We start from the raw sequence: 576,716 nt of genomic DNA, 5'->3' as shown, positions 1-576,716 counted from the left end.
GCCTCACTGGCCGGGTCGGGGCCGTTTGGCTCGTTTTCCTGGGCCAGAACCTCCACCCCTGTTGCTGTTAGGGTTGGGAGCTTTGCTTCCCCCACCTGGACCCGGGCCACTAGCGTGTGGGTCGGGTTTGGGTTCCCTGGTCCGGCCACCGGGCCCAGGGCCTCCACAGGGTCCTAGAGGCCACTGCTGCTGCTGCTGCTCTTTCTGAAACGTTGGGGAAAAAATTAAAAAAAAAAAAACAAAAAAAAAAAAAAAAAGTGGTTCAATTAAGGGCTGTGGCAAGGGCATTTCAGAATTTTTTTTAAAATGTCAATGGATTTTTGATAATTATTGATTTTTTTTTTTCTTTAGCAGTTCTTTTTTTCAACTTTCTGCGAGCTTCTTTCAGGACCAAAAGGACTTTCAGAGATGTCAAAGAGGAACATCTTCAGTCCATGGACACTTTCTCCTGAATCTCAGCTGTTTGGACTTGAAACAATGGACATTCTTTGCATGGATTTTTGCATTTTCTTATATTGTAAGATTGTTTTAGTGATATAATAGAATTTGATATTCTACAGGTGAAGGATTTCTTTGATCATTCCACATCAGCAGTGATTGAGGTTTCAATTGGTAACAGATAAACCTCATGATGAGTGTTTGTTCTCTCTTCTGCAAGAGCATAGCAGAGGAATTTACAAACACCATTTTTCTTTTTAATTAATTATATAAAGAAGGGTGAAATGTAGTTATGATATTTTATGAAAATCCCTTTGCTAGGATTTTCTTCTCCTGAGAAGCTGAGAGGGCCTCAGCTTCAAATGTAAACAATTTGTTATCTGCTACTGTGGAATGCAGCAGGTGCCTTCTTGATTAGTCGATGTGGGATGCTTCTACTTGGCAACCAATCCAGGAGGCAGCAACTCTCGGACTCTCTGGGAGTCACAGAACTTTATTATTCATTCCTTTCTATTCCTGTCTCACCTTCTGATGAATCTTTCTCTCTGTTCTTTGTAGTATAGTTATAGTGTGGTCTTTTTTTAATGTAATATATATCATAATATAATAAACCAGCCTTCTGAAATGGAGTCAAGATCTCTCCTTCCCTTCACCAAGTCCTAACTGCCCTGAAGACCACTGCATCAAACTGCCCAAATTTTAAGAGAGTTATAAGCAAGCATGCTTAACTCTGTATTTAAACAAAGAAGAGAGTATCTGATCAGCAGGAATGATAAATATTGATTGAACATTCATGCCATTTATTTTGTACTGCAGCTAATCTTTATCCGAATATTTAAATTCAGACAGTGATATTTAAAGCACCTCTACTAAATTTATCACTTGTGCTTACCACAGATATGAGGATCACTCTTTTTTATTTGGCAAGCTAGAAGAGATCTACTCATCCTCACCAACAAAACAGTAGCCTGAATTTGGTTTAAAAGTCATACAAAGAAAAAGGAAAATCATGTCCAAAGTTTCATCAGCTAAGAGTGGAGATGAGATGAACATAGAAGAGACTGAAACCTTGAAGCTTCACAAAAGGACTTACATTCTGGATTGTTCTCAGCTTATCCCACAAGCAATAATACACTTTACACAGATAATAATCCTCTAGGTATTTTACAGAAAAGAGGAAAAGACAATGTGATTTAAAATCTACAGAAATGGATAAAGTTTGTAAGTAGGACTAATGCCTGGGGCTAGAAGTCAGGTCTGTGAGGATTCTTGCATTATTCTTACGTAATTTCAAAAAAGTGTCATACTAGTATTTTATTTGGCCTGAAATATTTTTAGTTTTTAATACCAATAAAAAGCATAATATGACTGCAAAAGGTAGAGGAGAAAAGCCCTTAAAATTTTCGTTAAAACTCACTGTGTCCCTACTCTGGTTTCAAGTTTTGTTTTTCCTTCTTGGTCTGCTGCAGTTCAGCTTCTTAGCTCTACTTTGGTCCTGTTACAAAGTAATATCTAAACTTAAGTAAATGATCCTCATCTCAGGATGTTTGTAGCTTCCTTTATCATAGAACTTTAGAATATGCTGAGTTGGAAGGGACCCATCAGGTCATCCAGTCTGCCTCTTGGCTGTAGTGTAAATATGTGTAGATGTTTGGGGGTTTTAGCTCTGAAGGAAACATTTTTTTAATAATATTTCCCTTTCAGTCATCTACATTCGCTGATTTAATTTTGCAGCTCCAAGTCACTGGCTAGAGCAGTAGTATGTCCATACTAGAAAAAAAACAGGGAAGGATAAAGAAATACCACCTGTTTATAAACTATGCAAATAATACGGCCAATCAACCCTGCTGCCAAAATCCAGCAAGTGTTGCGGTGCTCCGTCAGTAAAGTACGCCCCAGCTCTGCCTGTTACTCTTCTTCTGCCTGCCCATAGGTGGCACCAGTCGTGTTCGTAACACCTCAGTCTGTGTCTGCCAATATCCCCGCAGACCTAGACTGTAGCTTCCACCCTGGTTTCTTCCTTGCTGTCGGTGGATGTGTTAATCACCAATGTAAAATACATGCAGAAGCAACTTCAGACAAGCTAAGCATGAAACACTCTTCTATCTGCCACGTCACAAATGATAAGACCAAAATAGTAGCAAATAACAGTCTGAAGCATACTTCTCAGGAAACATGGCTTTAAAAATGTTAAGGTGTACTTAACATTGTTCTTCTGGCCCTGCCAGTACCAAAGAGAAGCAGCAGACTCAGGGTCCCGAGGAAACCCATTTCAACAAAGTAAACCCAAAATCTGACAAAGTGCATCATTGACTATAATTTGTGCCAAAGACCTTTGTAGATGTTAAGCACTATGCCAAGTCACAGATGTTTATTTCCCATCCCACAAGTTTCAGAATTTTGGTAAAAAGCCAAAAAAATGGAAAATCATGCTGTTTGAGAAGAAAAATTAGTAGAAATCCCTAAGATTAAATTGTTCCAATACTTCATGTAAATAATAATATCTTTTTTTTTGCTGTTGTTGTTAAATGTTCACACTTTAAACTATAAATTAACTAAATAATGTGATAAAATATTTGTCTTGAATTATAAAATAGTAAAATATTTGTCTCAAAACTATCAAAAGGGAACATTTCAAGAAGACATTTCTTCCCCTAGAATTAGAGGGAGTTAGATCAGAATAATAAGAACTGATCTTTCTTACAAACAGGTTCTATTGTTTTTTTCAATGTTCCTACATTTTCCAGAAGAGAAAGCAAATAATTAAAATTATAGTATAGCACTTATTTTATGTCCAACTACAATTTCTCATGATCTGCCTATTTTTGTCATCTTTTTCTATTTATTTCTTTAAAATTTAATTTTAATTCTGAGAGCCAAAATGTTGGAGAACAGATGTATAATTAGATACCTCCTTCCATCCCTCTCTCCTGTCCAAACACTGGTGTTTGCCTAGGCCTTACTACATCCAGAGAGAATTACAAAGAAGACTTTTAATTCAGTCACATGCAAAACTGCTCCAAACAGCCCAGGAACTACCTCAACTTGCTCTGTCCACCTCTAAGGCCAGCACCTGAGAAAAAGCAGAGAAGAGCTGGATCAGCTTTATTACATCTATCAAGAGAAGGACTCATTTACCTAACTTTAGACATCTAAAATGAAGATGTGCGGTTGAAAGCACCCATATAGCGGGCTCAATGCTCATTGGAGAGTGATGATCCATCTCAGTCTGAAGTAGTTTCTGTGGGCTAAACTGTCCTCCAGAAATGTGAGTACCTACTGAGGCAGCCCACAGAACTAGCTTATACTCAGCATGTCACATTTATCTGAGTGTAAAGACTCTGCACATGTACCCTGAATGAAGAAGCTGCTTTTGGGATACAGTGCACACAAAGGTAGCTGTGTTTCTCCTTCACCTCTATCCTCACTAGCCAGTTGCAATCTGCATGGCTAGGGTTTTAAACCTTGGTCCATCTTCATGTCATTGTTTGGGTGGTTTGTTGCATCCTGTGATGCCCTGCCCTTTACCCTTCTCCTCAGCCACCAAAGCAAAGATAAATATGTACTGCAATTGCCAGGCTTTTCTTTATAGGCCAAGAAATATTCTAAATATATAACATTGTATATACTATACCCTAACACATTACATTCACAAATTATAAAGAATTTTCATTCACAAACAATTATAAATTATTCCTTTTGCAACATTACTGTATTTCACTTTTCAGTTAGTTTATTTAAGTTACTAGCTATTGCTCAACTTATAAAAAAAGATATTTTAACACATTTCAGCTCTGTTAAACTACCTTTTACACATGAATTAGTGTGAATTTTATTGCTGTATTTTCCCACTTATTAAAAGAGTGGTACTTCACAAATTAAACTGTGGGACGGATTTATTATTTACAGTCCTTGTCCAAGCCTTCACATCTACTTAATATGGGTAAAGTGTTTAGGTTTCCAATGTAGTCCAGCACATGACTTAAATCAAACTTGTAATTGCCTCTTTGGGATTTTAAACTATTAGAGTTGTGCTTTTGTACTCTCTTTTGTTTTGCTTGAATCACTTTCTCAGGTCTATGAAGTACAGCTGGCACAATAAAAGTTTGATCAATGCTTAACCAGTGGAATGTATATTTCTTCCAGATATGTAATACCAAGGTGAAAATTATTAATCTTTGAAAATGGTATTTTTCAGCTACCTATTCTTGGAATTAAAATCAGTTTCAGTCTTGAGGTATATGGTTTGGCCTGGGACTTTCCAGTCTGAGTTTTTCAACAGTTTCTTGTAATTTGATGTATTAAAATGAATGCTATCTTGATGTAAAGTTTCAATTGCCAGGGCAGAGTTTCTTTTTCATACTGTGATACTTGAATAAAATTACCCTGGTAATACAGGAATTAGCATTAGAAAAAGCCTATACAAGCAGTCTTTATTTCCTTACCAATTTAGTCTCCTTTCATGTATCATTGACATTGATGCTATTGGATCATATGCTCAAATAGTTTAGGCCTCAGTCATGCTTTGGGCATACATGAAATCATCAAATGCCTGCAAAGAAATTGAAAAATTAAACATTCAATAAAAAAAATTAAATTAATTCAATTTATTGAATTCAATTAATAAAAATTAAACATGTGGCAACATGAACTGGTCTTCAAGTTTTGGAGTACATTAAACTCATAGATAATTAATTTTTGTTCCCTCAGATTGATTTAGTATTCTTCTCCAGCTAAAGCCTGACCCTTCTGGAATTGGTGGTGGTTCTGATGGTGTTCTTCAATACAAACCAAAAATTCAGACGCTAGCCTTCAGATAACATTTATGACACATTACCTTTTAAAATGAAAAGTAAAAGAAAGTAAAAAACAGGGAACATGTCAGTATATGCTTTTGGTGCAAGATTTTCTAAATAATGATGTATAAAAATATTGTAAGTGTACCAATATAAAACTATGGAGCCAGCTTAAACATGGTGATGCCAGATGTAATGTTTTTCAGGAATTTTCACAATATTTCACGTTTGTCTCTGGAAGTTACATTTCAGGGTTTAAATTATTACATTAGCCTCAGAAACAAGACCCCAGATAAAATGGGTAATAGTTGTGAATATATTTTGAAGCCAACATTAGCAATTCAGATCCTGGATTTCTACATTCTGTTCTGTTCATGTTATATGTAGTACATCAGATAGCCCTGTGTTTTTCCAGAACATCATTGGCTTTGTCAGGCATGTAAGCTGTCCATACACCATAGCAGAAAATCTCTCACAGCCACACTAATACATTAAGGACTGAGCCCACCTTCATAGGAGTGAGTGGACTTCTTACACTGCCTACGCAGTAGGTTTGCTCCAACTTCATGTACAAGACAAAGTTTGTTTGTGGAAGTATGCCTAAAGATGGAATCTCTAGTAGCTATAAGATGTCTCTCCTACACACTCTTTATATATGTATTACAAATAGGTTTATTGGAACAGAACATCAAAACAAATGTGGTTTGACTGAAAGCTACTGCTATAGTAGATTTGCCTTGTCTCAGTAGAGTGGAGGCTGTCACACTATCCAGAACCAGACAATACTCAAATTTCTTCTTTCTGTCTTTATTAACTTAATTACGACATTCTGAATTCTGGAGCTTATTATGCACATTTATAAATCCAAGACTCACATCCTGTTAATGCCTTTCAATTAATAGTTAATATCCACAGAAATGTCAAGCCTTACTCACTGTATCTTTAGCAACATGTCTTAGTTTGAAAGACAAGTGTCTTCTAGGGAAGACAGGAGCCTCCCTTGGAATGGAAAATGTAAACTCCCTCCCTCCCTCCAAATCTTTAGGATTTTGAAATTAAGGGACTCTCAGCAAAGATACGAGAATAGGAATGACAGTTCTTTACTAGTATGTATAACAAAACAAATAACCAATAACAATTGCAGCATTAACAACAAACAGAACCACAAACCCAGCCTTCTTGGCTGCAGCACTTTCCCCTTTGGTGCATGTTATGAGTGCGATTGCCAATTGAATTTTATCAATAATTTGCCAGAGCCAAATTGTGATATAAAAACAAAGTACAAAATTTATTTCGCGCAAATTGACAAAATTTCGGCAAGCCACGGATCGGACAGAGTCTAGCCCGGGAGTAGACCCTGGGTGACGCCCTGAGCAACTCTAAGCACTGGCAGCTCCAGAGTGCGGCGAGCACACCAGCTTTCTCCATGTAGGTCTTTTTATCCCATTTTTTTTGCCGCGGGCTAGGAAGTCCATTGTCCTTTTCATAACCAAACAAGTTCCCAAGGTTTCTCCGGTCCAGTAGAATGGTATCTGATGGAAGGTGGTCCTGTCCTCGATGTCTTCGGGAATAATTCATCGACTTTTGGTCTTGTGCTAGACAGGATTAATCTTAACAGTACACAATCACATCCCGAGAGAGATATCCTTATCATCCGATACTCAGTTCTTACTGGAAATCTCTTTTGCAAACCGAAGTTTCCCAGAACTGTTTTAAAATTCTAAGTAGTGAGTTTCCCCCTTCAGTCAGGGGATTCAGGTGTGCTGCTGATGACATCATTCCCTGTGGGGCTGCAATTGTGAAACTGACTGTCTCTGTTGGGTTTTTACATGTAAATAGAGTCTATTGGTGTGGTAGGCGTTGGTGCTTTGCTGCACTGACTTTTCTAGTGTATTTCCCTGAGAACATGTCTAAACGTAACTCTCCTTCTACCTTACTCTATACTATTCTGAATCTATTCTTCTACCCTAATAAATATGAATTTTGACACTCATTCATAACATACCCCCACCTCTCAAGTTGCTATTCAAAATTCATATCTTAAATTTTATTTCCTACTCAATCTATATTGGTTAAAAAAATAAAAAATAAAAATAAACAAAAAAGTCTGTTAAATCCTGTAATAGATCAATTAATTTCCTAATCTTCAAAGGGTACCCCTTTGTAAATCTGAAGGGTACCTCTAATATTCTTTGTCTGTTCCTCAAACCTTGTGAGAGCTTCGGTAGCAAAATCGTCTACCTCTGCTTCCTCTAATCTCATAATTTTGGATATTTGTCCGGGTTTTCCTGTTGCAGCCTCTGGATCTATGGGCATAGTGCTGAGTTGCATACCTTGTACGACTGAATGGATTAGCCTGATAAAACAGGGAATTAAACAGGGTAGAAACAGGATTCCTGTGATGGAACATAAGATGAAAAAAATCAGTTTTTTCCACCAAGCACCATTGAAGAGGTTGTCCCACCATCCCGATTGCAGAATTGAATTCCAAGTTTGTACAGGTACATGTGCTACCCGTTTAATTTCTGCGGCTAATCCTTGGATAGTTTCCCCATAATCGTCAATCTCAATGCAACACTCAGATTCATTAAATTTTCCACAAACCCCTCCTTCTTCTGCGAGCAGATAATCCAGTGCAATCCTGTTTTGATAAACAAAAGCCCTCATCTGAGTATGTTGTTTGGAAAGCAGTGCTAATGCGTCAGCCGTGTGATTGGATACAATTTCTACTATGGCCTGGAGACGTATCAGTCTGTTTAGTAAATATATGGGAGTTCGGTATCCCCAACTGCCATCCTGTGCCCAGGTGGCTGGACCGTAGTATTCAATTATTCTTTCGGCTGGCCAGTCATCTCCACCCCAAGTTTGTTTCCCCCCAATCTCAGGGAATTTGTTTCTAAGGTCCCGCTTGTTTCTGTTTAGGGTTTCAAACAGTGGGACTCCTAAAGAACCGCTTTCCGTGCGTGGTATGGTAAAGAAAACAGGCCTTATGATCCCCAGAGTGCATGACCCCTTCCATCGAGGATGTAATTCACTATATGCCTTCCTTCCACATATCCAATAGAGCCCATCGGGGGCTTTCCACCTCATTTTGGCATTCCCTGGGTCCTCCCAATACACTTTTAGATCAGGTACCGCTTGGTAAGGGTTAATCCCAGAACCTTTGTTCCAACATAGTTCAAGCTGTTCGTTCCAATCATAATTGTTCTCCCTTATCTGACTCCAATACCCTGCTGGTGGCTCTGGCTGCCACATTGTAACTTTGTCCTTTGAATTTGTTGCCAGGGTGGAGACGCATGGGGTGTACCCCACAACCTCGGTGTATTCCGGGCCGTCTCGGCTAATACAATGAGTTCCAATGACTCTTTGTTCTAGCACCCACCCTTCGGGTCTTTGGATTGTTTTTGAGACTCTGGCAATTTTCCATTTTAGTATTTGTTCTGGGATTAAACTTTCCCCTTTCCAAGGCCAGGTTTCAGCTGATTTCAGTCTCCCGCAAATCCAGCAATTAGTCAATCCCAGTTCTGTGGCGATTTCTTGCATGAGATCTATAAATAAGTTTTTATTAGAAGCCGGTAGTCCCATGTTATTATATTGCTTTTCCAGCTGATCGTATTGCTCACTCAAAGTTTTTAACCTTTCTTGTTCGATTCTTTTTCTCCTGAATTCAGCCTCCTGCTTCTTTCGTTCTAAGGTGATTTGTTTCAGTTTGCTCTCTGGATCTAACCCCTCTCTATTTCTTGAAAAACAAAACATTTTGTCATATTGAAAACACCGTCTGTTATCGGTTTCGCTTAAAAGGTCTAAAATGACTGGCTCATTATGTGAAATTGTACTCTCATCCTTTAGGTTTTGTCCCACTCAGTAAGTTTTGTCTCCCATTATACACATTTTGAGTCTCTCATTATCATAGCATAAGCGATTGACTTGTAGGTAAGCCACAAAAACGGATTCCTTTTTATCTCCAACCCAAACTGTTCGATTGCACATTGTGCAGACAGGCAAAGAAAGTATTTCTGTTTCTCTCTTATTTCTGTGATGGCTAAGATCCTCTGGTTGCCTTGCTGGATTAGTCACCTGGTCTGTTTTACTTTCTGATTGTTTTTCATACAGCCCCTCATGAGTGCTGCTTTTAGGGTAAAGTTGGTCTGGTTTTATTTGACCATTCCGTAGACCGGTCTGGCCTTTAGGATCTTCCGTTAGGGAACTGGGGAGGCCTGTTGCGATTCCTCCTGCCGCTTCGGTGATTATGATTAGGCTGAGGAGGACCACCCGGATTCGTATTCCTCTGCCTTGACCATCGCCCGTTGGGTTGCCACCAAACCATCTTCTCGGCAGCAGGTATATTCTCCCGGGTCCTCTCGCCGATATCTAGCTTCAAATCTCCGTTTGCAGGCCTCCCAATCTCTTTCCCTAATCGTTACGGACCAACAAGGTACTTTAATTCCTTGGTGACACTCTGTGGCAGTTATTTGAGCAGGCGAATTCAGTTTTCCCCTTATCCCGTTAATGTACCAATCATACCACTCTCGCGAATCCAATTCAATCGCCCCCGCCCACGTGGCGACTACCAGGAGGCAACCAGTTAATCTTTGCTCTGTTCTAAGACACCTCTTACACAATCCCTTCGGTCTGTCCCCGTTTAGGCAGTGAGTAATCCAAATTTCATTACAATATTCACACTTAAAATGTATAAAAGGATAACAAGAACATCCCGCGATCCCGCATCGGATTCTGTCCCCGTCGGTCATTTACTTGCTCGGTGTAGCTTAAGCTTGAGGTCCCCAGGGGAGGAGGTGATTCTCCACTCGGGGTTTTGTTCTCCCGCTTCGTCTTTCTTTATTCGCGAAGCGTGTGTCCACCCCTTTTCCGCCGTCCGCACTGCAGTATCTGTTGTTAGGAGGACAAGAAATGGACCTTCCCAGTGAGGGGAGAGGGTGGCCTCTCTCCAAGATTTCACGAAGACCTTATCTCCCGGTTGTATTTTATGAATTGCAAATCCTAAAGGAGCACTCTGTGTTATAATCCCTTGTTTCCTTAAATCCAGCAAGTTTTTACTTATGGCTATAAGGTATGGCTGAACTTGCCTATCCTCAACTAGCGGATGCCCTACCGGTATCCCACACTCATAAGGCATTCCATACATTAGCTCGAAGGGAGACAGCCCAGTTTCAGAATGTGGTTTCGTTCAAATATTTAATAGAGCTATCGGGAGGCATCTTAACCATGACATTTTTGTTTCTAACATTAATTTGGCCAATTGGGTTTTTAGAGTCTGGTTCATTCTCTCTACTTGCCCAGAGCTTTGGGGATGCCACGGTGTATGGTATTCCCATCTTATTCCTAGAGCCTCCGCAAGCTGTTTTATAATTTTGGAAGTAAAGTGTGTTCCTTGATCCGAATCAATGTAATTTACAATCCCAAATCGAGGTATTATTTCTTCTAATAGGTTTTTAGAAACCACTTGGGCTGTCGCCCGTGAACTGGGAAATGCCTCTACCCAACGAGTTAGTTTATCGACTACTACCAATAAATATTTGTATCTTCCTACCTTTGGAAGCTCGGTGAAGTCCACTTGGATCCTTTCGAAAGGCCAGTATGCAATCGGTCGACTTCCCCGCGCTAGTCGACGTCCCCCCGCTCTATTAAATTTCTGGCATGTAACGCAGCCCTGAGTCTCCTGCTTTGCCAACTCGTATATCCTTTTGCAGCCGTAAAATTTTAGGAAGTGTTCCGCGAGAGCCCAAGACCCCCAATGCGTTTGTTGGTGTAACCTCCTCAGGATCTGCCTTGTATATTCTCTAGGGAGGAGTTCCCTCCCATCGGGCAATTTCCATTTGCCATTGTCTAATCGCCCCCCCATTTTCACATATTCTTCAGTTTCTTCAGGAGTAGGGTGGGGGACAGGGTCAGGTACCCCCTCCCCCTCTGTTGCAGGTACTTGTATTCTTAGTAGTGCGGCCCTTTTTGCTTCTTGGTCAGCTAGATTGTTTCCCTTACTGTGAAAATGTTCCCCCTTTTGATGTCCCTTAACGTGGACAATAGCTATTTCTGTGGGACCTCTTACTGCCTCCAAGATTTCTCTGATAATCTCGCCATGTACCAGTTCCCGTCCTCGGGTGCTAATAAGTCCCCGTTCCTCCCAAATTCTTCCAAATGTATGTACTACTCCAAATGCATACTTGGAGTCTGTGTATATGGTGCCTGCTTTTCCCTTTAATCTTTTCAGAGCCTGTAAAACCGCATACAATTCACAGGCCTGGGCAGACCAGCTTCCATTCAGAGGTCCTGACTCAATTACATCTCCATTCTTACCGTTCACTATGGCATAACCTGATTTCTTCTTTCCCTCAATCACCCTAGCTGACCCATCAACAAACCACTTCTCACTTTCTTCTAGTTCTTCTTGTTCTAAGTCAGGCCAAATTTTTGTTTGTACTTCAACTACTTCTATACAGTCGTGAGTGAGAATCCCGGGTGACTCCCCAAATAAGAATTGAGCAGGATTAACCGCTGTGGTGATTCTTAACTCTAAGTCTGGTGAATGTATTAAAATGGCTTCATATTTGAGAAGTCTCGCGTCAGTCAACCATTTGTCTGCTGTCTGCTGCAAAATGCTACGGACGTTATGAGGTGTGAATACTGTCAGTGGAGCTCTAAAGGTTACTTTTTTCGCCTCCTCTACTAACAAAGCTGCTGCCACAATCGCTTGTAAGCAAGTAGGCCAGCCTCTGCTCACAGGGTCCAATAGCTTGGATAAGTACCCAACTGGTTTTCTGTCTCCTGCCCATTCTTGTGTCAATACTCCATGAGCAGTGTGTTCATTAACATTTACAAATAGATGGAAAGGTCTTTTTACATCAGGCAGACTTAACACAGGGGCTGAAATTAAGGTGTCTTTAATTACCGTGAATTTTCTCTCATCCTCTAAAGTCCATGTAATCCTGTCCTCCGTAAGTTTTTCGTATAAAAATTTTACTTTCTCACTGTACCCCTCAATCCATTGCCTGCAATATCCCAAAAGCCCCAGAATCTGCCTTACCTCCTTTTTGGTGACTGGAGGAGGTAAAGCAATTATTCCAGCAACCCGATTTGCATCTAGCTTCTTTTTCTCTTCCGTTAGCCAGTGCCCCAGATATTTCACTTCGGGTTCTGTGAACTGTAGTTTAGATTTGGAAACCTTTAATCTCTTTTCCCCAAGGAAATTTAGGAGGGATATAGTGCATTCTCTTACTGTTTCTTCCTTTTCCCCCGCTATTAGTAGATCATCCACATATTGGAGCAATTTAGTCCCTTCGGCAGGAGAAAATTCTGTTAATAGCTGCTCCAGAGCCTGACCAAACAAGTTTGGCGAGTCAACAAACCCCTGAGGCAATCGAGTCCACCTAAGTTGCTGCCTCCTATTTGTTACAGGGTCTTCCCATTGAAACGCAAAGTAATCTCGGCTTTCTTCAGCTAATGGACAAGACCAGAAAGCATCCTTTAAATCTATGACACTATACCAGATATCTTTGGGGGAAATATTATTAAGTAAAGTATATGGATTAGGTACTGTGGGAAACAGGCTTTTAGTTCGGCTGTTCACGGCTCGTAAGTCCTGAACCAGTCGGTAACTCCCATCTGCTTTTCGGATTGCTAATATAGGGGTGTTGTGTCGGGACATACACGGTTCTAATGTTCCTTTCTCTATTAAATCATCTATGACTGGCTTTAGTCCTTGTTTCCCTTCAAGGGGAATAGGGTATTGTTTGACCCTTATGGGGTCTTCAGGTCGTTCTATTGCAATGTTAATGGGCTTCATATCTAGTTTCCCTGCTTCCCCTTTGTCGTACCAAACCTTTGGGTTTATAGCTTCTTCATCACGGGCTGTCAATTTATATATACTAGCTACTATTTGAGAATCCTGTACTACTAAATTAATTCCTAATTTTACCATAAAATCCCTCTTCAGCAAATTTTGTTCCGCTTCTTTTACTAACAGTATGTCCCCTACACCGAATTTTGTGTCCGATTCCACCTCTACATTTTTAATTATAGATACACTGAAAGGCTCCCCTTTCGCCCCGATGACAGTCATAGAGTCCCTACTAGGAATGCACCCCGGTGGGAGCTGCCGTACTGTTGTCCGGTCTGCTCCCGTATCAATTAAAAAGGTTAATTCTTGCCTTTGGGGCCCCACTCTAAGTTTTATCAAGGGCTCTTTAGGTGTTACTGACCCCAAACTGAAAAGCCCCTGACATCCCTAATCCTCCTGAAACATTTTCTTATCTCTTATCCTTTTTCTGCAATCCCGTCGAATGTGTCCCTTCAGATGACAGTAAAAACACTCAGGAGGTTCTCTCGGGCTGGCGGATTTTTCTCTAGGGGTAGGATTTGGCTTCTTTGTATCTCCAGAAGCCGGGTTACTCTCCTTGTTCCCCTTAGAGGGTTTTTGAGCCTCCCGAATAGCAGCTACTAGAATTTGGGCTTGTGCTTTTTGCTGTTCGTTCTCCCTTCTCATATATACTTTCTGTGCCTCTCGGAGTAAGTCCTGCAGAGGCTTTTCTTGCCAATTGTCTATTTTTTCCAATTTCTTTCGTATATCTTCCTAAGATTTTGCTACAAATTGTGTTTTTAATAAAACCATCCCAACTGGGGTATCCGGATCCGTACCCGAATACATTTGTAGACCTTTTCTTAGTCGGTCTAACCAATCGGAGGGAGTTTCATCCTTCCTTTGGCATTCTGCCAAAACTTTACTAATATTCTGCCCTTTGGGGACCGCCTCCCTTACCCCTTGAATTACAAGGTTTCTTAGATCGATCATTCGGCCCCTCCCTTCCTCTGTCTGGGCGCTCCAGGAAGGTCGCTGGTCCGGCCACTTCTCCTCCCCCCTCCCCCCTTGTGGGTTTCTCTTTTCCCAGTCTTTAATTGCTGCCTGCCTGATTAGATCTCGTTCCTCCGCATTAAACAAAGTTCTTAGAATTGCCTGTATATCATCATATGTGTATATGCTATTTCCCAGGAATTCGTCCAATCTCTCAGCTACTCCCAAAGGATCATTCATGAGTTTACCCATTTCCTTTTTAAATGCTCTCACATCCCCCGTGTTGATAGGAACATTTACGTATCCCAGAACACCCGGGGCCGTTGGAACTTCTCATAGTGGAAGTAGTTTAGGCAATTCCTTTTCCTCCCCCTCCTCCTCAGGTTTTGATTTCTTTATTTTTCCTCTTGTTCGGCTAGCTGGTGGTGAATCTGCTTCCCCAGTAGGGGCCACCTGTGCTTCTTCCAAACTACTTTGTGCCGAACCGTCTGAGGGGAGGTTTGTTACCTCTCTTTTGGCTGCTGGTAAATTGCCAGCAGAGACGGCCCCCTGCTGTGGTGGCTCCTCTGGCGGCGCTGATGCCTGAGCCGGAGGATACGGAGGCGGGAGATTTTCAAGTGGTTCCCAATCCTCCTCTTTCTTTTTGCATATTTTGATAGGATATAATCCTACCGTAGCATTTACTCAGAGTCTAGCATATTCCTCTTCCTCATAGTTTGGGGCCCCTATATCACGCACATACTCACACAGAGCCCGACACACCCTTTTTTCAAAGGTCCCAAATACCGGCCAGATGACATTTCTCTTTATTTCTTTCCCTCCCCACACCTTAATGCAATAGTGTATAATTTTCCTCTTAGATTTCCACTTTCTGTCATAGTTTTCGTCCCACTTCTCCAGCATCCACCCCAAAGGGCTGTTAATGGGGATATTTAATTCTGGTTGAGTTTTCTCCCCTTCCCCCAGGGTCTTCTTAGCCCCTTTGCTTTTCTTTTGTCCCATACTTACGCTATTTGTTAGGTCGTTCCGCCTGTGCCTTTGGAAATGGTAATTTCCCTATTTCACCAGTGTTACTAGTCTTACAGTGAATCGTTCCGCAAGATTTTCCTCACCAGTGCTAATGCTCTCAGGTTTTTTCTGGGGGGGTCTTACCGTGAAGTACCCCCCTCCCGAGGTCTGGGTCCGCCCCTGATACCCCCTTCTTGGGCTAGCTTTCCCAAAACCTCCCGTGATCGACGTCTGAAACCGCCCGTGTGTCCAAGATTTTGACGTGTGTGTTTATCACTCACTTCCCCGTCGCCTGACCCCTTCCCTCGCGGGAGAGGGGAAATGCAAGCTAAGGGTCCGCTCTCGCTTCGTGATTAGATCACGTCTCACTCACACACACGCTCGACCACCCCACTCAACCATGCGATACTTACGATTCCTTTTCTCGCGTGGATTTCTTCGTGCACGTAGAATTTTTATGAGTGAAAAAAATTATCCGCGGTTCCTTTGGAGATCCTCTTCTCCAAAAGTACTGAGAGCTCTTGGTGACGGGCCCGTCCTATCCCTGAATCGTGGCTTAAATTTTTGCAGTGTTCTTTTTGATCTAATTGGTCTTTTGGATTTACCTCGAGCCGGCAGGACCGCCAAGCGCTCAGGCTTGGCGGGGCGCCCCCCGCTAGGACAAGGTGTCTCCAAAGATCCGTATTAGATCACGGCGGCGGTCAACATTTTGTTATGAGTGCGATTGCCAATTGAATTTTATCAATAATTTGCCAGAGCCAAATTGTGATATAAAAACAAAGTACAAAATTTATTTCGCGCAAATTGACAAAATTTCGGCAAGCCACGGATCGGACAGAGTCTAGCCCGGGAGTAGACCCTGGGTGACGCCCTGAGCAACTCTAAGCACTGGCAGCTCCAGAGTGCGGCGAGCACACCAGCTTTCTCCATGTAGGTCTTTTTATCCCATTTCTTTTGCCGCGGGCTAGGAAGTCCATTGTCCTTTTCATAACCAAACAAGTTCCCAAGGTTTCTCCGGTCCAGTAGAATGGTATCTGATGGAAGGTGGTCCTGTCCTCGATGTCTTCGGGAATAATTCATTGACTTTTGGTCTTGTGCTAGACAGGATTAATCTTAACAGTACACAATCACATCCCGAGAGAGATATCCTTATCATCCGATACTCAGTTCTTACTGGAAATCTCTTTTGCAAACCGAAGTTTCCCAGAACTGTTTTAAAATTCTAAGTAGTGAGTTTCCCCCTTCAGTCAGGGGATTCAGGTGTGCTGCTGATGACATCATTCCCTGTGGGGCTGCAATTGTGAAACTGACTGTCTCTGTTGGGTTTTTACATGTAAATAGAGTCTATTGGTGTGGTAGGCGTTGGTGCTTTGCTGCACTGACTTTTCTAGTGTATTTCCCTGAGAACATGTCTAAACGTAACTCTCCTTCTACCTTACTCTATACTATTCTGAATCTATTCTTCTACCCTAATAAATATGAATTTTGACACTCATTCATAACAGTGCAGTTACAGTCACAGCTGGCAGGAGCACTGGCGACTCCCAGTGGGCAGGGCAGGTGCGATGATTCCCCTGCGGCTACAGAGGGCGCTGTGGCGTGAGCATGAGGAGCACAGGGTAATGGCGGCTTGCGCTGGACAGGAAGGGATGGAAGAGAGGCTTTGTTTTGCAAACCCCTGGGGCAGCCCATCTCGGTGCCGCAGCAGGACTCATAGGAGCACCAAGCTGGAGCAGCAGGAATGAGCAAAAATCCCGGAGTGGTGGACGACATGTATCAGAAGCTCTGTGGTGGGAGCTGGAACTGCAGGATGTCCCAGCTGGGCAGGAGGTGCAGGGCTACAGAGTAGAGAAACCCAGAGCAGTGCCGAAGAAGAGGTGGGGGGCAGGGCGGGGAGAGGTGAGCTCAGGATACTGGGCATCTGAGCAGATGGTGATAGGTCCCCTCTTTTAGTGAGGTAGGTGTTAATAGGGTCCCAATTCAGTGGCTGCTCTAGCAAGCAGAGTCATACCCCACAGCAGAACGAGCAGCTTCAGGCTCGGTTATGGCAGTGGAAGTGAATTCCTTTCCCCAAGCAGCAGCTCTGACGTCCTCGTCCTCCGAAGCCCAGAGGGAGACGGGTAGCAGCAGCCCCAGTTCTGTCCTTTACCTGCCCAATTCTCCCTTGGAGAGAAACTCCCAGAGAAGAGCAGTGCGACCAGATACTCTCTTCTTCTGAGCTTAATCACTTCTTTTGCTTCTTAAATGCGCAGTCATTAGTGCTTCTTAGCAACTTCTGGGAAGAAATTCTGTGAGTAAAAAGGAACAAAAGGAAAGAAACCTAAACCCCGCCCTTCCCACAACATAACACAATGAAGATATTTTGCATATTCAAACATAGTCATATAGCTGGTTAATACTCACTAGAATGATTTTCCATCTATCTTGTACGTTGTCATCAAAAATAGGTGTAGCAATCTTATAGGTAATAAATTATAAAGCCAAATTAATAATAAAAAAATAGATTTTATTTTGTGACCGAGATACAGTCTCTGACAGTCACAATCAAAGGGACAGCATCAAGCCCGGGATTGACGCTGGGTGAACACTGATCCAAACTCTATTGCTCCAGATCACCCCCTGTTCACGAATGCTGTCTGGTCAGGTTAGTTTTTATATAGTTTTTCTTGTCCGGGGCAGAGTTTCTCCTATTCTTTTCTTTGCTTCGCATATTCATGTGGTCTCCTTTGTTCTGTACTGGGCTGGACAAAGCTGTTTCTGGGAAGCGATGAATGCTGATGTGGAGTTACGGGAACCTGGTATTGGGATGCACATTCCTGACGCTGGATTGTAGATACTTATCGAGTATTCATCGCTTGGGTGTTTCTTGGACTGTTCTCAGGGATAAAGCCCATCGCTTGGGTGTTTCTTGGACTGTTCTCAGGGATAAAGCCCATCTCCGTAGGAGCCACATCTTTTAGTGTGTTAATTAGGTCTTTCTCTCCGCTGCCATGTGTGGTTTCACAATTTTGTGAGGCAATCTCCCTGGCTCCAGCTTGTGGGTTTAAAACTTTTAAGGATATTTCTTACAAACATCTTACAAGCATAACTTATTCCATGTACATTTTGCATATATTTCACATAAGCACAAATTACTCCAAATCATATATTACAGCAAGAAGGTATTCCCAAGTGCAATGTGTCCCATCTTTTTTCTAGAATAAAGAATATACACAAGGTAAGAACAATGATCATTCAAGGGAAGATGCCATTAACCAAAGCCACTAAACTAGGATAAAGTCCCTGAATGTTCTGTGATATTCACTTTCAACGTATATTTGACAGACAACTGCTCATTTTGAAAATTTCAAAAGGTTTATTAAACCTTAACAAAAATACAACAAAGGACTACATAAGGAAAAAGCTGCGGTGCTGGGAACTGCCCCTCGTGCATACCACGTGGCCAGTTCCTCTTCAAGATGGATGCTCAGTCTTTTATACCCCAGGGGGTTGCATCAGCCAGCTCTGGTCCCTCCCAAACTCTGTCAGTCAGCTCTTCTTTGCCATTTATCAGTGGAAACTGTTTTCTTGGAACTTGATTGGAGGTCAAGTGTTGCCATGCCTCACCCCCTAAGCAACCAGCTTTTCCATTTCCAACTGCCCCATGCAAGGGGCACATGTGCATGCCTTCTTTTTTCCTGTCTTAGACCACCCCGGCTGTCTGATGGTCACAATACAGGGGGGGAAAGGGAACCATGGGGAGAACAGAGGACATCTAAACTACAATAACATAACTATACATCACTAAAGCTTTTCTTAATATGGACACAATCGTTATCTTTTAATTGCGAGAGCCAATCATCACATTATCCATCTGTAACAGTATATATTAAACAGACAACTCTATATTTGCTAGTCAGATATGTCTAACAATTCTTCTACAGTATGGAACTCTCTTCTTGATTGTTACTTTAATTAAGTTTATCAGTGTGTTCATATAACTCTGGAAGACCTGACTCTTCTGTACTGGTAGTAATCTTTCTGAAATACCTCAGTGATTGAAAAAAATGGCATTATTTGGCAGATCTCAAGGAGTTTTTCAAAAACACTTATTTTTTAAACTTTTACTGCTAATTGTAAGACATCATGCTCAGATGGCTTTAGGTATAGTTTCTTCTGTCCTCAACTGATTGCTCAGATCTGGCAACTTCAAGCAGTAAATACCCTGGATTGCTTATCCCTTTCTAGTACTTAGACCATAACAGTCCTCAGCTATTTTTGAAAATATATGAAGGGTCTTCTTGCAACATTTACTATTTAGAGAGGAAAAAAAACCCGTGGTGACTTATTAGTAAAGCCTCAGCATTCTTGAAAATCAATGGACATTCGGCTCCTATATTCCTGCTGGTGTAACACTCTCCTCCTGAGAGTGTTAAGAAAACATCCAGGTCTGACAATTGGCAGACACTGCAGCAGTCACCCAATGCCAGACACTTTCGCTGCTGGGACAGAAACATCTTCACAGTAGGTGGCTGCAGTGAGCCAATGGGTGGCTCACTTTACACATCCCAATCATGCAGTCAGACCAGGTTTTCTTGCCGGCTGGACCACAGGTTTCCCAGGTGTCCATAAAGCAATTTATTCCTAGCACAGTAACAGAAGAAACAGGTTGAGCTGATGCCTCTGAGGAGAACCTCCAACAAAGGAACCCCCTCACAATCTACATATGGGAAAGTCTAGCTCTTCTTGAGTCTTTGGCTCCTGCTGTGTCTCTCAGTGTCCATTCACCTACCTGGCCAGTAGTCTTTGCACCCTTTGTTATGCAAAGGACTGGCAGTTCATGGCCTCTTGTCTCTCTGGGCTCTCACCCAGTGCTCAATATGCATCTTGAACTGTAGTATACAAACTGAGCTACTTGCACCAGGTATATTGCTCAACAGAAAGTTGGACTTGGGATGTTAAAAGTGCAGATCCATGCCATGAATTCTTCTCTATCAGATCTGCCTCAAGAAAAAATTTTTTTGCACCCTCCCAATATCTTCCCATTCCCACTGCTTCCCTGTCAAAGGCTCCATTGTGACAATACTTGTGTGTTTATATTCAAGACTACTTTTTAAAATTTCCTTTTAAGAAATTATTTCACATAAATTAAAGGATAGTTCTACTACAGCAAAGAGCTGGAGCCAGGATAGAAAGGAAATTTCCTAAAATGATTTTTCCATCAAATGCTTTATAAACCCTTGTAGTGTTCAATAACCAGAAATGTGGGGTTCTGTCACCCTCAGCCCTCTCTTACCACCATCACTTGGGAGGTTGAGAGCTATAGAATGAAATGCTTTTGTCACTTTGACATATCTCATCCTCTCTATGAAAATATGTTTATCCCATCTTGCTAGCTGATAGCTCTTGCTATCAGTCTGAGACTTGGTTTGTCAAAGTTTAGGTCAGTTAAAACATTTGCAAAATAGTTCCCTAATTTTGACTATGAAAAACTTCAGCAACAGAACTTCAAGCACAGCTGCAAGTCGGACGATGTGTCTGTGAAGCTTCTAACACAACATTCATGTAGGATAGCTGCACTACATTTCAAATTGTGCTGTTTCAAAGTAAATTACTTTCCTTTCACAGCACAATAATTAGGGTTATTATATATACAACACTGTCAATATTTGCAGGTACTACAAGGGTACACACAGAAGACAGACTTATGGAAGGATTGTTAGTTTATTTTACCAGTGGCCTATAACAGTTGTTTAGCTCGTCTCTCTTTGAAGAAAGAGGCATGAGGGAAAGATGTACTATATGTCTTTCTATCATCATTGAAATTAGATACTTGTATAAAGACCTACAGCATCATTTGTAATGCTCCACTCTCTGAAACTGCTGCTTTAATCAAGTGTAATACAGGAAACAAGACGTACAAAGCTGGAAGGAAGATAACACATTCAACCATGCTTGGCCTAGTATGTCTTGACTCTCACAAGAAGGCCAGAGTGGCAGGTTGTGGAGGCTGAAAGTCAAATACTTAGCCATCATAAATGCTGTATGGTGGTTCATGCTCAAAATACCTTCCCACCTAAACCACTGCAAAGCTTTCCTCATTCACAGCCATCATCAAAATAGTAGAGGACAGTTGAGCCTCCATTCTAGTACTTATCTAAACAGCTGTACTGAAGCAACCACCGGAGAAGACTTTAAAGTCCATGGTATGAGAAATAGCTACTCACTTTTCATAGTTTAGGAAGGTTTATTAAACCTTATCAAAAACACAACAGAAAACTGAATAGAGGAAAAATATTACGGCACCAGAAGCAAAAGATTTTTTCCGCAATGTGCTCTGTCCCCCCATACAATGGAGGGGTTTTTTTCCCTTTTAACCCTTTAACCCCTCCAAAAGTTCTGTCCATCAACCCCTTCTTCGCTGTCCAGTGGTGCAGATTTCTTCCTCAAATCCTGATTGGAGGTCAGATGTTGCCACAGTGACAAGCCAACCCTCCCAGATGTCCCTTGATAACCATGCAACGGGGGTAAACATAACTATAAATCTTTAAAACTTTTCTTAACCTATATATATGATATTTGTCTGTTAATTGTGAGAGTCAATCATCACATTACTCATCTATCACTATGGTAAATATGATCATCTTGTTTTTTGGCCAGATCTTCCACTAACTAGAAACTCAGCTCTCACAGGATGACAAAAGACCACCAGAAAACCTCTTGTCAGCTCAAATGGTTGTATGATTTGGATGAAGTTGAACAAACTTGTGTTAGTGAGCTTTCTTCTGCCACTAGCAGTATTTCTGGATCCCTCAAGGTTTTTTTCCCCTGCACATGGTACACATAGATAAGAGATGTGACTCTGGCATGCTCAGCCATGGCAGGCGTGTTCATGACTCAGAGGGAAAGCATACTTCAGCCTCAACTCCTTGAAATGACAACTCCTTCCCTCCATTTTGTCATGATCTTTCCTTCCTTCAGAGACTCTGTATACCATGTCTCATCAGTAGATGATGGATGAGAAGGGAAACCAAAATGTTCTACTGCATATGCATGAGAACAAGCCTAATTAACCAAGAATGAGAGGTGAAAATTGATTGTGCAAGACCTGCATGAAACACTAGAGCCTTGATTTCTCTGCTCTTCTCTGTAAGCTGTCTTCACATTCAAATACCTTCTGGTGCTGTGATTAAAAGAAAATTTCTTGAGGTTGAAAGAAAATTTTACCTTTGCTGGAAGTCTCCTGTTGAGTCTGCTGTTGCTGGGAACTCTGCAGCCTTTCCTCGGGGCTGAACTCTGCAGTCTTCATCTTTAATTAGCTTTCCCTTGACTCCTCCTATATACGGCTTGACGCTGGAAGTCTTCACAGGTTGAGGAAGACATTTGCTTGTGTAAGACCTTTCAATAACTCTCTTTAGAAATGCTAAGGCTAAGAAAGCTGCCACGACCTACAGAGCACTCTGTCTTGGCTTCACAATAACAGGGTTTTCTGCAGAATATCCAGAGTTGCTTCCAATTTATGTAATTTCAATTTTGCCTCTTTTATCTCTCTGACATTGCCTAGGTTCAGGCCATTCACAGTCATGAAAATTTTACACACAACAGAAGAAAAATAAGTCTTTTCACAAAGAGACCTCTTGCTCTCTGCCACTCAGCTAGGCACCCACATGCAAACAGCCTGTCCCTGAACTAAACGGGCATCATGTATTGGGCACAGACACATGATGTATTTCCTGTCAAAAAGTCAAGGAAATTTTGTGGCACTGTTACTTCAAATCAGTTTCAGCTGGAAACAGTTGTTTTTTTGCAAAAACTTATCATAATACCTGCCTCAAGGCATCGTCCTACAGAGCATCCACCACAAAGCTGAACTCCCAGATCTCTCCATGGCCAGCAGTGAGAAATATGTCCTGTCAGACAAAGGCATAGTCCAGGACTCTGCTGCTAGTGCCCAGAACAGCCCGCTAAAAAAGTTTTCCTCTCTCTGCGTTGATGATAGGTGGTACCTTGGAAGGTGAAATTGTATTTTGGCAGTTGTAGAAAGCCGAGTGGAAGCTTCACTGCAGCTTCACATTGATAACTGCTTTTCCTAAGAATGTTTTGCATTTCTCCTAACTGACTACAATATTAGCCAAACATTGTGCAGTAGGGTTTTCATCTATTAGAAAGGAGGCTTTCTTCTACCTTCCTGCTTTTAGTCATAGGAGGATTTTCTCCTGCTTCCTTCAGCCCGGAAGTCACATTATTTCCTGAGCTTTCCAGCATTGGGCTACAAAATGGGCAACACCTTCGTTGCTGGAGTCAAAGGGAAAGCCTCATCAAGCATGTAGAAGTCACTCAACTGTATGAGGAAACGATGTGTCTCATCTTCAGTCACTTGGGGTTAACTGCCCCCAAGACGCCATGGCCTGCAAACCATTAGTTGATGGTTCATCAGACGCCCATTCCCTGAAGGGTCTTCAGGCAAAATTTCTCTGTTTCCTGGGATTGTTTTGGTCGTAAATGTTTGGTTGATTGTTTTGGTATCTAACAGCCTTCCTTTTTTTTTTTTGAAGTGGCCAAAAAAAATTTCTGTTGTCATCACTCAACATCAGAGAGTTTTTCTTCCGTGTCAGAAAAGACAAGCTGCTGCCTTACTTTTCTGTGTCCAACTCACATGCTCAAAGGTTTCCCAGAACAGCAGCCCTGCCATGTGGAGCAAATCTAGGAATTTGTGTATTATGATGTGTCTCTCAGTGGAGAAATATTTAATTGGGAGGATATGCCTCCAAATCATATAGTACAATATGAAAGTGTTTGCTGGGAGTACTTTTTCAGGCTCTGGCCACAGATTCTTTTGACTTAACCTGCTACACTTTGCACAATTCACTTCATTTTCTCTCCAAAGTAAAAGAAACTCACTCTTGTAGAGACTTTCTTGACATTATTCCATCTTTCTTGACTGATTACATCATCACTTTCTGTTTATTTCCTGGTAAGCTCTGCTACAATACTTTTTTAATTCTTCCTTCCCCTTTGGAACATGCTGCCCAATATAAATGCAGTCAAGAAAAATCTCCTAAAGAAATTGTTCTTCCAGGCTTGTATTGTGCTTTTCAAGAAACACGCTCACAGTTTAAAAGTGAAGTAAAGAAGTCTGGGTCACGTGGATACTACGGGTTTGTCATGAATGTACGCTAGGGGGCTGTGATCTGCTTCAGTGGTAATAGCACAGCTACATGTGGTGACTAAGCTCCTGACACTCAGGGAAAACAAGAATAATAATTTTTTTCCATCTGAATATAATTTTGCTGTGTTGATATATATACTTTGAATCCTTTCAGTGTGTGCTTCTTCTTGCACAAGAGCTCCTTTCAAGTAGAATTAACTGTTCCTTGTGGTGGGACCTCCCTTGTTTTCATGAAGTATTTTGTTTCTTTCCCAACAGCATCCTTCATGTTTCAGATTTCTGCCTCATCCCAGCTGTTTATGGACACCCTGTGACTTCTGCTCTTCTTGGTACCCATTACTAATTGGCAGGTAGTCACCCAGCCCATGGTTTTCCATTTCTTAGGGGAAATTGTTTTACAGCATTCACTTCATCTGTGGTTCATCTGTGGTTCACTTCATCTGAAATTCTCAATTTGCTATGCAGTGATTTACATTCTGCTGTAATCCACTTTTAGTTTATTCTTCCTGAATTTTGACTGAGCAGTGGTATTCCCTCTTGTCTCAGTCACATACATCTACACTATCATGTATGTTTTCACCTCCTTTCAACAGTCTTGCATCATGCACCTTTTTCCCAGGAAATCTTGTGCACTGATAACAGGTCAGCAGGTGTTTCCTACCAAATGTTGTGGCTGCTCATCTCTTCTTCAAATACCACCTACCTTGCCCAGGATGGGCAGTTTATATTCAGAATATGCTGCAGGGTCCTGATAAATTATAGCCTGTTGCAAAGGGAGCCTATTTTTTTGCAGTGATCAGTAAGCGTCCAGACTGTCTTTTTTTCCTTTTTGTACCCACCCTAGAGGTTTGACTACTTTAAGTCACACCCTTTTCTTAGACACTGAGATTCCTTTGCCTCTCACTCATGGATGTAGCTGCTGAAATATCTAGTTGTCAGTACCAGAAACTTGGGAGGTGACTTATTTTTGCAGTTTCCAGTTTTGCCCATGTTTCTGGACACAAAAATTCCTAGCTGTTAGAAAAATATCATTTTACTTGCCTCTGATATGGAATGGATTCCACATGTATAAAGATTTCTATGAAGTGACACCATTTTTCTGTGTTAGGACTTATTTGACAGACACATGGATTCTGACCTTTCTCTTTGCATCTATAGTCAATCTGTAGTTCTCCAACTACTGGGATTGAAGAATTCCATATTTCATTAGTGGAATCCAAATGGAAGCTGTCTTTTGCCCTTCTTGTGTCTCATGAATAAAAAATACATTTTCCCCAGCTGTTTATTCAAAACTGAATGTTACAGGCTCTCCTTTGGCCCTCTGCAGCTAATTAGACCTAGGAAGCTAGCTACATTGTTACCCTTCTCTTTGCAATGTACTTTAGCCAAGAAGAATGCTGTGTCACTGCTGCTGCTAGAGTCTCTTTGGGGGTACTCTCCAACTGCAGGCACCAACTGTACTGTACACCCTGTGCTTTTCTGTTTGCTTATGCGTCATGCTTCTGCAAAATGATTTACTTTGTGTTTGGACTCAAACAGCCTGCCAAAATGCAACTCTTTTGGTAAAGAGTTGCTTTTTGCTTTACTCTTTTAGTAAAGGTGTAATGAAACATTTGGACCTCATGAAAGCAGAATGTTTTGCTGTTTTACAGGGAAGTTTAGGAAGCAGATGAACAATTTCTCAGCTGTTGAGTCAGCATTTGGACGGTGAGGGAAGTAAGGGTGAAAAGGATCTCCCTAAATGGCCAGAGCATTATTTTCTTTTATCACAGTTTTGACAGTCAGAATGGGAAATAGTGTCAGAATGCAAAGCTGCAAATAAAGGCAAATGATGCTTCAATCTAGATTCAAAAGCAAATTCACAGCTGCCTGTGAATTAAAACTAAGACCAGCTCAGTAGAGCCCACATCTGCCTGCCCTTCTGGCTGATGGGGTACCAAGCAATTCTTACCTGCCCGGAGGATAGCTGTGTGCACATGGTGCTGAGTCCCTGTAATATGACATCCCAACAGGCATGTCCTTCATGATGGTGAGCACCTACGTAACACAGTGCTATAGTCCCAGACCAGGGCTGTCTCATATGCATCCATGTCCAAAATGACACTCACCTGGGCTAGATTTTTTAAGACTGCCAAAGGGTGCAGATAGAGAACTCTGTGGGAATGGAGCATGAAAAATTATTTGCCTCTATTGGTCCTGAATGTGTTTGAAAATCTGGTTATGTTTCAAATATAACAAAGAATTTGCTGGAAGTAAGTTTGATTATTTGATCATACAAATGGTTTGATTTTTGCTGAGATGACATTCCTATGGAACAAATTTTATTTATGCTTATATTTTCTGCTGATTGTTTATGATGCAATTGACTATGATAGAATTTTTTAAATTAATTCTTATTAAAGAATGACTGTAAAACTTATATCTTCATCTGTAGTGGTAAGAAGATTCTTTTAAGTAGCATTCTTTACCCATATTAGCTCTTCCTTCATCAAATATTTCTTCACAAATTCCTTCTTACTAGTATTGGATTTCATAATTGAAAATAATATATTTTAGAAATAGTATTTTAGAAAATAGTATTTTCTCACTTTGTAATTGTTTTCAAATACTGTTGGTATATATTGAAATTTTTGTAATAAACAGAGAATTAAAATTTACTGATTGGTAGGGGGAAAAGAATAATTGCAATCCCACACAGACATCATAATAACAAATTATCATACATTGGTGTAGGTATACAAAGGAAAAACAGAGGTTTCCTCATTTCATAGAGCTGATTACATTTTGAATTATGTTATACACATCTAATAGGACAGGGGCATCTTGAGAGGTAATGAACATCTGCAAATCTCAAAAAAATATTGGATTCAAGTTTATAATATATTCATGTAGACTTGAGTCCAGTTTGCACTCAGATTTTGCAAACTAATGGTAGTATACCAGAGGGTACAGAATTTGTATTTGTAAAGTGTACATTAGCTTAAGCTTGTTCTTGGAACAATATACAATTATACTTTATTGAAAGTATAATTGCAGTTGTACCATAGTTCTAATAGTTGTAGTTAAAATTTTAAGCTTAGTCTAAAATGAACAAAAAAAAATCAAAACTAAGAAGGAAAGTGACTTGTTACAGTACTGCAGAGGAGCTAGAGAGAAATTGGACTTCATTGTGCTGTAAGTGCATGCTGATGGCAAGTGATCAACGACAGTATGCATTTCAATCTTCGCAACACTTGCACAAGTGTCAAAGTAACACCAAATGGCTGAAATCTGATCAAAGCTTTTGAACGAGGACCCAGTGAACTTTTAGAGGACTGTTTTAAGGCCAGCCAATTCCCTCTCAGTAATTTGAAGGGGAGACAATCAGTCTCAGTAGGGGAGGACTGAAGATTTCCTCCAGATGTAGTGGAGAGCAAAGTGAAGTGCCCCAAAGAGGTACTAGGACTCCTCCACTGAACCCCGTGAAAACTAGCTCTGCTCTGACACCCTGAGAAGAGCATTGGTATACAGATATTTTGGCATCTGGGTATCTTACCTGGGAGACATAGACATCATCTTCAATGTCCTCTCAAATGTCACTAAAACCTGGGACAGTAGCTGTCCAGTCATACCAAGTTCAGGTATGCAGAGTGGAAGGACTGTTTAGATGTATACAAAGAGGTTTATCTACAAGTGTGTCCAAGGAGGAAAAGACAACAGCACAACAACCTAGAAAGCTAATCACTTGTCCTGGGCTTTTCTGGGCACCCCTGAGTTTGGCTTTTCAGTTAGGAATTGATTATACAATGTAACTAGTAGGATGGGAAATAGCCCTGTCCCATCAATCGCACAGAAAGAAGGCTTCTTAAGGCTCCCCTCAACACCAAAATCAGGTGATCTGCAGCAGCTGCCCTGCCTTAAGATCTGACTGTACAGAACCATCAATGAGTTTCATGGTTGCAGTGACTCACTGCAGGAAGTAGATGAATGGGAAAACCAGGCAAAAAAAGAGATTAAGAATGAAAATCAAGAAAAGAGTATTAAAAACTCCCAGCAGTCTTAGTATCTTAGACCACATATTTGCACTCCGTTCTTCTAACAAAAGACAATTATGAGCTTGCGCGTGTGCACACACACACTCTTGCTTATTCTATGCTTTCTTGCCTCATCTGGCAGCCGCTTTCCGGTCCAGCAGACACTAACATCTAATGAGACAAACTTCCCATTTTCAGACTAATCAGTCGGCTGCACTAATTGCAAATGCAAATATGCAAATTTATATTAATTAATTACTCTGCTAATTAGTTCTGCGGTCTTTTTCGGGTAATAAATCATTGTGCAGTGGAAGGCAAACACGTCCTGTCCCATTTCACTCCACATAAAAATTTAATGTACTAATTGAAGAAAATATATTAAAAAAACCCGAATTCTGACTCTACTGATAGGTTCCCTTCAAAAGGTATGATTGAAAGAAGTCTCACATATCCCCAGCAAATGCCGTCACTAAGGTGCCTGTTAGCAATTTAATTATCATATTATGAGCTCCAGGAAAAGCCAGTTTGCTGTGCTGCAGGCTGTGACTCTGAGCTCCATAATTGACACATTTTGAAGCAAATGCTGTTTATACATCCATGAAAGATAATGTGGAGGAAAACACTCACTTTGCTCTACCTGAATATTCTGTTAAGGCTTGTGCTTAAATCTCAGGAATCTGGGTCTGCTAGATATACTCTTTAATTCTGTAGATTCATCAGATCACATTTGAATGGGTTGTTCAAGGAAAATGAAGAGTAGCTGAAGAAGAAACTGCTTGCAGAGCCCTTTCCTGGTCTTGAATTTTGCTCTGTCTCTACTCCATTTCAACAGGGAACTTTCAATTCCCCATCTGACACCACCTCTCCCTTGCAATCCTTATGTTGCCATGACACCCTGGGAATAGGGAGGGTCATTCCACTGCCCCTCCACAGATGTTTTTGCCCAGCCTCAGGAGATCTGTAGTCTTCCTTCCCCACACCAATATCTGCAAGGTGCAGCGAGTTCCCTACAATGATTTAATGCTCCAGCAATGGCACACAGGACATCATGCTCATAGAACCTTAGGTACCAAAGCCTGCCAAGGTGTGAAGGTCAGTGTGCAAGGTGGGGCTTATTGTATGTTTTACTTTTTTTAGGACAGGGGAAAAAATCCAACCTCATAGCATAACAAGCCCAACAACAGCTGGCTGCAAAAAAAAGAATTCCCTCATCAAATGAAGCTACGCCATCTACCAGCAATGCTGTAGATGCAGTTCATTACAGGCATTCTTGGAGCCAAAGACTCTCCTAAGAGATTTAGAAAGGCATTAAGCAGAGTGAACCCTCTTCTGTCACACAAGATCAGGTTAACTGGAAATCTTCCACAGCTCCCAGGTTTTTTCATCTTCCACTTGCTTACTTTTTTGCCCCACAGTCGTGTACCATTGTTTCCATTAATGTGAAACATCTACAGAGAATTTTCTTGAGAATTTGAGTGTATCTTAAGCTAACCTGCCTTATCGATGTAGGTTGGAAACCAGTCAAAGATGTTGTAAAAGTCAACAGAGGACTTCTATAACCAGAAATTCAGACAACTCACATATCATAGTCTTCCATTATTAAAAAAAAAAATCTAAAACATTAACAAATGTTTCGCTTTATGTTTTAAATTGAAACAATAAATAAGATTTATAGGTAATTAAATTCCAAGGGCCTGTATCATTCTAGATTCAATCAGAAGTTGAGCTGTATACTTTTCTCATAGTTTGAAGCCCTAGGATAGCTTCTTTTTTATTTATTTTAGTTTCCTATCCAAACACTGGAATAAGATACTGTTAAATTGATAACCTGAAGTCTTATGATTTAGGCTCTAGGAAACATTAAAAGGAAAATTAAAACGAAAATTAAAAACACCTTAAAATAGCTCAGATTGAAAGAGAAGTTTATGGAACAGTCAAAGACAGAATTTACTTTTCAAACACTTGTTATTTTTGTTTGAAATACTAATATACACTAACGGCTATGCCATTCAACATCCTGCAAATTAAAACATTTAAAATCAAACTTCCTTTGCTCTTTGTAGATTTGTGGGATCCTGGAGCCACATGGCATCCAAATTATTTGTTATAGAGTGTAGGCCTCTCCACCTGCTAGGAGTTTTGTAGCTGCTTTTTTTTAAGGTCTACAAAGTTTCAGAGATTAATATGAAAAAAATTAACAGAACTCAAAAGGTGCCACTTAAATAATGAATAGATACCAGATGATGATGTTCTGATTGTCTATAATGTGCTTTAAAGATTTACATTTAAATTTTAATTGTACTAGGACATGAGTTGTAGCTTAAGACATTTGATAAAACCCATCCTTTGATGGGTTTGCTTTTATTAGAAAGCTTCAACAGGACATGCATATATTGCAAATTGCAGTAGATATTTTCTTTTTCTTTTTCTTTTTCTTTTTCTTTTTCTTTTTCGAATATTTATATATAGTAAAAAAAAAGTGATGCTAGTAAAGTTCCATCATAATATGTTTATGCCCTTTCACTTACTTCTGGCTGATATTCATTCTCTTGTCAGGACTGTGAAATCAAGACTTTTCTTAACATATAGAACAGCAAGACCCATTTGGTATCCAAGATGAAACCCAGATGAACATTAAGATTGACAGTGTTTTCACCCTTGTAATTAGCGATTCACACAAATGTGGGTTTAGTTTGCACTTATGCTTGGAACATGTCACCTCTTCATACAGAGAGCATCATTCACATGTTACCATTTTCACTTTTGCTTTTTGTTGGCAAGTAAAGCAGCATACTTGCTACTGAGCTCTGTTAGCTGTATATTTGCTAAATACTTTTCACTTTTTGTTAGTATTTTATTAAAAAATAATTTAATGTGAGCAAAGCATGAACAAGAATGATGTGATGCTCCTCTCCTTTGCCCTGCTCTGAAGGAGGACCTTACCTGCCTAAAGTCACTCTGCTGCTTCTAAGTGAATGATTTCCATGAGGACAGTGTTGGGGCACTGTTTTCAAATATATTTTTCTTTAAGAGTAAAGATCCCCCTCCCTCCCTTGCTGAGGGAAGGATGGGTGGCCTCAGTACAACAGAATATGTACCACGCCACTGAGTTTATTTGCAGTCTTTTTCTTGGTTGCGTACTGACTCAGTAATGTCTGGAGGAAGGGCACAGGACTAGGAAGCCTTATGGCAATACAGCAACAGTTGCCAGCAATTCATCAAGGATTTTGATGGGTTTTGAACAAGTCTGTTCATTCTAAATTGAGGATTAAAAGACTCAGTGATAGAAGAGAAGGCAAAAGGACGGCTAAAACATCTCTGTTTTGCTAAAGCTGAGATATGACTGATTTGCTCATACATACTAGGGGTTTTAACAGAAAAAAATCCCCAAAACTAAACATCCTAAATGGACTGTGCTCAATAGTCTACTTTGGCTAGACAATACACTTCCACAAGAAGTGGATTTCCAGAATGTATGTTTGGAAAAAGGAATTGATATGCATATCAGAGTACCACTATCAGTTACCATAATTAATTATAGTAATGCTTTTTGGGTCATGCTTCAGGGCTCTCAGAATTCAGCAACTGTTAGAGAACAGGTTGAGATTTAATAAGAGTAATCTCTTTTTAACCTTCGTGTACAGACTTTAAGGGTCTCTCTTCATCAAAGGCTAATGCTAGAAAATATGTATGAGATCAGAATGATCATAGATCTAAATAAACACTAAAAATTGCTATGTTCTGAGTTGTGGACTATATGTCTTTGTGGACTTTTGTCTTATGGGAGTGAACGGCTCTTGGGAGTTCATTTAGTCTCTTTTCTAATTCCTTTTAAGGCTAGAATGCAAAAGGAATGAAAAAACGTTCAAGGAAAACTTGATCACTCCAGTGATCAAGCAATAGAGGTAGCATAATACATATATAGTCTTTTGTAACCAACAAATTAATTAATATTGTTCATCTCTTTAGAAACAATTGCATCCACAATGGACAAGAGGACAACTATCAGGCTAATTAACATAAAGCTCACATAAAAAATCATTGGGGGGGAAAAAAGAAGAACAAACTAATGATGGAGAAAAAGCACAGAGAAGCCCTAAAGGCAAACAATAGAATTAATAAGTATGGTAAATGCAAACCACCTAAGCAAAAAATAAAAATAATTATTGGGGAAATAACAGTAAAATAGGAAAATAATCTTTCTATACTGAAGTTCCATGTCCTCAGCTTTTGCCTCCAGGACTCCAAACACAAGGATGCCTTTTCACCCAAGTGGTAAGATATCCAGAGAAGCAAATTGAGACTGCTGTTCATCTTTTGTACAGGACTAGAGTGCTGCTTTCCTCTCTGCTCCCACACTGATGCAATACCATCACCACAGCTCAGAGAGGGCATCTGTATGAGGAGCCACACTTGGGCCATATTGAGATACATAGCAATGGGGTAGCCCAGAGCTGGGACACTGGTTTACAGCTGCCCAAGGCAGCAACAAAAAGCATCTCTAATACAAATCAAAGTGTGAAGCAATTCAGACTGCAGGTCACTAGTGCAGGTCAGAAAAGTGAAACTAAACCACTACATCCCTACTGGAGAGAAAAAGGCCTGGCTTCCTCTTTTTTATTGTATTGCAGTGATCTTTGCTCAACTTGTTGGAGGATACCTCACTGTAACAAATTGAGGCAGAAACAATAAACCTGTGATGTAGCATGTTAAAATGAAGTTGTGGCTGCAAAGTACCTTGAAATATTTAGGGGAAATGAAATTAGAGAATTCTTCCAGTGAGTTATGACAAAAATTCCATGTTTGTTTTCAATCCCAGTCATGATGAAATGTTGGTATACTCCCTCACAGTATTTTCATCAGAAAAACTGCACTTAAATTTCAGAAGCTGATATTTCCTGCTTTGATGTACAAAGTAGAGAGGAACAGATCATTGCCAGACACTTATAAGAGAGAAATATCTATTTAGTGAAAAGCTGAAAGAAAACACTGTCTTTCTTTCAGTTAAAGATTTTTTTCATCAGTTAATTTCTCCTAAAGTATCTTAATTATTTCTCTTTTTCAGCATTTTACTTATCCAGAATTGAATTTATCTTTGTGCAATAACACAATAGGAACTATGAATAATAAGTTTGTAGCTGATTCTTAAATAACTTTTCCTATATAAACCATGTAAATTCACACCTTTTCTTCTGTAAGAGCAAAGACACATTTGTTATATTTGACTGTAGCTTTACATAAACAAAGGTTAAATAAAGTGTTAGCACAAAAGATTTGATCAAGGCACAGGTTTTTTGGCCACACACCTACAATTTAAACATCTGACTTACATTAAAATGAATTATTTGGTTTCTCTGGAATAGAAGAGGAAGTGCAGTTAGGTCCAGATTGATTTTATCAGACTGTCAACAGGCTGTGACATAAATTGAGAAATACTTGAACTACATTGGGCTGGAGAGGAACAGAAAAATGCAGTGCTGCATTACCTCCACATGCTCCATAGGCGTCAGTGTTACTGACCTTTTATTTTTCTGCCCTGCCCTCTGTCTATCCTCTTCTAGCTTACACCACCATTGCCCCAGATGAATAATCACCAATACCATCACTCTTGCCTCAATCTATCACTGGTAAGATATTTGAGAAGGCAATCAGCCCAGCTACAGAAAACATAAAAGTGGAAAATATATTTGTACTTAGAAAATGGAACTTGGACACACCAGGCTCTCAAGTGGTTCTCTAGCTGCCTGAGCATCTTTTTTCCTAATTATTTGTAGATATAATATTTTGCAGATATAAATTGTATTTATTATGTGCATGTGGTAGCAGTGTGCATGGAATTTGCAGCAATATTCACAGCATTCACCTCTGAGAGGTGGTCCCTTATGGTTTCAGTCAGGAACATAAGTTTTAAGTACATAGTCTGAATAGAGATATTTTTATTTTCCTTTGAGGCTGAAAAAGAAAATTGTTTCCTTCCATGATCATCTCAGAATTTAGAATTAGGTCAATGGGAAGGGCACATGTGCAGAGAGTGAAAGTTGCTGAACTCTCAGTGTACATCTAACTCACCATGGGAACCTGAGTGATAGCACCTCTGTCTGTGAAACGCTCCTTGAACAAGCAGGCACTGAAGCTAAATTTCAGTTCATACAATGCTGTAAGATCTCCATTTGCCATGTGCTGTAAGAAGTAACTTTCACAAGTACAGAAAGTAAAATAAAGTAGATTTCTCTTGCACAACTCAAATGAAAATCCATGGTGCTGTGAGTACTTTTTTCAGCCACAGATGAAATGTAGACATTTAAATAGTTTTTATTCCATAATGTTACTTTTGTGCATAATCAGTCATTAACTTTTCATCAGTGTCTTCACGGGTTAAACAGTCCCTAAGTACATTTTGACAGCACGGATTATTATGGACTCTTGACATTTAAAATGGAGGAGAATGGAGGATTTGTGTGTGTGTGTGTGTGTGTATACATCTCCTTATTCTCTCTCTTTCACAAGCTATAAGGTTTAATAGCAGTTAACATTAGACCACAGCACTTCTAAATAACGATAGCCCTGCCAATTCTAACTGGCATTCCAATTAGTCTGACAATTCTACTAATTAAGAACATTAAACTTTTAAACAAAGGCTATCTTTTTTGTGTTGGGATTGGCAAAATGGAATTGGCAAAATGGAATTGAGGGTATAAGGAAGCCTGAACCTCTGCTTCCAAGAATTGCTGATGATTAAAGGAAATAAAAATATTTGGGGAGCATGTAGAAACATTTAGATATGGTAGATAAATAAGAAACATAGGCTATCTAATAGCCTCTAATATTCTGTTGTAGAATATTGTAAATGATAGAGAAATTGATTAATTTCTCTTCATTTTTCATGGCTGAAAGAGGTTTGCTTTTTGGAAATTATTATTTAAGCCAGGTGCTATAGGGATTTCAGTGCATAAGGCAGACTGAGACATTCCTTTCTTTGAAGAAAGATCCCTTTTTAAAATTTTCTTTCCTTCAGATATGATATGAAACAAAAGCAAAGAAAAAAAGTACGTTTTGCAATGAAAAATTTCCAGTGAATATTTGTTTCAAATCAATCATTTTTAAAATAATTGCCCTGGTTTTGATTTTATGTATTATATGCAATTTTTTAAAAGAAGTATCCTTTCAAATCCCTTTAAGTGATTTAAAGATCTTACCTCATTCTCAGAACTAAATTTCATTACAGTGCACTTAAAACACAAAGTTTTTCGCCAAAATATAAGCACATTCTTCTGAAAGCATTTTTTTGTTGCCACCTTATGTAACCAGGTCAAACTGCAAATATCTTCTTCATAATCAGGATTTCTCTTTCTGTGGGAGTAAGAGCATTTTCACAGAGTCTCTGCAAAAAAATCTTACTGTTAATTTGTGCCACAAGAAGCAAATGAATAACAGGTTGAATGGAAAGCAATATTTACTCCAAACCCCACCAACCTGAGCATCATCGGTTTCATTCTTCCAGCACCCAGCCTTCAAGATATAGTTCAGGAACTATGAATCTCTCAGGATTTGGCCTCATGCCATAATGCCAAGTATATTTCCTATGTTGCCTCACCAAATCATTACTGCACTGCCTGTATTCACACTGTTTAAGGATTTAGAGATACTGGGAGGGATGGCTATTCTAGTCACCATCTGCTAACATCAGCTGTCTTCAAAATTCATAGCAAAGTACCCTTTTGAGAGAAATCTTATCTATATGGCTTTACATAGCAAGATGTCTTACAAGTCCAAATGCAGAATGCAGACTCCAGCATGCCTCTCTAGGCAGAAAGCACACTTCAACCCAAGTCACACATAAAATTCCTGAACACATGAATGAAAGCCTGAACATACCATAGCACACTCTTCAGAATGTATGTCTTCGAACAATTTGTTAAGTGCAAATTTTTTTTCTCTCCTGGACACAATGCAGTAAAAAGACTTGAACTGCTATACGTATTTCTCAAAAATAGCAACTGAATTAAACATGATCAAAAAGAAACCAAAATAAAGCTAGATACATCAGATACATATTGTCTAACACTGGGAACAGTGCCATGGGAAGAAAAAAAGGATTTCTAACTTGCAAAAATATGTGCATCTTCAGTACTGTTTCTTCTGACCACTGACTGTTTCAGCATTTTGCAAACTATGCCCTGTATGAACTTTTCCCAGCACTTCAAGAGCTTAAAAGAGGCAGGCTCACAGTAAGGCTGCACAAGCTAGATAGAAAGCTAATATGGCAACCAGCACAATAGAGGGGAAACAAAAGCAGGAATCAGGATCAGCAAGCCACGCTCCCTTCTTAGGAAAGGGATTTTTGCCAAACTTCTAGGTGCCTTCTGGCCGTGGCTATTTAAACTATTTGGAGATTCAAACTAGTCCTCAGCCAGCCAAAGGACTGAAATGAAAACTTCAGGCTGCCAAAAGATATGCAATTTCCTTTGCACATCCTGTTAGGTGAGATCACTTGACAGAGTGGTTACCTTCAAAATCAACGCTGTGTACTCAAACTGTGGCATGGAGCACTGATTTTCATGATGACTGGTGGACAAGGAAGCTGGCAATCTGTAGTATTTACACAACTCCTTCGAGATTGCTCAGACATAAGGGATGTTAATTACAGAAAGTACTGTTTACTTCATCTTACACTTAATGGCATGGTAACCTCACTTCTATTAATAGCAGATCACAATCTCATGTTGATTTTGGAAAACTTGATTGATTGTTTAGACAATGCTGTTTCTGAGAGGGTCCATGTATTTTATAAAAACCTCTATGCAGCTGTAAGTAAAATCCCATCTTGATTCTACTTCTTTAATTGTATACTTCTATGTATGGGAATTGAATTTGTTGGGCTAAGAATCTAAGAAATTTACATCTCACAACACCATCGTGCCTGCTTGATCAGTATAATTGGTGAAAAACACAATTACAATGGATTTTTATAGATGAGAAACATCAGTTACTCTGAAAGTAGTTCTGCAGCTAGAAGTAATGGAATTGTTCATTCATCACTGAAAAAAATGTTCTTTAAATGTCAGGTTTTCCAAAACAATTTTGGGAAAATATCATTACAGCCCTATCTGAATTCAGCACCATTTTACAGCTAAGATGAAATTAGCTGTGCCTTTTTCTTTTACAGAAGCTTGAGGATAGAATTCAGAAATCAATTTTATAAATTCCTATTCTATTTGCAGGGGAATTCCACCATTGAATCTCCAGGACTCTGAGGGAAAAATTGATCCTGTGGGTATAAGACCTCAAATGTTCCACCTTGTCTCGAGGTAAAATGAGATGGTCAAGATCCTTCAAAATATACAGCTATCCACCTTCCACTGTTTTCAAATCAGTGAAAGATGCATACAGTTTTGTGTAACAAGAAAAAGCAGGAAGGCTAGATGGTTCAATAACTGCACACACCACCTAATCTCTCTGAAAAATAATTTCTGGCATGTCTATCAAATAGACATTGGACTCTTCATGACTCCTAACACTTGCATCAAACATTTTAAATCAGTGGGAAAAGTTCAGGATCAATACTGTAAGATCCTTATGCCTCCCTTATCTCAGGAAAAGTCCTGTCCTAAAAGGGTTATAAATTCAAATAATAAAAGGCAAACCAAAAGGAGCATATGTTTCCATTACAGTAAGCCTGTGTCATCCTGCTAATACTTAATATTATTTCATATAAACAAGCACTTCTGCTGAGCTGTTAAAACTACCTGCCTACTTGTGTGTGTTAAGAGAATGGAGGTTTCATAGGCAATTGTAGCTCTGGCATTTACTTCTGTCAGCTACTTTCCCTCTCACCTTTAATAGTGTACATTCAAAATAGGCCTAAAGTTTTTATCTTTATTTATTTATTTTCTCAAGGTGTTCATGCTTATAAAAAGTGGGAAATTATGATTCCTACATATGAGCTTACAGCCCACCTGGACTGAGTGAAGTTTCAGGGGGCTAAAGAAGTCAGTTCTCTAGTCTGAGGACTTTCTCCCTGCTGAGTTTCAAAGGTCTGCTGCAAATAATAAAAGTGTCAGACTTCCTTATAAAGTTTGCAAGGAGCATTGACAAAATAGCCCTTACAAAGCATGCTATAATTTCCTGGGAGGGAACTGTCCAACAGAAGCTAATGTTACATTAAAGTTTTATTTTGCACTTCTGTCAAATCATCATTAATTCAGCTTCTTGGTTTCCTTGCATTTTTGGATCCAATCACTAGAGAGATGCCTCTGCCTGAATTAAGGTACAAATGAGACCATATATCAATGTCAATAGTATGGATTTTATTTAACAGTGAATGTGTGAGAGAGAGAGAGAAAGAAATAGGAAAGGGGGAGAGGGGTTGAGGGGAGAAAGAGAGTGAGAAAGATAGTCACCATCTTGTGGACCCAGACCACGTCCCATTGCCCTTCTTCTGGTCTTCTCGGTGAAGGGTCTCTCACGAAACGAAGTTCAATGGGTTAATATACGTTCAGGTACACGTGGGAACGGCCAAGTACCTCCCCTGTTGTGAAGGGGAGAGTTTTACACTGTCTTTTGCAGCACTGAGGATCTGTTGCAACACTGTGTATCACGTGCAGTCAGTCCCCTGGTGGAAGGCTTCAGAAATGTGTCTGCGGGCAGTGGCCTCCCCTTGCGGGACCCAGGTAGAGCTGATTTTCAGGACAGCTGCTGGGTTTGGCTTTCCTTGTGGATACTTTCTTCTCCGGAAGCCTTGCTTACTTCTCTTGCTTACTTCTCTTACTTACTCCCTAGACCTGAGGTAAATGGACAATAGTAACACCTTTAACTTATCAGAAATTCCCATTAGGTGACTTAACTCACAGTCCAAATTCCAGGAATCCAGGAGGCATACTGGGGAGAGGTGGGAAAGGTAGAGGGGACCGGTAAGGGGGATGGGTTGGGAGGACAGGTGGGGGGGTGGGCTTGAGTGGTTGCACGTGAGTAGTTGCTTCTTTATACTATTTGCTATAGTGGGCAAAGTCCTTCAGTGATCTTAACAGTGTTTAAGGCAATTGTAATCTTTAAGTCTCTTACATTGCATACAGAATTTAATTTATAGAATCCATATATATATATATATATATATATATACATATATATATATATATACACATATATATATATATATATATATACACACACACATATATAGGTCCTAATCAAACTGCTCATCTTGTGGCATGTTTCTGTTAGGCCATTCTGCTCTTCTGTGTCAGTGCTGTAGCCATGTGCTTGGAGCTCCTATCACTTCCTGGACAGTCTTTGCCCCAGCATGACTACACCATGTAAAGTGGAGCATGTCATCACCCCATGTGGAATGAATAACCCTGTCACAGGGAGAAGGCTGCAGAAAGGGAGAAAAAAGTTTTGGGAACATCTGCACAGGTGATCTAGGGAGACTATCTCATCAGGCACCTCTTGCTGAAGGAGATTTGCAGTAGGGAGAAGAAAGCAGTCCATTAGCTTTAGAGAGATTGCAAGCAAATCTATGGCAGAAAAAGCATACATGATAGTTCTGAGGTCTCATTGGGGAAGGGGAACCAGTGGAGGTCTCTCCTGGGGTCACACACACCCACACTATTGATTCCTACAAATTTTAGCTTTTTATACATTTTTCATATCTTTGCAACTTTGCAGACTCTTAATACACAGTTAATGACACAGCTCCTGGTATTTTATGTACACTGTCTCTTAGATATTAGAACAATAAGCTACCCCTCCTAATCCACAGTTGGAATTCTGCTTAGTCTTATTCTTAAGAAGAAGCCTGACAAGGACATGTTGTTTTCCACTAGAACTTTAAAGACATAACAAGAAATGGGGCAAAGAAGCCCCTGGAACAACTCTAATGAGGCAGAACCCAGAGGCAATTACCTAACCAACTGCTCTTCTAATTGAATAATATTTTTTAAATATGCTAATTTGTTAAACTTACAAAATTTGCAGAAATCTCATGCTGGTAGTGCTCATGACAATGGGGAAGCTTTCAATTAAGACCTGCTTTTTAGCACACTATTTTAACACTGTTTCAAGTTTTGTTTTATTTGCTTTTAGGCAACACTATGTCTACTGAAAGGGACTAGCTGTAAGGCCCTTGAAAATACATGCATTGATGGGAGCAGAGAGTCTCAAAATGGAAACACAGAGGAAGCACAACTGTGAATCGCTGTAGGCATCACCATCACCTCAAAAGGAGGAAAGTCATCATCAATGATTAGCTGTTCAACACAGATTGCCATTAAAGAATGAATGGTGATGAGCAGTGACAGGGTGTGTACTTCAGCCAAATGTCCCCGCAGCAGCTTCTAAATATTTACAAATTTACTGATCTCAGACCATCCTCAAGGTAGGGTAACAGAGAGTGTGACAACTTCAGTCACCAAGTATGAATGAAAAAAAAATTTTTCAGATGTACCATAGGGCTGCTTCAACCACAAAGCAATAGCAATCATCTTAACACCCTTCAGTTTTAGGAAGCAACACAGCTACATGACTGGTCTGACTTTACCCCAGGGAGAGAAGTACCTTAAATCTTATATTCCTGAAAAGTACACAATCACCTCTTATTCTGGTACTAAAACTTTCAGGCCACATTGTACCTCTACTTTTCTAGGTAATTAAAAAAAACAAAGGTATTTTCCATTTTAAAATTCTTTGGTTCCACCATCTTTCAACTCCTTTATATTTGTGTGAACCAGGAGTAACTCAAAATTAATAACTTTATCCCAAATGTATTTTGTATCTACATAAGACCTATTCTAGTCATGTGTTTCAGAAATCTTAGAGTAATTTCTGGTCACAAACTTATTTTTGGTTAACCATAAGCAATTACAGTTAGCAGCCATTTTCAGATTCTACATTTGTGTTTTACTCAAATAACTCCCATTAAAATAGAGTAACTAACCCCTTTACAGCTCTTTCCTATTTGTGTCTAACAGCCTATTCAAAACATGAAACTAAGGTTGTCTGATTAGAGCAAGAAGTACATCCTTAATAAAGGGGGCTTAGTGCAAAACATACTTATATTTTGCCACATTGGCAGATAGGTTTAAAATTGTATTTTCAGACTGAACCAAATCCTCTTGAGGTAATGTAGTTTATTTCTCTGAAGCCAGGGGTCCTTATTGGTGTTTTCTACTCTGTCCTGGGAGAAGGACATATATTGTCTTAGAATTGGCAGAGGAATGCTTAGTCAACTTGATGGGAACGGCAAGTTCCCCTCATAAAAAAGTCCACAGTCTACAGCAGTATACTGGGCACATGGAGAGGCAGAAGAGGGGCAGTTCTTCACAGACAGAGAGACGCATCACTTTGGTCCCATGGTGTGCTAGTTGTACACAGGATAGGCAGCTGGCATGCAACATGCATGTGGCACATGGTTCTGGTTCTTTACCCAGCAGCTCATTTTGTAGAGACACAGTCCAGGCTTCACCAAGAAAGCCCCAAATCTAACCAGTCTGAAACACACTTTCTGACCAATCTGAAACTCACCAAGGCTAGCAGACCAAGGTCCCTGCCCAAGATACTATCCTCTTTTGAATATTTTTGTAAAACAATATAATTTAAATTTAAAAAAAATAAGTAAATAAACCACAAACTCCAAACCAAACAAACCCCAAACCAACCAACCAGCCCACCAAAACCTGAAAAGCACACACAAAACTCCTGCCAAACAGGTGTTCCCACCTCCTCCTTAGCATTAAACCCAGCAGGAGACCAGAGCCACTGTTTTCTACACTCTAACCCATGTATTTGTCCCTTATGGTCTGACTTTGCAATTTAGGATGCACTAGACATACATTTTCCCCCAGTCTCACTCCCAAGGCAGCAGTTGCTCTGGTTTGGGCTGTGCGTGTGGGCGCTATGGCAGGAAGGCAATCTCACATCAGGTGATGAGTGTGGAAGACGGAGTGTGGCACCACATAATTGTCACTGTGTCTGTGTTGCAGTGATGTCTAGTGTGTACATTAGAAAGAAGAGGAAACAAATAAAAGAAAAATATTTAGCTATCTTTCCCTTCTGAACAGTTTCCTGCTGTCCACAAGGTCCCATTGCTCCCAGTGAATGACCAAGGCTACCACACTTCAAAATGTTCTTGAGTTCCTTAATTTGATGTGGTTTTCCTGTTCCAGCAAAATGGGGAGGTATGGGCCAGTTAGGAGAGGGTTTGAGAGGATGATTAAAAAATTAAAAAAAAAAAAAAGGAGAGAGAGAAAAAATAAAAAGAGATATTCCCAATGATAACATATTGAACTTACTTGAAGGACTCACATTGAATGCAGTGCAGTTTGGGTCAGTCCCCCTCATGCACCATGGAAGTTCTGGAGACCTTGGAATTCAGTATTATTTCAGTAAATTTATTAATGACTCAGTATTATTTAAATGAATCTATATTTGGTTGTGTTATTATTTATACATATTAATAATAATGTATTATTATAATATTGCATTTGAAATAATCTCACTTTTAATTCAAGTCTAGACAGTCCAGGTACAGGAAAAAAATTGTAATATGTGTTCTGTAGCATATTTGGTGCTGTGCAACCATTCTATAGAGTGCATTTAACTGTATTTTGTGTACTATTCTTAACATGCATTCACAGTAGACAGCAAAGCAGCAGTTATTGGGTATGTTGTGAATGCCTATTAACAGCAGTTTCTATTTGCATGTCATGGATCCATAATACAAAATAGGTGTAGTAAAAGCCTTATGAAAACTTATTATGCATGCACAGTAGAGGCTTTTAAACCTTGTATCTCAGTTATTTTGTTTCTCCACAATTTATTTGAAAATATTAAAAAGGTCAAATGATGGATTAGGAATGTGTGAAACTGTAGTATTACTCCTGTGGAGGTAATCATTCAACACAAACTAACTCATTTTTTGTTTTATTAGCACTATAAAAGATGTTCAAAAATGCATTTGAGTTGTTAAAAAAAATAACCACCTACTTCAATAATAAAAAAGGATGGAGAAAATAGTTTCATGTATTTTGAGCACTGTGTGATATAACTGAGAATTTTATCGGTCCTTCCCTAAACACAGAACTACTGCAACATCAACCTTTCTTTCAGTATCTCATGGTATTTTTAGTATGTATTGAAACAGCATTGGTTACTCTAGGACTTTTCATTTTTAGATTATCTTGCATTTTTTTAATACTTTGAAAATGCAAAATCCCTAGAACCTTTAACAATATAAATCTTAATACATAAATTCTTATTGAGTATAATGGGATTCTGCCTTCTCCTTTGTTACAGATTGTAATATTTGTGGTAAAAATGAAGCGAATGCTATGAATAGTACAGCATTTGCTCTTTTTTGAACAGTTACCCCTTAAGTTTTAACATCTTTGTCACTTCAGATAAATTTTCCTTAATAAACAAAAACTTTAAAAAGCCTGTGTTTTGTAAAGAATGAGTGAAGCCTGAATGTCTTACTTCTTTAAAATAAAACAAAAACAAAAAAACCCTCAATGTTTGGGGTGAGGTTTTTTTAATGAAAGGCTGTAAAATTGTTTAGCGCATCCATATAGATGTATAAAACATGATCTTCCCACACACATGTTGTCCTGTACTGCAGTCTTTTTTTTTTTTGTTCCTGTCTCTAATAAAAAAAAAAATGCCCCAACATAATTAAACGAAACTTTGTGAAAGAAAAAATAATTGGGTGAGGGCTTGAGGGCTGAGAATAGTAATGCCAAGGTTTGGACAAATGTGAATCAAAACAGATGAATTATAAACCCTCCAAAACTAGAATTTATAATGGAAATGCTGACATGGACCCAGAACACTAGCAGCTCTGCCAGGTATTATTTTAATACTAAAAGCATACTCAATCACTCATTATTTTATTATAGATATTATTTAGTTACAAAAAAAGCAGTGATACACAATAATAATGAAACCAAATTTTAAAAAAGAATGTTTCTAAGGTGACTCCTGTAACTCCCTTGATATCGCTTATATGTGACATGCCACTCCTGAAATTAAAAAAGAAAAAAATCACAAACCCCTAACACATGAAGGTGGAGTTTGTAATAAGCTCCATGGCAAGGCTGAGCTAAGACTCTTTGTCAGCTTCCTTTAACAGTGTTTTGCCAGCAGAAGGAGACAAAAGGGTTAAAAAGGAAGAGCAGGGAGCACAGGAGAGGCAGATGACAGGAGAAACAGGGGCATGAAGAAAGGAGAAGCTAGGTATCAAAACAGAAGAGCAGGGGGAGATTTTTAGGAGGTTTTCAAAGGGAACTCAGTTTTTAAAGAGATATTGGGGAAACATTCACAAAAAGTCCAGGCAGACTGAGAAAATGTGGCAGGGGCCAAACCCTTTGAGAATCCTAAGCTACACTTTTGAGCAGGTGCATCCCAGTCACATTACAACATGCCAGAGAAGGTCAGCGAGCCTTGCCACATGCTTCAGAAAAAAGGCATGATTTGTTAAACCTTCATGCTGTATGTCCAGTTTTCTATAAATGCCTTTTTTATTTTGCCAAGTCAAAAACCACCAAGACATGTGAAGGAAGGATTTCTTACAGATGGCATGAGGTTTGCTCCTATTATTCTGTGCTCTGGGGCAACAAGCTGCACTCCAAAAAACCCCACACCCCAAAAATCTCACCCAGCAGCATCACACAAAAACTACTTTTTGTGACTGTGCTATGCATTACAGCACCAGCATTACTTCCCTATTACTGCCTTCCTTTCCTTGCCTTTTCTTTCTTATCCCTGGGTACCAGGTGCACTGGAGGGACTCAGATCAATACAAGACAGCGTTTCTTGTATAAACAATGCCATATTAACAACCAGAGGGCAGCTGTACCTGTAGGCAGGGATAGCACCAAATGCTGGCATGTCTATCCATGCAGCTAGACTGCTAAAAAGAAGCAACCAGAGTGGAAATGCACCTACTGTATGTGAAATACTGGTGCAGAATTTTTTTCTTTTCTTTTTTTTTCTATCAGTCTAACCTTCTGTGTTGATACATGAATGCTGGTACCCACTTAGAGGGATGCCAGATGATCAGTGCAGAATGAAGGTCCCAGGAGAAAGACTCACGTGGTTTTCTCTGCCCCGTGACGTCACTAGCAGATGGCATGGGTACCAGCTCTGGCACTTGGCATCAATGTCACTTTTTAGAGATCAATGAGATAGTGCAGATATACACAGATCTAGACTCCAGCAGACGATGCGACATTCAGACTGAAAAGATTTGGAAGGCAAAAAATGAAAACTGATTGTTGAATGAAATAAAAAGATAAGGTAATACAAATAAAGATATATTTCAATTGGTGTTGGGTGTGCATGCAAGTGTTTAAAGATACAGTATCATTGTCTTGTATTTTGTGTATGCTATTTGCTGTCTAATAACTCCTACCATTTTATTCTTCTGATGCAATTACAAACTTTCATTGCTTTTATGTAATACTGCAAATGTTTAGACAATACTGATATAGTTAGTCTTTGACTGGGGTTTTTGTTTAATTTTGTTCTAAGTCCCTGCATTTACTTTGCTTGTCTCTTTGAAGTCCATGGGATACAAGCTTTTGCTGTTCCCAAACTGCAAATGAAAGCAAAGTAATTGGGAAAAGGAAATTATTTTTCCTTTCCAGGCTGGATTCTGAGCACACGTGCAGGATTACAGTCAGAATCTACAGACCGCTCCTGTCAGCTAAGAGCTGGAGGAAGACATCTGAGCCTCGCAGAACATAAACACTGCTATAGCGTGCAGGGAATTTTTCACCTCCCCCCCCCCACTCCCAGTTGATGGGAAAGAAAAGAAAAAGGAGAAAAGAACAAGAAAAAAAGCTAATAAGTTGATTCTAACAAAACAAATAATATCAAATAGAATTTTTGCTTGAAAAAGGGGGGGAAAAAGAGGTAGGGGGATTTTATTTCCTAATTCTAATCGGAATACATTTAGGGTTAAATAATTCTGATTTTTGCCTTAATATGAAATAAGTATTATGTGATTTTAATACAAATAATTAAGAAAAATGCTTTGTTTTGAATTATATTACTAGCTGAGTGATTTGGGGGGTATATTCCATTTTTTTTCCTTCTCAACCACTGTAACTTACTAAAGTTTAATATCTTGATACATAAAGGAAGAAATGTGGAGAGCAAAAACCCACAATTTTGAAGTATAAGTCAAAAAGTGATTTTAAAATATTTACCATCAGGTAATAGAGATATGGCACTTTTTCAATTTTAAAACTGCACTAGCTCTCTTAATTTTTCCACCCAGGAGAATTTGGATTAAGGAAATTTCTGTAGTGCTTTGTCACATTTTGCATTTCTTTGAATTCCATGATGGTGAGAGTTTGAAGGATTTTTTTTTTTTTTTAAAGTGAGCAGGAAGCTAACTGTACATTTAAAACATGAATTTACTCCATATTTATCTGTGAGAAATGTGGCTTTTTAGTTGCAGGGTCAAATGTTTAAAGTGATTTTAGCATTATCAACAGCTATTATTTTTTAAACGTAGGCATTTGCAACTGCCATTTTATTAAAAAATATAGATTGAGCATTTATACACACACACACACACATACACTCATACACACTCTCTTTTTAGGAGAGCTTACACACAGACACAAATAAGGTGCATGAGGCTGTGTGAGTCGGAAAACTTTAAAAATGGAAATATTTAAACATTGTGCTGGCATTCTTTCAGGTAACTTAAGATTGTAGAACCATGTTAACACTACCATTTGATGAGTCTGTTGTAATGCCAGAATCCCAGATGTGTAGAAAGTTTCCCAGAGAAAGTGATGACCAAAAGCAAATGAAGAACACAGAAACCCTTTCAAAGCAGATCATCCTCCGAGGAAAGAATATTAAAAGATCTCCTGGAGAAGAAACAGAAAAAGAAGAGGAGGAGGAAGAGAGAGAAGAGGAGGATGAGAATGGCTTGCCAAGGCGAAGGGGCCTTAGGAAAAAAAAGACAAGCAAGATAAGGATGGAAAGAATTAAATTCAGGCGTCAAGAAGCCAATGCTAGAGAGAGGAACCGTATGCATGGCCTTAATGATGCTCTGGACAATTTAAGGAAAGTTGTCCCTTGTTATTCTAAAACACAAAAACTGTCAAAAATAGAAACTCTAAGACTAGCCAAGAACTATATTTGGGCTCTTTCTGAAATACTGCGAATTGGGAAGAGACCTGACCTGCTCACCTTTGTCCAAAACTTGTGCAAGGGTCTGTCCCAACCAACTACAAACTTGGTGGCAGGATGCCTGCAGCTGAATGCCAGAAGTTTCCTAATGGGCCAGGCAGGTGAAGGTGCCCATCATACCCGCACACCCTACTCCAACTTTTATCCTCCCTACCACAGCCCGGAGCTTGGCACCCCCCCAGGCCATGGGACTCTTGACAACTCTAAGTCCATGAAACCATACAATTACTGCAGTGCTTATGAGTCCTTCTATGAAAGCACTTCCCCTGAGTGTGCAAGCCCACAGTTTGAAGGTCCCTTAAGTCCTCCCCCAATTAACTATAATGGGATATTTTCCCTGAAGCAAGAGGAAAGCTTGGACTATGGCAAAAATTACAATTATGGCATGCATTACTGTGCAGTGCCACCCAGGGGTCCCCTTGGGCAGAGCTCGATGTTTAGGTTGCCTTCAGAGAGTCACTTCCCTTATGACTTACATCTGCGCAGCCAGTCTCTCACCATGCAAGATGAATTGAATGCAGTTTTTCATAATTAATGAGGAAAATGAAAATAAACAGTGGTCATTCACCTCCCCATCTAATTAAGAGCAAGCAGATGCTTGGGCACTGCATAATTGGCACAATTCTATTTAAAATGTTTACTAGCTCCTAATGTGTGTTTCTACTATTGTGAGGATTTTCTATGTAATAATAAACCCTTTTTATTGCAAGTATTTTTTTCTGTAATCACTGTGAGAATATGGTTCCTCCCAGAGGTTTTCTCCCTTTTTTAACTTTTTGTTTCCCTGTTTGCTTGATTTGTTGAACAGTGTGTCTGAACAATATTACTGAAATAAAAGTGTACACACTGTGTGAAGTCAATGTCTATTTTGATTGTATAGTAATTATACAAATGCATGTTATTGAAATCAGATTAATAAAAATAATGTATTTATAATTGGTAAAAATATATATTATGTGTTCAAGGAGAGCTGGATTAAAAATTTTAAGAATGTTAAAGTAATTATCCAGAACTAAGATGGGCTTGCAATGTGCAGAGGTGAGGGGGCAGCAATATTGAAAGCTATGCAAAAAAAAAAAAAAAAAAAAAAAAAAAAAGGCAAACAAGAAAGTGAAATAGTTTTTGTTTGGGTTGTTGGTTTTCAGTAAACTAAGGAAAAAAGTGATTGTCGTTGACATTAGTCAGCCTGACTTTAGAGTGCTGCTGACAGAGGCCACATGATTATATTTAGAAGATGTTGTTAACAATTTGCCTCAGTTATTTTGACCATATATAATAAGCACTTTTTTTTTGTGTTATTATGACTTCAGATGTAAAGGTTTGTTATAAAAATGTATAACTGTGGTTTCTCACTACATACTTAACATGCAATTAAAGATAGATGTTTCCACTTTTAAAATACATCTATTAGCTGTGATACTATAGCTGCGTCTATTTTGTCTGAGACTTATTATTTCACAGTATACAGTTGCCTTTGGTCTTGCCTACACACCTTTTTTACCAGGACACTCATAATGCTTAAGTCTGGGGTAGGAAGTCAAGAATTATCAGTGTGAACCTCATGCTATTTTCAGAAGGATGTATTAGTGATGCAGTAGATTCAAAATACCACATAAATAGCTGTGTGTTAAATGAAATAATAGGTTATGGGAAGAAAGCAACTTTATATCGCAATGAAATGCCAAATTTCATATGGGGAAGAGCCCTGAGCTAACACACAGGACACTAACTGCTCCAGCTCTAGCTCACTGGGGGAATGACAGGAGCATGAGAATTATAAGAACTTCAGAGAAAAAGAATTCCTGGACATTGCTAAACTTAGTGTTGACTAAAAACAGCACCAGTAAACTACAGATGTGTGTGCAACCCACACTAGTTCAGCAGCTGCAGAGGTCTGCACAGTCCCACACACCTTAAAAAAGTTTAGCTTAGCTGAGCCTCAGTTGTTTTCTAACCAGCTAGAGCTATTTATCTATAAACTCATGATGAATGAACCGTTGATCTAAAAGCCAACAGTCTTTAAACATCTGAATGAGCAAGACCTCTTTATTATGATGGATAAACATCAGCTGTCTGACAAGCAAAAATACTCTGCTCTAAATGAGGAGGGAATACTTTTTTAAAAGCTGTATATAAAGTGCAAATTTTACATGCAAGTTGGAAGCTCCCGGCTGAATCACAGTCTGATTCACAGTTTGTTAATGATACATCAATCTCAGAGCCTCACTTGAGTACACAGCTGGACAAAGAGGGGATGGGCCCATTTCTCCTGATTATTTGCCTAATGTCACAAGCAATACTTGTTGTAAACAGTCTGCCCTGCCAAGCATTGCGCTCCCTCTGGACAACCACAACCTGATGTTCATCTCTTCTAAGTAAGACCAGGCTGCCCTCAAAGAAAAGTGATAACATATCCCAAAGTTTGTATCAGGGTCTAAATGCTTCCACATTTGCAGAGGCAGAGGGACAAGCATGGGATTTTGTTCAACCAATATCCTCTCTAGGCACAAATATGGCACCAAAATGGAGTTTTTTTGAGTAGTCTTGGGCAAAATTTCAGGGGTTTGGCTCAGGATCATCCCCTGTTTCCTCAGGGTCAGGCATGGACAGTACAGGCAGCCCTTTTCCACCTTGGATGAAAGGTGATGGTGATGACTGTCAACTCAAAAGCATCCCCAGGTGTTCTGCACTGAATATAGGAGGGATTTTGGAGAAAAGAAGACCCTAAAGTAGATTGCATTTGCTATGACTCATAATTATCTGATATTTGGCAGGCCATGGAGAGGTAAAGGGACAGAGAAGGGGGAAGAAGCCATTCAATGAAGTGAAAGCATGCAAGCTTGGGCACAGATTCATTCACACTGAGAAACAACAATATATAACGAGGTGCTGTAGGCAAGAGGGCCCAGAAACAGGGGATCATTTGTGGGGGATCAAATACTCCCCATTTAGCATTGGCAACAAACTTATCTAACCAATTTTACTAAGAGAAGCCTCTTCTAGGAGGCTGAAAGTTCACCAAGTACTTCAGGGCTGTCTTGCTGCATGGGGGGAGGGTCTTTGCATAAGTTGAGAGTGGTGTGAGGAGGCAGCTGTAAAGTCCTGCACCAAGGGAAAGAAATGTCTACCACGATATATCCAGCAGGAACCCAAGGGGTGTTCAGTCTTCAGGCTCTGCAATCTGGGCATCTCCAACTCTGTGGCCCTATATTAACTCAATAACTCATGGGCCAGTTCCTATTTCCCCTTCTGGCAGCAGAGACAAAGGGAATGGGGAAAAAAATTTCCCTGCCTGTTTGGATCTTTCTCCCTTACTCCATGACAGATGGGGAGGCAGTTTGCAGCCAGATTCCCCCTCTGGTAGCTCAAGGCAAGAACCACACTTGCTCAGGGCATTGCAAGTTGGAAAGTCACTCCACAATAAATAATGGAACAAATAATAGGAAAATAATGAGATGGCATAAAACCCCTCCAATGTTCTCTTTCTAGGAGGGTATGGATTATTTAGAGATACGGAGGTAGGAAACTCTCTTGACAGCAGGCTCTCTTGCATACCTTCTTTTATGCACACAACAAACATTTCTGTGATTCTTCACTGGCCAGTCACAGAATAAAAAGGTGCTCCCATCTCTGACATGATTTTTAAAGGCCTTTGAAGATGCCCTATTTTAGGGGAAAAAATCTGAGCTCTAATAAAGGTCTGGTCCTTTAAAATCACAGGAATGAAAGCCAGTGGGTTTCTTACTCATTATCTCCACTTTTTGTCTCTTTTCAATCCCTTTCATACAGCAAAACAAAACTGGTCAGATCTGTGTGTCTTGTTCTCCTCTTCACTGCCTTCAATTTTTCGAGGATAGAATTATGTAAAAGAACAACTGCTTCAGAAAAATTAGGTGAGAAATTTCTATTGTTCCGTGTCCTTTAGCACAAAAATATTGAAACCTTCTATCAGTTTGAGAGATGGGAACCCCAAAGTTATTTCATATGTGGCTTTTTTACACAGTGGAACTCTTTGCCATTTATTCTTTCCCAGAGTAACATTTTAGTGTGAATTTCAAAAAAGCAATTTGGGTTTTTTATGATACTGGAAACACACTAATTATTTAAGAATGGCTGTACTGGTTCAGATTAATCACCCATCTGACCTAATATCTATTTTTATTATGAGAATATGAAAAAGTTGTCCAAATGTGTCAGAAGAGGGCAAGGAAAATAATTTTTTTAAACTAATAGAAGTATTGGAAAATAAACTAAACATAATGTTCCAGTCTTGTTGAAGACAGAGATGCATCTGACTTGCAAAAAGGGCCATGAGGCATAACAGTGTACCGTAATGTTAGCACTCTTTCCTCTGCAACACTGGACTCATCAGTAATCACTGAGTAGGATACACTTGGTAGTACTAGTTGGGACCTCTGAACCCCATGCCAAGAAAAACCTCATCCAGACTACAATTTAAAATGAGTGGCCCAAGCCCCAGTCCTACAAATCCCAATGAGACCACAAAAAGAAAGGGAGGGGCAGCCACTGCTTTGCCAGACCTTAGTGGAGATCTCAAGCCTTTTCTGAACTACAGTAGGGATACCCATGTTTTAGAACACATCCTGACTATGGTCCCTTTGGGACTGTATTCATTTTTTCATTTCATAGCTATTTCTACAAAGATTTTTAAAATGTATTGAGATTGCACAAGCACAAACATGATGGAATTTTTTTTTCAATACCAGCATTTCTTTCTCCCATTTTTATCCCTTCTTTATTCTTCTTTCTCTGCCTTGCCTATAGGGCTCTCAAATGGCAGCAATTAAGTGAAATGAATGAAATCCCAATGCAATACATTACAGAATCTTGCCTTGCAAAAAAAAAAAAAAAAAAAAAAAAAGTCTTTGCATGGTTTCGCTTAGCAGATGTGAATCTAGCTTAACAGTGGTTTTATCTTATGGTCACAAGGTCAAAGCAGGTTTAATACTAGTACCAAAATCCTTCAGCCTTTGATGTATGAGTAGCAGATACAGTGCTGCTTTAGGCTGAATTATCAGGAAAGCAGCTTCCCTTACAAAATTTCAGCAATTTTTGAATTAAGAAGAAACAAACAAAAAAACAACCCTCAGTAATCTGGCTGTGGGTCTGACCCAGAGCTGAACCATGGCAGCAGGTTTTGATTTTGCTCTGGAGAGACACAGATCAGCGTGGTGAACAGCTGGCACTGTGCCACTGCAGGATCTCAAGGGCAGACCTGTCGTATCACACTGATACAAATCTAACTACAGTACACAGGGCTACCATGCAGAATCACACTCCCAAGCCTTTTCCACTACACAATTAGACCAGAGCAAATCATCTCACAAAAATCTATGCTATGCCAAAAGGATGGCATCTTTTCCTGCAGAACTTTTTCCCTCATCTCAGAGGACGTGCAAGAATGAGCTAGGAAAAGGGAAAGGCAAATTTGCAAGCAAAAGAGCTCTGGGGGAAAATTTTTTTTTTTCTTTTTTTTTTCTGCCTACAGTGTGGAGTCCCTATGACTCACAACTGGCTTTAAATTGGCAACAGCAGCAAAGGTTGTTACAGAATGGTAAAAATTTCCTCCCCCTGCTTCCCCAAAACACCGTTTTCTTTTGACTGTTTCCTTGTCACTTGCTCCTTACACTTACACATTTATCCCTGTAACTGCATTAATTGCATTATTTAATTCTATTCTTGTATGATTTAATTCTACACCATGTATGTAGAACATATGTGGTTGTAGCTGAAAATCTGCACTACTTCAGGAGGTTAAAAAAATATTTGCGGGAAAAAAGTGATGCTTACGATTGTTCGTTTTTATAGGATATTCAGTATATTCTCATCCTCACCCCATTCTTGTGAACATTCTACTTTCTGATACTCTGACGGGTTTTTGCATTTCTGTAGAACATTGCTAAGGTGGTCGGAAGGTTTTCCCTCCTCTTAGTATTTTTATTTTAAATTGTAACTGATTAGTATGTGAAATAGTATTTTTGAAATTGATGACATTTCCTGATCTATAAGTATGACCACATGATAAATATCATTAATTCTGAAGTGCTTGGACATTCTCTGCAAAATCTAATAATCAGCTGAATTGAAGGTCCTTGTACAGATAGAGAATAAAGGCAAAACCACAGATTATATAATAAATTTTGTACTCTTGAAAGAAGGAATGGGAGGACCTGGGTCTACTCTTGTTCTGTTGGAATTCAGCAGATACCAGATTGGAGTCTAAATCACATGCGAAGATAAGCATAGCCTTATCCACGGTGTTATTTATTTACACATGAGCAAATGCATACTGCTTAGATGCAACCGAAATGACATTTTTGTTGGGCAGATAGCTTGCAAACAAAGAGACTGTGACAGGACCCTCCTCAGAACCCAGGGAGAGGCTCACATGGATGTTAGTCCATATTTGCCCCACATGGAGAGAAGTGCCTGTAGGAAGAAAAGCATTGTCTAGATATGGAGAACACCAGAAACAGGACTCCTGCTAATTTCAATATTTAAGCAACTGAGACTGCATTCCCAAATTCTGAAGGAGAGTTCATGTCAGCCATGATGAAAAGCCTTCTCCATCTGGATTTACAAGGAGAGCTGTTCTTGGGCTTAGCATCTTTGTCTTGGTAACAGGCATTACTTTAGAAAAGTACATATTTTCCCCACAATAGATATAATAACCGTTTTAGTTCACACCCATCAGCTTACATACAAAGGCACACCTACACCCATTGGGACAGATTTTGCGGGTTTCCACCAGAAAGTGGGTAAAATCACTTGAATGCATGTAGTTATAATTATTTTGATGCCAAAATGCCAGAAAAATTATTAATGTGGTGAGACAGTGAGTGAATAGCCATTCAATATGTACAACCACAAGTTGTCAGGTGTTGGGATTCACAAATTTCCTTCTCATGGGTTCAAATTAACCATAGCCATCATGTTCCCATTACCCCTAAATTTCATATATTCTTATTCTTACTATACTCTGGTTTTCCCTTATCCAATTAAATAATAGAAACTTAGCTAAAAGGATAAACCTGTCCTTGTGCCTTATCTCACACTCTCACTATAGGAGAATCCTAACAATAACTAAGCCCAGAAATCAGAATGACAAATATTGCAGCAACAGAAACACAGCCCTAGCATAACGAGTGTTGCAGGATGTGAATAGACACCACCAGAACTATGGCAACATCTTTCCTAGTGAATAGAGCAATAATTCAATGCAAGATGCACTGCAGCACCCAGCAGAAACACAGATGAGGAAACCTCTGTGAGGAAAAAGCAACTTTGTGGTCACAACAAATTCAGCCAATTACCTCCTCAGAGACAGGCACATTATATGTGAGCTGGGGTGCCAGTCTGCTTTGCCTGGACAATATGTCCCAAATACAACTTTGCCAATCCCCATTTTGAATGAGCTGGTTGCTTCACACAGCAGGTCATCTACCCCATAACATTTACTTCAGCCTTCATGCTGGATTCAGAGCCACTTCAAACAGCTGAACCTGCAAAAGATGCCCTAGAGGAGATTATGCCGCTGCGCTGTACCATACACCACATCTTACTCAGTCATGGGTTCCCTGTACCCTCAGGTACTCACACAGATGTCAGGACGTTCTGTAAAATGGTGAATGCCATGAGTACTGGTCTCTACCACAGGCACAGCCTTATGGAAAAGCTCTTCATTTAAGATATGCCTAGTGACCTCCGTGAGTGATTAACAGTGAGTAATACTGCTTGAGTACAGTATCTCACTGATACTGTGGTCATATTACCTTAACTCTTTTTGCTATCCATGTGTTAGGACATGTCCTCCCTTTAAATTTAGCATTCTTCTGGGCAAAAATAACACTTCAGAATTAGTTTCAATATATGAATTATCTTATTAATGAACCAAGGTATAAGAGAAGATATTTTATAAGGGGCCACACATGTTTCTGGGAGTCCCAGACTACAAGCATACACACACTAACATTCTCTGCCTCCTTAAAGTTGCCAACAAGTTGTCTGGGAAGAAACTCCTTCCCCAAAAAGGGATAAGTTATTGGCATGGAAGGACTGCACACAAGGAGAGATATCTCTGCTCAGATATCCTAGATCAGTGTTATACCTGCCCCTTCTCTTCTGCTGGCCAGTATGTGTGAAGGTAGTAGTAGACAAAACAGAGTCTTTGCTTGATTTGTCCATTTCATCTGATTTACTCCAGTTCCTGCATTATGTAGGGGTAATCTGGTCTCCAGTTCACTCCATTGCTCTGTGACAATTTACTTTTAAATACCTAGAGAATTACAAAATAAACCCAGTCTCAGATTAGAATCTAGCTTTTTTTTTTTTTTAAGAAAACATTTTCAGACTTTTTCCTAAGTATATTTAAATCTTACCAGTGAACATGGTGATGGTTATTAAAAAGTAATTCTGGACAAATTAGCTTGCAGCTACAAAATTAATGTAATTCATTTATTACTTGCAGCCACAAATCAAAACGTTGTTAACACTGCTGCATGCAATTTAATATGCACAGTAAGTTTCCATATGGCTTCAATTTTAGGTTCCCTGGTCACCACAGAGGCTCATTTGCAGAATGGTCTGTAGGCACATGAAATCAGCTTGTGCTTACTGGGAAAAAAACTGTTCAAGGTGGATCCTACACAGGCACAACAGTCCAAAAAGTCCCAAACCACTAACACCTCTTGGAATTATCATATCCTACCTAAGACTGAGGAATATCTACCTACACTCATTCACAGAACTACAGATATAACCAGTGCTTATTAAAAAAAGCATCCATAGTCAGAACTGCTATTTACCCATTCATCCTCCTAACCATGAAGGCACATTTTAAAAAGCACTAAGCATCTGGCATCTCCTTGAGAGACAATAGGACCAAAATATAATGTTACAACACCAGCTTTACAAAGCTTCCAAAAAAGTCTACAAAACTTAAAAACAACAGAAAAGCCTAAATTTTGACAAGGATATATAGCTCACCAGTAAGTGAGGTACAGCTACATTTTTGCATAATGTACCCAGAGTTGTGGATGAACTGTGATTAGCTTGAACACATCAGCTAGATAAAGGCAATATGTTGCACATGCATTTCATTATCAGTAATCTTGTTGCAGAACATTGAAAGATTGATTGAGAAACAGTGCCTGTTTTCAAAGTCATGTCTCTTACCTTCTTCAACCACACCAAATTCCAGCAACCTACCTCATTTTTACTCACAAAAGCCTGCTGGAAAGTGATTACAGTGGATTTTTACCCCTGGATTCAAGCATGCTTGATGGATTACCTGACTAAGAGCAAGAGCAATAAACCAAATTCTTTCCAAATAAGAGCAGGCCATGAACACCAGCATCCCATGCCACAGCTCTATTTACTAGATTGCAAGCTTGCACAGGTCACAATATTGCTTATTCCTTCCCTCTTTGTCCTTCTTGAAAAAACCCATTCAATGAAGTACGTCTTATAACCAAAGCAAGATATTTCAAAGCATTTTTGCTTTGTTGGAAGTTTTCTGATCAGCTTTCTGATCTCTGTGGTTCATAAAGTTGCCAGAGATCCCCAGCTTTCTCTTTTTCTTCCAACTGGCACGAGCTGCGGCATGGTAATCAACATCAACAGTAAATAAGGTCAAAATCATAGTTACAGAATTATTTTTTTCAAGTGCAACTGACACTTGTTTGATAAGTCAGCATCAGTTTTGGTTTGGCATTGTTCATCTATGCCTGGATTTCACTTATACTTGGGAAACCAGATCCAGCACAATGCCAGTTATATCAAAACTCAGAATGAAAAGGCATGGGACCAGGGCAGAAAAAGAGGCTTTCACATTGTGAGACTATAGTCCATCAAGTAACAGCCTGGAAGGCTGTTATCAAAGGCATGAGCACAATCAGAACAAGGAAGTCAGGTTTATCAAATGTCCATGGAGCTATTCAAGAAGAATGAGAAAGAGGTTCTTGGTGACTATTTTTCAGAGACACACCTGAGGCATCATTAGCTGTTGGTGTTTCAGAGTGGTGGTTCTGTTAAACACAGCATACATAGATATAGATTTCCTCTCCTGGAAAATATCTTTGCCAGACCTCTCCTGGGCAGCAAAGGCATACCATTGCAGCCAGGCTAGACACAGACGAGGAAAAAGCATTGGAAATCAAAGCAATAACAATGCTTTTTCTGATTGTGAAGGTATTCAATGAAACAAGTGTCTGATCTAGGCTATTCTAGGATTTCAAGCTATTTTGACTAATTTCTAACCTACACTTTTGGGACAATCCCGGACTGAATTACTGTGAAAGAAGTGAGACAGATGGAGGGAAGAAAATAGAAGCAGTCAGCCCATTATAGCTTAATTCTTACTCTTTGCAGCACTCCTGACATCAATAAGCCCTGTCCACCAGAAGGGCATCACAGTGAAGAGAGGACTCACGGATATATTTCACTGCATTTACACAATGATTTCCTGAAATGTGAAGGAGTGGGGGAGCTGCCTTCTTTATTTTAGTACTGTCAACTGTTAGTACAGAGAGTCTCTCTCTGGTGTTATGTTCTCGTGAGCTGGCAGATCTGTTGGGAATATAATGAGGTCTGTTCATGCACCTCCATTTCTAACAACTTACTCCTCACATGCTCTCCTGATTTTCTTGAGGCGTAAGGACCAGTTGACTATGCAAATGAAATAAGAGAATGTAGAAAATTAGTTTGACACAAAGGGAGTTGCTGGCAAATGCCACTGCTTCCTCCAGGCATAATGGTAAGAGACAGCTGCTTCTGCCAGCACAGAAGCAGTAGCTGAGGGGGCTAGCACAGCTCTTTTGAAAATCTTTAGTCTGATGAATAACTAGGCAAAGGCTGCATATATTTCCAAGGGAGGACCCCCAAATCCAGGGCTTCAAATCTTGCTCTGCTGTTCCAGATTATCATCCACTATAAATGCACACAGGAGTGATGTCAGATGTCTTTTGTTGAAATTTGTGAGTTTATTGTCTTCAAGTCCTTTGTAACAGGAGGAGCAAGAAAAGAAATGGACTGTGAGAATGTGAAAAGCACTGTCCTTTGCAATTCCCAAAAGTGCTATTGTAAGAATACAGTTATCATTTTTGCAGCAAGATGTTAATTTTTGGATCAAACATTTTGATATATGAGCAACCCCAATAGCTTTAGAATAAGTAACCACAAAAATATTTAATCACTGTACACAATACTATGGTCACATTTTCTTTACAGAGTTATTCCCTCAAGTAATTATCATGGCAATTGTAATTCTGATGATAGATTGACAAAACACGTGTATCTAATAAATAGTATCAGAGTACTGTAACTGACATGCATTCATAAATATTTTAGGATTTAGTGATTCTTAAATTGTTTTGAAATAGTTCTAGTAAGCAGGAAATACTGACACTTTTACCTCTAAGAGCATCTGTCACTTGGAGAACTGACACAATGCTTAGAGTACCACTTTGTGGAAAAAAATAACAAAAATATTTATTGGTAGTATTAAAGGAGCAGCTTGATGTTGTTCAGCTCTGAGCAGAATAGCTGTCTGGAGTGCCACATGTTATGATCAGCACACAAATACAAAATAAAATCCTTCCACAGGAGAGACCTTAATTTCAAACAAGGGAGAAAACAAAATTCACAATATTAAATTATTAAAAGCATACCATATTGGAAAAAATAAAAATGGACATTTATGCTCTCACCTCTCCTGAGAGGATAGGGACACATGATAGTTTTCAAAGTTCCAAAGTTAGCAAGTGTGAATAAAATTCACATTTCCTGGTTTTCCATCCTTTCCTCAGCACTTCCCAGGAAACATGAAAAATCTCAACTGAAGTTATGTGTGCTCGCCAACAGAGGGATGGTTCACTTTGGCAATGTTTTGCCCTCATTCCTACCAGCAAAGCTCCTTTAAACACATTGGATTTACTCAAATATTAATGGGGATAAGAATAAAAATTTGCATTTAGTTCTGCCAAAGTTCAACATCCTCCACACTTCTTCCCAATAACAAATCCAAACATCTTATTCATATAACATTCCCTTCTTTTTTATTTCCCTCAGAACACTTAATATTTGTGAGCTGGCACTATTACTACAGTTTAAATACATGAGAAAACCTAAGATGAACTGGCTGTCCCAAGAAGTTACAAACTGAGCAGAAACCTAGTAATCCACTTCCTGAGCCAAGCTGAACCCAGATTCCTTAAATCAGATTTCAGACATGTGACTTGGCTTAATGGCTGCCATGCATCAGCTGAGCCCCAGTGAAAATTGTTTAAATTACCATGTGCTACCCTACATTTGCAACAGCTCAGCTGCTACATAGGACCTCATTAAGCTATGGTAACATGCTCAAGAGTCTGAAACCTCAATCTGATGCTCTACCCACTGGCCCACATAACTGCCCAAATCATGCCCTCTGCCTCCATGCCAATAAACCTCCTGAGCCCATCTTTCACAAAGTAAGGATGTGCCCAAGAAAATAAGCTCAGTACACTTTTCCAGGGAAATGCTTCAGAAGAAGATTTATTTAGATAAGAAGCTAGATCTGGATCTCTCTGCAATTCAAAAAAATTTCATGGATATGGTTCTAGGATTTCTTTGTGTCCTGTCTTTTTCTTCTGTTTTATTTACCAGGTTTTCTTCTTCAGCTCACCAACAAATATTACACTATAGATTACTCATTCCTTAACTATTATGATTTCTCCTTGTGATCACCTCAAGATGTACTTCTCCAGAACAATTCAAGCAACTGTTTTTTCCTAGGGAAGAAAAGAAAAATTTAAATATATATATACTGACTCTTCCTTAATTTAGAAACCCAGTTTCAAGCTGTCTTTATCATTCTCTCTCCCTCTCTAAACCATGTATTCGTAAAGTGCCTATTAGAAATGTAGTGCAGCAAACTTTACTTCAGCTGGCGCCATGTGAAATGCACATCCTGATCCTTGAGTCCTCTTATAGGAAAGAGGACCCATATTCATTCTTGTTTTATCCCTTAATCTCTCTTTTGGAGTATTCTAAGTGTATAATTTATTAAATATAGGATACAGATCACATTAAAGTGTTATGCAAAATTAATTTGTATTTTATTTCTTGTTATTTTGCAACTTGTAATATCTACCAAGAGTAATATCTGTGAAGATAATTGAATTATATTAAATGCAGAGCAAAAGTGAATATCCCAACATACCTGACCCAGTATAGCTCGGCATGTCACCTCTTGTAAGGCACTAGTTTAAACCTTCGGGGAAGTGTTAGTTCAACAATTGTGTCTACAGGTAAAAAAAAAAAAAATGAATTGAGCTGAGAAATTTTGTACATATATAAAATTACCAGGATAAGATTTGAAATTTTGCAAGTTAACTAATACAACAACAAAATAGTATTTTGGAGTGGGTAAATGCAGGAAGACCACAGCCACTGTCTGATGCCTCAAATTTATGCAGCTCAAGAAAAAGCAGGCTGCTCTTGTTCCATCTGGCAGTATTATCATAGCAATTTCAACAGGTAAATATAATTTCAGCTTTGTGCTATAGCACAAAAGCATTGATTATCTGTGAATTATCCCTTAACATACTATGATAATTTTCCTAGACTTGTGCCTCATGAGCTCACAAGAAACTAAAGACCCACTTAGCTTTTTGGAGTACCCCCCAGGGCTGATGGATGGGCTGTGCTAGCACAAGTTCTGCTAAGAATTGCAATTTCCTGACAGAGGGAAAAAATAGGAAAGCGAGGATTGCTGTAGTTTTTTCCACTGATTGAACAGAGGCCTTGCTTCTTCCTTAGCCCAGTCCCACCAGCTGTGAAATAATATGACTCTAAAGGAGCCGTGGCCATTACCATTTATCATTTGTTCTCTCAGCTCTCTGAGGGAAATGCCTCTTACTGCTTCTATCTATGAAGCAATGTCATGGATTTAGGGGTCAGCCTGTCTGTCAGGGCATCCTGCAATCTCTCCACTGTCCTACAGAGGAGCCAGGAGGCAGCTGTCAAAAATCTCTTACCAGGCAACAATGGCCAAGGAAGGGGCTGGCCCCAGGTTTCCTTGAGATAGGCACCGAATAGTCTTCTCTGGTGGCATTTTGTTCACATCACTGGCAAGTTTTGAAACTGTATTCATAGCAAAACGTCTGGGAAAAGACAATAAGCATTTTGTCCTTTGGCATCTCCATGAGGGAAACTGTACTTTAGTTCAATCAGTAGCTATTAGAATGATGGAGAAAATGACATGTGAATCCTTTTCAACAAAGGGGAAAGGGTATCTGTCCCTGAGTGCTTATGTCTAGATTCTATGCCAGGAGCGGAAAAGTGTACAAATGAAAATGTTTTATACTAAAAAAGGCAAATAGGGAATATTCTCCCAACAAAAAGGAATAGAATAGAATAGAATAGAATAGAATAGAATAGAATAGAATAGAATAGAATAGAATAGAATAGCTCCCCCCACTAAAAATATTGCTGGAGACAAAATCAAATGCATCTTACTGCATTTTGCCGGAGCTAGGAAGAGAGTACCTAGCTCATAAATTCCATCAGGAGCTTGGGGATTTTTGATATAATGAGTTCTACAGTTTCAGAGGAGACTGCTTTGCTAATAATTATGTAACAGTAATTAAATCTGAAAAAGGTTGTACTCTAACTATGTTGATTTATTGCAGCTCCAACAAAATACTTCTAGAGTGTGCTTTGGAGCGTGCACCTCCTCCCTCCAGTTTTCTTAAAATTCTCACAGAGCACTGGGTCACAGATGGTCTGAGATGCGATATTTTCCCTATTAAATTCCTAATAATCTTTTTCTGAGGCTGAGTCATGGAAGCCTGGGGATTTCTCATTTTAATTAGAAGGTTTAAGGAGCTAACTCTGTTTGAAATTTCCTCTTAGGAGATATGGGTGCAGGTGATCCCATTCAGAAGAATGACACAATATCAAGGCCAACATCTCATTTCCATATTAGATTGCATCTAGTTTGGCATAATTCCTGATCTGGGTGCTGATGATGTGCAGCCTGAGTTGAAAGCATAACATTTCACCATTTGAAAACAGAATTATTTTAGGATTATGTCTGAAGACATTTTAGGCTCTAGGTGGATGTTGCCTACTCTACTATCATGCTCCATCACCCTGTGTAGAAACTATTTATAAATATGAATTATTTATTAGTCTGATTGAAACAATTAGTCTATATCATTTGGAAACAGCATTGTTAAGGATGCTCATACAAAGAAACACACTATATTGTCCAAAGGGTTGATCCTCTCAGTATTTAAGATATTAATATTTCAGATTAATTTTATCTGCAAATATTATAAGCTATAAAAATAGAACACACCTAGCATTATGTACAACTTTAGCATTCACAGTATGTGAAGAACAATGTCCCACCTTTTCCACCCAAAGGAAGTTATTCTTAGGCCCTCATAGCTGAGTTCGATCATTTCATAGAATGCTTGTTGTTTAAGAGTTAGTCTAGTGTACTATTCACATGTACCTTGATAATCTACTGTGAAAAAAATTCCTACCTCTTATTAGGCAGCTGTTGAAGTTTCATCAGCTTACACTCTACAGCCAATTCCTGTGCTTTAGGAAAACGAAGAGCATCTCTTATTCTTCCAGCATGGTATGCAGTTGTCAAGAAGTCAAATGAGACATTATTTGCCTTTTATAGCACTACATATCTTTTCAGTTTTCAACAGACAGAAGTGACTGTCATTTGGGAAAGTAAAAAATTTCACCCACTCTCAACTGCACCACTTAGACATACTAAAAATAAAATTTTATTGGAAGTAGTACTGCAGCGTATAGTCTTGGCTGTGAATAAAAGAAATAACCTTTTCTATGTTAAATCCTTCCAGTCGTGCCATCTTCATAAATGAGTTTTTATAAGCCTGAAGTTTTAATTTTGTTATGCATTTTAAAAATACTCTGCTGGAAAAAAGCGGAAGTTGACATGAATTGTTTAAAGGTTTAATTTCTATGTCTAATTCGTTCATTAGTATATGCAATTTTTATGCCCTAGTTGCTGAAATGTTCTAAATATTTGGGATTTAATATAATGGCAAGTATTTCTGTTATGTGTCACAGAATCTATAAACAAAGACACAGAACAGTGCTTTATACTGTTTTTCAAAGACCAAATCCATCCTTACCTTCTGCAAATCACAGCCTGAAAATGCCTCACAAATAAGGTTACCCTCAGTAAAGTGCTACACCCCTTGTGAAGGAGGAAGAAGCCATACTAGTTTATGAGCAAGAAAAGCCAACCCTTGCCTGAAATATGGAGATAATGTAGAATTTGGCCCTACCCTAGATTGCACATAATATTTTGTGTATGAAAAATCAATGTGCAAACTGTAAAAACAGCCATTCTTCTGAATGCTCACAAACCCAGCTGATGCTGTAAGAATTGCTTCATAATGCCTTTTGTTAAGCCCAGGAAGGAGGTGGCTGGTGGTAGCTGCCTTCCCAAGGAAATCCCATGGAAGCAGCTTGGCCTCTGTGGTCTATTGTTATAATACCATCTCTTGTCACTGGAAGGAATGTACATCCCATGCTGTAATTGTGTGGAGAATCCAATTGTATTAATTTCTCCCAAAACCAATGTAGAGAACAAGAAGTCCTGTTTTTTAGGCCCCATTCACATAGCATTTGAGACACAAAATTAATTTCTCAGCAGAGGACCAGCAGAAAACACAAGCAACCACAGTTTTTTTCCAAAGCAATTAGACTTCCAATAATTTTCTCCCCCTTGAAGGTCCCAACTGTGAAAACAACAAAGAAGAGTGGATTTAAAATACTCAGTAAAGCAAAGAGTTAAAGTGGCAGATGAAATCACATTCTGTAATGAGTTATAGGGAAACTGTCTCTGAGTTCTGATTAATGACTGGGGACATCTAGAGCTGCTTTGCCTGTCTCAGCAGTACATGACTGGTGCATCAGGGTAATGTCTAATAACTAATCTTTGACACCAGAATTAAGTCATTTTGCAAGAAAGCAGGTCATTAGAAGCTAAATTGAAATATAAGTAATACGATCTCTGTGGAGGATTGTAAATTAATTGTTTTTTAACAATAACACTTCTGTATTTTATTAAAGCAGTGTAAGAATTCAGAGAAGAAAAGAATGTAGCAGATAAACAGGGCAGGTGTTGATGATGCAAATGAAATAGATGACAGATGGTTAGTAGCATGATCACTCACTCTGTGTGTATAATGGATAGATGTAATCAAATTCCTTTGTGAATTGGTGACTTTCTTTACATCAAGAACCATAACTGTTCCATGCTTATACAGCTTCTCCTTAAAAATTACCTCCTTCCTTATCATTTTCCTGGTATGCAGGACACTCGTATTTGCATACTGTCGTAGTCATACACACACACCCCCACATGCACACCTACCCCCACCAAAAAAAAAAAACCAAACCAAACCAAAAAACCCTAACTAAAAAACCAAACTAAACCAAACAAAAGCCAGACATGCAAATAAAACCCCACCTGGGCAATCAGCTACCTTTATAAATTGGTAATAGGATACTAAAGAAGTGTCTGCCATCAAAGAGCAGCTCACCCCCCAGAACAGCCCCGATGACCAGTGGTGAAAGGTTTTTCTCCAGCCCTGTGGATGAACTGCTGGGCTGAAAATGACCCCATGATATGTTTGCAGCCCCTCAAATGCCAGGTCTTGGTACTGTCTTGGAGGGAAGGGAAAAGTTACTGCTTGAAAAGAATGACACCACTTCTTGCTTGCTACTGGGTGCTACACTCAGCTTATCACACAAGAGATATACTGATTTTTGAGGGAGATTTACTTCATGGCGCCCAAGAGCTATGCTTGGTGATTTGACATAGACTATAAGAGAAAACCACTAGGCTCTAGACGCAGAGATAGCACATCATTATATATCTATCACACACATATATATGTACAAACACACCCAGAGAAAAAGCAGAGAATGTTTGAGCCAGCACTTATTTTACAGAAAGCTCCGTCTGTTCTGAGCCAAGCAAATTAGCAAAAATAATTGATCAAGGGCTTCAGACGTCATATCAGGAGCCAATCTATTAGCAGAGCAGCTTCCAGGATGTGTACAGAACGGACTGCTGATGCAGTAGATGGGAAATGGTATCTAAACACATCACTTTCTTAGCACTCTGCATTTCATCAAAACAAAGACATGCCTTTTCCATGGAAGTACTCTGCTGACACCACTGTTGGAAGAATGCCTGCAGATATTTCTAGGATTGCTGATGAAGCCAGGTTGACATTACTTCCGTCCTTGCTCTTTACAATTACAAGCATAACCTCACTGCAGCACAGGAGTGGTTTTGCAAAGGTGTCTTTAGGGCAGCATAAAAGGGTGATGGCTTTCATGGTCCAGCACAGTATTTCTGTAAGAATATGTTCTACTGAAGCACCTGCTTTGCACACCCCTTCCTCACCCTCAAGAAACAGAAGTCATGCCTGCAGGGGTAAGAAGAGTGGCAGTATCCTCTGCAGCATCCCTCTGTTATAGCTAATTCTACTAAAAAAACTAAAATCCTGAAAAACTGCCAAAACCTCTCCTTAACTCTGTAACTCTTCAGCAGAAGGCTTTGTTTGCTCTAAGGCTAGAGCTATTTCAGGGTCACAGTGTCAGCTGCTGGTACCCTTCTCTATCACCAGAAGCTGGAGCCTGGATAAATGCAGATCGTTCACCATGCTCATGGAGATAAGCATGGTGCAGAGTAAATATTGTCCTTGAAGCTAAATGTCAAGAATTCTAGCAAGCTTCTGTGGGGAGACAACAGATATACACAGATACTAAAGAAAGATTACTACTTTTTATATTATAGAATCAAAAACTTCTCTCTATTAAATGACAGAGCATGTTATTTAATACTTTTTGTAATATATCAAGAACAGAGTTCTTGACACTGTTTTGGAGCAGAATGCTTTTTCTCCAAAAAGTTACAGCTACTCCCTATTGAAAAGAAATTATAGCAGGTTGCTGCATCATTAGAACAGGGGAGATAATGCATAACCCAGAGATTACCATATAAAATAAAAGACTGGAACTATATTCAAGACCCTTTGATGTTTCAGTTTATTCATGCTGTTTTTCTGTGTTATGGCTCTTTATTATTGAACAATTTTTATTTTGGCTTATTCATGTCTGTAGTTGTGTCTGACATGTCCAAACAGTTTATTGTTTATTATTATTCCAAAAGGTTTTATGGAATTTTATTATTTTTCCCATGGCAAAACTGCATATTATTTATTTTGGGGACAAAAATAGACAAAACACAGAATCTGGACTTTGTTACAGAAACAACGCATAAATGCTAAAATATTGTAAGTATTTGGAACAAAGAGAATGAATCTCACTGAGTAATAATAAAAAAAAAATATTTTGTCACTGCCTTTAAATAATATCTGCTTAGGCATCAAATCTTTGTTGTTGCTAGTGTTGCTTCTGTTCTTTGTCTGCCCTGCAGAGACAGACAGCAAAGAATGAGCTTGGTTATTTCCTTTTAGAAGCAGTGTTGACAATGAACTGCAAAATACATGGGCCAGTGTGTTAACCCGAACTATGTGTTACATCTAACCTTGAATGAAAAGTTGTGGCAGAGGAAAATACAGACTGTTGCATTTTCACCACTAGTGTTGATTAACAACTATAAAGGAAGGTATTTGGATTCCTGAATGGTAGGCTGACTTTGTAAGTGAATTTCTTATAAGGAAGATTTTTACCATAATGTAGAAACTAATAAGGAACAAAACTGAATGTGGGAAACATGCACACAAGTATTTTTACGATCACGTTTCTGAGCCAAAAGATATTTTCAAATGAATGAGACCCCATATAGAGGTATTTAACTGAAAATTGTTCACAGGCAAATATGAAGAAAGGTACCAGAACAGATAGAAACTGTGTGTGACCATGGCTTTCTAAATGGCTGTTAAAAAACAGTTTTAAAATCAGAGCCCTATGACAAGACTGGGTCCTGTGTACACTCCAAGTTAGGACCCCAGCTCAAGCCTACCAAGGATTTGACTACTGCCTATGTTAAAACTGCATTTTGTCAACACTGTTTTGACAAACTGCTGTGTGGTCATTTTATACAAATAAGAGATCTTAGAATGAGTTCCCACTAGGGTAAGAGTCCTCTCCTATGGGGACTGGAACTATTATATCTCAATATGATCAGAAGCTTCTTTAGGAGGTCACAGAGTTAGCTCTGTGACATCTGGGGTTCACTTTTCTGCCCTGGTACCTAAACTCACTGAAATTTGTGAATGATTACCCACTTAAAATGAATGAGCATTTGAATATTCATCAATTTTAGCTGTTCCCTGCCACCTTGGGTCATTTTGACAAAGAGTTACAAATTTCCCAAAACTGGCAACATACTGCTGGAGACCTCAATCCTGCATTCCATATGTATACTAGCAATTATACTAAAACATCTCAACTATATTCCCATACTTCTTTCAGATCATTGCATTGCATTGCATTGACTAATATGATACATCTCACTCACCACAAGGCCAGTGTGTTACAGAAGGGAGGAACCAAATTAAATTAAGATAGAATTCAGGTGAGTAACTGCTTTCTAGCCCTGCATGTGTTGTGATAAGCGGGTCTTTGGAAAAGTACCAGAAATGCCAGATTAAATTTTGCTTTTTGGAATGCAAGGTTCTTCTTGACTTACTGGTGTTGGAAAGCTGAAATAGAGAAGAAGGTTGCAAGGAAAAGGTGCACTCTTGCAAAAATTTTTTTCTTACCTTTTCAAAATTCCTGCTGCCAAAGAGGATCTAGAGTAATAGTCTGATTATCACTTCTTTGTTCATCAAAAACCTTATTGTGTGCAGAGCTTGGAAAAGGAGCAAACTCAGAAGATACAATAAGAAAGATAACTTAATTTTGCTGATTTGGAGAATCCACATATTAAAAGACTCCCCATAAATTACATGGGTCTTTTTGAAGGCAAAGGAGTTCACTGAGGTAAAAATAACGGTCTGCATTCAAAGACTTGAATGTGTCCCTATTCCAGTAAAAAAAAAACAACTTCTATGTACACTATGCAGCAGTTGCAAGGATGAGTAGCTTTGCATCACTCCTCTGGTCTGTGCTCTTTTAAATGACAAGTAAGCATCGATTTTTCACCTTGACTTCTGCCACATCTGCATGACTGGTTCTTGCACTGAAGTGTTACCATCAAGTTGGTCTCACAGGTAGTAGGCAGAAACTAGGTTTTGGTGAGGTTTCTTGTGGGGTTTTTTGTGGTTTGGTGTGGGTTTTTGTGGGGTTTTTTGGTTTTTTTTTGCTTTTCTTGGTTTTGTTTGTTTGGGTTTTTGGTTTTTTGGGTTGTTTTTTTTTTTTTTGTTTTGTTTTTTTTTTTTTTTTGTGTGATGGAACAGCAAAGAAACCACATTTGCCTCTAAGGCTTCACAGGATTTTTGGCTGCTGTGGGCTAGGAGAGTTATGGAGCAAGGGCTGAACATCAGGAGACAACATCAGACATGACTCTGTAACCTGATACAGGCCAATAGAGGAAACTGGACAGAAAGAGCCTTTAAAGCAGGCACTTGGGATCTCCTGAAACTGCTCCATCATACTTTTAGAAAGAATTTTCAAGTTTCTAAGTAGGATTTACTTTTAAGCTGTTAATGAGAAGTAAATGGCTTTTCTTTTTAGATGTCCTTTTAACTCAGAAAGCATATAATTTCTGCTACGTTAACCTAATTTTGTGGCTGATATATTACATACGTTTGACAATGAACTTTCCAGATTTGTCTTGAAGTGGACTTTTGGAATAGGCATCTAATATTGAAAAGCTATTTGGTAAGTTCTGAGCATTGCCCTCTTCTGCTAGAGTCTAAAGACTCAACAGGCCCTTAAAATTGCCAAGGGACTTCAGATAGAAAGTGGCATTTTCTTCAGGTGCAATTTGTGCAAATTTGTGCGGGATTTCACTGCATGAGGACAGAAAGGAATGGCTTCCACAGCTTTAGGGGAAAGCAAATAACCAAGACAGGGAAGTGTTACAGTAAAGACTCTTTCCTTCCTGTGGAAAGGCAAAAAGGGTCCCCATCCTTGGACATATAAGAGGCATTAATGATAAAAGTTAAAGATATGGAAAAACAGACAGAAAATATTTGTCATGAGCTGGATGTAGACCCTTGCCAGAAAAAAAAACTCTGCCAAAGTAGTCATCTGAAAGACTGTATCTGCTTCCCAACAACCATGTCACACCAAAGGCCAAGTTAGAGCTACACAATCCATAGAAGTTAATTTGTTTCTGAGAAAATCTATAACCTAAAAGTAGCAGCAGACTACACAGCGATATGACATGCATATGTGATCCATGATATCCATAATGCAGTCACTCAAATATGTCTGAGTCGCTTTCACAAGAGCTTGACTGCTGCAGAGAGGGCAGCTGAAATGTGTTTTCGGCATAGGTATAGCAATAGGGAGCTGCACAGGAGAGGAGATGGAGAAGAGGCTGTGGGAAACACCCAGACAGCAGCTGGACAAGAGACATATGAAAAGCCCAAGCAGAAAAGAAAACATCTGCACTGAAGCACAGTGATAAGCATTTCAGCCTCTGTGCTAATTGATAATGAATGGGGGGAAGTTGCATTACACTTGCATTGTTCAGAAATTTCTTAAAGCTAAGAAGCTCCTTACAGGCTGTATCAGAATGGCAGCCAGCCAGCACAAGGAAATGTGAGCCTCTGTGTTGATGCCAAGATGATTTTTTGCCTTTTCTTTCACATACATTTTATATAACTTTCATGTATCTTCAGTATTCTTAACATGCATACTTGTAATTCTTTAAGTCTGATAGCTTAGCATAGTCCTAGTATTTTGTTAGACCAGGAGACCAAACATCCTAAAGGATTCATAGTAGGGGGCCAGAGAACCCTACACTATCTTGAGAAACCAAGGCCCCCTCTAGAACATGTCCTGTAAACTAAAGATTTTGCCCATCCAGGGGGGAATTCCTCAGATGGGGAAATATCTGCCATTCATCCAGGCCTCCCATTGGGGCATCTTCTTTAGATATGCTAATTTGTATGGACATGATAATTGTATACGCAATGATACATGATAATTGTATACGCACATGATAATTGTATACGCAATTTATCATGTGTGTGCATTGCAACACATCCTTGGCGAAACAGTGCACCACAAGGATCCTTACTAAAAGAGGCAAAACCCCCTTATCCCTGAACTGCATCAGGCTCCCAATTTTTTTAAGACCAGGAAAAGGCAACATAGGCACCACGCCCAACACTGTTGTGGCTGAGACTCACAAGTCACAGCTCCCCCCAAACACCTTCTTGTCAAAAATAACCCTCACTTAACAATATGAACACAATGCACATCAGCAATTGCTTATAAACAACCTGTTGACTCAAACAGAAACAATCAGTTGCAGTGGCACTGGTTCTGCACATCCACACGTGACTTTCAGGTGGCAGCAACAAGAGGTTCTTAATCTACCTCCCTGCCCAGATCAGCTCTCACAGGCATCTCTGCGTAAGTTTAGTTTCAGGGCCTCATTATAAACAACTGGTATAGTGCCCTCATTGCTCTGGTATTTTGATGAACTTCAATGTCTTTCCACAGGGGACGCACAGTTGCTGAGCTTGGAAGCTTCACGCAACTGAAGCTGCCTCATGTTATGTCTGCAATATGCAGCTACAGCCTCCTGGTGTAGACACACACAATATCACTCACTGCAGAACTGACAATACCTAAGTGGTCAAATGATACCAAGGAACCTGTTTTCTGATCTTTATCCTTTCTGACACCAACACCAATGCCTAACTGTGCAGACACTGTGCTGTGCAGCCATCAGTTGCATAAATGTCAGCAGGTGATGATTCACACCTCATTGGTGCTGCTTTATAATTTAACAGTAGTATCTACAAATTATATCTGCCTCCACTGTCTCTTTCTTGAGAGGGCTGATGTTATTTTAATGCTGTTTTCCAGCAACCTCCTTACTCATGATTAAGGAAGAGTAGAAGTTACTAGCAAAAATCTACTCTGGAAATGAAAAGATAGGTCACACTTGTGATAGTTCATTTGTGGAAGCTACCACACCAGCTATAAAATGTATAAAGAATAGATCCAATAGGAACCAATATATAACTGTGAAATCTATTAAAAAGAAAAGCAAGAGAAGAACATCAGATTAGGAGTAACACACTGTTTTTCCCTTCTAATTTAGAGAAATGTGTGACTCTTTTGTTCCATGCAGAGGTACACCTACTTTGCTTTTTTTTTCAGCACTAGGTTCAGTAAATTTTCTTGAAAGAAACTCTTTTTATCGCCTCATCAACAACTTCTAAATTTGTTTTTTGTCAGGTCAGTACAAAAGAATTCTGTCATATCATTTACATTTTTCAATTTTTAAGTGACCTTCATTATATCATTTCAAAAAGGCAAGAGTCCCCTTCAATGTTGCAGCCTGAATTGCTGCTAGTAAAGTCCAGGACAAAGAAGCAAAAAGGGCCTTTGCATAATATCCACAGATGTTTAATTCAGCTGCCCAGTGAGACGTTCAGGTCCAAGGCACACACACATGGAGGGTCCAGCTTTCTCTCCCCCCAGGGGAACTCGGGGTCCACCTGGTCTTGGGGCAGTACCACGATGTGGGCCAATCAGGGAATAGGGAGGGAGTGACTCAGTGGCATAGGAGCAAGAGAAGGAGCCAATAGGGTCAAATAGCTTTGAGGGAAGCTTCTTGAGTCTCCCTAACTTAGGGGATGCCCCCCAGTGTCTCCACACTTCACAATACCTTTAAAGCTCCTTTTTTTCCTAGAAAATTTTTGAAAATAGTAATAGGAACAGGGAACATGCTATTATACCCTTATGCTATTATAACACTATTATTATGCTGTAATAGTGTTATTCAGGTTTGCTTGGTCTCCTCCCAATGCTGGTCAACTGTAACCCATGTGGCAAACAGGACCAGAATTTTACAGAAAACTTCTTAAATAGTTTCTCTTGGGACTTTGCATCATCACATTTTTTTCAGCTGCTGAATATGGTAGATCCACAACCACTATATATCTCCCAGATTTGAATCTTATTCACAGTTATAGCTGAGGGGGGAAAAAAGTCTTGTATCATTACAGGAAGATAGGGAGAAAAGAGGAAGAAGACAAAATGCCAAGCCAGGAATGTGAGATTTTTTTTTAGTCAGTTTCAGTAAAAGCTGATCCGTCATAAATAAGATGAAAATTTTTTGCACCTTGTTACCTCTTGGAAATCAACATTTATTGACACTAACTCCAGTTTTCACATTCACCTAGCAAGACCTAAACCTCTTCTGCTTCAGCAGTCTGGTTAGCCCATTTTCCAGCTCTGACAACAAGCTAAAAATCTCCCATTCATTGTTGTAGGGCAACAGTAACTATAGCCTGAGAAGTGACAGAGAGCAATCCAGCCTCTGGAAATACTTTATTAATAAGCAAAAACTTCTTTTGTTAACTGCTTCAGCAACTGATGCCCTTGACTTACATTTACTCACCATACCTGATTTAAATACCTTATTCAAGGTTGTTGGATCAGGTGACTAAGGAAGACTCTTAATTTCTCTGTCAGATGTCATTATTTACATAACAGTTCATGTAAATCTAGAAAAAATTAAATGAATCTAGCCTTTTTGAACTACTCTCCAGACAGAAGACAGGAGTAAGAAAACCAATGTCTTTGGAAATGCCACTCTGTCTCTCTTTCAGCTTATTACCAAAGCAGAGCAGATTTTGAATGATTACCCCAATGACTGAATTGCCTGCTGGGGCATATAACACTAAAACATATTTCATTTATAAATGAAATGGGTTTTTTTCAGCTTGTTGTCTTAAAGCAATCCCCATGGTGTGCTGTCTTATGAAATACCAAGTTTTAACATGTTGGTGATGCTTTATACATACTGTATACTGATAGTCCTGTTTTTTTAAATACAGGTGTTGTCAATTGTGTTATCCCTGATCACATTTTACACCAATTTAATTGGTACTGCTGCTCAGCAATATCAGTACTAATAAAAACAACTAAAGCACTGAGAATACAGCAAATGTTCTCTCAGGTGAAGATCACAATCTCCACTGACCTGCTTCTCCCCTTTCTGAAAATAGGGCAGCATGAATGGAAAAGTACAAGACAAGACTCAATTTACAGCTAATTTGCTACTAGGCCACTTCTCAAAGTCCTGCCCTATTTTAATCACAGGAAGCATCATGCACAAAGGATTTATGTGTAACTCTGTTGTAAGCAAGGGTCTATTCTAGTTTAACACAAATCCCCTTGCAGTCAGACCAGGTCCACCCTGAAAATATGTACCAAGCCCTACCTCTCAATAGCACATGCATAATTGTTAACCAACAACAGTATCAGCTAAAGCTGTTTGAATTAAAGACCTCTAGGATTTCACAGGTAATAAAACTCATTTTTAATAAAACTTAAATCAGAGAAATAAGTTTCCTCACTATACTTTGTGCAATATTTAAAGGAAACTACAGAAATGTTACAATTCCTTATTTAATATTAAGAGGTTCTGAAAGAACAGTTTCTAGGGGGCCCATTTAATTTCTAAACAGTCTCACTGGGTTTCATGTCTTCTGAATTCCATGGGGAAAAAGAGATGAATTTGCATTTAACATTAATAAAAATCTGAGAACGGGAGGGGAAAACATCTTGCAAGCACTGCAATCATCCCAGGGAAAAAAAAAAGTAAAAAGGATTATTTAAACAAAAATTAAGGACAACTCATATTTGAATATTATATCTTAAGGCACAGAGCCAAATGCAGATGAATCTAGCCATGTTTTGGACGAAAGCCAAATTTTCTCCATCCCAGTTGTTCAATTTTATAGTGAGAGAACAAAAGGGGGGGTTGATATAATATCATTTGGTAACCAATGCTTGGGGGCTTGTTAAGGTGCAAGTGAGGGCATTTATGTGAAAGTAGAGCATAAAATTAAAAGCGTTCTTCAAACTAAAGGATGACGTGTGCCATGTAGCATTGTATTTTGTCATTATTTCCGATAGCAGCAGGGCAACTCAGCGTAACCATTTATAATCACAGACATTGTGTCAATCCTCTGGGTTTCATTTCACAGCCATCTTGAGAAAAATCAAATCGAGAAGTGATATGCAGTGACAATCCCAAATTTACTATGGCAATTGTGTTTCTATCTGCAGGCAAACAAACAAATCTACAACAAGGTTTGTTTTTTTTTTCTCTCACAGCATTGATCAAATAAATTTAGCAAATCCCAGTGTATGGGAATACTGACATGTTAATGTTAGGATTTTGCTCCTAATTGCAATGCATTCACTGGGTCCTTCATACCATACACAGGGGAAGGGTAGCTGACAGCACTGGATTGGAACAAAGCAGAACAGGTGATTATCAGCAATGCCAGAGACCCATGCCCTCCCTCTCCCCTCCAGTGACGCTAAACATATTTCATGGTGTGGAGGATCACTGAGCGGGGAACTAACAGCTGCAGAGGCAGTAACAGCCTCCACAGACCTATGGAATATTAGCAGGTACATTGAGGCTGGTCCTCTTGTTATTAATTTCCTTGCTGTCCTCTTAACAATGTTAAACTCTCCCTGGAAGAATTTTTGGGCAACATAGTAGAAGCTCTAATGGCCCCCAAAGTGACTGGGGCCAACTGAGGTAACAAAGATTCTCTGCGCCCCCAGCCTAGATGTCCATCACAGTGACAGCTAGGGGTGGCTGCTCTTCCAAGGGTGGAAAAGACACCTTTCTTCTCAATGTCTACTGTAAAACTAGCAAAAAACTCAGTTAAGTAGGTAATGATAATCCTAGAGATTTGTAGCTGCAAGAAATTAGACTGGATGGTTGGAGGGAGAATAAAGAGCCTTTTCCATATATGGGATATTTACAGTGGCCAAAGAAACCAAGTGGAAGGGGAAATACAGAATCCCAACTTCCAAGCTCCAAACAGGGAGGAAACGTGATAGCTAGAGGTTAAGGATGGGCACTGGAGTGTGTGTGGAGCCACTACCCAGGGCTGGCTCTGACTGCAAATTTACACTCCTAAAGAGAAAAGGAAGGGTGAGGCCAAACCATCCATCACTGCCATGGCTGTCCATGAAGGCCCAGGAACATCTGTGACACATCCTCCCACACAGGCAGAGACAGCAATAGGTCTTAGAGGACCATTTTGAGTACTCTCTGGTACACCTCTCTAAGCCTAAATTCAGCTTGAGTACAGGCGTCTGCCTCACAGTTGAAGTCAATGAAGTTGCACCCACCTACACCAGATCTGAATTGACTCTATGAATAGCTATGTACAGGGTAGGATATTCAAATTCTGTAGTTGCCAAAACCAGACATCTGTGTCAAAGCATTTGACAAGAGCACTGATATATGTCAGCAAATTGCCTGAGGTACTTGCTAAAAAATCACAGTAACTTTTTCCTTCCTGAAATACTTAATCTGCACAATGATTAGAGAATGGCTACAAAGGCAAAATGCTAATAAATGTCTGCCTGAGAATTTAACTGTATGCTTGTATTCAAGAAGTGAGACTGAAATTTAAATTTTGTTATATTCAAAAGAAAAAAGCCAAACAAACTCCACAACATTTAAATACTGTACCTCCAAAAGCATTGCTACCTGACAAGGTGCTAACAGGATGGGACAAAATACTTCTGCAATTACCAACTCAGCCTGTAACCATGGCAGGAAATTCAAGATGATCATGATCATAAGTTCCAGAGAGCAATCTCTGTGCGATGTAGCATTGATGGGTCAAGTGCCCTGTACTGTTTCTTAGCTTAATAATAGAGTTGCACACCAGATTGCTTGAGGAATCCATATGCCGAGATTCTGACTCGGTTGCTTCAGCCTGGTCTTCACTGCTCATTATTGGTGGATCTGGATACTACATTCAATAGAGAAAAAAAGCCAGATTGAAAAATAAAAAAAGTTCTGTTCTGTCTCCTTTTATTGTCAAAGAAACTCAGAGCTTCTAGGGTGTGAAAAGAACCATGAGAAAATTCTGTGGAAAGAAATACCCAAGATTGAAAGATATCACCTCTGTTTTTCAGGGAAGAAGGAATAGTTTGGATTCCCAAGAGACACAATATATATGTTCTGTTTTGAAATGAAGGTGGCCTCACAAGTAACATCAACAAAGAATACCAAAGCAGCCTATCCAGGTCTTTGATCATTAGGATTTGTTAAAAATCCTAATGGATTTGTTTTGATATTATAAAGATATATATTTGTTTTTCTTTTGCATAGAAAAACCCCAAACTCAAATTGCTGCAAAAGTTCTGGGCTTTTTTGAATTCACTGATTCAAGCAACAGTCAGGAAAAAAAACCAAACAAACAAACCCACAAACCAAAGCAATGACAACAATATAAAAAAAGGAAATAATTTACTTTTAAAAATCAGATATTTTGAACCCAGCCTGAATAATTAAAGAAATTATGTGAAAATAAAAACATAGTCACAGGGAATAAATAAGTACAGGAACATATTTTATAAAACAACTGAGATAAGCTAGTTGGCCAAAACCAAGCACAAAAGGCCGTTTTCCTAAGAATATGAACCCATCTGAAAACAATAAATTAGTAAATCTTTAACAATGTTTAGAAGCAGAGCAAATTACTCCGGTGCACTGCAATTGTGACATGGCTGTATTTATTCTACATAATAGGTAACAGTATCTCTGCTAGCACAACAGTATTTGATATAAACTTATGTGAAGCTGCATTGCACAGATTAGCTGTATTTTAGAATTTACTGTAGCTTAAGCTATGTTACTCTGATGACTGCAAGATTTAGTTCAGTAATTTTATGCAATTGGCAAACAGGCAGAAACAGTATAATTTAACATTTATGAATTGCCAATTTCCTCATATAAATACTGTAAAGAATTCTGCAATTATGCAATTATCTAAAGATAGTAAATTGCAGTTTGGAATGCTGCTTATTTATTAAAGTGATTTATAAATGAACACAAGCACATTGACGTCAAGAGTCTAATCCAGTGACTCAACAAAATGTTACTCTGCCTAGCCCAGGTGATTTTGTAATTGTGATACATTATGGAATATCACTGTGTTTAATGGATCTATAACTCACCTTTCCTCTTGAAAATGAACTATTGAGTTCTTTTACTGAGAAGTGCTCAGGAGACCTTTCTGGAGTCAGAGGTAAAATGTAAAAAAGTTTACTACAACTGAATTCAGAAGCCTACAATTCAAAAGTATTCTTATCAAATATGTTATGGTCACTAAAAGGTATTTAATTACTTTCCTTTCTCTTGCTTACAGGCAAGAGCAACTCCTGTTTCCCATCCCATTGCCAGGGCTGCTCAGAAAGCCCTTGCTCAAGCAGCAAATCTAGAACACAAGAGCAGAGGAACAGGCAAAGTTATCCTTAATGCATTTGCAGAAAGCAAAGTTTCCATGTATGAAAGTAATTGTGCAAAGAGAAACCACTTGTTCTATGAAATTTGACATTCATTTCTCAAGTATGAGATCAAGCCCACAACTTGGAATCAATCAACAAGCAGAAAAGTTACAAAATTCTTTGAACCCCAGACACACAGAAACATATGTACTAAAGAAACGTGTAAAGAATGCACACAATAAGGTGCAATGGATTTACCATAAAACAGAATATATATAAAAATACATAAATAATTGCTTTTCACAAATTAGAAGTAATACTTTATCTACAAGGACAAGCTAAGAATTTCAGTGATATGCATTTGCACTTTGTAGAATATTGCTTATTTACATATAGGCTTTTCTTGGAGAATGATATTCAGTGGTCCAAATATCTCTTTTTGACATGATTCCAGAAAAGGACCAGTGAAAACGTGACAATTAAGCAAAAGTACTTCTGTTCAATCTTTCATATTGTGTTTATCATTACAGCATCAGAGGACCTTCCATTAGAGCAGGAATTGATGTGAGTCACATGTTTGTTCTTTCTTCTTCTCCTCAAGAGGACAATTGTGTGTGGTGTTTTGCTTCATTTCTTGCACACATAGACTGCTGGAGAAAATTTGTGCTGGGGAAGTTAGGGTGAAAGACTTGTGTTAGTATCAAACATGTTAAATTCTATGGTGCTACTTCATCTTTGTGCAAAGCATTACAAGGCCATACAGAGAAAAATGTCCTTTGAGTAAAACCATCTTTTAGCCTTATATATACAAAGTCATTCTCTCATTGACCTAAATATTTACTGCACAGAGCATGTGCAGAGAGCTGAGTCATCAGTACTGTAAAAAATTCAGAGGATTGGTGAAAACTTGGTCACAACCATCTGCTAGAAGTCTTAAAGGTTTAAGCTGAACTGTCTTCCATTAGCAGACATGCAAAGTTATGTATTGAAATGTTCAAACCACTAAATCACCAAGAAGAGCCTGTTAACATTTTCTCAACAAAACTCTTCCAACAGAAAACTGGTGTCCTGACTAAAAAAAATTTTACAAAAAGTATCTGCTTTCAATGGAAATTTTTCCTGCTTGTTGAAAAAATAAAAACATGAAAAGTTTTTGAAACCCATTCTCTGAAAAGTTCTAGTCACAGACATAAACTTAGCTTCTTTCACACATCTTGACAATGTTTAGATCTGTTGACAGTGTTGTTATCAAGAAATGCTGAGGGGACACGGACAGAAATCTGTTTCATGTAGCTCATTTAAGATAATACCTTCTCCTACTGTTTGCTATCCCAGCACCTACAGTCAGTAGGTCCAGAAATAGATGGAAACAACTGTGTGCAAAAGGTGGTTGGTGATAAATCCATCAAAATTAAAATTCAAGGTTTGAAAACCTTGACAACAGAAGGGATCCAGATTTGAATTTGACAGCAAAATGAAAAGAGCAACATTCTCATTATATACTCTTCCATGGTGTTCTGGGGGATTTAATCCTAGAAAGTTGCATCGCAGCTAGGTGCAGGTTCCCATTGCTCTCCTAGAGGACTGGCAGGCTCACTGTCACTTTTAGGGAACCATTTTAGTTAGGCTTATGACACAGCTATTGCTGTTTGAGGCCGAGACTATTAGGATAATGTCTGAAGGAAGAGAGAGAGAATAGAATAGAGAGTAGAACACTGGACATAGCACCAGCACTGAAGACTGAAAATTGTTTTAGCCTTATGTGTTCAGGGTCAAAACAATCTTTAAATTTCTTGGTTAAGTTCTCAAATTCAGATAAGTCCACCTTGAATTTAATCAGCAACGGCCTGCCAAATTTATTCTAATATAATAGTGCCCCAAAATAGCTAATTTGTTTTTAAATTTCCCTATTAACTAGTATCGTAATAGTCAATTTTCAATTAAGGAGAGGGCGGAGGAGGGGAGGCGAGGGCAGGCGAGGCAAGCTCCCATTAGAAAACTAATCATTGAAAAAAACCCTTTCCTTCTTTCTATGTCTTCTATGCTAGATGACTTTTCTGAAACTCACTCTCCCTGAAATTTTAGGCAAATGCACTCTAAAATACATCCAAAGCCCAGGTGCCTGGAGTGGAAGCTGAACTTCTTATACCAAGGAGATGAGCACAATGCAGGATTGAGTGTACTCAACACAAAACAAAAAAAGGTAAGGTGAGGCCCTGGAGTCTCAGCCTCTTCTTTTCAGCCTCTTATCAGCTCTCGTCCCAGCCCTTGTTCTATCAAGTGTGTTAATAATTGTGTCCAGTTGCATAGCTTTGGGGTTTATAGAGCTCTCAGGCTCTCAAAGATTTTCACCACCACCACCATGTTGCTGGCTCTGCACAGAAGAGGTTTGTACTTAAGTGAGCTCCAAAAGGGTCCAAACACAATGCTGTTACTACAATCTCCCTTCTGGAGTGAATGGTTTCATTAGAAATTAAAGGACAACAACTGAGCACCTTCAATAGAAGGGGTAAAGAACTAAGAATAGATTTGCTCCTCACCAAGTCACCTGGTGTGGAGAATGTCTAGAAACCAACGCAATGTGTCTGTTGTCCATGTATGTTCCAATGTTGTGCCTTGCTGGCGGTTTCCTGTATACAGGACCAGGTTGTATATTTACCCTGTGTCCAGTCAAAAAGGGAAGAAGAAAGGTTAAGGACAAGCCAACACATACAGATGTCAAGCAGAAATATTAAAAGTCAATACTGAAAAATGAAGTAATGTAAAACTGTAAAAAAAAAATAATCCTGCAAACATTGATTGTGGTGGGAATAGAGTATAAGATATGTGTAAAAAGCAGCTTTACTCCCAAAGAGTTGCAGCCAGGCCAATTATCCAAGATCAGAAACAGGCTTGACTCACAGCTGTAATCAATAAGGAAGACCAGTCCTATAAGACAGGGAGAATTGGGACCTAGAGTCAGTTGTTGTCTGGACTTTGAAGAAGAAGCAGTGTTGAGAAGAACTACCTGTGAGAAATCACTGAGAAGGTATGGGACTCTTGCAATAAGATAGCAACACTTTTGCATTGAGAGCACAACAATTGATAAAACGTGCAGCTTCTCTAATGTGCCTTCAATCAACACTGTCCTAAGGCAGTGGGTACCACAGGAGAAAATGCAAGGCTTTGTGTAGTGAGGGTTTTAGCTATTACTTGTATATGTCTGTTGGTGGAGGATTTTTGCCTTACATTTCGTTAATATGTACATATGGAGATTCTGCAGGGAGAAAAATAATGTTCTTGTGGGACAAAGGTACACTGTCCACTGTTTTTGTAAGGTGCCTTGTGGGGAAAACCTGGACCGGGGGTTGCTGAAAATGAGTTTCTTCAATGTGGATAGCATTATCCCAAACTTCAAAGGAGGACGGGACACACGATTTCCTGATAAAGACATTGTGTGTTTTGGCTGTAGGCAGCACCCATTCTTTAAAATCTTCTTTCCCATCAGCTGATGTTTCACTACAATCTCTTTAAGCAATCCCTGAAACTTCATGTACTAATGTCTTAAGTGCCAGGAATGCAAATAGTAAAGAGACAGTTCTGTGATTTTTTTTTTTTTTTTTTTTTTTAAATCCATACTCCTGTCACCATCTGAAATCTCTGGAGGTAAAAGTCTGGAGTATTTCACTATCGTTGCTAATGAGGTATTAATAAATGCCCTCAGAGGGCATGGTAAATGAACAAAATTCTATGTTGGACTTGGCTTTGCTTTCTGTTGTTAGATGAATGAATTAAATCTGTCTGAACTGGTTGACATCACTTGGGCTATAAGTTTGAAGTGAGCATGAATGAAGGATAGCCTTTCCTTCTCTCTTCTCATAGTTTGTGATTAGCCCAATGGCCTGCTGAGAGATAGGAGGCAGAGAAAAAGACAAGGAACAGACTAACTCTGGGTTTACAGTGTCTTGTGCTTGGGTGCACTGATAAAACTGTATCATACACATAATCTCTGAGAAGTCTGAATATTGTTTGCTGGCAGGTAGTCTTGCAATTATAATAGTGGCTTTTTGTGGGAACAAGTAATAAAATATTCTTCAATCAACTATTGAAATAATTTCCAAGCCTTAATGTCCATTTATAAACATATATACCAGTAAGACTGGCCTGACTAAGACATCACAGCTATGTTCTGAATATTTCCATGAAAGAGCCCCTCTCTATGCTCAGTCACAGATGGAGTCTATGTTCCTACATGACTCAGTAGGTTAAGGTCCCTAACTGCAATTTCTCATGCATTTTCTTCTATTGTCTACTTTTCTCAAATGCAGTTGGTTTTATCAGTGGTATGATTGGAAAGACAAGCTCCTACAGCAACTTCTGAAGAGGAGTCTGCCCCATATGCCAGTATGTGAGGACAGCTGCTAGTCTCCTCATCTCTCCAGGGAGATGAGTAGCAGTGGTAGCTGAAGACAGCAAGATCTAGTACGTCTGAAACTGATCTGGAATGCAGGAAGCCTGGACTTTATTCCAAATCTGTGACTCTGTGTTGTTGACTCACCTCAGGTAAATCTTCTTTATCACTCATTAGCTTTTTTCTCCACCAATAATACTCTTCATTATCTCTTCACAGTATAAACTCTTTGAGATAAGAGCTGCTATCTTTACATATAGAAAAACTGAAGACCTTAGCAGGCCATTATGCAATTAAATTATAAGTTCAGCACTTCAGTTTTTTTGTACCTGCATGTAATTTTTAAACACTTTAGAAACAATCAGTTAAATCTGTTTTTTCAGTGTAGTAAATTGACAACAGGATACTCAAGGGAAAAGCTTTTAGCTTCTGAAAATCAGTAGCAAACTACGGACTGCTGACTTGAAACCCTGGCTAACACCAGCTTCTCCAGTCCTTGTTCTCTTTCTATGGAATCTGTAAAGTTTGAGGTACGTTATCCCTTTTAGTGATACTCGTACAAAGAGCTTAATAAAAAAAGGCCTCTAAACCTACATAACAAATGCACAAGTGTATTTCAGCTCAGAAGTATTATGGATCCAGAGCTGGCTTTACATGTCACAATTACATTTTCTTACCCATGCTTTTACCATGTGCTATAAGCATATGGCATGTTGGCAGTGCATGACAAAAATGCACAAAGTATGGTGTTAAAAAATATCCTACCAAGAAGTTTGAGAATCTGCCTGTTGCTCTGTTCTGTTAAGTAACTCGGGCATCTTCTAAAGTACTGATTTTCTTGTAAGCTGAAGATTCCCTCTACACTCGCCAGAGGCTTTTCCTTTCATGCTAAATACAAGCATGCAGCTCTGGAAGGGACTTGAAATTCTGGTCTCTTGCTGACGATGTATACAGGTTAAATTGCCAGCTGGTTTATCCCAATAGAGAGTATAGACCATCTGGGTTGTCAAGGAGAAAGCAGTGGATCTTGTCTACCTTGATTTCTACAAGGGTTTTATCTCTGTCTCCCATCCTTATAGGTAAGCTTGCAAAATGCAGGTCAAAGGAATGGACCATGAGGATCAAGAACTGGATGAACGGCACAAATCAGAGTGTCACAATCAGTGGAGTAGATTCCAGTTGGAGGCTTGTAGTCAGTGGCATTCCCCAAGGACAAATACTGGGTTTAGTCTTATTCAACTTGTTTATCAATGACCTGGATGAAGTGATAGAATGCATCCATAACAAGTTTGTCAATCATATGAAACTAAGAGGAGTGGCTGACACACCTGAGGGCTATGCTGCCCCATTCAGTGGGGCCTTGATAAGACTGGGTGAGGAGAAGCCTAATGAACTTCAACGAAGGCAAGTGTAGGGTCGTGCACCTAGGGAGGAATAACCCCAAGTACCAGCACAGGTTGGAAGCTGACCTGCTTCAGAGCAGCTCTGTGAAGAAGGACTTGGGGTAGTGGTGAATGACAAGCTGACCATAAGCCAGCAGTGCCCTTGCAGCCAGGAGTGCCAATGGTATCCTGGCATGCATCAGGAAGAGTGTGGTCAAAGGAGTGATCCTGCCCCTCTACTGGACTCTAGTGAGGAGTATTGTGTTTGATTCAGGTCTCCACAATTCAAGACAGACACCCATAATCTGTGCCTTTTCTCTCTCTCTCTCTCTCACTGGAGCGGGTGAAATAGGGGAGGAGCTGTGGGGAGTTTAAATTTGGTATTCGCTTAAATGATGACAGTCTTTAATTGGCACTCAATGTGGGGTATGAAGTGTTAAGGTAACAACAGATCTGATCAGAATGGGTTGGAAACAATTTTGATCTAAGTATTTGTACATTAGCTGTGGAGCCCTCTGGTTACAATGTTGCTCAGTCTTTTAATGTGGTTGGGGTATCTAACCCTGTGTATGTTCCACTATATGTATTATGTCCCCACCATGGTGCTCTTTTTCAGAGTGGAGAGAGGGATCAGGATTACTTTCTAGATATGCTTTATGATATCAATTAATGGCATGAAAACATCAGGGGCAAAAAGGGTCATTTGGGGTTTGTATTCAGAGTCACTCTCCTGCGCTGACCTTGGCTTCTATCACTGTGAATTCATTAACTACCATAACCAGCCTGTGAGGGGAACATAATTTTCCTCAGCTTTTTACTCCCTTTTCCTTCTTCAGGCCTGTTACAACAGCTTTGGACAATTTTAAATTCCGTTTGGATGTTAAGGAAAGCATATTGTTGTTGCTAAGTCTGCTCGGTATCCTCAGTGCAGTCCACACCATGGTTAGAATTAAATAACAGACTTTTAACATGATCTTTCAGAGATCTGCCCTGATGGTGGATAGTCATGAGTGGCATGGAATGTGAGAGAAAAAGGCTGAGTTGCTGGAGAAATTATCTGCTCCAATTACTTGGGAGTTCATCCCTGAACAACTACAGGACACTGATAAAGTGACAAAATATTTGCAAGGAGAATGCTGTGGCAATTCCAGACAGGAGCAATTTATTGCAATATGCTGGGCCCAGACTATGATTTACTGGACACTGCATTGTACTAGGTAACACCCTCGGGTGGAGGGGAATGAAAACACACCAGCAGGCACTGTGGCCACTCAAACTGCAACTGAACCAGATGAACAACTTGTGCCTGTAGCAGGTGCCCCTATAAAGAAATTCAAGACAAATTTAGTTTATTTAGTGAAGGATGAAGAGGAATAGGGCACTCACAACAGGAGGAAGAAGCAGGGCCAGAGAGAATCACTTGATCCCTACCTTCAGGAGGGCTGCAAGATAGGCAAAAACATTTCAGCCACCAGTCAGGAGAGCCCCTTGTGACCTGCCTGTTCTGTTGCTGGGATATCACAACATGCAATATGAAACTAGATGGTAGTGAAGCCAGGCAATTGGGATCCCTGTTCCAGCATGTAGGCATTGGCAAGGGGATTGGAAAGAGGACAGAAACTCTCAGCCTCTGGAGGCAACATCTGTCAAGCATGAGGGAACAGTATTCTCTCATGGATGACCTAATAGTGCACCGAGACAAGTGGAATGCCATGGAGAAAGGTATTCAGGACCTGAAAGAATTAGCTGTGCTGGAGGTAATCTATAAGAGATTCAAATAACAAATAGTCCCCTGTAGATCCAGATCAGATCCAGTGTACACAATCCATGTGGCAGAAGTTTCTATGGAGTGTGCCATCATTGTACACCAACCCTTTGGCACTGATGTCAATGAAAGAAGAAACACTGCTTCAGGTGATCACCCGACTTCAACACTATGAAGTTCTTTTTTCCTTCCTAGCAACCTGTGCCTTGGCTGTGAAAAGACTGAACAAGACTGCAGACAGGCTTGAAAGACTCAAGCAACCTAGAGAGAAAATGTCCCATGCCCCTGCCAATATGGAGCAGAATCTCTGCTATTGGGAATATGTACCCCTCTGCTGGAGAGAGGGGTACACTCCACGAGGTAACCTGCAGTTTTACCTGCACGACCACAGAGAGGACGCGAGAAAGTGGGATGGAAAACCCACCTCTGCCCTGACAGCAGGGGTACATGAATTGAGAGGAAGAACAACCCCCAATGGAAATTCTTCAAGGATATTCCAGTTTCCAGAGGGCAAGTCTTCAGACAGAATGGAAGGGCTGAATGTTATTTCTGATCCTCTTGAAGAGATCTCTAGTTCATGTTTACAAGAACTGAGCAATGACTGCCATGACTAGAACTACAGGGGCCCTGCCTCCAGCCATGTGGAAGAAAGGGAGAATCAGATCTACCGGACTGTGTGGATCCCATGGCCTGGCACATCAGACCCACAAGAATAATAAGGCTTCCGTTGACACTGGCACACAGTGTACCCTGATACCATCAAGATCTGTAGGGGCATGATCTGTCTCTATTTCTGGGGTGACAGAGGGGTCCCAACAGCTCTGGAACCTGAGGTGAGCCTGATTGGGAATGAATGGCAAAATCACTCCATTTGGATTCACCCAGAGACCCCATGCACCCTTGGTATAGATTAACTCAGGAGAGGCTATTTCAAGGACTCAAAAGGGCATTGTTGGGCCTTTGGGATAGGTGCTGTGGAGACAGAGGAAATTAGACAACTGAATACCTTGCCTGGTCTCTCAGAGGAGCCCTTCTGCTGTGGGACTGCTGAGGGTGGAAGAACAACAGGTACCGATCACTGCCACAACAGTGCATCATCAACAACACCGCAACAACCTGACTCTGTGACCCTCATCCATGAGATGATTCATGAACTGGAGAGCTGACGAGTGGTCAGTAAGACTTGCTTACCCTTCAGTAGCCCCATATGGCCAGTGTGTAAGTCCAGTGGAGAGTGGAGACTGACAGTGGGCTATTGTGGCCTGGTCAAAGTCACACCACCACTGAGTGCTGCTGTGAAGGCCATGCTGGGCGTTCAGCATGAACTGAAGTCCAGATTCCCACAATTTGCCATGCACTCATTCAACCTGAATTGGAAAAGGGTGCAGCTCCAGAATAGTTGCCATACTTTGATGACATAATTTTTGTGGCAACACAGCAGAGGAAGTTTTCAAGAAGGGGGAGAATCCTACTTTTGGCAATTTCTGTCATAAAGCAAAACAAGGTCAAGGAACTTGCCCAGGAAATTCCGTTTTTAGGAGTAAAATGGCAAGATGGATGTCATCAAGATTCCCATGGATGTGGCCAATAAAAGAGAAGCTATGTCCCCACCAACCAACAAGAAGGAAACATATGCTTTTCTTGGCACTGTGGATTTTTGAAGTATGCATATTCTAAATTATAGTCAAACTGTAAAACCTTTCCATCAAGTGACCCAGTAGAAGACTCATTTCAAGTGGGGTCCTTAACAACAAGAAGCTTTTGAGCAAATGAAACAGGAGATTGTTCATGCAGCAGCCCTTGTGCCAGTCAGGACAGGACAAAATGTGAAAAACGTCCTCTACATTGCAGATGGGGAGAATGGTCCTTCCGGCAGTCTCTGGCAAAAAGGTATCCTGGGAGAATTGAGGATGAACCTTGGGGTTCTAGAGTCAGAAACACAAAGTATCTGAGGCCTGAAAAAGAGAGAGTGCCAGTTTACAAAAGGGTTCAAGCTGCTTCAGAAGTGATTGTCACTGTAGCACAGCTCCTCCTGGCACCCTGACAGCCACTGCTGTGCTGTGTGTTCAAAGGGAAAGTCCCTTCCACACATCATGCCACTGATGCTATATAGACTAACTGGATCATGCTGATCACACAGCAAGCTTGAATAGGTAATCCCAATTGCCCAGGGATCTTGGAAGTCATCATAAACTGGACTAAAGATAAAAGTGTCAGACTATCATCAGAGGAGGAGAAGAATGTGTCATGTGCTGAGGAGGCCCTACCACATAACCAACTACCAGAAAATGAAAAGCAGTACCTTCTCTTTAATGATGGTTCCTGCTGTATTGTAGGGATACACTGAAAATGGAGAGCTGCTGTATGTAGTCCTATGAGGTGAGCTGCAGAAGCTATTGAGGGATAACATAGATCAAGTAAGGTTGCAGGGCTGGAAACTATACAGCTGGCTTAAGATATCACTGAATGAGAGAAATGGCCAACATTCTACACTGACTCATGGATTGTAGGGGTGGAAGAGTCTTGGGTTTGTAGCAAGATGGATGGAATAAGAAGTGGAAAAATCCTGAGCTCCAACCCAGTCCCTAGGGTTCCTCCCTCTCTCATGTTGTACAGGTCTATCAGCCTCAGTTTCATCCTCCCTCTCTCATGTTGTACAGGTCTATCAGCTTCAGTTTCAAAGGCAATTAGGAAATTTTATTTCTCTGAATAGAAAATGCAGCTACATCAAAAATGCAGTTTGGGAACCAACATAAAACCCCAGAGAATCTATCCACAGTCACATTGATTCCTGTCAACAATCTCAGCTGACAAAGGTTGGGACATTTTTCTGAGAAGTTAAATGCCTGCTTTAAAACTTCAGTGTAAAATGTTTTCATTGCTCTTTTCATTGGGATTTCAATTTTAAAGTAACAAAACTTAAATACATATGCACATTTTGAGCAGCATTACAGACTCACAAAACCAATATGGTAAATTTTGTACAAAAATAAACATTTGGCCACTGTTTTTATTTTTCTTCAGTCATTGAAACTTCAAATTAATATAAGCATGTAAAATTGCTAAGAAATAAAATATTTTAATGGGTTTTAATTATCTTAAACGATGCAGTGTCTCAAGTACAAATGATTAATTTAGCAAAATAAGAATTCAAGCTAGAGCAATAACCAAGAAAAACCAAGAAAATCTCCACCATGCCCCAATATGATGCTCTCAGAATAGTCTTGCTATAATTCAGATGAGGTTATTCCTTCAATTAAAAAAAATCATTTTTCTGTTTGTGACCACAGGACTGAGTCCTTTCTCAGCTCTCGTTGGTGCTACTGACTCAGTCTGCAGGAATGTGAAAGCAGACATGTTGTGAGAGCCTTTAAACTGCCCATCTCCATGTAGCAGTGTAATTGTTAAATGCAGTGAAAAATGGAACAAGCAACTCTCTTGACATGTGCAATTTCCTCAGAGCCACTGAAATCAGTGGATCTGTTGCAAATGTATTAACATTGGGTGGAAATATGATTCTTGCCAGAATTACTTGTATTATATAGGCTCTATTTAAGAGTTATAAAATCTGTTGATCATGGCACATCTATTCTAGCCTGTAATAATAACTGCTTAATTATGGCCTATGTTCTTCAAACATGGCCTCAACCTGAGGTCTGAATTAGCTTTATATGAAAGGTCTTAAATGACAGTTATTCTGCTAGGACCATTTGGTACTTTCGAACTGACACAGGTGCTAAAGTCTGTAAATTACCCAGTTTTAAACTACTTCAACTGGCAAACTAATTAGTGTCTGTTGTGATTTAGGAATGGTGTTCTCTGGTTTATTACCCAAAAAGGACTCCTTCTCCCTGAAAGAGACTGCCTTCCCACCTGCCTCCTGCTTCTACCCCCCTTCCACCCCTCACCCCCACCCCCCTCAGCTCCCACCCCAGCAGATATAGAATAACCTCCAAGTCCCATCCGTGCTCCCTGCTGGCCACTGCAAAAATTAACTCTATTGTGGCTGAAACTTGGAAAATCATATTATGTGAAAGTCTTTGAAATTCATCCAATACTTGTAAAGGAAGAATTCACCATTTAGTGAAGACATGCTGCACTGTTCAAAGGTTTTATATATATATATATAAAATTTCTATAAGCTGAAGAGTACCAAGTTGTAACTTTTGGATAGTGTCTCTGTGGTGTGAAGCATTATCTGTTTTACAGATTTGAATGGGCCATAACTATCCTAGCAAATTAAGAAATTTTAATTTTAAATATTTTCTAACATTTTCTTGTTATACTTTGATGAAAAAATTCACCTACATCAAGCAAGTCAGTGCAGCTTACACTCTTGAAAGAGATCTTATCATAACAACTTCATTGCTTTTACATAGATATACTTTTGGTATTTAAGTATAACTACAGACCCACTCCAATGAAGAGGTGAAGAAATGCTCTTCTCTCCTGCCAAAGCAAACTACAACTAGTTGATTAGAGTACCTGCTTGGTGATAGATTTGAATTCCATCAGACTGAGAATTATATTTGGTTTTTTCAGGTTGGGGTGCGGTTTGCTGTATAAATCCCAGCAGCAGCAATATTTCAGAAGGAAATGAGCATAACATCTCCTGAAAGGTCCAATTCTGTTGATATTCATGGGGAACATACTTTCTGGCTGAACTACTGAAGGGACAGAAATAATGGTATATGGAGGTTTCTGGATCCTCATTTTATTTAAACAAGCTGGAAATCAGTATTGCCTTGCTCAATGTGGTGCAGGGTGTGAGCATAGTTCTAGACACATGGGCATCTTAGGAGTGATGGAGATGGAAATAGAAGTTAATAGGCTTACGAATTCTGTATCACAACCCTGATTGCTGTTTTTACCATCCATATCCTTCCTGACTTAGGTCCTGCATTTCTTTTACCAGTGAACCTTTTAACCAGAAATCAGGGAACATAATTTTACTATGATTTTATGTTCTGAGGAAAACAGCTTGTACAGTGTTGTTACGCACCCTGAAAAGTAACACAGTGAGTTACATTTGGTACAAATGTACATTTGGTACAAAACATTCAGGCTGGTATCTTACAAGTCAATTCACTTACAGCACAGTTTGTATACTTATATTATTTGTAAACACTGTTGGGACTCAATCCTGCATGGTTGAAGAGTATAATTTAAAAGAAGGTAACAAAAATGCTGGCAAATGGCCTATTTGCATTTAAACATATTTATTCCCATTTAAAAAGAAAATCATGCTAAAATCAAATGATTGGATTCTATCTGCAAATTATTGGGTTAAAAATGTAAATGGATCTGAAATGCAACACTATGAACCAACTATGTTCTAGATACCTCTTTTAATTCACTTTATTATAATCTAAGGAGAAAAAAAAAAAGGTACTGCTGTTGGTACATTATTTCTGCTTAACAGACAATATCATTAATTAAATATACTTCTGCTGGTTTTGTGACCATATGCCTGCAAAATGTAAAATAAAATTTTTCTTTTAAATTTCTTTTGTTCCCAGCACTGACTGCCTGTCAGAGTGAACCCTCCAGATTCCTGTGTGTTGGTATCCATGGGCTCTTTCTTGCCAAGCTGCCAGTCTGGAGCGTCACACCTTACTGCCTTTAAAGATTGCCCTGCAGAGATAGAGGAAAATGGCAATTTTTACATGATGCAGTCTGGCAGCCCAGGAGATTTGAAGTCAAAACTGGTGCCAAGATTTACCCAGGAGAGCAAGCAGAGGCGAAAAAGAGAATGTGGGCCAAAGGGAAAATAATAAAGCAAAGGAAGAGGGAAGAAAAAGGCAGGAAAGCATGGTAGAGTGGGAGCAGGTTTTTTTATCAAGCATGGAACACAAGGCTAAGTATTGGACATTACATGTTGCTTGCATGCGTTTATTGAGAGGGTCAGGCTCCTAAAGAAAGTCAAAAGGAAGAGGTGGGGATTTTTTGCATGGCCCAAATTGTAGTAGATTGCAGAATGCAAATGAGACAATTATTACACCAATGCTCATCAAGCTGTGCTGGAAAGACTTCAATAGCCTGATGAATATGCATGCAAATTTGTTAATTAAGTTAATTATTCTGCTGAAAATTCATTTGTCTTCCAAGGACATTTTCCCAATGATTTTAACACGCTTGTGCCATTAGTCATGCTCCATGCTATTTAACATTACTTTTTGTCCACTTTTTCTTTCCGTCTCTTTCTTGCTTTTCTCTTCAGTTTCTGTTGATGCTTTTTCTGTTTTGATTTGTTTTTCGTATTAAAGCTTTAAAACCAGATAATTGTTCCTCTTAATTGACCCCTGCAATGCTGCAAGATGCTAGCAGCCAGCTCCATAGGAATCCCCTAAAACTAGATTTCATTCAAATACTTGCTTCATATATAAAAAATCCATAAAATGTCACCTAGGAAAGGGGGGGTGCCAGGGGGATGGGAACAGTGGGACCAAACCTATCTGGCATCATTAAAGCTGGAGTCTGAATGAGTCCACACAAGAATCAGGAGGGATAAATCTGTCCTTGCTTCAGGCTATTTCCTCAGCACAGCCTTGGTGTGGCACAAGGTGTTACCTTGCTCCAAAAGGTGTGATCTTTTCACACCTCCCTTCCCTCTGCCTGTTCAGCTATACATAGAAACATATGTGTTCAAAGAGGAACAAGAAATGAGATACTTTTCTGTCACCATGAGGGCCAAAAACTGTTACCATGGCAACAATAGGAATCGTGAGTTTAAAAATCATGTCTAAATGGCAAAATGAGATAATTTAAAGAAACAGAAGGAATTTTTTTTTCCTCCTGTGCAAGGGAATTACAGCATTATTACAACTTTGAGTGATTACATTCTCAAAAAATGGGATCTTTTTCAATCCATTCTCAAATCCCCATAATTTAAAAATGTATCAGAGTACACAATGACTAATTTACATTTCTAATAAGGGCTATTTCTCTTAAGTTCACTCATTTTTATTCTATTATTCTCTTGTTTTATTCCATTGCAGATGAAAAAAAAAAAAAGTTTGAGTTTTTTTAGCAGATGCAAAAAGGCGCAGTATGGGACTGGCAATGGTATGCTTTCTCTCTTCCCACAGTAACAAGGATACCAGGAAAAAATGTAACAGAAAGGAATTAAAAGGAAGAAAAAATTGCAGATAATGAAGTTTAAGAAAATTAATTGGTGAAGATTCTTTTTTGCACAGTCCTTATACATTACACAGTCTGAATGGCACTGTAGTGTCACATAGATCGTAAACCAATTAGGACTGTATTCTAAACCCTGTCATTTCTGTAATTCCATCTGCTTTAGATGGTTTAATTAGTGAAAGTCACAAAAGCCAAATATATTACAATATTTTGAAATCAAGCCCAAAGGCAAGAAATAAAAGTTACAAAAGCCACTTTATGTGCAAGTGGGCATATTGCATGAGTATATAAAAAGAGGAAAGTAATGCTTTTTCTTTTAATTTTTTTTTTTAATGGAAGCTGGGTCAAAACATGTTAGTAATGTAATCCTGATCATAAAAAAAGACAGTGACAAAATTGCCATGGACTCTAAAAGGACAAGAATTCAACCCAAAAGATGACAACCTTTAGTCCTGAGCTATTTTTCTAGCAGGGATATAACTGCTTTCCTTATTACTTAGACCTCCATTCCACTCCTTCTGACATCAAATACAAATTCCTCACCAGGGACTCTGACCATGGTTTTCATTTGCAGAGTGTGGTTGATGAACTCTATAATTTTTCTGACTTTAAGGTGGCAAAAGAAAAGACTGGTCAATGGATATAGCTCTTTTATTCCAGGTACTCTGTCCTGAAGCAGTTGCCCTAACTGTTTTATAATCCTAAACTTTACCTAATAAACTGATTAGTACTTTAATGAAAAACTATGTCTCAACTGGGTGATTGTATACAACATATGCCTGTTCTTATCCTTCTAAAATTTACCATGCCCAATATGTTTCCAAACACTAACAGTAAATAGCATAACATGGAAAGTCACTGTGCTGGTATCTTCTCTCCTGCCAACAGTCCCAGAAAAGTTCTTAAGAAGGATGATTTGCAGGAAAGAGAGTTATACAAACAACCCATAAAATCACTTCAACAAACCGGAAAGAATAATGTCTTACTTTTAAAAAATTAGGTTTTCAGAACTTTAAAAACATCTACAACCAATTAAATAGCTCACAATGCATTGTATTTGTCTAGTGATGGTATTTCTCCTGCAATGCAACTGTGCATTATTATGGACCACAAATAGTTTCAGTCACTGTTGACTGACAGCAGCATACTGAAGACAGGGTGTATGCTGTGGCACTGTCTGTCACCCTCTGATTGAGACACCGTAGGTGTCCAGGACTGTCTTTGCTTGCTGTGAAAAATTGCAAGGTAAAACTGTTGCTCATAAAAAAGATGACTTGTCTTCCCCCTTAATGAGAACACAATATAGAATTCAGCTATTAATTCATGGTACCTCCTACAGTTCAAATCACTTTTGTTCTAGCTGTTGTGAGAAATATCAAGTCAATGAAGATATTTACATAAAAACAATTTTCAAACAGTGATGATGGCAAGGAAAAATTAAGGGGAGACAACATTATATAGCACGGTTGAAAAGGAAGGGGGGGGGGGGCTAATAAAATGCCTGTATCTTTATAGGGCAACAGCTGTCCTCTGTTAGGAAAGGTTTTACTTATCAAATCAGTCACATACTCTCATATATTTGATTCTATAGCCCTTTGCAATTTGGTAGTTCTAGTTAAGAGGAGAAATTAAAAAACTTTTCCCTAGCCAAAATCTACACTGTTGACTTCAAATGGAATCATATCAGAAGCAGCTGCACAGATGAAGGACACCTCCTGCTCCTGAGATTACCTAGATGTTTGACTCTTTCTCTGTATAATGCAGGCAGCCAGCTTGCTTTCTTTTTCATAGCCGAAAGGTTACATCCAAATGTTTAACGACTGAGACACAGACCCAGACCGGCAGGGAATCTGAGTCGTTTATTCAAAGAAATGAGCTGGGTTTATACACTTTTTCAAGGCACAGTATTTCCTTGCATGGTAATTCTCACTACATGACCCATCCCATGCTGCTACGTCAGCAACGCGTTTTCTAAATGTCCTTTGGGGAGATCACGCGCTGTTCACCCGTCTGTCAGCTTCCAGCAGGCTCCTTTCCCACAGGGCTCTCTCACATGGCACCTTCTCCCCCAAGGTCAGGTGGAGACAAGCCTCTCTGTGCTGCCATGTGCTTTTTTGTACTGTGCACTTCTGCAGGTGCTTCCCACAGCCCGCAGCTCAACTCCATCCGATCTCTTCCCACACAAATATCCTTGTGGCAGCCAGTAATCGTCATTGTAGATGTGAATGTACACCTTTCCTCCCAGTTCACTACCCACTGGTAAAGAGTGGTCTGAACTTGTGCTCAAAGTTGCTGAGAACAGCAGAGTGTCTGGCTAGTGACTCCATTATGGATTAAGTTTAAAGTTTTCAGACCATGGACTACAATTTTGGCAAACAACACTGAAGTCCAGAAGTACCAGTTTTTCAGGTAATCTCTTTGGGGCAAAATATTTGTGGTTATATGTTGTATTAAATGAGAAAATTTGGGTGAACCATACATCTTTGCTAGTAAATTTTTAAAAAGAAAGCACTTCTGCTTAGCATCCAAGAGCCTTCTTCCTTTATACAGCTCTGGTTTCTGTGCCCATGCTTTGTATTTGTTTCTTCTCTGGACTTAATCAGTACATTTTGGGATTATTTTCCATTCTTTGCCACTCTATGATTCCAGTGTAAGAACACCAAAGATTTAGCCATATGGACAATGACAAGTGATTGGTGAATAACAGAAAATCAAGATAAACGTTTATGCTGCAACAAAGCAGAAGTAAATTAAAGAAGATTAAAAAGTCCAGAGGCGGGGAAAAAAGGAAAGAAATAAAGGTAGCTATTTACTCTGAGAGTTTACAGCAGAAGACCAATGTTCCATAATGGTTAAAATTCCCTCCACAACTATAGAAGTTCCACAAGTATGTGGAAAATCCATCCCATATTTCCCCATAGGCATAGTCAGTGGAATTAGAGGTCAATGAGATGCCTGTTGTTCAGTGCTAGGAAGCCACACTGTCATCTTCTGTGGAGAAATCGGGATACTTTGTACCTCTCTGCTATCTGGGGTCCTCAAGACTCAGCTGCCCATCAGCTCCCACTGGCAAAGGGGAAGAGCATAGCTCACTTTTCCCAATGTGAAGAGAGGCAAAAAAGCATCTTGCTACCCACTGCAAGGAGCAGCTCCTATGCTGCTGCCCTTTGTGTTGCTGTAAATCAAATAACATTGACCAAAACCTCTTGTTTCCTTTTCTGGCAGCAGCAGCAGCAGCCCCTGAGTCATGTTAGGGCCCACAGACTCATCATGGGGAGACAATCAGAAACTCCTCTCTCCCCTGCAAGTTATAGCCACGCTCTTGCCAGATCTGAGAGGTCTAGCCCACCTCACAGGACACATCCATTTCACAGAGCTACAATAGCTCTTTGGGCTCTCTACCAGCTCCTGAAGGAGGTCTGTGTCTCCTGGGCATGGGCCATAGAAGTAGCTTCACCATGAGATAGAGCTGACATTGAGTCCTGGTGCTTTTAACAAGACACCAGGGCAGCAAGAATGCTTCTATCTGTTTCTTACAGGATCTAAAATCTTGAATGGAGAATGGTTTACTGCCCTGACTGAATGTCAATGACCATTGACAACAATACTATTAGAATGTGCTTTTATTCCAAAGGCAATTTTACACAGAAGTTAGGCCAGTGCATCTCATAACTTCCTTGTCCTGCTGCTTTCCAAAAAGCACCAAGCTGCAGAAAACTTTTACAAATTTTGAGCTACACTGCAATGTTCCTCCTTCCACTGATCCTCAGAGAAGTACTTAATGTGTCCTGAAGGACTATTTTCTTCAGGATATTTCCCCTCAAGGACTGAGACAACCCTTGTGCTCCTGCCTCCTCTGCTGCACTTTCTGTTGATATCTCCACTGTTAATTGTGGCTGTGAGATGGAGGCAGCAACAGTGGTTATAAAACCATAAAAACACTGATACATTGAGTCTTCAATTGCAAAATAAACTTAAAAGGGAAGTTGACTCAGCACATGGTTGCACCAATTCACTTTCTTCATGTAAAAATCCAACTCAACCTATTTTAAAACAAAAAAGGCGTGGGAAAAGAAAAGTCAATAATCTTACCAGTGAATTAGTCAAAGCAGATTTGGGGTCTTCTGAGATGGGGGGAGCTACAGAACTATATCTAATCCTGTCACCATTTAAATTTAATATCATAGCTCACTCTCCTTGTGTTCACTAGAGCATTCATTGTGATTTTCCCTCTTCAGGAAAGACAGTATGAAATTCACAAACTGCTGAAGCACTCATTGGGATCATGGTTGGAAATGCCCAAGCAGTCCATAGGATAGGTTGTTGTGACAGACCTTCCAAAAGAGGGGAAGAACTTGGGTAGGGAGACATGGGTTGTCAACACTGGAGCCACAATTGGGCAGGAGCTTTCATCATGTCCAATAGTTGCTTCCTTCTATTTTCATCTGCTTCCCTATAAAGGCCAACTCTATCCTGTTCTGACAGCACAGCTCTGTTGGTCAGAGGTGTGATGACATATGTACTCTGACAGCCAAAGCTGCCACCACATTCTGGCATGCTATTTTTCTCCAGTTATCATTAACACTCACAGTGAATAAACCTCTTAATACAGATTGTCGCAAATCCTCATTTGTCTTCTGGTCTTTTAGGCAAAGAAACACAATATGTGTCTGACTTGCAGTCACAACAAAGTCGGTGAGTTCTGCCCACCATCCAATCTAGTTTTAAACCAGCAGATGTGTGAATGCAGAGCCACACTACAGATGACAAGAGACAGATCAGCTCCTGCTGAGCATCACCAGTTAGCATGAATAAGGCCAGCCCAGGTATACCATACACATTCAAATGTGTCAAAGGCTCACCATAAAAATCCATGAAGTCTTCAGCTGAAGATGCTATTGTGAATGACTTGTCAATGAAGAGGTATTTGTGATTTCTCTCAAATCCAAGTACTTTGAATCATGAAATCGTGTTATCAATTTCAGCCTCTGGCTTATAAAAAAAAAATTTAAAAGTAAATGTTTATTCAGGAAAAAAGTCAGCAAGAGACCTCCCTTCTCAAAAAAATCATGCAACAACAAATGTCTTGAGATTTTTTTGAGGGCTGGACACATGAGCTGTTACTTAGCATGTTTTCATTTATTCTTCACTTCTTAAAACATTTCATCTGCTCATCTCTGCAGCAAATGCTAGTGAAAGTTTTGGCATGATTTGTGCTTGCAATAAACTAATGTATGCTGATCCATAGACTCAAAATTCTAGGAAAGACATGCTTCTGAGAGTCCAAAACCCAGCTACATCAACAATTTACACAACAGGGTTTTTCAGCAACAAGAGGATTTTAAGCTCTGTTGAGCAAACATCAGGTTCTTATCCCACAACTTCTCGTGATATTATTCTATTAGCTAGTCCAAAGGAATAGACACACAGTATATTTAATTTATGTGATAAAGAAATAAGACACATACTTGGATGGAAGGCATCCTGCTCTGCTCACAAAGAGCTGTGTGTACACCTGAAGTGCTGGCAGGAGACAACTTGTGAAGGCAGAGAAAGAAAAAAAACAGGAAAAAAAGAGAAAAAATTTAAAAAGAGAAAATCAGCAAACCAATTCATACTTGCACGACATTGGTTGCTAAAAATTATAATGGGAAGGATTGTTATAACATTTGCAAATTAGGACATTTCTAGAATTACTTGGAGTTTATAATAAACCACATGGGGATTGCTGTAAACTGAATTTAAACATTCCTGTACACATGTTTATCTAAATCTTCTTGCCCAGAATAGACTAGGGTTAACTTTCAGAGGACTTTATGACTTTGCTTTTAATGGGAAAAAATTAAAAAGACAGATACTGAAGATATATACAGTTAATATGAACATATAGTGTAATGCCAGTTAGAAATCAATTCAATGGCAGGGATTTTTTTCTCTCTGTATTTTTGTTGTGTCATGTGAATTATCCCTTCTGAACTTTTTTGAAATGACTCAAGGACTTCCTTGCAGAAGTAAATAGGGAACCTTTTTCAGTTTTTCCTTTCCCACTTCCTCTCTTCTTTCCCTCCTGCTCTCTCCTGCCACCCCCCATCCCCTCTGTACAATCTCAACTATATGTACTGATAATGATCAAAAGTTTAAACGATGTAGTGAGGGTGGTTAACACCCTATTAAACCAAGATCTTCAACCTCAAACTTGCCAATGTTGCAGGGAGCACTGGTGGCTAAAGAGAGAGGTTTTCAACTAAAGCTGAGCAAGCACCTAATGTCTCCATCTGTTCTGCAGAAAGGCTAAATATCTTTAAAATTGTAACACAAGTACACTGACATTGCAAAAGGAAAATAAAATGTCATTGAGAAGTGAGTAGTTAAAAAGGTTGCTCAGGATCCTATTGCATTTTTCTGATGGCGAGTTAGGTCACAAGGGTTAATATGTTAAAGAATGGTCTGTCTATTATTATGTTGGCTGTCAGAGCCAATCTCAATCAAGCATAACTACAGACTAACTGGCTGTCTTTGATCAAAATCTGAGTCCTTGTTTAGTCTTATTCAAAATGAAAGGCCTAATAGTTTATATTTTAAAATATTTTGCAGCCTATGTGCCATTTTAGTAGAAGTCATGCTGTGGAAAAAAAAAGTGAAGCCAGCACTACCATACCTTATTGTGGTAGAAAGCATCAAACTGATAGTTTAAATTTGTGAGAATGTCCCTGTTTCTTTCATAAGAAAGGCTTTGTTTTCCTCAGCACCAGTCCAGTACCATCTTGTTTCAAGAACTTTCTCAATCTGAGCAACATTGGCTGAAGACTTGTGTCCCTGCAACACTGAATTGGAACAAAACCACTATTCCTATGGGCACATTCCTCCATTATAATGAATAATTTCTCAGCAGTCCAGGTTACTTTAATGGATATATGACTTTACACTAAATTTCTGCATTAGGTCTGCCCTCTAACTATGAATGCAAAAAGATAATTTACAATTGCATCATAAGAAAGGAAACTGTAATTTAAACACATGTGTATGTTCTTCAATAAATGCAGCGTGCAATCTGCTATGTTTTTCCCATGTGTTGGAAACAAATCAGATGGAAAACATGATGTACTGACCAGAGGTCTCACTTCATCTCTCCCAGTATTCCCCTAGTGGAAGAAAGATTTTACTCTCTGAATGACTGTCAAAGAAGTTAACTGATAGAAGAACTAAGTGTTCTCCTGATTCTTACCCAGTACAAGATTGAATAATGCTCAGCAAGTACTTCACAGGTCTTAATTTATTTAGAAAGTTTAGATGTCTTCTGACTTCTGAGAGACTTCTTTATTTCTGCAGTTCTTTGTAACGTATTAGGAAGAAATGACACACAGGGGGTTACCCTCACCCTTTTTGTTTTCATTAATGTTATATTTTTTAAAAAAACATTTTATACCTGTTTTTGTTATTTTTTCTGTTGTCAGAAACTGCAAAACCAGAGGAATTTTGCTACCATTTTTATTCCCAACCCAACATGGGGATTATTGGGCAACATGGGCAATTTTTAACTGCTATCAGATATATTAGTTTGGGCAGATTCAACTAGAACACAAGTTACTTGCTTCATGTCACCTGAGCACAGTGGTTCTCAGTAGTATGACAGTAAATTATTGCATTTAAAGGTTTTATTTTTCCTCTTAATATTCACTTCAAGTTCACAGTTTCAATAAATATGCCTATTAATAAACTCTTGTATGAAATCCAAGTATGAGTATGTAAATACTCAGTAAAATCATTTTGATGTCTACTCATTTCTCCCTATAATACTATATATGGACCAACAAAGGTACAGTTGAGTGGTCATCTTCTCTGGCCTATCAGTCTTACTGCTTGTTTTTCTAGGTACTATCTCCAGGCTAGGAGGATGATTCCGCTTGCTGCAATTTCTTCACACACTACTGCAGACCTTCACGTCCTTCACACATTTCTAGGTATGCTTCTGAAGAGTAGACTGTAGGACTCCCATCCACAAACTCAATGCTCTTACATACCAATATGTTTTACAGAACAGCTACAGTATTGTAGTTTTGTAGTTTCGCCCCCAACTATATAGACTGTCAATCACAGCACAGGAGAAGACATTAGGAGAAATGCTAATGTGCCTGAAATTTTTAACCATATTTACTCCAGCTATGCCTGACATAAGCCATATTCTCACCTAAAAAATTCCTTTCCTCTTATTTAGTTTGCCTGTAATTTTATGGAAGGGATGGTATTACTGAAAGTTGAGCTTTTAGCTGAATCCTTAGATCTCTGATGTGATGAGATCTCCAAAGGCATTTGAGAGAAAACCATCACCTACTAGTGAGCTTCCATGATGATAGGGTATTATCTGCATACTTAAGAGCTTCAGCTGGTAACCTAACAGACTGGACTAAACTCCATTCTCATAATTATATCCCCATCTTTGGATATGTACTATGACATGTGTGACTTTTGTTTCACCTTCCTCCATTGAAACAACAGGAACTGTTCTTAGGCCTTTGAGAATCCTACACAGTAATACCTGTTAAAAGGACCAAACACCCAAATCTTAATTTTTCCCCTGTTTTCATGGTTGTTAGTGTTCTACAACTCATTTTAAGTTTGTAACAGTATCTCAGGAGTGTTTGGTGGTATGGGTAATGCATAAAGCTGTCTATTGAGACTTCACCCTTTAAATACCTAACTATTGTGGCTAAACAGCCAAAGAACAGCAATGCCCAAGCACTTCGGTCACTGCTCTGCATTAGAAACAGATCTAATTAGCAAATGCTGAGCAAGACTTGAAGTCTAATAATTTAAATGTTTGTGGAAAAGCCTAGATCTGCAGATTTCACTGAGGTCTGTTTAAAGTTGCATGGCAGCTTGGCAAGCCCTTGCTGAAAAATGTGTTCTGCCATACACTCTCCTCTGGACTTGCCATCATTCTCCAGAAGAGATGTATTCTGTACCATACAATCTGTGGCACTAACATACCAAAATGAAATGTATGGAATTGCTTTGATAGATCTGAGGGCTCCACTTAGAGAGACAGAAACTGAGTATTGATCCAGCATCATACCCAAAGCCCATTGTGGAGGCAAGGGCAGGCAGCCCACAACCCTACCAGCCACTCGCACAGGCCCTCTCAGAGTGTCACTGAGCTGTGATCCAGCCAGAGTTACGGGCTAGAAGATTTCTGACAAGCCCATATCAACTCACTCAAAGCACCAAAAATCCATAGCAGTGTGAAATTTGAACAGAAAATCGTATTTCATGCAATATCATTCATTGTTTTCCTTTCCTTATTTCTCTCCCCAACTCCTAACTGCAAAAAGGCAGCAGGGGCAGCACAGCAAGACACACTGGGGCTGGAGTCTGGGCAGTATTGATTCAGCAGCCCAGCCCAAGTGTACCCTCGTGCCCCTTTCCTCCACCATCCATGGCTGCAGCAGGCACAGCAAATGGGCTCTTTCTCACTGCAGCAGTTGGCCTCAATTGTTTCTCTTGGGCATCAATAGGCCTCCACCATTCTGTTTTATCCCTGAAACAGCAAGTACCCCCCCAAGCTGCTGCACTGTTTGTCTCTGTGGTCTCCAGAGACAACAGAGACCAATTTTTTTTCTCAAGAAATGACAGGTGTCTGCTCTTTGGCAAGGAAAGTTTGTGTAGCGCAGCAGACATACTGAGAAGAAAACAATCCTCACCTGGATTGTCCCTCCAGCATAAAAGGTAGTTTTACTTGGTAGGTTCTGTCTGTTCTGGCAGTTTGGTGTCCTCATATTGGATGGGGAGGGGAGTACAATATTAGAGGGAAGCAATGCCAAGCCTGTAAGCACTATGGGCAGGACCAGTCCCTCCAGCTGCTCCTTCCCCTCATCTTTGGGCTCTTCACTGCTGTTTGCCCTCTGCAAGAAGTCAAGCCAGGCCAGACAGCATGCCTCTCTTTGCCTGTTTTTTTTTTTGTCTATATGCTTTCTACCCTTCCTGATGATTTCTTCTCCTCCTCCCTGCCCCCCAACAGTAATATGCCTGTTTAAAACAGATCCACCTCTTTCCTCTCTGCTACTCACTGCACTAGCTGCCAAAAACACTGATATTCTCAGTCTCTAAGATTATTCCTTGCTCCTGGCTCTTGCAGATCACAACTTATGGAACGGATTCCCATCTTCCCCTACAGCTCCTGAGGACTGCCCTAGTTCTCTCATCAGGAGCACCTTTCTTGCATCCATAATTGCAGCAGAAACCCATAAGGACTCAAATAAGACAAAAGGAAACACAGTTTAGGGCACAGGAGTCAATGCTGCTGGTCTTTCTGATGGGTGTTGAGGACTGATGAAACCATCCTCTTTCATGGGTTTTTGTCCCTTTCATCATCCTACTTCTTCTGGAGTGCTGCAAGCCCACCAGGAAGTAGGCTGACCTAGAGAGAGAAACAGATACATTTTTGGTGATGAGAAGTGAGCAAGAAATGGGAGGGTTTCTCACTGGTAAGAAATATCCTTTGCAGAACAGCATCAAATTTGGCAGCTCTGAGAAATCTCTCTGGATCTCCTAACCCCATCATATGTCACAGCTAAATGATAAAGCATGTTGTTATCTCATTAAACAACAGTGACAAAATCCAGAAAGTAGGACATTGCTTTCTCCTGAATGGTGCCACCTCTCAGCTGAAGGCCAGGTGGGCTGCAGGAGGACTTTTGCCACTGATATTAAAAAATTATCTCACCCTCAGTCTTAACTGTTATGAATAAAAGCCATTGCAAAGTAAAGCAGGTGATCAATCAACACTACAGGAAAGAGCAGGGGTCTGTCATGTGGGTGAAACCCATCTCACAAACAGCAAAATTTTCCACATGGAAGGAAAAACTGAATGGTTGAGGCTGAGTACATTTTCAGATAATTTCCAGAAATTTTGTATTTCAATAGGATTGTGATGGTCTTCTATAGGGCCACAACTGCCAAGCATTTAAGCAGTCTCCACTAAAGATATTTTTAAACTGAAATAAAAAAAAGAAAATGCGAAAAAAAGAGATTAAATTAACGTTCTGCTTAGAACTTTGATTCTTTGTTATTTCACGTTAGCAAATAACATGTGCACATACTTTGAATTAATTGACACATTTTGAGCTTTTCCAGTTGCTCTTCTGCTGTGGCCTCATGTAACAGAAGGGTCTCATGGCTCTGCTTTGGATGGACACTGGAGTGCTTTCAGATCACAAGTACTTCCATGGCAGCCAACTGAGACCAATAAATTCCCTGTGGTAGAGTTGCCTGTAAAGCCTTTACCAGAGGAGGCCTTATTCTATTTGTCTCAACTAACCTCTAAAATTCAACTTTTCCCCCATAGTTCCCCATCTTGCAAGAAATAGAATGTAATCAGAACCAACATTACCACTCTTCCCCACTTCAGTCCAACTAACTTCTTCCACCCCATTAATGTTATGCATATATCCTCCCCAGCCCAATATATGCAGTTCATTTTAGGAACCTACATAAGGTCAATTTCTGTATTTATTTTTTTATTTATTGAGTTATGACAGAGGCATTTCTTCAATTTTTCCATATAAGTATGTAATATTTCACAATATGTCTTCCTTACACCACTGTGGTATTTTATCCTAACTATTTGGTCAGATAGCAGTTATTTCAGTAACAGAAAGCCTGCAATTTTCTATAATGTCTGTACTATCCAAATAGGATTATACAACCTGTGTTAATAATTGACCATTATTACGCAATGCTTAGTAATGTAGCTATGTTGAACCTAGTGTAAATGAGGAAAACAAAAGGTAGAGAGTTTAGATGGCTTGCCACAGGGCTTACCAAGAGTCAGTAGCAAAGCTATTTTTCAGGCTTAACTTTTCAATGTAGAAAGTTTTGGCCAATAATTCTTTCAAATCTTTTGGCTACATGTACTTGATTTACTGCAGAACTTACTCTGGCAAATTTCTGTAGGCAAAATATGGTAACAATATTGCAAAGAATCAGAAATAAAATTCTTAGACTTTTTTCACACATTTTAGTATGTATCTGTTTTTCTAGATTTGAGACGAAGAAGCTTATGTTTCAAAGCTGTTTCAAATCTTTGGCAGACCCCAAAAAAACACTGAATAGACATATATAAAGTGAGACTCTTTGGTATCTCTCCCCATACCCAACTAAAACTCTGGCTACCAATAGCATAGCTCCAACTAATCTTTGGTTGTTCTAAAAGGCAAAGTAAATGTGAAAGTAAAGTGTGAAGAAGTAATTTTACAATTCTTGCAAATGTAGCATGATGCTTTTGAACCAATCTGCATAACACTGGGCCTCAGAGCTACTGACAATCTACACTGAAACCAGGGTCAATTTAGAAATATTTCAAGTCATATGCCAAAAAAAATAGGAGGTACCGGTAAATTATGCCAGAAAGCAAAATCAGATGCAGCCTAAATTACGCAGCACAGTAAAATCCACTTCTATAAAGAATTAACACCAAAGAATCCAGAAGTCAAGTTCTTCACCTGTGGAAAGGGAATTTTCTCCTGAATCTAAAATAATTACCATAATTTGCCATAGTTGTCCTTTTATTCTTTTCTGAGTGCAAAGGAAGATGCAAAAAAACCCCAAACCCAAAAAACCCCAAAAGAAAACGAAACAAAACAAAACAAAATGAAGAAAAAAATCTCCACCGAAGACAGTGTGCTCTGAAAAAAAAAAAAAAAAAAGCTGACTACTGGCTGGTTTCTCGTGGTAAGCCTTAAATGTCATAAAGACAAAAGGAATGGGAGATAGGCTAAAGGAAAGGAAGGTGGGAACAGCCCTCATGAGCATTCTGCTCCCGGGGGTGGTCGCCCACTAGCCCTGCCTACAGGACTCCACCACTTCAGCTTCTGGGCACCCGCCACGCAGGGTGCTCGCTGGAGCTTGCTGAAATCCCTGGTTCGCAGTGACCTCTAGGGGTGAGTCGTACGTCTGCAGCATTCCCCCGGTTCTGAAGGAAATGTGCTTTTTCTTCTACACAAAAAGAGCCGTAAGAGGATTTATATTGAGGATTATCCAAATATTCCTCCATGAGTACCTCGGCAGTGTATCTAGATATTTGAAACTATGATAAGTATTTCCAAATATGAACATGACACAAAAAGGTTACTTTACAGATAACAGGTTAATGTAATGATGTGAGAACATGATCTCAGAGTGGAAGAAAATAAAAAGTAAAGTCAGTACCTCTGTCTGTGGAATACAGTGGCAAAATTCACAGCTACCTTAGTAAATGAAGGATGCAACAAATTTTCATTCATTTTTTACTACCCAAACAGAATGCAGACATAGTCCTGCAAAAAGAATAAGGCTCTAAAAAGATCTCAGCAATCCTTCACACCTAAAAGCAGGTAATTTATGAGTGTCATTCTGTGATAACCCACTCCCAACTAAAAACATTGAGAATCCAATTACCATTTATTCAGGGATTCCTTTTTCTTGCCAGATCAGCTTAACAAGTCTGTAAGCAGAGAAATGTATACTGCCAGGTTATGTTTAAGTACCTTGTATGAGGAATTAAAAGCTCAGTTTCTGTTATTAGTGAAAGTTTTGTAATCAATTTGTAGCATGGATTAAAAACTCCAGGGAACTGGAATAGGTTAAATTAGTAGTTTTACTACTGTTCAATTAGGCTATACTTGAATTCTAAGGGAAAAGACATGGCTATAACCTGGAGGTTGTAATTTACAAATCCCACTTCCAGTCCTAGGACATTAAGGAAACCTTCCTGTCTGACCATCCAGGACCCACTCTGGCAGTCACACTTCTACCATCCCAGAATTTCACCCCAGCTAGTGGTAAACACCCTTTGCAGTGAATGGCTCCAGTAAGTCAATGGGTGCCTTGCTAGACTCCCTAACACAGCACTCTCACAAAGTCAGACAAGTTTTCCTTACAGGTTCAGCCACAGCTTTCCAATAACAGAGTCTCAGATATCTGATTTTTCTAAGTACTTTACTTTAATCACAGTAGTGTCACACAAAACTAGTTTGAGATCAAGCTGGGTGCTGGCAACGAGGGACCCTGAGCCAAAAAATCCGTGGGTTTTTATATCCACAGTTCATGCACGTTGGGGTGCGGGGTCTTCCTGCTGAGCCATTGGCTCCCGTTGTATCTCTGAGTGGCTGGTTCCCTGGCTGGTGCCACAGGTTCCCATGCACCTTGTTGTGCAAATGGTCAGTGCCCGATCACTGCTCTTGCTGGAAGCTCCAGTCATTTCCCCACACTCAAAGCACAACCTGCAACTTGCACTGCACTGCAGCAGCACACCGAGCTACCTGCACTAGGTATATTTCTCAACACCAACAGCCTCTGATGTCCAAGCTTGGACTTTCTGGCTATTCACAGGCTTTTTCCCAGAGATGGCCTTGCCTTTACTGGTATTTCAGAGGTAAACATTCATATGAAAAGGAGTTACACAGAGAAACAGTTTTATGGTCATTTTACTGAACATGGAGGATTTCCTCATGTGTGCAGATGGGGAACATGGCTACATGTCTGCACACCCTGGCCAAACGTGAGGAGTCTCACCACAGGGTTGCCCATGGTGTTTGAAGACACAGCTTACAAAGATTTATGAAGTGTGGATGTTAGATATTTGGACCTAATGTTTGAGATGAGAGGAGGGGGTGACACACAGCCATCCTAAGGAGAAGACAAAAAGTGTGATGATCTGTCTACATGGCTGCTGAGGAATGGTCTTCTACCTTCTTCCACCATGGCTGATCCTTGTACATTCAAAGGTATTTAGACAATTGATCTGATTCTCCAATGTAATTTTTTTGCCATTTAAATTTTAAAAAAGGTGAAGTTCTCTGCAAGGGAAAAACAATCACAAACTGTAGAGCAGCTAGTTAGGATTTAGTGGACACAAGACCACAGACAGGGGAAATACTGCCTGCTATAAAATGAAAGATAAAATAACTTTTAAAAGGCCCAATGCTTCTTTAAGCAAGGGACAATCAGAGCAAAACAGCCTTGCAAATCAATCATCCATTACAAACCAGAACATATTGGTATCTCAGTCGGCAGTCACTCAGGATGGGGGCAAATGCTCCTGATGCCAGCATAGCTTGAGGCTTTCTGAGACATCTGGTCATTTCACTATAAGGTGAAGACTGCAAATAAAACAAAACATATATGAAAAATAATTTAAAAGAAAGGGAAAATCATCTTTTGAGTGTTGTTGGGATGATTGGTGCATTGACTAAGAAACAAGCAAGAGGTGGAGAGGAGTATAACTGAGCTTGCTGCATACAACACGAGCATCCAAAGCAATTAATGATATTTTCATAACCTTACTGGAAACAGTAAAATAAACAGATTCAAACAGAAGTTGAGTGACATAACATGAAAGGTCACTCTAGAACAGAATTAGAAGGCCCTGGAAGCTCCCGTTAACCCTGCAGAGTGACAAAAAATAAGAAAACACAGCTGAAAGTGCAAGAAAGTTACACCAGATTTCACACTGGGTTGGTTTCTTTCCCCCCTGCATGTAGTTTTAAAAATATATATAATATTTATACATCCATGCCCTAAACAATATTTTTTCTCTTCTCCCACTGATACTCAAAAAGATGGAACCGGATTTGACCTAACAGCAATGTGCCAAGGTGGAACTAACTCTCACAGGAAAAAAGAATTGCATCTTCATTGATTACATTCAATTATTGGGAAAAATATTATTGCCCGTGATAAGTAAAGCAGCTTCACTTAACATACAGGAGTTATCAAATGGTTCCAGAAGGGAGGTGTGGGAGTGAGTGAGTGGGTTTTCTCACCAAATTACAAAAAAAAAGATGATCAATGGAAAATAACCAAATCTATTTATGGTGTCTAACAACAAGATCCCCTGATGTTCTCTGAGTGTCTTTACTCTGTCTACAGTAGCTTTTAGTCTGCCTTTGCAAATGGAGCCTCTTCTGCCATGTTTACTTTTCTTCTACTTATTTCCATTTACACAAGGAAATGAGTTATTTTCTGTCTTCTCAACTGTACAGTGATGCTGTCTTCACTAAATATTGGGTCTCAGCTCTTCTTTCAAATTTGTGTGTCTTACTGCATCATATGACTTGCTTTTATTAAAAAAAGTTTGCCATTTTGTTAATAAAATTCCCATTTTTAAAGAAAGAAACTGAAACATTTCTTCTAATTACCAACACTCATATAAACGAAGACGTTAGTTTGGTAATGAATATGTCAAACTTCAGTGGTAATTAGCACTTTACACTGGCTCTGTGTGGTATTGCAGTAACATTTGCTACATTAAAAACACAAGGTGAAATCTTGGCCTCATTTGAATCAATGATTTTTTTTTCTCCTTCAGCTTTCTCAGGACCATGTCGCATTGGTGCCTACTGAATTCAGAGGCATTACCTGTTTGCTATGAACATGGCCGTACAGACACATCCTTTGCCACATGGCATCACAAACGAATATCTGACTTTTTGCCCCAAGAAGTATAAGACGTGTGTATTATATGATGGTGCCATAAAATATTTATTTAGGTTAAAGTCCCTGCTCCCACGAAAATCAACAGTAAAGAATTGTGGTGATATCAAAGTGACAGGATTTCCCCCCAAAACATACAGAAGGGCAGTTCTGTAATTGGGGAGCACAGAGAGGTCAAACTTTAGTCCTGGAAGCAGCTTTACTGTAGAGTTTTCTTTCATATAGATGTGCAATTATAGCGCATTGCTTTTTCACTGCACCTTCCCATGTATTTACTGCTTTTTTGCTACACAAAGTCACACAAATTACACAAGTGACACAAGTGACACTTCTTACAAAGTGTCAGATCTGCTTTCCCTCCACTGTCTTTTCCCTAAGTAAGGGGCATCCATCAACTCAATCATAACTAGGTAAAGCTGAGCAGTTTATGATAGGTATGGGGTCACTGAAGACTGAATCTTGCCTCCATTATATCAGTCATTTATGGCTTCCAGCAAACTTCACGAGGAAAAGGCTGAACACTCCTTTTATTCTCTCAGTTTCCTGTTATTTTATTCAGGATTTTGTTGTCAGAGGAACTACAGTAATATTTGAGAAAAAGAGAAGTCAAGTAACAAATAAGGAGAAAATAAAAAGAAATATGGGAAGGAGGAGGAAATGTCTCTGTGGGAAAACATAATATGCAGCTAGGGAGTGTCTCAGATATGTTCTGCTTCGGTGAGCATTGGGGCAGTATGAGAAATGCTCACACTGCTCCATCTCATTCCCAAAAAATTTAAAATGTTTATTAAAACCTTATCAAAAAATACAACAGAAGACTGAATAGAGAAAATATTACAGTGCCGGGCCCAGAGGAATTTTCCCACTATGTGTTCATCCACACAAAAGAGGTTTTGCCTTTTAACCCTGTAGTCCCTCCCAAAGTTCTGTCCATCAACTCCTTCTTTGCTGTCCAGTGGTGGAGTTTACTTCCTTAAATCGTGATTGAAGGTCAGGTGCTGCCATAGTAACAAGCCAACCCTCCCAAATGTCCTGGACCCAGGCGGCCCCCGAAAACAATACAAGGGGAGGTAAAATATAATTATAATTCTATAAAACTTCTCTTAACATATATACATGATATTCGCCTTTTAATTGTGAGAGTCAACCATCACATTACTCATCTATCACAATCCCCCCTTTTCCTTTTCCACAAGTTATTTGGCTTGAACAATTTAACTCAAGGGATCATACTAGCATCTATTGATATGAGCAATGACAGAGAGAACCAAAGGGAAAAAAATCCCCAGTTTTCCCTAGACACCCTTATCCAGAATAAACAGGACATTACAGAGGTCCGGTACAGCTTTTACCCCCATCTACCTCGCCCATGGGGTTGCTACCCATAGGAGGTATCTTAGCGGTGAGTACTCGGTCTTTCCCTCAGTCCCTTTTGTATTAAAAGACAATTGAGAAATTATAGAGGTCTGGTATGGCCTTTTTGGCCCTACATTACCATGCCTACGGGGTTGCTACCGCAGCAGGGCTATGGAGTCTTCTTGGTAGTGAACAAAGGGGCCAACCCTGTCTTGCCCTCCTTCTTTTGCCTTATTTTACGTGTGGTTCTTAAGGATGCCGTCCCACTACCTCTTATGGTCCCTTGTGTACTTCTCCTCAACAGACGCTTGTAATTCTTGCCCATTAAAACAGGGAAACAGTACTTGAGCTGGCTGGTGGAAACTTGACTCTACTTTTTGGGTGTCTTGTTATTTTTCTGGTTGTCTCTCAGTCTCAGCTTGAAAGTCAATCTCATTTCACCCAGCCTGGATGTTATAGTCCATTCTTTGGGTTCTTCTACTGGGCCTTTACCTCTATTGGCATGAGTCCACCACTGCTCTGCAGTTTGCATGGCCAATTCGGTGGTGAGCAGTATCTGGAAGGGACCTTCCCACTGAGGAGTTAGAGGCTGATCTCTCCATGACTTAATCATCACTCAATCCCCAGGATTAGTATTATGGACTCTGAAATCCAAGGTGGTAGTTTGAGGAATTGCCCCTTTATGTCTTAGGCCTTCTAAGGTTCGTGCTGTAGACATAACATATTTTTTGGCATTGGCTCCCCCTTCCTCATAGGCGGCAATCTTCTGGGGTGAGGTCGAGATGGGTAACCCAAACAACATCTCATAGGTGACACCCCCAAATCTGACAGGGATTGGGTTCTAATTATTAGTAAGGCCAAAGGGAGACATTTTATCCATGACATTTGGGTTTCAATCATTAGCTTAACTCAAGCTCTTTTAAGAGTTTGATTCATTCTCTCAGCCCAACCAGAACTCTGCGGATGCCATGGATTGTGTAACTCCCCTTTCATTGCCAAGGCTTGAACGAATTTCTGCAATATCTTCTATGTGAAATGAGTTCCCTAGTCTGAATCAATCCTGTTTACCATCCCATATCAGGCAATGATTGATTCTAGGAGTGTTTCACTCACAACATTGGCATCGGCTTTAACAGTGGGTACTGCCTCTACCCAACGAGTCAAGTGATCTACTGTCACTAGCAAAAACTTCCACCGTTGTACCTGGGGAAGCTCAGTAAAGGCTACTTGGATGTTTTGAAAGGGCCTTAAGGCTAGTTCTCACCCTCCCCTAGGTGTTTTCCTCATGACTTTCTTATTCACTTGTTGTCATATCACACACCGTTCAGTCACCTGCTTAGCTATCCCTAAAATTCCTCTGCATCCCCAATCCCTTAGAAATTGTTCACTTGGCACTTGTGTACCCCAATGTGTTGTTCCATCTATGCCTTCCAGCATTTTCCTTGGCAATGGGTTTATTACATTTACCTCCCATCTGCAAGTCTCCATTTCCCTTCTTTATCTTTCTTGGCTCCTATTTTGGGGAGTTCTTCCTCTACTGTCCGACTAAACACCAGGACTTCTCGTATTTCTCCCATGGGGGTTAACACCAGTTTTTCTGTCCCTGATTCCCCTTCATTTTTAGCTTCTAAATCCACTAAATTGTTCCCTTGCGCCTCTTGAGTTGCCCCTTTTTGATTCCCTTTAACATATACCTGCTACTTCCTCTGGTAATTATAAGGTTTCTAACACTTCTAAAACAAGTTTTTCATGAATCAGTCCCTTTCCCTTTGAATTTAATAATCCCCTCTCTTCCCAAATTTTTCCAAAGGTTTGCATTACTCCAAAAGCATATTTTGAGTCTGTATATATTGTTCCCCTTTTCTGTGCTAATATTTCCAGAGCTCATTTTAGGGCATATAACTCACATGCTTGGGCTGACCAGTTGGAAGGTAACTTTCCCCTTTCTATGGCTACCAACCCTTCATCTACTATAGTGTACCCCGATACCCGGTGCCCCTGGATTACCCGTGAAGATCCATTGATGTACAATAATTTTCCACCTTGCAGTGGTTGATCTGTTAGGTCCTCTCTTACTTTAGTTTGATAGTTTATAACTTCTAGGCAATTATGTATTGATTCCGCACCTTGTTCTCCATATAAAAACTGGGCAGGGTTGAGTTGGTTACTCACAATCAGCTGTAAATCACTATTTATTAAGATGGCTTCATACTTTAGCACTCGGGAATCAGTGAGCCAGTTTTCAGCCTTTTGGCTTAGGATACTTCGAACTGAGTGTGAGATATATATTTTCAATTTTTCCCCAAAGGTTAAATTTTGGTTTTCTCTATGAGTAGGGTGGTTGCTGCCATCACCTGAATGCAGGTTGGCCACCCCCAGCTGACAGGATCTAGTAGTTTTGATAAAGAGGCCACTGGTTTCCTGGATCGTCCCCAGTCCAGGGCTAGTACTCCATGAGCTACCCCTTCTTCTATGTCTACAAAAAGGTAGAAGGGTTTGTCTAAGGCAGGAAGACTCAGTGCTGGTGCACTGACTAATGGTTGCTTTAAAGATTCAAACTTTTGCTCATTGTTTTCTTCCCACCTAATCTCTTCTTCTACTACCTTTTCATATAAGAACTCAATGGTTTGCATATATCCTTAAATCCATAGTCTACAATATCCCAACAAGCCTAGAAACCTTCTAGCTTCTCTCTTAGTTTTTGGCTGTGGGAGTGAGGCTATCCCTGCGATTCTCTCAGGGTTCAGCCACCAGCTCCCTTGATAAATCACATGTCCTAGGTATTCTACTTCGCACTCTAAAAATTGGAGTTTCCCTTATCATACCTGAAGTCCTTGGTCCCCTAGAAAATGTAACAATGCTTTGCCAGATTCCCAAACTTCTTTTTGTTCCCGTCCTGAGTGAAGCAAATCATCTACATACTGGATGAGCTTTATCTCAGGTTTGATGGAGAAGGGTTGTAGTACTTCTGCCAGGGCTTGACCAAATAGGTTTGGGGGTTCGGAAAACCCTAGGGGTAACCTAGTCCACCAAAGCTGTTGCTTCCTTCCTGAATCAGGGTCCTCCCATTCAAAGGCAAATATATCCCTATTTTCCTCTACCAGTGGAAAAGTCCAAAAAGCATATTTTAGGTCTATCACACTAAACCACTGGTGTGATGGCGGGATATTACTGGTGTATAGTGGTGTATAGGGCTTAGGCACTACTGGGTATCAATTCACTGTTCTTTTGTTCACTGCTCTCAAATCTTGAACAAGCCTGTAAGTCCCATCTGACTTCTTTACTGGTAATATGGGTGTATTATTATCTGGTTCTAAGGTCCCTTCTTCAAGTAGGTCCTGGATCACCGGCTGCAATCTTCGTCTCCCTTCCAGGGAAACTGGGTTTTGTCATATCCGAACTGGATGGTTCTCATTAACTATTTTTATTACTATAGGTTTCCTGTTTAATTTATCTCGATTTTATGGTTTTGCCCACACCATCTCATGAATTTTCTCCTCATCCTCTTCCCTTAATTGGAGAAGCTTAACCACCATTTTCCCTTCCTCTGGGAGTACTCCAATGTACTCCAATGTACTCCAATGTACTGCACCTGCAAATCCCATCCTAATGAATTACACCCTACTTCTGGAACTAATAGAACATCCCCAATTCCTATTTTATTTGCCCCTTCAAACTTTACTTCCTTTCTAACTGAGACTTTGAACCCTTCCCCTTTTGTACCTACTACTGTACGATATCTTTACCCTTTTTGCACCTGTTTGGGATTCTACAAACACAAGTTCTTTCAGCCCCCATATCTACTAGGAATTCAAGTTCTTCCTCCTGGGGGCCTATTTTTAAAGTTATTGGGGCCCCTGATGGTATTCTGTCTCCAGGAGGTAGAGCTCCTGACACCCCTAATCTTCTGCTTCCACTTTTTACTCAGTCTCATAGACCCTCAGATCCTTTTCCTTCTGGGGGGCAATTCTTTCTGATATGTCCATTCTCTTTACAGTAAAAGCAAATTGATCCTAGATTCCCTCATTTCCCAAATTCTCCTTTTTGTGTCCAGTCTCAGGGGGCTGCATCCTCCCTCTATCTTCCCACATTTGGGGCCCCCCTCCCTTACCTGGATAGCTCTTTATGTGCTGGTTTTCTTCCCTAATGGCAGTTGCCATTACCTTGGCTTTTGCCTTGGCCTTCTCGTCATCTCTCTTTACATATACACCTTCTGTGCTTCCCTTAAAAGATCCTCTAGTCTCCTTTCTTGCCAACAATCTAATTTTTCTAACTTTCTCTATATATCTGGCCAGGCGTGAGTGATGAAATTTATCTTTAGTGAAGATCTGTCCAGCCACTCTATCAGTGAATAAACCCCTGAATATTCTCTCATATTTTCCTCAATCTTTCTAGCCACTCTGTTGGAGTTTCTTGCCTCTTTTGCTGCTCATCAAAAGTCTTAAAGACATTTTGATTACGTGGAGCTGCTTCTTTAGTATTTTGCTCAGTCCCTTTGGTGGCAGAAAAAAATAATGAAAGAAAAAGGAGAACTCACATCATTAACAAGTGACTCAAGGGTTGGTGTCATCGGCAAAATTTCAGATTCTTTGATCATGGGGCAACCTTTACAGCACCTGCTCTACTGGAATCATACGGGATACAGCTCTCTGTGAAGGGCAGGAGGTTTTTAGCTCATGAACTGGAAGACCTTGTTGAGAGGGCTTTAAACTAGGTCTGAAGGGGGAAGGGGATGCATCTGGGCTGTCTGGAAGCAGGCCCAAGGATGGTAAGACTGTGTTAGGGGAGAAATCAGTAGCCCAGCTGAGGTGCATGTACACCAATGCACACAGCATGAGTAACAAACAGGAAGAGCTGGAAGCCATGGTGCAACAGCAGAACTATGATGTAGTCACCATCACAGAAAAGTGGTGGGATGACTCACATAGTTGGAGCACTGCACTGGATGGCTGCAAGCTCTTCAGAAGAGACAGAAAATGGAGAAGAGGTGGAGGGGTGGCCCTCTATATTAGGGAGGTTTTGGATGTCATAGGTATTGAAACTAATGATGATGAAGTTGAGTCCCTATGGGTAAGAATTAAGGGGAAGGCCAACAAGGCTGACATCCTACTAGGAGTCTGCTATCATCCACCCAACCAGGATGAAGAGGTGGACAACTTATTCTATAAGCAACTGAACAAGGTTTCCGGATCATCAGCCCTTGTTCTTATAGGCGACTTCAACCTACCAGACATCTGCTGGGGACTTAATACAGCAGAAAAACAGCAGTCTAGAAAGTTTTTAGAGTGTGTGGAGGATAACTTTTTGTCACAACTGGTGGGCAAGCCCATTAGGGGAGGGACTATGTTAGACCTGTTGTTCACAAATAGAGATGGACTGGTGGGTGATGTGGAGGTTGGAGGCCGCTTGGGGCACAGTGATCATGAAATTATAGAATTCTCAATAATTGGTGAAATAAGGAAGAATATAAATAAGATTTCTATGGACTTTGGGAAGGCAGACTTTGGCCTATTTAAGAGACTTATTTAGAGAGTCCCCTGGAAACAGTCCTTGAAAACAACGAGTCAAGGAGAGATGGGTGTGCTTCAAAGAAGAAATCTTGAGGGCACAAGAGCAGACTGTTCCTATGTGCCGAAAGATGAGTCGATGAGGCAAACGTCCAGTCTGGATGAGCAACAAGATTTTGAAGGAACTTAGAAATAAAAAAAAATGCATCATCTTTTTAAGGAGGGACTGATTTCTCAGGAAGTATTTCAGGGAGCTGCTAGGGCACGTAGAAAAAAAAAAATAGGGAGGCCAAAGCTCAGTTTGAACTTAAACTGGCAACTTCTGTTAAAAATAATAAAAAAAGTTTTTACAAATATATTAATGGTAAAAGGAAAGGTATAACTGACCTCTGCTCCTTATTGGATGAGGCAGGCAACCTAGTAACTAGAGATGAGGAAAAAGCAGAAATGCTTAATGCCTTCTTTGCCTCAGTCTTTAGTGGTAAGACATCTTGTCCTCAAGACAACTGTCCTCAGGGGTTGGTAGGTAGTGCCAGGGAGCAGAATGGTCCTTTTGTTATCCAAGAAGAGGCAGTCAGAGAACTGCTGGGACAGTTGGATATTTATAAATCAATGGGACCAGATGGGATCCACCCTAGGGTGATGAGGGAGCTGGCAGATGAGCTTGCAAAGACACTCTCCATCATTTATCAAGAGTCCTGGCTCACTGGTGAGGTTCCAGATGATTAGAAACTGGCCAATGTGACACCCGTTTACAAAAAAAGGTAGGAAGGAGGATCCTGGTAATTACAGGCCTGTTAGCCTGACCTCAGTTCCAGGAAAAATAATGGAACAGTTCATACTGAGTGCTATCACACAACACTTACAGGATGGCCAGGGTATCAGACCCAGTCAGCATGGGTATGAAGGGTAGGTCATGTCTGACCAACCTGGTCTCCTTCTATGACCAGGTGACCTTCCTGGTGGATGCAGGAAAGGCTGTGGATGTTGCCTATTTAGACTTCAGCAAGGCCTTTGGCACCATCTCCCACAGCATACTTCTGGAGAAGCTGGCAGCCCACGGCTTGGACAGGAGCATTCTTCACTGGGTTAAGAACTGGCTGGATGGCTGGGCCCAGAGAGTGGTTTTGAACGGTGCTGCATCCAGCTGGCGGCGAGTCACCAGTGGTTTCCCTCAGGGGTCTGTACTTGGACCAGTTCTATTTAATATTTTTATAGACGACATGGATGAGGGCATCAAGCCCTTCATTAGTAAATTTGCCGATGACACTAAGCTGGGAGCTTGTGTTGATCTATTGGAAGGAAGGAGGCCTCTGCAGAGAGACTTCGATCGGTTGGATGGCTGGGCAGAGTCCAACAGCATGAATTTTAATAAGTCTAAATGCTGAGTTCTACATTTTGGCCACAAAAATCCCCTACAACGTTACAAACTGAGGACAGTGTGGCTGGACAGTGTTCAGGCGGAAAGGGACCTGGGGGTGCTGGTCGACAGCTGGTTGAATATGAGCCAGCAATGTGCCCTGGTGGCCAAGAAGGCCAATGGCATCTTGGCCTGCATTAGGAATTGTGTGACCAGCAGGAGCAGGGAGGTCATTCTTCCCCTGTACTTGGCGCTGGTGAGACCACATCTTGAGTACTGTGTCCAGTTCTGGGCCACTCAGTTTAGGAAGGACGTTGAGATGCTGGAGCGTGTCCAGAGAATGGCAACAAGGCTGGTGAGGGGCTTGGAACATAAGCTCTATGAGGAATGTTTGAAGGAGCTGGGGTTGTTTAGCCTGGAGAAGAGGAGGCTTAGAGGTGAGCTTATTCCTCTCTACAACTTCCTGAAGGGAGGTTGTAGACAGGTGGGGATCGGTCTCTTCCACCAGGCAGCAAGTGACAGAACACGAGGACACAGTCTCAAGCTACATCAGGGAAGGTACAGATTGGATAGTAGGAAAAAAATTTTCACCACAAGAATAATAAAATACTGGAATTGTCTTCCCAGAGAGGTGGTAGAATCACCATCTCTGGATGTGTTTAAAAAAAGACTGGACATGGCACTTGGTGCTATAGTCTAGCTGAGGTGCTAGAGCATAGGTTGGACTTGATGATCTTAGAGTGAAGTATCCGTGGGTTTATGGGCTGTAAAATCCACTCCGGCTAGCTCTGGACTCTAGCCTGCACGGTTACTACATAGACGAAGCAAAAGAAGAGAAGCACTCTTTCTCCACGTGGTTCTAGTGTCCTGTTTTATTGGCTGGAAAGGGACATCTGTGTCGTAGACCACCTACATGGAAAAAAAGAGAAAGTGGTCCAATCCCAGAGAACATTTATACCCGAGGGAATGGGGGGCAGGGACGGAGGGCCGCAGCCAATGGGATACCAGTGAGGAGGGGCAAGGGGAGGGGTTACAAGGGCATGGACCACCAGGGGTGTAGGGCAGGGGGTTGTGATACTATGTCCAAAAATAGTCTCATCTGCCTCATGATTTTTAGACCACCGAACATTCTGTTTCGACATCCTGGTTTGGTGGGGGCTTGCCAGGGCCCCAGGACTGGAACTTGAGTTATTGTTCGCAGGTGTGTTTGTCCACCCCATGGTACACTGAACCCAGTGAAAGGAGAAGGGGCACCTCAACCTTTCTTCACCTGCATCTCGCTCTGCGACAATAGCCTGGAGTTTTCCACCCCCAAGCCTGGCTGGACTCTTTTCTGGAATGACCTTTTAGTGGTCCCCACAGAAGACCCTTCATCTACTGTACAACCACCGTGATAGATGGACTGAGATGGAGAAGCCATTCCCTCCAAGACTGAGACATGAAACCCCTATATGGAAAAGACTCCTTTTCTCCACAAGGACTGAAACCTCTAACCTGGGGGGGGGGGGGGGGGGGGGGGGGGGGGGGAGGAGGGCAGTGTGTGTGGGGGAGAACAACTGATCAAACTGAGATGTTTGCCTGCAGGTAGTGACCACTGGACCAAGAAGACAGTAGCTCTTGCCCACTGCTGACCAGATGACTATTGTGTTACCCCTCTCCCCTCCTTCACAATTCTCAATAGAAAATTCTACTAAAAATCCCCAAATTAGCTAGCTTAAACGAGATCTCCCCAGCATGAAAGTGACTCCTCGACTGGACCTCGACTGGACCACGACTGGACCTTGAAGAACTTCATCGCTTCTATGTTGGTAGCTATTACCTCCCTTTCTCTCAACCCTTTTCTTTCCATAGGCTTTCTCACTCTTTTCCCCAGTCCCCTCGAACGCATTTTGCTGTGATTATTCAATAAAGTACACTGGTTTTGATTGTAACTGCAAACCCCTTGTCATGTTGGTGTTTTGTACCCTGAGATCAAGTAACGAACCATCACAATCCTGTCCGTGAGGGCAGATCGTGACAGGGGTGAACGAGGACATACCATATGAAGGGAAAAGGGACAGTCCATGTGACATAACATCAAATCACCCAGTGCAGGACAACAACTAAATAACTATTTAGTGCACTACAACATTAGAGGTCTCTTCCAGCCTCATTATTCTGTGATTCTGTGATTCTTTGATACCTCTTATAATTAATGTTCTGTATTCCTCCATGTCTTGCCTTCCCCCAGTGCTGTTGTGGTCCCAAATGGGGCCCACTGTGGACATTTTCAGATCCCCAGGAGGTCTTTTGAGGCCCTCAGGAAAGGGAGCACATGCTCCCTTTTCCATATCCATATTCCATATCTGCCAGCCATGGGGTCCCCATCAAAACGATTTGCGGAAAGAAAACTCCACAACTTTTTAAAAGTTGTATAAGTTGTATGTTTATTACAGCACTGGACCCATGTGGGGATCACTCCCCCTTAAAGGACATGCCCATCCCTGAGAACTCACGATCCTTTTTTATCTTCCTTACTGATTCAAATGCATAGAATTTCACAATAGGTTCATACATATTCATTTTACTCATTTTGCATTACACTTGCAGCTAGTTTTAATCAGAAGGTACAGAAAGAACTCCTGGGTCATCCTGCCCTCACAGCCTCAGCTTTGGTTTTCGTCTGTTTCAAAGTTCAAGGGACCCCTTTTATCTCCTTTGCATTCTTTTCCCTCGGTTGAGGCAGTTCTGCGAACGCTGTTTTTTTGCGAGAGTTGGCAGTCTTGAGCTCAGACTAAACAACATATCCCATCTATGCAAGCGAGCTACAGACTTAATAATTCAAAATGGCACATTTCACCTAAATCTGAAATGAATTTCCACCCTGGAAAATTTCCACTCTGTTTCACAAGGGCCCCCCGCCTTTCTCACGGACGCGTCCCACCCTGCTTCCAGCCGTCTATTATCCTGAAGCTTCAATGGACCAGGACAGGTCCGTATGTATTACTGATGTGAAGCTCATGTTCATATATTGGAATTATGGAAATATGATCTGTCCAAAAAATAGTTATGAGGATGGTACTCACCCCCCCTTCCTCTCTTTTCTTAATCCAGTCTCCTGGTGTCTTTGGGCTTTCAACCTGTGACCTCCGGTAGCTCTGGGAGAGTCTGATAGATTCTGCCGAATATGTGTCAGGGCACGCCTTTTTCAAAAACTCCTAGTACCACAGAGGCGAGGTGTAAATCCTGGGCAGAGCCCCCATTTGTGAGAAATTATGTTCACTTCCACAAAATTTCAAACGTTTATTAAAACCTTATTAAAAATACAACAGAAGACTGAATAGAGAAAATAGTACGGTGCCTAGAGCAGAGGATTTTTCCCACCGTGTGCTTATCCACACAATGGAGGTTTTGCCTTTTACCCCTTTAGCCCCTCCCAATGTCCCAAACCTGGGCCATCCCCTGATAACAGCGTAAGGAGGGGTAAAACAAAAGTCTATAAAACTTCTCAACATATATACAGGATATTTGCCTTTTAGTTGTGACAGTCATCTATCACAGGCAGTATTCATTCAGCCTTAAGGATGTGCCAGTTGTCTCCAAGATGCAGACTCTATAATTATCTCAGAAAAGTTTTATGCTTAGCACTTCTTTTAAAGATAAAACAATTCAGGCCTCAACTAATGCTGAACTTTACCATCTTCTTTCTTTCTCACCCCAGCCCTTAGGTACATCTCACTCACTGCTCTCCTTCAGCTACCTCTGTAGCCTTCCCCAGTGAATTAAAGTGGCTCTCTTCAGGTTAGATACTCCACAGATACCATCATCCCCTGGATGCTATCTGTCTGAGCTTCATAATCCCAAAATCTAATTTCCAGACCTATCTTTAGAAAGAGCATACTGTGAAGCAATGGAACCAACTCAGATTTCAAAGAATGATAGAATGACCTTTAAGATCATCTAGTTTCAACCTCCCCACTATGACCAGGGACACCTATCACTAGACCAGGTTGCTCATTCAACCTGCCCTTGAACACTTCCAGTGATGGGCCATCCACAACTTCTCTGGATATCCTGTTCCAGTGGCTCACCACCCTCTTATTCTTCCTAATAGCTAACTGTCCTGGGGGGTTCTTTATCTCCTATTGGCTGCTCTATGCCCAGACATGAGTCTTGTAGCTTTAAGATCAAAGGGGGGTTGGGGGGAAGGTGGTGGAATTCTTTCAGTACCTATGTTCAAAACACAGATAACTCACTGTCATGGTTTTGCATAACATTTAGGGAGGTGATGAAGCCAACCTAGGACATTCGCTCAGGTTTTTTTTCCCTGCGGCTCTTGGCTTTCTTGTTCTCTGGAGAGAGACAGAGAGTTTTTTCTTTGCTTTTTAGCTATATTTTTTATTTAGTTAGCTGAAGCAAGAGGTTTTTCCTTATACCATGGCTTCTTCTTCTTCTTCTCCTGGAATTGCTCAGCTTTTCTCTGGTCCAAGTCACTAGAACACTGCTGGGGGCCCCACCACGCCACAGCCCAGAGCTCTGGATCCCGAAGGGTGCCTTACTGAAAGGACTACAAAAAAGACTCTGAATCTACCAGCTCATCTCTGCAGTGAGAGGTTGTATTATTTAACTTTTTTTTTTTTTTTTTTTCATGCTTGTGAGCACTCTGTTTGTTAAATTAACAGGGTATTTTTTTCACTTTCCTCCAGAGATTCTTTTTCGAACCTGAGGACATACTCATTTCAGGATGCTTCCTCAAAATTTGGCTCAAACCAAGACACTAATCTAAATCTACCCTCTTTTGCTTTAAAGCCATTTCAATTTCTAGGCCATTTCAACTCATTATCCTGGTCTTTACGTGCCAGCATGGCCAGTGCTTGCTGGGCTAATGATCACATGGCAACATTCCTGGGCAAGCTACAGACAAGGGGGCAGTGGGTCCCTCTTCTCTGTGCGTAGCACTTGCACAGAACTGCTATAGGGAAGATGCAAAATATTATGTGGTAGCACAGAATCATGCAGACATCTGGCACGAATAACAGAAACTTCTGTTATAATCTTCAGAAAATTCTGTAAAAGGAAAGCTTTTCAGTAATCCTGGGTTTCTCTTAATGTGCTTTTTGAAGTCCACACAAAGGCAAGAAATACCTAAAATGCGTAACTAACGCAAAATCCCAGTGGCTGCCAGTGAAGAAATCCTGTCTAGACGTTTGCATGTAACCTCCAGTGCTGTGGCTGTGCTACTTTATATTATGAAGCCTGTTACACTTTGACATAATAAAGTGGTTTGTAAAAGAACTAAAAAGGGCTGAACCAATCCTGGGAGCAGCTGTGGACAGCTAATAGCATAAAAGGAGTTTAGACAGAATAATGAAAGCATCAAAAGCTGAAAAAAAGTTTTTATTTTAACGTCATTTCTGCAATAACGACAAAAATTAAACAGAATAAGTTTCTTGATGTGAGACTAACTCGTAATAGGAAAATTGGACCACTGCTTAGACAGCAAGTTGTCTTTCAAACCATTTATGTCTTTATAGCTGTTGTGAAGAGGTTGCTTGCCTCCCAAAGACTGTAAAAATCATGATTTCTGTTAAGATGTCATCTCAGCTTTTTAACAGTAAAACACTCAGGACAACAGAAATGGTGTTTTTCCTACTTTTTGTTCAAGATCTCACTAATGCAAAAGCGTACACAAGAACTTGATGCTTTCTTGAGTTTACATGGTGTCAATTTTACCTCCAATGTAACATTTGGCATGCTCATCAGTGCTAGCATTGGACTGTAAAGTAAACAAGTGAAGTTTTGTGGGGAAAAAAATATTCGCTCAGAGTTTCCTTTTTGTTGCTGAATATTGCAGAAACCTATGAAAGGAATATTTAAGGTGAGCCAGTGGGCAACCTTCATTCATTTTCACTTCCAGTATCTTTTCCAAATCCTTTCTTTTCTCCGATACTTTAGTTCCTAATAAAAAAAAAATCAATACCTTAAATTAAAAAAATAAAATCTTCAATCCCTAATGTACTTTATTGAAAAGTGTTACCAGGGACTCATTCAGTACAGTTTGGCTGAAGGCTAATGGTCACATCCATTAGCGAATATTAGAGTTGGTCTGATCTCTAATTTTACAGTCATCTTGTCTTCAATAGCCTGTAGGTTTTCTTAGGCAGGCTGTTTGCAATGACAATGAATTGATCACTGCTGGACTGCTTCAAGAACTACATCAGCTTCATAGACAGTGTAATTAAACTTCCTCAGATTTACATTCACTCAGCTGTTCCAATTACTTCTGCCCTGTGCTGCAAGTGCTTGCCATAAAGAAATGAAACCGCCTAAATGAAAAATAATGGGTTTTTATCAAGCAAATGTATTTACAGTTTTAATGTTTTGGGGTTTTTTTTTTCTGTCTAGGTTTCAATGTCTATCAAGGTTTCAAGTAGTGAGGTTTGTAGCATCCATAATCTAGTTTATGGATGTAAAGTAATAGACTTTTGAAGTATAGAACTGAAGTAATTTGAAGTAATAGACTGAACTAAGGGCATGCCAAATGGAAGAAGGTAAAATAAATGCCAAAGGGGAAAAATGATCTGTGCTCTATCACTTCTGCAGTATCTATAGTCTAAGGCACCAGGTCAATAAAAAAATTGGTACAGAAAAGAAGAATGGCATGAAATAGTAAGGCACTTGGTGTTGCAATAGGTGAACAGCAGGATGCTGCTGAGGTATTTTTGTAGGCATCATGAGACACAATCAATTTCAGGAGATTTTCCTAATTATCCAAGGTGTCTTTGAATACATTAGTGATTCAAATTCAGGACAAATGAGGAGAGTACTCATATTAGAGGATATGACCCATATTTTCTTGACTCAGCCTAAAGTATTAAGACTATTATATCATATGACTGCTTGATCAGGGCAGGAATGCTTTGTTTGACAAAGTTAGCTGTTGAGTTTTTAGTAATTTAGGTCCAACTAGTAAATATAAATTACAATGAAAACTTGTCTAATATTAACATGCATGCTGCTCTAGAAGTCTAGCTATCATTCAGAGTGTGTTTAGAACAAAATGACAAAGAGAATGCTGCTTCTTACTAGAACAACTTGCTTTCACATTTTAGGTTCAATATGACTTTTGTTAAAACCAAAATTTTGTGTTTCATTCTCTTTCACACACTTTGGGTTGACCACAGAGTTTTCAAGTGATGACAGATTTTTTTATATCATTGAGATAATTTAGTATCTATCAGTATAAATATCAAAATCCTATAGGATCTTCTAACCCTACATAAGCTTTGGAACATTTATCTTATTTACACAACTGGGTCTTTCTCTTATTTCACACAACTTAGAACATCTGGGCACCAGGCTAACATTGAAAATATAAAGCAACAGCTCAGGAGGAAGGGAGGTGTTATTAAGCTTTAAAAATATATATTTCAAATTATCCAGGAGTTAATTTAATCTTAAAAATGCTGATGGTCTATATGAAATGAATTTTTATGCCTGTCTAGTCTCTGGTAAAAAACTTTCAGCACTAAATGGATTTTGACTTTAGTCATAACTTCTCTTAAATATATCCAGCAGGCTCAAGAACTAAGACTGATTCTGCTAAACACCCCATTCATGCCCACATTACCACCAAGAGTCCCACTGAAATTTTGCTCATAGCTAAAATTAGGATCCAATTTCACATTCCCAAAGCACTTCTTTCCATATGCAAATACTTGCCATGGCAACGCTCATGCCTACCGACCCCCCAGGAAGGAGAACTGGTCCTCCAGAGCTTTTATTCTGCCACAACTGAAAGCTTTTTGTCTCAGCAGAAAAGAGAAAAAAAAAAAAAAAAGGAACAAGGCATAAACATTTATTAGCACATCCGTTTATATAATTGCCACAACACAAAGACATAGAAGATGGAGCTGTCACCTGCTATTTTGGATTATGGCTCTCCAATATTCTTTAGGAGGACACCTTTAACTTTCAGTCATGTTTCTGACCAGTCTTTAGCCTTTCAGGATGAGCCAAGCAAAGTAGAATTCATTTTGTTGTTATTAATACTGTTGATTGGCATCTGAAGGACAGTTTTCCTCTGGGAAAAAACTGCAATGTTTTGCTGCAGTAACATATGTTTGGGGAGGCAGAGGTAAGGTATTTGTTATCAACTATATGATGGAAAAATGCTAGCCAGTAAAACAGTCTGTAAAGATCTACACCAGAGGAAGGGAAATCTTTGAATGATGGAAACAATCAGAATGTTTAGGTATCACTTTTGTGATGTTTGAGATGGCTCAAAAGCCTTATTGGGAAATTGGATGTTTGGAGTGGTTGATATTGGAAGCTTGGGATATTTGATACTGAGGATACTATAAGTTTAGTTTGAAATATTGACTTTCCTCAGAAGTAGTCTTTCTTGAGGGGAAAGAGCTATTGGAATAATTCACACTCCAAATGCAAAAGTTCAATATTTTAAAAAACCACTCAACAAAAAACCCCACAAGACTGAATAAAACTAAACTGATCTTGGTCTTCCTCATTCTGTTATTATGTTCTATTATTCAGTCTAGAACAGATGACTGCTGACAGTCATATTTTAACTCCAACCAGCAACCAAGACCTTCGCAGTTACTTGCTCACTCACTCCCTGGTGGAATAATGGAGAGAATCAGAAGAATAAAAGAGAATAAAACCTGCTGGGCTGAGGTAAAGACATTTTAATAGGTAAAGCAAGAGTTGGATGTAAAAGAAGAGCAAATAAAAGGAATTTATTCACAGCTTCTCAAGGGTGGAGAGGTGTTCAGCCATGTCCAGGAAAGCTGTGTTCCATCATACATGATGTTGCCTTGGGAAGACAAATGCCATAACTCCGGATTATCTTTCCCTTCCTCCTTCCTTCCCTCGCTTTATATACTGAGCATGAAGCCATATTGTCTGGGATATCCCTTTGTTCAATCCAGGACAGCTGTCTGAGCTGTGTCCCCCTCTGAGTTTCTTGTGCACACCTGCACTCCCAACCTACTCGGTGGTGGGGTGGTATGAGAATGGGTTGGTTTTGCACAGCCTGTTTTTTGGTAGCAGGGGGGGCCACAGAGGTGGCTCTTGTGAGAAGCTGCTGGAAGCTTTCACCATGTCCAGCAGAACCAATCCCTAATGGCTCTGAAGATGGACATGCTGCTGGCCAGAGGCGGGCTAATGAGAGAGGCTCTGTGATGACATATTTAAGAAGAAAATCAGAACAAAGTGGGGACACTGTTAATTCCAGCTAGACGGTGACACCAAGGTTAGTGAAGTAGGAGGTGTTGCAGGTGCCAGAGCTGAGATTTCTCTGCAGGCCATGGTGAAGACCATACTGAAACAGCTGTCAACGGGAAGGAGGGAGGGGCTGGGGGAAAAGGTGTTTTAAGGGCTTAATTTACTTTTCCTTATCCTCCTCTGATTTTGTTAGTAATAAATTCACTTTGCAACCTTACGTTGATCCTGTTTTGCCCTTGAAGTGTTTTTCTCCTGGTCCTTATCTCAACTCATGAACCTTTCATTAATTTTTTTTTCCTTTCCCTCTCCTCTGCCCAGCTGTGGCACAGGAAGGTGAGCGAGTGACTCGTGTGTGCCTGGCACTGGGCCAGTGACAAACTGTGACAATGTCCATCCTCTGCTGTGCAGAGGAGACCAGCTGCAGGGGCCCCTTCACCATGGGAAGAGCCACATTCACGGGAGGGACAGCAGAGTGGGGGTAATGGGCCATCAAAGGTCCCCCTCAAAGGGGTCCCCAGACCCTGCACCAGAGCACCACAACATGATGCAACAGATGCACAGTGTTACAAGGAAGAGTGTCAAACCTAGCCCCCTCAGGGGAGACACCTGGGCATTCCCATGTGGCCCAAATGTATGTTAATCCATTGGATTCTATACATTTTGGCAGGGTGGCAGGAGACCCTCACCACCAAGACCAGATGGAGGGAAATCATGAGATGTCATTGGGACCCTTGGGAGGGTGATATGTTTCTACCTAATCCCTGTCACTCTCCCTGTTTCCCCCTGGCTCCACCCTGTCTCTCTCTCTCTCCCCCTCTCTCTCTCTTTAACTCTTTTACTATTGAAAAAAACATATCCATTTTTTGGCACCAACATCTAACTTCATTTGGTTTTAATCAAGTTCTGGGGTACATTTCAAACCTTTCTGGGTTCAATCAATTTTATTCACAGCGACATAGTTTTTATTTTTTTTCTCTTCTATGTTTAAATTGGTTCATAACAGTATCTTACCCAGGAAGTAATGTCTGGTCACCTGTATTCAAGAAAAATCAACTCAGACCAGGAAGGAAGGAAAGGAACTCCTTAAATTAAAAAACCTTGAGGGCAAGAGAACAAATTGAGAAGAAAATTACCATTAAAAGCACCATCAAAACAAAATGCTAGAATTATCTTCAGCTAGAATAATAAGGAAAAAAAAAAACTGATTTACTGGACTTTGTTTGGTTCATAAAAGGAAAGATATGGAATAGTTGCCAATGAAAATAGGAGACTGAAACTGAGGACCTTCCAGTTCCACGTCCCTAACTGTTTGAGAATAAAGGAAAAAAAAAAAAGCATACATCATTTTGAATGGTTCTGGTTTGGTCCTTTTTTATATGATTTGTCCACTTCCAAAATAAGTTTCAATCTTATACATGTCTGTCATTCTGTCAGTCTCTCTACCTCCCTCAGATTTCATATTTATTAGTTATTTGACAAAATACACTTCAGCCTGGCTAATAAGTTCAATGAAAAGAAACTTGAGGAGAAGACCACAGTTCCTGACATCACCTCCCATAGGCCTCAGAACTGCTGATGTAATTGGGGAAACTGCCAGGTTTTCAGGAAAAATCTTTTTTGGGTCTGAAACAACAGTGACATATTCCAAACTAAATGCAGGTTGGGAAAAATCACATTTAAGTTAGCCTTATTCAGAGGCATTGAGAGAGAAGGGTAATACCAGTTATGAAGCAGAAGAAAAACTTCAGAAAAAGGCCAGGGGAAAAAGCTAGTAGTGTTTATAGAATGGGAGTGAGAGTGGGACAAGCGCAGCTGAGCAGGCAGTAGAATATGAGACAAGGTGTAACCTGTGCCACCTGGCCAAGGTGAAACATGGGTCTCCCCTTTGATGAAGCCATGTCAGGGATACAGTCTTGAGCTAAGAAACAGGGCAACATGCTACCTTGATTCTAGCATTTGGCAATCTCACAAAAAAAAAAAAAATCTGTTTTCATAGACTGTTAGATTTGATTTCTCATCCCTCACCCTGAAAATTAAAATGGACAAAAGTATTTTACCACATTTATATAGTCTTCTATCCAATCCTACATATAGATGTCATTAATTTAATACTGAGCAAGTATTCTGACCTCTTAATAGGTAATCACTTTATTGTCAGTTTCCTACTCACTGCCATTCACCCAAAATCAACACAGTAAAATAATAATTTTAGTAATTAGTCTGATCATTTAAGTTAGATAAAGGTAAGGGGCAGATCATGCCCAGTTCTCAAGTGCCCTATATCCATTGAGAGACTGATGTAGGACAGAATACATTCTCTCTATGAAGTGGTCTCTGCTGGATAAAGCAATCACTTCCCTTACTATTTCTTTTATCTTTTTGATTATAGCACAGAGCAGCATCATTAGGATTGAATAACAAAGCTCTCAGATTGCAAGTCCAGAGGAAAACTGCTTAAATAACAGAAATTATTGTACATTACCACTTGTGCAGGTTAGTGCAAAGCTTGTCATGATGTGTGTTCTTCAGCTTCAGGGGAGCCCGTCTGAGTCCCTTCTCACTTGTGTTGGTATAAATCTTGAATAATTTAATGCAAATCAATACATCATATCTGAATGCATGTCTGCATCAGGTTACTTGAGCATCTCTGCTCAAGGTTACTACTTCATTAATTTCTGATTCTTTATGGCTGTTGAACTGCAGGTTAATTTACTAAAACATTGCATATCTAGAATTTCAAGCATTAAAATGGCACTAGCTACCTAATTAACTAGAAATATGTGAATTATTCCTTTCCAACACTCACAGGAGATTATAGCATGATCAAGACATGATAAACTAACTTTCATTGCTCTTTTACTAATAAGACTCATTTCTCCACTCATTCTTTATTTCTGTCAAAACCACTTGCAAATAAAATCTCCATTTGCAGTCATTTGAAATTTTGAAATTTTGGATTTGCTGCAATAAATAGTCATATGACTTTAAATTCATTTGTACATTTGAATCTATACAAAATAGCTGTCTTTATTGTATTTTAATTCTGGTAGTAAGCAAACTGGGGCCAGAGGACACTAAAATCTGTTTTTGCACCCTTAATGACTCCCATGACACCGTCCTTAGGCCTTTGGGATCTCAATTTTCCAATGTGTTATGCACTCAGAATTTTAATAAAATCAAGACATCTTACCCAGGACTACTCAGGTCAATATGCACCCCACTAGACCCAAAAGGGATGGGGGAAAGTGTCCTATCTTTTTTAAGGGGTATTTCACTACTAAATGGAAAAGATTTAGCAGAGAAACTTCCATTACGTCCAATCCAAAGAGCAGGCCAATGACAGGCATAGAGAGCCAAAATTTCAGACCAGCTTCAGTGCAGACACATGAGCCAGGCTGAGCAGAATGCTAACAAATGAGCTGTTTGGTTTTTTCCATTGTTAAAAAACATCTTATTTTTATTGAATTTTGATCTAGTTCTTCCTCTGCTGAAACTGGAAGAAACAAATGTGCTAAAGGTTGTGGGTTTGATTTCTAAAACAAAGCCACTTTGTCAGAGAAGTCTTACAGGGTTCTTAAAAGCTGTTTGGAATAACACACGAAATCCTGCTGTGTATAAGCTGCTGTTCTCTGCTTATCAAGAAGACAAGAAGTGAGCCCCACAGAGGCATCATTAGCTCATTAGTCCTCCGACCCCAGAAGGAGATGTACACTCCTGCTTACATGCGTGCGTGGGCGCCCACACACACACACACACACACACACTCACACACACACACACACTCTTACATGATAACAGACAGTTTAGTACATCCAAAGGTCTCTGGTTATTATTTTAGCTGCTGCAGCACTAGTGCTTCCACTAATCTCCGAAAGCAAACTGGGCATTACATTCCTTTTAGCAGCAGCTTGCTCCAACAACTTTTGCCCAGAAATGACTGAGAACATTTATTTTTATTTTGAAGGATGATCTTCATGTCAGAACCCACATTTGCTTGGAATTCTCCAATGTCTTTGGCATTGTGGTATATAAAGCCGTGGTCTTCCACCAGTACAAATGTGCTCTGGGTCACAGGTCAGGTCCTAACTCTGCCTAGCCTGTTCTTAGATATAGAGCCAATAGTCTTAATGATAGTAAAAGGTTTTAAAATCATAGAAAATTCAGAGAGCTAGAAAGAAAGTTAGGTCCTGGGAAAATGTTAAAGGTAGGCCCTGGGAAAGTTAGGCCTTGTATTTGCTTAATCATGTGAAAATACACCTGCATAACCAGTAAATGATAAATTATATGATTGTTAGATGTGATGATTATTTAGTAATAAGATGTAATTATTGTTTAGTCATAAAAAGCATCATGAGAAACTATGAGGGGAATCATGATAAACCCATGCTTGAATGAAATCAATGTATACAATAGAAAAATGTAAGTTTAATAATTAATATGTAAGTTACATAATGACAGAATATAAAAACATGCTCATCCCGAACCCATGTCGGAGCCAGATTTGGGTCTTACCCCTGGCACCCAGAGCTCTGCATTAAAAGCACCTGAAAATCATTCTGTGATTATGTGCTCCTGAACGCTAACATTAATAATGAGGAAACAGACTGCTTTAGTATGGCTAGAGAACATTGAAGCACTTAAGGGTCATAGGAGTAAAAGCTTACATCTAGCTTCTGCTCCCTATACAGATGACCAGTTAGCATGGGGATGTATCAAGTTGAATACATAACTTCAAATATATTTTTCAGCTAATACAACAATGGACTGACTATAAATCCTTCCCGGAAAATCACATGAAGCTGAAAAATTCAACTTCCATCAAATTCATACACTGAAACAGAACTCAAGTTATACAGGTTGATACTCTTAACACAGGTCAGTATCACAATCACATGGGGTCTAATTTGATGTTAATAAAGCAAGATTGATGAAATATAAATAATTCTCACTACTTTTATTTTATTTCCAGAGGTTTAAAGTACTATACCCAAGTCAACTGTACTCTTTGTCTCCAAATATTTTGATGTTATAAATCATAGAATTACAATAAAAGATGTCTACTAGCCACACACAGATAAACACACACATACAGTACTTAATTCAGATATACAGGAGAAAATGTCTCACCCACTTAATGGAAAAGTACTTGAGCTAGACAAGGCAAATAACTGACAAAATATTATTAGGATAATTTTGCAGTCATTTTTTATTCCAAAATGTTGTATTTTTTGTAAACCTGACATTTCCATAACAGTGCAAGTGAATCAGAATACAGGTGAACACAAGCTTCTAAATACAGGTGACATCAGTAAGAGTGTACACATTCTTCCTATCACAAGTTCACAAAAAGAAATATACAATTTCACAATATGTAAGTAATAACGTTCTAAGAAAAAGAAGGGACGATGGTGCAGATACTCTACTGTGCATGCAAACCAAGCTCCAAAAGTAATTAGTCCTCATGCCAGTTTAATCAATGCACATTCAATGAACTAATTTCTATTTTCATTTATATCCAAGAGACCCTAGCAAGGGGGTAGACTTAGGATTAATTCTGTGATTCTCTTAATTCTTTAGTGAAAGCAGTATTATATATTTCCATGTCAAATTGATACTATGCTTTAAACTTGTGCAAAACTCCAAAATATGCCCATAAACAGAAGACATTCAAGAAAATTGATACTAAATATTGTCAAAGAAAAATTTTTCATATCTATTGATTTCAGCAAATTGGGCTACCTGCACATCACTGACTTGGTATGTGGGGTCATTATCATTCATGTGTTTAGGCATAGAAAGGGCTGTTTTTACTGTTATGCTTGCAGAAGTCCTTGCCACTTTGAAAAGATTGCTTAAGTGGTCTACAGACTTGGAGTTTACATCAGGCATAATTTCTCTCTCAGATAAGCCAAGCAACTTGTGAGTTTTTCTTGTCTGATCTTGAATCAGTACACTTAATTCACTTTAAAACTATTTTCTCCCTAATGCATGCAGATAGCTAATAGTTAATAAATATCGGTGAATACTGTAGTAATAGCCGACACCTGATGATGGTGGTGATAAAAAAAGCAAACAGGAATATGAATGTGGTCCATTTTTATAATTTGAAGCTATCATGAATATGGCAAGGAAGAGGAAGACCTGTTCTCAAGCAGATTTCTTGCATGTTCTCTGCATTCCAGTTTCCAAACTTCCAGCTGTTCTTTTACCACACTCTTAAGGAAGACGACATCCTGCAACCTTTCAATCCTGGTTTCACTTTCTACCACAGAGCATGGCCCTTCTTTCCTTTATATGGGTTTTATACCAACATGACATTTGCTCCTTATTCACACAAAGTGTAAAATCAAGTAGAATCTAAACCCAAGTCTTACAAAGTTCCACTATTTCTATTCAGAAATCCAAGAGCTTTTTGAAGAAACGTGTTTGAATGAATTGCAACTGGATTTCTTCTAATTCAACAAACAATTTGTTAAAGAATTACCAGCAATAAAAGTGGCAAGCTGAGATCCAGTAACACCTGCGTCTTTACTAAATTTCCTTCTAAATTCTTGAGGAAATACATTCAGTACTTGGAACACCCAGATAGGCAATCTCAAGACTCAAATATCCTAACATTTTAATCCTTGCATCTACTTATCTCTCTTAAAATTATCATATAAACAAACTCATGACTCAAGTATGTAACTCACATGAAAGACATAATGCTCACAGCATGTAGCAATTTATCACTTTGATAGCAACAGATCACAATCTTTAACAGTAGCTTTAAAACTATCCATCTTAATATTGATATGACTTAATTACCTTTAAAAAAATATTTAAAGGAATTTGTCAATGCCATAGTGGTTCGCCCAATTATGTCCTTCTGGTACCTCAACTGTACAGTCCTAGAGACTGCAAAATAAAACTTCATAAAGAGAACATTCTGTGCTGCCTTCTTCAGTGAGCCAAAGCAAGCTACGTCTTGCTAAATGTCACTGAAGAAATATTTTTATCCTCTCCCATCCAGGCTAGTAAAGGACAGACTCAAAATATAGAGTATCACAACTGTGAAACACTTTAGGTTCTGTAGCTTATAAATCAAATACCAAATTTAACTTAAAGAAAGAGATAGTAAAAAGATTTTTGGCTTATTTGTATTAAATGATCTATATAAGATATTACCAAGTGTTGTGAATTAAGCATATGAGGATTCCAGCTATTTTTATCTGCAAATCTCTCTTTTCTCTCTTGCATTGATGTTTAAAAGTACAATAGAATTTATATATATATATATATATATATATGTATGTATGTATTTCCAAAGATTTAGACACATATCAGTGCTTGAGTGAACTATATAACTATTCAATAGAAATTATAAAACATTGATACAAATATAAAGACATACTCAATATAAAAAGCTTGTAATTATAAAAAATATTCTTAGGTCAAAGTCTTCCCCTGAGGGCATACTACATAGTTGGATTCATAAATATTGCTCTGCACTGCAGCTTGGTTACCAAAGTTCAAAGTTCAACTCTTAAATGAAGTGTGAATTGCTCCAGTCACCTGACATGGCTGCAGTGGTTGCCTCAGGATATGTTCCCTAGCTTTTTGGAGTAATAAAGACACAGCATCAATGGGGTCTCCAAAAAATCTGGAGAAGATTCCTTCTTCCACATATGGAAGATACGAGAGCAGGACCTATAGACTAGCGAGTGCATGTCACATGACTGGGCAGTTTTGTTTTCATGGGTAGTTTACTGATTTTTCTGGACCCAGTTCCAACTATCTTCATTCTCCTTTCTGCTCTTTTCAGCCTCAATAATTTCTTTGTACCTCCGTCGGAAGAAGCCCATCTGCAAAGCAGAAGAGATGACAGTGGTAAGTTATTGAATCATTAAATTGAAACTTCTTGGTTGGTATGATGACAGATAACATTATGCAGAGAGAACTAGCCAAATAATTAGCAATTAATTCCTCCAAGTGCCAATCTGAAATCTTAGTTCCTTATTTACATCAATATAAATTAGATCAGACTGGGTCCCATATCTTCAGAAGAACTCTGCTCCTTATACATGAACTACTCTGAGGTAGGAATCCTCTTATATGAAGTATGAGCTAAAAAAAAAAAAAGAACATGAAGTAGTTCTAATAAATACAGACACGCAGAGCCAGATACAGGTTTATTAGTTAAAATAGAGACCAATGCTAAATTTGCAGCTGAACCTAAAACAAGGCTAACTGTTGAGTCTTAAGTAAATGCTGATGGAATTTTATGAACAGTACTCTCAGTGTCTACAACCCCACAAAACAAGAGGGACCAGAGGAATACAGTGCAGTCCCCCACCTCCACTTCTCAGTTCCAACTAAAATCACTGATAGTCACTTTTGCGCATCTTCTTGTTTCCTAAATCCTTGTACTTAAAGAAATGCAACTGGTTTTCATCTCAGTTTGGATAAAAATTCTCATATCCCGGTTTCTTTAAGTGTCTCAGATAAACATTATTTTAATAACAGACTTAAGCATTCAAGAATAACCCCTCAAACTTAGCAATGCATTGTTAAGATCACTGAATAAATATTCTGTTCAACATAATTAAGCATTTATGTAATTCCCACCACTCTAAACCTGTTTTCTTACTCCAGCTGTGTAAAACATGATGTTTTAGTCTTCTTTTATCAACCAGTTATTCAGTTATTGCCCCCCTTTATCCCCAAATTGCCTGTATGTAGAAATGTTTTGTGTCGTTTTGTCATTACTAAAATTCCACTAAATTGGACTTCTTAGTTTCAGTTTTCAACAACTTTCATTTTCTTCAAGGTTATTTTAATTCAAAAGGGTCTAAAAGGCAGCATATTCAATCTATCAAGAGGGCTTCCCCAAGACATCTTCCTAAAGTCTAAGTCCTTGCCTGTGCCTCAAATTACATCCTGAATTCACAGCAGCATGAGACCATGCACATACCATCCTATCATTAGTCCTTATCTCTGCCTCTTGCCTTCTGTGCAAAGGACATAGAAGCTGTAGCACAGTCTAACAAGCCCCTCTCTTTTGGTAAATGGAACATGCTATTAATCTAGAGATAAGTGTACTCTGCTAGGAGCATAGGTATACATTACATACATACCTACTGTCCTAGTTCCAGCCAAACAGGGATAATTTCTGCAGTAGCCAGAGGGGCACGGCTAGAACCTGGAGATTATTCTACATGATCTCATGTCATTTCCAGGGGTGGCGGGGAATCTCTTCCTGGGGAAGGGGTTCCTTCTGGTCAAGAAAGCAAAGTGGAAGGAACAGTGGGGTAATGCTGGCTCCAAGCCAGAGGGAGCAGTCCAGGCAATGTGGCTGCAGTCGAGACAGGCTCAGTAGAATTTTGCATATGAATCAGTCTTTTCTACTCTTTTGTTATTAATATTGTTGCTGTTACTATTTGTTTTCTTATCTCATTGATGTTTCCAGTAAATTGTTCTTACTACAACCCATGACCTTCCCATTTTGTACCTCCAGTTCTCCTCTCCATCCCGCCTAAGAAGCGTTTAGAGTGTTTCAGTGGGAACACTAAATTCAAGAATGCAATTCCTAAAGCATGACAGTCTAATATGGTGCCAAGTGGGTCACAAAGGTTATGATAACAACAGATCTGCCTAGAGCAGGCTGGAAACAAACTTAATCTAAGCCTTTGTTGTATTAGGTACAGAGCCACTGGCTACAATGTTGCTTGATCTGTTCATGTGGTTGTGGTACTTAATCCTGTATATACTCTATGTCCTCCTTGAAGTGCTCTTTTTCATAGAAGGGAGAAGGATCAGAATTACTTTGTTGATGTATCACACAATTACTTTGTGGGATAACAGTTTATCACATGATAACATGTAATGATGGTCATTTGGGGTTTTTATTCAGTGTTGTTCTCCTACCTTTGCCTCAAGCACACTATTTGGTAGTCCAGTAAAACTTGTACCCAGTCTGTTGGGGGAGAAGGGAAGGATGACTTTCCCCAGCTTTTTACCCCCTTTCCTTCTTCAGGCCTGTTACAACAGCTTTGGACAATTTTAAATTCCGTTTGGATGTTAAGGAAAGCATATTGTTGTTGCTAAGTCTGCTCGGTATCCTCAGTGCAGTCCACACCATGGTTAGAATTAAATAACAGACTTTTAACATGATCTTTCAGAGATCTGCCCTGATGGTGGATAGTCATGAGTGGCATGGAATGTGAGAGAAAAAGGCTGAGTTGCTGGAGAAATTATCTGCTCCAATTACTTGGGAGTTCATCCCTGAACAACTACAGGACACTGATAAAGTGACAAAATATTTGCAAGGAGAATGCTGTGGCAATTCCAGACAGGAGCAATTTATTGCAATATGCTGGGCCCAGACTATGATTTACTGGACACTGCACTGTACTAGGTAACACCCTCGGGTGGAGGGGAATGAAAACACACCAGCAGGCACTGTGGCCACTCAAACTGCAACTGAACCAGATGAACAACTTGTGCCTGTAGCAGGTGCCCCTATAAAGAAATTCAAGACAAATTTAGTTTATTTAGTGAAGGATGAAGAGGAATAGGGCACTCACAACAGGAGGAAGAAGCAGGGCCAGAGAGAATCACTTGATCCCTACCTTCAGGAGGGCTGCAAGATAGGCAAAAACATTTCAGCCACCAGTCAGGAGAGCCCCTTGTGACCTGCCTGTTCTGTTGCTGGGATATCACAACATGCAATATGAAACTAGATGGTAGTGAAGCCAGGCAATTGGGATCCCTGTTCCAGCATGTAGGCATTGGCAAGGGGATTGGAAAGAGGACAGAAACTCTCAGCCTCTGGAGGCAACATCTGTCAAGCATGAGGGAACAGTATTCTCTCATGGATGACCTAATAGTGCACCGAGACAAGTGGAATGCCATGGAGAAAGGTATTCAGGACCTGAAAGAATTAGCTGTGCTGGAGGTAATCTATAAGAGATTCAAATAACAAATAGTCCCCTGTAGATCCAGATCAGATCCAGGGTACACAATCCATGTGGCAGAAGTTTCTATGGAGTGTGCCATCATTGTACACCAACCCTTTGGCACTGATGTCAATGAAAGAAGAAGAAACACTGCTTCAGGTGATCACCCGACTTCAACACTATGAAGTTCTTTTTTCCTTCCTAGCAACCTGTGCCTTGGCTGTGAAAAGACTGAACAAGACTGCAGACAGGCTTGAAAGACTCAAGCAACCTAGAGAGAAAATGTCCCATGCCCCTGCCAATATGGAGCAGAATCTCTGCTATTGGGAATATGTACCCCTCTGCTGGAGAGAGGGGTACACTCCACGAGGTAACCTGCAGTTTTACCTGCACGACCACAGAGAGGACGCGAGAAAGTGGGATGGAAAACCCACCTCTGCCCTGACAGCAGGGGTACATGAATTGAGAGGAAGAACAACCCCCAATGGAAATTCTTCAAGGATATTCCAGTTTCCAGAGGGCAAGTCTTCAGACAGAATGGAAGGGCTGAATGTTATTTCTGATCCTCTTGAAGAGATCTCTAGTTCATGTTTACAAGAACTGAGCAATGACTGCCATGACTAGAACTACAGGGGCCCTGCCTCCAGCCATGTGGAAGAAAGGGAGAATCAGATCTACCGGACTGTGTGGATCCCATGGCCTGGCACATCAGACCCACAAGAATAATAAGGCTTCCGTTGACACTGGCACACAGTGTACCCTGATACCATCAAGATCTGTAGGGGTATGATCTGTCTCTATTTCTGGGGTGACAGAGGGGTCCCAACAGCTCTGGAACCTGAGGTGAGCCTGATTGGGAATGAATGGCAAAATCACTCCATTTGGATTCACCCAGAGACCCCATGCACCCTTGGTATAGATTAACTCAGGAGAGGCTATTTCAAGGACTCAAAAGGGCATTGTTGGGCCTTTGGGATAGGTGCTGTGGAGACAGAGGAAATTAGACAACTGAATACCTTGCCTGGTCTCTCAGAGGAGCCCTTCTGCTGTGGGACTGCTGAGGGTGGAAGAACAACAGGTACCGATCACTGCCACAACAGTGCATCATCAACAACACCGCAACAACCTGACTCTGTGACCCTCTTCCACCACTGAGTGCTTCTGGTGAAGGACATGTCAGACCTCCAGTATGAGCTGGAATCCAGGTTCCCACAGTTTGCCATGCATTCATCCAGACAGAACTGAAAAAGGGTGAAGCTCCAGAACAGTTGCAATACATTGATGACATCATTGTGTGTGGCAACACAGCAGAGGAAGTTTTTGAGAAAGGGGAGAAGATAATCCAAATCCTACTAATGGCCAGTTCTGTCACAAAGCAAAGTAAGGTCACTGCACCTGCCCAGGAAATTCAATTTTTAGGAGTAAAATGGAAAGATTAAGATAATCAGATTCCAATGGGTATGTGGATGGAATCCTACACGGCAAGTCACAGGAATTATTGAGAGACAAACTGGATCAAGTCAGATTGCAGTGCTGAAAGCTGTCCAGCTGGGTTTAAATATCAGTGAATGCAAGAAATGGCCAGTGCTCTACCTGTACACTGACTCATGAAAGGAAGCATGAGTGGGAGTGGCTAGGCTGATGGAAAAAGATCAATTTCCAGCACAGAGATAAACCTCCCTGGGCTGCTGAATTCTAGCAAGACATCACTACCCAAACAGAGAAGTTGACTGTATGTCACGTAGACATACATTTATGTCTTGTCATATGCAAGTGTCAGGCTACTGAAGAACACAACAACAGACAGGTAGATTAAGCCGCCAAGATTATAGTGTTTTAGGATCTGGACTGGCAACATAAGGGTGATTTTCTTCTGGCTTAGTGGGCCCATGACAACTCAGGCAATCAGCGATGAGATTCAATATACATATGGGCTTATGATAAAGGGATGGACTTAACCATGAACACAGTCTCCCAGGTTATCCACAACTGTGAAACGTGCTGCAGGCCAAGTAAGAAAAGCCCCTGTGGTACGGGGGACAATGGCTGAAATAGAAATATGGGGAAGTCTGGAAAATTGATTGCATCACACTCCTGCAAACCAAGGCAAGCGCTACATTCTTACAATAGGGGAAGCAACCACCGGATGGCTGGAGACCCACCCTGTGCCTCACACCATTGACAAGACCACCATCTTGGGCCAGCAAATCCTATGGTGACATGACACCCCAGAAAGAATTGAGTCAGACAATGGAACTCGTTTAAAAAAATCACCTCATAGACACCTGGGCCAGAGAGCATGGTAAGGAGTGGGTATATCATACTCTCTCTTATGCACCAACCTCTGGGAAAATTAAATTATACAAAAGACTGTTCAAAAACCTCATTCAAAGCAATGGGCAGTGGAACCTTCAAACATTGGGATCTACATCTAGAGGCTACCTAGTTAGTTAACATCAGAGGCTCTACTAATTGAGTTTGCCCTGCTCCATGAAAGCCTCTACATACCAGAGAAGGGGATAAAGTTCCCAGGGTGCATATGAGGAATATGTGTTAGGGAAGACAGTTTGGGTTAGTTCTGCCCTCTAAGGCAAAGGCAAAGCCATCTGCGGGATTGTTTTTGCTCAAGGACCTGGGTGCACATGGTGAGTAATGCAGGGACAGAGAAACACAATGCGTACTTCAAGGGGATTTGATTTTTGGGTAAGAGCAGTCTGTAATGCTGAATTGCATATCAGTTGCTGAATGACACTGCTACTGTATGCCATAACCACCATGGATATGGACTGCTCCAGATACACCAGTTATGAGCTCCTGATGCAGCTTGCACCCACCCAACAGCACACCAGCCCTCCTGCCCTGGAAGACAACCTAGGACAGAGAGAATCCAGTGTCATAGACTATATGAACTCAACAGACCTCTTGGAGGAATGGCCATTGACTATAAAAACTATACCAGTGCTGAATATACATACATACCCCCCCATATATACCTGTATATATATACACACACCACACACATATTTATGTATAGAGTTGGAAGGCGTAGGATCTGGGCATGACATTCATGATATAGATAAGGGGTGGATAATGTCCTAGTTCCAGCCAGGACAGGGTTAATTTTTGTAGTAGCCAGAGCAGGCATGGCTAGAACAGGGAGGTTATTCTATACCACCTCATGTCATTGGTGGGGGCAAAGGGAAGACAGTTTCTTCAGGGGAGAAGGATTTCATTCCAGTTGAGTAGGTGGGGGAGAGGGATTGATGAGGTTTGTTGGTTCTGAGCTGGAGGGAATGGTTGGGGTAGCACGGCTGTGGTTGGGCCAGGTTGGGCACAGTGAGCCTTTTGCATGTGAATTACTCTTCCTTTTATACACTTTTGTTATTAGTATTGTTGTTGTTTGTTTTCTTACCTCATTTTTGTTTCCAGTAAATTATCTCAGCCTGGGATGTTTACCTTTTGTGCTTCCACTCCTCTTCAGCCCACCATACGGCAGCAGGTAGCGGCAGGGAGGAGTGAAAGGCTCAAGGTATAAGTGGGAGCAATAAATTAAAGAATACCATTCCTAAACCACAACGCCTGCAACTACTTCATAAATGCACAGTAGGTAGATATACATATAAATGCTCATGATCTCAATGTTGCAAAGGTCCCATGACCTGGATGCCCCCCTGAATAACTGCAATTAAACCTTAAAAGTAATTTCTTCAGTCATTCTTGTGCACATGCATGGATAATGGTGTTTCTGTTCTGAAAAATCAACTCACAGAAGTGACTCTGTTGAATTTTCTCGCTTCCTAGCCTCTTTCAGAAGACTGTATGAAAGGATTCAGAAACAGAGAATTGGAGAGGAGTTTCTCTAGTTCCCAACTCTTCAAACTTACTCTAGAAGTGAAATCAAATTCTGGTTTTTAGCAGAAAAATACCATTACTAGTAATTTTTGTACTTGGACCCACAAGCTATACCAGTGCAAAGAATTTGTTTTGAGAAGACATCCTCAAGATTGCATCATCATAAAGTCACAGTGAAAGTTCACCAGTTCACCAGCCAACAGAATTCAGCTCAGTGGAGACTGCAAGCGAATAGCAGAAGTTTCTCTAGATTTTCAGTCTAAAATGGAAGCGAATTATTATAATGATAACAACAAAAAAAATTGTAAGAGCCAACTACATTCCTGTTCTGCTTACTTTCAGCAGTGAATAATTACTTTCATACTTACATATGCTCAGGGAGCAAATGTTATGAAAATGTGAGTGGCTTTTTTTTGTATTACCAGTTTTTGTAACAGAACCTACATGTTCTATGCATTAGAAAAGAAAACCGCCAAGAGAAGTACAATTTCTAGTTTTAAAAACAGATTTTAAATCCTTAAGGTTTTCATCTTTCATGCAACCATTTCCTTGGTACAGTAAAACTTCAAGAGAAAGTTATAATCAAAATTATAGAAAGGCTTTTTAACATTTTTGAGAGCCAAACAAACAAACCCCAACTATTTCCCACTGATATTTTATATAAAAGATGTCTGTTTCTGAACATCTGCTTCAGGAATTGTCTTTAAAAATTGGCAAGGAGGGTTTTGGTATTTTACTCTTTTTTGGATAAAGAATGCTGTCGTATAACTTTCTGGTAGGGATAAAGAGTGAGCTAAAAACTGTTATAAATATTAATGAAGCATGAAACCCTACATCTAGAGGTGATTCCACTATGAAGTGGATGTGTAGTGTAGTGTAAATGATGTGGATACTGTAAAATTATGAAGAGGACTTCAGTGCAAGCAAAAAGAGAAACTGGACCATAAGGATTTTTTTTAAATGTTTTCAGAAATAGTGGTGAGGGATTAGATACATTTCCCATCCTGCAGAGACAACAACGTTCTTTGTTATGTGACACTGTTCTTTAGTGACATACATTTACATTTAATGTAATAAAGTCCCTCATCAGACCATCAACAGAAAGAGGGTTTTTTTTTGTAATTGCCATGAAGAAATCACAACATAGTTATTGTCTCACAAAAGACCACATATCCATCTCCTTACAATTAACTCATTTCATTCAAGAAGGACAGCAGTATTCACCATATGGGGAAGGCTGGTAAGTACCTTTGGCAAGCTAGAGATAACAAGTAAATTTAACATACAATGATGGGTAATAAGGAGGCAGACAACTGGACCAAAGCAGGAGAGTTGATATAACATAGCGTTGAATATGTACAGGCTCTTTTATCACTGAGGCTGAAGTGACACCAGGTCCCTTTTCCACGGCTAATGCAAAGCCATTAAAAGAACTGAAAAAACCCATTGAGGAAAGCACTGCTGGGACTCAGTCCTGAATTTCAAGCAAGGAAGGGAGAGATCCTCATTTTTAAGAGGAGTATTGCTGTGATTTCATTTGTAGAATGGGTGTTTACAGTGGACCAGTGGCTGCTAACACTTGTTTTATAGGCAATGAGTCTCTAATATTGTTAATTTCTCCCAGATTTTGCCTTCCATATATGTATAGACACACGCATATGTGCACACATACAGTTATATGTATAAAGCAAAGAAATACTCAGCTCCAGAACTGTGACGCCATCATGGAGTCTGTGACCTCACACATCCTCATCCAAGGAAAGCTCTGATCAGTAAACCTCTGCCTGGGGAAGGCACTCATGAGAAGAAGAGCAACAGGAGAGTGCATTTACAGGAGGCAAAGAGAGACTGCATGTCCTGGTTTAGGGCAAATCTGGGAGAAAACCTCCAAAAGGGCTCCTCCAGAAAGCAAGCCCACACAGCCCCTCCCCCCAACCAGTTCGGGAAGAATTTCCTTAGAAAGAAGTGGCAGAAAACCTGTTTATTTAACAGGCAAAGCACTCCCCAGCACAAGAAATGAACAATACAGGATTTTTCACAAGAAATGAACAATACTGGATGACAAAATTCATTCACCTCTCTGAAGAGATGACCAATTCAGAAAGTCTCTCCTGGGAGTGGTTGCTCTGTTATCAGTCCCTCTGGCACTGGGAAAGGCTGCTGCCCAGAGTAGGCCCCAGCAGGCTACAAAGTGCAAGTTCTCGGTGTTTCCCTGGGTCCCAGTCTGGAGCAGGTTCGAACAGGTCCAAGAAAAGGGAAAGAAAAACAGTCCAGGGAAAAGTCGGACTGCCTTAGCTAGCTAAAATAACTAAAAAGCAAAATAATTTCTCCCCTGTCCATGCCCAGACAACAACAGTGGAGTTCTGTGTTCCAGTTCTGTGGGGGAGAGTGCAGGTGATAACGAAACTCCGTGCTTCTTCTTCTCCCTGCCTTCACTGTCAGAGCCAGTCTTGAAGGCACAGAATATAATATCCAGCATAAACAGAACACCTGATTGGGGATACAAGCATCATAATGTCACCCTAGGACACTGTGAAAAGCTGTGGAAAGCTGAAGGGTTATAAGGGAAGAGGAGGCATCATCCACTAAAGACAACGCAGGAAATGAGAAAAGGATAGATGGGCTAGAATAACTAAATTAAAGGATGTGTGTAAAACCCATGGATGGTTTCAGGTTTTGAATCTAAACCACCTACTTATAGCAGCTCTAATACTTGAAGCACCTCCAGAAAGGACTGGTTATTTTTTGTCACTTCAAAACCTGAAACCATCCACAGGTTTTTACACACATCTTTAATTTAGTTATTCCAGGCCATGTACCCTTTTGAAGCACAACCTTACATTATATGTTGAGAAGAAAGCCTGTTTCTGGCAATGTTGAATAATAAAGCAACACAAAAACTGTTAGTCTGAGATGGGAAATTACACCTATTATTGTGAAGTTATTTCTTGCCATGTGACAGCACTGTCAAGTCCTCTATTCAAACACAGGTATTTAAAGTCTTTAGCTTACACAACTCCCTTTAACTGCCATGCCAGATTTAAATCTCTTCAATCCCAAGTAAATCATATCTAACAACACTCACATAGAATAACATTCTTCAAGCACCCACAAAAATGGAAAACTTCAGTGAAAAATAATTTCAAACTGTTGAATTATCATCACAACAATTAATTATCTTATTGGGTTTTCTTCTGCTGCTACTTTCTGCATATCCAAAGGCTGAATTACTAGATCTTATTTTTTCCTAAACTCCAAAGGTATAAGCACATACCCAACACATCCTGAAGTATGGGACTGTGGCTATCTCTCTAGGATGTGAATTATAAATATGTTTGAAAAGTGTTGAGTTTACAAAATAAAATTTAATTTGCAACTGGCAAAAAACAAAGCTGATCAGAGGGCAAGCTATATCTGCTTTTATTTTATTCACTGCTTCTAAAGTGTTTTTATCATGCCCAACAAGGTTTATTCTACCAATCAAATAAAAAGAGAAATAGCTTGAAACATGGATTGTAGAAGAATGGTTATGTTTTGCATTTTTAAAAGATTTTTCCCATTAATATAAGAAGTTAGGAAACATGAAGAAAATTATAACAGTCACATACTGCTGTAAAAAAAAATATGTCTTAATCACAGAAGTGCTTCAAGACTATAACTGACTTAGGAATAGAGGTTTGTGAACAACGATATTCAAACAGAATTCAAAACTGTATCAGAAGGTTTTGCCACTTCTTAGTTTTTAATTAAGTTTCTCTAGTGCATACTCTGTTTTAAACTGCACACAAGAAGTACTGATTTTCAACAATATTACTCTATTGACAAGGTTACTGACCACAACATGCCAACATGTAAAAAGAAAAGAGAGCAAAGTAAGTACTAACAAAGGCATAAGAAATAAAACATAAGAACAAGAAGAACCACTGAAGAAATCTCCCAGGGAACAAGGCTTTGACAACATACTTTGGGTTCAGTGCCTTAGTCACAAGCTGTCTTTCCTCTTGTAGACAATTTCTTTATCTAATATAAGCAGTGTCCAGTCATACCTGATGAATAGTCTGTATTTACATAATTAATCTCTTATTGCCACATTGCTAATCTAGGTGGATGTCCCAAACCATTCACAAACAAATTGCACATCTCATCTTTTTTTGGTGTGTGCTACTTGGGTACTTCTTCCTTCATATAAACAGTACCACAGCTAGAAAAATACGCAGCTAATCATGGGTCAAAGCAGGGCCAGGAACCACACTTCATTATGATGCCACCAGTCGGCAGAGTAACAACACTCCTAACATCTGCAAAGCAGTGTTGCTGAGATTAGAAGCATGGAGTATTTCGCCATGTAGAGATTGATCACTGGTTATTATGCATCTCATAATGCATCTCTAAGTGCACCTCATTTTACTACCACCAAGAAGGCAGGTAAAAACACTTTGCACTTGGGTTTGCATAGCCCTGGATGATTCTGGCAAGCCATCAGTTTCAAGAGGATGCAGTGTGGTCTTTCTCCCAATTAAAGAATGCTTGCCACAGTACAGAGAGGTCACGAACAGATATTTGTATCAGCTTTTCCACCAAGAATTGTCAAACTGTCAATCCTGTGCCACCATGTGAGGAAGAGGCATGTTTGGAGAGGAGTGATGTGTCTTGTCTATAGTTAAAGGAGAAAATGTGCATTTCAGAGGAAGGATGATAGTGTAACTATAGTAAGCTCATGAGCATGCAGGAGGTCTGGCTTTGATTATTTGGTCTTTCACTGATTTTTTGAGAGGCAAATCCCTCAACTTTCTTATAATGTAGGTTCTCATTTGCTCAATGAGACAAGTACAAGAAAATAATGTGATTCAAACATCGCCATTCCAGAAGTGGCTGCACACACATATAATACACACTTTGTACATGTACACAATGACATATATACTTACACAGCAGGAAACTAAGGCAAAGGTAAGTTCAGCAGCTTGCTTAAAGATAAGTTCTCCTCTGCAAACACCTTGTTTAACTACTGTGAAAGAATTTGATACCTACCATCTGTATCTGATCCCAGTGTATTGCACCTGATAGACATTGCTATGGCACAAAAGTATTAGCAATGTACACAAAATAGCCCTTAACTTTTAACTTACTTTCAACTAATCTGGCTAAGATTTCTTGAGATGTTACTGCTGGTATGTTGGGAGAAGATCTGTAGTTCTTCATAGATATTAAAATTAAATTTATTTCACATAGTGTAGTACTAAAACAAGCATAGTTTGTAAACACACATTTTATTAGGCAGTTACTTTGTAATGTTGAAATAATAAGATAAAACTCTTTTTTTGATAAGAGCATTCACAAGTAATAAACTTATCTAAAGGGATATAGTAATATCAGGCAACCTCAATGTCTGGGAATGATTGGCATCTGACTCCAAGGCTTCAGAATGCTGAACATTCACTTTATTAAAACTATATTATATTACATTACTTTATACTATACTATATCTATACTACAAAGAATATTAAAGAATACTTACTGCCAACTAAAAGCTCGTGACTGTCCGCCAACCAACAGTCCCCACAGCTTGGACCTGATAGGCTAATTAACATAAGCAATTCCACCAGAATCCAATCAAGCAATCATCTTGGGTAAACAACCTCCAGAACACATTGTACATGAGCACAAACACAGGAGAAGCAAATGAGATAAATTGTTTTGATCATTCTCTTCTCTGCTTCTCTCACAGCTTCTCTCTGTTCAGAGGACATGTGAATACCACAAAGGGATCATTAAATAAACTATTATTTTAACCAAATGCCCTATACCTATCTGAAAGGCCAAATATCAAAAAACAGTCACTAAGGCTAGGTACCTCAAAGTAGATGTTTAATTCAGACTAGCAGCATGCATGGAAAAGATGTGTTTAGGTATGCAAAACAGTTAAATACACACAGAGAGGGACACCAGTACAGCCAATCTAGTTTAATACATTGGGTTCTTTTAATACAACATGCCTTGCCATTGCCACTGACACCAGAGTGTCACCCCCACTCATCAATAATTTGTTCCTCTAACCAATTCTTGTGCAACTTTTCTCCCAGGAGCTGTTCAGTTGGCTTTAAGCTGTTCAGTTGGAGCTACTCAGTAATGTGGCGAATAGAGCTGTTAGGTCTGTTATTTACCCTTGGAATACCTTTACCATGTAGGTACCATCCAGGTAGCATCAGACAAGACTTATTCATCTAGGCTTTCATTTGCGCATACATAGTATCTTTTGTTAAATACTTAGTATTTACCGTAATTCAAAAATTAAGAGAATTACAGTGACTGGAATTATAAAGATCTTTCAGTGCTGAGTTAGGGTAGCCTGAGTTTAATGAAAATAGAAACGTCTTGCATCTTGCAGCATAGTAACTATGTACACTATCTTCCAAGACAGATGCTACCAGTATACTTATAAGTATAATTAAAAAGATTGGCCAACATTTAAACTTACAAACATTTCCATATAGTTTAAAAATTTTTACCTATTGTAAAATTTTACTGTATTGTGTATTTTTAAAAAGCTGTAGAATGAACACAGCCATGAACAAAAGTTCATCTCTGATTATTGCACTCAAAACTGATAAAGAACACAATGTCTACTGCAGATACATCCAGATAAAATTGTCTTCTAAAATCTCAATAGGGAATAGGACAATAAATAAAGATATCATTGCTGTAAATACAATTAATTTAAGACATATCTCAATCCATATTTTCCATTTCCTCTCCAAAGAAAGAAACATTATTGAAATATTTTTTGCTTTGTTTGAAAACTAGAGACTAAACATTAAAGACCATTTCTGTAATCAAGAAAAAGTAGCTTTACAATCATACTTCAATGTATTTGATTGGTGAAAAATATTTGAATTAAAGTTGTACCATGTTCACAATTATCAGAATAAGTCACCTTCATGGGTTAGCCAAACCAGAAGGAAATGGCTATGTCTGGTGTAAGTTATAATACAGCATCGCCCATTGTAACACCAAGCCTAAAGACAGAATTCAGACTAGGCAAATCACATTTGCTCTGTTATTGGCATTTGGATCTGAGAGATGCTAATGACTTCCAATAAATATACATTTTGTGTTCTGGTAGTGGGAAATCTTGGAACCTTAGGTACTTATTTGCAATTTTTCAGTGTACACGTCCATTCTTTTCCTGGTTTAGACTCCTGAAAATGATGGCTATCTTCTGTCTTTTCTGAAACACATTCTGAGCTACAACTCTACCTCTCTGTTGCCACTGGATTACATTTGTCTACATGGTTTCAGGATAAAAGCAACACAGCTGCAATGGCTGTGATGTTCTCAAAGAACTCTGGCATGCACAGCTCTTATTTGGAGGACACTGAGACCACAGAGAACACTCACTCAGTCACAACATTATTGTTGCACATTTGCATAGCTCATTTTATCAAGAAAGATAACAAGGGCATTTTACAAGTACTGGACACATGCCACCACTGAAATGTTGCCAATCTTTCTTTTGAGGGTAGGGAACAAGTATTAAATGGCAGCCAGCAAACTCAGTGGTGAAGGCAGTGTTTTGGCTACAACAGAAGCATTAACCACTTACTTGTGCAAGAACAAAAAAAAGATGACCAAACTCAATCTTTCTGCAACATCCAGTCAGAATTTGAAAAGCACAGCTTTTAGTGGAGTAATCGGCTGTAGAAAACCTGAAGTTTGAGGCTCTGTTGCAAGAACATGAGCCTTTTTGGTCTCTGCAAGCCAAGGGTCTACAAAAATTTTGTGGTGCTTGCTTTGGTTCAGGAAAAGGAAAAGAATAAAACAAGTTTTGATTGTTCATTAAGAAAATAAGGAGACTTCAAATGATCCACTCAACTTCTGCCTGGTGAAAACTTCATTATTTGTACAGAGAGCCAACCACTTCCATTGTCCCATTTCCTCCTCAAGGCTTCCTAGACACTATAAAAAATTAAGATCTATCCATGTTTGAGAGGTAATACAGGTTTGGTGTTGAATCACAGAAGTGAATTATCACCTGACTGCATTTTTAATATCTGTAACAGGATAATATTGAAAAAACTTATTCTAGGTGTACTGAACCTGGAGTCTGTATCAAAAATTTAGTATCCTGAGAAGCCTACATGTGAGATAGCAAGTAACAACTTACTTAAAGCAACTAGATAAACGTGTAACAAAAGCAATAAAATTGAAAAGTTTATCACAAAAAACCTAAAAAAACATAGAGAATGCAATGCTTTGAGGACTACAGAAAGAGGAATTTCAGAGAACCCAAACAAAGTCACTTTTTGCAGTTTTTATGGACAGACATGACAGGTATGGGCTATTAGGTTACTACAAACAGGGATCATATTTTTCTGAATGAGACGACCTCAAAAATTAGAGAAAAAAGGTGAGCAGGAATTTAGAAGTAAGTTTGAAAATATAGTGTTGACATGTATTTAAATAAAGGAAAGATTATGAAGACAAAAAACAGGAAAGAAATTAGAAGAAATATAGACTTCTTAAGTTCCAAGGCAACTGGTGCATCCATCTACGTCTCTGCAGGGAAGATCTTTGTGATCTGTTCTCTGGGTTACAATGTAGGATGTGTACCAAATATACCAAAAGTATTCTACTCCCATTTATATGAGCTGTTAAAATGGGTGGAGCAATGTTCTTTATCTTCTCCATGACTTAACCCTGATAACTCCCTCTGGGAGTTATCCAGCCCTGATAACTTCCCTCTGGAGAAGCAGGAGCCACCCTGGGAGGACCATCTCTGCTAATGGGCCATCAAGGTCTCTCAGCATGACTCACTGAATAATATCATTCCATTGTGAGATACCCTGGCCTGGGGGAGGAACTAAGCATTTCTGGATATAATCTAAGGCTTGGAATACCACAAAAGGACCACCACTGGATTCCCAAAGGACAGGACCTCTCGATAACCACCACTGGACCTCCAGAGAAGGACCAGACCTTTTCTACAGGATCACTGTTTCAACAAGACAACAGCCATCACTCCAGTGGTACTGCAGACACCATTTAATTGGACTGCTACAACCACCCTGACCAACAGGGTATCAGGTTGTATTCTGACTGTGTCAGTTCAAGACAGTGTTTCTGTACTACTGTGTTTATTGTAATTATCCTATTCAATTGTAGTTTTGATTTGGAATCTCTCACAGAATATTTGTGTGGAGTTAATTCCTCTGCTGATTTGCTTTCAAACAAGCACAGCTGTGAAATACATCATTCCCACCAGTAGTGCCTAGTAAGTGCTTTCACAGCAAGTTGATCTGACTGCCTTGTTTATCTGAACAACAATTATGATTCTTAATTTTTGGCTTTACCATAGTACATAACAGTTTATTCTTGGAATTATATGTACAGAAAGGAAGAAGCATGTGAATTTGGAATAAACACAACAACTTTCACCACAGATATGAAATGCCACTCAGTTTCAATAGGTTTCTCTGTCCCCACCTCTTAAAACAACAGTCAAAGTCATATAGCTATTACATCCAGCTGGGGGAGTTTTTTTCAATTGAAATGTACTCTTACTGGAAAGATTATATATAAATAGAGTGGGGGGAGAGAGAGACAAATAAAGATAGGAATATATCTATACGCATATATAAGTGTATGCATATATATATGTATGTACACATATATTAATGTATACTTTGGTCACAACAATCCCCTGTATCACTTAAGGATGGAGACAGAGTGACTAGAAAGCTGCCTGGCAGAAAAGGACCTGGGAGTTCTGGTCAACAGCCGTCTGAACATCAGCCAGCAGTGTGCCTAGGTGGCCAAGAAGGCAAATGACATCCTGGCCTATATCAGCAATAGTGTGGTCAGCAGGACCAGGGCAGAGATTGTTCCCCTGTACTCAGCATTGGTGAGGCTGAGCCTCGAGTACTGTGTTCAGTTTTGAGCCATTCGCTTCAAGAAAGACATTGAAATGCTAGCAAAAGTCATGAGAAAGGACAATGAAACTGATGATGGGGCAATGGAATAAATCATACAACGAGAAGCTGATGAAGGTAGGTTTTTTCAGCCTGGAAAAAAGAAGGGTCAGGGGAGACCTTACTGATCTCTACTACTACCTGAAAGTAGGCTGTAGCAAGGGGGAAGTCAGCTACTGCTCTCAGGCAACTAGTGACAGGACAAGAAGAAATGGCCTCAAGCTGTGCCACGGGAGATTCCAGTTGGACATAAGAAAGAATTTCTTCACTGAAATGGTGCTTAAGCATTGGGATAGGCTGCCCAGGGAAGCAGCAGGGTTACTATCTCTGGTAGTGTTCAAGGAATGACTGGATGTGGCACTTACTGCCATTGGTCTAATTGACAAGGTGGTGACTGGTCAAAGGTTGGACTCAGTTATCCTGGAGGTCTTTTTCTACTTTGATTTTATGATTATGTATATATTTCTGTCTGTGTGAGTGTGTGTGCGTGTATGTATGTGTATATGTATGTATGTATAACAGTCACACTACTCCCCTACACTGAAATCCAAAGAGGTCTTGTGCCGTAACTGTATTTCCCTATGCACCTCGGGGTGGAAACTGTAGTGTTGGGGTTTTTTTGTGCTTTATTTTTAAAAAAAAATCACTTTTATTTAATTGCAGAGCTACTACTCCAAAACCTGGCTACCAAGAAAGGGGGTTGGTGTGATGACTGCTCAGGAAACAGTAGTTAGATACTGCCACCTGAGCTGCAAAAGAAAGAGAGAGAAAATGGTTTGGGGCTTGTAACATAACACAGAGCAACCACTGGGAAAGATTAGGTGCAGAGTTTAGAAGTATTTCTTTTTTTCTTTCACTGGAACATGATGGGATTTATGTTTTGGCCCATTTAAAAAGACTTTATGTTTAGAGCCCTAAGTAAGAGAAAGCCTCTCCTTCCAAAAAGGGGAAAACTTTTTTGATTTTACTATATAGAGATGAATTTAAGGTAGCTTTAGCCTTGGGTAGCTTCAAATATCTTCTGAATGCTGAAACAATATATGAGGCAACAGCAACTACTCTGTGTAGGGGAATACAAGTGTTCTTTCAAAGACACACAGTCACAAGTTATTTCTCCTAAAATCTAAAAAAAAAAACTCTTCAAATTCTCATTTTAAGACAAAAGGCAAAAATGTACTGTGTAGCACACACTGAAGAGCAGGAACCCTCTGGTGAGGCAAAAAAAAACCCCATAAGTGGGTGTTACTCTCCTTGTCCTCCTCTCCACAATCCTCTCAAAAATCCGCAAAGTAGAGGTTCTTATTACATAAGGGACACCCAGAGATCAATTCTTTGACCCAGGAATCCAGAAAGCAATGCTAGAAACCTCATTTTAGACAAGTCAGAGCTTCAATACCACAGGGACAGGCTCAGCTCAGAGACATGCTTAATATCAAATAAATAAGTTTTGATAAATGTCCATTTCCTGTGTAAAACATACCACAGCGAAACAAAATAATGTCGCTGCAGTGAATATAAATTAATATAAAATCTTTGTTTTGAAGATCACTTCCACAGCTGGCTCCATGGATCACTCAGCTGCCCAAACATCCAGCCTAGTGGTCACTTACACATTCCCTCTGATAACATTTTGGTTTTTCAGTGCACTTAATCTAAAATGATAGGGCTTAAATAATTCACTTCAACAACTCAAGCCAGTTCAAATGTAGGAATTTCAATCCAAAACACTGTAAAGCACTACTATCATTAATAGAATATTTATTGTGTTATAATATATCACACTTCAGTTTTGCCTTTGCATGGTGTATACCTTGTCTAGATGCACATAAATACACTATACCTAATGGAGATTTTGTCCTGACACATTGCTGCAGTCCTGACACCTGAGGGAAGCGTGCCTGGGACAGCACTCACCAAAATAAACTAGCCATCACTGCCTTTCCCTACTGAATTGTTGCCAGTGCTTGTAAAACCACAGGCCTGTCTAGCATGTGTGTAGCTGGTCTGAAGAAAAGCAACCTCCTGCCCTGCTCCACTTTCCACAAGTATCAGGAGGCCACCAAAGGTGTATAGGCCAATCTCTGCATAAAAAGCAAAATGTATTGCTGTGGGCAACAGCATGAGAGCTCCTCCTGCAAAGAGATGACCACAGGTGAGGAACGAGTGTGGAGAGAGAGCTATGCTGCAGAGAATCTGGCAAGTATGAGAGCATGTCTTCACAGATGCCTGCACAAAGTTATCCAGTAGATAAACAAGAAAGAAAAAGCCACAAGTTGGGCTGTCCAACAAAACAGGCAAAAATGGGGCAGTCCTTGCCAGTGTGCCTTATGCATGGCATCTTGTGGAAGTCAGGGAAAAGCTGCTCACCCTCTCTGAATCTGTATGCACTTAAACCAGAGAAACCCCAACATCTACATGAAATATGAAAATAAATAGAGAAGCAAAGCCACTCAAAACCTGATCAAGCTCATGCTAAAAAGCTTTTTATGTGTGTATAAATATGGCTGTGATCTTGCTCATAAATAAGTAAGCTTTTATTTGAAGTGAAATCACCAAACATTTAACATCCCTTCCATTGACAAGAACCCCCTAAACTGTGCAATTTTAGATCTACAAATAATGAAATAATTATCATCCTCATCTCAGTATGATGCACAGTAAACTTATTCTGTTTAAAAACAGAATTTTGTCCTGGAACGTCCCTGAGATCTCATTCCTGCTAATGCTATTAATTCTAGCAGTCTGTAATGTGAAATATTTACATGTATTCTAGTATTCTTCTGCAGCTTTAAGGAACTGTCAATGCCATTTACAAAACACCAGCATGTTTGAGCGTTTGTCCATCGTGTAGTGCCACTTGAGGTATAGTTGTGCACACAGCAAGAGTGTACTTTCCACTCAGGACTGAGACATGGGCACTACCAGCACACTCAGCACTGCTGCCAGCGTTCACTTCAGTTACAATGAGTTTGCTCCAGCTCCTGCTCTTTTTGGTGTAAACAGCTGCCTTCCAGCACCACAGTTTAGCTCTAATTATTTTCTTAATGAAAGTATAATTTATTTTATAATCTAGTCCTGAAACGTGGCTAAAGTCTCATTCTTACTGGCAGTTCTAAGATATCCAAATTGCTATCTAATTAAAATCTGTTCTTTCATTCCACATTTAAAAACTAAGTTCTAGTATAAAGTTGGGATTATTTTTTTTTTTTTACTTCTTTGCACACAAAATTTAGGAATGACTGTAGGACCTACTTGGTCAATTTTGTCAAAAAAATATTTACAATTACACAATTAAGATTCCTCTGTAGGACTGCAACTTTCTTGTGGGAAATAGTAAACGTAAGAAGATTTCCAGAAAGCTGGAAATGTAGGGCTTAGAAACAGAAAGAGCAGAGAAAATTAGAACCAGCTGCAGCTGCAAAGTCTGAAAGTAGAAAAAGTTACAATGGTATAGTACAATTGGTATTACATTGCAAAATTCAGATGATTTGCAAAATGCATTGTTAAATTTTTCAGGTATTTTTTCTATTCATTATCCAGCCCACTAATTGTTGCAAACAAAATTGAGTTTTAGAGAAAAACTCATGCTAAGTGAAGAGCCTTTAAGTACTATAACTCTCTTCACTGATGAGTCAAAGAAGATACATAAATCAGTGATAGTATAGTTAAATCAAACAACTAAAACATGAGAATCAGACATTCAAACAGTAGAAGGGTCTCCTCAGATTGTTGAACTAGCTGCAGAAGTTAAGGCTTTTCAGCTCTTTCTACAACCTTTTAATTTGTTAACAAATTCTGCTTATATTACAAATGTAGTTAAAAGAATAGAAGGATCCATTTTAAAGGATGTTAGTAATGATAACCTATATCACTGTCTTTCATGTTTTTATACAATTTTACAACACAGAACCCACCAATATTATGTTTCTCACATTAGAGCTCATTCTTCGCTTCCAAGATTTATAGCAGGAAGAAATGCAAGAGCAAGATAAACCAACAATGGTTGTTTCAACACTTTACCAAATATTTTTAAACAAACAAAACTAAGTTATGCCTTTTTTCACCAAAATGCACAAGAACTTGTACAGTCGTTTCACATTTCCAAAAGTCAAGCTCAATCTATCATTAGTACTTACCCTGATTGTCAGCTTGTGCAACCCCCTGTTTCTACAGGAGCTGTCAACCCACTAGGTTTACAAAGCCTACAGTTATTGCAAACAGGCATCACTAAGTACCCTTCCTTTAAGAAATTTAAAAACATCCATGTGTCAGGATGGATGACACATGGTGCAAAACATCAGGCGGTCTTTGCTTCTGTCCACACAAGAGAAACAAGTAATCATGCCTGTCAACATTTTTTACTTCACTAAGAGAGCCCCAAGAAGTAAAAAACAGACAATTGCCCTGCATATATATCCCAAAAAGGGTCACATTTTTAATAGATTAAGGTGTTCATCACACCTTTAGTATTCCACACACCCCCACAGGTCAAACAATTATCGAAAAGAAGCATCACACAATAAAACCCATTCTAGATCAACAGAAGGAGGCAGTAGATGCGATGCCACAGATGAGACTCAGCAAAGTTTTATGTTTTTAACTTTTTGAACAGCTCTTTTGCAGAACCTGATCCACAAATTTTTAGGCATTTTTCAAATCACACAGGTGAAACTGAAAGAAAATCCCCTTGTTTTAATTAGAAGCCCTGAGACAGGAAAAATTGAAGGTCCTTTCCGACTAATAGCTTGGGGTAATAGGTATGCTTGTGTCTCTACAGGTGCAGAACCTAAGTGGTTTCCATCAAAGAATGTCAAATCGTATCGCACATAAGAAAATGCTGACAAGTCCAAGAGCGGAGAAACAAGTATGCAGATGTGAGCCAAAAAGAGAGACTAAAGGTCGCGCCTGACATACCTGTGGAACCTGCAAACCTTGATTTTATGTCAATGATGAGTGTGTGAATTGTTGGTTTCTTAGAGCTCTTTTGGCAAAAGGATGGTTTCCATCGTGTTATGACATAGAATAAGAGAAAGTGAATCCCCTCATTGGATTTTTAAAGGTGAAATTACCCCATTTTTAGCACAGTTGATTAGTCCTCAGGCAACTTTGCGAAGGAAGGAAAGCAGAATTTGTGAGCTGAAATATATGGAGAAATCTTTTGCCAAAAAATAGCTCACAAAAGATATGGAGCGAAATTGAGAGTTACCTGGGTGCTGGCTAACTTTGCTTGCTTCTTGCAGTGCAGATTTTCCTGTGGAACAGCTAGAAACAAATGTTTGGGTGACCTTAGCCAAGGCAGGCTCGGACACCATGTCTGTCCAATTTAAACCCAGAAAAGCCTTTTTCAACCTGTCTAATCAGTGTGCCGGTAAAAGATTGGCTAATACCCATATATTATGATCCCTTGACCAAAAAGCAACTTAATAATAAATCAGATGAGGTTGCCAACAGGAGCAACCCTGTGGCCAATTGGGACATTTGGACCAAAGAACTTCCTAAAGCACTTTCTGAACCCCAACAATTGGAGATTCTTAGTTCCTTAACAATAGATTTCTGTTTTAAGTTTTCAGATAGCAATTAGTGAGAGAATGATCCTCCAAAATACAATGTCACTCCCAATTACCCTGCTTACAGAAACTTGAGTTTTTAGTGCAATTACTCAGATAGCTCAGGTGTACTTTCTGGGGTTGATCAATATCCACAACAATTACAAAAGGATATTGGTTCATTTGTGGAGATAGAGCTTGGCAAGGCATTCCATCATGCCTTGAAGGTGTTCCATGCAGTATTGGACAACTTACTGTGCTAGCACCTAGTGCTAATAGAGTCATTAAGAAAAAACATGGAGGAAAAAAATTTGCCCATCAATATGAAGAAAATTGTAACAGTGATTTCAGGCCCTGGAAAGCTGCGAAAAGAGTTTTAGTGGGTTTTCTTCTACCTCAACTTGCTTCTGCCATGACACTGAAACAGATCGAGTAGGATGTTGGCTGAGTAAACAAACCAATGCCACATCCATTGCAATCAGGGATATGCTGACAGATGTCGGCAGTGTTAGACATGCTACCCTTCCAAATAGAGCAAAAATTGATTTTCTTCTACTGGCACAAAGACATGATTGTGAAGATTTTGAAGGATTGTGTTGTATGAATTTGTCTGACCATTCTAAATCCATCCACAAAAGCATACAAAACCTGAAAGTTTTAATAGCTTAAATCAAAGGCGGTAGATCATGGTTAGACAATTTGTTCAAAGGATGGAGCTTTGCACCTTGGTTAAGGGAACTTCATAAAATAGGTTTGTATGTATTGGTTGTTTAAGTGATGAAACTAGTAGTAGTACCTTGTATACTTCAGTGCGTACGACAAATGATAGACAAAACTATCAAAGAAGTTTTTATCATACAAGAGAGAGATGTAAGAAATAGAGTCACAGAAAGTTCTCAAGATCTTACAGAGATAGAGGATGCAAGTATAGACATAGATGAAATGCTTTGAATTAATTTGAATGGATGAGACTTAATAGAACAGTGAATAGTAACCACTACCAGATTTGACTTATATCCTTTGGACAGACCAAATATTTTACAACATTAAAATTATTGTAGTATAAAATAGCAACATTTAAAGCAAGCAAGAGAGGTGACTCAAACAAGCAAAAAGACATATATATTGTAGTAGTGCTATGTAGTGCAAGGTAGTCAATAAGCGACAAAGTTAAGAAGGTTTCTTTTTGGTTGTACTGAAGGGGGGGAAAATGTGGGAAATAGTAAAGGTAGGAAGATTTTCAGAAAGCTGGAAATGTAGGCCTTAGAAACAGAAAGAGCAGAGAAAATTAGAACTAGGTTCAGCTGCAAAGCCTGAAAGGAGAAAAAGTTACAATAGTATAGCAAGCAAGGACATTAAACAATAGCTTGAGTTTTAGGCTTGGCTAAGATGGACCTTAAGACTGAAGGAAAATAGGCTAGCAAGATAGTAGAAGGTTTTAAACTTAATAATGGTGTATTGTGTATTTTTAATAGAAAGGAGACAAGCAAGCATTGTATGAAGGAGGCATACGTGTACTTTTAGTAACTGGCTAGAACAATTGTCTGTAAGCTTTAGCAATATGCTATTGGCTAGAAAGTTTTTCAAATGCCCTGTAACAAAGAAATCTTTGGCTGTACGCAGGCTGTATGCAAGCTTTTGCCATCTTCCTACTGTCTCAACCATGTAATGAGGCTGATGCTGCAATAAAAGTTCAAGGAACGTACCCCAGCAGTCCTGTCCTGTTCGTGTCCCCAACACACTTTCCCATGTCATTTTTATCTCAACTTAATTATTACCAAAATTTTAATAAACACAGTAACTACTGAGTGTGAAATATTACTTATATATATTTAGGTATCAAACTAAGATAAATTAAAATACTGGCTAATAATAGCAGTTCAGAGTTTTAATCACTTTTCTCTAAAATAAAACCTTAAATTAATGGATCCTTTAGTAATCATGCAATCTGTGGATGAAGTACTGGAGCTCATCTGGCAAAGCCCAACTGTTGTCTCTGACTCTGGGCAAGGGACCTCAAATTCCTTTACCTCAGTACATATGCATGCAAAACCAGCTGTGTAACCCTAGTTATAGCTATTTGCTGCTGTTACTTGGCATTTCTCTCAAAGCTTTCATGCAACAAAATGGCAGTTTCTTCACATGTACTGAATGATCCCTATAAAATTTAAAAGAGCTTGAAGTATCAAGATTAACCCAGGAAGCAAAGAACTGTATTAACTGTAGTGGAGACCAAGAGTTGAACTTGTACAAATTTTGCCTGAAGATTTACAGGGTGATATTTCTCTTATCTAGCACATTTTCAAACAGTTTATTTCATGTCTTTTTATAACAGGAAATGAAGAATATTAAATCAGTCATATAGGTATCAGCAGCAATATATCCTTTATCAAAACTGTGTGTCATTGAGACATAATCCCTGGGCCTCTTGTAATCTTATATTTTTCCATTCTCATGTTATTCTTCTATCTTAATTGCATGGACTTTTTTTTCCTTTTACTATTTCTCTATTACACAGAAAGCAGAAGTATTTTCCAAATGCCAGAGAAACAGAAGTTATGAGATATTCTATACTGTGGTCAGACATTGTTTTCCAACTGAACATGGCTAATAAGTACTTAGAAATCTTCAAAACTGATTATAAAAGTACTTTAAATCTATAACCCATATAAAACTATTATATTATATTATATTATATTATATTATATTATATTATATTATATTATATTATATCATATCATATCATATCATATCATATTATATGACATTACATTACATTGTATATTATATTATATTATCTATAACCCAACTATACACACATCTGTATAATTTAAAATAAGAATTGCATGGCCAGTTTAAGGTTTCTAAATCCATTTTATAGCTTCATGACCAGCAGCAATATGTCCAGCACATTAGGGCAGTGGCCTTCTGTCCCAGCACAGTCGGCTAGCAGAGCCTGCAGCACACATGCTACTAAACAGTGCAAGTCAGGGTCCTGGATTTCTGCCATGGGAATCAAAATAATGCTGGACTTGTTCCCATGTGTGCATTTGAGATCTACCTCTCTCTAAGACAGTCCCTGACCTTGACTGTGGTCTTTTAAATTTATGGATTGGTACAGGTTCTGAAAACACTTGAAGTTCCTAACCCTTCATATTTACCACACCAGAGGGCTGCTGGCAAGTGTTAGCCCAGTTTTATACTGTAGCAGTGCTTGGGTAAAAGAGTTGCACTTTATCAAAGACAGTGTGAAGGCTATCTTCTTACAGGTACAGATGCTTCTTGTTCTGGTAAAGCATTTTACTGATCTGGAACTCTTTGTCTGAGGGATCTGAAAAATGTATTGCTGTATACTCCTATCCCAAGGGCATCTATCTTTTGGAAAGTAGCTACCAGCTAGTTTTCGCAAGACATGCACCCAATCTCTTTGCAGTTGACCTGATTTTCAGGAACCTCTGTTCAAATCAGTGAACCTCAGTCATCATAAAAATTACATAGAAGTGCAAAGTGTCTAAGTGTAATATAACGGCAGATTTCTATGAGAGACCTTCCATTGTCCTGAAATGGTTATCAGAGGTTTCAATGTTTAATAACCAGGCTCTAAAAAAACCCACTTTTTCACTTCTTTATGTCATTAGTCCTTGCGTGTCCCTCATAAAAGCTTGTTTGTTAAATTGGTTTTGCTGACTAAGGACTTCTGTAATGGAGTAGACAGTTATTCAGCTCCTAAAGAAAATGGATGTTAAATACAAGGATAAATGTAAGCTTTTATTCACTGGGATTAGCTTTGGATTTTTGTTGCATCTGTTATCTTACCTTCCATAAGAGCACAGCTAGCAACAGGAAGATGAGAATTCCCACCAACAAACTGATGGCAATGATCCATCCGACAACATAGCCACGAGGCTCCAGATTGTGCAAGGCCTCAAAGACCACCTACACAGCAATTAGGAAAAAAACACCTTTTTAGAATTGGAAGTTGTATTGTTTTCCCTTGTACTTATCTTATTAAACACATTGTATGGTGGCCTCACTGATCGTATTTCATCTGTCAAACAAATAGGGAATGCAGCATTAATTTAGTGCTTTTCATCAATTTTCCCCAAAGGATTTAAACTTTCAAGTGGATTTAGAGTAGTCGTGTGTTGGATCCAAAGAATATCAGCCTCCTCTCCAACTTACTTACCCTGCCAAGCCCCAACACTGAGCTTGTTCAGGTGCTGGGCAATCAAATGTGCACAAAGTTTTGCATGAAAAAATCCATTGGCAGGGATTGGCATGAACATCTTGCATGGCTTGTCTTACTCATCATCAGGTTCTGGCCCTGCCAAACCCCCTGATGTTTCACATGAAATATTCATTATGAACTTCTGTGGGTTAAGTTTTCTCAAGTGAATTTCTTCCCATTTGTTATCAGGGAGATGCTGAGGGTGGCTTTCTAGGTGAATAGACAGTGATTAAGAAACAAAAGAAGTAGCCAAGCACCCTGATATACGTTGAAATGGTTTTGGAGAGGGGAGGGGAACAGAGGTTTGGAGTTTTTAGCTGGGTGGGAGTAGTCACTTCCTGGCTTGGAGCAGAGAAAGTCATGTGGGGTTTTTTTTCACCTAGGACCTCTCCTGCACAGTACTTTCAACATTGCCATGGAGCTCTGTCTGCCACCTGCTTGTAAGCCCATTGCTTGCAAGAGAAAGAGAGAGTTCTGGCTGCCCCATTGACTGAGACTTTGCCAGCTACCAGCACCAAGAGAGAGAAGCACAGTCCATGTGGGTGCCTGGGGGAGTCATTCCTTTCCACCCCCTCCCCAAAGCCACTGCGTAGTGAGATGCTTGAATCCGGAGCTGCCCTCGCCGGACCTCTTCTCTGTATTGTAGTGCAACATCATGATAAATCCCTGCCTTCCTTCCCAGCGTGTACCAACTCCAATTAGCGGCGCTAAAGACCGAGCACCACTCGCACGTGTGCTTGGCCGAGTAATTTTCCTTTTCCTTTCCCCCTGTCTCACCTGAGCTGCTAGTATCACCACCAGGGAGGTCCCGCTCTTGCATCAGAGTGTCCCCTGAAGCCGCGATGGAGGCACTACAACTTCTCTGCCTCATCTGAGTCACCATCACCCCCTGTTGTGGTTGCAACTACACCGAAGGGGAAATAGCTTAACCAGTGGGAAAAGTCTGTTATTGGGGTTTTTTAAAATCATCAATGTTGTTGTTTGTTCTGTCTTGTTACATACACATATTTGAGTAATGAACTGTTCTTCCTTTTCCCATATTCTTGCCTCGAAACCCCAAAATTTTTAAAGTCACAATAATTTGGAGGGAGGGGTCATTTTTGCATTCCAGGAAGGTTTCCACCTTCCTTTGGAGATATTTGTCTTTCAAACCAACACTGCTTGTTAACTACTTTTTCTCCCCCAAAAAACTGGACAATCATACATCACAACTAAATACAAATCATCCCTCCTGTGCTGTACAAGACACATTGTGTGAGAGGCAAGGACACATACAGTCATGGGTTTTTCTGGAAATGCTGGGAGCTGTTCTCTTCTCTCTTTTTCTAAAGCATATATGGCAGGGAAATACAGACAACAAAGAGTCTTCGCACCATCTGTCTCAAGAAGACAATGGGAGCAAATTGCATTGTTCATATATACTATGTGAATTTTCAAACTCTTATTTCAATCAAAACTAGTTCCCCAGTAGAAAACTCAAGAACATCTCTCCTCAGTGAAGGCAATTTCTATGTTAAATTTTACAATATCCAGCAAATGCAGAGAGGCAGCAGGAGGGGTTATAAAGGTAATTCATTTGCTTTGTCTGGCTTTGTTTTGCAAGACAAAGTTATTGTAAATCAAGGGCGACTCCGACGAGGGGAGAGAAAAAGATGCATCTGACTCCGTCATCAGAAGGCTAATTAAATACTTTATTCTACTATATTATTCTGTAAATCTAAAACTGAATCTGCCATGCACTCACTCTTGCTCACAACTGCACAGAACTGCACTCATCTCTCGTTCTTCCATGTTTGTCTCGTGACTGTCAGCAGACAGTCCCAACACAGACACACTCTTGGCCCTGATAGGTCAAAGGAACAAAACATCCTCACTTTGGGCAAACAATCTCCGTATTGCATTCTACTTTGACACAACACAGGCACAGCAAATGATAAGAATTGTGTTTTCTTAGTCTGATGTTCAGAGAATGTGAATCCCAGAAATATTCTTGGGAAAAATTGTGCCCTGCTTTTCTCCATGAGGAGAAATGTGGCAACACAAAGTAGCTGGGTTTCCTCTCCCCTTCACAAACCACTTTCACTATCTATCTTTGCTTAAAAGTGCCTAAACCATTTCGTAGATGTTAACAATGGGTAATACGATGGTTAGATCTCACAATTAAGAAATTAATATTATGTGTATGTTAAGAGAAATTTTATAGATGCATAGTTATGTTATTTTTGTATGTTCTCCCCATACTCAAAAATACTATTGGTTGCCTTGGCCACAAAGGCTCACTGCAGCTTCATGGATAGCTTGCTGTCCACCAGGACCCACAGGTCTTTCTCTGCAGAGCTGCTTTCCAGCAGTTTGCCTCCCAGCCTGCACTGGTGCAGGGAGTTATTGTTCCCCATGCGTAGGACTCAGTAATTGCCTTGGCTGAACTTCAGACCTTTCTTTTCCACCCATCTCTCCAAATTCTTGAGGTCTTTTTAAAGGGCTTCACAGCCCTCTGAGGTATTAACCACTACTCCCAGCTTTGTGCTGTCAGTGAACTTGCTGCCCCTTCCCCCAAGTCACTGATGAACAAGTTAAACAATACTGCGCCTATCACCAAATAGCATACATGAGCTTGCTAACAAGTCCCAGGATTGAATGACAGTGGCTTCTCCCAATCAGGTCTCTTATGAAGCTGCAAGCATTTCACTGGCCAGATCCTGAGGGAGGGTGGAGTTCAGACCAATGAGAACATACAGACCAGGTCTTTCAAAATACCCTTTATATGGGCATAAGGAAGGGCTTGGAAAAAGAAACTTCCTCTGTGCACATGAACATTGGGGATGAGTGTCTCTGTCTCCTTGCCCCTCACTCCGCACACGTGACCTAACATGGGCCCAGTACTGAACCTTGGCAGACATCACTAGTGACAGGCCTCCAACTAGACGTCGTGCCACTATAACACTCTGGTATATGTTGTTCAACCAGTTCTCAATCCATCTCACTAGCCATTAATCTAGTCCACACTTCCTGACTTTGCATATGAGAATATCATGAGAAGCAGTGTCAAAAGCTTTGTTGCAATAGAGGCAGACAATACACACTGCTCTCCCCTCATCCATCCAGATGGCTGTCTCATCACAGAAGGCCATCGGGTTGGTCAAGCATGGTTTGCCTTTAGTGAATCCATGTGGACTACTCCTGATCCCCTTCTTGTCATCCATGTGGACAGAGATGGCCTCCAGAATAACACACTCCATTACCTTTCCCTTTCCAGAGACTGAGTTACGCTGATTGGCTGGTAGTTCCCCTGGTCCTCCTTGGTCTTTTTGAAGACCAGGGTGATATTTCTCAGGCACCTCTCCTGATCACCACAACCTTTCAAAGATGCCCGTGAGTGGCCTTGCTTTGGCGTCATGATAACAAGACTTGAAAACATAGCAAATAGACATGAACTAAGCTCTACATATTTAGCATTATCCAAACATATTCCCATAACTAGTATCACAATATTCAAAATAGTTCTCAAACACTGACCAGTTCTTCAACCAAGAAAAAATAATTTTAGCATTTCAGATAATAGCACATAGCACAAAGCCTTTGTCAGACTTTTAAACATATTTTGCTGAACAGAGAGCTTCTTAAGCAGCAGACTGTCCCTCACACCCAGTGTAAGGGAAATACTAAATAGAGATCAAACACAGATCTTCTTCCTTCCTTCTTGCTGGGGTTTAAGATTCTCTCTCTCAAAGAATTTTTCCCCATATATTTTACTAGGAGACAATAATGACCAGGTACTTAAGATAGAGAAAAGAAGTGGCCACAGCTCAGGGGAGGGGTCCAGCTGGCTACTCTCTCTTTTTATCTGGGGGTTTCTCTGGGAAGGGTGGAGATACCGCAAGAATTTGTCTGGGAAAAGAAAGGGGTGAGGCAGCTGCTAGCTCTCTCTCCATCTCTCTCTCTCTCTTCCTCTCTCAGCTTCAGAGGAGGACAGTTGAGCTGGACAGAATTCACTGCCACCACTGGAGCCTAGCCCAGTCCTGCTTCTTCTGCTGTGGCATGAGCCTCTGCTCATGAGAGAGGTGCCACTGAACTGGGACCTTATTTACATCCTACCTCACTGAAAAAGGACTTTCATAATCCACTCAGGTCCTTCAGGGGAAACCCTAGGATACCCAAGTCCCCTCTCCCACCAAGGAAGCCTCTCTCTCCCAGCCATGCTCAGGAGCCATGTTCAGGCCAAGTCCAGCGGCCACTGCCCAGTCCCCACTGGTTTTTGCCACTGCTCCTAGGTTTCTTTGCTACACTGTAAATCACATCTCTGCACTGCTGGGAAGCTCCGCAGTTCCAGCTACAGCTGCGGAGCTCTGATACATCTCATCTACCACCTCAGGACTTTGCTCATCCCTGCCTTCCCAGCTTGCCACTCTGAGGTTCCTGCTACAGCTCCTTCTGCTATCCAGAGGGGGCAGAGGGATCGGCTGAGTGACTTTCTAAGGGAAGGCCCCTCTCCATCCCTTCCTGCCAGCTGCGTCTGCCATTACCGCATGGAGAGAGGTGGCCGAAGCTTGTGCCACAGCACACCCTGCAGCTGCAGGGGAATCCTCGCACCTGCCCTGCCTGGCCAGGAGCCAACAGCACCCCTGGCGGCTGTGACTGTAACTGCACCAAAGGGGAAATGGCTTAAAGAGAGGGAAGAAACTGTTTATCAGGATTTCTGTTCATGTTTGTTGTTGTTAACACTGTTGTTCGCCTTGTTATGCATACACACATTAGTAAAGACTTGTTAGTCTTTATCTTGTATCTTTGCCTGAAAGCCCCTTAATGTCAAAGTTATAATAATTTGGAGGGAAGGGGGTCATATTTTCCATTCCAAGGGAGACTCCTGCTTTTCTTAGCCAAGACACTTGTATTTCTAAGCAGCTTGGAAAGATGATCTGATGTGGCAGTCCAGTTTTCACAGATGCTAAGGTTAGCATCCATCTTACGGACACAGGTCTTATGACTATTTCTCAGATAACAAGACATTAATTTTATTTTCCTTTCTGTCTCTAAAAAACCCAATCCCTTTACATTTTAAATATTGCCAACTTTACTGAAGAGACCTTTCAAGCAGTCTCTGGTGCCTTCTTTCTACTACTCAGCAAGCAAATGTTAACATATCACAACCTCCAGCACAATAGACCTATATGCACTTCATCCAGCCAAAAGACAGAACCAGAAAAAGCTGCAGAGATTAAATCATATGTAATCTCTATAGCTTCACATTTCAGGTCTGAAGCACACTGGCTAGAAGACCCTGGCTGTAGCTTTTGCAGTCACAGCTTGAGTGAATAGGGCAGAGCAGCAGCTTATTAGCTATCTGGTTTCTTCTAGCAGCCTGGAATCAACACACATGCATCAAAAAACCCATTCAATGCTTTGTAGCTTGGAGAGGAGCAGGGATGTTGTGCATGTTAATGTCCCTAGCCATCTTAAGTCCTCAAAATCTACCTGCATTAATACACAGCAACTGCAATGAGTTTTGGTGAAGAAGGTATCAACAACAAAAAACCCAAGCCAAACCCAAATTGAATCAGACTTAACAGTCACAGTACATTGTCTATCTGGAGTATGAGGAAGAAGGCAATACAGTCAGTGACAGGATGTCAGGGAAGCAAGCCATCTCTGGAGGGAAGGTTGGAGGCAGAGGTTAATTTGTACTAAAGAGAAGTATACCATCTGCCACCTGCTGCTGGACCTGCTAGCCATTGCGCAATCTCTAAAAGCCATTCTTGGGGAAACCTTGAATTCCCTGTCCTTTCCATCCCAGCAGCACAGCCTCTACAGGGTGGCTAACAGGTTGGGGAGCACAAGGCAGCCTCCAGCTCAGCCCAATTCCCACAGCTCTGACCTATAGAGAAGACAGGAGTGATAAGAGTAACTGATGCTAAAGATAAGTGGCGTGGTTTTGGCAAAATATCCCAAAGGGGGCAGTAGGGGCAGCAGGTGGTTCACAGAAAGCACATATAACAGTTACAAAATACAGAATGGATTAGATGTTTTCAGACTCTGATAAAATGCCAGGGAAAAAATGAGAAAAACATTGCTGTCTTGACATATGAGGATTTTTAGTTTCATATTTATCTTTTGCATTTTGCACTGTACATGCAGGATTTGAAAGTGGGGAAGCCCAGGAGGCAGTGCAGCTTGCCATTTAGCTTTATGTAGCTCACACCTCAATCAGGTTTTACACAGTGTAACTGCCCTTCTGGAAAATAACTGAGATTTCCACCCAACCACTGATTTTTGCAGTGCCAAACACAGATGCACAAGAGCACCTACCAGTTCATCTTCTACTGTTCCAAACACTTGCTATATCCTGACAGCTTTATCTTGGTTAACAAATTATGAAGAACCAGAACTTTTGTTTTTAAGAAGTTTTAAAACATGCTGTTTCAGTAAAGCATGTAAGAAAGTAATTAAAGTTCATACTCTGTCAAAGGCCTTTTTGGAAGAGGTACAGACTCTGCACTGGTACTCAGAAAGAAAAGAAACATACTTCAGCAAGAGCTGATTTAAAATGTAAATTGATTTTTTTTTTGCCCATGTATATTAAATAAATTTTCTGTACCTGCCTAATGAGCCACAGCACCATGGGAGGCATAGACTTACAAAAAATGCTATTCTACTTCTGTATTATCACCTAGATTATTTCTGTTTTTTCAAACCACATGTATTGCTGGTTGACTTTTCTATTCAAGTACTGTTATGCTTGGGGGGAGTTCACCAGTAAAGACACTATTCTCCTTTATGTCTGTACATATATGCATATACATCCCTTTCACATTGTCCTAGGTGACAATATAAAGATGTATTCTATTTCCATCTTCAAGAGCTGCTGAAAGCAGGAGGGGCATTGTTTTTCCTTATCTCCTGTTAATGGGCCCATCAATGCCTTGCTGCATGACTCAGAGAGAACTCCCTCCAGGAGCCATTTCTGTTTAACGGTTAATCAGGAACCCACCGCATGACTCAGAACGATATCAGCCCACTGTGAGATGCTCCACCCAGGGGGGAGGAGCTAAGCATCCCCACCTGGACACCTGGATACAGTCTGGGGTTTGGGACAGAACAAGAAGCCCTTACCCACTGGTTTCCAGAGGACAAGATCTACCAGATCTTTTCTATGGGATCACCACTTCAACAAGACCATTTCATCTGGACTGCTACTACCACCCTAACTAGCAGGGTGTCAGGTTGTATTCTGACTCTGTCAGTGGCTTTTCTTTTGTATTATTGCATGTATTTTGGGTTTTTTTTTTCCTTCCTTTTCCTAATAAATTGTATTTCTGATTTGGAGTCTCTCACTGGTTTTGCTTTCAAACCAGAACATACATATTTATTTATTTACATATACTAAGAAAAGTATATTTTCTTAAAAAATACAAACCTGAAATTTCCTTGCAACCTGCTTGTCTCTATCCCTGAGAAATGAACTGTAACTTATTGTTATAGTGTATTCTATTCCTTTACTGAAGTGTATGTTTCTACCTGAGAGACTGCAGTGTAAAGAGAAAAAAATCTATAAAAAGAATCTTATAGCAGCAAATGGAAAGGTAAAATAAAATGAATAACTTAACATGACAAAAACAATACAGCAGCAAACAATTTGCTGGCAAGGAGGCTGCAAAGCTGCTGGAGAAAGCTCCAACCAGGTATTAAAAAGGTAAGCTGGGGAGAACTGGTGCCTGAAAATGCTGAGTGTTTCTAAAAAATGAGACGTTGGCGGTGGATTTCTCAGTGGAAGAGGTATTCCTGCATGCATTAAAAAAAAACAACTGGAACATCATGAACATTGTCCAGTACCACAGGCTGCTTCAACACAGACATGGAGAACAGGCCAAAGTCAGGAGTCCTCAATGCTGCAGGCAGACACCTAAAGCTTAGGTTCATGAATATACATTTAAATCTCTTTGCACAGAATATGCATATAAAGACATCTTCCATGTCTTCACAACCATACACTGACTTTTTGTAAGTTTTTTTAGCTATTGTTTTTCTCCAAAATATATTATTATTGGAAACATAAACATACCTAACTTCTGAGTAGAAAAAAAAAACATGGAGGACAACCACTTGACTGTGTTGCATTGTCTTGGTTTAAGAAAATTTAAAGGGAACACTCTACAATGAGTTCTCTCCCTTAGTGTTAATCCCTTTCCACCAATAAGAAGAAACCGAATACTACTTATATTTATAAGGGAAAAACAGTAGTTTACTAGCACGCAAAACAGCAACAGGCAAAAAAATAACAGTAAACAATCACTAAATACAAAATTGCTACATCTAACAGACCCCCACCAGAGACAAAGAGAAACTTGAATTTGCAGAGTGACCCATACTAAGATGCTGCCTGCCACAGCTGAGTGTGTGGTTCTAAAACAAAGGGAAAATGGCAGCAAACCCTCCCATGGAGGTAGGAGCTTTCGAAGCAGTACTCGTGGCAGATAGGAATTGCCCGGGTGTGCGGGATCAGTGTTCCCAATTGCTGCTGCCTCCTGACACCTGCTGGACTCTGCCAGTTTTGGTGTTGCTGCCTTGGGTCCCTATTCCAATGGAAGAGGAGGGAAGGAAGAACAGACTTTCAGCACTGATGAGTGGTGCCCTGGCACCAGACCAGCCCTGGCTTAATTCTGTCCACAGGTGTTGCAATATAACAGTAAATTCTGAAACACTCTGAAACAGTTTCTGATTGCAAAATGCAGATTCTCCCCTTGCTACTGTTGCAAGTAGATGCAAGAAAAGGCCAAGAGGCAAGCCATACAGGGAGAGAGAGAGAGATCCTTGGGTGTCCCAATTAAAAGCCCTGGGCGCCACCTCCCGATTCTGTTTTCCGGTGCAGGGGTCTTAGAGAGACAGTAACAATTTTGGGCATAGATAGATAGGGGATACAGTAACATTTTGGGTTACCTGGGATATGCATTTAACCTAGAGTGACTGAACTGGGAATAAAAGAACAGTGAACTCTATCCAGAAGGCACAAGACATTCAAAGGTGTGATGGAGCATACCTGTACTTAGCGGATAGCACGAGACAGCAGTCTTAAGCTTTACAGGTCACTGTGTTGCAGGACCTGCATACATTTTATCTGGGGTTGCCTTTTCATGCAGTCAGGTTTGCATTCCCTCACTTTCAATAAAGGAAGACTTAGAGGCATTTGGATAGTTTTGTTGTAGTAAAATCCAGTTAATTCTTCCTTCCACACTTCCAAAGGCAGTCCTTTTGCTCCTTAAGAGCACTCCTCCTCTTCCTGCACACAAGAAGTGAGCAGAAAATGTGGACTCTTCGGTCTGGTATTTGACTACGTGTTCTCTTGGAGCTTATTGTTGGTTTTACTCATAGACCAAGAAGAAGAGAACCAAACCTTCATGGAAACTCATATGATGAAAAAAATAAAGTATGCCTCCTGAAAGCATGACACCAGTTTCAGACAATATATACGTATGTTAATACCACTGTCATCACAGAGCCAAATCCAAAATCTGATCACCTTCTTCATGTGATTTGTCTAATATAAGAGCTCAAGCAGCCTATTGTAACCAGAACCAAAAATATATAATTAAAAATCACATAAAATCATATCCAAATCCAGAGAAATTATTTCTGAGAATTGCACAAATGTTTTGTTTTTTTTTTAATGGGTTAATTTCCAAGACAGCCTGCTACTCAACTTAGAGATGCTCACATACACTTTTGTATGCCCCTTAAAAATTGTCTGTCGAAGTTTCTGACAGAGTTGGTGTCTATATGGGTGGTCCACTGGTATTTCTTATACTATCATAAAAATATCAGCCTTCCTTTTCTGCTTGTCTTCCATTTCAATTTATCTTTACAGAGAATTTGCACTCTGATACTATACACTGTAATGTAAAAGCGCCAATTGAAATAATGGCACCTGGTCCAAAAAAGCATTTCAATGTGAGAATGAGCCCACATTTAGCCTTAGAATGCAAAAAGGCCTTTTCAACCTTAGCATGATAAAGGGTCTAAGAAATGTTAGGGAACACTGTCACAAACAGTCTCATAGGAAGTCCATGCACATCTGTACAGAAGGAGCTGCTATCCAAATGGATATAGTACAGCAGTCTCTGGTCAATGAAGAGTGCAGGATGAGCTTTCAAAAGGAAAAGAGAAGGTTGAACAATTACATTTTCTTTCTCCAGTCTCTATTTCCAGCTAAATAGTTGTAGCTTGCAACAACTGCTCTTCCCTTCTGCATTCCACATGAAAAGAATGCAGAAAAATTAATACCTTGAGCCAAGCCATATCTTAAATTTCTGTCTGAACATGACCCTGTGCAAAACATACAGCAATACTGAAGCTTGCATATGGAAATACCATAAAGCAGAAAGGAAATGGCACTCATATGAGAAAATACTTGAAACTACAGATTAATGTTACATGGCTACAACATTTCAAGCATGCTCTTTTACAGCTAGGGCTTCCCAGGAATTGGAAGCAAGCTCTTGTTTGAAGGTTAAGATATCTTCCCAACACATACACAGTGTACTTCATAATGCAACTCAAGGCTAGATGAAAGGCTTTCTGAGAATAGAAAAGGACAATTTCTTTTTTGCTTAATTTTCTTTTTTTTTTCTCTAAGCATTAGATTACAATGAAATACAGCAGAGCCTGCATTCCTAGAAAAAAAAGCATTTCTAAATTTTTAACATTAAAAAATAGCAATCTGACACATTTTACAGTGTGCCTACCTTTCTTAGATATTCTAAAACCTTTTATGGTTGAAAATATTTGTGACAGAGATATTGGGTTCTTCCATTTCAGTTGAGTCATGGGTATCACAGTCAGGTGTTAATTACTTCAGTCATGTTATAAATAGGTAATGCGATGCTTGTCTCCCACAATTAAGAGATGAATATTATGTGTATGTAAAGAGAAATTTTATATAAACACAGTTATGTTATTTTTATATGTTCTCCCCATAGTCCTCTTTCCCTTCTCCCTTACACTGTTGTCACTAGTCGGGGCATTTAGGGGAGGGCAACCTTGTTACTAGAAGGCACAGCATGGCAAGACCTGACCACCAATCAAGTTGTAAGAACGTGATCTCCACCAATGGATGGCAGAGAAGGAGTTTACTGACAAGACTTTGGGAGGGGCCAAGAATACAAAAGGCAGAGCCTCCATTTTGTAAACGAGCGTGTGGCCATTGGTCACAGAGACTCTCAGCGCTGTAAAATTTTTCCTTATTCAGCCCTTTGTTGAATTTTTGTCAAGGTTTAGTAAACCTTTGAAATTTTAAAAGTGAGCGTCGTTTCTCAAAAATCATTAATGAAATTTTGCCATACATTTGCAAGATGTGTTCTGTGCAAGCTGCAGAACTAAGGAGAAGCCAAGCAATGTATTAACACTCAGGACTGCAGGCCACTTACAAGGCACATTCCCACAATGGCTAATGTTTTTCATTCTAACTTCCAAGCCTATAGTATAGAATGGTATGGTACAGAAATCTGACAAAGAAAACGGAACGGAAAAATAAAAAGATTCTGTCATATGAAATAACTCCTTTTTCTGACAGGTCTAATGAAACAGAAATTCAATACTACAGTTACAGACATGATTGTTGAGGGATACATCTGGTACAAATAGCTAGGTTTGCAAGCTGTAGATTGAGATGCTGGTTTAAATGCAGATTGAGCCCTTTGTAGGAGCTCAAGACAAGAGGCTGTGAACTGGGTGGTGCCCGCCAGGTGAATGGACACTGAGACACAGCAGTAGCAGTGGAGTGCCAGACTTTTGGATAACAGAAGGAAGGAAGACGAATGGCACCAAAAAGGTAGGAGATTCAGGAGGAAGGGGGAGATCAACACAATATGTGATATCAGCTCTTACTTGATTTTTATCAGCTTAGCACAAGAAAAAAAAGTTAAATTAATTTCTGAAAGTTTAGACACCTTTTTGCATTTTCACAGCTTCCAAAATATCATTAATACTTCTAAATATGTAATTCTGGCACATGTGAAAAGACATTGCTGAGGTTTCAAGTCTCTTCTAGGTTTTCAAGGGAAATTTGAATTAGATTAAAGCAAATGTCAACCCTAAATCAGGATCTAAACTTAATTTTTCCATTTATACCTCAAGGGTATTTTAGCTAGTACAACACAGATCACTCTGCTTTGACACAACATCATTCACTCTGTTGACATGGTTATTACAGAGAGCCAAACCAAAAAATACAGTTCACAGTACTGTCAGTCTACTCAGACAAAGTCTGGGCACTTTTGTGGGTTAGCCCAGGCACAAATTCCAGTTTGTACAGAGCTCTTAGTGATTTCCAGCCCACTGGGATAAGGAAACACTTCTCTTTAGGTTTGTGTACTCACTGGTTTTTGTTCTGGGTTCCCATTGGGCACTTCCACAACTCTGAGGTCATGGTCCACCTGTAGCCTTGCCCTTGTGACAAACTGGATGACCGATGAACTGTCCTGAGAAGAAAAAATAGGAAGAACTGGATTTAACAACAACAACAACAAAAGCACCAACCCCCTGTCAAAAAAAGCCCAACAAACCATCAAACAGTTGCCAGTATAATAAATACACTCAGACAACACTTAGTGAAGGCTAGGTTGGCAGTTAATACCAGCCTGGTTACAACTCTGCTTTGAAAATATACTTTATGCTCATAACAGACAGATATACCTGAGCACATTATTTCAGATTATAGCAAAATCAGATATGTTAGATTTTAAACACATACTTTGTGTGTGGTTTGTTAATGTTTCCCACATTTACCATGAAAGCAAGACAGAGAATTTCCAATTACACAGGCAGGCTCAATATTAACTGTGAAAAATGTGCCGATTTGTTTTTCAAGTGAACAGAAAAACGATATGCAGAAACTGGGATAAACTACAATATATCCCAGGGGAGAATTTCTTATTTGAATCTGTGCATGGCAACTGTCTTATTCACTGTACAATTCCTCTCATTAATACGTATTTCTCCAATAAAATGCCCGGTGCATTTTAACAGGCACATTTCAATTAGATACCATTTCAACTTAGAGATTACTCACTTGTATGCAGTTTGCCTTGGGAAGAGTATGTAATAAGTAGAAAACGGCATGCACTGGTGATACTCAAACATATGTAAACACTCTATGTCTTTTAAAGGAGTGTTGCTAAAGTAATCTTAGAAGGGACCCAGCAATGGGATGAATCCTGGCTATATCCCAAGAAGCATATTTTGCATGCATTCAGTTACTTGTTTATATATTTCAGCATTTCTATAAGCATGTAACAAATACCTGAAACTTCCAGCCATGCCTGTACTTCCTGTTTTCAAATATGAACAAAGATTAACAGACTTACTGGTTTCAATTGGAAAACCTCAAGGCTATTAATTACTTTAGCAACTGTTTTCTAATAAGGGCTCTCTCTGATGCTTTTAATCTGATAACTATAAAAGACAGGTTTATTTTAACAGGTTCATGTTACCAGTTTTCTCCTCCAATTATCTTATTCCCTCATAACCTTACAGCATCTTGCCAGAATTAGAGTCAGCATTTTTGTAAGTAAAGGAACATAGATCAAAATGCAGTAAATCACAAAAAAATTTAAACTATTTACTGTCTCATTCAGCAGCTTCAGAGAAGACAGAAATTAACTGGCAACCATTTGTTTCTTGCCACAAATGTTAAGCTCAGCATTAATGTGGTCATGATGCAGTTTGAATAAAAATAATTTGTAGTAAAAATTACAAAATACTGCTATGTCTCTGTTTACACAGGAAGATAATACATAGCTGGTCACAGTTTACATTCACTTACATTTTTTAGAATGAAAACTTTCAGAAATCAATTAGATTTTCAGAAATCTCTAGCCTAAACACCATGCACACAATTAGGGGTCTCATTTGTCATTTCTCAATGTATAAATTTCTGAACTAAATTTATTTCTATCTTAATGGGTAATGGGTAAGAACTAAGATTAACACCTCCATACATACTGTTAATAAGTAGATCTGTTGTCTTTGATACCATGATTATTTTTCACACACTCGTAAAGAGGAATAAGTGGAAGTTTTGAGTTCACTGGTTCACCTAAGCACACTTAAACTGGCATTGAAGACAACCTGCAAGGAGACCACATACCCTCTTGAGTATCTCGGTATTCAGCAGCATGTATATATTTATATCACAGGACTCTGCTTTAGGTAGTGAGCTTATGTTGCAGTGTACAATTAAACAAGATCTGCCTGGTCTTTCACAGTCCTACAGGAAATATGAAAAAAAGTTGTTAGGCAAAGGTTAAAAATTAAATGATAAATTCAATTATAAATGATAAACAGCAAACACACTAGAAAACTAAGTTACATAACTGCTATAATACAGCACTCTTGCACTGAAGTAGCAGCTTCCAAGACCTGAAGATAGCTGGCTATAGATGCCTGCATGAAAGAAAGCCAGGTGAAATTCAGTCCTCTACAGAGCTGCTGAGCCAGGCAAGCATTCAGGACTGAAAGGAACAGGACTGCAGCTGCACACTGGCCCTTTGTGTGGGTCAGGCATCAAGTACAGTGCAGTGACCCACTGCTCCCACATGCCTTTGAGAGAGCAAAGGCTCTGGTTACCAAGTGTGTGCTGCCACATCAGCTAAAGCCCTTTCCACTGTGCTTCCTGAAACCTCCTATTTACTTTTAAAAAGCAGACAATTACAGTCACTAAATGTCCCCCCAGCATATCATCAGTACTGTTATATATGCTTCATAATAAACTATCTGCTTCAGATCGCCATGCCAAACCATGCAAAATGTTTTGTAAAATAGGCTGTATGTACAAGTGGTGCCATAAGCGGTACTGTTTCTTACCAATACTTTTCTGCCAGACTTCGTGAAAAAAGCAAATATTGTGTGGAAAATATTTTCATTTTCTTGAGGAACAACACAGGGGCTGTGGTTTCTTTGGAAAGAACAGCTTCCTTTTTCCTGACCAACCTGCATGCACAATTATAAATCACAAGTATTATTCTGAATTAGTGAAATTACACAAGAAGGTTGAATTGGCCTGTAAAAACACACCTAAGTCTGTAAAAACACACCTAAATCTGAGCTAAATGTCTTGACTCCTATTAATAGTCAAAAGAGAAAAATAACCACCATGGGAGTCAAATAACCCTAAAGAAAGTATCTGAAGTAAGCCAGATAATCATGCACGGGAAATCCTTTGACTGGACAGGATACGAATATGTCTAACCTAGCTCATATGTAGGTGTCTGTGTTCTATATGTCTGGAGATATAGACAGAGGAGAAAAACCTCAGCAAAATATATGTTATGACATAGCATTTTAAATCAATAGTTGTCCTAGTTACAGGAACAGTAGGCAGAGTTTACCACTAGGGCTGACCCAAAAATCTTCCTCTACATCACTGATTCCCGAGTGCTAAAGTATGAAGCCATCTTAATAAATAGTGATTTACAGCTGATTGTGAGTAACCAACTCAACCCTGCCCAGTTTTTATATAGAGAACAAGGTGCGGAATTAATACATAATTGCCTAGAAGTTATAAACTATCAAACTAGAGTAAGAGAGGACCTAACAGATCAACCACTCCAAGGTGGAAAATTATTGTACATCAATGAATCTTCAAGGGTAATCCAGGGGCACCGGGTATCGGGGTACACTATAGTAGATGAAGGGTTAGTAGCCATAGAAAAGGGCTGATCAGCCCAAGCCCAAGCATGTGAGCTATATGCCCTAAAATGAGCTCTGAAATATTAGCACAGAAAAGGGGAACAATATATACAGACTCAAAATACACTTTTGGTGTAGTGCATACCTTTGGAAAAATTTGGGAAGAGAGGGGGCCATTAAATTCAAAGGGAAAGGGACTGATTCATGAAAAACTTGTTTTAGAAGTGTTAGAAACCTTATAATTACCAGAGGAAGTAGCAGGTATATGTTAAAGGGAATCAAAAAGGGGCAACTCAAGAGGCGCAAGGGAACAATTTAGTGGATTTAGAAGCTAAAAATGAAGGGGAATCAGGGACAGAAAAACTGGTGTTAACCCCCATGGGAGAAATACGAGAAGTCCTGGTGTTTAGTCGGACAGTAGAGGAAGAACTCCCCAAAATAGGAGCCAAGAAAGATAAAGAAGGGAAATGGAGACTTGCAGATGGGAGGTAAATGTAATAAACCCATTGCCAAGGAAAATGCTGGAAGGCATAGATGGAACAACACATTGGGGTACACAAGTGCCAAGTGAACAATTTCTAAGGGATTGGGGATGCAGAGGAATTTTAGGGATAGCTAAGCAGGTGACTGAACGGTGTGTGATATGACAACAAGTGAATAAGAAAGTCATGAAGAAAACACCTAGGGGAGGGTGAGAACTAGCCTTAAGGCCCTTTCAAAACATCCAAGTAGCCTTTACTGAGCTTCCCCAGGTACAACGGTGGAAGTTTTTGCTAGTGACAGTAGATCACTTGACTCGTCGGGTAGAGGCAGTACCCACTGTTAAAGCCGATGCCAATGTTGTGAGTGAAACACTCCTAGAATCAATCATTGCCTGATATGGGATGGTAAACAGGATTGATTCAGACTAGGGAACTCATTTCACATAGAAGATATTGCAGAAATTCGTTCAAGCCTTGGCAATGAATGGGGAGTTACACAATCCATGGCATCCGCAGAGTTCTGGTTGGGCTGAGAGAATGAATCAAACTCTTAAAAGAGCTTGAGTTAAGCTAATGATTGAAACCCAAATGTCATGGATAAAATGTCTCCCTTTGGCCTTACTAATAATTAGAACCCAATCCCTGTCAGATTTGGGGGTGTCACTTATGAGATGTTGTTTGGGTTACCCATCTCGACCTCACCCCAGAAGATTGCCACCTATGAGGAAGGGGGAGCCAATGCCAAAAAATATGTTATGTCTACAGCACGAACCTTAGAAGGCCTAAGACATAAAGGGGCAATTCCTCAAACTACCACCTTGGATTTCAGAGTCCATAATACTAATCCTGGGGATTGAGTGATGATTAAGTCATGGAGAGATCAGCCTCTAACTCCTCAGTGGGAAGGTCCCTTCCAGATACTGCTCACCACCGAATTGGCCATGCAAACTGCAGAGCAGTGGTGGACTCATGCCAATAGAGGTAAAGGCCCAGTAGAAGAACCCAAAGAATGGACTATAACATCCAGGCTGGGTGAAATGAGATTGACTTTCAAGCAGAGACCAAGAGACAATCAGGAAAACACCACCAAGACACCAAAAAAGTAGAATCAAGCTTTCACCAGCCAGGCCAAGAACTGTTGTTTTTTGTTTGGTTGGTTGGGTTTTTTTTCATGTTTTAATGAGGAAGAATTATGAACATCTGTTGAGGGGAAGTACACAAGGGACCGTAAAAAGTAATGGGGCAGCTTCCTTAAGAAAGAAGACAAAAGAAGGAGGGCAAGACCGGGTTGGCCCCTTTGTTTGCTACCGGGAAGATTCCATAGCCCTGCTGCAGGTAGCAACACTGTAGGCATGGTAAGGTAGGGACAAAAGGCCATACCAGACCTCTGTAATTCCCCAACTTTCTTTAAATACAAAAGGGACTGAAGGCATGACTGAGATGGCCTCTGTACTCACCACTAAGACACCTTGTATGGGAAGCAACCCCACAGGCAAGGTAGATGGGGGTAAAAGCCATACTGGACCTCTGTAATGTCCTTCTGTTCATTCTGGATAAGGGTGTCTAAGGAAGTTTTTGTTTCTTTTCCCTTTGGTTCTCTCTGTCCTTACCCACATCAACAGATGCTATTAGGACTCATTGAGTTAAATTGTTCGAGCCAAATAATCTGTAGTAAAGGAAAAGGGGGGATTATGATAGGTGAATAATGCGATGGTTGACTCTCACAATTAACTGACAAATATAATTTAAGAAAATTTTTATAGATTTATAATTATGTTTTACCCCCTCGCGTTGCAACCAAGAGACAAGACAGCTGGGGTTGGGAAGTTTGGGAGGGTCGGCTTGTCACTATGGTGACATCTGACCTCCAATCAGGACTTGAGGAAGAGACCTCCACCACTGGACAGTGAAGAAGGGGTCGATGGACAGGGTTAAAAGGCAAAACCTCCACTGTGTGGGTGAGCACATGGTGGGGAAAATCCTTTGCTCCCAGCACAGTAACATTTTCTCTATTCAGTCTTCTGTTGCATTTTTGATAAGGTTTAATAAACCTTTCTAAAATTATGAAAAGTGAGTAGCTATTTCTCACATCTATTAAGTACTTGTTCTTTATTCCTGAAAGTTTAAATTACAGATGTCATTAGATTTATGCAAGAGATACAGGAAGGACAGTACAAGTTTCTGTACTACACAAGCTTTTGGCATACTTCCTAATTAGTCCTGATTTATATCTTACAAAAGTACAGTGTAAAAATGAGCCAAAGCAGAAATGTCTCACAAGACTAAAAGTAATTGTCTAGCATGAAGCAAGGTAAACCTGGTCCTTTCTACTTGAAGTTACTGTCTTTTCTTAAACTGAAGATTGGCATCATTTTAAAAACACTTTAGATGAAACAGAGAAAGGCACCTCCAGAGGATCAACTCCAAACTTGGAAATACCTTTTCCTCTCTGCCAACTACACAGCAATCTTGTATGAGGTGGATTATAAATTAGTGTTACAGTCCATATTAGGAAGGAAACGTGCAAGAACTAAGAGCCTCGCATTACCTGCACTGCTCTGGAACAGACCATCAGGTCACCTATACCCCTGTTTTAGCAGCCAAAGTCAGCAGCTACCTCCTAGAAGGCAGACATTGCTATTTGGCCAGCAGAATTTGGGGGAATTCAACCAGGCAGAAATTAGATTATACTCATCTGTGTACCTGTGATCAATCAGCAGGTGCTGACAGGCAGCAGGCAGGAAAGGATGCAAGGCAGCTGAGCGGAAATCCATTTCTTTTGGCACTCTTGGAAACCACAGAGCCACAAAATGGGGAAAAACTTAACAAAAAATTCTAAGTGGATGGATCATGCTAAGGTAGAAGCAAATCCATCCTTTTGAAAGGATGGGCCATAGTTGATTTGGTGGGGTATTTTTTAGGGTTTTTGGTTTGTTTGTTTTGTTAGGATGACTGTTAGGCACTTATATTTCACATCATGTGTTATTCTTAATTTTTACACGCATAAACCAACAGTAAACCAACCAGAAAAAACTTGTAGCAACTTTTCAATAAACTTTGTCTACAATTACATATTCATCTGTAGAAAGACAACTAGTTAAATAAAATCTTAGCACAAAACTGTCTGCATTATGCTGAGACTGAACTGCAACTCTGAAATACAAATAATGATTTGTATTGTGAGCCTCATTGGAGTTTCTTCTTGTTCAAACATGATGCTATCCCAGCCACCTTGTGGTACAGACAAGGAAATTTCTTGCCAAATGTTTACAATTTATAGATGCAAGAACTGTACAAGTCTTTGAAATGCAGTAGGAAGGAAGCCAGGCTCTTCATCAGACTTGGAGTTTCAGGGTACCTGGCATTCCAGAGCTTTTTAAAAATTTCCATTTCTCCATTTCTCAGCAGCCTATAAACAGAAAAGACTACCACCAGAGTGGTCTTCCCAGGATCTGGTATCCAACATCTTACAGAAACAGCAGAAGGGACTTTTTTTGAGCAGTGCATAGGATGTGGAAAGAGATGCGCACTGCTTTTGTAATCAGTGCAAGAACTGTACAGAAGCCACAAAGAAATGTCAATATCTAACTCCTAACACAAATGAACAATTGGGCAGGGAACAAGAGGCACAAAAGGCAGGCTCTCTTAAATCCCGCATTATGACTACAGATTGGGAAATAAAAACCTTTCCCAAGAGAGGTACCAAGTAGAAGTAGCCCTGCAGCCTTCCAAGAAGGGATTTCCAAGGAGCTTTGTTGGAGCTGTCTCTGCTGAAAGTTGTTTCATTCTGTTTTCCAGAAACCACTTATTAAGTCCTGAATAAAATAATTTGCAGTCTGGTGCACTGGTCTGGTGCCTACAGATAAATCTGTATTAGAAGTGTACCTAAAATCTGTACCCAGAATAGGGAGACAAAGTCCATGTTAGCACATAAAGTAGGTCAAAGAAAAAGGTAAACCAGGCTAACTGCATAGCATCTTCAGCACCTATGCTCATATTAAACATTTTTCTAACCTGCTCTGAGTCCAGTCCGGTGGTCTGAATGTCCTGCAGACACAAATTAATGGCTAACCTAGCAAATTTCACTGAACAGCTTTACACTGCAGAAAAAAAAAAGAGCCTAATTTCAAAGACCTTAAATTAGTCTTTACTTTTTCTTCTTCTCTATATTCAGTGGTCTATGTCATCATATACAGTCCAGACTACTACACATATCATAAGTTTTTTTGGGGCAACAGTGTAAAATGTTTGCAACGCAGAGGTAAGTATTACTAATTACTGATCCTAGCCTTCAACTTCTGGAAAACATTTCTAATACATTTTTTGCAAAGAAATTACATTTTCAGAATTCCAATTCTAAACTGAAAAATTTGTAAGGGGGTGGTTGTCTGATGGAAATACAAACATTTTATAAAATCTTTTCACACAGATTTGATATACCTATTATTTGTCATTTTCATTACTAGAAAAATTTTTGTCATTTTCATTACTAGAATGAAGTATGCTTTCACTATTTTGAATGTCTTCAACCTTCACATGAGGCAAACCAACATCAAGAGCAAAAGTAAAATCTTCCCACAGAAGTTTTTACCAACTGTCGTTTCCTTCTACCATGGTTGGGATGTTCCCATTCTACAGCAATGTCTTGTCTTAGGCTGCAAAACACTTAACATCAATGCACACATCATGTTTTTTCTAGTTTTTACCTCAATTTCAAAGGCACTTTTGTCAAACTTCTCAGCCCCAGGGAAAAGAAAGGTTAAAAAAATTATTCTGATATTCTCACTGTGGAATATCAGAGTGATTAATGCAGTAGCACAGCCTGCAGTCAGATATCACATGCATTCTTGGACACCACTGGATGTCAGAATAGCCTTCAACATTTCTCAATAACAACACATTATTGTCAGGTGCCTCACTTAGACATCTGTGGCACTTTGTCATGGTTTGGCACTGGAGCAATGCCAGCGCCCCCATGAAGAAGCTCCCTGGTATCTGCTGTGAGATGCGATCAGAGACAGAGCAAAGCAAGCCTCCACTTGTGAACAAGGAAAAAAACAACTTTATTATCTTAGAACTATAATAAAATGAACACACAGAGAACAAAATGGAAACCTTCCAAAACCTTTCTCCTCCCACTCAATTTCCCACATCAGAAAACAAAACCTTAGATCTTTACCAGTCCATCACCCTTCAAATAATCAACTCTTAGTCCATCTCCACCCTTCCAACAATCACCTCTCATTTCATCAAGGAGAGAGGAGTCCCTCTTGCACCACAGGCAATTTCCCCTGGAAACACAGCCGAGTCCAGTTGTGTTTCCATGTCACTCAGCACCACCCTTCGTGACTTCTTCCTTCCATGTCCAGTGCTCCCACCACTGCACATGGACCAGAGCTACTTTTAGGGTTCTCTTTTCAATGATGCTTCGCCCAGTTCCAGGAGAAAACGACAGTCTCTCACCTTTTTGGGACACTAGTCCCCCCCCACATTTCACCCCCTGGGGCCGAGGGGTCTCGAGAGCACCATCACCTCATCACCTGTCGTCTCCGCTCACATCACTCCTTTGGCACCAAGCCATCGCCTCCCCCTAAAATGCAGTCTCTGTATTACAGGAAAGGTTCTGTCCATGGCCATACAAGAAAAGTCCAGCCAAAAGCCACTCCATCATCTCCTCCCACCTAGAATTCTTCTCAACTTCTCTCAGTCATTCTTCACTTGCACAGCTTGCATCACACTTGCGCATTTCCTCTTATTTTATCCCTATCTCTCTTCTCCTTCAGTTCCCGGAGGATCGGCATTTGCAAGGTTTCCATCATCCCACAGAAGGGTTAAAATCACAGTCTCTACTCATCCAGAACTCCCACACTGGCCCTGCCGGGCACTCTTCTCGCCGCCCCCCCTTCTCCTTCTCGGCCAGGCCAGTGCTATCAAACTGGCATGCTTGCTCTCTCTCTCTCTCTCTCCCTCCTGAGAAAGGGGGGCTGCCCAAAGCCTCTCAGAGTTCTTCCACCCTTCCACCTCTGTGGGGAACTCACTCTTGTCCTGACGGGGCCTCCCTTCTCTGCCCAAGGCTCTGGCCTACCTCCCTCCGGCCTCGTGGCCTCCCCTCCCCCGCCCAGCCCGCAGCTGGGCAGGGGAGGTCTGACCTCTCCATCCACCGGAACCAAGAGAGAGTGTTCCCCTGGGAGTTCTTTGCTTTTACCCCTGTATTCTCAGAGGTGTATCCATATCCTCAGTGGCCAAACCAGGTGCCAATATTCATATCGGAGCACCTATTGGTTTGACCACCACCTCCCAAAAAACTCACTTCCTCTCAAACCACGACACACTTGAAAATCATGACCTTTCAGACAGTTTTTAGTGGCCATCCAAAATCTGAGTAGCTGAAAATCATTACTTGTTCTAGAATATACGTGTGTGTATATATATATATATGTATATGTGTGTGTGTGTGCGTGTGTATATATGTGTATATATATATGTATATGTGTATGTATATATATGTGTAGTCTTCTATTGTATTCAACACATGTGCATATATACATGTAATATGCATAAATGTAAGAAGATACAAGCCAGAACATTTGTACTACACAGACTGTAAATGGCACCTTGCATTAACAGGCCTCTACATGTCACCATAACTGCAAAGGCTACTAATATTACTAATCTGTCATTATGCAGAACAGCAGAAAATTCCTCATACTACCTCTACCCACACCATTCTGTCATGTTATGATTCTATAAATGATCACACACTCATTCAGCTAAGTTAGTCTCTAGCTTTGTTAATTTACTGTAAATTGCTCTCCCTGTGAAAATCCTATGAACATGCTTGAGAGACGTTTAAATAGGACCCCCTGTACAATGGGTTACTCTGCCAACTTTTTGTTTTCAGCACAAACCACTAAATTTCTCAGAGGCAAGATATAACCACCAGAGAAAGCATGCACGTTATTTCATGCTTTTTAAATGCTCTGTCTGCAACAAGAAAGAAATTACTGCAGGATGACTTTAATGTATTCTGAATATTTGAATGTGAATTACTTTTTTCCTGCTACTTTATAGGTTGAGCAGAGGCAAACCCATAAAGTAGAAATGGTTTTTCATCATGTAAGATTATACCACTCTTGAGAAAAAGTGGCAGGAGGACATTTCAGAGTGTAACAGCTGTATGTAAAACATATCATGTACACTCCACACACATCACATCCTAAAAAGCCTGCAGGATTTTTAATAGGGCTGTACGAGAATACCATGTTGAATGCATTGCATACATAGGGATCATCATCTCTGACTTTCCCTGCATGGTGTAGGGAGATTTATGAGAATACTTGGGCCTGGTTTGCAGCTCCAAGAAGGAAGTACTAGTGGAAAAGGTAAAAACAACACATTTTCCCAGAAACACTGAGAATAACCAAGAGCTGCCCATGAAGCCAAGTCACCTGGGAATGGTTGGAGTTTCTAGGAGAAATAATATAGATGCTGCCTCAGCACATTCCTGTTCTGCTATCATCTCTGTTTCCCACCTTCAGGGTACTTGCAGCATCATCTCTGCCAATCTGTAGCTACCCTCAGAACATGGCAATTTCTAGCAACCCTTTGAGGCCTTTCAGAAACTGCAGCAGTTCAGCAAACTTTTAGCAAACAGTTTAAGAGTTTAGGCCACATTACCAGTAACATAAACTTCAGAGGTGAACTGAAAGCCAGTAGCCCCTTCTAGATTTATCCTCAGCCCATTAACAAGCATCAAAGGCAAGACCTCCCATTTTTTTCAGGGCCCTGTACCCAGCACAAGGTGTCAGCCTGGAAGAAGGAAATTAAATACAATTTCAAAATGGGCTGGACAGGACAGTTGAGGACCAAGAACCAAGTGTTGAGGACCAAGTGGATATTAGCAATTGATGTGGGGTTAAGTATGTGCAAGTGATAGGAATCTCTTGGAAGAATGAGACAGAAAAACAGGAGGAAAACTGGCTGTTGCTTCCAACAAAACATTATGTACAATCTCCCTGTTGCACTGCTGTATATAAGAAGCCAAGGGCTATTCCTGTATTTATTGATTGACATTTTACAAAATAAGTGTGTGAGCAAATATGTATCTTCAGCTCATTACTAATACTAGCAACACTAGATTTCCACTAAAGCAAAAGAATTATGGTGTTAAACATTATGGTATTAAAACTTAAGGTTTCCAAGCTCTTCCAGTAAGACTGGGATTCCCCTTTTCAGCTAAATCATCAATAGTTGTGGAGGAGGGCCTGGAAGTCAGTAGAACTAAGCTGATACAAAGCAAGGTGGAAGGTGGAATCCAGACGTGAGTGTATGTAATAAAACTAAACTCACATCCAACCTCAGAAAAAGTGTGTGGGCAAGTTGAGGAAAAACATCATGAGACACAAGATATTTGGAACAGCAATTTCACTTTCAGGAAACATGCTCAAGGTCTGAACATAGGCCAGTCATTTCACAAAATTTTTAGCATTGTTCAACTCTGTAATGGATGCCTTTCTCATCATCCCTGGGCTATACTGATTCCAAAGAACTAGGAGTTTGGCTGTGGTCTGACAGAGAGTTTTTACTTATTTTGTCCTGTATGTTTTTTTAAACTGATTTATTTATGTATGAACAACTAAGCAGCAGTTCAAGTTTTCAAACTTGAAAAATAAATAACAGATGTGTTTGTCTGTCTTTGTCGCTAACTGTAGCACATTCATCCTAGTATTATGGGAAAAATGTATGCAAGTATTCTGATTCAAAGATACTGATTCACCCTTTATTAAGTCAACAAATAATTGATAAGCAGGGTTAATGTAACATGTCACACTGAGAAAAAAAGGGAACTGACAAGAAATTCCAGACAAAGTCAGACTCAACAGTAGACAAATAAGTTATGTAAATATGTTATCTGACTACTTGCACCATATGCCAAGAATGTTTAATATTCACAGATAAAGAAATATATTTGAATCAGAGCAGTCTTGTTGATTCTGGTAATAAATTTAAGAGCCACTGAAACAACAGTAAGTAATTTTAAAAATTAACCCAGTTTACACAACTCTTGAAAGATTTAAACTAAAAATAGCAATGATGGCATGGAAAACCATTAGTCCAAAGATCCAATAAGTAGCCTTACAAGGCCATGAGAAGAGGCAAGCGGAAACAAAGTGGAGATGCTAAAGCATTAAATCAGCTTAGAGGGGGAGTAAGCCATAGCTCTGGCTTCTGCTCTTCTAGACAACAGGAGAATGCACCAGATGCATATTTGGCATAAATCATGCTAACCTGATTGGAACACCTTTAGATGTTTTTCTGATGCACTTAATATATAGCTTAATTAACTAATCAGGTTTGATAAGCATGATTCTTGCAACATTGGCCTGGTCTTGGTCCTGCAGCCAATTTGTACATACTTAGCAAAAATTCCCAGAAGTACTGCTCTCAAGAACTAGTGATTCCTACCCAGCTTTGTTACAAAAGCAAAGATCTTCTCATATAAAGTTCCTGACTTACAAAACAGCAGATTCTTTCCTAGACAGAGCTGTACATGCCACATGTACACAGTAAGAAGAAAAACTGACCACTTGGTATGATTTAACTCTGAGGTACTCAGAAGGTTCAGGCCTAGGAATGAATGACCACCACCTTACACAAAAATCAGCTTATCACTAACATTCATGTGCTCCCTATATATTGGCCTCTAGCAGATGAAACCCAAGAAAGAGTCACTGAGAAGTACTTTTCCTCTCCCTATGACAAACTGTGAAAGGCTTAACCAACATATGAGGCAATATATAATGCTCAGGGTATGTCTCTATTTTAAAAGACCCTGAGATCACTTGGCATTTGATGTTCCCTCAGCTAGGTTCTATCTGTCTATACAGTACATCCTTTTCTGTATTAAATACAAATAAGCCCATGTTTGTTCTTTACCTAATTGTTGGACTTTCCCTATGGGCTGTGTTGATGTTAGGATGAGGAGCTCTGAAGACTGTGCAGGTAAGTACATTCCCTGTAGGGCTCAAACAACTCCTGTGTTTTGTTTCAAGATGTTTGAATGTATCAGAAAGGTGTCTAAGATCTAAACTCTCTTTTCAGCAGTGGAGTAAAGCTAGGACTTTCAAGGGGATGATTTTCCTTATCTGTTGTAGACAACTGAAGATTAATGGGTCATTTTCATTCAAAAAACCTCCTGAGGGGTGGAGGAGATATATTAAGTTAAGCAGAAGATGTCATTTGTTTCCAAGACATCCTCAGAGTTTCCTCCAAGAAATGGTTTATTGATACTTTTGATACCACCTGGTACCTTACAAAAGACTGGAATGATGTACTTTCAAAGACAGGAGAGGAATCAAATACAAGATGCTTATTTTCACTCTGATACATGAACACAGAGGAAAACCCTTCTGTCACCACATATACACAGATACCATTGTTTTAAATGCTTCCTTGGTTTTTTTTTTTCCTTCCTTCATTTACACCACAAATCTTGCACATTAATTAGAGAAGAGAAAAGCTAGTCCAAGAGTCAGAATTTAAAACAGGACCATGTGTTAAAAGAATTTACCAAGCAGTTACTGTCTGAATTTCTTTCTTCATTGTTTTTGGCAGGAAAAGCTTTACCAATGGAAAAATTGTGAACTCCTACACTCACTCCTTCAAAAGAAGCAAAAAAAATGAAAAAAAAATCATTCAACAGGAGGAGCTTCCTTCTCTAGCTAGGAAGCTTACAAAAAAAACAACTATGCATATATTTTTCCACACCACAGCAAAACTCCTGATTACTACATGATTACTCATGATAATCTGCCAAACTTCCGGCTTCCTTCATCATTCTGATAACAGATTGTTTATATATCCATTCTAATTCACATCTTTCTTCATCTGAAATTTCTTTTTATCAAAAGGCAAATAAGCCATCTTTTTCAAAATTGGAATTCACATATTCAGCCAAAAAATAGGACCTATGGGCTGTTCACAAAGTAGCAACAGTTTCAGCTGACCAAAATAGAAATCAAACTGCCACTCATTTGAAAGGCCATGATTTTTTGTTGGGACACTGTTGTAAAATTTCAATACCTAGGTAATTTGACAAATTTTACTTTAGTTTAGAAGCTAATCATGAGCAGGCCACAACTGGACAACAATATTGTTGCTGTGGCCTGATTTAATATATGGATCACAGTGGGGTTTTTCCATGTTTCAGTGGTCTTGATTTCTATATTATTAGACTCTACTGAAACACAATTATTTGTTTTTACATTCAAAATGCCTTTTCCAAGAACATCCTCTTTAGAATTTTCAAAAAAAATCCACTGCTTATACAAATACCATAGCACTTTCAAATCTAGAAGATTTGGTCAAAACAAGTGGAAAATGTCAAAGAATTTGTTCAGATGTGGTTTCACCTAAAGATCTCAACTAGGAAGTCACAGAAAAGTTTCTTCAATGTTAAGAAGTTTTGCTCCATCTTCAAGGATGCATTCAGCAATGCAGAAAAAGATTATTTTGAAATACTGAAAATGCTGTGAGCTCTGACCAAGGCACAGCTCTTGTATGGGCCATGGCATTTCTAACACTGCAGAGACTGATAAGAGACTGGGTGAGCCGAGCTGCAACCCATGAATAGGACTCTCTGAGTTTGTCATCTCTTCAGATTAGCAAGAGGTTTTATTTTAAAATATTGTTCCTTTTTTGTGCTGGTGAGTGCTTTGCCTGTTAAATGAAGTTTTTTCCCACTTCTCTTCAAGGAAATCTTTTCCTGAACCAGTTGGGGGAGGGGCCACTTGAATTTGCTTTCTAGAGGAAAACCTTTTGAGGTTTTCTCCTAAATTTGCCCTAGATCAGGACACCTGGGCAGCCTTTCCTGTGTAACAACAGAAATTTAAAAGTCAGCAAAGTTCCTCTTCAGTTCATCATGCTGACATTAGGAACTCCTTCTGAGCTGCTTTGCAGTCCTCCTTTCTGCTCCTGTCTAAAGGCAACTGTGCTATGATGGACCACAGTGTATGCTTCTGCCTCTCCTCACAGCCATCCTGGATGTGGAAGATGTACTAGTTTCTTATGCAACAGACAGGCCTCCTAGGCAAAGCTAGATTCAGTTGATATCACTGAGGTGCTCTACACTGGGGATGGGGCAGGGAACACCTCCAACTGCCTAAGCAAAAATGTTTTCAAAGAGTCATTTAAAAAGCAATAAAGTGAAAGAGGCACGAAGGTCAGAAAGTACCTGTACAATTTTCTATACAAATTTCTGTACAATATATTCCCTGGAATGAGTAATTTCCTCCAGTAATCTAGCTATGTTTCTAAATATGGTGCCAAAATATGTGTATGCCAGTGTGTGTGTAAGTCATTGAAATGAAGAGACTACATGCAGGATGACTAACACAAAGGGCTAAAATAAATCTTGCTGTAAGTGCAAAATGTTCCTGAACAATCTTTCTGTCAAAGGCCAATTCATTTTACTTTTTTCTTTCAACATTCACAGGAACAGATCAATCAACTTAAAAGGCAACCTGTAAACAGAATTCTCTTCAAATTCTTCCATTAATTCATTCAGTTTTTCTTTACTTTTTTAAAATCTTACTGATATCCAGCTATCATAAAGGCAAAATCCAGATCTCTCTTGTGTAGAAAGAAGTGTGAAGTGAATATGCCAAACATAATAGGACAACTGGAGGACTTATCTTTGACCTTGCAAGAGAAGGACTTTTTATTTTGCTCCCTAAACAAGAAGTCATGGGAAGGGTTGGACCAGGAACTGGCAGCCAGGGCTAACTGGCCCATTTAAAGTTGATTGGTTGAAAGGTTGTCCATTTAAGGGGTCAGGAGTCAAAAGACTAAAGTTCAACCCACTTTTCACTCTCTGTAAATAATTCTCAAGATTTAAGTTTAGAAGCCTAGGGAAAATCAGGGAAACTAGATGGTTTCTGTATAATCAGTGGAGACTGGCAAGTGCTTCTTCAGAGTTGCTTCTGTGCCTCTCTTCATTAACTGTTAGAGTAAGATAACATGGGAATTTAAATATATTCCATTAATAGCAATTACTAAAACACTAATTACTATACTTAGACATCAAGAGTTACATGCAAGGAGGGAGCTTGGCAAAAAACTGAGAACAGTATTTCTTTCCCTCTTCCCTTCAAATTCCCTTTTATATCGTTGCCTAGATTAAAAACTCTTTCTGAAGAGACTGTCTGGCAACATATGCATCTTACTTTCCTACAAGATTCTTATCTCAGTGATGGTGATAATATAGTTTTTTATATTCTTGGTACTGATTCACCGAACAGGCTCTGCTTGGTCCCTCCAGAGGAGGGAAGAGGATCATCCAGTTCAAACAGACAAATTCGGTTTGCAACTGTTAATTCCTCATAATTGCATTTACCTTCAATGAAAAGAAAATAAACCAGAAGGCAATAATCTGATCCAGTTCCATAAAGCCAGCACATGAATAATCCTGGACACATGATTAAGTTATGAACAGCTTCAGGAAATATTGTGGTTAATTTAGTAGGAACTCCCATTGTGAAAATCTTCTTGACAATCCTAGAATGCAGCTCCTTGGCTTCCAGCTAAGGTCTGGTAGTGCTTCCCTTGCCTTTGTATAGATACACAAAGGAAATTACTGACCTTTAAGTTCAAAACCAAAAACATACACAAATATAATGAGCACTGTTTTTCTTCCTGGAAGAATAGATAACCAATGGCTTGAAGAGTGGAGAATATACCTTTATGTTAGGAGTACCTTCTCTTCTTGTGTGAAGCTCTTCTATGTCATTATCTAAACTATTCTATCACAACACTTTTACTAACAAGCTGAGGTATTTAATTTATTATGTTTTTAACCTGGCTGGTTTTTAACCTTCGCAAGAATGCAAATACAAAAATTCATAAAAACAAACAGGTACTAATTTGAATTAAGTGTTTCCAAAATATCATTTACCATTGCAGAATGTATTTACTACGTAAAGCCAATGTCAGAGGTGAAATTTCCTACCTAAAATTATTTGAAAATTTCTAGTATCTTCTATTCATTAAAAATTAATAGGGATGAAGTTCAATTGTTTTGGTTATTTTTTTTCCTAGTTTTCTTACAATTATTTATTTTTTTGTTTACTTCTGGCTTTTACTATTGATTCATTCCCTTTGCATACTGGGGGCTTTCTTGGGAGAAGTGCTGCAGAAACTGCAGTGCTGCGCCCAACAGCCCTTGAATTGCATCTGAACATCTCTAAGGCAGAACTACAAGTGTCAAAACATCTCCATGATATGAATTTGTCTTTAACAAAATATTAAAATAGTTTCTGGAATAAAGCCAAAAGCTCAGAATGGCAGGAACAGAGGAAGAATGAGGGCTGTCATTTTCTCTAAGACCAGCAGATAATACTTCCTATTAATACCTCCCAGAGATACACTGTTCCAGTGAGCCATATGTGACTGTCCTCCTGCTATTAATTTTTGTGCCTGAAAGACTAGCTCAATCAACACAATATGAGAGAGTTTGCTCCTGAAACTATCTTGGGTAGTTTATGTGTATGTGAGACAAACTCTAGTACTTTAACTATGCATTTTGACTCAAAAATTTCACTGCCTTACTGTGTATCAGAGAATGGCAACAGAATTACTAGCTTTAAGATTAAAACCACTATGTCATCAAATCCCACGTTCTGTATCAACAGTGTATTTTAAAGATAAATGACAATTCCTAATCCTCTGTATTAATGACACCTATTCTCAAAGTTTTGTCAACACTGACAGCTAGAATGGCTAGATTATAGGTATAGAGAAAATAATGTCACTGCACTGTCTGAAAGGATTCTAATACCTTACTATCTTTATTGAAGTCGAGATTCTGGGAATAAGCAAAATACGCAAAACCTTGAAATATTTAATGATTATGCTTACAAAAATTGTCTTGGAGAAACAGCTATTGTAAACCATTTTCTAAAGTTCATCTCCTTTTAGGTTTCCTTGTTTAATTAGATCTATTCTATGAAAAGTTGAAAAACTCCATGATTTCAGTTCCCTTTTCAGTCAATAAAAACTCCCTGGGAGAGAGCAGTAGGAAAGAGAGTGGGATGCCTTCTCTGTTACAATAATAAAACTTGGGATACATTGGTTCAGTGCCTGGCTCCGACACAAATTTCCTGTATGCAGTCAAGCAAATCTTCTGGCATAATTAATATAATAATTTGGTGTTATTAATATTATAATTATGTACCTGTAAAGCAAGGATAACCACTGTCACAGACAGGATTTTCTTGGCTCACATTTATTAACATGCTAGAGGTATTTAGAAAGTCACGTAGGAGAATTCTACTGACCATATTCCCAAAATCAGTAGTCAAAATTACTGGAATGCCAGCGTGTGTCAGGCAGACATCTCATAAAAACATACTTGCCTACTACCTGCAAAGAGGTCTCACAACATCAGTTTAACATTTCTACAAAAACATATTTCAAAGTACAATTCAGTAAAATAATGTGCAGAGCAACGCAACCTGTTGTTGGGGAAAAGCAATACAAACCCTGCTAGCATTTATTACCACAGTGCTCAAGACCACACCACTCAGCTGGGACCTCCTTTATAGAGTGACTGACTTTAGAGGAGATACAGACATCTGGGGAGAAAAAAAATCCATTAGGAAGACTTCCACCCCTCTGTGTCTGCTGTGAACACACCCTCTCCTACAGCACACGAGACCAGGGAACAAACAAAGAAACGGGTCAGGATACTTTGGCAGGCAATGCGTCAAAGGAAAGGTGATCTTCTGTATATAAAGCTGGACTAAATAAACATTAACAAGCAATGCCACAGAAAATTACACATATGTTGGAGAACTAATTAAGTCTGGTTAGCGAATTGATTCTGTCTATACACTACTATTGCTTCATACAATATTCCCACATGTTTCTCAGTCATTCTGTCTTTACTACCCATCTGTAAGCTCATACCTTCCAACAGCGAAAATCTTGGAAACCTGCTTAGAAAGATCTTTCAGATCTATATTTACACATATTCAGTGACACTGTTACCTATATAACAGGTAATACTTTTCAACTAAAAGGCTAGAAAAGTAACCAACAACATGAAAGTATAATACTTCCTTTCAATAATCCCAAAAAGCTGGTTTCATTTCACAGAGGCAGATTACTCTGAATTTCAGCAATAAATTTACCTCAGTAGTAAGGTCTTGGTCTTTTGGCCACCACAGTGTAAAGATGGTATTTAAGTGGTCTAACAAAGGTTTTGAATTAAATAAATAAATATATGAATATTAGAAATTAAATCTAAGAATTTGTCTATGGCAGTTTATGTTGAATTGAAATTGAGACAAAATGATCTTTTGAAAAGCACTGTGTTGAGAGAAGAACTTCCTCTATTATTTACATTTGTTAAAAGAACGCTTAAAAAGAGCAAATTATAACACGGACTATAGCAAAATATATATAGATAATGTATTCAGACCTAACTGATAACCACAAAAAACAACCCAGGGAATCTGAGTCAGCTTGAGAAAGCATCCTACTGATATTATATACACCATTTAATCCTCCCTCAGTCAGGCAGAACTGATTAAGAGACAATCCTCTTTGCAGGTGTGACTTGTGGAAGTGTTCTCTATATTTCCTTCAGCATTAGCCTGACCCAGTTTTACACAGCATTGTAGGAAACCAGGAACATACAACTGGCTGTCTTTGCCCTAGCTGAGGGAAAACACCAATAGCTGGAGGGGTTCAGCTACTTATGATCTGGCCACAGATGCAAAGAACCTTTGATTATCTTAAAAAGCAACTTATTCACTGAGTTTTGGCGGACTTTTGTTTCAGTTATCAGCAGCTCTCAGTGCCTCTGTGTTTAGAGTACATTATAACATACTCACCATCATCTGCTGAATATGAAATATTTCGGCTCCAGTGGCAGAGAGGCGGTTTGGAATCGAAATATCAAGAAAAGCTCCAGGAAGAGTGCTTGGTCCAGCATTATAAACCTGTAAGAGAAAAAATGAATACAAATAAAATTACATACTTGACTTCTCATAAATGGGAAACTACTGTATATTCAGAGCTGGGAGTACAGATAAATTTGAAGAAATAAAAGTACTTTGCAGGCTTTTCAATGTCTTCAGACTAAGACTTCTTTTTCAAGTGTCAGAATGAAGTCAAAGGATTAGCTTACCTAACAGTCTTCAGGCACAGCTCACATATGAAAGGAGAAGCAGTTTTGCAGGATAATTGCCAGCCATCAATACAAACAGTATATTTTATATACAGAGATATTGTTAGTACACTGAATGTTTTGGTAATAAAATCTTGAAGGCTACAAGAAATATTACTGTCTCTCAGTAAACATTCTCATTTCCATCTGTTAACCACTGCATGATATTCTGCATATGTTTTCCTTACAGAGCAGAAGCCAAACAATTACTGTGACCGCTGGACTGTGGGCTTTCTGAGTGAGTTGCCCGGAAATGCATGTGAACAACTTCCATTCAAGTTCTGGCATTTTCAATTAAATTATACTTTTAGTAGAAAATATTAGCTTTCTACCACTCCCCGGCTCCCAAAATTTCAACAAAAGCTCAAAGAATTTCCCATCCACCACTGAATGTATCCAGTGAAAATTCCAAAATTTATGGAGTTTTGCTGAAGTGAAATAATCCATGGAAAAAATTTAATTAAATTAAGTTTTCATTAGTATTTACATTTTTTTATTAGGAAAAATATTTTCTGGTTCTTTCTAACAACACAAATATAAATGCATTAAAAACCATTAAAGTAAAAACATGAAACCCATTACAATATTTATCCACACTGACATACTACTGTGAAAAGATGTAACATGCAGTTGTTAATTGTGTAAAGTACAAATATTAAAACCAATAGGTTTTCATTCTTCAAATACTGTTTATATTTGAAGAAATGCCTGACTGATAAACAGAACTGGTTTGCAATGCCAAATCCTCCTCGCAAAAGCCCTGAGGCTCCAGGCAGGGGGAGAAATCCCATTAGAATGCAGTATGATAAATGCTGCATGAAATACAAACATGTTTAGTGTTAGACATTTCAAAAACTTTGATTATCTCACTAAGATCAGATATGAGTTATTGCAGAAAAGGCATTTTCTCTTTCCTTGTTCATATTTGATCTAGTAGAGATTTTCACATGTAGAAACTGCTATAAAGGCCCATACTTTTGTAACTCATCTCTTTCTCTTGGTTAAGGAACTATTATTTTTCTCCATCTGGAGAAGTTAAATATTTGGCAGGAAATAATTGAGCCAAGAATGATACAAACAATGCTTTGCCTATTGTGAAACTACCTTTTCTCTGTGATACCTACAGTTATAAGGTTTACCCCATTATGGGAGAGCAGATGAATAACTTGTTATGGTATAATTTTCTACTTCTGTATGGAAAAAAATATTACTATTGCAACTGCTAAGTGTGTGCATGAGAGCATTTGGTACAAGAGCATTTGGTAGGACAAATGGTGGCACTGCCAATACATAGATTCTCTCTCCCTTCCCTGTTATCACTTTGCTTTACTGAAAATATTTATCTAGTTAAAGCATCAGTGCATCCATTCTTCATCTGGATTAACCAATCACTGGGTATGAGGAGGAGGAAGGAAAGAAGACCTACAAACCCCCAAGAATGAAACCAAAATCACAAGAATTAATAGCCTGGTTCACAAAAGCTTTTATGTCCTGAAATCCTGCTTTCAGTCCTTCAATAAATAGCTAAGGGCACTGTATAACAGTGGGGGCTTAATTGCTGTGAATCACAATCTGTCCATGGAGACAGACATGTTATTTGTTATAAACTGAGTTTTCAGCCTAGGAAAACAGAAAGAAAAAAGACAAAACACTATTTTTCACAACAAATGAACGTACCTCTGCATGACTTATCATTCCCTAGTCCCATCTAGCGGTCAACAAGGATTTGTAGGGCTTGTAATAGATGCAGTTACAGCAGTGAAACACAATGCCAGTTAATGTTGGCCACATCACAAGAGTTTCTTATAATAATCCATCCATATATTTTGCCACATCAGGAACTCGTCTAATTGCCTTGTGAAGTGTTATATGTAAGTAACACTTGAATAATGCTGAGATGCTATGAGGTATTTATTAAAAGCTTCTCACACCTGTCTTTTTGATGACGTTGTTGAGTCAGGGATGGAAGGAAGACTCCAGTCTTCAGGTGGATCAGAAGGCAAAAGCATTTAAGGAAAGTAGTGGGTCTTTTTATAAAGGGACTTGCTAAGGTGATACTTGATTGGTCTCAAAGTAGAAACATCTCTGTCATGGTTTGAGAGGAAGTGAGTTTTTGGGAGGTGGTGGTGGTCAAACCAATAGGTGCTCAGATGTGAATATTGGCACCTGGTTTGGCCATTGAGGATATGGATACGCCTCTGAGAACACAGGGGTTAAAAGCAAGGAACTCCCAGGAGAACTCTCTCTTGGTTCTGGTGGATGGAGAGGTCAGACCTTCCCTGCCCAGCTGCGGACTGGGCGGGGGAGGAGAAGCCACGAGGCCGGAGGGAGGTAGGCCGGAGCCTTGGGCAGAGAAGGGAGGTGAAGGCCCCTGTAGGATAAGAGTGAGTTCCCCACAGAGATGGAAGGGTGGAAGAACTCTGAGAGGCATTGGACAGCCCCCCTTTCCCAGGAGGGAGAGAGAGAGAGAGAGGTGCCAGTGCTACCTTGAAATTTGATAGCACTGGCCTGGCCGAGAAGGAGAAGGGAGGGCGGCGAGAAGAGTGCCCGGCGGAGCCAGTGTGGGAGTTCGGGAAGAGTAGAGACTGTGATTTTAACCCTTCTGTGGGATGATGGAAACCTTGCAAATGCCGATCCTCCGGGAGTTGAAGGAGAAGAGAGACGGGGATAAAGTAGGAGGAGATGCGCAAGTGTGATGCAAGCTGTGCAAGTGAAGAAGAACTGAGAGAAGTTGAGAAGAATTTTAGGTGGGAGGAGATGATGGAGTGGCTTTTGGCTGGACTTTTCTTGTATGGCCATGGACAGAACCTTTCCTGTAATACAGAGACTGCATTTTAGGGGGAGGCGATGGCTTGGTGCCAAAGGAGTGATGTGAGCGGAGACGACAGGTGATGAGGTGATGGTGCTCTCGAGACCCCTCGGCCCCAGGGGGTGAAATGTGGGGGGGGACTAGTGTCCCAAAAAGGTGAGAGACTGTCGTTTTCTCCTGGAACTGGGCGAAGCATCCTTGAAAAGGGAAACCCTAAAAGCAGCTCTGGTCCATGTGCAGTGGTGAGAGCACTGGACATGGAAGGAAGAAGTCACGAAGGGTGGTGCTGAGTGACGGGGAAATACAACTGGACTCGGCTGTGTTTCCAGGGGAAATTGCCTGTGGTGCAAGAGGGACTCCTCTCTCCTTGATGAAATGAGGAGTGATTGTTGGAAGGGTGGAGATGGACTGAGTTGACTATTTGAAGGGTGATGGACTGGTAAAAATCTAAGGTTTTGTTTTATGATGTGGGAAATTGAGTGGGGGGAGGAGAAACATTTTGAAAGGTTTCCATTTTGCTCTGTGTGTTCATTTTATTGTAGTTATATGATAATAAAGTTTTTTTTTCCTTTCTTTGTTCATAAGTAGAGGCCTGCTTTGCTCTGTTTCTGATCGCATCTCACAGTCGACACCAGGGAGAATATGTCTTCATGGGGGCGCTGGCATTGGGCCAGCGCCAAACCATGACAATCTCACACCATTGGTGAACTATGAATAGCACACTTTGGAGAACCATATCTATAAACAATGGTTACAGAAAGAGAGATAATAATTGTTTGAATTCTTTTGCCCAAGTTTCCCACAGCTTCTAGACAGTTTCCAGGATTTTTCTGGGAGAACTATGCCTCTCTATGTTCAGAGGATATGTAATTACTACATTTAGTGTCCTTATCTCTTCCCTATACTGTACTGTTATCAGTAGTGCTATAAATATTTTCATGCTGGGGCATTTAGCAAGCCTGAATCCCTAGCACAGATATGTGTTTGCTCTCTTGGATAAAGGCTGCTCACTCCTTTGCTAAATGACCATGCCGTTAAAAATAATCACTCCTCCACTTTTAACCTGTGGCTTCATCCAAGATGTGGCACTTGAGTAACTAGGGCTCTTTACCCAGCATGTGAAAAAAGGTGAGAGAAATAAACAGTAGGAGCTTTTTTTCCCTATGGAAGTAAGATGCCATGTTTTCAATTCCTGTCATAATATATTCAGATAAAGGATATATGCCATCCCTGCATGCTGTAAATATGGTATCCAATCAAGAATGCATTGTACAGCATTGTAGTGGGATGCTCTGCTTGAGTGGGGGTAAAACAGCTCAAACTAAACCCTATTTGTGAAAGTTACCCATGATGGATGGAGAAGAGTAGTCATGCTGACTTTGGTGTTAAAGACTGACGAGGCTTGTGAGAAATGGATTTGTAAGGGATTCTCAAAACCTGACAGAAAGCACACACACAGTCTTGTACCTCTGTATGCAAACACTGAGATAAGGTGGCCTGAATTAGGAAGGCCATGGAATAGAGATGACATTGTTGAGAGAGAGATAGAACTAGAAACAAGTTTCAACAAGTTTCAAAATATGGCCTTGCAAAAACACCAGATATTTTAGAGAACTGGAACTATGAAAGATGCATTGTAGCAGACCACATGGGGTGAAAATATAGGTGATTGGTGTTAGAAGTACGAACATCATTGTGTGGCAAAAGCAAATAGGCTGAAGAACATAAGCTATTATAACCAGGAAATAGGTTAGCTTCCGATATAATGGCATTGACTTTTGCATCTCTTATGTCTCACCCTTCAGCAAGACTGATAAGAGAATAAAATCTTTTAAAACATCTCTCAGTTGCCCTGTCTCTGAAAAGCAGGGACTACCAACAGAGACTGACTCATCAATCCCAAAGTTAAACATTCAGACTGCATTTCCTGACAAAAACTGGTACCAGTGAGGATGTGATAGGCAATGTTCCTGATAAAGGAATCAACAAGTCATAGTACAGATAACTTGTCTAAAGCTGCTGAGCTGGCACAGCTAGCCTAGAAACATATGAGTGACAGTTGATCACTTTATACTATAAAAGCTCAGTCCCACTTTTTATCAGTATGGACTTCTAACACACCACTTCCAGGAGAGAGTCTGGAGATTCTTCCCTTGAGTGGAGATTTCTCTCAAGGTTTCTCCTTGAGGCTGAGCAAAAGAGATTTGCCCACAGTTGTTGTTATTACCAAGTACACCTACATAACCTTCAGATAAAAACAGTTGACCCAGTTGAGGCTAGGATTGGATTCAGCAGCACCTAGATTCCTCTCTGAGAAGAAGTTTAGAAAGCAAGGGAGTCCTTTCTGAACCTCATAACTCAACAAGAGGGTCTTCTTTATAAACCTTGTCTGAAGCTTCCATTCTGCCCATGTCTGTGATGCAAAATCATGCACAAAAGCCCTTACCACACTCAGAAAAAACAAGAATGTGCTATCAATCAGGAAAGCAGTCAAAATAAGGACAAGTTTTACCTGCAGTGTGAAGTTGAGAGACTGGAAAAGGCATTCATGGTTTTCCAACTGAACAAAGTTGGAAGCTGCCACAGAATCACCGTAGAAAAATGTTGTAGGGAAGACTTCTCTGTAAGACCAAGATACAAATTTAGTGAGCTGAATTTATGGCCAAAATGAAATATATTTGTGTCTAGCTGAATTGCACCCCTCGCTTTCTCGTCACGTGAAATTCTATGGGACCATTTTACATTAATCTATTTTTTGTGATTTGATTTCCTTTTGGCAACATTAGATTACACAAGCAGCATCTCAACTGACATGGGTTAGTATCCCACCAATGAAGCAGACTTATTTTGATTACTTATCCTCTTTTCTCCTTTCCCATCACAAATCCTCCTCTCTGGAGTCCCCTGACATGGTTGATTTGCTCAAGTCCCATAGCTTGGATTAACACGGGAAATCATGACACTAACAAGTTAATCTGAAGAAACAGTATCTAAGAGGAATACTTTAAGTTGCATGTTCACTAAAGTAACATTTCAATTTTATTTAACATTAACCATTTTTAACATAGCATTTCAGGAATAAACAGTTAATTACATAAGTTTTACTACCTTTATTATTAAGCAGATGATTAAAGGAAAGATTAGAGGGGGATAACCTGCTTTCAACTAGAGTAGAGCAGTTCAAGTTTCCTTAACCACTCTTATCATCTAATCATACAGTAAAATGCAGTAGGATTTTATCAGAAATTATTTGGAAACAAAACACAGTACCTAAAAATCCTGCAGAAGAGGACTAGGAGTGCTTTAAGCATCCTTTATGTCTTCTTTTAATCTCAGGCTTCGCCAGTATCTGGAAAGGGTCCTGGTGTAATTTCAGACAAACCTTAGTCCTCCCTACTGCCTAAAACTGTGCTTCCTTCCCAGGTTTTCCTCTGGAATCAGTGCACTTTGAGACAGGATTTTAAGCCTGTTTAGGTACATTTCCTTTTATCCTGCCTGCATCCTATGCCAGCGATTGCTAGGGGAAACAGTGAAAGACAGATTTTCTCCTCCCATTTACAGTGTTATGCCAGAAGGCTTCTCCGAAATATGGTACAAGCCATTCTGGGCTATTTATAACCAGGAATGAAGTTTGCTCCTCTAGATTCAAATGTAGGACAATTAAACTAATAAAACAAGCTTCAAAAATATACTGTCCAAAAAGAAGAGCATTACTAATATTACTATGCCTAGGAATGTGCCCTGCAATAAACACAACTTTTCTCTGGCTGCTGGATTTTTCTGTGAATTTCAATTAACTAAGGTTTGTCTATGAGAAAGAAAAATATAATCCACACAGGCACTTAGGTGGGGCTTAAAAATTCAGAGACCTTGTGCTTTAAAAAAGTACATTCCAAAGAGAAAGAAATCAATTTTTATTATGTTTTGGCATGCAGTATTCTATAGGTAACAAAAAGAGATCTAAAGACACAGATGAAAGCATTCATGTCTGTAAAGCTGAATAAAAATCCATCTGTATCAAAGCATAAAGAAATGAGAGTTCAATATCTAAAGAATTTGTAACAATGAAAGTATTCAAAAACTTCCAGAGCATGCTGCTGAGACTGTACTCTCAATACAGAGATTTTTGCCCTTGCTAGTCATCTTATGAGGTTTGACAGTGCACTTCCTTTCTCTGAGCAGGCTCAAACAAACCTTTTGCCCATTCTGACTGCTGTGGTAGTAATTAAGGATTTTATTTCTATCCAACAGGATGAGCTTTATGAGGAAAACCAGTCTAGGCCTTGAATCTGAGTTTATTCAGCTTTTCAATCAAATCACATGTCAGTGCACGTTAACTTTTTTCTACACATGCAGCATAGTGGTCAAGGGAATATTTGACTTCTACTGATGCCAACCTGCATTGATCATTTAGACAATACCTGTAGTCTTGAGGTTGCCATAGATGAGACATTGACCCTGTGGGGACACTATTGATGAGTTTTTGCTTCCCCAGTTTAGGAATTAATGTCAGCTTTCTCAGTCTACATGAATACTAATTCATCTCCAGTGACCAAGTCCTCAAATTTCAACTCAAAGCACTGTTTATGCTAAGGAATGGTCTGACTGTTGAGACTGACCACAAATCTTTCATTCTAGACTTTAGATTGTGATGCCAAGTAGAAGGGAGGAGCCCCAAGTTCAAAGGCAGGAACTCATACACGTGCAGCCTAAGCGAGAGGACACAATGGCAATATGTTAGACAAGTATTTCAGTCAAAGGGTGAGAGATGTCCTGCAGTTGGTTGTCAGATGCCTCACAGAGTAGGGAATAGAGGAAGTAAGAAAATAAACAGAAGCAGAAGCAAATTCTGTTTGTGAAATTAAACAGAAAGGCAAACAGCTAGACTTCACCAATCTCCTTAAAATTCCAGAACATTTGACCGTAACCTCTGGCCTGGTGACTCTCAACCATTTCCTTAAAGACATGCCCTAAGGAACAAGATGTGGTTTATTTGTTCTTTTTAAATTTAATTTTAAGGTCCATCATATCTACAGCTTCACTTAAATTTAAACACAATCACTAAAATACATACTATAAATGTGATGGTAACTAATTAGCATTAATTAGGAAGTAGTGAAAATGAGGTACAGTCTTGAAATGAATAAAATTTCCAGGTATTGAATGAGATTGTCTGAATGACCAGAGTCTGGGAAACAAGGAAAAAGCAACAGCCTGGCTACATGTAAACAAAGAGAACAATTAATTTTTTCACTGGAAGACACTCAGATGTTATTCTTAGGTTGATGCTGCTGCTGCTGATGATGATGATTATTGTTGTTTTTTTTCCATTTGGTGACTGATACTTACCCATTGATGGATGAGTCCACCTCATGCATCAGGGGCACAGACAGGATTAAAGTATTATCATGCAGACATTCAGTGCGTTCTAGGTTTCCACTATGTCAGAAAGGAAAAATAAACATACTGCAAATAGACAGCCTTTGTAATATATCACAGTTTCACAGTCACCACCTCTCTGCCTTGTACCCTGAGCCTCTCTATTGGAGTGATATCAGCTCCTTAAGAAAGTTCACCCAACCTTGGAGAGGGCACACACAAAAAAGCATGAGTTTTGTGGCTGTGACATGAACAGGCTCATTAAAAAAAAAAAGTATATTGGAACAAGGTGTGAATTCAAATGCCTGTGGGAAACTACAGCACCCATCATACAAAGTGGAGAGAAACAAGAACATTTAGACTTCCATGCAAGGGCTCATTTTCTCCCAATTTGTGAGGGACACACCTCACACAGGGTCTTGACTCACCAAATGAATAAATGTTTTCAGTGTACCTGCACTGTACTATAGAACCAATTTGTCACCACTGCAAGAAGTTTTTCGGGCAAGACCCTCGTAGTGAACTGGCCATAACCTCTCAGCAATTTCACCCTCTCTTTCCCCTCTTCCTGTACTTAGCTGCCAAAATGAAAGCACTTACACTTTACATTGTCAAAGGCAGTTGCCTCAGCCAGTCAAAACCAAAATGAAGAAAGGAAAAAAGCGAGCAATTAGCTCTCATTTAAGTCACTTTGTTTCAGTGTGAATACTTTATGTATGAAGTCTGGGAAGGGTTCCTGTAATGCATGTCTAGCACACAAACCTGCAACTATTCTAATTCTGATGATGAGTCTGCTTGTTGGGTGACAGCTCAAAACAACAATCTTGAAAGATATGTTACATGTATTTCCAATTTCTTCAGTAGTACTCTGGAATCACTTTTGCCTTGCAGTTCATTGGATTTACTCACAAATCAAACTGGCAAAACAAAAGATATGATCATATTTATTTGAGGACAGTATCACTGAGGCAACAGCAGGCAATAACATCCCAAGTGATACCATCCAGATTATGAGTTGCTCAGATTACAAAAAGAGAGCCTGTTGGCTATATACATGCTTACCTACCGCTCAGCTTTCTACAACTGACACATTGCCTATGTGTGCTGATAAAATATGGCCCAGATAGAAAACTCCACAAATTTTACCCCTGGGAAAGAACCCCACTTAATAAAAGCTTTTCCCCTGAACAGGCTCAGAGGAGAGTCTGAAATTGAGACATTTCTCATCCAACATAAATACCAACACCCTATGGTGGCACACAGAATAAGCAAAGAGAATTCTACACAGGGTTCATAGATATGTTCTTATCTGTTTCAAATGGAGTAAAGGTACTGTCAGAAAAAGAGAACACAACTCAGTGAATCTAGCTCTAGAAAAACAATTCACACCTGGAAGCAAAAAGAAGGTTTGTTGTTTTTTTAAAAACAGCCAAATAGTGTAAGAGAAATACAATGTGATGTTTAATTCTTTCTCCAATTGTTCCAATACTGAGCCAGCCTCTTGTCACAGATTCTACTGCCAAATTTGCAGCTACATGGGACAGGCTCAAGTAGATACTTGAAAGGCAACACTTGCTTTCCCATGACAGCATGACATAGCTTCCCTGCCCAGCTATTTCTGTCAGACTAGCTCCAGGTCTGTGGGGAAACAACCTAGTCTGATGCAGCACAGGTACTTTCTCTCAATTTCCTCATAACTGACTTTACCTCGGGGCCCCCTGCAACTCTTGTGGTAGAAAGATTTTGTTACACTCATTTGACAGCAAGGGAATTAAGCAATTTGCCTAAAGTCACAGAGGAAATGGTAATCAGCATTGAGACCTGCATACTCTCTTTGGAGGTTCACCTAAATCCTTCAAAACAACTATTCTCTCTCAACCTTCTACAATGAGAAACTTTCTCGTAGTATCTCTAAGCATGCACTCAATGCGTAACAATTACCATTTATTTCTTTGCTCATCTAAAGGCACAGACTAGTACTTCTCACTGGTAGGGGACAGATATATAAGAAGTGAGATTACAGAGGGAAGTCCTGTGCTATCCAAGGTGGGAAAACACTAGTTGTGCAAATTTAAAGCACTGCTGACCCATCTTTGCACTAACTGGCATTCACCTAGCAGATACTGATGTCTCTGACTGAGAAGCATCACAGGGTTATCTGAACACATGATGAACATCTGATGGAGAATAAAACTTCGCTAACATGCAAGACATGGTGACGTGTCTCACTTTCATTGTCTCATACCAGTCCTATGTGCTGCAGGATCTTGCTCCTACCTACAGCTGTTACTGCAGGGGAGGACTCTACCTTTTAAGAGCAGTCATTCAGCAGCTGCTACATCTTATCTCTCATCTCTACCTTTTGTAGAGGTGTCATCCCATTTGGGAGGAAAATTCAGACTGAAGATCCTGATTTGGATACATAAGGATATGAAGTTGACTCATTTACACAGTAAACGGGAGGAGGAACTAGTCAAACACCCAACACTTCAAAGCAGCAGTTCATGGCCAATGTTAATACAGCTGCGCACTGGTTCCCATACAGACATTGAAGTGCTTGTTACTGAATCACCCATGCAGTATGCTTCTTCATGGTACATCATCTTAGAAGGCACAGAGCATGTATCACACCTTTTATCCTGCCCAAGACAAAATGCCTATGCATGCTTATTTTGCAACACTCTACTTCAATGCCTACTTGAAGTGCTCTTTGGGAAGTACACTATCTAGATGTTTTCCACAGTCTGTCATGGCTCGCTGAAGATCCAGAGTGGGGAAAAATAGATACGTGACTTTAGAACCTAACACTGGGATCCCTAACCATGTGATTAAAGCATTTATCTTTTTTGGTTTGCATCCCAGCATGTTTATTTCAGTCAAATGCTGGAACAAATGGGTTGGGCTATCTTGTGTCGATCATCAACCGCAGCTGAGCTGAGCTTGATACATGGTCAAAAGAGATAGCCACTGAAACACAAGAGCCTTTCAACTGAGAGAATACAGAATGATCCTTCAGAATGGCAACTGCCTGGCAAAGAAAACCTATGTATGATCTTACTTTTCAGGAAGCTTCAATACATACTTCCTCTGCATCACCAAAATATATGCATTTAGCCCCAGTAATTTAACCTAATTTACTACACATATACATATCTACAGCTAACATCATGTAATTGTCAAGTACATGTAATGCACACTTCATGGAACAAAGAATATCTAAGTAATCTTGACATATAAGGGTCCCCTTACCTTTGGGCAGTAACAAGGAAGGTAAGTGTTTCTTCCTGCCCGGTCAAATGGCTTGTGTCAAAGATCACACTGAACTCATACTGCACAAAGAAAAAGCCATATTTAGAGACTCTGCATATTGTTTCAAAATGTATTTATTCTGAAACCTTATTTATATTTTACTGGCCTAATTTTACAAAAGTGGCATATTTTGATATGCGTAAGAGCACTTCTACTGCAAATTACCTTTTAAGTCTTAGTAATGGTGTTTCTCTTCAAATACTACAGAGTTTGGGTTTTCTTTCATTAAGAGAAGACCTTTACTAGAATTGCCATTCAAAGATATTTCCTGAGGAGATCATCTGCCTGGGAATGAGTCTTGCAGAACCTGAGGATCACTACCTGAAACTATGTCAGAACCACTCTGTATCTTATATGTTGATTAAGAGATCTTTTGGGGTAATAAAGGCAATGCCACAGGGCTGCACTTGGAGACTTGGAGCAAGTGGCACAAGCTAAAGCAGCATTCAGGACACACATCATAATGGGTGAAAACAGGTGCTAATTTTGAAATAAGAATTTTACTTTGGTGGATTACTTCTCCATGTAATTTTTCTGCCTAACTCCAAAATAGACTTTGGCCAAGTGAAACAGTGTCCAAATCCATTGTAATTTCAATGGCTTACATTCTTACATTCTAGATAATACTTTGCTACTGCATGTATTTTTTCAATTCCATTTTAAATATTTTTACTTTTTCAAAATAGCACAAAAGAGTCAATTATAAAAACAGAAAACAAAAACTTTTATATTGGATAAAAAGATACATCAATTCAAATGGAAAGGATTTGCTTTTGAAATGGAAACTTTCTGAAAAATTTCAGACTTTTTTTTTTCAGGTCATCCTTAAGTTATTCCTCATTTTCTCACCTTTCTGGGTTGGTCATTTATATAGATCATTTTAGTGGCAGAAAGAACCCAGCTGGATTCTTTAATGTGAAAGAAGACAAACTCACAGAGGCAACATGAGTAAGACAGAGAGTCCATTTCTAATTTTTTTGCAGAGGAAATATATAAGTTTTCCAAAGCTGCAACTTTTGCACCATTTTTCAAAGCCATTTTATTGCAGTGCCCAGAGCACTGTCATTGGCCCTGTCTGGTGGGAAAAAGGATAGCTAGTCTCTGTAACTGTGAAAGGCTTGGATATCTGGCTTAGCACGCTAGAGAAAGTATCAATCACAGACATTTAATAGAGCAGTAGGCTTTCCAGCTACTCTTTGAGACAGAGGTAAATGGACCAATATTCTGCAAATGCAAATATCACAAAGTTACCCTAGATTTGGATCTCATGAAAGGAAATCCCACACTGCACTTGAGGAAATCTGACTCCAGTAATTCACAAGCAATGCCCAGCTCCTCCTGCAAGAAAACAAAAAATACCATGAGATTACAAATTTGGGGAGAAAAATAAGATTGTTAAGAAACACCAACATGATTAAATACTATGGAAAATTAAGTATTTCCCATCATAGCACTGTGTTGTACTTCCTTATTTCACTTTAGTCAGACCAGCACTGGGAAAAAGACAGCCATAAGAACCTTGCTCTAAGAGATAGATCATGAGGAAATACTGCATGACTAAATACATTAGAGTCAGGGGGTCAGCCCAAATTCTTGGATAACTCAGTTATTCCCTCAATTTAATAAAAGAAAGCTTTCAAATTATCAAGAATATAGGTTTTCTAAGGTAGTTTTTTCAGGTACCTGTACCACGAGGAGAGAACAGCGTTGGGAGACAGTGACCAAGCCATGCGATACACAGATGCAGAAGAGAAAGTTAATCTGGTTCTGGTGACATTCAATGCCCTGATCTCTTGCCCTGGTCCACAAGGTGAGTCATGCTGGTATGGATACTAACTTTAAGTGAGACAGTGTCACAGATAAAGTAGAGGAATGAGCATCTCCTCATGTTAAACATTGACTGTGGACAGTCAATAATTCAAATGCAAAAGGTTAGAACAGCCCTATCCTGCTTGACTGGTGACTCCACTACAACAGAAATTCTTCTGGTGAATGGAGTGTTTCATTGCTCCATAAATTAAGTGCCTAGCTCCAGATGAGCATATTCCCATTACAAGATTATCAGGAAACAGTTTAATACTCTGCCACTGTGGGCAAGTTCATCTCACTAAACTTTAGGAGTGTGATTTAGCTCTAGAATCTTGCTTCTAAAAGCCTACACAGCAAGTGACTGCTATGTGATTTACATGTCACTGTTCCCATGGTAGCAAAAGGATGTAGAAAATAGATCAGCAGACCAAATGCAGATGTTTAATTTAGACTGGGTTGGATACCTCTCTAGGCCCTACTGTTGATTACAGCATCATCCGAACTACAGTGCCTATGGTATGTGCTTTAATACAAATACCTAAATTTTAGAGATCTCATGCTATAAATTAATTTTATTCCAGACATGCAGCTGAGAATCTCTTTGCTACAGAGCATATAATTTATTTGACCTATTTTCACTATTTATTGCAGTTTGCAAAGCTCATGCTCGTGCACATTTCCTGAGTTACTTCAAATATGCAATTAAAAGTTACATTCTCAGCTGGAACAAGAATGAGTGGAAGGAGCTTCCTGTACCATGCACTTGGGTTATAGGCATCTCCAGGAAATGTCTCTCTGCCTTTCACATTCAGACCTAAGCACAACATTAGTGCTCTACAGATATTTAGCTTCAAAATCATGGTTCAAATCAGGGCATGCATTTCTAGAAAATGATAGACCAAATACTATCTTTCTTACCTGACTCAGACAGTATTTCACTGGTTTCATGAGAAGCAAAAATAATGTAAGGAGGAAATCAGTGCCCACCTTGAGAAACCTAATGGAGTGACATTACTGCAATACTACTAAAATGCCAGAGGAGTGGCCTTTCCATTCAGTTTCTCTATGGATTTGTTTCCTTGCAATCTTTAGTAGGCTTCCATTTCTGGAAATACGAAAGATGGCACTGCTTAGCAAATCAAATATCTAGCTTCAGTAGTACAGAGCTACCATCCACATATGTGTTAGATTTTCTGCTCTAAAATTAACACAAAATAGAAAAACAAGTGCTTCATGGGCAAAACATCCCTTTCACTAGCCTTTTCCTCTCAGGAATCTGGAAGGTTCTCCAGTTTTATGAGAGTGATTGAGAGAACATGAAGTCTGATCAGCTGCATAACCAAATGAAAAATTTCACACCTGTTTCCCCCAAAAACATTCTCAGTTCTGGGTCATTCAAACGTCTCTTGCTAACTGGGGCAAATGATGAAATCTCTTCCATCAATGCCTAGCCTGTGTTCTGTCAAGAAGGGCTTCTAATTACATAGCTGTCCAGTATGGTGACAGTGACCAGACAGACTCAAGAAACTGTCTTCTCTCCTCAAGGCCATATCCCTTCAGAGATGTCAAAGACCAGCATAATTGAGAGAACCCTCATACTGATAACAGAAGAAGGGCATTCCTTCTTCATTTTGCACACTGATGCCTTTACAGACCAGACACCTGGCAGGCAGATGCCTGTGGTTTTATTGCCCGTAAAAGAAAATTACAAGATAATGTTGAATTCACTGGTTTTGCTTATTGTTGCTTGGAAAAGTTTAACGAATGCAGGAAAATTAACTTGAATGACTTTCTGGCTTCATTAGCGTATTGTCCAGTTTCATGATTAATATTAATACTGCATTACTGAAGTTCAGAGTGGAGAGTATGAAAAGGTTATTCCCTGAGAGGGTGGTCAATCAGCAACAGGCTCTCCAGGAAAGTGGTCAGGGCACCAAACCTGTCCAAGCTCAGAAAGTATCTGGACAATGCTCTAAGTTATATGGTTTAATTAGGGAGTCCCATGAGGAGCAGGGAGTTGGATTTAGTGATCCCTATGGGTCCCTTCCAACTTGAGTGATTCTAGTAATGGTGTACGATAAAACTTTTCAATGCTAGAAAACAGCAGAAATTAGTTTGGCTTCATCATACTGGTTCAGCCTCCCACAAATTTATAAATTAATGGCTACCCAGAAAACTTTTCCCATGGACTCCTTGGCTTGCTCTGTGATTAAGATGGAGAAGCCCAGCTAACGAGTAAATATTTTGGTTTTCCTTCACTGCTCCCTGTTTAGCTTCAGGCTTCAATTTCAGTGTGCTGTTCTGAAGGGAGAGAAAATTGTTTCTTTATGTGTTTCCCTATGGTGGTCAGCTCTCTAAACTCAATTTTCACACTGTTCCAGGAGGCTGAAGGGTTGGTGCTGTCTTATCTTACAAACCGGGAACAGCAGTGCAACTCAGAGCTTACAGAAACTGCAGATACCACTTCTTGCTGATGTTAGGTCATGCTTTTGATGAGCAATGCTTCTCTATGACTATACAGCCCATTTGATAAACTCAGCTTACTGCATGAGCTTCATAGCGGTTCCTAGTTTGCAAAGAAAACATCACCAAAAGGGTTGGCTGTTTCCCTTCCAACAAGACAGTGTGAAGCTTTATCTGGAAAACTTTCTTTCTGAAACATTTTGGAGTGTCACATATTCTTAGTCAATCAGATAAATGGTCAGATAACTAGTCAAATAACTTTATTATTACTTCATCACAAATGTTGACCTGGTTATGAGAAATATGAAGCTCAGGCTGGCTCACAGTCTGTTTCTCAAAGTTCTTTATCACGGAAAAGAAAGGTTCCTCATCATTATAACATGAGCAATGAAACACTCACGTTCAAGACATTGAAACTTCCTCAGTCTCATCTTGACTCCCTATTTTCAAATTAGACCCCATATGGGTTTTTTCCCAAGTGAGTCTTGCACAGCTGGTATGGGATGAGTTACTGGCTAGACAGTACAACCTGACCATTCTCTCCCTCACTTATGTCCAACCAAAACCCTCAAATCTTCCTGAGCCTGATCTGGCAGCACATATAATTATATTTGGTTTTTATTTTTCGCAACCTTAGCATCATTCATTTCTTCCCCAAAGGTAGAACGACTCCTCTGAACTGATGTTGGCCTTGGCACCAATTCAGAGTCATCACTTTACTTCCTCAACTTTCTCCTCACTTATCTCTACCCATGACTGGTTGCAAGTTCCTTACCTAAAACATCTCCTTAAGTAATCTCCCCCAGTCCATTAACTGCCCTTCAACACTGGTACTCCAATACCTGGCTTTTATCTACCTGACAACTCTTCTACCATACTATGACTATCAGCAAAAGCAAACATTCATATAAGTACAGGTAATTTGTGTTATTTTGCATTCACTAGTGTTCTCACAGAGAATGTGTGAATTCAACTATTCTAACACTCATTTATGACCTGCTAAGTCTTTGGTTTTCTAAGCACACAACCTACCAGTAGATACCGCATCTGCAGTGTCACTAAAGAGATGCAACAGAACAATACTAAAAATGTGAAAAGGATATGCCAGATGTGGCTCTCAATAGAAAGTGATAATAATTTCTGAACTTAAGGTAATTTATGTATTATGTTGAATACTGCTGACTATCTGTGCCAGAGTTCACATCATACTTTTAAGAACTCTTCTGATTACCTCTTATTTCTTAAGGAACTTTTGATTAAAACCACCAATTAAAGGCATTGAAACTTCATTAAGGAATTATTAAAATAATCTGTATGTTTTTAAAAGGGAAAAAACCTCAAGTTGCTAGAAAATACAATTGCCAGCAGTTTATATTTCTCTTTGCTTAGCTATACTCAAATTAAAGGTCTTTTTTTTTTGTTGTTGTTTAAACTGAAAAAATCCTCCTCACAAATCTTGGGCACTAGCGCATACATTCCAGAACTGATGAGAAAATGTCCTGGAAGTCTTGTGTTGTTGGCAAAAACTCCTGTTTTGAAGATGTTGAAAATTTACTTAACTTGTTCAGATTTTTTCTTGTGAATTCCTGCATCTGTTGTCAGAGCATACACTCTTGTACTGCTTTTCCTTGTGGTTACTAGTTTTCTTGTTCTATGGTGCCTGTCTGTGAACCAGTGCACTTAACACCACAGAGGATCATGAACAGTATCTTCATCCAAGAAGTCTTAAAATAAATTTCCTGAGAAAATATCACAAGAGAGGACTACTTACACTGTCCACCTCATGCTATGCTAAGTCTCAAAAGTTAGGTACTATGCATCTACATACTATCCTCTCTAGCATATAGATTTTATAACTATCCCCACCAGCTATTCAGAAATTCTCTGACCTGCACCAAAGGTAGATGCTTACACTGGGCACTGGGAAAATTTGCTAAATTTGTACTATTTTTTATTCTCATCACAGACCCTGACTTAAAGGCATACTTATTCTTCAGTAATTTCAGTGTGAACTTTTTGTGAGAAGGGATACTTTCCCAAATGAGAATTTAGATGAACATCTGGATGTTTTGTTCCACATAACAGGACAATTATATAGACTTGACCTGCATTTTAAGAACTTCTTACTTTTGGGAGATATCACAAAACATATGTCTGTTCACAGCTGGTAATCTGCTTCCCTACATACATGGCTTGCAAAGCTGGGTAGAACAAACATGTCAGGAGCCTAAAATAAAGACTCATCTCTTTGATGATGTTTGAAATGGCTCCTTCAAATCACTCTTCATGATCTTGGTCTAAGCCCTTCAGTTGTGCTTTCAACAGCTCATGGGTTTCTCTAGGGTTTGGAAAGCAAAATTTTTCTTTTGCTCATACTTATCTCTCCCTGCCTTGCAGTTCTCTAAATGCCTTCACTGAGGCTTCAAGGATACAAAGATCTACCAATTAACTTAACAGCTAGCTCTTGAACATACTAATGTATTTTCTTTCCACAGCAATTGAAGTACAAAAGAATGTGGGTCAGTTATCCACATATGTAGTGCAATTAGGGATGCTTGAGCTTATAAAAGGCTAGGGACTTTTTTCAAATAAAAGGTCTGGCCCTGACTAAGTTTCCTTATGACTGACAACAAGTACATATCTTGGTAATTTTATCTTGGAGGGCCCCTCATGCGCATACAGCTTAGTTGTTCTAATACAAAATTCCACAGATACCACACTTTCCTCTAAAATAGTGCTTTGTAGGATATTTTAAAACTGCAAAAACACTAAGAGAAATTAGTGGTATTACTGACTGGGAACTCACTGGCACTATGCAAGAATTCAAGATCATCTGAAATCACTGAAATGGTGTGTCTGACCTACCTCAAATACTTCATAGAATTTGCTCTGATTATCATCCTCGAAAGCCCTTTAAGCCTCTCTCTTTTCTTCATATAACTAGCAGTCTGATGTCTGCTTTGTGTCTTTGTCAGCAGTACTCTCTGGTAACTGAGCAGACAGTACTTCCTCCATGTTTCTGGGCTGGACCTTGCCAGGCACAGACCTTCCCCAACTCCAGTCCGCAGCAATGCCAAAGGCAACAGGAATTCACTTTTGCTTGGAAATCTCAGTATATCACAAACTGAGCCTGCAGTTTCGGGGGTTTGGTTTTTCTTCTTTTGCTCATCTGTTTCACGAGTTCCAAATGCACAAAGCCTTCAAACAACCACTGCCATCAGTACCTGACTCTCTCAGTACTGCACAACCCAGGGATTAGACGGGGGGAAGACAGGGAGAGTTGTGCACAGTGTCAGGATGCACTGCTTCTGAGGCCAGCTTCTTAGGCAGTGGAGATAGCACTCAGTGGTGGCACCAGGCGTTCTGGAAAGGCCACAGAGTCTCTCATGAACAGTGAGTATATATTGCAAGCTGGGGAAAAAAATCATCCTGTTACTGATAGTAACTCTGAAGATAGACTACAGTCGTTAGCACAGGTAGCTGTAGCTGACAAAGCAGTCATGGGTCTACAAAAATATTTTCATGTGCATTTCAAGAGTTTATCTCAGAGTGAAAATCCCATGAGTTTTGTTCCACTTTATGGAAATATAGTTTACTTGGCAACTTCAAGCAAGCACCTTGTGGTCAGAAGCTCTTCTGTGTACAGCTCTCCACTTGCCAAAGCAAAGTGGATGACAGAATCACTCAAAAGGAGGAAAAATATGTTCATGATGGAAAGAAATTAAGATGGCTTTACTCTTTTAACGTAACAGCTCTGGATCTCAAGCTTCAAACATTTATTCTCTTCTAAGTAATTTCCAAACAGAGGTGGAATGCAAGTAACAATGTGAATAACATGAAGGTCAAGTCAATGATAAACCAGCATCAACAGCAACTATAATGTGAAAATCGCTGTTAATCATTACCTCATTGAAAAAATATTACAGAGAGCGAGTTATAGACTCAATACAGACTTGCTCATCAAGATCTTGTAATGAAACTAGCATTTATCTAACCTCTTGAATGCAATGATTAAAGAATATTGGATATCACATCAAATTATCAAATGGAATAAAAGTATATTTTGTGTGAACCATAAAGGTCTGCTTTAAGATGTCACAGGGACTGAAGGTCTTCCTTTATTTTCAACACATAGATATTCCCCTAAAAAGCCACATCAAGAAATATGAATGTCACACACTATAAATTCTGTGAACTGCCATTTCACCAATTGACCCTCATCATCCCAATGCATAACGAGTAAGCAAAACTACATACCTGAGTATGCTGACATTCACACAGCCAAATCTGTATATGAAGATTGGGGGCAGTGGGGCATCTGGATCTGTATATTAATAATAAATTGATCCTTTGATTCATTAGCAGAAAATAAACTTGAAAGGGGGTTGGGGAACCTCAACAGTTGTTTCATAAAAAGAACTAGAGAGGAAGATGAAGTTTCCTTTGGCATTAGAGAGAAATTTCCTGTACTATTCCATGATCTCAATAGTAAATGCTGTAAGCACATCCCACTCTGAAACCCAGCAAACCCGGCTTGAAACATCTTGGATTTACTCCTTATTTTCAGAAAATTACTATTTCTGTATGATTAATTACAGCCTCTTACCTCTTCTTTCTCATCCCTGGATGGAACCTATTTTATAGACAGCTTACTGATCCTGGCCAACACAGCAAACATTTGAGTAAAAAGGTGAAGACAAAAACTTTTCTATTTCATTGTCCGAGAAAAAGGTTAAAATCTCGGGGTCTGCCTGCCAGAACTCCCACGGCGGCCGGGCACCTTCTTGGTGCACACTCTCCTCCCCTTCCACTCTCGGCCAGCCTGCTGCCAGCACATGGTATCAAATTTCAAGGTGGCTCTCTCTCAAATTTCAAAGCGCTCTTTCTCTCTGGGGGGGGGGTCACTCTCTGGGGCTGCCCAGGACATCTCAGTGGTTCCCCACCCCTCTGTCCTGCAGGGGCCTTCACCCCCTTCTCTGTCCAAGGCTGCGGCCTACCGCAGGCTGAGGCTGCATGGCTTCCCCTCCCCCACCCAGGCTGTGGCTGGGCTGGGGGGACTGGAAGCAAGAGACATGCTCTGAGACTTCTCTGCTTTTTACCCCCTGTGTTCTCAGAGGCGTATCCATGTCTTCAGTGGCCACACCAGGTGCCAATATTAAAATTTGAGCACTAATTGGTTTGACCAAAAAACTCACTTCCTTATCAAATCATGGTCTCCAAGTTCCACATACAAAAACAGAGTAAAATAAAAACTAAGGGGAAAATCAGTTTGACTCCACAGTGATATATTTAAAAAGCAATCATAAGAACTAGTACACAAAGTATCTCTGACACACATTCAGCTAAATTCAGAAGTAATTGAGATTGTACTATTCCCACAAAAAAGGCTTTTCTCTATAAAACTCCAGAAAATTTGTTTGATTAAATGCCTGGTCAGACATAATCTAATTATCTAGAAAACTTAAGACTCAAGAAAAAGAATGTACAGAATTATACACTGTTCCTGTATTCTTCTTCATACCCTGATATGTACATCCAAAATATGTATGCTGTTGCAATCTGTCAAGTGTATTGCATTTGATTACACCTTTAAATAAAGGAAATGTGGATGAACATGTATTTTATTAATCTTCATTATTCCCTCATTATCTGTGCATAGGACTACTATGATAAGCTTAATAACAAGAGTGCATTCTTGTGAGTATGAGTCCATGCTCTTCAAAAACCCAGGGAAGAATCACAGACAAGGAAATCATTGGGAGAAGAAAGGGCTCTGGGCTCTTCATCTCACTTCACATGTAGATATATGTATACATGTATACATCTATCCAACATATGTATTTCACACTATTAAATTGTAGCTGCTTGCACTATTAACACAGATTCTGTTTTTTAATTATTACAGAGAAGTACTCTGGTGGTTTGATCCAGGCTGGATGCCAGGTGCCCACCAAAGACTACATCACTAGTGCCCATCACTACCTTCCTCAACTGGGCAAGGGAGAGAAAATACAACATAAGGTTCATGTGTTGAATAAGGACTGGGAAAGATCACTCATTGATAACCATCACCAGCAAAACAGACTCAACTGTGGGGAAATTACTGAGTGAGGAAGTCAGTTGAATTTATTACAAATCAAAATTGGAGAAGGATAATGAGAAGTAAAACAAATCTTAAAAAAACCTTCTCTCTACCCTTCCCTCTTTGTTGGGCTCAAGCTCCTGCTCTCTCCGAGCAGCACAGGGAGATGGGGAACGGGAGTTATGGTCAGCTCATCACATGCTGTTTCTGTTGTTGTGTCCTATTTCATGTCTTAAGTTTTAGCTTTCATGTTTTCCAGATTCTGTATTGCATTAGTATATAACTCTGAACTTCATATAAAGTGTAAGCAAGTTCTCTTCACAGCTTAGTTAGACAAAACAATCTTTTTCCAGCCCAAGAACCAAAGACACTGTTGCAGCTTCAGGCCCAATAACTATAAACAGCAAATTGAGGAGAACCATCTGGAAGGATGGGACTTCATAACCTGAAGCTGTAATTGAACAATTAACACCAATACGTAAATGAACCAAAACTTTTAAAAGTGTGAAAACATGTGACCTGTCATCCATCTTGGGTGTAGCCATGGCCGGGCTCTTGTATGGCCCAAGGTGTTTCCTTCCAAGGCCTTTTTAATAAATACCTACTTTAATCCTTCAACACTGTATAGCCTCTGTTCTATGTAGCCTCTCAAGGCATCATGCTTAGGGAAAGAAGTCCTTCCCCTGCTACAGGATGGGGTCGCTCCTACAAGAGAATGTTCTCTATGAACTTCTCAAGCATGAGTCCTTCTCATGGGCTACGGTTCTTCACTAACTACTTTAGCATGAGTCCGTTCCACTGTGTGCAGTCCTTCAAACTATCTGCTACAATTGTGAGTCCCCCAAAGGGTCACAAGTCCTGCTCTAGTGTGGGCTCCTTTCTCCATGGGTCTGCAGATCCCTAGCAGGAGACTGCCAAGCATGGATTTCCTATGGGGTCACAGCCATTTGGGCATCCACTTGCTCCAGTGTGCTCCATGGGCTGCAGGGGCACAGCTTCTTCACCATGGGCTGCACCACAGGCTGCACAGAAATCTCAGCTCTGGCATCTAGAGAACTCCTTGTCCTTCCTTCTCCACTCACTTTGGTGTCTGCAGAGTTGCTCCACTCAGATGTTCTCACTCTTCTCTGGCCACAATTACAAAAATAACTTTTTTCCTGCTTAAATATCTTATCGCAGATCTGTTAACCACCATCTCAGATTGCCTTGGCCAGCAGCAGGTCTGTCATGGAGTCGACTGACATTGGACATGGGGGAAGCTTCCAGCAGCTTCTCTGAGAAGCCACTCCTATAGCTCTCCCTGCTACTGTGCAAATCCAGTAGTTATACACATTTTTATTTGACAACAAAAACATATTTTAAAAATATACTGCTCCAAAAATTAAAAACAGGAAACAAAAGGCAGAAATCAAACAAATTAGCCAACATTTTTTTCTAGTGGTACTTGTGAAAGCATGCATAATATATGCCCAGATAGTAGTAAGACGAAGTAGTAAGAAGTAAGACAAACATACAGTAGTAAGACGAACTTCTGTGTGTAAGGCTTCAATTATAATGAATATTGGTATATTCAACTGCAACACAGCTATTGAGTCTCAGTGTTACGATGAAATGCCTAAATTCACAATGAGTTCAGAAAATAAATTCAAGTATCAACAACTACACAAAGTTTGAAAAAGTAAAATAATTAATAACCCTCACAAATAATTTAACACCCCCGCCTTAAACTCACAACTAAACCCAAATACATAACGAGGAAATACAATCAATAAAATCAAGCCTTACCCTACCCTTCTGTTCTTTCCATCCTTCACTGGTAGTAATTTTCAAGTGTAAAGAATACCATTAAGGTAATAACAATGATAATGAGCTCGGCACTGGACATTTTCCTGGAATTTATAAATCTTAGCTCAACATAAAATTCCCCAGCAACCAAAGCCAAATCTGAAATCCCAGGAAATGCCTCCTTGAAACACACATAGGTTTGAGGATTTTGATCTTTCTCTTTCAGACTCGTCCAATTACAAACTCAGAGACAGTGCACATCAGGGTATCTTCCCCAAAAACCCTTCTAACATCATGAGTACCTTGAAACCTAGGGACAATGCTGAAATGGAAAGGTATAACCCATTAGCTACTGCACTTGGATATTGAAACAGGCTGATTTAAAATATATTTTCCTTTCTTTAAAATAAAAGCTCAGCAGATCACTTGTAAGGCTTTAAGATGGTGTCATGGTTTGGCGCTGGCCTTTCAAACCACGACAGATGTACCCCACTACTTTATAGAGCAGTTTTTTAGTGCACTCCTCATTTTCCCATGCTAAGTGGAATTCACTGTGTCTGCAGATTGTTATGGCCAGAAGTCAAGTGCAGGATTTTTGGCCTCCTCCCAAGGGTAGGCTGCAAAACTACTACTATCTAGGAATGTGCCTGGCTCGGCATCCCCTGCAGCTTGCCTGGGTGGGGGTGGTCCACAGTGAAGAGGCGGTCTCCTGCTCACCCCCAGAGCCAGCAATGAAGCCAGCTGAAATACTTCTCACTCTTCCTCCCTGCTGTGCTCAACGCCTCTGGTTTTGATGAAATGCCACAGGAAGCTCCCTCTCAAAAAACCCAAAAACCACAAACCAAAACTAGATCTGGGGCCTCCTTCAGATGGGGTTTACCATGCCTACTTCTGCTAACCAGAACACAGATATAAAACCCACTGACAGGAAAGTTTGTGATTTTGTAAGCAGCATTTTGATTTTCAGCTAAAAACATTTCACAACCTTACTCATGTTTTTGACTGTGTAGCTAGTTTTTTTTTAGTCTTTCTACAGCAACACTGTCCGTGACTTCAGAGAGGCTATACCTGAAGTATGCCACACGATCATGTCTTGTGCTTAATAAGACTAAAAAGGGTTTGGGTTTTGTCCTATTAGCTTCACCGGAGAAAACTAAACAACTAGGTGAAAGAGAACAATTGACACTACTTCCAACCACTACAGAAGACCATGACTACAACATTCTAAAGGACTAAGCAATGTAAATAAGTATAAATATATATATGCATGCATATTATCTGCATAATAGACATGTTTATATATACTGTAAAGATATATATATATATATATATATATATATATATATATATATATATATATATTTGTTTACAATTCTATTGGATTTTACACCAGGGGTGTCATTTATCTTCTGACAGCATCACAGATGCCTATTAGAAAAGAGACCAACAGAAACTCCTGCCTAAACAGAACTGACCTTTCATACCAGAAACTCAACAAACTTAAGGCTTCAAATAACAACAAAAATAACCCCCTATTTCTTGCTGTAATGAAAGCCACTGAAAGCTGTGCAAATTAATTTTTATTTAGGTCTTTTGCAAAGATTGTCAAAGTTCTGACAATTTTAAGCCTCATCCTAAGAACAAAGGAGATGAATCCTGTCCCATAGATTTTTCACCTCAAACATTGGCAAGTGTTTGTCTACTGAGTTTAAGAGCAAAACATGATAATGAAGTGAGACACTGTGACAGGAAAGTCACTGGTGATCTTTGGGATCCATAGGGACAGCATAACCTTTAAATAAGCATATCCAAGATAAGTATATTGAGTTCACTATATACTGGGCTCTATCTTCTGTGAAGGGTTTTTACCTTTCTCCCAGTAATGCAGTTTATCAAAATAATAGTCTAGATATGAGTGTCTGGATCTCAACAACAAAGGCAACTAAGTCTCTCTGCCAAAGCCCTCTCCAGTGACTTGGTACTGCTGGCTCCCAGCTCTGTGCAGCTCCTGAAAAGGTGCAGGGAGAAGCAGCTTGGCTGGTGAGCTATGAGCCACTCAGAGACTGAAACGGGGTGAACAGCTACTGCCTGTGGCTCACAAAGCCCTCCTCCACCTCCTTGAAGAAGTCTCCCAAGTTAACTGCTTTGACTCTCATTTTCCCTACCTCACCTGGATGGAAACCAGGACCTCTGCTGATGACAAGACATGGAGAAATGCCACGTTGAATGGTACACCTTTTTCAGTATGATGATCTACACCAGCAGGTGGGTCAGGATTCACTGTGAATGGTCTTTGCTATAGCACAGACTGTCTTCTAAACCCTTAAAAAAAGTACATCTCGCGTGACTGTATTCATCCACACAGCTGTTCTTCCTTTAGAAAATCATTCCCCTGGCAAACCTGTGAGAAGGGCAGAACTAGGCAATCACATAAAGCCTCCCTTAATAATTTGAGCCACACAAAGCATCACAGGATCTTCCTCAAAACCACTATATATATATATGATCATAGATTCATCACAGTTGGAAAAGACACCCAAGATAAACAGTCATATTAAAAATTATTATGAGCTACTTCCAGGACAAACACTTTCCACACTGTGTAACCCAAAGCACAGCCCCACAGAGAACCAAGGTCAAGTGCCACTTTCCCATAAACACCTAATGAGGAAGGGGGGCTTTAAAAGAGCGCTGAACCAAAAGGGAGAATTACCTCATAATCTGTATCTCTAACTGGGAATTCTTGTCAATTATGCTAATTAGCTAAACTTGTAAAACTGTACTCACTTTATGTCATGGGTGTATCTTCAGCACATTTTGGTATCTTGTGCACTTGAGGGGATCCTTTAAAAAGTTAGGGGCATTTTATCCTCTAACCATGATTTTAGGGCTCAGAAAAAGTCATCAACCCAAAGGAGCAGCAAATGCTAGAAAAACAGAGGTAATGAATACCCAGGACCTAAATTTTCTTCCAGTGGCCCAGAAGGGAGCACGTATCTTTGTTTTTTGTGTCCTATCTTCTCCATGCCAAACTTAAGACTCTGGGACTAAGTTTGATCAATGTGGGAATCTGGTGCGAGAGAATTCCAATTTGGAAAAAGTTAAACTCTGCCTTCAACTGCAGCCTTCCTGGGCAATCCTAGTCAAGAGATGCCAGCAAGAGCTCTGGGAGTGAGGAAGAAGAGTGAGTTCTTATCCAAACTGCATAACCTCCCTGGTAACAGAGAGAGTATTGCATTATTCATCAGAAGTAAAACCCCAGAACCCATAAGCAGCATGACTATGGTTATCAGCAATATTCATAATCCACATCAGTGTTTCAGGTACATACTCACAAAGGAATCATGGGCAACTACTGCATCCAAAGAAACCATAACCTCACTGTAAACCCTGCCCTGGTCTGGCCCTGCCAACTTCACTCACCTGTTGCTTGGCAAAAGCTGTGGTGAGAAGCAGCAGGAATAGGATAGCTATTCCTGTATTACACACAGCAGCAGGAATAGGATAGCTATTCCTGTGTTACACACAGCTGGCTTTGGATACTGGAAGGCTGTCTGAAATGTAGAAACAATCTACTTCAGGAAATGACGTTCAGCAATGGAATCTCCTGACCTACTCTCTCTCTCAAAACCAATGCTGGGTTAGCTGAGAGATTCCTATCAGCCCTTGCAGAACAGGGAGAGATTAATGCTATACATTATCACTCTTTTACTGTTACTGTGGTAAATATGCTGGGTTTATACTATTGCTATAAAATCTCACGCCATAGCTGAGCTCATTTAATAGAGAGATGGCTCTGCCCTACACATTTACTGCCACTGCCAGCAAGCTTACAATGCTGTTTCTGCAACCGTACTGAAAATACCCCTCTGCACTAAGCAGCAGCTAACAATGGTTAGCAAAGTGCCTATTGCTGAATACATCTTCAGCAAAACAACACAAGCCAGGAGGTAATTCCAGCAGAAGTAAAATGGTGCAGAAATTAGTAGCAATAGCTTTGTATTCTTTTTCCAGACTCAGCACACTGCAACACTGCAGGAAAGTTGTATCAGCTCTGTTAAGTGGACTTTTTGGACTCTGAAATAGAATGCTTTCCTAAAGCTGAATTAAAATTAAGGAAGAATAAATTTTCAGATGAAAAAAAGTATTTTAAAATCTACTCTACAGAGAAGAGGGGACCAAGATTTCTTTGCCAGCACAGTAAAGAAAAAATCTAAGCACACAGGTGAAGTGTCTTTCATGCTTTCTATCTTTTTTTTTAAAGAACACATATTTCAAAAGTAACACCTTTCTCAGTGGACACATTTTGAAATTTACTGCAGCACTGTACTCTATGCACCTGTAAAAAAACCCTATCTCATAGAGTGAGGTCTTGAAATGTTGCACAGGAATTGCACAGGACCACAGAGGAATGAGAAGTCAGCCCATGCCACATACTGTGCCTCTTTAGAGAAGAGCTGTCTGTCAGGAGCAATGTAAAGAAAAGGCTGGGTCTCATCCATGAAATGGAGAGGACTGGCTGCAGCATAATAGGAAAAAATCACATAGTTGAATAGATGAAGTCTCCTAAATATCAATCAGCAAATGCTTTTCCAACTTGCAGAGATACAGCAAAGCCTGAAATATCAGGTTGGAAGGGACTTCAAAGACCATCTGGTCCAACCTTTCTAGGGAAAAGCACAGTCTAACAAGCACCCTGTCCAGCTCAATCTTAAAGTGTCCAGGACTGGGGAATCCACCACTTCCCTGGTGAAATTATTCCACTGGCCAACTGATCTTTAGGTGGTGTGTCTATTTACAAAGTCTCATGAAATCTCAATCTTCAGGAAGGGAAGAGGGGCTAGCTCACTCAGACTCTTCAGGGAACAGCACCATCACCATTCCTGAACTAGGCCAGCCCATTGCTTTTCAAGCACAAGATGTGGCATTTTGTCTCAGGAACTCTGTTGAAAAATAGCAGCAATAAACTTTTGCACTGTCAGGTCTCATTGTAACCAATCCATAGAAAGAAACAAAACTGCACTGGAATCTCTACAAATGTCCTCAGTGGAATCATAGGAAAAACACACAGGGAACTTACAACATCTTGAACAGACTCCAGAGACAGGTTAAAAAAGCCTACTACATGGTCATCATTCTCAGAGTCACCTTGCAGAGAAATAATCAAGCAACCACATGAAAGATCTCATTCAATTTTACTTCAGCACTATTCATTAAAAGGCAGATGATACTCAATGCTTCCTACCACACAAAGCTCTTTTGATTCCAAAATGGCTCCACTAAGAAAAAACTCTAGGTGCTCTCTGTCACCGTGAGATTTTCTGAAAAATCCCTCAGAAAAGAAATGTAAACAATAACTATCTGCTGCTGTGGAATGTGGCAGGTGCATCTTGGATTGGTCTCATGTGAATTGTTTTTTTTTAATGACCAGTCACAGCCAGCTGTGTCGAGGCTCTGAGCAGTCACGAGTTTTTGTTATTCATTCTTCTTCATTCCTTTCTAGCTTTCTCATGTATCCTTTCTCTATTTCTTTTAGTATAGTTTTAGTATAGCATTTTTAATATAATAATATAATAAATCAGCCTTCTGAAACATGGAGTCAAAATTCTCATCTCTTCCCTCTACCTGGGACCTGAAAACAGTGCCACAGCTGTCTTTTTTTATTCTGGCCTAATGTTCTGGATTTTTGCTAGGACAATATTCAACAAAGAACAAAATCTGCATAAATGTCAAAGGATGGGAGTAGGTTGTGAGACATGGAAACTGATATTTCACCCAAAAAAACCCACATTGTCAAAGAGCTTAGGGAAAATATAACACTATAATTGAGGCTATGAGGTCATTAACCAGTTTCTCACCTGAAAAAATTATGAGGCCAATGATATATTATTTTGACCAAAAGCAAAAGCTGAATGAGACAAAATAGCCTAACATAATCCTTTAACTTGGTTTTCCAAAACTGTTACTGAAATAATGAAATAAATATCAGAAAAAAAACCTTCAAACCCTATGAAATTAATCATAAGAGCATCAGAACAGCAGGAATAATAGCAGACTATACTTCAGTGCTGTTTGCAAGACCTGAGGAAGATGTATGCAGTACTTTTTTTAAAGAAATACTAGTTTCTCTTAGAAGAAAATACACTGAGTAGGGAGATAATACTGGAATGTTAGCTGCTTCCAGAAACTGCTCCTTCTGTGCAGCACTCAGCACAGATGTTTTCAAGTCTTCTACAGACCTAAGCTGAAGGGAAAATATCACCGGAAACAACACATCAGCTTCTTTCCTCACAGTGTTGGCCAAGGAAAATGATGAAGGTAATTGGTGTTCCAATTACTTGGTATGTGTAAAATATGCAAAAAAGAAAAAGGATAACAACAATCTTTAAAAAGAACAGGCATCAAGCTTTGCTTCTTTTCTAGTGGAAAGGAATGGAAACCCTCCCACTGACGTCAATGAGAACTGGGCCAGACCCTGAAAGTCTTCCCATAAACCTTTCACTATGGAGAAGTTGTACGTTGGCATAGGCATTTCTAATTTATCCCTGCCTTTTCCCTCCCAATAAATTGCACACTTGCAGCACGTAATGCCTGAAAATAAAGTTTATAATAAAAAGACAACTCACTGAGGCTTGCAACTGTTCAGTCAAAACTGAACACTAAGAGAATTAACATGCATAAAAAAATTATGGTTTTTTACTATGCATTGAGGTAATTTAAGAGGTTTATAATAATTTAAACCTATCATAAAACATGACAAACAATGGCAAAATTTAATTGGTTCAGTGGACCAAGTTAATCTTGAACTTTGCAATAGTTGTATTACTGTTATTAATATTGCTCTTATGGCTTGCAAAGCAAAGCTCCAGAGGAGAGACAAACAATGGTGAAAAGCAGGAACAGAGAATGTCGTCACAATCATAAAGCTCCCATTTTGTGCAATTATTGTCACATCACTCACACCCATAAAACTTTCACAGCCATCAGTTTGCAAAAAGCTTGATTCATTACAACACCTTTATTTCTAAATGAACTCCTGCTAATGAAGACATCCAAGTATTTCTATCTAAATGAAAAGAGACTAAAATTCAAAATATTCACCTGACTCCATGTGGATGAAATTAAAAGCACTCTTGACCTCTTGGATCTAGTGATGTGCCCTGGACACAACCCAAAGTTACACCAGGATATGAACAAAGAACAAAGCTTGTATCTCGGTTTCAACAAGGAGAAAGTCTAGAAGCCCAGGTCAAGAGATAACCAGGACTGCTGGGTGCAGTGTTGCACTCAAACAAAAGTTACACTTTGTATTTCAGTACTATTTGGTACCTTATCAGTTTCCAACCTGTCTCCCTCTACCTCTTAATACCTCAAACAAACTGTTTTCCTTTTTCAGTAGTGCACCACAAATAATAGGCATGTGTCTTCTACAGAAATACAGAAGGTGTAATCTATACACTCCCAATCCATAAAATAAAAAAAAAAATCATCTCATAAAGAGCCTGAAAGAAATTAAAGTCTAGCATAACCAAATTCAACTTCCAAATGTCTCAGCAGTGAAGACTAGGCCATCCTCTAGTCCATCCTTAATTTGTAATTAAATTGGCTTAAAGAGACTTGCTTGCAGCACGATTAGCCTTTCTTACCTTTTGCCACATTTTGATGAAGAAGAGCTCTCCAGAAAAATTGAAGAAAACATTGGTGTCATAGGCATCATCACCAGTGTTGGAGATGAAAATGTTAAGTGAGATGTTCCTCACTGCTCCCAGGGCCAGGTAGGCAGTTCTGTCATCAACACTGTAGGCAGAAATAGTTACAATGGTATAACTCTGAGAAACTTTCACCCTCTGATCTTGCTTTCTTCTGCTACAGAAGTGTCACAACTCAACTGAGTTTAAAAGCTCAGCAGTCAGAAGTCCAGGAATGTGCTGCACTGCATGGTGCAGGGGGCCATACTAGGAATGAACAGCTCCTGACTCAGGGTTCTGACATTGTATTTTGGGACTGTAGGAAAACCCTATGATTTCCACATGAAACTATTTCACACGCCCTACTTTGTGTGATATTAAATTAGTTGAAAACTGTAAAGTAATTGTGCAGGGAAAATGCAACAACTGCAAGATATTATGCCTACATTCAAATATACAAGCTATTTCAGTTTGTCTCTCAATAATTCAGACTTATTCCAGCAACTCTGAAAAGTCTTCTTAGAGTTATGCTATGGATAGAAAAAATCTAAACCAGGCTCAAATAAAATCCAGAAACTGATGTAAATGAAAAAATGTGTGGAAATTGCAACAAATTACCACTGAATGTGACTAATCTTTCTTTAGATGTTTATGCTGGACCTACCATGGTGGAGTCATCTTCTGTAAGTGGAATATCAAGGGTAACAGCTATATATCATGAATCAATACACTGTTGCAATATGGCATCACAGATTACATACAAATACAGACATGCACACATAGAAGTAAATACGGATATTCATGCACACAGATTTATTATTTGGTATTTAATCTTTCTAGGCTGTTCAGAAAATGAGTTAACAAGTAGCAATAAAGGCTAAAGATAAATCACAAGAATATACAGTATCAATGCACAGATTTGCAAGCATTAGAAGTAACAGTAAAAAATAATATGAAATATACCAGGTATTCATTTAAAAGTTAGCAAAAACAGACAAATATTAAATTTGGTATGTATCATAACTGGACTCTTGGGCCATTCATACATCCTGAAGAAACAGAGGAAGTGCCACAGAGAAAACACAGAGTAGTTAGTCAGAAATGGACAAAGAACTCCAGGGAACGAGGCAGGGAGATGCTCACAATTATTTCCTCTATAGTACAGCTAGGCCAAAAGTAAGAAGGAACCACTTTTCATTCACTCAATTTCTATAAAGGAACAGCTGTTCCAGTGACATACGCGTTGGCACACACCACACTTCTGCTTATCAGTTCTCTGAAGATGGCTGGTGCGCAGGCCAAGAGCTTTGTTTAAAGGCAGCCTGACCCTCCATTGCTACCAGTCCTCCTCTGACAGCCTTCCTCATGTTACTGCAGCCAGGGCATTTGCATAAAAGTGGAGTTTCTGGAAATGCATTGCTTATAAACTGTTCAGCATCTTCTGCAAATCAAAGCTGTACCAGACGTCCAAAGGCAGAGCCTGCTGAACTCCAACTGCCTGTGTTTATCAAGAAGTTTCAAAATGTGAGTTTCTGGTGATACATACCAAATCAGGGCTAGTGAATGCGAAGTTTGGAAGAATATTATCTAGACTCAGGTTTTAAGCTGATGGCTATGGATTGTGAGTGTAACTTCACCGTGTAATGTAAGCAATATTTGTAGCATATTTGTTTCCTTTATTTATTTCATTTATGATCATCTTCATTTATTATGTCCAAAATTATGGCTTACAGTTCAATGACAGCTTATTATGAGGAAGACAGAAGTATCCAGAAAGTGCGTCTGCTTTCTCACATTTAAAATCAACTGCAGACACTGACCAATCCTATTGATAAATGGACATTTTGCTTTCAAAATATTTGTTTATTCTCATAATCAATTATCAGTGCAAATAAAGATTTGCAAAAGTGTATGTAGTACAGGATTGACTGCAAAACTAACTTGAGTTGTTGCTCCTTATGTACCAAATTAATGGCTCATCTATATGGGAATACTTGAAAGCATTTAACCTTTCAGCACCAATTTTAACACTTACTGTTGACAAACAAACAAATTATGAAGATGCTAAATAATCTGCTGGGATTTTCTAATAATCAAAAGTGCATGCTTGTAAGCAAAAAAAAAAAAAAATTCCAACCATTTAATACTGTGAATTATTTCTCGCAAACTTTATAATCTCACTTCTTGCAATCACTTCAAAACTTAATCAGCATCTGTTATACTCATTAGCAGAATTTGGAAGTATTGCTCCAGTAAGCAAAGGAACATTACAAGCTCTTTATCTTATGTAGAGTTGATATTAAATGCAATGTACACTATAGAATGTTCTCTGAATTGATAGTAGCAGAACTTTGAGACTTAGCATAAAGTCAAGACAATTGAGAATACTCTCCTTCCTAATGAATAACTAAAAATTCTCATAATAAAATCATACTTAAAACTGCCACCACAAAAATAATTCAAAAATTAATACCAGTGGGTTTTGTCACTCCTTTCTAAAGCTACCACTTTGTTGTTCAAATTCTATCATATAAAAATTATCAACAGAGACATTTATCTCAACAGAGAAAGAAAACCCACTTTTAAAAGCACTCTGTAGATGCTCCTATACAAAATTCACATGCTAATAAACTCAAAAAAATCTCAATGATTTTAGGCTGGCAGGCGAGTTCAGTTCACCATCTGCAAGCCTGCCTCTAAGTCCCATAAGATGATGCTTTAAGTCCTATTTTAAAAGAGCAGCTTTCTGAGTCATTGAATTTGTGAACATCTGGAATGCATCAGGTTCACTTGCAGTGAGCTCCCATTTACAGGGGAGCTTCCAAGGCCTGTTGGCTGCTTGAGAGTAATGTCATGAGTGCAGAAGCCTGCTGTGGCGCTGGAACAGCTCTGCTGCCAGCCTGGTGCCATCCTCCTCCAGCACCTGCTGCACATTAAGCACCCTAGCTGCCAAGTCAAAATATGTCAACTAAAGAATTTGTTGTCACCTTTAAGAAACAAGAAAACACCCCTTCATCTCAACAAGGTTTGTCAAACAATTTAGGAAATCCAATCAAGCAATAACTTTTTGTTTATATTTTCATATATGAGAACTACAAAACTGCCAACATTCTCAATATGATCCTTGTAACCTTGCTCACATAAAGGAAGAAAGGCTACAACAAACAAACAAACAAAACCCAAACAAAAAACAAACTAAACAAAAAATCCACAAAAACCAGAACAAAAATCAAAATAAAACCAACCAAGCAAAGAAAAAAGACTCAAAAAGGAAAAAAGAAAAGTAAAGAAAGAAAATAAGTCAGAAAATATCAAGAAATAAATAGTTAATTGGACAGAATACCACCACCTTGTTACATTAGGTAATATACCCAAAAAAATTACCTGAGTTAAAGTTCTGGGCAGACTGTAGATGTATGTATTTATCATATATAAGCAAACATATTTGTGCACACATACATACAGATGCCTGAAGGATGTCACATTATCAATGTTTGCATGGAAAGAAAAAAAAAGTTTTAAATTCAGAAGTACTAAGTACTTCCAGCGTTCATTCACATGACCCAAACTTGCAGGTAACAAGCAATTCTAAAATCAGGCTCCAAATTTCTGCCATAGCTTTAAATTCACTGACAATCGTAGTACACATCAAATGTAAACAGATATATAATTTATGTCTTAAGTGATTAAGAAAAGGAAAGCCAATTCCAGGATAAAACAAATACCTTTTTTGGCATGTTTTAATGCTCTAATTGTCAATGTCCACACCACATCATTGCATTATGGTCAGCGAGGGAAGAAAGATCATCTGAGAAAGACAAACTGAAAAGATCTGCAATCTTCACTTCTTCCTCCCTCAAGATGCTGCTTTTTATTAACATGGGTCAGTGGACACAATCTGCATTCCAAATGGTGTGCAGGGACATTTTCTCTATTTCATATTTCATTTCTCTATTTCAACAGGGTGATTTTTTTTAAAAGTGAGAAGGCATTCAGCACTTACTCTCAGTCTGTGCAGATCATACATAGGGCGAAGAATGTGGCATGGTCACACCCTATTATCTGGGTCGCTGACTTTCCCTTTTTTTTTGGGAACCTTTCTTTCCTTATACCAAATTAGCATCTACATAGATAAATTACCATTACAGCTCAATAGATAGTGGAAGTTACAACTATAGTCAATTAGACTGCAAATTGGTAAAAATGTTTCAAACAACTGAAGTCCAATCTGTCCTCCAACTCAATCAGATGAAATTAAAGAATTGCTTTTAAATCAATAAAAGGTGTAAATCAACAAACAGTGTTGTTGTGACACATCCAAACAGATTTCTACCTTCACCAACCAGCACTGCAGTTTGTCTTTGTAGTTACTAGGATAATTAAATATTAATTTTGTCTCCACAGACTCTTTTTACATCAACCCTGAATACCTTTCTTCTGTGGTTGTTGTTTTTTTTTTTTAATTTTTTTATTGCAGGCTTCAGGGTTAGTTGAACTTCAGGAGGAGTTTTTGCAAATACTAAAACTTCAAGGGCCATTGAAAAGCTGAAATCTTCAGTTGATCTGGGAATTCATTTGATAACCCAGTGCAAAACTGAGAGGAAGCAGCCCCATACACAACTATTATCCAAATAAAAATTTTAAACAACACCCCGGAGAGCAAAGCTATTGGATTTTACACTGCTTGGTTACATTGTCTTCTCATCACGTGAGTGTTCAAAAGAATTGCATCACAATTCTCTCTGGAAAATTCACAGCCAATTTAGACTAAGGACTGGGCCAAATGTTCAAGATACCATAACTTATTCTGCAACTAGCTTGTATGCACAACTTCTGCCTTCCCCTTCTCTTGCTGAAGTCCATACGCACAAAAGCACAAAGACACCTCACACAGCTGATGACCAGAGCCTATCTGAGGTACATTAAGCCAGCTATGGCAAACTAGCACTGAGGCCATCAGATCATTTAATTCATGATCTTTCTCTGTATTTCTCAATCTAGCTCTCAAGCAGAGACTTTGCAGTGTGCCCTGAGTAGTACATAACATGAGATGACAGAAAAAATATAATTGCTAATTCCAAGGAGTGGTCAGCCAAGGTTCTGTGTCAAAAGAGCACAGATTAAGAGTAGTACCATAACAATACTGCTTTAATTGGAGACCGAATAACAGTGTTCCCCCATAGGAAGGAACTAAATGTCCCATATGAAAAAAGTTCTTACTGTGGTGAGCCAAGGGCCATGGCCATAGAACTGCTTGCGCCACCACCTTTCTGGCACAGGGCTTCTGTCTCTAGTGCTTTAGTTCCCATATATATTACAATTCAGGAATATGGCACAGAACCTTACCTTTTCCATCTTGCCTATGCTTTAATGTTAAAAATGAATGAATTTGAGTAGTAAACAAGAGGTGAAGAGGGCAGGAGAATTGGAGGTGGGGGAAGACACACATCACACATGACTCTTTATTATGGTATAGACAAAACAGTAACTCCTAATTATGGCTCGTTACCATATATTCAATGCTTCTCTGGAAATTGTCCTCTTTTCCCCAAGGGTAGTTTCTTCCCCTTAAGTACAAAACAGATATAAATCCCAGCCATGTGTGCCTTCAAACACTGAAATAAAATACACAGAACAGGGCACAACACCCACATAAAAATACCTTTTGTCACACTCTACAGAAATCTGGTGCCCTTTTATTATTATCAGTAATTTCAACTATACTCAGATGTTCACAACTGTTTAGAAACAGAACTGAAGAATCAATAGGGAAAGAGCCGCCTCTGTTTTCACACAAAGTTTACTCTAAGAAGCAGCTTTCGGGTTGAATCAAGCTGCTCTGGTTTATGAAACTGTGACATAAAACCGAGATGAGATACAACATCTACAGAAGCTCTAATCTAATCTAATCTTTCACCCTTGCATTCACATATACAAACTACCATCTTTTACAAGCTATCCTTGAAATCAATGTTACTGTGCCTCTGGGACAAATTTATCCCTCCATGTGTGCGAAAAACAGCATTCTAAGTTTGCAATGCAAACAAAAACTAGTTACTAGTGGCAGAAAGAAATGCAACAGATATGTGGTATCAGGCACGTAAGTGAAGCAGCACACATCAGCCTGACATGAAAAAAAAACCTCTATATTGTCCATCTTTGTTAAAATATTTGAAAAGCTCTGCTAAAGTACGATTGTTGACCATAGATCTGAAATTTGAAGCTGAATTAATAGCACTTTATACCATACTGTTTCTAAAAATTAGATAATTAATGAAGTAATCATGTAAAGCTATGTGTTTACCATAAAAATTATGCCTTCAGACATAGATTTCCTGCTATTAGATAGCTTCACTTGCTTGTCCTGCTCCTGAGATGTTGGGGTGCAATATGCAATTTAAGAACCATATTCAGCTAAGCACTGATGAGAGATCAGTGCCCTATCCAGTAATGACTTTCAGAGGTCAGTAACAGGCAGTTAGAGAGAAAACATTGCAAACAGTACAGCTTTGTTACTTAAGGCAATTTGTTTTGCAGTAGCAGGTGTTACACTCCAAGAGTAAGCTATGTCTAAATGTCAAACATGATAAACATGTCATAACAGCACATTTCCTCTACAGCTCACACAAAACCAGCAAGAGGATTTACCTGGTGACCTATGAAGAACCTCAGGCTTACCAGATTTTGCAATTTCAAGATGTAATACAGAAAAAGTTAATGAAGCTGCATCTCACAAGACGATATGTATGTATGTATGTATATATACATATACATGCACGTCTGTGCCAGTCACCATGTATATTACAAAAGCAAAATGGAAGTGCGTCTGCATCTCACTGTGGTCTGTACATTATCAAGAATTTCCACCTCTTGAGGCAGTTGATATATGAGTGCTTCCTGAAGCTAAGCTTTTTTTTTTATTAGCTTTATGCTTCGGCTGGTAGAGCAACAGTGATTTTAACTATCTTAGGCCCATAAAATGATGAGATATTCACAAGGAAGGCCAGGTTACACAGAAGCCCAGCAATGAATTCAAATTATGTGAAAGAATATCTCTTTAGATTCTAGTTAAAAATAAAAACCAACTAATTCCTACTGCAGTAGATATAATTAAATGATTCTTTCAAAACAAAACCAGTGTTAAATAATGGACAAGACTGGTTTTGTCTTGTCAATATGCATACATATATATATAATTTTTTTTGCCCTTTGCCCTTAATATATATATATATATATATATATATCTCCTTTACTGATCATCAGTGACATGTTACTAAAAAATAGAGACTGGGAATCTGTATTCGTGTTCGTGTACTGAATATGTGGACTACTCTGGTTTGTTAACACTCATCACTTGATAGTTCTCTTATCATCCATATGGGTTCTATCACTCTATTTTCAAAAGGAAGAGTACTGTCCACTGTTATCAACCTGCATTTATTTATTCTGGGAGAGATTTATGAAGCTATGAGCACAACAAAACAGATGGGAACTGAGAAACCATTTCTTCATCCCCATTCATCCTCAACAACAGAAAACATTCACTTATGCTTTGAGATTATGCTCCCACTGCAATTTGCACTACATCCTGATTAATTATGAGCTATTGCCCTTTCAGGAAACTGCAAATCCAACTCTGGATGAGTTACAACAGAGTTTTCCATATGCCTCACAAATTCAGCATTCAGTACACTAACAACTGTCGATAGGTAAAAGATAAATAGAAGATAAATAAATTAGAAATTGGAATTCTGCTTCATAGCTTCACCAAAAAAGCTAAATTCCAAACAGAATTACAAATATACATGAAATGGTAGTAAGTAGTTTTTCACTGCACCCTTCGCAGAGCAGCAAATAACTTTTAAATAACATTAAACTATGCTATAATTTATGAAAGCACTTAAATTACAGCACAAGACTTGGTACGACTTTTTGAGAAAAAAGGAAGCAATCTACTCGTATCCATTTCCCTAATGTTTCATCTTTTTTTTTCTCTTTAGAACATTTTTGATAGTTTAAAAGATCATGAGCTAGGACAGCACTGGGTACTACCAAATACCCAGTAGGCAGCACATGACTGCAGTTATGGCTGTGTATTTGTGCTCTGAGAGTTGGGACTATCCATATTGGCATACACAGCTTTATACACACATGGCCTTGACTGTCAAGTCCACTTCTGTAGTACTAGAAATGCTAAACCATAACATTTGCTAATTTCAATGAGGTTGTTTTTGTAAAGCAGATATGAGTTTTATCTGAGTAGTTCTGCTAATTACGGTAAATTGTCTAAGGTAAACAGAACGTCAGAAATATTATTGAAAGAAGTGTTTATTCAACAAAAAATAAGACAAATTCTTCATCTGCTATGAATGAAGAGAAAGAGGAAACCAGGTATTACCAGTGCATATAATTAACCCCCACAAAAAAGGATATTGTGTTTCCTCATCCTGACTGTTTAGTTAAGATGCACTTCAGGGGCATAAAACCTCAATGGGCATACTATGAAACATGCTTCTCTAGAAACAAATTTCCATTGTATGATCAAAGGAGACTAAGTGCTGAAGTGTGAGCCTGGTCAAATTTATCAAAGAGCTTTGCTTCCCACATTAAACCACAGGCTTGCAACTTTTCTTCATGGCCTTGCACAAGTCTATGATCAGTGAAAACCTTTACTAACTTTTTTAATGACACACTCAAAAAACTTCTAATTTTCTGATTAAAATTTTATGTCATTGCTCCTTCCTTCAGAACACACTGTTTTTCTGCACTGTTACAACACTAACTCATGTTCTATGCCATTACACCTTGCGCTGGTGAAAAGCAAATTGGACAAGGCTGTCATAACACATTTTTATCGATGATTTCTGTATTCTTTCAGTTCAGATTCTGTAATAATTTGACAAGTCAACATGAAACTTCTGCACCGTATTTTTCAAATCAGGTACCTAATATCTGATAATGCGCCTACTGAACCAGAGGGAGTCCTTCTGCCAATTTTAATAGATCCAAGAGCATATTCATCCCTGTATCCATACACAGCACTTGCAAACACTCACTTTTGCAGTTGCATAGATAGTTCCTATGTGAAATCGTTGCAGTTTCGGAGACAGACAAGTGACAAGACACACCAGCAACGGCCAACATTTATTGAAGGGCACCCTCTCTTATAGGGGCTTCGAATTTCCCACTCAAATCTATGATTGGGTAAGGGTCTTAACTCTGCCCAGCTCACTGGCCAATTATATGGGTGCATTCATAGTTTAAAGGGATTGGCTGAGGTCCCCTGTTTGAACTTGAATCCAGCCTATCAGTTACACACCCGGGGACTTGTTTACTTTCATTATCAAATGACCTAGGCTGGTTGAGTTGGCGTCTGTTATGCCAAATTATCTGTGCAGCTATATAGACCAGCTATAGCTGTCACATGAAATTACTCACTCTTCAATAATACAAATAATATGCTTATAAACTTCAATAGAGTTGTAAGCTCAAAGTCTGGAAGTCATGCATACTCTCCTTTGTCTTTTCAGAGAGGCTTGGGTTAAGTACTTCAATATTACATCCTAAATCATCACATTAAATAATTTACCTGCTTATCATATACAGAGCCATGCATAAGACAAAAGAAGCCACAGAAATAAAAGAAGTGTTGCCATGAAAAATGTTAATCCTTTAGTAAGTCAAAGAAGGAATATATATGGAAAAAAGGCAAAACCAATCTTCTGAGGAACTGACCAGATACTACTGGAAATTACATTTTCTTAATAAATAATTATTTCATTAAAATGGAAACATTTTCATTGAGGAAGTTGTTGACAAGACCGGAATTTTGTCTGTTCTCTGGCTAATTTCAGAGGAACAAATGGAAGGAAAAACAGCCCAATCCACAAACTTGACCTTTCAATTGGAAAAGGACATTTCTCAAAAATCCCATTTTATAAGAGAACTTTTGAAAGTGTTCACTTCAACTCAATTGAACTCATAATTGGAAAAACTTGAAAATTTTTGCAAAATGCACCTGTCATTCCTTTGACTTACTATGACTTTTGCTTCCAATTACACATTTCCAAAAAAACCTCCAACTTTAAGCAGTATATACAGAACCCACCCGAACCAGTCTGTAGGAGAAGAACATAAATTTAAGCCTAATGAACGGTGGCCTTTGGAGATGCTCTAAACCAACATAAAACCAAGCTGCTACTTCCTAATAGCCAAACATCAGTCAGAAGCACTCAGATCGATAAGCAGTTTTGTTCTAATGAGTGATAAAAGGTAACCTCATGTCAAATAAATGTATAAAAGACAGACTTCCTCTTGGAACCCTCTTAGGAATAGCAATATCTATTGCAGTATTTTCTATCCAAGGGGGCTCATAGTCCTATGCTTATGATCTGATTTACTTATCATACACACAGCTTCTGCTGGAACACAGCAGCTGCACAACATTTACAACATCATCTTTCTTTCTTCTCGTCCTGTTTGTTTTTGGCAAAGCTGCTCTGTTCATTGCAACACACGGGTTGTCAGTGTACATACACAGCCATACAGGATTTCCTTCTTAGCTGTATCTCACATGGAAGTAACCACCCATTCTGCTCTGGTCTTTTTAGCTAGCTTGTTTGTTATGGCTGGAAGAAAGTCCATTTTTTCAAATACCTTAAATGTCTTCACACTTTTCACCTGGTTTCTATTACATCCTAAAAAGGCTTGATAACTGGCTTTTGCAGAGCCAGTCAGATGAATAGGCACCAAATCAGGAGCTGAAACTGCATTAATATGTCAGACAAGACCTCCTTCAGCAATTTCAGGTTCTTCTTAAAAGACCAGAGAGCTTTTCTCCCACATAAAGTACCGAATGAATGGATACAAGATTTTAAAGTCTAGGGAGATATAAATCTCTGGGAAACACCTACTTCAGAGTTCACCTCAGCACATCTTGAGGAAACAGACACTGAGGAAGCAGAAGCTGAGGAAGCTCAGCTTCTAAATAAGCATCTACAAGAGGGTCAATAAAAATGTGCTAGTTGCTGCAGAAACATGATAGAAAAGACATTTATTGTGCTGAGAGAACAGAATGAGGCATTAAAGTCAAATTACAGGTAATAAGACTAAAAAAAAATTTGACAATAATAATTAACATAACATTTTGTTTTTCTGTTGTGAACTGCTAGAGAGGAAACTTGGACCAAGTTATGGTCAAAAAAATAAAGTTTTCTGCAAAATATTCTATTCCTATCTCTCTTGGGTTTCAGGTTGCGTCATTAAAGTTACCCATACAGAATACATACATATATTCTTTACACTGAGACACTTTTAAGTCTCTTCCTTTAGAAATCACTAATACCACTATCCACAGGGCATAACTGCATTGATGAGGCTAGATTTTGCCATCTCCTATGGCAGCTGCAAGACTCAACACTGGAGAATTGTTGAAAAGGAAGCAATGAGTAATGTTTTGTGCCATGCTGCCAAAACTTCATATATTTAGTCTTTAAGAAAAATTGATTTGAAAACAGTCATGACTGGAAAGATGAAATGCCTCTCTTCTGCTCTTTCAGTTTCTCCTAACACTGCCATCATCAAGTCCCCAGCACACTCCATGGGTACTTTTTCCTTATTCTTAATTGCCATCTGTAGTTTCAGGCTAGCAACAGTCATACTCCTATGAGAAAATCCAGGCCAACCACTAGAAAGAACATTTGTAGCAATACTAGCACACACCACTGTAGCTGTTCCTACATGCTAGCTCATAACATCTGCCATAGATAGTTCAATCCTCAGTTTGCTTTGCCAGGTCCAGTCTTCCCCTCTTGTGAAGCTGCATGTTCTTGCTGGCAGAAGTGGCATCAGTGAGAGGCATGGAGTCCCACCAGCAAGTTTCCAGCCACTATGCTGGAGCATGCCCATAACCATCCTTACTCAAATGTTTCGATGTTGAAGAAAGGCTGATTTTGTTGAAGCAGTTTTGCTTATGATACAGAGAGGATTTACCTCAAGAAAAGTCAGAGCACTAAAGAAAAGTGGGTTGAGATTTCTAAAGGTCAGAAAATCAATTCTGATCCTCAACACACAACTCAACACAGCAACAAATGAGGTCAGCAGGGACCTTATTCAAACTAGTCCTAAAACCCAGGATGGCAGAGCATGCCATCTCTGCACATCTTATTCCTGAGCAGCATGTACTGCCTACATAAGAAGGTTCTTCCAAATTTCTGGTCTGAACCAGCCAAGCCACAGTCCATGACCCTTACCCTGCTTACCATCTGTCACAAGCAAAAAGATTGCTGGCTCCTTTGTCCAGCAATCCCTTCAGGAAGCTGGGATGGGTTTGCATGCAAACTGATGCTAATGAAGGTGCACATGCCTTAAAGAGATTTATCTGTTAACTGAAAACAGAATAAATTCCAGAATTAATCCAGAATATATGCATCTTAACTCTTCTTCAATCCAATAGAGCATGTAACCCTGGTCTTTAACCCAAGTCCCCAAGGACTCCTTTCACTGTAACAGAAACATTCAAAAGAAGAACACATCCCATCTCTAGCTTCCTGTATCTTTGCAAAAACTTTCAGATAAAGTTAGAAGGCTTTAATATTTTTTTATCATCACCTGCTTCCAAACAGTCCTATCCTGTCCTCTTCTGTGAATTCACAGTGAATGGTGTCAGCTTGCCCAGCAGGCATTTCATTTATATATTTTAAAAATATAAAAATATTTTTATTTGTATTTATTTATATGTGTTTTTCATTTGTGCAGAACACAGGCTTGATAATACAGAGATCTTTTTGTTACTCCTGAGCCAGACTTATACAGAGCTAAGGCCTTTTCTACTTTTCATACTGCCATGCTGGCAAGGAAGCGAGGGGTGGCATGGGAAGCTGCAAGGAGACACAGGTAGGGCAGATGACCCCAACTGATTATGCCATATAACATTATGCTTAGTATAAAAAGTGAGGGGAAGAAGGAGAAAGGGGAGATATTTGGAGTGATGGCATTTGTCTTCCCAAGTCAATGTTATGTGTGATGGCCCACTGGAGATAGCTCAACACCTGCCCGTCCATGGGAAGTGGCGACTTAATTCCTTAGTTTTCTTCGTTTGTGGGCACGGATTTTGCATCCTGTAAGAAACTGTCTTTATCTCAACCCACACGTTTTCCTGCTTCTACCCTTACAATTTTCTATCCAATTCTTCTGGTGGAAGAGTGAGGGAGTGGCTGTATAGTGTTGGTTACAGGCTGGGGTTTCATATCTTCAAAGCTGGATGCCATCTTTTAACTGGGTAATTCTAATGATTCAAATGTATCATGGGTGAACTCTGTATCACGGTAGCTTGTGCAGCTCCTGAGCTCATAAGAATGCAAACAATTCTTTTGATGATAATGTAATCTGAGCGAACTTCCTATGCACATATATGCTGTAACCAGCACACATTTGAAAGCACATATAGTGATGAACAAAACTATACCTTGCCATATACAGCAAGGCATGGTTTGAACTCTTAACAACTTTTGCCTCTAACATGCTACAAATTTAAGAAAAGTGTGTAAGGACAGCCAGTTTATATAGCAGAGAGCCCTCTGTCCAACTATGTCTAAAAGTAAGACAACAATGGAAGAACAAGACAAGTACAGAGTAGCATTTTGCTGATTTATTTCTGCAACTTTCAGAATTTATATTTGCCATTTCACTACTATATATACAGTCTCAGCATTTACACTATCCCAAACAGTAAAATCCACATATTAACCACACACTTCATGAAAGCATACCTTCTTTCTTGTTACTTTCATTGCTCTGAATAGTTTAATAGGATTAGCAAACATTATCATCTTGCTCTTCAATCCTAGCAGATTATTTCCCATATAATTTGTGAATATGCTGAATACCACTAGCATTTTCACAGCTTTCTCCACCACCAAAACCAACTTTTTATACCTTTCCTCTGTTAACTACCTTTGAATTAGGTAGTAGTACTCAGGGCACCATTCCTCTAAGATCTGGGCAACTTACTTTCTTGGTGAGAAAGTCTTTTGCCAGCCAAAGTAGACGATCTCAACCAAACCACCCCATCCACAGGCCCAGCAACATTTTCAAAGAGCTGCAGCAGACCTGAGAGATAGAACTTATCACAGTTTCAGAGACAGACCAACAACAAGACACACTGAGTTCATGCAGCAACAGTCCACTTTATTCCGATCTTGCTCCCTTATATACCTCAGGAGCCCATGAGGTTAATCCTCATTGGCTGAGCCAGTTACTTCCTGCTCAGCCAGCCAATAGAAGCTTGAGTCTCCAGCAGCCTGAGCCTGCTCTTACTGGTCAAATTATGTAAGTAAGGTAATTATGTAACTAATTACTTATTTCCATTATCATTTTATAAGTATTTATCGTTTGAGGCCTACAGCTGGCCTGTAGGCCACCACCGAACTTACCACTGCCTTCCTATAAACATCCTGTTTATTTCAACTCAGTGTATCTGTGCAGCATTAATTGCATCCTTTCTAAGTCCACCAAATTTAGGTGATTATTTAGACAAAGGTATTAATATAACCTTGCTAACAGTGAAGTCAAATGTTTTGTGCAGACAATAATAAATGAGTCATGTTTTTTGCTCTTTAGAAAACATTTGCTTTCTACACACACTTATCATAATCAATAATAATGTGGAAAAATTTTGATAGGATTATTTGCATGAAACACATGGGGATGGAAAAATTCAAGACAGCACTTGTTTAAAATCAGAATCCATAGCATGTTTCTTGGTAATTTTATATGCAATAATAACAAGAATCTGGTTTTGTAAGAGATATTCATTGTGCTATTTTTTAATAACTGAAGCTTACAGAGCCCTTTAGCTAAAGGGCTAAAGAAAGCCCCTACTGTGCAGAGATTTGACAACACCCTGTTAATTTCAAAAAGGACTTCAGGTTGTCACTGAGTAAAGCAAATTTGAGAGCATTTGTTGAATATTCTGCTATACAAATGTAGAAACTGTATTTGAATATCCTAAGCTCTTATGACAGGTAGGACTTATAAATTGCCAAGATAACTTAAATAACAGCTGTAAAAATAAACAGCGTAATGGTCCAATACCAACTGCAGCTCTTACTGTAATGATTACTATACACTGACTGACAAGTTTTAGGATTTGTCCCTTGCTGTTTATTCCTCAACTGTGGCACAAAATCCTTCACTAGCTTCTCTAATCTACACAGACACCTATCTAGCTCTCAACAGATTCTGCTCAACACAAAAACTGAGTCAAATATCCAGACTAACTGCAGTCAAACCTTGGACTCTGTAGCCTGTAACCTAACCTGCTCCCAGCCAATCCCCCAAAACATTCATGTGGATTTCAGTCCTGTCTGGAAAAGTCTGTAACTTCTCAGACTTGACTCTGTTTCAGTTTTGTCTCCAAGTGCTGCTACACCATGCTGCAGATTTATATAAAACATGTCTGTAACTATTAGCTCTTCTATATTTGTTGTCTTGTTTGGGTTGTTTCTTTTTTGTCTTTCACTCTCCTGACCTGAAAGCAAAGCACTTCACAGATTCTCCATCAAGTAACAAAATCTCTGGCACACAACTAAATAACTCTCATCAGCATTTCCATCTCTAAAAATACTGGGGGAAAAAAAAAAGGAAACAGAAGTCATGTGATGTTCACTTTAAGTCTGATTTATCCCCAAACTGAGTACACGTCCAGGCAAAACAATAGGCTCTTTCCTAGGATCACCAGTATTATAAATGACTCAGACCAGTATTATAAATGACTCAGAGCTCAGGTGAGAATGAGTAAAGAAAATTTAATTAGAACCCATTAAAATTAAAAAGCAAAGGGGGAGGACAGCATTGGGAGCATAGTGAGACTCCTTCCGCTCACCAGAGGCTCAGCTTAAAAAGAAGCATCTCTACTTTTATATGCTCAAGATTACATCAGCTTCATTAATATTTATGAGCAGTCCTTATATGTCCTTCCATGCCTTTCATTGGTGGAGTTCTTCCTTCATCTTGATTGGTGGTGCAATGCTACCCTGCCAGGCCTCCCAGCAAAAAGTGTCCCCCACTCCCTGCCGTCTCCCACGAGGGTCAAGCACACGCCCTTCCCCACATTCCCTGAGAGTCCCATCAGCCAGACCCTCCAGGCAGCCACCTCACAGGGTGAGGAGGATTGAAGGGAGAACAGAAAAGGGTTCAAAACCACACTGGAACAACAAACGTAGATGTCAAAAGAATCGCTAACCCCAACAGAACCTCTCCCCACCACACTCAACAATGCCTACTCATTTGCATGAGCCAACCATCACACCTTAGTCATAACACCAGTTACAAGAGAAAGAACATAAACTTCAACTCTGGTCTATTTGATGAGTTTTATTATCCCAGATGAAACTGAAATCAGACACTCATCCCCAAGTTGCAACAAGAAGAATTTGAAAGGATAAGTATTCAGAAGAGTTTGCAAAACTGCAAGTTGAGAAACAGAAAACAGTAGTTTGAAGATAATTTGCCATGTCCAGAGGGGTTTTTTGAAGCCTTACATGTGACAGAACAAATTACTTTTCTGCAGGCAGTTTTACTTCTACTGTGTCAGGAACAGTATTTTATTCTTTTTGAAAAATTACATGTTCCACATTGGTACTTGATTTGTGCATGCATCTTTACTTTCTTTGTCTCTCTCTGCTATTCTATTTATTTTCTCTGATTTTGTCCATTGTGACTGTTAAGGTGAAGGTGTCTTGCACTTTATGTGACCAGAGCCTACCATCACAAGAGTTCAGATTCTGTGAACATCTCAAGACCTTTTGCACTGAAGGTGACATCACTGTCACCATCTTTCTAGTCTGGATCTAAAACATCTCTGTTTGTATTTTGACTTTCCAATGGTGTGGTTGTGATGTTTTGTGAGGATCCCTTTGGTGGGATTTTCTTCTCCTGAGAAGCTGAGAGGGCCTCAGCTTCAAATGTAAACAATTTGTTATCTGCTACTGTGGAATGCAGCAGGTGCTTCCTCGATTGGTCAATGTGGGATGTTTCTACTTGGTGGCCAATCGAGGAGGCAGCAACTCTCAGACTCTCTAGGAGTCACAGAACTTTGTTATTCATTCTTTTCTATTCCTGTCTCGCCTTCTGATGATTCTTCTCTCTCTGTTCTTTGTAGTATAGTTATAGTGTGGTCTTTTTTTAATGTAATATATATCATAATAAAATAAACCAGCCTTCTGAAATGGAGTCAAGATCTCTCCTTCGCTTCACCAAGTCCTGACTGCCCAGAAGACCCACGGTAATAAATGGTGACCCCAGACGTGGCAATACAATGGCATTCCACATAAAATGAATTGCGTAGTACTGTGCAAGAAAGAAAATAAAAGTTCACCTACTCACCTAGATAGCAGTAATTTACCCTGAAGTTTCAAATCAGCAGCACAGTCATCAGATTGACAGTTCCTCTCAAAAACAGTCTGTGAAAAACAGAGGAAAGAACTGTTAAAACATTAAAAGAGTAAGATCAAAATTCAAAAAACAAAAACGAACATGCTTGGGCGAAATAAAAACAAGACCAAAATCTGTGATACAGGGATATATGGTGTGAGTGTTAAAGAAATTCAAGTTGAGGCAAATCTTATCTTTTTCAGAACTGGTTTTACTATCTTCTAACTGAACAAGAAGTTTCATCAAATCCAGACTCTCTTTCAGAGGTTTTCCTCAATCCATTCTCCCTTCTCATCTGACAAGAGTAACTGCTAATACCATAGTTCTGGCATTCTTCATTGTCTTCCCCAGCTATGTGCATAAAAAATGAATCAGAATATGAAGTACTTATGAAACTATTTTCAGTCCTAAGGATTGCAAGTAAGGAAATCATACAGCAAACATTTTCCCTAGATTTTACATATGGCAGGAAACATTTCTGCCATCATGCAAGCAGTAGAAAATTATAAAGACTGTTATGTATCAGTGATAGTCTTAAATAATGGAACCATTGTCAACCTTGTGAACTCTGGTAATACTGAGGAGATGTAACAGATTGATAAAGCTAGGAATTATGAAGGACAACATATGGGCATACTATTTAAGTGGCAGTAGTTTACCATGGCTAAACGAGACAGCCACCAGAAAGTGAAAGAAGAGAACAGGAACATGCCCCTTGCATCGAAGAAACCAATATGCCATTTACTTTCCCCTGCTGTTTAGACCACAGACCAATACCTTTCTAAACATAGGGCTAGACTTTTCAGGCTGGAGGATTCATTCTTTCAGAGGTGTAATGCTCTTCAGCCTACCAAATATTCAAATACCCAATATGAATGTTGCCAACACTGTTCAGCTAGGAAACCTGACAATCCACTCATCTCTTCCTTTAAAATGAGTGTTCATTTCTACAAGCTTCATGACTGTTATTACCAAAGTAAATATATTTCAATCATAAATGCAAGGACAGGGAAAATCTGTGCAGGATACACGTAACAGTCAGATTGGGTTGGAGAGACTGAGAAAGCAAAAAAATGCCAACCATACCAAGTGAGTACATTTTTTAAGAGCTCTGCCCAACTTTATCAGGACTGGGAAAAGACTTGACTCTTAAGCCCAGAGGGCATAGACACTTCTAGTCCTTTGCTTTCCAGGAAGGTTCTTGACTAAGCAGGCAGTTTGTTCTCCTTTTCCTATGCTGTGTGAGCTCACCAAAAAGGAGTGGATGTTTATGAAGTTAATTGTTGTGATGCCAAAATGAATTTTGCCTTTTTGCTTTTATATTTCCTTAAAATATATTCATAGCTCTATTGTTCTATAGTTATATAGTTCCTAGCTAGCCCCAGTACCTTTCCCTACCTTTTTCCCTGATAGGCAGAAGGACAAAATACATTCCAGAGTCTCCAAGCTGGGAGGTCCAGGGCCCCTGTCCTATCTTGATTCTTCCTAGAAGCCAAGGTTGAAACCAGCTCTTCAAGACACATTTTCATAAAAAAAGTTTAGTTCCTATCTAAGGGGGGGGGGGGGATTTAGAAAAGAGTTGAACCAAGTGGGAACTACCTTACCACTTCTATCTCTAATTAGAGATTTTTGTTAGTTATGCTAATTTGCTAAACTTATAAAACTGTTTTTACCCTGTGTGGGTGTGGGCATTTTCTGTATCTGCTCCTGCAGGCCTCCAGTAAAGATTAGCCTTATATTATGTCCTATACTAATATTGTCTTGAAAGTGTGTTGTTTTATTTCTAAGTTCTTTAAGGCATCAGTTTGATAACAGATATCAAACTGTGCTGTAGGTTGTACTGTGTTTCAAAAGAAGAAAGGTGGAAGGTGGCCAGCTGATCCAGGCTATTTACTTTGCTCTTTCATTTTTCTTCCCAACCTTTTGCTTTCTCAGAATCTCAGAAGTGAAATTTTTGGGGGATTTAGAAACGAAGACTGAACTTACCCTTCATCCTTAATAAAGATTACCACAACCAAAGGACAAGAATAAATCATGTGACAGGAATCAGCACTAGGCTTCCCTCTCAAACATGGCACATTTCAGAGGTATAGTTTCAAAAGTCCTCAGAATTAATCCTCAAACCACTGCAGTAGTTTCACATAGCAAAGACTGCTGGTAAACCTCAGAGGAGAAACAATAATAAACTGTAAAAAAATTCTAGCCTGTCAGTTTCTCTGTTTGAATTGCAGAAGTCTTGGCAAAGTGAACACAGCAATCAAAGAAATTATCTGCACTTTTCAAAGTATAAAATACTGTAAGTACATTTAAGCAACTATTTAATAATTCTGGAATTTTCTTACTAAATCTATAGTTAACTGTTACTCAGAAAGAATGAACACATACTTCATTTTCTAAAATCGCTTAGAATGTATCTCTTCCAGCATACCCTGTACTAGAAAGCAAGCTACTTTGAAATACATTGGGAGTGTTTCCTTGTCATAGATACCCAGGTTTCTACACAACACTGGGCTGGGAGAAGGAAATTAAGGATGGTGAGCTCCAAGATCTATAGCTGTGTAGGAGTGAATTGTTTGCTTCTGTGGAGGACCTTGAACCTGTTCAAGTTTGGGGGAGCTCTCTCACCTCAAAGCAGCTGGCTGGTCTGGATTTCCAGTCCAACAGGCTCCTAGGATGCATACATGCAAGCACAATTGATTCATCAGCTCAGTTCCAGGTTAATGACATCTGTGAACTGTTTTGCTATTTTCCACTATTTCCCTGGCCTTCCTGGACTCTGTCCACCTTCCCTTTTTATATGTCTTCTAGAGTCTCGAGCCTCAAGCTCCTCACAGGCTATTTCCTCCATTTTCTTCTCCACTAACATGAGCCTTTTCTTCCCCACCCTTTTGATACTTCTACCTTTAAGGCTGACTAATTCCTGGCTGTTTAAATTCCTCCCAAACAATTAAGAAGTAAAGACACTTTAAGGCATCATAGCACTTGTGAAAACTACTTGGATATTGTTACTGTGCCCTTACATGGTCTACTTGAGCTGCAGTTTCTTTGGGCCAGAAACTGTACCTAACTTAACACTGCATGTTGTTAGAGCAGGAGTCCATTCCTGGGATACGGTGCAGACCCTACTACAACATTACCACTAATTTTAACTCCAAGCAATCTTAAAAGTGGTTGCAGCTTTACAATACCAGCTTTGAGGATTTATAGAGCTCTTAAAATATTAAAATTGTTGAAGAAGGTAATCTATGGGTTATATGTGTTATTCACAATTGAAATAAGGAAGTAGGATGAAATTAACTGTGGAAGCAGCTCATAATTTTTGCTGTTACTGTTACCCAAAGTGAAGAGGAGCAATTCTGAACAGTGGTTTTATGAAATTTAATTGTATTCCACTAACATTGTACCATGTGCCTCACAAATTTGAATATATATAGATAAGGCCAGGAAGCTTCCTTACATATGAAATACATACATGAAAAATTTAGGAGTACAAGGTGAGAGGTGGAGATCAGGGCAAAAATTGCCACGAGAAACACAGCTGCATCTCTTATCTCAAGGCCACCACATAGTTGTCTAGCATTTCCACGAGAAAAATAAGTGTTTGCGTGCCCAGTAACAGGAACCGGATAACCTCAATGCTCCTAGGACACATCATCACTGTATAAACACAAAACTAGTGTAAAGTTCATTCTCAGTGAGTCTCTCAGACTTCCTTCTATCACCAGATGTTCAGCAAAGCAGGGACAAAACCCAGCATTTCCAGGGTTCATGATTCCTCTCTGCACTCTCTCCACTGCAGCACAGAACCTAGCAGCTTCGGGAAATTGTTCCAGAACAGTTCCCATCAAGTCACCAAACCTTCTTGACAAACACAATTTTCTCAAATTCTGCATGGCAACTTTTCTGAGTAAAAAAGATTACGCTCCTTGGGAGGTCCAGTAATGTGACAGATATCTCCCTGAGGGGTTAGGAAAGATGGATGGCACCCACGTCCTCCAGAAGGTAAGCCAGAAATCCTACATTAAAGTACACTCATTATAAAAAATGAATATACACATCTATACACAATCAAACCTACAGTAAGGAGAGATCTAGAGCTGATCAGGAAGGGAATATGTCTACATAGGTAGACAGAGCCTCAGGTAGACAGGGCCTCAGAGCAAGTATCTTTTGTCCATTATGCCTCTTGAAGAGAAGCATACGGACTAAATTCCACATTTTGTGGCAAAGGCCAGGGGTAAATGTAGGAGAAAGTAGGAGAGGGATAAATCTCTCGTTCCTGCATCCTAAGCCATCCTAAAGATAAAGTTGCTGGGTATTGGGCATGTAGATACTCTCCTTTTCCTTCTTGCTGGTAGTGGACTCTACTGAAAGCTGATAGGAGTTAAAACAAGTAAGAAGGAACCTGGCTTCAGCCTAATGATCAGAGTTCTGTGCTCTGAGGAGAGTGATCTATGATTTCATACCAGGCTTACTAAACTGCTTCACTTTCTTTCAATGGCTATCTAAAATTAAACAAATCTATGTTTCTGGAAGTAGAGAAGAGAACAGGAAACATAAAAAAATTAAGTATCTCCTGTGCCACTCCTAAAAAATACTGGAGAAGTGTTTTCTAGGAGTTCAGAGAAAATACTGGAAGTCTTTGAATAAATTAATGGGGAGAAAAAAGCTTTTCAAAATATCCAACCTACCAAAATTCAGGAAAGCACATAGAAATTTCACGTTGTAGCCAAAGTCTACTATCAAGAGTTTGAGAGGTTTCCAGCACTATTTTAGTAAGAGTTCTGCCTATGCTTTCACAGAAAGGAAACGCAACAGCTGAAGGTCAGTGTTTGAAGAGAAGGAAGAGAAACAGAATTCTCAAAAGTACCCTTGAAAACATGTCATTTTATGAACTGGATAAGAGAACAGTGATTCACTCTAGATCAGACATTTAACAATTTTCCTCACACATCAGTCTACAAAAGGTTGAGATGGCATCCCATAAAAATGGCAGTGCTGGCCTTTGGTATTTGAGGATCCATTCCTTTAATTTCATTAACTGTGTCATGGACTTCTGCAGGAATACCTATGCTATGCAAAATAATCAGGATTAAGAATACAGTACTTCAATCTCTACAGTGATTTCCAGTAAATTGTCACCAACCCTGAGGTATGTGCAGAGATGACTTGGCAATTAGATCATGCTAGTAACACAAAACCAATTCAATAAGGGGGTTTGCCATTCTAATAATTATTTAGTTTTTAGATATTGATGCTATCTGATTATAAACATGTTATCTGGTGAAGCCGAGTTCCTGGCTCGTATTTAGAAACCAGGATATATGATCCAATTTTCAAATGCTGAGCTGTAAGCAACTCTCACTAACTTTTCTAGGAAGTACTTTCTGTTTATAGCTTTACAAACCAATTACATCAATGTGACTAAGTATCTACACAGAAGCTTGATTTTAGACCTAAATTTATTTTGATTTTAAACCTTCAAGTTGCCTGAAAAATAAAGCAATTACCTACATGTCTACTAACCATAGAAAAAGAAATATAGACTGAGTCTTTTGAGGCATCCCATGCTTTACTATACTATATCCCATGCTTTACTTTATTATACTGTACTATATCATGGAAATAGTTCATTTATATATGCTGCTGAGCCAAACAAAGTGGCTGATTTAAATTCCGACTAGAAGAGCAATTATTACTGTGAAAAACATTCCAGGATTTCATCAGATGTGCTGGCTAAAATGAGAATACATTATTTCCACAATATCCCTAACTGAGTGGTGGAGTGAACACATGACAAAGGCAGCAATACCAGGGGAGTGAAACCAATCTGCTGGTACTACATGGTGCAGGGGATGAAGGTTAGCTATCAAGCTCCCTCGGCTCCACACAGACTTCATCAAAGCACTAGGTTTGAAGGTGAAGAGCACTAGGTTTGAAGGCGGAAGGGAATAAGACCAGGCTCATTAGAGATGAGCCCAGGGGCAGCATACCACTGTTGGGGGTGAAATCAACAGCCCAGTTGAAGTGCACCTACACCAATGCACACAGTATCATAACAAACAGGAGAAGCTGGAGGCCATTGTGCAGTGGGAAAGCTATGATGTAGTTGCCATCATGGAAATGAAGCGGGATGACTCACAAGACTGGAGTGCTGCAATTCATGGCTACAAGTACTTCAGAAGGTGGAATCTTCGATAGGTAAAAAAATGGCTGTACAGCTGGACCCAGAGACTTATGGTGAATGAAGCTAAATCCAGTTGGTGGCCAGTCACTAGTGGTGTTCCCTGGGGCTCAGTTTTAGGGCTGGTCCTTTTTAAAATAGTTATTGGTGATCTGGATGAGGGCATAGAGTGTACCCTCAGTAAATCTGCAGGACACATCAAATTGGGTGGGAGGGTTGATCTGAGCTGTTCAGCAGAAAGTGACCTGAGGATGCTCAATATGAGCCAGCAGTGTGCCCAGGTGGCCAAAAAGATCAATGGCATCCTGGCCTGTATGAAGAATAGTTTGGCCAGCAGGACCAGGGCAGAGATTACCCTCCTGTACTTGGCACTGGTGAGACCATACCTCAAGTACTGTGTTCAGTTCTGGGCATGTCACTTTAAAAGGACATTGAAATGCTGGAGTGGAGCATCTTCAAGGAAGGGCAACAAGGCTTGTGAAAGGTCTGGAAAAAGTGTCTTATGAGGAATGGCTGAGGGGCTGGGTTTGTTGAGAAGAGGGGCTCAGGAGGGACCTCACTGGTCTCTACAACTACCTAAAAGGAGGTTGTAGTGAAGTGGGGGCCAGTGTCTTCTACTGTGCCTGCAGTGGAAAAGTCCTTAAGCTGAGACAGATGAAAATCAGATTACATATTAGAAAAAGGGTGGTCAGGCATTGGAAAAGGTTGCCCAGGGCTCTAACGGAGTCACCATCCCTGGAGGTATTTAAGAATTATCTGGATCTGGCACTGGTGTTGTTTAGTAAACTGATGTTGTTTAGGGGTTGGAGTGGTAGTACTGGGTTGATTGCTGGACTTGATCTTAAAGATCTCTTCCAGCCTTGACGATTCTATGATTCTATAAAAGGCAGTGAGAAAGAGGTGATGGTGTGGCTCTGTACATTAAGAAGTCTTTCAACTGTCTATCAAGGATTATGATGACAAGGTTGAGTATCTGTGGGTAAGAATCGGGGGAAGGCCAGCAACGCAGACATCCTGATAGGAGTCTATTATAGACAACCCAGCCGGGATGAAGGGATGGATTAACTCTTCTGTAAGCCTCTGGCTGATGTTTCAAAATTGCTAGCCCTTGTTCTTGTGGGACACTAACTTGTGAGATGTCTGCTGGAAACTCAACACAGTGGAGAGGAGGCAGTCAAGAAGGTTTCTCGAGTGTGTGGAAGACAACTTCCTGACACAACTGGTAAGTGAGCTTAGCAAGTGGGGTACTCTGCTAGACCTGCTTTTTACAAACAGAAGGGCTGGTGGGAAATGTGGTGGTCAGATGACATCTTTGGCACAGTGACCATAACATAATGGAGTATTCAATTCTTGGTGAAGTAAGGAAGGGGTCAACAAAACCTCCACCTTGGATTTCAGGAGACTGGACTTTGGCCTGTTGAGGACACTAGTTCAGAGAGCCCCCTAGAAAACCCCTTAATAAGAAGGGAGTCCAGGAAAGCTGGACATACTTTTAAGATGGAAGTCTTAAAGGTTTAGAAAAACACCCTTCCTATGTGCCCAAAGATGAACTGGGGAAGAAGAGCAGCTGAACATGGAGCTTTCACTGGAACTTGGGTTTATGATCTTTGGAAGAAGTGGCAGTCAGGAAGGGTATATAAATGTTGTTACACCATGTAGAAAGAAAATTAGAAAGGTGAAAGCTTAGCTAGAACTTAATCTGGCCACTGCTGTAAAAGATAAGAGAAATGTTTTTATAAGTACATGAACAACAAAAGGAGGGCCAATGAAAATCACCATTCTTTAATGGATGCGAGGGGATCATAGTCACCAAAGATGAGGAAATGCTGAGGTACCTAACGCCTTCTTTGTATCATTCTTTAACAGTAAGGCCAGTTATCCTCATGGCAACCAGATCTCAAAGGTGGTAGACAGAGACGGGAAGCAGAATTGATCCCCTGTAATCCAAAAGGAAGCAGCCAGGGATGTGCTGAGCCACTTCGATACTCACAAGTCTGTGGGACCAGATGGGATCCATCCTAGGCTGATGAGGAAGCTGTCAGAAGAGCTGCTCTCCATCATTTACCATCAGTCCTGAGGCCCCAAGTGCCTGGAAGCTGGACAATGTGATGCCCATCCATAAGAAGGCCAAAAGGAGGATGCAGGAAACTACAGGCCTGCTAGTCTGATCTCGAGGCCTGACACAATTATGGAACTGATCATCTTGAGTGTAATCATGATGCCAGTTTGGGTTTTTCTTTTATATGTTCTCTGTATTCTTCACTCATGTATTTGTATCTCTGTAGCCTACTGTACCAGTAATTAGTTTTCCCAGTAATCTTTCATGGCCTTTCCCTAGGCAGGAAGACAAAACAAATTCCAGAGCTCCAAGCCCTGAGAGGTGCAAAGCCCCTGTGCTATCTTGGTTTTTCATGGAAACCAAGGCCGAGAACAACTCTTTGAAATACATTGTATAGACTAAATACAGCTAGTACCAAGGGGGAGCTCTAGAGAAGTGGCTTGACCTAGGAGGAAATTGAATCACCACTTGTCTTCCTAATGGGTGCTTTTTATTATTCTAATAAATTATTCAATTATTCTAATTTCCTAAAAGCTATAGATATGTACTCATCTCTGTGGGGTGAGCTTTTCTGGACATCTTTCCATAACTGCCTCTGAAAACCTTCAAATAAAGATCTGCTCTTATATTACCTCTTTAGTGAAATCATCTCGAGTTTCATCTCCAGCAAGTTAGGAAAAAGGCAACTATCATGTAGCACATACAGGACTGTAGGAATGTGTCCCCTATGGACAGAGTGACAGAACTTTCCTCTGTCCACCAAAAAGGAAAGAGCCCAGAACTTTCTCCCAGTGATCAGGTAGAAAAATCACTGCTAGGACCTTGGGGACTTCACCCAAGTTTGGGGACAGCTAATTTGCCTTAAGCCAAAAGGTCCCGCCAGGGCCATTTAGTAGAAAAGGACAGAACAAAGAAACCAAATTGCTTTTGTGAGGTGTCTTACCAGAAGTATAAACCTGTTGCATCTGGGTCGGCTTTGAGTTTGTCATTTTGCCTTTTATTAAACCTTTTTTGTTCCTGACACTGTCACATAAGCCTCCTGCTCCTTTTATACCTCCCAATGAATGCTGAGCTATTCTGGGGTATAACTGGAGCTATTCTGGAGCTATGCTGGTTTGGGTGTTGAGAGCTTATCTGATCAGCTCAAAACCCCAGGCAAAAATGTTACACAGGACAACCAGGGGATTAGGCCCAGCCAACATAGGTTTAGGAGGGGCAGGCCCTGCCTAACCAGCCTGATCTCCTTTTAAAACCAGGTGACCCACTTGGTGGATGTGGGGAAGGCTGTGGATGTTGTCTACCTGGACTTCAGCAAAGCCTCTGACACCATCTCCCACAACATTCTCCTGGAGAAGCTGGCAGCCCATGGCTTGGACAGGTGCACTCTTTACTGGGTTAAGAACTGGGTGGAGGGCTGGGCCCAAAGAGTAGTGGTGAATGGTGTCGCAACCACCGTTGGTGGCCAGACACTAGTGGGGTTCCCCAGGTCTCCACTATTGGGACCAGTCCTGTTAAATATGGTTACTGATGATCTGGACAAGGGGATCAAATGCACCCTCAGTAAGTTTGTGGACAGCACCAAGTTGGGTGAGAGTGTTGAACTGCTAGAGGGTAGGAGAGCTCTGCATATAGATCTGGATCGATGGGTTGAGGCCAATGGTTTGAGGTTTAACAAGACCAATTCTAGGTTCTGCACCTTGGTCACAACAACCCCATGCAGTGCTATAGACTGAGGAAGATTGTAAACCAAACTTTTCCAGCTGAGGAGAACTACAGGGGAATTCATCCGTTTCGCTGAGTGGAAGACTCTGACTAACACATTGCCACTTGTCAAGCCACCTAAGCCAAATGCAGTCATTTTTCCATTATTTCAGCTGACCAAACTCATTGAGAGCAAAAGAGTTTCCACTGAAAGGATTACAGGGGGAAGACTATAAATTGCTTTCAGCAATCCCACTCCAACCAAAGAGAAAACAACTGCAATTAGGCAGGAAGGGTGGCCCATGATCTCTGCAAGAATAAACGCAAAACATAATTTGGGAGCTTGCCCTGCCAAGGAGGAAGGAGTTTTGTGGCAAGCTCTTTCATTTGAAACATGGAAATTAGACTGATCCCTGCAGTCTTCCAAGGACTTCCAATATGCCTATGTATAAGTCAATTAATCTTCAAATGTACCACCTACCCAACTACTGACAGCTGTACTAAATTACTCAGCTGCACCAGGAAACTGAATTGCCCTTGCCTCCAAGACAGGAGCATCCTAACTCCCGACCAATGCCTAGGAATGCAGTAGTTGGCATAGGTTAAAATCATGCCAAGCGCCATTACAACAGCTTGCCAGAATAAAGATGTCATTCCAATGCCAAGAAATGTCATGGGCACAGCTCAGCTTGCAGACCGTGACATGATCTGACTCAAGAATGAACACAGGGATGGATCTCTGCTCTGGAGAAGACACCACTGACAAACCTGGACCAGGCTGTGTGTATGGACACCGCATTTCATCCTGTCCAGATCTGTCATTTTTTTGTCCTCTGTATGAGATTGAGGTGCATATGCATGTTTTAAAATGCAGAATGGCATTATTTGTGCAGCAAACTGGATGTGTTCATAAATCATCTCTATGAAAATCCTTCTACACTCTCTCAAGCCTGCCAACCAAGCTAATTAATTTACTTAACCAGCTTTTTAAACACAAGTATTTCAAAAAACAGACCTCTGCTTTAAAAAGGTGAAGTTCATCGAAGAAACATGCAATCTCATTCACCCAGAAGTGCAACACTGAGCACAAATTTTCACTGCAAGTCAGTGGCACAGTAGGAAGAGGAGGTTGTGGACATTTTCTATCTCTTCTTTTAACTAACAAACAGTTTTGACACTCACAAAGTACTGGAGACAGTGACACAACTAAATCTGCTGAGAATATTTTCCTAAAACAAAGTGGTATCTCCATCCACATAGTAGCTACTGATTTTATTACAGTATTTAGAACAGGCAGAATTCTAGCCTGTCACATTTTGAACTCTAAGATACATTACTGGATACTACTAAGAACAAATTCCCACTGTATTTGGCAGGATAGCTTTCTCCTTCTTGGTTAACATGTATTTATACAGTGCGTATGCAAAAAAAATGTTATAGTACAAACCATTTACAAAGAACTAAGCCAAACCCAGTTCTAAACACACAATAATTTCCCTGAAGCAAGAAGACTTAGTCGCTTTCCCCTGTGGATGAAGGTAGCAACTGGATTTGGGAGGCAACAAAGAGGCTAATGGAAAGTCACTTCTGGATCAGCAAGATCTAGGGCTTTTGAAAACAACACAAAACTAGCTATATTTAAAGACATTAGTATTTACATTAACACTAATTTTGTCTACCTGACCTCACCTGTGCCATATCTTCTGAAAACAGAAAACACAAGTGTCTTGAACTGGACTTCCAAAATGTAAGGTTCCTTCATAATCATTAGATTCTTTGAAAATGTAAACCCTTTATTATATTAATTTTGGTTCCTACTGTCCCTTTTGGCCTTTTGAAACTATTTTGACTTACAAGATAACAAGACTTCTATGAGAGAGAATGCTATATTCTAGTTTTCCCATGAACTTAGTCTTTGAGGACCCTGGGACTATGTCTTGAGGCTACTTTATAAAGGCTTTGTCACCATGACTGCCACACTAACTCTGAAGCTCTTGTCACATCCTTGGCTGAAAGGACACTTGCCAGCATACCCAGAGTCAAAATCCTTTTCTTACTAATCTAATTGAACAACATCTGGAAAACAAAAGAAAAGGGATTGTTAAACTGGTTCCCTCCCATTCAAATTGCAAAAGAAAACAAGTCAGAGAAATTCCCAAAGTACTTTTGTTCTTGCTCTATAACCTCAGCATTTAGGTATTTTAACATTGATCTGAGACTCACCTGCAGGGCAAGATGTGATCTTTTGAGTTTAAGCCCACTAATATAAAATACAAGAAGCTTTGTTCATGTAATAGTCAGGTTTACAGCAGTGTTAAAGTTCTAAAGTTCTCCATAAATTCCCATCATATTGTTGCAACAACACAGAATTAATATACACAAGAGCCCCACAATCCTTCTTCATAAAAACAAGTAATTCTTGAATGCATCTTTCATACATAAATTTATAAAAATAAAACATACTTGAATAAAAAAATCATGCCTCTAAAGGGCAAGCATTATAACCAAATCGAGTTTAAATATTTCGTTATATAGTGAAGCAAATAAAATGTTTTAGTTACTATTTTTTAAAGTAGTATTCAGGGACCTTATGAGCAGAATCATAAAGTAATGCTACAGATGATGATGCTATCATATCAATAGAAAATTAATTTGTTAAGGTTAAAAACCAGATCTAACCATCTACTCCAGACAGACTTCTCATAGCTAAAAAAAGAAGAGGGGAGGGCAGGGGAGGGGAAGGGAGGGGAGGGGAAAAGAAACCATCCTTTTTTAGCATGGCATGTTCTACATTAACAGCAGGAGCAGGTTTCTCTTGCCACATGACTGGATGTGTGAAGTCCTCAAGAAAAGAGGATAGTTCAGTCAGGCAAATTTTTTGTTCTTCTGCCCACTGTTCTCCCCTCAGACAGTTCCCATGTCCCCTTCTGCACTAACAAAGGCTTAACCTGGAAAGAAGGCCAGGACCAGGCCTTTCACAAGAACCTCCTTCATTAGGGGAAGAACCAGAAGGAGTAGGACCTTTCTCATCTTTCCCTTCCCACCACTAACACCCTGAAACAAGAAAGTGGCCTCACTTTGTGCTGCCCAGCCTTGGAGGCACAAGCCGTTACTACATCAAAGAGCAGCACTGAAGTTAGCAATAGTAAAGATTGTACAAAAATGCTACTGTGTGCAAATGACCCAGAGCTTAGCAATCCACTTTTAGAGCCACCTCTGCTGTAAGTTCAGCCACAAGCCTTCTTGGGAAATCACATAGTCCAAATCTGACCTGATTCCTTTGTGCTATCTTTTGTCCTTTCTTCCAGCGAAGAATGGGCTTCAGAGCAGTTAGTTCCTTGTCCTCTTTTCCTCTTTCTATCACATGTTCCCCAAGGCTGTATGATGCTTCAAATACAATTGGAGAGATGACGTCCTTCACTCTTTTCTGTACAAGAAGACAAACACGTATTTCACCTATGCATATAGCCAAGCAAGATTCTATCTCCAACAATAATACATTCAATTAAACAAGATCATTTAATTAAATATGCAATTAAACCAGATTCAACACTGCAGACAGGTTTCCCTACTTCCTTTATCTTTCTCCAGGTCAAACAGGAATAAACACATTACAACGAACAAGTCAGAAGCTTAATTTTTTTTTTTTTTAAGTTACTTTTTTGGGATCTACTCTTCAATACACAAAAGCAGTGGAATATTTTGCCCACCTATAAATCAAGTGGTTTTCAATTAAATTATTTTCTTTTAAAAAACCAGAAAGCAATTAAATTATTCCTGCAAAAGCAAAGATCAAATAATCTTCATCTCTGGAGTTTCAAAATCCTAGACTCTGACTGAGATCACCTTCAGTGAGCTCCACTCATTAAAAGAACAGAAAACTCCATCTTCCCTTGTTGTTTTGCAATATCAGTGAAATGAATGGATGAATAAAGATACTAATGCAGCTATAAAATAGGATTACAGACATACAGGGGCAGGAAAATCCATCTTCCAGTATGTTTCTCAAAGCAAAATTTACAGTTTCCCCCATCCTCAGCACAGCAACACTTTCAGTTTGTAAAAGAACAAAGTTTTTCAGTTTCTTTATTTGTATATTGAAGGCTTCATACCAGGTGTATAGAATGATGCCGTATTATCTGGCTGATGAGACAAAAGGATCACCTTTTCTTGTTGCTGGAACCTGAGCCATAAAATTCATACCATTTGTCACAACATGCAATGCCTAAATCCAGATTGCTGTGCCAGGACAAAGTGCTCATTGTGTTCTGTTCAGTCCTGACTTCCAAAATCCAATTTACCAGAAAACCTAAGTGCAAATGCTATACTTTTCATAGGCAAACATTCATCTTAAATTTTAGTTATTTAAAAACATGGCATTAATTCAGCACAGATGAAATTGAGGCAATAAATAAATCCCATAAGTAAGGACATCAAACCTTCAGGTAGGCCAGCTCTCAACTTTGCCTTGCACTGATTAGTGGGTTTCTCTGAACACAGCCTGCCAACCACAAGAAGCAATTGAGATGCAATGCCTTTAAAATTACATCTTCCAGATGTGGGAAACCTGGGTACTAACTGCCTTTCAGACCACCCTGTTTGATCTGTTTCAAGACAACCATTTGCTCTCTCCAATATGTTGACTGTCCACAGATCTCTGAAGTCAAAGATTAGTGGCTAACCAAATTCCCAAATCATTGGTTAGTTGGATGAATAATAGCAAATATCAGGCTGGATGACATTTACCCTCCTGCACCTTCAGCTAGCCCTTTAATTCCCTACCCTAATATAAACGTCTGCCAGTACTCTGAAGTTTAGACTGCACGTTGCTTGGAGCTATTTGTGCTTTCTTGGTGAAGAGCACTGATCAACAACAGACATAGCAGCAGTGGTGATAGCTTGACCTCTTTCCAGTCCCATAAAAAGGACTATGCATGATCTACAGCACTGTTAATCCACTCAGCAGAAGAGACACTCATGCCTGCAGCCCCTTTCTCAGCTGTATTCCTAGGGTAGGCATTGTACCATACTGAGACTACTAATTAACAACACTACAACTCACAGAAGCTGGTAGCTTTGCTCTCACAGAAAATCAAGTGTATTAACTTAAGTAAGGATTATTGGCCTACATGAAGACTTTGTATACAGAGAAACGACTATAAAGGAACCATGCCCTACAGCAACAGTCAAGCACAAGCCATCAGGCAAATTGCCACCTAATCCAACTGTATGCAACCAACTATATAAACACAGAACAATAAAAATGTATGCAGTGGGTTAAATTCAAATCCACCAACTATTTTTGGAACTTTATTACCGCAGTATGGTAAGAATAAGTACTTAATCACTTCTACGTCTTTTAATATGGTCTTGCATGGTTCAGTCCAATGCCCTTTAAAGTCAAAAGGGAAATTTCCTATTGACTTTGATGAACGTTGGAGTGCATCTTTATTATTTGCTGGTGTTCTACTTGATTTTAGTGGTGAAATTGTGACTTTTCCACCACCACAGCCCTGGGAAATACATTCCACAAACCCATTTATCTTTAAGTAAGGATAAAATTATGAATGCTGCCCAGTTAATTAATTTTGCCACATGTTCCCTTCTGCTCACAGTCCTACAAAAACGAAGGCAACAGTCTGTGGCATTTGTTCTCAGTAAGACAGAGACAAGACAGTTCTGTCTCACAGGTACACAAAAGACTGTCTGGGATATGAACACATAAAGAGAATCAGTTTCTTTCATTTTCAGTCTACCCAAATATATTGCTTCCTATGTTGAATCATATATTGATGACACAGCCTGCAGATAGCTTTTAAGTATTCCTGATGTCCAAGAATAAGTGAAAAGATTCAATGTAAGGTTTGAGATAGTATGAAAAATCCTTCAAGTCAAGGAAACTGTACATTTTTTGTATAAGTTGCATGACCCTAATGAACTGGATTTGCCAAGGGATATGATTTCCACAAGCAGTTTTTACATGTAATCACCGTTTGACACCACAAGGCTGCTATGCTATGGAAGTAGTATTGGCTAAAGACATTTCTGAGCCCTGAAAAACCAAACCTGGCGTATCAAAGCATATAGACAGCACAGCTTCAGTAATTGAAAAAAAGTCTTGAAGGACACTACAATGAGTAGTGAGGAGTTCCAATTATGAACAGAAACAACTATGCAACTAGGGTTTAGTAAGTAACAGCAATAAATACTTAATCTGTACAGACTGGAGTCACTGAACTGATGCAAGTTTTCACCGTGCCTGAATTGGAAAGCTTACCCTAGCGAATATGAAAACAAAGGCTTGCTATCTCCTCTCACAGAACAATCACATCAAAGGAATTTTTGAATGTTGTGGCAGTAACTGTACATGGCCACAAATTCCTTCCGGTTTTTTTTCCTCTGATTTAGCAGAGCAGAAGAAAGCAAGAAAGCAAAGCCTCTTCCAGATTTATGACTGTATTTCTGTTTGACTTTAGTACCAAAAAGGCTTTAAAAAATCTGACAAGTAAGGAAAGAGCAATGATCAAACATCCCATCCGTGATTCTGAACATAATTTCCAACTGATGATGGAGTGTGATAACTGTAAAAAATAATTTTTGTCACTTTTAGTAGACATGGACTAAGGCACATTATGACGAACACAAATAGAGAGTCCAACATCCTAAAGGCACACTGCCTTGGCAGGCAGCCACTGTCTTTTACAACCTTAACTTTAGGCTACCAAAAGCCCACACACATCAGGAATTCAAGCAAATTTGGCTGGAACAAGACAGAGTTTTAGTCAAGGGATAGGATTTATTCTACTTATGGTGCAAGTGGTTGCCAGACTGGATATGATTTTAGCTTTCTTTTGGCTCAGTGCCACAGTAGACTCAGGGGACTGTACATGAGCTCAATAAATCATCACATTTAATCCCCTTTCTTCAACAAGGTGAAAGTCTCCAACAAGGACTCTAGAGAGTGCAAAATTCCATTTTTAATTATGACCAATGGGCTGAGAAATAAATTAAGATGTAAATATTGCCCACAATCTACAGCAGGAATACAGGATGAAACATGGCCCATTAAAAGAATGAATATGAACTAATTTTCAGCAGCATCATCTAAAGAAATACACATAATCATCAGGATGACTTCTACAGTTGCTTGGTGCTTTTGTTGTTCATGTCTTCCTGCAGTTTCTCTTTTCTTTCTTTGTGGGAAAGTTCTCTGACCTGCCCAGCCTTTTTCTACTCTCTCTGACTTGATCCTCAGGATTTTAACCCATGCATGAATTCCACAGCTTTAAATGAATTCAACACAGCTTTTCAGTACTTCTGGTAATTAAGTTCTGTTTAGCTAAATGACAGAGAATGAATTCCAGAACCTGTTTTTTAAAACACACAGATTGAAACTTTTAGTCTAAATGTATTTATTCCAGGTGCTAAATATCAAACACTAAAATTAGACTAGGACTTTTTACAGGCTCAAATACACAGAATAAATTTGACAATCCCAATTTAACAGACAACATATTTATGCTGCAAAATGTAAGACACTATGCTAATGCTAATCCAGCATACAACTTTAATCAGCTCACAGGTCACTACCACATAAATACTCAACTCAGTGTCAAAAGATAAACAGTTCCCTGACCAGTGATCTTAAAAATTACTCAAATTCCCACCAGCCTTCAGAAACAAAAGCCACTACTGCCACAATGTATCAAATGATATCACTGCTGTAGGTTTTAAAAACATACATCTTAGCTTATGAACCAATAAGATGACAATGACTCTTAAAAAGTCTTTTTTTAAGACTTTAAAATTAACTGTCTTCTCCTGTCATCTCAGTCTCCCTCTCTAAACTGTGAGTCATCCAGGGTGCAAGGCTTAAAAGCTGTGCAATTCAATAAGACTATAAATTAGACAAACTGGCTGTTAACTTCAAGACAGATTTTTCATTCATTTCAAATTAATGAATGCCTACATGTCATTCTAGTACCTAAAAACAAATAAGGAGCAACTTAACTTCCTTGCCCTGTTCCTTGCAACACTTACCAACTCCAAGATTAGATACCTTGGTGTTAAGACCCAGTGCAAGTTAATACTTTCAGCCTCCTACTATGCAAAAGAATGACAACCTTAGTCCTCGCAAGAGCTTTCCTCTGTCCTCTGCTTACTATGATGAAGATATTCTAGGACTTGTAATAAGTTATTTCAGACTAGCATAATTTTAGAGTTGATGTCTACTCACTGCAAAGGCATACATAACACAATCATGAAAAAAACAGCTAGAAAATATCTAATTTCCATTACAAACAAGTTGGGGATTCTTTAATACATATCTTTTTTAAGGTTTTAAGATATTACTGTAGTTAAGAGGAGAAAAAACCCAACTGCAATCTCTTTTCCAGAGAAGAGACAGAACAAAAAGTTTACTTGATTGGTAAAAGCTCATTTACAAAGTTACAGGTGAATGTTTTGTCAAATAGTATATGAATGCAATCAGAGGCTTGATGTTTCAATCATACATGCTACTGTTTTAAGATCTTGTGACAGCTACAATTCAACAAGTAGGTGAACAGCCTTTGTTGCTAAACTTAACTATTACAAGACTTCTGAAGAATCTCAAAATTTAGAACAGGAAAAAAAAGGCAAAGTATTTGCAGGGTGTCACATGTCCTAATGTTATTTAGGGTTATCATTCGAAAGAATGGGAGTGCTTTCTTTATCCTTTTCCTAAACGCTTTAATCCAGCACACAACCGCTTCCATTAGGTCAGCAACTCCTCTTGGCACACACACCAGAAAGTGAAAAGATGTCCTGGAGAAAGAAAAATCGAATCTTTAATCTAGTTAAATAAACACCAGGTGCCTGGGAGCCTGTATGCATTGTGAGAACACCCTGAGACACTGAATTAAGAGCTGGAAGTCAAAGCCCAAGCTGACTACAGTCTTGCTGTGAGTCTAAGCGCTCACCATCCTTGTGCACCTGGATTCCTGCTATCAGCTGTTGAGTTATAAAGGTATTACTGATGTGGGCATAGTAGAAATTGCAATCAATAGTGCAAACATTCCATGTCAAAGGTTACAAAGGCTTAGCAATAATATACTATGGATAATCCTCTCACGGTAATCAGTAACTGCCTGCCATCCAAAGTCAGTATTATGTGTTAGTGATCTCAGATACTGATTTTCCAGTTCTGGACTAAAATGCATTATGGCAATATTGTTTCATGTTCTTTTTACACATTTGAATGTCAGCTCTTTTACTGGATCTACTGTTTTCAGTTATATTTTTATTACCTATTCCCTTTATCTCTTTTATAGTTTACTTTCAGACTTTCATTGGGGTTTTTAGAAGAAAATTCCTTGACTATCGGAGAAAACAGACCTGCTGGGATAAAATGTCCAGCTTTTTCCTGCTACCAGGCAAAAAGTACAACCAATCTGCAATATATGACAAGACATCTGCAATACTAACAACACAAAAATACAAATCCTTAGAAAGCCCAGGAGCTGATGGGTATTTATGAAATGAAGATGTGAACTTATGTGAGCAAAGAGAACCCAAGAAGGAGGAATAGGGGCAACAATTCAACCTTTTATTTATTTTGTTCTCTTTCTGAAAAGATCATCTATTTCAGCAGGGAATAGTATACAGAATAGAGACAATAATTAAATCTAGACTCTTCCTGCACATGTGTAACTTACCATATACTCTTTTTTTTCCCCACTGGAGTTTCCACATTTCATATACCACTGACACAATGTTTTCTCAAAACAAAGCTTTAAAGAGATTTCCTTTCAAGGCGTCTTGAACTGCACTGAGTGGAGAATAAGAGTTAGTTCAACTACCTGTTTCCTTTTATGCAGCATTTCCTTCCAACCCTGATTGAGAAGTCAAACACAGGAGGGCTGTGTATGAAGTTGTTAGAGGAGAAGGAGTTTAAGATCCTTGGCCCCTGAGTCATCATATATGATAACAGGTCTGCTAGAAGATCAACACACCAATGGACCTGGGCAAGTGTTGTTAACAACATGGTTAATTTCAGCGCTCATATTTTCTTGTTCACTGTTTTGCTTCCTTCTTGTACTGTATTTGCTTGTTCACTCTCTTGCTTTCTTCCTATACACATCTGGATAAAACCAGTTGTGTGTATGTGTCATCCAATGAACTTCCAGTGCAAAATCTCCCACTCAAGCTGTCCTCGGAACCAAGGACTGGGGTGGCAACTGACTCTCCCAGCCCCTTCCTGAGACCATAGCCCACATGGGCAGTCAGGAGCCCTCCTTGCTGGTCCTATGCCCCTTTTGCTGCATGTGGTATTTCAGACTGAAGCCATAATGCAGCTCAGCAGCTGATATCTGCTGTTTGACACTGAATGGCACTGTACCCCCTAGTCTTTTCCTGAGTTCTATCTGCTTCTTCACAGCCATGAGTAAACCTCTGACCTACTCTGTAAGAGAAAGCAGGAATCTTTCCTTCATTCCCTTCTTCTCATGATGGTTTTCCTTCTGTCTCTTGAAAAAAAAAATGGCAGAAGCATCTGGGCACATTTCAAGAGCCAACAGCAAAGTAATCAAAAGGCTTCTCCCAGAATCTCTGTGCAGGACACAGGAGAAGGACATGCTCTTCTCCTCAGTGTTTCCCACTGACCATCTCACAAAGTACCTGACTAAATGCCTGCTCCCTTTTGAAGATGTCTGTCACTTCTCAGAGAAAATAACCATCTAAGACAGGTTTATATGAATTGAGGCAGGATTCCCCACCCCTTCATGCATATGAGTCTGTGGTGGATTAAGAATGATATTCCCCAATTTAGTGTTCCCACTGAATCACTCCAAACCATGCACTGCTTGCTCACTCTCCTCCTTCTCTCCTTCTCCTTCCTGCAGTGGGCTGGAAAGGAGAACCAAAGGCCCAAAAGGGCTAAGACCAATGTACTGAAAACCGCAATGAAATAAGACAGTGAACAGCAGCAGCAGCAGCAATACAAATATGTACAAGAAAGAGGCGAATGATTCACGTGTCCACCATGAGGAAGACCTCCAACAATACCCAACCACTCCCTCTGCCACATTATATGACCCAGAAAAGGGACACCTTTCCCCATTACTGGAAAATTACATGAGCGGGTATAGAATAACCTCCAAGTTCCAGCCATGCCCCTTGTGGCCACTGCCAAAATTAACAGTCTGGGCTGGAACTGGGACAGGGTCCTGGGGCACATTTTCTCTCACACTGTCTTAAAGCATATCTGTATCATATCCAGCAGGTCACCTTACTATCAGTAGGTCAAACATCTATGGATGAGATTATCCCGCTACATTCCCTGGAATTGCAATGGATTTGTCTGAGAAAAGCATCAGTCTGTACCAAGTGACACAGATGTCATTTCAGTTTGAATCCTGGTATGTCAAATGGTCCAGGTGGCTGAAAATCTGCTAGAAGATTCAGGAGGCAGTAGACAGAAAGACTGGATAGCTCTGAAACATCACAGTAGCAGTGGAAAATATATTTTGATAGATACTTCATTTTAACAATTTTTTTCCTGAATTAAAGGCCTGACAATATGATTCTTATGATTCTTTCAATGCTGTTGTTACAAAACAGCATTTCATCAATACAGCTTTATAAGAAACATGTGTATGCATGAAACAAGGAAACATTCTAGTTAAGCCCTGTGACCATCATATTTTTCTGAAAAAGCTCTTTGCCCAGGATTCTTCTCCTGGGAAGCTGAGAAGCCTCAGAGAAAAATGTAAATAATAATTATCTGATTCTCTTCTCCTGTGTTTGCTGCTTTGGAATGTGGCTTGGACATTGTTTACCAACAGGTGCATGTTTGATTGGTTCCATGTGAATTGTGTTGACTTCATGACCAATCACCATCCAGCTGTGTCAAGGCCCTGAGAAGCCATAGGCTTTTATTGTTCATTCTTGTTAAGCCTCCTGATGTATCCTTTCTCTATTATGTAGTATAGTTTTAGTAAAGCATTCTCCAATATTATATAATATTATAAAATAATAAATCAGCCTTCTGAGAACATGGAGTCAGATTCATCTCTTTCCTCATCCTGGGGACCTCACAAAGACCACCAAGCCCAGTTTCCTGTAAAAATGCACAGGAAAAACTAGCAGCATTGTGCCAGGATTCAAAGGAAGCAGAATCATCCTGAGCAGAAGAGGATATGAAAGAAGGTTAACATCAGTGTTTTTACTGACAGTTAATTTAGTAAAGTAGGAGTGATAGAAATGGTCCTTGGAACTCTTGCAAAGAAAACATACTATTAAGCTTGCCTTCCTGTCTGCATGCATCTGAAAGAGAGAGGCAAAGTACATGAGAAGAATGATGTTCCTACAGTTTCATTTACAAACTACTGAAATGAGAACAGACTACTTATGAAATCTAGAGGTATTCACACATAAAAATATACATTCTTCTTTTGGTAACAGGAAAATAGGTAGAACGCAATGGGAGTCTGGGAGGAGTGTTGCTGTAGTGGTTTGACCAGGCTGAATACCAGGTGCCCAACAAAGCCGCTCTATCACAACCCTCCTCAGCTGGACAGGGGAGTGGTAGGTTAAAAGGTTAATGAGCTGAGATTAAGGACAAGGACATCCAATGACATCCAAGGAAAAGGAGTCACTGAATACCATCATGGGCAAAACAGACTAGACTTGGGGAAATAAACTGAATTTGTTTCCAACCAAATTCAGAGTAGGATAATGAGAAATAAAGCAAATTTTAAAAATACATTTTTCCCATACCTCCCTCCTTCCCAAGCTCTACCTCCTCCACCAGAGTGACACAGGGAGATGGGGGAGGGGGGTTATGGTCAGTTCATTATGTGTTGTTTCTGCTGCTTCTCAGGTAGAGGAGTCCTTCCCTTGCTCCAGCATGAGGATCCCTCCCATGGGAGACAGCTCTCCATGATCTTCTCCAGCATGAGTCCTTCCCACAGGCTACTGTTCTTCATTAACTGCTCCAAGATGTTTTCCTTCCATAGGGTGAAGTCCTGCAAGAGCAGGCTGTGCCAGCATAGGTACCCCATGGAGTCACAAGTCATACCAAGAAACCTGTTTTTCTCTCTATGGTCTGTAGGTCTCTACCATGAGCCCGCTGTAGTACAGGCTGCCCACAGCATCACAACCTTCTTTTAAGCATGTCCTGCTTCAGCACAGGTCTACTCCATGGGCTGCAGGATGGTCTCTACATCCCTGCTGTCCTTCATGAGCTGCAGCTGCACAAGCTACACCATGATCTTCACCAGGGGCTGGAGGGGAATCTCAGCTCCAGTGCCTCAAGCACCTCTTACCCCTCCTTCGCCACTCAACTCAGTGTCTGCATTGCTGTTGCTGTCTCATATTCTCACTCCTCTCTTCTCTGAGCACAATTACCTTTACTCAGTAACTGTTTTTTTTCTTCTTAAATATGTTATCACAGAGGTGTTACCATCATCTCTGATTGGTTTGGCCTTGGCCAGAAGCTGGTCCATCTCAGAACCAACTGACATTAGCTCTGCTGGACATGGGGGAAGTTTCCAGTAGCTCCTCACAGAAGAACCCCTGCAGTCCCCATGCCACCAAAACCTGGCCATGCAAACCCAATACAGTTGTAATAACGTGACCCAAGTCTATTCTTGCACTATTAAACAGAGGATTTACTAGTCTAATCCTCTTCCAAGCAGAATTTAAAATCAATACAAGTAAAAGGAAGGAGTGTTACAATTGTCTGCTTTGTTATATGAATTTAAAAATGTGAACAGAACTCATCTGTGATGTCAACTTTTATGTTTAATATCAATTCATGTTTCATATCCTAGGTATCTACTAGCAGACTTCTGAAACCAGGACCCATAGCTTGAGCTCTTTACTCCCCTATGCCATGATTACTGTACAGATACAAGCTGTGATAGCTGAAGAGGGTGAGGGAACCATATTACTCTGAAAGCAATATTTGTCTCTAAAGATGACAAATTCCCATTCACTATTTGTAACACTCTAACTAATATAATTAATATTATTAACCAAGAAATATTGAGAAGAAGAGTTAAAGGAAACTTATACATTACATAGCACAAGCATTACACTTGATGCCCAGGACATTTTCCTAGCCTCTAGTTCTCCTGTTCTGCACATACCTATGTATCAGTATGCTAACAATCACCTCAGTAACACCCTGTCTCTATGTCCTCTTCCTCCCCACCACTTTTCTCCTCTTCTTTCATTCTCCTCTGATCAGCCAGACAGCATTTTGCTAACACTCTCCCCTCTTCAGTCTCTGAGCATCTGCTCACAACTTAGACAAAAGCAAAAGGAAAAACAGGAAAGAATCAGTGCATCAGTACTTCAGAAACCTTATGGTCATTTTAGTCCATTTACAGCTGAAATCACAAATGAATAGAAAGCTTACCATTCCTTTCGACAATGGTAAGGCTTTTCTCCTTGTTTCACAGATCATTCAAGAAGAGGCAGGAGCCTCCTGCTTAGAAACCACATCAGCAAATACAGCTGCTCATTTCTCAGATGGCTGGGCTAGAGGATATTATACAATGACAAAGGGAGACTGTTTATCCCCACAGGCATGAGCAGAATGAAGAGCAGCAAGTGTTTCTAAGGGGAACCAAGGAAAATCAAAACTTTCCCTTCAGGTTCCGTGGACTTTAAAAACAAACAAGGCAAATATTTCCACAAATAAGTGGAAACCAATTCCTCAGATCAAAGTTGAGAGCTCTACTCTGAAGCTGAAGGTGCATTCACAGGGAATAGAAAAAATGGCATTTTACAACAGCAATACTGCATGAACTGCAATAAGGTTTTAACCTAATATGATTAGGTGCAGGTATTACCACTTTACAGCTCTCCTTTGATTACATGTTCTTCTTTGAGTACTTTTGATTATTTTATACATTATCCAATGGGTCAAGTGTGTTTATCCGAACAGCAGTACTTTCTTAAATCCCCGTCTCTCTGTTCCACAATATGTAAAATTCTGGTAACAACACAAATTTGTGGCCTTCATGGAAGACTACTCTAGATAATATATAGTAATTCTAAATGGATAAACAGAATATGCTGTGACATACTGGGACAAGAGAAGAGATTTCAGCAAAGCTGAGAAAGGGCAGAACTAACCTCTTCCCAACCACAGGCCCTGATAGCTAAATACACAGAAATCCTTGGGGAGAGGTCTGAAAGAGATTCTAACCAGTGGGAGTCATAAGGAGAAAGTATCAGAAGAAATGAGGGGTGGGGGAACAATGGGGGCAAGGGGCATTGGGGACTGGCTTATTGTTTTATAATTCGGTTTTCAGGAAGATGTAACAAAAAGTCATTAAAATACATGTTTATCTGCAATAGATATTAGCCTGCATTGTAGAAGTGTAAAATAATCTTCATCTGTCCAGACTGCTCTCCTTGGGTCTTTACCCCCTCTAAAAATAATTTTCCTAAGAGGCAGTAATAGACTGTATCATTTAGTCTACCTTCTTCTATGTCCCAGACATTACAATTCATTTGTTAATCTTCCACGGCATGAAGTAATTTGTTTAGCTACACTGTATTTTCCAGGAACACATATAGTTAGGTCCTACAGTAATCCCTCTTGAATTTAAAAGGTCCTAGGTCTGGCTTCTTTAAATATGCATGACATCACATTTCAGTTGCAGGTTTCTGTCACACCTTTCTCTACTAGATTACAAATAACTACTTAGGTGCCTCTTGGCCTTCATCAAAATAAAAATGCTGTGATTAGTTCTAATTTCTATGTGAGGCCTTCCCTTGCAACACTTGAACAGGTTTTATAGTTTTTTACAACATCGTCTAAACAGGAAGCATCTCATCAGTGAGCACACAATTCTACCCCCAGCCAAATAACAATCTATACAGAAGAAGACCCACTCCAGAGTACTATTCTCCCTGTATGTACACCCAAAAACCTCACTGCTTCTTCTTCCCAACCATCATGCTGAGAAGTCATGTTCAATTGTTGGTCTGCTATGATCCTGAAATCTTTCTCAAGGTCCATGCTTTGCAGAAGACAAGCCTGTCTTAGGGTGATTCATCATGATATTGTATCCCATAATAATCTGTACCCAAGAATTGTTACTGTATCCTAAAGACCCTGTATCCAGGGACTTCATGTACCTGTGTGTGTGGAGGCTGCTTGTGCACAGGCAGTTTTGTGGTATTTATGCCAGTGACTACTTAATCTTTGCTTAGGCTTTCTTTTTAGGTTTTTTTCCCTTGGTTTGGAGAAGCTGCAGTAGCAATCTCTGAGCTGCCTTGAGGACGAATTCCACAGCTGCCTGTCTGGAAGAAAAATGAGGGCATCAATCTGGCAGAAGTGGAGCAGAGCTGCCCTGCTCCAACTCAAGCTGTTGTTAAACGCGCCGAGCTGGGGAAAGGAAGATATTGAGTGGCTCCAAGCCAGCTGCTTCACCTGCCACACCCGCTGTGCTGTGCCTCGAAGCAGGGAGGAGGTCAATGCTGAACAAGCCATCAAGTCTTTGCCTCCTGCTGGTACTGCTCCGAGAAGCTCCTGCCTTCCCAAGATGGAGCTGGTGCGGTCTTGTATCCCATGTTGGGAAAGGGTATTTCCGGGATTTTGGGTTTCTCTTTGTTCCAGTGGGTTGGTATCTGGGATGGTTTGATATATAGCAGTTATTTACTTTTTTTTCCCCTCTCTATGGGCATTCTGTTTGTTACTAAACCAGGGTTTTTTCCACTTTCATCTATTAGTATTAATTTCTTATTGGTGGAATGGGATTGTGTAAACCTTAAAGCAGACAGCTCATTCCAGAAAGTTTTTCTTTGAATTGTCTCAAACCAACACAAAGCCCCTTCTTCCCCTTTGTAGGCAGGATGCAGTCTTTGTTCCTGGATGAGTGATCTCACACTTAAATAGATTAAAATAAAGTTTACTTAAGTGGCTTATCATAGTAGATGCCAAAGCATTCAAAGCATTGCCAATGCTTCAAAGCATTTTATAAAGAAATCCCTATCCTCCCATTTTAACCAAGTATTTTTGTGTTATCTGCAAAAAGTGGAAGTAATTTTGTATTTATTTTCAGATCTTTAGTAACTAATTTTAAGCTTTCTACTGATCTCTGTAGAACACAATTAGAAACAACACACTTAATAACCCTACACTGACATCTCCTTTCTACATCAGTCTGCTAAACATTAACTTTTATATGTACAAATTTTTGCAGTCTTTTTTTTAATCTCTTTTTAAATCATAGCGCCTAAAATGTTAAGTGAAATTACAAGCCCCTAAAATTCTATCACAATCATCATAGCTACCTTCACTTATCAAACTCATTAATTCATCACTCAGGATTTGGGTTTTTTTCTTTTTTAAAACAAGCTGGTTTTGTTCCTTTAATTTCTTGAGCATGACATAATTGCATTTCCATTATATTGTTTATATGATGATGGCAATCTACAGCCCTTTAGATCAGCTTTCCTACCCTTTTTTTCATATATTGACACTTTAAACTCTCAATGCTTCCTGAAATTTCCCTTGCATTACAAGATTTAGAAGAAATTTACAATGTGGAGCCAAAGAGCTCTTCAGCAAGTTTTTGAGACTCTTGAGTTTCCAGACCATTTTAGTCTGTTTATTTCTGGTAAACGGTATTTGACATTGTCCATATTTACAAATGCATTAAAAGCACAGCATAAGCTTTGTGCGATATGAATACATTCTTGTTTTCCTTAACAAAATGTGTATTTAATGAAGCACTTTTGAATCCCTGTACAAATGATTTTATTACCATAATCAAATCATGGGGTACTATTATTGCTAGGATTTATTTCATTAATGCATCACAACTTTAATATGAAGAGGCTATAATCTCAAAGGAAAGACTCTCACACACATTCTGAGGGGACAAAGTACAGCTGGCGTACCACAAGTTCTAATGGTCTTGTTATAGTAATCATGGATTAGCCAGGCAATAGGTGGATGTCTTTGGTTGGAAATGCAAGATGTGGCTGGGGGTGTGTATTCTATTGCCATCTGTTAGAGGTGGGGCAGTTATCTTCTGTTAATGGGGCCACCTGTTAAAACCAGGTGGGGCAGTTTTCTTTATCTCTTCCAGAAACCAATCCTCCCTCCAGGAGGGCTGTTAATGGGCCATTGAGTCTCACTGTATGACTGATAAAATTACATCATCCCATTGAGAGATACTCTGCCCAAGGGGAGGAGCCAAGCATTCCTAAATGGATATAATCTGAGGTTTGGAACACCATAAGCAGTCTTTTCCACTGGATTCCCAGAGGAAGATCAGGCCCATCTACACCACCACTGGATCTTCAGAGGAAACAATACCCTTCTACAGAACCACACGTATGACTCCAGAAGGACTGCAGCCACCATTTAATTGGACTGCTACCAACATCCTGACCAACAGTGTCTCAGGTCGTATTCTGACTCTGTCAGTGTTGCTTTGTATAACTGCATTTTTTGATGGTTTATATATTTTCCTAATGAAGAACTGTTATTCGTACTCCCATATCTTTGCCTGAGGGCCCCTTAATTTCAAAATTATATTAAGTCGGAGGGAGGGGGTTAGCATTTTCCATTTCAAGGGAGGCTCCTGCCTTCCTTGTCTTTTCAAACCAAGACAGTCAGTAATGCTTTATCATCTTAGAGAACAACTTTCTAAAAATGCACTGCACTTCTTTCTTTCCTTTCCCAAAATAAATGCATGTGTCCACACAACTACTCTCAGGTTCCTCACAATCCAGACTGATTTCAAGTGTGACAGCGGGAATTCCCCATGACCTGAAATCATGAAAACAGCTACAAATGAGAGCATGAAGTCAAATTTATATGCTAGACTTACTGGTATAGTGCATCTCAACAGACACAGAACATTTTACTAAGAATGGAAAAATGTCCTGTTAAAAGCTCCATACAACACAGTAAATATTTAAAGCTAGATGGCAGAAATTATTTACCTCTGCCCACAGGTAATCTGATTCTTTTAAAAAATACCTCAGTCAGGTGAGGAGGAAGAATAAAATAAGTTATCACAAGCAACAGGAAGAAAAGGCTTACTTAGCTCAGTTTTGTTAAAAATGTGGAAGGATTTTTAGGTTTTCTTTTTATTTAAAGTGATTGGAATTCTCTTTCCACAGAAACCTGGTTTTAGCACTACTCCTCTGTAAAGAAGAGACTTCTCTCAGCATATGACATTTAAAAAGCAAACAAAAAGGAAAAAATACAGCTCATGTTACAGTTGTCAGTATCCACGTCTGGCAAGTTTTTCCAAGGCCTCTGAGAGGAAAACCCTTTTCATTATGTAGAAATAGCCTCAGTGGACTTTTCCATTCCTGTAACTGCCAGTTTGTAGCACATATCATCTCAAAGATCTACCATCACAACTACCTTTTACAAATCGACTACATCTTTTCCTTGGAAATGGCATTTAAAAAATAATAAAAAAAAACCCTGAACAACCAAAATAACATAAAAATATATTACAAATCATCAAGTGGATCCAAAATTAACAATTGTTCACTGCTAGCAAGTTCCAGCTTGTGGTAGATAAATTAAATATTTTCCTAAAACTTCAAATCCTTGCATAAGACTGTTACATTTAGTGTTGCGTAACCTTAATGCTTTAGGAAACAGTAACTGAGATATTTGTGGTATTCTATGTACACTACATAAATCCAATGTTACCTGCTTTGCAAAGACAAAATTATGTAAAGACTGAAGGTTTGTCAGTTTACTTTCTTGGCTAGTGTAAACAAAAATTGGCTACTCAGAAGAAGCCACGATTACCGTAAGACTCAGAATAATTTTCATGAAGGTTTGTTAATCTGCTTCTCTGGAAACCCAAAGAGAGGAAAATTGTCTCATTTTCAAAGAAAATCAGGATTACTCAGAAAGTCCAGAAGTCATTTCTCCTGAAATAAAGTAAAATCTTTCTTTGAAAGAAAGAAAAACCTGCACACCCAGCTGATGAAATCATTGCCTTGGAGGTGAAGCACAGGTGAACATCGCTGCAGCCATGCAGTCCTGAAAAGCATTTGTGACATCACACAACCAAAAGGGTTACACCTTTTGAAAGTCATTTTTTACACATCCTTCACATCCTTTCATCTTTAAAATTTGTTTGTAAAGCACTTGGTCAAAGAAAACATTTTTATAACTCTCTAACTTGATGGGTAGAAATATATTGAACTCTTCAAATAATGACTCCTGCCATCATGAGTCCTCACATTGGTATCTCAGATGACAACCTTCAACCTCAATACTGTCACGTTGAAACAGTGAGCTAAACAACTAGTCAAAACCAGTTTTCTCTGAAAATCTCTGCCTAAATAGCACCTGCCCATTTCATTCTCTGTGTTCATAGAGGTACATCTTTGACATGCAAATCAAATTATTACCCTTCCAACTGACCCTGCATATAGCTATCAAAGTCTACAACTTCCTCATGAGTGGAAGAGAAGGGGCAAACATTGATCTGTTCTCTGTGGTGACCAGTGACGGGACCCAAGAGAATGGCCTGAAATTGTGTCAAGGGAGGTTTGGGTTGGATATTATAAAAAGGTGAGGGTGACTGGGCACTGGAACAGGCTTCTCAAGGAAGTGGTCACAGCAACAAACCTGACAGAGTTCAAGAAGTGTTTAGACAACATTCCTGGCCACAGGTTGTCACTCTTGGGATGTCCTGTGCAAGGCCAGAAGTTGGACTCAATGATCCTTGTGGGTTCCTTCCAGCTCAGCATGTTCTGTGTTTCTATGATTATTTTGTTTTCACATGAATGCAGATGCAGTTTTCAAAAATAGTTTTCAAAAATCTGACCCTGGTCTGATTATTTCTACACACTGAAAAATCCTGTGCTGTGTCGTGAGTTCCACCCCAGCCTTGAGGGACCAGAAAAACCTATAAAAAGCATAACAGTTAAAAAAGGCCCATTTTTCTTTTCATTTACTAGAACTGTAACAAATTCTGCTTCTCTTTTGTGTTCTACATCATACTGTAATACACTAACCCTTTATCACAGAAAAATAAGACCTGAAAGTTTCTGAAAGGCCTCTACTCAATTAGCAATAATTTTCAAACTTCAAGTTTAGCCCCACTAGGCTTGCTTTAGAATTGTTTCTTAAACATACACACACAAATCCCACATACAATTAAAATTATGTTTGTCTCTCTAGACAAACATAACACATGGTCTGAATGTAAGGTGTTACTTAGGAACTGATTTGGTTAATTCCCACAGAGAGTAAAATGGTACATTAACAAACAGGCCCCCAAATGCATGACAACATAAACTTACAGACCATTTGAAAATAATTACATGGGAAGAGAGAATATTCCTAGTCAATGAAAATGAAGGCTGGACGTCTTTCTAACTAATACTCCCAAAATCAAACTACATTTCACATCTGCTATGAGGCAGGACTAAAATTGCAATCAGGAGCGCTTGTTGTCCCATGAAGAGTACACGCAAAGTCTCTGAAAATGGCAGTAACAAAGATCAAAAAGCTATTTTCAAGATCCTCTGTACAGCACTGCTTGTCCTTAAGCTCCTTTAGCCTATTCTTAAAGTGAACTTCTGTCCTTCCAGTGGTCCATCCTTGCAACCACTGCTGCTGCCATCTCCTGTGAGCTCAGGTTTCTGTATAACCCAGATCTGCAGACCAATCTCTATATCCATCACTGCCACTTAAATAAAATGCAGCAACAATATCCAATGATTTTAAGATGGCAAAATGATATTGCTACCTTCATATACTGTTGGGGGGATAAGAATATATGAATACTTCTAAGAGCAGAGCAAGGCCTAGACCAGTCAATCCCATAGCTCCTCAACTCACTCTATGTTCACCAGCTCAGAGCTTGCAAACCTCACCAGAGGGAACTGAGTGTCAGAAGGCCTTAACAAGTATGCTGTGGAAGGGAAAGAGGCATGGAGACAGCTTTGGGAAGAGCAGAAAAATATACATGCTGCTTCTCCTTTCCAGTCAGACCCATTGATACAGAGCTGAGTATTTAACTCTCAGCTTCATCTTCAAACTAGGACAGTGTACTTGGTCTTGGGGCTTCACCAGACTTTAAGTATGGGGAGGCCTGACAGATTGACTACATCACACTGGCCCAGACATGCCAAAGCAAGTGCTATGTGCTGACCATGGTGGAAGCCACCACTGGATAGTTAGAGACCTACCCTGCGCCTCATGCTGCTGCCCAGAACACCATCCTGGGTCTTGAAAAGCAAATCCTATGGCAACATGGCACCCCTGAGAGAACTGAGTTGGACAATGGAACCCATTTCAACAACAGCCTTATCAACACCTGGGCCAGGGAACAATGGATATATCATATCCCTTATTATGCGCCAGCTGCCAGGAAAGTTGAACAGTGCAACGGACTACTAAAGACTACTCTGAAGGCACTTGGTGGGGGAACTTTTAGAAACTGGGAAATGAACTTAGCAAAAGCCACCTGGACCGGGTCAACACCTGAGGGTCCATCAATTGAGCTGGTCCTCCCAGTCTGAACCCTTGCACAGAGTGGATGGAGACAAAGTCCCTGTGGTACATATGAAAGGTATTTTAGGAAAGACTGTTTGGATTAATCCCACCTCAGGCAAAGGCAAACACATCCGCGGGATTGTTTTTGCTCAAGGACCTAGTTACACTTGGTAACTAGGTCCTTGAAAAAAAGATGGATGCAGAAAGATGGAGAAAGACATTGTGTACCACAGGGAAACCTAGTCTTAAGTGAGAACTATGTGTAAAGTTTCATTGTGATGCAGATGGAAATAGAATAAGGGGTGAATAATGTCCTAGACTGCAAGACAATAATGTGTATTCTATTGTCTTCTGTTAGAGGTGTGGCAGTTATCATCTGTTAATTGGGCAGTTTTCTTTATCTCTTCCACAAACCAATCATCCCTTGGGAGACATCTGTTGGTAACAAGCTATTGAATGTCACTGCATGACTGATAAAAATGACATCATTTTATTGTGAGATGCTCCACCCAGAGGGAGGAGCCAAGCATTCTTAACTGGATATAATCTGAGATTTTTGGGACACCAGCACAGCCTTTCCACTGGATTCCCAGAGGTGCAGCTGCCTCTTCCACTGGATGTTCAGAGGAAGACTACACCCTTCTACAGGATCACTGCTTCAACAGAACCACATCCTGCCACGTCAGGAGGGCTGCAGCCACCTTTTCAATTGGACTGTTACCAACACCCTGCTCCACAGGGTGTCAGGTCATATTCTGACTCTGTCGGTGTTGTTTTGTTTTACTGCATTGTTTATTTTATTTTTATTTTTATTTTCTTCCCTAATAAAGAATTGTTATTCCTGCTCCATTATCTTTGCCTGAGATCTCTCCCCTTAATTTCAAAATTATAACAATTCAGAGGGAGAAGGTTTACATTTCCCATCTCAAGGGGGGCTTCTGCCATCCTTAGCAGACACCTGTCTTTTCAAACCAAGACAACCATATGTATGCTGTGATATTTAATAAGTATTTTTGTTTTTCAATATTTTCAGTATTTTTGTTTTGTTTGTCTTTCCTTTTAAAATGTACTCCTTGTGAAAAACTGATTTTGTCTTCACTAGTTTCATTTACACATTATGTTGAAAGCAAACTGTCTGTGTAGATGTTAAAAAGATGAAAAAATAAAGCAGTTCAAAAATGTACTTTTCCAACCTTGCCCAAATCCAAAGAAAAGTCTTATTTCCTCTACATCTGACAGCCACATCACATAGAAAATCTCATTCCCCAAAGAGCAGCTCACCAAAAAGGTACAACAGTGTGAAAAAAGGGTGCTGTAATTTAAATCCTTTTGCAGCCAGAATTACTGCAGTTGCTGTAAAGCCAAAGCTGTAATTTTCGCAAGCTAAACTAAAGTGAAAGGAACAACAGTACTGCAAATTTTTGAAAGCTATGAGGGAGGTCTTCTTTCCTTTCCTGCTGTTTAATCAAAGTAGCAAAGATTGGGTAATGAAGAGTCATGACAGCTGTACAACTGTTTTCTTCTGGCATCCAGGCTTCTCCATATTTTTTCAACATAACACAAATTATATTCATAAATCATCTGGAACATTACCCAAAAAAGGGGGGAAAAGAAATTCAAGTCCCAGTCCTGCAATAGGCTCCATAATGGCTTAAATTCCTATGGCCACAGAGTAACTAATAATTTACATGTAGCAGTTGAAAAGAGTGTTGCAAACTAATGAAAAAGAGAAGAAGCAGGAGCAAGAACTCCATCCAAGTCAGTCAGGCAAAGCAAAGTTGTAAGGGGGTGTCCTCAATGAAAAATGCAGGCACAAACACAACCAGCCTCAACCTCTCAGACCTCACCATGGTCTAGAGAAACCCAGCAATTCAGCTAGAACTCAAATCTTTGGATTGGAGAACAGGTTTTGCTTTGTTTGGCTACAGAATTTACATTGATCTGCTTTTTTTGGTCAAGATTTTATTTCTGCTTTTCAGCACAATCGAGACAAAAATTTTCTGAGGATAACTGAAGTGATGATAATGATGATGATATTCCAGTCCTTCTTAGTGTGAGGGGATACACTATCAATGCAAGACTCTCTGCTTTGAATATTTAATCCACATCTGTACTTCCCAGTTTCAAAAGGGATATCTCAACTCCCATACTATTTGCTGAGGGTATGGGATATGCTCAGCTGAAGCATAAGGAGACAATTCAGGGATTCATGTTTATGTTTGCAGCTAAAGCAAGCAGGATTGACTATTTGCACAGAATTCAGCACCCCTGCATGATCAAGCAGCATTTTTAATTTTAACAGCATTGACTCAATTTATGACCTCTGAGGATTACAAGTTTTCAAAATTACAATTATATGGAAATATTAAACATAATCATACTTAACTAAATACAGATTTTGAATGTACCTTCTTATTTATTCTTCATGTATCTTCTGCAGCTGGTTAAGGGGTATGTGGTTTAGATTTTTTTCCAACTATAAAAATTCTATAAAAAGAGAATGTGTTTTATTTTTCCCATATTTGAGATAAATTGCTAGTTTAGCCAACAAGCAAACCCTTCTAAAAATATCCATAAATCGCTGGGTACCATGGTCAAGAATCCATTTTAAAAAAGCAGCAAAGTACCTGTAATTATTTTGTCTCCATTTACAAGGGAATAATCAATGCCACTTTTGATTACTTGATCTTTGCAGTATTACTGAAAAAAGAAATGGCTGACCTCTTCCAAACTACTGAATTATCAGTCAGCTTCTTAAATGCAGTATTTATATTCCTTTCTTTCATAGCTTCTCATTTACCTAGATAACCCTATTTTCTTTGAGATAAAAGGCTACTGACTATGCTTGTAACTACAGATAAGCAGGACTCAAGACTGCTTCTCTTGTGATAGAAAGATAAATGGTGTTATATTCAAAGTTCAGAGACTTTTCTGCAAAAATGAAGGAGAAAATTGCAAGTTCTTTCAGTGACAAAAAGCTCTCTCACAACTCTGTGGCACTGTAAGGAAAAGACTGAAAGTTTTACAATTTTTTAAAATTAGGTTTAGAAATAATTAATTCTGAATTTGAAAAGAAAAAACATTAAAATAAAAACGAGGGAATGATTCACAATAATTTCCTATAGAAATTACTATCCCAAATAAAAAAGAAAATTGAGCATAAGGTGATGGAAGAAAAACACCAACCACATCTGGAAGGCGCCTTTTGTTCTAGACTGTCTCTTCCCATATAAGCATACAAACAGAAAAAATATATACTTTGTAATGTTGTAGTATGCAATGTCCAAAATTTGAAAAATTGTTCGTCTTCCGATCTTCAAACTTTTGGATAGTTACATCACTTTATAAAAAGCCTATCTTTTCCACTTGTACATTCTGTATTTTCTCAAGGCCAAGTCATTGTCAGCATATAATTTGTTCCTTCCTGGAAACCCCAGTCACTACCTTTTCTCTGTACCTTTTAGGCATAATGCCTCAACCTCGCCACATTACCCTTTTCCTCTCACTTGAAAGCATCATTCACCAAAGGCAGTATGGCTTTACTTAAGTTCCATTTCTGATAAGCACAGAAAAAATTCTAACCCAAAGATAATGTTACAATTAATAAATACATTTTTAAAGTGTATTTCAGGAGTTGTACAAACTCACAGAGGAATTCATATAAAAAAGCATTAGTGCTTACTGGCAGTACAACTGACTGCTTACTTGCAGTTGTTTAGAGGTTACATAACTATACGGTGACATTCCTCCTTCCAGGGGTCTGAATCAAGAGAAAATGCATATTTCAATTCCTGCAATTTGTTCTCATATCAAACCAAGCCCATTTTTATCCAAACTAAGTCAGAGTGTCTTTACATCTCTTCATCATGCAAATCCACTTACATAGAATAATCCCAGTATTACTATAAAAATTCCTTATTTTAAGCCATGCGAATGTCTGCAACACACTTTTGACTGTTCTTATCCCTAAAGCAGCAAATGCCATGCAATGCATCTTACACAGCAGTCTAAGAAAACACATTTTCTTTTCCATTTGTGCCGAGCTGGCCATGATGGCAGACCACTTTCATTTTTTCTAAGTCATAACATTTGCCATGGAAGCTTCTGTTTAAAACACAATGTTATCCCACTGAAAAGACACCTAAACATCAAATGTTGATTGGTTCAAATGACAAAAGCAGCTTGGGTTTGAGATAGTTTTGGTATTCCTCCAGGGCCATTATGGAAAGATTGCTTCAAGCTTTGGGTATTGAGGGTTCAATGGGGCAGGGTCGGAAATTGCTACATCATGTCAAGTTCCCTTCAACCTATTAATATGAAACCATGAAGAGCACCATCATAATGAAGAATCTTCCCCTTCCTTGGCATGGTATTCATAAGAAGTGCTCCCTTTATACTTTAAAGAAAACAGAGTCTTTAAGTTATTCCAAATAATGCATTTCAGAAGAATCACATTTTATTTGAGGAAAACCATAGGAGATGAAAAATAATACTGAGAGATTTAAACTTCTCGATCAGTTCTTAAATTACTTTAAGAAAAACAGATTATTTGCAAATTGAATGGGCAGACAAATAATAAAAATGTGGACATGGAAAGGCACACTTTTAAAGTAAGAAAAGTAGAGTTCCTTAAATGTGCAGATAAAGCAAAGAATATTTGGAATAAAATAAATGGGAATAATCTGCAGGATTTAGAAAAGATCATTATCTTATTATCTGTATTACATCTCAAGAGTATAACTGTGTAGAACTAGTTTTAGACTGAGTTGCTGATAACTATGTAACTGAAGTGTTTCAATTTGAGGGACCCCTGGATATTTTTGAGTGGAAAAGAGCTGCCGGCAAAACTAGAGAAGAAATTAATGTGTATACATTCTTCTTTTCTTTTTAAGGACAACCTTGCATATAGTCTTGGCCAATGCCAGCTTCTGGAAGGGATGCAAAAATCTTGATTTATGGACTGAAAGTATCATATTATCTTATTAAACCCACCTCATCAAAGACACACTGTGCTATGGGGACATGCTCATAACAGCACTCTTTCCCCAACTGTCTTTCCCCTATAAAATTGCACTCTTTCACCCTGAAATTCTCCAAATCCCCAGACCCATTCCCACGGACACATTTTCAGTCCAAGGACAAATGGTGGTATCTGTACTTTATTAACACCTCAAATCTCTGCCAAGTCTGTGGGAACTGGCCACTAGCTATATGTATCCTGATGATCTGGCTGGAGGTTTGAATTATCTCCAAAGGCAGCCCCACCTTCCGGGATGGCTACTAGAAACTGTGTAGCAGAGAGCTTTCATGTGCCACCATAACATGTAGAGAGGACCCTGTTGCTCAATGCCACCAGGGCTCTGTCAGGGACAATGCAGTGTCTCCCTTCTGAGTGCAGCTTTATATGCCAGGACAAAGACTAGGTGCAACTGCTTGTGGAAAAATGGGTTCACTAAAACAGAAAAAAAGGCTTTCACATGAGATGTGAAGTAGTTCCACAGAGCCTCCCCTGGATGGAGAGACACACCTTGCATAATGCTGCTGCTTAAACAACCATATTCCATATTATAAACAAAGGCCCCAAACACAGCTGGACACAAAAATTTAATTCCTTTGAAAGGGGTAGAGGGTTTCTCAACATTGGTGGAAGAGACCATGGAGGGAAAATCAGTGTGGGATGCCATGGGTCTTTAGGTACCCCCATGGATTCAGATGGGCACTCTCACAAACCACCCTGGCCAGGATATGTGCTTTTACAGACCGGCCAAATCTAATCCAAAACCCTCCACTGATAAGCACATGTCTACAAAATTTCCACACCCAAATCTGGCACACACCATGGCTACGTGTGGTTTGGGGCCAGGTGGGACAAGCTGCAGTGCCACTGTGGCATCAGGATTTGGCAGCAGGCAATGCACACAATTTCTGCTGCTTCATCCTCCTCATTCCATTTAACTGCAAGGGTGCACTAAGAATCTTCATTCCCCAGGGCTTCTGCAGATCTTTGAATTGCCACTGGGGAATCATGACATTATTTTAGGGGAGATTGACACAAAAAAGAACATGGCAGAGTGCCTACTAATACTGTTCCCATGATGAATGTGCCACAGACTGCAATGGTGACTCCTCTGGGACTAAGACACCAGCAGAAGTTAGTATAATGACTTTTTTTTTTTAACATGATGTCTGATTAAAAGAAGTCACATGAGAATGACACTGGATGTCTGAAAGATATTTTAAAGAAAAATCAGTAACAGAAGAAGACCTGAAATAAATTCAAGTTTCACAATATCAAAGGTATACACATCAAATAGAAATATCTCTATCAGAACTACAAAAATCTACTGACGGAAGGCAGCCTACATCAAGGAGAAACACAGACATAGGAAGTTTTCAAGTCTGGGTGAAATATTTTGCTGCATTCTCTCTGTGACTGGTTTTTCTTTTAAACCCAAAATCTTCTGAATTCTATTAAAGAACATAAAAAACTGAGAAGAAAGGTCAAAAATGTCAAAAATTACTTCTTAAGTGATTTCTAAAGGTTACACAGATGTGATCTCTTGATCACATCTAAACTGCTAAACAGAAAACGCCCACAACAAAAAAATTCCAGTACATTCAACTCACAAAGTTTTCAACTAAATAAATATAACAGATTCTCACACAAATTACTTCAAATTAACCTAATTTTAATGCTTAGGTACAGCTTGCATAAGGTGCAATGTGGCCAAGTTCCCCATATGCATTGCCTGACCTGGCCCTACTTCTTCTGGATTTTACGTGAAAAGGAGCGAAAGCTACAGAGGATTTTGACGCTTACTTCCTTTGTAGTTTTAAGGAAATTGTTTCGTTTTACTACCTCACTTTCTGATCTGTAAAACAGAGATAATGCTATTGAGTTACCTTAAAGGAACTTCTTGAGACTGATAATTGTCTGAAATACACCCTGAAGCAAAACATTTTAAAATGTAAAGCAAAGTATTTTTGAAATAAAGCTCCTATTGCTATCCTGTTTATTAACAAGAGGAAAATGTCTGAGCTAAAACCAAGGCAGTAGGCTATTGTTTCCCATGAGGCTCACAGAAATACTAAATTGTCTCCAGGATAATGACATATCACTTTACTCATATCTCACAAAAAAAAACAAAAACAACAACAACAAAATAACAACTATAAAACCACTGAACGAACTGCACTAACAGAAACAAGGCATTTGGGTGAATAAGCCACAACTTGGCTGTGTATTCAGCACCACATGCTACATCTGACCAGTAGAAAGACAGTCCTACTCTTGGACTGAAGCCAAATCCCTGTGTACCAGCAGCATGGCCATCAGTGCAGATGACTTACTGAAACCTAGGTGCAGGCTGTTTCTGGAAGTGGGGAATATGATACAGGGTGTTTTTTTTCCCCCCTCTGCAGTATCTTGTCATTTCACATAAACCCTATGAAGAAGGGGAGGAAGTTAATTCATGATTTACAGCTATTTACACAGCTTATGCTGTACTGGAGAATTTAATCTTGCAAGATTTCCCTGACCAAGAGTTTTCAGAACCACTGCAGCTCCCATTACAAAGAAACCAAGAAGTGTGATGATGCTGCTTTCAGATTTAGCTGCATAATGGGTGATGCAATTGGCACAAGATACAAACACTAACATAAGAGCACAAAAAAAATCACTGAGATAAAAAGCAGCAAGAAAACTAGAGTAGTTACTAAATAAGGCAAACACTTTTAAAATTAGAGTTGCAATGGGACATTAGATCAGAATGAAACACAGGACTTTCACCAGATGTTCAGCACTGTTGCTAACATGAATGGAAACAGCATAACTACTAAATGGCTTGTGGGGTTTCTCCTGTTCTTGGGAGATTTTTTAAATACCAAAAACCCCCAGAAAAATTTCAAATTAAAAAGACACAGTCGGGAAAGATTACAGGTTTCATGAGAAAACCATCTCTGACACCATTTCTCCTGTTACTAATTTGTCACCCAATTCCAGTCAGCAGACATTTTAAAGTAATACAGTAGCTATCATCATTGTTTTTGTGTGTGTGTCCAAAAACCCCTAAAATAATTATTTTTATTGTATTGAATATTTGTCATTGTCCAAGTCATTCTTCTCCTCCTGACTTCTCCAGTTTATTTCACCTAAACAAGAATGAAGCTGAATGGTTACAAGCACTGTAGCAGAAGTTGTATTTGTCAACTAGGTCATGTAAAAACTTAGGTCATGTGAAAATCAAGGAGCTCCGGTGAGCTCTATGAACTTTCTGTAGTAAAGAAAAAATGACTGAACATTGCGAACTCTGCTGGACATGACTGGGGACTACAGACTGTTCAGTTTTTAGCAGTTGACTCTTGCTGCAGTGCTTTAATTTGCTAATTCACAGTGGCTTGTGAGTTACAAAATTTGTGCTCGAACTGAACCTCAGGAGAGAAAGGGGCTTCATGTTACATCTGCATCCTGTGGAGTTATCATCTGAGCATAGTTTCAGAAAAACAAGTGTAGCAAGATATAAGATTAGTGACTGACTGCTGTGACTCGACTGCATAGTTTTTGCAGTACTATGTAAATTAAAAAATATAAATGAAACAAAACGAAATAAACAAACAAACACAAAGGAGAGGGATGAAAAAAAGGTAATTATATTAACTCCAGAATTACCAGGTGGAAAATTACTTGTTTTATTTTAAAATGCATCCAGATGGCTGTTCCATCAACCCTTCATCTGGAGACTTGGTCTTTTAACCAAAAACTTGACATTTTTAGATTCCTGGCAAAAAGAAGACACTACCTCTCTTATTATCTCTAACTTCCAGTAAATTGAAGTATTATTAGTTAGATGTTATTCTCTAGGGATTGCAAACAGCAAGTTCTATCCCAAGTGTCAGAGGAAGAGTAGGAGTAGTAATATAGATGGGACTTTCACAGCTGCTTTGTAGCCTTGCTGTTTCCCAGCACCACCTTGCTTGGTAGCTGGGCAAATCAGTACTGAACACTAAACTAATGGACTTTTGTCTAAACAACTTGTTGATACTTAGTTACCAAAGCAACTGGACAAAAATACATCATGTAACACAGCAGGAATCACTACAAAAGAGACTGGACATCTACAATGTCCATTTGAATGTAAAACAAATTAAATGAAGCACATTTTCTTGACGACAGTTACAATGCCTTCTTTCCCAGTGGACTTAGTGTGTTTCATAAGAAGCAGTGAATGCTAATCAGTAGCAGCCTAAAATCAACCTAGTGCATTCTTAGGTCAATATCGGGCTTTGTTTTAGGAGAGTCATTAAGGGAATACACCATTGTCCAATTAGTTTGTTTCCACTGAAAAGAATCAAAGCACCAAGACCACCACAGGACCTCACTAGCAAATCAAAATATACAGTGGGGAAACCCCAGACATCTAACCTATTTCAATTGCAAAGTTTCCCTACTTTTTGGAAGGCTTTAACCATCCATGTTCTTTTGTGTAAAAGAGGGGCTGAGTCATCCCATGTAGGAGCAACTATAAATATATAATGCCAAGTCCGCTGCACAAAAGCTGCAACACACAATACACAGTATTTTGGAGACACTCAAAATGCTCAAGAAAGAATACAGCATACCTTTTTAGGAAGGAACATCTGTTGCACTAGCTGAGAAGCAGCTGGCATGACATCTGGTCCCCAAAGTAATGTCAACTCATCTGTGTTACTTTTTACACGATGAGTTGCAAGATTTCCTCACAGTTTGAAGGGGAGAAAAGTGTTTGGAATAGAAAATGAAGCTGCTGCCACAGGACTTGTTCAGCCACTACCACTTTGTTCCTTCCAGTACACAGTCATTACGTTATCCCATAACAATGCAAATATCTGGTTCTCTTTACCCTGACACTGTATTCTGCAGTTCCTCTTTGTATGGAGTGAAGCACAAAGTCTGTTTGCAATGCAGCCATCACCACACTGCATTCTCACTCTTGCATAGTAGATTTCTATGCCTCTGGAGATTAGCAAATACGAAATGATCTATTTTGATACTGTCCCATCCCGCTATAAAAGGGGAGTCGAGGATGATTATTTTTGATAGATTTCTTGGATGAAAATAAGGTCATATTATATCTGGGCCATATTATATCTGAGAAAATTTTATTGATAAAGAAAGGTAAGTGCTCCTACTAAAGGGGGGGGGGGGGGTGGGGTAGAAAAGGGAGCCAAGAGAAGAAAAGAGAGACAGAGATAGAAACAGAATACTGGGATAGATCATTACCACTGTATCCCAGGCACCCTGCTGGCATCAGCTCGGCAGATGAATGCACTCAGCATTTTTTCCCAGGCATCTGCCCCACCACCAAGTAGGAGCTCACTTGCAGCCCAATCGTGGAAGCTGTCTCTGCCCTGATCTGCTGTCAGGCAAAGTGTCCCTGGGACAGGGCTCCCAGCATGCGTACAGCCTCTAGAGTAATTTTTCACCTCATGTATAACGTATGTTGAGGCATAAATAAAAATTAGATTGGTCCCTCTCAGATACCCAGCTGAGAAAGCCCACATATATAGGTTTAATTCAATCTTCGGATTGCCTTTTCCTGCCATAACCAGATGTAGCAGTGTAACTCTAACACAAGAAGCCTGAGTCAAACCAGAACAAAGTTAATATTCAGAACTACTTCAAGCAAGTGCCTGAGCATCTCCTACCCCCAGCAGACGAAAGCAAAAAATCTACTCCAAAATCCCATCAAATACTGTAAACAACTATGTTTCCTGCAATTTTAATAGACTATTGAAATAGGTCTTGGGGTCTTCACTCATACTCATTTTTCCCTTTCACATGAACACTTGGTTGGGTCATTTTTAAACAAAACATGCCTTGATCCTAGTTTAGTTTACTAATTGTTTTATTTTGAATCCATAAATAAAATCTTTAAGACCAAGTTTAGATTTTTGCTTTTCTTTTCTCTTTTTTCTTTTTTTCTGTTTCCCCTTTCTTCTTCAAAAGACTAAACATACCTGAATTTTCTGCCAGGATTTTTAAAGGCATGACCAGAGAAGTCTAGAAGAACAAATAAGAATGAAAACTTCTGAAAACTAAGGAAGTCTTAGTTAAAACATGGAACTTTTTCCCTGCGATCAAAAGTGATAGCTACTTACCCTCTTACACATTAGACTCACAAGTATTTACATAGATTCTTTGCTCCTGTCCATCACGTCTATAAAGCAATCAACATCACAGCACTCTGTAGCCTCCTGGAGATCAGCTAGTCCTGAGACATGATTTCTTAAACCTTTCCTGCGACAGTGCTCTGCCTGCACAAAATACACAGTCCCTTATAACTGTCTATGAGAGAGTCTGATAATGCCTACAAGCCCTTTGCCTCAGCTGGGATTTGCCAAAGAAAGCACAAACTCTACCGTAAAAAAAGATTAAAGGGACTCACAGCATCTTGCTATGAATACAACAAGAATACCTTTTCCAGTCAAAACTGCTAAGGGAAATCTGAAACTGCTTCCTCATCTTTCTCTCCCACAAAGTACTCACAATTTTAAAGCAGGACAAGAGTGACTTGAGCACCCACTCTAATCCTGATTCAGGACACACTACCAAGGATATTATTTAACAAAAAGATTTTAGTCAAAAGTTTACTTTTCTTCCCCATGATTACAACACTTGACAGGGAAGTGAAATAGCACAGAGGACCTCAAAGCCAAGAACATAACACACAGCTAGCCTTGTGATGAGGGTTCTTCCAGTGCCAGTGACAAATACAGCTTCAACTAGGAGCCCAGACTATATGGCAATAAACAAACCTCTAGGTATGACATATGACACGGGTCAATAAAGGATATTCACTCAGGAAGCAATTACATGAGCCAAGAGAAGAGAACAGCACTATTTCTGCTACATACTCTCAAGTTCATACACTTGATCTTTTACCTAAAATGTTTGTTAATAATCCTTCATAGCTTTTATTCCTTGATTTAGCCTATTCATCTTTTGAAGTCATCTCATCTAACTATCCTTATTTTTGTATAACTTTTCTAGCTTTGTCATACTCTTTTTTGAAAGCAAAGAAAGATGACAGCACCCAGGATATGCATATACCACAGAGATATCCTGAACATAAATGAATTTTCAGTTTGGCTCGCTGCACTTCTCTCCTAATTCTGATTAAGAATTGACATTTTGGTTGTATTGATGTTTTCAAAGATCTAGCTATAATAATTTCAACATTTCTATATTGAATTTTATTAACCAGTTTAAACCTGATAATTTTGTGTATATGTGTATATTGTTGGCTTATGCCTTGAATATTTCTGGGAATTTAATCCACCATTTTAATGCCTATTCACTGCAAAATCTTTCTGTAAAGCTGGAATAACATATTTTGAGTTTTTCCTACACTAAATACTACCCTATCAATGGCACTTTTTTTCCTACTGTGAATTCAACTGCATCATCAGCACAAATTTAATCATTTATCCCTTTTCTGTACCATTTGGGAAGAACAGGCTAACAGAGTTCTCAGTGACACCCCAGTTACCTTCAATTACAAAAACAGACTAATATTTTGTAGTGGTTTTGGTTTGACAATCCAAGTTTCCTGGCCAATGCAACAATGACGTACAGGGTTTAGGGCTTGCCAAATGCCCATGCACCCACTAAAATTATTTTCTGCAGTGAGATAGGATTAGAAGAAGAGCAAAGCATGCTCAAATTTAAAAAGGGTATAAAGAAAACTTTATCAACAGAACTACAAGAAAAATACTAAGAATCAGAATAAAACCTTCATAACACTTCTCCCTCCCCCAACCTTCTCCTTCTCACTGATAATGTACAGACAAAACCTGGGGCTTTCAGTCAGTTTTCCACCTCAAAAATAGTGTTTCTTGAATTCACTAAGGGGGAGGAGTCTCTCTTGACATGCCATGGAGACTTCTCCCCAAGAAGCAGTTCTCTTGTGGCTTCAATATCATGCAAATCAGCCGCCCGGGAAAAGAAAATCTGATTACTGTCCTCCCCTTGACTTACAGCTTTCCCCACAACTGTTTTTGAGGGCTCAATCTTTAGCTAATGGGGTACACTTTTAAGGATGACCTGTTCAAAAGCAAAGGTTCTCTTCATTTATCTCTGAGATCATCTTCATCTCTGGGAACAGAGGTTTTCTTCTCCTTCCCTGGGAGCACTGTGTGTTCATCACTTTTGCATCTCTGCATTCAAGCTTCTCAATTGGATCACAGCTATGTTAATATCTGCTTGCCTCAGCATGGATGACTTTGCTCATGTCTACAGTTTGAATGCTCCATCCCCATGCTTTTTCATCAATTACCAGGATATTCTAGTGTATCACAGTCCATCACCATGGCCTCACAAAAAGAATTTCAGCCCAAGACTAAGGCATTTCCTCATTCTCCTCCCATCTGGAATTTTACTTCTTCTTTACTGACCTCAGCGTCTCATGGTTTCTTCTATGTATCTTCACTCTTTCCTTTTCTTACACTCAGATTTGATGTTTGCAAGGCTCATCTGTACATTAAGAGTCAGTATCTTGCACAGGCAGATGGTCATGTGATTTCTGCTGGGTGGCAGCGGAGCTGTTTACAGTAGAGGATTTCTTTGGCGGCATGCTGGGGAGGTGGGGAGGGAGGATAAGATCTCAGTAGCCAGGCAAGAACACAGCAGCAACATGCCCAGGGCCAATGGCTTCCCCTCCCCCTGCCCGATGGCTGTGGATGAACCTCAACGGTGGCTGAATCTTGGCCTAGACAGCTCAACCCAGGACTGCTCCCAGAGCCCAGCAGACCCCGGCTCAGCCTGGGCCGGCAGCAGGGCAGAGCTTAGTAGTGGCAAGATGTTAGCAGCTGTGGCCCAGCCCAGCCTCGGCCGGAAACCCACAGCCTCCCCTCCCCAGTCCAGCCACCGTACCGGGAGGGGGTGGAGAACATCTTTCTTCAGAGGCCAGAATCAAGAGAGCTTTTCCTGGATTTGCCCATCTTTAAAATGTGTGTCACGGAGGCGTATTTAACTTTTAAGTGTTTTAACTGAGTGTCAATCCTCAAAACTAGTCACTGATTGGTTTTGCTAGGCACAGAGGAAGCTCTTAGTAGCTTCTCTTAGAAAATCACTTTCCTAGGTGGCTCTTTTTCTCCTCACCAAAGAACAACCAATGCAAAACCAGCACATATTTCCACTATTCAATCAGCTCCTAATTCCTAACAGTACCTTTCATCTTTAAGGCTTCATTTCAGCACAGTTAATGAAAGAGATTGTAAAACCTTTCTAGAAATTCATTTACACAATATCCACAATAGTATCTTTATTGACTCTTTCTAATGAATGAAAATAGATTTGTGAAAAAGAGATTTTTCCCCTAAGATCATCACATTGATTTTTCCTCATTCTATCATATGATTTACGGACATAGTAATTATGTTCTTTCTATCAGTTTCCTTGGTATGTAAGGAAAACAAACAGTATTTACTCAATGAACTCTGTTACATTTGTATCACATTTGCCATTGCTTTGGTACCAAACAGCAAATTAGGCAGCTTATGGACTGGAATTCTTAGCTCACCATTTACTATTTGAGTTACCTCAGAACTTTTGGGTGAAAACCAGCTGGTTCTGAAAAATGCATACACAATTATTCATTGCATCAGCTGGTCAAAAAAGTTCCTTGCTGCCACTTGCCTGGAGACAACTCACCTGATGTGTCTCCCACCATGAAGTAAGCCTTCTAAACATCTGGAGAAGAAATGTCAATTAAAAGAATTAACTGAGATTTTTCTGTCATGATTTTGCTATCTGTGAATCCTCATTTCAGGACCTGATATTCTACAGATCTTTTGGATTCTAATCTAGGCTTCTTCCTCTCCTCATGCAGAGGGAAGCTAATATTCCTTTCATATCCAGGATTAATATGAAACTACTCACTGTCTTGCTTAGCCCACCACATACCTCTGTTTCCATTGGATTTATAAATGTTTTTGAAGTCTTTCTTTCTACTACTACCACTCTTTTGTAAAAACCTTTTCTAACATGAAAAAGAAAAAACCATTGTTTTCACCAGAATGAAATATTTAACTTGAAAATGTCTGGGTTTCTTTGGTGGTTTTTTTTTTTTTCCCATGGGCAGTTTTGTTAATAATGCTTCTTTTAATCCAGCCTTTGATATCCCTTTCTGTTTTCTTTCTCCTTTACCTCCCACTTTTTCCAGTGTAGGGCTGAGCCAAAGCACATTTAACATTCACATAATTAACTAATTAACTAATACGCATGAGATAAGGAAATGACATCATGCTCTAAGTATTATTTTTCAAATGAATCAGAAAACTAAAGTCTTCATTAAAGCCATATGTCTTGGTTTAGGGCAAATTTGAGAGAAAATTTCTAAAGGGGTTCTTTTAGAAAGCAAATTCAAGTGGCTTCTCCCAACTAGTTCAGGAAAAGATTTCCTTGGAAGAAATGTGGAAAAAATCTGTTTATTTAATAAGTAAAGCATTTATTAGTATGAAAAAAATTAATAATACTAAACAATAAAACCTCTTGCTAATCTGAAGAGATGACAAACTCAGAAAGTCTCCTTTATGGGTTGTAGCTCAGCTCACTCAGTTTGTTATCAATCTTTCCAGTGCTGGAAATGTCACGACTCAGGTGAGGCCCGGTGGGCCACAATTGTGAGCTGCCAGTGCTCTTCTGGGTTTTTAGTCTAGAGCAGGTTTTAACAGTTCTAATAAAAAGAAAAACTACAGTCCAGGGAACTTCTCTGCCTCAGCTAGCTAAAAACTAACTTAAAAGCAAATGAGAGCTCTGTCCCGCCATCTGCCTGTGCTGCAGACAACACAGTCCAGGAGTAGGATGCGGGGGAACAAGTGCAGTTTCTGATAACAAACTCTGCGCTTCTTCTCTCCCACTTTTCACTCTTGGAACTAGTCTTAAAGGTGCAAAAATTATTTCTGGGCTAAATAGATGAATGGGGATACAAGCTGTAAGCTAACTCAGGACACCATAGTATGTTTCTCTCTGTTCCTGAATCGACCCTCACTGGCTGCACAAATACAGCAAGTCTTCCTCTCTGCAGTGCTGTTCTGGCATCTTTTCTGCTCCCAGCCACTGCTCTTCCAGCCACTAAATGTTAGATGATTCTTCTCAGAGCACCCCTTGTTTCAGTATGTATACTTCATATACAGCTACAAAGAATCAGTTTTACAGTCCCATTGGGAGTAAAACCCTGTGCAGTATTTAGAATTGTTAGATACCACCAATGCGTCAAGGACATCTTTTTTTTTTTTTTTTTGGAATGTGCAGTTCCAGGAACATGGAAGGATACAACAATGACAACTCCAAGATGCAAGACTACTAAGACCCCATGATCTTTCTCCCCTCTAGCAGTGTACTTCTTGAAACAATCTCAGTAAGACTCATCACTCTTCTTTGCCGATTAAGCCCCACTCCTCAAGCAGATTTAAGCAGAATTAAACCAGTGTCCTGCTGTCAGGCACACTTGTCCCTGAGTTGAAGGGAAATGTCCACCTTGACTTATGTCAAAGTGACCTACAGAATTTCATATGAATGGGGTTGCAAGTTACACAAGCCAATGAGCCTGCACAAAAGCTCTTGGGGTTCCACAGGTAAAAACAATCAAAGTAATCTGAATCCCTAAGATACAGTCATCGGTGTTTCTGTATAACCCAAGAAAGGAGAACATAACAACCTAAGCATTTTCAGAGAGAGAACCAAACACTCTCAGAGGTTTGAGCCCTGCCAGCTGTCACTGTGTTTCTTTTCCTTCTGAGTATCAGCTGAATATAGCCATCAGCTGTAGTTACTCTTAGCTATCTCCTATAAAATAATTTTTCTAGAGCACTTCTCAAACACCTAACCCATCATACAACACATCACACAACACATCTGCCAGGGCTTAATGATATAATCTGAAATCACAAAATCTTCCCCAGCCCAGTCATCCCTTCTGGAGTTCAAGTTTTCCTCTCATTTAAAAAAAGGCAAAATACTAACCCAGAAAAGGTTTTCAACGTCTTTGCAACCCTTCCTTGCCACTTTTATTAAATCACAGGACTGCTTTTAGATCCAATAACATAAAAGAATTTGTTTGGCTTGTCAAGGAACCTGTTAACTAGACACAGACACAACCACAACCACAATTTTTAAAACTAAAAGTAAAATCAGAGTACAGCTCACTATTTTTCATTCTTTTGACAGTTGCCAAGATAATAATCCTGGGACATTGCAATGATTTTCTTTCTTTTCCAAGAGATGGCAGAAGTAGCAGAGTTTTCAAGACAGCTTCACTTTGATTCCACTTGCAACTAAATGTAATACTTGCTTCCTGCTTGGTTAATATTTCCAGCTAGTTATGGAAACAGGAAGCAGTGCAAAGAGCTTCTTGAAAGTAAACAGTGATTAAAAAATGATTGTTCAATAACAGTATGGCCAATGTAGAACCTTCCCCTCCTCGCTTGTGGTCTCTGGAAACAAAATACATACCTGCAAATGAACACTGCAGAATTGCTTGCCACTGTCTTCTTTTTATGAAATGATAAGTTTTCAAAACCTGGCAGAGACAACCTACGACAGTAAGAGGAAGTGTCCTTTCCAACAACACTCTGGCTTTAACTCAATCATCTAAAGAGTCTTACATCCCATTGACAATAATTTTTCTGGCTCTAAAACATCTTGTTCCTCAGGTTACAGCACCGAGTCAGTCTCTCCTCTTAGCTCAGACCCTGTCCCTTCTGATGCCACAGTTTACTTGCTTGCAGGTCATCTCGCCTGCAATGTATCTACAGGCACAGCACTTCTGTATCTTTCTACCTGTTACTGTAAAGTACATTGCGTGCAACCAGTTACTGAAAAATGTCTGTTAGTCAACTGAAGCACCAACAGACATGTTAAATTCATTGAAATCCTCTTTAAGGATCTCCTATGACCTTGGTGTTTAAACTACAATTAACTTAAAATAGTCGGAAGGGTGAGAATATGGAGTAAAAATAGTGGCTAAGAACAGGGAGCTGTCTCAGTGTGTGTCCATTCCTAACCACAGCCAATGACAAATCTTATGAATGAAGAATAAGCAAAGTGACAGTGGTATTACAGTGATATCCCTCTCACACACTGTCCCAGCTTCTAGCAATATGGAAAGGCTGAGTCCAGGGCTGTATCTCTGCGTTTATATTTGAAGGATGCCATGGATTCATGTGCTCACTTTTTAAACCCAGGTACATTTTTTGCATCCAAAGGGAACTCAATTTCTGCCTTCTGCCATACTCAGTCAAGATTTTCCCAAAACACAGTCTCAGGTTACATAGAATGTAGTTATGATATTTTATGAAAATCCTTTTGTCAGGATTTTCTTCTCCTGAGAAGCTGAGGGCCTCAGGAACAAATGTAAACAAATGTAAACAAATTACTATCTGCTAGTGTGGAAGGCAACGGGTGCTTTCTTGATTGGTCCATGTTGGATGTTTCTACTTAATGACCAATCAAGGAGGCAGCTGGGTCTGACTCTCTGGGACTCACCAGCCTTTGTTATACATTCTTTTCTATTCCTGTCTTGCTTTCTGATGCATTTTTCTCTCTGTTCTTTTAGTATAGTTTTAGTGTGGTCTTTTTAATATAATATATATCATAATATAATAAACCAGCCTTCTGAAACATGGAGTCAAGATTTCTCCTTCTCTTCACCTCTTGTCCTGGCTGCCCTGAGAAGACCACGCTACAGTCATTCAGAGAAAAAGCTGTGAGACACATGCTTCCCCAGCTCATCTTTTAACCAAAGCCTCATCTCTGCCTCCTTTGGTTGTTCTCTGAAGCTAAGTTAGCACCAGCTGCTGAAAGTAAGGAAAAGCAAATGAAATATTGGCTGCACTAATATCTGTGACGTTGGTATCTTTTGAGAAAGCTTGAGATATCCCAAGGTCAACACTTGATCTGAGCCTCATTACTGGATGCTAAGGGGTTTCTCCTTCACACTTTCTCTGGTAACCAATACCTAAAACGCTTGTCTCCTGGAGTTATCAGTCTCATTTAGCTGCCAGTCTGCAGCAATGCAGCCCTCACTTTACAGTTAGCTGCCTTAAGTCATAAAGGATAACCTAAGCCTAAAATTTTTCAGTCTATTTGAAATAAAAGCCCCTACAATAGCAGGGCAGTATGTTAGGCAACTGGTTCATTGCTAAGTTGGAGGAATGAAGGCCAAAACCCAAAGCCCCATTTTGCTACACCTCTTTGGTCTTCAAACTTTCCCAGCTTGCCAGGCCTTGTTTTTATTATGAGATATAGCAAGGTCACAGCTTGAGGTATTAGAAGTTTGAGCCACTCAGTTCAATTCTTTGCTATCAACTGGCCAAATCAGCTAATTCTGATTTTTTTAGGAAAAAAAAAAAATCTACATTAATAGATATTTGTAATGGGGCTTACAAGATTTAAGCTGTGTCTGAATGAAGGACTCAGACTTGAGTGGAAGAGCCTAACAGAAGGCTCTAAATAAAGAACGTGATTGAAAGCATCATGAAAAATAAATTTACAGCATGAGGCTGATGTAGCCCAGCTGGAAGAGAATATCACATACATGAAATGTGAGGAAGATGAGAAGTATTTTAGAGCCAACCCAAATGTGAAAGCAAATCAATGCTTCAAACTTAAAAATTATGACATCCAACTTCTGTGATGAAGTGCATTGGGCTTTGGTTCTGGAGTACTCTCTCTTACACCATTCGTAGTTGTGAGTAACCAATCTGTACATTTTCACCCAAGCTTTCCATACCACAGTGTATGGTGGAAAGATCTGGCAGTTTCTTCCTCTGCCCAAATACCCAAAGAAAGGAAAAAAAGAGTGCAAGGGGAAAAAGGAAAAAACCGAACTGCAAATGAATTTGCAGCACAATGACTCTAACCTCTTGAGCCAGATTCAGAAAATTAATGTTACAGTAATACAAAGCTACATAAAACAAATTATAACCCTAAATCCTGACTGTCTTGCAAACAGCCTATGGAGCAAACAGGTATGATGACCCAAAGGCAAGACAGGAGAGCAACACAAATATCAGAAACCAAAAGGAAAATTGTTAATTTAACTGTTAAATACCTTCCCAGCTTCACACCAGATTACTGCTTTACAGCTGAGTATTCAACTCAGATTTTTGAACTCCCAGGCCAGGGCTTCAGATATACATATCCTCTTAGGAGAACAACAACAATTTCAAGCAAAACTTTCTAGGACATACCAAATTTGGTGGTGGTGGTGTATGGGCCAGGTTTTTCCATTCTCTGGGTTATTTAAACAACAAACTGGGTGGTCAGAAGTGCCTGACATACACCGGTGTCCTAGGGTGACGTTATGACGCTTGTATCTCCAGTCGCTGCAGCTCTGTTTATGCTGGATATTATGTTCTGTACCTTCAAGACTGGCTCTGAAGAGGGAAGTTTTGTTTTGTTATCAGCCTGCTCCCCCACGGCTGGCGGGACACAGAGACAGGGCAGTACATAGTGCTGCTTTTGCTTTTTGCTTTGCTTTCACTTTGCTCTTGCTCTTCTTCTGCTTTGTTCCTGCTTGCTCTTGCTTTTGCTTCTGCTCATTAGTTAGTTTAGCTAAAACAGTCCGATTTTTCCCTGGACTGTTTTTCTTTCTCTTTCTGGGAACCACTCAAACCTGCTCCAGACTGGGACCTGGGAAACACCAAGAGTTTGCACCTTGTGGCCTGGAGCAGCCATTCCCAGCACCAGAGGTACCGATAACAAAGTGACCATTCCCAGGAGAGACTTTCTGAACTTGTTATCTTTTTCAGAGCAGTGAAAGAGTTTTGTCATCTGGTATTCTTCACTTTGTGTGCTAGGGGGTGCTTTGCCTGTTAAATGAACAGGTTCTTTCCACTTCTCTCTGAGGAATCCTTCCCGAACTGGTTGGGGGGAGGGGTTGTGTGGGTTTGTTTTCTGGAGGGCCCCCTTTGGAGGTTTTCTCCCAAATTTGCCCTAAACCAGGACAACTGGTGTAGCTGCTTGCTGCTTCTCAAAGGAGATGGTGACTGCTAATGGTAGCAGTTAATAAAGCAAACCCTTCAGTTCAAACGGTATGGTTGCCTCAGAGATCAAACACTGGGATTTCTTTGCTGGAGATGGTAACTACCCAGCCATGTTTAGTACTGCATTTGTTAAACAGGGGTTGCTTGGAACATTACTGTTTTTCATGGTGAGCCCATGAAGGAACCACTGAACACTTTGGGGTCTATTTTTATAGTGAGGAAGACCATGCAAAGAATCAGACCAGACCTAAATTCACCCTAAGAAGTAACTTCCTATCTTTAAGCATTCAATGATGAGATTTCAGTGCTTCTAAAATCTATACAACATAGAAACTGTTTAAGAGGAGAAAAATATGATTATTTTACCATTTCCTGGAAAGAAAGTAACTTTGTTGTGTAAAAAATAAAAATAAAAAATCAACATTAAAACCTAAGCATTTACCCACATCCCTTGTGTTTTTATTGACTTCCTTTTGGGAATAAGGGGGAAGGGGGTTGTGTTTTTTTCAGGGTGGGGAGGTTAATGAGGGCAGTATTGTAGTGATACTATTTCTAAAAGCTTTAATTTCTATGAACCTCAAGGCCACACTCCAGTCATTGTCTTTCACATTAGCATTCTCTTTCCCTAGATGATTCACATCAGAATCTTTATCACCTTAAACCATTTACAGTAGAGACATTGCAAGAGGTTAAGAGTGCAGTCTAGCATTCAAAGAGCGAAGACCACCATTTAATTCAAATTTAAATGATTGAGTAAAATGAACAAGCCACTAGAAAAGACCATTATGAAATTCAGAAACACATAAAAACAGAAAAGATAGTTGGGACACATGAAGTTTAATTTTGATAAAGCTAGGATAATAATACTTCAGAGGAATAATTTCATTCATATTGTTGGGTACCACTCAAGAAAGACAAAGAACAGGGCAGCACCATGGACAATTTAGGCAGACCCACCTCCCACAGTATGTAAGGCAGTAACCTGAAACAAAGGCACTTGAACTAAATGTTGAGATTCTGTTAGATATTAAAAGAACAGGTTGTTTTATCTTTTGTGAGCCAATCTGCTCTTCAGTGTGTAATGGATCTCTCTATGAGTCCACATTTTTTATTCTAAAACCTGATTAATACGGTCTTCTAGCCGAAGGGCTAGTCAAGGCTTCACTGGTGAAAAGTGTGCTATGGGTCTGGTTCTGGGACAGAGAGCAGGTAGTCCTGCCTCAATTGTCTATGTTAGGGGAAGTTTTGGTTCACACCTAATTTCATGTACTTCTTACAAATTTCTACACTGCTTGGTAAAATACATATGCGAGAGCTTTCAACCTTGCCAATAATCCTTAGATACACAGTCTTTGCCAGAAAAGGATATATTTTTAGGGCTATGAATCACATCAGCCAAGAAAAGCACTGGAAACCCTGGTAAAAATAAATCCATACAACGATATGGCTACCAGGTATGACTATATTGACTCAGAACCTGCAAAACTGCAGCACACATCCACTGTAGGAGGAAATCTAGGGAAGTGATGCAAAACTTCCAACCAGTGAAAATTGCACATGCTTCTGTGAAACACACATGTAAAAAAATAAAGAAACACGGGAACTTCCTCTTTTTTTCCCAATTGGGAACGAGGTAACATCAGCCGGCCCGGCCTGTCTTGGCCGGGCCGGGCGGCCTTGCGGGGGTCCCCTTCCCCTGGGCCGCCTGCCAGCACCACCCTGCCATTGGCTGCCGGGCAGGGAGAAGGGGATGCCGTGGGCTGGGTGGAGCTGACCTTGCTAACATCGAGCTGCTTACTTGCTAATATCTACCTGCTTGCTAATATCTAGCTGCTTACTACACCCCTCCCCCAACCTGGGGGCCCACTTGAGCCCGCTGGGCCCCAGAAGCAGCACCAGGTAGGCGCGGGAATTTTACCCCTGTGGAAGCTGTCACAATCATTGTGCAGGGGGAAGAAGAAGCCCCCCCACACACGCTCCCGCTGTACTGCTGCTGAGTTCTGGCCTGGCTGACTAGATACTAACACACCTCCCAGCAGCAGCTCCTGCCACAAGCTACCGGCGGGTCAGGTAACCACCGTGAGGCCCAGGCAACATGTCAACCCTTTCAGTGCTTCAGTCCACCCCATGTGAGAAAAAGGAACAAGATGCAAGCATGTAAAGGAACAACATGAAAACATCTTGGTTAGTAAAGTAGAAGTCAAGTCCCACATAGGAGGGATGAGGAGATGCCTTGATCTTGGGGCTGAAATCCTCTTATAAACTATGGAAAAAACCCTCTTTTTCCCTATAATGCATGAAACTATGAGGAGATAAAAGGTTCAAATTAATATCGAGCAAAAGCCTCCATGTTAAAATAAGCAGATGTTAAAATAAGTGTGATCCCATAAAAAGTTTGAGCAGAGAAAGAGAGAAGAGCAATCCTGTGCCCCCAGGAGAAGATCTCTGTTCCCAGGGATGAAGATGATTTTAGAGATAGATAATGAGAACTTTTGCCTTTGAACAGCTCATCTTTAAAACAATACCCCATAAGTGAACATGGCCCGCCAACAAGCTGTAGAAAGGCTTGGAGGAAATGGGAGAGACTTCACAATGGCAGGATTCCCTGGGGCATCTGTTATCTGTGAGGAAATTAAGAACTATGAGAGAACTGGTTTTTTCCTCTTGTGGAGAAGTCTCCACAACATTAACAAGAAGGACTTCTCTCCCTAAGTGAACTAAAGAAGGACTATTTTAGAGGTGGTATACTGACTGGAAATTTTAAGTTTTGTTTCTTTATATAGTCAGTGGAAAAGAAAAGGTTGTGGGGGAAAGAGAAGTGTTCTAAAGGGTTTGTTTTGATTCTTACTACTTTTTTTCTTTTAGTTACTGTTAATAACATTTTCTTTATACCCTTCTAAGGTTTTGAGCCTGCTTCGCGTTTCTCCTAATCCTATCTCACAGCAAGAAGTAAGTACATTGGTGACTAACCAGCACTAAAACCCACCACACTCTTTGGTGCATTGGCCAAGAAATCTCAAAATTAGTGACATTTCAAATCGACAAACCAAAACCACTACACCAACCTAACAAAATATTTGCATGGGTACATCTCACAAAGGAGAAAAAAAAATCCCAAAAACACTTCCAAGGTGTGAGTTGAAACCCTGGAATAAGGCCAAGGCCTATCTTTCCAGCAGTCATTTTTATGTCTGCTACCCTGTGTTTGAAACGCCAGGTCCATGATCCACGGGCACTGCATGACTCCTCTGACATGGGCCCCAACAGTAGAGGATGCTTTCTCCTGGGAAGAGGAGAGGAGCTTGCAGTGCTGCAAGTGTGTGGGTCTTAGAGATGGTGGGCAGAGATGGTGCTGGCAGGTTGGTAACCACTAAGGCAACAAATTGGTCCCTCTTTGTATTCCTGATCACTGAAATCCAGGCTGCTGCAGCTCTGTAGCAATAAATTTGCCTACACCAGAAATCACTGCTGCAGCTTATGTATTATTTTGCTTGTCTGTTGACAGCAAGACAAAAATTCTCCAGCGCTCTTCCCTCCTCTTTCCGTGGCAAAGGCAAGCTGGTCCTTCACAAAGGAAAACAAAACTGAGACTGAAATACACATGCTGCAGCAAGAATGCAATTTCTCAGCAAAAATGTTGTTGCTATGGAACAGCAACTATTTTTCCTTACTGTTCATGATGCCTTCCTACCCACCAACAAGTACAACTACTTTGTCACAGTACTCAGCAAAAGCCATTTCAGATTAGCACAATTCTTTCCACTGACACTTTGAATCAACCTCCCCACAGAAGTTTTTAAGAGACAAGCCTTCACATGTGCAATCCATATTGTTTTACTCTTATGCAGCTGTTCAACAGCTACTTCTTTCAGCTCAACAAAAGATGTGACAACAATTCAATAAAACTGAAGCGTTTAATACAGCTGTGGTCATTGCTAAGAAGAAAAAGGTGATGGCATTTAATTCTGACAGAGTCCAAACACAAACCTCATATATCCCCTTGCACTAGCATTCCTATGCCATGCCATTTGCTTTCTACACTCCACTGACTGCTCTCCAAATTGTTAAATAACAAAAATGGCTAGAGAGTTATACTTTTGAATTCATGTACATATCATTTTCAATAAAGCAGGTTTTATCCCTATGCCCACTCAATTTTCAAAAGATAAGGTGTAAAATATGATAAGCTCCAAACACAAGGTAAATTTTATGGTCGTTCAACATGAAAAAGAAGTAGACCATAATAATGCTACCACTAAGCTCTTCAGTGAAAGTAATATGAACTATTTTAAACCATTTAACTAACATCTTTCACAGCTGTTGAGTTGTTTGCTGGGGCTTTGATCCAACTACTACTACAACTCTCAATTGAAAGGCTATGATGACCTCTCATGTGGATTGGTTGTCATCTCAAAAAAAGCAGGGTGGAATACCCAGCTGTAACACAGGAACACAAGTTTGATGATTATGGCTATCCATCAGACCATATTTCAGTAAAGCTGAAGAGAATTAAGATGTAGATGTACAAAAGACTCCTGTATCTTTAATCCCATAACCAGCAGAAAGAAAAAAAAAACAGGAACACTGGACAGAGCTGTTACCAAAAAATTAAGTAAAAGAAGAAACTCCTTAATACTAATGTAACATTGAAAAGCAAGCATTCTTTATTTGGCCAGATACTCAAGGGGGATAGTTCCTCCTAAAGTCATACATGCTGAGCACAGGAATGTTTCTATTTATATACTGTTTTTTACATACATATTCATTGATGTCCCAGAATAAACATATATATGATCATATTTTCCCCAAAAGTATTAACATATTTTCCCTCCTCTTTATGCATGAGTTCTTCTGTCCTGGGGGTCTCTTTGATGGACCTTAGTGATCAGGGACTCCAGTGTTACAAACAACTTACTAAGTTACCAGGGCAATGGGACGGGTGAACTTCCAGTTGCATTTCTTACACCATGGGCATTCTGCAGTTCCATAGGCCAGTGGTTTTTGAAGAAGAAGCATTGTGTTGACTCACCAGGTGCAGACAAATTTATCATCTGGTAACAAAATTGCACTCTGCTCACTTTAATTTCTTTTCACTCAATGAGACCTTGTATATGTCCCCAAGCTGAGTTCAGATTTACAGCTGAAAAGTATGGGATTTTCTTTCATATGATTTGACTGCAGGGGGTACGGGTGGAGTGAAAAATGGGGTTTTGACTGTACCAAGTCTCTATTCCAGTCCTTTGGCTAAAATTCAATCTGATTCACTTCATAAACAGAATATTGGAAACAGATCAATGCATCATTACCAACTGGGCATTTTTTCCTTCTTAACTTGTAAATAATATCAGACAACAATGGACTGGATTGAGTGGGATTCCTTTGGCTAAATGTTGACATCTGTAATACAGATGTCAACCTCCAATAAGTTGCTTCTCGCTTTTTTGTGAGTCAGTAGAGACCTAGCCAATGGAGTCTTACTTGTCTTGTCCTAAAACACACATATGGAGTGGCCCAAGTGAGTCATGCCCTAAAAAATGTTTATTTCTTGCCACAAATTGCAAGGGCAACTGAAGGTGAAAAGCAACACGTGTGATGAGATGAGTATCACCCATTATGCATATCAGCCTAATGACAGTACAGCTGTCACTTTTTCTCTCAGATGACTAGTGCTGGCATCTTATTCCTGACAATCTCAGAAAATGTCTTAAGTCATGCTATGTCCCCCTGAAATCAAGAGTTTTGTCCAAGGCCTAAAGTAGAATGAGGTAAGAAGCTTTAATGACTGAGCTGGAATGAAACATGCTCAGCATCATAGCTTATTCTCTTTGCACTATTTGAGAAAGAGATTTGCCACTTTCCTGTAGACTAAAATGGAAAATTCTACCTGCTTGCCAAAAACCTAAGGGCTGCCAACTCAAAAGATCCATTTGCAAGTACAACATTAAAACACCAATACACCTTTTATAAAAAAAAGTCACAATTAAAAACATAGAGAAGATTACAAATTTTCAGTTACCTGAACTGTAGACAACTCACAAAATCCATCCACCCATATTATCTAGCTGCAGAGGTGGTGAGGTAAACACTGCATCTGCCCTTTAGCTGATGGGCAGAGATGATTCTCAATGCCCCTCCCAGCGCATGTTCTTGGTCAGCACTGCCTGCATAAGAAAGGGCCTGGTACATTCTTGTATATGGTGGCAAACACTTCTGGGGGTTTGGTTTAGTGCCACAGTACACAGCCACTGGCTGGTTGTGTTGGTTTTGCTTGGCCCTTTCTGGTACTGGGAGGCCACAGAGCTTCTGTGAGAAGCTGCTGGAAGCTACCACCATGTCCAGCAGAGCCAATCCCTGGTGGCTCTGAGGATGGACATGCTGCTGGCCAAAGCTGGGCCAATGAGAGATGATGGTAACGCCTCTGAGAAAACATATTTAAGAAGAAATCAAAACAAAGCGGGGAACAGTTTTTTCTAGCCAGAGAAGAGAAGGAGGTGAGAACATGTGAGGGAAACAACATGGAGACACCAAGGTTAGTGGAGAAGGAGGAGCAGCTAGAGCTGAGATTCCTCTACAGGCCATGGTGAAGACATGGTGAAGCAGCCATGCCCCTGCAGCCCATGAGGGTCCACGGGGGATGCAGAGATCCGCCCACAGCCCGTGGGGGAGGTGCTCACGCTGGAGTAGGTGGATGCCTGGAGGTGGCTGTGATCCAGTGGGAGACACAGTGGAGAGCGGGGGCCCCTGCTTCCAGGCTGAAGCAGCCTGTCTTTGGAGGACTGCACCCCTTGGAAGAGTGACCTACACTGCAGCAGTTTTGGGGGGACTGTTCCCTGTGGGAGGCACTCATGTTGCAGCACTTTTGGCAGGACTGCTGGTCATGAGATTGGAACCAGGTTGGAAAAGATCACGGAGAACTGTCTCCCGTGGGAAGGGACTCCATGGTGTAGCAGGGGAATGACTTGCCTGCCTGAACCAAGCAATAGAAAACATCACATGATGAACTGACCAAAACCATCACACTGGCAAAAATAATGGATAAGTAAGGATCCCTTTACCCATTTCAATTATGTTTTTAAAAGCTAGGCTTGAAAGAGATCTATTTGAGATAAGTAGGAAAGATGCATGCAAAAGCTGCAGCCATCTCTCATTCTCCTCAGTGACTTCTCCTTCCTTGGATTATCCAGCAGCTATTCTCAAGCAAGCAGAGCAAGAGCAGTTCAGAGAGATTATCACATGCAAGGGGTAAAGACCTGTTCCTAAATGTCCTTTTGTTCATGACGAGCACAGTAAAAGTTGTAAAAGTTCGTGTCTTGTTAGGCATTTTTAGATGCTACTATACCAGTATTGTTTCTCCTTTCCTAGAGATGATGTCTTATAAAATTCCTTTTAAACAGGCTTTGTTTTTCAAAGCAATTTTGATTGGGGGTGATTTATTTAAATTTACACATTAAATGTACATATACATTAATATACGTAGAAAAATAACATGAACCCCAGCATCATCTCCTCTCTCTTTGTATGAACAAATCTGCTCCAAAGTGAGAGAAAAAGAGAAAGCAGAAGGCTTGGTTATGCAAGTGACTGAGTTTATTCCCACTCATTACTGAGAAATCTGTGGTCTGTATAAAATGAAGCTGAAAATGCATACTAAAAATTTGTAAATATTAGTAAAAATATTAGTATATTAGTGGAAATAATCCTAAAGTAAAAATAGAGATTTGTTTGTAGACACTTAATGACCCAAAGTCCTTTCCCACAGAAATGAAACTAACTTGCATATTTTGAGTTAGTTTCATACATCTGTCCATTGCATCAGTCTTATGAGTCAAAACTTCCATTATTTCTATTTACTGTGTACATAAAGTAATTATTTGCAGCCCACAGCTTGATGTAGTCCTGTATTGCATACCTACATGCAGCCACAAAAGTAAGTTCCTGCAACATCTAAAAAGGAAAAATTTTTCTGAGGGTGAATAGATCAATGGTGAGGACAAAACTGAATAAGAATATTCCATCTGTTAAAAATTGCAAGTGGTACACAAATGAGCAAAACCTGATCATACTGCTCCTCAACTATGTTATTACCAGCTAAGTAACTATGAGGGAAATCAATACACTCACTTAAAACACCGCAGCCTGTAGTTACATACAGAGTTTTGATACTTGTCAACTGAAAAAAAGGTTGTAAAAGAAAAGTGTTTTTAGAGGTATGGTAAATTCATCTGCCAAAGCTTAGAGTGAGCTAGGCATCATGATGCTCACAGCATCAACCAATGAGCTCCTACGTACAGTTTAAGTTTGTCAGTATGCTTAACAGATCTTGGAAATCTAAGGTAACCTCTCCAAGGATCATGAATCAAGCTCATTTTGGATAATGCTGAGCTGTTGGCACACTGCTAGGCAACACTTGTCTCAGGGCCTACACTGATTATCCAGCCACTGGAAGAAAGAATGCAGCAGAATAAGAAGCAACTTAGTAGTAGAAAACCCAACATGCTAAACTACATCTCTTTTGCTGTGAAGACTCCCAGGTATCATACATTGTTTAATATTTTGTCCTTTCCAAAATACATCACAAAGCATAAACATCTGGCTGACTACATTTCCCTCTAGCACACATGTAACAAGTCTCTAAGCAGGAAAAAATCAAGCTGGAAAGGAAAATAAAGGAAGATGAGACATATATGACAATTAAAAACACATCATTAGATCTTAAATTAATTTAAACAGCCCTTGCAACTTGACGTTAGAAGCATAAGACACATATATATATATTTACACAAAATTGATGGTCTTCATTTCTTCTTCACACCTACTTATTTAATTTCTTGCTTCTCAGCTACCTCAGAACACTGCATTGTTCAGATGGCAAACACTGCAGTTGTATCAAACTATAGCACATATACATTTACATAAGCCTTTTCAAGCATTGGACTTTTTCTTAATAAAATATTAATTATTTTTGACCTTCTTTTTTTTTCTGGTTCTGACTAGAACTAATAGAACAACAGCACCTACCTACAGTCTCAGAAATGCTCCTACAATGCAGCTGCAGACAAGCCAGAACTCTGAGTTACAAGAGAGGAAAACTTCTCTTAGGATGTCCAGTCTAAACTTTGCTATCTCAAAAGATTTAGATAGCTTATATACCCTTTTGGATTATACTGGGGATGTCTATAATAAGAAAAAAACCCTTTCAAACATTCTAAACCTTACAATTTCTTCATCCATCATGGTGACTGTCCCCCTGGCTGTTTATGAGCCATGAGCACTGCTGTGGTTTATATAAAGCACTCCTATATACAAAGGACCATACCAGATCACAACAGCTCACAAAATCCTGGACTGATGCAATCACTCACTAAAGAGACAATTTGGTCTTAGGAAATATCAACATGAAAACCAGATGAGTTGTGGCACTTCAATAATCCCACTGATTTTTTGGATGAAGTCCAAATGAGCTATAATCATGTTGCTGCACCACGGTTAAATTACTTAAGGGAACCAGACATCTGAGACTTAGCTATGGGATACCTTCCGCCAAGACTGTGAGGGAAACCTGTCTGATTGCATGAGAGTGGTGTGTGTGTGGGGAGTCAAGCAGGGCCACCTTACTACGAGGGGGGTTTGGTTGCAGCAGAAGTCTGGAGTGGTGGGAATGTAACTGCAAGTAGCTCCTGGATGGTAGAGGAAACTTTCCTTAACATGACAAAGATCCCGGCTTTTCAATTTTGGCATCCTTTCTAGCTCATTGAGCAAGAGCACAGAAGCCACATTTGCAAGCCAAGTGATAGAGCTTAGTCTCTTAAAATAAAGGCATTTTTAAGCCTTTTCTTCAGACTATTTCCCTATACATTTTGTCTTTACTAAAACTGCTTTTTATGGCTAATGGTACATTTCACTTGCTACTACCTAGATTCTAGTAGGTCAAAAACATGCAAAAGAAGGTATAAATTTACATCAATTTGTTTTGACTTACATTCTTTGTTACTTGTTTCTATTTTTACACTCTTTTCTTCTCATTAAAGTTATTAATATCTGCTCCCTTTTAGTCAATCTTCCCAAATGAACAGCTGTAAGTCTGCTCATAGGATGAAAGTTACCAAGTCATGACTAGTTTAACCAGTTGTATTTTCAACTTCTTTTGTTATCTAAGAAGGAAGTAGTAAATTTAATTCTCATATTAGACTCTCTTAGACTTACCATTAACTTTTCACATTTCAGTCTAGAATTTAACACTAGACCTGGGCCTTCTCCCAGGCCAAAAAAAAAAAAGAAATCAAAAGGGGGGCAATATAAACTACTACAAGATTATCTCCCTATTTGCTGAATTTTGTTGTAACAGTCAGGCTATCCCCCAGTCCTACCCTTATGGTATTACACATGTTCACATAACTCAAAGTAAAATATATTCAAGGGTCTTAAAGCCCATTCATAAATGGAGATTAAAAATAACTAGAACTACAAGATGGAAAGAAACCAACTTGTATAAAAAGCATGCAAAAGTTACTCATTGTTAAGTATTTTTCAGGTTTTCACAAAGGAGATAAATGTTCACAAATATTTTCAAGGAAGACTTTTTTACAAGAAATGTCCCGTGTTATACATGAGAAATCACAAACACCAACACGTGCAACTTAGGCAGAAAATGTGGTTAATAACTTGACAATAAATCATCAAATCAACATTGCACATATTCCTAAAATATGACTACCTCTCTGCTTTGGGGATAGCTTCCATAAGTAGGCACTTTTTTCAATCATGACCATTTTTTCCAAGCAAAAGTGACCACTGAAAGCAAGCATAGTGGTCAGTTGGTGACATAAGGTAGAAAAAGTGGTTGTAAAATTGAAAACAATCTAATTTGCCTAATGCATTAAATCCATAAGAGCATCTAGTATTAAGTCAGGAAACAAGATTAAACATATGCTATCAGGGCAAAGATATTATGGACAAGGAGAAAGTAATTTGAATTCCTGGATAAATATCCATTTCAAATCTCTGGAAAACAGCTAATACAGGACAAAATACAACACATTACTGGAGTATTAATACAAAATACTGAACATTCCCTAAAGTAACTAGGATTCCAGGAGAAGTCACAGAGCTCTATAAGGTGAATTAACAAATAAAAATAACAAACTAGAAGTGTATGACTAGGGATTTAACTTCTGATCACCAGCACAACCATACCAACTGTAACTACCCTGTTGCTTATGTAAGTGCTGGTGGGTATGTGAAGGTGAAGGTAACATGACAGAGCATGCACCTTTTCTTAATTTCTGGGCCCCAGAAGGTCAAGACTAATTGAGTTCCACACCTTAAGTTACGTAGTGAATATCTCCTTATGAGAGAAAGGGAGAAAAAGCATTTTGTGTGAAAGAAGCTCTATGCTGCAACCTATTACTCCAACATTTCTTCAAACATATTGACATGCACTTTTGGTATGAACTAGAGCACTGGATTAGTATTATGTTGTTGCCACCCGAACTAAGCACAGCATGAGTAAGAGTCTTCTAGGAAGACTCTATTCTGACTAAGAGGATGTTATAGGTTTGGAACATACCCAGAAACCACAGCCAGCAAAATTAATTGTTTTCCCTTTAGCCTAGAGAGTTTTCCATTGGAATCTGCTTTCAGTGTTTCCTGATGAAGTGCCCTGGTCATTCCTTTCTAAGGGTAGCAAAATGAAAGGGTAATAATTTAAGGCACTCCCCAGTTTGGACAGGAGCAGGTGACCATGTGCATGTGTGTGTGTTCTTGGTATATGTGTGTGTGCGTGTGTTTGAGATTAGCGCACATTCTGATATTCTTCCATGCATTCTAAACAGGAAAACCACTAAGGTAAACAAGCTGTTCTCTACTGCAGTTTTCTGCAGCAAAACTCTACCCTTAAGTGTATTCCGCTTAAATGTAAATTTGTTCTAAAGAAGCAAATAAACTTTCACAGCACAATTTGCCATCATGTATTTAGTTTAATTAACTCTACAAAAAACATGTTAGAAAGTTTCAAAAACAGTAGTGTTGCCTTCTCTGCTACTTCTTTCTACCTGAGAAGAACTCTTCAGTTAACCAGAAGTGCCAGAGAAAACAAAAATATTCCTATCCATCATTACCTGCCTTTTAACATTATTTTTTCCTAGCACAAAGCAAGCTTTCATCTCTGTTTGGCCGTTCACTTCCTAAAGTGCCATCACTGGCAAATGCAATTCTTTCAGATAGAAGTCCCATGGACTGCCTCACAAATCTGTGGACTCTGGAATCAAAGAATCATGGAAAGGCTTGGGATGGAAGGGACATTAAAAATCATTCCATTCCAACCCCACATACCTCACAGACAGGGACACCTTTCACTAGACCAGCGTGCTCAGGGCCCCATCCAGCCTGGCCTTGAATACTTCCAGGGACAGGGCATCCTCAGCTTCTTTGGCCAACCTATTCCAGTGCATCACCAACCTCTGAATAAAGATCCTCCTAACCTCTAATCTAAACCTACTGTCTATTAGTTCAAAAAAAGTCACTCTTTTTTATAAGTCCCCTTCAAGTCCTGGAAGGCTGCAATGAGGTCTCCCTGGAGCCATCTCTTCTCCACGGTGAACAACATCAGCCTGTCTTTGTAGGAGAGGGGCTCCAGCCCTCTGACCAACCTCCACCCTAAAAGTGCTATGCTCTGTCAAGGCCTAAATCTGCCTCTCCATCTCCAAAAGCTTTTATCTGCAAATGAAATCTCTTTTTGATAAACTACGGTATCAGACAGAAATATGTCAGTTGTCATAGGGCAGATGACAAAGCCAGGCATATGTCTGTGACTGATTATCTAAAAGCAGCAGTGAAGTGTCATGCTTCACTAAGGGTCTGCAAGCAGTAAAAATAATTCTCAACTCTGCCAAAACTTGAGAAATATACTTTTTTAAGATACTCTGCTTGAAAAAGAAATCATATTTCTTTGCCATTACAGAACATATCAAAGGGACAAGTACATCAAAGGGCTCAAGATTAAAGATTTGCACCCTTTTAGGGTTCAGCAGGCTACACTACAGTTTAAAAAACGAAGGCAAGGCAGAATTTCATCAGCTACTGTGCTGCAAGTCTACTACACTGAGCCTCATTCAAAATGCCATTTATTTCATTTGGAGACTACAAAATCTCAGCTTGGATTCATAAATATGATTAGCCAGGCACTTTACCAGCTACTTCACCACAGCAACCAAATTTCTGCCTGGGCCATAAACAACATATTTGGCCTTTTTCATACATAATGGCAAAAGTCAAAGAGCAACAGTGAACTTCAATAAAATCAATTACCTTGTTAAGAGTTTAAATTGTTTTTTTTTCATAGATTTTATGATGGATAAGCTCTGTACAGAGCAGAAAACATTCAAAGACAACTCTCCAACTACAAAGAAGGAGATAGTCGCTCACCCAATTATATCACCTAACAATGTCATAAGAGGGGGGAAAAAAGTAATTTCTTTAAAATCCTGTGAAGATGAGCAGAGGAGGACTTCTAGACAAAACCTCTACCTTCAGCTCACAGCTGAAAACTTTCCAACGGCCTCAAGACACAAGCACCTTTGGGCTACCACACAGGTCTCTAGCTACACTGTCCAGTAAAAAGCTCCCCAAAGAGTTCACAGTACAGTATCTGATACAACTTATTTTCCCACTTAGCTGCACTACTAGCCCTTACAGATCTCAAAGCACTTAACTACTTGCAGCATGGGTCCCCTCCTGAAAAGAAGCATATCTGGCAGCCTGATTTTGATCATATTGGGCCGGACAGTTTTTAACTGGACTATAAACTGACCCCTGAAAGATAATCTTCCTTGTTCTTGGTGAGTCTTGTAAAAACCTTTGAAAAAGCCAAAGATAACTCCATGATCATTAACAGTATTTAAATCTTGATACAGTTAATGCTCAGCTCAAATATGTCACTGACTCCTAATACTCCTTCTGGTACTCCTAAATCCATTTACCTAAGAGGTGATGAAAAGAGTTATGCAGCTGACCACTGTTCTTCCCTTGTCCATATGAGCTATGCAGGCTAAAATGCAGCTTCTCTTCTCCCTGGCTTATTTTTCAAGGTGAGACATCAGCTCTACTCAGTGCCAGACAGAATTTATGCAAAAAGAGATGACTGATCACTTTACAGAATAAGGCAACAAAAACCACTTACTTTTTTTTAATTTGTATTTCGCAGTTATTTTGCTCTGCTGGAGGGGAGGAAGGCTATCCTAATAGATTATCAGTGGACTTTGCACAGTTTTGGAAAACAGAACTCTTCTGGAAAGCATGCTTCTTGTAAATAAACCCCAGGCTGTGCTTCATGATCACCCCACCTATCCCACAGCCTTTTAAGCTACACACGTTATGATTGCATCTGGCTGGGCCTAGCAGTTTCTCCAGATGGCTCTGCAAAAGGGTTAAAGAAAGTTGCATAAAACAAGCAAAACTAACAAACCCAAAGGCATCAACTCTGCTCTCAGTCTTAGTACTAAATCTCACCACAGTCATGGTTCCTGGTAAAACTACACAGCAGCTTTAGTCTTGTAGTGATGATAAACTTTTTTACTACAGGCTGGAACAGTTCAGTATTCTCTTTGTCCACCAAGTGGTCTGAACACTGTAAAATTCTAGATAACCATGACCAAGTTTTCATTGTTGTTGTTGCTGGAAAAGCAGTCTCTGCTTCAAGTGTTATCTCTATCCCGTAATACTACCAAACAAACCTTTACATAGAGATATTAATTCACAGGCAGGCAACTCTCAGAAGAAAGCATATGATCAAGGTGACACCATCTCTGCATCTGATGTGACTGAGATCAAATGCTTTGTTATCCAATCTCTAGAAAAAAGCTTGGGTACTATGAATCAAAAAGAAAAGACTTCAATACATGCAACTCCCTCAGATGAGATCAAACAGCTATAGAGGGAGAAACAAACATGACCACAGACCTTGACTGAAATAGATGAGCAGCACTAGATTGTTTGCGTGATGTCAGCAGCCTAGAGTATCTTTAAAAGCAAGTGATGCATGGCAAACAAAGACCAGAAACATACCCATAAAAATGCAAATTTTTGGCTACAGGACTCAGCAATGAATAAAGCACAATTGTGCAATTTCTGTTGAAAAGTCGGTGTTTTTTTCCCAACCTGTCCATACAAACATTAGTTCTTCACTTACACAAATATTATGCAAAGGCTGTTACTTCTCAGCCCCACCCTTCCCATAAGCTATGTCTGGATCCATTGAGAATTAATATTATGACTTACATGAAACTGCTTACAACCAAGAAAAATATGTCTAAAAAATATAAATGCTGTGTCTAGTTTAATCGTGTGCCAGCACCGCTGATGGTGTCTGCAGCTATTAAAGCATACACTCTGTACACAGACAACAGTGACTGGTAGCAATAGGCAGCCCAGCTGGCTGGCCTACAGTGGGGTAAGAAACCAGATGGTGGTTCTTTAATAAATGCAGGAATTCTTCAAGGGGCTTTCAACATGATCAACATCACACCTTTGTGATAAATCAAGGAAGATGTGTTTTGATCCTGCATAAATCTGCAGGCACAATGTCCTTTGGTATCTCTGTCAAATTCTCATCCTATACACTGATACAATTATCCTAAATATTAAGAGAGCCCACATAACCAGAAGACAACCAAGGCAGTTATTGGAAAAGGGAAACAATATTTCCTCAGAGTCACTACCTTGATCACCGCACCTCTTAAGCCCATTGCCATAATCTTCTGAACACCATCAAATGAGTGCAGTTGCCATGAGAAAATTCTACATTTCAGCTGCAGGTCCAGATATTAAGGAGACACTTCTAAAGCCTCCAAATCCATTTGTTTTCTTAGTCTTCTCTGATTCTATTCCCTTTTGCAAACTCTGCTTCTTTTCCTCTTAGTACCACATTCCATTTTCCCACCACTCCTTATACCAAAAAAAGCCAAATCCTTTTACAAAAGAAAGGGGAAAAAAGCTAATCAGATTTAAACTTTGCATCCTTGTACTCCACCAAAACTGACAGACAGTTGTCACAGAAGGCACTCATGTGCTCTTAACAGTTTTATCACCATTGAAGGAGAGATGATCTTTAGCAGCAGCACCATCATCATCATCCCAGAGAGCTGGAAGAAGAATAGTTCAGTAGTGAAGCACCTTCTAAGAGACACAAGGGATCAGCTATATATTGACATAAGAAAGTTTGGGGTGCTCCTGAACTTCTCAACTAACAGCCATGTTCTACTCAATGTATCAGTCAAACCTTCAGAAGTTGTTTAAATTAAAACAATACAGCTTTTGGAGATGACACCTGAGTTTCTGTCAGTATTGGTTTTATTACCAATGTATACTAAAGAAAGTTTCTTAACTAGTAATAATCAAAAAGTTTCCAGTGAGGATAGGCAATTTTAAAAGAAAAGTATAAAAGAGTCATAAAACCATATCACTCCTCTACAACTCTATGCCCACTACAAAACCATACGTAATGCATTTTGAAGTCCCAAAGCATTTCCATTTAATTCTCTGTTCTCAACCAGAAACCATATTTTCTCATTAAGTACCACAGCACTAGAAACTTGAGCTGTAATTTGATAGCCTGCCCTGTACAAGATGAAGATCCCAGCTACATGTATCCTACAAATGTTCTGAGATCCACTTAGTGACGCAGATAAGAGGAAATACAGACTTTTTAGTCAAATTGAGTAGCAGCAATAAGAAAAGTAGCTACTGTCCTGAAAGGGAATCACAAATAGGAAATGAGTCATGCTCAAAACATGGACACTTATCAATTGTAAAACAATTAAATGTCAGTTTATTTGCAGACTGCAACTCTTTTAGTGCTCAATTTTGCTGGGGTTTCTTGAGATCAAATCTATCAAAAAATGCAGGCAGCTTGTAGAGATCTGTTTTTTTCAATGGCTTTTCTCAGTACTTCCATTTTATGCCTCCAGCATACCAGAATTACATGTTGATAAAACAATATCATCCAGCAAGGCCTGGAACAGGCTTTCCTTTAACTAACTTAACCCACAGAGTTCTGCTGTGTTCCATTTGGACTGGAGCCCCTGTGTACCTAGCAGAGTTAGTCAAGTTAGCACGAGGTGACACACGAGTCCAAACAGCTTCTCTATCCTTCATGATAGGCAGTCCAGAACTGACATTGTTAAGCTACACAGATCCCTTTGTGACCAGTGACACAAATAAACAATAATAAAGGGAACGTATTAAGGATGCAACTACAAACAACTCAATTTGTCATGCCAGAGAATTCATCAGACATACAGTAAATAAAAGGAAAACAGGAAGCCTAAATGAAATATTTGTATATTTTAAGCCTACATATTTTTAATCACCCATTCTATCACAAATATATGCAATTAACGAGAGCGCTGGTTGGAGTCTGTGGAGGGGTTTTTTGTTTGGTTTTTCAGGGAGTACGTTTTACTAGCTATTACTTAAGGATAGCAGTCATCATGACCCCATTTCCACTCCTTCAGAGTGTGCAGGGCTCTCTTTAAGGCTTTTAACATCATGTAGTCTTGTGGATTACACCATCTTTTGCAGAAAAGATGGTGTAATCCACAGGGATCATCTTCCTCCACTACTTTTCATTCTCTCTTACAAGATTTCTTGTTATTCTTCTAACAGTGAAAAATGGCTGCCTATATCACATAGGAAACCAGTAGCCTTGTTTGTTAACCAGCTATTCTGCTTTAAGTTGTTGGTATTTTAGATGCGCTTAAATGTTTCTCTTGACTATAAAAATCCAATTTCCCAAGAATTTTCCAGAAAAACAGTATTTACCTTTGCATTCCCAAAACTAGCTAGAAATGTCACAATAATTTAAAGAGTTTCTTGGGCATATGTAGCTTTTTAATGAATTCTGTGTAGTATCCAAAAACTACAAGAGCTAGTGTGAAAGAAATCCTTCTTGAGTTAAGATAGGCACGTGGGTCCTTTTGATCCAAACTCAACAAACTGAAATCTAACCAGATGTGTTCATTGGATAAAGACCAGGATTAATAAATTCAGTGATACATTTTGTAAGTAAAGGTAATCTTATAGGCCTACATTTTCTTTAACAAGCTTTTCTACAGCAGACAGCAATGGTTGTTCCAGAAACAAAAAAAATGTGGAAGATATGTAGTTTCTTCACAGAGATCAACACAATTTAACAGGACAGCATTTCCTCTTTGGTGCCCTTATTTATTTTATTTTCTCTCAACAGCCATGCACAAAATGTTGATAGAGTCAAAGGATGAATTTTATCTCCCATTCTCAGAGTTTTTAGGTACAAAAAAGCTTTCTGGAAAAGTTTATACATTTAGAAAAAGCTGGATGTGCTGTATTCTCAAAACAAGAGAGTACCAAGTGTTATCTATCAAATTTAAGTCACACTCATCTATGGGAAGAAGTCCTTCAGTAAGGACTGGCGATAAAGATTAGTGTTTGTAAGACATATGTGGTTTAAAAGATAAATGCCCTTCCTATGTAATTTTAAAATCCATTCTATACATTTTTAGTGTAGAAGAAAATTGTGCTTACTCTGAAAACAATGGCACCTGGGTGACATTTCTTCAACACCTGCCAAATGAGGATAACTACAGTCCTAGCAAGCTCTAGATAAAGAGTTTGTCACAGGAAAAACAGACCCTTTTCATCTCTTAGTCTGGAAAGCATTCTTTGTATCCCTAGGACCATGATGCATGTGGAATTAAGTTATCCCACTGCTGCTTTCAAGCCCAGATGAAATTCACAGGAGTCTTCAAACCCAACAGCCCAATTATTTCATTGTAGGCCTATTGTTATCCTGCCATCCCCATGCAGATTGTATTACCAGTCTTTTGTGCGGTCAGACCTTAAACAAAACTAAACACTACACCTGTACACTAAGCTGTTCCTAATAAAACAAGATGTTGTCTCCTTGGGAATAATACCTGTAGCAACAAACCAAGGCAAAAGGAGAAAGAAAAGAAAGAAAAGAGAGAAAGAAAGTAAGAGAGAAAGAGAGAAAGAAAGAAAGAAAAAGAAAGAAAGAAAGAAAGAAAGAAAGAAAGAAAGAAAGAAAGAAAGAAAGAAAGAAAGAGAAAGAAAGAAAGAAAGAGAAAGCGCAAAAAGAGAAAAAGAGGGAAAGAGAGAAAGAGAGACAAAGAGAGACAGAGAGAAAGGGAAAAAGAGAAAAAGAAAGACCTGTCTGACTAAACAAAAAAAAAAAATTGTGTTTTTCTGGCAGCAGGTCTTGAAGGTGCTCAGACTGACAAATCATGCCAAGCAAGAAGATCTGAACTTCTACCTATCAGGAAATCAAACATCTGAAACCAAAGCAGCACCACTTTGATTGGTTGACTATTTTTTTAAAAGAGTGGAATGCAGTAAGGCCAAAGTAAGGAAGGACATGAATGAACTGACCTTGACATATGCTAGGTAATGCTCACACTTTTCCTGCATGAATGACAGTTGTAACTTCTCTGTAATCTGCCCTGCTGTCTCTCCAGAAGTCACAAAATAAACTCTGGGCTGCTGGCTCTTTTCCTTCTTTGCCACATCAGCAGTCAAGTTATAATTCAAACCTGTTTTAAAAAGGAAGAAGAAGAAAAAAACAAAGGATGTCAGTGAACAATAGTCATTCTCCAGCCACCTATCAATGGATCATGTTGTCTCCAGGGCATCTGTGCTTGAAGAAGGTCAACCCTTGAGGGCCCTCAATCAATCACTAAGTTCCCTGCGGCTATAGAAAACCAGATCCAATTACGAACATACTCCCATGTTTAATATAGCTATTACTCCCAGTCCATCCTTTCCTGTAGGAAATTGTGTGTAATAACGCATCTAGAAACATATACTTAACAGGAAAAAAAAAAAAACAAAACAAACAAACAAAAAATCCCTACCAAAAAAAAAAAACCAGATGTTTAAACTGTGTTTCTGACAGGAAAAGCAAAAAAAAAACAACACAGATAACAGCAGCAACCTCAAACATTCTAAAACAGCACAAATCATGCAAATGTCAACTAGAATGTGGCACTTCCTGACAATTATTTTCGTCATTTGCCATCACCTTAGCAATGAATCTTAGCATTCATACCACATACTTAGCCCCCCACAACTTTGTTGCTTCCAAAAAGCAACCTGGAGCAGTGTGTAGTTAGGGCAATAACTGACCAAACTTATCACTGCTGGTGGTGTAAGTTCTTCCTGCTCACTCCAGTAGGAGATTGTAAGACAAGTTTTCACTAGCAAATTCAATCTTCCAAGTAATGCCTTCAAACATTTGCCTAGCAGCTCTGGCTTTTCTCTCTTTCTACTGAGGATCTACCCACCCAAATTCACACAATGAAAATAAAACTCTGGCATGAATTTGAAGGGCTCAGAAGAAGGGCTCAATTCTTCTAATGACAATTCATTTTCCATAACGTAAGTTAAATGCCTAAAAGCTTTGATAATGGCTCCCTCTGAGAATTTTTTGCTCATATCTTCAAGATGGCTGCTACCCAGCAGACCAGATGACCTATTCCAGACAGTAAGAGAGGCACCAAGTAAATGGCAGCAGGTATTTTATAACGGATTTTCATCCTAAACAGCATATATATAGTTATGATGCAAGACTCATCCCATAGGGCTGAAAGGACCCCTGAAGCAGTGAGCAGTGAGAAGAGATCAGGCCATGGCCACAAGCTAAAAAATGTGAATCACAACTGGCTGTGCTAATGGACAGGTTGCACAATCTGAACCACTTAGAATACCCCTTCCTCACCCACTAAGATAATGACAAAGCACACAAACAGCAAGAGGCAAATGCTCATCAGGAATAAGCACATCTGTAAATGCCTGCTAAACTACTAGCTATATTACTGATTTGCCAGGGGGTTAGTGGGAGGCACCACATGGAAACAATGAAGAACTAACTAAATAATTACACAAAACCGCTGGAAAAGGAATGTGTTTCTTTGATGTCTCTGACAGTATGAGAAGAAAATTATTCATTAATTTTGCTTGCAAAGAAAATTCTTATGTAATAGAAGTATTAAAAAAAGCCCTAGCAAATGAGAACATATAGGACAGTCCCTCCATTCCCTTCCAAAAAGCTTTCTTTTTCCCAGTACTTCCCGCCTTGTTTTGAATCCTCTCTCATGATGTTTTCCTTGGGTCTAAGTAGGGAGCGATCCACACTGCTCCATACACTGAACACATCCCTGCAGCACATCTGCTTCTGAGGCATTCTGAGGCATTCTGAGGGTAGCACTGACTCATGCCTGCCTCCAAACAGACTGGAAAAATGAGAGACAGACAGAAATAATACCCCTGCACCAAACTATAGCTGCACACAGGTTAGAAGATAAAAGTCTACTTTTTAAAAGTTTTTAATAAGGGATGTTTTTATAGTCCTAGGAACATGTTTAAACAGCAAAAATATCAAACAACCTATTATCCTACACTAAATCTTGCCAGTCTTTCAGGCAATAGTATTAGGGACACGAGGACCACCCTAGATATGGATCAACACACAAGCAACGTACATCTGAAATGAAGAGTACAGGAGAAAATTTGGAGCAATTTCTAACATATCTATCTGCCTAACTCTAGTCAAATGACCAAAACCATTCATTTTCATAGCCTCTAAAATTCACCTAATTCTCAGACTGGCACTATTACTACTGTTGTTATTATTGTAGAGGAAATCATCTAGACTGTTGTCAGAGACTGAAACAGTTCATGCCTCAAATACTGATATAAAATTTTGCTCAAAATAGCAAAACTGTATAGAGAAGCCATTGAAGCCCATCCCTCCCTAAAGATGCTTTTCAGGGGGACCATCACCACCAAGAAGACCAGCTGGAGAGGATCAATGGAACATCGTTGTGTGATAGATGAGTAATGCAATGGTTGACTCTCACAATTAAAGGGCAAATATTATGTATATGTTAAGAGAAGTTTTATAGATTTATAGTTAAGTTTCACCCCACCACTCCTTGCATTGTATCACAGGATAGCCTGGGTAGTCACAGCATTTGGGAGGGTCGGCTCATTACTACAGCAACACCTGACCTCCAATCAAAATCTAAGAAAGTGATCTCCACCACTGGACAGTGAAGAAAGAGTCGATGGACAGACACTGGGAGGGGCTAAAGGGTTAAAAGGTGGAATATCCATTGTGTGGATGAGCACATGGTGGGAAAAAATCCTTTGCTCCCGGCACTGTATAATTTTCTCTATTCAGTCTTCTGTTGTATTTTTTGATAAGGTTTTAATAAACCTTTTTAAATTTTTGAAAATTATTATTATCACAAATGGAGGCTTTCTCCGGGATTCACGCCTCGCCCCGGTAGCCTTAGGAGTTTTCGAAAAAGGCACATCCCGCCACAAGTTCGGCAGATGCTATTGGACTCTCCCAGAGCTATCGGTGGTTGCAGCTTGGAACCTCAAAGACACCAGGAGACTGAATAAAGAAAAAAAGGGGGAATGGGAGGTGAGCACCATCCTCCTAACTATTTTTAGCCAGATTGTAATTTGTAATTCCGGGTGTAGGATAGTCAGCTTCAGACGAGTATTACACAGGACCTGTCTTGGTCTGTTGAAGCTTCAGGCAAATGGATGGTCAGAACTAAATGGTGGGACTCATGGGAGAGGAAAGCAGGGAGCCTGTGACAAGGACCCCGTGGCTGGAGGGACGCGTGAGATTGAAAGATTTGTGATGATTCAGGAGCAGGACAGCAGCTGAAGGGCTCCTTTGCTCCCAGCACTGAAGCATTTTCTCTATTCAGTCTCCTGTTGTGTTTTTAATAAGGTTTTAATAAACCTTTTTAAATTTTTGAAAGCGAATATCATTTCTCACAATTGTGATCCACAGATGGTGATATTTTCTTTACTCTGTCTCTTTCTGTTCCCCCCACCTATTTTCCATTTCTTTCTTCCCTTCCTTCCCTCTCTCTCTCATATTTACTATCAAATAAAATCCATACTATTGACTTTGACATATGGTCTTGTTTGCACCTAAATTTGGGCAGAAGCATTTCTAATAACTTTAATAACTGGATCTTGACATTTAGTTGGCGTAGTCAGCAGGATTAATGTTCTCTGACCCAAAGTGTCTTTCACAATAGTATTGTCTCCTCTCACAAAATTATTTCATACACTTCCTTCTGTAGTAAATCTTAGAAATCTAAACACTATTTTTTTTAAGGAGCTGTGAGGATTGTTAGGATTCCATCCACAGGAATTCTTATCACTTGGACCAACCTCCTGTGAGAGGTCGTGGAGACTGGTTTCTTCTGATGGCTTAGAAATATGAACACATCTTTCTCTGAGGCAATTGTGGAAATTATGGTAAACTGGCTTGTCTATGTGGTGTTTTGTGCAGAGCCGAAAGCTCCTGTTTGGTGGGGACTAATGCCCCTGTACTTTTTGTGTGTTTTGTTGCGAAAATCCAGAATTGGCAGGTTCCAGTCCTTGAAGCCAATTCTGCAGCTCCTATCTTGTGTAGAATGCCCCCCCGCATAAGTCTGTGGTTTGTTGTGGAGAACTAGAAGCAGGAAGGTTTTAATCCTGAGGCCAGTCCTGCAGCTACTGCCTTGGGAGGATGGTTTTGTCCCTTTGCAGGCTTAGGCATTTATCAAACAGCTTCCTCTGTGGGGGTGGTAGGAAAACTTTAGGGGAAAAAGTTTTGTTGTCTTTTCTTAGTTGATCTGTTGGTCACCACTCTTGCCCTGGGGTGGACGTAGTGAGAAAAAAAAAATTGGGATACGGAGCAATTGGTTACTAAAAAGGTGATGCATTATTAAAAAAGACTTTAGGCAGTGGCATTGCTTGCCAGCAAATTCGATCATGTCCAAAAGGAAAAATGGAATAAAAAGAGCTAACTGATAAGGCTGACTGCTCCCAGGCGAAAAGCAGAAGCCTACTAAAACCCTGAAAAAAAAAAAAAGCAACTCAAATGCCAAAACCACTCCCTAATTCACAGATTGCAATTAAAGCAGTCTCACCCCCTCCACTGAACATGAAATCAGACCTCACTGAAGAACTGTGGGAAACAACAGAAGTGGTGCAACAAGCACTTCAAAGAATAAAATCTAAAACTTCACCTAAAAAAGTCAATGCAATCAGCAACTTGTTTTATTTTGGCATATTTTGCCAGGGAAGTTTATTTATTTTCTTTATTACTAGGAAAGTCAAACAATCCCACACTGAAAATAAGGAAAACAGTTTGGGAGGAGAGAAACTGCAAACAGCACGTTCAGTTTCTTTTTATAGGAACGTACCAACACATGAAATGGAGCTGCATGAAAATCAATGAAATTTAAAGTGTCACCATAATTGTTTGCATTTTCAGTTTGTTAATGTTTGTACTTTGTATTTATTGCAAGTGGGAGATCAAATATCAGTTGAAGTATTCTACATAAGTTTGATTTTTGTCTATCTCTTTTTCTTTTTGCTGAAAAATGGTGTGGCAAAAGGTCTTATGAATGTATAATTTGTCTCAACCAATTTTATCCTGAGAGTTGGTATAAAAATTTATACATATTTGAAATCATACAAATATGTAGTAACCGCCCCAGTTATGCCTCAGAGGGCTTGAAAATTACTATGATTTGGCTAAATTTTTCTGATTTACTAAGTAGAGAAGTAAAAAAATATTAACAAAACACAAAAAAATGTCACTTAAGAAATTATTGAATCCCACTTCCTAAACCTGGAGGGATAGCAGTGGACTGCAAAAAGGATGTGAACAAAATACAAAAAAGCCTTCTACAAGCTCTCAAGCCAATGTATATTTCCTGCCATTTGTCCAAAGAGGGTATTTTAACTTTGCCTCACTTCTTTTATTTAGGCTAATCAGTGTAGTGACTATAGCACATTCTGCAATACACATGCTTCTCAGTTTTGGGTGCAGAATGTGATGAGGGCAATTTACTCACTGAAATTCAAAAGAAAAAAGCTAATTGGGATAATACAACTCAGTTTGAAAGCGAATAAATTTCATTTCTAATCCCACCAATAATAAATCCACAGTTTCTATTCTGTGTCAAAATTAATTAGAACTATCTTCTGGAAAACAGAGCATTGCCCTGATGTAAAAATATGTTTGCATGAGAACATTTTGCATGAATATGTTTTGTGTAGTAATTTTGTATTATAAAAACTGGTTTTCATAATATATAGAATTATCCAGTGGACGAAGAACAGTATATATAATATTCTTCCAACTACACGTGAATGCAGTCATGAAAAAAACACACATCCTAAAAAAATTCATCTACTTTAATTCCAGGATGTGAAGTTAATCAATTAAACTATAAGAGCCGGGAATCCTCTCGAAACTTGCCTGATTGACACACATTAAATACATATATATGTTGAGGCTACTCTTCTATAGAATTTGAAAATGAAGACCCACTGTATAATTCTATAACTAATTTCAAAACATATTGAACCAACACCTAAGAGATACAATATTGTGATATCACTCATACCACTACCCATTAAAAAACACTGACTCCTGGGCTTCACAGAGTGGGAGCATTGACTAATGATTATTGGGTTGATGATAATTGTATATTTACTCATGTTATTGCTTCTGTTGTTTCTATCTTTACTCCTATTATCACCTCCATGGACAACTCATAAACTAAAGAAGATCGCAAGGAAAGAGACATTTATTATATGTTTGAGTCAAGAGGTGGATGTTAGAGATTGAAACAGTTCATGCCTATTGATATAAAATTTTGCTCATTATAGCAGAACTGTAAAAAGGAGCCATCAAAGCCCACCCCTCCATAAAGATGCTTTTCGGGGGGACCGTCACCACTGAGAAAAACAGCTGCAGAATATCAATGGAACATAGTGGGACCCACAGATGGTGGTGTTTTCTTTATTCTGTCTCTGTCACTCTCTTTCTGTTCCCCCCACCTATCTTCCATTTCTTTCTTTCCTTCCCTCTCTCTCATATTTACTAACAAATAAAGTCCATACTATTGACTTTGGCATGTGGTCTTGTTTGCACGTTAATTTGGGCAGAGGCATTTCTAATAACTTTAATAACCAGATTTCAGCAATTTTACTACATAAGTTTACTTTCATTTTCCTTCACGGATGAATGCAGAAGCAGCACTTGATGCACAGAGATGCCAGCAGCCTCCTTCTTGTCTTGGTCACACAGAATTAAACAGTCTGAACAGGCTGAAACCTTTTCATCCAAGATAGGAAAGGTCTTCCTCTAATCTCTGGCTTTTCTGGCAATACAGAGACCCCAGAGGAGATGGAGCAATGACCCTTCAAGTGAGGGAGGAACAGTCTAAGTGAGATTTGGAGATGACAGAGTGAAAACTTAAAATGCTGTACACTTCTCATATGTCCACATACTGGAGGCTGTCTCTGTCAGGAGTTATACAACTAGATATTCAGCTCTCCAACAAGCACTGATGCAGAGTGAAGGGTCAGACAGAGTGGCACAAAGTGTAGAGCACATTTCACATGGTCATGGCTCTTTGCTCAGACAAAAATATTTCAGCGATAAATTCATACTTCTGAAAACTATAGTCTGCAAGAAACAACTTAATGGGAATTGTACTGTCATTTGCAGTGTCAAGCAGTATCCATAAACACAGATCCTCAGATAGCTGTATTTAAGTATTGCAACTACCACTAAAAGAAAAAGAAAAAGGTAGGTAATGTTTACATGCAAGTGTGAGGCAGATGAAGATGACTTTTCTTCCCATTCTTGCTAACAAAATAACCACACATTCAAATACGTATTGAAGACACACATTTGCCACAGGAGAACACTGCATGCATGTTTAGCTTGATTTTCTGAACACTATGTAGTAGATGGCAAATTTCAGCTGCCCAAAAGCAGGAGAAATGCTCAAGTTTACACCAGTAAGCAGTAATCTTGAGAATCCATGCTGACAAGCCATAGCGCAGCGTCACTCTAGATGACATTCTCACAGTCTGATTTAACAAAATGCACCCAGACATCTGACGGTGAGACAATCCCAACACTTTCAGCCACAGAATTCTGACATAGTATTATAACACCTCTGTAAGCCTTTCAAAGTCTGAACTGCATACCAGTGCATTAACAGGGATAGTCTAGGGTTTTTTTCCCATACATTTAACCATGCAGGAAAGGAACCACAACAATATTTCCATTAATTGTTCCATCTTTTATAAATTAATATTCTTCAACCACAACACAATTAAAATGCCCTGACTGCTAGAATACTAACTGGAAGATTATTTGAGATATTTTATCCAAATCATATCCTGAATGGGTTTTATACAGTCAGATAGCTCTGGCTGTAACATTTTCAAGAAAAATCACTTTGTTAGAAGCATTGTATGAAAGAGCAATGGTTGAAGTTTATAATAACCTACTTAATAATAAAAAAAGTTCCTTGTAATACGATGGATGTTAGTCATGGAAAAAGATGCACATGTGCTTTCACCCAGTAAATCATGGGCAGTGCAGTTTTGTAGGACAACACAGGCAAATTCAGCCAGCTCTTACAACACATGATGAACAGGAAGACAGGTCTTTTGTAAACAAGGGAGACTGATATTTAGATTAGAAAAAAGGTAGTTTACTTCTTAGCCACAGCTCCAAAGATACAAAATTAAAGCAAAGGAAACATTTTAAATAATACCTCAGGAATGTAAGAACACCTAGATATTCAGAAAACCTATTTGTAATTTTTCAGAGAGGAAGTAACACCTCAGGAATCCTCAGAAACGTATTTCCTTAATGACAGAGTAGTGGATAGTAAAAAAAAATACTTTTATCAAAGCACGTATTTTTCTACTTAGAGTCATCATCTAAAGGGAACGAAAAAGTCAGCATTTAGAGGAAGCAAAAACTGAAATAGAAGTCTGAGTTGCACCAATATGTTAGAATACAGAGGAATCTTAAATATAGTAACTCCATTGTTTTGAGCTGTTCAGGTGACAGTGACAAGCTGCTTGCAGTTCTCACTTCAAGTGAACGCAAAAAGTAGCAAGAAGCCTTTTCCTTTTCTGACTTAATTAAAAACAGAATACTGCAGCAGGCTCAGGTGAGGATACACAGATACACCTCACCTTTCTCAACTAGCTGCTCAAAAAGGTAAGGGCACAGAGCAGGAGGAGGCAGTACTTCCCCCAGCTCCTCACTGTCAAGACTCAGCATGCTGTGAGGCTGAGGCATCTTTGCTGAACAGTACAGTACAAGTCCTCTGCCATTCTAAAAGCATGACAAAGGTGAAACACCATGAAAATAATAAACCCAAGCCTTAAATATTTAGAAATGCTGTATCTGTCCAATACCACTTCATAGAACACCTAAGATTTGTAAGCATTGAGATATAAAAGACATAAGTAGTATTTCAATAGAGCCAAGACGTAAAGGCTAGGGCAATTACATGTTACACAATTCCATTCACCTGAGATAATCTAAGTGTTTCACTTAATCTGGAAGATATTCTTGCAATCAGTAAAATACTAGCCTATTTATAATCAATTTACAAACAGGTAAACTGATGCACAAAAAAAGGATTTTCTCATGTCTGTTTCAAGAGCTCCTTGCAGACTTTCAACACTAATCCAGAGCAAATCATATCTGTTTTCTAATAACACTGACAGAGGATATGGATACAGGTACGTATTATCAAAGAGGTAGACAGGCAATATGAACTCAGAAGGCTGTGTTCTCTATCCTTGCAGTAAGCCCAAGGAGACATTTTCCTCACTTCACTCAGGAAGAATCTGCCTCAGTATTATGTCAGTCTCATCAGAAGGTGAAAACACGTCCAAGAAAGTTCTCAAGCCTCCAGCTTTCTGGGATTGTACAGCCCATGCTAATCTTGAAACTACTTACTTCACACAAAAGCTCTGTTACTAACTACAAAGAGAGACCTTGACTCTGGGTCAACCTGTTACTGTGTTCTTGTCTAGGGCTGGCACAGGTACCTTACCTATTTCTCCAGGAACATGCTTGCCACTGAAACGAAAGCATGCTGTGACATTGAGGCAGTTCACCGGCTGCAAACCATCATGGCACTGAGGAGCTGTGATATTGATAGATACGGGCAGGAAAATGGCAATATCCACGGTAATGACAGGCCTGGATCTGGAGATCAACAGAGAAGTAGAATTGAGTGACCATTCAGATGGAAATTCTCCATGAAAGGAAAAAACAACAGATTTGGTAAACTGCCCAATTTCAAGCAGACAGGAAAAATAAGAGAGTACATTTCAACTGTAAAATAAACTAGCATTTTATCTAGCTGGTAAGGGCTACTAGCATTTAAATGGAAGTGGTAATGTCAGCTTGAAGTTTAGTGCTCAGATACAGACTGCAGGCAGGCAGCTGAGGAAACTGATAACGTGTAGTAAAAATAATCATCTCCAGCAAACGTTGCATAACCCTTACTGATGACTGAAGAGGATAACAAAGTTACCAGAACAGCAAACAAGAACAACAAGTTCATGCAAATGAGACTGGATGCTAACCATCTTGGATGAACAGGGACAGGTAGGGAGAGACTGTGGGTTTCCACAGAATGGTCTATAGTCAAATTTGTGACCTCAAAGTCAAGGAGAGAGCATAGTGGTCCTCCACAGGAGATGGATTCATACATAATTTTTCTGACAGCATAAGAGGGACAACAGACACCACATCCATGTTTTCTGGAGGGAAAGTCTGGCTAATTCCCTCCTGGCAAATGATAAGGATTGAATACTCTTATTACACTGCTAAACTGTTTCAGGAATTATCCAGTGCACTGTGAACAAAAGCTTTCTACTCTTGCAACTCCAGCACCAGGTTATTGCTACCAGTACTCCTGGCTGAGGGAGACCTCAGCCAGAATCACAGAGCAAGTTGACTGCCTTAATGCACAGCTGTCTTACTAAGGAAACTTCTTTGTCTGACCATCCAGAAGGTACTCAGGCAGTCACACTCCCACCACCAGATTTTAACTGCTAGGACCAAAGCTCATTACAGTGTGTGGCTCCAGTGAGCTGACAGGTGCCCGCATTGACTCCCTACACACACCACACCCACACAGTCAGACCAGGTTTCCCATAGTTTAATAAAGTCTTTTATTTGCAGTGCAGTAACACAGAAACAGCTGGAGGTGGTGCCTCCAGGGAGGAACCCCAAACAAAGGACCTGTGGGCTTTTATAGCCTCACAGTTCAAGCACACTAAAGTCTCTGCTCTGCCTCCTGAGTCCTCAGCTCCTGCTATGTCTCAGTGTCCCTGAGTGTCCCCTTGCTTTGGGCTCCCACCACCCAGAGCTCAATCTGCAGTCTACAAACTAAGCTACCTGCACTGAATGTATTCCTCAACAGTCTCCTTCTTCACACAGCACAGAAGCCCCAGCAGCTTGACTGGGAAAAGCAACCCAGAAACTCAGGCACTCCTGAGCCACCTCCAGTGCAGGACTTCAGCCCAAAAATTATGGGTGTTATTCTTCCTGTTTTCAATTCTGTATGTGTTCAAGATGAACATGTTCTTCCAAAATCAACTACAGTAATAAAAAAATGTACAGCAACCAGTAGATTCAGTTCTAAGGTAGTTCCAGCAGCCATGCAAGGCCGGATCTTGTAAACCACCTCAGGACTCTCACTCCACAAGCCACTTTAAATTTAGAGGTAGGGGAGAGGGAGAAGAGAGCAGGGATTGTGGTTACACCTAATTTATATGAACTGGAACAAGATCCACGTCAATCTGCGATACAGCTGCTCAGACTGTTTTACCACAGCCTGAAGTAACAGTGCAAGTTCACATTTTAAAATGGAGGATAAAAAGAAATCCTAGCCTTATAAATACATATGGTAGGGGGAAGGAAGGAAAAAAAGTCAGCATCCTATGATCATGTCACACCTTCAAAAAAACCCACTCTTTCTGAATGCTTAAGGAGACATAAAAGAGTAAATGCTATAAATGATCTAGAAAAATATTTCTCCTTCAAAAAAGTACTTCTCCAGCTATCGTGCACTGTGTAATTTTTCCTTAATGCTATGTCACTTGGTTATTCACTGGGGAAAAAACAACCCAATGCATCTGTCAAAGAGCAATACACACACATGATCAACAGAATGGGTCTGCCCCAAGTCAAGAAAGGCTTCCACCAAAGGCATTAAATATCACTTGGCAAAACATTTGTTGGTTTTGGTTAAAGAATTTCACAAAAGCAGGAAGGGTGAGGGGATACATGGGGGAGAAAAAGCTTATCTCTTCATCCTAACAGCAAGAGGGACACACTGTAAATTGGCAGTAACAGCAATTAATCAAGCTGCTCACAAAGTTAGTCAGTAATGCAATAATTTCCCCTGAAATGCACAAGCATAACTGAATGCAGGAACAGAGGTCATCATGCTGTTGTGATGTATGTGGTTTTAATCACAGTAAGCCTTTCAGTTGTCTTCCCCTCTCTGCAAGTAACATCAATGTAGGTGAAAAATGCAGTTTTCTTTCTAGCAGCTTCAGAGATGTGAGACTGAATTCCCATGCGGGGCATGGCACACCTTTTCACAGAAGCAGTTTATTCGCATTCTCTGTATAGATGATGAAGAAACAGAAAACTCTTCAAAAGCCTTGACCACCTGCCATGCTGATCATCAAGAGTATTTCTTCCCTCCCTCTCCTTTTTCTTTTTCTTCAGTGTAACCGATTCAAATGGAAACAGAGCCAAGTTTCTCCTGCCTTGTACAGGAAGAAGGTTGGCACATCTGTTCTGTAGCTCCAGCATTTGTCTTACCTGGGTCGCCCCATCCCTGTATCTTCCATTAAGATGGAGGAGTTCCTAAAGATATCTAAGTATTGAAAGGATTTTTTTATTTAATACTAACAAGTGTAACAAAGGAGCTACTGACAAAAATCCAGCTTTGCCTTCTGTTACCCAGATCACTTGCAATCTAACTCTCCACCTGCATAATTTGGTGAACCAAGCTGTCCCACCTCTGTAAGACAGAACAAGCAATTACAATTAACTCACAAACTTGAAACAGCAGCTAGCTCCTGTGTGCACTGAAAACGTATTCATATTTCATTTCCCTAAACACTCTTATTTCATTCTGCATCCCATTATAAAATTATATATATGCAAAACTCTATATCTATCTATCTATCTGTATCTGCAAAACTACATCCTGGCATCCTACGCAGCTTATTTTTTGCTCCAAAGGCATTCCCTTTAATCACCATTGATTTACTTTAGGTAACATCAGAATAATAAAAAAGCCTTGTCACACGTCAGGAACAACCTTTCTAAAAAGGCACTGAGATGTAACATATCACCTTTTGGCTCTAACTCTTTTTCTTCATAGACCAGGTATTGTCCTGGTATTATCATCCCCCACTATTCAATTTAAATTAGACTGCATTCTTTGACATGATTCATGTCAAAGGTTTTGCTTAAAAAGTAATCCAGCTGGCTTCTTCTGGCCACAATAAACTAGGGAGGAAGCTGGATTTAGATCACATAAGATATAAACAGTAAACAGAAGAAGACAACAGTGAATGAAAAAGATATCTCACCTCAGAAGTACCACATTGTCTGACAGGAAGGCTCCAACAGTCATATCTGAAATGTTTGTAACATTGAAGCAGTTACAAAGGAGGCTTAAAATTCAGTTCTCTCAAATCTGTTTCTAAATCACAGAGCATGAATCTAAAAATAGCATTTTCTAACTTAGCCAGTTTGTCCCTTCAAATATCACTATGGCTTAAGTCTTGTAACTAAAGGATTAGTTCTGTGATGTTCACTTCAGCTTCGTTGTTTGATTTTTATTACTACTATTATATTATTGTCTACTTTTTGGGTTATTTTAAGATTGTCATCCTGACAGAGCAGCTTCCCAGTAATTTAAAACCTTGGTCAGATACTGAATCATTGTAATGGTCCAAATAATTTAATTAGGCAATCACTGAAATTTTTATCCGGAGTTTTGAGCGGCAGAAGGGAAATGGAAAAAGCAGCTCAGTTTCACTGACCACCTGCAATGGCAGGAACTAGGAGCCTGAAAACACCCAGCTCTGCTGTTTTCTCAGCCTGCTGATGTATTTTCCTGATGCTCTCACTGCCAGAGTAATTGACACACCTGGGTAACCATTGCTATCCATATCAACTCCCCCTGATATGGACTGGCCAAACATACGCAGCTTTGGGTTTATTGTTTGTCCAGACAGCTTCTGCAGTAGAAAACACACAAACGAAATTAGTCATTAACACAAAAAATCCTCTACAAAAAACCCTTACCAAAACAAAAAATCCCAAAACATTTAAGCATGATTTCCATGGCCAATAGGTCTCTCTTCTGTGGGCTGGAAGTGCTACGCATCTGCTGTCTTGCACTGCACCCACATAGCCCTAACAGGAAGGCTGTCAACTGCCCTTCTGCTCCTGGCTAGTAGGAGACCAGTGCTGACTTGAACTAAAAACCCACACCTGCATTACAATACTCATGCAGACCTAAGCAAAATAAGGAACACATCAAACAGATTTCTGCATGAAGAAACAATATAACTGTACCCAAGAGATTTTTTTTATTACCTAATTTCTGTGAATAAAAGTTTTAAGAAGCATCTTAACAATATTAATGATTAGTTAAAACAGAAAACCATGCACAACCATTTCTTTTCACCAAGTCTGCCAGCATACTCAAAGTGGTTAATTCTCATGCCATTTGGAAATTCTGGTTATTACAGAGTATTTTCTGCCAGTTTGGACGTTGTATTTCATTTTTGCCTCCCCCACACAAAGACTGACTTCTAACATAGTTTCTTTCTTCTTTTAATTACTAACACAAAACTTTCTCTAAATTATTTGTATTGTAAATGCAAATGTCTGAAGCAAATTAACATATCAAAATCTCTTTTTCTAAGAAGGCAATCAGCCAGCATTCATTCATTCTGCTGAGCCACCAATGCAAGAACAGAACTCAAATCAACTTCTGACTGCAGAAGTTACAGACAGAGGAAACCATGAAGTAATTTTAAGTCTGCTGGAGGTGCTTCACTGTTTGTGTCATGTGACCAACTTTCCCTGGCCCTCCCATAAAAGAATGCAATATTGGACAAAAGATCAGGCAGGAAATTTATAGAAAAAAGAAAACTAGTTGAAGGCAAAAAATATATCCTGACAGTAAGTTTACAGGGAAAACAGTGCTCCTCTGAATACAGATCTTCTTTTCTACTTGTGGGCAGGTAAGCTTAAGACAACTGGAAGTAACTTCATCCCCACATTACACTCACATTGCATTTTTGGGAATACTAGTTAGGGTGGTAAATCCCACCTGCAAACACCTAAAAGACATCTGAGGGTTCTTTCAGCCTACAAGACAGAAGAATAACACTGCTTTTGAGTATCATAAATGAAAACAGCAGGATACAAAGCCAATTCAGCTGCTTCTGCTAATAGCTGCCAATGAAGCTGCTGAAGGGATGTTAGAGAATGACACTTACCAGCACTTCAAATGATGAAAGCAGGAGGAGGGATGAGGAAGTGCTAACAAAATGAAAAGGGTGAAAATATATACCCTGCTGGACACCCCCCCTCCACCTCTCACAGCTTATTTCAAAGAGGAACTCCACAGCAGTAAGATGGATCAGGAATATAGTAAAAAGATACAAAATGTCTTCTACCTCCAGGTTAAAATCCAGGGCAGACAGGTAAAGAGATGAAATTGTTACACAGTTTGGTTGCACACAGGACTTGAACCAGTGCCCTGCACCAGACACTGGGAAATGGCAGAGAGACAATGCCTGCAAGCGGTGCCCCCTTGGCTGCCACAGGACATAGGAAATGATGGGAACAGTTTATCAAGAGTCAATAACCACGTACCCTGCCACACTCTTGAGCTGGATGTTTTCCCACTGACCAAATAGAGAGACATGTGCTGTATCTGCTGGCCTTGCTCAAATAGGGAAGGAGAGATCACAAACAGGATGCCTTCCCACCCTGCTGATCTGTCCTTAAAAAATGTAAAATTTTCCCAAGAATGACCAAAAAAAAAAAAAAACCCAAAAAAAAACAAACTAAAAAAATCAAACCAAACCAAAAAACTAAACTTCACAAAACAAAACAATCTGAATCCTTTTCAGCAAGAGCTGGAATGCTCTGGGGTTTTCAGAGAAGAACCTCCCAACCAGTGGTTCTTGGCAAAAAGCAGGCAGAATCCTCCACATGCCATACATTATGAATATTTCTAAAATGCACTGAAGAGTCACTTAAATTCCTTTTTTCTCAAAAGCAGTGCATGCCACATTCATGGTAAAGGAAGGACTAAACTTTCATAGTCTATTGAAAGAGTTGCCAATAAACCACTAAACTCTTTAATTCTGTGTAAACTGATTAACTATGAAGGATCCCACCCAGCAACAAAACAAAACAACCAGAACTTCAAACACACAGAGAAAGGGAAGAGTCAGGCTTTCGAAACAATGAAATGCGCTAGAGAGAGACTATAAGACATATGTTGGGCAGCACAAGCATAATTTATCTTCTCTGCTGCCTGGGTACAGCATCTAAATTGCACTCTGCTGTCTCTGCCCAAGACATCATAGCATATCCCAAACAAGGTTATACTTCATCATAAGTGGGTAAGGGGGGTGGCACCTAAGAATGGCCTTCCGACATATTGTCAGAATGCAAGAAGGCAAATTAAGTGGATAAAGAGGCACAAAAGAACAGTTAGTAACTCTTCATTCTCACAAAGTCTTCTACAGGAAGGAAGTGCAACCTCCCAACTTCCCACGGGCCTCTCCATAATTTGCATGCTCAAACCCTTTGCAGGGTTTTCATTTCTCCTCTTCATTAGTATTATCCCTAAAACATAACACTCAACTTTTAAGACTCTGCTTGCTTCAAGAAGATATAGTTGACAACTGTAATGAAAGACAGTAAAAAATACATCCTGACTAACATAATTTTACCTTTCAGCACAGATACAGACAAACTTTGGGAGAAGCTATCTTCAAACAATGACTAAGCAAGGGATATAGAGCTGTGACAAGGTTACCTATTAAGGGACACTTAAGTATTGTTTATTTCTGCAGGTCCTGGGAAAGTGACTTTCAGATAGGGATCATAAACAATAGCGTCACATACCATAGAGTACTGAGGTATAATACCATTGGCATCCCCATGGTAAATGTACACTGCTCCTATGTAGTTATCTTCCTTAGGTGCTCCAATGGCAACATCTGTAAAACAGTGCAGATTTCACAATCCATTCCGTTAATCGAACTTTTCCCTAATTTTAGGATACAGCTATCCATAGGAAAACAGCTCCCCATGAAAAGGTGATCAGCAGCTTATTTGAACCTCGGTAGAAGAACGTATTTGATTTAATTAAGAGCTCATGTTAAGATGAACTTCAAAAATACACAAACGCATATGAATTTCTACACATATGTATGTTTCACATAATCAGATGTTGTGCCTAATTAGACACATGTTCTTTTACAAAAATGTATTTATCAACCAGCAACCATATCAAAAAAGTGAATTTAGAATCCTTTCATAACCAAATCTTCAACCCATGAGAAAATCAGCTTTGTGAACCAAGACAAGACTGGCAAAATATTTACTGTAGCAGTACATTAAGGTTAGTTGAAAATCCAAGGCTACACAAAGAGGCTGGGGATACTAAATGGATAGGTAAGAATTAAAAACATCTACTGAAAGTGACTTTTCAAATTACAATTGATCCAACTTAACTGCAAACTCCTACAGAGAGCATGATCCCATTTCCCATTCTCCTCTCCTACTTGGATCTAGTGACTATGCTATCTGCTAAAATTAAACTTTTCACAGCAAGTACACACAAGCACATGTCCAGATGCAGAGGAAAAGCATGTTCACAATTTGTGAGGGCAACCTGCAACAAGGCTGGGTTAGGCTGAATGGGATACTGTGTCCTGAGTGGCCTGGAAGATATAAATCCAAGCACACACTAAGTTGGCCTTTGTTTAGAAGTCCTTAATCTGCACTTCCAGAAACCAGGGCAGAAAAGGAACACCGACATTTTGTTCTCACCTACTGCTCTCACAGCATGGGGTCTCACACTGAATATCCTGAGAATGGGGCAGAGGGAGAACAAGTAAAAGAGAGAAATTAATAGACTATGTGTTATCAGGAGTGAGAAGCTACTTCTGAATTATACTTCTTGACAAGAAATGAGGTTATGTCAACAAAACCAGAAAGGCTTGGAAACATAGGGAAATGGTCAAGAAGAAAGAAGTCAGACATAGGTTTCTGTTTTGTTCAGGGTGAGGGTATCTACAACCTTTTACAAGCCATACAGTGAAGAAGAAAATATAACAGCAAGAAAAGCAAAGCAATGTTAATGTGACCTGCACAGACACAAACTAAACCAACAGCAAGGACAGTCAGCTACAAAACACTTTAGCACACAGATTCTACACAAGCAGATTTATCTTTAGGTTGAACCGAGGTGCTAGTCAGGTCTGGATAAGCAAGGTATGTCATGCAAGACTGACAGTGCCACCAGTGTTGCTCACACTTATGGAGAAACGACCATGGAGGAAATTGCACTGACCTGGGTAGCCATCATCATCAATATCGCCAAGGGCAGCCATGCTCTCCCCAAAGTGTGCATTATAGGCACTGTCACCGACCAGGGTGAGCTGCTCTTCCAGCACTCCCTAGCAAGCAAGAAATAAAGAAAAGGTCAGGGAAATGGTGCAAACCCTGCATGAGGCAAGCCTTCCCCATGGAAGCTGCCCATGTGATGTGGGAATGACCTGGGGCAAAGATGCAGCCTGTCTCTTGTTCTCTTTGCAGTCAGATTACCTGGGCTCTAGAAATTGAATTTACTTGCATTTTAAACCTTCCGGATTTTAGTTTTAAAGGGGAAAGGAAAGACAAAGGAGTGCATGACTTAACCAAAATAATAAATTAACTAAATAGTAACCCAAAGGGGTAATTAAATGCAGTCACAGGGACTGGTGAATCATGAAAGTTTACAGATGACTAAAACGTAACAGCCCAGAGTTTGCTCTATTCACAGATTACATCCAACAACCAAAATCCCCAGTCCATGTTTATTAAGCTGAACTCCAGCAAGCTGAGTACTTTTCCCTAAGCAAAGAACATTTAATAATTGGACTTGAAAACATTTTAAGTATAGGACAGAAGGATTAAAGCAAAGTCCTGCAAAAGCCTTCTTAATTAAGAATTAGGAAATATATTTAATGAAATAAAGAGACTGAGAAAAGTTGAAAGTTAAGTAGCTTTGAACTACTATGCTGTGAGAAGCCTTATATGGCGCTAGTATTTCCTGCCCACCCACATTCCGGTCAGATATATAGGTTTTATTTTCTTACCATCTTCTCTTCAGGGGAAATGAACATTTCCACAAGAAAAAAAAATTTAGGTACACAGTCTAAGTCTGTACTCACCTCAGGGTTGTTTTGGTTTTGCTTCTTTTGTGAATGAGAATAAGCTACTCTCTGGAACATGTACTAAAATCTTTTACTCAGCTGCAAGGAGTTGCTGACTTTAAGAAAATCCCACATAATGAAATTGAAACACAACAGATAGAAGACAGGCAGGCCTGTATTTGTGACTCAATTCTTTGCAGCTGTCACAGGAAAGGGCAAAATATAATCATTTTAAATGTAGCATCATTATGTGCACTTGTTTTATTATATAGTTTTCTCTGATTCTCTGCAACAACCTTTTAAGCAATGGTGCTTGCTTAAGAATGAAAGTGATGCCATTATGATTTTTTGTCCTTTTCTAATATACCTTTTTTATATCTTTTATTTATCCTCAGTGCTCTTAGCATGCACTATTGTAATTCCTTACGTCTGATAACTCAGCATAGTCCTGGTATTCTGTTAGGCCAGAAGACCAAACACTCTAGAGACGTCACAGCTGGAAGCCAGAAAACCCTATGCTATCTTGAGAAACTAAGGTCCTCTTTAAAATACATCCTGTAAATTAAGATTAGGCCCATCCAGGGAGGAATTCTTCAAGATGGGGAGATATCACGCTATTCATTCAAGCCTCTCATTGGGGCATCTTTGTTAGATGTGGTAGTTTGTAAGGTCTATAAAATTCTGCATGATTTATCAGTTGTGTGCATTTGGCACGTTCCACCCTGGCAAAGTGGGGCACCATAAGGATCCTTACTAAATACCGAGGTAAAAATCCTTTATCCCTTAACTGTGTCTGGCTCTTAATTTTTAGGACCAAGGAAAAGGCATCAAAACAAAGTTTAAAATGTCCACTGCTCAAAATAAAGCCCACAATCCTACAAACCATTGCTTGTGCAAGTAATTCTAACACTCCTGGTGCAGGAGTATAAGCAACTCATACTAGCTTCTTGACTATTTTATAGAAGATAAACATTAACTCCTGTATACTCTCACTGTGAGCAGGAAATGTTGGCTATCTGTTTGGCATTCTGGACCCTATCAGTAGAACCCAACAGCAACACTGCAACATAAAAGATGGAACTTCCTATGGATAAAGATGAAAAAGTAAAGCTCAATTAAAGGAGCAGTAATAAAAAAAAAAAATTACAGCAAAAACACTTCTCAAGTCTCCTAAATGCTAGGACTTCTAGTGAATTTGAAGTCTAGCATAAATAAACTCAAAGTTCACTAAATATAAACCAATTTAATTTTAGTCCGTAACAACTCTTCCTTTAAGACAACAGCTTTAGGACCTGAATATTAAATATTTCATAGTATGTAAACAACCACTGTTTTCCTATAAATAAAACATAAGAACGGCCTCGGTTGGCCAATGCAATGAAGTTCAGATTTTTCCAAGACTGTTGTTAGGTCATGTGAAATCCAATAATAACAGCTGCTAAGAACCTCTCTAAAACCTCTATATGGGGCATAATGTGAAAGTAACATGAATTCAACCTCTGCTTTCTCTCCTCTTCCTCAATCCTCAGATATTTGTGTTCCAACTTGTGTTTCAGGTTTTAGTGACCACTCAAAACACAAAGGAAACTCAGTCAAAGCTGCTGACTCTTACTTGGTTTTGGCATCAAATCTACATAAAGCCACAAATACCACCAAGTTTCAATATACAAGCAGATATTTTCTCAGATCTCCTTGAAAGATTTACAGGACTACGATGAACTCGGGCTGGCATCTGGCAAACTACAATACCAGATGAGTCTTCCTGTGACTTCATCCTTTGCTAGAGACATCCAGAGCCCCACTTGTTTGAAACATTGAGTTTCACCATGCAGTGCTGGAAGGACATAAGCACTACCTTGCCAGTGACCCACACCCTCATCCCTTACCAAATCACCTCCTGTACATACTCACATTTCCTCTGTTGATATAGACTGTGACTTGACCCTCATCTCTGATCTCAGAAAACAAAGGTGCTCCAACCAGCAGGTCTGACAAACCATCAGAATTCAGGTCAACTGCACATAAGGAGGAGCCAAAGTAAGAGCCCATCTGTAACCAAGTTGAGTCACAACAAAGCATTCAGTATCTGCCCACACACAGCAGGAAATCATATAGGTGTGGTTTTTGTTTGACTTAGTTATTACTTTAATTTCACATGATAACTTGCTGCTTTATCACTCCCAAGCACTCCTATAGAGAAAGCTTTAGGAATAATTCTGGCAGAAATAAATACACTTTACTATAACAGTGCATCAAGCCTGGATGTTTTATCAACAGAACAGAAGTTATACATTGCAACATACTTAAGTGAGACACTTAAAGAGCTTTCTTAGACTAGCTTTTGCTTGTCAAATGCTTAAAACTAAGAAGGGGTAAAATGAGTTTCCCAAACCAGACCTGGACAGTAATTACTCATGCCCAGTGCCAAAGTTCCTTGAAGTTGGGCACCACAGATGATCTGGGGATACCTTAAAGAAATAATGAAAGAAAAAAAGAACAGGCAAGAGGCCATGAAAACAGGTATCTAAGACTACCTCTTGATCATAGACTATCCTTCCCTATTCTATTTGTATTTATTTGTATAAATCAGTGTCAAAGGGCCTACTGGTTGTGGGTCATAATCACTGCCTTTCCTCTCATGTATAGGCAGGTAAGTTGAAACAGAAACAAAGACTCTAAATAAAAGCTTTTCAGTTGATACAGAACAAAAGTAAACCACTTTCAATTTCCACTTATTATTGCATGATAAACTTAGTTGCTTAAAATAAAGAAATAAATTGATTTCACGTCATGATATTTTTTATATGGGTGAACATTGACAACTATCTCCAAGTCAAAACCCACATTACAAATTTTAAAACACATTTAAACACAAGAAGGAAACCAAAAGCAAGAATGATATTTCACCCTTATTTAATTCACTTCTGCTATGGTAACATAAGGCATACTCTTTGAAACCAACTACAAACTATAGTCTCAAAATTAAAAGCTGCTTCAGCAGGAAACTGGGGAAGATGCCACTTCGTATTCGAAATTGAGTGCTGTTTTCTACAAAGTAGAAAAATCTGAGGTTAAAGGAATAATTATTTATGTTCTTGAATGCTTTTGCATTCCTCATAGCAGATGCTTGACCTCCGTGCCTGAAAGTTAGCATTCATGAACCCGAACTATTGGACATGCTAGAAGATGGGCAGCAGCAACTCTATTCTATGCAGTCTGTAAGATTTAACAGTTGCTAAATAATGCAATGGTGATTGAAGAATAGCATTTCAGTTTGTTAATGCAGATTTTTGTGCTTCTGTGGGTTTAAAGTCAGACCTCAAATATCATTTCATTCCAGTTATTTTGTAGCTTAAGTTCCCTTGTGGATTTTTTGTTTATTTTTTTAATCCACAAAGGTTTTAAAAGAAATTTCTCACGGGTAGATTTCTCATGGGTAAGGAAAAGAAGTTATGAAAAGCATTTTATTATATATACAGGCAGTTTTCAGGAAAAAGCTATTATTTACTTAACTGTAACATGGTATGTCTGCAGCATGGGTGAGTTCACAGTGCTCACAGTTCAGGTAAGAACCTGAAGTTTGCAAGCTTAACATTTGTAACAAAGTACTGAATTTTCTTTTTTTTTTTTTTTTTTTTTTTTTGTCTGCATTTGATTTCCTAGTTCAGCCTCCATTAATAAAAAAAGAAGGAAGAAACTGGCCTGCGGTTCATATCTGCCTACCAAGAATGTCAGAGCAATGAACTTTCACACCACTGGGGTGGATGCAGCATTTTATAAGAGCTCATTTCCAAGCAGTGTTCATTGCTGAGCAGGTCTGGTTTTGCTTCTACCACAAAATAAAACAAAAAACAACAACCAAACAAAAAAAGGTGATTTAGCACAGCCTTCTTTTTAAAATAAAATTCTCATTTGGATTTTAGAGAATTTATAGGAGAAGATGCCAATGAAAAAGCACCCTAGAAGTACTTGAATGATGTAAATACCTGATTAGTTAAGTTACATATAAGAGTAAAGCAATTAAATTGAAAAGAAAAAGGTTTTGGCTAAGACCTAGACACTTTCTCATTGCACTGTTTATTAAGTTGAGGAATAGTCAGGAGCACATCCTTAAAGACATTTAAAACTCAACAAGGAAAGAAATTAACAGGAAGCAATCAAACACAGGAGATGCCCTGGATGAACTGGGAGCTCTTCTCCTTTCAAGATGTTTGTAATTCTGCTAATGCAGAAAAAGTAAAATTTTGGAGAGGCCCTAAAATACAAGTCACATCATGCACCCACACATGCTTGTAGTTTATTTCATTAAATTTATTTAATTAAATTCAGTAAATTAACATCCCCTATTCCATGCAAGTTTTTAAATACTGCAACTGTGTCTGGCTGGGAAAAGTATAAGAAGATATAGTAACGCTCCAACCTGAGGATACAGGCAAACACTTTAGCTCTTCCTGAGGGTGGCAGGTCTTCCCAGAGCCAAAAGCCTCCAGAAACCTTTTTTTTTTATTTATTTCTTATCCTTCCAGAAGAACACAGGAGACCCCAGATAAGAGGAATCATTTAATCACTAAATTATTTCTAAATAAAACATTTTTTTGTTGTTACCTATAGCTAGACATACTGTCCATTTTGTTTCTCCTGCAACACAGCTCCAGTAAGCCCCAAATGAAGAACACAAGCTGCTCCCCATTCAAACACAACACCACACTGGGGAAGCTAGATCTCACTAGCATTTACTAAATTTCATGGAGGGAGAAGGCAGTTTAACTTTAAGACAGCAGTCTCAAGAACAGAATGCAAGACTGATTTAGAGTTGGAAGGGGAAATCATCATCTGATGAGGCAATGAAACTGCTCCTCCACAAAGCAGTGTAACTGCAATATCCCCCTTGTCACAGCACAACACAGGAAAATAGATTGGGGCTTTGCATATTAAACTAAACTCCAGGTTACCCACATCTCCCAGTAACATCTCCTAAGAGGAAATCTCTGCATCTAGGCTCACCTGGTGCCCAATGCCCCACATCTCAAAGGTATTGTTACAGTCACATAAAACTAAAGAGAACCACTATTACAATTTCCAGCAAGACCTTTCATTTCAGTCACATGGACATTGAGTAGATATTGCAGTCATGACTGCTACGGAAGAAATGGCATACAGCTGATCTGTAAAACGGGTTTAGCTCTTCTGGGAGGGTTTGCTGGACGACTTATGAAGGAGTGGAATGAAAATGATGCTCCAAGATGACTCCGCCTTTATTTCCGACCCCCTCTACCCCCCTCCTAATTTAAAACACATGTATATAAATGCTCACCTTTTTTCCTGAAGCCTGAAAAATCTTTATTAGAGAGCTAGATTGTCTGTCTGTTCTGAAAATATAAACCTGAAAGATGAAAAAAGAAAAAAAGTTAACCAATACTAACTGTGAAGCACTTGTGCTTTCTAAATAATATCTAAATCATGATCATGACTATTGCCAGGATCCAACTTCATGACCACTTTACTGGTCACTCTTCTTTTAAAAGATGACACAGAGTTCTCCACTGTCCTGAAAAATCACAGGTTTGTCATAAGAAACACTTGAATATTATCTTGTTGCCTACTTTTTTTTGATTTGCTTATTATGTGCACATGTATGTGCACTTAAAAGCACCTATCCAGGCAACTTTACAACTCTCAAATAAGTGGCATCAGGAGACTGTCTGGAAATAAGTAGGGCAAAAGACTGAGAACACATAACCCTGCTCCCTTCCCTTATCTAGTGTTCCCTCATCAAAAAAATGTGCCTGCACATACTGCATTGCAAACTTCATGATGCTTTAGCAACAGTCAGAGTAGAAATCCCAATCAGACCACCCACGACATTTCCACTGTTTCTGCCTGAAGCAATTTTTAAATCAGAAGACTATTCAAACACCGCCTATTCATTGCTCATTTCCACAGGAGAAACTGTTTAATCTGGAATCCTCAGGGATAAAAGTATTGATGATTCAAGTTCAAGACCACATCTTATACCAAAATTTCAGATGTGAAGTATATGGCTTGTAGAAAGGGATTCCCTTCAACAGAAAGGCTGGTTCAGTCAGTCTTTGAGATTTCTGTGGCATTTGACAGGCTACCTCCTAGCAGGTGCTCACACAGTTTGAAGGACAGAGGAACTCTTACTTCCAAGGCCATGTGGAAGAGCCAAGAACTGGAATGTGGTGAGTTATTAACAGCTGGTGAGACAGAGTTCAAAGCTGTTTTCAGTCAAGAACATAGCACAGGTTTACTGTGGACAATTGCTCTATATACACAGGATTCCCTAGCTTATGGGGAAGTGCAGTGGCATGTTTAGCACCAACAGCACATTGACAGGTGTCTCAACTCCAAACCCAGTCTTAAATAATGACAATCTCTGTGACTTTGGAGAAATGACCCAGTCTCATTAAGAATCTTGGTTTTAACTTAAGTGAAAAGGTGTGACAGTGCTAATCACCTTCTATCAGAGAAGTGGAAAAGATCAGCTTATTAGAGTATTTGGAAAGCACAACAGGACTGCTCTTTGTAATGTTCTGTATTCAGCATCTCTTACCAACACTTTACCATGTATTCCTGCTACCCGCATCCCATGCCAAGGGAGAACATTGTAAGCTTTAGAGACTAGGGCAGTAGTCTTTAAACTACAGAGCCAGCTGCTTTCTTGTGGATCTCTTGCTAGCAGGTGTGTTTCCACACCCTCCTCCTTGTAGAGAAATTAAATTTGTTCCACAGAAAAAGCATCTTGGAAGGAAGGTGCACTGTAGCAGCCATAACAGAACACCTGGGATAAGGAAACTACGTCTTTCTCATGCACGTCTTCTCAGTAGCAACTTTGATGCTACTATATCCTGTACACCCTAGTCATGCCAGATCAAGTCTAAGTACCAAGTTCACCCTCTACTTTTATCCCGTTTTCCCCACTTGTCCCAGTGGGGCAAAAAATATCAAAAAATATCTGCCTGAATAGGATAGCGTTCCTTGTTATGATTCAGCTACAACTCATGTCACTAAAGAGCATGAGAGCCAAAGGAAGGAAGATGAAAGGGGGCTGCAGGATATCTCTGCTCAAGCAAGTGATGACAGGAAGGCCCAAAAGGATTGCATTTTGAAGAAAGAGAGACAAAAGCAGATCCTTTACATTCCTTCTCTCCCTCTCCCCACTCCCACTTTTTCCACCTTTGGTTTAGAAGAGTATAAGAGGCCACAGTGCTCACCCTCAACCAGTTTCTCAAACAGCACATAGAAACTCAGCACAGGAAAACCAGGCTTGCCTAACTCACTAGCCATTTCCATCTAGCCATTCACTTGTTTACATCTTTGGAACATTGAACCTATATATGCCCATAGGAAAATCTTTTTTGTTTCCTTCCTTCTTAAGAGACTATCACCAAGATTTGTAAGTATAGCTGGCAAAAACCCAGACTCTAATACACTAAACATCAAAGTATTATGAAGTTTAAAAATGGCATCAAATCACCTAATCTCATTCTACTAGAGATATTCTCTTGAAGTAAATACTGAAATAGTCAAATGTGTGAATAAAAGAAGCAGAAGACAAATTCTCTTTTACAAGTATATTCATTTCTAGGAAACTTTTGAGTAATACCTAAACAAAAACAATGTGAAAGAGATCTTGCCTGTGGCTCATGAAAATGGGTATTGTAAGGAAAAGGTGGGAAAGAGGGAAGAAGGGCAAAGGATGCTATGCATCAGGAGCGACAGATTGAGAAAATTTGACAACTTCACACCAAACTCATCTCTCCCCTGCTCAATGCTCAAAACTATCCTGCAGACAAAAAATTCTTGTCTTCTCATACACGTTAGAACTGCATCAGTATTACATTTCATGCACTGTTGCATCCAACGCACATTGCTGTTTGATAAAGTGCCACACCTTTCCAATGCCTCCATCCTGGGGAGCTCCTCCTACAATGTCAGTTGTAGTCGGCTGAGAAAAATGGCCTGCTGTCACCGCATATCCTGAGTAGTAAAGGAAATAAATAAATAACCATGATAGGAGAACAGATCAACCAGACAGATCAGGCTTATAAGGCTTCCCTGCTCCTGGGCTGCACTTAAGAGTTCAACAACCTTTCTGCTCAGGATGCACCAATATTCTGTATAAAAGTTCATGGGGATGGGAAGTGAGAGTACACCCTCCAGTACCCTTCAAAAACCTGAGACAAGAAAGCCATGTGTGTGGAGATGACTAAGGGACACAAGGAGCTCATATTAGGAGCAGTTTGCCAACTGCAAGTCAAGAGAGGGAAACAGTAAAACAGGAAAAGGCATACACAAAATGAGAAAAATTATGATAGGACCACAGAGAAAGTATCAAGTCAAAGAGCAACAGTCCCACTTGGCTCAGACAGGAGTGTCCTCCTTTGGCTAAAATCACTGCCCAGGAAGGCTTGGAAAATCATGTTCCTTTTTGGTTGGGGGAGACAGAAGAAGGCATTAGGCAAAGATAAGTCAATAGCTTAAAAATATTTTTTCTAGGCAAGAAGAAAAATAGGACAATATATCAAAGAAAAAAGTGTGTATTTGAAAGAAAAAGATCAAAGACTCAGCTTTATTTCATATATTAAAAAAATATATAATAACTAAAGATGAGTAGAGTAGCTTTCCTTCTAAGGCTCTTTTGTGCTTGCCTTGCTCTTTTGCTACAGATTATGAGGCTCTCCTCAACATGGTAAACCCTACAGTTCAAGTCTATCAGTGGAAAAACCTATTTATGTCTCCAAACAGGTAAACATTAACTCTTCATTTAGCTATCACCAAACAGTATCTACAAAATTATGGCTTTTTAAATATTAAAGGTTAAGGGGACAATGAGAGGTCAGTGAAAGACTTTAGTCAAACAGTATCAAACTGCTGAAATGCCTTCTAGGTCTCAACAGGCTTAAGCACTTCAGATTAGGTGGAAACCTTTAAATTAAGCATTCCAGGGACATTAGCCAGTTTTAGAGCAAGTAAAACCAATTGAGTTAAAGATGTACCTATATCCAAACCTTTCACAACTTCCTTCAGTTGCCAATAACACATTTAGATTGTGTTATTTTTGTTGAAATAAATGCATCTGCAACACAAATTCATTAATTAGTTGTTGCACCCATATTAAAGGCACATGTAAACAGACATGCAGTTCAACTACTAACAAATAATTTGCCTGCTACAGGGCAAAGGCAAGAATGTTAAGTGGCCCACTACAATACAAGAAAGTGTGGGGGGAGGGTGTTAGAACAAGGAGAGAAAAACTGAGTATTTTGAATGCTTCTTTGCTTCTAGATAAGTATAATTTTAATTCAAATATTCTTTCTTTCACACTTTTTATAAAGATACTCTACATCACCATAGAAACAAACACAACCAACTTTATAGCATCAAAGCCTTGAAAGACATTGTTGGACAATTTCCTATTCACAGTGAGCACTAGAGAGCTACTTACCAAGGTATGTGTACCTCCTGGCTATCACAGCATCATCATTCAGCTTGTAGTATGTGTTGTCAGTGAGATTCAGTACTTTGACAGTTCCTGTCCAATAATAAGATCCTGGTGCCCCCATGATGACCAGTTCCTACAACAGGAAAAATGGAAGTGTGTGGGGAAAAGGGTAGGAGGAGAAAATAACAATCAAAACTTTACACATTAATGGAGAAGGGACATGATATTTACTTAAAACACCAATAATAAGCCTATCTGTAACAACCTCCATTCTGTGTGCATTTGGACAGTATCCTTCCTTCTTCCCAAACCTGGAGGTCACTGCATATACCCTAGTGACAAACTGCCCTTTTATAGTCCACCTCTGCTCAGCTCTTCTGCTGCAACAGAAAACTTTCCTCAACCTTACTAACAATCAAGCTTGTCCCTGCTAGCATAGTTCTATGAAAAATCTCTCTACTTGCTGCCTTTCCCAAACATCCTTCAGAAGACCCAGAGACAGAAGTACTTCAGCCCACCCAGAACCCGTCACTCAGCTACAGATCATGCCCTGATACTGGCTGACATGCTACACTAACCAACCATGATGGAAACAGCACAAAGGATTTTGATTTTACAACTATGAAATGCTGCCATGCATTCAACAAGCAGGATGTGTGTTATGTCCTAGGTGGAACATTTTGCCCAGCTCTGCCATCACTCTGGTCTTTGAGAGACAACCTGAATATAGAGCCATCATAGCATCATAAAATGGCTTGGGAGCATTACAGACAACCAAAGTGACTGAACATTTTGAAAGACCATGGAAATCAGGCACAGTTTCATCCAGCATTCAGAGGTAGATGGTAATGGATAATATTTTTGAGTCAAAATCCACAGTACATTTACATTTAAGAGAAATTCACAAAATGTCCCAAAACATCCAGCATCCTTGCAGAAAAACCTTGCTCCTGGGTGCGGTTTTAAATACCTCCATCAAGGGACCAAATTAAGTCTGAGGAGCATTAACCCCAGGAAGTTCTCCATCCCCCAAGAAGACATGTGAACAGCTGCTTTCCTCACATCTCCATTCAATGCAAAACCATGGGTGGACTCCATCCTTGTGGGAAATTGCTATCATATCCAAGTCCCCTTCAGATTACCAGTTCCAGCTGGGGTGAGATGTAAAACAAGGGATTCTCCTAATACAACTACAGGGACATGAATACAAAACCAAGCAAAGAGCAGCATGTGCTTAGAAATAGCTTTTTTCTTGTAATGGGCCACACCTGTCAGGTCACTTACTGACAGGAAAAACTACCATCCACAGCACTGAATACAGGATAGAGCCATTTATCTGGATTTCCTGCTGCCATCAGACTGAAGTGATAAAAGTTCAAAGGTATCTTTTGAACTAGGGTAGCAAAGGAAAATTTAAACCTGGGAACAGAAACAGGCTGGGGAGAGCAGACAAGTCAGGAAACGGCGACTGCTGGCTGAACATCCAGTTACCAGACAGTGCCCTTGTGGCAACATTGCCTGCTATCCCAGTTTACTGAAATGGCAGAAGGCAATTTCTGAAAGAGAAAGCCTTTATTCTATTTGTATCAGTCTGGACAATACATTCTGTAGATCAGTGCATATATATAATTAGGAGAGGGTATGTGTTCTTAAAAAAATTTTAATAAAACCAAAACACACAAGTGAAAAAGCCACAACCCTGAAACATTAACAAAAGAAAAAAATCCAGGCATAAGGGAACAAATTAATTCTTGACAAAACTGAAACATGGCTGATAGACTTCTGTCCAGAAAAGAATGTGGTCAAGTATTTAGAACAACCATGGTGTCTATATTCTACCACATTTTTTTTCTCCATCATTCTGCAACAAAGAACTGTAGTAGAACTGAAAAAAAGTGTTTATCTTCTGTATGTATGCATATGTATGTGCATTATATTCATGCACATGTACACATACATAAACAAAATTATTCAAGAAAGACTTTTACATCACCAGTTACAGTAAGGAGCTAATGACAGACAGAGAAATACCTCTATCCAAGTTTTGGGATGTACATAATAAGAATATTCCCTGAAGACATTTCCAGAGACAATTCATTTATACCTGTCCACAGACCTTGAGAGACACATACACATATGTATGAACCACTGCGCATTGTGCAAGAAATAGACACCTGAGAAACTAGACAGGGCAAAAGGGCGTTTGTCTCCTCCAGGGACATGCAACAGGAGAGCCACTTACCAAACTCAAGCTTTCCATGCATTTGCCCCGGCTCACCTTGGTGAAGAAGCCTGCAATCCCTGCCTGGCATGAACCATGCTCCTCCCCATACTTCTTCTTGTACTCTGGATGGAAGAAAGGAAGAAAACAAACTGTGGTCATCCCTGGCACAGCACACACTCTTCACCTGAGCCACCTGTGTTTCTACTCACACAGCCTGGAGAGACAACAACATGCAGGGCTCCTGGGTTTTATCAGTGGATCAGCCAGCAAGGTGCATCACACAGCATATCCACCCACATCAGGGAGTATCGCAAGGAGCCAGCTGGGGAGGGAGGCCAGAGTGCTTCTATAGAGATGCTAAACAAGCAGTACCACAGCAGCATGAAAAGAGCAGCAGCATAGCTCCACTAAAGGTGCATTAGAAGAGGCTTCCATCTGTAGCAGATCATCACAGCTCAGAAGGGAGGAACAAAAAGTGATGCACATGCCTGTGTGCCACAGACTCTGCTCTAGGAAGTTTAACTCTCAGGCCCATTACTATCTCAGAGAAATAAAGTAATATTCCGCTACAATGACAGTCATCAAAGCTCCCAGAAACATTTCTGCAGGACACAAGCTCCAGGAAGAAAACAGTGACTGAGGAAAAGCCATGTGTTTCTACATGATCACACAACAGTCTCTTTTGCAGGATGTTTATATCTGCTGCTTTTCACGGTTATGTGCTTAGAGCTCTCAGTTCACAGGGAACCCAACCAGCACCCTACAGCTTTTGTTTATGGATTTTACATAGCAATCTTTTGCCCTCTCAAACCTGAGGAATTTTTACTTTATCTATTTGATTATGAGAAAAGAAATATTTCTAGGAATATATTAATTTCACGATGAGGAACAGGAAAAAGAGGAAAAAAAGAAAATCACTTTCCACTCCACCCTACTTCAAATATTTTCATCTTGGAAGTATTTGAAACTTACAGCTGTATCAGAGCCTTTCCAGTTTTTTCCCAGAGCATTATTTTCAAATATCTACCATACTATCACTACTTCCTGTGTATTACAATAATTTATGTTCAGAAACAATTTCACATAAAACCTGATAACTGTGAAATTTTTTATACTCTTTTTTTTAAGCCTCATTAACTCATCATTAAACAACAAAAATTATAATGAAATTGATGAGCAAACTGCCTCTGGAACCAAGCAAGTTCCTTTGGAGCTGCATTTTGTCTTATTGAAGATCAGAAGGAATTAATTATAAAAAATGCTGCCTTCTTGCAAAATATTTTATGTAGACATATGTACACACACACACCATTCTCCCCTTTGTACTACATAGAGCCTCTTCCTAACATCATAAAGATGTTCAGAATTTCAGGCATTTGCTGACGTCATACCAGTTGCACAGGGAGCAGTTAATTTGGAGAGACCATGCAGAATAGAGACTTGATCCACAAATTACAGTCCAAATGCCCAACACTCTTGGCCAAGGTAGGGTCCTGCCAAAGTGATATGCATCCCAGCAGACCAGAAGCACAGCTGGGTCTCCTAGTGGTAACCCATGACAATTCCACTGAGAACTCAAGCCCATATTAGCCCATAGCTATTCAGCAAGTGTTGGGGTTGCTAAATCTCCACATACAGATTCTCCAGGCAGTACTTGCCTGGTGAAAAATATTTTTTATCAATGTGAACATTTTTTTCATTAAGAGAGCCAAGGAGAAGAGATTCCTCCCTCCAGCATTTCCTGAAAAATAATTCTGTGCGTGTCCTAAAAGCCTCGCATTCACTATAGCAGGATCCCCATTCTTGCATGATGCAAAGAGGAAGGTCAAAGTCCATTCAGAATTAAATCTGGTGAAAGATATCAAAGCTAACAAGGGCTTCTTCAGATACATCAACAACAAAAGGGTACTAAAGAAAATGTAGGTTCCACTGCTGAGGGGAAACAGGGACCCCTTGCAAGAGAAATTGCAGAGAAGGCTGAAACATTGAATGGCTTCTTTGGCTGCCCGTTTTGAAGTCTGGGGTGACATTTGCTTTCTTACTGTCTTCTGGCTGTCTTTGCTTCAATCTTCACTGTCAGGGCCATGACATTTCACAAGTGGAAATGAAAGCATAGAGGCCCAAACACCTCAGACATTGGGGCTGTTTGAGAATTTAAAACTCTAGTGACACAGAGGAGAGATCATCACACCAATTTCAGGGGAAATCAAGGTAGATATAGTCCTCCCCAACAAGCCAGCAGCCCAGTACAGACAGACACTGGGCTCCTAGATTTCTGCCTAACCCTTTCAGCACAAAACTACCCCTTCTTATCTGTTCCCTTAACTCCCATCTGCAGTGATGTACACCTGCCTCCACATGCAAGCAAGATTCCTTTCCACCCATGCACCCATGGCCAAGGGGGTGCCTCTCATCCTAGATGGTCACATCCCAGCATCACAGACCTCTGTCTGCTCCCTAGGGCCACTCTGCCTCTCCCAAGCAATAGATGAGCTCAAAAGGGATGAAACCAAGAAGAAACCAAGATTGCTTCTACCTCACCACCTCCACTTCAATGCACAGTAGTGACACGTGTCACCCATACAACACAGCCAGTGAGCCATGAAGTAAAGCAACAGACTAGATGAAAATCGTGCAGTTATTGTATCAGTTCACAGTTTTTGTATGCCTGAATAACAGCCTTTGTGTGACATTAAATTTATTTGTTTTCACATAGCTCCAGGCAATAACTGCAGTCAAGGGCAAATTTGTTGTTTCTACACTTCTTTACTCTTTCTTGTCTCCCTACCGACTGCTGTGCATTCCTGATTACAGAGACTGCAAGCCATGAAACTGCTACAGCAACAGCTGACAGCAAAGCATCATGGTAAGGTTGGTTTGTAGCCAGGATGATCTCAGGTTACAAGAAAAGTAAGATGGAGGAAGGAGTAATTGCATAAACCAATGCATAAGCAAAAAGAATAAGCTTTGATGTGCAACAATTCTGAAGGTAAATGCCCCTGAACTTTTTCTTTGAATAAAACTCTCTGCCAGTCTCTAAGCAAACTTGAATGCCATAACATAAACTAAGCTACAGAGTACAATAAAATTATCAACCTCAAAGATGTAAATTATCACATGCACTGAAAGCCTTTTGTTTCCTGTATTACAGTGTTTTACTAATCTAGGAAGAAACAGTAGTAATCTTTCTGACCTAGCATTGTGATACTGAGTTTCCACCACAAAACAGGGATGTTTTGATGGCTCCAGAAAACCAAATGTGGTTTGGACCCGTGGGAAAAATTCCTTTTTGTTTTGGATGCAAGGAATATGAGTATGCGCTGTTCCCCTTACTTACTAACCAAAACGATCATCAGTCTTCCCCACTTCCACCATCACTTCTTACTACAGAGGAGTAGGAAACCATTCCAGCTCTCCTCATCAGCTGGACTGCTTCTCACAGTACACACAATCATCCTTCTTTGTAAATCAAATGCATTGGGGGAATGAAGAGGCAGCTCCCTTTTTTGTAAAGCCATTAAAACTATGGGGAAAATAACCAATTGAAAGTATTGCCTGGAAAACTGTGGCCCCATACAGCAGCTATACCATATCCAGCTCATCTAAACCAGATTAGTTCCTACTCAAAGAGATTGTATTTAACCATTAAGTTTGCTGCTGTGTTCTAATTATCTCTCAATTCCAGACTTCTGTCAGCCCTTTCAGGGAAGCCAGGCAAGAATAAGATGGATTGAGACTACTATGCAGTTGCGCCAGTGCCATCTAGTCAGGAAATTTCCATTTCTTCCATGGATGGACACTGATGTGCACTCAGCTGGCCTGCACCCTTCACCTGTTGAGGCTCATCACCTTAGCTGCACTAAAAACAAGGCTTCTGGAAGCAAGCACACTACTGTCTACCCCTATTTGCACATGCAAGATCCAGAGAAGGTTGAGACACTGGAATCTTGTCGGGCAAAGGCATGTGTCCTAGTGCAGGGTTTGCAGACATAGGTCTGGCAGCCTCCCAGCAATGGCCACAGAGGCTTGTCAGCACAGAAGCACTTCAGACTCGATGCTTTGTGCTAGCTATTTATCAGTGTCAGTGGAGGAAAATTATTCTGCTCCTTCCAGAAAGTGAAGGGAAAAAAGTTGCAAGGATGACTGCAAATTTATTTCACAGTGAACCTCAAACAATGAACTCCTCTGTGTGATACACCACAGCTATCTCTCTTGGAGCTTGTTTTATTGAAATTTAAAGAATCAGGAGTAAACAAATGCAGCCATTCCTTGGGACGCTGTGATTTCATGTCTGATGGGGCAAGGGGCTGGGTGGAAATCAGTCCCAAACTTTCAATTTTCACCTTACTATGCAGTGAAATTAAGCCAGCATAGTACTGCATCAACCCTGCCAACTTTCCACTGACTGCTCTACGTGTACTAGGCCCACACATTTCTATTTTTTAGCAATTCCTGGCAAACATCCCGTCAGATTAACAGCAGTTTTACTCCAAAAACATGACGCATAGATAAACACAAGTGATTCTTCTCTTCCAGAAACCACACTCCCACCATGGCTTCAGGCAGTGCAGGAGCAGTAACAAAGGCTCAGAGGGAGCTCCACTGGCATTCCTGCATTGTGCACAATGTCCATAAAGTTAATATCAAATGATTTAAAGTGTTTAACATCAGTGTGAGGCCTTATATCCTGACTTTGCTGACACTAACAAGGAGGGCAGAGAGAGGGAAGGACAAATACAGTAGAACAGTACTCACAACACGAAGGCTTACATAGCTTATATGTACTCTGCTGCACAGCAGCTACCATGGCTGGTACAAGTCCCTCAGAACTTCTCACATATAAAATAATGACCAATTTCAGGGCAGGAAAACATCAATGCACAAGTGTATGCCATCTCCAAAAGGTGTATAGGTTTGCAATGGCAGACTCCTAAGCAAAGCCCAGAGGGAGGTGAGGAACCACCTCAGAACAGTGAGCATGAAACGGGCACAGTTCTGTCACAGACCTGGCTTTACAGGCCACCGAGCTAGGATCTGGCCACTCGATAACAACAGAGAAACTTGCCAGGACATTCACTGCCTTATCCCTCTGCAATTTACTAATGCCAGCAGCAAGCCTGCTGCTGGCTGCTGCCAGCTATGGACAGGAGGGCAAAGAGTTAAAAGCAAATAAGTAAAATCAGAGGTCTTGCCCACAACAAACCCTGCTGTATTTTGTCTTCCAAACTCACCCACTTCCTCAGGCTCCTAGAATGAAGAAATGAAAGAAAGGAGGAAGCAAGGGTGCTTTCCCCAAAACATTCCTCTCAAGGCCAAGAATCTTAGGAGATACCATATCTTCTACCTAACAATACATTTGTGCCTTTTATTCACTTAATTGCTTTTGGCCAAGGAGACTCTGTCTTCTGAAGTCTTTAAAAAATGGAAACATGATGTAAAAGTTTCACATGCACTACAGAAGGAGAAATTAAAATGATGGCACATGGGATTTGGTGCAGAACCAAAAGGCACAGCCATCCATGGCTCAGAGCTGGAGCCCTCCCTCTGTATCCACCTCAAAACCAGACCTTAATACAGCAGCAATTTAATATAAATTGTTGCAGAAGTACCCAAAGTGAGGAAAGTAACCCTCCTCCCTGTCCCACATCCCAATCCTCTGATAAGTGACAATATAAAAATGGAAGTGTTTCCATAAGATAGGCAAATTGGTTAATGATTGCAACATAATTCAGGATTTTTATTCCATGACACAGTGAAACACAAAAGGCCAAGTTCACAGCAATATCCTCTTATTATTTACCTAATGGGAGAGCTGCTGCCTCAAAACACAATTCAGAAACTTTTTATTTCTCCAGTAAAGTGCAACCATACACTTTACCAGCCACAGAATCCAGTCATTGTGCCATTCTGCCAACTTATTCCAAAATCCAGCTGCCAACACAGCTGGGCCACGAGGCAGTCACATGTTTAAAAAAAAAAATCAATACTGAAGGTTACTGTACTATTAGAAGCATTGCAAGGGACATTATAAGCTCCACTCCTGGCCTGACTCCTTACCTTCATAGCAGGGCAACAGCTTCCTCCCTTTGGACTGCAGGTCAGGAGGAATGATGTTGCAGAAGCCATGGGGCAAGATGTACTCTGTCTCATAGTAGATGTTTTTCCAGCGGTGTGCACATGCCTAAACAGATCATATAACATGGGTTACTGGCCCAGAGTCACAGATCACTCCAACCAAGGCAAAGCACGCACAAACAGAACCACTCCGCACCACCTTCACCCCACAAATCCATTGTACTCTCCTTACAATCCTCTGTTTCTGAAGTATCTTCTCATTGTTACCTTCTGCAGCTCAGGACATTAACCTGGCAGCTCAGATCTCAGCCTTCACATGTATATAACTAGGAAAACAAGAAGTCTCAGAGCCTATGCTGGAAATTTCAAAATCTCTGACTGTGCATGAATCCTCACAGACAGCAAAGCTTTTCTAACTAAAGGTGCACTAACACAACCCGGCAAAAGGTGCAAAACAGGAATAAAGACACTGAGAATACTCAGAAGGTTAAACCACCAAATAATGCACGTGTGAGTCAAAGGTTGGTTTCTACTGAGAAAGGCAGCTCTGTGTTCTGGTGACAGATGTGCTGAGCCTTGTTTACTGGTAGTGAATTTAATCGAAAATGCCAAGGATTTTGTAGCAGCAAGAGTGGCAACATTAGCCAAGGTGCAGACAAGCTGAAGAGAAACCACACTCCCACCATGGCTTCAGGCAGTGCAGGAGCAGTAACAAAGGCTTATAGTGAAGAATGAAATCATCCTGAAAGGCAGGACTCACCAGATACTTGCTCAGTACAACTGCCAAACACAGGCACACATGCAAGCAATGTAGAGCCTGGTTCACAACTTCTCAGAATTCATTTGCTCCAAAACCTAACACTGCATTGCTGCCAGCCAAACCACAAGTTGGCTTCTGTTCAGGACTTATTTGGAATAAAAGAAAAGGAAATGTGCAACAGCAATGGCTTTGAACTTAGCACATGCCAAACTCTATCTCCAGCTGGTCTGAGTCTACACTTAAGTCACTGTAGATGTGTCAATTTATATCATTTAAGGCTTAACTCCATGTCAACAGACCAAGCCTCTATGCTACAAATCATGTCCTCCACATGCCTTCATCTTTTCCTGGACACTTTGCATCAACCCCCTTCACGAATCCCACATTTGACTCCATCCTCCCCAGATGAGAGGATGTCTGTCTTCCTCTGTCTTCCATTTCTGTGTGCTACCCCACTTTTCTGCTTCAGCACCTCAGAGCTGCCCATAGGAGCACTTCAACATTGTTAAAAATTATATCCACTCATAAAGCAGGCACAGCTGTGTCACATCTCCACTAAAGGACATGGGAAGTGTATCAGCCACTGAGAAGCTCGAAATTCAATCCAGCCACCAAGAGATTTCAATATACTTACATCCAGAAAGATATAAATAGGTAATACTACTCTCAAAGAGCAAAATCAGTTGTGCAAAACCTGCTCTACTGTTAGCAGCATTACATTTGATATTTATTGTTTTCCTAATTTCCTGTGCTCAAAGAGAGGCACATATTTCCACATACAGCTATCACTAGGGACAGTGAGGGGCTCTGGGGGCTGCAGAAAGTTTTGCACCACACTGCATGCTGCAGGCTGCCATCTGTGATGCAAAGAATCCTTCTGAGGGCACTCAGCTCCACAGCCAAAAGCATGTGAGAAGTACAATAAAGAGCAGCTTTGGAGACTCTTGGATGCACTTTGAGGAGGCTCAGTTATGATTTCCATCCCCACACACTACTCATTGAAAATTCAACAGTAACAGACAACCAACATGTGAAACACTCATTTTCAGCAGAACCAGGAAATAGCTTCTCTCCTGATGGATCTGTGAGCACAAATATACACATGCACAACCCTTGCAAAGACAATGCCATAAATACACATACCATTACAAGTAACAGTGTCGTCAATCCCAACTCTGGATATAAACTCAAATGGAAACAGACCATTACAGTATTTTTTAAAATTTTGGAAATATAAAGGATTGTGGTATTATAAATTCCTTGATATTTTATATTTCAGAAACTGCAAGACACTCACATAAATTAACCTACTAATTAATCTCTCTCAGAAGAGTAGAAACAATGGAGTCAGGGAGAACAGCAGCATTTCATCACAAGCAGGTGGCTTTGCTCAGGAGTGAGGTGCAGAAGACAAGAAATATAAAACAATATAAGGAGAGAAAAAGCTGCTGCTGGGTAAGAAGTATGTTCAAAATCAACTAGAGGCTATGGCTCAGTCTAGCAATTCTGGACATACTTAAACCAATCTGTTAAGTCTTGGGTTAATGACCACTTTTCTGTACCTTCACCACGATGTGTATTCAGGCACACTATAGTTCGTCACTGACTCCCTTAGTCTGCAAACCTTCGAAGGGATGAACTCTCCTTGGTTACCTGAGTTAGTGCTTCCCCAGACTTCCCTGTGCCACTGCTACAGAATTTGACATTTTTACAATGGACAGGAGACCAGCAGCTCCTCTTCCTCCTCAAAACTCATTTCTCTGTAGCCAGACAACCAGCACATTTGTCTTCCTACCACAACACATCTGATTTTGTTTCTTCTGTCTTCTCAAAAGCCTTTAGAGTTGACTATAGTTCACTGACACTGTATCATTCAATATTGTCAAGGCAAGGTGATGTGGCTACATGCTTCCTTCTCTGGCAGCAACAGCACATGTCTGAAGAGGTCTTTGGAACAGAAGTGAGTCACCTGAATTTGAGGCAATTGCAAACAACTGACAACCTATGCACCCTATTTTAGATGCAAGTTATAGGTAAGTCCCTGTAAGGAAACCCTGTAAGGAAACCCTGTAAGGAAACCCTGTAAGGAATAAGGAAACCATCAGCAGACTTTGGTGCTCAGCAGCTGCTGCTGGGGAACAGGTTCCAGCTCTACCACTGAACAGGAGAGAAATTATGCAAACTCTTGAAGCAAAATAAAATGTTTCTGAGCAAAGCAAGATGAGATATCTATTGAAGGCCAACACTGCAGTACTGCAATATAAAGAACAGGCCATGTCAGAACTGCTGATACTTGGTTCTTTTGCATATTGTTGCAGCCACCAGCTTTGTTCCACAGGAAGAGCAACGCAATGACAGAAGTGGCAGGTATTTAGGAAGAGCAAGACTGAGAGATGTGGCTTATCTCCCAATCACGATGCAACACCCCTGGTTCCTCTCCCAACAAAAGTAAAAGGAGGAATTTTACTGTTTCAGTTTGGAAAGAGCAGGCAATCTCATATGTTTTATTGCAGTACTGAGATTAATGCAGACTGACTGATACTATATCCAAGGACAAGAAACTTTCTCATTCAATCTTACTCCTACATTTGTTTATATCCTCACTGTTTGATGCTTTACATTCAATCCATCACACAAACACCAAATTCTGGTTTAGTAACATCCTGGCACAATATGGGCTCAAACACAATCTAAAGCCCTAAACCAAACACCAATTAAAGCCTTCTAGCATGCTCCTCACCTTCCCTACTGCCCAGTTGCTACTGTAGCTGGTACTCTTATCAGGCATCTGGGGAAGGCTCGTAAGAAAAAAATTTAGGCCACTAAGCAGCTACAAAGCAAAAGCATCAACTTCTATATACAGCCCACAATTAAACTGTGTGACTAGTTAATCTAACACAGGATCCCAAGAGCATGAATATTTCACACAGGAACTACACTTGTTTATGAAAAAAAAAAAAAAACCCAATCCACCCAGGGCTACTGAGCAGAAAGATATTACTCTGACCTAAAGGAATTTTCAGAAGGGATGCAGTAAATGGAGATGTACTGTCTGATAATATAGACTCTACACACTCCTAACTAAAGAAACACACTCATGTTTCTAGCAATTAAAAAAAAAATTTGGCAAATACAGCTATGAACACATAATCAGACACATCTTCTCAGAAAACCAGTTTTTCAAATGGGCCTCAAAGAAAAGCTACATTTTAAAGAAATGCTAATCCTTAATATTAGACGAGCACATGTATGGAAAACCATCTGTGGGAAAATCACAAATCTTTTTCAGTAAAAAGTTCTCAAAACAGAGAGCAACAATGACCTGAAACATCCAGGTAATTTCCTTCCACAAAGGAATCTGTATGCATTCATTTCAGTCTCTGTTCACACACAGATGCGCACTCATGTATAATTAGTAGTTTAAGACTCTGGTGATAAATAATAATGAGAATTATATAATTAAATATTCTCCGGCATCTGGACATGGTCTACATGGTGAAGGGCAGCATAATCTTGTCAGAGCCCTGGATAAATATTTTTTAAAATCAGTGTCACTTGTGGAGACATTTTACCAATCTAACCTGCACTGAAATAAGCATATTACCAGCTGTGTCTTTTACTTTACCTACATTTCACTTTTAACCTGCTTACTATGTGAAATTTCTACCCCCTCAGCCCTAATCCAAGACCTCCCATATCTCTCACCCTTATAGCCTCCATTCAGCCAGCCAGCACCCAGTTTGGCAGTTGCTTGGCTTTTTGCTCCACCAGCATTCCCTTCAATTACTGCTTCTCTCTAGGGAGATGACCCCTAAGCATCAGCAGCAAAGTGTTTCCCTTCGAACCAAAATACACAAACCCACTATTCTTAAAATACAGTTTTGTCAAGAAATTAAGAGTTGCCTAAAAAAAGTATTAACAACCTTCTAAAAATTAATTAGGATGAATGTCAGCCTGATGACTGGACAATGAAAGGATGTCTCTCAAAGGTAGTGTTATCCTGATAAATGCAAGTTACTCCTCAGCTGTCACATACAACTGAGCACATACAGCTCAGGATACACCCTGAAAATATGAATTGCTTACACTAGCATGAATGCCTTAATTTTGTCCTCTGTTGCGTATGTTTACAGTGTATTTTATTTATGCCCCTCTTTCTCCTCTCCTCCTCTAGTCCTGAACATGTTTAAAACATCCAAGAAAAGTAAAGGTAGCCCCTATCACACTTACAAGGTATATACCAAGAGAGATGAGGCAAAAAAATATCACAATACTGTGACAGAAAGGTATCAAACCTACCTGCTCTCCCATGGGGAAGTCAGTGCACAAGGATTTGAGGCATAAGCACCTGTACCCTAAGCACATATTAAAAAGAAGTCTTTAAGGGAAGCAGGTTTTTCCTCTTGTCTTTTACAGGTGATTGGTACAGTAATCACTGCACAAGATCTTTCTCACTAGCAGTTTTTTGACAGTTTGATGTTACATACAAGGGCAGTCTTCTATATCATTGGAAAGATGGGGCCAGCTGAAAGCTTACTATTCACAAACAGTGCTGTTTAGAAATAGACTGCTGTCAAGGTCACCCTGATACAACCGTGATATTTGCCTGCCACATAAAACATGCACAACACTTTGCTGCAAATTTCTTTTTATTTCTGTTAACATCCCTGCAGACACACTCACTCAGGTAGACAGACAGAACCCAGCCATGGACATATGTACAAGCAATAAACGTAAAATCATAATGTAAAATACCCATGCATTCTAGAAAGGGTTTTACCCATGACTCTTTACAATATCACCTGAAAAGTTTTGCAAAGAAATATTGCACCTCCTAAGGATCACATCTCCTCTCCTTGTCCTCTCTATGTGCATAGTAACTGCACTGAAAACAGTAAGTCAATCCACACACAGTTAAGATATCTCTATTTGCAACTCTTCTACCTTGTCAATAGGAAATGAATATAGATAAATGAAAAATATGGCCACAAAGAGCAATTTACATTTTTCCTTATAAGTTTTGAGATGCAATTCATATGCTCAAGGAAAATGAATGCTTTCATATTTCCTACATAAACACAGGCAAACTACAAGAAGAACAAATTAGTATAATACCTCCCAGAAAAACTGTATTTATTCAGTTCAAATATATAAATCCTCAGATTTAGGAGGAAGTCCTTGGCTGACACAAGTCAGGTGTGATGGATTGGAATCCTCCCTCTGTAAATCATGTCCTCTGGCTGGGGTTCACTGCTGCTTGAAGAAAGAGACTACAGAATCTGCTGCCTCTTACTCTGGACTTTGTCAGTCACTGCCAAACACAATCCTGATGTGCTTAGTCAGGCAGCAGCTACATTTTTAAAGAGATCAAAGAATAGTATGGACTTACCAGCACACTTCCACCAGCCTTTGGCTGTCTAGCTAGGCTCACACCCATCCACTCATCATCTCTGTCTTCCTTACAGGTCTTTCCACAGAGCATGCCCCGAGAATTGCCTACAGAAAAAAAGGGAAAGGCAGCAAGGCAAGGAGACATGAGTTTTAAATACCTACCAAAGAATCCTGACAAAAAAAGAGATTTCCCATCAAACATTTGACAATGCTTTCCTTTCCCCCTGCATCCTGATTATTTATTAGTTCTTGAATGCATTAAATGGGGCAATGTTCTCACTCTTAAGTGGCACCATACACATAAACAGGCGAGGATAGACCCTGTTCCCAACAGCCAGCAGCTATCACACTATGTTCACAGCTCTACTTAAATGAACCATCAAACCATTAAGTCAATAGGAGAGGTGTCAGATTGCCTCCTGAATGCAATCTTGAAAATGAGATCAGGGGCACTTAAAAAAAAAAAGGCTGAGATCTGTAGTCCTGTCAGGCAGCACTCATGAATCCATGACAACTTACAATCTGGTAGAGGACAAGCCATTTAGCCAAAATGCTGTCTTAACACATGTAAACTTCATAAACAGAAATTCTACTTAGTGTGAGTACGAAAAGATGAACAATACCTTATTTTACAAAGACACAAAAAGCAACATGTCACCAAGAAAACCAAAATATTAAAATGCTTCATTCTTTACCATCATTATCAAGCAGGAAGTTTTAGATCATAATTTTACTTTAGGCCTCCACCTTCCCCTGCCTCAGACAGTTCATCAGAGTAACTGAAGTCAACCCTGATCCCTTGCAGTGGCATACAAGCAGTCTCACTGAGACCACTTTAGTACAAAAAGTAATCTCAATAAATTATTTGCTGTATTATGAGGGAACCCATAGATCACCACATTACCAATAACACCACATGTCATGAGCCCATCACTGCATTGCCAGGGGTCATCTCATGCACTCTGACTTCCGCACTGCCTGGAGCATGCAGTAGCACTCCAAAACAAGCTGAAAAGTCACACTGAAGCAGGTGAAAAAAAGACACACGCTCAGGTTTAGCAGGGAAAAGTCCACATTTACCTGGTTACTCCCTGGAAAGAGCAAGCAAAGTCATTGAGAGGACACCAGCACCAGTGGGATGTTATTTTGTAAAGCTGAAGAGAATACAACACTTTTGCTAACAGTGTTCAAAATCCATCAGGAAAGGCTGATGGCTGCCTCTCAATATTTTGGGGCCAATTTGAAGTTGGAAGAAGGACTGCTGGCCATGCGGTTTGGGTTTTTTTGGTTGCCTCCTGTTGTCCCAACATCATAACTACCCACCTCTCCCCATATCCAGTTCTGTGCATCTTCTGTCAGGGTTGGTATGAACTCGACATTTAAACACTGCTCCTGGGGACTTAACAGAGGTGCTGTATTTAGATTCTGCCTTGGGAGCACCAACCAAGACCCTGGAAACCAGAAACAAAGCAACAAGTGATTAATTTCAGGAGGAAAGGAAAAAAATCAACAAACACCACCAAGGCTCACATTGCCAGAGCTTCACTAGCAAAAACACTCCTCAGCAACCTTGTAAAACAATGACACTTATTCACAAACTGAAAACATCACACACAATAAAGGCAGTGAAGCCTTTGTGCTTCTCCACAGTGAAAGCACATAAATATTTTTAACAAACAAAATTTCCATTAGGATTGTACCACACGTAAAGTGACACACCCTCACCATACACCTCCCAAAAGCTTTTGGGATAGCATTAAGAGCACAACAGCATCTGCATCCATTTTTCCTCAGTTTTAGCTACATCAATCCAGAACTGATACACACACAAGCGGATAAAATCTGAATCTCCTGCCGGCTGCAGTCTTGCCAGGCAGCACAATATTTGTAAGCTTGTTTCGAAAGTGGAGGCATCCCTTTCTCAGAACATTTTATATAATTACATCTTGAATAAACAACAGCAAGAAGTCAAACCAACAATACAAGCACATCTCTTCCACAATACATTGCATCAACCAACGTTTATTGTTAAGACTGTGAAGACTTTACCTGGACCCCACATGAGATCTAGTACTTCATGGTAGAGGCACCAATGGCCTGCGCTGACCATAGGGTTACACTTGAAAGAAAGATGGTCAGCACTTTTTAATCACTTGTGCTAGGATCTAGTTAAACTCTTTAACAACCAGGCTTCTATCTTCTCATGTCCTAAGGGATGCTTTCTGAGGAAGATTACAAGGGAAGCACAAGTATTGAAGGACAAGTATTTCACTGTCTCTTCATTAAAAGGACAATCTTTCTCAACCAGTTGTGACCCCAGACCTGGGAAGGCGAGGAGAAAAAAGGAGGTTAAGCAGGAGGGCAGCTCCAAGAAGGGCAGTGGGGAGCACCAAGTAGCTAAGTAACAGTTCTGCAATTCTCTTGTACTGTCACGCATGACAGATCTCCTGAATGTAAAAAAAATCCTCACTAAAGTTAAGCCCAGAGCTGGAACTAAGAGTGACCATCTCTAAAGGGCTAAGGCTCCAGAAGTCCCCTGTGCAGACCCAGGCTGCTACCTGGGAGGCAGCAGCTAACCAAGGAGACACTGCTCTTGGTTTAGCCACTAAAGAGCTATTGGTGCAAAGTGAGTCTGCATACACAACTCTCCCACTCACAGATGGACAGCCCAGCATCAACCCCCAAAATGGATGTTTTCCCTGTTCTTAACAACTTTTCCCTCACCCTCTAATCTAAAGCTCCATGTCAATCACCATCACCATCCCAGTACACACAAGAATACCCAAGGCACAAGGTGTGCACTTGTCCAGGGCCAACGTGAGTCATGCATAAGAGCTTCTCCTGCATCAGAGCCTCATCTATACACAACAGGAGCACATCTCCACTCCTGACACACTGCCTTGGATCTTGGATGCAACAAAACTGTCCTGTGGTAAAAAAAAACCTGATACATTTACAAAAATAAGAGAAACCCCTGTCTTAAGTGACCATTTTCTCTGAGATTTTATAGGCTAAACTGTTTCATTTGGAGAATTCTGATGGAATTGCACTCTTGCACTCTATAACACATGCTTTCACAAGTAAGGAGAATTAATGTCCAAAATACTTAAATTCCTAAAACCTACAAAAGCTGCACACTTGGGGAGCAAGTGCAAAGGAGCTTGAAAAACAGCTCAAAATGGAGACCCTACTAGGCAGGCAGCAGATATAAAATCAAATGCCAGTCATTTCATTTACACAGGCAATGAATGCATAACATTCACTTATTGACAGTCACGAGATCCAACAAAAATAAACATTACTAGCTTAAAGAGTTACAGGTTCAAAGTGCAAAAAGAAACACCATGTTTCTATGACCTGTTATAACTGTAAGATAACACAGGAGTTACTAGTTCACACTGAACTCCAGTTTAAAACAGGTTCTGCTCTAACCTAAGAAAAATAAATATGATTTAGTAACTAGTGCACATGATACTTTGGGTTGCAACTTGAAAGATAGAGACAATGGAGCCCAAATTACAAAGCATTTTCATCTCTCTTTAAAAAGATGAATGGGAAAAATTTATCATTAACAATTTGACTAGACTATTGTTAGATAATACTGCTGTCTTGAGCAATTATACCTTTCAAAAAGAAAACGTACATTGCCATTTTGTCATGTGGACTGCACAGAAAGAAGCAGCCAGTGATGTGTGCCAACAGCAAATTTATTTTGGATTGTCCTGAATGTCCATGCATTCAAATTTGGTATTTCACACGCAGCACATACTATGTCATCTTAGGATCTTGTCTCATTCTCTCACTCTTGCACCTAAAACTCAGCAGTTGAAACCTTTGCAGAGCCACTGCTTCATGTAGCATGATTCATGCTGACTCATGTCCTAAGATTCACCTTCAGGGAAACGGGAAGGTTGGTTCACATGCTTTTTGGTTGGTATTTGTTACATAATAATTACTTTAACTTTATTCAAAGGTTCAAGACTGGAATATTTCCTTTGTCAACAAAAAGACTTGCTTATTCTTTCACTAGCTTTTGTATGTAATGCCTTGACTGTTGCAAAGAAGCCACCCATTTAACTATCATGAGACTTTTCAGCAGACCTGGGTAGACAACTCATTTCCATCTAAATACTCTGGACTCCTGGAGCAAAAAAACTCACCTGTTTGTATCTCCTCTACATATTTAAAACACCTTTGAGATCTTTTGCAATGTTTATGAAACAGCACTGCAATCAGAGGAAGTGTTTTTTCTCTGCTACTATATCAAATCAGAAATACATTTCAAAATAAAGTCTTGGAGTGTAATAGAGTCTCCTCTTATTTCAGTGCCATGGAGTCTTGCCTGGCATGAACACAGAAGATATAAATACAGATAGAAAAGTATAACTTTCCAATATATTCCAAATACTTTAACCAGCATTTGTTTAAAGTGACTGATTTCTGCGGTACAGGTTTCCAATGCTACTATATGATTACTTGGGCAGTCAGCAAGCAGGTACCAGCAGTTCTTTTGCCAAAAGGCTTACTATGTGAGTAATACTCTCTGCAGAGATTATTGATGAGTGCAGGTTCTCACAACCATACTATTCTATGGGAAGCCCCTATTAGTGAGTAGCTGCATGAAGATACCTTGAAGGGGAAACCCCATCAAGAGAAAGAGGTTACTTTCTATGGAGAAAGGAAGAGAACCAAGAACAGAAGGAAGGGAGTTTGGAGCCATTTCAGCCATTTTCCTTGAGGTGTACAGAAATCTGTAAGCAAAAGCCTCATCCCACCGGCTCTGTGAAAAAAGTATTGAGGTCTATACCAAAATAGGGAGCAGAAAGGCCACAACTTTCTCTTCTTGAACTCATACTCATATGATCAATGACAAACATCTTCATCTGTATTGAGAAAACTATGCAGCTGCATGGCTGGAAACCATGCCACTGAAGGAGTTGCAGCAGCCAATTTTATTGGAGGACAAGAAGCTTTCTTGGTCACAGAGAAATTCACACCTCTTTAAAATTACTTCCTGAAGAACAGTAATGATCACTTCCCTGGTGACTGACCCTCAGGACATTCAGATTTGGAAATTAAGTGTTGCATTTAACAAAAAGAACAGTGATCAAAAGTGCAGAGCTGACCAATGGCTGGAGAGATGCCAAGCACATTAAGCATCCCCCTACAGCACATCAGCAGTGATTAGACAATCACAATTTAAAGACTGAGGACTCTAGGCATCTCACTTTACTGCAATGTTAGGTATCAGGGGAAAAATCTTTAAATATCTTCACATACCACAGCTCATTTCAAAAGCATACCAGAGGAGGGTGCCCTACCATTTCGTCCCAGTTGAGTTTCTCCCCTTTAGTAAGGTTTCTGTTACTTCAAAAAAAAATAATAAACCAACCCAGTTACTTAAAATAAAACCCTGTGTTTCTGTGTTTCATCCATGACACGCAGAGCAAGAAGCAGGAGGGCTGGATGATCCAAGACCAATGACAGCAAGATCGAGTTCCTCAAAATTCCAAGGCAGAATCTACAGCACCACTGCTTAGATTATACACACAACACCCAGTCTCCACTGGGTCAATCTGTCCCCACACCTTTGATAAATAACATAGAGAACAAAAATTTTAAGCTCCCCTAAAGCTTCTGAATAAAGCTTAAAGACTAAGCTGGCAAAAAAAACCAGGAAAGGATCTAAAGGTATACACACAGGATGATAAATGTGACTGGAACCAGTGGAGAAACAGATAGAAACCTACTGTGTTTGTTCAGGCAAGTTAAATGAGAAGAAGCAATAGCATGTGCCCAAAGAAAAAGTTCAAGGAAAGGTCACCTTTAATATTGAAGCACTTAGTGCATACAACCACCAGAGACCCCTCTCAATAAACCCCCAGAACCATAAAAGGACTTTCAGAAGGAGGCAGATGCATGTAAAATATTTCTAGGAAAGTGATGCTTATGTATTAGATAAGAAACACATTTTAATGAATATATATAATTATGATAAGCAGATAAAGATTTTACTTGTTGTAAAGTCTCACAACACATGCAGAAGAAGGAGAGATCAGCTGCATGTTCTGGGCAGATAAAGAATGTCTGCTTTCTGTTGTTTCAAATTGTATTAGAAAGTTTATTCCACCCAATTTTGGACTGCAGTCGTTCTGATTGCACATGAGTTTACATGACATGCATTACAACACGTATCAAGCAGCCCAAGATGCAGATCAACCTTCATTATTTCAGCAGCAGCGCAAATTGGTGAAGAGCAGGGCTGAAGCAATGATGCAACAGCACAGAAACCAGACTCATTCTTAATTGTAAAACTCACAACAGGACACCATGCAACTAAACTGACTTCATTACTTTTTCATGCCAGATTATTTTACCAGAGAAGATGAAATGGTCACCCGGGACTTGCTGAGAGACTGAGGGAGTCAGCAAGAAGAGGTCATAAGGAGGGAAAGGGGGAGAGACTATCTTATTCATTTTAAAAAAGAAGAATCAGAGATTTCAAATTATAACCACCTTTTATTTGGGAAAAAAAATGTGGGGTTTTTTTATTTTTTTAACTGTCTGGGGTCGTTTCTTGGTTGTTTTTTGAGTCCTTATTCCAAGTTTCATCATTATATCCAGAGAGCAGAAGCACTTCAGCTTGTCCCTGCTCTAAATGCAACCAGCCACCTGGTTTCTTGCTGAAAATGGCAATGATGGGTAACTGAGTAAACCTGTCAAAATTTACAGCCATAAAATCCACTTAAGGAAGGAAAGGCAGACATTTTCAGAAGTACAATAATCTCAGCACATCTCTGTTGAGAAACATATCTTGAGACAAGAAAATATGCAAAAACAGCTCAATGGAACCATCATTGCAATCAACAATTGCAGAAAACATCAAAGGCACTGATTGGCTCCACTATTGTAGTGGCAGCTGAACACCCAGTTCTCAGATGTAATTCTCATGTGCAGCAGCCTGACTATTCACATTTATCTGATGTAAGATTTCATACCAAATATCACACCTCACTTTTTTTCATTCTACATGAATATTTGGCTCATATGAAGCCTGAAAGAATCACCAAACCCTGAACCAGTTTACTGTAAACCTACGGGCCTAAGGTAGAAAATACAGACAGATGCCTTTGTGGTCTTGGAAAACAAAGAGTTGAAACATGACATATATATACACACACATACACACACAAATATATTCATACACACCAGCACACAGACAAAGCTACAGAAAACAAGAAAGCTCTCATGATCAGAAGTACATTGGGTGAGTATCAGGCCCACAAGCAACAAAGAGCAAGAGAGAGTTCCCTAAATACCTTCAAATTCTTGAGAACATATTAACATATTAAAAAATTTTAGATGGGCAGGAGCCCTATCAGCCTCAGATTTGATTAATCATATTTTTGCAGACTCATATAGTGCTAAACTCACTGGGCAAGCCTTCAATTCCCAAAATATCATTGTCTAAAGTTAAAATGTACAGACCCAATCAACATGAGAAAACTGAAATTATAGCTCTTCCTTGAGTATATAAAAGTCACGAGAAGAAAAAAAAAAAAAAAAAAAAAAAAAAAAAAAAAAAAAAAAAAAAAAAAAAAAAAAAAAAAACCAAACAATAACCCTGACTCTTAAGAGGAGCTTCTTCAGAAAACTGGAAGAAGGGTGCATATACTTTTAAGAGATTCATTATTGACCTTTAGGATGCACACACACATTAAAAGCACAACGGCACATAGCACACTAGAATTAAGGGAATTATAAAAATACTCTTCTCCCAACTTGCTATCCCAGTATCACTTGGGAACAGGATTTTGAAGTACCCAGAAAACAAACTTCTGATCTTACAATGAAAAGAGGAGCATTCCCACCAGTGGTGACAATCCCACCCTGATGAATTCTGACTGATGCTTACCATATTAAGCTGCCGTTAACCTTTCTGGGTGTTAGGCCTAACAATTTTTTTATTTAAAAACATTTAATGATCTTAGATGTTTGGTTGGTTTGTTTTTTCCTTCTGGTGCCACAGCAAAAGCACCATGAATCAGCTCCATTTTCCAAAAAAAATGGAATTTACACAACTGGAGATTTTAATTTTGAGCACCAGACTTCAAACAGATCCCTGCCTTCAGACTGATGCCCAACACTTAAAGTCCAGCATTTTTCTAAATGAAGTGGGGCTATCTCCAAGACTCCTCCCTAGTCCACCTTCCCTTCTAAAAATGCCACACCAGCAGGTGCTGTATGAAGATAATTCATATTATCAATCAGAATGACAGATACCTACATAAGAAGCAACAAATTCTACCACCACACTGCAGTAGATCAGCATTTCATTCACACCACTGTGAATCCCCAGCAACTTGTGTTGAATAAAAGTTCCTTTCAGCCTTTGCGCCCTTCATTGACTCCCAAACCAAGTTAAGCACTGCTTTAAACTGAGATCTTTTCTACTCTCAGGGTGCCTTTCCTCTATTAAATCATCTTATAAGTCCTTAAAAATGAATGTTCCATGAAAGTCACTATGGAGAAAAGCAGAACATAGAACTACTTGTGAACTAAAGAGTGTGAAAGAAATTCATTTTCAAAGAACTGTATGCCAGAATGAATATATTTATTTAAACCACAGTGCACCAAAGTTCCAACATCAATAGCTGAATATCTAAGTATAAAAAGATAAAGAGATGCTTTGTGGATGCCTACTGGCAGCAGTGGCTCCTACTCACATTAGAAGGGCACCAGATGACACCAGCTAGGTCCAACTGAGAGAAATCACTTTTAATTTCTAACAAAGAGCCTCTAACCCAGACAACAAACAGACTATGGTCCAATGCTCTTTTCAATCAACAGGAAAACAAGAAGCTCGCCAGTTTCACAAATTTTTGGACGTAGATAAACTTTCTTCGGCCATCTTTTTTTAAGTTAGACATTTCCTCTACGATTTGGAAGCGTCTCTTCAGCCTCCGAAGGAATTTTGTCCCTCGCCACGCAGAATGTGGGTCGTTTAGCTCCGTGGACGCTGAGTGTGCTGCTCTCAGTGGAAGTTACCGGTATTAGAAACATTTCCCATTAACACGGCAAAACCCATCATCATTCGTACCCCGTGGGCTTTTTCCTACGCAGACCAGACGATGAGCTGCTAAATATTTCCCGCGAGGAAGTGAGATCGAGCACAGCGTCGAGACATCGCCGCGGACCGGCAGGCGCTTGAGGACAATGCCAAGCTCCGGCTGCCAGCCCAGTATGGACATCTCCGTGTCAAAACGCCTCCCAGCGCGGGGCCCCCTGCTCACATTAAAGAAATCCCTCGTGCACAAGGGGCGCGGAGCCCACAACTTTGCCTCCAAAGTACCCACACGAAGAGGTGGACCGAGGACGGAGAGAGACCCCTCAGTCCAGGGCGGAGGCGCACCTTCGCGGCCCATGCGAGGGGGCTCAGGTCCTGCCGCCCTGCTGCGGGAGATGCGGCCGCCAGGAGGGATGGATATCCCGGCAGCGGCCGCCGGGCCGCATCCCCGCCGCCACCCGCGCCCTCGCCGATCCCGGGCACGCAGGGGCCGTGCTACTCACCACCGTGTGCTATCGTGGTAGTGCTGCAGCACCGAGTACCCAAAGAAGGAGCCGTTGGGACCCCGGAAAATCACGGGGCGACCCACATCCACGTTGTAGGAGCGCACCAGGGCCACCCAGAGCAGCGTCCACAGAACCCGTGCTCCGCGCTGCCGCGCCGCCGGCATCGTGCGTGTCCCGAGACAGCCGCCCGTACCGGCACCGCTAAGCGCTGAACTCCGGCCCACTGACCCCACCCGGCCCCCGGCGCCGACTCCAAGGCGGCGTGTCCGGGCGCGGCGCTTTTGTGCCCGCCCCGCGTCGCGTCTCGGCCCGGCCCCGCCGCGCCCCGCGGGCACCGCGCGCCCCTCCGCCTTGACCGGCCGGCACCCCCTGGCGGCCCTGGGCGGTACCTGCCGCGCCGCGCCGTGCTACGCCCGACCTCGCCGCTCGTCAGCCCGGAAACGCTCCGTCCTTGACTTCGCCGCCCAGCTCCTCCCGCCACGGCACCCGCGCGTGTCCCGCGCGGCCCCACAGCCTCCCCCTCGGTGTCCGCCTCTTCCACGAAACTGCCTGTCAGCTATGACTTTCTTTCATTTTTCCACCTACTCCCCTTCTTGCGCAGCCCCTCCCCCGGTCGGCGCCTGGAGGGGGAAGAGGGAAATCACAAAGTTTAGGGCAGAAAGACATGGAGGAATCAATCCTGACTTCCATTAGTTTGAGGCTATCAGCCCTGCTTGAATCTGGCACGCGGAGAGGAATGCTTCATGAGTGACAGATGAAAGATCTGATTTGCATCACGCTGAAACGCACGGGAGATTTTCTTGGGGAAAGGGAAGCCATGATGAGCGGCAGTGTCTTTTTTCAGGGCAGCAGAAATGAAAATGCTTCAGGGGAAAAAATCAGGTGAAAAAAATCAGTGTTTTACGGCAAAAGTACCTCAGGTCTGAAAAAGAAGCAGCAACCTTCGTAGCTAGGTAAAAGCTGAAAACAATTGCTCTAATACTTGAAAAGTTTGACAGTCTGAGAGCAGAAATAATCAGTCAAACATGCACTAATAGATGAGCAAGAGTAAAGGCAAGAAGTCTATTACAGAGGACAAGACAAGGGTAATCATCACTGTAGGAAAAGGGGAGGGGAGTTATGTGCTACAAAACCCTTGGGCCCACTAAGCCCATCCTTTTATTAAAGTGAAAAGCAGTATATTTTACTACCTGGAATTCATGTGTTTAGATCCTTCTTGAGGATCAAGCCCAGAATCTCAGAGGATAAATAGTTTCTCACAGATAATTGCGACTTTCATATGTTTCTGTTAGCCTTGGTTTTGACTATTTAATTCCATGTACATCCCTCATACCTATGAAGGTGCACCAGGAGAAGCAGAGTAAGTCCTGGGAAACACAAAAATGGAGGGGCCAGGAACTCTGATACAACAGGAACTACCACATGTGTCAGGTCACTGGAGATTTGCAGCCAGGTCCAGTACTTCTTGCATATGCACACGATGGTTAATGCGTAATTTGCTTCTGATGACACCAGTGATCTCCAGGAAAGAGTGCTGAATGTTGAGGCTCTTGGAAAGCTGTCATGGAAAAACACTCTTGCAAGTCTTCTTTCAGTGAAGGAAGTTCTTGGTGAAAGAGTTAATTCTTTTTCTGCAAATGGTTTGCACCAGGATTTTTTTTTCGGTGAGGAGGGAATTCTGGGGTAAGCTGTTTCATAGTATCCATGTGGCTCTTTCAAATGCATAGCCTGTTTCTGCAAGGGAGCATCCTCACCAGGAAGAAGATTGATCTCAATCATTGCTCTTTAACATCACCCTCAGAGCAAGTGCTCTGGTGCCACATGTACCTGTTGCTGTTTAGAAACTGCCATTTTTGATGTTGACTGTGATGCCAGAAAGCAAACATTAACATAGAAAATTTCAGGAACACTTTAAATAGAGAAGTAAAAATTACGGAATTTGGTGGGGAAAAAAAAATAGAGGAATGGATGTTTCCAGTCACCAAGGTGTTTTATATTGGCCGTGTGAAGCTTAGTGATATAATTATTTAGTGTTCTTGTTCAAGGTGGCTTGTGAAAAGGTTGGAGTAGTGTGAGTCTTCCTTCATCATACTATGACCTTCCTTCATAACTATGACCAGGGTTATGAAGAAGGGAAATTTTTTCAGTCAAATCTGAGTGGCACAGTGCTCACTATCAAATTAAAAGGGAAAGTCACTTTATCGGTAACTTCAGCCTTAGGTGTATGATCAAACTGCAAGAATTTATTTGTTTATTGGTGCATCAAGTGAAAACAGCAGGGCATTTATGTCATATTAAAAGGGAGATTTAGAACATTTAATAGAAAGATTTTTGCAGGGATTTAATAACTGTGCAGTCAATATGGATAAAAGTAATCTGATTTAGGCGGAAAGTCAATACGCCTCAATTAAGCAAATTCCACTGACACGCAATCATTAGCACTACAAAGCCACATCTCTGCCTTTTGAAGCAAGAAAGTGTTGGGGATTTTCAGTTAATTACCTGGGCACTAAATGGTGCTCAGACAGCTCTCAAACCAAGTTAAAGGAAATGTGGATGATACGCTAGAGAGAGCAATGTGTTCATCCTTCTCCAGAGGGAGGAGGGAAGCAAAGCAACTAGATGAGGTGAATGGAACACTTGTCTTTCATGTTGTAGAGTGCTCTCAGGAGGACTTATTTCAACTAGAAGTGATACATAAAAAATTGTTTCAGTCCATAAAAATGTCAGCTCTCCATTCTTTGCAAGGAAGAGTATCTAGGGAAAGGCTAGGAATATGGTACTTCCATCCTTTTCTTTCTTTTATTGCACATCCAAATGCTGAAGTCATCTCACAACATTTAAACCAACAGGAATTTCGTCAGTCCAAACAGAAAGAAAAACAGAAACTGCCTGTCACAGTGGTGTATATTTAGCTGGTAAAATTCTGGCATGCCATTTATGAAAGCAATGGGACATCCTACTGTAATGACAAGGACAATAAAATGTACAGTTAAATTAATATGATGGTAAACCTAAGGGGTGAGAACACAGAATAATACATTGAATCATATACCACAGAATTCCCTCCTCACTGAACCCAAATCCTGGTGCAAACCTTGTGTGAAGGAACCATTCAAACCAGGAGTAGCTATAACAGGCACTTCCATATCTCTGTTCTCACTGTGTGAGCCTTGATGTTTGTATCATCTAGAGAAGCTCCATACCTGCGCCATGGGGCTAATTTGTACTTTACAGCTAACTATATTAATTAAACACTGTATTTTGGCAAGACTCAGTCTCCAGATAAGTTTATAAATTAGAAACATTATATGTAAATTGAGAATCAACAGTGAAGTAGCACCCTTGACAATACTTTTTAATTAATAGTAGAGCTTAGGAAAAAATGTCTGATGCAATAATGTTGTGGCTGTGGAAAGAAAATGAAAATTAAAACAAATGCCCCATGTCTTCATTGCTTAAAGATTCAGCTGTGTACGGACTCCGTTCATCAAGAGTAAGCATTAACAGGTAAGTTGTCTTCCTGAAAGCTTCTCCACCCAAAATGGCACTTCAAAGATGATTTTTATCTATATATATAGATAGATAGATAGATAGATAGATAGATAGATAAATTTGTTCCTGTTCTGCACATGGTGAACTCAACTTTGGTTTCCTTACTTTTACCAATACCTTACTTAATCTGAAGTTAATTCTTCACACATAATTCCACTTATCATTTACCTTTCTTTGCATTTGTATCAAAGTAGTGCTGAGGTTGAAAATTTACCGTCTGTTTCCAAACAGTTTCTATGCAGAAATAACTTTATTTTCACTTCCCACAGGCACCTACAACTGACAGCTGCTGTAAGCTCATTTGACAATCTTTTTTGAGTCCTACTTGTTTGGGTGCAGATTTATTTTCCTGGCTCTCAGCTTCCTCCTGCTTGCTCTTAGCCACAGTTGGGGAGAGGATGTGCTGCTGAGTGAGGATGGGATGACACCTCCTTCTCCCACCCTGGCATCCATCTCCCAGGACATGGTAACAATGAGAAGGCATCCCATAATCTCATTACTACAAAGGCTGCTACCTCTCCCCATCATTATTCATATATTTATGTCAGTACATGCTCAGTATTAAGGAGCTTTTAACTGAACTTTTGTTAAAGGTTTCCCATTGCAGTGGTGAGCCTTGCTGATTGTTCCCATGCAGTCGTTGTATTTCTATGGCAAGTGCTCAATACAAGGAAGTCGGCAACTCTGTAAATCAGGTCCTAATGATAATACTGCAGTTTGTTTTCAGTCAGTTCCCACAGAACTCTCTGATCTAACCCACCTACAGACTCAGCTGAAAAGAGTACAGGAGACCAAACTTAGATGAGATGTTTTCCTGACACTTCTTGTAGCTCTTCTTGCCTACCAAGTAAAGAGCATCCTCTTCAATTCTTCTTCCACTGTGGTTTCATTCTAAAGATAGACTGTGCTTGCCTCCCCATTGAAGGAGAGAGAAGTGCTACCAACTTTCGTTGCACTGCAAGGACAGTGGGAAAGACTTCTCTTTCTTTTCAAGGCCCCATCACTGTTGAAGTTGTCAGAGAGAGGGGTGTTCCTTTGTAATAAATATATAAAAGGAGTAACCATAAAATACCAAAATATTTATATATATACATAAAATATTGTCAATATGAGGTATTTTGGATAAAGAGGAAACTCTCACTTGCCTACCAGAGAACTAGCCTGTCAATTACTACAGCCACACTGAGAGGAGCTGACTACATTTCTACTAGTGTGATTTCAGTCTGTCAGACATCAAATCACTTTGAGCATCTAGACTTAGAGGCAAAATATAGACTGCTGTTGTACAAACTATACCTTTCTACATTAGTCCCATTAAATTAAGAAGATGTCACCCTCAATTTCTGCATCAAATGCAAGACTAATTACTTTTGTTGAATAACATGGTCAGGTCGAGTTCATGTCTGAGATCCTGCACTAGGAGGTTTAACCCTCAGGTCACTGAAAAACTGAGTGAGGTGCTTACATTGATCTCCTCACATAATATATCAATTTAATTCCTGCTTGTCTCTTCTTTCATTTGTCTGTAGGTAGCTCTCCAGCTGGAGTAAATAGATAAGAAGGAAAATTATTCTCTTGCTGGTCCTGTTATTTGCTGTTGTTAGCCCTTTGGCCACTGTGTCTTACCTTTTTTATAGACTTATGCTAGGATTTTCCAAACAGATTGAGAATCCTAGAAGTTTCACCTGCATGGAAGACAGAATCACAGAATCAATTAAGTTGGAAAAGACCTCTGAGATCATCAAGTCCAACCTATGACTGAAAACTACCATGCTAGCTAAACCATGGCCATGAGTACCACATCCAGTCTTTCCTCAAACACCTCAGGGACAGTGATGCCACCATCTCCTGGGCAACCCATTCCAATATCTAATCACCTTTTCTGTGAAGAATTTCTTCCTAATGTCCAAACTAAGCCTCCCCTAGCGGTACATAGGACCATGTCCTCTCATCCTTGTTATTTGCTTGTGTTTTTTTTTCTTTCTTTAGGAGATCCAGATCTCTGCCTTTTCATACTCATGTAACAGACATCTATTCAACAGTCTCTATTCAGCTATGGTATGTGCTTCATTTAAGTACATGCTTAAATATGAGAACATGCTTGTACTTTATTGACCTAAGGGGAACTGAATGGCAGACCTGAAGCCAAGCACATGTTTGTGGTAAACAGGTGTAGTGCCTAACAGCTGGCCTGGAGGCCTTACAGTTTTAATTAATCCCAATTATAATTTTATAACTGAAATGTAAGTAATTATATAATTACCCTAATTATATAGTTTGACTGGTCTGGGCCATTGGGGAGCAAGTCTAGGCCATTGGGGGCAGGAGCAGCCATTGGCCAGTTAGCTGGGTGGCAACCAATTTAGCCAATCAGAAAAAAACATGTGGACTTCCGAAACTGTATAAGGCAAACAGCTGTCAATAAAAGTTGGCTACTGTCACATGAATATGGAGTTTTGTGTCATCATCTCAACTGCAATGAGTGGTGAACCCCAACATGATTAGCAATAGCCCAGCCATGGGGATAGCAGCGTAGATGGGACCCCAGTGGGGATCTGAGAGAGCTGCCAGCAGCCAAGAGCTGCGGAGGAGGGGCAGCCGGAAGAGCTGTGGGGGTCCGGACCTTGGAAATAGAAGAAGCTGCAGGGGACTCTTGTAAATAGAAGACTTTAATAAAAAGAAGAAGCAACTGGAGAAGTGGGAATGCAATTTTCTACAGTAGAAAGAGAAGTGTCTCAGAGCCATGGATTACACAAAGCCGCAAGAGCTGCAGCAGAGACGCCACGGGCACCACCCACTGGAGAAGCAGCAGAGAGAGTGAGTGAACCCATGGGTGTGTGGGCTGGGAGGATGGGCAGAAAGCCGAGGGATGGAAGGCCACTATCTGGGACCCCTCTCCCTGTGGCACTGCCCAGCCGCGCTGCCGCCGGAGCTCCCCTATCACCACTATTGGCAATGCCTGTCTCGCGGGCGGGTTCACCCATGCTGCGAGCGCCCGAGTTGCTACTGTTGTCATTGAGTGCGCAGGTGCAGCGCCTGAGCCCATTCGCACCACGGCTGCTGGAGCTATCTTTGTACTCTGCACCCCCTATTGCCATTGGCACATGTGGCACGCCTCTGCCTGCAGATGATTGGGCTACACAGCCAGCGCGCGGTAGGCCCACAAGCAGCTATGGAGCACAAGTGGAACCTGAAGTCAAGCAGCGCTCAGCGCCAGAAGAGCTGATGCGGAGCTGCAAGCCTCTGAACCCAGAAGTATTGGTGAGAGGCTGCCGGCACTCGGTATTGCAGGACACCACATCATACCGCATTGTCATGGTTTGGCGCTGGCCCAATGCCAGTGCCCCCATGAAAACCTATTCTCCCTGGTGTCGACTGTGAGATGCGATCAGAGACAGAGCAAAGCAGGCCTCCACTTGTAAACAAGAAAAAAACTTTATTATCTTACAACTATAGTAAAATAAACACACAGAGAGCAAGATGGAAACCTTTCAAACATTTCTCCTCCCCCCACTCAATTTCCCACATCATAAAACAAAACCTTAGATTTTTACCAGTCCATCACCCTTCAATAATCAACTCAGTCCATCTCCACCCTTCCAACAATCACCCCTCATTTCATCAAGGAGAGAGGAGTCCCTCTTGCACCACGGGCTTCCCCTGGAAACGCAGCCGAATCCAGTTGTGTTTCCCCGTCACTCAGCAACCACCTTCGTGACTTCTTCCTTCCATGTCCAGTGCTCTCACCACTGCACATGGACCAGAGCTGCTTTTAGGGTTTCCCTTTTCAAGGATGCTTCACCCAGTTCCAGGAGAAAACGACAGTCTCTCACCTTTTTGGGACACTAGTCCCCCCCAGATTTCACCCCCTGGGGCCGAGGGGTCTCGAGAGCACCATCACTTCATCACCTGTCGTCTCCGCTCACATCACTCCTTTGGCACCAAGCCACCGCCTCCCCCTAAAATGCAGTCTCTGTATTACAGGAAAGGTTCTCTCCATGGCTATACAAGAAAAGTCCAGCCAAAAGCCACTCCATCATCTCCTCCCACCTAAAATTCTTCCCAACTTCTCTCAGTCGTTCTTCAACCTTCACAGCTTTCATCACACTTGCGTATTTCCTCTTACTTTATTCTCATCTCTCTTCTCCTTCAACTCCCAGAGGATCAGCATTTGCAAGGTTTCCATCATCCCACAGAAGGGTTAAAATCACAGTCTCTACTCATCCAGAACTCCCACACTGGCTCTGCCAGGCACTTTCCTTGCCGCCCCCTCTTCTCTTTCTCGGCCAGGCCAGCTCTATCAAATTTCAAGGTAGCACTGGCAGCTCGCTCTCTCTATCCCTCCCTCCTGGGAAAGGGGGGCTGCCCGATGCCTCTCCGAGTTCTTCCACCCTTCCATAATCTGTGGGGAACTCACTCTTGTCCTGCCGGGGTCAGGGGCCTTCACCTCCCTTCCTTGCCCAAGGCTCTGGCCTACCTCCCTCCGGCCTCGTGGCTTCTCCTCCCCCGCCCAGTCCGCAGCTGGGCAGGGGAGGTCTGACCTCTCCATCCACCGGAACAAAGAGAGAGTTCTCCTGGGAGTTCCTTGCTTTTAACCCCTGTGTTCTCAGAGGCGTATCCATATCTTCAATGGCCAAACCAGGTGCCAATATTCACATCTGAGCACCTATTGGTTTGACCACCACCACCTCCCAAAAACTCACTTCCTCTCAAACCACGACATGCATTCACAGCTAGGGCTCAAAAAGCCTGAGGGACATTTTCTATTTACACTTTCACAGGATCCCAACCAGGGGAAGCCGAGCTACCACACCTTTGCTGACCTGCGAGAAGATGCTTCCACCACGCTGCCTATATCAATTAACATCTCTACATATGATCTGGTCAGCTCTTGGAAACAGATAAAATTAACAGCTATTACAGAGGAGATGTCAACAGTGCTGAAAGGATTTCCATGCCCATGCTTTCATTATCACCGGGTGCCCAGCAGCCTGTGGGTGGAATGGTTAAAGCATTCCCAGCCCCTGACAGGTATGCTCCCTTTCAGTGGCAGGTCTTCTCTGAGTTACGCCAGCTAGCCACCAAATATGGACTGGGGTCTCCAGCAATAGCAAGCATGCTACGATTTTTAACTACTGATGAGATGACACCTTTTGATATCAAAGCTGCGTTGTACCTCAGTCCAGTATATGATGTTCAAGTCTACCTGGTGGTGATATGCAGAGGACCAGGGGCTGGGGAATCTAGAGACTCCGCAGCAAGATCCACAATTTGGGGCAGGAGTTCCTCAACTTATGGGACTACCCCCTGTTGACAATCCACAGTTACAGGCGTGCTTACATCCTCTAATATTGGCACAGGCCAAAGACTTGAGAATACAAGCCCTGTTGAAGGTTGCAGACATGGCAACACCAACTCAAAGGTATTCTACAATTAAACAAGGCCATAAGGAACCCTGTATACCATTTATAGAGAGGTTAAGAGGTGCCATGGATAAACAAATAATAAATAATGATGCAAGAAATCAATTAATACTACAGTTGGCACAGGATAATGCAAATGAGGACTGTAAAAGAGCTATCAATTTATTACTGAAAGAAAATCCGTCTTTAAGTGAATTAACTGATATGTGTACTAAAGTCGGAACAGATTCATATAACATGGCTTTATTAGCTGATTATTTTTCAGCTGCTGTGGGTTGTCACATCGGTGTTATGGATGTGGCCAACTTAAGAGCAGATTGTCCCCCCAAGACCATTTCACTAAGGACACATCAAAGACATAGAAAGATTACTACTGTGGGAAACTGTAACTGATGTGGGAAGCTTGTTGGTCTAAGTTGTATTGGTCAAGCAGTGTTGGTCGAAGTTTCATCTTAATGGACAGCCCCTCAATGAGCAGGGAAATGGGAACAAGAGCACGACAGGGAGGTGCGCGCAGACACAAGCATCTTCTCATCACCCAGCATGAGCCTATGCGACTGGTTCACTGGAAGGACAGGAGAGTCAATAGGTATGGCAGGAATCCACTGCCATCACAGTTACTATAAGTTGATTACAGGTACATAAAGTTCTTCTTGAGGCCTATGGACCTATAGGGAAAGGAATAAGTGCTCTTTTGGAGATCAAGTGCAACACTACAAGGCATTTTTGTCCACCCAAGTGTCATAGATGCTGATTTCACAGGACAGATATTGTGCTATGGTGTCAACGCCATCTCCTCCTGTGTCTATCCTAGAAAACACTCGTATTGCCCAGACTTTTTAAGTCTGTTGTTCCTACAACAGACCCAAGAACACAAGGAGACTGAGGCTTAGGATCACCTGGGACCTTCGGACAACCTCAGGTGTACTGGACTCAGGTCGTCTCTGAACAGAGACCAAATATGGTTTGTACACTCTTGATGCCTCAAGCAAGTCCATCTTATATAGAAGTCAGTGGTGTGGTAGACACCGGAGTGGACAGTACTATCATTTCTACAATCACATGGCCTCAATCATGGCCTACCAAGGCTGTAGGATCTGTTGTTGCAGGCCTCGGAGGACCACACAAAGTTATCTAAGCAGCAAACCCATGTTGGTTAAAATTTCTGAAGGTCAGACACTGTACGTCCCTATGTTACTGCTGCCCCACTTAACTTATGGGGAAGGTATGTCTTATCAGCATGGGAAGTCAGGATGGGAATGGATTTTTAGCCGGGGTCACTGTAATAAAGGGCATAAAACAGCCTACCTCAGCCTTGATATGGCTCACTGAACAGTCTGTGTGGGTTCAACAGTGGCCCCTTGAAAAAGAAAAATTAGGCGCCCGTAAATCCCTAGTTCAGAAACAACTGGCTAAAGGTCACATTGAGTCTTCAACAAGACCAGGGAACACCCTGTGTTTGTAATGAGAAAGAAATCAGGAAAATGGAGATTATTCCATGATCTAATTAAAATTAATGCTGTTATGGAGAGTATGGGTGCTTTACAGCCTGGAATGCCATCACCTACTATGATATCAGCCAATTGGGACATACTAATTGATGATTTAAAGGACTGGTTTTTTACTATTCCTTTACACCCAGATGATACCCAAAAGTTTGCTTTTACATTACCTTTCATCAAATATGCAGCATCAATTGAACAATACCAATGGACAGTGCTCCCACAGAGAATGAAGAACAGCCCCACAATTTGCCAGCAGCACTTTAAATACTGCAAAGGCAGCACAATATTGCACAGGCACTTTAAATACTGAGAGAACAATTTTCAGGGGCATATTGTTATCATATATGGATGACATCCTAATAGCAACACCAACCAAAGGGGGCCTTTTACAAATATGGCCAGAATTGATACAGGCACTGCAAAAATTTGGCTTACAAGATCAAACCATACAATTGCAAAAATTTCAATTTTCAATGAAGATTCAGACTTTAAATGATGCACAGAAACTTTTGGGTAAGACCTTATTTAGGACTTAGGCTTACCCACAATTGGCACCTTTATTTAACATACTTAAAGGTGACCCTGAGTTAACCTCATCAAGAAAATTAATACCAGAGGCAAAAACCGCGCTTGAATTAGTAGAACAGGCCATAACAAACAGACAAGTGTATTGGATATGTCCAAAGGTTTGTGTTACAGTATTTGTTGTTATTGCTGATTTACATCCTACAGGTATCATTGGGCAACAGGACACTCAGTGGTCAGACCCTGAGTGTCTGGAATGGGTGTCTACACATTCTGGAATGGGTTTTTCTACCACATCAACCTTAAAAGCCTTCCATATTTGAATTAATTGCTCAATTAATTATTAAGTGTCACCAAAGATGTATACAATTAAATGCCAAACATCCTGCAAAATTTATTATACCTGTTGCACAGGAATATTCTGAATGGTGCTTTGCAAACAGCACAGCACTGCAAAGTCCTTTACAAAATTATTCAGGACAAATCACCTACCACCTACCTAGTCACAAGCTGTTGCAATTAAGTGGGTCCACTGCATTGTCCCTGAGACCATTGAATGGTTGTTGAATTAAGTGGGTCCACTGCATTGTCACTGAGACCAGTACACCACTGAAAGGTCTCACTGTCTTTACTTATGGTTCTGGGGAAATGGAGAAAGCCATTGTGATTGGGAAGGAGGACAAGGGGTGGAAAACACTCAAAGGTCATGATACTGGACCACCCCAATTACTGGAGTTACATGCTATCACTATGGCTTTCCAACAATTTCCTCACACTTCCTTAAATATTGTAACAGATTCTGTCTGTGTTGCAGATGCAACACAAAGATCAGACCAAGCTTTACTGAAAGAAATTAACAATGCTGCACTATTTGAACTGTTAAAAGCTTTGTGGCATACAATCAAAGTCAGAACATGTCCTCATTATATTTTACACATTCAGAGTCATACTAATTTGCCTGGTTTTATAGCAGAGGGTAATGCTGGGGCTGATTGGTTAGCTAGCGTTGCCTGGGCAGCACCACAACCTGACATGCTGACACAGGCAAGAGCATCCCACGCCTTTTTTCATCAGGGAATTAGTGCATTGCAAAGGCAATTCTTACTGACAAACAGGCAATTCTTGCTGACAAGCAACATTGTTAACTCTTGTGCCTACTGTCAAGGTCACATTGCACCACTGCAGATGAGGGTAAACCCCTGTGGTCTGCAAGACTTACAAGTCTGGCAGACAGATGTCATCCTTCTGTCTGAATTTGGATGCCTTAAGTATATGCATGTTTCAGGGTACACCTTTTCATTAGCCATACAGGCCTTGGTCCACACAGGGGAAAGAAGCTGCGATGCCATCGCACATTGGCGTTTAGCCTTTGCTGCTCTAGGCATTCCCCGTACCATATAAACCAATAATGGTCCAGCACACATTTTGCAAAATACTCGGCACTTTTTTAAAACTCTGAGGTGTGTTTCACCACACTGGTATTCCTCATTCCCCTATGGGACAGGCCATTGTTGAGCGTACCCATGGCACCTTAAAGCCCATATTTGAAAAACAAAAGGAGGGATGTGTGGTGAAACCCCACAGAGTAGGGTAACTAAAGCACTTTACACATTAAATCACTTAATAGTACATGCTAATTCTCAGAATCCTGTCATTTTAAATCATTTTTTATCAATGCAATCTTCCAGTGACATTCAGTCACCCAAACCTAAAAACCTCCTTACCAATAAATGGGAAGGTCCCTAGGACCTTGTTACTCTGGGGCACGGGTATGCCTGCATTTCTACCAACGTTGGCATCTGACGGGTGCCTGCTCAGTGTGTGCATCCTGCTCTACACCCTGCTCAAGATCACACCCAACAATGTCTCCCCGACAATATGGCAGCAGACGTTCTAGAGCAGTAATTGGAATGACACTTTCACACCCCTGTAGGAAGATGTGGGACCAGCAGAATGACAGTCTACCTCTACCCATAACTTAGTCTCAAGAAGACAGACATTTTGGGAACAAAACTGGATTTGTACCTTTCAATGGAAACAAACCAGCAAAGCGTTACCCATAACTGTTTTTAAGGTTTAACAATTTGAAAATAATGTATGTGTTTATAAAGTGTTACCCATAATAGTTTCTGAGGTTTAAAATTTTGCAACTAAGCATTTGTAAAGTGTTACCCATAGTAGTTTTTAAGGTTTAACAATTTTCTAAGAAAGTTAGGTGTTTGCTATAATTGAGTTATGGTTGTGAAGAGTTTGCAGCATACCACCCTGCGAAGCTGTTCCTGATGGCTCCCAGATTATATCATCATGATTTGTCTGTACATTGTGCTGTTTCTGTCACCCTGTCTGCAAGGGCCCTGCAGAGGATGACAGACACTGCCTTTGTATTTAAAAACAAAAAGGGTAGTAGTGCCTAACAGCTGGCCTGGAGGCCTTACAGTTTTAATTAATCCCAATTATAATTTTATAACTGAAATATAAGTAATTATATAATTACCTTAATTATATAACTTGACCGGTCTGAGTTGTTAGGGAGCAGGTCTGGGCTAATGGGGACACAGGCAGTCATTGGCCAGTTAGCTGGGTGGCAACTAATTTAGCCAATCAGAAAAAAAACACGTAGACTTTCAAAGCTGTGTAAGGCATCTCCTGCATCTCCTGTAAGACCTAATTCATGCTGGCCATTGTCATGGGTACATTCTTCCCTCTATTATAGTACTGAGCAAGTCACATTTAAAAAAGACAACATTAAAACTCCAGCAGATGTAGGATAGATACAACTACCTATAAAGACACACCCAAATTCCCAGGGACTAGCATGGCAGTTTCATATTTACTCACTGGTTGAACCAGGAGGGTACTCTAAGATCAGCTCAAATTCCGTAATATTTTTAAGTAGCATGTGAATACTTGCATCTTGAGCAAGAGTACACACAACACATGATCTCTCCTGCTCATCCTGTATCTATCTAGCAACATTTCTACCAGTCCATTCTAGAAATGAGGTCCCACCCTAGCAGAACCTACGTAAAACACACAGAAACTGTGCTTCACCTCAAACAGTTTACTATCCTGAGAATCATTATGTTCTGAATGTGCTGAAGCTGAGAGGGAAAAAAAATTCACATTTAACTTAGCTAGTGTTGTGGTTTTATGTAAGTCTGGTTTTCAGTGGGGAGGGGGGGTGGGCAAGGGCAAGGGTGGTTCCCTGTGGGGACCTGCTGGAGCTAAGGAACCGGCTGGCTTTGAAGGGCCAATCAGCTGGCTAAGTTTGGGGATTGAGGCCTGGTTGGACCACTTGAAGGAGTTAAGCACACCCCAGTAGAAAAGCACATTTTAAAAAGGAGGAAGCCTGGGAAAACTCTTGGCTTCTGGCTTTTGAACAGGCTGGACTGGGCCAGGTCTCATGGTAGGGCCAGGCTGCCCTGGCCCTGCGCGGCCAGGTTGGTGCACAGCTTGGCTGGGATTTCTGCCAGCGCCAGGCAATGCCTATCCCAGCACTGCAGGCAACTGTATGTCCAGGACCAGCACCAGGAGTGGCCCCAAGGCTGGGATCCATGCGGCCAAGGCAGCGCTGCATGGCCGTGGCTATTTCTGCATGTCTCCCAAATGAATTTTGTTTATTCTGGGACCAGTGCTGGGAGTGCTCCACAGTCAGCACTGAGTGCAGCCCCGAGGCCAAGGACGGCTGGGGCTGGGAGTGGCCACCGCCATCCTGGTCTGGAAGTGGCCACGTGGCTGGGATTGCGCAGCCAAAATCGGTGCAACGGCAGCGGCGCCACGCAGCTGCATCTGTCTCAGCATGGCTCACAATGGACTTTGTTTGCTTAGCTGCTTTTAGCCAGCTGCGCTCCAGACAGAAGGGCAAAAGGAGTGGCAGCAGTTTTTTTCCTTTCTTCCAGCACCTTGCATGAAAGAAAGGCGCAGGGGTGGCACCAGCAGCCAGCGTGGTTTGTGCAGTGCCAGCAGAGACCAGGTGATCAGCAGCAACAGACACAGTGATTTCTCAATTGTGGAGCCTGCACAAAATCAGCCTTTAAACATTTCCAAGACTCTATACTGTTTTAATTGATAAAGCTTGAGAACAAATGAACTTACAAACACTAATTTTCCCCCCGAGTCAGGAAAAGGAAAGGGTGAAGACATGTAGAGAAAACAACTGGACCCTGAGGTCAGTAAAGAAGGAGTCAAATTATAGATGGGGGGGAGGTGTGGGGCGTGTGGGGCCAGAATTAAGGAGATGCCTCAGTCTCTCACTGAAATTCTCTTGTCAGCCATGGTGATGGACTATGACACATCAAACTTGTGTTTCCTTGTAACTTATGAAAATACATTCGGGGGATGTAGTGTTTTAACCACAACCATGAACAGAGGCACCACTGCTAAAGCGAGCAGATGTGGAAATGATTTTGATTCAATGAGAAATTTGAACAGAGAGAGATGAGAAACCTTGCCCCAGTGGTAGTAATAGAAAACTCTGTTCCCAGAGATGGATGAAGAAAACTTTTATTTTACGCTAGAACAGCTTATCCTTAAAAGAGCACCCCAATAAGTTGGCATGGCCCATGAAAGCAGCTGTGAGATATCTGCAAGGTATGGGAAGGACTTTTCACCTTGTGAGCAGATTTTCCTTTCCTAGGCGGCTGATTCGCTGTGACATTGAAGCCACGAGACACCTGTTTCTTGTGGAAAAGTCTTTATAGCATGACGAGAGACTCCTCTCCCTAAGTAGACTGAAGAAAGACTACTCTAGAAGTGACAAACTGACTAAAAGTCCCAAGTTTCATCTTCTTACGTTGTCAGTGGGAAAGAAGGTGGGGGGAGAGGAAAAGTGTTGTGAAGGTTTCATTCTGAATTTTCTTATTTTTTTCTCTTAATTCTGTTAATAAAGGTTTCTTTAAACTCTTTTAGGTTTGTGCCTGTTTTGCCCTCTCCTAATGCTTATCTCACAGCAAGAAAACGAATAAATATACTCAAGTAAATGCACTGGCACTTAGCTAGCACTATACCCACTACAGCAAGGCACTTCCTGTACTGAATATTTGGTTGGATCAGATCTAATAAAGTAACAACAGTGGAATCTTGGGGCTGAAGTGTGGTGTGCTTTAAATAACATGCAGATAACACTCACTGCAGGGTTTCAAGGTCAGGACAGTTTCCTTTCATGTGAAAACATATTTCAGGGAAGTAGAAGGTAGAAGCTTACCCTAATTATAACTTTCTTTGCCATGAAGGAAGACCCTAACTTTTCACCTCACCCTCCTTCCTTTTTCTTTTCTTTCCCCTCTTATTTATCTGCTGTTCTAAAAGGGCCATGTAACTGGGGATACACTCTGCTGTTCATTCCTTTTCCTTTAAGCCAAGTTAAACACTTACAGAAATGCTGGACATGCAAGCTGTCCTGACACAATCAGGCAAAGGGGTCTCTGCCACAGGCATGCAGACCTGGTTTGGCAGCAGCACCCACAATGCTCTCCACATACATGTGGGGGACATGGTCAGCCCCCACAGCCACACAGGCCTTCATCTCCATTTGGAAAAGTTACCTGCTAAATCAAAGTGACTTTCAACTAATTAGAAAGCAGCTAATATTTGCCTAATGGCCACCAGGTAACCTGGACTGCTCTGAAAGATGCAACCAAGACATGCAAGCCATGTGTCACAGCAGATTCCTGCACTACACTTAGTTCCATTAACATCCATTGCTGTTCCATGATGTGCTAGCACAGCCATAAAATAATATGCAATTACCATAAGCTTAATTATTTCTTCTCTGATATGTCATGTGTTACATGGCAACTGCAGAAAATAATGGCTGCCACTCCTCTACAACAAAAGAAATCTCCAGAAATGTACTTCCTTTAAGTCAATCAATGTGCCTTTGAAATTACTCTAGTGCATACAGGAAACTAACTCAGTGTTAACAGAGGAAGACTAGAATCAGTGTAAATGAAAGCCTGAGAAAGAAAATAAAAGGTAGCAACTGCTAGAGCATGGACAGACACAATGTAGAAGAACATGCAACTTACTGCTTACTTCTGTTCTATAATTTCTAATTTTCTATATAATGAATATACACAACCAAAGACAGTTTGAAAATCCCACACTGGTAGTACCACTTAGAACCAGAATCTATGAACAGCTACACCATAGCTTGGTCTGAATATTCCTCACATAGTTGAGAGGCTGCTAGGCTTCTGCTCATATTGATGGCTATAACAAAACTGTAATGACTTCACAAAAGAGCTGTTTTTTCTTGAAACAGCAAATGAAAAACAAGTTTCTTAATTTAACAAACTCCACAGAGGGAAAAAAAAAAAGTGTCTTCCATAGCACACATAAAAGGACAATAGGATTTATGCAAGAGTTTGAATTACAAAAAACAAACCAAACTTCTCAGTATTCATTCCAGTTTACAGAGTCTGAAATCCTCATTTTAGAGGAAAGAACCACATACCACATACCACATGGGAGAGTAAATAAATTTTAGTACAGATCACAGAAAGAGGTACTATAAATTGCAGAACTAGAAGTTGGATGGATTTATAGATGTTTATTAAAAAGTTTGAAATAGTATGTTGCCAATAAATATCAGCCTAGGCACTGAACTAATAAATGAATAAAATCCCTGGTATTTTAATCTAAATTAATGATGTTTAATCCTTAGAACACCAGAGAATGCTCAATAAACATTTTAAGTCTTATCTCTATAAACAGATCTACACATTTTCTGGCACATGTACATAAGTTCATAAAATTACAAGACTAAGGCATGGTTTATTATGAGATGATCCAAATACATTCTCTTGCAGATGCATCTTCTAACAATCATATCTGAATGAGTTTAACATCATCTAACCTTTGCTAAAAAGGCAGCCCAATCTTTGATTGGCACTACTAGCATGATTTGACACTCCAACAGAAGAAAAAAACATTACTCAAAGCAAAGCACCCACTTTCATGTGTTCACCTTAACTTTATCTAAAGCAGTCTTATTTACATATTGTCTTTTAAGAAAATCTAGAAGCAGTTAAAACTTCAGCCTGAAGAAAATTTTACACTAAGTACACTTTCCATTATATTAAGGAATAATTATGTGATTGCTAATGAGTATATATATATATATATATATATATATATATATATATATATGAAAAACCACCCCAAACATATAACTTTTTCAAAATGTGAATCTGGATAGTGGTTACCTGATTTTAGTTTTTAAAAAAACAATGACTCTATAATCTCTTTTGGATTCTTTATTAAGGTTACTTAAGGGGAAAATATTATTTAGTCCATGCAATGTTTATGGCTATTTCAGTTTGTTCCAGTGCACTTAGGTCACACTTAACAAAGTACAGTTTATAACTAGTTTCTTTCATGGAAAGGGAAAATAACAAAACCAGAAAATGTGAAAAAATACCTTACTTGTGAAGACAAGAGAACTGTAGGACAGCACAGTAATACTTGCTGTCAAAGTAATAGATGCCTGCAGTGAAGTTCCCAAAGCCTAAGACAACATACAGCTTACATGGAAAATTGAAACTCGAATCTATGTTTTACACTGCTGTAATGATAGCAATTGCAAAATCCCACAAATCCTCAGCCAGCTATGAGAGGAATAGGCTTTTTCAGAGCCAAACATACTTATGTCAAGTCCACTTGAGGTTGCTGCTCTCACAATCTGAAGGATGCCTTTCTGCTACACAACAGAAGGAGAAAGAAGGACTTACATTGGAAACACTTGCAAAGAATATTGGATCTTTAAAGCAAATTTGATACATTTGATGTCTGATAAAAGGACAAAGTTTAACCCCTTTCCTCTAAACCTCTCAGAAGCTACTAATGATAAAGCAGCATAAAACTTCAAGTTTTGTCAGATATGAGGCAGTGGGAAATAAAGATGCAACTCTTGGTACTTAACTATAAAAATCAACCCATGTCCCTTTATACCTTAAATAACAATTTAAAACAAGATGCATTCTTTAGACTGCTAGTGGCCACAACAGGCCTTGGATCACTCAACTTGTTTCACTTCCAGTTTCACTAGAGTAAAAAACTACGCAAATAAATTCAGCTTTTTTTCTTTTTCTGCAGATAACCAAAAAAAGGTGAATCCCAGTGCACTTACCAAAAAAAAAAAAAAAAAAAAAAAAAAAAAAAAAAAAAAAAGGTAAAAATCCCATCCCTTATGTTCTGAGATGAGCAACTTAGACTGCTGTGGAACTGTGGAATAAAGAAAAAAGGAAACAAAGAGAACTTGTAATAAGAGAACAAAGAATACAATTCAGTCAAGGTAGGAGAGATGTAACAAAGTTTCTAAAATGTAACAAGTAGCAGAAGCACAGTAGTTTGCAGAAGAAATTGTTATAGAAGTACTTGTTTTAGGGAAAAAAGGCTGATGTTACTATTAGGGACTTTATCATGTATACTATTGGTTAGCAGACACATGAACAGATACACTATTGGCTATCCAGGCTCACACTATTCTCACCTGATAGTGAAAATATTATAGAAGCTATACACACTTAATAAATGTTCTCGGTTACACCACGACTGGGGACCATGCTTCATTCACACGTTGCAGACTGCTGCCCCACAAATACTTGTTAAAAATTATATCCATGGAGGACTGATCACCCTGAACTCTCTTGGCAAACTAACATACATGATAGATGTCAGTTATTGATACAGTAAGTATCATACTAGCTAGAGGTTAAATTTATACATACTTTTGTATCAATTCAGAGGATCACAATTTACATGCCAAAAACACCAGACAGGAATTATTTAAAAGAACAAAAGGACATAATTTTCCATCATAGTGGACTTGTATGATGGAATGACCAACCAACGTCATCAATTTAGACATCTGTAAAGCCTTTGACATGGTCTCATGTGACATCCTTATCTCCAGATTGGAAAGCCACAGGTTTGAAGGGTGGACTGTACAGTGGACAAGGAAGTGGCTGGATGGACACAGCCCTAGAGTTGTGGTCAATGGCTCTGTGTCCAGATGGAGGACAGTAATGACAGTGGTCTGTCAGGGCTCTGTCTTGGAACTGGTGCTCTTTAACATCTTTATCAGTGATACAGACAATGGGATTGAGTGCACCCTCGGCAAGTTTGAAGACGACATAAAGCTGAGTGGTGCAGTTGGCACAAGGAAGGGAGGCCATGCAGGGGCACCTGGACAAACCTGAAAAGTGGGAGATTTAACAAGTCTAAGTGCACAGTCCTACAACATTGGTCGGGAGCAACTTCAATGAGTCTGGGAGAACACTGGGAGAAGTAGTAATTGAGAACAGTCCTCTGGAGAACAACTTGGGGCTGCCGGTGAATGAAAAGCTGGTCATGACCTAGCAATGTGTGCTAACAGCCCAGAAGGCCAATGGTATCCTGGGCTGTAACAAAGAGGATTTGCAACAGGTCAAGGTAGGTGATTGTCCCCTTCTACTCTCTCATGAGACCCCATCTGCAGTGCTGTGCCCAGATCTGGGGTTCTCAGCACAAGAAAAAACATCAATCTGTTGGAGTGGGTCCAGAGGAGGCCACAAAGATGCTCAGTGGGCTGGAGCAGGTCTGCTATGAAGGCAGGCTGAGAGAGTTGGGGTTGTTCTTCTGGAGAAGAAAAGGCTCCAAGACAACCTCATTGCAGCCTTTGAGAACAAGGTTTTACACAGGCAGATAGTGACAGGACAAAGGGGAACAGTTCTAAACTGAAAGAAGAGAAATTTAAATTAGCTGTTAGGAAGAAACTCTTTACTGTGAGCATGGTGAGGCACTGGAACAGGTTGCCCAGAAAAGTTGTAAATGTCCCATTCCTGGAAACGTCCAAGGCCAGGCTGGAGAGGGCTCTGAGCAACCTGGTGTAGTGAAAGGTATCCCTGCCCATGGCAATGGGGATGGAACTAGATGATCTTTAAGGTCCCTTCAAACCCAAAGCAGACTGTAATTCTATGATAATTTAGAACTTTTACAAATCAAGCTTCTCTATTTGCTACATTCTCATGCTATATATCTGTTACCACCATATATCTGTTTTGCAGGTTGTGACCCCTTGGAAACTTGAACGCATCCATTAACTTACAGTTTAATGTACTTGAATAGTTTTTCTTATGAAAAAAGAGAGTGATTTCAGCCTGGAAATAGCTAACACTGTCTCCAAAAGGAGTACGAACAAAACTGGTGTGTCCTTTAAAAGAAAAATCATACCAAAATTGTTCCAAAATTATAAAGTAAATAAACTTTATTTCATCTCAGCTCTATTCATATTAGTGCTGTCAACAGTTACAGATCAGCTTATGATACAGTTATGTAGTAACTATTTACAATTTACAGGAATACACCTTTTCTTCAGAAAATAGAAGTACAAAAGCTAGGAGTAAACAAACGAGGTACTGCAATTTTGATTTATTGTAGGCAAAAGCATATAGAAGTGACCTTCTAGCAAACAATCAAGATCAAATCAGGAGAGAATAGTCAACAAGAGTGTCTAGTTCATCAGAAAAATCACTTCAATCACTATCCATCCAAAATGTATTGCACAATTCAATCAAAAAAAAAATAAATAGAAGAAACAAATCATTTATTTCAACTTTTAGAAAACATCCAGTAAAACCTTTGTAGAGATACAGTAGCAGGCAATTCTTTCCTAGGATAAAGTCTTTTCTTTCCTTTAAAAAAATAACCTTTAACACAAAATAGAAGACAGTATTCAATAGAAGAGAAATAACCAAATAACCCCTGATTAGCATTTCTGCCAAGGCAGTAGATTATATTCACAGTCCAAAGGTGGTGCTGAGTTTTGGTTCTTGCTGTTCTGTTTGTGACCTTGAATAATAGCTTTTCTTCTTGTCCCTTCTCAACAGCCAACAGAGATATAAACTTATTTTTAAGCAGCAATGTCATGAGACATTCTCATCACAAAATCTTCAAGATGGTCGTAGCCACAACTAGAAGAAATGAAATCAAATGTTACATTATTGAGAACAACTCAGAAACTCTTAATATTAAAATAATTGCATTGTTTATTAATATACTCAGGAGAGAGAAGAATTTCAGTAAGTCAAACTGCCAAATTATTTGAGCAAGCAATTCCATTCCAGTACCTGCAAAACAGTTGAGAAACTGATGAAAACAAAACAAGGTGTAGCAAAACGGTCAGCAGTCTCACTTGAAATAGTCTACCACATCACTGCATATTAATCCAAACAAAAAAAAAATTGGACTCTCTTGCATAAGGCTTATCATCAAAACTGAAATGATGATGCAGAATTTTGGACCTAGCACATAGCCTCCTCTACAGGAAAATATCAATTGCCTTTACAATGAAGTCAGCATCCCCCTTAATTTCTAAGTTATATACATGCAAGAATATGTGACAAAAATACTTGAGATTAAGTAGGCAACTACAATCTAATAATGAAGTATGAACAGTTTACATATACATTAGCTGATGTTATCAAAGTATAACCAATAATTTCTGACATTAAGGTCAATATCAACAAGCCTTTCTGTGATGTTTCAAAGGCAGCTCAGAACACCAGATTTTTTTTACACCAGCATTACAGACATCATGACAAGAATGTAAGTTTCAAACATATCTTCTGCAACCTATTCTGCAGTAGTATCATAAATAGCTTTGTTCCATCAGTATCTACAATTCAATTCTTTCCAACAAAGGGATAAAGAAAACAGTTGCTGATTTTGTCAGAACTGATGAAGGCTGTTGGCAAACAGTCCAAACTCTACTGCATTTTAAGTGCAATAAAGTGCATTCACTGTTTTATTCAAAGATGGAAAAAACCTAAAGTAGAAACCATGACTGTTAGAGAAACAATTTTTTTCCTTTGAAAGAGGTATTATTTTGTGTTGAAGGTTATGTTTGCATGACAGCAGGAGAGGAAGATAACCCGTCAACTGCACTGTGGTAAATAGTAAATGGCAATGGCAATAGCCTAAGTTAATAAATTTTGCTCTGGCAGTGATGCAGACCAACAAATGCATTTCAGCCAAGAGATAGCAACTGCTTCACATGCACTGAATCAACTCCTGGCAACTGTGCAAAGCTTTCCAGTTGCAAAGAAGGAAAAAAAAGTTGAACCGACCATATCCTATAGCATTCATCTGCAGAGTTTATTAAATATCATACACCACTACTGATTCAAATCATAATCTTTATCAGCCAGTGCAGAAAGTTTTTTCCTGTGTAATTCCAAAGCCCAGTCCTCTCTCAACTAGCCATTGCATGTGTGTTGCTTGTTTAGCTAGGCTAGTCTGATGCAACCTGCATCTTCTGGCCTGCATCAGCTGTTCCGTTCTTGTAATGATACACCTAGCACTGGAGATTCATAATTGAAGTAGCTTTACAAAACTTGAAGAAAGACACAAACTGAGAGCATAAAACTCCCCTAATTGTTCTTCGTCATCTCTCTGCTTTAATGTCTCTTGATATCAAACCAAAGCTGTGATTCAGAAAGGTACTGATGTTTAAACACAATTATATCCTAATCCCTCTGCAGAGAACATTCATCATTTTAAAGATAATGCATTTTCATATTTACAAGATGTAATAATTCCTTTCAAGCAGTACAGTATGTCTCCCACAAATCTGATTTGTTTGCCTATTCAAAAAAGGAACTTAAAAAGGAATAAATACAAAACAAAGCCAAGTGAAATGAAATTCAATATTACCTATTAATTGATTTAGAATCTGATTTTATTTCTACTACTGAGATTTTTGTGTCTCAATCAACATTTGAAGTTATGCTTAGGGTTAGGGTCATTCAAAAAGATCGGTTTTAAATCAGTATTTACCATTTTCAAACTCAGCTTTGTAAAACAAAACATGATTAAGGGGAAAACAAAAAATATCATACGCATATACAACAAAAATTTGTTCTATAATGAAGGAAAGCAGGCAAGAAAAAAAAGCAGAAGAACCATTAATTGTATAATACAGATTTCATTTTACATAAAACAAGAATGTATTAGACTTCACTCACCCACACACTAGCTAAGCACAGACTGGTGGCATATTCAAAAGATACCACTGCGAGGTGAGGCAAACTACAAAGCCAGGAAGAAAAGAGCTTATTGGACTATTTGATTGACAGCATTATGTAGTGTTGACAAATAAGAACTCTGTGGACATCTATAGATGAGATTGCTGCAGTTAGATCACAACACCAACACAGTAAAAGCCAGATTACAGAAGATTACATTGATCTAGGATATATTTATTAACCTGGAACTGCTACAAGTTTTCAGAAACTGGTTAAATATATGCCCAATAAGATGGTATAAAATTACTCACAGATACTTTAGTACCACACACTTACTCTATAAGGATGGTAAGTTAATAATTTACACATCAAAATTACTTACAGATGTTTTAGAAATAAACTAAAAGCTCTATGGTAAAATGCACATTTATGTTGTAGTTCAGAACTTCATTGCTCCTGAGAGCTAAACACTGGATATTTTCATATACTGGCATCCGTCCAATATTAAGTATGGAGAAACACTAGTGCCATGTCAGTCAATAAATAAAAACCAAAAGAAACCAAGCATATTTCTTGACAGAATAATTTATAAAGACATCTCCAACTTTTTAGTTCTAAACAGAATTATGGAAGACTCATCCCCAGAATAATTTGTGCTTCAGCAAACAAATATATAACATTGAAAGTGAAGGAAAAAATACTTCTTCCTTCATGATATGCCCTAATATTTGAGTTTCCATTAGATGTGTAGCTCAGTCTCTTTGTGGATTTGGAAAGCAGAAAATTCATAGGCCAGATATGAGCCAAGAAGGGACTGCTATGTGAAATGCAAGAGCTCTTTGAACTAAGATACTATTAACAAATCAAAGCACTTGTAGCCTACAAAAAAATAACCTCACTGTGTGTTTTAGACAAAATTTAATACCAAGGATGAAAATTTATTGGACGAATTCAAGTTAAATTTTTATTTTGTATCAGAAGTTGTGAATGTCTGTTGTAGGAAGAACAAATTTAAATATCAAAAAGCTGAAGTGGCTGCAATACAAGGCCCATCTCTCTGTTCTCAAAGTATTTCCTAAATATTACTCTGGCTTACGAAAACAGAACAAAACAAAACAAAACAAAACAAAAACAGTCTCAGCTTTCTATTTTAATGTCAGAGAAAGAAAATCATGCTTGGAATACATGATACTTACTGGAGCTGCAGTATAATCAATATTTTTATCTTCTAAAAGTATTTAAAATATTTAAGATAGCAAGGCTCTCAAACATACTAAGTGTACAGGAAAATGTTGAAGTATTTAACACTTTCCTGAAATGTGATACTGCAAGATGAAAATACACACTTAAATTTTTTTTTCAGTGAATCAACAGGACTTTAATGTATCTACAACTGAAATTAAATTATTAATATTTTTATTTTATTCTGTATTTGCAAACACAAAATAAATATATATGCAAGGTCAGTGAGAGAAACAGAATGCAATTCTTCCTCTCACTTTAATTCCTAAATATTTCACTAAGGTGACCCACAAAGAGAGGGACCACAGTGTTGATTCCAGATACAATGTAGAGGAGATTATTACTGCAGTTTTTATTTTAATTAAAAGTAGCACCTATAAATTAAACAGTAAAAGTAATACCAAAGAAATGCTTATGCTCAAATAATCTTACCTCCTTTTGCATTACCTCCAAAGCCAAATTCACCTTTCTAGTAAATAGGTCAACTGCTAAATACTAAGCAAATGTCAAAAAAAGGGAAAAAAAAACAACACCAAACTGTTGACTACTCTTATTTTGACCTGTCCTGACCCAGAGCGAACTAACATATTTTCGTGTTTTTCCAATACAAAAATAAAGCAGGCTCAGACAAAAAAACCCAAAACCTAATCAAAATCCCAATCTTGTTAGGATACCCACTTAAGATAAAATTGTACACATTTCACTTCAAACACATATCTCAGGTGATTGAGATAATCAACTTTCTATTCTACAAGCAAAATGCCTGTTGTTTTTGCCAGAAATTTTATCTCAGAGATGGAAATGTTTAGATATATTTTTCATAAAAACTGCTATGACTCCACAAAAACTTGTAAATTTAAGAAGAATTAATTTTATTTATATATATATATATATATATATATATATATATATATATATATATATATTTAATATGTCAGATTACTTTTTTAATTTAGAAAATTCATTCACAGAATAGTAGTGATGCTTGAATTTGCTTTGGTCCTATTGTATCCGTTGCTATCAGAAATATGTCTTAACTGAGGAAAAATACTCGTAAAGAAAACATACTTGCTTTTTTTCTCACTCTTGTTATAAATTCAAATCTAGAGCTGGAATTTGATATTCCACTGAAGAAGAGGGAAGGAAGGAGAAAAGGAGTCCACTTGAATGTGGACACACAGAAAAGAAGACATAAAAATTTTCTAATTCCTTATTCTTGAAACCTACTCCTCTTGCATAAACTTGATTTATGTACATAACTTACCACTGGTCGAGCATCTTCTCGTTCTAGTATCTTCTGAGTCTGATCTGCTGGGAACTTCAGCACTGTTGTTATAACCTTGGCCATTGTCTAAAGAGATATACGTTATCCATACATAATGCCACATCCACAAAGATGTCCGTAATATTTTAAAGTTAATTTAATTTAATAATACTGGATACTCTTTTGTTAATGTCAATGGAAAACAGTGAAATCAGTAAGATATAACTATTTGTTTCACATTGTATATGTATATGATGTGAATTCTATGAAAACAATGTTTGCACATCATCACAAACTTCAGCTGCTGTAGTGTGATGTAAGTTCTATGGCATCTATGCTCAAATGTTAAGAGTCCATTAATAAGACAGCATACTAGATAAAGTGCATGCCTAGAAAAAGCAATATGTCAATCTTGTTGCAGATATCCTGCCAAGCAAGAGGCAAATAATAAAGTTAGACTGGAGGACAAGACAGTAAAACCTCCCAGCAAATACACATACACACCTGGTAAAGCAGTTTACAAAGAATGTGGTTAAGTACCCACATTAAAAGTCATGACACTAATTCCTGACTCTTAGATCTGCATCAACCTCCACATTTCTCTTATGTCTCCAATACTGTAGACGAACTGGTACATTCATTAATATCTTGATTGCATTCCAGTATCATTTACTAGGATGCATAATTGGCAATACATCCTAGATAATTTGCACACATTCTTTTGAACTCTGTTCAAATAAGAGGAAGCATGTCCAGAGGTATCAACAATTCCACTACTCAATCACCTTTGAGACAAGGGATACATATTTGCACTAGTAAAGGGCATCATGCACAGAGAAGGGCCACCAAAATGACCTTACAAGACAGCATTAGATTTAAAAAATGCCTCTTCTTGTCCAGGAACAAAAAAAACTGAGAGAAAGGAATACCTGTACTGAGAAGATAAATTACAATGTAGATCTTTTAACTTAAGAACTGTGTTGGGGGGAGTGGTGGAAAGCACAGTAATACTTTACAAGCATACTTAAAACTGTTTTAAAAAGTTCTGTCATTTGCATTGTCACTGCTCATGGTTTTCCAGTTCATGCAGCAGGATGAAAACAGTTCTTAAGACATGTCAGAAGATTTATGATTATATGATATAATCCTGAAGAGATCAAACACTAAGCTCAGTGTCCTCCAGAAACACATCTAATGACTGAAAGGAAAACAGCATATGAAATCAAGAAGCCTACTATCCAGCTTTTCACTACTTTTAAGAGTGAATTAATAACATCTAAGGTATACAGATTCGAGAATACTATGAAACATCTTTAAGCAACTACTGAAGAGGTATTTCACCATCTTCAGCTGGTAACGCAGCTACTGTTATTTAATCCAACTGTAACTTACTGTGTTTGTGTCAAGACTACATCAAAAGATCACTATTGCTAATATTCTGCTTTCATTTTACAGCAAGTTTGACTGACAAACAGACTTTTGCTGATAAAACTGTATCTACCCATAATGGTTTTTGTCTTGATAGGTACAGTGGTGAGAGATGTGAAAACCCCCTCCACCTACCACTCATCTTGGCAGGCTGATGAAGTTTTGAAGTTATGAATCATGTCTCTTTGGGGAAAAAAATGTGAAAGCCTATTGAATCCTTGTTTGTCAGAATTACTGTCAGAAATAAACAGAATATAACAAATAACAAATGCATGGTACTTCACATCATACAGCAAGGGTGTTAAACTTTACTCTAACCTGGATCACCTGTCAACATATACAAATTTCCATACCTTTGTCTCACGACCCATCATATATTCAAAGAGCACCTTCCTCAAGTATTCAAACTCAGTGGGTTCCTCAAATAGGGAAACGTCAGTATGGTGAAAGTTTCCAGCTGTGTAAACAAAAAGAAGACAATATTTGTACTGACAGTCACTCATCTGAATCCAAGTTCCACTAATGGCACAAAACCAAACAAGAACAAATGCTGTATTCTGCACCTTAGATGGAGTAACTTCAGCCCTTCAGAAAGGCATTTGGGGGTGGCTGGTTGGCAGGAGGTGCAACAGGAGTCACCAGTGTATATACCCTTGGCAGCCAAGAAGACAAACCTCATCCTGGAGTGCATCAAACACAGCATCATCAGTCGGTCAAAAGAGCTGATTATCCCATCCTATTTAGCATTGGTGCAGCCTCACCTTGAGTACTGTGTGCTGTTCACGGCCCTACCATTTAAAAAGAATGGGAAGGTACATGAACACACCCAGAGGGTACCTTTGCTACTGGATAAGGTGCTGACAGGCATGTCCTCTGAGAAGCAGCTGAGGAGAGATGGAGGCCAAGGGGTGACCTCAGTGCTCTCTACAGCTTCCTGAGGAGATGCTGATAGGCAGGTACTACTCTCCTCTCCCTGGTACCCAGTGCCAGGACACATGAAAAATGGTTGAAACCTTCATCTATCATGGGGAGTTCAGACTTGATGAAAGGAAACATTTCTCTACCAAGAAGGTGTCAAACTCTGGAACAGACCTCTTGGAGAGGTGGTTGATGCCTGTTTATCAGTGTTGAAGAGGCACTTGGACAGTGTCCTTACAGTCATACTTTACCTTTTCATCAGCCCTGAAGTGGCCACACAGCTGGACTATGAAACTGATGTTGGTCCCTTCCAGCTGAAGTATGTTTCCTGCTTCTCTCCCTACCAATACATGCTGAGGAAATCCTTGATTATATTTCTTCCCAGCCCTGCACTAGCAGAAGGCACTGAATACCCACAACCATCTCCCATCATTGGCTCAGTCACCTTGAGGGAAGGAGGCATCCTTCTGAGAGGATGAGAGATGCAGATCATCCTGAGATAATTTGACCATTTGCACAAATTTGCAAAAAGAAGTGTGACATGATGTTTGAAAGTCTTCTGAGTTCATCCAGCTAAGACAGGTCTTCACAGGATGGCAAAACCCCACATCTCTAACATTAGCAAGACTCAATGCTTGAGCCCTCTGTCTCATGCAGTACAAACTCCTCCACTAAACAGCTGCAAGTCTTTTGGAGGGGAGCAATACCTGTTGATTTCCCTGTGCATTTTTCTATCTTATGTTAAAAGAGTCTGAGAGGAACAGTACACCACCAGAGAGAAGGTCTATAAGCCCACACTCTATCTGCAAAGTGTTCAACCACCAGTGTCTAAAGGACAGCACATGAGCAGCGCAAGTCTACTTCTGCCTGGGTCCTGGGGCTGCTCAGAGGCCTTGGGTGGCTGGGACCAGCCTCCTGGGACCCCCACCATTTCCTGCCAAGGGTCCAAGGGATGTGTCCCAGCTCAGCCTGGGACCTTCTGACTTCACCTGTGCCCTGCTGTAGGTGTGCCCATCTCTGCCCCTGTCTACTGGACGCTCTTGGGTCTTGTACTGCAGAGAGCTCAAGAACTCTGATACAGAGCTCTTTTAACCAGATGACATAAAAAAGAAAACATCAAACAAAATGCTTGACCAAAAAGATTTGGTCATTTGAAATCACACGCCAACTCTATTATAATAGACAAGAGAAAACAAGGATGTCGTAAGTGCATTATGTAAGTGTTTTAAAAAGACTGACATTTTATTTTCTAGACCAAACTGTATCTTTCTAACAAACAAAAATCTTACTTGTGATGAAAACTGTGTACTTACCTCTATATGGTGTTCCAACGGATGTGACATACATATTTTTCTCATAATGTTTCAGCCGGTCTTCCAGCACATGAATCTAAACAGAGAACAGTTGACATGATAAACAGTGTTAAACCTAAACAGCAGCTAAAACAAGCATAACTAAAACAGTTTCCAGCTACATACCATCTCTTATAAAAGCAAAATACATTTGCTTTTTAAGGAAGGAAAACATTAAAAACTGTGTTATTAAAAACTGTCCCAATGTTGTACATCTGTATATACACATAAAAATATATATAGCAGATGTTATGCATATATTATATATTCATGTTTCTATTTTATATATAAGCATATAAATATCTTTTTATAGATAAAAAAATCTTACAACAAGAATTATACTTAAACATCAAAAAAGGTTTAGTTTTGAAAAAAATTCCAGAATTTCATAAAGTGAACTGTTCCCTTTTTCACTGTGCAATTGCTTTGCTAACCAGTATCACAAGCATGTGGTGTTTTTATCCTCAGGGGAATAGAGGAATAGTTTGAAAAGTACACAGATCTTCTGAGAGCAAGTATGAGTGAAAACTATTTTTTTGTCTATTATATTCATAGTACCTTGTATGGAGATGTACCACATCATCACTTGAAAGAACAAACCTTTTAATACTGCAAATACCAAGGATCAAACAAGAATACTTCTTACTCATTCAACGTCACCCTTACCTGCTCTTTCAACTCCTGCTCCTTCAGTTTTGAATCATTGACTAGTGTTGTCTTCTGTGCAAGTTGTGCCTGAAAAGACATATGGAAATTGCTGAAAATACATCATAAGTACCTTTGCAATAAACCTATTTCTCCTTTTAACACATACAAACGTATAAGCAGTATTTCAGCTTTAAAACTGCTCCGCAATGAATATTGATTTTTATTAGAGATAAAAATCAATAACATGTAAGACTTACCTTTAGTTCTGTTATTGTGACCTATAACAACAATAAAAATTTAGATTAAAATGTATGAAAAATACTGACTATATCAAGCACTGGAGAAAGAAATATCAATAATCGAGTTCTTATACAGTGTATTAATTGAGGATGACAAAAATTGAAATTACCCAATAAAAACAACTAATCTCATAAACAGTTTAACTTATTTGTATTGACAGTACACGAAGCTGATATTTAAATTACCTCATTTGATTCTGTAAGACAATCATCATAAATATAACTTTAAGAACCTAGTGTTCCCAAATCTTTATAAAATGCATATTGGAGATGATTAATAATTGAATGAGTATGAAATACATCACAGGATGCCCTAACTACAATGAATACTATTCGGAATATTTAATGTTTTTCCTTAATTCTTCAAGTCACATTTGGAAATGTGAACATATACCTGAAAATAGCTTCAGTTAAGAGCTTCATGAGCTCTACATCTTGCAAAGATATTTATGAAGTACAGAAAAAAGTCTAAGCTGAAATTTCTATTTTTCAGTGTTTCAGCTCTTAAGGAAAATAATGCTTCAGTAGTCATGGGTGTAACTCAAGGCCATATAAGCATTTCAACATAAAATAATTTATGTGTGAATTTTTTTTTTAAAGTAGGCTAAACCTTAACACAGAAGTGGTACGTATTCACAGAATCACAGAATATTGTAAGTTGGAAGGGAGCCACAAGGAGCAGAGTCCAGCTTTTAAAGTGAATGGCCTATGCAGGGATTAAAGCTGTGACTCTGGCATAATTAGCATCATGCTTTAACCAACTCAGATGATCTCAGGGTCAATATTACTTTTTTCTTCCCAAGCATCTTTGCAATTGTGTTGAAAAGGAGATTTATTCCCCATCTCAGGTTGATAAAATCTGTGGAGTCTCCTACACTCCACAATCAGAAAATAGGGGAAAACCATTCCTCTAAGGATCTTAAACCTCTAAGATAAATTCTTGCTTCTGAAAACCTGAATCAGACATTTATTTTCTGATATGGAGAGACACTTCCTGATACTTTTACCTCCAAACATTAATACTTAAGGTTGTTAGTATTTGTCAGGTTTTTATCACAATCAGACAGGTACTGTTACACTTCATGTCAAAATGGATATGTTATGTGCAATGTTTGGTCTAGGCTGACAACAAGCAGCACAGAAACTTGTGTAAGACAAACTTCTGTGATTTGGGAGTCTCTGATTTTAGACAAAATATGTTGCCCACAAAAGGTTGCATCCAGTCAATGGAAGAATTCTAACTGTTTGACTACTAGTGCTGAAGGGTAAAAAAAAATAAACCAAACCCAAAATGTTGCAAAGCAACAAAATAAAAAAGAAATCAAGTGAGACAAAAAAATACCATGGCAAATATAACTCATTTGAATGCACTGTAAAATCCAGATGTGGATTTATACAGTTTTGTTTGAGTACGTTGTTCCACAGGCCCTGTCTAATTTTCTCATATAGCTCTGTAATGCTGCCTATTGTTGCCATTGTAAATATGTACTATTGAACCAGATTAAAGCAAAATTAAGTTTACAAACATACCAAGCACAGGGAACAGACAAACTGAGACAGCAGTAAAAATTAAAAACAACTCAATTTCTAAGTAGGACAAAAGAAAACTATCTCTTGACCCCAGAACAGATTGTGTCAGAGTAAGAATTAAATCCTGAAATACTGATAAAACAGGAACTGTACAGCCACTTACATTACTCTAAATATTTGAGCTTGTACTGGATCAGAAGATATACCAGGAATTATGTGCAAATTCCACAGCACAATCTATTAGAATAGTTCCATTGTTTTGAGATGAAATCACCATTGTGAATCGTATCAAATAAGCATTTACATTTAGTTGAATCAGCCATGCAAAAGAAAGCTGGTGAACAATTTGCTAAATTTCAATTTAGTTGGAATACTCAAAATTACTAAAAAAGTCTGACGCCTGTATTCTAGAGAAATGACATATATACATTTGGGGAAAAAACAAACCTGCATTCTTATTCTGCAACTACTTTGAACCTGGATACTTTAACTGTATCTAAGTACCGGCGCTACCACACAACCTGCTCGTCTTCCCCCACAAATGAAACCTCCTTTATCCTTTAAAACTAGGTTGTTTATCAGTGATGGAGTTCTCTGAACTGGTTTGTACCCACTTATACCCTGGAGAACTCCTTTGAGTTTCTCCAAAGCCTGCCACAGAAACTCCAAGGAGTGGAGAGCTGTGGACAACATTCCAGACACAGGAAAAATTAAATGTTCATTTTGTAATTGTAAACATATTCACTTTTAGACATTTAATATTTGCAATATTCAAATACTTTACAGGTCATTGCCCATCTGTCTGATACATTTCTGGGAACAACTGAGGAATCATAGAACGCTAACAGGTTGGAATGGACCTTAAAGATCATCTAGTCTCAACACTCCCTGCCATGGGCAGGGACACCTCCCAGTACACCAGGCTGCTCAAGGCTTTATAAAACCTGACATTGACCACTGTCAGGGTCGGGACATCCACAACATCCCTGTGCAACCTGTTCAGTCTCACCACCCTCAAAAATTCCTTCCTAACATCTACTCTAAATATGCCCTCTTTCAAGTTACACCTTTTATTCCTTGTCCTTTCACTATAGCTCCTGATAAAAAGTCCCTCTCCAGCTTCCCTGTAGCCTGCCTTCAGATACTGGAAGGTTGCCATGAGGTCTGCAACCTTCTCTTCTCCAGGCTGAACAGCCTCAGCATTCTCAGTCTGTGTTCATAGGGAAAGGTGCTCCAGTCCTCTTACAAACTTTATAACCCTCCTCTGGACTTGCTCCAACAGCTTCCTGTCCCTCTTATGCTGGGGACACCAGAATTGTTCACAGTACTCCAAGGGAATCACATGTGAGCAGAGAGTCAGAATCACCTCCTTTGACCTCCTGGCCACACTCCTTGTGATGCAGCCCAGGATTCAACTGGCTTTCTGAGCTGTGAGCACACATAGCTGGCTCATGTTGAGTTTTTTATCACCTGTCACCCCCAAGTCTTTCTTACCAGGGCTGCTCTCAATGACTTCTCTGCCCAACCCATTGGTGTGCCTGGGATTGCAGTGACCCAGGTGTAGGATCTTGCACTTTGATTTGTGGAACTTCATGAGGTTTGCTTCAGCCCACATCTCAAGCCTGTTTAGATCCCTCTGGATGGTATTACCCTTCCCCTCCATTATGTTGACTGCACCACCACAGAGCTTGGTGTTTCCAACAAATTTGCTGATGACACACTCAGCACTGACAGGTTTCCAGGTTTCACTGTCTATGTCACTGACAAAAATATTGAATAGTATCAGCCCCAGCTAGTACTGACCCCATGACTGCATCAAACACAGCATCATCAGTCAAAAGATGTCAAAATCCTACTCTATTTTCTGCTGCAACCTCTCCATGTAGCTGGTCTCCATGTGAACAATGAGCCATTAATCCAAACTCTGTGCGTGTGGCCATCCAGCCAGTTCTGTATCCACCAAGTGGTCCACTCATCAAATCCCTGTCTCTCCAATCTGGAGACAAGGATGTTGTGCAGAAGTGTGAAATACTTTGCATTAAGTCCAGGTAGACAATGTCAGTTGCTCTGCTCCTCTCCACCAATGCTGTAGCCCCATGAGAGAAGGTTGCCAAATTTGTTAGGTGTGATCTCCCCCTTGTAAAGCCATTTTGGCTGTTACCAGTCACCTCTTTTTTCTTTTTTTCCTATGTGCCTTTACACAGTTTCCAGTAGAATCTCAGTCTCAGAGGTGAGACTGGCTGGTCCGTAGTTTCACTGATATTCCAGTTTCCCCTTTTTAAAAATGGGGGTTATATTTCTCTTTTTCCAGTCACCAGGGACTTACCCAACTGACACAATTTTTCAAAAACGATGGATAGTGGCTCAGCAACTTCATCTCTAGCTCCCTCAGGACCCACGCATGAACCTCATTGGGTCCCATGGACTTGTGCATATTCAGGTTCCTTAGATGGTCTCGAACCTGATCCTATCCTACAGTGATGTGTTGGTTTTGCTCGGCCTGTTTTTTGGTAGTGGTGGGGCCACAGAGGTGCCTTCTGTGAGAAGCTGCTAGAAGTTTCCACCATGTCCAGCAGAGCCAATCTCTGATGGCTCGGAAGATGGACATACCAAGGCTGGGCCAATTAGAGATAATGGCAACACCTCTGTGATAACATATTTAAGAAGAAATCAAAAAAAAGTGGTAGTGCGTTTTTAATTCCAGCAGAGGCAGAAGTGAGAACATGTGAGGGAAACAACATGGAGACACCAAGGTCAGTGGAGAAGGAGGGACAGAAGGTGCTCCAAGCGCCAAAGCCGAGATTTCTCTGCAGGCTGTGGTAAAGACCATGGTGAAGCAGCCATGCCCCTGCAGCCCATGGGGGTCCACGGGGGATGCAGAGATCCACCTGCACCCCATGGGAGAGGTGCTCACACTGGAGTGGGCAGATGCCCTGGAGGAGGCTGTGTTCCAGTGGGAGACACAGTGGAGAGAGGGGCCCCTGCTTCCAGGCTGGAGCAGCCTGTCCTTTGAGGACTGCTCCCTGTGCAAGAGTGACCTACACTGCAGCACTTTTGGCAGGACTGCTACTCATGAGATTGGAACCAGGTTGGAGAAGTTCACAGGGAAGTGTCTCCCATAGGAAGGGACCCCAGAGAGAGCAGGGATGGACTCCTCTCCCTGAGCAGCAGAAGAAAACTTCAGGTGACAAACTGACCAAAACCCTCATCCTATCTCCCTGTGCTGTCATTGGGAAGGAGGGAGGGGCTGGGGGAAGAAATGGTGTTTTTAAGGGCTTATTTTACTTCTCATTATCCTCTTCTGATTTTGTTAGTAACAAATTCACTTTTTAAGTCTAAGTTGAGCCTGTTTTGCCCTTAGAGTGTTTTCTCCTGGTCCTCATCTCAACTCATGAAGTCTTCACTAAATTTTTTTTCTCCTCTGCCCAGCTGTGGTAGAGGAGGGTGAGTGAGTAGCTTTAATGGCTGCCTTGCATTTGGCCAGTTTGCATTTGTCAAACCATGACAAGTGGGCTCAGGGTCTTCATCCTCCCAGTCCCTGCAGCTGCCTTTCTTGACTTGGGTGGCATGGCTGGAGCACTTGCCATGGAAGACAGAGGCACAGAACTTGTTGAAAACCCCAGCCTACTCTTTGTCCAGGGTAGCCAGGTTTCCCATTTTCTTCCAAAGAGGGCCCACATTATCCCTAGTCTTTGTTTTGTTTGCAACATACGTATAGAAGCCCTTCCTGTTTGCCTTACTTTCCCTGGCTACAACAATTCTAACTGGGCTTTGGCTTCCCTAACTTTGTCCCCAGCTTCCTGTACAATTTCCCCCTATTACTCTCAGGCCACCTGTCTTCATTTCCACTTCCCAAAAGCTTCTTTTTTTTCTTTTTTTCTGAGTCTGCCCAGCAGGTCCAGCAGCTCCCATTCATCCATGGAGGCCTCCTGGAATTTTTGCTTGATTTACTCCTTGTTGGGATGCATTGTTTCTGAGCTGAATACATGAATACATGAAATACCATTGCTGGTATATAAATTTGATATAACTGTCACATCAGTAATCCACAAGATGAATGTATAATACAATACTTAATGACTGCCTATATTTATAGCAGACTGCTTAACAAGCTAGAAGTGAAACAGTTAACAAAGAAGTCCTAAAGAATAAGTACTCTTCAGACTTTTCATGTTTTAGAAGTTAGGAGCCTGTTTAAGAATCTTTCTCTAGATAATAAGATTATGTAAGACTATCAGTGGGTGAACAAGGGTTAATTAAGAATACAAGGCAGTCTTAGATTTCTGCTTTTCCTATTATGGAAACAACTCATACCATGAAAAAGTAATATAAAGGGTTTTGTACGCAAGTGCAAGGCAGAAGTAACAAACACTAGGTCAGTGAGATAATTTGTACTTCCGGTTTCTAATGCCAAATATATAAATTTACTCTCCCCAGGTCTACCTGTTGTAAAAATGAAAATATTAAAAGTAAGGTCAATATGAATTCTCATTAATAGCTCAACAACTCGTACACTTTTTCTCTCCTCAGTATAATAACAGCTAGTAGTATTTTCACCAAAGAATTCTTCAAATTAAAATGTAATCTCAGAAAGAAAAAAGAATGAAGGCAGTCTTCTTTCAATGAAGGTCTCTCTATCCATAATTGATATATTCAAGGCACTACTTCAGACACCTCTGAATGTCAATTTTTAAAAAATCACTCTAAAAATGACTTAATGGGAATTTCTTTCCTTCTAAAGGGCTTCCAGTAAAATCAACATAAACACATGTAGAGGACAAAAAACTCCAACCTTAATAATAACAACAGAACTGCACTTTTCAACATACCAATCAAAAAGGTAGTACCAAATATTGCAGTTTCTAAAGAGATTCATTTTGTATGTGAAAGTAAAGCCAGATACATAAATAAAGTCCAATTAGGAATAAACTACAGAATTTCCCATGAACCAAGAATTTCACACTTAGAGATAAATTTCACACTTAGAGATATAAAAACAAATGTCAGTGCCCAGCTCACTTTTTCACTGTTGCAATGTTCCTCTTTTGCAATCCTTTGTTTGTATTCCTTCTGCAAGTCTTCCAGCTGTGCCTGCAACTCATGAACTTTTGCTGTCATCTCTTCTTCACGAGACTTCAAAATACATGCAAAAAATTACTTATACAATGAATCATTTAACTACTCAAAACGTTAACTATGGTGGACATAAAACAATCAACAAACATTATACTATACACAGAAAGAATATGGTTGATATTTGTGTAAAAGCTAGTTACACCAGACTCCTACAGAACAGACCAAGAAAAAGAATTGGTGCTTAACAAGATTTTGTAGGCCTCCAACTACAAAGATTACATAGCTAGGATTACAGTTACATTTTTTTAAATTCCAAAAAAGATCTATTTCTCTTGGGCATTAAAACAGCATTCAAGTATAATCCAGGAAGTGCATGAAGGTCATGACCTTCATGGAAGGGGTAGATGTCAACACAAAATTAACTTCTATATTATGAAAGTGACCAGGAATTAAATCCTTTCCTCAGCCACTCTCACAAAGATGCTATGAAAGCAGTTTTAAGCACATTTTCCAAAACAATGACCAACAATTTCCCACTCTCAAGGGTTTGGAAGGCAGTATTCAGTGTAGAGGAAAGAAGCAGTAACAAGAATGGTAGGGAGGAAATTAACTCTTCCTGTATAGGAGAAAAATACAATGACCTAAATCCTAGGAAGTTAATCCATCTACATGGCACTTTGCAAAAACAAGTATTTTTACAAATTGTGTCCCCTCTGGCCTTTTTGTGATAGAATACATGAGGGACCTTATAAAACAGCACTCCAATTCCTAGTGCATGTCTCCACCGCTGAACAAAACTAAAACTCTAGTTTCACTCATGCTAACCATACACAGCAGTCAGTCAGTTGATGGCTCTACTAACACAGTAGTACTTCAAGTCAAATTAGTACAATTAATTATACAACAACTCCAGAACTGCTGATGGGAATTTTGTTCTATTCAAAAAATCTCAGGAGTACAAATTATAATGGAACAGAATATTCTCTGGAAAAGTAAGTGTAGGACTAGAAAGCTGATCTAGGCTTAAAAGACTTACGGTACACCATTACTAATAAAAGAATTACTTCCCTCTAAAATCAATTTTTAAGGTGTTCCTTGCACATGAGTTAAGAATAAAACACCTTTCCCATGCAGCTTCTCAGTCCAGAATGCATCACCAAAAAGAAATTAAGCAAATCTACCCACCAATAATGGGTACTATGCAGTATCTGAGCAATACAATGCAAAATCTGCACAATTTTTACAGCCTCAAAGTTTAAAAAACATCCATGCTCAGGGAAAACCTTGCTCAAACATCATGACCTCAAAACAATGTTATCTTCTATTCACTCCCATATTTTTTAATGCCCTCAGAAGTGCATCAATAACTAATAATTTCTAAGAAACTTTTTTTCTTTTTTTATAGATGGTTATACTCCCCAGATTAAAAATTCTCACTACCTGGCATATTAAGGGATAGTGATGGTTGTTGTTTTGGCTTTCGCAGATGTTTTACTTTTTTGTCCACCAAGAATCTAAAATTTTATAATTTGTACGCAACTGTTTAATTTAACAAATCACAACTGAATGCACTTCATTCTTAGTTATAAAAGGTAGTGGGAAGGCTGAAAAGAAATTAAACTCAAAATTATGAATGACACTTTTGTAAAAGGAACATACCTGTGAGCAAATACTTGGATAAACCCCTGAAGAGAGATTATTATTTTGAATTTAAAATTATTAGCAATCAAGTGGGGTTCCAACATGCTACTGATCTGCATTTACAGTAAGAACTTATTGTTCTATATCCATCTCGCATACTCTGAAAATAAACTACATGATATTTGGATTTAATTACAGTTATAGACTAAGACTTCAAAAAGTTACAGTTTCCCAAATCTTAATCAGAAAGCCTACCCTGAACTCTCATAGAAGGCATTACAACAAATGAAAAGATACATAACTGAAGTTAGGTATTTTATTTTTAGCTCATAGTTAGGCTTAAAATAAACTAGTTGGAAAACAGCGGTCAATTTTTCTCTAATGATATACTTTATTTGAAAAAAAAATACTTAGCTCCCTAATTAGAGGCTATGCCGATCTAAAAATTCTTTAATTAGGGAGACTTTCATGAAATCTTACGTGATAAAAGTTTTCATAAAAGAAAACAACACATAAAGCAAAAGTGGAGCACTTCACAAGCAAATCATATTAAGTTTAATAGATGGAATGATTCTTGCTTGTCTTCAAGGATAAATAAACCAAGTTAGACAATTTTTAGCATCAATCATGTTTAAAATGCAACAGAGCAACAAAGTTATATGAGCAAGATTCATTCTTTCAATTGGCTTTATTTTTGCTTCATTTTCCTACCATTTGAGACAAACTTCTCTGCACCATATGAAATTTGTCAAATGCACTGTAAGCCAAGTCAAGAATAAGTGAGGTGATAACTGGTAACTTTAGGCTAAATCTGGTGATGTGTATGTTCCTTTTCCTATTAGAGATGTCAATAAACATGATATACATCCAATTTAACATAAATATTTCTCAACTTTTGAGTTGCTTGCAATACTTCTTTCAGGAAAAAAACCTCAAATTTTTTTTTTAATTCCCTAAAATAACAGGAATAAAACACTCACATATATAACTATGAAAGACAGATATACAGAATACCCATGCATTCTGTAATTTAAAACATCAAACTACAGTTTATTTCAGTTCCAAGTAACTGTCACTGGCATCATCAATGAGATGCAAGAAAAGACAGTGTTCATGCCCTTCAATTGCATGTAAGTCAAATTAGTCTAAACCTTCAAGATCATACAAAGACTACATCATACTTGTTTCTGACATTAGGGATGAAAGGAGCAGAAAACACAAAAGAATTACACCTGCATGACTTGAAATCACATATGTATCTGGGCCTATAAAGTAAGGATCTGAATGGCAACACACTGCACACCGAGGTAAGAAAAATTTAAATCCTCCAGAAATGCAGAATTTAGACCTATGTTATGAAAAAAAACCCTACAAAACAAAACAAAACAAAACACACCAACAAACAAACAAACAAAAGACACACACACACACACACAAAACCCCAAGAAATTAAAAAAACCCACAAAAACAAAAGAAAAAAAACAACAAAAAAACCCCCCACAACCCCCCAGAAAACAACCTTGTTTTTTTAATATCAATCATTTTTTCTAAATTAGGAAACAAAAGAAGGGGACTCTAAATGTAAAACCCTGCTAATGCTATTCATCCTGCTAGAAGTTCAAAAATCAGAGAGAAACATACCAGCCTGCTTACATGTTTGAAATTTTTAGTATGAAGCACTCAGTAATATTAAGTGCATAGATCTTCGGACTTGTAACTGATCACAATCAAACAGTCCACTTACATCTATTACTGCTGGCTCTATTCATGGAATAGTCTCTTTTATTACACTATTTGTGCAAAGAGAACTAAGACTAACAAAGTTAAAGCCTGCATTCTAATACGATGTACAGTCTAGTGCTGAAAACCATGTAATGTTTTCAACATGTACAGGCAGGACTGGGAAAATTTACCTGGCTAAAACAAGAGGCATCCTTGGTGAAGTATACTTAAACTGAAATTGGCTGGTAACTTCTGGTTGAAATGCTACTAGAGAAAAAGTATGTCTATCTGCAAATATCATGCAGAAAAACTGTTCATTACAAGCAAAAAAAAAAAAAAAGAAAACTTTACTAGCATGGAAACTATGCAAACACATTGCACCCTGCATGGAACAGAACCTTTAAGGGCTATGGCACCAATCTCAGCAGGGCATCAGAGGAAGAAGATAGAGAGTGAGACTGCCCCATAAACACTGTATTTATAAAAAACAATACACCACCACCACCACAATTCTACTAAAAGCTTAAATGTCACTTAATTTTCTCATTCCAGTCTGGCACACAAACTGCAAGGAGATAAGGACTTAGCCACCTAATGTTTATTGAATGATCAAAGTTAGGGCTTAATGTCTGATGTTCTTTCACACACACAAACAACAGAAACAAATATTTTAATTGCAAGCTGGGTCACCAGACATATCAAGTGTAATTCAAGCAGTAAGACCTTCACTAGGAAGAACTACAATTTTTCTATCTAGATATGCAATTAAAAAAGAGTAATTTTGAAACTTATGTAGTCATATCATTTTTCAAAAAGGTACCTCAAGGATTTCTTCATATTTTTTCACAGTTCTTTTTAGATCATCATCTTTTTCAACAATTTTTTTATGCAACAGCGTTGTCTCTATGTGATGATTTTCTATCAATTCATTTTCTACCTCCTGGGCTTTACCTACAAAAAAAAAAAAAAAAGTTAGGCAGTGTTAAAAAAGGCATGGTTTTGTTTTGTTTTTTTTAAATTATGTCATAACTGATAACAAGTCCAGAACTGCTGATGGAAATTTTGTTCTATTCAAAAATCTCAGGAATACAAATTATAATGATACAGAATATTCTCTGGAAAATGAAGTGTAGGACTTACTACATTTAAAAATGCTTTAAAGTAACTATAAGGAAAACTTGCCAGGAAAATTCATTTTTCCACACTATCAGTTACTATCATGTCCATTGATACTAACATGTATGAAATTTTTTGTCTGCAGTTTGGTACCTAGAGCAATTTTTTTTACCTGGTGCTGGAACTAGTTTCTAGAAGATGACAGTCAGTATTTATTAACTAATTCTATCTCCTATTCTATCTAAAGATGTAACTGAAGCTTTTGCAATCTTCAGAAACTCCTCACCTCTAGGTGTACTTCTAGTAACTGGAATCAAACCACACCTTTTTCTCACTTTTCTAATCTCCAAGTTACACTATGGTGGCAAAAGACTGAGAAGAAGAAATATGTTGTACTCTAATTATAATCACATTGTGTTACAATCAGACATCATACCCAGTTGGTACCTGTTAGTGGTTAGTGAATGAAGTCTGCAAGATGCAGCTAAGAAAATGCAATTCTGATTCTTAGATGGATCTAAGTTTCTCTAAAAGGTAAGTTTCTCTGCAGGTGCCATATATTCAACAATAGAATGCAATGGAAACTTACCAATGCACTTTTCACTTTCAAAATTTTACTCTCATTTTCTTTTCTTTTACACATATGACAGAAAGATAGGTATCTATGGCTATCATGGGTAACTCTTGCCATGGCAGATGTAAAGAGTGCTAGATCAAAGATCCATCCTGCAGAACAGCTACATATGCATTTTCCTAATTGTACTACAATTAATATTTAGGTTCCTGAGCAAGACAAGTTATTTCCCTAAGATCTCTAGACATTCATAAAACACATGTTGTGTTTATCACAGTCACAAGTAAAATCCCTCCACCAAAACAGCAATACCTGAAGATTCAGTTCTCTGACTATTTTACTGATTACAGTTATATTAATATTGCACTTACTGATTGTCTCTTTTACTGCTGTTTCCAATTCTCTCTCTTTTTGAGCCAGCTGAGTATTGAACTCTCTTATTAACTGCTTTAAGGTGGAGTTGTGCTTTAACTCAATGTCTTCTTGTTCACACCTGTACAAAAATGTCAAAACATACATCAAGGAAATATAACATTTAAAGAGTGTGTGAAAACACAAGGCAAGGCAAGAGATCTGGGAATTTCTTGAAAACTATTTTAGAAGAGAATGGTTTTGCATTATATGAATTCTGTGAGATTCACAGAGGCTTTATCTTCCTCTCCTATCTAATTCACATGGTAGGTGTTTCATTTAAGAACAGCCCAGAATTTAACTCCTCCAAAGATACAGAGTTTTTGCTGAGGAAGTTGAAAAACTGGAAGAAAAGAATATGCCATAAAAAGAATTTTTAGGGAATTTTTACAATTGCTTGAGAAACTATTAAAAGTGCTAAGCAGTACACCGCATTTTGTGCAGTACGTATGAACAATCATTGATATCAACTGAACATGAAGCTCTCAGTACTAAGTTTTAATAAACTTTGTTTCCTGTTTGAGAAAAATAGAATTATATTATATGCTTCAGCAATGTTGAAAATTACCATCACTGAAACAGATCTGAAACAGTATTACTCTGCCAAATGTCAAACCTCTTTTCTTTCTGTTTCTTTAAGTCTATTTAGAACAATTAAAGAAAAGCATCAGTCATTATTTCCTTGTTGTAAACTGAGCTTTAGAAAAGTATTCTTGAGGTTTTAGTGGCTAGAGATAAAATACAGAAATGGTAACACAGACAAGGACAAAGAATTTACCTGATTTTTTGCTCCATTTCCTCTAATGACTCCTTCTTTACTATGTCAAGCTCTTGCTGATGTTCCTTTCGCAGAGTACGTATGTCTTTTTGAAGATTATTCACCTCCTTGCGTAGTTTCTGTTTCTCCCCTTCAGTCTCTTCCAGTTTAGTCTGTAAGTCCTTCTGCTGGTTCTGCATATCCACTAGTAACTTCTGCAGCTCCAAAACAGATCTGGACTTTTCTTCAGCATTTTCCTCAAAAGCTTTCAGACTGTCATTTTTTTCACCCAACTGCTGCTGTAGACATTTTAGCTTTTCTTCATATCTTAAAGTCATATCTTCCATCTCCATCTTAAGCACTTCATTTTTCTTCACTATATTATTTTCTAACTCTTTTATCTTCTGTTCTAAAGACTGACTGACTGCCTCCTTTTCCTGCATTTTTTTCTGTAAGTCTCCAATTATATTCTCCATATCAAGATATTTTTGTTCTTTAACTTTCAATTCTTGCCTACTGCTTGCTAAAATACTGCCACAACAAGCATGCTCATCCGCTAACAATGAATATTTTTTTGTTTGCTCCTCAAGTTCTGTCCTGAGACTTTTGGTCCTAACCTGCTCTTCCTGATGGCTCTTCTCAACACATTCTAGTTTTTTAATGAGTTCTTTCTGTTTGTTTTGCAGTTCTAGATGACAGTCATTACTCTCTCGCTGTTCTTTCTCATACTTCTGTAATAATGCATCTTTTTCGGTTAAGCCCTTCTGTAACACCTGCATTTTCTCTTCGTATGTCTGTTGGACACTCTCAAGTAAGTTATTTTTTTCTTGTTCTACAGCAGCTTTTACACCCTCTACTTTTTCCAGAATCTCCTTCTCTAATTCTGTGGAATCTCTTGTTGACTTAATTTTTTCTTCTAAGGACTCAATTTTGGCTTCTCTCTCCTGTACTTTCTGTTCCAACTTTCTTAACTGATCCTCCCTATCTTGCTTAAATTGCTGTTCCTTTTCTTCCATCTGAGACAGTAACTGCTTTCTAATAGAACCTATTTTTTGCTCTGCCTTCTTTTTCAGATCAGCCAGCTTAGTGCTATTCTCTGCATTCAGTCTCTCTTCTAATTCTTTCAGTTCTTCCTCTTTCCTTTTAAGTATCACTGACTTCATTTGATCAAATTCCTTCTCCTTTGCCTCAAAATCAGCTTTCAGTGAACCTATTTGCTTCTCAAGATTAAGCACTTTTTCTTCAGCCTTCTTTAGTCTATTCTCCTTTTCAAAAGCCATCTTCTCTGCCTGATGGAGTTGACAAGTTATTTCTTTTTTCTCTGTGTTTTTTTGTTCATTACACTTTTTAAGTTCCTCCACCAAAGAATCATTTTCTAAGGTTTTCTGAGCAATGTCTTTTTCTAGTTCAGCAATTCTTGCTGCTTGTTTTTTTAACTTTGAGGTTAACTCACTTTCTTCCTTTTCCCTCCTGTTTTGCTTTTGTTCCAATTCACTTTTTAAACTATCAAGATTCCTGCTTTGTTTAGCCAGCTGTTCCTTCAGTTTATTTAGCTCTTCATCTTTTTTATTGGCGTCAGTATTGCTTAATTCAAGTTTGCTCTGCAAATCTTTGATAGTATCATGATTTTGTGTAAACTTGGTTTGTGCTTTCATCTTCCACTCTGACAGCTGGGCTGTGCAATGATCTATCTGATCAAGAGCTGATGCTTTTTCTTGACTTAGCATCTCAACTCTGGATGATAATTCTTCTACTTGATTTAACAACTGCAACCGATCCTCTTGATGTTGTTTGCTTAACAGAGATATGGCTGCTTCCTTCTCTGTTAAACTTACTGTGCTTTCAAGTCTAACATTAAGGTCAGTAACTGTTTTGTTGAGAGCACACACTTCAGATTGTTTTTCCTGCAGTTCTTCCCTCATTGATGTGACAGCATTGATATTTTCAGATAACTCTTTCCTCAGCTGTGTTATGCAAGTTTCTTTCTCTGATGCTGCTTGCTGCTGATGTCCTCCCTCTTTTTGCAATTGTTTATTTTCTGTTACAAGTCCTGCAATGTCAGCTCTCATGGACATAATTAAATTGTCCTTCTTCTGCAGTTCTTGCATTGACTTTTGCAAAGAAGTAGTAGCAGCGGAATGATGCTCTGTTATTTCCCTAAGCTGAGCTTCTAGTTCAGTTATCTTACTTGTTTTGATTAATATTGCTTCTTTAACCTTTGCAGTTTGGCGTTCACAGTCTGCAATTTTACATGTTATTATGTCAATTTTTTCACTACATTTTTCAATTAATTCATTGCCTTTCATTTGCAATGAAGCTTCCGCATTCTTCCAAGCATCTAACCGGGCTGTAAGTTCTCCTGACAACCTTTTAAACTCCGTTTCTTTTAACTGAATTGACTCTATTTTTTTGTCATAGTTTTCATGATCTTTATACTGAGAAGATTGCAGAGTTTGGAGTTTTTCCTCAAGGGTTCTCAGTGTATCAGCCAGCTCAGTAATTGTGGCTTTGTCCTTCTCTTCAACTGCTTTCTGTTTACTGAGTTGTTCCTGAAGTCCTGTCTGCTGTTTCAGGGATTGCTTAAGATCACTTTCCAATTTTTTCAACTGTGCTTTCATGTCACTTTCCTTACCTGACAAGGCAGTCACCTTAGCCACTGACTGCCTTAGCTGTTCTTGCAACTCCTTCAGGCATTCTTCCCTTTTCACTCGTTCTTCCTTCAGTTGGGTTATTTCTGTTCTGAAGTCCTCCTTTTCAGCACCGAAGATGAAAAGCTTCTGTTTCAGGTCTCCAACTTCCTGCTCTTTCTCTTGCAGTTCCATAGCATGTTGTTCCTTGAGCTCTTCACTTTGCTGATTAAGTTTCTTTTCCAAAGTTTGGATTGCTTCTTCCAATTTCCTTATGTGGTCCTCAGCAAGTCTGTCTCGTTGCTCTTTCTGATTTGATTCCAGTTTTGACACTGCATCATTGATTCCAGATGAGCTGGCATGTGCCATTTCCAAAATTTTAGTATTGAATTCACTCTCTTTCTGACTGAATTCCAACTGCTTGTTTTCAAGCTCTTTTTTTAGTTTAGCTTCCTGCTCAGCAAGTTTATTTTTGAAAGTTTCCTGCATATCTTTTGATTTCTGTTTCATTTTCTCCACTTTCTTCTCCTGACATTCCAGTTTACTTTCATACTCTCCTTGTAAAGCACTAATTCTCTCCTCTGCAGCTAACAGTTTCTGTTTAAGCTCTTCCACTTGCTTGTTCTGTAACTTCTTCATGTTCTCCATTTCATTTTCCTTCTCGGTCAGACCTCTCTTCATCTCATCAGCCTTTCTTTGTAGGTCCTTCAGTTGACATTCATACTGCTGCGTTAGAGTGGTTACCTTCCGTGTATTTTCACTTCTTTGCTCCTCTAGTTTTGCAGACACTTGGACAAGTTCAGCTTCAGATCTTTCTGCAGATTCCTTCATTTTCTGTTCATGTGCTTTTAATTCCTCCAAATGTCTGTCCTTCTCCTCTAGTGATTGTTTGAGCTTGTTTAGTTCCTCTTTGAGTACCTTCTCAACACCTTGAATAGACATTTCATGCTCTTTTAACATTGTTTCAATCACTTCATTGTGCCATTTCCTCTCTTCTTCCAACTTTCCTTTCAATTCTTGCTTAGCTTCACACACTTTACTATTTAATTCTGAGAGCTCTTGCTCTAAATCATGACGTATTTTTAGTGCTTCTGATAGCTCAGAAGACAGTGCTTCTAATTCTGTTTGTTTCACATCAAGTTTTTCTAAAGTTTTTTCATTCATCTCTTCTATGTGTGCACAGAAAACAGTTTCTTTCTCTTTTAAAATGGTTTGTATCTCTTGTTGTTGTTTCTCTCTTAATTTTTCTATTTCAGTGATTTGTTGTTGCTTTAAAATTTCAAGTTTTTCTGTCCAAAGCTTTTCTTGCTGCTGTTTCACATTCTCCAGTTCTTTATTGTGTTTTTCAACCATATCGTTGATTTCCTTACTGTGCTGGGTTTTTTCAGATGCTATGAGAGTATTTAATTCCTCTGACTGCTTTCTGTCATCTTGCAAATGCTTTGCAAGAGAGCTTTCCAGTTCCAGAATCCTCTGTTAGAATACAGTTTTAAAAGAATATGAATATTCAAAAGGTAAAAATTTGATTAATTTTTTTAAAATCTTACCAGGTTCACATAACTACAGGTTACTTATTCCATTATTTTTAGTGAATGTGAACTTCCTCAATAAGCCTTTCATTCATCTGGTTTGTTCTCACTTTTGCTTCCATTATGGAGAGTTAGTGAATTAATAAAAAATGCCTATCTCACTGCAGTGAAAATAAACACAAAAAACTGAAAATAATGCAACTAATTCAAATAAGGTAAGTAGTGATATTTATGAGAGGTATGTTCACATTTTCTTCTTAAACTAAAGTACCAACATATAGGATGAAAAATATAGGGGATTTACAATAGTATTATGGAGTTTTGTACGTGCCTACTGATGTATCATACCTCCCATGGAAATGCTGCTGTAAAGCTTTCATGTTTCATTAGGCAAAACTTCGAAACAAATATCTGGGAGTGGTGGAATAATGTACAAACTTGCATTAGCAGAAAATACAGTCTTACTTATTACATAAACCAAAGGACACTTCAAAAATTTAGGCAAATCTTTTTGCTTACTGTGGTGGAGCACTCTCCACTCCTCTCAGGCTGCACTGATATCTGAGAAATGCTCGTTAGGCCTCGGCCTTGAAAAAACAGTATCTGGACTCAGTTCTTCCCAAGCTTATCAAAACCCCTGTCTATTCCCAGGAGCTGCTGCTGTCTAACAAGCTCGGGTTTTCCTTACGAACAGCACTGGAAACTATTTTTCTTGCCTGAATGGCATAACATCCCTGTTCTCACACTTTCAAAGAAAGTGCCAACACAATTGTGACCATGATGAAACATTGTTATGACTAAAGCCCACTCTCTAGTGATCCCGTAAACAGCGGTTCAAAATGGGGCCCTTAGAGCTCTCGTGGACCACAGCAGGCTGCAATCAGAAATCTCCCTCTAAGTGAGACATCTGTCAGAACTAGTGCACTCTCAAGATTTTTGTACTTGGAGGATCAACAAAAAAATTACAAATACTGAGCCAACATCCTCACTCCTCGAGGCTCAACCCTTAACTCGTTGGGTAGGTGCAAAGGCATCCAAAGTGAGTATTTCACTTACCTTCGAGGGGAACTTTTCAAAGGCACCTTGCTGGCACTAACTGTTTATGTCTGAGTGCATTCACATGAGCATATGTTATAGCAAAGCTAGGAGAAATGCTGCTTTCTTAGATTTTTAAGCACCTTAGGTATTTACGTAAGTTAGACCTGTAGTAAGGTTAAGTCATTGAGTTATAAGGTAAGTGAAATGCAGCTAAGTGTTTTCTTTGCTAAGTTGCTAATTTTAACTTATAGGTTAAATGCTGTTAAATGTTATACCTCTCTTAAATTGTTAAGGTAACAATTGTTGTAAGCTGAGTTAGGCATAAGTGTAATTCCTTTGTTAAATTGTAAGGTTTAAGGTATAATTTAAGTAAAAGTACTCTTCAGCTGGAGTGCTGCTAAACTTTTAGGCCGTATTCCTTTTCATCTGTGCTCTCACTGTCCTTTTGTCACACACACCTAAAAACACACACACCCCACACCCACCCTCATACACCCCCTAGATAGTTCCCAGTTCATTTCTGTTTGATTGTTTGGATTTTGTTTGGTTTTCTTGTTGCTTGTTTTTCCTTGGTGTGCTTTAACTGTCCTCTAAGTAGTAGACTGAATCTTGCCAACAAACTTTGTTGCGCTGTTGCTTAAAATTAAATCTGGTTTTCACTGATACCCTTGCTGCTGATTTTCTTACGTGATCTCAAATACTCATTTCTAACACTTACTAAAGTATCCTTATAAGCATTTGTAAGGTAGCAGTACCCAGAAATTAAACATCCTGAAATTTAACTCCCCTTTATAACATACCTAAAAAATTAAATAAATTGATACAATTCACATCCCATACAATGCTATAAAGTGAATGTATTTCTATATTTTGTTGATGCCTTAAGTTTTAGTTTTCATATTTTTCAGATTCTGTGCTGCCTAGGTGTGTAGCTTTGAGCTTCATATTAAGTGACAGTAAGCACTCTTCACAGAATAGGTAGACAAAACAATCCTTTTCCAGCTTGAGACCAAGGACAACCGTTACAAGTTTCAGGTCCAAAAAGCATTAACAACAGTGGACTGAAGAGAGAAAACAAGATGGATGGAACTTCATAATCTTGAAGCTATAATTGGACAATTAACCCCAATATGCAAATGGACAAAAGTGTGAAACCTCGTGGCCATTGTGCGTCCATCTTGGGTGTAGCCCTTGTACAGGCTCTTGTACTGCCCAAAGTGTATCCTTTTAAGGTCTTTTAATAAATACCTACTTTATTCTCTTAGCTCTGTCTCGTCTCTGTTCCAGATCAGCCTCTCAAGGCATCATGCCACCTAATCTTAAAAAAAAAATTGGGGCTGCAGAATACCATGGCAATATATTAAACTTTTGTCACTTTAATCCCACAAAACCCAATCACAACAAATCACCATTTGTAAACTTGCCCCAGTTAAATACATACTTGTAAATGCTTAGTCTTTTGGAATCTTTACTCACAGTTCTAGAAGTCTCTAATTCTTGATGCACCTTCTCAATTTTCTTGTCACACTCAGACTGTATGGCTTTCTTCTGCAGCTCTAATTCTTCTAAGGCTAGGGATTCTTGCTGCTTTTGCTCTTGAAGGACTTTTAAGCACTCACTCTGATTTTTTTCCTGCATGAAGAAGAACAACTAAATAAACTATAAATATAGTCATCACACCTTCAAGAACATTATGGTAGGATATTTTCAAGTTAATAGGAGTCATACACTAATCACCTTTATTTTCTATACAAAAAAAATTGGAGTTTGTATTCAATTTGTGAAAACATAACTGCGATAAATCACTTATTCTTTTTCTTGGAAACCCCTTGTGATAGATGAGTAATGCAATGATTGACTCTCACAAGTAACAGAAAAATATCATGTATACAGGTTAAGAAAAGTTTTATATATTTATAGTTATGTTTTACCCTCTGCGTTGTTATCAAGGGACAGCCAGGGTTGGGACATCTGGGAGGGTCGGCTTGTCACTGTGGTGACATCTGACCTTCAATCAGGATTTGAGGAGTAAACTCCACCACTGGACAGTGAAGAAGGAGTAGATGGACAGAATTTTGGGATGAGCTAAAGGGTTAAAAGGAGAAATCTCCATTGTGTGGGTGAGCACATGGTGGGGACAATCCTTTGCACACATCGTCAACATTTTCTCTATTCAGTCTTCCACTGTATTTTTGATAAGGTTTAATAAACCATTCTAAATTTATGAAAAGTGAGTAGCCATTTCTCACACTCCTTGTCTTTGCATGAAAAACAATGCAATCAAGCCTTCCATTTTGGTTTGTTTACTACTATTAGTTGAGAATAACATCTGAGAGGAATTGTTGGGGGCTGGGTTTGGTTTGGTTTTTTTTTTTCCTGTTCCTTACTTGTTATTTGTGGAATTTTGTTCCCATTGAGTTGCTAATAAGCACTGATGGCTGGGAGGGGGAAATTCCTTTGGTGTTTTCTGGGAGTTATATTTTTCTTTCTGGCTGGGAGAAGCGGCTGGGTGCAGCTCCTAGCTCTCTCTCTCTCTCTCTCTCTGTTTTGGTTTCAGAGGAGGACAGTCAGACCTGCTGCTCTTGGGGAAATGAATTCCACTGCTGCTGCCAGAGCCTGGCCCAGAACTGCTTCTTCTACTGTGGGGTGAGTCTCTGCTCATGAGAACAGCCACTGAACTGGGACCTTATCAACAACTACCTCACTAAAAAAGAGACCTATCACCGTCTGGTTGGGTGCCAGGATCCTGAGCTCGGGTGCCAGGATCCTGAGCTAGGCTCTGCCTGCCCTGCTGGGAGGCCCTCATCCCTTGCCTGCCAAGACATCCTGCAGGCCCAGCTTGCTGCTTTCCAAGAGTTCTGCTAGAGGCACAGGAAATGGCTGCCCCAAGGGTTTGTGAAGCAAAGCCTCTCTTCCACTCCTTCCCATCTTCAGACAAAAGCCGCCATTGCCACGTGCTCCCCGAGCCCACGCCACAGCGCCCCCTGCATCCAGGGGGGAATCATCGCAACCTGCCCTGTCCCCTGGGAACCAACAGCGCCCCTGCCGGCTGTGACCATAACGACACCAAACGGGACAGTGCCGCAGCCAAAAGGCTCTTGCTGGGTCCCTGGTTCTGTTTGCTATTAATGCCGTATTTTTGTTGTTTGTTTGCTTTATTATACGTACTAGTAAAGAACTGTAATTCCTATTCCCATATCTTTGCCTGAGAGCCCCTTAACGTCACGATTCTAAAAATTCAGAGGGAAGAGCTTTACATTCTGCATTCCAAGGGAGGCTTTTTCTGCCTCCCCTAGCAGACACCTGTCTTGTAAACCAAGACAGGAATAAAGTCTGTTCTCACTTGATTCCACTGCTAAGATATTTTTAAAGCTTGTTTCTTACAATTAAGGAAGTAACCTCTGAAACAGGTAGAAAAATATAATCAGGACAGGGCTATCAACGTCTCTCAATGCTAGTCACTATCCATCATGGAGGGGCACAAAAAACAATCTGCTATCTGTAACAGATATATATATATAGATTATACATATACATATATGTTACATATATATAAACCATTAAGGCAAAATTACATTATTATCTATAGTGGATTACAGTTCATGAAAAAGTGAAAAGAATTCCAAACAATTCCTCCCAGTCTGATCTCTAAGAAAATTCTTTTTCTGATGCCAAACGCTATGAATAGTTAACCCTGTTCACATAACACAATACAACCAGACATAACTACACCATTACTTTTCAAACAGCCTCATTTTTTGTATTTCTTTTACTCTAGTTCCTGAGCCTGACTGCCAATGATCCACGGAAAGACACTAAAAAGCAAGAGTAAAAAATTTCAAAAAAATGAATAGTTTCTACAAGATACAGCTGTTACTGAGCACTGACAGTGATAAGTTACTATTACTCAGTCTGGATCACTGCAGCTGCTTTCTTTTCATGTTGCTGAAGTCTCTGAGCTATTTGACTTTTGGAAAGCACTCCTATCTTTGAGCACAGGAGGACTCTCACTGTGGAACAGTGTCAACTCAAGACTTCTAATCCCAACTCACACTTAGAGAAATGTCTTTTTATGCATTTTAGGTTTACTTACAAGAGCTGCCTTCATCTTCTCCTGGAATACCTTTTCTTGAGCCTGTAATCTCTCATTTAACTCCTGATCTTTGGTAGCCAATTCTTTTTTATGGATTTTTTCTAGTTCAGCAATTCGCTCCTCTGAAGATTTCTGTGAATCAAAGTCAGAAAAAACTAATTTCAAAATATTAACAAAACACTATTTTTTCTTAATAAGAAAATAGTGCAGACAGACAGAAGAAACCAGAACCATCTCTTTGCTCCCTTTGAACAAGTTATGATCACTTGGAGTGCTTAATATTAAGCCCTGACAGTTCTTCTTTTCAAGCTTTAAGGTATCCATCTTCCTTCTCAAGTCTTTCATAGTTGTACCAAAGGAAACACCACATTTTCTAAAGACTCTTCTTCCAAGGCAAGCTTGGTGTTTTCAGTTCAAACATGATAATACATTGGAAAAGGAACTTTTTGGTAGCTTTCCTAGTATTCTTATTTTATAAGCCAGAAAGTTAAGTGGTGATACTCTATGTAGAGACAGTTATCTACAACCTACATACATGCTTCATTTAAGAATAATGTAAAGCACGTCAGTGGTCCCCTTAAAGCATCAGTGTATTCTCTTAGAAAAATTAATTCACCATTGTGAATGTCATTACAAGAATCGTAACTTAAGGGTGTTCAAATTTACAGCTTTGCAAGGCATGTGAAGTATTCCAGCAATTCCTATCTAAATGCACCAGATGAAGCAAATTATAGAAACTTTTAACCCGCAAACAATATGGCAACAAGTTCTTAAACAGCTACACATACTCAGCTAGGATAATGATTAAAAGCTAAAAGTAACTAAAACCCAAGATCCTGGTGGAGATGTGTGAGCTTCCTACCATTAATGTCTTCTTGTCTCTATTCAAAGTCTCAAGTATACCTCAAATAAACAATTTTATTAAATATTGTGAAGCAAAGAGTAATACTATTTATTTTTACATGCCATTAATGAACTGATTTAAATTGCTGAAGCAAAAACATCTATGAAGAGTTTTCTGTTTTTCATTAAGTAAATCTTTAATCACAGAAAATAATTTTTACGGGTTTTATTAGCTAGCAAAAGCTTTATAACAGAGTTCTGTCATAGTGATATATTTTACCACAATGGCTTAACTGTAATAAAGTTTTTACCTTCATAATCTCAACCACCTCTTGTTTCACTCTGGTTAATTCCCGCTGAAGATTTACTCTCTCTTCTTCACTTGCCTTTTCTACTGCTTTAATTTTTTCATCCATTTCTGTTTGCAGTTTTTTCCGGGCTTCCTCTGTCTTTTGGGCAATACTTACAGCCTTCTCAAGCTCTTCAAAAGCTGTGAAGAAGAAAAAATATGATAATTGAGAAATATCTACATATTAGATAAAAGAATTTCATAAAAAGAGAAGAAGGAACTTAGGAATTCACCAAGAATTCACACGTTTATTTTCTAGAAAGGAAAGACAACTGACAAATAGATGTGAATTTTTTCCAATACATCCTGTAGCTTCTATTTCTTTGCCTAAAATCACTACAAAATGCATAAACCATATGGATGCATTAACTGTAACACTCCTCTTCTGCGCCTATACCTGCTGAGTAAACTTTGAAGAGGTGGAAAATAGCTGCACAAAGAAAGGTAATTCACACTAAAACACGCAGACAGAAACAAACCAAGAATGACTACTATGCAAGTCAGTTATTAGTGGGTCATGAAGAGTTTCTCCTGAATAGAATACTAATTTATAATATTAGGCACTTTATATACCTAAGAGTAATTCCAAACTGTAAAACCTAGAGAATTGTTTCTTTAAAGTGTGTTTCAGAGAGTCCAGAGAGATGGTTTTGCTAATTTCATTATCTCACTATTTACATTTAATGTACACTTCTATCAGTGTAGTAGCTGACTGTCTGGAACTTCTAACTTCACAAATAAAATTAAAAAATAAAAAAATTAAAAGTTAAGATTCGCTCCTAGAAAACTTGAATAGCTGTAAGTTGTTTCAAAAGAACACTCAAGCTACATTGTTGAGATTTATTTATTCTTGCTCACGACAAATCCACTGAAACACATTTTAATTTACAAAACAGAAGCAATAATTCCACAGTGTCATCTCATGCTAAGGAGAAGTATTCTAACACGCTTTATTCACTTCACAGATGATAATTTAGATATAAAAAGAAAGCAAATAAATTCCAATATTGTGAGCTTGTTTGTTTATTCAATACCCCAAAAACTCACTACAACTGATGTCAGAGTCTATACAGAATTACACAAAATTAGAGTTCCATCATTATTAGGGAAATCTCTTTTCCTGAATGGATCATGAATGCAGAAAACTGTGGAGAACGGTAAACCGGCTGAGGAAAATCTTACCACACTCTCCTGGAGGGACAACCCTTAAGCAACAACCTCCCTCATCACGGCAAGGAAAAAAACTTCTCCAAGAATGCATTGTTGCCGTAGGTTGATTCTATGAATCCCATTGGCCCTTCCCCTTTGTTCCGCCCCTGTGCCCTCATCTCATTCCTTCTGATGTTCTACCCCACCCCTCACTATCCCAATATAAACCCCTGCTCTCTCTACCTAAAGGAGTTCTTTGTCCCTGGACCCCTTCACAGTAGGAGCTCAATAAAGACTTTCCGTACAACCCCATATGAAGACTCCGTCCCCATACAAAGACTTCCTTCTGTGTCACTCGTGGCTGAAATCACCCAAGAGCTGAAATCACTCGGCAAGAGCGAGACGTGCCTGCGCATCCAGGACGTCTTCTTAAAGACGCTCCTCTGGGAAGGTTGTCTCACTCTACCACCTCTGCCTGCTGCGACAGAAAACCCCTGCAGCATTATTAGAAAAATTCAGTCTCAGAACATCTTATTATACAGTTAGTACTTAGCATAACATAATTTTGGCAAAACACCTTTGTAAAATTCAATATCAAGACTGTAATCTATCAGAGCACAAGCCCATAAAAGTATATTATTCTATTATACCCTGGACTACTGGGACTCTATTTTGCAAGGAAACAGAAAAAAATAACTTCTGAAGGGTTATTTAGTATGCTAAGCTTACTTCCAATAAATTCTGTTTGCAAAAGAAAATCATAATAGACTCTCACATCTCTAGTTTTATTGATTCATCATTAGTTAGTAGGCATTCACAGCAGTTATTGCAATCTTTCCTTTTTTTGAAGTTATCTTTATTAACATCCAAGCACGTGTTTCAAAAGTGAGCAATAATTTCCATTCCACATCTTTTGACAACATTAAAAACTGAAGATTTTAACCACAGTCTATACTTTTGAGGCAGTGCTGCAAATACGTCTTCAAGTAACTTAATTCCACAAAACTGCATTCACCCAAATTCTGACCTTCTATGTAATTGTCTTCTGTTTTTTGAAGAAGGCTTTTTCTGACTACTCACAGCAGCAACCATGTTTTAAGGCAAAATGGGGCTGTTATTGACTCTGGCAATACCAAAGCAGACCACTGTATCCACTCTTCCACTTCTGGTTCTGCTTAAATGCTAAAGCTATTACAAAAAATTTAGACCACTAGAGATTATTTCAAGCAGAAACAGTCTAAAATGCAATACAAGCATGCACAAGGCTTATAGTTCCTTATTTAGCACAGTTTCTCACAGCCCTATAAAAGCATTTTGTCACAAACCATCTACAGGACTCAAGTTCTCCCCATTTGCGACACCAGGCACAAGTTGATTATAACACTGCAGAATAATGCAAAACTGTGTTTGGAGAAAGGTAATGATTTCCCTGATGCTTCTCTCAGGGAAGCAGGCCAAGCAAAACTGGCAAAGTCATTCAGTATTTCAGCATCATGTTTTTTCAAAACCAAACAAAAAACGAACCAAACAAGCAAACAAAAATATAAAACAAAACAGAAATCCACCCCACCCTATGGACCTTTGTAAAGCATAGCTTGAAACTAAAGCCTGCAAGTAGAACATTATTTCACATTTCCATACACATTTTCTGATTCTTGTTATGAGCATCATGTACGTTATTTTCATTTGAGAAAAAGTTATATTCATTTTCATTTATTTTCATTTGTATTCTCTTTCCTTCTGCAAAAGGGAAGAGAATACATTTACCACAGCCCACAGATCAGCCAAAGAGAAGATCCAGGTTCACAATGGGATTGACTACTGATATGGAATTGCTGAGAAACATGCAGTACAAAAGCTGCGTTACCATAATCACAAGCAGGATGCTAATACAAAAACTAGACAGAAGCTAATGGTTAAAAAGCCAAGAGGGTATGAAAGGACAAGGAAGCAATACTTCACAGAAACACAGCTGGGTCTCTAAAAGTCTCTAAATTATACGTGCCTCAGGCACATTTAGCCCTTAAGCAAAACAGAGTATTTTCATTCAAAGTAGTTAATTCTAGTGTAGGTGGACACAATCAAGTTTCAAACCAGCAGAGGGCTAAACTATCATCAAGCAGACAGAATGTGGTCTCTATTATTACTGTTCCTCTTAATCTGTGAGAGATTTTAATTCTCTGTATCAAAACATAAAGTCCATGGTTTTATTTAAATATACCTACTCTGAGAGAGAGTAGGTATAGAGAGTAAAGGCACTGCCTCTGCAATCTTCTCCAGCTTGCAAAACTCAGTTCAGGGAATATCTTTCAACCAAGTATTGGTTGAATGAAGTCTCACAAAGGCACATTAGCAAATCAGAAATAGAAACAAGCACACCAAGAGACTCTCAGGCTTGTCTTGCAAAACCCCATTCATGTGACAAAGCCAGACAAATTGAAAACCTTCTTGTGCAGTATGTAAATCACAAAAAATTAGTCTGAGCAGAGTTTAGGAGTGCAAGGTTTGCAAATCTGTTTTGTGTACAACATGTAGTGGACAGCTGACTACTTCACCTACATTACTCCAAAGTACCAGTCTTGGTTCCATTCACCTTGCCCCTCCCACCCAGAGTAACACTTTGCACTGCAAAGCCTCCTGGTTCCCTCTACTGGTGCTGCATACCTTTTCTCTTTGTCTAGAGTGCCTCCTAGTACTAAACAATGTGAAGGAAGCAAACCAGCTTTGTAAACCGGCTAGCAAAAGAGGGATTCACGTTCAATTTTTGAGGGCTGAGAGCAGGCATCATGTCCAAACTTTGAAAAAAAAAAAAGGTTGAAATCATTCCTATAGCTAACTTGTGCATCTAGGCAGGATTTTAAATGTGCAGTCCAAGCCTTTTTTTTAACTGAAGAAAGGTGCAAACACATGTTAATTAAGCTTGCAAAAGGAATGCTGCCTATAAATAGGATATGCTTTCTAAAGACTTAGTTTGCTCATAGACTATTAGTAAGTCAGTAATCTGCATCCTGAGAAGTCATAAAGTACTTAGGCTAGGTAATCTCCAGAGAAAAAAACCTGAAGTTTAGCTGGAAATTTACAAATAATAAAAAAATCTTTGTTGAAGTAAAAAAGAAATGTGTTGCAGTTACCTCAAGTAGAAGTGCCTGAGAAGCACAGAATTTACTTTTTAGAACCCAGTTCAAGCACCCAATGTGTGATGCAAAAAAACCAATGCCCTTACCCCAGTCCTGTTCATACAAGGCTTGGGAAAGGCACCATGATTCACTTATTGGCATATGTGGATGCACAAAAACAAGATGCTCTGAGAGATTTCAACATAATGTACCTCTAACTACAAAAAGAAAAAGAACTTAACTGGGGAGACCAAATTACAGTTTATACTGTTTTGTACACAAAAAAATAAGCATACATATCTTTGCACGATTTCATTACACAAAAATGCATTCACATTAAATCAAAGACTGGAGCAATTCACTAAAGTCCTGATTTACAAAGAAAACTGCCAGAAATGTAACAGTAGGCAAGATGACATGGAAATCTACACCAATTTTTAGTCTCCAAGCAGTACGACAAAAGTAAATTTCAAGTGTATTATGCTTATCCTTATTTTACTATAACATAAATGAAATTAACATTTCTACTTCATTCCATGATTTCAGTTCTTCACTAAAGAATTACATAGAAAAAGTTGTCTAGAATTTAACAGTCTAGATGCAGTTCTATGCCATGTGGTCTATGATGACCCTAGCAGAGCAGGGAGGTTGGACCAGGTTATATACTGTGGTCCATTCCAACTTTACCAATTCTGTGGTTCTGTGAAAGTCATCTCACATTAACTATCCAAAACCCAGAACTTTAAATATTGACCTAAAATACATGAAATTTCCCAATTCATAAATCCATTACAACTCAAATGTTGAGGCCTAAAAAGCAATTTCAGGCTCTCCTGGTATGCAAGATGGTTTTCTCAAATAATTTAGTTCAACTATACTGAACCCCACTAACACTGTAGATTACAATATTTTTGGAATGTATTAAGCCAAAGATGTAATAGAAAAATTAATAGAGGTCACCTCACAATTCTGTCTTAAAAGCAATGTTAACTAATTTTCCAAGGGTTCCAACACACACATATGCATGCTTAGAAAGACTATAATAAATAAACACACTCAAAGGTAAAGTTGATACTTATGCACTGTAAAAGCAACCAAAGTACTTAAAATTTTTGTTTAAAAAAGAGCACGTTTAACACACAAATCTCCCCCTAGAAAAGTGTAGTGTACTCAACACAACATTCATTCAAATTAAATTGCTTCTCACTACAACAGAAAGTTTTCCAGTTGTCTACAGAATCATCTCTAACCTGATTTCAGCTTCTGGCCAGGCAAACTTGAAGAAATTACTGTATTAATTAGTGTGTGTGGATAGTACATTAATAATTCATAATTGTTTCTCCTGTCTCAAGAAACACAATTGCATACAACTATGATAATAACTTCCTATCTACAGAAGTATTAAAAGATTCTTCACCGTCTTTTTTTAATCATGAAGAGCTTCCTAGTTCCCAGTACCAAAAAAAATACAACTTTAGTAGGACTGACTGACTTCTGAAGTATGAATTTCCAGAACTAAAAAGACACATGCAACCTTGAAAGGGTAGGAGAGGAAGGCACATAATGAAAATGTTTGTTACATTCATAAGATGGATGTTCCAGCTAGTTTTCTGCATTACAGCAGAATGATTTGTCCAAATTAATCTTTAAAATTGCAAGTTCTAATCTAAATCTATATAGATTTAAAATAAACCACTATGAACTGCATTGTTTGAACTCTTCATTGCTTTTTGGAAAAAAAAAAAAGTATAATATTTTATTCAAAGTAACACCTGAGCTTCTGCCAAAAGAGTGAGCTTCTCTGCATGCCCATGAGAACAAATTAAATTATTCTAAAAGAATTCTGATGTAATACAGAACAATTTCACTCTTTAAAAAACAATGGTTAAACTTCATTTCATGCAAAAGTAGAATTCCAAGCACACATAATGCTACCTAATTTCCATAAAAAGCAAACTACGTCTTATAACAGTTACATAAATGTTCCTCTGCTACAAGCCTGAGGCAAAGGGAATCATCACTGCTGTTTCACTTAAATCAGAACTGCTTCCATTAAAATAATTGAAAGAAAATGCTTACTATGGTTATAACATTTTTACTTCTTCACAAACTCTTATACACTCACTACTATGCTTTCTATGTAAATTCCTGGTGGCATTATAATGACAATTTACAGGTACTTGCAAGTTTCTCTTCTTAACTCAGACCAGAAGAAGACTCCATCAGTTTTTTCCTGTACAAACAAGGAAGTTGCCTTTCAAAAATTTCTTTCTGAAATCCAGTTTTATTGGTAACAGACAAATCAGTCAAAAGCATCCCTAAACCCTAGTGTCCAGAAGTGAAGTTAGTAATGATGCCACAGGTGATGTGTGACTACAAGGAAGCTTTCTGATGTACAAATGTGAAAGCAAATAATCTAGGTATATTCTTACCAGCTCTTTCAGATTTTTCTTTCTGCTCTTTTAATTCCTCGCCTTTTGTAGTTATTTGTTTGATTCGAGCACGCAGTTGGGCCACCTCCTCCTCCTTCATTTCCAATGTTTCATGCATTTGCCGCTTTGTCTCTGCAATTACCATGCCCTATGGAAAAGGTTCTTGTGATAAAAAGCTAGCAAATAAATAAGACATATACCTGAAAAAATTTCAAGCCAGGGCACAATTCTTGCCAGGAATAAACTGCAGTCTCTTATTATGAGACCAGAGATCATAAAATTTTTCTATGTCAGAAAACAGAAAATGCTCACAAAAAGAAGATAAGAATAGGGATTATTTTTAAGAGTATCCAAAATTTATCTAGAGGTGAAAAGAACGCCAGCAAACACGGACAATACAAAAACTTCCTCCTTCTAGTACAGACACTTTCCTTTGAAACACGTATTCTGTAAACAAACCCAAACTAAAAGCATTGTAGAGTCCATTCTTCTCCTTCAAGATTACACCATACAATGTTAGTCATGTCACTTACGACACCATCTGAAGTTACTCCAGGTACCAAGACCATGATTAAAAAACTTTTAATGAGAGAAAAACTGAGAAACTCCTTATTGTCTATCAAAAGCACAGTTACTTTACTGGTTATTTTAAAATGAATTTAATTGTATCTCATCTTCATTTGTGTTTGGGGTTTCTTTGTTTGTTTTAGAATTGGCATCAAGGAATGTATTCAGTATATCTGCTTCATTCTATATAATGTCATGTTGCAATATTAAGTATAATTTAACAGACATATCTTATGGTATATATACAATAAAATTCTTAAGTAGCTTAAATTACTAGTTTATTAAAACATAGATGAAACCATCAGACCACTAAAACCAGCTTCTAATACCAAGAGCTAGATATTTTGTGTTTTAAACAATCTTCATCAAAACCTACAGCTTTGTTTACCTTGTCTTGTTCTAGCTGTTCAATCAAATTCTTTGCATCACGTAGCTGTGTAATCAGTTTAGTCTTCTCAGCCATGTGAAGGTCCTAAAAAAAGATCCCAACCACAAGTTGGTTGATAAACAGCTTAGCTTTGGCTCTGACCCTGCACTATGCCTTGGAGGAAAAACACAGAACACAATCAGGGAAACCGAAGTGGGCAGTTTTGAATTACTTTTACATTTCCCAGAGGTTGGCTGCCTTATGGCTTCTGTAATAATTCAGAGATCTGAAGGCTTTGTTAGAGCCTCCACACATGGAGGTCTGAGTTGGTAAAGTAAAACAAGAAATATGTCTAAGATTTCTGCTCTATTACCTGCATCTTGGTTTACAAGAGGATCTCAGCAAAGCAACATAAATTATTGTTACTAGCCATGTTCTAGAAAATGTCATGAAACCACTCAAGTCTTTCAGAGCTGTTTCAAACCAGGCTAGTGCTCAGAGATGAAGACAGAGACAGGAATCTGATCTCTGTAACTAAAGTTAAGTACAGCTATACTTAACATGTTTTCAGATTTCCTTACTATTAGCCACCTTACTTACGCTCCATACTCAGCATTAATGGCCCTAAAAGGAAAATTGAGCAAAGTATTAATTTATTAGATTTGGGATTGCACTTATGTTCACTATACTGTGATCTCCACTGCCCTGCCTTCATTTTCTTTCTCTTAATTTACATAATTAATGCCTCATTCACTATGTCTTAAAGCTTTAGCTCTGCTCCATTTTGTCACTTTACTTTCTGTCTTCTGTGCTAAGACAGTCTTTTTCTCACCCCAGTTTCCCACAACGACTTATTTCTAATACCATTCTGATGGTTATTGATACAGTAAGTTTTCATACCCTACTTCACCACTCTAGAGTAATTGCTGAGTGTATTCATTCCAGGTGTGTTTTGAACCTTTTTCTCCAAAAAAGTACAGAGACAGTTTGTTTCATGGTCTGTCCCATCAATCAATTTTGAAAGTACTAGAGTTCTTACTGTATTTTCACAGTTACCCATAAAGCTAAGAGCATTTTCCCTACCTTCATTTTTTCCAGCTCCTGAAGCCTCTCTTCCAGCTGTTCTTGAAGTGCCTCTTTCTCGTTGGTCAACTGGGCACAGCACTCCTTATGTGACCGAATAGTCTCCTTACAACGTTGCAACAAGTTCTCTTGGCGCTTCACCCTCTGATTAAGAGTTTCCAGTGTTTTAACAGAATCTTCATTACCCTCTATAAGACAACATACCAACATTACCACATGCATGACATTTCCAAAATGCAGATCTGCAATCATTCACAACACAGTGGACTCACAGGTCTCTAAACAAAGTTGTGTGAAGTCTGCAAAACTTTCTAGTTCCTCCTGTAAGTGCCAGAAACATTCAACATATACACAGGGTAGTAAAGAGTATTTAATACCAAGTTAGCTTACAAAACCCCAGTTACTCTATCAGCTTCAAAACAAAGCTATTAATCAACAAGGTTTTTTACGTAATTAAAAAGTCATCATGATTTATAAACCTGCCTGCTGCTACTAACAGAATATCCACAAGTAGGAAAAAACGTGATGCAAAGCAAATCACAACTCTCAAGTGCCATGCACACAGATTCTTGCTTTCCCAAGGCTGGGTATGACATTAGTTCTAAAATACCCAGGTTGGCAATATTATGTTCAGCAGGATAAAGGTTATACTTAGTGTCTTTCTGAGTAGTACTCATAGAATCATAGACTGGTTTGGGTTGGAAAGGATCTTAAAGATCATCTAGTTCCAACCTCTGCCATAGGCTGAAACACTTCACAGAACAAGTTGTTCAGAGCTCCATCCAGCCTGGCCTTTAACACGTCAAAGGATGGGGCAGCCACAACTTCTCTGGGCAACCTGTTCTGGTGCCTCACCACCCTCACAGTAAAGAATTTCTTCTAATATCTATAATTTAAACCTACTCCCTTTCAGTTTGATTCACTGTGTAACTAGCACATTCGGTAGTATTTCACTGTGTGCTTCTGCTCCGATGCTCTGGAGGTTGCAAGAGTATTTGGCATTGTACTGGATTTGCATGGCCACACTTCAGTAGTTGAAGGGGAACTACAGGGGTGGCTTCTGCAAGGAGCTGCCAGAAAGCTGCCAGAAGCTTTCTTTATGTCCGGCAGAGCCAATCCCGGGCAAAACTCCAAAGACAGATGTGCTGCTGGTCAAGGCTGGGCCAATTAGAAATGGTGGTAATGCCTCTATGATAAAAAAATTAAGAAGAAAGAAGAAAAGAGTTACTGCACAGTTGTAATTGCAGCCAAAGAAAAGCAGAGTGAGAACATGTGAGGGGAACAACTCTGCAGACATGAAGATCCACGGAGAAGGAAGAGGAGGAGGTGCTCCAGGCATTGGAGCTAGGATTTCCCTGCTGCCTGTGGTGCAGACCATGGTGAAACAGCCATGCCCCTGCAGCCCATGGAGGACCAAGGGGACGCAGAGATCCACGTGCAGCCCATGGAGGAGCCCATGCCAGAGCAAGTGGACACCTGAGAGGAGACTGTGACCCTGTGGGAGGCCCATGGGAGAGAGAAGCCCACTCTGGAGTAGCCTGTCCTTCAGGAACTGCACCCTGTGGAAGAGTGACCCACGCTGCAGCAGTTTGAGGAGGATTGTGGGATGGGCTCACATTACAGCAGTTCACAGGGAGTTGCTGCCCATGAGATGGACTCATGCTAGAGTTCTTGGAGAACTGTCTGCTGTGGGAGGGACCCCACAGTGGAGCAGGAAAAGCACTCCTCTCCCTGAGCAGTGGATGAAACCACAGGTGATGAACTGACCATAAACCCTCATTCCCTGACCCTCTGGGGAAAGAGGTAGAGCTGGGGGTAGGGGGGGGGAAGGTTTTTTTAAGGTTTTGTTTTACTTCTCATTATCCTGTTCTGATTTTATTAGTAATAAATTCACTTAGTATCTATAATTCAAGCCTGTTTTGGCAATGATGGTATTCAGTAAGGGATCTCTCCCAGGCTTTATCCCAACTCATGAACCCTTCTTTAAATTTTCTCTCCTCTGTCCAGCTGTGGAGGAGAGTGAGAGAGCTGCTTTGGTGGATGCCTGTCACACTACAGTCCAGAGGCAGACTCACACACAGAAAACATCTGGAATCACAACTTTTCATTACTGACTAAGCAGTACAAAAACCATGGCATTAGGTAAGAACATTTCCCCCCTAACACTTCCTCTCATCCCTGCATATAAAAACCATAGCAGATGCTGAACAAATATAACTTCAAGATGTATGTTTACCTCTGTCTTAACCTAAGCTTTTATGAAGGGTACCAATGAAAGACACTTTTATTATGTATCAGCATTACAATGTCCCTTGCTCAGTAATCAAATACATACAACACTGAGAATCCCACTAATTTAACCTCCAGACATGAGGAACACTCAGGTTATTCAGTAGCAGGAATATCAAAATTGATCTTTGTTTTTAAGTTTTTTCTGATGAAACAAGAAAAAAAACACCCAAAGTCACAAAAAAAAAGACAGAGACTGGCAACTAATCTGCTCTCTAAACTCCAGGGATAGGTCCTCACTAATGGGGGACAGAATCTCTTAATTGTATTAAGTTGGGATAGTAAGAACAACTACCAACAAAGCAATAATTACAATGTTATTATCAATATTGACAAAGAAAGACATACCAGATCTGAATTCTTATGAAAATTTAGTTTCTTAAAAGGGTTACCCTGTCCTCTAGCTGCCAGAACGTTTTCAAAACAATTGCCTTCTTCTAGAAATATATCCTTACTATGACATGGTCAGCCCTAAATATTGTTACTCCATCATAAATAATAACAGGTTTATTCCTGAAAATGTAAGATCTCTTGAAAAAGCTACAATACCTACCATTGGTTCCTGGTTCCACAATATTTTCTGCACTGACTTCTTTCGTTGGACTTTGAACTTGTGGTTCTGATTGGACATTTTGATCAGGTAATTCAGTGCTTATCTGACCATTCTGTAATCTCTGTTTCAGCAACGACACCTAAACAAAATGTTCTTTTTGTTAAAAAAATCCAAGGATTCAAAGCAGATAACTTTTTAATCTTCAAAACTAGAAAGAGTTAAATTAATTTTGATATTAGCAAGTAGAAGAAGGAAAAATCTGTCTGAAATTTTTTACCATTTTTTAAAAGTCAGAATTATGCTTCCAATTAACAAAAGTAAATTCACTGGGTAGAGAAACAAAGACCAATTAAACAAAACACATGAATTTTGCAAAAGCAATTTTAGGTCAGACATCTGCTAATGTTGATGCCTTGATAACAAAAACATCACAAAGGTACTTAAGTGCAAATCAGCCAATCCATTTTAACATGAGTGAGATTTTTACAAAGGTATCCTCTACCACAAAGACACACCTAATTTCCAAAAAATCCTAAATTCACAAGACGCTTTTTAACTTCAGAGGAATTATAATAAAATTTGGATATGCATCATAGGAAGCATATAGCTAAAAAGAAAAGGTAAGACAAGCAGTTTTAAACAACATCTGTTGGGTAAATTATCTTGCCTGAGTTTGCAGGACATTAATAAGTTGATCCTTTTCTTCTAAGGAAGCATCAAATTCCTCTTGGAGATGTTTCTTAGCTTGTTGATCCATCTGTAGCTCCTGATAATACAAACACATCTCAAATGAATGTGAACTCAAAAGACTTACGAAAATATTATAAAATGGCATCTAAAATATCTCTTTCATAATTATGATGCCAAAATACAACAATAAAGTGTATATTTTTTTTACTATACAACATTCCACACAATACAGTAAGAACATCCAATTATAATACCAGGATTAAAACAGCAAGAGTCTAGATCTGATGGCAAATTATCAAGGATTCTTTTTCCTAAAAGTAAGTTTGCATAGGGTTCATTTCAAGCCTGCTCCTGAAAAACTCTCTTCCATGCACACATTTCTCCTGGAAGCTGAAGACTGCACTTTGGAAAATTCTTCATTTTGCCACCAGATTAAGTCAACATAAAGAGAAGAAATGTAAAATTCATTATGTTCATTCAAAATGCCACCATTCTAAAATGACAAATGCCATGCATAAGAGAAGAAAATTGGTCTTTTTATTCCACAAATATGTCTCAAATGAGAAGGGCAGAGAATACCAAATAATTTAAGTACGTGGCTTTACTTCTTGATACTTACATGCATTTGTTTGGCTGAATACTCTTAGAAGGTTGTAGATATTGCCTAAATTCTTTAGTAATATCTACAGAGTCTTATAACATATTTCCTGAAGGAAGTTTTTTTTAATTACTTCCCATGCTTTAAAGTTTAAACATTTAAATTTCTTTAAATAATTATCATTCTAATAGAAAATAAATGTACCTAAATTAATTCACATCTAACTGCGTATTCAGAGAATCAGAATCACACATACATCATGCGTGCACTGCAAATATTTTCAGAAACTTTTTAACATGTTTTATTTACATATTTATTTCATCCACAGATATCTTCCTCATGATTTACTCCAGGAAAAGAATGCTTCCATGACTGTTATTCTGCAAAGATCACTTGTATAAAAGCAATCACCACACACAAATATGAGTTCCATTAGCCAGGCAAAGACAGAGGACAACAGAAAGAGAAAGAAAGCATGAAAAAGCAAATGAGACAAAACAGGGCACTGGATGCTTCCTGAGCTGCTTTCCTCCAACTCTAAATCTTGTTTTTATGCTATCTTGCTGTCTATCCCTTACCTCCAACAGTGAATGCCCTACCACAGATGAGGCTGATACCAGCTTTGAAAACCATAGCTGTATGAGCTGAGCCTGCCCTACCATGCACAGGCACAACGGTGAGGGAAAGCATCACTGCAAAAACCATTACTCTCTTCCCAACTATATCCACTTCTTAACACTGCATTGCCTCATGTTCTCAGCAATTACTGATCACACTTCTGCCCTGTGATTCTGAGCTTTAGAAGCAAAGCAGGCCAGTGTGAGAACAAGTGTCAAAGAGATTTATTGAAATCAACACAGAAATGGTCCTCTGATTCTCAGAGTCCCTTCTGATCCTTTTCTGTGAAGGAGAACACTGAAGACTCATTTAAGACTGGTTTTGACGAATTACTCCTAACAGGAGTAAACTAAAGTAAGGAAAACCACATTTATTTTTAGGGACTGTGTCACACTGTTAATTTAGTCTCAAAGGAAGATTAGTTTCCTCATACATGGCCCTCTTTGAAGAAACTTGCCTGATTCAATATATTTATGGGAAAAAATGGATTGTATGATGAAGAAAAATATTAGTATAATTCATTTCTGATAACAAATTACTACATCAGTGAATGAACTACTTTGGAACATGTTAGCTTCCACAATGGAAACTTATCATTTTATTTGTAATTTTTCCTTTGTTGTCTGTTTTACCTAATGCTGCAACACTTGGGCTTCCAAAAGATCAGAAAAACACTTTTTGAAGTGTATCAATTATTGAAAAAGAATTTCAGTGTTAGATTTGAAGGAATCTTTAAATTTACAAGATTGGTAAGAATGAAATTAAATTTTACACAAAATATACATATATAAATGAATGTATATATATATATATATATATATATATATATATATAACAGAAATATATGTGTAACTTATCTACATACATGAATCACAAAGACTATGACAGAAAAAAAACCCCACACATGGTCCAATTCTATCATATGCCAAAGATTTAACTCTGTTCCACATTTGCCTTCCTGACTTCAACAAGCAGCAATAAACTGGAAAACCAATCCTACAGGAGCATGCAGATATGGACCTAACACAGAAAAAGTTTTTTTATTTGACCTTGTAGTGATCTGGAAAAGATACAACCTTGGCAAGCCAATTCTGACAGTAAAGCAATGGGTTTTTTCCTCATATGCACTGACAGTTTAGCTTAGGACATCATGACAATCCCAACACAGGCTATAGCTCAGATGAGCACAGTACTCCCAGCACTGACTCACTGTTCTCAGTTGCTGGGGCAGAAACAGCACAAATGTGAACCAAAATGCTATCCCACTAGCACACACAATTCACAGCATGCTCACCTGAATTATTCTCCAAATCACTGAAGAGTGCCCAGCAATTTGCCAGTGACCTCCCTTGAAATGACTGGCTGCCTGACTAGTCACAGGGATAGGTCCTTGTGGGAGAGCTTGAGCCTTGAGCACCCACATGGCCAGAGGCTCACAGTTACCATCCCTCATTATGAAGGGGACAGGCCTCAGTCCCTGTCTGTGGGTAAAACACCCAACTGCCTGGAGTGAGTCTGCCTTCAGACAAAGGTGGGACCTCATCACAGTCTAATGGGTCCTTCAACCTCCATGCCAGTGCTGCTGCTCAGCATTGTACATGCCAGAAGCAGGTGTGCAGTCATAAGACAAAGCCTGCGACTTTGGGCTAAATGGTACCCAGCTCTCCAGCAATGTAAGAGCATGGACAGAGGCCCTTGCACACCCATCTACAAATCTGGTGTTGCACTAGCTCCTGAGGCAAGAAAACGGCTTCAGCTTCACACTGTGCTTCATCAGGGTTTGACAATATGGCGTTTTCGATTTTGCCCTTTTAATCTGTTCTGCCCCATCTTCTATACATGTTTTTTAAGTCCATTGTCTTTACTACCAATACCAAATACACTACAGCTTCTCCTTTGAATTTCACTATAACCTAAGGAGGCAAATCATAATACAACCTACTTGATTTTATGATTGAAACCAAACTATACTAAAATCCATAAAACAATGTAAGTATTACAACTGAGATAAAGAATATTTTTTAATTATCCTTTTTTTTAATAGTCATTGAAATCCTTACAAAAATGTGCCTATTACTTGTGCTCGCCTGAATTAGTATTTGTGATTAATAGAAGAGCAACAAATTGCACAGGGACATCTATGGCTGGGCCCAACAATACCGCAAGAACTACACACACTTCTACTTATTTCACAATGAACAAGAGAAGTAGTTCAGTTGGTGATGCACTGCTCTGTCTAAGGAGTACAGCAATAAGCTGCTGAATGGGAAGCAAGCCAGAGGAGTAACCCCATATAAACAACAACAACAAAAAAAAAAAAAAAAAAAAAAAAAAAAAAAGCCGTAAAATACCCTGCTCTGTAATAGAAAATATTTTGTGAACAAAAGCTAGGCAGAAAAAGATTCTGTGTAGGTGTGATATAACATAAACATGCAATCAATAAAGGAAATTACCTCTCTCAGTTCTCCAATTCTGCGAAGTGCTTTATCCTGGCTTTGACTCAGAATGCTCTTAAGAAAAAAGGAAGAATAAAGATCAGGTGTATTGAATGTAATTTTTAAATGGATAAATAAATTTTAAAAATTCACAAATGTAATTCTTTTGCTTCTCTTTCAAGTCACACTTGATATGCAAGTATTGTCATAAACTGCCAACTGTGGGTGGGCAATCTGTCAGTCTATCACCTGAAGTCAGCTGATGCAACAAAAAAGGCTGGAGTACAATACCTCACAGTTATTTTGACAAATTAATTTTACCTTGGCTTCCTTAAAAATCCCAGCTAAGAAATCATCATCTGTTACATACTCACAACACACTGAAAATTAAATCTGTATTGTCACTACACATTTTAAGATTGAAAAAAGCAGGTAAGAAAGCATGAAAAGTAATGCTTACCTGTAGCTTCTTCTTTTCCCGCTGGATAATTTGATAAGCAGACACTAGCTAAAATAAACAAATCAGGATATAAAGATGATAATACATCTGCATATACCCATCAAAACTATTTCCTTAGTTGTATCACTACCTGCATTTTCAAACTCTTCACTCCACTTGAGAACTTTGATATAAATGTACTTAAATTTTCATAATGTTTTATTTATCTATAAAATATCTCCAACATGTTAAAAAAACACAAGCCTACACGACAAAACAATGATGTTACTCAGCATTCAGACAGTTTTCCCTTCCCTGAGACAACATACCACATACCCCCTTTCAGCACAGGGTGTCAAACCCAACAGTATCAGAAAGTTACATCTCAGACAGCTACCCCACAGGGGTGACCACTTGTAAGAGTATATGTCCCAGGGAGATCAAGCAAAAATAATTTTACAAAAGTGGGCATTAAAAAATACATTTCTAAATTTAACAAAAAAGGTGTAATGTTCTCATCCCATATGCTTTGCATATATCTAGCAAAGACAGACTGAAAGTAGACAGTATTTCATTTCTCACTGTAAGCTGACAAAAGGAGGAACGGCACAACTTAGTTTACTTAAATATTTGATTACAACTGCCAAGTAACATTATGTTGAAGTAGCATAATGTCATTTGGAATTAGAACATTGTGTTTTCAAATTAATGAAAAATTTAAGAAAAACAAATCCAGAACATCAAAACCAGAAAGTCAAAATATATCTTCAAATTCTAATTTAAAGCAAACTAAACATTTTCAGTATTCAAAATTACTTTTAATTTCAAAGTGATATTTATTTTGCCCTTATAAGAAAATCAAAACTGCTATCGGTGGTTTTCCTTTTTTTTTTCCATATTTTTGAGATGCTAACTATGCATCCTACTTTAAAAGGGGAAAAATATTTCTGCCTTAATTACTCATTATATATTGCAACAAGTTTCTTCCAAGCCCCAGCAAAATAACTATTTTGAACTGAAGAAACTCACAAAACCAGGAAAAAAACCCAAGCCTTTTTGACAGAGAAAGTTAGGACTTGGTGGACAGATTACACTAATAAAAAAAAAATCCCAAATTACAAAAAAAAGCATAAAACAAATCCACAAACTGAAGAATTTTCATTTTATCAACTACTATTTACATAAACTTTAAAAAAAATACTTATTACACCAGCTGGAAGTGAAGGAAAAATTACTGTGAGAACTGCTCTTTCAGGCATATGCTGAATACTGCAGTCACTGTATACATATTTTAGATTCCAGGGATTTTGACAAAAGTCTGCACAGGAATTTTTGTATTTGAGGGCAGCAAACATTAAAAGAACTGTAAAAAACAATACAAACATCCAGTTTTAAATACAACACACACTTAAAAAAAAGAACAATTAAAAAACCCAAACAAAACCCAAATACTAATTAAAAAACTCAATACCAAAACACCATCTTCCATATAACAGCTTTACCTTCTCCAGTAATTTGGAAAATGAGTAGTGAAACTATTTATATAATTGGTTTTTACTGAAATACCCAAAAAATAAGATGTTTGAATTAATTCCTCCCAGGGAATACCTAGAAATTATGAAGAATAGAACTTGTTTCTTGAAAGCAAAATGCTTGCCTATTGCACATGGCTAGAATATACACTGTGCATTTCAAAAACAAGTTGGGAAAAAAAAAAAAGTTGCTGTCATGGGAGTACAAGTCATGCTCATCTCTGTAGTGAACTTCACCCCCTTCTAGATGCTTTCAGCTGAAATCTTATTAGGCCTGCTCTGTGTAAGTAACCATTAATTAACCTCTACTGCTGGCATCAGGAAGTTATTTACAAACAAGAGAAGAACAAGATTTCCATGTTTTATTACCAGAAAAACATTTAACCTTTTTAGGTCAAAAATAACTAGATTTAGAATAATTTAACTTCTGTGTTAGTTGCAAGTTGAAACATTTGCTCCAAATAGGAAAACAAAAAGACTGTCCACTGCAGTATCTGTTAGCCTAATATCTTTCCCCTTTCTGCATAGCTAAACCAGTCACATTGCCTACCTCTGAGTATTTTCCCCTATAGTTGCCTAAACTGCGCTCCATTCTACGCAGACGCTGCAGCAACTGCTCTTTGCTGAAGGTGTCCATATTTCCCAGAGGCTCTTCAGTTTCACTTTCAATGTCAGAAGGTGAATCAAAGCTGGGACTGAGGGCTTCCAAATCTAGTCGATTCAGCGAGTCTCTTGAAGAACTTCGGACTAGGGACTCTTTAGAAGAAGAGCGAAATAGGGTCTCTTTTACTGGGCTTCGAAACAAAGACTCCATGGAGGGAACTCGAAGCTGAAGCCTCTGGGCAAAAGACTGACTGTCACTTTGCTGCAAAAATTGAAAGAAAGTAATTATTTCTGCACTGCTTTTAGGCAGACAGACACACTAAAGTCCAGGAAAGAGACTTGACTTGTGCAAAGAAACTACTGTTGTCTAACACATGCATGACACCAAATAGCTGCTACTCCCTTAAAAGAATCATCTTGTGCAGAAAAATCAAGCATGCAACTACCAGATGTACACAATTTCAGATAGCAACTAAATCTAATAAACTACAGCTCTGATTTAAACTTTTAGGAGAATGTATTTCTGTGTAATCCCTCTAAAAAGTGAGGAATGTATAACTAATATAAATGGTTATTTACTATTGTCTCAAACTTGAAAAATATAACTGACTCACTTCTAAATGCATTACAGAGAAGACTGGATTTATCTCAAAGACACAGATACTTTCCTATGACAAAGGGAACAAATTAATGGTAGAAATCCTTGTATGATAGTTAGTTCTCTAGCAAGCCATCTTGAACAGTCCTTTTCTTATTTTTATTTTAAATGACTTTACAATTTTTACATAAAACAAAATTATTGATTTATTCAGCTATAGTACTTACTTCATTCTATACCAAAAGATTCTGTGCTGTGGTAACCTTTACTGCTGGTGCTACAGAAGTGATGTGAAAGCATCACTGCAAGATGTTGCCCCTACAATCCAATGTTGGGAGGCACGTACCAGAAGCCACTGCTAATTCCACTTCAGTAAGCTAAATATTTCTCTGAGACATATTAAAAAATTACCTACATCCTTCTCACTAGTGACAACATTTTCAGCCTATCAGTTCTTTTCGTTCAGCCTTCCAAACATGCAATAGGCCCTCTACTTTTGAAAGTGAGTTTAATGCTGTGCAACAAGATGCATCTCAATGCTGGCAGTCTGCTAACCAGTCCTTACAAAACGAAAAGCTCCACACATCAGTGACAATACTTAATACCAGCAAATGGGATTACACACAAACAAAATATCTGAGCATCCAGACAGGCAACTACTTATCCCTACTTTAGCATGAAGAGAAATACTGGGCACTTCAACCAATGTAACATAAAGACAACACTGCAGTTAAGGAGGAAACAAACCCCCCATGCCCTCCACATACCTGTGGAGAGACAGGTTCACTTCCATTGTTTTCTGTGGATCCAGGAAGTGGTTGTTTATTCAAGCTCTACAGGAAATAAAAACAACTGTTAGAAGAAACAGAGTACAAGGGCTGTAATTCAGTGATTCCTAGAAACAGCATCTGTGCTTTTTTCTTTGCCTCTGTTTTTAGTACCTTCTTTAGAAAGCTTATTAAGACATCTTCATGCAAACAATCTAGCTTGTTAAATTCAAAACAGATTGCTGCAATATGCAGAACTACAAAGCAGCTATGTGTGCATGGATTAGTATAAGACATCTGCAAATACGGACATTTCCAATTAAGTAAGTCATAATGACTACTTATATAACATTTATGGACAAATCAAAGACACACCAAAAAGACAAAATTATAGTCAGAAAAGTCTAATTGATTACTAGTATTTACAGCCAATATGAGTTAGAGTTGGCTGTAACACTATCTTTCTCTGTTTCAGTGCATTGAGGGGGCAGAAACTACCTGGAAAAGAAGTGCTGGTAACAAACTGTTTATAACTCCAACAAGCATGGAAAGAAAATTAGACTTTCAGAAAATGTATCTTTAACAAAACTTTTGCCTTCCCAAAGAAAGGAAAACAAAACACACACACATTAAGAAACTTCACCCAAAACAACAAAACCAATACAACAAAAAATAATAGTCTGGAGTTGGTTGGTTTGTTTGGTTTGGGTTTTAGGGATTTTTTTATTGGTTTGGATTTTTTTTACAGAGTTTAGACATTTCTGTTCCTAGCCTATCCTGCCTTTCCTGTGTCCTGTGTTCAGGTGTTTACTAACCCAGTCCTAACTTTCAGGAAGGATGACCCTGGAAAGTACAGTACTCCTAGTCTCATTTCATTCACTGGTAAAATGATGGAGATGATTTTTCTGGGAGTTATTGAAAAACAACTTCAAGAGAGAGCAACTTCCTTGGTCACAACCAGTAATGGGTTCACAAGGGGACACTCCTGCTTGCCAAATCTGATTTCCTTTTATTACAAGTTTACCCACTGAGATGAGCAAGGGAAGCCACTTGTAATCTTTTTGGCTTTCAGTAAAGCCTTTGATATTGTCTCTCACAGGACCCTCCTGGACAAAATATTCAGCGTACAGCTGGATAAACACATCATGTAGTGCGTAAGCAGCTGGCTCATGGGTTGGGTTTAAAGCTTTACAGTGAATGGGGTGACATCAGACTGGTGAGATGTCACTAGTGGGGTTCCATAGGGCTCCATCCTCAGCTCTGTGCTCTTCAACATCTTCATAAATCACTTGACTGAAGGACTTGAAGGTACACTAAGTTTGACAATGATATTAAATTGGGAGGAGCTGCTGATTGCCTTGAAAGCAGAGAGGCCCTGGAAGAGTGGACCTCAGCAAATTAGAGGGCTAAGTAATCAGCAACCATACGAAGTTCAACAAAGACAAATGTCAAATTTTGCACCTGGGAGGGGACAACCCTGGATGTATGGACAGACTGGGGAACCAGACCTGGAGAACAGCACCACGGAAAGGGACCTGAGGGTCCTGGTCAATGAAAAGTTGGATATGAGTCAGCAGTGCCCTGGTAGCCAGGAGAGCCAACAGTGATGTACCAACTGTGTCCTGGGTACATCAGGCACTGCATCACCAGCTGGGCAAGGGAGGGGATTGTCCTGCTCTGTTCTGCACTGCTGCAGCCTCACCTGAGTCCTGTGTGCAGTTTTGGGTGCCACAATATAAGAATGATACAAAGCTATTCAAAGCTATTAGAGAGTATCCAAAGAAGGGCTACAAAGATGATTAAGGGCCTTGAGGGGAAGCTGTACAAGGAGCAGTTGAGGTCACTTGGCTTGCTCATCGTGGAGGAGACAGAGGGGAGACCTCACAGCAGTTTACAATTTCTTCATGAGGGGATGTGGAGGGGCAGGAGCTGTGGTGACCAGCAACAGGACTCAAGGGAACAGCATGAAGCTCTGTCAGGGAAGATTATGCTGGATATTAGAATAAGGTTCTTTACCCAGAGGGTGGCACTGGAACACAGTCCCCAGGTAAGTGGTCACACCACCGAGCCTGTCTGAGTTCAATAAGTGATTGGACAACACTCTTAGGAACACAGTATGATTCTTTGGGCTGTACTGTGCAGGGACAGGAGTAGGACTTGGGTCAATCTTGTGGGTCCCTTCCAACTCAGGATATTCTATGACTCTAACTTACATAAATCCAGATTTTTTTGCTGTATAAATCCAGTCCAACTGAATTAGCAGAATATGCTAGAAACCACTTTGGACATGGATTTTTTTGAGAGAAGTGAAACACTGAGGCATATCAAACAAAATATGGGTAAATTCACCTAAGAGCAGTGTAACTCTTAACTTTTAATCAAGCTGTACCCTGACAGTTACATGCAAGCTGCAAAATCTAAGGTGTACGTAGAACTGAAATCTCAATCACAATTACCCTTATATATCTATCTCCTACATGATCACACTCACAGTTTCTACTCTGGATATGCCAACAAGCACACCTAAACATTAATGTGGCAGAGGAATGATAAAAGAGCATCAAAAAGATCTGACATGGAGCAAATTTGAGGTAGTACAGAAATAACACAGAACAAAGACAAATCCAGATAGTTAAGGAAACCAGAGAACTGAGCAGTTACCCATATGCAGATAAAACATAATGAGCCATACAAGAAGTTTGGATTTGAAAACTGTGCTTCACCTAGCTTGAACAAAATATGCATTCTGCTTCAGAACACTATCCTGTGCCAGTGGATTTGTTTTTACGCATTTTAAACTGAAGCACTTCTACACTGTATTCTTGGCTCCATTACCTGTTTGTGTTTTTTCTCCTAACAGGAAAAGTTAATAATAAGATAATTAAAATAAAAAATTATCTTCTGCTTTACAATTTACAAAGCATCTGCTGTGCTACTATAGGACTGACAACAGAGGAAGAAAAACACTTCACCAAGACATCACAAAAAGAGTTATTGGGCATTGGAATGGGCTGCTCAGGGAGGTGGTGGTGTTACCATCTCTGAGACACCTAAGAAAAGATTGGATGTGGCACTTAGTGGCAAGTCTAGTTGGCAAGGTGGTGTTAGGTCACGGGTTGGACGCAATGATCTCAGAGGTCTTTTCCAACCTGTGATTCTGTGACTTACAAACTAAATACACTTCTTTCAAAAATCAGGTATTCTGATACATATAAAAAAGAGTTAAAGGAAAGTCTGGAGGGCTTGTGCATGTAATTCGTAAGTAAAATTTAATATTTAACATCTATTTTAAAACACAAGATTAAGTATATTTATTAAATTTAATAAGTTTTTTTATGAATATAAAACCCATGGATACTGTTTCTTTCTGTGAAGATGCTTTAAAAAGCTGCCATTTAAGGACCTATAAAGATCATTAAAAATGTAATTTCAAAGCTAAACTAGTGCTGACACTTTTAAAAGTTTCCTACTCACTATGCAGGCATCTTTGTATACAATCTATGGGAACAGAGGAAGAACCCATATTTGGGGTTACACTTTCTATTGGCATAAATAATAAAAGGGATACACTAGTAATCTTTCATATAAAAAAGGGACCACCATAGTTATCTGGCTGCTGAAAGTCTGCATTACTGTGCTCTAGGGCACAGGATTGTATTTGGGTATCTACACACTGAATGGTAAGCATGAATGGAAGTTGCTATATATAAATATAGATCCAAGAGGCTTTGAAAAGCATAAAAGCCTGAGCCTTTCATAAGCCTGAAGAGAGCTTTCAGCAAAATTAGACTCACAGAGCACAAGCAGCCATTTTGAAAGTCTTAAAACCAGCAGTTACATCAAGATTTCTGGAAAACAATGGAAGTTTTTTCTCCACCTCACAGAACATAACATCCATATCTCTATTGAAAGACTGCTATACTTACAATATCTAAAAAAACCATCACTTTTTATTATGAAGATGTATAAATCGGAGCTCAATTTCAACTGGAGCATATATGGGTGTTCCACAAACGCTTTTGTCACCTTACTTCCCTATTTCTGCAATGCAAAATCATACTTTTTTCTCAAAGGCATAAATAGATTACCAAGCCTGAGAAGTGAATGCTTAAATGTTTTTATTTAGAAACATTTTACTGCTTTTAATAGCAATACTTTCTCTAGTATCCAAAAACTGAGTAATTATGAAGGGAGAAAGGAAGGAGAGCTTAATGTTTTCTTCCTTCATTTTTGTTTTATTTTTTCCTTAAAAAAAAAAAACACCTCACTGTGTCCAAGAATATTTTTAACTGTTTCTTCATGAACAAAACCTTTGCAGCTTAGCTAGTAAAGAGTTTATACTAACTTCATCTATGCCAAAAAATCCACAGTTACAGTCATTTCTCTATGCTGTTCACTCTCAGATCACATACACAGCTAAAATACCATTTTGTTTTAGCAGAATTAATATGCACTTGTGTGTGTTGGTGAAACTTTCCTCTCCTGTATTTTTACTGTACCTAGGTTTTGTAAACATATATGATGTGGGCGTTTCTTTATTATATTTTTTAATCAGTCATCCTATTCTCTATAAACTTTCCCATCATTTTCTCCCTCTCCTAGTTCTTATTGTGAGTACTGCTCTAGAATTTTCAAGAAGTTCAGAGAACAAAATAAGTTTTACAGGTAACATATTAGTACACATTGGTAACACATTAACAATAACAGTTTCATTACTGGAGTCTTGCATATAAATATGTGAGCCACTAAATATGCCCATGAAGTACATACTAAAAGATCATATAAAGACAACATTGGAGCACTCACACAAACAGTTAAGTGAAATGAATTTTTTTTAGATAATTCTGTTGAATGGTGAAAACTAACAAAGCTTACTTAAATTTGAAGTGAATCTTTAAGGAACGATTGCTGGACCTGGAATATGGTCAGAATACACTTTCCTGGGACCACCATTTTAATCACTGTTTCTGTCCTATCTTGTTTAGCTTGAGAGAGACAAGTCTAACAAGTGTGTTGTGGTATGTCCTGGCTATTAAATTTTGATCCTGTTATAGCTTTCAGTGACTGGTCAATTTAAACCATGAGCAGGAAAAGAGTACTCACAAAGTAATCATGAAGTATAACGATGAGCTGGCATTCTAAAAATTACTGTGCTTTAAATCACTTACAGACTTGGGAATGCCATGCCTCTAAAGCACGTGAAAAATGCCATTCCTGTCCTCTGCCAATAGGAATACAGCTTCTATATGCCTATATCAGAAAACAGAAGTCTGACTTCCTCCCTATGCCTGCTTCCTTTCCTTCACTTCTTGCCACCTCTCACTGAGCTTCTCCACTTATATATAGTGAAGACAACATTTCCAGGCAAAGAAATATATATTTAAAGTAAAATCTAACTATTAAAAAAAGACTATTCATCTTCACAATAATAACTGCCAGGTTATCAACTAGATGTAGATTAATTTATGTGTCCATGTGAAATAATTATTTCCTGCTACCATTAGAAGTAAATGACATGCTACATTTCACTGTATACAGCAACTAGCATGTAAGTTTTACACATAACCAATCCCAATGTTAATTCTATCCATTTATCTTGAAATACATACAGACATACATAATATGAAGAGGAAATTTCTATGCAACACACATACAAACTTGTGCAACAGTTATTTAAATTTGTGTATTGTTGCCTGTATAAGAAAAAATATGTTAATTTTTTAATGTTACAATAAATTTACATCATACCAGCATACCAGCCAGGAGCTATAAGCTATTACCTCTGTGAAATTTAGTTCAGGGTTAGCAACAAGATAGTTAAGACAGAGGTCTTTGTGAGAAGAAGCCACAAACAAGTAAGTTTGCCTTCTAGTATATTACTCTCCTCCACCTGCTAAAGGCATCACTAAGAGGGGTGGGGAGGACTCACCACACCGTCACTCTGTGGCTTAGGTTGTTTGGTGGGATCCAAAGCAAAGATAGTATACTCAGAGAGAAAAGCAGGTTCTGCTATCATCCCAGCTAACAGCTGTTATTCAATGCAAAAAGGAGGAAAATTAAAATAGATCAAGCAATAAAGAACATCGCAAAATTTTACTCCATTTTTCCATGCTATTAAAAACATAACAAAACAATACAGCAGTTTATGAGACAACAGATATTGATAAAGGGAGGATGTAACCAGAAAATATGCACTAGAGATCATTTCAGAACAGCCAAAATACAGTTTTGATCAAAATTTCTTTAGAACAAAACAAGCATACTATTTAAAAGATCCTAGTTTAGCCCAAGATAAAAATTATGTTTCAGGAATTGCTAATGTAATATTTTTAACTTCCGTGGATGAGTTGTCTTCATATATCACTAAGCCCTATTTGCTCTCAGTTATTCATTAACAACTCATTATTCTAAAAATTCTATCAGTATTTCAGTTATATATAATCTAAAATGCTTGCTTTTGACTATTTATCGTCGGATGCTTTTATACACTAGAATGCTGTCTACATTTTAAAAATTCCTTACAATTTTTTTAAACTACTAGCAGACTATTTAATAAAAATACCATAAGTTAAATTTAACTATTTTACCATATCAGTATCTAAGAAGAGATATAAATTCCTAGAGGTGAAAACGTGAAACCAAGAGACTGGAATTTGAATTCAAATTGAATATATACATGTAATGTAATGCATTTAGGATGCTGTAACTGAGAGACAAAAATATTCCTCTCATGATTATACTCACATACCTAAGTTCAAGGTTCGACTTCCTTACAGCTTGAGATTTCAGTACTGATTGCTGATTGAACCAAACTAAATAAAATTGTTCTGAAATAATGACACAAACCCCTCTATCAAGTTACTAAACAGTACTTTTAGGAATCAAATACTAATATAAGTTAGGAGTTTAAACTACTTTTGTTTTTTGGTGATGATTACATTTATTCCAGTGCTGTAGCAGATTAATTACATAAATTCAAACTGAGAGAGAGAAATATTTTCACAGGTAAGATCTGAAAGGCTACATGACTTTGAATTAATGTTTGCCGAACCCTTCATGACTTTGAATTTATGTTCGCCAAACACTTTCAGAAAATATAAGAAGTGGTAAATATTCTGTGAGAGCCATATACAATAAATAGCCTCAGATTTGCCAATAACTAGTTGCCAACAAAGCTGAAATTTCTCACTTTAAGTTACTGCAAAATGAGCTGCTAATAAAAAAGATGGTCACATTCCTCATGCTCTCAATCTTCTTCATTCCCCTGGAGCCTCAACAAACTTGCCCTATGCATTCACTGTGGTAGCAACAACACACTGAGTTTGTTGTCCTCCTCCCTCAACCTGTTAGAAGTATAATTCTTAAGAGTAAGCTGTGCAAAAGCTCCTCATACATATATATATAAAAATGTGTGTACATGTGTGTGTGCACATATATGTGTGTATGTGTATGGGTATGTATATATACGTAGGTAGATACACACACACACACACACACACACACACAAACACACAGAGGTGTGCAAAACCCACCTACCGTTTTTTTCCTCCTCTGAGCTTTCAGACAAGACAAAAATAAGGAAATTGACAAAACTGACAAGTGATAATGGTGCCAGAAATCAGTCTTCATCAACTGTTGATGGTCATATAAATTCTTGCTCCTCTTGAAAGGGCATATGCCAATAAAAGAAAAGGCATATACACTGTATACACAAGTGTACAAACATACAGCAGCAATACTATAAGCAAGCCTGATGGCCTCATGAATTAGAAGCATGCAAATTCACAAATAAAATTATGAAACTTTTTAAGATAAAAATTACTTTGCATGTTTGGAGAGGACCAGTTAAGAAAATGAAAGACAGTTTGCAAAGCACTGATAAATAGATTAGGCAAATATTATTAACCAAAAGATTAAGAACATTTTTAACATGTAACATATATTATCTTCACCTTAATTAAATCACTTTTAACAACATGACCATCAAGAACTTCAGGAACTACGGACAATTTAAATTCTCTCTTCACAGTAACAGCCTGCTAGTGCTCAAAATATTAAGTTGTGACATTTCACCATAGCATTATTTTGCTTAATCTTAATTGCATTATTTAGTACACCAAAAGTTTGCATTAAAAAGGATTCCTATTTGATCTCTAACAAGTTCATCCTCCCCCAAAAAAATGGTCTGTCAGCTTGTTCAGTGTCTATGAATTGTTAGATTTTAAGTAATCCCTCGAAGTCCATGACCATGTTAGTGCAACCAGGTTCAGGACGCTCAGACATAAATTCACAAATTTACAAATTCATTCTTTCACAAAATATTAATTATAAAACCAAAAACATACAGGTAAGATGACAGAACTTTAAGCAATGGCACAAGTTCATTTCTAAAATTCACTCAAACTATCTGGTAGACTGATAGGGATATGCAACCCTGTTTTAACACAGTAAGATCCAAACTGTCCACTGCCTAAAACATGCCAATCCAGTTATGAATTTGAGAAAAAGGAAACTGATGCAGTACTGCTTGAATTTGCAGACATACAACTCCAGTGTCTCCATCATAACTAAAAGCTTACACAAACAGTAGAATGCAATTAAAAATTCTATTAAGTTTCACTGATGCTGATCATGATGCAAGGACATTTCTAAATAGTCTAAGCTCTGCCTTTTCTTGATTGAGTAAAGGCAAGCACAGAAGGGAAGGAGGCCTCTTTTCCTCAGTTTTTAATAATAAAACAGGTTGTCCTCAGGACAACTGGCCTCCTGAACTATTAGACAGACAGATAATAAATAGCCCTCCTGCAATCCAGAAAGAAGCAGTTAGTGACCTGCTAAGCCACTTAAAATGCTCACAGGCCTGTGGGACCAGATGGGATCCATACTAGGGTGATAAGTGAGCTGGAAGAAGAGCTCCCTAAGCCATTCTCCCTCACTTATCATCAGTCTTGGCTAACTGGGGACGTCCGAGATGACTGGAAACTGGTCAATCTAATGCCCATCCATCAGAAGGACCAAAAGGAGGATCCAGAAAACTACAAGCATGTCAGTCTGACCTCGGTGCCCAGCAAGGTTATGAACAGATCATCTTGAGTACGATCACACAGCACCTACAAGGTGGCCAAGGGATCAGAACCAGCCAGCATAGATTTAGGATGGGCAGGCCCTACTTAACCAACCTGATGTCCTTTTACGACCAGGTGACCCACCTGGTAGATGTGGGGAAGGCTGTCGATGTTGCCTACCTGGACTGAGCAAAGCCTCTGACACTGTCTCTCCTGGGAAAATCCTGGAAAAGCTGGCAGCCCATGGTTTGAAGAGGTGCACTCTTTGCAGGATTAAGAACTGGCTGGATGGCCAGGCCCAGAGAGTGGTGGTGAACGGTGTTGCATCCAATTAGTGGCCCATCACTGGTGACATCCCCCAGGGATCTGTGCTGGGCCCAGACCTGCTTAATATCTTTACTAATTATCTGGATGAGGGGATCGAGTCTACCATTAGAAAATTTGCAGATGACACCAAGTTGGGTGTGAATCTCAATCTGCTGGAGGGTAGGAGAGCTCTGCAGAGCAACCTGGATGGGCTGGATTGATGGCACAAATCCAACGATATGAGGTTTAACAAGACAAGGTCCTGTACTTTGGCCACAACAACCCCCTGCAGAACTACAGGATGGGGACAGAGAGGCTGGACAGAGGCCAGCCAGAAAGGGACCTGAGGGTACTGACTGATGGCAGACTGAACGTGACCCGGCAGTGTGCCCACATGGTCAAGAAAGCCAATGGCATCCTGGCCTGTACCAGTAATAGTGTGGTCAGCAGGACCAGGGAAGTGATTCTTGGCACTGGTGAGGCCACACCTTGAGTACTGTGTTCAGGTCTGGGCCCCTCAATTTAGGAAGGATGTTGACATGCTGGAGCATGTCCAGAGAAGGGCAACAAAGCTGGTGATGGGTCTGGAACACAAGTCCCATGAGGAATGGCTGAGGGGTTGTTTAGCCTGGAGACAAGGAGAGTCAGGGGAGATCTTTTCACTCTCTACACCTGCCTCAAAGGAAGTTGTAGCCAAGTGGGGGTCAGTCTCTTCTCCCAAGAAACAACTTAAGCTGCCTCAGACAATGTTTAGGTTTAAGACGTTTAGGAGGATGTTAGGACAAAGTTCTCCACAGAAGGAGTGATTGGGCACTGGAGTGGACTCCCCAGGGAGGTGGTGGAGTCACCATCCCTGAAGGTGCTTAAGAAAAGACTGGATGTGGCACTTAGTGCCATGTCTAGTTGATAAGGTAATGTTAGGTCATAAGTTGGACTTGATGATCACAAAGGTCCTTTTCAACCTACTTAATTTTGTGATTCTGTGAGCCAACCTTACAAGTAAAGAAGGCACAACAATACTGAGGCAGAACAGTGAGCCCTCAATCAAGATGAAATTTCAAAATATTTCCTCTTCAGCAGCCAAGACAAGTGTTTCACACTTCAAATAGCTACGTAAGACAGAATATACTCAGTCATGGTCCAAAAGCGGTATTTCTTTAATACATTTACATCTGGCTGCCTTTGCCCATTAGTGAGCTCATCCTCCACTCTCCAATGTTGGGTGACCAACAATGAAAATATTTAAGGACTTGCTTACGGAATTTTTGTTACTCTGTGTGTTGATTTGGCATGGCCTGGTTTTTTAGTAGTGGGGGAGGGCCACAGAAATGGCTTCTGTGAGAAATGGCTACAAGCTTCCACCATGTCGAACTTCCAAACTAGAACAGCCTATCCTCGAAGGACTGCACCCTGCCGATGAGTGACCCACACCACAGCAATTTCAGAAAGATTGTTTGCCCATGGGAGGGACTCATGTTGCAGCAGTTTTGGCAGGACTGATGCTTGTGAGATTGAAGCCACACTAGAGGAGTTCACAGAGAACCATCTCCCATGGGAGGGACCCCACAGCATAGCAGAGAAAAGACTTTCCTCCCTGAGCGAATAGAAAAAGATCTCAGGTGATGAACTAACCAAAACCCCAACTCCCTGTCTCCCTATGCTGTCAGGGGGAAAGAGGGAGGGGCTGGGGGAGAAGAAAGGTATTTAAAAGGCTTATTTTACTTCTCGTTATCCTTTTCTGACTCTGTCAATAACAAATTTACCTTATACCTTTAAATTTGAACTTATTTTGCCCTTAGAGTGTTTTCCCCCCATTCTTAACTCAGGAACCCTCCATTAATTTCCTTCCCCTCTCCTCTGCCCAACTGTAACAAGAGTGAGTGACTGAACGGCTTTTCTAAGTGCCTGGAGTCTGGCCAATGTCATACCACAACACTCTGCCAGCTCATAACCTGGTACATATTTAGTTAAATTATGGGCAGAGCCCTCTGGTGAGTCCTGTAATTACACTACTTAATGCTTTCCAACAAGTGGTTTTATCTGCATTTTTCTTTTTTTTTTCAACCAACTATTCAGTACAACTTTAAGAACTAACTGTCTAGTTAACTCTGGGGTGAGAATGTTAGGGAAAGGGTTATTAAAAATCACAAAAAAATTATTCACCTCTGCCTGCAAAGAAGCAAGAAGCAACCTGCTAGTCAGTCAACATTAAATAATATTACCACACAGGATTCTTGTGCTTCAGTATTTGTCCTAAAACCCACTCTGAATTATCTTACTAGCTTCAGAAACATTAAATACATCTGGTGCTATATTGTCTAATGTATCACTAGCAGCATATCAGCAGTAGGCTGGTATAGCAATCAATAAAACTAGAATCAACTGAGTTGAAGCATACCATAAGCAGAAGATGCGAAGATGTAGGTCATTCTTTAACCTTTTCTAATCCTAAGAGTACCATCATATCACACTTGAAGCTTGCTATAGAAATCCTACTAAGATCTTCCAACACTTTGTTTCAAATATACTCTGGGGGGAGTGGCTAATACACCTAAAGGCTGTGCTGCCATTTAGCAGGACCTTGATAAGCTGGAGAACTGGACACAAAGCAACCTAATGAAGTTCCACAAGGGGACTGCACCTGGAAAAGAATAACCTCAAGTATCAGCTGAGGGGATGAAGAGAGCAGCTCTGCAGAGAAGAAGCTCGGAGTCTTGGAGCAGCTGCAAGTTTACCATGAGTCAGCAGTGCCCTTGCAGCTAGGAGGGCCAGTGGTACCCTGCGGTACATCAGGAAGACTGTGCCCAGCAGGTTGAGGGACGTGATCCTCCCCCTCTACTCAGCTCTAATAAGACAACATCTGGAGTGCTGTGTGGAGTTCTGGAACTCCTCAGTACAAAAAATATAAGGAGCTTCTGGAGAGGTTCCAGCAGACGGCCACAAAGATAATTAGGGGTCTGGAACATCTTTCTCACATGGAAAGATGGCAGGAGCTGGGCCTGTTTAGTTCTAAAAAGAGAAGACAGAGAAGAGATCTAATCAATACATACAAATATCTCAAAGAAGGTTGTCAAGAGGATGATGCCAGACTCTTTTCAGTGGTGCCCAGCAACAGGACAAGGAGTAATGGCCATAAACTAAACAACAGAAAGTTCCACCTCAACATGAGGAAGACCTTTACACTTAGGGTAGCAAAACCCTAAAATAAGCTTTCCAGGAAGGTCATAGAATGTCCCTCTGAAGACATTCAAAACCTACCTGGAGACACTCACTTCCTGTGTAACCTGCTCTAGGTGACCCTGCCTTGGGAACAGGGTTGGACTACATGATCTCCTGTAACGTTGGGCAGGGGGAGAGGTGTGGGTCAGAGACAGGGACAACACACACTCGGAAGTTCTTGTGACAAACAGCCCCAAGTATATTCCCGCAGCTCCTTTTACAGGAGCTCTAATTACACATGTGATTCATTGAGGTCTTAGCAGAGTCCAGCTCTCTGGCCGATGATACATCTGCATTTACAGCTGAATGACATTGGCTGAGGGTCCCCATGTAGACTGAATCCAACCTATTCTTGCCCACCCAGGGACTCCAATGCTACAATCTCCACAGGTTCCTTCCAATCCTACCAATTTGGTGATACTCCAGGGTAAATAATCTCCCTAGCCCATACTGACCTTAATCTCAAGCACAAAATTTATAAACTGAAGGCTGTTGAGGACTACAAATAGTACAGGTAGCTCATTGTACAATGGCACTGCAAGCTACAGGTTGTGCCCTGGGTGGGGGGAAACGGCTGAAACCCCCAGCAATGAGCCCTTTGCCCAACAAAAGACACAGCCTTGCCATGCCAGCTGGACTGTGTCCAGCCACCCAGAGACTCCGTAGAACTCAATGAACAGTGAGAAGACGCCAGATCAAATATCACCATTAAAACAGGTATATAAAATGAAAGCCAGGCATTCCTTTGTTCAGGGTCCCTAAAGCAGACACCAAACTCCATCTGTCATTATACTGCTGCACTGCTGCATGATTAAAAATTCTTAAAGGAAGCAGAGTCTAGGACTCTGCTCTGAGAAACCTTGGGTCAAGGCAGTGAGGGAAACTTGTCTGATATGTGAGCATCATGAGACTTGTCTCCATTTGAGTGTGTGAGGAGTCAGGTGGGGCACCCATCAGCTCACTGGAGCTGCTGGTGGTGAAGGGGCTTCAGTCTCAGCAGCAAAAGCCTAGGGTGGTGCGAGTGTGACTGCCAGAGTGGCTCATGGGCAGTCCAAGAGGAACGTTTCCTTAGCAAACTGCGACATTACTGATCTTCTGTCACAATATTTAAATCTTACTCTGTTTTTCTGCAAGTAAAATCCTACTGAGTAACAAACATTTCTATCTTGGATAGAAAGCTGCAAATGAGGTAAAATGGTTGATGAAGCCAAATGCCAGATGATGTTACTTTCAGTATTATCAAAGGACACACAAGAGTTATTGTTTAAATAACCTTTGTATTTTCAACATTTTGAACAGTTTTTGTAGCCCTCAAGTTTTGCCTAAATGAAGCAGCCTTACTTGATCTTTAAGGACTTTCTGAACTCCAGAAATGACTGTGTTCTTCTTAGTATTATTATTCCTCGTTCCTCTGAAGAATTACCATGCTCAAATCTTCTTTTACAAGGATTCTGGCGAGTGGAGTGCATAGGCCAAAGTACATGCAATTTCTAGATCAAACAGCTTCCTTAATATGCTGTGAAAGAAACCCCAAAATTTAACAGGGATCAGAGTTTGGCCCAAGTCTCATTGCTCTGGAGATGGCAGTAGGTGAATATTACATATGTTACATGCATATAATATGTTTGATTGCCAAAGGTAATCATTATTCTCTTTCAGAAAAAGAAGAGAATCAGTAGTTCCAAATTTTGTATTAGCCTGTTATTAAGCAAATTTGAAAATTCATACATCTTGTTAGCGAAGTGCATCATGGCATATGTATTTGTAGTATGTTAACACTTAAAAGCTTCTATAACTGTACATGAGCAGTTTTGCTATGTAATATACCACCAGCACAGCAAGACAGAAGAAAGAGGATGAGACTACAAAACTTGTCTAAGTGAAAAACCACCCTTTCCTCATCTACTTCAAGTAGCTAGAAGATGTCAACTATCAGCTAAAGATTTTGTTTCAACTCTTACTTAAAAAGAACTTATTCCCCAGAGTAAAATATATAAATAAATTTGGTTATTTGTACTAACGGAATAGAAAAAAACGAAGAGCTAAAATTTCAAGAGTTTCTCTCTGCAATAAAGAAAGTCCCAGAATCTAGGAGAGCTGAACTGCACTTTCAGAAAGCTGTAGTACAGAAATCAAATAGGTCTTTTCTGGTTTGTTTTTCATTCTGATGAGCCACCTAAGCATCTAAGAATCCTGTATGTATCAGGCATTGTAAAATGCAAGTAGTTTAGATTCAAACTAGCTTACGCAGCCTCCAAAAATTACTCCTAAATATCAGAAAGGGAAAAAACCAGATATATCTGAACCACTACCATCTTTGTATGGCAACACCTATTTAGAAGTACCTCAAATAAAGTATATGAATACAAAAAAGACACAGGACTAACAAAGGCACTGAAGGAATATTATTTCAGCTTTACTTGTCATGCTTTATTAATAGCCAATGTTAAAGAAACATTTCAACTCACTTAATAACACAGTCATTATATACCAATAACGTGAGACCAAAAAGTACCTTGGCTAAGTATCTTTAGGTCTAAGTGCTATATATATTGTGCTCTGCTATCACTTCCATAACACTCATAAGGATATCAGTGACATTTGGATGCGTGACTGGTCACCAGTCACCCACAGCAATCCATCAGCTGCTTGCTCTCAGCTGATAGCAAACTAGCACTAGCTTTGTTATCTTCTGCAATTGGGCCTTGTATACTTGTAAACAAGTATAATGTTGTAGAACAAAAAGAACACTTTTAACTTACAGGAGCTATAGTGAATACGATTTATGTATTTCACCTCAAACTCTGTTCAAAAGTCAATGTGGTAACAGTTTGAAAACTGAACACTATTTTTCCACAGAAAAGAATGAACTCTCTAAATAAGCATATTTTAATAGTCTAGGGCTGTTTCAAACAGCAGCATACCAAATCAGAAAGCACTGGATATGCAAATTGTCTGATGAAGTTTCGCGGAAGTAGTTTTACCTCACAATGTGATCGCGTTTTATGAGCTACTAGCAATAAGAGAATACAGAACTAGTCAGACGTCTGCCTTTTCCTATACATTAAAAAAATTTGAGGTTTTCTATAATACTGCTACTGGAGATTCATATATCAAATAAAATACAAGCTGAAGAGGAAAGCTGGCATAAAAAAGAAGCTTACTTGGTATTAAATAAAGGGAGCATACAAGTTGTAGGTTTATTTTAAACTAAGCCATCTTGGAATCTTGAAATATTAAAGTATTTTTTAAATCTTCTCATTGTAGAGTATAAAACAAGAATGTTGGCACGTATGTTTTATTATAATTATTTGATCAGACTAATGATGTCATTTACAACTGTAACTAATTCTGAAATTCTTTTTATTGTAAAAATATTCTGTGAATAAACCAAAAATTCCGTGTGTGTTACTTGCAACTTTAATACTATGGAAGTAAAAATACAAAAACCTGATCTATTTAAAGACATACTAAAACATAGCTCACAGAGGAAGACAAAAAACACACAAAAAATTATGAAACACCAATTTTACTTAGCTTTCAGTACTAGAAGAGTTATTGATTATTCATGTACTGCAAAAATGTTATAGCATACAATACTCTTCAACCAAATATTTTCAGTGTATTAAATGCTGTCCAACAGCTCACTGTAATGCCACTGCCATTGACATCGCCACATAAAATAACTGCCTGGTCAGATAAGAACACCACAAAAAAATACCCTCCAAAAAACTTAGTGCATTCATATAATCAGGGGATGTATTTTCAGTAACAATATGCAATATCTGCATCTTATTTAAGGATTGTATACTGCTGCTGAACTGAATTTTATGAAAATCTAATCCAACAGATTTCAAAGATTATTTGTTTTTAATCATATTGCCAACACTTATGAGAAATTTTTTTGAGAAATTAGATTACTTGTTTAATCATTTAAACTTAATTTTTTGTAAAATATTCTGTTTGATGTAAAACCAACAAAAAAAAAAGAGTTCTTCATCTGCCTAGGACTTCACTACTTCTTGAATTTCTAATTAAAGGATGTGTTTCACAAGTAAAACTGTTATGGCAGCTCCCCTAAGACCAAGGATAACTGCAAATCTGATGTTACTTAAGTACCTCTGTTTCTTAATCTTATTTCTCCTTCTGCCTCTCTGGTCATTCCAGTCTAACCAGTCTATTTAGAGATTAATGTTCTTCCAATGTAACTTGGCGTGTGCTATGGAGAATCCTTTGCTTCTCTTGTTTCTCTGGAACAGCACTCTGAAAATGGAGTTTGCTGGGGAAAACGCATATCTAATGAAGGAAATGTAGTTCTCAAAAGAAATCATGAGGAAAACCTTGGACAAATCAGTTCTTTTGCAGGTTATACAATTAAAAAAAACCAAAACAAACAAACAAGGGAACTTTCAGTACCAACTCACTCCTTCTAGGCCACAGCAGTAGTTCTCATGTGGCAATATGCTACTTCTATACCCGTATTAAGAACAGAAAACTGTCCTTACTGAAAAACTGAGTAATTTATCCTGGGTGACGCTGCCTGCTAACATTCTGGAGCACCAGTTAACAGAAAATATTTTTCCAAGGGGAGAGGGAATTCATTACAGATGTATACATATACATAAACACACATATATACATATCACAGTAGAGAAAATAAGCATTTATTAGAAAATACCAAAATACTAAACAAAATCATGAGGTACTTCCCCTTCAATTTCTATTATTGCAGGAAGCAAACTGCCAAGCTGTAATCACTGACAGCATTCATAATGAAATCCATTGCAAATGTCAAGTATAGCTGATTATCTCCCAAAGAAAAAATGGTGTTAAAAATTAAAGTGGATTGTTCCACTGCAAGAAAACATATCATTTTTTGTGGCAAAACAAAGCAACTGAATTTTCTGACAAGGACACAACATTTCCTCTGAAAACGTTCACAGAATCACAGAAGCATCCTGCTTTATGCTACCAGACTATGTGCATGCTCACTACGTCAGGGAAATGTTTTGTTTATTTGTATTTGTTGCTTTTTTTTTTAATCAAGTCGCTTCAAAAAGCCATAGTACTTAATATGAAACAAGGTAAGTGCAGATTATCTTCTTTGTTTGCTTTATTATGCAAGTCAAGGTTACCCATCATCCTGATAACGATTTTAATGATATTTCATGACTGATAATTTAGACTCAGTTTAGTTTGTTGTTCAGGTTGTTGGTTTTTTTCTCTGGTCGGGGGCTGGGTTGGTTTTAAATTTGGGGGCAGGGGAGAAAGGTAGTGGGGTGGGGGAAATAACTTTGATACTTACTACTGGCACAGTTAGAAACAATCACAAATGCTCTGTATAAACCTTTTGGATCATCCACCTCAAATTACCTGGATTCACCTAGCTTTTCAACCAAAAGCGGGACAAAAATGAAATTAGTCTCTCTGAATATATCCTCTGTCCCACTACCTCACTGAGTTCAGCTCAGGAGTAAGATGTTTAAGACCTGAAGACTCAAAGTGTTTCCTAATCTGGGGGTTAATCACTACAGCTTAAAGATCCGTTTTATTACTATTAAACACTTTGGTATTTAACCTAAAAAACAGACTATTCATATCTATAAATACACAGAAAACTGTGAGATTGAGAAATTTTAAAAAAGTAATGAAGGACATAAAGTTAGATTTTATAAGCTGAAAAGGAGAGAAAAACAGTTCTCAACTGACCTCTTTGTCTGGCGTTAAAGTGCCTTCATGATTCTGATCTGTAAATGAAGTTGTCCTGATTCTGTTGCCAGTTGATGGAGGGGATCTGGAAGGGACCTATAGAGAGATCATGTATATCAACAAGTAATACTATTAACTCCAGAACTAATTATTCTGTATCATAATTCACTTCAAGAATTACTAAGTATATCATCGCAGTGAAACCTAGTCTAGATCTTTTTAAAGAAAACAACTGTCTGTGACAAGTTCTACCTTACTAAAAAGTCCCCAGAGCAAAATGTGTCATAAATCAGCCACAAGAACAAATAACAAAATGGGTTATTTTGATTATTTCTGACTATGGTCCTCTTAGACCATATTTGAAAAACAAGCCTCCTAACATTTTAGGAACATATTAGAGTTGCTTAAGGTTTAAAAGTTTAGTGATTTGACAGAAATTCAAGCATTTACAAGTGGAACATAATCTGATCAAAAACTTAGAAAACCAGCAACAAAAAAATGGCACTAAGAAAACTTATGAACTTTAAATTTGTAATATAACATTGACTCTAAACAATGAAAAGGTGCAAGAAATTGCTATATTTTTCTGATGTCTGTATGTACTTGTTCCTATCAGAACTAAACATCTATTCACAGAAATTTTACAACTTCATTCAAATTGAGGTTCTAAAAAGTCACACCAACTCAAACAAACTACCTTGCCAGCCTCACCATTCAAACTTCAAATATAAAATTTCAGTATAAATGTAATGAGTAGTAAAGTATCAACAAGCAGATCTATACAAAACAAAGTAATTAGTAAGATTTCTCATCAGGTATTGTGAAGGGCTTGAAGGATTGTGGACTCAAAACATTTCAGGCATGCGGCAGGAGGAAGAGGAAGGTCAGGCCTTGCTTTGATGAGGTGATGCCCTCCTGCACAGACCCCATCCCTTGGACCTGTATCCCAGTCCTGCAATCCCAGGCTGCCAACACCTGGCATACCAGAGGAACGTGCCATACTCTGCCCCTGGAGCCCAAATCCAGGCCCAGAGTGGTCAGATGATCACAAGTTCCACCTGTGGGAAGGGCCCGGGGTACTTAACCCAGGATATAAGGTAAGCGCATGCATGTTTTGACCCTACCTCTTCTTGAAATTTCTATCAGCTGAACAGCGCTGGAACCAGGAGTGGTAGCTATATCTGTTCTTTTTTATCTCAAAATTATTCTAAAATCAGTCATAGCTACAGGTCTGAAGAGGTAGGCCTATGTCCCAACTTGAAAATACTACTCAAAAGTCAAACACCTCACCTAGTACCAAATAGATATTTGTCATGAAAGCTTTATGTACTGCTGAAAACAATTATATCAAAGTATTCATAGGATTTATAAAAAAACTAACCTATTAATGCTGACAGCCTACTCTTCTTTTATTCCTACCCTCAATCTAATGCCAGGGTTTTAAAGATTATTTGAAAATTAATTTCCTTCTGTTTGGTGAGGACCAGAAACATTCAAGGACACTTTGTCACTACTTAGAAGCAGTATCAACACATCTCTTCACCCTGCCCTTAATGATTCTACAGTTCTCACTGCTGCATTCAGACTTCTTGTCAATTTACAGTCATTTCAGTGGCACTAAGCTTTGCAGCACAAATATTCATCGATCTTATGCAAAAACAGAAAGAGCTGAAACAGGATAGCATAGTTAAATTGGAAGGGTTCAACTTCCTGACCAGCTCAGGGCTGACTAAAAGTTAAAGCATGGCTTTAAGGGCACTCTCCAAATGCCTCTTCAGCACTGACAGGCATGGCTGGGGAAGGCACCAACCATCTCTCCAGGAAGTCTATTCCATGTTTTGGCCACCCAAAGTCTTTCCTCATGTTAAGTCCAAATCTCCCATGACAGACACAGTTTGAGTTATTCCTGCATGTTCTGGCACTGTGTACCAAGGAGAAGAGCTCAGTACCTCCCTCTCTACTTCTCCTTTTCAGGAAGCTGTAGGGAGCAGTGAGGTCACCCCTCAGCCTCCTCCTCTCCAAACCAGACAAGCCCAGTGCCCTCAGTGCTCCCCAGAGCACATTCCTGCCAGCCCCTTCCCCTGCTTTGGTGCCCTTCTCAGGACATGCTCAAGGACTTTCACATCCTTTTTCAATAGTGGGGCCCAGCACTGCACACAGTACTTGAGGTGAGGCTGCACCAGTGCTGAATTCAGCGGCATAATCTCCTCTCTTGGCTGGCTGGTGATGCTGTGTTTGATGCACCCCAGGATGAGGTTTTCTCCCTTGGCTGCCAGGGCACACACACTGCTGATCCCATCGAACTTCCTGCCAACCAGCACCCCCAAACCCCCTTCTGCAGGGCTGCTCTCCAGCCATTCCTCTCCCAGTTCAGATTTGTGTCTGCAATTACTCCATCCAGGTGCAGAATCCAGCATTTGGTTGGTCTTGCTCAGCTTCATGTCCCTGGTGACTGCTCAAGACTCCAATCAATCCAGATCCCTCTGCAAGGCAAAGCCTCTTATCCCATGGGAGAGTCAGTAGCACTTCCCAGTTTGGTATCATCACCTAACTATCTGTGCATTGGACTGCAGCCTCCAGATCACTGATAAAGAGTCTGAACAGAGCTGCCTCTAGACCTGAGCTGCCTCTAGAACCTGAGGAACACCACTGGTAACTGGTCACCAGCCAGATGTCCTGTTTGCTGCAATAATTTGAGCCCTGCTCTTCAACCAACTCATCACCCAGTGCACTGCATACCTGCTCATCCCACTGTTGGAAAACTTGTCTGGAAGAATACTGGGAAGAACAGTACCAGAAGCCTTTATAGAACCCAGAAAAAATACATGCACCACCTTCCCTTTGTCTACCAGGCAGGTGAAGTTAGTTGCAGAAGGTTTTTTAAACAGGATTCTCCCTTTGTGAACTCAAGTTGACTGTCTGATGATAGCACTGTTCCTTAAATGTCTTTCAACAGCAGACAGTAGGGTTTTCTTAATAATTTTTCCAGGTTCTGAGGTTAACTCAGTAGTTCCCTGCATATTCTTTCATGCTCTTCCAGTAACCTGGAATAACAATGGCTAGCTCCCAGTCAGCAGTGACCTCCCCAGATTCCCAGGATGATTGAGAGGGTCCTACCTCTAACATCTGCTAGCTCCTTTAGTACCCTGGGTTGAATGCCATAGGCCCCATGAACTTATAAACATTCATTCAACGTTTTAACAACTTGTCTGTTAAAATTTCTGTGTTCACAAATGGAAAGTTAATGTTCCTGCAGTCATGATCCTCTGACTCAGGACCAGGCAGACCAAGGTCAGTCAGTACTATTAAAAACTGAGGCAAACAAAGTACTGACTGTCTCCATTTTTTCTTCATCCCTATTTGTCAGGTGACAATCTTAGACAAGTAGCAGTTTAAGACAACTGTAATTGCAATAGCGCTTTTTTCCACCCTGTCAGCCATCAGAAAGAGATGTGTTCTTCAGACTATGAGGGACAGGTATTCTCAATTTGACAGATGACATCAGGTAGATAACCATTCATATGAAAGAGGAAGGCCTACAAACATCTCCTCAGAAAAGGTTATATTTCCAAGTAATACTTGAGAAATTTTACCTCCAGGTTTACATCAGTCTTAAGTTAGTAAATTTAGTCTTGGACATGACAAACCAAAGTACAAATGTGAAGTTCTAGGTCTCAAAGTAAGGGGTATGAGTAGAGCATAGAGGGTATAGAGCATAGTGAGTGAAGTCTCTGTACAACAGGGTGTAGGAAAGAAAAGAGCAAAAATTAATGCAAACACTAGTTTCATAAACTAAGAAATGGTAAGAGTTGGGAAAATTTGGTCTGAAAATTTTTTGACAGGAAGGAATGCATTTTAAGGATCTGAATTACTGATCTGAACAAAAGTAAAGGAAAAAAGCATGTCCCACACTTTTTGCAGGACTACAGTATATTTTATAAGCCTCAAAACCTCACTTCTTCCTTCACGGACTCTGTTTTCAAATGAGATACAAGAAATGAGAAGACAAACTTATTTTACTTCTAAGATCAAATTTAACTATTTCCCCCTAGTGTTACTTGAGAGCAACTGAGAAGTAAGAAACATTGCAAAACAACTAATTTACAACAAATAAAATTGTTGTAATGTCTTGTTGTAATTTCTTGCTTCTGTGTTTCCATTTATGTCAACCCTTGAGTTACATAATCTGCTCTGTCCACAGTACAGCAGACTAGGTCTATAGACTAGGTATAATTATAAGCTCTTGTATCAGGTTTCACAGTATTTGTCAACGTTAATTTTTCAAGAGCCAGATAAAGACTAAAGTATATTACGCTGTGGGGTGCATATATGCACGTAAGCCCATATTTATTCAGTAGAATGACTTTCAGAAAGTATCAACTCTTGAACACATGCACAGAGCACCCCAAACTAAGTGGATTACAATATCCTGAATTAAGTGGATTACAATGCTGTGTGAAAGGTATCATAATTTAGCTGCTGCACATTGAAAACGGTAAACTCTGCAGATCAATCTCTTTTACACGGCACTGAAAGCTCACCACATACGGCAATTAAGACAGCACTCTAAGCTTAACTAACACAAACATACTTCACTAATTAGAGAAAGCACTAACTAGGGAATGAATACTATGGAAGGCCTTAAAGTAAGATTCAACAAGCTACACAAAACTTCACAATAGATCCATTTCCAAAAATCTTACCTCTATTTCACAAATGAGTGATTCAAAGAATAGAACATAACTGTCAGCAGTTTTGAAACCATGGTCTAATACTGTGACTATGCAGTGCCAAATCTCCCAGTGGTTCAAATTACACAGAGATCAAGCTCAGGCAACTAAGCACCTATTTGTCAAATTAACTAAATAACCTATCTGTAGCTTAACATTCACAGGATTCAGAGTTTATATAAGTTTTTATACTTTTAGATTCCAAGATACACAGGATACTTAACCTAGCAATGAGACATAGGCAGATATAATCAGCAGATTTTGCCAATAGGAAGTTAACTTGCTGAAGTCTTTCTACCCAAAATTTGCAAAGAGAGAGTTTATTCTGCTTTGACACATGCATGAAATCATCACAACTTTTTTTTGGCCACCTTCACTTAGATACTCTGCACACATGTCCTATCTGGTGTGTATTATTATCACTAAAAAATAGCCTTTACTAGAATACATTTATAATAACTTAGTGAAAGAAAGTACACGCAAGAGGAAGATGGCCAATTAAATTACGACCAGAACAAATAAATAAGTGCCTTGTTCTCAGATTTATACTATATTCTCAATTAATCCACAGTTAAAAAAAAAAAAAAAAAGAAAGAATAAGGCTGAGGTAAGCAAACCAGGCCTCTAAATGATGTTAACAGAAAGGACGTACAGAACTGAAAGAACAAGCATAAAGATGAGAGAAGAGGGTAACTAGGGAACTCAACGCTGGATTATTATATACATGTGAAAGTATCATTGCTTTAAATGCTCAGGAAGGAACCCATTTCTGTTTCGTTCTGTTGGATGTTCAGGTAAGAGATGGTTTATACATTCTTCCACAAGACAGCTTTTGTAGAACGGACAAAACGAAGCACGGTTTCTAGCAGGAGGAGGATGGCCAAAAACTTAGATGGCGAAGTTCTAGCGAAGCCGCCCCGCGCTGACAGCGACCCGGACAGCGATTCCCGCCAGCCGACCGACCCCGGAGCCTTCGGTCAGACCGGCCCCGCTGCCGCAGCCGCGGGAGGGTCGCGTCGCGCAGGCCCGGCCGACCGACCCGCAGGACACCTAGGCCTCCCCGGGCGAAGCGCGGCCCTGACCCGCCAGGAGAAAGGCCGTCACAGGCACCCACAACGGTCCGGCGGATACGTCTCCCAGCGGCCCCTCCTCGCCGTACCTGCGGTGGGAGGGAGCTCGCAAGTCCACCCCCTCCGCGCGGCAGCACCTGCTCCTCGCTGATCTTCTGCTTCAGTTTCTTGAACATGGTGGCGGGAGGGAGACTTGGAGGATAGAGGGTACGGCTTCCGGGTCGGCTGGTCAAGCGGCAAGGGGTGCCCAGGGGGTGGCGGAACCGATGTCCCCTCGCCCCGGCACGCGGACCCACCGCCGCTCCGCCCTCAGACCCCTCCGCGGGGCACAGGCGGCCGCGACCGCTGCGCCTGCGCAGCCAACGTGGAGCCGAGCGCTTCGGGCGGCACGGTGTGCGGCAAGGCACAAACTTCCTAACGCAATGCGTGGCGCTATTCTTCCCACAAGCTAGGTGGAGGTGCAGCCTGAGCGGCCCTGGGCGCCAGGACTGCGGCGGGGCGAAGCGGCGTTGCCTAGCTTCACTTGCTCCATCTCTCCCGGACGACGAGAGAGGCGGTGCCGTCCTGGGAATATAGCAGGCGGAGGAGTGACCGCTTCTGTCCGGAAGGAGAAAAACAGAGCGGTAGAAGCGGCCGCTTCGCTGCGCCTTTCCGCCTCCGTAGCTGTTTGATTCCGTACCTTGAACCGCGCCGCGGAGACGCTTGATTTGCCAGATTGCTGACTCTGAGGGTCTGCAAGTCCAAGCCTAAGTGTCCTCCTGAGGCGGCCAGCGATAGTGTCGAGGACAAGCTTTCACAAGCCGAAGAACCGGGCTGCAAGGTAATAAAAAGGTGCTTGGTTCTAAGGCTTATGAAGCTGCCTGGAAACCTATCTGCTAATAAGAAAGGCGTTTTTCTTATGAGGAGCCTTCTGTTTGTAAACCTGAGATACACTGTTGCAACTAAAGTACCATTGAAGGTAGAAAGGCAGTGTTTGCTACTATTGCTACTATTTGGTACTACAGTCTCCACGAAACGGCGGCACAAATATTCTTGGCTGCTCAAGGTTAAAACCTCGGGCTTTAGATCCCTTGTTGGATGACGTTTGTGCGTGTGTGTTCAGTGCTGTGAATGTAGATGCAGAGGGCTGTCAGCGGTAGCCAGCATTCATTCTTCAACAACGGGACTATTTTGAAACTTACTGTGTTGGCAGTGACATTGTATGAAGGCTAAAAAATACATGGTGCTGTTTGCAAGAAACGATGAATCACATGTTCTTCTGTAAAGGTTCCTACTAGGGAGGCTGTATGCAATAATCACAAATGCTCAGAAATGAAATACACTCCTGAAATCTCTAAGTAATTTGAGGGGGGGAAAGGTGGATAGGAAATTATTTTCCCAATTGTTTTACACTGACTAAAAAAATTAACAAGATAAATCTACAGCAAAAATAAACTGCTGGTTTTCCTGGTTTTTTGCTACATCAAAGAAACATATTTTTTATGTTTGTTTAATGTAACAAAAAAAAAACCACACCACCATTTCTTTTAAAACAAAAATATTTTTTTACAATCTTAGTTGTACATAAACTATGACTGGTAGTGACCCTTTTGTTTCTGTGTTCCTGTTAAGACTATATGCGTTCCTGTTAAGACTGTATGCATAGTTCAGATGACAGCAGTGACTTGCGCACTCTACTGATTTTTGGTAAGAACAACTGTTGACTTCAAACACCTTCAAAAAAGTTAATCTGAACCTACAAGCTGTAATAGCCAGGTAAGTATCTTGAAGATTTGTAGGGTATCTTTCTTGTAGGTTGAAACAGAATTATAGGAAAAAGTCCCTGGAACTAAAAGGACAAAACCATCCGAATAGCAGTTCATAAGGAAATAAGATAAAATGGGCAATTAATTTTATTGCATCCATAAGAATTAAACATTTTCTGCTTCAGTGGGGTAGCTTCTGTTTCCTCTAAATATGACATACAGCAGCATGGCGTTAAAATTCAGAGATTATCAAATGAGAGGAGCATTGCCTGGTGAATGCTTTGGGAAACCTTTTAACAACTTTCAATAACCTAAAAAATCCATTACACTCTCATACCTATGTTCTCTGTTACAAATGCTAGTTCATATTCTCTTTTTCTGTTCAGATTACTCTTCTGATTTAAACCTAAGTCACTAGATGTAGTATGTGAATTTGATGGACAGATGCATAATTGAAAGGACACTAGCTCCAGTAGCTATCAAAAAGAAAAGCACAGCTTTTTGAATTCATTCCTAAAATGTATAGAACACAAATGAGAGCTCTGTATTATTTCCTTGGAAAATTTAAAGCTTGAAATTGTATGTTGTGAGTGTTTCTCGTGTACTGATGTTTTTGTAGGACTAAAGGCTGTGTGGAATAGAACAAATCTGAGATGAGAAACCATGACAGAATAAGTAAATTTTTCCTACACTAAAATCTTAATCACTAGAGAAAATGATAAGGGGATTTATTAGTTGAAGCTCTGATAATGGATTGCAATAACAGTAATCTGGTAATCATATGATAATTGGATATTTTCTAGGGGACTTTTGTTTCTACAGTAAGGTCTTTTGTTGTGTAAATTTTAAGGTACTTAATCACCTCCTGTTTTTCACAGGAGGTGCCTAACCTGGGTTTTAGAAAGAGATTAAATAATATTTGTATATATAATTTAATCATATATAGATTAGTGGCATTTCAAAAAAAAATCAATGTGGGCTCCTGAATTGGTGATACATAGCTATGTGTCTAGTATTGCTCCAATAATACAAAGTGGAATCTCACATTAAGCAGCAGTATCCAAATTCAGAAGATATGTATGATAACTCTGCAAAACTCTATCATAAGCCTTCTAAATGGGATTTAAATTTTTTAACATCTAAGCAAGTTTGATTTAAACATATTGAAACATACAAAGCGTTTACTCTAAACCCCACAGAAATCCTGGGGAGAATGTCTTAAATTACATTCTTACACACAGAATGTCAAAATTCCATACTTAATTGAATGGTACCTTATTTCTAAAGGGTTGATCTGATCCTAGCAGATTTATTTGAAAAATTAAAAGAAGTAGTTAAAAGTGAAGATATGCTCCTCCTTTTTTATATTCCTTAAGTACACCAGTTAACAGATTAAAAAAGATAATTATGACTTCATGGTACTGTCTGCAAAAGATAAATGTATACTTGCAAAAGGCACTGGTTATGGTAGATAATTAAGAATAAAGGTCTGTTTAAATTCAGTCTATAGCAATCATTAAGGTATTTCTTTGAGAAAGGGTATTGAGTAAAGAGTATTCTTATGCCAGTCTAGATTTTTCTAATTGTCAGCAATACCAGCCCACACATGCCTGCAATCTCATTCCTTGCCTTTTATTAGCTTTAGTGCTTGTGAGACCATCTCTTAAGTAATTTCTGCATGTTCAGTCTGCAGAAAACTAACCTGGCAAAAGAGCAAGTAATTTCTGCTGACTTTCTGTTCTGAGCAATTTGCTTAACTTTAAACTCAAGTAATCCCACTGAGTGCTTCCTCAAGTTCAGATAACAAACAATTCTATTACTAGAAGTATTGATACTATCTCAAATATCTGAGTTCCTACTGATGGCTGAAGTCTTTAGCCTTCAGCTTATTGATGCATAAAGTCTTTAGCAAATCTAATATACTTTTTTTAATGCTGTCTAAGATTGTAACTTTCTGGAAGTCACAAAAAAGCCATGGGCATAAATTATGAATATGGCTTTCAATACACTTTCCCACACATTCAAATCCAAATACTTTAGGACAGATATGAATTTGCTAGCAGCTTGTTCTTTCAATCCAGTTATCCAACACAAATATTAAAAGATATAGAAAAGTGTAACATAACATATGTAACATTTCTGGTAACTTTTTGATGTTGGTTCATATTTTTTTGGAAAGGAGGTTTCCAATGTTTGAATTTTTCATTATTTCATCATCATGCTGTTAAAACACTGTTGAACATTCCTGTAATTCCACCTGGATAATATTTGACATTGAGGGAATTGCTTTAAAAATAAATTAACAAGAACTGGTAATAGAGTAAAAAAAGCTAAGAATAAACGAGCACTGATCATGTAACAGGAGTTACTCTGCACAGCTTATGTACCAAGTACTGTTCTTTGCACACAGTTTACAGAATGTTGCATTTAGTAATATTTGCAGTTTCTACTCCTACTCATAAAAATCAAAATACTATTGTTGATGTTAAAGTAGTCCGGGAGTATATCATGCACAGTTGCACAGGTCATCATTTTCAGTTCAGAAGTATTTTGATCTTTACTCCAATACAAATGTTACAAAACACAGCTGATTACCTGACAGTGAAAATTATGGCAACTCATTATACCTGCAACCTACAGAATGAGATGCAGTTGTGCAAAGTGAATTCATTATAGTCCTGTGATTTGAACCCTAAAAGCTTTAATCTAAATAAAAGAAATAATCAGAGCATTTTTCTAGCCTGATCTGATTGCTAATTTTACTTTTCTATTTGGATGTTGTGAGTTACAACCAGCACCAGATGACACTGTTCTAGGAGATTATGCTTCTGCAGAGTCATTGTCAGTATTACAAATGCAAAACCATACCAACAATGAGACAGGAGTTAACACCATTCAGGTCAAGGAACAAACAAAACCCAAAGTTTCTTTGTCAGCTGTATAATCCTTCTCTGTACAAAGTATAGGTTGCTCTAAGTAAATTACTGGATATCAAATACAAAATTTCTTTACCATGTGCCTGAGTTCATAGCAAACAGTCCACGCTGTTTATTTATGCATTCACCTGCCCAGATATTGGCCTGAACTCAGTGCAAGTAAAACAGAGGAAAGAGGTTCATTAATTGAATAAAGATGGTGAGTGGCATGAGGGAGAAGTCAGATTTGTGAGCATATTCAAAATGCACAAGGCTATGAAAAGAGCAAGAGCCCTGTCTGAAAATGCTGAAAGGTACCATAAAGGCTGAAATTGTTCACACTGAGAAGATGGGAAGAATTAAGTCATTTCAGAGAGAAGAAGAGATTATAGGCATCACTGCTCTGCACCTTGGGAGGGAACAGAACCTCTCTGTTTTAACGGGAAAGTTGAGATCACATTTCATGCCATATACCTGTCTTTTCAAAAGTACAAAGTGCAAGCTCAGCCACTAAAGACAAACTGCTAAGAACCACTGGCAGTGAACTGGTTCACTCGAGATATCTTTTTTTTATATGAATGGGAATATAAGAGATCAAGAGATTTAAAGAGTTGATCAAGAGTTGATCTTGATTTGATCTTGCAAGAGTCTGACTTTCCTAAAACAAAAATCTTAATTTTATCACTACCTTGTTAAGTGGTATTTCCTTTCTTCTTTCTCTAGAGTGTCAGAACCTTTTTCTTAAATTCTATTTTGCTTTAATTGTACCTTAAAAACTCTGAATACAATGGAAAGGGAGCTACTGATGCAATAAACCAGCAACCATTTTTATCAATAGTAATACAAGTAATGAGTTTGACTTTAACATAGTGAGACCATAAGATGCTCACTTGAGTACTTTCATCCTTATTTCTGTAATCACAATATAAACAAAAAACTCCAAAACATTCCTCCCCTCTTCCATATCCCCACCCAAACAAATCTATATAGGCAAGGACCTTGATCAAAAAAGAGACAATAACTTGTTCCTGAAGACAGAGCTGCTTCACAGCAGAGGATTTGGCTGGTTTTGAAGGAGACCTAGGCTCTATTCCTAGATCTTCCAGTGTCCGGGTCACCCATATGCATCTTAGTGCTTCCATTGGTATTTTTATGAGGAACAGTGATCCTATCCAATTTCCTGCAAACGCAAGGTTAGTTTTCTTCTTATCTTGCCCAGCTCACAATAGAAAGGTCTGTCTTGGTTTGAAAGACCAAGGTATCTGCTAAGGAAGACAGGAGCCTCCCTTGGAATGGAAAATATGACCCCCTATCCTCCAAGTTATTATGATTTTGAAATTAAGGGGCTTTCAGGCAAAGATATAAGAAAACAAATAACAGTTCTTTACTAGTTTGTATGTGGATAACAAGGCAACAGTGGGAGCGACGACAAACAGAACAGAACAGAACCCCGGTGACAGCCGTCACTGGCTGCAGGCGCTTTCCCCTTTGGTGCAGTTACAGTCACAGCCGCCAGGGGCGCTGTTGGCTCCTGGCCAGGCAGGGCAGGTGCGAGGATTCCCCTGCAGCTGCAGGGGGCGCTGGGGCGCGAGCTTCGGCCGCCTCTCTCCATGCGGTAATGGCGGACACAGCCGGCAGGAAGGGATGGAGAGGGGCCTTCCCTTAGAAAGTCACTCAGCTGATCCCTCTGCCCCCTCTGGAAAGCGAAAGGAGCTGTAGCAGGAACCTCAGAGTGGCAAGCTGGGAAGGCAGGGGTGAGCAAAGTCCTGAGGTGGTAGATGAGATGTATCAGAACTCCACAGCTTCCTGGCCGGGCAGGGGTGTGAGTTACAGTGTAGCAAAGAAAACTAGGAGCAGTGGCAAAAACCAGTGGGGACTGGGCAGTGGCTGGTGGACTCGGCCTGAACACAGCCAGAAAAAAGAGGCTTCCTCAGAGGGGGAAGGGGCTCAGGGATCCCGGGTTTTCCCCTGAGGCACCTGAGTGGATGGTGAAAGTCCTTTTTCAGTGAGGTAGGGTGTTAATAAGGTTCTGTTATGTATGAAATTGTCAATCAAATCGAATCAATAATTTGCAAGAGCCAAATTATGATAAAATACCAAAGCGTAAAATTTATTTCACGATCGAATGACAAAATCTCAGTCAGCCACGAATCGGACAGAGTCTAGCCTGGGAATAGACCCTGGGTGACATGCTACGCAGCTCTGAGCCCTGGATGCCTCAGAGTGGAGCGGCACACCACTGCGATTTTGAGTTCAGTTCTTATACTCTTTTTCTTGCTGCAGGCCAGGTTGTCCTTTGTCCTTTTCTTAATCAAGTAAGTCCAAAAAGCTTCTCTGGTCCAGGATAATGCTATCAGATGAAGGATGGTCCAGCTCTCGATATCTTGGGAATAATTCATCGACTTCTTGTCTTGTGCTAGATAGAACTCGAAAGAACCATATTTGCAATACACAAAACTCTATGTGTGGGGAGATATACAAGTCAAACAGTCCCTTACTGGAAATCTCTTACATGTTAAGAGATTTCCCAGAAACAGATTACAAGCCTGAATGGATTTTCCTCAACTGTATTACCCTCCTCCCTCCGGTCGCCAGGTGTGCTGCTGATGGCGTAATTCTTTACTCAGCTAAAACCTCAAAACTCTGTGTTGCTGTTTTTACTTCACATGCAAATGTAGTCCTTCTGTGTGGTATGTGTGTGTCGGCCAGCTTCCCAATCTTGTAGGCTGCTTTTCCTTGGTTTTTTAAAACATGCTCAGACAAGATTCCTCATGGTAAAGTTCAACTTCTTAATTCTTGTAACTATTTCTAACTTATTTATATCATACTTTGCATTTATAACCATATTACATTCACTATAACATTTACTATTTTATGAATTTTGACTCTATTCATAACAGTCCCAATGCAACGGCCGCTCTAAGGAGCAGAGCTCCACTCGCAGTAGAAGGCAGTAGAAGACAGAATCCCACAGTGGTGGAAGTTTCTTCCCACAATGACTGCAGCCTCATTCCCCTCTGAATGCTGAGAGAGCAAAAGGGAGCTATCAGCTGCCCCAGCCCCTTTTTTCTTCGCCCAGTTCTCAAGCATCTCTGCCCCTTCAAGAGAAACCCTCAAATTAGAGGAGTGAAGCCACTTGCCCTCCTCCCCTGAGCTTAGCAACTTCTTTTGTCTCTCTTAAATACCCGGTTGTTATTGTCTCCTAGCAGCACATATAGGAGAAAATTCCTTGAGAGAAAGAAACAAAAGGTGGAATCCTAAAGCCCAACAAGTTTAAAGGAATGACTGCTTATTTAGTTGCTTCTTAGTTGTTGTGAGATCTACAGCCGTAAAACACAACTAGGACTACTGGGATTTTTCTTATTCTTATATTAATATTTTCCCCTAAACACTAAGAAACAGCAAATTATTTTGCTTAATAATTTCTAATCAGCAGGGGCAAGAATTCATGTAAAGATCTTGAGACACTGAGTTGGGAAGAGCTAAAAAAAACCCTAATATGTGTAATAAATGTATCAAATTTGTGCTCATATAAATATATTTGTACTTAGGGAAATATATATTGAATCATGCTTTAGACTATGTTACAGAAAGCACCCAGGTTTTTAGAAATCTCACACAAGAGTTGAGAAACCAGTTACCTCACTAGATTGTAGCACTCACAGGTGTTCACTTAATAGGAGTCCAAATTAGCAAGTGAAGGGAGTAGCTCCTATGGAAATTCTGAGCCAGTCCCAGAGCCCAAGCCATTATTGACCAATAACGACCGACCATAGATAACCAAGGGCAGCTCAGTTCCAGTAACTCAACTAGCATGTGAATGCTCAGTTCCAGTAACTCATATTTTACATGTATCTGTTCCCCGGACGTGTATTATTTGTCCCAAGGCAGCTTTGCCCGAGCAGGAGACAGGATTCCTCCAACACCCAAATGGAGGACAGAGGACTACATGAATATTCGAATGCTTCCCCGGACACTGCTCTGTCTACTCAAAGATAGAATTCTTTTAACACCGGACAGGGGATGAGGACCGCATGAATATTCAGAGAAAGAGAAAGAAACAAAATAAACCTAGCTCCGGGCAAGAAAAATAATATATAACTGAGGCTCACCAGACAGACTAAACCATGGGGGCTTGATGTGATAGAAGTCAGGCCAGTGTTCACCCAGCTCTGATCCCGGGCTCAGCGCTGTGTCTGGATTGGTTGTCTATCGGGACAGTATAGCGGTCACAAAATAAATTCTATTTTTCATTTTTTTATTAAATTGGTTCTCTCAATTTTTACCTATAACATATGTATGATTCCTTTAGCTAAAAAACAGAAGATCTAAAACCACATCACTGGAGATGCTGCACCCAGCAGAACACAGTTGAGAAAAGTCACTAAGTTATAGCGTAATAGATTTTTAAAGAAATATACTGAATAACATTTGCCACCATCAAAATAAGCAGCTATTTTAAAGATAATCAGGAAGTATTTTTCCCACTTACAGTACTGTATAATTTGATAGGTCATTCAGGAATATGCTCACTTTCCTTCCATGGCATCAAATTTATGAAACTTGTGAGAGACGACTACTCACTTTAAAAATTATAAAAGGTTTATTAACCGTAAAAAAAATACAACAAAATTACTAAATAAGGAAAAACAGGCCTGGAAACTGCCCTTGTAGCTGTATACCACATGTCTGGCTTGTCTTCAAGATGGATGCTGAGTCTTTTATACCCCTGGGGGGGGGAGTAGCCAACCTTGGCCCCTCCCAAAGTCTGTCAGTCAGCTCTTCTTTGCCATTTATCAGTGGAAAATGCTTTCTTGGAACTTGATTGGAGTTCAGGTGTTGCCATGCCGCCCCCCTAAGCAACCAGCTTTTCCATTCCCAACTGCCCCAAGCAAGGGACACCTGCACGCCTTCTTTTTATCTGTCCTAGACCACCCCGGCTGTCTGATGGCAACAATACAGGGCAGGAAAACAGAACTATGGGGAGAACAGAGGACATCTAAACTACAATAACATAACTATACCTCAATAAAGCTTCTCTTAATATTCACACAATATTCATCCCTTAATTGTGAGAGGCAATCATTATCCATCTATAGCAAACTGATGTATGCAGAATAGAGAAAGTTACAATTTAGGAATAAATTAGACTATTTCTCTGCATCACAGTTTCTGGAATCTATGAAACAGAATTGTTACGGTCTAGTTTTTTTTAATTATTACAAATGCTTCTGCCTAAATTAAGGTGCAAATGAGACTGTATGCCAAAGTCAATAGTATGGATTTTATTTAATAGTAAATATGAGAGAGAGAGAGAGAGAAAGACAAGGAGGAAGTACAGAAAGAAAGGCAAAGAAGTAGAAAATAGGTGGGGGACAGAAAGAGAGACATATTAAAGAAAATATCACCACTCTGTGTCGGCAATAGAGAGAGACAGGGAGACTGACTGGGTGATCAGAATCCAATTCTATTGTGGGATACAAATGCTTACATGCTATTTCAGGGAGACTAGTAACGTGTACTACAATGATTAGGTCAAAATCACATACAAAACTTATGCATATAACAACATCTCTTCCTTGCAGAGTTTAATGGGATTTTCTTTTTCCAGTAAACCCATTTGATTGAATCTTCTTGCGATCTAGGTCTAATTTTCAAAGTTCCATTTGCTTTTGCCAAGGCATCCTGTTATCAAATCTCTTATGTTAACCAAGTCCAAAGTTCATTGTCTGTCTTGTGTCCCAATATCCCAATATCTCCCCCTTTCCTTTCAATCAAAACAACTCCTTTAATTGCCTTAATAATTAATCTATGTACAGATTGAAAGATATAATGAATAATACAATTATTGTCAAAATTATCACATACATACCTATCTTAAAAAGAATCTTTTAGCTAAAAAACTCCAGCCACTAAAAGGCTCAGGCTTGATCTTTATAAACTAAAAACATTCCTGATGGCAGCCACATTACTGGATTTATAAAGACTGTCTGAAATGTAATTGCAGCAAAAGGTATGATTCTTATACACAGGGTGATAGGGAGAAACATTTTTAGACTGATTCTTTCCTGTGTATTTAAAATTAACACAAAAATCCAATTTCACAGAATCCAGGAATTCTAATACTTGGGGTTCCAAGGGTGTTTCAGGAGGGCAAGGGATCAAATTTGATATGATTTAATTTGCTTTCAAAAAAAATCCTTGTGTGAAGTTCTGGAGAAGCTATAATCCCCCCCTAAGTTTTTTGGTTTTAAATAACGTGTGTTTCTCATTATGACCATGAAGGCAACATAAAAGCATAACAATATATAAGAAAACTAAAAACTTGCCCTAAGTAAAAATAAATCAGATAATAGATACAATTAGTAGCACATAAAAAATAGAATGGTGATTTAATACAATACATTATCAATTTCTTAAATATTGTACTTAGTGTATGTAGTAATTGGCAAGCTTTGTTTTTTAATGTGGGGGCTTGGGAACTCATTCCTGGGTTTCCATGATTTCCAAGTTCACCTTAAAAGGAGGTTTAGCTATTACAGGTCCAAATTTAGCAAGTCAAAATTACTTGAATATAGTTTTAGTGTAGAAAAATTTCTCTACTAGTTAAGGCCAGGGCTTGGTGAGGGTCTAGGCTTTTAACTGGAAGAGTCTCTTTAATATATTTTGGAAACCTCTATAGTAATAGTAGTTAGGAAAATAATTTATGTCTTATAAATAGCTATACAACAGTAAGTGAAGGTTTGTAAAGTATCTGGCTTTCTCATTTATAGTTAGTCAGTGGTACCACAGACAAATAGCAAATGAATAAAGTACTGTTATAAAAAGTCAGTGAATTCACATTATAAGATTAACAACATAATCGGGGTTACTTATATATCAGTAGAAACTGTCTTAAGAAATTGAGGTTATTTTTTTAAACATATATGACATTAAAGCCAAAAAGTAAAAAAGAAAGCATTAAATAACTCAGAAAATTGTTACTCATTCTTCAGTGCTGCTTATAAAAAATAAAATAGCAAAAATTATTCTTATTTCTATAGCAAAATAGTGCTATCTTGTAATTGAAATGAGCAAATTTTAACAAAAATTCATTCAGACCTTATGTCATTCACTTGTATGACACAGCAAAGGAATTATATCTTACAACACAAACAGGTGTGAAAAACACTAATCACTTGTTTTAAAATTTTAGAAGTTTAATAGTAATAAAATAGTTATAAAAATTAGTGTAATAAGAATTTGGACAATTAGAGTTAGGACCATAAAGGACAATAAAAAAGCAAAGAATTACAGACGTCTGGGTGCTCTGCTCTGCCACAGAACACACTTTGCTAACAAAGGATTAACTCTTAAAAGCAATAGCCTGTTGCATATTTATATATCTTATACATGATGCAAAACTTCTTTTCAAACAAAGGGTGTTTTCTGGTTATTGTCAAAACCCCCTCATCTTGTAAATCAACCGTCTTGGTCCCTCAAAGTCTGATTCTTCCCAATAAGGAGGCAATAACTCTTCTCTTGAATTTTTGGTGTCTTGTTACTGTTATCTCTCCTTGATCTAGTCAGAAAAAGTATCTTACATCACATAGTTACTGTAGCTTAAAACTATATTCATCACACTACTTTAAAAGATTAGTGTAGCGCTACAAGAAAAGGATTAATACAGCATAACTTTCCAACATAACATATATAGTATTCATTTTAATATTTGTGAAAAGCAAATCATATAATACACATTTTTCACGCAGGTATACTTTGACAAAACTTAAAATCAGCTTCACTAAAACTTAACCTTAATAAATATATCTTAAAGAACCTTAAGTTAACATCACTGAGACTAAACAAAAATCAATCTTAACAAGAATCACTTTATTTAAAATCTATTATTACAAAAAGGTTACTGAAAATTTGTCATATAACAATCAAACATCACAACAAACAACATGCAAGTGAGAGGAATGACAGATTTATCTTTACAAACAGGCTGGTAGATAAAACTGGCACTGAGAGATAAATGAAACAATGGGAAGGATTCCACTGATAGATGAATGGAAAAAGATATTTGCTTTTACAAATAAACTTTAGGTTTGCGGATAAATGAAATTGGATAATGAAAGATGAAAGAAACAATGGGGAAGAACCCTAAACTCCATAAGAATTAAAAATGAAAAGGGAGGGTCATAATTGGATGGAAATCTTGAGTATCACGCATTTCAGGAAGTCTGTACCTCTCAAGTACCTCAGCCAATGGGGAAAGAGAGAAGGGAAATGCGGCCAGGAAATTAGGATAAAAAGGGAGGCTGCATCCTCCAAAAATTTGCAAGACCCCAGGGGAATATCCCATGGCCTCTCCCTTTATTCAAATAAAGTAAAAGGACTCCTCTGTCTCCTTTTTGGACATAAACCTCTGATGTTTGTGAATTAATTTTCCAGACACAAGTAAACAATTGTACTGAAATATTTGCAATAAAACACCTTGTTAGAACTATGGAGTAAAAAGCAAGCACTTAATAAAGCTGACAGTGGAGTTAAGTCTTAAATAATTACTGCATATAAAGTTCAAGGTTTGTTTGGAATGTGAGATAAAGAATCTTGAATTTATGACTTATCTAATTACTCTCAGTGAACTATGCCAGTTTTTGGCTTAATAAGAGTAATGGGATATAAACATTGAAAGCCTGTCACTGTCATATTTTCTGGAAAAAAAATCTCTTTTGCCCAGGATTCTTCTCCTGGGAAGCTGAGGAGCCTCAGAGAATAAGGAAAACAATATTATCTCATCGCTTCTCCTGTGTTGTGCTCACATGTGGAATGTGTTTGGAGATTGTTTATCTAACAGATGGTTGTTTCATTGGTTTCATGTGAATTGTTTTGACTTAATGACCAGTCATGGTCAAGCTGTGTCGGGACTCTGGAGGAGTCATGAGTTTTCATTATTATCTCTTTAGTTTTCTGTAAGTATCCTTTCTGTATTCTTTAGTATAGTTTAGTATGGTATTCTTTAATATAATATAGTATCATAAAATAATAAATTACCCTCCCTTCTAAGAACATGGAGTCAGATTCATCATTCCTTCAGTCGTCTGGGAACCCTGAAAATACAAAAAGGCTAAAACAAAAAGAGATATAGTTATATAGTACTAAATACCTGTACCGAAAAATTCACAACAAAATATGTTGTTAAAAAAAGCCAAGTGACTGATAATATAATCTGTTTGACCAGGGTTAGGTGTCCTTCAGGGCTTTAGATCTGTATCAAGTGTCCCTTTGGTAGCTGCTGCTCTTTCCAATGATTGAAAGCACCTGGGGCACTTCAGCCAGGGACCAGTGTGGGGGTGTCGAGTGTCACCATGACTCCTTTACAAAATCTGAATGCACAAAAATTCCCCACTGTGTTAACACGTTGCTCCCCCACAAATCCAGGGGGACAGACAGCACAAAAAGTTTAACTGTGGCTATCTGCCCATCAGGCCCTGTTATTTGCACCCAGTGATGGCTTTGCAGGCTTTGAAGATTCCCACTCATGCCCAGGAGTACCTGAGGCACAGTCATTAGTTGCCACTCCCTGGGTCATTGGCATTTTGAGGTAACAGTCACATTGGCTCCTGTATCCGATGAGTCCTATTAGGAGTGTCTCTGCCTTTCAGAGTCACTTTGCACATGCATGTTAGACGCTCAGATGTAATACGTTGTGTCCATAAAATCTGTGGGACCCCTGTGGAATCAAAACCTCCCTCCCTCTTCTCAGTTATCGAGGATGCAGATAGGGGTGCTGCTGGGAAAAATATGAGTTGGGCTATATGACTCCTGGCCGGGACTACACAGGGCAGCTGGGGGATCCATGCCATGAGTCAGACTCAATAGCTCCAGGGAGAACCAACAAACAAAGTACGCATGCGCTGTCCAGGTGGTCCGAAAACTCCTGTGGGAAGCAAATGAACAGATGAATAAAGTAACATTACGGTGGTATTGTTTGACATGTCCAGTCCAGAGCTCCCTGGGGTGGCTCCATGTGGGTCAGCGACAGTGGTCTGGCCAGGGCTGCCTGTGGTCCGGCAAAGGCTGCTTGGGGCAGCGGCTGGGCTGAGGCTTGCAGTGGTCCTTCTGAGGCACTGGCTGGGGCATCTGTGTCTTTGTGTGGTGCCGTGCTTTGCACTTTGGCTCTGGGGGGGCCAAAGGACGCCCTTCAAAGTCATACTTGGACCGACATTGATTACGGCACCGAGGGCAAACAGCGGGAGTTTTGGATCTGGTCTCCCCCTTTTCAAAACAGTCCTTTTTCAAATGCTAGATTTCCTGCAAGTTTGGGGGTCCTCCTCCTTAAGGGCCTTTTTCTTTAGTTGCATCCAGTTATAATGAGGGTCAGGAGGGAATGGATCAGTCTCATAATCTGAGTCTATCAGCCCTGGATTGAAGGGCTCCCCCTCCTCACTGCTAGAGCCATGGTCAGTGATGTAAACTCCTAACAACCATGAGAAAGGATGCCTTCCCCTCCTTTGTCTGGGCAGGGGTGAGGTGGATGGCTGTGGCTGCTCTTCAGTATCAAAGGTGCCAGTTTCAAGTGGGCAGGGAGAGACAGAGTGAGGAGAGCCAGAGCAGGGTAGGGGCCCGACGGCATCCAGCTGCTCTCACTTTTCCAGTATCTTAAAAAGCATTCTCCAGGATGGGAATAAAAATGACTTAAGGTCCTGCTTTGGGATGGGGGAGCTATGCCTGCCTAGAAGGGCGAGCATGATTTCATAGACGTCTCTCTCTTTGGACATTTCCTTTCCCATATTTTTAGTTCCCCTGGCTCACCTGTCAGTTGCAGCAGACTGGGCCCAGACGCAGTTCTCACCATCACGATCAGTTCCAGGGGCTCGCTGACTGCTGCCACTCAGGCCAGTTCATTTCCTCACACAGAGGCACCAATTGTCAGCAATAGAGAGAGACAGGGAGACTGACTGGGTGATCAGAATCCAATTCTATTGTGGGATACAAATGCTTACATACTATTTCAGGGAGACTAGTAATGTGTACTACAATGATTAGGTCAAAATCACATACAAAACTTATGCATAAAACAACATCTCTTCCTTGCAGAGTTTAATGGGATTTTCTTTTTCCAGTAAACCCATTTGATTGAATCTTCTTGCGATCTAGGTCTAATTTCAAAGTTCCATTTGCTTTTGCCAAGGCATCCTGTTATCAAATTTCTTATGTTAACCAAGTCCAAAGTCCATTGTCTGTCTTGTGTCCCAATATCCCAATACTCCATGGATCCCGACTATATTCTGTTGATACTCTCCAGCTGGTCTTCTGGGTGGTGAGCGTCCCCCCCCAAAAAGGATAGAATCCAGTGGATTAATATATGCTCAGGCCGGGCGGGAAGGCCCAGGTACGGCCCCGTGGGGGGGGGCAGTTTGACACAGTCTCTTGCAGCAGATTCTGGGTTGGTTGTATCCCTTTGCATCACATGCAATGCTGTGGTGCATGGCCTCAGAAATAAGTCTGGGGAGCACCTTGGGGGGTCTTTGATGGATTATGACACCCCCTCAGTTGCCTGTCACGTGAATGTCCTGTGGATGTGGCCTGTGGGGCTGGTGGTTTCACAGCTGGGCTGGTTTGTGTACAGGAAGATGGATGTTCAGTGCATCTGACCAGAGGTTACGCCATACTGTGAAGCCTCTTACTCCCTCCTCAGCTGGGGGAAGTCTGTGTAAACCTGGTCTCTGGGGGGTGTTGTGTCCCCACACCAAACCCAGCCAGGGACAATTTTCTGCTAAATTTGGCTTTCTTGTGGATGCATTCCTTTCCCTCAGCCTTGTTTGTTTCTCCCTATACCTGAGATGATTGACAATAGCATCCTGTGAAAAATGCATATTTTATGATTGGCTTTTTGCAAATATTAAAATGAAGATTATATGTGTTATGTTAGAAAATTATGCTGTATTAATTTTCTTAAGTAGTGTGTTAAATATAGTTTTAGGTTATAACATAATGTTAAAATAGAAACTATGCTATGTAAGATACTTCTTTTAAAGAGGAGACTTGCACCGAGATAGCAGCCACAGGACACCTAAATCTTTCAGAGAAAAAGAATTTATGGCTCCCTTTTCAGAAGAAAATAACTTCTTCCAACCTCACCCAGCCCTGAAGACACCGTTAGGATTCAGAGGAAGAAGTTGACACTGACCATACAGAATCCTTTGTTTGAATGGAATTTTTGCGTCATGTATGAGGTGTATGAATATGCAACAGGCTATTGCTTTTAAGGGTTAATCCTCTGTTAACGTGTGCCCTCTTTCAGGCTTATTTGGCCCAGAAAGAGATACCAGGACTGTCTGTAACTCTTTGTTTGTATTGTCTTGTATTGTCGTAATCCTAATTGTCCAAATTTTTATTACTCATATTACTATTTTTATAACCATTTTACTACTATTAAACTTTTAAAATTCTAAAAACAAGTCATTGGTGGTTTTCACAATCCCCTTAATCTTATTTGCTTATCTCACAGTCCAAAGTTAGAGTCAGGCATCTTCAAGGAGGGATGGGCTTCTGTGGTTGTCTTTATACAGTTTTTTCTATAATGGATGAAACTCCTTCATAAAAATGTTTAAGGCATAAACCATTCCAGTCTCTCATACAGAACAAATACACTTTTTTCCCCCTGTGTTTGCACAAAGCCATCAAAATTTGACAAAGCAAAAGGACAACAGTTTTATGTGGCTAGATCTATCAATTAGTGCTTGCATTCAGGACATAAGGATTGTGGAAGTAACAGATCTCCCACTTTCAGATTAGAAACTTGTCAGCATTTAAGATAATATCTGGATACTGCTATATTGTTGCTTGAGTATTGGCATTCTCAATTCCCTACTCCTTATACTTTTCAATGAAATGTTTTGGAGGGAGGTGTTTCTCGCCCTACTTATCTCCCTTTTCTAGCTCCCAGGATTAACTACAAATTTTGCCACCCACTGAATAGGGTGGAGTATCCTGTTGAAGAGACCAAAGGCTTCAGGCTTGAAATTCCTTTCATGTCTGATCTACTTCAAGAAGAGGCCCATAGGGCACTTCTACATAAAGAAGAGTAACTTGCGTTTCAGTTGAAAATAGAGAATACTTCATCACCTCTCCTCAACTACAACAGAACCACAGTTATTATTCAGTATTGATTTGCACAAATAATATCTGGCTTTCTTGCAGTGTTTTATAAACAAATGTGTGGTAGGTCTGACAGCATGCCCATAAAATAAACACAAGTAATTTTACAGGTGAGTAAAGTAAGTCTTGAAACCTCAAGATACTGCACAGCAGCTTAGTGATAGCAATGGAATTGAAGTGTGGACTATTTGATACTGTTCTCAGATTTATAATTTAAAATATTTTTAATCCTTTAGCTAGAAGACACATATAACTCTGTTAGAGATATGTCAAAATTCGTAGGTAGATAAAATAGTATTATACAATTAAAGGTATTGTGTGTGATGTTATTATTATTATGAGTAAAATGAAATATGATTTTACTATAAGAACTCAGATTTATTAGAAGAATACTAGAGGTTTAAAATTACATATAGAGACTGCTAGGGGAAACATGTCCAGGCTAGTTCCTAGAGCTAACGAATAAAGATTGATATAGCAGTTCTCGGAGGTTGGGAGAAGCCAGTTGTCTCACACATACCACACATAGTCCTGCTACATTTACATGTGAAGAAGGCAGAGGCAGCACAGGAACTGGGGAATCTTGACTTAGTCAGGAAGAAGCTATCTGTGGCACACCTGGCCACAGATAGCTAGAGAGATAGCTAGAGAGATAGCATATTTTATGACAATTCACTTAGCCTATAGTCAGTTTCTGGGAAATCCGTTAACATGTAAAGGGTTGCCGGTAAAAGACTGTTTAAACTGTGTATCTTCCCAGACACGGGTTTGAGTATTGTGAACATAGTAATCAAAGACTCGTCTAGCAAGAAACAAGTAACCCATGAATTATTCCCAAGATGCTGGGACCTGGACTGTCTTCCATCTGATAGTATCATCCCTGGATCAGAAGAGCTTTGGAAATTCGCTTGATTATGAAAAGGACAAAGGACATTCTCACCTCCGGCAAGAAAAAGAGTATAAGAACTGGACTCAAACTTGAGCAAGGTGTGCCACAGCCACTCTGGAGCAACAGGGGCCCAGAACTGCATGTGTGTGTCACCCAGAGCCAAAGCCCGGGCTTGACTCTGTCCATTTTTAATTCATGGCTTGCTTAAATTGTGAAATTTGATCATGAAATAAACTTTATACCTTGTTACTTTATAATAATTTGACTCTCGCAAATTATTAATCTGGCTTAATTGGCAATTACGTTTATAACAACTCTGTAAATCCACAACGAAAATAGATGCTTCCCTTGTTGCATTTTCATGCTATTTTATCATTTCTAGGAGATCACCTGTATATAAGGATGACGTGCTGACATGCTTCCTTTTTATTTTCCCCCTTGTATATATAGAAATACTGCAAATGGAGAATCTTGAGATGTGAAAATCTTTGACTTGGAAAATATATTTAAAAGGAAGCAATTAGCAAACTGCTCAGAATGCTCTAGGTATGTGACTCTGTGTTTGGGTATCAAGACAAATTTCATGAGAAAACTCCCTGGAATGAGCATCTGCTCTAAAGAGAAAGGGCTTTAATAACTCCCTTTTATTTTGCCATCGAGAGAAATTGATACCAGCATGTGGAAAAACAACAACATCAACCACCACCAACCAACTGTTATATTAACAAAAAAAAAAAAACAAAAAAAAAAAAAAAAAAGGAGGGGGGCTGCCTGCAAGGCACAGAAAAGGATTTCAATTTTAAAACCTTAACCCCCACCCCCCACCAGACTTCATGGCCGTGAGGCAAAGATGGTGGCTGCCCCTCTTTGTCTCAGGGAAGAAGAGGAAAAAGTTCACAAAGCAGCTGGGAGCCTGATCTATTTCTGGCATGGGTCTCCTCCTTGCAGCAGGCGAAGTTGGTAGAGTTTAATGTCCTTTTTTGTGTTGGTTCAGCTTCTTCGAGGTCTTGGGTTTGGGCCGGCTTCCCCCCGGCCAGCTGCCCGAAAGGACCGAAAAAAGAACGAGCCAACCTGAAACAGGTCAAGAAAAACCAACCAACCAACCAACCAACCAAAAAAAAACAACAAAACAAACAAAAGGCCATTGAGAGGATTTGCTGGTAAAAAGCCTCCAGGCCAGGGCAAGGAAAAATACCAGAAGCTCCTTGCCTAAACTGACAAAAACTAATCTAGGGAAGGCAAGGGAAGTAACAATCTGTGCAGCGTCTGACCACACTGGGGCGAGGAGAGTTTGAACACCGGGGTTCTCAGGCTCCGGCCACTGGTTCATCTTAAAGCTACAGCAGCCATTTTCTGGGCATAAAGCAGATGATTAGGGAATAGAGTATCATCATAAAATCACCCCAAGACATTACGCATCTTCATCTTTTACCATGCACTATTTCAAATTAAATTAAAATTCTAATAATCAAACTGTTCTCTCTTAGACTTTGCTCACTTTGTCACTTTAATTCCATACTCCTTTCTCACACATTAAGTCTTTCTCTGCTTATACAGAAAAGGCCAGAGATATTGGGTTAAATATCAGGTACAGCTCATAGAATAGTTATGTTTAATTGTTAATATAAAATATAACATCTTGATTTACTAATATAAAATGCTATTTATTGATGAGTTCATCTATTAAAATGAAACACATAATTTCTAAGTAGCAAGGTAACTGTTTTAACTATTCAAAATAAACTCTGATGGCTTCAATTGAAGTACTGCAATGTTACATTTACAGAAGAAAAAGAAACACTAAAAAAACCCTTATCACTACAAAACAGTGAGGAGTCTTCACACAAGTATTTCCTCTGGTAATTTCCTTCCAACCACCTGAACTTTTCCATGACTCTTGAAGGGGAAGGGGGTTTAACTTAAGGGTTGCAATTACACAGTTACATTTTTAATAAAACAAATACGAACTCAGATTATTCTATTATGAAAAACTAGGCTAACCTCAACTTGTCCTGCAGCACCAATTAATTTGGAATAGCAGCTTTGGGAGATAAGACAAAACAGATGCTGTGTTGATCAGGATTGTCTCAGTATTAAACTGTATTCAGTATATTTGGATCAGACAGAGGCCACAATCAGAATCTTTTCACTTTGGCCTATATGAATGTTACAACTAGATATTTGGAATATTCTGATAGCTCCATTAATTTCATTGAAGGAAAGATCTACCTATTGTCATAAGAAAGATTACAGGTGGCTATGCTGTATTAAAACCCTATATAAAGTAAATTACTCAATTAAAGACAAATTTAATCAGGCAATATTTTACAGGTAAGTAAGACATGGTTTAAACCATATTTAAATTATTTTTATTTAATTGTTTTTAGTTAAATTAATGATTACATGAACTTTTCACATTTTTCTTCTCCCTCATTGATTCCTAGTGTTCGAATTCTATCAGCTCTGCATTTCTCTAAATCTTCTAAATTCTAAATTCTCTAAAATGTTAAGAATATAAACTTTCCTTTAAAAAATCCAACAAATATTTGTATAGCATGATAGCTCTAAAATTTCAAGTATTTTAGCTATTGTCTTCTCTAATATGACCTGCAAAGCTGGTTTTGCTCTAGATCTGGGGTGCACATGCCTTATAGACAAATATTACTTCATTCCCAGCCTTCTAATTTTCAGTTCAGCAAACAAAATTATTAAACTAAATCTGCTTATTTGGAATGGACTGTTTTTCTCAGGAGTGCTAATCATCCACAGCAGCCCTTGACTGAAGAAGCAGCAACTGCCCAGGAGCTGGTGATTAAGCATAAAAAAGAAGATACAAGATACATTGACTCTTTCTGTAAGCAATAAACAGATTGGACAATCTCAAAAGTACAGTTCAGACCCTGAGATTTAGAATTTAAATTTCAGTGTCCTTTTGCTTCTTCACTTTAACAGTACTTGTGTGAAGGAAAATCCACCTTCATATTCAAATGATGACACAAATTAATGTTAGACATAGACCAACAGAGAAGTGAACTGAAGCTGTGAGCAGCAGCATAGTTGCAACACTAATGGAAAAGAAGAATCTCTCTCTGTCTGGCTGTCAGTTATTCCACTTGGTTATTTTAAAAATACATTACACAGCATCAGCTTTGTTGCTGGAGAAAATGAAAGTTTAGAGAAAACTGGTTTTGCCGTATGAAGAATCTACACATTTGAGATTTTGAAGAGAACCATAAAGGAGTGGTTGCTTCACGTAGAAAGAAAAATAGGAGCATTTTAATTTTTATTATATTTTCTAAAAAACGCCAAAAAATCCATAGTAGATATGTCTTAGTTATGAAGAATTTCTTTATCTCTGCATACCTGATGGGAACACTGTAATAGGTGAAGATAATTTGGGTTGTGGGGACATCAGGCATAGAAGAGTTATGATAAATGTTCATTAGATTTTAGTGTGTTATAAAAATATAAATGTATTCAAAATTTGTATTTAAACTTTTCATTCTAATGACATTTCTAAATTTTAAAATATAATGGGAGTCAGAAAAGTGGCAAAGAAAAATGAGTACATACTGAAAGATCCATGTTTACTCACACAACCCAGTGACTGCTTTTAAGTTTTACAAGCTCAACAAAACTATGTAAGAGCAAGTGATATCCTCTATGTGGCTTGTATGCCATCAGTAAATCAATTAACATTTACACAATTTCTCTTCAGGATATATAGCACATATAGAATAGATAGAACAGACTTCAGATTGAGTATTCAAGAAGGATCGTAGCATAGGAAATTATGAGCATTTCTATATAGATCAAACAGAACATAAAGTCATCTGGATGTCTATCAGGTCTGTAAGGATGATGACACTTGGATCTCTAGCTGGAATGGAAAAGTTTTATGTGAAAATTAAATATACTGCTATGTATAGTGTAAACATCTCCAAATTTTAAAATAAAACTTTAGTTTCAGAAATATTATTTTAGAATATTTTTAATATTTTTCTTTACAAATAAAAAATCTTCATCCACAAACCTTGTTAAGATATTTCATAATTTACCTTCATCTAAATGGTATGATCAAAATAATGCATCTTCCCCCTAATTCTTAAAAAGAAGTTGATGTTGGAACACTGTTCAGAAACTCCAGTTTATATAATTTTATTATATAACCATGATGTTGAGGTTAGGATTTTTTTTCTTTCCTTTTTCTTTCAAGGATTTTTCTCCCATTTGTTGCCTAAGAGATGATAACAATGGTACTTAAGAGAGAAAAAAGATGTAGCAAACAAGGAGGAGGAAGAGTGCAGTGTGCTACAGATCTGGTGGGCTTTCTCTTTGAAAGTGCAGGGATACCATGAGATTTTGGCTGAGGGCAAAGGGCTCAGCTCCTCACTCTCTCTTGCTCTCAGAACCAGGGGAGGAGATGGTGCTGTTTCTGCTGTGGGGAGAATTCCATGTCTTATAGATACGTCAAAATTCATAGGTTGATAAAATAGTATTACTGAATGAAATGTCATTATAAGTCTAGTAATTATGAATGTACTAACATATAGTTCTGTTGTGGAAACTTGGATCTGTTATAAGAATATTAAGGGTTTTACAACTGCATATGAAAAACTGCTGAAGGAAACATGTCCAAGCTAGTTACCAAAGCTAAAGAATGGAGTTTACATAGTAGCTCTCAGGGGTTGGGAAACCAGTTGTCTTACACATACCACATGTAGTTCTGCTACACTTACATATGAAGAAGAGGAAAGCAACACAGGAACTGGGAAATCTTAACTAAGTCAGGGAGAAGCTATCAGCGGCACACCTGGCCACAGATAACTAGAGAGATAGTACATTTTATGATAATTCACTTAGTCTATAGTCCGTTTCTGGGAAATCCGTTAACATGTAAAGTACTACCAGTAAGACTGTTTAACTTGTATATCTTCCCAGACTCCGGTTTGTGTATTATAAAAGCGATCCTTAAGGACTCATCTAGCAGAAGACAAGAAACCTATGAGTTATTCCCAAGACGCTAGGACCTGGACTGTCTTCCATCTGATAGTATTATCCCTGGACCAGAGAAGCTTTGGAAACTCACTTGGTTATGAAAAGGACAAAGGACATCCTCACCTCCATTGAGAAAAAGAGTATAAAAACTGGACTCGGACATGGCCATGGTGTGCCACTACCTCTCTGTAGCAACAGGGGCTCAGAGCTGCATACGTGTGCCACCCAGAGCCAAAGTCCTGGGCTTGACTCTGTCCGTTTCACTATGTAGCTGGCTTAAATTGTGAATTAGAACGCAAAATAAATTTTATACTTTGTTATTTTATAATAATTTGACTCTCGCAAATTATTGATCCGGCTAAATTGGCAATTACGTTTATAACACATGCCACTGTGGAGTTCAGTCCTTTGCTGCTTCTTCCTTACTGTAAGTGAGCCTTTGGTCACAAGAGCAGCCATTGAACTGAGACCTTATTAACACCACCTCACCATCTACTCAGGTGTCCCAGATGAAAACCTAGGACCCCACTCCCTTCTCCTCCTCCACCAAGGGAGTGTCTCACAGCTTTTGGTGGGAGCTCAGCTGCTGCTGTCCAGCCCCACTCTTTTCTGCTGCTGCTTTGGTTTTTTTGGTACTCTTTAACTTGAGACCCCATGTCTTCCCCCTTAGCTCCTGCTATGGCTGCAGAGTTTCTGCTACATTTTATTTGCCATCCCCCAGGGTCTGATCACCTCTGCATTCCAGCTTGCTGCTCTGAGGTTCCCGCTACAGCCCATTATGCCATCTGGAGGGGCACCGGGACCAGCTGCCTCCCATGAGTTTTTGAAGGAAGCCCCTTTTCCATCTCTCCCCCCAGCAGCGCTTGGGCAGTGGAGCGGCAGCTGGGCTCGCGCCACAGCGCCCCCTGCGGCTGCAGGGGAATCATCGCACCTGCCCTGCCTGGCCGGGAGCCAACAGCGCCCCTGGCGGCTGTGACTGTAACTGCACCAAAGGGGAAAGCGCCTGCAGCTGAGAGAAGGCTGTCACCGGGGTTCTGTTCTTGTGTTTGGTGTGGCTCCCGTTGTGGTTGTTTGTTTGCCTTGTTTTCTATCTATCTATCTATCTATCTATCTATCTATCTATCTATCTATCTATCTATGTATATATACACACACTAGTAAAAAACTGTTATTATTCCTTTTCCCATATCTTTGCCTGACAACCCTGTAATGTCAAAGTTATAATAATTTGGAGGGAAGAGGATCACATTTTCCATTCCAAGGGAGACTCCCATCTTCCTTGGCAGACACCTGTCTTTCAAAATAAAAGACTCATGGTACTGATCCATAGCAATTAAAAAATAAAGATCCTAAAAACACATTCTAAACATAGATTGCATTATTCTAGTGCTTACCTTGTTTCTGAAAGACTTAAAAATACCTCAAACAGAGAAATAAACCAACACACACACACACACACAAATTTGCCAAAACAGTGAAAATCTAGAATATCGAGAACATTCCATTTTCAATTGCTTGGTCAATTAAATAATCTGTGTTTAAATGGAAGTTTTATAAAAAAGATTGCATTTACTTTTTTGTCTAGATTTTTTTGGAAAGCATTGGAATACAAAATTTTTAATTAGCTCTACCCACAGCTATTCAACAGCCAGCCTCATTCTTTTCCTGCTGAGGATGCAATGGATTGGAATTGAATGTAAACTCATGCAGTTCTACTGCTAGAGAGCATCCCCATCAAAATATATATGTGCATAATTCCTACTGTGCCCTACAGATTTTTCCAGTGCTAAAGTAAATCTGGTAAAAGGAAAAACTAAATCTCACTCATTCTGCAGTACCTAGCACTATCAGAAACTAAGTAGTCTATAATAACAGCTGTGAAATGTGCATATGCCTGCAAAAAACAGACAGGAATTTTGAATGCTTGGTTTTTCCCACAACTTGGTGAACATTACATGTATGCAAAAAAAGTACATGGAAAGTCTGACAATAGTCCCTCTATATTCCAATAAATTCTGTGGAATAGTAGAAGGATTTTGTAGAGATATTCTAATAATTTCTGAGTTAAAAAATTGGTGTAGGGAAGATCACATACAAAAGGTCACCTAAAGAAAGGCGTCTTTTGTGCTTCTTTTCCTCTTGAAATGTTAAAAAAATATCAATGCTGGGATTGAAAACACTTATTTTATATGTATTTGTGGCTGTATCTGATGACAGAAACGTATCTTTAGTAGGAATCAAGCTCTTAACAAAAGGTGATGGAGAACAAGACTGAAAGGGCCTGGCAGAAGCTCCTGTATGCACATCCAATAATTGTCTTGAAAACCAAAACAAATTTAAAAAGCAAGACTTTCTCCCTACATTACAAAAGCAGTTTACACTTATTTTCCATTGTAGACACAAAAAGTTGATTTTCCACCTCTCATAGGGGAGTATTACAATGTAGCAATGGGGAACAAAGACACATGGACCCCCTTGTGCAAATGAAGGAAATTGCTTTATTTTAGGAAACACATCCCTTATATACCTTTAGCTTCCCCTGGGCATAACCAAAACTTACCAGAAGAAGGGCACCCATTGGCTGCTCAGCTGCAGTGCTGCTGTTCTGTGGTCTCACCACCCATTCAGCTTCCTGCTTGCATGCTGGCCATGCCTCTCTCCCCACAACTGCCTCTCATCCCCCAACTGACCTCTAAGGGCCCAGCCTGCTGCTGTACCCACCCACGGGGCTTTCTGTAAACAGAACCATTATCACCTTTTAACAAATACAACCCCATATCCCACATCTCACCTGTGGGGTTTCACCCCCGGATTGGGGTGACCCCGAAAGATGGAAAAGTCCCTCCTCCAACCCGTGCCTTCGAAGAAAGACTCAGTAGTCTTCTGTTGTCTGTTCTCAAGGTTGTTTATTGTTGGTTATCTACAAGATTCTTCTCCCTGAACTGCTGTGGCCCGTTCAGCAGCTCAGACAAAGGCACTCTCTGCCCTCCCAGGGGCTGGTGCCATCTTTTATATCATATATTACGTACTACATGTTTATACTTTTTCTCCAATACCTACTATCTATATTGAATGGTGACTTTCTACTCTAAACCAATCTGTGAGTGCCAACACCACCAAAGACATGGAGGTTAGGAAGGAGAAAGAAAGAGGACAGGGCACACCCAAGTCCCTCCATCTTAGAACTCCTGACCCCCATGTACAAAACTTGGACCCCTGCGTACAAGGCTTAAAACCCCCCTGTACAGCACTCAGAAATCCTACCCTTTACTTCGTGACTACTTCTACTATACTATCTAAACTTGTGTGTGTGTGGCTTGTAATTCTTCATACAGAGTTAGTAATTTGCTCCACGGGCTAAGATCAAAACCCCACGTGTGTCTTTGGCTGCATGCCAGGGTCTCAGAGCCCCCTGCCAGCAGCTCTGGCCATCCAGGACACCCAGAGGAGAGTCCTGGGTTCCGACACTCACCACTTTTTTTTTTTTTTTTTTTTTTTTTTTAGTAACAGTGATAATAATAACCATAACAACTTTTCAAAAACTATAACATGCACCTATAACATAGAAACTACATCAGAATAGTGTGACAAAAGGTCACACACACTGTGATGGAACCCACTGTCTCTCGCATGCAGTTTGTCTGATCTTGTCCCGATTTAAAAATTGAGGACATATAGAGCTTTTAGCTAGTTTGTCATGAGGGCATCTGAACTTCCCCTCTTTTTGTTTTTAAATTGAATGAGGTTTTTGCTTTCTGGGAGAGTGGGGAATTTCTGTTTTGTGAGACACGCTCCATTGCTACAAAAAGTCATGAATTTACTTCGAGGGGTAGGCAGGTCCATTGTCCATATGATGGTGTCTGGAAAGCCTAGAGTGGTAAAACAGGAGAGCCAATGCCAGATAGCATCACAGTGTAAGCAAAAATAACAGGAATACAATTCACTTCTAATAAAACATACATGTTTGAACAAACTTAACAAGGTGAAACTTACAACTGCCAATATTCTTTGCTATCACCCAGAGTCTGCCAAGGAGCCTTCTTTTCACAATGAGGACTTGGAAAGCCTCTTCCGGACAAGACTTCCATGTCTATCTCAAAGGAAAGTGGTCCAGCTTCTGCAAAGCCGAATCAGCTAGGCAAAGTGACTTGCTTTCATCTTTAGCACAGAAACACCTGGTTTTGATACTTTTTCTGCCAGTCAAGGCCATAGCCTGGCCAGGGCTAAGACTTACACTGGGAGGAGCTTCCCTATCCTATCTCTAAAAGAAATTCTCAGTAATAACTTGTAGAACAGCTGCCTTTGTCATAAATAACTTGTAAATAACTGTAACTATATACTTATATATACAATTCTTTGAAAGTACCATTTACCTTTTCGTCACAAACAAACCAATTCAAAACTATCAAAGGAAACATCTCTTTGTCTCAGGTAGATTTTACAGGTCATATTCTGGTACTTAAATATTGCAGTACATAAGTGTCGGAGTCTTCCCCTTGGTCAGGGTGATTTTGAAAGGTGGAAAAGTCTCTGCTCCAACCTGTGCCTTCAAAGAAAGACTCAGTAGTCCTCAACCGTCCAGTCTCAATGTTGTTTATTGTAAGTTATCTTAAGATTTTCTTCTGGGCTGCTGCGGTCTGCTCAGCAGGTCAGCCAGAGGCACACTCTGCACACTCTCCGCCCCCGAGGCTGGTGCTATCTTTTATATTAAAAACTATGTGTATTGTATTTACAATTCCGTTCCAATAGCTATCACCTATGTTAGACAGTCAGCTTCTATTCTAAACCAATCTAAAAGTGCCAACATCACCCAAATCATGGAGGCTAGGAAGAAGAAGGAAGAAAGACAAGGCATGCCCTGATTCCTCCATCTTAGAACTTCTGACCCCCATGTACAAAATCCAAACCCCACTGTACAGAGGTCAGAACCCTGCTCTGTACAGCACTCAGAAATTTTTCCCTTCACTTTGTGATTATCTCTACTATACTACCTAAACTTGTATGACTTGTAATTCTTCATACAGAATTGGTAATTTGCTCCATGGACTAAGATCAAAACCCCACGTGTCTTTGGCTGCATGCCAGGGTCTCAGAGCCCCCTGCCAGTGGCTCAGGCCATCCAGGGCACCCAGAGGGATGTCCTGGGTTCCAACACATAAGATTGTCAAATCAGCACTTGACATTCTTCTGTATAAATAAAACATATTTTAAGGAAAATAATCTTAGGAGTTATGTACAAAAGAAACTAGCAAGCATTATTGAAATAAAATGCAACATCACTGCCAATCTCGCTATCTGAAATACCTTTGAAGTAAATTTAACAAGACCCTTAAAATGTATATAAACATATTTTAAACTGTTAAACTGTGGGATATAGGTAACATCAGTAAGATGACAGGATATCAAGGGTTTGTGAAAAAGTTAATTGAAATTGCTTGCCTGGTGTTTTCTGCAATCCAGTAAAGACATATTTAAGTTTCATGTCATGAAGGATTGCGAAGTACATAGCTTAATATTGTTTCAACTGCTAATGATGATTAAGACTGAACAAGACATTACTGCATGCTGCAACTTTCTACACTAGAATTAAAGATTTGTAAAATAATGGATTGCTTATCATCTATCTTAAATTAGAGATCTATTGTACAATGATCTCCTAGCAAAGGTACCAAGTATGATACCATACCAAAATCTGTTTTAAATAAAGTGTACTGATACGTTGTTGCCAACACACTGGAAAAAACATTCGCATGAAAAGAAGCCCTTAGCCCTTTAAACACAACAGCTTTTGTCAGAAAGCAACTAAAATCTCTTCATTTGTATTAAAAAGTTGTGAGATCAAAAATAATTGGTACCATACCTGTCATCACAGTGACATCTGCAAAATTGTTATACTTGACAACACCTACAGGATTCTTATGAGTACTGGAAAGATATGGAATCTTACATGGTTCTGGTTTCTTTCTGTATTAATTGTGAGTTAAGTGACTTCTATTTCTTTATAATGACTGAGGAGCATGGTGGCTGTTAACTAGAAGCAACAAAAATATCCTCCATAGCTAGCTAGATCTTATAATTAAAAAGAAAAAAAAAAAGCAGTGTGGGTGTTTGTAAGTCTCCGTCTGAAGTTTCTCTCATCTGCCTCACGATCATTGTGAAAGGGACAGAAATTGGGACCACTGAAAAGACCCTGTTTGAAATCCTGGTCTTGTGGGAGATGATTGCTTGCCAGGGTCCCGAGGCCTGAACAGAGCTTCTGGCTTGCCAAGTCATTGTTCACAGGTGTGTTTGCCCACCCCATGGAACACTGCATCCAGTGAAAAGAAACGGCGACACTGTGCTCTTTCTTCACCTATATCACTTCTCAATAATGGCCCTGGAATTTCCCCACCTCCAAACTTGGCCGGACTCTTTCCTTGGGTGACCTTTGGTGGTCCCCACAGAAGACCCTTCATTTACTGTACAACCACTGTGATAGATGGACTGAGATGGGAGAAGCCTTTCCCTCAAGGACTGAGACATGAGACCCCTATATGGAAAAACTCCCCTTTCCTCCCAAGGACTGAAACCTCTAACCTGGGTGGGGTGTGTAGGGGAGGCAAGCTGACCAAACCGAGATGTTTGCCTGCAGGTTGTGACCACTGGACCAAGAAGACAATGGTTCTTGCCCACTACTGAGAACATGGAGTATTTTATCTGTTTCACCCCCTTTGCAAATTTCAATAGAGTTATCATAAAAAAAAAAGCCCTGAGTTAGCTTGAGATTTCAAGATCTCCCCTGACGTGAATACAAGTGCCGTCGACTGGACTTGGAAGGACTTTGTCGTCTCTACGTTTGGTAGATATATACCTTTCCTTTCTCTGCTTTCCTTTCTTTTTCCTTATTCTTTCCCTTTTCCCCAATTTCCCCGCAACCCATTTTGCTGTGATCATTTAATAAAGTACATTGGTTTTTGATGATTACTGCAAATGCCCTTGCCGTGTCGGTTTTTTACACTCTGAGATCCATTTAACGAACCATCATGAAACCCGTTCATAAGGACGGATCGTGACAGTATTGAACTATCAGAATGAAGGAGCATATTTTGTAAATGTGCTGAATTTAAAAGGTGTTCAGTCTTGTGGCTCCTAATATAATTTTGGGGAAAAGAAGAAGCCAAATATGGTTCTAGATAGGAAAGGGTCTCTTTTTGTGTTTTTGTTTTGGTTTTGGTTTTGTTTTATTTTGTTTGTTTGTTTGTTTTTACAGAAAGCTGTTCTTGTTCTGAGGGCTTGAACACAGTGTGCAAGGGCAGTATTAGCTTCTGAGGCTAGTTGTCAAAGTGAATGCAGATGGGGGTTTCTTCTCCACACTTTAGTAGGAATTAGGTGCACTGAAGATGTCATAGTCCATTCAGTGGAATGCAATGTTGACCTAATCACTGCTTAGTTTTTAAATACTGCCCACTATGCATCATACCATTCTCTTGGGCATCCAAAATTGCTATCTTTTCCAAACTTGCAAAGACTACACAAGGGAACTTGGGAATCTCTGACTCCACGGGTTATGTGTAAGGGGCACAATCTCTCAATGAAAGTTTGTATGACTATTTGACACAACACTAGAGGCACCAAAATGCATATTTGACAAAATTTGCAGAATGTGAAAATACTATGAAACATCATGAGATGTTTCATAAATAAACTATTTAATAGTTTATAAAATAAACTATTTTATAATAGTTTAAAAACTATTATAAACTATTATTCAGAGACCAAGTAGCTTGAACACAACCTTTTCTGCATAGTTGTTATCTTTTTAAATCTTTTGTAAGCCTGTGTGGGACTCTTAACTATGTAAAGAAAAAATGCTATTATTAATATGTTATTAATATGCTTTAAACAGGAAAATTATAAATGGGATACAACATTGGCAGCATATGAGGAATTAGTTATGATGGTAAGCAGTTCCTGTGAAAATAGTGGAAAGGCATAGCAGCCAATTCTAAAATTTGCACAGAAGCATCTTTTAATATTAATACTCTCTTATGCTGCTGGACAGAGTCACCTCCATGCTAAACTACTGGAGCTCTGTTGGTTTTACTGAATGTGTCTGTAAAAATCAGTTGGTCTGTTCACAGGGGTCATGCTGCAGTCACGTTTTGCATACAAGGGGAGGTTACCCCTCTCCAGCCCTTTGCTGAGGGTATTCCCTTTTAAAACAACCCCCGGCCCAGGTGTCTGAAACTCAGAGGTCCTGGCAACAAGCAGCACCGGTGTGCATGAGCAGCGCAGGAAAGTGCTGCAGAATACGGTCCAGAAGAGCAGCTGCAGGAATGCTTTTAGGATGAAGTACACAAACACAGTGGCACCACAGCACAACCCTGCATGCAGCAGCACCTCAATGTTGTAGAAGGCTTGCTTCAGCTGTGGCAGCTATACTCTTGCCTCGCCACCATTGGCGGCCAGTGCCATCTGCGTGCCAAACCATGTGAGTGCATGCCGCAGGACACTGCTAAAAGCTCAGCCTGCTCCGCTGGTCATCCAGCAACAGCTGCAGCATGGCAGTGCCCACGTCTCTGCCTGGGACACTTCCACTTGCTCCAGTAATACTTGCGTATCCCTGATCTAGTGCACAACACAGGGCAGGTCAGTTCATCCCATCTGGGAATGCCCGTAGCTCCTCCATGGCTGCATCAGTCTCCGCATGGGCCCGGTGCCTGCAATGGCCCTGCTTGAGCCAGCATGGCTCTGCCCTGGTCCACTCTGTCCTGGCACAGCACCCCATGGGGTGCACATGCGGCCATCCCGGGGCCCGCTGTCCCCCATGCTGTGCCACCCCTAGGCCCAGCCCCCGTGGGAGTGCAGCTGCCTGTCCACTGCTCCTGCACCGCTGAGCCCCAAGGAGCTGCGGTGGGACCCACAGCTCCAGAGCCATGGTGGGACCTACGCCACCAGCCATGGTGGGCACCAGGGACAGCGGGCAGCCCACACCGGTGGTGTCCAGTGGCAGAGAGGTGCAATTGAAGCAGCTGGCCGGTGGGCTTTCTTGCTCCCTGGCTCGCGAACTCCACCTGCCCACAGCTACAGCCAGCAGGAACCCAGCAACCACGAGTAACATCCCGGCAGCCATGAGCCCAGCCAGTGAGCGGAACCACCCACTCGGTGGGACGGCTGGAGCCGCTGTGCTCGAGGGCACATGGGGGCCCCGGGCCACGACTATCTCTGCAAGCTGCGCACTGGCTCAGCACATTAATGACTGCTAGGTCGTCTTCCATAATCGCAGCATCTCTGCTTTCTTGCATATGCTGGATTACAATGTCGCCATTTTGGGCTGTTTTGGCTGCCTTCATCAGCAGAGCGTGGGCTCCGCCATTTTGGGACGAAAGCAAACCGGCTGCTTGCTCTCGGCACAGGAACTTCGTGCCAGAGACCAAGCACAGAGGGATTTCCATCAAGGTAAGACAATTTTGCAGGGTATGAGTTAATCTTGGGGTTGGAAATGGGTTCTGGTGGTGCTGAGGGCTTGGGGGAATTGGCTTCTGAAGTTACAAAATGGCAAACATTTGAGCCGTTTTCTTTAATGGCCGCCATGATTGTTCCCCATGCAGCGGGAAGTTCGCAAGCTTCAATATGCTGGTCCCTGGTAGTATCAAAAAGTCTCTTTCCTACTGCCTGCCAGGCTCCTACTTTTAGAGGACATTGAACGGAAAATCTTCAATGTGATTAGACACCCAGTCCAGCAAGGTGCTCAGTTTCACATCAGCAATATTAATTGCCTGCTGGTGCAGGAGCTGCCTTATCCTGCTCAAGCTCCTCCTTTGTTCCAGGTGTTTTTCTCCTCCCATATTTGCTCCCCCTGGACTACTCATTTGACACGTGAGGTGCATGTGCTTTTAATTCTTGAGTTCTTTCCCAAACTCTTCTCAGATCCTGCCCCAGATCCTTGCCCGGACTCTTCCCGGCTGGCTGATTCCTTGACTTCACTACCAGAATGGTACTTATACTGTACCACCTTTAAATGTCCCAATTCTGGCAAGCCATTTGTAGCAATGTGGAACAAAGACACATGGACACCGTCGTGCATACAAAGGAAATCGCTTTATTACAGAAAACACCTCCCTTATATACCTAGAGCGAGCGTCCACCGGATATAACCACATGCTGGCCATGCTCTCTCCCCACAACTGTCTCTCATCCCCCAACTGACCTCTAATAGCCCAGCAGGCTGCTGCGCCCTCCCACAGGGCTTTCTGGTAAACAGAACCATTACCACCTTTTAACAAACACAACTCCATGCTCCACATTATAACAGCCCTTTGGTGGGGAAGGGTGAACAAGCAATTACTAACAATACAGGGAATCTCCAAAAGAGGATCTACTATAGCTGGGGAGGAAAAAGAAAAAAATAAAGTATGTTCAGTTGTGTCAAATGAATTTCTGGGTGATGGTATCTGAACTGAGGAGATGGAAACTACTGCAAAGGAAGGACACAAAATGGAAATGACAGAAACAATTTGATGAGGTTGTCAGAATTTCTTAAAATGCTCTTAAATAAATGAGTCTTCATCAGTAAACCAATCTATTAGTTAAATTAACACCTGGAAGTTATTCTTTCCACAAAGGGAGGGTGGCAGGGATGAGAGAGAGAGAGAAGAATAGGGAGGACACAGAAGGGAAAATACAGATTGACATAAGGAATTAAGTTACACTATGATCCTATATGTGTGCCAACACTATTACATTCTTAATCAGAAAGTGCAATAATCATGAAACAAAAGATTCATGGGAAAATTAGACATGCTAAAGTGTGGGACCAAAAAAACAGATACTCAGAACTGCACAAAGAGAAAACATTGCAGAGGTAAATATATTTTTTCTCTCACAGAAGTTGTTACAGTGACAAAATCTTAAAACTGTACACATACTATTGTAGGAACTCGACATTGTTCAAAGTATTCCATTTAACTGATTTACAGATTCATCCTAGAAATAATTTCTTAGGTGACAATCACTCTGAAAAGGACTAAGTGAGAGTCCACCCATGGAATGCCTTAATTGAGCTAAACAGTTCTACAGAGAGATTTCCAGAGAAAAGGGAGACATAAATCAGCAAGTTCAACTACATATGATAAGGGATCTATATTAACCTACTGTATAAAACAACAACAGTAGTGAAGACAAAAAATATTCAAAGGCAGATCCAGTGATACTTCATTCATTCCTTATTTTCATCTGAAACTCATTATTAATAGAGCAAGCTTTATACTAGCTTCAGTAATAATTTAATCAAGGCATATTCATAAATAATTGATAATTTTGTAACTGCAGTCATCTCATAGCAAAAGTTCAAACATAACTTTCATTTTATGGCTTCTATTTGAAGATTTACAATGAAACTGTATATAACATGTTTAGCAATTCATTAAAAATGCTAAACTCAGAATTGCTACTGTGCCATCCTGTACCACTGCCTATTTTAACTGCACTGTACACTGCTTTTCAGTCAAGTAAACAATTGCTCTTTCAAGTGACAAAAATGCATGCCTGCTCTCAAGGAGATATGCATTTTACTGCATCATTAAAGAAAAATGGGCAGTCTTTGATATCAAAAGACTAGCAGTATGAAAAAACCAACACTTTATCGTAGAAAAATGTACAAATGATCGAAAAAAATTCGTCTTAAACAGCAATACATTAATAAAGATCCCATAAAGACCTGGGACATGCCACGTTTCAGAAAGCTCTCCACAAACCCTCTGCTCAAGAATGAACAAAAGACTCCTTCCACCAGCTAGGGCAAACCAAACCAAAACAAAACAGCCCAAGATGTTTTTAATGACGATTCTCTACAAAGCCCGGAAATCAGCAGGCAAGTCCTTCTGCAAGAATAAATGTCAAATAAAACTGAGGGTTTTAAGCCAGTACTTTTCCTGGTCTTTTCTATAAATGGTCCATGAGAAACTTTTTACTTCACCTCCCTCCAGTGAGATCATCCTCTCATACTACAGAAATTAATGTGCTGTTAAAAATAACGACGGTGAGGCTATACTGTATGATCAGATGAGGAAAAAGACTGAGAGAGTGTAGGTTTTTCACACAGAAAATTATAAAATACTAATGAAACACAAGAAATACATTATACATCTGCTTTAATAGATTTAAATCGCTTGCATGTCCCTTTTTTTTTACTTTGTGCACATCCACTCGAGTTTATTTTAGTAAGATATTTGAACTCCGTCTTGTATTTTTTGAATCTTACCACTATGCTTGTAATTTTAACAGTTGCTTTTTCATTTCCATGTGACTTCCAACATACCAAATGCCATCTCCTCTAATTATCTCTACACTCTTAAGAGACACCCTGCACTTAACTACAGAGGTGTTGGAAAGCAAATTACTACTACTGTGAACCCAAGTCTATCTCACAGCAGAATCTCATCAATTTTCATGACTGTTTGTGTATAAATCGCAATATATGTGACGGTACAGTATTTTTACTGTATTTTTTTCCTTAGGGATTAGGCCGTATTTAAATTTTGATATTACAGAAGTCTGGTCGTGTTTAGGCCAGTCTATGCGAAGGTGCCAATGCCTGCAAACGATTTTTATTACAAAACTTTGTCAGATACCCATGCAGTAAAACTTCCGAAACGCTATTGTGCCATGAAGCGGTGGGAACTGGGCACACAAACAAGCACGGCGACTCCCAGCGGCCCGGCCAAGGCTGATGCAGGCGAGGCGCGCTGCTGTTCTTCAGCGGCGGCCATGGTCTCCCGGAGCTCTCGCATGCCCGTTCCCGGGGGAAGGCCAATCAAAAAAAAAAAAACAAAAAAACAAAAAAAAAAAAAAAAAAAAAAAAAAAAAAAAAAAAAACAAAAAAACAAGCCCTGGCAAAACCCGGGAACGAAGCACAAAGCAGGTAGTGTCAGACCTACCCCTACCCACCACAGCATTGAGTCAGCCGACCTGATGGATGGTAAGGGGGGGGGGCGAGGCGGAGAGCGTGCACTGCAGTACGACACACTATAGAGAAAGACGCTCCCTCCCTTCGCCGCCTGCTGAGGAAAGGATAAGCGGGGCGAGAGGAGGGCGCAGCGCCTTCGGATCGCCTTCTCGCCTTCCCTGGGCTGAAAGGCCGCCACAGGGCGCATTCCGCCACACCAGCCCCGAACTCCAGCCGCCGGTTAGGCAGCCAGGACCCTGACACCGGAGCCGGGTGGGGCGGGGCGCGGCAACGCCCTCCCCTGTTCACCGCGGTTCCCGCAGCCGCGCCCGCTCTGCGCACGCGGGCGTATTGCCCTCCCGCCCTCTCCTCCGCGGCGCCTGCGCGCCTCGCCCCCCGGCCTGTGTGGGGGCCGGGCAAGTGCGGTGGCTGTCGGTGCCAGCGTGGGTCGCGGTGTCTCCTGCGCTTCGGCTGTCGGGCTCTCTCTCTCCCTCCCTCTCTCCTTCTCCCCAGCGCCGGCCCTTTCTTCCTTCCGCAGGGCCCTGCAGGCGGTTTGAAATTTACCGCAGTCTCTCACTCGAGTTCTCGATGTGGCCGTAAGCGCTTGGCGCTGAAGGGGAGGAGGCAAGAGTGCGGGGCGGGGAAGAGGAGGGCGGCCTGGAGCGTGAGCGGCTTGTCTGCCTGCAGCTCCGGTTCCCCCAACCCCTCACGGGGAACGGTTGGTAGGGGACGGTGGAGAGGGTTAAATGAGGTAGCAGTTCCCTTGTCGTGGACGGTCGTGTGTGGCGGGCACTGTGGTTGCCCTGGGGCGGCTTTTGCCACTGTTGCCCTATCTCTGGGCGTAAGGAGTGAGGGAAGGAAGGAGCCCGAAGTGATTCCGGGATCTACGGGCTCCTCACACCCGTGGAAACGGTGGAGGGAATTGTGAAACAATTGCCCCCCGCCCTCCTGAGGCGTCCCGGTTCTGCGGCAGGCTGGCCCGCAGGTAAGACTCCCTGGGGCCCAGGCAGGGTAAGGGTGAAGGCCGGGAGGAGGAAGGGTGTCCTAGACACAAAACTCGGGCGACGAAGCGGGGCGGGAACCCGGTTTTTCAGGTTTAGAGGAGCGGCTAAGCCGGAACTCGTTGGTCAGGTCGGCGAGCAGAAGGAGAAGCTTGGGGCGGCGGTGTGCGGCCCCTTCCGTGTGGCCGCGGTCGGCTTGGTACAGGCGGACCAGGGGAAGCCGAGCCCGGCCTGGCCCGAGCCCTTCCGGCGGGCTGGTGCTGCTCGCCGGGCGCGATCCCTCCTCCTGATCCGCGGGAAGCTGCCGTGCGCCCCTTGGGGGCTGAGTGGAAGCGGCGAAATGAGGGAAATAGGGAGATGTGTTGAAATCACAGCGGTGTGTATTTCGGTGCCTTTCTCCTACTTCCTCGGAGCACGTTACCACGGCTTCGCTGTTCCCGGAACAGTAGGGCGTGCCCCTCTGCAGCGAGCTGCGTTGGGAATCGGTCGCTCTTGCTCGTGCTTAGTCGTTTGGTTTTTTAAAAATTTATTTTGGAGCACGCTGTTTTATTTTTAGTATACCCTGTTGCTATAATTATAAAGACGTTGTTGAGGGTGATAAGAGCGATGAGCACATCCATGAGTTTGGAAGGAGCCCGAAAACAGCTCCGGACTGTGATCTGCTCAATGTGTTTTAAGTGATTTTCGGTTTGAATCCTAGCGTGACTCTTTGAAGGGCAGTGTTATGTATTTCACTGATAATAAAAATATGTTGTAGATGAAGTAGTACTGTGTTGACTTCATATGATATACTCAGTGATTTTCGCATTTTTGAGAGACCTACAGGCATTTTTTGGTTGAAATGAGGAAGGTCTAGGATCAATTTTCTCCCTTCAAAGTATCATTATTAGTGTGAAACATCTCTAGAGATGTGGGGTGGGAGGTTTGCTACAAAGTGTAATATTAAATTAATGATTGTCTGAGCTCTTTAAACGTCCATTGTGTCTTGATTGTGAAATGATGTAATTAAATGTATTGTGGTCCAGAAACAGTTACCCTCTTAATATACATCTGCTTCCTTGGTTAATGTAATTGCTTAGTGATGATGTAAGAATAGATAAAAGGTGCTTTAGCAGTACAAAGTTGTTTCACGTACGTGACATAATTTTCCTATTGTTGCCTGTTACTTGGGTTTGGAGGTATTTAGCTTACTGTGAAGTCAGTCTTAGCTGAACCGAATTATTGGCTGTAACTGGAAACTTGTGAATAGAAGATAGTTGTGTAAAATGTGTCAGGTGTAGCTTGTTGACCTAAACACCGGTATTTCTTGTGAATTGATTCTAGAGGAGCTTTTTTTAAAGTCTCATTCTTTCAGAAGATGGCACAGTATTTTAATACATATAAACTTTCAGAAAGTGCTGTTTCAATTCTGTGTAGTGGGGATCTGTAGAGCTTATTAAGGTCTAGATTTTCACATAGCACAGAAGTTGGCATGTACATATACCAAAAAATCTTAGATCAGTATCATACATAATTGAATAGCTCTGGTATATAATGTAAGCAGAGGATAAGAAATAACTAATAGATTTGATACTGTATTATTTTTTGTAAGATCCTAATGTGAAGATGTGTGGCGATAGTAATGAGTTACAGCATTTTTTGTAATGCTACTGGACTGCACTAACTACTTTCTGAGAAAGTAATTAAATTTTATTATCTTAATATCTGGAAACTAGGTAATGTGTGATTGTAGGTAAAGGACTGTTTGTGTTTATGCATTACATGCCCTGCAAAATAGTTTATGTAAGTAACACTGTCTGCTTGTGAAGGTGATATTAAAGTTCACATTGCCTTGAGCTAAGCTAGCAGTGTTAGATCTGCTTCAAGGGAGGAGGTGAAGGGGTATTTCGGGAAGAAAGGTCAGGTGGCCATAGGTATTTCTAACCCTACTGACTTCGCTACCATAGCAGAGAACTAGTCAGCAGGAATGATGTCAGCTGATCATTTCCTTCAACTGCTGCTTCTTCTAAGGGGTAGTTCAGGACCAGTTCTTCCCTTGCTGCAGTAGCTTTTCTTCATTGTACTGTAACTGTAGCACGAGTAGGAAAGAGTGTAGGAGTGTATTAAATTGGTGGAGGAAAAGTATTTAAAATAGTTGCAGCTTGTTACAGCATGTGGGTTGTTACCATGGGGCACTCCATTTCACTAAAATAAAGTGGATCCTCAGTATAGCAGCAGTGTTTGGTTTTTTAATGAGCAGTGAATGATTCTTTTCCAAAATGACAGAAAGGGTACTCATTTTGAAAAAGCTGACTGTATAAAAATGATGGTTGCTTCATTTTCGAGTAAACACTTCTGGAAGATCCTTGTGGGGTTTTTTTTTTTTAATTATACATTTTCATAATTTTTTGTAGTGCTCATTTTATTACTGTCATCCCCTTATGTTTTTAAGTTCCGTTTGAATTCTTAGTTTATTCCTGGACCATCAGCATTTATAGTAGCACTGATTCTAGAAAAGTCAATTCATGTTACGCTGCTTTTCTGAGAGTTATATATGCTTTATATTGTGCCTCTAGAGATCCTCTGGTGAGTCACCATTATTAGAGCTTTCTAGATGCTGCCTGTAACTGATGATATTGTATATGTAATGTACTTTTTGCAGTAATGGTATCTCTAGTTGCAGCTGTTGACAGCTGACTGGCAGAGAACTCATACTTCATAAAACAAGTTGCCACCACTTGAAATTGCAAGATGCTGTTTTGGAATTTTGGTAATTTGCAGACTGGTGAAGCTCACCAAAGATAGCTTGGTAGGTCTGGAGGTGTTTCGTAGTTCTACAGGGCTGTAGGATGCCTTTAGTAAATGGACTGTCTTGCAATGCTTTACGTGTGCCAGTGCTAGTCAGGCACTGTTACACTTCATGGACTCATCAGGCACTTGCAGACTCTTGCAAGCTGCATAATGGCTCTTTGATTGTTTTGACTGGGGACTTTCTGTTGGTCTCTAACTTCATAACACCAACAAACTGAGGGATTTCAACTCCCTCCAAGGAATTATAATTCTATTGCTAAATAACATGAACTCATAAGAAATTGTATTTCTCAGATTGTAAAATGGCAAGTAAACTGCAAATACACTGCATTAAGGGGGTGGATTCTGCAGTTGTCTAAAGAGTAAGTTTTTTTCCTGAAAAAGCTGTCATAACCTTGTCCACTCAGAGCAGAAACTTTATGCTAACAGTTTTTGAAGTGGGCCATGATTAGAGATGAACAGCTTCTTAAAACAGAAACACTATTCATCAGCTGGAATAACTTTGCCTCCAATATAGTGGTAAGCACTGTAATCTTTTGGCAAGTTGTAACTCTATGCTTTTCTCAGTCTTTGCATTTTCCCTTTAATGTTCGCCTCTTTCACTCATAGTAGCAGCTCTTTTTTGGCAATAGTTCTTGTTTTAGTTAATATTCTGAACAAGGTTATTCTGAAGTAAAATTCCAAATGAGTTCTTAAAGTATTGCTTTAAAACTCAGTCTATTTCTTTCTCAGTGCAATAAAACCTAATGTATTTCTCTCTCTTCCTACATGCCCCTTTGTTGGGTCATGGTCACCCTGTCTTCATGCAACCCTTTTTCTTGCATGGGTGGTTTTGGACCTATGAGCAAACATTAATTGCAAAGAGAGTACCCTTGTATGGGGTCTTTCTTCTGAAGAAGACTCTTGTGTCTGTCTTGCATAATTTAAAATTTTTCTATGTCTATTTGCTTTGTATCCTTTGAAGTTTGCTTGGGCAAAGATTGAAGATCTCGCAAACAAGGTTGTGGTTTCCAATATGATTATGCTCTTCCTCAATTATGAATACAACCGTTGTAGTACTAATACTTTTGCATTCAGATTCTGTTTCTAAAAGACATTAGTTCTAGAGCAGTGCTGTTCTTCTCTGTTGTTGAATCAATTATACAGAGATGATGTCTACACAGATGAATTTTAATGATCTTGTAGTCTCACTTGAAAGAGAAAAGGGGAGTTTTGGTCTGTTATTTATAGCCTATTCACACTAAGATATCTGGGTCCTATGTATGTAATGCCAAGTATGCTGGCATACACCCAGGCATTTAGAACAGGTGGTGCCATTGGAGGTAGTGAGTGATAGGCCTGAACTTGCAGTGTAGCTTATTTTTTTTCTCTAAGATAAATCAGACTTTTTTCTAGGAAGCAAAAAAGAAACAAGGAGAACCTTTAGTCAGAAGGTAAAATGAAGAAGACTAGACAGCAAATAGTTGTGGAAGAGATAAAATGTATATATGCCTGAAGTGAAGACAAATGAGAGGGCATTTGAAGGATTTCATCTCAGGTCTTCTGTTTTGTTTGGGGACTTCAGACACTTCTGTGTTTTGGAATGAAATGCAACAGGATGTCACTTCATCGGTTGTGTAATTGTGTTACAATGTGTTACCATGCCTATAGAATTAGACATGTAACAGGCGTGAGTCAGGAATTTTTAACTGTAAATGCAGCAGATATTATAGTGTTCATTCCTTTTGTTTTTATCTTTCTAAACCATAAAAGACAATAGCAAACTGTTCTTTTTCTGATTTTATTTTGGTGTTCTCTTTAGCACCAAATGTGACAGTGTGTATTAAATTCTTTATTCTATGCTGCACCAAAATTCTTTATCCCATGCAGGAAAAAAAATTTTTCTGTAATGAGAAAGTTATTGAAGTGAAACATCTCAAAAGTATTTCTGTATATATGTGAAGTATTGATTTCTTATATTTTCCTGAGAAGTAACATAATGAGATTTTTAGTATTAGACTAGTTAGCATATTAACAATATATCTAGGTTTCTGTAGTACTGAACTTAATAACAAGAAATTAAATACTCTGACATACATCAGCCTAATTAAAAGTTAAATGGAATGGAAGAAATTGTGACAAGACCCTTGAAGAAATATTAAAACATCTAAATAAAGAAAACTTATATTGAGGTATAGTTTCAAAATTGCGAACAATAAGAAATGTAGAACCATATATTTTATTTTAGGAAGATTCTTTGGAGGTCATGCTTTGCCCAAAGTATTGTCAATTAGAAAAGGTTATTCAAAGCCTTGTCTAGTGAAGTTTTTACCATCTTCAGGGATGGACATTTCACAGCCTCTCTAGGCTGGTGTTTAACTGTTCTGTTCTTCATCTCCAGCGTCCCCTGTTTGCACATTATTTCTGCTGGAGATGTGGACACTAGATTTGTGTGTTATCTGTGCTGTTCTCTAATATGTGCTGTGCTGTGTCCAAATGCATATGCCACTGAGAGCATACCTAACAAGCTCACATTTGCACACTTCAGGTGTGTACCGACCCTCCCTGTACTGACCACCTGGTAGCTGGAGTGCAGAATCTTGCATCCACTAGGAGGGATGCTGTATTGGTTTAGCCTGGACAGACATCATGCAGTCAGTGGGGTGACTTCTGACAGCATCAAACTGGGGTTTGACTGATGCTGTTATGCCTCCAAAGTTACTGCTACTGTCACTGTTGATTTTTGGTTTTATTTCAAGAGGACTCCTTTACTTCAAACAAGTGCTTCTGTCTAATTTCCTAGCTTCTGTTTAATGTAACTTAAGCCTCTTGCTCTGTAACATGACCGGGTTTGGGCCTGTACTCTGTCAGACAGTTTTGCTTATTTGATTCACGCACACAGATTCCCATCTTCACATTTGTTATTTTTGTTATTATCCAGGCAGTTCTGTGAAGGGCGGGGCTTGGCAAGCGCCCACCACTCTCACCTGTGTCACTAAACAGTGGCCCTAAAGTTTTCTTAGTCTTTCTTGTGTTCCCAATGTCCTTAGAATAGCCTTTCTCTTTGTCCTTATCAGCCTTTGCTAGTTTTGGCTTCAGTTGAGCTTTGATTTTCTTAATTCCTCCTTGTAGGCAAAGGCAACATCTCTGTATACCTTCTGGGTAATCTGTCCTGTTCTGTCTTGTGTTTGGGCTCAGTCAGGAGTTCTGTGCTTGTTCTAGGTGAGAAGCAGGGATGGCAGGGATGCCACACTTGCCTTCCTCCAGTGACTGAGATGTAGTGTGTTTTCCTCATTGAAAGCATCAGCATCTAATTTTTATGAAATTATTACTCTGTAAATTAGTACTTCCTGTAAACTGAACATAACTATACTAAAATTAGCTATATTTTAGCTACATTCCCCAAATCAGTCTGCCAGCTAAGAGCATTTCACTGAGTTAACAAACCAAAGTTTGTTGTCTATTGGAAATGGTACGTTGTTTAGCGGATGTCAGCAAATGCAGTTCAAGTCTATGGTATGTGCAGTCATTCTGCAGTTTTTACTTATGTGGTAAATACTTTTTAAAGAAATATGGCCTTTAATGTGTCAATTAAAATAATTTTATGGTTAGTGACTTTTAGTAGCTAGATTGGATTTCTGTTCTTATATGAACCTGTTTATTGTAATAAACATTTAATGATTTTTTTTTTTTGTGGCTAGTGTATAACATTGTTAAAGCCTTCTGTAGTATGGGTAGTATTATGTCGTGTTCATGTAACTTTTAGTTTGGGCCCTGTCTGCTTTTAATTTATGAAGTCAGCCAATAAGAATTACTGAAAAAAGATGCAGATTTTTTGAGACATTCAGAATGTGGACAGCAACTTGTAGTTCTGAGCTTAAACTTTTGCCATGGAGATCTCCCAACTGTGCATATATTTATCTAAATTTACTTGAGTACAAGACATAAGTTTACTTTCTTGTTTTTAAGACTAGAAATACAGACTCTTACCAAATGGAATAGCAGTGACAATATTGAGCAGATGAAGAATAATAAAATACCTGTGGAATGTGAAGCAGAGTAAAAAAATCTTCTTGCTTGCAAGGAAAAGAAAGCAGTAATAGTATAATGTTATTAAAGGAAGGGTGATGAAAAGGGTGTAGAAGCTAAAATATAAGAGAAAAAAAAAAGTCCTGTGATGCTACTTGGTGTCTTTCAGTGCTAGAAAATACCCCAATATATTTTGGTTTTGTGATTGCTGTGTAAAAGTAATAAAGTAAAAACTTGGCTTGTACAAAAATAGCTATCACTTTGGGGTTTTTTCCCCTTCTTTCTTTTTGACTAAACTATAATCAATTACTGAGTCTTTGCTAGTTAGATCCAGTAAGAAAGGTAGTTCTTGTACCAGTTCAGTTTCAAAAGGATAGCCAATACTAGATACCTTTTAGATCTCTTCATCCTGCAAATAGAAGTTTTTATTATAAATAAGGTGTTTTCTCAAACCCTGTGTAGGATACTTACCTAGTCAAATAGCTGGACTACCACCAAATTCTAGTCTGACATTTGAGAGGACCTGGATGTCTGGAAGTAGGATTTCTTTAGGATATTTGAAAAAAAAACTTATGTAGTTGTGGTTTTTTGAGTTTTTTTGTTGGTGTCTACATGGGCTATGTTTTGTTTTGTTGGTCATTTTTATATGCTTGCAATTCATAAGAGATTTCTGGAGGAAAAGTAAGGGTATATGATGGTAGTATGTTTCTCTCTTCATTTCCCAGTTTAAGAATCTTGTTAGGCAAAAGAGGGGTTTTTTTTGTGTAAAGGTGTGTATTTCTGCTATAGTAAAACTTACACTTTAGAAGACAGCAGTTCAGTTGCATGAGAACAGCTACGTCAAAATGTAAGTAAGTCACATCTACCTACTTGGATACTTAGTAAAGTTTGTCTGCTGAGTCTTTTCTGTGTTGTGGAGAGCTCTAATGATCATGCAAGTTTAATTCTTGAACACTTCGTTGTCTATAGGGTTTTTTTTCAACATCTGTAACTTAAATGGATATATCTTTTCAGGAGTTACATGAATTGACAGAGAACAGAGGTATTCTTTTTGAGCCAGGAGCAGTTTACAGTTGTGCCTGACTTTGAAGGTGTAGGTAAACTGATGGGTTCTGTTCAGTAGAAAAATTGTATATATTCACCTTGAAGGATGCAGTGGTGTTTTGTAATGCTGCCACAAGCTTTTGTGATGAAGTTTTACCATTACATGCCAATTGCATGTAGATGTCTTAAGTATTATGTAGCTAAAGATTGGAAAACTTAGAACATTTTGGCATGTAGGTTGGTTGATTGTTTTTAATTCCAGATATTAATTAAAACTGAGCTTTGTCCTATCTGTGTTTTCAAATACAGATTCAGAGAATAAAAATGGGAACTCCTGGATCAGGACGGAAGAGAACTCCAGTGAAAGACAGATTTTCTGCAGAAGATGAAGCTCTAAGCAACATTGCCAGAGAGGTTTGCTCATTTTGAAGTGTCTTGAATTCAGAAATAGGGATGAAAGTAATCTCATTATCTAGGAAAAGTTAATTTTTATAGATGTGCATAAAAAAGTGTTATTAGCCAAAATATAACAATTAATATAAGCTAAGAGAATTATTGATCAAAAAATTACATTAACTGAAATATCAACATAGTGAGATATTAACTGTATGACTAGTGTAATCTCATAGATTTACACTTAAGCCTAGCAGCTATTTCTACAGATACTTACATGCTAACGATAAATGAAAAATACAGCTGCTATCTCAAGTGTAAAACTAAAAATCATACACATTTATGCTGTTACAGTGTGTAGTATTCTTAAGATGGTAAGTATAGTGTATTAGTATTGAATGGGTAGTTGTTGCTATTAAAATATATTTGTAATAGTATCTATTTCAAATGTGAGAAGTCAAATTTTTTCCAAATAAACTAATATGTACACTGTACCAGGAATTCCACCACCTTTAAAAAAGAGGACTGGGGGTAACCAGCAAAAAGTGCAATTAACAAGAAGTTGATACAAAGGGGAATTTTGTCCCATGGGATTTAGGCAGTTAGAATTTAGTGTCTTAGAGATGTCTGTTTGGACCAGTTTTTCTAGGTGGAAATGCTGTGACTAGGGAACAAAAGCCTTAATACTGTTTGTATAGAAGTGAATCCAGGTTCTTTGGGGCTACATTATCTACAGAGTTGCTCGCCCTAGTTGACATAAAGGAGTGCAAAATGCAGATTCTAATTGGCTTTGTAATGTAAATAGTTGTCTGTATATATGTATGTAAGACAAAGTAGGTAGATGATAGGTCTCTGAAGAGAAAGCTTATTTAGGCATTTTCAAGTGTATCTATCATAGATTGCAGGCAAAATATATGCCTTGTCATAAAAAAAAAATTAGTTGGTAACATTTCAGAAAGTTATGTTCTCAGTCACATTCTAATTCTAATGGAAGGTCTCACTCTATCAGCCAAGTCCTGTGTAGGACTCTGGATCATGTATGATCTCACTCATCAAGTTCCATCACTCATTTTTTGGCAAAAACAGTGAGTAAAAAAGAAAGAATATGGCCTGAAATTTGAGTATATGCATGCTTCCATAACATCAACTTGTCATTTAACCTAGAAAAGGATCTCAGTAGTAATGTGTAATACACATTATCTTACTTAAAATTACTGTTGGGCTTAGTTCTCTTACATCCCATCTTTTTAGAAGACATTACTTACTAGAATTGAATTGAATCCTGTAATCCACGTGTCTTCTGTGGAAGATCTTCCTAAAGGTGTTCTAGGTATTAAGACATGGTAAACAGAATATGCAGAAACAGAAGGCTGCACTCAGGATGGTCTGTGTGGTGAAACTGCATAAAAGTGCTCTGGGATTGACAGCAGTCACAAAATGGACTAGAAAGTATTGGGATTTGTAATACAAAGAACTATAATAAAGTGACTCTAATGTAGTGTATGACATTTCAAGGTGTTTTTTCTCTAAAAGTTCAGATTTCAGAAAGTGCTATTCTTATTCTTTGTTACCACTTTTAATTTGACAAAGGTGTGATTTCCTTGTTCTGTGGCATGTGTCAAAAAAAAATATGTCTTCCTTTTAGTACCAGTAAACATTGCTTTCTAGGAAATTTGGTTTAAGGAATTCTTTGGCACTGATACACTAAGTTCATTTTCATGTAGTCATTTTTCTGCACTGGTTGAATCTGATGTCATTTTAAATGAAAATATTTAATGGAAGATAAGGGCACTATTGTAAGCATCTGAGGTACCTGGTCAGACTGCTTCCTCTTTGGTATTTCCTTGATTTTTTTTCTATCTTTCCTTTGCATCAGAAAACTTTCTTCTTCTGTTAGCTGTCCCCTCCCCTTTATTTCTTGTACTTCTGTTATATAGAGAGCTCTTCAGCATCTTTTCCTTGGTTTGTGACTATGCATTGAGACAAGCATTTTTACAATGTCTGTGTGTCACACACAAATGTGCTAAAACATCAACTCTAGAGTGAATTTCTGCCTTATTCCAAGAACTTATGAGTTGCTAAACCTCTTTCTTAGGGACCTACTTTTTATACTATGGTGTATTATTTTTCCTGGCATTGAATTTCCTTGCTCACTGGAACTGAGGAAGAGTAAAGGTGATGTACATATCCAGGGACAGGGATCTGTGCATCATTTCCTGGAAGCAATGCACTCTCCTTATTTCACAGTGTCTGAAGTGAGATTACTTGTAGTTGATCAGTTTGGCAGTCTTATCCTGGTATAACAGTTTATCATGCTGTGGCGGTTTTAGTTTGAACCCCAGTTTTGTGTGGTGGTTTTGGTTCGCCAATTTGAGATTTCTCTGCCAACGTGCTAATTATTGTAGTGAGTTTAGTGCTGGCTAAATGCCAGTGCACTTACTATTAGAATATACTTACTTATTTCCTTGTGAGATAGGATTAGGAGGAAGGTAAAGCAGGCTCAGAACTTTAAAAGGGTATAAAGAAAACTCGTATTAACAGAAATTAAGAGAATAATAATAAAACCTTCAGAACACTTGTTCCCCCCTCCCTAACACTTCCTTTCCTACTGATAGTGTAAAGAGACAAAATTAAAATACACATGCTTTTTTCAAAAGCGGCAGGAGGAGGTGTAGATATATTGTCCATGTGTTCCCTGCTAGGAAATAACAGTACTCTGGGTTTAAAAGCACCCAACTACATTAAAATGGAGTAGTGACGAGTGTATTCTAATTATAGCAAGGTTAATTAGAAGTCAGCTTATCACTTAAAAGAAAAAAAGCCTATCTCATGAAAATATGGAGTTCCTTTTTATGACCTTTTGGTTCTTTCTCTAGCTTTTGTAATGGATTCTGAAACTGTTAACTTTCTAAGATTGACAAGAATAAGTAACCTGGTGTAGAAGACAGTTTCATGTATCTTGTGAAGTTTGAGCTTCCCAAAGTACAGGTAATGATTGTCTAGTGTAACTTCAGGCTCCTGGCAACATTGTATTCTCATTTGTTAAACTAAAAGACTTAACTGCTTGAAAATTCCCACGTAACTATATAAATGAAAATTGAGGTTCATGTTCTCAAGGTTATGTTCAGTCTACATTGACTACCGCTGATATGATCTCAAGATGCTTTCCCTGTGTGTTTGTTGTGGGGATTCTCTCCTTATTAAAGTCTTTTGCGAACAGAATATCATGGGCTGAGTTGTGCATCACTGCTTCACTTGTCTGTATTTTCAGACAAATTGTTCATTTTAAATATTTAGCAGTAACCTGTCATCACCATCTTTTAGGATTACATGAGACCTCTTTCTCTAAAACCAGTTTGATTATGTGAGAACAGAGGTTTCAGTCACTTCTGTGTTCTTGCATTGCCTGTGGTTCATGCTCAGATACAATGAATATCATGGCGGAGAGTGATGAGAATCTGACACATATCATCTCACCGTCCTCAACCTGTTAAACAGGAGTTTGAAGGCACAGTCAGGATTTACCATTCATGCACTTTTTTTGTGTGTTACCCTCAGCAAGTCCTCCATTCTTCAGGGCTGTGTAACTAGGTGACAGAGAACTAGAAGTTGTGGACAAGCAACATTGCAACAGTGTTCACTGGGTTTCTGCCTTGTAGAATGTTGTCGCTGTGTTTTGGTTTGGTGGGTTTTTTCTCCAGAATTGTTCTCATGACTATTTTCACTATATAGAAAGAGCATGGAAAACTCTTAAGGTGTTTTCTCACGGGAGATAATAAAGATTTATTTTGATTTAAAATTCACTTTGTGGTAGCTCAACTATGAGTAGAGTGCAGTTGTTCTTACTTTGATAGAGATGTAATGTTACTGAGTTTCCATGATAGAAAAAGCTGAGTTGAATATTTTTAGATGTTTGAGGGCTATATCATGAATTTAGAAACAGTCAACAACAGTCTTTGTCATATGAATCTATTTAAAGTTTAGTACATGCTTTTCTCTTCATGTAGGTTCAGCTTCTGTTAAGAAAACAAGCAAAGTCCCAAAGAATTCCATCCTCATGGATATTGTCTTTGTAGATGCTAGGTGATTTTTAAATTTTGTTTTGGTAAGATTTTTCTAAAAATATTTTTCACTAAATATATTCACTAAATATTTTTCAATTGGCTATTTCTATCTAAGTATTAATTCAAAGCCTTGTGTGCTTTTTTTTTTTAATAGTTAAGGATATTTTATAGGATATAAGTTATTCTATAGATTTTATAATATGTATGTGAATCTGTACAATAAATGGAAAAAGAATGAGACATCAGAAATATAGACTCTTAAAACTTTAAATCATCTTAAAACGTAAGATTTTGTTGTTTGTAGGCAACTGGGGCAGAGACATGAGAAGTAAGTGGAAGAGATTTCTGAGGAGCCATAAGAAATACTTTTGGCACATAAGTGATGGTGTTGCCTTGATTTCGTGAGACAGTATGGAGATAAGGGCAAAAAGCCTTCTGAGAATACAGAAAAACTGAGCAGCAGAAGGAATCATAGTTGAGCTAAAAGTTTGAATTGGAAGGGACCTTACAGATCATCCAATTCCAACCCCACTGCCATGGGGGTTTGGAATTGGGCACAGAATCCTTTGTTTGCTTGATGAGAAAAGGTGAAATTCAGTTGCTATACGTAGTTATCTATTAAGATTTACAGTGAACATTTTTAAAATGCTCACCGTGGTGCTTAGCCAGAATCAGCAGGATGTCCTAGAGCCGTTCCACACACCCCTGGCAGACAGGTTAGCAGCGGGTCCCGCAGCAGGGACAGTCCGTGCCCTTACCGCTGCCATCTGGTGGAGGAAGTAAAATGCTCCTTAACCGGACCTCCTGTGTTGGAAACTGCAGGACTGCATATTCCTTGGCAGAGAGAGAAACGAGTTCTATGTAATATGTATACATCGGCCCATGATGAAAAAATAATTCTGTTTTTTTCAGAGGTGAATAACATTTTAAGATAGCCTATATTTTAACCTTATGAACCTTTTTATGCTGAATGTGAGCTAATTAAAGAATCACCTTCTCCAGAATGTAAAAATTAAAAATAAAATGCTGTTGCTTTCTAGTGAATTCCTTCTTGCAGGCAAGGGAAGGAAAAAGATGCCTATCTACACTATGGAGATAGATGTTCTGCTTCTCCTTGCTCAACATGGAGGGAAGCCTCTACCATATAAATTCTGTGTTAATATCATACTGCTTACCTGGGAAAAAACGTGGTTGGTGCTATGAAGAGACTAAGAAAAATACATCAGAAAGAAGGTACTCCAGATGCAATCCTTGCAAAGGCATTCAAGTTAAAGTCTCATCTTTTTTTTCTTCTTCCTTTTTTGCCAAAAATGTTTTTGATTTAACTGAAGAACTACATGTTATCCTTGAAAGTTGAGCTAAGTTTTCAAAAGATTGTGGTAGAATACTTATTTTAAAACAAAGATGAAAAAATTGAAGAAGTAGAGATGGATTTCTAAATGACTATAAATAGCTTATAATAATTGGTTTTTAGGTGAAAATCAGGAAACTGACTGTGTCATCTCCTGGAAGAAAAACATTGTCTTGTTACCTCTGTATTTACGAAATATATACAGTAAAATAAACCAATCAAAGTGAATACTGCTGTAAGGTACTGCTTGAAAACAGCCAGGACAATAATCTTCTAGAATGAAATGCTTTTTATGCAGGTACAAGGAAACACTGGGGGATTTTTTGTTTAGGTTGTGGTTTTAGGTATCTATTTTGAAATGAGGAATTCCAGAACTCAGTGGTGAAGAGATTGCTTTGTTTTGTTACTTAGACCAGAGCTAATACCCAAAGAAATACAGGATCGGTTTAAAAACACAAATTTGTCCCAGAGTAGAAGGTAAATATGAACAGTATGAGTGTGTTCATAAAATTCTCACAAAAGAGAATTTAGAGATTTAGTTATAAATTAATAATTTATCCATTAGTCCTTTTTTTTAATCCAAGTAAATTTTCAATGACCTTTTCCTTGTTTTCCTACCCAATTTCTTTTGTTACAAAGATCTCCTCTGTAGTCTTCTATGTCCTTTTTTGATCAATTCTCTGAATAAATTCCATGCTGAATTATTGTATCATTACCTAATGGCTGTTTGCCCTCCACGTTTATAACATTCTTTCTATTTAAGCCACTAGTGTAAGTGTACCAGGTTTAAATACCTCATATCTTATTTCTTCAAGAAAATTCAGCTATCCCATTTCTTTTTATCAGTTGAAAGTTCCTTTAGGAAGCTTTTGAAATATTGTCTGAGTTGCTAGATCTTGGACAATACACAGTTGAATTTTTACTTCAGAAAAATAGAAATTTGGTATGTTATATTACTTTATAATAAGGTGCACTTCAATTAGATAATATTACAATGGATATTTATCATAATATATTTTATTAATGTGTGTCTGGTCTAAAGACTGTATAGAGAATAATGAGCAGTGAAACTGAAATCAAGACTGTAGTGTCCAGTCTATCCTTTTCTAAGACTGAACTTTGTTTAATGAAGGCTGTAGAAAGCAATCTGTATTGGCTCCCAAGCTACTATGAGCAATGAATAGGGATGTATTTGGTATGCTCTCTGAAGTCAAATACTAGTTCAATTGAAAAGCATGATAACATGACTGCCTCTACTTTTGCTGGTTTATTAAAAAAAAAAAAACAACAACAAAACAAGTAGTCTAGTGTTTCTGTTCTGCTCCTATAGTCCAAACTTTATCCAAAGCTATTGTGGCTCTACATTTTCCTTAGCAGATATTAAAAGACTATTTCAATGGAGCTGATGAAATTTTTTATTAAGGATTTGTTGGTGGTAATTTGTTTCACAACTTTCATGGGCTTTTTCAGTAAGGCAACAGAGTTAATAGCAGCACCCGGGAAGAAAACTGAATTATGGTTGTTTCTCTATTATTGTTAATTTTTCCATTTCAATCACATAGCTATGAAGACTTGTGTGACTGCTACATCAATAGCATGAAGCCTGTGCTCTAACAGATCTGCTGAGAATTAAGAATTATTTGGTATTATGGCCTTTCTAATGGTACTGCAACTTGTCTCTTGCTCTGAAGTATAATGAAGGAAGCCTGAGAGCTGTCCTTTTAGTCAGCTTGCCAAGGTTTTTGTCTTTTTTGAGATTGTGTGCTTTTTACAGGAATCTGGTTGCTCTGGTTAAAAATTAATATTAAGCCATTTCTTCAAAAAAATCTAAAAAGATAAGATTTTCTTTTTCTTCATTTTCTGGCACCCATTTTATGACATATTTGTAAATTCACTTATATTTTATCAAGGGTTTAGTAAATGATAAAAAATGGAGCTTCCCTTTTACTGTACGAATTTAAAGTTAGGTCTCTGGGTGTACGACTAGGGGAGAGTGGTGAAATGTGAATTGATTTTTAACATGAATCAGTAAACCAATTAACTTTGTATCTTAACAGTATTATCTTTGTATTAAATTTGTAACTTAACAGTAAAGCCTTGCCAGAGCATAAAGGCCAAATGCATATATCTGCAATTTTATAGAAAAAGCTAAACCCAAACTTACCAGCTCTTTGAGTCCTTTTTCTTTCTGTGCTGCATACCTGTCAGTGTGACTGTTTATATGCGTCAGAGCCATAATGGGCTACAAATGGAAGTACTTCGTCTTGCATGGTAATTTCCTTGCTTTACTTGTGTGTTATCATCAGGTAGAAAGAAGAGTAGCTTTATGCTGCTTTGAAAAAAGATTACATGATGGCAGTCAGGAGTGTTGACGCAGCCTTGGAATTGTTTTATCTGCATATGCAAAATTCTGAAAAAATAGTCTTCATGAGTCATTTGGAGTTAAGACAAACTATTTTGAGTAATAAAGCTATAGTGAGTCTGCCTTCTGTCTTGTCATTGTTTGATATTTTTGTGCATGTAGTCTAATCATAATTTGAAGTTAACCTCCCAAGTTATATACCTGATTCATTTTCCTGAAGCACAGTAAAACAGTTTTATAGGTTTCCAGTGTTTTACATAAACATTTGCTGTGACAGTGGCAAAAGCAAGGAAAACTCTATCCTTAATCCCAAATAAAAATCGATTGGATTTTACATTTTAAGAGCTTCTCTAATTGGTTGGTTGTTAGGAGTTCTGAATTTTTAGCTGCTGCTGATTCTCAAAACACTTTTAATTAACATTACATAGACAACTGGAATCTTTGGTGGAAAACCTGTCTTCAGTGGTTTAATATTAAAGAATTTGAGAGAATTTTTGTCAGCTCATTATTCAAACATGAAAAAACTGAGCTTGTGCTTTCTTCAAACTTTAGTTATATGGCAAAATTTATTCCCTCATATTCCCAGGGCTGTTTAATACCTTTATCAATGACACTGTCAGTGGGATTGAGTGTGCCCTCAACAAGTTTGCAGATCTGTGAAGCAGTTGACACAACAGAAGGATGGGATGCCATCCAGGGCCACATGGACAAATTTGGACCCATGAGAACCTCTTGAAGTTCAACAAGTCCAAATACAACATACTGCATGTCCGTCAGGGCAATGTCAGATGTGAGTCCAGACTGGGAGAAGTTGTTGTTGATGGCAACAAAGATGCTCAGAGGATTAGAGCACCTGACCTATGAAGACAGGCTGAGAGAGCTGGGGTTGTTCAGCCTGGAGAAGAGATGTATTTGGGGAGACCTCACTGTGACCTTCCAGTACCTGAAACAGGCTTATGAAAAACAGGGAGAGCGAGTTTTTTGACACAGGCAGATAGCATTAGGACATAGGGTAATGTATGGTTTTAAACTAAAAGAGACTAAGTTTAGATTAGATGTTAGGAAATTCTTATTAGGGGAGTGGTGAGTTCCTGGCCGCTGGAGCAGAGAAGTTGTGGATGTCCCATCCCTGGAACTGTTCAAGGCCAAGTTGGATGGAGCACTGAACAGCCTGGTTTAGTTGATGGCACCTGATATGGGCATTGGAACTAGATGATCTTTATGGTCCCTTCACACCCAAGCCATTGTGTGACTTTTTTAACGATCGTCTAATTCTTTTGACTAGCAATGCTATCTTTAAAGAGTTAGGTACACATGCTTTTTGAAATGTCATTCTTGATTACTTCCGTATTATGATGTTAAAATCTTAATTTGTACATGTGAAGAGATTTGAGTACTCAAACCATTATTCAAAAAACTTTTTTTAAACTTTATTTTCCATCTCCTTGTAGGCAGAAGCCAGACTTGCAGCAAAAAGGGCAGCTCGAGCAGAAGCAAGAGATATACGTATGAGAGAGCTGGAGCGACAGCAAAAAGAGGTAGTGTAACTCACCAGGAATTATTGCAAACCTTTACAAAAATTCGTAAAGTATTTTATTTCTGCATTTCCATAAGATTTTGTCTTTTATTGTAATTCAGTTTTGTACAAGTATTTTCAGCATTAGAATTGGATTATACTGAAAGGATTCACAGTAAATACCTGTTGTCAAGATCTTTCTTTTAAAAAAATTATTTAAATGGAGTAGTGTTGCTCCACAGGTTTTTTCCTAAAAAAAATTGCATTTCTTGAGAAAACCTAAAAACTAGGTTTTCAGCAGTCTGGTTATTGCATAGTTGTTGCAGTTAATTCAGGTTTTGACATTGCATGTAAAACATTGAGAATTTATTATTTATCATGATTGCACTCAAATCCATGTAATGCTCATACTTGGTTGTTGTGGGGTTTTTTCCTGTGTTAATAAGTGAAATATGCATAACATTTTTTGCCTCAATTTTATATGGTTCTCATTGTACCACAGTTTGAATTTTTGAATTGCTATTGATGTCTGCTATTATTTTGATGATTATGTGGTAATTAATGTAGATCTTTCTGAGTTTTCAATTTAGGAATCCAATCTTGTGTGGTGACTATAATTTAGATTTTAAATGTTTTGTTTGGTTTTCTTTTTACATTCTGTAGTTTTCTCAGCATTTATATGATAGAAAATGGGCTCATATCCAGAAATGGATGGTAGGCTAAAATCACCTGTTGTGCATGTTTTTGCCACTCAGAGAACTAACACAGGATTTTGGAGGAAGTAATCTACTAATGGTTTGCTGTGTGTTATTTCAAAGTGTCTAATTATGTATAAAAATATATATATACACACAGACATATATGTATGTGGTTCAATTATATGTATGTGTGTGGTTCAATTATATGTGTACATAGTCCAGCCCTCCCCTGACTGACTATTCCCTTGGTTCCTGTCACTGGTCACCACAGAAGAGATCAGTCCCCGCCTCTCTACTTCCCCTTGTGAGGATGCTCAGTACTGCAGTGAGGACTCCTCTCAGTCTCCTCCAGGCTGAACAGACAGGGTGACCTCAGCTGCTCCTTGTTCAGCTTCCCCTCCAGCCCCTTCACTATCTTGGTTGCCCTTTGTGGGGGAGTTCTCTAATAGTTTTGTATCTTACATTGTACACCCAAAACTGCACACAGGAGTTAAGGCTGCAGCAGGGCAGAGCAGGACAATCCCTTCCGTTGCTCAGCTGGGGATGTGGTGCCTGATGTACCCAGGACACAGTAGGCCCTCCTGTCTGTGTGGGCACTGCTGACTCACATTCAGCTTGCCATCAGTCAGGACCCCGTGGTGCTGCTCTCCAGTGTCTTGTTCCCCAGTCCGTCTGTATGTCCTGGGTTGACCCATCCCAAGTGCAGAATCCAACACTTGCCCTGGTTAAACTTCATATGTGTTGGAGGTTAGGATTTGTTCAATTTTTTTCTTTCTTAGGGAATTTCTCTCCCATTTGTTGCCTAAGAGACCGCAACAATGGATACTTGGGAGAAACAGAGGATGTGGCCAGGATAGGGGGAAGGGGTGCAGCTGGCTGCAGTCTCTTAGCTGGGGGGCTTTCTCTTAGGAAGTGCAGAGATACTATGAGAGTTTGGCTGGGGTGTGAGGGGCTGGGCTTGTCCCTTGCTCTCTCTCACTCTCAGGGGGTAGACAGTTGGGCTGCTGCTGCGGGGAGAATTTGTTGTCAATGCAGAGTTCTGTCGTGCACTGCTTTTCCTTACCACGGGTGAGCCTTTGCTAGTAAGAGCAGCTGTTAAATTGGGACCTTTTCAACACCCAATCTCGCTGGAAGGGACCCTCACCATCTGCTCGGGTACTGCAGGGGAAAATCCGGGACTCTGACCCCCTCTCCCTTCTGGAGGGTGTGTCTCCTGGGTGCTTGCGGCAGCTGCTTGCAGAAAGCCATCTGCTGCTGCCCAGTGCTGCTGTTTGCTGCTGCTGCTTCTGGCTTTTTGCTAATTTTAGTCCGATACCCCCTGCCCCTGACTGCCGGGATACCCTGCGGCTCCTGGAATGGCTCTGGAGTTTTGCTACACTTTTTACCACCCCAGGTGTGCCTGTCTTCCAGCCTTCAAGGTTCCTACTGCAGTCCGTTTCATCATCCAGAGGGGCACCAGGACCAGCTGCCTCCCATAAGTTTGTAAAGGAAGCCCCTTTTTATCTCTCCCGCCGGCTGTGCCGCCATTACCCACCTGGAGAGAGGCAGCTGGGCTCACGCCACAGCGCCCCCTACAGCTGCAGGGGACTCATCGCACCTGCCCTGCCCAGCCGGGAGCCAGCAGCGCCCCTGCTGGCTTTGACTGTAACTGTACCAAAGGGGAAAGTGCCTGCAGCCGAGAGAAGGCTGTTACTGGGTTTCTGGTTCTGTTTGTTGTTGCTCCCACTGTTGTTGTTTGTTTGCCTTGTTTTATGTGTATATACATACATATATATGTATGTGTATGTCTGTATATATGTATATGTATACACACACTAGTAAAGAACTGTTATTCTTTTTCCCACATCTTTGCCTGACAGCCCCCTAATGTCAAAGTTATAATAATTTGAAGGTAAGGAGGTCACATTTTCTATTCCAAGGGAGGTTCCCACCTTCCTTGGCAGGCACCTGTCTTTCAAACCAAGACACTATGGTTGGTGCTTGCCCATCTCTCTGATTCTCCCTGCTCTCAAGCTCCTCCCATTTGGTGTCATTGGCAAACTTGCTATTGCTTGAGTTCCGCGTCCAAGTAATTTATGAGGAGACCTGGGCCTAAGATGAGCCTGTGGAGCCCTACCAGTGACCTGATGCCAGTTTGATGTCACTCCATTCACTACAACCCTTTGTGCCCGACCTGTGAGCCAGTTGCTCATTCATCACATAACATGGTATTCAGCTGTGTGCAGGCCACTTTGTCTAAGAGGGATCCTGTAAGAGGCAGTATCAAAAGTTTTGCTGAAGTCAAAAAATATATAATCTACCAACTCTCCTAGGTCGCTTAGGTGGATTACCCTGTTGTATAACAAAATGAGGTTCAATAAGCAGGAGTTTCCCCTCATGAAGCCATCCTGGCTGTGACAATGACTGAATTTCCTCCAGGTGTTTTTCAGTACATCCCAGAATAGGATTTTCCATGATTTTACCCAGCACTGGAGTGAGACTGACTTAATTGCAAAGTTTCTTTAGAGGGTTCCTTTCACAAAATTTATGTGCCTCTTAAAAGAGTATATGGGAGATGTCAGGGGTTTTTCTGGCTTTTAGCAAAGTGTTCAGTGTGGGAATGTTTTGAATCACCAAGATTTAAGTAATACATGCTGAGACTAGCCATCATTTCAAATAGTTAAAACTACAATGGCAGTTAATATCTGTTGAGAAATCCTAGGACTGTCATTAGAATTTTACTTGCAAAGTTGTATTCACTCTTTACTGTCTGTTTGCCTATCTGATATTTGTGTATAGATTATTTCTCATGTTCTCAAGATCAGCATAGTTTCTGTATTTCTTGGCAGAATGTAGCTTTGACGGTTTTTTTTTTTTTTTGCTTGAGATCGAGGGTTTCCAAAACATAGTATTTGCGAGGAATCTCACTCAAAATTAATGCCACTCAACTGAATGCCACCTTCCTTTTGCAGTCCTAAGGGGCACATCTGCTGCAGGAGATTTCTAAACAGATGTGCACTCCTTTCCTGAGTTGAGAGATGTAACCTCTGTATTGGATAATATTCATAATTCAAACTTGGACTTTTAGAAATCAGGCTTGAGATACCAGCAGCGCCTATCTGTTTGCAATACGTACTGTAGTGCATAATCCTTTGACCTGAATATGTTTAACATTTAACACAGGCTTTCTGTTTTCTGATGGAATATCAGGAAGAGACTTGTTACCCAGCAACTAGGAGGAATCTTATATAAGTAGCAAACTTTCTTGCCTGCTGCAGATTGTTACTAAGAGGTACTTGTCCATTTAGACCAGAGATACAAAGAATATTTAAAATAGGCAATGATCTAACTATATTGTGTTGAAAAGTTAAATAGCTTGAGCATTAATTTTAAACCTCAAAACAAACAGTATAGAGAGGAAGACTAAAATGTCATTATGAAATGAACCTACACTTCCCCCATGGCAATTCTCTGGCAGAGTTTTAAATAGGCTTATTGAATACTGAATAGTTGTAAAATAGTTTTAAACAAATTAATGTATCCAGTGGAAATGCAGATGATAACCATGTGACCATAAGCAATAAGAAATCTAGTCTTTAGATACCCATCTATGATCTGGAGACAAAGCCTTTAATTCTATAAATAACTGGCTTACAATCCTTAGAATACTTCAATATGTTGAAAACTGTAGGAAATAGGTAAGTTAAGGAACAATTCCTACTTTTAAAACTGTATTGTAGCCTCCAAATGGGATAGTTTTAAAATTAAGGCTATTCTTAACATGTTTTCATACTGTAACAATTTGAGGTGCTTGTGGTGCGTGAAATACATTTTGATTTTAAATTAGTTGTGGCTTTTGTCTTGGTTCTTTCACATATTCTCTTGTGTGAACCAAAATGAACGTTCTCTCATCTTAAACAGAAAAAAAGATATTAAGGTGCCTTAACTAGTTGTCATCACTCAGATTTTGAGTTTGGTTTATTATTTTCACTGTCACTGTATAGCAAAACTAGCTGTTGAGCTTAAAACTGGTCAATTTGCTTAAGAAGCTTTGTTCCTCTAATAGAGAAAAAATGCAAAATATATATATAAGGCAACTGAGAATAGTAATTTCTATTAGGGCTCAAATAACTTTGTAAATTACTTAAAATCTGAATGTAGTAATTATGTGGTACATTTCTTACTAGTGTACTTGAAATTTTGTAAAGCTCTCTATTTTTACTTTTATTTCTTAATTTAAATAGTTCTGTGCTTTTTTCTGAATTAATATATTAATCATAAGAAAGGCTAACTGACTACTGAACACTAACTATTAAGTATATTAACCTGCCTTACTTATATTCCCTAATGTGATATCTTGGCGTACTTACCCAATCAGGTGAAATGAGCTCTTCTGACTTGAATGAGTTTACTTGCTGCCATGGATTATTCAAAATGACACATAGCATTAAAAGTACTAACAGCATGTTGCTGACTTTGGCTTCCTGGTATCGTGTCAGGAATTTTTTTCCTTCCTTATGAAATAACTCTGCATTTGTTCTTTCTCAGGAAGATGCAGAGAGGACCAGATACAATCACCAGTCCAGTCGACATTCACATTTGGTTTGTGTTCAAACTGTGTACTTTTTCTTTTTGATCATAGCCTTCAGAAACCAAACCAAAGGAAAAAAGGATTTGGGTTCTGGTTTCTTTTTCTAATGGAGAGGATGAAGCTTCAAGTCTCAAGTATTTGCAGTTTTAGTCATTCAAAGTCACATATAATGTTTAAGTTCATCTGGTGTTTTATTTCCATCAACGCTAAAAAGGTAGTTTATTTTTGTGTTTCAATCTTCCAGTCTTTTCTTGCACTTTGAGCATTACTGTGTGTCTGTAGTATTTGTGAAAGAAAAGGTATCAGTACTTTAAGATACAATTTAAAGAAGAATTTGGTAGGATGCAAGATTTTCTTTCTTGGAGAAGGTGGGACTATATTATTCATTAATGGCAAAATATTAGCTGAATGATGTAAGGTATCCCGAAGACTGCTAACAGAAATACTTTTTGTATAGGCACTTTTATATAATCTTTAGGCCATAAATATATTGCTAAAGAACAGTTTTGTTGAGGTTAAATTAACATTTTCCTGGTCTAGGATCTGCCTAGAAATCAGCTGGTCATTGATCTGGGTATACAGGCCAGCAAAAGAACAAATTACTAAAATGAAAGGGTTGGTTTTATGTATTTTGAAAGCTGTTTCTTTGTGTGACCTTAAAAAAAGGTGATTGTCACTTGCTAAGAGGTCTTTGCAATTAAATGTAGTTTCTGATTAACTGAATTTTGTGTGATGTCATGCAAGTCCTAGTGTTAAGTATTTCTGCAATTTGCTGCACAGGTATTTTTACCAAATAATTTTGAACAGTAAATGCTTTATCAAGAAAACATGTAAAATATGCTATGTGCAACTCCTAGAAACTTGTGAGCTGGTATAAATTTGCTCAGATCTGCTCTTCTCTTGGCTGACATAGCAAATATGCTAAGATGGAGATAAAGTAATTGACTGTAGTCTAAACAAGAGGGTTTGAATTGGGCAGATAACTAAGCTCATTTTTGGAGGGCTTACTTAGAATTTCTTTGATGGCCTTGGTTATTTTCTGTCATTCAGTGAAGAGTAACAGAATTAAATTTAAAATTTTATTTCATATCTTAATGTATTTTTATAATTTCATTCTCAAGAGTTCCTCAGATGCCAGTTTATCTCACAGGAGCAGGGCAAGTACCTCCAAAAGGAGAGCTTTTGTGGTGTGTAAATTGGAATGAGAGTGCTTTTTCCTTAGTGTGATGTGATCACATTGTAACATTTTCTGTGTCTACTTACCAAAGCAGTAGTTTGGCGAAAGCATGCTTATAGAACATGGTATTAATGGGACTGCTGCAATGATTGATGTAATCAAGTACTTTGTGATAGCAAATGTGAGAGCTGAAAGAAAGAACACTTGCAGGTGTGGAGGGAATTAATCTCTTCAGTTGCTCTCTCCCAATGTCCCCAAGAGAGAAGTAAAATAAAATGGATAAGGTTGTCCATCAGCCTTGACAGGTACATTGAAAGTTTCAACAGGAAACATTTTTATCTTTTATGTTGTGATTTTAGAACAACAGACAAGGCTGAAATACAGAAATTTTTGCCTTTTCAGTAATGGGTATTTCTGTATATTTGTGGTATTCCTAGTTTAGGCAAGTTAAACATTTTTAATTAGACTGTTAAACCTTTTTTAACTATTAACAGTTTAAGTTAAGTGTCAGGATGATAAATGTCTGAGTGATCTGTCTTCATTTTCTGACAGCAAGTTTGCTTATTGGAGGTAATAATTAGAGACAGAAATTGTTTTGAAAAAATAAATAGTTAATTTAAACTGATCCAGTGACTTATGGGTCCTGTAGGTAATACTTTTAGTAACACAAAAAGGACCATAGTCTATAAATTACATCTACAATATTTAAATATCTTTTAATATATTGTTAATACTGGATGTATTGGAACTATTGAGATAATATGAATACAGTATGAAATAATATTAGCTAAATCTGGGCTATATTAACTTGTGAACAAATATAAAATCTAAATCTGGGGAATTTCTGGTGTTAATTTGATGTCTAGAAGAAATTTTCAGATGTAACAATAGACAAAAATATTTTTTCTTGAAATCCTCTCATTACTCCTCATTTTGAAAATTATACTGGGCAATACTCCAGCATGCTACTACTATATAATCTAATATTTTCAAACTACCTTCAGGGGTTTTTTTCTGTTGTGTTACAAGTAGGCTTAGGTTGATACTAAATTATATTTTGTATTGCGCTTTACCTACAGTCAAAATACCTGTGAACTTTTTGAATGAACTGGAAAAAAAACAAGCTTGCTCTGAAAATTTAAGTTTTCTAAGTTGAAAAAAAAGAAGTATAAACTTCACAAATTTTTCTGTTATTGAGTGACAAAAAACACGGGACACTCGCTAAACTATTATTATGAAGCTGTTTTTATTAGTAGTATTAAGAGTGGCCAACTCTGGTAGACTCCCATTCTCTTTACATGTAGCTGGCCCTTTCATCACACTGTTCCTTCTTTTTCGCACATTTGCTCCTCCTGAAAACACTTAATTCCTCTATTCCCACCTTTAATTCCTCCCTTATCACAAAATACTATTTCCCTTTCCTTCTGTAAAGTCTTTCATACCCTGTACCCCATAGGCAGTGACCTTCCTGAGCCTGTAAGGTGCCATGGAAGGTCATTGCATCATGGTGAGTTGCACAGCTAACAATGCGGCTGATGTTCCTTTAGAGTGCTTTGCCTGTGTGGAGATTTTGTTGCATAACCTTCTAAATGTTGTCTTAGTTTAATGAAATCTACTGTATAAGACTTGGCTTAATTATTTAAAATTCTATTAAAAAATCACGTGAAACATTTCACATAGCGTAGTGCTGTCCAAAATTATCTCATTTTTCATAAATTGGGATGCTGTTGGAGAAAAAGATTAATTTTTATTTAATCTTCCAGCCTCAGAAAGCACTTCAGATCTGGATAAATGGAAATTCCTTCATATTTAAATTTTAATTATTAGTAGAGTATGTTTTCTTGTAATTTTCTTGTAAGTCTTTTTAGTAATTCTTTAAAATAAAAGCAATTATTTTTTTTAACATTGTGATTTTCACTTTATTTAATTTTCTTTTACTTTAGTATGACAACACTAAAGATAAATCCACAAGATATTTGGTCTCTGTATGTTAATGCAAAGTATCTTCTTTGAGGGAAGACTGTTTTTGTGCTTTGTTTCTAAGGTGTAATGGTACTAACTAGTGACTTTAAATTCTGACTTTAAAAAGTATATAAATTTGTACTATCCCATGTTCAGACCCAGAATAGTTTTATAATTCTAACACTTTCTGTAGCCTACATGTGTAATTTTTTTTTCAGGGAGAAAAGATACCTGTCTTACAGCAAGCACTTTCTAGTATTGTTATTTCTAAACTTTGTAGTGAAGTGTCATACAGATCAGACTTGGAGGACATCCTTGGGGGAAAAAGTGTGTATGCATCCATTTGTATTCTCCATTACCACATAGAAACTTTAACTTAATCTAATGGAGTTATTTCAGTCCAGAGAATAAGCAGCTAGTTTGTATATCTTTGCTTAAAAGACATCTGTGGTATTTTTATGAAGTGATAGTAGATGGCATCATATTCTCAGTGGTATTATGCCACATAAAATCTATGTTTCTTAAGAAGAAGCAAGGATCAAGTACCACCAAAAGGAATATTTAAGCAGCTTTAAAAGCTGTATTTGTTTAAATAGCAGTGTTATCTGAATTAGCTAGCAGATAGGTAAGCACAATATAGTGCTTAAATTAGTCTGTATTGTTAGGCTTTTTCTGTTTGTTTATTGGTTTAAATTCTTCTGTGATCACTGGCTTTTAGCCAAACCTATATTAATGAGAATAGGGTTGATTATAGTTTCAATTGCCAGTTTTTTTTTAACACAGTGATGGGAGTGTAGCCTATTTTTTCTAATTAGGTAGTTAGAATTTCCTGTGTTGTTTCTGCTTTAGGTGATAAAACCCTTAAATCCTTATGTCTGTCTTTATATTTTAAGATTGAAGATGCTGTTATATAATGGTATTAATTCTCTAAATTTCATTCTTAGAGTCATGCTTACAGTTAATCTCAAAGTTCAAATGAGAAAGCTCTTTATTCCCATAAAGTTTTATTGGGTAGTTTTCCAGTATAATATTCCTTATAAATATACTAAGTGTGTAGCATCATGGATAAAATTGTTAGCTCCCTGACATTTGCATAAACATTTTTAGGGAAAAAAAACCCCTCATATTGATCAGATTCTGACCTCCAGTTTGTGTTTGCAACTGTTTTCGTATCAGTGCAATACTATCAATGGAATCAGCTGAATAGAAATCTTGTTTTTGCTGGAGGCCTGGAAAAGGCTCTTGGAACTATTTAAAGGTGGCACTTCTCTGGATTAAAGTTTATTCAGTTGGGATGGAGATACATGTTCTATTACTTCCACTTTGTCCTCTATCCGATAGTTAGAAACATTTTAAATGTAGATGTACAGCAAAAAGAATTTGCCATAGACCTTGATGTTAATCCAGTGTCTTATTGAGAAAGGCATGAGGATTATCCAGAAAGTGTTTAACATGTGAATATAGTGTTGATAAATGAAATATTTTGGATGTAATTTCTCAGACAGTTTTTGGTACTGGTGAATTAGCAACTGCATTAGTGGTTGGGGGGTGTCAGAACAGCAGCGGATGTTTGTGTTGAAACTTGGCTGAAGTAATTTTGTATTTACTTATTATTGTATTACAGCATTTCTCCCTGTGCTTTTGAAGGGCTATTTTCCTGTTCCTAGTTCCTAAACAAATGAACAATATGAATATTTCTGCTTTCTATTGCCTATTGAGATAAGAAGTACTTTATTCTGCAGGCAATACTTTTTGCCTTGTTTTTATCTGTCTGGTTTTTCTTTTTTGTATGTGTGTGTGAATTTTTGCCTCACATGTGCATATGTATGCAATTTGTGTGGAGTGTGTCAAAACCCAACAGAAATAAGCCAAAATATAATTGCTAGACTTTCAGTATGTGCACTTGATGTAAAGAATAGTAGGTAGGGTACAGGCTGTGTTAGTGTCACATAAACATCCAGTCCCAATTCAATTATTAGGGATTTCTGTCCTCCTCTCTCCCCAAAATGCTTTGATTCATAATGGTGTCTAATGTAAGGAAGATAAAGTAAATAATTGTACTAATTATTAGCAACTCTTTTAAATTATGTTTTTCCATGTATTTCTTGCTGCACTTGTCAAGCTTTTGGAATTTTTATTTATTACGGAGGAAAAATACCAAAATTATGTACTATTTTGTTTGAGCATGGCATTAGAAATACAGTTAATGCTGATATACAAAATACATAGTATTTTGAGTATTTGAGGCTTTTACTATTTACTTGCTTAAGAAAGTTAAATGGATTTGGGGTCAACATTAGGGAAAACTTTACAGCATTCTGCACAAGGTCTAAGCTTGGGAACACTTGGGTAATGTTAAGATAAAACTGTCGTTTGCAAGATCTGCAGATACAATCTTTGTTTTCTCTCTTCTTTCCTTCTTTGCCCCTCAGAGTGGAATTTACTATGATCAAAGAAATTATAGCAGCCTTGGATATAGTAAACCAGTTCCTTCCTACTATGTTTGGGTCTGTCTCCTCTTTCTATATTAATTTAATTATTTATATAAAATACGTATATGTGGTTTTGCTTACTTATGCCTTATGACATTAACTTATCTCTATGACACAATTATTACAGTTAAAAGTGATAACAGTTGTATTTTTGCTTGTAAGGGTTATGTTTTATAAAATTAATGTGTAACAGGCAGATTACTCTGTTCTGCATGTGAGGTTTTAAATTTAAAATAATTTGTTTCATGATTCTTTATGATATACAGAAAACAACCAACAGTGACAATTGCTGTTTCAAATTCCTGCCTTTTAAAAACAACCAAAAAAAGTCTTAAATGTTTACCACCATTGCAGTACTTTTTTCCATCCTAATATAAATTATAAAATACTGATATATCATGAGATGAGTAATATCTTCCAGTACCTGCAGCTGTGGTCATGGCCAGGTTTAAATAACTAGCTAGAGAAAACTGACGTGATATTTGAGAACTACCTAATTTCTTCACACTCTTCCAGAAATCTACTTGAAAAAATACTAGACTGGTTTGATAATGTTTAAATTGATTTCAAAGATAACAGGTTTTCTTGGAGGCTCTTCCACCCTTCCTGAAAGTTTCTGTCTACTATAAATAGATTAAAATTTAGTATTTAAATATTTAGGACTTTAGTGGAATATAGAACATACATTTAAAAATTTATGTATGCAGAAAAATTATTTCTGACTTGTTCTGTTCTTCACATTATAGTCATCTCTATACAGTGATCCAGTGGCACCAGCTAGGAGTTACAGGGTTAGTACAATGTAAAACAATATCTTACTTATCTTTAGATGTTTGAATGGCCCAGTATAAATATAAAATTACACTTTTCTCCATAGGTGTCTCCTTTAAACACTGGTTTGATAAGAAGTATCAGTTTGTTTTGTAAGCACCATATGCATGGTTAAATTTGTATTGTATGGCCATGAGGTTTGGCAGTATTAAATGTGCATTTTTTTGATATTTTTAGAGTTGCATTTTCTGTGTATAATTTTCTGGAGGCATTCCGTTTCATTTTCGTACTGAAAAGTACGAAATTAAGCCTCTTTAAAGTATTTTAGTAGTTGCCGTTTTACTGCTCTTTTTACAGACAAGCATAAAGTTGGTGAATGCAACAATGATGTTGAAGAACGCTGGGGTTAGAATAAGTTAATTCAAGCATACTAAATAACAACTGCATGTATAATACCAAAACCAGTATTTTAAAAAGTTAAGTATTTGGATGGAAATCAGGGGATTACTGAACTTTGTGGTAAATACACCTTGAATACTTTTAAATAGGATGCCATATTTAAATTTAATAAACATAAAAAAATGCACTAGCATGATAACCTAATCCGCGTCTTTACAAAATCAAGAGTAGCTAGTAGTGCCATAAGAATGGCTAAGGTAGCTCTGCAAAAAGTTATCTTTAAAAACTGGCATGAACGTCTGAAACCTAAAGCCTTTTGCTGCTATAGTAGTTCAAATCCATCTCACACTGCCATTTAGAGACATGCTAAACCTGTGTAAAAAAACATCAAATATTGTGAAGTATTTTTAATTAGTTAGTGAGATCTTCTTTTGCACTTGGATTACAAATAGATGATTTACCTTTTTTGGCTTTGTGTATACTCTCAAGAAAATGTTAGAAGATTCAGTGAGAGAACAATACAATAAAGACTGCCATTATGTATATATAATATATAATTCTAATTTCTGCTTGAGGTTTCTTCATAGGGAGGGGCAAAGCAGTATGAAATGGTAACTTTTTTCTTTTTAAGTTGCGTTTCTCAGAGCTGCTTTTATTATTCACTGCATAAATAGATTTCAGCCTTGCACCTTTAAACATAACTCTTTCAGGAGAATGTGCACGAGTGATTGTAAAATAAAACCACTAAGTGTACTGCATAGCTTCAGTTCCCAGGGTGTGTTAAAACTTTTGCAGGCTTCAGAGCCGTTAAAACCAAATTGCAATTTAAATGTTTAATTTAATTATGCAATTAGTTAAGATTTGATTTTTTAAAACTATTTGGCTGTTTATTAAGGGAGTTCTTAGTGACACATGGAAATAGACATGCCTCGTAGTAATAGTAAATTTGCTGCTCAGAATCTTAAAATTTTTTTTTACACCAAAAGTATCGTACTAACTGGAAATGCATAGATAAGATAAGAGAGTATGTGACTGTGCATAGGAATTGCAGCGTATGAGTGTGGCATGATAATAGCTGGGACTGGATATACATGGTACTTCTTTCCTTCTTTCTCAGGCCTCGTTGTGTGGTGATGGATGACATAACTCAAATAGTTCTTGCACTCTTAGTGTAATAGGCCTTTGGTTGTTTCTTTCATTATCTTTGTTTTCTGCAGACAAAAATCTATGAAAGTTGTGAAAGTGTCCTTCATAACTTTTCTTTAGCCATCTGAATGCAGTTATTCTTCAAGAGCAAGCTCAGTCCGAAGTAGTCCTTTGGTGAGCATTCCTTTGCACGATTTGATGAATGCTTTGATATTAACACATCAGCAGTTATGAGTATGTCCACTTGGGATCATTTCACTTACCAACACACAGATTTGATTTTTCCATTCTGCATAAGAAGTTTTGATTTGTCAGAGATGTGATTTTTAGCACTATGTAAATTTTTAGGAGTAAGACAGTAAACTGTAGAAGGAATTTGTTTTTCTAAATATCTTTTTAATGTTTGTAATAAACAACTAGTAACTGAAGTATCGCACATTGTTGGGGTTACCACCCTGTGTCATAGATGGGGCAAGCACATGAAACAGTACAGTATATGTGGAAAAGTCTTTCTTTTGGGGAAGAGGATTAATGGAGACTGTTATATGATGCAGTAAGAAGTTTGCTCATTTTTATGATAACCAATATCCAGAATGAGAAAAATTTGTTTGTGGGTCTGTATTGTATTAAAAGTGTCATTCTAAACTTGGCTCTTTGTGCTACAAAGTGATTTTAAAGAGTTTTATTTTGCTTCTGCCACAGAACAATTGTTTAAGTTTCATTGATATAGCTGCTCATTTGTCACGCCACACAAAACAAAATAAGTTATCAGTGTTCTGTTTTGGGCTAAATTGAAATGTTCAGTCCTTTTTAAAATTTCTCACATATTAATAGTGTTATATGTACTAAATGAATAAAACTACATTTGTCAGAAACTAATGTTTTTAGCTACAAGAGATATCAGAGTGAATTTTTGAGGGTGTAGGAAAAAGGTAATTTTGTTGTTGCTTTATGAAGTTCTAAAACGTAACAGGTATTGGCATACATATATAGTCTCTTGCATTGAGAAAACGCTGTTTGTCTCCTTAGATTTTCTTAACACAGAGATAATTTCTTTAAAGTATATACTTTAAGATACATAGGATTATATATCTTAAATATATATCTTATATATATCATATAAATATATATATATATAAATATATATAAATATATATATATAAATATATATAAATATATATATATAAAAAATATAAGATCTCACTATGTATATGTTATAACAGTCATGCCAAGGTACATTCACTCACACTAGTGAATGCTTAATAGAGTTCAAAGCATTTTTTAAATGAAATAATCCTGAAAAGCAGCTGAGGTAAAAATCTTATGAATAATTTAACATTCCTTTTCTACTGTTTCTGTGGCTTGTATTTTGGTTTTACTCTGGATTGAAGTCAGCTTAGTTCTCTCTGTTAATCAGAAGAGCAAGTAGGAGAGATCTAAGAGGTAGAAAACACTTGTGAGAAACTGTATGATGCTTCTCCATCTTAAAATGTATCAGTTTTGATGAACCCATTGGGAAAGATACTAGGACTACAAAAAGTATAGCAGGAGGGACAGCAAGGTTTATTATGGACCTCTCAACAGCAAAGAAAAGTGGATTTTGAATGACAGACCAATACTGTCATAGTTTGTAGCCCAAGTTGTTCTTTTGCTGTAATCATAACAAATAAGAAGAATTCTCTGCAGTATTTCTATACTTTGTGAAATGCAAGTGCAATAGGAAAGTTTAGTCAAATTTCCAACTATCAAAATTTACCTAGCTACCTACATTTAATGAAAATTAAGATACTAGTTTAAATATAGATGTAGCTGAAAAATAGCTCGAAAATTTGTTGTCAGAGAAATAGAACATAACATAGCAGTGACAACAAATACAAATTCTGTAGTCCTAAAAGAGCATAATCTCAACCAGGGGTTCATCACTAAACTGGTTTTTGTATACCAGTTACATATATAACTTTTAGACATCTTACTAGCTTTTAATAACATACATCAAGTATAAAGAATTTTTTTTAATGGTGAGAATTGGATAAGGACAATATATTTTCAAACTGTTCATAGAAGGATTGTCTTCTTATGATCATTTTCACTGTGCAGATTGTATTTAGTTTTAACTTTCTGCCTTTTGAAGTAGAGTGTTATCAATAAGCTTATGATAAACCCACTCTTCCCATTTAATACTGTGTTTTACATGCATAATGTTTCTCAGTTGAATATTTCACTTGAATTCCCATGGCAGATGTAATTGCGCTTAGATATATTTTGCCTTTTTTAACAAGAAATGTGTAGCACTAGCGTTTTTCCCCACCTTTTTGGGTGCTAGTCTGATATACATCTTTGGGGAGTAACTTTGCCTTCTGGTGTAAGATGTCTTAACTTAGCGATGAGAAGAAGCCCAGATTATAGCTAGCACTGTTGGGTTTGTGTTGATTTGAAAAAACACAACATTTGTTGAGAAAAATATTTTTTATCTATCATTTTACATAACCTGTCTTTTATGATCTGCAAACTTTTAAAAATTTTTGTAGTTTGTGTTTGACCCTAAATTAATACTAAATCCTTTGGTATCTGGTTTTGTTTTTTATATTACTCTAATTGAGGAAGATGAATCAATAATAAATGTTCATAGTTTTTAATGCAATAATGGAGATTTAAGGTAGGGGTTTTTTTGTTTTTAATAAACTTTTGTTCATTCAGTGGTGTCATCTTCAGTTCTCTTTCACCTTCTCCTTATCTTTTGAAGTTTTCTGATTTTTCTCATCAAAGTGAAACTACTGCTGATTATTTCAGTCGTTGCAACCACAGGGGAAGCATTGTTTCCGATGCAGATTATGGCCAAGTTTTGAATAATGTGAGTGTAATGCTTTTATTTACACTGTGGTGAATACAGCGAAACCACAAATTTTTTTTTCATAGTCCAAAAGAGTAAATACTGTTAAAGCATTCTAAATTACTTAATTGCGAATTGGTTTATTGCAGAGTTTGGGCTTGTTTTCATATACAAGTGTACTGAGTGAAATTTTAAAAAGCATGCTCCTTATTTTAAAGGAGATTTTGCCTGTTGCTAGAAGCATGTGACAAGTGTAACACTTCACAATTCTGTGTGTTTGTGATAAGCTTAACAATCTTTTAAAGACCCAAATATTTTACATTTTTTTTCTTATGGAAATTAACTGTGCTGGGGAGGTTTTTGTGTGCTTTTGCAATACTATTACTTCTTTTGGTGACAAAAATACTTAGAACTGTGCACGCATTAGTGCATTTTAGTGTTCCTTCATCCCATATGAGCTTTTTCAGAATCCATTACTGAAGCACTCCTTGCTAGCTGTGCACTTGTACAGAATCCCATGTCAATCAACATATCATGCTACAGGAAAATTATCATGATGGTTTTCCTGTGCAGCTCCCTTTAGGCTGAACATTGTTTATACCAAACCTAGCCACCTTCTCTTTCTTGCTGCTGTAACTTCTAGAAATTCTTGTTGCTCTCTGGCAAAACTTTTGTGTTTAATAGCATTGAGTAAAAGGCAAATTTCTGTTCTTAGGTATATCTTTTGAAATAGCATTTAGGGTTAGCAGATGCAGTAGAGAGGCTGAGAGCACTGTGTGTATTTAGTTGAGCAAAAGGAATGGTATATGGTGATCAGTAATGTGTAATTGCTTGCTTAGGTGAGAGCCAGTCTTTGTACCCTTGCCAAGCAGTGCAACAAGGGCCAGCAACCTCGCACTGCAGTTCAGGAGTTCAGACCAGACACTCCAAGAAGCTCCACAAGGATGTTATTGTTGCAGTCTGTCAGTTTACAGCAAGGCTGCAGAGCCTCTGTGTTCAGGAGCTGGTGATACTTTGCTAGATCAAAACACAGCTCTTGGCTGTGGTTCTGTTTTCAATGGGAGACTGACAGCTAGACTGCTCTCACAACCACTTTCTGTGGCTTTGCATTTAGATGGTGTTTTAATACTGTTAGAGTGCTGTATGAGTTGTAATAATTCATGTTATTTATCATCTGTACATTCTCAAATCATGGGAGACTATTTCTCCAGCTTAAACTATAGCACTTTGTTCCCATAATAAAGCTGACTTTCTGAAATTAATGCTCTGCTAAAAGAAATTTGGAGGCTGAGACTGGTTGCTATGCTGCCTTCTCAGTTGCTTGTGTTATCATCATTATTTATCATTAGATTCAAAATTTATATTTTTATTTAGGTTAGTCTGAATGTATCCTTCAGATCAGTTCTTCACATCATTCTGTCATCATTCTCGTAACAAATATTTGCAATCTGTAATTTCAGTACATCATTGGAGGTAGTGAATTTGTCATGAAGAAGCAATATTGCTTTTATAGAAACCACAATAGGAGGAAGAAGAAAAGTTTTATAAAGTAGTGTTTGTTTCTTCTGTGTTTGCAATAGACTTCCAAAACTATTTTCTCTGGCATAGAGAAAAACAGGCGTTCTTTGAGAAGCAGGATATGTGAGACACCATACCAAATACATGTCTAATCCCACTTATTTTTATTCACAGAAACGTAGAAGATGTGGCATCTACAATATAATTTTGCAATAGCAGTTTCCTAAGTAAGAAGGGAGTGTGGTAGTTCTTTTCCTTAGTCTTCAGAAGATAAAATATGAATTGAAATTATTTTACAGATTGCTTTTACTTAGTACACTTCAGTTATAGGCTTTTACCTGAACCAGTTTTATTGTGATTTAATCACAGGTGACACTAAAGAGACTGAATGTACAGATGTGTTTTCTGTTAACTAGGGCATTCATCCTGCTATCACTGACTGCCTTAAGTGTACCTGCATGAAGCTTTGTATCTGTTATGCCATCTAGTATTGTAGTGATTACTCTTGAAATTTAAATATTACTTGAAATAAATATTTAAATATACTTAAAATTTAAAAGAGTAAGCATGTTTTGTTGCTCAGTACTGATAATGACATTTAAAAAACTTTAAAGAAAGGTTTCTAATTTTTTTCTTTAAAAACTTTTTTCTTTACGTTTATTTTGCAGTTGAGGTAAAAGTTATTTTTTAAGCTAAATATTATTTTTCCTGTCTTGATCTATGGTAACATCTGGAATTTTTGAAATGGTTTTATTTAAAAATATTTCTCAGTCTCTTTGAACAAAAGATGCCAATTCGGTAGTTCCTTTTTATGAAAGATAATCATGTTCCCTATTGTCTTTCAGCTTGAAGAAAAGAGTGAAAAATCACATTCAGAAATATTTTCAAGGGTAAGAGTTTTTCATTTTCAAAACTTTTAAAATTATTTAAAGTCAGTCTTCATTCCCGAATCGCAAGTATTGAAATAATTCAGAAAGTATACATTCTGTGTATTCTGTGTATTTTTTGTCAGGGTTAGCTTGCAAAAATATTTTTAGATTAACTTTTTTATTGCCCAGAATTAATGGTTTATGCCTTTTATTTCTTGAGGGAAAAAAAATTTGTTCTTTAGTTTACTTTTGCCAGTAATAATTTTCTATACAATTTATTTTTCATGTGAGAAATACTTACCAGGAAAGGCTAAAATTTAGGAGGCTAAAGCTATAAAAATCCATATGATAGCTTCTCATTGTAGGCTTTCTTCTGAATCCTGGATGGCAGAAATTATAATAGTTAGTAGTATTGTAAATGTCTACAGTATTTCAGCATTATTAGCCATCTTATGAATATCTTCTGGATAGATTACTCAAAATTCTAATGTTCTGATACACTAAGTCATCAACAAGAAACCAACAGTTTACCAAGAAGAAACACAGGTGCTGGAAAATGGAGAATACTGTCTGTAAGCTAATATTAAGAAAAACCAGAGACAAAACCATTCTGTGACTTTGAAGAAATTTATAAAGAGTTATTATCAAGTATACCAGAAATAACCATATGATTCCTTACACAATGTTTTTCCCTTTTTTAAGCCCTCATCTCGCAATTCAGTAAGTGCAGCTCCTCAGAGTGGCAACTCATCTAGGAGAGGAAGTGGAGATGCAAGTAGTTTGGTGGATCCTGATGCCTCCCTCAGTGAATTACGGGTGAATTGCATTTTTAGAGAATTTGGAGCTAGTTTAAATAGGAAGGTTGTTTTTTAATGCAGAACTTCTATTATAATAAGAAAATGCTATGAGGATGTAATTTTCAATCATGAAGTATGCTTTTACTTTCTTGTTATTTTATCTTGGTTTGTGTTCATAATTATGGTTTAAGAGTTTAGCTTATTGAGGTAAGACTTCGTTTATGTCAAATTTCAAACAATTCGGTCCTATTTGAGATGTCTTGAGTAAGAGTTATAAACATAACTTTATTTTCCATCAAGTTGTTGTGAATTAATTCTAATTTCTGGGAATTATTGCAGGCTTTGTCATTTGACAGAAGTGCATGTAAACCTTTCAATGCTTTTTCAACTTTAAATTATTTCCCCATACTTCTTATGCAATGGTTCATTCCTATGTCCTGCAGGATATCTATGATCTTAAGGACCAGATACATGATGTAGAAGGGAGATACATGCAGGGACTTAAAGAATTGAAGGTATCAGGGCTCCTCCCAAGCATGCATTCTGAATGGGTATTTTGCATAATGGAGTTATCACCAGTTTCACTAACATATAGTGGCTTCACTAACAGATTTTTAGATTTCTTTAAAGCATGTATCTAACTTCTAATGCATGAAGAGCATCAGCTTAAAATGTATATGAGATTGCATGTTTATTACTTGATTACAGTTAGAAGAGTTAATAATTTTTGATTTTTTTTATATATAGGTGTTTTCTGATAAGATAATGAGAAAATGAGAAATGATGATGAGGTGTTCAGTTATGTTTTTAGAGGTTTGTTAGCAAATAAACAGATATACAAAATAATTACTAGGTATTAAATGGGGAACAAAGAAATGGGAGATAATTATGACAAAGAACTTAAGAATTAGTCCTCCAAGTTTCAGCAAATACTTCATATTATAAAGCAAAAGCAAAATAATAATTTTGAAAGATGTACTACAATTAATTTCAGCAGGCATATTGCTTGCAAGAGAAAATTAATTTTGTTTTAATTTTTTGTCATTTAAAAAATCAATTATGCTGGTTTATATTTCCATTATTTTCTCTAAATCAGAGATTGTTTTTTTCAGCATTAGGCTAATGAGTGCTAAGAAAACTTTCCTGTCTGGCAATCTTGCATCCACTGTGGTAGTCACATTCCTACCACCCCAGACTTTCACTGCTGGGAGCAAAACCCTCCAGTGGGTCACCAAGTGAGTCAATGGGTGCTGCACTAGACTGGCTACACACACCATTCTCACACTGTCAGGCAAGGTTTCCTTAGAGGCTTGGCTACAGGTTTCCCATAACAGAGTCTCAGACATCTGATTTTTCTAAGTATTTTTATCATGGCAGAGTCACACAAAACTAGCTTGAGATCAAGCTGGGCGCTGCCAAGGATGGACCAGGAACCAGGCAATCCATTTGGTACTGGCAGTCCGTGCACACAGGAGTGTGGGGTCTTCCTGCTGAGCCATTGGCTCCCGTTGTATCTCTGAGTGGCTGGTTCCCTGGCTGGTGCCACAGGTTCCCATGCACCTTGTTGTGCAAAGGGTCAGTGCCTGATCACTGCTCTTGCTGGAAGCTCCAGTCATTTCCCCCTACCAAGGGTGCAATCTGCAGTTTCTACTGCAGCAGCACACTGAGCACACTGACTACACCTGTACTAGGTGTAGTCTTCCACAGGAGATTTGTCTGTATTTTGACTTGTTTACACTAGTATGTATGCCTTTCTTTTATACATTTTCACGCAATTAACAGTGCAGTAAATTCAAAATAATCATACTTTTCACTGTTTTGTATTGAAGGAATACAGAATTCAAAAAACTATGGGGCTTGCAAATCTTTTCCGGGATATTTGTGTGTTCTCTTTTCTATTGTCTAATTATGAACAGTTTCATGTAAAAGTAAAGAGAACTTTTCATATGTTTTATATCCATATAGAGACTGAATTAAATGAGTGATTCTTGTATTAGAGCATGTAACAGTCATGTATTTATCAGTTTAATTGAATTTCTTCAATTTAACAATATATTAGATTATATAGTAAGAGGAAAATATGTAATATGAGCTGTTAAGTGTAGCAAAAGTTATTTCCTCTTTGAAGTATAACTTTTCCTTTAAAGGAAACTTTAAAGTTTCAATATGCTGAATGAAGTAATATGTTCAGATTAAGTATGTTTTAGTTTAGTTATATTGACATATGAATATTAAAAGGACTTCAAAGACTAGTAGATAACAGGATTATTAGACATAGACATATGAGACATATATCAAGTGTAATGTGAGACTGCTTCATATTTTCAGAATGGATCTGTTTGCCAGCATCTCATGACTTGTGATTAATGGATTATTATTTATTTTAATCCATTACAGTTACCAAAGAGCACAATGTGCAATAGTAAGATCTTAATCTGTGCTTGCTTTCAGAATTGAACTGCATTTTATGTTGTTGCTAATACTGAATAATATGTTCCTAGGTTAGTTCACATTCCATAGAAATTCTTTTGGGAAACTTTTTTTTTTTTTAATTAGAAAGGTACTGCCTTTTTCTCAACTTGTACTTGATCAGTTTTGTCTTGTGTATGCTATGGAAGAGTTACCAGGATACCTGCTTTACACTGCATTTAAATGTTGGGGTTTTTGGTTGATTGGTTGGTTGGTTTTTTTCCAGTGTTGGACTACTGGGGATTTGTAATCACACTACCTTCTGTGCTCTCTGGTTGCCCTTATGCTGCTAGAAGTGTGGGTTTTACCTGGCTACAAATATACTGTGTGCCAGTATAAACAGCAGGATAAACTCTAATGTTGCTAGTTCTGGTTTAGTTAGGTCTTCAAATCTTTTGCTGTCTCAGTTTGATTGTTTTATTGCTTCTTTATGTATTTCTTCGCATCAGCTGGAAACTAATTCTGTTTCTTTCCTCAAAATTTTTCTTTCATGCTGTTAATAGTGCGCTCTCTTTATGTCTCTTGGTTTGAATCATCTTGTTCTAGATGAGCAAGCTAATTTTTATAGCACCTTGCTGATAAAGTTGTGGGTGGTATTTCTTCAAAGCTTTAGGTTATATGCAGAGCCTTAGGTGTTTTCATTCCATCTGCTTCATCCTTAAAAATCCTACAGCCTCCTTCAAGTGTTCAGAAATTATTTCAAATCAAACTGGAAGTCTCTCTGAAGCTGCATGGAATTCTTGAACCATGGGGAACATGTGTAATACTTAAAGACAGTTGCAAAGAAGTCTTTACAATGTTTCAGTTTTTTAACCCATTAGAGATTTAGACGTAACTTAGCTTTTCTCTCAGAAGTGGTTTTCACTCTTTAGTATCCAAATCAATCTATTCCTCTTTTGTAACTGCAGATTCATCTTCCCCTGCCATTATTTTTTTAATTAATGACATTGTAATACAATGTTTTAAACCCCAACCTAGTCTTGCTTTTTAAGGTTGGAGTCCTGGAACACATGGCATACAGTTAGAGGCTGAGACAATGGGCTTTGATAAGTCTTGGAGTAGTGGTTGGCAATATTGTTGCTGTTTTTAGCGTGTCTGATAGGAGGCTATGGAGAGGGCAGACTTCTTTGCAAGGGAAAGACAAAACAGACAAAAGTTGAGTTGTAGGAGCAGAAAATCCAATTGGAACACAGGGAAAAAAGAGTTTTCACAAGGAAAGCAGACACTGGTGCAGTTCATCCAGCAAGTTTGACCATCTGCAGTCTAGATTTCTGGAGATACTTAAAATGGAGAAGAGCTGTGAGCAGCCAGATCTCAGTTGACCCTCTTTAGTCAGGAGATTGGACCAGCTGGCATTCAGAGATCTCTGACAAACAAAATTACTACATGACCCCAGTCACCACTTTCACAGAAATTATCAAATTGTACTTTTTCCCTAGTTGCATTTTTTTTTGTTACATTTCATACCTCCCTATGAAATTACCATAGCATTCATTATAATCCTATTATTTCCTTTTTTTTTTTTTTACTCTAAACTGGATTATTCTTTGAAAGTCTTTAGGTTTGCTAGCTCTAGCATTTTGTTTTGTCAATCTTTACAAGATTTGTTGTATTTACAGTATCACAAAAAGAAATGCTTTCTCTGGTTTTAATCTTCAGAATTACTTGCACACACTTATGTTTATATTTTTTCTTTTTTCTTATCCTGAGTCATTTTTGTTGTATGCTACTACTTCCTAGATTATAATGGTACTTGTTTTATATTTTCACAACTTACACTGTTTTGTCTCTTCTGATCTGTAATTATTTTTTTTTGGGGTTTCAAAAAATTGTATTTCTCCAGCAGAGATTTCCAGAACTCTGTGAAATAAATATATATGATTATGATAAAATTATAAAAGATAAAATACATACTCTAAGGACACCTTTCCCAAACTGGAGATTTACCATGTGGAATAGTGTTTGGGGATAGGGAATTTTTTTACTTTCTCATAGCAGAATATTGAACTATGACTTGGTATTTCTAAAGAGAAGACATGACTATAATTCCAAAACAAAAATGATTGCATAATTTCACTGTTTAACAGATAACGACCTTAAGTATTTCCTTAGAAAACTTAGACTGTTGCCACCTTCTCTCTTAATATATTAGTTGTAGTGTTCTGTTTTCTGGAGACCCAAGCTTCATGCCCTTCCTGTGCTAGTGCTTCTACTGTCAAAATACAAATATTCAAAAATGGAGATAATGCTACCTATGCCTTCAAGGAATAGATTACATGAAGTACAAGGAGATTTGTAGTAGGGCTTAGATCTACTTGGTCCAGGGATTGGCTTAATAGTTCTTCTTCAATTCTAAAATTAGGACTCTGAAAATAAATTTTTACTATTTTTAAATCATAGAATGTTAAGGGGATGGAATGGACCTTAAAGATCATGCATTCCCAACCCCTATATAATGCATTTTGAAGTAAAGGCATGTTTAAAAGTGCCTGGAGTGATAGTTTTCTAAGTATTTAAATGGTTGACATTTGTTACAACTCTCACAAAAAAACCCAACTATAACTAAAACCAGGATAAAATGGTAAATGGGGGAGATTTGTCTAAGAGGCTATATAGCAAGGCATGTACACCTTTAGGTAGAGAATGAAGTTACATGCTTTTTTAAAAAAAAAAATAGTAAGAAAACCATAGATTAAATACCTGTTTAAATAATGAATCCTTTTTTTCTGGATGTGGCTATCTTAAAGTTTTGAATCTAAGGTCATAGTGCACTACTTAAATAACAAGCATTAGGTTAAAGCTACTCTTGGAATTATTTTTGTGGTCTCTTTTACTGATTTAATTGTCCATGTTCTCTGTGTTAGTTTTGTTGCCTCATTCTGAACTGTTTTCTCATGCATGCCTTGAGTAATGATATTACTACTAGATATGTGGTATTCACTAGAATGTGAAGCTGTGATGTTATTACTGTATCCCTGTGAGTTGGCTGTGAATGTGGCAAAGTAGAAAATGCAAGTGGAATATTATCCTGTATTTTTCATGCTTTTGTAACGATAACTTTTCATTGTTGTGTATGACTGAAATTGAATAATTGAACTAAACCATTACTTGGTATCTCTAAAGAATATATTTCAGAAACAAAACTGGTTGCATAATTTAAATGTCTAACATCTCACACTTTAACATTATGGTGGTATTTTAACATTATAACTATGCATCAAAAAGTTAGACTAATGTGAACTTTTCTGCTATCTGTAGGATTCACTAGCCGAAGTTGAAGAGAAGTACAAGAAAGCTATGGTTTCCAATGCTCAACTCGACAACGAGAAAAACAACTTGATTTACCAAGTGGATACTTTGAAGGATATTATTGAGGAGAAAGAAGAACAGATAGCAGAGTTCTATAGGGAGAATGAAGAGAAGTCAAAGGTATTTTTTTTCTAAGTATAAAGTACAGAAATCTGGACTACTTAGTAAGAACAGTTGAAAATACTCAAGAGTAGCTTTACTTACTAGTATTGAGCTTTAGTCATTATGGCATTTTTTCTCTCTACAGTTTATTAAATAAAATCTTCTGTGTAGAAAGTGTCTGGACAACTTATTTAGACCACTTTAGTGGTCTTTTAACTGCTTAGTAGGTATAATTTCTCAAATCCTTGCAGCAATTACTTAGATAACTCAAAATAAATATAAACAATTGATTTCTTTAATACAGGAATTGGAAAGACAGAAACACACTTGCAGTGTTCTGCAGCATAAGCTGGATGAACTTAAAGAGGGCCTTCGACAGAGAGATGAATTGATAGAGGTATGCTCATATGAGTGTAGGATGGAACCTGTGCAAATAAATGTGGTGTAAGGTTTGAATGGGAATCATACACAAAACAGAATTAAATACTATATTGTTTTAAAAGAAATATTTCAACATTTCATATTTTGATATTAATATTTATAACAATTAAGTATTAATATTAATGAGTTATTAATATTTGTATTAATTAATATATAATATTTTAATGTTTTGTCCTTTAAAGAAATCATTTATCTTGTTTTAGTGTGTAGAATTTGAGCTACTGATCCTCCTAAATTTATGAAGCTGATAATATCTCTGCAAGGTTTTGAAATGTATTACATCTTGCAAAGCCTTTAATTCTTGTGAGAAATTGTGGTTCTCTCATGAGTGTTCCTGTTATCTTTTCTTTGTTGTGAGGGCAAAATTAATATTTGTGTGGCCAAAATAATTTTCCATAGCTAAAAGTTCTGATGCATGGATTATACCAAATGTTATTCTTTGCCTTTCCCAAAAGTTTCCATTTCAGTTATTTCAGATTTTTATGAGTATCAGCAATTGAAGTTTGCCATACTGAATATTTGTTTGCTTACCAGTCAAGCATTATACACAGCAATACTGGTCAGCATGTTATTGGGCCACAGCCATGTTGCTGGGTGTGCAGTGTGTTCTTTTCACCTCTTACGCGGTTCTTTTTCCCCTTTTCCCTTTCGTTTCTGGAAACAAACCCACCCACCCTGAAATCCCAGAGTTATTATCAGTCTTCATTTTAAAATGGTCCACAAAGAGATATATATCAATGTATATTGTCAGTGTATATTGGGTGTCCATTTCCTAATTATTTTAGTTGGAACTTGTAGTTCAATTATTACATAATTTTCCCACTGTCTCTTCATTGCAGTAAAAATTGATGATCTATAAGTCTATAGGCCAAAGTCTCCTACTGTCATTTTCAAAAGCTGTGTTCATTGATCCTTTATTTTTTCACTATATTCTTGTGCTCTCTAGGTGGTAGGTACTGTAACTCACAATGGTTTCTGAAAAGTCCCAGTTCTGTTTTAGAAGGACTGTGCTTCCTGAACTGGAGTTGATATGTCTTAATAGCAGAAGAAAAGGATTAAGATTATCCTAAGTTATCAGCATTTTGAGTAAGCATAAGTGCTGACAAGCAAAAGCCCTAAAAAGTTATGTTGTGGTTCTGTTGCTTGCTCTGTTATTTTTGACTTCGCTGAGAATTAAAGAACAGCTTTGCATGTTCTTGTTTGGGGTTTTGGTGAGGTTTAAGTATATGAACCAAGAATATACAGTAGATCTTTCTGGAGTGTTTACTTTGGTAGAATGTAGTAGGTATCAAATAGTCACAAATACATTCAGTCCCTTTGAAGATTTGACCCGTATTTACCACCTATTGTGTCTTTTCCCCAGCTATTAACACTAACAGAAAATCTAGCTGAAACCATGTGGCTTTTTGCAGAAAGACATTGTCTTCTGTTCCCAGATGTTAAATCAAGTTCACTCCTTAAGAAGGAAAAAAATTGTCTCTAGCCCTTAAAATTATTACATCATCTTCACAGCTAAGCATTTAATTATGTTTGCAGGGGAAGTAACAAAATGCAGTGATAGTCAGCTAAAAAAGTAGAACTACACTTGATGTGTATTCATATAGTATCAGAAAGCAGTCAGCAATTGTCTTTTCTTCCTGGATGTTTGATTCAAACTCCCTTCTTTATACTTTCAAGAAGATTATTTTCTTCTGTAAAAAATTACTAAAACCAATTGTTAACAATAATATTGAGTTCAAAGGGGACTTGAAGGTATCTGGAAAGTACAGCAGGGTAATTGTTTCCAGCCACAGACTGCAGTGGGAACAGTCACTAAAGAAAAGTAACTCTAGGTGCAGTAAGTTTTCCCAACAGCAGTGATTGAATAGAATTAAATACCATTCTCTTGCATGAATTAACGAGAAATATATTACATTAAACTGCACACTGTTTCTGTAACTTCATGTTCATAAACTCTTTGGTTGACTTTTATTAATTAGTTTCCTTTATCTATTTTAATGTTTGGGATTTTTTTCCATTTCCTTACTTCTCTTTCCTCTTTTATTCTTCCCTCATCCTATTTACCACAGGCGAATCAACGTATGCAGGAGAATATAGACTCCATAACCAAAGAAGTGTTTGATCTCCAGGAGACAATTAATTGGAAAGATAAAAAAATAGGGGTATGAATGAAATATGAGAGGAAAGCTTTTTTTTTTTTAAATTTAGAAGTAGATGGATGCCCTCTACACCCCAAGGAATTCTGCGTACTCCAAAGAAATTAAGGCCACTCTGAACTTAAATGAATAAAATATTTTGCAGTCTTTTTCTTCTTCAGAAAATGAGCCCCACTTAACTTGAATAATGATCAGTAGTACTAATTAAATCTGTAGCATGAACTGTTACACATACAAATTTACAATTTTTTTCCAGAATTTTTGATGGTATGCATAGTGGTAAAAGATATGATCTTGAATTGACTTCTACAACCAACTTGCACCTTCCTGTATTGCACTTCTGATCCTTGTATAATTGGTTAGTTTGGATGCAACACTGAACCAAGCTGGTTTTCTGATATGACACATGAAATACTTCAGGTGCTGAGAATCATAATCGAAACAATGGTTGTAGGTGACCTTCTGAGGATCATCTTTCGTTCCTGTGTAGGAAGGAGGGTAGTGCAGAAAGAACTGTGCTAATAACCATGCAGCTGATGTAGGTCAGGCAGGGTTTGTCAGCTTTGCTTCTGGGCAGGCAGAAGTCACAGAACTGAGTCAGCCTGACCATCGGTGATGACTACATGTCTCTGAATTTGTGGCTGTTCTGGGACTCAAGTAGATTGCCTGGTGGCAATAGGGAGTTGGATAGTCTTGAAAAAGGAATTGTCTGCCTCTTGACAGCTCAGGGGTCATTTCTCTCTACCTGAATTTTATACCATATTTCAATATATGCAGATTTCTTTGAAAATTGTTGTATTTGCTGGAGTTCAAGTCACCTTGAAAAGTTGCCTTTTAACTGTGGTAGCCAGTTCAAAAACTATGCTGTCTTACTTTTTTTCATGTTTCAGTCTTTCTCTTCCATCATAAAAAAATTTCAACATTCTAAAGTTTTCTGAACATTCTTCTGAAAGCTTTTTATCTTTAATTTACCCTATCTTTTCCATACTTACTTTTCAAATTTCTATACTGGACTGTCTCAATTTGTGCAATATTTTTGTGCTCTTTCAAATACACTGCCAGAATCAGTATGAGTATATCTGATAATCAAATATACCTACCAGCCAGAATGACAAGAAAGATAGATATATTTTCCTTTAGCCAAAATTACCCTGCAAGTTTGTGTTCTTGTAAACACCATAACTGGTTATTTTTCTAGTTAATTTTTTTTAATTCTCAGAATTGAACTCTTTTAGAGAAGAAAATGTAAAAATACTGCTCTTTTCTTTCTCTTATCTATAAATATTTACATACTTTTCTTAGCTCACAGTCTTTGAGCCTTTCTCCCTCCTACTGCTAATTTTTACTCTATTACAGCTTTAGATATCTCTGTGAAGCTTCACAATGTAGTTTATAACTAAAATCATAACAAAATTTTACAATGTATGTAAGACATTTTAGCTGTTTCAGAAAAAGAAAGGGAGGCAAACAGAACAAAATAGCACAAGTTCTAGACCTGCCTTCTTATGTTGTCCTGTTTCTGCAGTGCTTGAAATTTGTGGTTATGTTTGATCTTAAATTAGATCAGTTTGAGGACACTGAGTTACAGCGTTGGGTTATACTCCTGAAATATACAGTTATTCCACTGTTTAGTGGCTCCAAATTTGCATTTAGTAATGGCAGCTCTGAGTTTGGTATAAAAGTTACGAAGGCTTTTGGAATATTTAGAGAAAAGGATTCCAAATGTCTCTGGATTCTGTCATATTATCAGATTTTGCTCATGTAAGTATGGTAAAATCGGTCTGCAGAACTTTGTTATCCTGATTTCTGTTTCCTGCCCCAACAGAAGAATTGTAGAGGTAGATTTTGTGCAAAATCCATGTCATATTAAATTAAACCTGAGTGTACAAACACTAGGATTTTTACTGGTTTTGAATAATGATTACTTAGATCTACATAGGTAGAAATACATAGTTGTGTCAGTTTCACTTCCTCCCCCAACAGAATTTTCTGATTTCCAACACTTTTGTTATTAGGGGGTAAGGATAGAAAATATGTTTGGGGAAGGTCAACATCATCACAGGACACTGTCAAGTACACACAAACTGTGTCTGTGATTCTGGGCCTCTGTGCCCATTCTCTCAAGTGGTGAGCTTACTTCCCCTTCCATCTCTTCCACTGTTCTTCAAAAATTAAAAAGATGTATGTGTCTTTTAAGTAGAGCACAAAATCATGTAATGATTAAGGTTCTTCATGCTATTTATAATGCAGTTAGAGATCTAGTGTGTGCTGGGAAATAAAAGGACATCTTACAAATTTTTTAATTAAGATGTCATCTGCTGTTTTTACACATGTTGAACTGCCTTTATTTTAAATGTTACATTTACATATGAATAAATCAAGTGTAACAGCACTTGTCAGAATTTTCTGTTGCAGCTGAATAATGCTTTAAAATATTGCTCTAGTATATAGATTCTAGATTATTATTAAAATTCAGCTTCATTTTGAAGTTACGTGAGGCAAGTACAGTACAAATGTATACACCTTCATTTCTTTCATGGTATCAGTCCATTCCTACACATTCATGCATAACATAAGGTTTAGTTGGATCATTTTCTTGGCCAAAATGTATATATACTTTGGCACTTGCTGTATGGTGAGGATCTTTTTTAATGAATGCAGTATTGTATGCTGCCCAGTCAAGAAGAAGTGTCCAACTAAGTCCCAGGTAACCTCTCCAGCTTAGTTAGGCAAACCTATCTACACCCATATTGCACTTCTAGCTGCCATACTTTTTTTGCTAAAATAGTGCTACTAGTGTTTGATGCTTTTTTTTTTTTCTCTAAAACTGCGTTGGGTTTAGTAAATGGTGTTGTAACCCTTAAGCAACTAGGAAATAAACTGGTATTCGTGAGTGGATACCTTCAGGGTCTTCCATGATGTATGATTTTACTTCTGTACCTTATAAAAGGCAGAGAAATTAGTTCAATAGATGTAATGTTTTAGGATCTTCGCCATTTCAGTTTCAGCAGATTTTATTTCTTGCTGCAGAGTGCCTGTATGAAGAAGAATCACTTACTCTTTTGATACTCAATTTAGTTTATCAAAATTTACCAAAAAATAGAATTCACTGAATTAAAAAAAAAAACAAAAAAAAAAACCAAACAACTCAAAAAATCTAAGACTTGTCTGGAAAAAAAAGGTAATAATAAATGTAGCATGAAGTTAGATATGCAACTTGTAGAAGGCAGTTATCAGAGATGTATGTTACTACATATTTAAAAAGCGGTTTTAATTTCTTTACTTGTATTGAGCTATTTGTATTTACTTGTAGAAAATCTTTCTGCTGTCTGTCATATGCTTTTTCTCTGTGCCATTCTTTTTCTTGCTATCTGCCTGAGCCCAGGCCCTAGAAAGACAGAAAGATTACTTTGACTGCATTAAGAATGAGCGAGATGAGCTCAGAGAGGAGTTGGCTGACCTGAAGGAAACAATGAAAAGAGGACAGGTATGTTGGTAGTAGTTACTTTACAGTAACAAATCCAGGAATGGGGCATGAAATCAAGGTCAGTAAAAAGGAGGAAGAATGGTTACAATTCTTGTGCACTCTGAAAACCTGACCTTAGGGTAGGACAAATTGTCCATATCATTGTAATTGTTTCACTGAACTTGAAAAGCTCTTTAAAAACTTACCTGTTGATTTATATTTTAGTGCTTCTATTGTATGACTAGTTTATTTTTTGTTTTGCATTTTTAGAAACATGGATTAGTTATAATTCCAGATGGCACACCAAATGGTGATCTAAACCATGAATCAGTGGTTGGTACAATAACAGTTGTATCACAGGAAGCTGCTCAGGTTTTGGAATCTGCAGGAGAAGGACCACTAGGTAAAAGTATCCTAGCATACTTTATAGAGTTTTTGAGGGCTTTGTTTCCTTTTTTTCACAGTGGGTTTGATTTACATTTGCAGATGCAAGCACCTGTGATGTTTCTGGAATATATGTTTACACAACTTTCAGGATTGATTTTAATTTTTTATTTGTTCTGAGTAAAAAGACAGATGTATCTTTTGAGTAAGAAAAAATAATATGTTCTTAGATGTTTGAAACTGATTACTTCTCTTAGTCCAGTTCCTGTTTTAATACTGACGGAAAACATCTTACTTAAAAGTGTCGTTTTTTGGATTAGTATGTTTTCCATTGTGTTTTATGAAAATAATTCTTTAGAAGTATATGTAATCAATGAAAGAACATCAAATGCAGTCTTCCATCAGATTCATTAGAAAAAGAAGTTTTAAAAGCATTCAAAAAATGACAGAGACCATAGACACATTAATTGGGGGTTTCGGGGTTAAGTTACTTTAACTCGCTTTTATCTTTAGGTTGAGCAAATTGTTGTATGCAAGGTCAATTCACTGTAAAACTCTGTTAATATGTAGAAAAAAAATCTCTATATAATTGAATTATACTTGCACATAATATATAATAGTTACGTATTTTTGTATTGACAAAAATTAGACTTGATACATACTTCTGCTGTGGCTCACTCACAGGGGAATACAAATGTTATTATGCTTCACTTATGTCAAAGTTACAATTTGTAAGGGATCTGCTCTAGTCTTAGCACAGCGTTGCTTGATTGTAGTAATAGTCATTACTGATCTTTTGACTAAGTAGAGCTATTTGCTAAACACTTTTGCTATTTGATAAACTCTGAGGTCTTGCTTTTAGAATTGTTATACTAATAAACAGTGTGAATGAAGTTTTATTCCCTTTTTTCTGCTATTAACTGAAGGTTGTTGTGTTACTAGTGAGATATCAAAGTTTTGCAGTTCCAGTGCTATTAGCTTGGATGAGCATTTCATTTGAAATGGAACAAAAAGTTACAAAAAACATATTCTTAGTTACAGATTTCTCTGATTTTTAATTGGATTCTTTGGTTTTAGATATTAGGCTACGAAAACTGGCTGGAGAAAAGGAGGAATTACTGTCCCAGGTAAAATAAGTTACTAATTTCAGAAGTAGACCTTTGTGTATCATTTTGCAGACTATTTATATATAAGTAATAAACAGCTGTTAAGCACAAAGGTGCTTAATCAGATATGTAAGCACTAAAGCAAAATGAAACACTCAAGTTTTTACCTCACTGACTGTCAGGAATCAGCAGTTCCTCGTGCTGTTGTCTGTATCCATGGGACTTTGATCTTGGTTGGCAAAGAAACTTCATTTCATTAGCTGGTTAGCTGAAATCTGACTTGTTCCTGATTTACTATTAGTGCATATCCTTAAAACTCTTTCTTTTATCTGCATAATTGTCTTATGCAGAAATTTTGAAGTCAGTACAATTACACTCTCATAAGCTCAAGTGGCATTTTCTTCAAAATTGCTGAGTGATACTATTTCATTGATCATTTTGGTAACTCAGAGAAAATTAATATTAAAATAATGGTGTTTAAATACAGCTCTGTTTTGAGAAGAAAGGACTCAAGCAAACATACAGCCATTGAGCAATTGTTAAGAATACTACACTTTTTCCTCTTTTAGTTGAAGACATTGCAAATTTAAACCATTGTTGTCAACATTTGGGTTTGCTGTGAATGACCCTTAATTATAGTATAGATACTTTTTTGGACTGCCAATAAATTGTTGAACATTTAGATACACAACTACTGAACTTCTGGGTGTCTTTTTTTCATAAAGAAACACTTCATTTTTCAGGTTAGAAAACTGAAGATGCAGTTAGAAGAAGAACGACAGAAATACTCTAAAAGTGATAGCATGAATCCAGATACAATAGACTTGGAGAATGGCTCTGACTTGCAGCTAATTGAAATGCAAAGTAGGTATATGGTTACTGTTCAAAGTTATTCCTCTTGCAGAGAGGATTTCCGACTCCTCTTGTTGTGCAATAGTGGTACTGTGAGTGACTATATTGTTGAGCAGATAGGTTTTTGTTGGTATATGTCCTTGCATGGAATTCTCACTGCAGAATACCTTAAAAATCTGCCTCTTTCAGTGTTGAGGAATAACATTCTGGGAAGTTATTTTTCAGTTGATAACCTTGCCTAGAGTGGGTGCCCCTACTTGGATACAATTTTTAGACAACAGAATTTCAGATAAGAGTTTTTAAAATACATATTCTGTGAGATGATTTTGTTCAATCTTTGATATAGAAACCTAATATAGAAGATTACTGTCATGAAGCAAAACATCAAAATTTATTTAACTTAATATTTAGTGTTGCTTCATAGAAGCATAAGATGCTTTTCATTTCAAGCAAGCTATTCAGCTGAAAACTTGTTTGACAGACTGTCATTTAGTATGCTTGTGTTCATGAACATGAACAGAGCACTGGCAATGTGAGGGCTCAAATGTAACACCAAAATAATTTGCAAAGCTCCTTAGAGTTTGTCAGTCAGGTTCAAGCCTTGTGCTCCTTATTCAAATATTATTACAGATGTCTAAGCTGAACGCTGCTGAATGTTTATTGTGGTCTGGTATTTTGCAGTGTGTGTTGATTATAATGTTGATTCTGTTCTCTAAGAAATTAGTTTGCTGATGTAAACATGTGTTTTAAAATGTGTATATCTCATTGGTGCACCTGAAATTTAATGCACACTTTATAGAGACAGTAGTTGTGTTCTCTAAATAAAAGAAATTATTTCCTTTCCATACTATTGTAGAAGGCTGAAAGAACATTTACGTCTTTGTGATCCTGGGTATGGGCTTCTCAATAAAATTGTCTTTTTAATGAATTTTAAATAAAAGGGAAACTGCTACTTTAGAGAGTTGCTTTGACTAATACGGTCATGTCAATTTTTGTGTAGGAGATGCCAACAGACAAATTAGTGAATACAAATTTAAGCTTTCAAAAGCTGAACAAGATATAACTACTTTGGAACAAAATGTAAGTGTCTTTTTTCATGTTTGTTATTACACTGCACACTTTTGCAATATGTTTTTCAACAAAAACTATGAAAGCATATTTCATAATTTGATTTACTGTTTGGTATTTAATTTGCATAGAATGCCACCACATTTTTTCATATTTCCTGCAATTAAATACTTGTGCACTGCAGTTAAATACCTAGGCATGGCCTAACCATAAGAGAAAATCTTAAGGTGCTGAGCTATGAAACCATGTTATGGACTTACAAAGTGTGATTGTTTTCACAGATGTATAACTCTCAATTTTAGAGAGAAAATTTTATATCTTCCACAGTACAACTTTCTTATGAGTCATTAAGTTACATAAATTGGTTTTCTTAAACCAGTAGCTTCAGTTCTTCTTTATAATCTGCCATACTTTTCTATTTTAGGAACTTAGTTACAGCTTACTACCTAGAAAATGACATGAAAGATTGTAATTTAAATCACACATGCATATCTTTTCTCTTTTGTACAGATTCAGTCTATTAGCCTATCATGTGGATTTAGGGGTAGTAGGGAGCTGTACATAGAACAATCCAGCCTGTGGGTTTTAACTTCTGCAGGTTGCACTCAGGATTTGTCTCAAGTCCTCTCCTTCTTGCTGAACTCTGTGCTTGGGCTCAAGACCTCTTTCATCATGTCCTGATAACAGTTCACAGTCTGCTTTCTACTTTGCATCTTTTCATACAGTTTCTGCTTTTCAACTTACCACTTTTATTTTTAATCCCATGTGTTTCCCAATTCTTGATTTTTTTTTTGTATTCCAATTCTTCTCTCTGTGCTTAGTTCTTTAACCTTCTGTGTCTTCTCAGCTGTGTCCTTGGAAGAGCAGCTGATGGCAGGTGAACTCCAGGTGAAACACCTGGGTATATTCCTTTTGTCTTATTTGGATTTACAGATTGGGCGACTTGAGGGACAGGTTGCAAGGTATAAAAATGCAGCAGAAAATGCAGAAAAAGTAGAAGATGAACTCAAAGCTGAAAAAAGGAAGCTTCAGCGAGAGGTAACTGTCTTGGTTTCCTTTCCAGCTGCATGTTCCTTTCTGTCTTAAGCTGCTCTGTCTTTTGCCTCCAAGCTCTGATTTTTTGTAATCTTCAATTACATCTTTTAATTGTTTTTTAAGATGACCTTCAAGTCTCAATATGACATTTAGAAGACATCTAGCACGTTAAAGTAATGCTACCTACAATTCAATGTTGTACTTCCTTGAAAAGAAGCATCTATACCACAAAGTGGTATATTTTTCTAAATGTGATAATGTGTAATATTTTAAAGTAGTCGTTCTACAAAATATTGCTAGAGAGATGAATGGTCCCTATGTCAAGTGACAGCCTGGGAATTTTCTGGCTTGGATCTCACAGGATTCTGGGAAGAAGCTGTATTTAACTGAGCTGTTGATCATTCTTTCTTAAGAGCTGCTGCATCACTAGCATGATGCCTGCTTCCTGTGATGGGAGTATGTATCTGTATGCAAGTTATAATGGTGGAGAGTACTTCACCTTGCTCTAGGTAAATTGCTTTAATGTAATGGGAGGTTGCAGGCACCTAGTTCTTTTAGAATGAATACACTTCATGTTTCAGTTGCTTCACAATTATTTTTAACAGTTTCATTCTGTTTCATCTGCCTGCAATAATGGAAGTTATATCTTAACTTCTGTGGCACTCTTATGAAACATAATACTTTATTACTCTTACCATGCTTGAGAACAGCACAAAGTCCAAATAAACTAAAGTGATAATAACTTTTTTTCATTTTATAGTTAAGAACAGCACTGGATAAGATAGAAGAAATGGAGATGACCAATAGCCATTTAATGAAAAGGCTGGAGAAGATGAAGGCAAATAGGACTGCGCTTTTATCTCAACAGTGAAATGGAAACTGAAAATACAATGCACTGCTCCTTGAATAACTAGTCCCTAACTTGTTTGTAAAAACAGACTTTCAGTGGCACAAACTATTTGAACACTGAGCTGTTCACTGGTGGTTTAGTTTCATAATTAAATTACATACTTTTTGTAATTTATGAGAGAATGAAATGTAGTTTGAATTCCCATGTGAATGACAGCAATTTTTCAGTAGTGTTTGATTCTAGAGTCAAAGACGGAGCACAATGCTGTATGTTCTTACAACTGTGGAATCAAGTTTACTCACGATCTCTTTTGGCTGCTTTAATGATGCTTGATGCTCAGAGACAGCTGCATGAATTCAAGACACTGTTATGAAACTAACATATACTTGCCTAAGACATCACACAGCACAAGTGCCTTTTATCTGGTGCAATTTAGTCTTCATTGTTGAAATAACCTTTGAAACCAGAAATCATTTTATTTTAAGATACATTTGGGGTATTCCCTAAACTTTATACATTTTGAAAATACACTTTTTAAAATATTTAAATTTATAAGAAAAAATAGGGACTGTATATAAAGATCTGCTTCTTTTGCATGGGCACATCTGACTTGTATGTAATTTTGTCAAATACTAGCCCCTGATACTCTTAGTGTTAAGAACAGAAATTTAAAAACTGAAGTTGTACGCCATCAAATTGTGTCATCTGCTTAAGTGTGAATTGAAATTTTATGGGGGGAAGAAGGGGTTGAGAAATGTAGCTAAGGGGTTTATTAAATGGACACTTTACTGACCAAAACTGGATGTTTTGTGTTTTCTTTTGAATACAGAGATGCTAACGGGACAGAGCAAAATCTGTAGAATAGTAAGATCTGATCTTCATATTCTTCAGTATCTTTCTGCCTTTGAAAGAGTGAGTTTGATTTTTTTTTTCTTAACCTAGTCTGCTACTTCTGTTTGACAGTACTGCCATGGAGCAGAGGAGCTGCACAAGGAAGAAGGCATTTTATGGAATGGTGTGGTTTTTTGTCTGTGGCATACGCCCTGTAGACAGTGAATACTGTTAAGAACTTTGACTCTTTGAGCTGGACAAGTAGGACATCAATAGCACCTGCTGTGGCAATTCTGAAGTGTTTGAGGTGGCACTGCCCCTGTGTTGAACTTTTCATGAGGCCAGAAGGAGCCTTTGTCTGAGAAGAATCATTCTTTTGGACTTGGAGCAGGTATTTTCCACTTTGAAATTGCCACTCTTCTGGGAGTATTTGTCAAAGCAAGGCAGGTTTCAGGACCTTTGCAATCCTGAGAGTTTGTACCTCTGCTTCACCAGAGTGGTTTTCAAAGAACAGCCACAATGCGAAACTAAAGCTTTCTGTCTCTGGATGTCTCCTGGACTTGGAAAATAAAATTCCTTCCCTGTTGAGATACTTTGTAAATTGCAGGTCTACTTAGGTCTGTTTATTAAATAGGAGACACACTTTGGTGATCACATAGATCATTGTCCGTGCTGTTAACTCTGCTTTTTGTTGTGTACTTATTCAGTAGAAATTCTTAACTCTTGATTAGTTCTTAATCATAGGTCTTCTGAAGATAAATGGATACTTTGGAAGTTTTCAGTATGTACAAAACTCTGCTAAAACCTTATTTGGTTCATTCACTTTTCATTCACATCCTCTAAACCACCCCATTGAAGCTGAACATTTTATGGCTCAGGGAAAACTGCAGCTTCAATATGAAACTGTGATAGTCAGATAAGGACTTTTTCTGGGGTAAAGCATCAGTACATTCTTTCTTAAAATCAAGATTTCTAGTAGTTTTTTTAAAGAAAAGTTACTAACAATTGTGTTAGCCGGGGCATATTAATTGAAGGAATTCCCAATTTCTTGCTACCAGAAAATTAAAACAAATTCAACAAAATATCCAAAACAAGATTCCCAATGGGAGGAAAAGCAATAAGAAGGGAGGAAAAAAAAGACATTATTACTTTATCTTGATCCAGTATAGGCATGAAAAAAATTGTAAGTTGTTATAAGTGACAATTGAATAGCAATATGGAAAGCTTTTTAGAATTTATTTTTACCAAAGCACAATTTATTTAATCAGAACTGGAGAACCAATGTATCTGTGATGAGCAAATGAATAGAACATCACAGTACCAGTATTGCTGGAGACTACACATTGCTTGTTAGCCAAATAAAAGACAAGCATTAGGTGTAATTATGGAAAGCTTATCGAGGAAGTTACTGTATTTGGTCAGTTCAACTGGGGTTTGGTTGAGGAAAAAAGGGTAGGTTGTGTTTATTTATATTACTCAGGTAATTTTATTGCTGGTTGCAAGGTGACAGGGACAACTTTTAGTGGCTCTTGGATATAGGGTTATACCAAATTACTGGTCACAAAAAAGCACGAGGTTAGTACAAGGTAGGCATAAAGATAACTAACATTGCATAATACCATTTTTTGTTTTATTGAGGGTGTGTGTTTTTTTTAACACCCAGCATGGTTTGTCCTTCCCTCCAGTTTATGTGGTTTTGTTTGGTCTGTGAAGGGCTCTTAGTGCTGGGTGAAAGATTTGGTGAGTGTGTTATTAGGGGACAGACAGCAGCACCAAAAAGGTATGTGCTTCAGTGGCACTTCAGGGACACTGAAGTAGCCACTTCAGTTTGAAACAACAGCAGCTGTTGTTTCATTTTTTGACGCTTAAAAATTAAAAAAAAAAAAAATTAATATTTGGTTGCTTAACCCCCATCCAATTCCAATAAAGGCACCATTTTTTTGTGTGTAAAGGACACAAAAAATTATCCTAGAGGAAGGAGATCAAAAGCTTGGAAACGGATCAAAGAAATACTCTGCTTACAAAAAAAAATTTTTTTACAGCAAATAAACACCACCACCACTAAACTGATAGACTCAGTGATGCTGTTGTGCTGTGATGAGGTGCTGGCACTTTGGGGAGAGAAACCAGAAAATGGTCAGTTGGAGAAGGCTCCTGTCCAGCCTTCCCCATTTGTAGTGCCTGGCCATGTTAGTGGCCATACTCAGAACTGCGCCCAAACCTACTAATCAATTGTCCATTATGTAAGAGAACAGGATGGCAGGACTAGTGCCACCTCCTTCAGGAGATGAACCTCCTCACACCTGCAAGGGTGAGGGGAAGCATGTGTGTGCCATTGTTGTCTTTTACTACCCACTATGCTACCCATGCAGTGCGGCCAGGTACCCACCTTAAGAGACCTGCTGCTGGAAGAGGAGCTGATCCCAGATGATGTTCTCATCTGTCTTGAAGGAAGTGTACCTGCCAGGGTGGCATTGGCAGTGAATCCATTCTGCAGACAGTCACAACACTTCCCGATGCAGTCCAGGTACCAGCTAGAATCTTCCTTCAGAAAACAAATAATAAATGCGTGAAAGCAAATGAAAACCAAAAACCTGGAACAGTTACATGGTAAAATGTTATCGCTGTATCAGCTGTATCACAGGCCTGAGGAAGACTGAGCCATTATCTTGAAGGAATAAACCTCCCCACAGCTGGGAAAAAACTTGCCTTTGCCTTTCCCAGCCCCTCCGCAAGGGCCTGCAAATCAAACCTGCTGCTGCATGGACTCAGAACTCCTGCCTCTGCTACCCCCAGGGGTACAGGTTTTTGTCAGGCTTCCCCCAGCCCATGCTAGGGTGGGTGGTGAAAGCTGTCAGCAAGGCTAGGAACTAGCTCCCCTTCCACAACACTCATAACCTCCCCTAAAAAAAACCAAAAAAACAAAAAAAAAAAACCCAAACAAACAAACTGGCTGAAAAATTAATCCTGCTGCACCATAGCAAAGCAGGGAACCTCCAGTGCCCACCCAGGCTGGACTATGCAATGCCTGGGACCAGGAGCATTCCCCCTCTCACTAGGTGTAGACTTGACCTTGATTTTAACTGGGTGTACACTGTCCTCAAGGAAGGTGCTGCAACCACAGTCAATCAGCTTTGCCCTGCTGGTGGCCAAGCCAAGGATTGTTGTGCCACAGGATGCCACAGTTTTACTCCAGGTTGCAGGAAGACCACGAAGTCCGGGATCTGCAGTGGGGATGCTTCCCCTTTTCTGGTCTGTGGAAACTTCGCTGGACTACCATTCTCAAATACCATGGAGAGTGCTTCGCCACTTCTGCAACTTCCCCCAGGACTAGCAGAAGCAACTCATCAGCTGCGATCCCTACTCTGCACTATGCTTGCAGAGAAAGAGTCTGATTTTCTTGGCTTCTTAATGCCATGAGATGTGTAGAGCTGTTACTTGCTGGATCCTACTGTGCAGAGGGATGGATCTTTGCCATCTCTTGGAGCAGGTGAATGTCCTGTAGCCATGAATGGTTGAAAAGGTCTTCCAGTCTTCCAGCTTGACAGGTCTTCCAGGCCTGTCTAAGGGACAAATGGATTAACACCATTTGACAAGGTGCTGGTGCTCTTGGGAGAGCATCAAAAAGCTGCTGGACAATGGTCCCCTCTTTTCAAGGGTCTGCAGTGCCCAGGCTGTGCCCAAACCTTCCAATCTCTGTTTTGGAGAGCAGGATGGTAGGACATGTGCCAGCTCCTCCAGCTAACTATGGGCAATCAATCTCCTCTGTAGTTGCAAGAAGAGGATGCTTGGATACCACCTGTAATCTCCCAACACTCTTATTTTTCCTGTGATGCAAACCAGGTACCAGCTCAAGACACCCATGGCAGGAAGAAGACAATGGCCCAGAATAATGTCCTTATCTCTGTTTAAGGGATAGAACCTGCAGACCATGTTATAGAGCAGAATGCCCAGGGACCAGATCATCAGTGGATGTCCATGATCGCAGAGGAAGATTATCCTCCCCTCAAGTGGGCTGTACACCTGCTTTCCTGTGAGATACAGATGGAGCTCATCAGGTGCACACTGCCCTTGCCTGGCATCCCTGAAGATGCGGGGACTGCACTGGTGGAACACAGTGTCACCTGCTGTCTTCTTGTCAGCACCTGACTCTTGTTGACAAACTTTAGGTTGTAAAAGAAAGCCCCTGATGCTGAAAGAGGGCAGAGGGAGCCCCAAGAAGGCCCAACCTTATACAAGGAAAATGCCCATGCAGTAGTAGGGAAAACACTGCCTTTTATCTGCCCCCACTCCTGCACTGGTCAAGAAAAATATCATAGGCCAAGGCAGAAGAGGGGGGTAGAGCATCACAAGCCCTTCCATGCTTGCAAATGAAAGTTGCCCGCACAAAGGTTTTGCAAACATGCCTCTGCTAACCTCCACAGGTTGTTTTTGTTGGGCTGGCTCCCTCCACATCAGTCCCAACTGGCTCCCATTCTACAAAATCCATCCTCACCCACCCTCCATGAAAAAAGCAACTTGAAGAATTATTTCCACCCCAGCAAAGGCTGCCCTTTTGTGCCCAACCAGGCCCTGGTGTGGGCTCACCTGAAAACTAGGTGCATAGCATATCCTTTAGATTTGTGCTGCAACTGAAGTTGATCAGCTTCACCTCACTGGTGGCCATGTTGAGGATGATGTTCTCAGCCTTGACTTTGCACGCAGTGCAGGCCCCTGTGGCTGGTGTGGGGAGAGCCATTAGAGTTTCAGGCCTGTAGTTTCCAGGATCTTCCTTCCAGCCCTTGTTGTAGATAGGTATCATATATGCCAGTTTCCTGTCACTGGGGTCCTCCCCAGTTTTCCAGGACTTCTATAAATGACTGACATTGGCTTGGTGAGCTCTTCCACCAGCTCCCTCAGTGTCATGGTGGGTAGTTGTCCAGAGTGGCACAACCTTCCCGCAGAAGTGTCTTGAAAAAGACACCTTGGTGGCACAGGCACATCTGTACTCACACCGAATGATTTTAGCTTTTCTGTGATCCAGGTAATGCAGAAGGAGAGACAGGGTCTTCGTGTGGGGTTCCAAGGAGAGCTTTATTGAGCTTCTTCCTCAAAGGGATTCAGGGACAAAGAGCTACTCTGGCACAGAAAGCAGGGGTTTATATATGGATTTTGAGAGGTGGGGCAGAACACCAGGGCCAATGGGATGAGGGCACAGGTGTGGTGCGAGGGGGAAGGGCCAATGGTATATATTGAATCTGCATGTTGCAGCAAGGTATGCTGGGAGAAACCTTTTTCTTCACCCTAACAGCAGTAGTTATTGCTTGAGGGTTTCTCCTTCCAGGAGGGTTGTGGACTCTTCCCCTGTTGGCCCACTGGCCTCCACACCTCAGTACCCTTGAGTGGATCTCATCCAGTTCCACAGACTCATGAATGCCTAAGTGGCATAGCAGGTCACTGACCATTACCTCCTGAATTATGGGAGATTCATTCTGCTCCTGCCCTGCTTCTGTTCCTGTCTTCCGGCTTGAGGGGCAGGGTACCTGGAGAACAATGGATCTTGCTATTAAAGACTGAGAGAAAAAAGGTATTAAGGATCTCATCCTTTTTAATCATGTTTCCTCCTTCATCCAATAAGGGAGATTCTCCTTAGCCCTTTGTTGCTGGTATATGTGAAAACATCTTTTGTATTCTTTTATGACAGTAGCCAGATTAAGTTCTGCTTGGGCTTTGACCCTTCTAATTTTCTTCCTGTATCCTTGTACTCTTCATGAGTTGTTGAGCCATCTTTCTGAGTTCCAGCCAATGCTCTTTTTTCAACCAGGCCAGTATTTTTTTTCATGGCTTATCTTTTAGTACATGGGGAATAGCCTGGTCTTGTGCTTTTAAGGTTTCCTTCTGGAAAAATGTTCAGCCTTTCTGGACCCATTTGCTTTCTCAGGACTGCCTTCCAATGGACTGTGCCAACCAGTGTCCCACACTGGCTGAAGTCTGCCCTCCAGAAGTCCAAGGTAGCATTTCTGCTCGTCCCTTTCCTTACTTCTCCAAATAACGAAAACTCTGTATCATTTTATGATCACTGTGCACAAGGTACACTGTACACAAGGTACTCAGTATCATAAAATGATACAGAGTTTTCTCCAACTGTCACATCACTCACCAGTCCTTCACTGTTTAGAAACACCAGGTCCAGCAGAGACTTACCCAGTTGGCTCACTTGCCATCTTCTTGTAGAAATAATGTTTGTTATTTTTCATTTTAGAAATGTCTCATATAATTATGACTGACCAATAGAGATGGACTTCCCTATCATGTTCAAAGTGGTGCTTTCATTGCTTCTTTTTTGATTTGGAGTGTCTAGGACCACTTGATTCTGATGTTTTTTGTGTCTCTCAGGTCTACTTTGTATCAGGATTGGTGTTTTCTGTTGAAGCTGGTAGTAAATGCATTAGGAAGTACAGTGGAGAGCTGACGGTGAATCTTCAGGGGTTGCTTTAAGTGTACTCTGGCAGGTTCTATAGTCCAGTCTGGGCATAGGGCAACCAGTGAACTCTTTTCCTTCTCTGTTGTGTCTGTGTAAGCGCCTGTGTGTAAGGCTCTAATAAAAGGACTTTACAGTGGTTCATGTACCCTGGGTTAGATGCATGAGAGAAACACTGATCAGATATTCTCAAAAGGTCAAAACAAGACAAAAATTTACTGGCAAACTGTAGAAAGTCAGGGAATTTTGGCAAAAGATTTAGTACATCCAATTATTAAACAATCCATTAAATGCTGCTCAAAGCGCTAATTTGCCCTATTCAATTTAGCAGATATTAAACCCGTTCAATGTTAAGTTACTCAAAATGTTTCAAGAAGAGGGAATTAGAAAGAAGAAAGACAGAAAATATATAGAAAAGCACACATATGAAAGATCTAGAAAAGCCAACTCCTGTGTTCCAGCAGCATTCAGATACAAACTCCAAGAGGAAGGTCAGGTCAAAGGGTGCAGTGGCCTCATTTTATACCTTAAATACCTCTTGTCCTTCCTGGGCCTTCCCCAGAGGCAGAACTTCCGGTCATTTGACCACTCAGAAGCTGAGTTAGGCAAGAGTGGAGCACTGCCTCCTGTGTGCTGATGACTGGCAGACACTGGAGCTAGGATACAGGCTCTAGGGGTGGGTGGTGGAGGGCAATTCACTTACTAGGGCAAGGTCTGACCTACCCTGCCTTCCCCCCTCATGCATCCCAAAATACCTTGACAAATCAATCTTTTCAGTGTACTAGCTAGCCTGTCAGCTCTGATTTGGCTATCCAGCTAGAGCAGAAAATTTGTTGTTACAGTGACATATGTGGTTTGAGAAACAGAATCTGGATTCTACCTTGATTTGGTGCTGGTATGGCTTGCTATGAAGACTGGGAGCTCTCAAAAGCTCTGCTTTGAGACATGGGCCAGGGGGTATTTTAAGGGTAGAGCCTTGCAGCAGAGAGCTTTCCTGCTTTGTTCTAATGGGCTTGATGCATTTGTCCCTGATAAAATGTAACTTCAAAACATCAAGGAAGTACCCTCTATTTGTGATTTGACACTTAATACTGCAGTAGGTGATGTGTTTGGAGGAATGTCTATTAAACTGTTTTAAGGATGTGTAGCACTGGCTGGTTTTTATTTGTCTGTCTGCTACTTTTTGAAGTGGCTTCTTCCATTGTGAGGATATGAAGAGACAAGTGCATTTCAGGGTTATGGTGGCAGAGGAAAGATTCACAGCCTCGCCTGTCCCATGTAAAGAGGCATTAGACTCCTTCCTTTCTGTAGTTTGTAAACAGAAGTCACTCTTGTGCTTGGTTTGTCCATGTTAGTCTCTGCAGTTCAGTGCCTGCTGAATGTTTTCTTATGTTCCTCCATAATACAACATTAGGACTATTGACCTAAAACTTACAGGCTTACCCTGAGAATCAGTAATTCCAGTGGGGGCTGTAAACCTGTCTGTAGTATCAGAAGGATGTGAACAGGGTGAGCTCTTTCCTCCTTTTGTCACTTGATTATCCCTGCAGCCTGCAGTGACTCTTTCCTGTAACTAGAAAGCAAGCTTTGTGTGAAGCCTGCTTGAAGCATAGGAGGCCCTTTCAACCTGAGTGTGCTGCTGCTTCTCATTTCTGTGTTGGTATGCCTAGGACTGTCAAGAAAGCAAGGCTGGTCTCTTTCTGGAAAGTGCTGTAGAACCTCTAGCAAATGCTGAGTATCTCATATCATATACTTTCTCTGCCTTAGGTAATGGAGGTCCAGACTAAGTCTCAATGAATAACAGCCCATTGTTCCATATTTTTTGGTGTACCTCTCTAACACTGGAGAGATGCAGCTCTACCCTTTAGAGGCTTTCCTTCCAGTGCGTCAACAATAACTTGTATATCAGTAGATGATGGTAGGTAAATTCAAACTCTAGATGGAGTGGATGTTATTTCTGTTCATTGTGTATTGTTAGAAAGGGGCAGTTAGTGGGTTAGCACTGTACCCATAGAAAATAATGATTTGAAAAATATAGTTGCAGCTTTTTGCTTATTGCAGGAGGTCACTGGTGGTTTGGGAAAGGATGGTGATAACCTTGCAGAAGATATTTTATTTGAGGAGCTAGTGATCTTGAGCAGACCATGTCTGCTCTATTGCACCTTACACTTGAAGCCTGAGAAGCGCATTCTTCATACAGTGTCTAATGTCTTAGGGAAAGGTAAACTCCATGTGGATCAGTATGTGGAATGTAATGATCCTGACCAGAGACCCCTGTGCATTGTGGAGTGGTAGTGGTTTTGGTTCGCCAATTTGAAATTTCGCCAATTTTGAGATTTCCCGGCCAATGCACCAATGAGTATAGTGGGTTCAGTGCTGGCCAGTCACCAATGCACTCACTTCTTGCTGTGAGACAGGATTAGGAGAAAGGCAAAGCAGGCTCAGAACCTTAGAAGGGTATACAGAAAAATTTATTAACAGTAATTAAGAGTAATGAAAATCAGGACAAAAGCTTCAGAACCTTTTTTTCCCATTGACAATCTAAAGAAACAAAACCTAAAATTTCAGTCAGTTTACCACCTCTAAAATAGTCTTTCTTCAGTTCGCTTAGGGACAGAAGTCCCTCTTGTTAACATTATGGAGGCTTCTCCACAAGGAAATAAAAGTTCTCTCATGGCTCTCAATTTTGTCATGAATAGCAGCCACCTGGGGAAATCTGCAATCATGAAGTCCCTCCCATTTTCCACAAGCTTTTCCCACACCTGTGTTTATGGGCCATGTCAACTTATGAGGTACTGTTTTAAAGATGAGCTGTTCAAAGGCAAAAGTTCTCATTATCTATCTCTAAAATCATCTTCATCTCTGAGAACTGAGGTCCTCTTCTCTCCCTGGCGGCACAGAGTCTCATCACCCTTCTCTCTGTTCAAGCTTCTCATAAATTACAACTACTTTATCATCTGCTTACTTTGGCATGGAGGTCTTTGCTTGATATCAATTTGAACACTTTCATCTCCTCATACCTTCACGTGTTATAGGGAAAAAGAGTCTTTCTTCATAGCTATTACAAGAGAATTTCAGCCCAAAGATTAAGGCATCCCCTCATCCCTCCCATCTAGGACTTGACTTCTTCTTCACTGACCTCGATGTCTTCATGTTGTTCCTTTACATGCTTGCATCTTGTTCCTTTCTCTCACTTGAGCGTGGATTGAAGCACTGCAGGAGTTAACATCTTGCCCTGGCCTTGCAGATGGTCACTCGCTCCTTGCAGCGGGAACTGTGGCTGTGTCAGGATTGGCTGCATGGCCAGTCTTTGGTTTTCTTTGCATTCAATTCCAGCCACAGGGCCACTCTGCACGGGCTGCAGGGCTGCTTCTGGTCTCAGCTGATGATCTCCTATGGCGGCCAACAGCCATGGCCCGGCCCTGCTTTGGCCAGGGCCCCTGCAGTCTCCCATCCCCCTACCTGGCAGCTTCTGGGGCCTGGCCTGGCCGGGAGAGGGCTCGGTGGGCTCCCCGGAGAGGGGCCTGGCCCCACGGCTAAGCCTGCCCGGCCCAGCGCAGCTGAGACAGGGGCCAGGCTGGCCTTGTTACCTGTTCCCAGGCCGGAAAGAAAAGAGGAAGTTCCCAGATTTCTTTCGTCTTTAATGTGTGTTTTTCACAGAGGCGTGTCCAGCTTTCCAGTGACTGGGAGTTTTACATCACTTCCCCAAATGTCTCCCATGCAAAATTAGTCAATATAACACTTAACCTCAGCAGATGCAGGCCTGTCTTACAGATAGAAAATGGCCTCAGGCTCTGGATGCTGCATAGATTCTGTGACTGCAGGATGAACTCAGCCAGCTCATTGTAAGTTAGTAGCTTGCAGGCAAGCTCCCACTTGGTAGCAGTGGTTATGCCACTTCCATGGCTGTGGTTTCATCTATAAACACAACAAGAAATTCTTCTGTGAACATCCATAATAAATAGAGCTATTGTCCTATAAGAAAATTATAAGATAACTCAAATGACCAGATAAAAAAGAAGAATCTCACCTATTGACACAGTCCAGTATGATGCATATGGATCAGAGGCCTGTTCAAAGCTACAGCGCCCAGAGTTCCTGCCATCTCAAGCGATGTAAGATTGCCTATAATATAGTCTCCTTATAGTGTTCGTTTTAGTAAAAACCACTTCTAACTATAGTTTAGAGAGCCTGAGTACCTCTGTCTCTGAATTGTTACATGCTAGCATCTTCTCATGCAAAACAGAGTGTTTACCCTGTGGATAAGTAAGTTATAGCTAGAGTAGGTTTCAATTTGAACTTAGGACTCTACAGTTAGAACTCTATACATCTTACTTGTAAGCATTCTTGCAGTCTATTTTAGGTACCCTCCACAATGTACTAAAATAGAGCAAGTTCACGCTGTCAAGATCATTTATTCTTTGGAATTCGAGGTCACAGTTTATCAGGAGGATTGAGGCAATACCTTAATAATCAAGGTAATATCTTTGAAAGATAAAAGCCTGTCAAGAAAGGCAGAAACCCTTCTGGAATAGAAGGAAGACTTCTCCCTCCAAACTATTGTCACTTTGAAATTATGGGTATTAGAGACAAAAATGCAGAAAAAGGAATAACAGTTCTTTATTAGAAAATAGATAGAATGGAACAGAACAAACAACAGCACAATAACAGACGTTTCCAACCCGCTGAGCGCTTTTGCTCTCTGGGTGTAATTATGAGTGCCGCCAGCAGGGGGCGCGGGCCCGCTGCGAGAGGCAGAGCCGTCGTGCCCGCCCCCGGCGGGCAGCCGCGTTGTGGTGCGAGCGCGGAGCTGCCCGCGGGGCGCGGGCTCGCACCGGCACGGGACGGCATCAGGGTGTGCTCTGTCTTTTAAAAGATTACTGCAAATTCAGGCTGGTGGCGGGGGTTCTTAATGCTGGCCGTTGCTGAAAAGTCTGAGCCCGCCGGGAGAAAGAATGCTCTCGCCAGCAGCGAGCGCAGGCCGGGGAGCAGGTAGAACTCGAGCTGAGCTGCGGCATAGAAAAGGAGCCTCTGAGACTACACGGCTCCCGGCGGCACACCACGCGACACCTCCCGGTCTCAGAGCGGAAGAGAAAAAACCCACCAGCTAAAAAAACGCTGCCAAACTGCTATTCCTCTCGTCAAAAGGATTTCTTTAGTATGCCAGGGCTATCAGCCACCTCTCCTTTAATTTATCGCTGACCATCCATCCCCGAGGAGCCTCCTCCCGCTTCTTCACGATGGCAATGGGAAAAATTCTCTAAAAAGCCTAGACGCATAATAGGTAGTAATGTAGTAAGAAGTCCATTATATCTGTTGTTTTTGTTGCAGTAGTCCGCTAACACCCATGAAATTTTTTCTTGAGGAAGAGAAGACTCTTAGTCAAAAGTGAATGCAGAGTGACAAATATGCAAACAAAAGGTATTGTGAGATGAAGCCCCAGCCTCTCATCACCGTGAACCCCTTACAGTCCCCAACTCCCAGAACCCTGACACCTATATCCAGTATATTTTAACTGTGGATTTAGTGGTCCGCTGTGGAGTTAGTGGCAGGGTTTGCTATCTCCTTGCCTCTCAGCAGAGAGCATTCTCTGGGTAGATGAGAACTGTGTCAAGGGCTCATCAGAAGGGAAAACACAACCAGACATCAATGCTGAAATGAAGAGTATCAGGAACACGAAAGCCCAAAGATCCATTCTCCAGAGAAGCTTCTCCATAACATGAGAGTTATGCTGGACAGAAGTCCTATGTCAGTCTAAAAGCCAGGGAATGGGGCTGGAAGCTCTCTTTTATGTTAGCTCCTTGGTCTCAGCACTGGCTTTGTCACACCTCACTCTCAGACAAGCAATTTTTCTTCTGAAGTACATAGGACAGGCACTTGGATTGTGTTCCAGGCTGTGCACCTAAATCCTGAGCACCTAACCCAGATACCTAGGGTCTGCACTTCCGCTAGTGACCGTCCCAGTAGTAAATATTGTACCAGAGAGCCACATACAGAGCAGAGATAGGGGATCAACTGTGTTCTGACACCTCTGTGGTGAAAACATTCAGCCAAGTTGCTTTTACACATGTTCCAAGGCTGTGCTTTGTCTCTACATTTGCAGACTGTTCCATTTCTTATTACTTTGTCTTGAACAATCCACATATTAACGCAGAATAATGCCCTTTGAACTTACTGGGATGTGGTATAGTAGCGTAACCAGACAACATTTTCCCCAGAAATTCATGTCAGGAATGGTTATGGAATTTGCTGTGAGGTAATTAAAAAAAAAAAGCCCATATTGCAGGAAGAAGCAGCTGGCCTTAACAGTTCTGTGTTTGATGAATACATGGCTTGAACAGCTTTCAGTGAAGCATGCAGAGGTGGGAACTCTACAATAGAAATGTGGCCCCTTTCAAATATGCAGCAGCTATTTGTGTCTTATTGCGTGTCCTCTATGGTCCTGTCCTTAGCTGGAGGGGATAAGTGATCAGGTTTCCCTTCTTTGTGTAGGAGTGACTGGTGAGTTGCAATCAGGAATATTGTGCCTTCAGCTTTGGAAGAACCACTGTATACACTAAATGTATACTTTGATACCTTTTAGAGTTATAAAAGTTCATACTTTTCACAGTTTAATTGATGCATTACCAGCTTCTAAGTGTTTTTGTTTTTGGTTTTTTTTTTTTTTTACAGCACTGTCTCATACCTTAATCATATTCACTTTGATAGTTCACCAAGGTTTTTGAGCACTCTTAATGGTGTTGGGTAGAAAGAAAAGCAAAACTATTAGTCTGAGTCCTGTGTAGAGCTAATCTTCCAGGAGTCTGAGCTGCCTCTCTTGCTATGGTGTTGGAGATGCTCGTTATTTGACTCCTGAAACCTGACAGCCCTTTGCTTTCTGACTGAGGATTTCACTGGAAGACCTTTGCTGAAGGAAGGATTTTTATTCCTGCCAAATCTTTCATTCAGAAAGCACATTCAGAATGAATGTGCTGACTGGCTGTTGCTCTGTCCTTAAATTTGCCTAAAGGAGTGTGTCAGAGTTTAGAGAATGGCCTTTTCCAAAGCTTTCTGAAGAAAGTAGATTTTTTTTTCCCAAGAAGTAGAAGCCTGCAGAAATAGAATTGTCAGCCTGGGGCAGAAGTATTCATAACCGTTCATGGCCTTTGTAAGCCCATGTGCAAATTCTATGTGTTTTCCCTTGCACTGAGGGGTTTGCTTGCATTTATTTTGCAAACTTATGTGAAGATGAGCAGATATGCTCTGTACCTATTCAAGATATTAATTGTGTATTCAAGTATATTCAAGATAGATGTTAAAAGCTTTCCCAAGAGTAGTTAGAACTTGATAAAACAGCAAGAAACCTTGCAGTGTCTTGGTGTAAGGGTCTTAAAGCTCTTCCGTGGGGTGACAAAGCATCAGGACGATGAAGAGGTATAATGCTGTGCAGTACCGGTGCACTGCAAATTAAGATCTGTTTTTGACATAGAAAATGGAATGGGAAAAACTTGGGTTACCATAGTACAGGTCATGAATTAAATAACCTACTTACTGGTCAGGATGCTGAGGCTCCAGGTACAGTCAGTCTTTCCAGCTTGGACATTCTTGAAATTTTATGCAGTACCATGATCCCTGGGAATACTGTAGACTAAAAAGCTAATGACTCAAAAGGAAAAATATGTATTTTAGTTAAACATAATCAGTGATCTGGTTTTGATTGCTGGTTTAATAAGGCCTCCTGGTGGAAACAGTGCTTTCACCAAAAAAGCAAATTGAAACTGCTGGACATAAGCTGTTCACATTTTTAAGATGAGGCCCAGCCTTTTGCTGTGGGTGTAGCAGTCAAACTTGAAGATTCAGAAAGTTTTGAAAAACTGTATGTTAATTTTGGAAGTGTTCTCCTTTTGTTCCTATATATGTGACTGTACTTGAAGGTAGAAATGTTTCCAATTCTCCCTCCTTCTACTCTTTTTTTTCTTCCTTGTCCAGATGCATGAGTTGAACAAACTGTTGTCCATTACAGTTTAACCAGGTTAATGTTGTATGTGGATTCAGGTATCATGCCTCATATTCCATGTGGAGGCAAGGGGCCTGTGACCACCGTTGTTCTGACTTCGAGAAGCTGCTTCTTGGTAACAGCTTGAGCACTTTCTTTTTTCTAGTCTGCTGTAGCTGTCAAGTAAATTGTCAAAGGTTGAATGAACCAACCAATTGTTGGTTCATTCACCCTTTATGGGTATGAGAAATGAAATTACATTAAAGTATATGAAAGTTTAGAGACTTAGAGACTTCATATTAAATGTGAAAGGACAAGATATGTAATCTTGGTTGCTGAGTAATCATTCTCCTAGTAGCAAGTCCAAAATTGTTCTGGAAGAAGTTTATTCCTACTGTTATTTTACAATTTGAGCCTCAAAATGATTGCTAGTTATGCTGTCCTAGAAGGGGAAAGGAAAAATATCCCTGAAGTTACAAATTCATCAAGCCACATTCCTGCAAGGCAGTGCCTCATGCAGGAGCTGTCTCTGGACACATAGTCCTGTGACCATGTAAACTTTTTGGGGGAGGTCTCTGAGCACTTTGTCACAGCACAGACCTCTATCTTTTTGTAGTGCATTTTGGTTCTGTGTAGAGATAATTTCCTAATTTTGGGAAGTGCTTCATTTATTTCCATTACTATCTTGCCCAATGCATTCACTTTTCCACAAACGGCAAAGCTTCAAGTGGCATAAGAATGAAATTTTCTTTAGAAGTGAAGCTTCTGATTTGAAATCTTCTGGTGTTTATTTGGAACAGTGGATCACCTTTCCTTTTGAGCCCCCCCCCCCCCATTTTCACATATTTGAGCCCCCCTACCACATATTTGTTGGTTTGAATCTTATTTTTATTCATCTACACTTCTGTAAAAGAAAATCTTTGGGAGAAGTTATTGGAATTTGCTAGTGGAGCTGCTAAGAGAGTTAATTAATTAGAAAACAAACAGAATGAGTCCCATATGCTGTAGTATCTCACAATGAGGCATCTTCTTGACATAGGTGTATTAGGTTGCCTCCCTATTGGTATGAAAATACTTGTCCGAAATGTATTGTGTGGTTCCTGAGGTTAATCTCAGGAACTAGGAAGTTACTGGAAATTGTGTTCCCATGTACCTGATAAGAAAACAGGTAATGAAAGAAGCAAAAGGTATCTGTTGTAGAACTATATTTAATGACAGTTTGGACTCATTAGTTAAAACTTGACAAGTACTTGTTAATTGTCATTTGATTTATTTCCTTGTAACTATCTAAAGGTGCAAAGATACAATTACTTAGACTGTTCCTCTGAGGTTTTTTGTTTTCTCTTCACTTTCTAAGTGTATGTTGCTTCTCTAGCAGTTTCAAAAATCCCAAACTACAACTAGTTTGGGATAGTAACTGAATAGTCTACAACTCGAATGTCTCTTAAAATTTATTAGTGTTGGTACCTAGTATCAACAGATATTAGCTGCTGGCAGACTGCACTCATCCTTATGTAGATCTTTCTCATTTACAGCTACATGTGAGAAGAATGCATGAGAGGGTTTCTGTATCACCTGTTGTAGGTTGTTTTGATTGTTGAGAAGTCATTATTCTCAAGCATGTGTAAGTAATTGTACCATATAGGACACAAAATTATTGTAACATGATAAAGAATATGCAAATGTCTTTACACAAATAAATTCATTTGTGCTGATGACTTCTTTGTACTCTCATGGCAAAAGTTTATTGTGTTTTATCTTCTTTTCTTCTTTTCTGGAAGCACCAGATTGCCTGTAACCATTTCTGTAGTATTTGTAATAATTCTGCAACTCTGTAATGGTAGAGCAGCCGTAGTAGTGCTCATACTCGTAGAAGCTTGATCTCGCTGGGAATTAGTTGTGTAAGGTAACTACTTGAGAAGTCATGTCTTTCAAGTTTTAGCAAAGTCCCAACAAGAGAAGTTTACACTTAATAGATAACATCTAACTCCGTCCTGCACTTAAAACTGCAAGTCCTGCAGATGTCCTGCAGCACCTGAGTTACTGGGGTAGCAATAGTCCCTGTGTATCATAAACATGCAGTTAGATCAGGGTGTAGCAAACAGTGAGTTTCACCGTGGTATTAACAAGTAACTTAGCCATGAGGTTTTCGTAACTTTTTATTTGTATAAAAAGGAAATGGTTTAGAAGCCTACTGTGTTAAAAGGCTGTGGTCTAACTGTCCTCAGCTAATCACTCATTCTCATCACAGCCCACCTCCTCTGAACCAGTTGTGACTGGTTCAGTTTTTAGGGTTTTTCCACTACATAACCAAACCTTCCTGTAAACAAATGCCCCAGCACCCAGAAGCCTTAAAAATCTACTTTTCCTCTTATTTGTGCTAAATAAATAAGAATTGAAATCTTAGTAGGAGCTGTTTATGTTTGTATAAACAAACTTAAGGCATGTGTGAGCTGTTGGAAGGTGTAAAACCTGCAACCAAGCATTTGAAAAACCCCTGAAACTGAGAGGTGATGATTTAGGGTTGCATGTAGGTAAGGGGTTTCCTGTGTTTTCTCTCTGTTTTTCTGAACTGCATGGACAGTATCTTTCAGTTTTGTCTAAGAGACACAAAGAGTGGATTCAGAGATCATATAGTGAGAGATCTTGGTTCCTTAATGCAGTCAAACATTTGTCTAGCAGAGGCAGAGGAGATCCATGTAATATCCAGGTAAAATCCATGATGCTACTGAAATGTACAGTTACTGCATTCCAAAAATACCTTTGTAGCTGTTTTGTTGGGGTTTTTTTTTCATTTTGATTGGAACCAAACTTTATAAATAATAGCATGGGATCCCAGGTATTTCTCAGAGTTTAACTGAAGACTACAAATCAAAACTTTCTTCACATTGAAGAGCAACATGACATTGAAGGCAGTAATTAGTTGCTTTGGCTTCAATATTCAGATTCTAACATAGCTTGTAAGGTATGCCATTAGTAAAATA

At 39.2% G+C, this 576,716-nt stretch overlaps 5 protein-coding genes and 1 long non-coding RNA gene across 40 annotated transcripts in view; 4 read left to right on the top strand and 2 right to left on the bottom strand.

The window, feature by feature from the left end:
* LOC119696943 (proline-rich receptor-like protein kinase PERK2) overlaps positions 1-1,029 on the top strand; it is a 2,313-nt gene extending 1,284 nt beyond the window's left edge. The window contains exon 2 of the mRNA XM_038126903.1: positions 352-1,029. Within this exon, the coding sequence (XP_037982831.1) occupies positions 352-540 (189 nt within the window). The 3' untranslated portion in view covers positions 541-1,029. The remainder of the gene's footprint in view (positions 1-351) is intronic.
* A 44,282-nt stretch (positions 1,030-45,311) lies between these two features.
* NEUROD6 (neuronal differentiation 6) lies at positions 45,312-48,831 on the top strand. 2 transcript variants are annotated; one of them, XM_038130033.1, is made up of 3 exons: positions 45,312-45,495; positions 45,846-46,113; positions 46,910-48,831. In XM_038130033.1, exon 3 carries the CDS (start codon positions 46,931-46,933, stop codon positions 47,942-47,944), a length of 1,014 nt encoding a protein of 337 aa, XP_037985961.1. In that variant the 5' UTR covers positions 45,312-45,495; positions 45,846-46,113; positions 46,910-46,930; the 3' UTR covers positions 47,945-48,831. The 2 variants fall into 2 exon arrangements, with proteins under 2 accessions (XP_037985961.1, XP_037985962.1); XM_038130034.1 differs by lacking the exon at positions 45,846-46,113.
* An 82,368-nt stretch (positions 48,832-131,199) lies between these two features.
* ITGA9 (integrin subunit alpha 9) lies at positions 131,200-368,921 on the bottom strand. Of its 3 annotated transcripts, none has more exons than XM_038123406.1 (28): positions 368,835-368,921; positions 360,196-360,323; positions 358,871-358,977; positions 352,704-352,827; positions 346,701-346,768; positions 344,426-344,555; positions 342,872-342,957; positions 340,271-340,339; positions 336,868-337,005; positions 334,113-334,218; positions 332,660-332,754; positions 329,652-329,742; positions 329,089-329,134; positions 325,518-325,672; positions 315,985-316,145; positions 256,324-256,479; positions 243,061-243,137; positions 225,634-225,784; positions 207,100-207,186; positions 205,789-205,868; positions 202,510-202,599; positions 199,673-199,781; positions 194,017-194,124; positions 175,818-175,943; positions 175,102-175,221; positions 173,333-173,434; positions 160,556-160,675; positions 131,200-134,280 (listed from the first exon to the last, which is right to left on the bottom strand). In XM_038123406.1, the coding sequence occupies exons 2-28, from the start codon at positions 360,203-360,205 to the stop codon at positions 134,182-134,184; spliced, it is 2,811 nt and encodes a 936-aa protein (XP_037979334.1). In that variant the 5' UTR covers positions 360,206-360,323; positions 368,835-368,921; the 3' UTR covers positions 131,200-134,181. The 3 variants fall into 3 exon arrangements, with proteins under 3 accessions (XP_037979334.1, XP_037979332.1, XP_037979323.1); XM_038123395.1 differs by lacking the exon at positions 368,835-368,921 and adding an exon at positions 368,443-368,744 and having other exon boundaries at positions 131,202-134,280; XM_038123404.1 differs by lacking the exons at positions 175,818-175,943; positions 368,835-368,921 and adding an exon at positions 368,443-368,744 and having other exon boundaries at positions 131,201-134,280.
* Positions 368,922-389,670: 20,749 nt separating this feature from the next.
* On the bottom strand, positions 389,671-467,208 carry GOLGA4 (golgin A4). 8 transcript variants are annotated; one of them, XM_038130216.1, is made up of 26 exons: positions 466,987-467,208; positions 461,050-461,145; positions 448,680-448,778; positions 442,751-442,816; positions 441,333-441,647; positions 439,272-439,319; positions 438,830-438,886; positions 435,138-435,236; positions 434,471-434,609; positions 431,629-431,816; positions 430,567-430,650; positions 429,612-429,759; positions 422,877-423,055; positions 421,723-421,854; positions 419,106-419,261; positions 412,457-416,535; positions 411,639-411,760; positions 410,398-410,528; positions 406,158-406,271; positions 399,567-399,587; positions 399,328-399,396; positions 398,623-398,698; positions 396,745-396,848; positions 394,964-395,050; positions 392,458-392,521; positions 389,671-390,405 (listed from the first exon to the last, which is right to left on the bottom strand). In XM_038130216.1, the coding sequence occupies exons 1-25, from the start codon at positions 467,023-467,025 to the stop codon at positions 392,492-392,494; spliced, it is 6,678 nt and encodes a 2,225-aa protein (XP_037986144.1). In that variant the 5' UTR covers positions 467,026-467,208; the 3' UTR covers positions 389,671-390,405; positions 392,458-392,491. The 8 variants fall into 8 exon arrangements, with proteins under 8 accessions (XP_037986144.1, XP_037986141.1, XP_037986149.1 ...); XM_038130213.1 differs by having other exon boundaries at positions 466,939-467,207; XM_038130221.1 differs by lacking the exon at positions 466,987-467,208 and adding an exon at positions 456,682-456,856.
* Positions 467,209-467,407: 199 nt separating this feature from the next.
* On the top strand, positions 467,408-497,496 carry LOC119698378. 4 transcript variants are annotated; one of them, XR_005256141.1, is made up of 4 exons: positions 467,408-467,669; positions 468,461-468,604; positions 485,998-486,093; positions 490,489-491,417. It is a non-coding gene; the product is annotated as an uncharacterized LOC119698378 (long non-coding RNA). The 4 variants fall into 4 exon arrangements; XR_005256143.1 differs by lacking the exon at positions 490,489-491,417 and adding an exon at positions 488,298-490,481; XR_005256142.1 differs by lacking the exons at positions 485,998-486,093; positions 490,489-491,417 and adding an exon at positions 494,568-497,496.
* A 6,386-nt stretch (positions 497,497-503,882) lies between these two features.
* LRRFIP2 (LRR binding FLII interacting protein 2) lies at positions 503,883-559,264 on the top strand. Of its 22 annotated transcripts, none has more exons than XM_038161660.1 (23): positions 504,317-504,455; positions 512,623-512,727; positions 521,935-522,021; positions 522,663-522,713; positions 527,225-527,278; positions 528,389-528,424; positions 532,839-532,913; positions 533,645-533,689; positions 535,335-535,388; positions 537,958-538,065; positions 540,408-540,452; positions 541,134-541,247; positions 541,672-541,743; positions 546,956-547,126; positions 547,413-547,505; positions 549,619-549,711; positions 553,091-553,192; positions 553,442-553,574; positions 554,633-554,682; positions 555,405-555,525; positions 556,514-556,593; positions 557,515-557,619; positions 558,377-559,264. In XM_038161660.1, the coding sequence occupies exons 2-23, from the start codon at positions 512,638-512,640 to the stop codon at positions 558,485-558,487; spliced, it is 1,890 nt and encodes a 629-aa protein (XP_038017588.1). In that variant the 5' UTR covers positions 504,317-504,455; positions 512,623-512,637; the 3' UTR covers positions 558,488-559,264. The 22 variants fall into 22 exon arrangements, with proteins under 22 accessions (XP_038017723.1, XP_038017734.1, XP_038017744.1 ...); XM_038161650.1 differs by having other exon boundaries at positions 528,389-528,454; XM_038161671.1 differs by lacking the exon at positions 522,663-522,713 and having other exon boundaries at positions 528,389-528,454.
* Positions 559,265-576,716: the final 17,452 nt, after the last annotated feature.

This window comes from Motacilla alba, chromosome 2, assembly GCF_015832195.1.
Source record: "Motacilla alba alba isolate MOTALB_02 chromosome 2, Motacilla_alba_V1.0_pri, whole genome shotgun sequence".
Classification (NCBI taxonomy): domain Eukaryota; kingdom Metazoa; phylum Chordata; class Aves; order Passeriformes; family Motacillidae; genus Motacilla; species Motacilla alba.
This window is presented reverse-complemented; position numbering and strand designations above follow the sequence as displayed.

What these genes read in the sequence shown, in the direction of transcription:
- NEUROD6 (XM_038130034.1), top strand. Translation starts at nt 46,931, where the DNA reads ATGTTAACACTACCATTTGATGAGTCTGTTGTAATGCCAGAATCCCAG.
- ITGA9 (XM_038123395.1), bottom strand. Translation starts at nt 368,609, where the DNA reads ATGCCGGCGGCGCGGCAGCGCGGAGCACGGGTTCTGTGGACGCTGCTC. An exon ending in TTCAGGCTTCAGGAAAAAAG is followed by an intron (nt 337,006 to 340,270) that starts GTGAGCATTTAT and finishes ACTTGGTTACAG; the next exon opens with ATGGGCTCTTACTTTGGCTC. An exon ending in ATTACCTAGCATATGTCAAG is followed by an intron (nt 256,480 to 315,984) that starts GTCAGTTCATTC and finishes CTTCTTGTACAG; the next exon opens with AAAAGAGTGAAGGACGTCAT.
- GOLGA4 (XM_038130213.1), bottom strand. Translation starts at nt 467,025, where the DNA reads ATGTTCAAGAAACTGAAGCAGAAGATCAGCGAGGAGCAGGTGCTGCCG. An exon ending in AGCCACAGAGTGACGGTGTG is followed by an intron (nt 442,817 to 448,679) that starts GTGAGTCCTCCC and finishes TATTTCCTGTAG; the next exon opens with AGCTTGAATAAACAACCACT. An exon ending in GTGAACCTGTCTCTCCACAG is followed by an intron (nt 441,648 to 442,750) that starts GTATGTGGAGGG and finishes CAATTTTTGCAG; the next exon opens with CAAAGTGACAGTCAGTCTTT.
- LRRFIP2 (XM_038161650.1), top strand. Translation starts at nt 512,638, where the DNA reads ATGGGAACTCCTGGATCAGGACGGAAGAGAACTCCAGTGAAAGACAGA. An exon ending in AAACAATGAAAAGAGGACAG is followed by an intron (nt 553,193 to 553,441) that starts GTATGTTGGTAG and finishes TTGCATTTTTAG; the next exon opens with AAACATGGATTAGTTATAAT. An exon ending in GCAGCTAATTGAAATGCAAA is followed by an intron (nt 555,526 to 556,513) that starts GTAGGTATATGG and finishes ATTTTTGTGTAG; the next exon opens with GAGATGCCAACAGACAAATT.